Source organism: Drosophila subpulchrella, chromosome 3R (genome assembly GCF_014743375.2).
Source record: "Drosophila subpulchrella strain 33 F10 #4 breed RU33 chromosome 3R, RU_Dsub_v1.1 Primary Assembly, whole genome shotgun sequence".
Lineage (NCBI taxonomy): Eukaryota > Metazoa > Arthropoda > Insecta > Diptera > Drosophilidae > Drosophila > Drosophila subpulchrella.
In genome coordinates, this window is record NC_050609.1 from 16074896 (window position 1) to 16622753 (window position 547858).

Sequence of the window (547858 nt, forward strand, 5' to 3'; positions counted from 1 at the left end):
CGGGTGCTGCCATCGGGGCGGCGCGGTGTTGCGGAATTAGCCATCGCCAAAGCCTTTGCCAAAGCCTTAGCCAAAGCCTTAGCCATAGCCACTCTGGGCCTGAACTTTGCCGGTGCACGAGGTCGTGGCCAAATTGCCAGGCCATGCTCGGCACCGGAATGTTTGTTGGCTTTTTGCTTTTTGTTTTAATTGAAAGCCGTACGAAATGGAAAATGGTAAATGGACTTTCAACTTACCAGCTTAGTAAATTACCCACACGAGAAGAAAATACAAGTATTAAATTGAGATTGATAATCCGAATAAATTATAATAAATTCTAAGCTCATTAATTTAGTAAGTAAAAAATAAATATTATTTTCTACTTCAACTATTCTAATAAGTTCTCGTGAAGGTGATCTTCATTAATTACAATACATTAATATAAATACTCAAAGACGTGATATAGGATACCTTTTTAGGTATATAATAATAAGTATTTTCGGGGACTTTAAACAAAAAAACTAATAAAAAACAAGGAAGAACGCTATAGTCGAGTACCTCGACTATGAGATACCCGTTACTCAGCTAAAGGGACCAAAGGAAAATGGAGATATGCAAGCAGCAAAGCGAGATTGAAATGCGCCACCTACCGGCGGTAGACAGATTTAAGCGTTGTGGGCGTTAGAGTGGGCGTGGCAAAGTTTTTTTTGAATCAATCGATAGGTATTGACAAGACCAATACATTTCAGTTAAAATTTTTTATCTAGCATGGAAATTGTGGGCGCCACAGGCTTGGGCGGTTTGTGGGCGTTAGAGTGGGCGTGGCATATTCGCGTGACAAATTTGCGCTGCGCTCAAGCCTACGGAATCTAAATCTGAAATCCCATTTACTTATCTTTGATATTTTCCGAGATATCCGCGTTCATATTTACGATTTTTTGAAGTTTGTGGGCGTAAAAGTGGGCGTGGCAAACTTTTTTTGGGTCAATCGATAGGTATTGATGAGAACAATACATTTCAGTTAAAATTTTTATTCTAGCATGAAAACTGCAGGAGCCACAGTTTTGGGCGGTTTGTGGGCGTTAGAGTGGGCGTGGCACTCTGCTGAAACAAACTTGCGCTGCGTAAGAAGCTCAGGAATCTGCACGCCTAATCTCAATAGCCTAGCTCTTATAGTTTCCAAGATCTCAGCGTTCATCCGGACGGACAGACAGACGGACAGACGGACATGGCTAGATCGACTCGGCTAGTGATCCTGATCAAGAATATATATACTTTATGGGGTCGGAAACGCTTCCTTCTGCCTGTTACATACTTTCCGACGAATCTGGTATACCCTTTTACTCTACGAGTAACGGGTATAAATACTAAAGAACTTTGGCCCCTTTTCCTTAAACTTTTCAGAAAATACATATGTAAAAAGACATAAAAAAATGTATAAGATTACTAGGTAAAATATACAATTCTAAGTTTTTATGATCTTTTTATAACTTTTTAAGATTTCTAGGTAAATAATTTATATAATTCTTTATTTTTATAATAGCATTTAATATTTTTTTCGGTGCACCTAGCTCAATTTAAGTATTTGTAATATAAAGATACATAGCGAAACTCGCTTAAGACATTTTCTTTATTTCTATTATTAAAAGGCCTTAAATCTAATATTAAAATCTTCCCATGATAAAATCTTGAACTTCTTTCGGTGCACCCAGCTAAGCCAGACTATTTCTAATTTTGAGACCTGAGTGCATTGCAGGGCAGTTGGAAATTTATGGCGGGCCAGGCGGTGTCGAAAATAGCGCCAGCAACTCCGCGACAGGCGAGCGATGACGACGAAGACGATGCGAGCCCGATGTTGATAGCCATAGCTTTTCGCCGGCTGGAGTTACTTTCTAATGCAGCAGTCACAGTAAGAGCGAAGATGTGGATGTGGATGCAGTTGAGGATGAGGATGCATTGCACACGAAAGTCATAAGCGCAGCCGAGGCAATTAAGTTCGAGCGACAAGTTGCGCCGCTGGAAGCCAGGAAACTCGGCTAGGATCGGGTGGGATCTGGTGGTATCGGTGGAGACTGGGAGGTGGGGTGTGCAGCTGTTACATGTTTATGGCTCGAAACGGATCGCACGTAATGGGATTTGCGCTGAGCGACAGCGATAGCCTGTGACTGCACCGCCAACTGCAACAGGCCACATACACCAAGCACCAGTCACAGCCACAGCCACAGATTCAGATCCAGGGGCTGAGCTATATGGGTAGAGCCAAAGCTTCGACTCCAGCGCCTCAATAAAGCCGATCGCATTACCAATTAGGCGTGCACACTCGGCTAAACAGCCGCCTCCTTCTGGCAAGTGGAAATTGAATTAGTTGTCGCTGCATATGCGTGACTAGCTGCTGCCCGGGGCTCCATGTTCACCTCAAGGATGCACTGAAAGAAATTGTTATTCCCATAAGATCGATCTGCAAAAAAAAATGGATTTACTATGTCAACAAAATTATTTAGTTAGTTTTGTAAAAATTACTAGAACAAAAATCTTTATAAAACAGCACGATTCTGATTTTAAATTAATTCTTCTGCATAAACCCCATCAATTAGAATTTTTTTTTTTTAATTAAGATTCTTACATACGTTTTTCTTAATTATTTTTGTTATTTTTCCTATTAATTTAATAAACATGATCCATTACAAACTCAAAAAACTTGTTCTTAAATCTTTTTAAATTAAAATAGATAAAATATGCTTAAATAAACTTCTTATGCATAAATTAAATACTTATAATAAATTCGTTTGTTTATTAGATGATACCTTATTTTTCCCTGTGCATAATCAAAAGCCCGCGAGCTAGAGAGCAGCAGTCTGGTTTGGGTTTGGGTGTCGCCGTTCGTATGTGTAAACACTTTTTACACTTTGCCACATTCCTGCGCCGCGCGCATAAATCAGGCGGTGCTCGGCTGTCAATCTGGAACTGCGCCATCGATAGCATCGGGTCCTCGTGGAGTGGAGGTGACCGGAGGAGCTTTTAGCAAGTGCCAACAGCTGGCTGGGTGTGCGCTATTCGTGGCTCCGTTTTCTGTGCCAATGCGAATTATGGCAAGTGCTTGAGGATCCTGTTTTCCAATGCTAATGCTCCTCTTCATCTTTGGTCATGTTATCCCTATCTTCATCATAGCTTATTTTTATGCAAAAAGAGACATTATATTATTAGGCATGGAATTTAAAATAAAACTGCCATCGAAAAAGTAAAATGGATTGATCATAATAAAACTAAAGGTAAACAGCCTTTAAGTATTTTCAACTAATGTTTAAAATCGACATAAAGTAAAAGTGAACCTGACAACATAGCAAACGAAACCAGCCTCAATTGGATTCCTTAATTAATCTACTGGTTCTCCACGTCTTGCCCAGGTGAAGCTGCGAGCTGCCCGAAAACCAGATGCGCTCGTTGATCAGGTGCGAATGCATGTCCCCCAGGGCGGGCACAACACGGAACTGATTCCTGAAGCAGCGATGCGTGAGCACATTGATGACGACCCACTGTCGGTGGACGGGATTATGAAAGCAAAAGGAAATGGATCGGTTTTGAGGACTTACGGCCAATTCGTGTTGACGTTGCAGTCGCCTCATGCATTCGTGCAGTTCCAGGAGCAGCTCGTAACGCTGGGCGCCATTCTCCAGCATTCGCAGGGAAAATGCCAGGGAGTCGATCACAATCAGTTTAATCTAAAGGGACAGATGAGATTTTTAGTGGAAGTTTTGTAAAAGATTAGTTTACAGAGAAAGGGGTTTCTTATAGGAGTATGAATTGTATAAGAAAGTATTATACATAATGTAAAGTTGAGACACATAGAGTAAAACTAACATCTGGATGATCTGCGAGATGCCTTTGACAACTGAAAACGGTAGCCATTAACTGAACCATATTGGGACACCTCACATGGAAGATTTTTTTCAGCATTTTGACAGCCTTAAATTCTGGTACTTTGTGTTCGTATTGCTTTTCCAGTTTCTGAGCTAGACCTTAAATTATAATTTGGTAAAATATATTGGTAAAGCAGTTAATACCATCAACTCACCTAGCAATCTGTCCGGATGAAAGTCCTGTCGGGTGTCTATGAACAAGGCACTTCCTTCCAATCCTCCAGCAGCCTTGGGAATTTGTACATTCAGACACAGTTGTAAGCTGTTGGTAATATATTATATTTAATATATAAATATTAGTTTATAACAAGAGAACTCACCACATTTGGGTCTTGCCGGTGCCCGAGTTCCCAATGAGTTCTACAATGTGACCCAAGGGTATGCCACCTCCAAAATGATTGTCCAGGGCTTTATTACTCGTCAGGATCTTATTCGGGTCCTTTTGTGATATGTCCCAGCAGGATTTACTGAATACATTTAGGTTTTCGCTGGACCCAGATGGACCTTTATCCATAGTTCTTGTTTACAGTGCCTTCGAAACTCAGTCAGCTTGTACGGATAGTATCTCTGACAATACCGACACTTAAAAAGTAGATTAATGTGCCATTATAAGTTCTTAAGCTAGCTCTGTTTTAGTAAAAACATCTTTAATGGAAGACTAAAACAAAATATAATCAAAACAATCCCGCCATATGACTTAACATGCAATGTTATGAGCTAACATGCCATGTTATGTTACTTAGCTGTCAAAATCAGCTGCTGTTAAAATGCATGGATTTAAAAGTCTGGTAACACTACGAATCATATGTGTTTTGTTTATAAGTTTATTTCCTGCGACGCGATTTTATTGGACTTTAGTCATCCAAAATGTTGAATTTAAAGCACTTGGCCAGCCACGCCTACCGCCAGTACGAGCTGGTGACCTGCATCAATATGCTGGAGCCCTGGGAAAAGAAGCTGATCAGTGAGTATTGAAGTTCCTGGGGATATCTCATTGCTAATCCGGATTATCTCATTCGACAGATGGATTCTTCCTGATCATGCTGTCCCTGGTGATCTTCTCCAGCTTCATGTATCTACCGGACTATCTGCAAACCCTGCTGCAGTTCATAACGCCACCCACTTGGCACAGTTCTCCGGAAAATTCAGCCTATGTGGCACAAAAAATGGGACGGAGCTAAGTTCCCACATATCTTATATGTACATCCGGTAGAAACCCTTGCCCACACATACTCCCTATAGAAAGACAACTATGATTTAACGTTTATGATATAATTGTGATTCACCTCGACTGGTCCAAGATCTGTAAATATTTAACCGTGCCAAGAATGAAACGTTTAACCCAATTCACCATGGTTTTTCTATATCGCAGGCAGATTACAATGGCCTCCACGATTCGCAAAGCGGATGTGTTGAAGAACAGGCCAACCAGACCTCCAAGGGAAACTAATGGATAATATTGTTTAAAAAATATAGTAGTTCCCTAAAGTTTTGGAGCTTACTCAAGAAATCCAGGATAGTTTTGGTCACACGACGAACATAGCGTTGAGTGGGCAGCTCTACGAGTGCCACTCGAATTTTAGAGACATCATCTGAGGCTTCGTCATCCCTAGAAATTAAAAGGAGAACCTATTATATATGCTTATTTACTCAAAACCTATATCATACTACTTCCATTCGATTCCTTAAAAGGATGATTATGTTATAAATGTACTTACTCATCCGCCGAGTTGTAGATAATGTTGTACTCCGGCTCTTCGCAGGAGCTCATGCACTCGCAGGACTTGCGCTCCGTCATGATCTTGTCCCGGATCCGGGTGAGGCAGATCAAACCGCGATAGTCGCAGGCAGCAAGGTTATTCTGACCAGGAGTGGCCATAAAGTGGCTGGTGCAGTTGCAATTCTCTAGCTGCAGGTGCACGGTGCTTAGAAATATATAAACGAACACCATAAATAATATTGTAAATAAGTTTTGGAATTGTTAAGCATTACCACTCCACTACGCAGCCGGAATAGCTGTAGAATTCGTAGATTCCCTGCCTTTCCGGCACATGTTCATTGCCATAGCGACATCGCCGCTGCTCCATACTCAGATCCTGGACACTCTCGTCGTTGTGCACCTCTATCACATTCAGGATCAGCTCTTTGTAGTGCCCCAATAGCACCGTTTCCCGTATCATGCCCTCGGAGAACTGGTAAGGCACATCGATGGGAGCATGGACATACAGCTGGACGTCGGCGGCGGCATGAAAATTGAGATGTCCCGGTCCCGTCATCCGGTTATTAGTGAACTGGACATGGGACACCTTGCGGGCCTGATGTGAGTTGAAGGAGTAACACAGTCCGTATTCCGTGGGTAGTGGTAGAAATTGATCGCAACAGTCGAAAAGCTCGTTTAGGTAACTACAGTTCACCAGTAACTGATGGCACTTGGACCGGAACTTCAAGGATAGGAGGATGTTATTTAAAACCATATACAACTAGCCATATATATTCCAACCCACCACATCCACAAGCAGGGTAAAGTTGGCAGGACACCGCATCTTAGAGCAATCCTCGCAGCTGCTGCAGACCCCTCGATAAAATACAATTTCGGAAATAAAGTCATCCATGTGCATATCGTGCTCCACGCCGAAATTTGAGTCACTCAGATCCCAAATCCTTTCAGCGTTGTAAATCTCACATACAGTGATAGCCGGAAAAGTAGAGTTCCAGTTCAAGCTAAACCCATAAAAATGTTATAGGCAGGTACTTCTCTAGATTTTAAGCTTACTATATCGTATCCAAGTTAAAGGAGACCGATGAGGAGAGATAGCTATGAAGCAGAGACATGGAGACACTTGCAAAGAAGGGCAGCGTATGGTAAAAGGTTACCAAGTAGAGAATCCTAATTTTAAGTAAGCTTTATAGCGGAAACCACATCATATACAACAACTTACATCTTTAATAAAAACCCGTTGAAGCGGCCAAATTGCATTGTGAACTATCCAGCTGAAAAGAGCAAACTGTTTGACCAAGTTTTTCTTTCGTGTCCTTTTCGGCGGCGAGCTTTCTATAACAATAGTTCTTGTGATATCCATCTAGCCATTGTTTCGTCTTTGGCCACATTAAATTAACTACCCTACTTTATTGGCCTGGATTTAGTTCAATGTTAGAGCCAACATGAAACAGACGCGTCTAGTGATTATTTAATGGACATCATAGAAAACATTAATCATATCAGTCTTTTCAAGGGTAGATCAGAATTTCTAGCTACAGCTGTGTAAGTACTTATAAAGTGACGCAGTTTAAATTCCAATTAAAAAGAGATTAATTGAAAGATGAATCTGATAATAGCTCTGAGAAATTATGGTTTCTATTGAGAGAGTTTTCAATCTGAAAGATATAAGGCCCGAAACTTAAGTGGGAACTAAGACGTCATTCATTACATTCATAAAACAATAACCTGTGGCCTACAGCTAAATTATTCGGAATACCCTAACTGAAATTAAACACTACGATTAACTATGAGTCAGTAATTATAAAACGATCTATTATACATATATACAAAACTATGAAATCCTTAAGAGTAACAATGGGCAAGAACAATAAAAAATAAAATAATAACAACAAAAAATAAAATAATTATAATAAAAGATTAACGTAAGTCTTTGCAGGTTATGAGTGATCCAAGGAAGCATGTCAATGACGCTGGCGAAGACTCCTGGTTGATTCTGGTTCGACCTTTCTTTTAAACTCCACGTTGGTTGTCGAATCATAAAAACTGTCTGCTTTATAATTAAATTTTAAACACCTTCCTAAATGGTAATCTCTATTACGACATACGGCTGAGAACCAGATGGGGCAAAAAGCAAAACACCACTCCAAAGCCTAGAACCTTCATAATTACTACCATTACTGATTTCTGTGATCAGTGATCTGCCATCAGATTGGGAGGTGCTATTCTTAATAGCCTGATTCAACTCCGGATGCTACTGTTTATACTATTAATGGTCCCGAGCACTATTAAGTTCTCTAACGCGCGCTCTGAACAGATTAACTTGTAATAACCGGAGATCCGATTCACGTGATCGGGAAAGCGCAAAACCAATCCAGCAATAATGATCAGTAGCCAAGCTCAATTCCATATCGGCAATACTGTGATTGTATATGGTCAATTTCATCCGGTTGGGTAATTCTAACCCTAAGTACGTAGCACTGTCACTAAAAGAGTGGATTTACTGTGGGATCTGGTTCTTGTTTATAAACAACACTATACAAGTTCTGACTCTGATGGGTTGCCTCAATAAATGCAGCAGCTAACCGCAAATTAAAGCATACCAACGAAATTACTCCTACTGCTGACTCATAGCTTTGGATAATTAAATCGGTCAAAAGGCAATATTAAAAATCAATATTAAAAATTTTTTAATGTAATGCGTAGTCTGATTGTTGCAGTTCCGCAGCTTCTGAGAAATCACGATTCTATGGAGTGATCTTTCTCTCCGAAAGATATGGGGCTTAAAGATATGTGTTAATTAAGACGTCATCCATTGAAAATATATATTAAACTTAGATGGAATTTAAATACCTATGATTCACTAGTTTATGCACCACTGCGTTTTTCAAAACAGGCATTGTATGAATGAGAAACAATTTTAAACACTAGATTTTTTTCTAATATGAAAAAGAGTGACTAATGTCTGTGTAATTTGTGCTGAAATTTTTGTATGTCGAATTGCACGTCATTTAAATATTTTTGCAGTATAAAAAGTATGACTAACATCAGAGTATCTTTGGGTGTAAATCTAAAAGTTGATACCAAGTCTTAAAATCAGGAGATGAGCAGTCTCCAAAATTTTTTGTCTGTCCGTTGTAAAAAGGACTTTAATGACATTTACTTGGTACGAATCGGATGTATACTCAGAAAAAAAATTAAGTATTTTCGGTGTCAAAACTTCACCAATCATGGAACATACAGAACTCGTGCTTTCAAGCAAGAATTTTCAGACCAATAATACTGGGTTTCAGAACCTTTCGGTCATCATTGAAGTATTAATAATTCATAAATTTGTTATATATGTACTAAAAACAAGAACGATTTAATAATAAAGTAAAAAAGTTGCAGGCATGATTTAAGGACGAATAATCCCTAAATCCACATACATATATTGGGTTTTAATTACATGCTAGCTAGATAAATAGGTTTGGAAAACTGTATATACCTAGCACTTTCAGAATAAACAGTAGGGAATTATTATATATTTAAATATAAAAAGTGCTCAATGTGAGAACTTGTTTGCACTAACGTTCTTAAATGGTAAGCATGAAATCGTTCTTCAATCAAGGCTGTCTGTACTTGATTTTAGCTCGGTGTTTTTCCCAGTGGTCTGCTCTTATATATTTAAGTAAATAAATATTATGTTAACTTTTCTTATGGACCCCGTTGGGATAATAAAACGCCATTTGATTATTGCTGCTTATATCATGTATTCAATATATTTACAAAACTAGGGAATCATTTAGAGTAACTATGGCAAGGGGTCTTAGGAATAAGGATATAAATAGGGTGTGTCTTTGAAATCAAGAGTATCAGGTGGCTCTACTGCAGGTTCTGAGTGATCCAGGGTAGCATGTCGATGACGCTGGCGAAGATTCCCGGCTGATTCTGGTTCAGGCCGCAGCGGCGTCCTCCGAAGGAGACCACGGCATACTGAACCACTCGGTAGGTGTTCTTGAATCGGTGCGTGAAGAACACGGGACCGCCAGAATCTCCCTGGCAGGTATGCTTGTTTCCAGATCCCGTGGCGCAGATGTGGTTGTCGTTCACCTCACCCTTGTTGTAGTATTGGCGGCAGTCGTCCAGATTCTTCCGGGTGACCAGGGCCTGTTGGAGCTTGGAGGAAACACTACCTTTCTCGGTTCCACCCCATCCGGCGATGAAGAAGCTTTGGTCATAGGCCAGTTCTTGGGAGCGCTGGTCGATGGGCAGGCACACGGGCTTAATGTGAGATTTTTCCTTAACAACGCGATCCAGTTTGATGATGGCCACGTCATAGCTTATCTGACCATGAACGTAGTTGGGATGCACATGTATCTTCTCTATGCCGTACTCCTCGTAAGGCGGAAGACAGACGCGATGAGTTCCGCCCAAATAGTGGCAGTCCTCCTCCGAATCCAGGTCGTGTTCGCCCAGGCGAACTGCAATTCTATAAAAGATTTACACAAATTAGTCATCAGTTGACATCCATATAAAAGAGATATTTATCACCTAAAAAATTGTTATGGTATCTAATTTGGTTCTAGTATCAAAGTTATTTCATCATCTTAGCAAATTGTTATCATTATAGAACTGATTTTGTTGAATTTCATTTAATCGCTTGTCAAAGGACTTTTACCATTAATATACGATTATGATATAGGGAACTTACAATTCGGGCTGCGAGATGATGCAGTGGGCTGCGGTAAGGATGTGGCGCTCGCTGATGAGGCTTCCGCCGCAGAGGAAAGGACGATCACCGTTGATCTTATACTTGAGCAGTGCCACCCAGGGAAAATCGCCGGGCTTGGCGGTCCTTCCCCCGCTGACCTTGGGATTGCCTTTGTTACCGCAGTTGGTCACCGAGTTCAACAGTTGCAGACCCTTTCGATCATACCGGTTCAGGTTTCCACCATCCGATCGCACAACCTTCCTCTGGGACTCCTGGTTGGATGACGATTGCGGTGCGGCTTCATTGGGGCAACAAAGATGGAAGTCCTGTAAATTAAAGTGGTTTGGTTAGAACATTTTAAATACTCTCTGCTTACTCCAAAAAGTATTATCTCTGATTTTTTAAAAAAATTGAAATATGTTTTTAATCTAATCAGGAAGTTTTTTTAAAAGAGTTATTACCAACCAACCTTAGTATTTGTGGCGCTTCTGCATTGCATCTGACTGATCTGGTTATGAATTTTCGTCGGTATATTACGACCGTAGATCCCAATGATCTTTTGCACGAAAGGACAATCCTGGTACTTAATGCACTGACCTGCAGCTCCGTTCGGATTAGTGCAGCTGCTCTCTGTAAGTCAATTGAATTGTAAACACCTTCCAGTAGTTGAATCTCTATATAATAACTTACGGCTGAGAACCAGCTGGGGCAATATGCACACGACCACTGCGAAGCCTAGAATCTCCGTAAATACCATCCTGACTGATTGTTGTAATCAGTGATCAATGTGGGAGGTGTTCCTGCTACAAGCCTAAACCTGTCTTAAGTCCGGATGCTACTGCTTTTCCTTTTAGAGATCTTGTTCCCGATCACGATCAAGTTCTCCAACGTGTGCGCTGAACAGATCAACTTGTAATGAACCGCAGGTCGTCGTGTGCCGAGCTTTTGTAGCTCGGATTCGCGTGCTCGGGGAAGCGCCAATCCAATCCAGACGGCATAAGTGATCAATAGCTGAGCGCAATCCCAGAACGGCGATACAGGTTTTGCGGCACTTCCACAACACAACACACGCTTACGGGGCTCGGAGCAGGAGATATAGTAGATTCCGATATTGGTAGTGTCGTGGGACTGTAATATTATACTATAGTATACCATATACTCGATTGGACACAATTTTGTTTACTTAATAACTTTACTACCTGGTGCCAGGTACAATATGAGATAAATGGTTTATTATGAACTAATACTTTTTATATTAAAGGATACCGTAGGATTTCTACCGAAATCTGGCTTTGCTGAAAAGGTTTTTTTTTGCGTGCCTCAAGTACAGAACCAGTGGCAATAGTCGTCGCAATAAGTACCGAACAAATTGGGCTGCGGAGAAGTGAATACGTCAAGATTTCTTTTCGTACTGATTTTATTGAGCATGGATTATATACATGATTTGGGGTTACAAGGATATTTACTTAAATCTTGTCTAGATACAAATGGACAACATGGTTTATTAACAGATTACAGGAAAATAGCCTAGATAAGCATTTACATCTACCAAGATATCAGCTATCCTTTTTATTTAGGTTAAAGTATCTATCAGCAACGAACGAACGAAAGTCGAAATCGTACAAATACTCTTAAATAATTAAGGCAATTAAATCATTTGCTCAATCAGTTATTAGTATTTATTATATCCACTACCAAATCTTTAAACTTAAGAGAGGTATACGTTCTTGGTTAGAGTAATATTATTACTTCTTTTCTTATTCCATACATATTTACGATTAATGATCATATTTATTATACTGGATCATTAAGCATTCGTTAGACAATATTATATATCCAAATATTATTAGGACAGTGGAAAATATGTTTCATCACTAGTGACACCGGACCGGTCGATTAAAAACGATACTAGAGCTTAGAGCGTGGGAAAAGCGATTAAATTCCAGGAAACCCCCTAGCAAGTCGTTCGCTCTGCTATTCGCAGCCAATCTCTCTGTTTCTCCATATCTCTACCCCTCGGAAACCCTCTCAATCACCAACTAGTCGATCTTTGATCATTTCGCGGGGACTGGCACGCGTCAATAAAGTTCAACAGGTGGGCTGAACAACCATTAGAAGCGGTACTTTTTTTCTCAATTAGTATGCTCTCCAATTCCCCGTTCACCTGGCTACGCCCATGGTACGGATCGTCGCCTGCTACCTGGTCGCTGGATCGAAACCCGTTCTTTGGATATGAATATGATGTGGAACATGGAATTTCCAGAACAGAAAATCCCAGCATCGCGGGTAAGATCTCTAAATGCGCCATGCGTGCAAAAAAAAACCCCCAAAATTTGCGGTTTGCAATAAAAATCCTGCTAAGTTTAGAGCCCACGTCACTTAGGATAGGTCGGAAACTCAGGGCCCTATAAAGTTCCATCTTTTAATAACACAGTACTTGATTATTTTATAAGTAATCTGATGGGGGGAACATAAACAATAACCGAGTCGGCTTATCTCGGCTCATTGGAGGGTCTTACAATCCGATTGAGCTCGTATATTAGCCACTTTATCGCGATTGATTAATAGCACAATGCCAACTTAGTATCCTCAAAGCTGTTTAGCCCCCTAGGCAACATACATCGTGATTAGTGCCACTTGATCACTCAAGAGTTTTCAGCGATATTACTCATACGTCACAATTACACAATAATTCTGATTGTTAATATTCATAGAAAATGTGAAATTATTAGCCGGTCTAAGCTAAGCTTAGTTTATAACCCAGCGAAAGCCATTGAATAATAACAAGATTTATTTATGATTCATAGATGGGAAATGAAAATTGTGGATAAACTTCAATAATAAAGATATTACTAAGATTTGGGTTGATTTTCCGATTGCTTTATTTCAAAACATCCAATAATATATAAAACATATATCTTTATCGTCTCTTCCTCACCATATAGGTGTTATTTTATTTAAAACGCATTTCCCAATAAAACCGCAGGTGGTAAATGAGTTTACAAATATGTGTATATTATATTTTTGGGTTGAACTAAACACTAAGATACGCCATATAAACGGAGATCAACTGAAGACTCCCCTCACAGGCCATTTGCAGCCATGGTGTCCGTGATCCACTGGACGTACTCCCCGACATTGGTATAAAGTCCGGGAAGGCTTATCTGTCCACAGGTGACCACACCCTGGCTCACGATTCCGAATTCCACCATTTTCGGGGCAAACTCGCCCAAATACTGGGCGGGAGCTTGGAGCGGACCACCGGAGTCACCTTTGCAGGAATCCTGCAGGTCGCCACCGCCCACACAAAGCTGGGTGAGGGGCACGGCCCTTCTGTAGGCCTGGGAACAGGCGGATCGCGGCTGCAGGGGCACATTCGCCTGGAGCAGCACATCCGAGGAGGAGCCATTTTCCGTGGTGCCCCAGCCAGTAACGAAGTAGGTACTAATCTGCTCCGCCTTCTGCTTCAGCTCCTCCGTGATGGGCAGGCAAATGGGTTTGATGTGCTCTGTTTGGGAGGTATTAAATTAGTAATATCCTTTGAATGGCTTTAGCTAAACAGGCTTACTCTGAAAGGGAACGCTTTTGTTCAGGCGCAGCAAGGCAATATCATTCATTATGTGACGGTTATCGTACTTCTCATGGATCAATTGCTTCTCAATGCCCACATCCACAACAGGTGGGGCACACTTCTTCTTGCGTCCCTGCTGCCGGCAGTCCTCATCCGTGGAGATGCGGTGCTCACCCAGGCGAATCTCGTAGCTAAGGGTAAGAACATAGAAGATCAGGATGAGGTTATTATTAAAGAAAAGAAATTCAAAATGTAAAATAAATATTTTGGGAGGAGCTAAAATTTAGATGAATTCACAAGAATTATTGACCGTATTTATGAATTCATATACTTACAGTTCATCCTGGAGTCCATAGACACAATGAGCAGCAGTCAGGATGTAGCCTATTGTCAAATATATGTACATACTACTATAGTAATGTTATAGGGAATATCACAGGGAAAACCTACGATCGGAGATCATGGCACCGCCGCAGAGGAACTTCGACTCTCCAAACTGATTGTAACGGAGCAGGGCCATCCAGGGTCTGGAGGAGAGCTTCACCTCGTAGCCATTGGCCACACGTTGACTCAGGAAATTGCCGCAATCGAAGCCCTCGTCCTTGAACACGTTCATCACCTTGGAATTGTGCTGAATCTGGGCGGAAGCACAGCAGAAGTGACGCTGAAAGAGAAGGTATCATCAGTACGACTTTCTGATCAACTTTTTTTATTTCATAGAAATCTTGAATTAAACGTTTCCTGAGAATTCATTTGTTTATTGTCTACTGTTAGTTGTAAAGATCAGTTGTTTATTGTGATACATATTTAATTACTTTCTTCTTTACTAAAACAAGCTCAGTAAACTGGTACTACAAGTACTAAAATCTTAATTAATTAAAAGAGTATTTATTCTAACGAATGTGTTTATGTAGAAAAAGGGGGATTTTTTGTTAGATTCGATTAATTTCAACCAGACGCACATTTCACAGATAATGTTGACATTGTACATATTTGCATGGCTATTTTTTTATTAAAACGTTTGTGATGTAAAAAAACATTTTTTTCAACTCACCACTCCATTGAACTCGCCGCAGGAGGCCTTCTGCAGATAGTTGGCGTAGTCTGGCGGTACTTTCTGTCCGGATTTCTGGGCCTGGAGGAGCCGCTCCTCGATGTTCCGGCAGGAGGAGAAGGGCATGCACTGGCCCTGATCGCCATCCGGTGTTTGGCACTCGTCGGCGTAGTCTGACCCATGTAATGTACATCAATATTAGCATTGCACTGAGGCGGTCTCCGATTCGGAGAATTCCCCTAACCTGCTCGGGCAGATTGCACGCCCATCGACGACACGAGGGCAATGCCATATAAGACTGCGAGGCTGCTGCCTATCATCATCTCGCTGGAATCGCTGATCTGGACTGATCGGAACCTGTAGTGTGACGCGCAATTCTGGGCCAACAGACGTTTCAAGCTCGACTGGGAGATAGCAAGCTGAGAAGTTGCGTTTTATACGCCCAGTCGATGAGAGAACGCCGATCGAGTTTAAATCAGAGCTTAAGCCTCTCAATATTTTCGGGCTACCTCAACTTCTCTCCTTGTGATCCGGAATTAACAATCAACCATTTGTGGGAATATCCAAATATTATCAAACATTTGTTTATACTTCCCGAGACAATAACACAAGTTGATTAAAACCGATCTAAGCTGAGATCTCTCACTCTCTTTCTCAGAAAAACTTGATCTCTCTCCTCAGAAAGCTCAGCGAACAAAGAGGCTTCTAGATCTCAAGAAAATACGGGTTATAAAGGATATAAGCAGAAAAGCGAGTATTTAACTTGTGTTTTTATTTTATTGTTTATCGCACATCATCATCATCTAGTCAGTGGTACAATGGCTAAATCGGTCCGATCGATATTTAGGGATAGGGTTTCTAGTTATTGATACATTAGCTCGACCTTGGTAACAATAAATTATAACAAAGCTGCTTAATTGCGTTAATAAATATCAGACATGGCTCAACGAAGAAAAAAAAACATAATCGTCACTCGAATATATCTACAGATATATGGGAACTAAACGATAGAAATCATAAAGTATTAACTTAGATAGTTGGGTAGTTGGTTAACAGCAGCGAATTAAGTTGTTTTACATGTGGAATCGGTTGGATGGTTGGTTGGTTGGGTTGCTCTCACCAGTTCTCGAAGCAGTTAGCTCTGCTGTCTAGCCAATTTTTCTAGGCGGTCGGTTTGCAGTAGGGGGTTCGATAATTTACATAAGTTCCTCGCTCTCTGTGTGTCAACGAAAGGAACATATAGCAATAGATAAATCAATCAATTGTCGAATTTCAGGTGGGTGATTAAGCGTGAATTTGATTTGGTAAATAAGTATAGCTTTGGAGCTCGCTTGATGCCGCCGTCAGAGTTAGTAGTAGTAGTAGACAGAGCAGATCAGTTGGGAAGCTGGGAAATGCACAGAAAATGCAGGGAGAGTTATGGCAAGCGGCGTGGGAATGGAACTGCAAAGCCAATTGGGTAGTTAAGTTACAGCAAACCATAAACATAGCACAGATTAAATACAGATAGGATAGTGGTGATAGGATAGAATAGAATACTGCGTAATTGCTTTTCAGAGGCGTAGTCATCGTCACAGTCAATGTCGTCATTTGGTATCGGTATTTTGGTATCACAAAATTAATAACATGATAATTTATACAAATATAAAAACACGGCATACATACATAATACTATGAACATTTTGAAAATACACTTAAGAATTAATCCGTTGACTCCGTCCCCATCGCACAGGTCCTAACTCTCCCACATCGCTGACCAATGGTCTAGTGGTATTATTAACAATTGTTTAAATTATTTTTTAGTCAACGATGTGGGAGATGCTCGAACCATATCTAAGATGCTGACGGACGGCGCCAACGAATTGATCAACAAACATTTAAAAGAAGTGAGCACTTGAAATCTATCTAGTCTAGAGTAATCTTGTTAGTAGTCGGTTGGTTGTTTGGTTGGTTGGTTGCTTGGTGCTGATGGTGTACGCTTGGAAGTAGTAGAGTGTGTTAGATGCAAAACAGAACGGTGCCATCAATCAGTTGAACGCTTTAATGCTTTTTATTTGATGGCGGCAATGAGCGGGCTTTCTTCGCCTAGAATAAATAGAAATAAAATTAAATTTCACTTTGTTTTCCATAGAGTTTTGTGGGCACTAATTCACGAGTCTTAATGTAGGGCATCCGGGGCCAAACCCATGAAGCCGGCATGGAGCTCTCGTAGTTGAAGTTGTACAGTTGGTTCTCCAGCCACTTGCGCTTGTCCTGCGGCTCCGGATAAGTAGATGCCAAGCCTAGGGAGCAAAATATTAGATTAGTCAAATATTCATATTCGTAAAAAAGGTTTAAAGTGGTTCTTATGTTACCTCTATCGTAGGCACATTTGGTCACGCCAACGGCAATGTTCATTGACACCTCACGGATGCTCGAAAGGGGAGGGTACAGTGATCCGCGCTCAATGTCGCTGGGCTCCACGAAGTTGGCCAGCTCCTGGGCGGCGATAAGGAACATTTCGTCGGGTATGTGGTGGGTGCCTGTGCAGATCACGCCCAAGCCCACGCCGGGGAAGATATAGGCATTGTTGCCCTGGCCTGGGTAGAAGGTCTTCTCGCCGACCTGAACAGGTGGGAACGGAGAGCCCGACGAGAAGATGACGCGAGCCTGTCATTGGAAAAAATCGCATTAAAGGGAGTTTGTAATATGGGTAGACTTAATTAACTCACATCTGTGTGCTTGTAGGCATCTTCGGCAGTGCATTCAGCCTTGCTGGTGGGATTGGACAAGGCAAACACCACGGGCCTCTCGTTGTTATCCGCCATGGTGCGCAGGATCTCGGGTGTGAAAATGCCGGCAGCGGCAGAAGCACCAATGAGCACCTGAGGGTAAGTTTGAGATTAGCCAATCATCTAAAAAAAACAGAGCATAGTAAGTACTTACACTAGGCTTGATGGTGGAGACAATCTCGGCAAGATCCGACATGGGGTTGATGTCCTTGGCATAGTGGATTTTGTGGCCATCTAGGTTGCCCACCTTGCGGCTCTTGGTCAGCAGACCGTCGATGTCCACCATGTAAATTCTGTTGTAGGCCTCCTCGAGGGGCACGCCATCTTCCACCATGGCCTTGACTGTGAGATCGGCAATACCGATGGCGGCTTCACCGGCTCCGGCGAACAGGAAGGTGTAGTCCTTGAAGGACTTGCCGGTGATACGCTTGGAGGCATAGAGTCCAGCGACGGCCACGGAGGCGGTTCCCTGGATATCGTCGTTGAAAGTGCAGTAGGTGTTGCGGTATTTGTCCAGGAACCTAAATGCATTGTGGTTGCCAAAGTCCTCGAACTGGATCAAGGTGTTCTGGCCATAACGCTGCACCACCGCCTCCATGAACTCGTCAATGAAGTCGTCGTATTCGCGTCCAACCACTCGCTTCTGACGCAGACCCACGTACAGGGGATCCTCCAGCAGATCGATGTTGTTGGTGCCCACGTCCACCAAGATGGGCAGGCACTGGTGGGGTTTGATTCCAGCCAGAGCTGTGTACAAGGCCAGCTTGCCCACGGGAATGCCCATGCCGCAGGCTCCCAAATCTCCCAGTCCCAGGATGCGCTCGCCATCCGTCACGCAAATCGCACGCACATTAGGCTCCGGCCAGTTCTTCATCACATCGAAGATGTGTCCACGATCGTTGTAGGTGATGAAGAGACCATGGGGACGCCTGTAGATCAGGCCAAAACGCTGGCAAGCCAAACCCACTGTGGGCGTATAGACGATGGGCATCAGATCCTCGATGTTCTCCGAGAGGAAACGGAAGAACAGCCGCTCATTACGATCGTACAGATCGCTCAGGTAAAGGTACTTGTTCAGCGGCTCCGTGTAGCGGTTCACGGCGATCTTGCAGAGCTGCAGCTGCTCCTCCTGGGTCTTGAAGCGAGCCGGCTGCAGTCCATGGATGCCGAGTGTCTGACGCTCCTCGAGGGTGAAGGCCAGGCCCTAGGAAAATAAATCAAGATGAGTATGTGTCATATTTATATTATTAATAAATATCATTATGATTTAGACACTATGAATTTGAAATTAATCATGATATCATATGAATGTTCTCAATTTGATATATGTATAATACAATATACAAAACTGATCTGGAATTTCAGTTGCATGCAAAATTACAATTATCTTTGAGTGATAAACAAACATTTTCCCTATAAAAGTTAAACATGTTTGGAGAATCCCCTCATAACGCGATAAATATTCAAGTTCTTGTGATAAACAAATTGATTATTGATAAATTACCACTTTATCAGGGCTAGTGCACTCCCATATTGTTAGTTTTTACACTGGAAATTATCAGTTATGTACATTTATGTTTTATAATAACTTTTTGAGACATCTTAAAACCATGTTATATCATTTTTTACGTATTTTCTTACCTTGTTAAGTCGTGGATCACGGATGTGATCAATGCCGCGCACCTGAGAGGGGCAGATGATGTCGCCCACCACCTCGTGATAATGTCGGGCGACGGGAACTGTTGCGGGTGCCACCGTAGTAATTCCTGTTGCTGAAGTACTGCATCGGCACAATTTGCCCACAGTTCCGCACAAGCTGCAAATTGCAAAAGTGCATTACGTGTGTTATTATCTATCAACAGAGCAATTGGAGCACCCCCTGGGAGCTCTTGACTTTGCGAGGGGATCGTGGATGGGCAGCGCCTCTGTCATTCTTGACATTGCCTTGGGGGCACCCACCCCCCATATACTCATATACGGAATAAGAAAAGCCATGTTCAAGGTCTACGTCAGCTGCTTTTTGTTTATCACCGCCCTGGGTACGCCAAATATAAAATGAAAAGCAAAAAAGAAGGAAACTAAGCCGCATTGTTTACAGCTGTCCCCCGGAATTCAAAAACGCCGGCGATAAGGGGGACGGATGGCCTGGCAACATCACGATAAAATCTACCCACAGTCACGATTATAACGCTAGCATCAAATATCTTTATCGGTTTTAGCTGAATAAAGAATTTTGTAAAAAGTAAGTTATAATTTTTACATTATAAAGTAAAGTCAGTATATTTCTAACGTTATCAGACATCATGGTACTATATCTGTAGTTTATCTTTATAAGTACAAAAAATATTGAAAACCTCAAAGAAAATTTATATAAGTTCTGTTGCTAAAGTTCAAGAACATTATCATTTATTTTGATTACGCAAAACTAAAGTAACTTATTTAGATTGAAGGGTGTATGATTCGAAAAAATTAGCTCTTGACCAGTTTAATCATTGAACTTGAAAATGTTATTTTGTTCCTGAAATAGAACTCAAAAAGATTAGATTATAGAGTACAACTACTAGTAATGAAGGGCTTACAAAAATAAATTATGGGCCTTGACAGTATACCATCAATTAATTAAAAACTGTTTCTGTGTACAGTGCTCAAGGAAAACCTTATATTACACCCATCTATCAAACATCTTTTACAGATTAGCCTTATGATCTTGACCTCTGCTGTTGCACGATGTGTATATTTTGCTAGTTTCCAGTTCCATTAGATGGTGCTAATTACGAGAGAGGCAAAATGCGGCGACATAGGCGTGTGACTAATTTCAGTTAGTGGTTCATTGATGGAATCATGCTCGCGGGGAATGGAAATGAGCTGGAAACGAATTTTGGTCAAGTTGGAACCGGTTAATGACGTGCGCCGAACTGGAAACCCCATGACGAGGCCCCAGAGATCCCTTCCTAGCATTTCGGACTGATAATTATCGTTTAGGTAACGCTATCGTTCGTCAATTTTTTTTTTCCAACTGTTTGAACGGCACTCACATGAGCCCCACGTCAAGTGCTAAACAATTTCGCATATCTGTATCTGAGCCAAATACACGGAATAAGTGCGTGTCGTAAATGCTTTCGAGTGATATTATTCTATATCGCTGAGTGTGTGCGCACGGGGCTACCACTAATTATTTTTCGGGTCCAAAATAAAGCCCTAAGAAGGTCGCTCTATAACTGGTGTTCGAAGGCAAAACCTGATAGAGTTCATTAAACTCTTACATTTTTTATTAAGCCAAATTCTTGCTAACGCTCTGCGTGGGAAAGAGATGCTAGATAGCCGACCAGCTGAAAGCAGAAAACATTTCTGATGAACTTGGCAACGAAAAACGCTTACAAAGCACACATTTGTTCGGTATACACACTAAATTTAGAATTTCGCCAGACCATCTTTCGAATATATGATATGTCCATGGAGGTGAAGGTGTTGAATATTCGCTACACAGGAAAAATACGATATGATAATATAATCGACTTTAGAAAGTCTATTTTATTTATTTATTTAAGAATTCCAAGAAAAAGAAAGCTTTTTAAGATCACTTTTAGAATGTGTTTTGAAGAACTTTCCAAAACATGTTTTTCCCAGTGCATGTAGCTATTGATTTTTTCAGCTGTTTGTTGTTTTGGCAGCCAAAAAACGAAGGTAAACTCGAAAACTCTTATGCAACTACAAGGGAAAAGTGAAAATTTTGAAAAACAGCTGTTTTAACGAATAAGAGGAAGTGCGCGAGCGGGAGGGAAGATGAAGGGTCAATGCCAGGCCATGTGCGAATAGCAGTGCCTCTCGCTCGCACCCAGGGAATCCCTGTGCGAATTTTTGTTTGTGTGCCAATGAAACCGAAAGCTGCGCAAGAGAAAAATGAAGAAAAAAAAGGGGGCAAAAACTAAAGAGGGGTGGATATATATGCCGACGCCTTGGCGGCGATTCGTCTGATCCGAGTGACTAGGTCACTGGGCTACCAGCTGGGGCAGTTCCTCGTCCCGAGTCGCGAAATGTTGCATAATTCCCGCCCCCAAAATCGCACACCCACACACACTCACACATCCTGTTCGCCAAAAGTCCTTGCAAAAAGAAAAAAGCTTACCTGGGTCGTGAGAACATTTTTTTTTAGTTTATAATATGTTTTTATATAAATTGTTGGCTCCTATCTCCTCCGTGTGACACTTGTCCGGGTTGCTGGGGCTAATACTTTCGGTTACGTTTGTTAACTTTGCGATGTGCCACGGTCAGCACCAACGACGATTTTCCAGGAATAAATTTGCAGCTCTACGCGCGGTTTTTAACCCTCCCCACAAATTACAAAAACAAAACTGGTGAGACCAGGCGAGGCGGAAACACCACTGAATATAGTGGGACTAAAAAACGGCAAATGCGCTGGGGAGGTACCTGGTGCGAAACTCCACTAAGCTCTAATAAAGACTCTACCCATTTTACTTTTACATACCCATTTTAATTTATGTACCTAATTAGGTCCATTAGTTTTCCAAGGCCCCGTTACAAAGGTGATTTTTTTTAAACCATACATGATTTTCTCAAAACTAATAAAACTGAAGAATCTGATGGTAAGGCGGTTTCCCAACACAATATGTCATGATCAGCAGAGAAGTACCTGATTCTGGTCAAAGCAGCCTCTAATTACTGAGGGAAAAATATACAAACTTGCAAACAAAGCACTCAGACAAAATAACGATAGCCCCATTATCTTGGATTCTGGTTTTCAGGTGGCATTTTTTAAAAATATTTTCTTTGTTGTGGCCAAACATTTTTGTGTCGTAAAAAATCTTTCCTAATTCGATGGCTGGTGTAATTCCCGCTCACCGCGAAATTTTAAAACAAACTTAAAATGGGTGTTTTTTTCTCGCATGAAAATAAGAAAAATTTCATATGACTATTTTAAATAATTTTTATTTTCCTAAGAATAAATAAATGTTTTACGGGGGATCCCTTTTCTCTATTGTATATGAGAAATTTAAAAACAAAATGAACCATCGCTTGATATATCGATAGTTGTAGGGTAAATAAATGTTTTATGGGGGATCCCCTTTCTCTATTTTATTTGAAAAATCTATAAACAAAATGAACCATCGCTTGACATATCGATAGTTTTAAGGTATTTCCGCCACTTCCAGAACTGCCCCACTCCTGCCGGCAAAAGCTGCCATCGACGGGCGGCCACACTGCAATCGAAAAAAAAACTTTGAACGGAACGCACGGACGCTCCGCTGTCGACGGAAATCGCGAAGGGCGGATGAGCTGCGCGAGTTTAATGGAATAGTTAGCAATCGAGTTGTTCGCCAGTTTCCGCTTCCGCTGCGACGCACTGCCTCCTGCAGGCTCTCAAAGGATATTCGACGCAGTTTCCGCGAGGGAAATGCAGCTCCAGTGATGAGACCGCAGAGTCACGCGTGTGAAGAGCACGAAAAGTGAGAAGAAAACCGAAATAAGCGAGAGGAGAAGCGAATAAAAACAACAAAGGCAACGGGCAACAAGAGGCATTTAAACAAAATCCGCAAAAAGTGTTAAAATCAGTAATGTGCATTTAGCAGTTTGCCAAAAACAAATTGCATTGCTTCTTTGTTTTGTTTGGTTTGCCTCGCACGGCGCCCGTGTGTTGGTGCGAGAGTGCGCCAGTGTGAGTGTGTTTGTGTGTGAGAGCAAGGACAACAAGAAACGTGTGGAAGAAGGAGGAGCAGGAGGAGAAGGAGAAGGAGAAGAGGAAAAGCAACAACTGTGGAGCTGCAGCTGGAAAAAAACACTCTCCTGCGATGGACACGTTTCGCAAATGGCTGAACAAACCCAAGGTACAGTTGTTGTTTACTCGCCTCTTTTTATTTTCGCATAAATTATAAACGATAACCCGATTAGTAGTGCCTCCTTATCACTGAAAAACAATGAAAAACAAAAGAGAGTGGAGTAGAGCGCAATTAATTAAAAGAGAGTGGTGTGGTGAGGTGAGGAGCGCAGAGGGAGAGCAACAAATGGTGTCAAAGCAACGGTGCATGTGTGTGTGTGTGTTAACTGTGCCGTTGTGACGTCAGCGTTTGGCCCTGGCTCATTATAAAGCTAGCCCCCTCTCTCTCGCACTCTCCCAGCCAGCTGGGTTTTAACCGCATTTCATTTCCGATGATTAATTCGAATTCGCTGACGTTGCAACAACTGCATCTCAGTTTTTTTTTGCACAATATACGGTGTGTGTGTGTGTGTGTGAACCGCACTCTCGATTCAAATTGGAAACACTCACAGCCACACGTACTCAAAAGTAACAACAAAAACAAATATGGCGCCAGTCCGTTCGTGTTGCAAATTACAAGCAAAAGCAGCTAAGGCTAAAGCCAACTAATTTATGTATCTGCGCCTGGTAATTTGGGATCTGTTCTGTTCCGCTCTTGGGGGGAAATCCCGCGCTATTGCCTAGTGGAAAATCACTCGAGAACACTGAGAAAACAATGTCAAAGCTCCAGCGATTGGAGGGAGTCTATTTTTAGACCACCTCATTCAAGCAATTCCAATCTACAGTCAATGTTCTTACAAGCGGATCTAAAAACCTATTTCTCACTCTTTAAAACATAATAGATATCGTAGGGCATCTATTATTACCCATTACTGGAAGAACACTCCCTAAAAATTAGATATTTTCGAGGTATGTTGTCTCAAGATAGTGCAATAAAGTTAAAGTATTTCTCACTCTTAAAAACTTAATAGATATACATAGTAGGTCATTTATTATTACCCATTACTTGAAGAACGCTCCCTAAAAATAAGATATTTTCGAGATATGTGTCTCAAGATAGTACAATAAAGTTAAAGTATGCACCTAGTATGTCTTAGATTTGAAAAAAGTTCCATCAAATCATATTTATAATATAAGGTGAGATGATACCATTAGCTTTATATTATTCCAACAAATTTTACAAAGAGTACCTTTCTTACATATCCCTTTTTAAAAGTGGTAGCTGAAAGGTCAACATCATATGAAACCTGAGTTTTAAGGAAGGTAATGGTCCCCGCTACCGAAGTTTGCCTGTGTCTCTATTTTAAGAGCCCCCTTACTTTTGGGTGTCTGGAATATATACACGGTAAATGTGAACCGCTAGACCCTAGCCTCCAAAAATAAATCGCCGATGGAGCGACTTTCGTGCCCCTCTTCCAATTTTCCTCCCGATCGGTCGTCAATCAGTCAATCCATTTGACATTTTGATTGCCGTCGCCAGATTTCTATTTATACGGAGTGTTCGGTTCAAGAGTAGGGAAAATGGAATTAGAAGCAATTTACACGCAAATCCATTAAATCAAAGGCAAACACCCTATATGGCTATGGCTATATGGATATATTGTTTGTTTGTGCGACCTCGGCTACCTGGTGGTGTGTGGAGGTCAGTGTCGAGACTTTTGTCGGATATTACGATTACGGGGGGATCCGCAGGGGGAATCGAATCAAATGGCAAACAGATGTCTGGTCCGTGGGCAGAAGGGCCTCGGATGTTTATGTTTTCCAGTGCTCAATGGCCGGGAAGAGCCCGCCGGGCACATAGACTGTATTGTTGTCAGTACTTGTATCTGTATCTGGCACTTCGATTAGATAAGATTGCGCCGAGTGGAGGAGTGAGTGGGGATTTGCCTGCGCATCACGTTCAATAGCAGGTGATCGGAGTGGCTTGGTATTTATCGATTAAAGGGTGGAAAGTATCGTTTAAATCGCAGTTTGAAGTACCTTTTGGATTTATGAGTATTGGCTTGCAGTAGTATTCCATTTACAATCCATATTCAGTGTCCTTATTTGCAAATTACTAAGTGTAACAGCGGGAAAATCAAGTTTTATGTTGCAGATTTTTATTGAAAACTAATAGCTAGTAATATTTAAGGTATATGTATATATATGATTCAACATTCAAAATTACAAAACATGCACTGTATTTTTGTTATATTACCAGAAACTATTAAATCCAATAATGAGGTTTTGTATTTCCTCAATTTGGAAATAACTCTTTGGCCATAAATAATTGAAACCAACGTTAAGACTTCACTGCTTGATTTATTACGCTCTAAATGCATTCGGAAATTCCAATTGGCTGTGCAAAAGTGATCAAAGCAAAATGGAAATACGGTTTTCTTTGGTTTACTTTCCGGATGCCGAGTAGTTAGTTGCTCTCTACTTTGCTTTGTTAATTAACACACTTCCCCGCATCGACCATGAGCCACCCACCGCCCCCCACCCACCATGGAACTCATAAATAACGGTTAGTTTTCCTTATTTTCTTGGTGGTGGAAAATGCCTTCCAAACGAAACGGAAAATCCACACAGACGTCTAAAGTTTCTGCTTTTCTTTCGTACTTTTCATTTTGTGTGAGTGTGCAACAACTCTTTCGTCTGGCATCTCAACATCACTGCTCTTCTTTTTCATTCATTGACTGCACACAATTTTTCCGCAGTTGCTTCCTGGTCTTCTCTTTTCTTTTATTTTCTTTTCTTTATTTTCTCGTCTCGTCTTTGTGATTGTGTCAACTTTCTTTCTCCTGCAAAGTGAGATTCTTTAGCCGAGGTCGCTTTTGTTGCGATTCAAAAATAAACAGAAACAGCAGGGCCACAGCGTTGCCAGATGTGTTGCAAGGCATTGCCATATCGCATTGCATAATACGAGATTGCTTTGCTTTGTGGTGTGTCAACCCTGTCCGCCGCATTCTGTTGCAGAAAAAAGTAATGAACACAATACAGAATGAGTAATTGAAGGTGATTTTATCACATAGAAGGTTTCGGTGCACTAGGAAAGCTATCAAGCAGATAACAGCATTGAAGATGAAATATTTTTATATGGCATTGCCATGTGAAGGTAAATAAGTCCTGGTTGCTTTGCTTAGTGGAGTGACAACCCTGCCCCTTGTCGTTTATTGCAGGAAAACCATTTTATAGAAAACATCGAAAGAATAATTGGTAATTTTACTATAGTTATAAATATTCTTTACAATTTAAAATATATTATAAAGACAAATAACTGAAATCTAAATGTTGAGAGTTCTCTAAGCCCTATAAAATGGTTCTGCTTAAAAAATCGATTCCCAGCCAAGTATCCCACCTTTAGAAAGGGTATAGCAGTGAATGCAATTGTTTTTGCTCCGTCTGTGCATATAAATTTTCATAAAAACGAAACCGACGACGCGGTGAAGGCAGACAAAAGGCGCGGAGAAACCGAGACAATGGAGGCTGGGAAAGAGGCGACTGCCCCGAAACCCAGATCCCAAAAAACGCGATCGGATCCGCAGTCAATGGAACTGCCAACTGGCAAACTGGGGGCCACTGAATCACTGAAAGAAGGAGGCACGCGCCACAGGCGTCTGTAATTGATTATCTCTGATATGGCGGACTCCCGAGCTGTGGGCCCAAAACCAATAGCATTACATCACTCTGCCATTTTTAATTTGCTTGCATAAATACAATATATGTAAATTCCCATCTAAACTCGTACACCACATATATAGGAAGTATTGTACAGACGATAAAGCAAACACTTTTATAATTTTTTTTTCATAGCCCGCCATTAGATACTTGAATATAAATGTTTGGCGATGAATGAATAATATATATGTACGTAACCATGTATAATGATATAAAGCAAAAATAGTGGGTGCGGGCTGAGATCGTGTCTGTTAGTGTCTGCCAGTTGCTCAGCATTATTGAGCACATGGCTCAGATTCAGATTCGTATTGGTAGTCAGATTGCGATGGGTGTTGGGTCTTCCCAGTGCTGAAACAAAGGCATTAAAAGGTTCTCTTGTTTTTCTAACAAAGACTGAGTAATTCTCGAGCTTGGTTTTTTTTGATTTCATGTTTGCCAAACGATATCTCTCATATGTCTTGCTTTGTGCGCTTGCCATAAATTCATTTGAAGTTGGCATTGAATTGTTTTACGGGCCGAATCGCCAAGAAACAAAAGTAAACCATAAAAAAGTGAAATCCATGGGTGGCTGGCAATCTCTGTTTTTTTTTTTAGTCGTTGATGGTTTGGCTTTTTGTTTCGTTTCTACAATTATTTTCGGTTGTTTCTCAAATATACTTCTCTCTCGAAGTCTCGAACTCCCCCGGTTTTTGGAGCATGTTGCAAAGGTGTGCAATTAAAATCTGTTGCGTCGTCAGCACGAAATCGGCCATTAACACAATAAACTCTGGCAATCTGACTTGTGGCTTCCAAAAAATTAAAAAAAAAATACAACAAAAATTATCCACAAAACAATTAAGCATGAGCTGGCAAAATGGAAATTACAACAATAAAAGTCGTTTAACAATTGAGCCTAAGAAAGTCATGACTGGACGATAGTAACTAGCTGAATGAACCGAGGGAAACGAGGGGAGTTTTATATACTCTTCAGCCGGCTTTATAAAACTCACTTATTTACGCTTTCTTAACTCACAACTTGTAAAAAACTCAAGAAACAAGAGCGAAGAGTAAATGCTTTTCTGACAAAAGTGAAGGAAAAGCCAGCCCTCTTGTTAATGGCAACCGATTATAATCCTCATTTCTGTTTCAATGATGCGGATACAGGGCGTTTCGCAATCCTAACCACATTATGAAACGACCTTAAAAGTAAATAATTACGATAAATACAAAGATAAACACCAAAGAAAACCTGTTCAGGGAGAGCCATTATTAACCAAAATGTTGGAAACATTGTATTTACTTGGTTTTTGTTTGATCTTGAGGCTTGTATAGCTATTCGTAAGGTTTTGTAGTTCTAAAGTGGCTTATTTTATATGATATAACAAAAGTTACAAGTTACAATCATTAATCAGTGAGGGAAATACCGCATATTGTACCTTTTCCCCAGTTTATTCTTTTAATTTGTCCCATTTAATGCAATCTCTGCCATATTTGTTAACACCATTTACCGCTTTACTGTTCTGAAACGCACTGCACAATATATTACACCGCTTGTACAAATAAAGTAACTGCCTGAAGCTCATTTTCACCATCTGTGCGCCATGAATGGACTCGATGCGTATACGACCCGTTGGACAAGACCACTACGAAGGCAGATTTAATGCAGTGCAACAATGTAGTTGTAACATGGCACTCGTTCCAGTATCTGTATAAATGTATCTGTAAATGTATCTGCGTTTGCTTGTCTGTGGTTGTGTGAGTGCCTGCCTGTTGCTCGTGCCAACAACAATAATAATAACAAACAACAACCTGTTTCTTTCGGTGCATTTAATTTGGGCCATATTGACATGTGCCGCCAGTGCCGGCGTCACCGTTAACGACTTTTGCTTCTGCTTCTGCTCGCCGCTGGCCTCAATTCGATGTTCTAGTCTGGTAAAGTAAAGTAAAGTATAAAATAAAATACAGCAAAGGCCGCCGAGGTGGGCCACAAATGTCTACTGTCGCCTGTTGACTGCCAGTCAACATTACAAAAGTCTTGATAAACAGCATTCTGATGGAAGTCAGCTGAAAGCGACTCCAATCTGCTGACAGAAAGACAGACATTTGTCATTTCCAATCACTATTTAAATTATGAATTAGCATGCTGATGACTGGAGGGCCTACAATGAAATCACAAGAGATTTTGACATGAATATTATCATAATTATCCTTAAATGTGAATCACCAGCTTTAGTTATTTAATTGCAAGGGGATCTACAAAAACTATACGGGGAGTTCTGATGAAAGTATTTAAAATATTGCCTCAGGACAGACATTTGACATTTCTAATCATCGCTTATATTAAAAAATGTAATTTTTATTACTAAAGCTTACTGGCAAATTTGTAGAGAATTCGACATAGACTGGCACATTGATATCAAAATAGTTAAGATAATAAGATAGCTATTATCAGATTAAGCGATGATTATAGCTTGAGAAATTTAATTGCTTTCAGCAGCAATCTTAGCAAACAGCATTTTAATGGAATTCAAGGGAAAATGACTCATAGATCTCAAGAAAAATTCATTTCATTTGACATTATCTATCACTTATCTTCAGGTTGATAACATTTGATTGGTTTGTTTTATATTTTTGTAACAATAATATAAGATAAGATATAAGTAAGTGCCTTATAGAATTAAATAACAAACTTTGATCTAGAGTTTTGCAACACCTCTAATATATTACAGCATCAAATTCCACACGTTTCCACTTGAGGTCATCGTTTTGTCAATCTCTTGAGCGTAATCCACTGAAACGATAGCACGTGACCTGACTTTAGGTTTCATTCTCATTCAGCTTAACCATTTTATTTGCTTTGGATTATTTAATCAACTTGTTTTGAGTATCCCATTCCCCGACCCCGCATCTAATTTCCCAGGGGGAATACTTATAACAAAACATTAGTCTATCTTTTGTCAGCTCTAGCTTGCATTTTTTCCACTGGGGGAAGTATAACAAATTAACACGAAATTAGTTGATAATACTGAGCTCATATGTCCCGGTCCCTGGCGTCTAAGTGTTCGTGCTCCAAGTGCTTTTTAGTGGGTTTTAGTGACGCATTAGGTCGATCCAGAGAATTAGAAATTAAACTGATAATAAAACGTAATCCATAGAAAAAGTTTGAGCGTCAAGTATTGAAGAAATGAGCACACGAAGCTTAGTGAAAACGTGCCGACATCAGTGATCCCACAAAAACAAATGACTAAGAAGGGAATATATTGTCATGACCCATAGAAAATTGAATTTCATAAGACCTTTTAATATTGGAGTGATAATACTAAAATAATCTAGGGGCTTAGTAGGATTATACCTCTTCAACAGTGCCTTATTATCATAATGCTGTTAATTAAACACGTTTTATAAATATTAAGATTTCCTTTGAAGAACCCACAAACTTAAACATCAATTTATTTGAATAAAAGTTACTCCGAAATAACTCCATTAAAACAACTAAACAAACACCAACCTAGTCAGAATAATCTATTTAAATTCGATTTATTTTCATTAGGAGAGTAATACCGCTGATAAGTACAATACAAGCAAAACAAAATTGGGTGCTTGTTTTTTCAGTCATGACCCAATAAGTAATATTATTATTATTACGGCAAACAGGAAATAATTATATGCGCATGATTATGGCGATTATCATGATTCCAACTAAGCTGTAAGGGTAATGTAAAACGTATATTCTCGGAGATCATATAGATTAACTCGTTATCGTAATAGCTGGGATCCGAGTTTTCCCATGACATTAATTTCCACTGCAACTTCGATAAAAACTTCGCTGAGTAATTTGCCACAGATGCTGGCATTAAATATATACTTATGATTCTCATGACACTTCATCGATCGGTATTCAGTTGTTGGAATGAAATATTGTGCGAACTTTATCGGACTATAAAACATACATATGTATCCAATTTATGTCGTCTATATCTTTGCATTAGCGATAAGATTGTGTAATATAACCAAAACGAAAATCGAATAATTTACTGCACGCTCGCGGCTTTGCTTGGTTGAGTTCCCTTTTTTTTTTTGTTTGCTACAAAGTAGCTCGGTCCGATTATTTTCTTTATTTACTCACCTTTTTGCGGAAGGCAGGGCTTGTAAATGTTGGTTAAACATTGCTTAGCAACTTAATCCGCATATTTATTCAGTAATTTCCTGTTACTGCTTTTGCTGCCGATGGGCAAGAAGTACAACAAATAATTGGAAATTACTTTACAATGTTTTTATATTGATTGTGGTCGAAGTCGTCGTCGGTGTGTTATCACAATTGACTGCTGACGGCTGTCCATTGAGCCGAGTGATTGGTGGGGCTTTGGGCAACTTATTGATCACTTTTCCCTGGCCACCGAACTGATAATTTCGTTTTACGGGTCAAACGTGGCTTAGAAACCATCTTTCTGCCCTCACCACGATCCCCTCGAGCCGCACGGTTATTGCTCAATTCACGATCCAAGGTGGACCACTTGGTTCATTGGCCATCTTGGCGGGGAGATTGTGCCAAGGCAGACTACGTGCCCGCCACTTTGCCACTCCGCCGCTCCGACCAATATGTCAATTATTCGTTACGCTTTTTGCCAGACGCGCAGACAGTTTCCCAAAATAAAAACGCTTTTCAAATGGCCAAACAAACGGCGGTCGGTCAGTCGGGGGAAAAGTAAAAGCGGTGAAATTTTCACATTCACATCGAGTCGATCTCCTCGAGGAGGAGTGAGTGCATTGGCCACCGCAGCTGTGGACTGGAAGCCACTCTCCTACTTTCGAATGGCAGCGAATGGCGGCTTCGATTGCGGATTGCATTACGCCCGCCCGCCAGACACCGCCGGCCATTGCGTCCCACTTATTACCTAATCCCAGTCCGTAGTCCCCATTCCATGCTCCGCGTTCCCGACAAAGAGCGCCCTACGGATTGGAGCGTCTAGAGCGGTCTTATCGGTCGACAACGACACTTTGTTGCCCTGCCGCACGGCTAGAAAAACTGACTGAAAGGATTGATTTTAAAAGACGATTACTATTATCAATTAGAATTATACAAATTTAATTTAAATTTAATCCATTATAAAATCCTAGGTCTAGAAGAGATAGGTAAAGTTACAGATCTGACGGTTTTTTACTAAAAGAACTCGAAGATCTAAAAATTGGCCTTAAACATTCGGTTTTAATTATAGTACTCTTTAAGATACCATTATTTTGCAACAGTCCAATACAAAGTCTTGAATTTCGGAATGTTAATTTGCTACTGAGTTTTGTAAGGAAGAGATAAACATTTATTTTTTCTGGTTTTCAGGCTCTATATCTTGAAATCATTCAGTTAATGGATGACTCGAGAAGTTATCTCCTACTCAACTTCAAACTAAAAGCATAACTAGGTCTTTTAATAGTTTCCTAGCGCATTCTACCATCTATATTCCATACTCTTTCCTAAAACAGCAAACATGTTTTCATGGATTGATAAAATCTCAAGATCTGTGATACTGAAAAAGTTTTAAAAAGGTTTATAATTACAAAACGTGGCAATACATTATATAAAGAGCCCTGATGACATGTTGGGAATAATAATTAATCTGTGTACAATTTTCTCCCAGTGCACCGCTCGGTTGCATAAGGCGGTAAAGCGAGTCTGGGCCTTAGTCTTTTCTCGCCGTGTCTGTGGCCGGCATATCAATGAGAGGAGCGGGAGATCGGATGCGCGTGTGGACGCCAACGCCCACGTACTGCACGTACGGCTGCCAGCTGGTCCGACTGGAACCCACTCCCCTCCTGAAATCCGCCGCTTGGTTACTCAATTATCGACACTTCCGAGTGCCGGACGAACGCACTTTAACCCCCGCTGGAAAGTGAAAGCGATTTGCGGTTCGGTTTATCTTCTCAGTTGTCATTGTCGGCATGGTGGGGGGTATTATCGGGAGCAGTGTCAAGATTAATAAATACCAGTAGCAAAGGTTTACCACCACGGAACGGAAAATCCCAGTACTCTCCAATGGGGGAAGGGGGAAGCCGTAGAAAAATCGGTTAGGGAATTCCATTCCACATTTCGATACGCACAGCTCCAAAAAGGTGAAAAGTAATCCCCCAAGTTTAAGGTTAATCTCATTAGTGCTACTGATGTTTCAGTAAGTTTTCTGAAGTTTATAGAAGTGCAAGAAAGTTGTGAGTCTCGCTGCATTTTAAATATTGGATGTCATTTCTCATATCTATACTATCCAATAACATTTCCTTTATATTGTTACTATTATATTTAATTATAGAGTCTTTTTGTTTAAATAATATTAGTCTTTTTTAAACCAAAAAAATAATGGACAGTTAAAAATTATAGACAATAAGCTTAAGCAACATCGCATTTAATTTGATTTTGCAGATCTTAATCAATAAATACATATAATATAACAGAAATCAACCTGTTGATCCGATAATATAAAGACAAAGCAAAAATAAAAACAAAAAGCAAAAGAGCGGTGACAAAGTGATTTAAAAAATGTGAGGCCCGAGTGGCCTCCGTTTTATCATCGATTGCGACACATTTTGGGGTCTCATGAATATGCAATGGGGTCGATGATGCGACCCCTTTCTCTGCCCGATTCCCCCTTCCCTCGCCCCCAAAATCTCTCCTCTTTCTCCGCCCTTTGGGGTCCCTCCCGCCCATCCATTATTATCCAATTTATTTAATGGCCTTTATTGGCATTCGTCTCTTGGGCGCATTTTGTCATCTCTTCCGCATTGATTTGCCTTCGCCAGCTGTTTTCCACACTCTTTTTGCCCTTTTGCTTCTGCATTTACATTGGGTAATTTCGATATGCAAATTTTCCGTTCGATTTGTTAAGAAATTGAATTCATTATGACATAATAAACAAAAAACCACTGGTTTGGCTGGATCTGATCGTATCTGATTGGATATAAAGTGTTAATTTTGTGGACATCCGAATGGTTCGTTCAACTCTTCACAGTTTACCGAAAATAAAAATCCTTAAAGCGACTTCCGGTTAATCCGTTAGCAAGGGTTATACTCGTAATTCGTATAATTTACTTGCGTACTTTGTTTGACCAGAGAGAGTTGAATGCACCCTCGATAATTCGGTTTATTTCGGTTCGGTTTATGGTGTTTTTGTGAGGGATCCGCGCATTTGCGGATTTGAATTTTTTATTTCTTGGTTTCAAATCGTTATCTTGACCATTATGTCCTTCATAAAGAGTTTCCGTTGTTCCCTTTTTGTTGACGTCTGCATATATATTTTGGAATATATATAGGCTGGCTATCGGCTGTGTTGATATTGAATCTTTATACTTACGCGAGTAGCTTTCATTTGTTTATCAAGCTCATTTATTTATATACGATTTGACCGTGACTCAGTTTTCACTCGGTCTATCTTTTTCCGTCTGGTGGATTGTTTTCATTATGCGGGGGTATAGCGAAATTCCCATTAATTCATTCGATGAGTTGATGTAATGCAATTTTAACGCATTTCGAGGGTCTCCGAAAAAGAAATTCGCTATATAAATATCACTTTACTCATACGAATAGCTGATTAACCGATTCTTGGAACTCAATCTCTGTGTTTTGCTTCGGTTGGTTTTTCCCTATATCACAGTCCAGTAAATGGGGAATACTTTATATGCGAATTATTAATATATGTATTACAGGTTTTATATAATTTTCTCACACTTCTGTACAATTGTTTTCATTGTTTTAACTGCGACGCATTTTCTGGTACTTTTCATTGCCGGTTAATAAAAGTAATAGAACGATAACTTCTCTTATCTTAACGTGTTCTGGTTTTCAAAATTCCTAGTTTTACGTCAGTTGCCTATTGGAATGCAAGTTTGTATTCAATGGACTAGCACTTTAAATATAAATATAATAAATAATAATAAATGATATTTATTCAATTACAATTCCTTCATAAATTGATTTAATTTTTGAATTTCCTAACTGTCGCATGGCAAATTCACGTGAATTCATTTTCATCTATTGACTGTGAAAAGTTAGATGGGAAATTACGAAGAATTTGCCACATTTAGCACTTGCAATTGATATTTGAAATTTCAGCCAATTAAATTAGGCGCTAAATTTGCAGTTTGAGAAGCGGGAATTGTGCAGAAATTGAATTCAATTGATCGGTAGTTCCCAGCTCAGGAGCTGTTTTTCCAGACGTATCTCAATTAACCGATGACAGCAGGTGCCGGGACCAAATTGAATCGTTAGGGAGGTCGTGACTCTTGGCCCGGGACCCACCTCATTTGCCAATTTTAGACACTGCTGTTCTCAATTGGCGAACGCGAATGCGAATGTCTAATTGAAATTAAAGCGAAGCCAGCAGCAGCAGCAGCTGTCAAAAAGTAGAAATGTAAAAGGCGTGCGAATATTCAATGTCAAGTGCGTGTTTCAGCGAGAATCCTTTGCGTCAGCAAACTCGTCCTGCCTTTGGTCCTTCGAGTGCAAAGGCCTTGGGGCCAATAGGGCCAGATATTCGCATAGATATAGATACACTGGCAGGCTGTCTGGCCTGTGTCCTTGCCGTTGGCTGCCCTCAAGGATAACTGGGCTGAACGGGGTGGGAAAAACAGCCTGTTGCGCGTGGCGAGGTCACCACTACGGACATCTGTGACGTCAGGCAGATGTCCTTATGGTCAGATGGAGAAAATCACAGCCAGCATGGCCATTTCGAGCTGAAAAGCGATTTAATTTTCGGTTTGCATAAATTGAAGTCAAAATTTGAGTACACATTTCATTTAAATTGTAAGCTTTGTGACACTGTTATTAAAAAGTTTTAATTTTTAACAAAAATTAAAATAGGAATTACTTGTTCATTAAAAACTAAAACATTTGCTTATAACAACTAAATTTATCTTATGAGTTAACCCTTTTTCCTAAGCATATAATAATAATCTAACTTAAAAAATGGGTTATCAAATTGGGTTAGTCTAATTATGGCTATTAATAAATTATTAAAATTTGTTGTTAGGACCTCTTAGATAATTTCCTAAAATATGGACAGAGCTTTGTCAAAAATATAAAATAAACTAAGTCTCAAAACTATATTAATATTCATCATTTTTTTTTTTTTTTTTTATAAAAGTACAAATACCACTTATAAAAACAATAGCAGTTTCTTTCAGTTTGCAATTAGAAAGTTGAACTCATAATATCTCATTGCTCTTAATGGAAGGCTTAAGCCGTAATTCTCGGACGTCAGTTTGAGTACTTCCTTTTATGATTTGCATTTTGAGTTCACTCTGGCGTCATTGGTTTTCTTTTCAACTGGAATTGAAAGTGGTTCTCACCCACATCAAGTCGAGCAGCAAATTTGGTTTCACCTCCATATGTGCGATACGGCTCTATATCTCTAGATGTCTGTATGACTATATATCTATATGTGTGGTGTTTCTGTTATCGCCCGTAAACAGCAACTTGCTCTTTGGTGAGGGGAGGGGTTACTCACCCTTAATTAGCTGATTGAACACAAACCAGTTGAAACAACAATTAAAATACTTGACAAAGGCAGTTTCCAGCCATTCGTTATGCAAATAACTTGGTGGATAAACACAAATGTGCTCAGATATTAACAAAGTCGGATATTAATCCAAAGGTGTGGTCTGTTTTAGGAGTAAGCAGTGTCAAAGAACCCTTGCTCGCAACGCAACAAATGCTGTTTTGCTGCATTTTGCACGCCAATCAATTCCACAAATGTTTGTTATATTTCTACCTGAGTTTAAATTTGCCAGAATATAAAGTGCAAATAAAAGTACCTAATATTTTATCACGACTGCTGCAAACACTTGCCATATTCAAGAGTCTTCGTTGTGATTGCGTTTCGCAATGAATAAATCACGAAGTATACTTTTTATGTTTTTGCAAAAATGTTTATATTTTAGCTTGGCAAGAAGTGCCATCGAAATCCTTGGAGTCTTGTACCTCCTCCAACTTCTCCCCGTTCCGCTTGGCTCGAAACCAGCTTAAAATTTTTAATTACCATTTAACTTTTGCCTTTTTGTCAGCTGGCTGTTGCCGGGGTTTTTAACTCTTTAATTACATTGTGGATTTTGTTAAATATTTTATGTATTTATGAGGCATGTAAATGGCTTTTGATAATAATTCATCATAAACTTCAAGGCTAAGTAAATGCTGCTTTTCAGTGAGAAATATGTGTGACGCGGTTTAGGGACTATGTAAATACTATACACACATTTTAAAGTGGAAATATTTTAATCATAATATTTGTTAGGGCATATGGTTGATAAGAAATAATTCTGACAACTTTTGGGGGGAGCTCCACACAATACCATTTTTAGGAAATTATAATTTATTTAAAGCATTTTCCAAATACTTTGTTTATCAATGCTTATGATAATAAAAATAATTATAAAAATGGTATTGTGTGGAGCTCCCCCCAAAAGTTGTCAGAATTATTTCTTATCAACCATATGCCTTCTTTCCTTATCCGTTCTATATGGGACCTTTTCATATATAGAACTTCCAGAACCCCCTATCGTACCCCCTGAGAACCACTCGGTTTCCAAATTGCGACGCTAATTAATGGCTACAACGACTGGCACTTACAAAAAGTGCCTGGCGTCGACAACGTTTTGGCCAGCGTCGTCATGACGGCCAACAGAATATGGGAGCGAGAAGGGGAATTCCGCGGGGAGTTGGGGTGGATTATTGGGCAGTCATTGAACTATTTACGCATGGCCTTGCTCAATTTATATAATTTATAATTCTCAATTAGATTTCTTATTCGTTTTTTTCTGCCACGGCTATGCCATTCCCCATAATGTGGCTCTGTTCTGCTGTATTTGTGCGGCTGAAATAGAAGTCACAACACACGCCAGAGTGTGAACCTCAAACATTTTTAGAGCTTTGCCCATTTAATTGTTGTGTAAACAACTGGCAAAACAAAAAACGAAAACAAACTTTACCCTTGGGCCTATGACGAAATGTAAAAAAAAGAACGAATACGATATTCTGCATCGATTCATCGAATCGCGTGGGGTGATTCATTCATAACCACTCACTTGCATTGGCTCATATGGAATCATTATTACTTTTCATATTTCATGGCGTAAGTGCACGGAGAAAAACTAGGGAAAATAACTAGTCAATTCTTCGATTTTTTATAAATATATTTATTTTATTAAACAAATCATTTTAAAAATTAAATAGAACAACTCTATTTTTATATGTATTACACAACATTATACAAATTATAGATTTGTGATATTTTCTAATTTACAAGATCTGATAGCATTTTAGAATTGGGGTCACTGAATAAGAAAGAAAAAAATCTGATATCATTCTGGAATACTTTTAAATTTTTTCAGTTCTTAGAATTTAAAATTTTATGAATATCTTTTTTTTTTATTTGATATATTTATAGACTTTTTCTCTGTGTGAAAATCTAACTGGTATCGTAATTAGTCTTTGTTGTGGCACAAATTTCCCTTGAACAATTCGCCAGCTATACTAGCCTCATATAGTATATTCGAATGTGAGTTAAAGTTTGGTGGACGCCCGCCGCCTCGAACACCTCGAATACCCAAAACCTCCGGCTCACCGACTGACTACCTCTAACTCACAGCCCAGCGATAAACCTGCCAAACTGCGCAGTTTTCAGTTTTGAGGCGGGGAGTCAATGCTTTTGACTCGGACTCGACGTGTTTACCTTTATAATAAACACATTTCGTTTCGTGCATTTGTTTCCTTTCCACCACGGCCAGCTGCTCTTGCCGCTTTCAGTATTTGAGTTTAAGCGGAGCACATATGCGAAACACTGGAACAACTAAACAACTGAACAACTCACACAAAAGCCCGGCGAAAACAAGTTCAACCGCCGATAACTTGCTTTATCGCCAGGCTTTTCGTACTCTTCCCTTCCCCCATCTTATTATATTTTTTTTTGTCTGGTAAATCTCGTGCGATTTGTTGGGGTTGGCAGCCCCGCTTAAGTAGAGCCACGTGATTTAATGGATCATTGAGATTTCAGGCACATATTGCAGCTAAGCCCACTTGTTGCATGTGGGATGGGAAAAAGCTCATCTAAGATTGCATCATCTTGATAGGTAGGCTTCCTCTTTGCTGTTTTCTTATATGAGGCATCAAATTTGTATTCGTAGTATCAGCTTACAGCACAGATTGCGAAATCGATGCTATGCGATGCGATCTTACAGCGGCGATCAAACTAATAGTACCAGAACTAAATATAAGTATTTCTTTAAGTATTTATTTAATAATTAAAACAAACTTGTATTAATGACTACTTTGCGTATGAGCGATATTATATTTCATCCATCTATATTTCTTATAATTCATGTTTGTATTAAAAGAACATGGTTTTTCCAATAATAACATCGTAACAGATTCTATTTCGGTACTATCTTTCTCACCATATAGTGTGATTTGCTATTTCGAACGTCATTGTAAGTCCCCAGTATTTACATACGTGATTTGTGGATCTGTTGTGAAATCAACGAAAATTAGTGGTGCTAATTAAGCCGGTCGTCTGTATGCCTGAATGATAGCTTCTACGTGTTTAGTGGCTCGTTGAGTCATTCTTATCGGCCATGTACTACCATATACTAATACCTCCATCACAATCCCCCAATCCCACCACCACCACCACCACCACTCACTGCAGTTGTCACACGATCCCTCAAGTTCAGCGATTGCCCATAATAATTTGTTGCACTTGGCAAGCGATAAGCTTGGGGAAACCGGGAAGGGGGCAGCTCTTATCTACGGCCAGTTACTCATACAAATTTCATCTCCATTTTATTTTTACAGGCTGATGACAAATCCCTGCTGGCCCGCTTTTTTCATGCGGATCGATCGCTCACAGCGGTGGCCAGCGAGTTGGACAGCTTCGATGGACGAGCGGAACCGGATCGGTGCACCAGACTGGTCAGCAGACTGCGCCAGAACCAGGTGGGTTCTTAGGACCAGAATATAATTTATATATATACTTATATCCCTTTCTTTCTGCAGGACAAAGTGCTGGCCATCACGAACTTGATAATGGAGGAGCTCCTCGGTGAGGATCGAGATCCTCGCGCCTTTCGCGCCAAGTTCCCCGAGGAGGTGCTCCAGGAGAATCTGGCCGGGCAGCTGTGGTTCGGTGCCGAATGCCTGGCTGCTGGCTCCTCGATCATGAACCGGGAGACGGAGAGCAAGGAGATGCGTCCACTGGCCCAGGCGGTGACCAAGAGTTTGGGCAATGTTCGAGTTCTGCTCAGGGATCAGTGTTTAAAGAACAATGTGCCCAACAGCAAGACACTGCACCTGGACCTGAACGACTCCACCACGGAGCAGCTTTATGAGAGTCTGAAGATATTTGATCGACTCTTTGCCGAGTTCGAGTTGAGCTATGTGAGTGCCATGGTGCAGGTGAAGTCCCGCCATGAGTACGAGATGCAGCAGTGGATAGGTGTGCTCTTCTCGGAGACTCTGCAGAGGGCTCTGAAAATCGGGCTGCTCGACCAGGACATGGTGGATGCCTTCGATCCCGGCCTGATGTTCTCCATTCCACGGCTGGCCATTGTTGCTGGTTTGGTGGTCTATGCCAAGGGACCGCTCAACATGGACATGCCGGGTGATCAGCTTTCGGAGATGTTCCGTCCCTTCCGCACCATCCTCATCAAGATCCGTGATCTCCTGCGCAACCTGAACAACCAGGAGCTGTATCAGCTGGAGAAGCTGCTGTGCACCAACGAGGACATCAACACTAAGGTGGGTGTGGATTGAAAGTTTGTGGAAATGGATTTTAAAATGTAATTCATTTTCTTTCTTAATACCAGGTGCCTCTCGGTTCGAGCAGCATAGAGGCGCCCAGTCCGGAGCACAGCTCCCATCCTACGACAAGCAGCAGCCAGAACCAGAATAACAACAACAGCAGCAACAACAACCACAGCAGCAGCACCACCACGACAACAACCACCGCGGTGACAACAACTACGCACAGGACTGTGGAGCGGCTGGTGGATCAGCGAAACAACAACAACAATAATAGCAACAGCAACAGTAGCACCAATCCTGCCGGAGAGGGAGCTACGCTGCGCACTCCGTCCATGTTGTCGCTGTCGCCCACCAGCACGCCCACCGCCTCGCCCGCCCCTTCGCCCACGCCCTCGCACTCGATAGCCTCTACCTCATCGGCTGCCACCAGCTCCACGAATCCGCCAGCGGACTGGAGCGATGGCGATGATGAGGACGAAGAGGACGAGGAGGAGGATGAGGATGAGGATCTAGAAAGCAGTGACGATGACACGGACGAGGAGCAGCTGCTCAAGGACATTGTGGCGGCTGACTGTGCCTCCGGTTACCTCATACCCAACACCAATCTGGGAAATTTGCTGCAGCCCCAGGAGGTTCCTCTCACGGACAACTTCGTGGCCAGCGAAGATGATGAGTACGGAACGGGGGAGCAGCAGGGCCAAGCAGAGGAGGAGGAGCCCAGCACCAGTGCTGCCATGCTGGCGGCCACCCGCACCTTGCAGCGGCTGCGCCTGCCCAGCAGCGACACCGATCCTTTTGCCGAGCCCACGACAATCAAGGCGTCCGAGGAGCAGATGCAGCAGCAACCGGCCTTGCCAAGCGGACGCCATCGGGAGAGTCACAGTCAGCGGTACCATCAGCGCCACCACCAGCACCACCACCATCATCATCACCATCACTCACATCAGCATCAGCACCGCCAGCCGCATCCGCATCGCACAACGCGCAGTGCTCGCAAACGATGCAGCCTGGAAGCGCCCGAGGCGGAGCCAATTCAGCTCGAGAGGGAGCAGAACCTGGCCAGCGGCAACACCAGTGCCGCCTCCTCGCTGTCCGACGATGTGTCGCTGGCCATGCGCAATACCACGGCACGCCTCAAGTTCAAGTAAGTAAGGGTGGTCAGAATAAGCTTGTAGAATTTATGTTTTTTAAAAGAAAATATTTAAAATGGTTTTAAAGCAGCATTTTAATTTTTTATTGTGATTGTGAATAATAAGATTATTTTTAGGACAAATTTATTATTATTTCCATAAAAATAAACATAAAATATATGGTGTTTGAATAAACGTATTTAATGTGTCATAAATGAGACATACATTGCTTCCAAGAAGCCATAAAAACCACACAATTATTATTTAAGGTTTTTAATTGTTCATAAAGTAACCATTTATGATAAGGCTAATAATTGTTCCAAAATCAAAACAAAAAGAATTTTCTTGGAAATAATCATTTAAAGCATTATAACCATTGGATTGATAGCTTATATTTTTGTTTGAAATTAGCTGTATCATATTTTAGCGGTGCCTTAAAAATGAAACACTCTTAAACTAATTATTTTTCCATCCACAGGAGCACCGAGAACCTGCTGCACCGCCTGTTTGTCTGCATCGCCGGGGTGGCCGACCAGCTGCAAACGAACTTCGCCTCCGATCTGCGCCAGATTCTGCGCAGTGTATTCCTCATGAACATGTCGTCCGCCCAGGAGGAGATCGACATACCGGAAAAGACAAAGGAGTCGGAGCTGTTCGAGTTCCGGGCCTCCGAGAACGATGTGATACAGGAGAGCGCCGGCTCCAACCAAAGCATTTACTCAGCAGAGGAGGTGAATCCCGAGCTGGACAATGTGTTCAGCGCCGGCGGTGGCAACCAGGCCACTGGCCAGCGCCATTCCGCCGGCGCCAGTATGCAGCGAAATAATACCATTGATCTGGTGGGCCAATCGAGCGACGGCAGTCCCAGTGGAGCAACGATGGCCACCAGTCGTTCGCATGTGACGCGTAGCCGGAGTCTCGGGGATCAGGAGGCAGCCAGCACGGCCACCAGCAGCAGTGCACACTTGCGTCAGCAGGAACAGCAGCAATTGCAGATCCAGCTGCAGCGGCAGCGCAACAATTCCGTGGGCAGCAATACACCCTCCAGCGCCTCCTCCACAAGCTCCAGCTCCGAGCAGAACTCCCCGGTGAGCGCCAGGAGCGGCAGTCGCCGGCGCCTGCAAAGCAACAACGAAACCCAGATGCCCTCCTCGGCCACTTCCGGCTCAGCCACGCTCTCTCCGCCGGCCTGGATTCCCGATGGCAAGGCACCGCGCTGCATGGCCTGCCAGACGCCCTTCACTGCCTTCCGCCGGCGCCACCATTGTCGCAACTGCGGCGGCGTCTTCTGCGGAGTCTGCTCGAATGCCTCCGCTCCGCTGCCGAAATACGGACTGACCAAGGCGGTGCGCGTCTGCCGGGACTGCTATGTGCGCGAGGTGCACTCGGGTGGACGCATGGGTGTCCAGGGGGTGCAGAGTGTCCAGAGCGTCCAGGCCACCGCCTCTTAGGATTGGCCCATGGCGCTAGCCGGCGCAGCTGACGACCAAAAATATGGCCGAATTGGAGGAAAAGCAAACTGTGAATCGCAATTGTTCCGCAAACATTGTTTTCTTTATTTTATACGTAATCCTAATCCCATGCCAAGGGGCCACATGACCACAGCCAGGGCTCGCGCATATAGATCATATATATCTTAAATATATATAACCATAGCTATATATTTTTATTTCCAAAACAATGACCAACTAAGCGTCTATCAAACGAGTGTACAATAAAGCTTCAATCTGTACTAACGCGACATTTGTTCATATCAAAAGATAGCGCCAGCTATAAGTTTGGCCTGCATTTTTTAAGAATATCACATTTTGTTTTCTGTTCTTCGTTTTGTTTCGGGGCTTAGGGGTAAGCACCTTTTAGTGTGGACAAGAATTTTCTACGCGTAAGCTTTAACCTTGCAAAATCCTTCGTCACTAGCCAGGGCCTTACTATATATTGCAGTTAAAGATATAGATAAATGTATATTTTTCTAGCGTTGAGTAACTTTGTGCGAGCGTATCAAGCTGATTAGTAGCCGTTAATTGTAGCAGAAATTTTTGCGAAACATTTTTTGTGATTTATCGTAATTTAATATGTATTAATTCCCTTATGTTAAATCGTTTCTATCTGACCTAGCTGGAATAAATAAGTACGTAGATGTATGTGGCAAGATGAAATCCTTAAATTGAATTTCAACAATAATAAAAACTTCATTACCACTAAAGATAAACATATATATATATATTTTCTGATTCAAACTTGTATAAAGAATGTAACGAACGAGAAATCTGTATATTGAGTTTAAGATATATACGCAATTTTATGCTTAAATAAAAATCAATCAAATCAACATGCCTTTTTTTTATTGGTTAAGGGGATATATGATCACAATGTATTACACTAATACGTCACACTGATACACTTTAGTTTTTCCGTTAATTTTTAATTAATTTTTTTTTGTTTGGTTTCCTTGAGGATTTCTTCGTTATCCTTTGCTTATTGATACCCCGAGGATGAAACTGTTGCAGCAAAAGTCGTCCAGGATCTTGAAGATCTCTTCGGCTCACTCCAAGTCCGTTTCAATGATGAACTTCGAGGAACGCTTTCGGGATAGTATCGACCCGGCGCAAATAAATCTGATGCTCGATCTTGACGATGGCTTCTTTGCCGACTCCTACCAGCTTGTCCAGAGTCTCAGCGACCGCAGCCCCTTTCTGGCGGCCAAGTTCAAGTTGTATGTGGACATCCTCTCCAGACTTCACGGCCACTATTGCAATGAGGTGGACCAAGGAAAGGCACTGCAGCTGAAGGTGAAAACGGCGGACGAGAAGCTAAAACTGGCCCTGAAGACCACGGCCACCTCGGAGGCGATGATGGAGAGCCTGCGCGAGTCCTTGGAGGAGTCCTGGCGAAACGAGGACGCCACCAAGAGTCGAGGGGAGGCCATGCAGATGCAACTGATGTCGCTGGTCCAAACCGATCAACCCACTTCAAACAGGACAGTGAACGATGCACCGATAACCAATGCGTGAGTTCTTTAAATCTATTTAAAAATGAAATATCTATCTAGCTTCTATTTTTTCCAGCAAGGAGGCCCACATCCAGCGCTTGGTTTTCCGGGAGCGGGACCGCCTGGCCGCCGAGCTGAAGGACTACCAGAAGCGCCTGCAAACGAATCGCCTTTACTCCGAATCGCTGGAGGGGATGCTAGACGTATCCAAGGAGATGATCAGCAAGCTAAATTCTCGGGTGAAGCAAATTGAAAGTGAGAACTTTCGACTGGAGCACAAACTTAATGTGGATCAGGATAAGTACGAGGATCGGCTGTTGCATCTTAACAAGGAGCTGGCTCATGTAGTGCAACAAAACCAGGAGCTCCAGGTGGTCGACAATACGTTGGCAGAGCTGGTGACCTCCAATGATGCACTGAAGCTGCGCAACGATCGTCTCCAGCGGGATAACTATAATTACGCGAAGTCCCTTCGCCTGCTGGAGGATGACAAGCAGAAGCTATCCATAAACCTCAAGGCGGCCGAGGGATTCAAAGATGCCCAGAGGCGAAATATCGCCGATCTTGACTTGTCCCGCCGCGCAGCTGAGCGGGATGCCAAAAAGAAGGCCGACGAATCGCTGATCATGGAGCGACGATTCCACCAGCTGTCCAAAAAGAACGCAGAGCTTAATGATCAGGCTCTGGTTAATCAGTGAGTAATAGGATAATAATTTTTGAATTTCCTAAAACCCTTCTTGTAGAAACGAGATTAAGGTTCAGGAGAAGACGATAATGGTAGCCACTGCCAAGCTGGACGAGGCCATACGCCAAAAGGACGAAATCGGTCGATCCCGGGACAAGCTGAGAGTCGAGATCAGCCGTCTGAACGACACGGTGGCTGGAGTGCGTCACGAAATCGCTACTATTCGCCACCAGATGCAGGATCTGCAGAACGACCTTCATCGGGCCAACAAGCAGCTGGACGATAAGGACGTGCAGGTACAGAAAATAGCCCGTGAAAAGAAGGAGCTGAGCGTGGAGCTCAATGACGCCTACAAGAAGATAGACGGCATCGAAGGTGGGTACTCCTAGAAGAAAACTGTTCCCATTTTAAATGTATTTTTCAGAGATACTTGCCCTGAAGTCCGAGCGATTGGAGGCCCTTCAGGTGGAAGTGCAGCAAAAGCAGGTGGACTTCGCGAACGTCAAGAAGCAAATGGAGATCATCCACTCGGAGAAGGTTATGCTGATGAAAACAATGGACATGTGCTCGAGGGACCGCTCCGTGCTACAGAACAATGCGACCAAGCTGACGCACCAGCTCAACCAGATGACCAGTGCGCTGTCCATTAACGAGAAGGAGATCTCCACTCTGGGCAACCAGATTGAGCAGCTCAACCGTACCGTCAAGCAGAAGCAGAACGAGATCCATTCCAAGGGTCGGCTCCTGACCAGCACACGGTCCGATCTCCGGGAGATGAAGATCCGGGTGGAGCAGGCTCAGCACACCATTGACACCGATGAGAAGCGCTTCAAGAGCATGGCCTGTGCCCTCGAGGAGGTCACCAAAGAAAAGAGTCTGGTGGGCCTGCAAATGGTCAGGAGGAATGATGAAGTGCGCCTGCTAAGGGAGAAACTGGAAATGATGCAGAAGGCCATCGATCGGGGAACCATGCAGTACAACCAGAGAATCGAGGACATCCGATTGCTCAAACTGGAGGTGGTCAATCTGCGATCATCGCACGAGTGCATGCAGCGTGAGGTGGGCAACAAGGCGGCCATGCGCCATGATGTGGTCCGACTGGAGCGGCAGCTCAACCGGGAGAGGCTCAGGGTAACCGCCTACTCGGAGGAGCTGGCCCGCCCCTGTCGCATCCACCGCTGGCGAGTCCTGCTCGGAAAGGATCCGCGGCGTTTCGAGTTGATACGCAAGAATCAGCATCTTCTGAAGCGTAACATTCGCATATCCGTGGAACGGGATAATAAGGCCAAGGAACTGGCGGATTTTATGCGCGTGCACGAGGAATTCAAGCGACAGATTAAGCATCTGCCCGATCCCAGTGTGCTCCAGAAGCTCTGCGCCCAGCAGCGCATAAATCGCCGCCAGACCCGTCAGATAAAGGCAATGAAAGCCGAACTTAGGATCAATGATATCGATCTGAAGGCGAGGGAACGCCTGATAGAGGGTTTCCAGGAACAGCTACGCCTGCATCATCAGAAGAATCCGGAGTCCGCTATTTGTATGGAAGATTTTAAGGTTCCCACTGCTAAGACGATGGACAATAAATACGTGGATCATGTATTCGACTTTACGTCCACCTGCGAAGATAAACCTGAATCAAATGAGGGATTTAGATTACATATAAAAGGTTCCAGGTCCACTATCGGTGGGGTATCTTTTACACTTTGAAACAATTTAAAATAAATCATTTCTATAAAATATTGCTGATATTTATATCTTTTGTATAGAAAATATTGCACCTTATACATATAATATTTACCTTTTCAGGAGGAACTTGAAATGATATTACTTAAAGTAAACTGGTGACCATCTTAAAACCAGCACCCAGAGTCCTAGGCAGTTGGGCTGGTGCCGAATAGCAATGCATCTGCTCTAGCAACTGTCGCTCCTCCAGGAGCTTCTGCTTGTGCTTCTTCTCCTCCAGAAGTTGCGTTTTGGTTAGCGCCAGATTAGCCCGCATCTCCTCCAGCTTTTCCTTCTTGGACTTCTCATCTGCCTCCTTGGCACTAAGTTCAGCCTTTAGCACCCTCAACTTGCGATCCTTGGCGGATAAATTAGCCTGTTACGGAATGGGAAATAAGATTTTACTTTATATAATAATCCACTCCAGACCCACCTTTACGCTATTGAGCTCCGCCCGGACTTTGTGGCTGGGTAACTTAAGCATGAATTCCCTCAAAGCCGCGTAAAGCTGCTGGGCCTCATTCAAGGCTCTTTCCTGCTCCAAGGCAGCCACGTTCTGCTGAAGCAACTGCCTTCGCAGGATACTGATACGCCCGAGGAGATCCATCTTTTCCGGATCCTTGCCGCTTAGGAGTCGCCAGCGGTGGACGTTCATCGGTGTGGCCATCTCGTCCTGCAAGGCACGAGCCTTGATCCTCTCCTGGTTGAGCATGCGGTGCATTTGGAGCAGTTCCTGCCGCAGATCCGCTGCACTCTCCCTGTCCGCCCGCAGGACATCTCTTTCCGTTCGCAAATTCTTTATCTCCACCCCCATCAATCGCATATCATCCTGACACTGGCTGCACTGCCTCTGGGTCTGATCGTACACGGTTTGGAGATTCTCCTGGCTGTGCTTCAGTCGCTCGTACTCCTCGTTGCGTTTGGTCAGCGCCGCACTGATAGCGTTCTTCTCGTTCATCAAGTTATCCACATCCTTGCGCAGGCGCGCCAACTTCTGTTCGTCTTCTTGGAGCGACTTGGCATGACGATCGTTTTCCTTGCGCTTGTCCAGTAGTTCCGCCTTGGTGTGCTGCTGACCCAGTTGGGCGTGCCGGATATCGTTGCGCAGAAGGCGGCGCTCCTTTTCCATGCGATCGATCTGCAACTGTAGCTTGGACATCTCGGCATCCCGGTAGCCGATCTTTGCCTTGAGTTTCTCGACGTGCGCCTGAAGGTTTACCAGGTGGTCACGAAGCTTTTGCCGCTCCTCGTCGGCCACCTGGACACTGCGTTGAAGGGTCTGGCGCTCGGCAGCAAGGACATCGTGCTGCTGCTGGAACTTGGAGCACTTTGCCTCCAGATCACTGATGGTGCGTTTCAGTTCGATCTCGTAGTTCTCCTTCAAGTGCATCTCGTCTAGGAAAGATTGGAATAATTACTATTAAATAAGGACATTAAATTCGATACCATACTTTGCAGCGCATCCAACTTGTCTATCCAGTGCTGAATCTCATCTAGTTTTTTGGTCTTCTCCTTCTTCAGTTTGTTTGCATCCTCATTCAGTTTCTTTAGCTTGGTGTCCATGGTACTGATGGTGTCCTTGAGAGCACGCACTTCGTGTTGCGCCTCTTGGTGCAGTGCATTGCTCTGCTCGAGCTGCTGGTGCTCAGCCTGCAGTTCCCGCCTCAGGGAATCCCGCTCCTTGGTCAGGTTCTCGTTGTTCTTCTCGAAGTGGTGAACCACCCGGCGCATGGACTCCAGTTCCTTGTCCTGAGTGCCCAGCTGGGTTCTGTTAATGTATATTTTTGTAGTAAATATGAAATATATTAAAATTATCCTTTACTTCAGCCTTATGTTCTGCGTTTCCACTTCTCGTTTGGATTCATCTAGTCCCGCATATTTCCGAGCAATCGTCTCCTGGGACTTGGCCAGCTTTCCATTGTCCTGACGCACCTTAATCAGTTCATCCTCTCGCACCTTTAGCAGATTAATCCGTTGGTTGAGAGCCCGTTTATTCTTATCCCTCTCCTGCACTGTGTACTCCAGATCCACTGTGATCTTGGCCAGCTTATTGTTGGTGGCATTATGCTGGGTATTCAGGTGCTCTAGGTTCGTCTTCAGGGATAGGATCTGAAGGTTCTGACGCACTTTCACTTTGGTCAAGTGCTCGTTGGCGGACTTCATCTGGGAAATTTGCTCTTGGTACCGGGATTCTTCGCTCTTCATGGTGGAAAGTTCCTTGGCCAGGGCATCGCTCTTACGTTTTAGGTTACAGGCATCGCTGGAGGTTTCCTAATAAAAGAATCATGAATTGGATAATAAATAAAGTAACAACTGGCATATTACATCTAGTAATTTGAGCAACTCCTTGTTCTTGGCCTCCAATCCTTCAATGGTGCTGTCCAATTCCGTGGCATAGGTGCGCTGCAATTGCAACCGCTTGTTGAGATCGGCAATCTCTGCGGTGAGTCGCTCCCGCTCCTTGCCATCGTCACGCTTGCTCATGGCCAGCCGTTTCTCATTGAGATGGGCCACCATTTGCTCCGATTCATCCAGTTTCTCCCGGAGGCTTAAGACCTCGTCCTGGGCGGATTGTTCTCGGATTTGGGCAGCGTCCTTTTGCTTCCAAGCTCCCTCTACCAATGTAATTTACCACTTAATAAAGTTTATAATGTGAATTAGTTTTTTTTTTAGTTACCAATGACCCCTCGGAGCTCCTCAATGGTGGCCATGTCCATTTTAGTCACCCGAGCTGCATTTTCCAAACGCACTTCAAGGCTTTCTATCTCCTTTCGCAGCTCCTGGGATCGTTCCTTCTCTATTCGCAGATCGCTTTTATAGCGACTGCCACAAATGAGCAGCCTCTGGACATTGTCCGCATTATTGGGAGTATCCTTTTGCCGCAAAGCTTTGGTGGCCTATAAATATTAATATAATAATCAGTCTTTTCAAGTTGAACGCCTCTTATATCGTCACCTCGGGTATCTTCTCGCATAACTCCTTGAAGAAATCATCATCGAAATCATCTGGCACCAGTGGCTCATCTTCTGATCCTGAAGCCTTCGACATCCTTGAGTTTTTACTTTCGCCTGCACCTTATTGAACAAACTGATAGCCTTAACCTTGTCCTGGCAACAAGTTGCCATACCGGCACAGCTGCCAAGGGCAACAAAAAAGAATTTGTTTACTGCATTTTATTTAGGTAGTATGTATAAAAAGCGTCATTGTGCTCTTAGTCGCTATGGAAACAAAGTACATGCCACTGCATGTTCATGTGAAGTCATTTATAGCTATTGGATTTAAAAATTCCCTATGGCCTTTGAGTAAACTTTGGAATCTTGGGATAATTATTAAACTACATTTTACTAAAAATAAGCAGCTGACGCATACTAGTTACTTTGAGCTTAAAATTAAAGTAATAATTTAAGAGAGACTTGTTGGCATCACAATAGCTTCGATGTTGGGACTATGGCCACTCATCCTCAAAGGGAGCATCGTTAACCGTGTGGAAACTGAGGCCAGTGCCTTCAGGCTTGTGCCAGGAGGGAAGCAGAACAGTTCGCCAGAAAGATCTACAAAGAAGTCTTATCATAAAAGAGTTTTACATTGGAAAAAATTCAACTTGCCTGCCTCGCACCAGACCCAAAAACAGTTTCCAGTTCTTTTTAGTGCCAAAGTTGTAGGGATTGATGTAAATGCGTTGCTGCTGCAGGAGCCGTTTTGTCTCCGCTTCGTTGATGTGGGCCTCCACACTCGTTTCTCCGCGAGTGATGAGTTTGGCATGCCAGATGGAAAGGCTCCCGAGGGCCAAGACCACGGCCACATTTGTGAAGGCCATAAACCACAGGGCTCGTCGTCGACCAGGCGCAGGTGCATCCGTATCCAAAAGGGGTGTCGGAAGATTGTGTATTGCAGGCGGCAGCATAAACTCATCGTATTCATGGGGATGGGTCTGCAAAACGGAATGTATTGAATGATCTGCTTGCTAGTTGTGCCATAACTGTTTTACCACCGGAATGATGTGTCCACTGAGGTTAAACTTGACTGGTTGCCCCTCCAGGGGCTCAATCTCCGTCCAGGTTTCGCCATTGTCCAGCCACAGGTATTTGTGGCCAATCTCCAAGCCAAACAGAATGAGAAACAGGCATCCCAGAGTGGTGTACGTCATGTAGAGGAAAAAGTACCGATGGTTTCCATAGCCCACACAGTTGTTGAGCCAAGCTGTACATGGAATATATTAGAATACAGTTCAGGAAAGGAAAGAAAGTGCCGATACTCACGGCAGTGGTGATCCATCTTGAGGATGCAGCGATTGCAGACGGAGCAATGATGGGTCCTTGGTGGTTTGGGGGCTATGCACTTGCCACACATGCTAACCGCTTCCACCAGCGACACACCTTCCGGTGGATGACCCGCCGGCGTGATCACAGCCATAATGTAGTGGAAAACAACATTGAGCAACAGCCAATTGCCCACAACGAGCAGGAAATAGGTGACCAACTGGCTCTTGGCCCACCAAAAGGGCAAACCAATCCAGTAGGCAATACTAACCACTGAAGTGGTCAGGGCAGCTACTCCAACCACAAAAAACTGAAAGAGGAATATAGATATTAATTATGTATATTTCAAAAATGTTTAAAAGAAGGTTACCCTACATTTCTTTGAAAATTTATGATTTTTCTAGATTTAAAGGAGATTTTAAATGGGTTTGTTGGAAGTAATTTGAAAACTTTTTAAGAATTTAAACAATTATATCAACGGGATGTTATAAAATAACTTTAGAGTTACTAATTAAAAATCAAATATAGAAATGTTTGGATCATAATGGATTAATGAATCATAATCTTTTCAGAAAAAGTAGGTTACTATGCAACTAAAAAAAATGTTATGTAGCTTAGTGTTACCGGTCCCAGGCAGTGAGTGTAGTTGTCGACGAACCAAAAAATGGGGGTCAAACAGACGTCGGAGGCGTAGGAGGAGTTCATGTGGGCGTTGAAAGTCAGGGAGTGCCAGCAATGTTTCATATAAGACCAACGAAGCCGGCATAAAGCGCTGTTAAATAAGTAAACAATAAACACAAACATTGGAATGAGTGTTCCAATTGGAAAGTGGGCAGTTCGAATCTTACAGCAACTCCTGACCAGAGTGGCCTCTCCATGTGATACGCGCCATTGTTATCTACGTGTCCTTGCCTCTTTTGTCTAACCTTTTGGTTTTATTACAGCATTTTTGGCGTTAAATAAACTTTTTTTGGCAAAACAATAAAGTTTGCACCGTTTTAGTGTGACCTTTTGTGTCAGAAATCCCTCAACCAGCTGTTGCCTATCGATTACCGACTATTTGACTATCGTTTTCTGTTCAACCAACGTTTGTTTTGCATTTTTCGGTGAAATTGTTAAATTTGTGTAAAATAACATGCGTTCACGGAGCAGGAGTCGCAGCCGGCAGAGGGAACGCCGCAGATCCGTTTCCAGGGATCGTTCCCGCTCGGAGAGAAGAACCTACCAAAAACCGCAGCCAAGACGATCAGTTTCCCGCGAGAGGGAAAGAGACAGGGAGAGGGAGCTCCACAGGGACAGGACTTCACATCGCAACTCCCGTCGTTCCAGGGAAAAGGAGGTGGTGTCTCGCCGCCACAGAGCCCGCTCCTCATCATCCAGCAGCTCCGGCAGCAGCAGTCGAAGCTCTAGTTCCTCCAGGAGCCCATCCAGAAGCCGAAAATCCCGCCCAAAATCCGTGGAACGATGGCCCAACGATCGTTTTCACGAAAACAACGACAGGCGGCAGAATCCCTTCCGGGGAAGGGCTCCCGAGGGCAGTTTCATTAATGACCCTGCAGAACCCTCGTCCAGATCGCAGCACAGAGGCCGAGGAGCCACCCAGTTCAAAGGAGATTCCAAGGCGATCAATGCCCGCCGGAACCAGAGAGTTCGCATCGCCGAGGAGGGCGTACCAGAAGTCTGGGGCAAGAGCCCATCTCGGCCAGAAAGCGACGAAGTGGAGCTGGTAAAGGGCTCCTACATGGGACCCAAGAAGAAAAAGAAGAAGGGCAAGAGCAAACACAAGAAAGCGGACAAGAAATCCAAGAAAAAGTCAAAGAAATCGAAGAAGAAAAAGAGCAAAAAGGAGTCCAGCTCCTCGGACGACTCCTCCTCCAGTTCATCTAGTAGCGAGGACAGCAGCGATGACTCCAGTAGCTCCAGTTCCAGCTCCGAAAGCGAGGATGAGTCCGAGGCGGAAGATGTTTGGCTGGAAAAGACTGCCGAGGGTGTCAAGAAACCCAAAAAGAAGAAGTCATCCACCAGCAAAAAGGATAAAAAGTCAAAAAAGAAGAAAAAGAAGCGGAAATCAGAGGCCGAGAAGTCCAAGAAGAGCTCCTCCTCCAGTGGCAGCAGGTCCAAGGCTAAGGATAGTGCCTCCCACAACGACGAGGACGTGGGTCCTTCACTGCGAACAGGTGGAAGCCTGAATCAAAAGGATTTCGGAAAGGCCCTGTTGCCCGGAGAAGGTGCCGCCATGGCTGCCTACATCGCCGAGGGCAAGAGGATTCCCCGCCGTGGTGAGATCGGCTTAACCTCCGACGAGATTGCCAACTTTGAGTCCGTTGGCTACGTGATGAGCGGCAGCAGGCATCGGCGCATGGAGGCGGTGCGTATCCGCAAGGAGAACCAGCTGTACTCCGCCGACGAAAAGCGGGCGCTTGCCATGTTCAGCAAGGAGGAGCGGCAGAAGCGCGAGAACAAGATCCTGTCGCAGTTCAAGGACATGATCCACTCAAAGCTGCAGGCCAAGGACAAGAAGTAGGCGAGCCATAAACTATATTCAGAAATGAGTGGATCTTTTGCTGCCCCAGACCCAACGAAACACCTAAACTTTATAAACTTTTAAAAGCAATCATAATAAAAAAAATTGTAAATTACATTGAAGATTTCCTGGCTTAACCAGAAAAGAAATTTGTACTTACTCACTATTTGCAAACATAGGACCGAAAATATATTCTTCTATAAATCACTGGAACATATACTTTTATAATACTAATCATCAACCTGACAGTACCGAATATTAAAGTAATTATCCAATTCTATTTAAGAAACCCTTTTTTTAAGTGTTTAAAAAACAGGCACCCTGTTTCCGGCAGAGGAATACGCCAAACACACTCGGTATTTTATCGTCTGGTCACACTGCCGCGATGCTCGAAAACGTGGGGTTGAAAAACCTTTGACTGAAGCTGCGCCAATTCCCCAATTAAACCGCAAAGTTTGCACAATTCGGCGGTTACCTCGATGTCTGCACTTATTTACCAGACCCATTAACCGAATTCCGCGCGACGGAGTGTGAAGTTTCGCGAAAAGACTCATCTGCAAGGGGGTGGTGTTGGTGCGAACGAGACGGCAGCTGGCGAAGGCCGGAGCAAAACAAACGTAACGCTAACCGGCGGCAAAGAAGAAGAAGAGCAGGAGCAGATAAGCCGAATACAATTGAAAAAAATACATTAATAAATACAAGCACACACACGGAGGCACACCCACAAACACACACTCGCTTCGTTTAATCAATTAACGGGACAACGGCCGAAGAAACCGTTACAGTTCGTTTTCAGACGTCGCGTGCGAAGATTGTGTCACCCAGGCAGCGGGATAATAATAAAAGCGAACTCCTGGATATAACCCACCCCATAGCCACCATGCCCGCCGTCGATGAGCTGCAGTCGCCGTCCAGCGAAATGGTCCTACTGACCCCCAGTTCCGGAAACCCACCCTCCAGCATAGCGGCCAATCCGGCGGCCAATCCCCCCGAGAAAACCCAAGTTCGCGAGGGATCCGCCGAATCGGACAGCAGCAGGGTTGTGATCAAAAAGCAGCTTGGCCTCCTGGAAGGCGTGGCCATCATCCTGGGCATTATCTTTGGATCCGGAATCTTCGTATCCCCGAAAGGCGTCCTCCTGGAGGTGCAGTCCGTGGGCGCTTCGCTGGTCATCTGGGTCCTCTGCGGACTGCTGTCCATGATAGGTGCCCTATGCTATGCGGAACTCGGCACTGCCATACCCAAATCCGGCGGGGATTACGCCTATATCTTCGAGGCTTACGGATCGCTGCCGGCGTTTCTCTATCTCTGGGATGCCATGATGATATTCGTGTGAGTATGACTGCTCAATTTTGTTTAAATAATGTTTTATACGTTATCGCTAAAGTTCCCTTATCTGTAGTTCACTAGAAAACATTAACAAAGCCCCAATTAGTTTCATTAATCGGTTTCAAATTGCAAAATAATCATTAAAGAAACCTGATAGCAATTAAAAAACCATTTGTTTGGTCTGTTCCCTTGTTTATATTCACGAGTTTTGGTTTTAACCAGGTTTAAAAATCTTTTTATAATTTTTAAACGTTTTCTGAATGTTGGATTTCTTTTATATAGAAATCTATATAAAGTATAGTACTACTTTTTTCCAGACTCTGAACCTTATTTTTAGATAGGGTCAAGTTCATAAACTCCTAGATTAGACTAGAAAGCAGGAATTATTTTGGATTGGTTTGGCTTTAGCTGGTTTTTCAAGGTTAAGCCATATATTATATTATATACATAGAAAGTGAATCGAGCCTTATCACATAATCTACACTCCATAAATGTATTTATTGGGGCAGTTCTGTGAGTTCTGCACTGACCGTTTTATTGCCTGCTATTTTTGGCATTTAGGATCGGCGATAAGCGCGAATATCTGCTTTTCCACTTTTGCATGCGGTGATTATCAGCAGGGAATATGTCTGAATGCAGTCTGTGTAAATTTTCCGCTGATTAGTTTGTGCTCTTATCTCTTGCAGACCCACGACCAATGCCATTATGGGACTGACCTTTGCCTCCTATGTGCTGGAACCCTTTTTCGGCGGAGCCTGCCACATTCCCAAGATAGCCCTGCAGCTGCTGGCGGCCATCACCATCTGCTTCCTCACCTACCTGAATTCATACTACATGAAGGTGACCACCAAGATGCAGAACATCATCATGTTCACCAAAATCGCTGCCCTGGTCATGATCATCCTGGTGGGCCTGGTCTGGATGCTAATGGGCAATGTGGAGAACTTCACCAGACCCTTCGATGACACAGAGACTGATCCCGGCAAGATGTCGGTGGCCTTTTATTCCGGCATCTTTTCGTATGCGGGCTGGAATTACTTGAACTTCATGACGGAGGAACTGCGGGATCCCTATCGCAATCTGCCGCGCGCCATTTACATCTCACTGCCACTGGTCACCGGCATTTATGTGCTGGCCAATGTGGCTTATCTGGCCGTGCTGTCGCCCTCCGAGATGATCGCCTCCAATGCCATCGCAGTGGTGAGAATATAGCGACCCTGTTCCTATTTGGAATCCGAACGGTTTTTGGCGGGAATTGAGATTACAGATTATAAAGCTTTAATTGACGATAGTATCACAAATCTACTTAAGCATTCGATTAGTTTTTAATTTAATGTTGCTTAAAATATCTTTTATGTTTTAGTATACCTAGGGATTAGTCTGATTTTCCTATACGTACTTTAAAATCGCTTAAATGAGATAGATTGTAGAAAAGTTAAATTATTTGATCGGAATAGCAAAAGGCATCAATCGTGTATGGGCTTAATTAAACCAGAGCGGCTTGTTGAACGATTTTAATTGATCTCCTCTCTCCACAGACCTTCGGCGATAAGATTCTCGGCGCCTTTTCATTGGTCATACCCATCATGGTGGCCATCTCCGCCTTTGGCGGCCTCTCCGTCCACATCATGACCTCCTCCCGCATTTGCTTTGTGGGCGCCCGCAATGGACATATGCCGGCGATTTTGTCGCACATCAGCGTGAAGAGCTACACCCCACTGCCGTCGCTCGTTTTTCTGGTAAGAAGCGCCCTCAATTAGCGAACAAAATGATATAATGTAATTAATCCCTAATTGATTTGACTGTGTCCCTCTCGGCAGTGCTTTCTCTCCATTGTGATGCTGGTGGTGAGCGACGTGTACGTGCTGATCACCTACGCCAGCATTGTGGAATCGTTCTTTATAATGCTGTCGGTGTCAGCGGTTCTGTACTTCCGCTACACACGTCCCTGCATGGATAGGCCAATTAAAGTGAGTTTAGCTTAGTCAGTGTTGCCAAACGAGATGTTCTGTAGCTCCGTATTTTAATAAAATATGTAATATTGTAGCTGTTCAGACTTAAATCAAATAAAATTTGAATAGATATACATTTAAAGTAGATTAAACACAAGTCTTGAATGCTATCTCTATTTGGCAACACTGAACCGAATCATACTATTTAGTATAATCTATTGTTATTGCTGTGACAGGTCGCCTTGTGGATACCCGCACTATTTGTCATCGTGTGCGCCTTTCTAGTCGTCGTGCCCATCTATGTGGCGCCCTACGAGGTCGGCATGGGGGTATTAATCACCATAATTGGCATACCCTTCTACTACGTGGGCGTCGTGTGGAAGAATAAGCCGAAATGGGTGCAGCGCACGATTGGTGAGTATATTCCCTCACATTAACCCCGATGTGTGGCATTGTCCGACATTTATATGGCTTTCCTTTGTAGACTCGCTGACCTTCACTTGCCAGAAGCTCTTCTTGTCCGCCAAAGAGGAGAAGGAGGACTAACTGCCTCCCAAATCAACCACAAACAAAAATAATCGAAAAATCACTTCGACGATCTACCAAAGTCAGGAGCAATTCGGACTTCCAAATGTCTATCTATTAAATCTCTATATATTTATGTGAACGCTTGAGGAGAAGAACTTCGACTCGTCAAACCTGAAAACTGAAAAATACCTAAAAAAGGGGAAAAACATGACCTGTACATCACAAGGACTGTAGCACGAAGTCAATACTGTTTCATATTTATACATCATGACAAACTTTTACCTAAAGTGCAAACTCATCGAATAGTAGTTTAGTTTTGATTTAGAGCTTAGCATTTATTTTGCACTGATTAAATTCTAAACCAAAGCCAGCCAACAACTGTTTGCCAAAGGTGCGATATTCAGACTGGAATTTGCCATATTTAAAAGTTTCTTACCATTTTTTGTTGCATATTGTTTAAAAATTCGGTTATTATGTATATTGTTTTCGTCCCTCATTTTACATTTTACTACCTAAGTGCATTGCAAATTGTAATAAAGATTTTTGTACGTTTCAGCGAGCTTTCTTTGCGTTTTTTAGGCGCTGCCCGCGAAAGTATGCTATAAGATGCGAGGGAAAGATAAAGTAAAACAATTGATAAGGTTGAATTGATTGAGCATTGCGTGGGGTATAAGCCCATGCTTCCGCTAATCAATTAGGGCTGATAAGTAATGGGTCTATTTTAAGCCATTCATGACGGAGAACTTGCGATTATGGCCAAAAATAAATCGCCACCTGTCGTGGCCTGTGACATTTCGGACAATCGGAGGCTTGTTGGATGACGCCAACGCTATATTCGATCACTGATAGAGTATTCCGTGCGGATCCGGACCCGGGTCTAGGTGTCTTTAATTGATAAAACTGTAGCGCATATCTGGGATTCTACGCACGGTTCGCGGGTGCGCCCGTCTATGCGAAAACTGGGCGAGAGTAGTGGACTGATTTGTATGCGACATATTCGGCGTCTCGTTTAATGTCTTTTTAAGTATTTATATGCAGGTAGTACGTCTAGTTACCAGATTGCTCGTAAAATCGACCAGATTGGATTTGATGTTTTTTTATTATGGCCAAATAATTGAGTTATTGCGACTGGCCGAGCATCCCAAGTGAGGCTCCCCCGATGTTGGGTTGTAACTGCTTCATTAGTGATCTTAGATGATTGCTATTTCACTAGATGGGGCTGGGCTAAGCAACATCTCGCTTAAAGCCTGCTAATTGCCGGCACGTGAGTTCTGCCACTAAGGAAGACACCTTTCGCTCTGAATGAACTATTCCACATTTATTGTTCGATGTGGACAGTTGGTATGGAGGCGTAATCTAGCAAATATTGGAGCATTCTGTTTATTTTGCTACTGGAAAAAAGCTTCTCGTTTGCACAATCAATTGCATGGTTGATCAAATGAATCGGTCTTATAAGTTAGGAGAGGAGTTCCTCTTCTACAAACCTGCTCATGTGATAATCATGCGATTACCTCTAACAAATATTGACACCTTTTGGGCAATAATTTGAGGTCTGCACAATCGTGTTCAAATAATTAAATTAGCAACGGGAAAGCCCGCCAATCAATGAGCTGAACGGACCGAATAGAACCGGTAACTGAGATATTTGTAAAATAGATTAACTGATTTAAATTGGATTAATAAGTTATTAATTTGGTTTAGCCTTAATTAATAAAAAAATATTTCCTTGGCAACTTAAAAAGTAGCCTCAGTCAATAATTGTGCTTAAAATCAATTTTTAATAATTGGGGTTCTTAAAACTTATTTTGGTAAGGTCAATAATATTGACTCAATATTAAATAGAAAACCTAAAACATATATATTTTTGAACTTGAATGAAAATTCAAAGAGTCATCACTCGGGTTATCATGATTAATGACCGTTTTAAAAAAAGTATTTTTGATTGAGTAGTAGTAGTTGTATATTTTTATTTAAATAATTATAATTTTTGATTGATTAACTCCTTTTCCCGGACAAAGAAAAAGTGGCACCTCTATCATCACTACCTTTCAGCTGCTTTTATGACAACTGAATCCCCTTCTAAGCCTTGGCATTTGAATGTCTGGTCTGTGATATCTGGACAATTCAATTGCAAATATCCGAGTTCGTGTGACTGCTCAATACCCACCATAAAGATATAAATAGATATCAGAATGCCCTCTATGTGTATATTTACAATTCTGACATTCCCACATGTGGATCACGAACTGCCCATACATGTGTAAATGTAACGCACAAAAAAAACAACACCGATCAGATCGGAGATATGTTATAAAAATCAGAAAACGCTCCGATTCCCCGGACCGAAATTGTAAAACGTGCGAAAATCGCTCAATGAATATTCGCCTCGCCTCGGTGGCGATCGATAGCTCTGTTTTTTATTTGAGGACTCGGCTTTTAATTAGCGACTTTCGGCATGACGTTGTCGCGACTCGTTGGCTTAGTAACGCCAACTGACTTGGCCGAAAGCAAACAAATAAATCGGCAAATTGTATGCAAAACAAAATATTATCATAAATGATCGAGGGCGGCATTAGGTGCGAATTATGACGAGTGTTACCCTTTGATTATTTCGACTAACGTTGATCGACATAAAGACGCCCTTTTTGGATGGGCTTGGCGGTGCGATTGAGTTTCCGTGACGTTAAGTATACGCCGTGTGTTGTGCGTTAAGTATACGCAGGGTGGTGCAGCCTTCTGGTGGTAGAAATTTAATTTTCGCTAAGTTGACCGACTTAGTGGGGTGGCTTGCACTATGTACCGATCCTACCGGGGGCCCCCTTCCCCCCTAAGACTCCGAATTCCCATCGATCGATCGATCGTCGGCTGTTCGCGCGACCATTTTGCTGCGGTGTAAGTGAGTTCGTATCTGTGTGAGCGGTGCACGCGCTTCGGGCGGGGATTTCAGCTTTCGAATTTTCAAGTAGTTCGTTGACTGCCCGCTGAGGAAGTTGTGAAGGTGCTTCGCCAGCGAAACGTCCGCGCAGTCTAGAATCCGTCACCACATCGGAAGGTGCTATAGCCGCTCGTCAGGAGTCGAGAACTTGGAACGATCGTTAATAAGCTCACCATGAAGCTAACCGCTTTCTTCGAGGCTTTGTTTTTGCTTATCTGCTGGTCGCAAGGTAAATACATTGCTATTTCTAGGAAGTCCTGTGACTCATTCGTGTTTGTCGGGGTCCAAGTTGGGCAAAAAGATATTGTGAATCAAAACAAAAATAGCCATAAATCGATATCTTTCGCGGGAAGTACTTTTGACTAAGAATGATTGGCCAGTCATACCCCCTGGTATTCTTGAAGTCCATGGACTGAAAAAATATTAGTTTTGTTTTGAACTGACTGAAACAATCCATATAATATTATCAAATTTATCTGAATACTATATAGTTTTTGTTTTTCTAATACTGAATATATATAATTTTTTAGAATATTATATAAATACTTATAAAATATAAAGTGTAATGGTACACTTTTATAAGATTAGACAAATTCTTTGTATCAATTTCTATTAATATCAATACCATTAAGTTCGGGTCCAATATATATATTTTTCTTTGTGCAGTAACTTCCTTCGAAACGCGTGTGACTGACTGTTCGTATCTATTACGAAATGTCAATACCTGATATTGGTGGATCTTGGCATTAGCAGTCATAAGTACACACTTCACGAAACTAATTTTGACCAGTTTAATGGTGTTTATTCCACTTGAAACTGTCAATTAATACATTTTATTGGCCACCGATTGATTTAGATTTATAGCTGGACTTCACGGCAAGTTGTTAGGGTTTTCTATTTTGGTGAGGTATTAGCACAAAAGTAATCTGTTATCTATGGGGAAGCTCCATAAATATTATTTACATGCTAAATGAATATCTGTAATCTACACTTTAAGACTGTGACATATTTATTTATTTTGCTTAATACCCTGTGCTTAAGTGAATTCAATTGACAGGCTCGATTACAACGAAGCAATGCAAATAATAGGCAAAATAATATGTTTATAATATACAAAGTGGGTGACATAATACCAAATGGCCATACCTGACAAAATACTAATTTTAACTAATTTATTGCCTAAGACTTTGATAGCCGGGACTGAAATAAATAATATAATATATATTACTACAAATAAACACTTAATGAGACTAGCTCATCAATCGGCGAGGAGTGTGCTTTATCGACAACTTGTGCACAATGGAAAACCGTGTCATATGATATGTTAATTCGCAGCGAGCTCTTCAAACTGAAATTATCACCAATCACATGCAAATTAGCCTTTAAATAAGTATTTCCTTTCGCCTTGCAAAAGATTCCATGGAATTTGCTGCCAGCTTTCAATCGGGGTGGAAAATAATGAAAACTGTTTGCCCGCGCCATTATCTGGATCTCTATCAATATCAATATCTATCGATATCTAATAATTGGCCCGAACGTGCCCTTGACGATCGAACTCTCCGAGCTTTCCCTGGAAGCCTGTTTACCCATTTAGTTATTTATTTGCCCAGCCCAGCCAGCCATTGACTAAAAAAAGAAAGACACCTCAAATATTTGTGCTCGCAGCCCCCCATTTATTATGCCGTAATTCACAAGTGCTCGTATATGTCAGAGATAGCCCCGGGAAAATCGGGAGAAGGTCAGCCGCGGGGGTGAACAGCACGGGCACGTGATCACTCATCAATCGTGGACTCAAGATCGCAGATTGCGGGTGACTCTGTGACGGGGTGTCTGCAAACGGGGAAACTCTTTAATCATTTTGTCCGGTTCAGGACTAAGCGCGCATTCCGGCGGCTAATTGATGACGGTTTTATTGTGGAAAGTCAGCATGAACAGAACCAGATGGTTTTCTTTAATTGGTTAAACCAATTTGGCAAAACAAATGCTTTTAGTTCTGGTAAAACGTTTAAGATATGGAGTTACAAAAAGGTAAAATGTTAAGTTTAAAGATAGCATTAGTATAATCATCAAATGTAACTTAAAGGTAATATATGATAATAATAATAACTAGGTAAAATGTTGTAAAATGTTAGAACCCATCTCTTTCATATACATTCCAAGCTTTATTTAAATATGGGAATAATTGGGGATAACTCAGTTGTTATCCCCTGACTCTACTTTTTTTAAACAAAAATCCTAACTCACATATCCCATCCACTTTCAGCTGTCAGCAGTCATGTCTTCGGCTACTCTGAGCCCAACCAGCGTCGCTGGGCCCGTCACCATGGTCACTGTGCGGGGAAGACCCAATCGCCCATTGCCATCACCACCAGCCGGGTAAGACCATGAGCTTAAAATCCGTAAGCGGATCCATAACTAGGCCAATTTGCTCCTTTTCAGACAATGTCCGTTCACATGCCGGCGGTGGACATGATTGGCTATCACAATCTGCTGCCATATCCCCTGAAAATGCTCAACAATGGACACACGGGTAAGAGACATTACACAGAAAGAAATTAACTGATAAGAAGAATCTCTTTGCATACATGGTATTGGTATTGGTTTATGCCTTTTAAAGCTATTGCATTTAATACTTTTAGTTTCATTTTTTATATTTCAAGAAAAGAAAGCAATTGGCTGTTACATTTTCTTAGATGAACAAGCCTTGAATTAATATTTCAACCTAATTTAATAATAAAATTTGTAAATTTTACAAAGCAATTTACAAAAAATTGATCTCTAAGGTCTCAAAAATACTTTTAGATATAATATCAAAATGTTACCCAGTGAATAGCTAGTTTTCTCAGTGTAGATTTAGTGCTAATTGTTCATCTGCTTTGCAGTTTCCATCAGCATACCCAAGGTCAATGTGACTGAGGTGGGTGAGGATTTTTTGCCCTACATCCGCGGGGCCAAGCTGCCCGGTGAATTCGAGGTGGAGGGTCTGCACTTCCACTGGGGCGACAAGAACAACCGGGGCTCCGAGCACGTCATCAACGACATCCGCTACACCATGGAGATGCACATTGTGCACCGCAACAAGAAGTACGCCACCATCGGAGAGGCCCTAAATCATCCGGATGGTGCCGCCGTCCTGGGATTCTTCTTCAATGTGAGTGGTTTGTGGGCTGGTCATTCCGAATGATTTCTAAACCGATTAGTGTTGTTTCCACAGCTCGACGAGGATGAGGGTCCTGGCCTGGTCACCATTAACCGCCATTTGCATCTGATTGCCGATGCTAACCAGGAGGCCACGCTCAACGTCACCTTCTCGCTTTCGTCGCTGATTGCTGGCGTGGATGTGGACAAGTTTTACACTTACAAGGGTGGGTATACCTCTAGAAAACATTTTAGGGATCTAAAAATATGGTCTTTACAATTTTAAGACGTTTGATTCTAGTTTTTTCCGATTTAAAATACAGTTTAGTATTTCCATTAATTGAGTGCTATAACTGAGGGGCACTCCCCCTTACAATTAGTATTCAGTTAGGGTTTCAATAGTAGATTCAATTAATGCCCACTGATTAGTGACATCGAATCGATGTCTACAAGCGATGTTTATCTGTGATGTCAGTCAACTAAACGATATATATTTATCTCGCAGGTTCCCTGACCACGCCGCCCTGTTCCGAGGCCGTTACTTGGATTCTGTTCCCCGATCCCATACCGATTTCACCCAAGCAGATCTCCCGTTTCCGCCAGCTGTCGGACACGCAGGACGGAGCTTTGGTGGACAATTTCAGGACCCTGCAGCCCGTGGGCAATCGCAGGATCTTCGCCCGCACAGGACACGTGCGTCACACCTCGATTGAGGCATTGAAACACGAGGGCGATTATCTCAAGTACGACTGGTTCTACTGATCCAAAGCGATCGACTCGAACTGGCAGCCGGATGTGGAGCACTGTGCCATCCCATATTAGGATACTTCTAAGCTAAGCATTTAATAAGTTACACTAACATTTAGTCTAACCATTAACAACATATCGAAATCAGAAAAACAAAATTTTTAAATTTAAATTAAAATAAAATATTTTTAAAATATATAAAAATGTTTCTTAGATTTAATATATTAAAATATATAATATTTGCAAGAAAATGAATTTCCGACATATTAAATTTTTTTATGATGTTTAAATTTTCAAAAGTGTATAGTTCGTTTTTCCAGGTACTGTATTTTAAGCAACTATTTTTCAATTTAGTAATATAACACTTTCTACGTGATCATGTGTGATTTGCGACCATACAAGGCCAGGGAGGTGGGAATGTCCTCCACAAAGAAACTGGCTGGAAACAGAGCAAATGTCTTGTGGAGAAGATCCAGCAGAGTTCGCTCCACGGTCTCATCCACCAGTGGACGCAGTGCCTCGAACACATCCTTCCAGTTGTCGTTGAAGAACTGATTGGTACTCTTTTCCACCTCCTTGCTGTGCCCGTTGAAGAGGTTAACCATTCTGGTACGCACTTTGCCGACCTCCAACTTCACCTTCACGGAAGTGACGTTATAAAAAGTGTAGCCGCCCTTTTCAAAAAGGCGTGTCTTGGTGCTCATCAGTATGTCCAAGTCATCTGTCAGTGCAAAATAAATCCGGTTATATTCTACATACATATAATAACAATAATCTTTGCAATTACCTATTTCCATGACTATTTTTCCAGCTCCCTTCAGCGGAACCAGTAAAATGCGCCCTAACATTTTGTAATGGCCATCCATTCGCATCGTGGGCAGGTAGATCTTGGTTAGCCAACTAAAGTCTTTTTTGCTGACTCTGGATAATAGCAATTTATATAATTAAATAGTAATAAAAATTTGTACTTAAGTTAATCATGATATTTGTTTAAACTTGTTTACCGGTTATTAGACTATAAATTACAGAGCCCTAGGGCTAGGAAATACAATTTAATTAGAATATAAATTATTTTAAGCAATCTTAAATCGCTTTATAAAACTTCTAATTGACACAAGTTTAGTAGCTTTAGTGCATTATTAAATCAGGTAAATAATATGGTTGGGAATTTCTCAGAAAAGATGTTCGCCTATAGGAGCACAACGACCTCAATCGAGCAACTTTTGATCGATCTTGACAGCTTTGTACTACCGATAGCTACTCACTTGCTCTCCTTGATCACCATTTTGCCAAAGCCGCTGATCAGCATATCGGTGAGATTAGCCGAAATGGTGGCCACATCGCTGTTGTCCTGCTTGAAGACCAGCTGATCCTGCCTCATGGGGTCAATGGGACCAAAGGACTCCTCTATCTCGGGAATGCCTTTACGAAATAACCAAGTCAGTCAGTTGAGCTTCGGGTATTATATCATATTACCTTTGACCAGCTGGTTCATAAAAGCCTGTATAGAGCGTGTTGAGCACTTGGTAAACTCCGGTTCATAAATCTTGCACGACTCGATGTAGGAGGCTGCAAAGAATTTATTATTCCATTAAGTTTGTAGCACAGCCATTACAAAAGAAAGCATCACTGAATGTTGAGATTTTTTTAAAATTATCAATTTTTTATATTTAAAGGCTTTTAATGAACGACTCACGAAAAATCAAAAAACCATTCCTTCTTTCTGTGATATTTTGATTTTTTTGGGTTATCAGTTTAAATATTTTAATGACTTTTAGTCCGTTAGAGTTCTATCACTAAATCAGCGAGAGTCCCATTAAGCGGGCACAGGGAATATCTCTGCTCAGTCTTTTCCGGCACACATAGAGCGTAGAACAGCAGTAGTTGCGTTGTCAATAAAGCACAATATGTTATTGAATTCCGTGCCGACCGGTGCACTAAATAAAAGTCCTTAGTAGGACTCACGCTTTTCCGTGTAGAATTCAACGCACTGGACTCCTTGGAGGCCGGCATGAAGCAGCATCAGTAAGCCAATTAGGAGCATGGTGAAAAGCTGTCGTCACTGTCCGAATCACAGTCGCTATGAGGAGAGTTCCCTAATCGAGTTTGATACGCGCGAGCCACGAATGAGATACAACTCGAAGCGGTGCTAGCTTTTATCCGGACAATATATATAGCCGATGCCCATAACTCGGGTGCAATTGATGAATTGAATCTGGAGCCTCTGGGTAATACCAGAATCGAGATATTTTCATATACTCGCTATGCGAAATACAATTTATTCCGTATTTATTGCACGAGAGTCCGAGAAAAATAACACGCAACAAAAAATATGGAAATATGGAAAAATCCAAAGAATCAAGTCAACTACATTTTGATTGCAAAATTTCCAATTTTATAGTTGGTACTTCAAGAAATAGGTATATTTTTCAAAAATGAGAATCTGTAGAATAAATTCTGAAAACACATTGAAGTTTTTTTTAAAATTGTATTGTATGTTATATGTTTTTTTTTTCAGTGTTTTTGCTGTTGTTATGCGACTCTGAAACTGTAGCGACTTACCTTGCCACCGAACCGGTAAGTTAATTTAATATCTAGCTGGAAAATACGCTGACAACTACGGCAGCAACAATCAATGTTTGTACGAATACTCGCATCATTCTGCTCTCCTCGGATCTGGGCAATCTTAATTGCTCCAAGTGGGGTGTAATAAAAAGTTTTAGCTGCCATAATAAATACATTAAATGGAGCGACGGCAACATCTTTTTAAATGATCACAATGTTTTGTTTAGCAAATAACTAACACGATTATTAGAACTTTGGACTACTGGACTACTAGAATAAATATAAGTACAAATATTCAACTCTAATAATCGCCTCAATGATGTCAGGGCTGCAATTATAGTGTTATCGCTCTGGACACAATTCTAACGAAATTTTTGGAAGACAAACAATTGTGTGATTTTGTGACATTCAAGTAAGCAGGCTGGGGATTCGAGATTATCAAGACTGTTATTTGAACTCCGTCTATGCTTGTCAATCAGCGGATATCCGAGTGTGCTTTGTTTTTTTTGTTTAAATCACTTCTAGTGCCTTTAAATATGAGTCTGAGTCGGAATATCTCAGTTAAAATAATCATTTTCAGTGAGAGTAATGGGAATGCAATCTGAAATTGGGCAGTCATGTACTATGGAATCAAAAACCCCTTTCGATGCCAAAACCCATTTTGCAATCATCCATTTCAGACTTTTAGAGTTCAGTTTCTTTCATATATTTTTTTATATCCTAACGCTACAAGTAAAGACTTATATTTTTTGCTATAGTCACATTTAAATATGTATATGATTAAAAATGTATTTTAATATTTTGGCAAAGCATCTTTAGGTTCATGTTAAAGCGAATAAGAATCACTGAATATTTGAAATAACCATGTGGATTTGAAAATATGTTATATTTTAATCTTTACCGTACTTGTATTATCAATTACTAAGACTTAAAATATTAATTGTGATAAACACTTGTATATTTGCGCCGATAGGATTGAAGTGGTACCTGCACGAAACCAAATGTGTTTTCCACAATACATTTATGAGCCGGAAAGAATGATGTAGAATTTAAAGCGTTTTTAAAGTAATCAGTTCCATAAATATAAAACTTTCCCTTTCTTGCTCCTTACAGTTGTGTGCCTGATTGCAAGTTCTGCAATAAGAAGTCTGCCAATCGGCTGGGCATTGTGTCTGTTCCATTGGTCACCTGCTGGAGCAGAAGACCGGAAACTGTGTACTCCAATTTGCCAAGGGCTGTCCCAATGACATTTGCTCAGAGCCCAACAGGTGCAAGTGCAACCAAGGACATCACTCAGGAGTCCCTTCCTACTTTGAATGAGTCTTCTGAAAATGTGTAAATGCATCATACAGTAACAATCGCCTCACTGATTTCGGGACCTTAAATTGTCTGTTTATCATTTAAAGACATTTTGAGCAAGTCGATATCACAATTCTGGGGATTCCACCCAAGCGGGGTCTTCGAATTCGGGACTGTCAAGGGTATAGCCGACGTTTGGGTGGAAGTTCATTCAACTGACATTACCCTAATCTTAAATGTGTGAACGAGAGAATGTCGTGGCCTTGTAACTATAATTAATATTCATTTTAATTCATGAGTAGTATTGTAATTCTAGCATTTTTATATATTTTTCTGAGCATGTTTTAAATGTGTGGACATTTTTCGCACTGTTTCTAATTGTAATTCATGAGTAATATTGTAATTCTAGCATCTTTATATATTTTTCTGAGCATGTTTTAAATGTGTGGACATTTTTCGCACTGTTTCCTAATAAGCGTTAAAAGTATACAAATCTGATATGAACGACACATACTTCCTTTTTTGAATATACCTATTTTGTTAAACTCCCATTTTCTTTATTCTAAAAAATTGCTATGTCTAACTTATTAAACTGGGGAAAATTACGAATTGTATAAGCTGACATCTTTGTGTATGGGCACCCAACTAACATTACCGGGCTCTGAGACGAGTGAACAGGGACTGGAACGAGTCTAAGTAAAGCATGTTTTTTTTTCAATAAAATAAACATATATACGAAAATGTTATAACGTTACGCTTATCAATATTAACATACGAAGGCCTACAATAAATTTATCAAGCAATTATAATAGTTCCCCACATTTTCTAAATGATTTCATGGCCTTGTAACTGTAAACAATATATTAAGTTTATTATTTGCATGTTTTAAATATATGGAAACTTTTCGCACTGTTGTTTAACAAATGTTTAAAGTATAAGGATTTTATGAAAACTATACTTTTTTCGTTTTTAAGTAAACAATAAACCTTAATTTATACCATTGCTATTTTACTTATGGTAGGAAAAGAGACTTTCCCGACCTTGTTAAGTATACTCTGCATGTTCAAATTGAAATTTAATTTAAAGTCTTTAAAAAAGACTTTAAAAAAAAGACAATAATAATGAAACTAAACATGGCCGTTATATAATATATATATATATATATTTTAAACCTTTAATCTGACATTTAAGAAAGGGTATATACACTTTGCATGGTCTAAATACTTCCTTTCTTGATTATACTTAACATAACATAACAGCGTAACAGAATTACGCTCTCATTTTTCGTTATTCTATAAAAGAAAAATTATGCCAAGCTAGTTAAAGTAGGAACAAATTACACGCAAAAAAAATGATAAGCTATGAACGAAAATGAATAGATTTGTTATGCAGTATTGGGTTTTATTATATTCATAGGTTTTAATTTCATTATAACTCGTAAAATATAAACATACGAAATTGTTCTTCAATGGAGAGGTTTTTTTCCCTCTTCTTGTAAAGAAGATAAGGAAATAAGCGAATGGCAAGTCTCAGTAGCGCACTGGGTTCCAATCTCCCGGTCCTTGTCTTACATATTTAAGTTATCGCAACTACAGTGGTATACTCCTATATCTTGAACTTTCCCAAGGCATTTGAAAATTTATTATTGAATAATTGATTTAACCTTTATTAAATGTTTGTATCTCCTTATAAGGACTACTGTTTTTTGTCTTGAAGACAGTATATTTATAGGTTTGTACACCGTATTGAAGTCTGACTGTAATTCATTATACATGTATATTTGAGTGAAAAAAGTATATGCGAGCAAGAGGCCTTTGCGAATATAATTTCGCTGAGGCCCATTCAGTTTAATATTGAAATTGAGCAGAAATAGTTGAATATTTGAAGCGACCATGTGGATATGTAAGCTCGTAATATTTTATCTGCTCTGCGGATTCGTGGCGGCTCAGATCTGTAACGTCCAACGTACCGTTCTTGTTAAAGGAGTACGCACGGTACGCCGATCAACAGGGACTCCGAATTAAAAATTTATTTTAATACTTTATTTTTTGCGCCGCTAGAAAAAAATAACTTGCTGCCAGGGCTACTACAAAACAACGACCGCACAACTGAAGTGCGTTCCAAAATGCCGGGACTGTAGAAATGGCAGCTGCTCGAAACCAAATGTGTGTTCATGTCGGAAAGGCTACGTCAACCTTAACAAAGAGCCATCGAACTAGTAAGTAATATGTCTACCTAATCGATAAGGTAATACGATCCAGTAGACTTAACCGAACTCTAAAAAGGACGATAAGGAAGGCTCCCGAACGCCGCAAATGTTATTTAAAAATATAGAAGGCATTTGAAAGCCGATAAGAAATGTGTGGTTATGGGTTACTTAGAAGAAAAAATATAAACTGTGGTTGATTCAAGCAAAATCAAAAAAACATAACTTTAGACAACAAATTCTCCCATAAAAGTGTCATCCTTTGGATAACCAATTTAATTTTGGAAACTATGTTATTTATACATACATTTTGCTTACAGAAATTTTTCGTAATCCTTAAATCTTTCAGTTGTGTGCCTGAATGCAAGGGGTGTAGTAAAGGAACCTGCCAATCGCCTGGCCGCTGTCGTTGTTCCAATGGTCACCAACTGGACAACCAAACCGGAAACTGTGTGCCCATATGTGCGAAGGGTTGTGCCAATGGCAGTTGCATTTCGCCCAATAACTGCAAGTGCAACCCAGGATACACGATGGATGCCACCACCCAGAAGTGCCTGCCCACCTGTGCTGATAACTGCAAGCAGGCCAATGGCTTCTGTGCGGCGCCCAATCGATGCCAGTGCAATCCAGGTTACACTCCCAAGCCAAACTCCAAGTCGTTTGCGTGTCAACCGGTCTGCAAAAATGGCTGCAAAAATGGAGTTTGTCGCGCTCCCGATGTCTGTGAATGCAATAGATTCTACAGAAAGGATGCCGATAAAAACTGTACCCCGATCTGTGACAGCGAATGCGTACATGGAGACTGCACGGCGCCGGATGTATGTACGTGTTGGCCCGAATATACGAAAATTGGCGAGAATGTCTGCGTGGCCATTTGTCCGGCGGGGTGCAAGAACGGAGTCTGCGTGAAGCCGAATGTGTGCTCCTGCAACAAAGGATACACCATGCAGGAAGGTGTCTGCAGCCCAGTTTGCGAGAATGGATGTGAAAACGGATCCTGTGTGGCGCCCGGCGAGTGTTCCTGCAACGAGGGATATGCCAAGTCGGGGGACAAGTGTTTCCCAGTTTGCAAAGCTGGATGCAAGAATGGATCTTGTGTCTCGCCGGGAAAGTGCTCCTGCGATGAAGGATACAGCAAGGATTCGGAGATCAGTTGTGCACCAGTTTGCTCTAAAGGATGTGAGAACGGATTTTGCACTTCTCCTGAAAAGTGTTCCTGCAACACCGGATACATAATGGATAGTGAGAACAAGTGTGTCCCTGTCTGCACAGGTGGATGTGAGAACGGATTCTGTGCTTATCCTGAAAAGTGTTCCTGCAACACCGGATACATAATGGATAGTGACAACAAGTGCGTCCCTGTCTGCACAGGTGGATGTGAGAACGGATTTTGTGCGTCTCCTGAAAAGTGTTCCTGCAATACCGGATATCTTATGGATAGTGAGAACAAGTGTGTCCCTGTCTGCACAAGTGGATGTGAGAATGGATTCTGTGCTTCTCCTGAAAAGTGTACCTGCAACACCGGATACATAATGGATAGTGAGAACAAGTGTGTCCCTGTCTGCACAGGTGGATGTGAGAACGGATTCTGTGCTTCTCCTGAAAAGTGTTCCTGCAACACCGGATACATAATGGATAGTGAGAACAAGTGTGTCCCTGTCTGCACAGGTGGATGTGAGAACGGATTTTGTGCGTCTCCTGAAAAGTGTTCCTGCAATACCGGATATCTTATGGATAGTGAGAACAAGTGTGTCCCTGTCTGCACAAGTGGATGTGAGAATGGATTCTGTGCTTCTCCTGAAAAGTGTACCTGCAACACCGGATACATAATGGATAGTGAGAACAAGTGTGTCCCTGTCTGCACAGGTGGATGTGAGAACGGATTTTGTGCGTCTCCTGAAAAGTGTTCCTGCAATACCGGATATCTTATGGATAGTGAGAACAAGTGTGTCCCTGTCTGCACAAGTGGATGTGAGAATGGATTCTGTGCTTCTCCTGAAAAGTGTACCTGCAACACCGGATACATAATGGATAGTGAGAACAAGTGTGTCCCTGTCTGCACAGGTGGATGTGAGAACGGATTCTGTGCTTCTCCTGAAAAGTGTTCCTGCAACACCGGATACATAATGGATAGTGAGAACAAGTGTGTTCCTGTCTGCACAGGTGGATGTGAGAACGGATTTTGTGCTTCTCCTGAGAAGTGTTCCTGCAATACCGGATATCTTATGGATAGTGAGAACAAGTGTGTCCCTGTCTGCACAGGTGGATGTGAGAACGGATTTTGCACTTCTCCTGAAAAGTGTTCCTGCAACAATGGATACGTAATGGATAATGAGAACAAGTGTGTTCCTGTTTGCACAGATGGATGTGAAAACGGATTTTGTGCTTCTCCTGAAAAGTGTTCCTGCAACAATGGATACGTAATGGATAGTGAGAACAAGTGTGTTCCTGTCTGCACAGGTGGATGTGAGAACGGATTTTGTGCTTCTCCTGAAAAGTGTTCCTGCAACAATGGATACGTAATGGATAGTGAGAACAAGTGTGTCCCTGTCTGCACAGGCGGATGTGAGAACGGCTTCTGTGCATCTCCTGAAAAGTGTTCCTGCAATACCGGATATCTTATGGATAGTGAGAACAAGTGTGTTCCTGTCTGCACAGGTGGATGTGAGAACGGATTTTGCACTTCTCCTGAAAAGTGTTCCTGCAACAATGGATACGTAATGGATAGTGAGAACAAGTGTGTCCCTGTCTGCACAGGTGGATGTGAGAACGGATTTTGTGCTTCTCCTGAAAAGTGTTCCTGCAATACCGGATATCTTATGGGTAGTGAGAACAAGTGTGTCCCTGTCTGCACAGGTGGATGTGAGAACGGATTTTGTGCTTCTCCTGAAAAGTGTTCCTGCAACAATGGATACGTAATGGATAGTGAGAACAAGTGCGTCCCTGTTTGCACAGGTGGATGTGAGAATGGATTCTGTGCTTCTCCTGAAAAGTGTACCTGCAACACCGGATACATAATGGATAGTGAGAACAAGTGCGTCCCTGTCTGCACAGGTGGATGTGAGAACGGATTTTGTGCTTCTCCTGAAAAGTGTTCCTGCAACAATGGATACGTAATGGATAGTGAGAACAAGTGCGTCCCTGTCTGCACAGGTGGATGTGAGAACGGATTTTGTGCTTCTCCTGAAAAGTGTTCCTGCAACAATGGATACGTAATGGATAGTGAGAACAAGTGCGTCCCTGTTTGCACAGGTGGATGTGAGAATGGATACTGTGCTTCTCCTGAAAAGTGTTCCTGCAATAGCGGATACCTAATGGATAGTCAGGAAAAGTGTGTCCCAGTTTGCACAGGTGGATGTGAGAACGGCTTCTGTGCATCTCCTGAAAAGTGTTCCTGCAATACCGGATATCTTATGGATAGTGAGAACAAGTGTGTTCCTGTTTGCACAGGTGGATGTGAGAACGGATTTTGCACTTCTCCTGAAAAGTGTTCCTGCAACAATGGATACGTAATGGATAGTGAGAACAAGTGTGTCCCTGTCTGCACAGGTGGATGTGAGAACGGATTCTGTGCTTCTCCTGAAAAGTGTTCCTGCAACAATGGATACGTAATGGATAGTGAGAACAAGTGTGTTCCTGTCTGCACAGGCGGATGTGAGAATGGATACTGTGCTTCTCCTGAAAAGTGTTCCTGCTATGAAGGATTCAGCAAGGAAACTGAAAACAGCTGCGCTCCAGTTTGCAAAAATGAATGTTGGAACGGATTTTGCATTTCTCCAGGAGTATGCAAGTGCGATGAGGGCTTTATCTTTTCCGAAGAATCGGATACATGCCTGCCTGAAAAAAAATTGTCAACAGTCTTAGATTGCGATCAGACTTGCCGGAACGGAACCTGTCTGGAAGGAATATGCACGTGTGAGGATAATTACAAACTGCACCAAGACAGGCATGATAATCAAAGTCTTTTCTGCCTCCCGATCTGCGACCCCGAGTGCATCAACGGATACTGTGAATCCCCAGGGAAGTGTGCATGTTTTGATAATGAAAGTCTACTAGATGGTTATCGTTGCCAATCTGTGAAGTCTTTCGATGACAAGCTGTCATCCAAGCCCAATGGAAATACAATAAGACATTTAAAATCACTTTTTATTACTATTGCTTTGGTAGCTCTCTTTTTGGCGGTGATGATCGCAATGCTAATGATGCATATCTTCAAGAAACGCTCCTATTACGTGGGCAAAAACGGTATGCTAGAATTTATATAAAGTTGTTTCATAACTTGATGTTTTTGTTTTTATAGAACAACAACTTGGCGTCTACTTCTCTCCAAAAAGAGCGGACATAATTCGAGCCTGATCTTCATTTACAATCCAGCAATGTACTCATTACTTTATAAAGGTTTTATAAGAATATATAAATGCAAATCAGTTTTTGATTTTATTTGTTTTAAGCAATTTTACAACTGTGCGGTAATTTCTGATGGCATTATGTGGGTGAGCATTAGTTGACATCCCTCAACTGTTTTTTTTTCCAACTGCTTCCTTTGGACCATATAGTTGCTGAGGTGTTGGAATGTCCTCAACGAAAAAGTTGGCTGGAATTAGGTGGAAAACCGTGGACATTACGTCATAGAGGATATTTTCGACCGTCTCAACGATAAGTGGTTTTAGGGCTTCGTAGAAATCGCGCCAGTTCTCGTTAAAGAATCTATTGGTACTGCGCTCGACCTCCTTGCTGCGTCCATTAAAAAGGTTGTCCAGGTAGGATTGCACTTTTGTCAGATTAAGTTGAACGCGTACCAAAGTCACATTGTCGAAGGTGAAGCCGCCCTTTTCATACAGACGTGTTTTGGTGAGAAGCAAAATGTCAAGATCATCTGCGGGAATGAGAACGTGTAGGTATCATATCATTATTTAAATTTCAAAGTTATATTACCGATTTCAATGAATATTTTGCCAGAGCCACTAAGCGGAATAAGTAATATTCGTCCAGCCATTTCATACTTGCCATCCAGTCTCATTTTCGGCAGAAATATTTTGGTCTGCCAGCTAAAGTCTTTCTTGCTGACACTGTATAAAAAATTCAGGATAACTACTTAGATAATCAAAGACAAAAAAACTAAAAACATAACCATAAAGCTCTCTTAAAAATTAACTAACTTTGCAAAAAAGCAAAAAACACAAACAAACCAGCACAGTTTATAGTTCAAAATAACTTAAAGTCTTACGTCCATTAAAGTTGTAAAACATATTTCATCATTAACAAACTGCTCAGTTTAATATTTTAAGAATTAACACTTATTATCTTTATTAAATTTAAATGGTAAAGGTGCTTTTTACTTTGTATAATTTTAATAAATTTTGTACTAACCGACTCTCCTTGACCTTTGTATTGGCGAAACCCTTGACCACCAGCTCAGTCAGATTGGCTCTGATGGTGGCCACTTCGTTGTTATCCTGCTTGAAGACTATATCCCTCACTCGCATGGGATCAAAGGGGCCGAAGCGCTTGACCACCTCTGGGATTCCAATGTTCAGCTGATCGAGAAGCTTCTGGATGCTGTTCGTAGAGCACTTGGTGAAGCCGGGCTCGTAAATCCGACAAGATGGCAGGAAGGCAGCTGGGGATTTGTTTTGGGTTCACATTTGGCAGATTTGGGACTGCAGGGATATACACTCACGCTTCTCGGTGTAGTAGGCAACAGCTGAAACCAAGGCAATCTCGTTCAGGCACAAGATTGCAATTAATCCACCCCAAATGACAAACGATCTGCGGCCATGGCGCGTGCTGTTCATGCTGCCGTACTAGCAAGAGTCTAATAATTAAGTAGTAAGGTATCTAAGTGTCCAAGTAGCTTGTATCTGTATCTGCCACTGTGACAGCCGCTGCTCAGTCACATCAAACGGTGTCACGCTGTGGAACCGACTAGCCGGCGGCTGGCTGTGGACCGGCGTTTTATTCTCAACTGCCAAGATCCGAGATTCAAGAGCCGAGATTCAAAATCCGACATCCGAGCTCTCAAATATGGTAACGACTTACAGCAACTTAATGATGCCGGGGCCAAATGCGACTCATTTTGCTTAATTTAATAATATTTTTTTTCATGTATTTCCTGACTTAATAGCGATTATACAAATCATTCTGTTTGTAGATGTAGAGATAAAAAGTCTACCAAAAATATGGTTTGGTTGGTATGGATATTTTAACGAAGTGTTTTTATATCGAATTCTCGAGTTGAAAATAATTAAAAGTTATTTATAAATATACTCAGTTGAATATATGATGAATTAGATGGTATATTAAAATATTAAAATAATGGTTTAATAACAAGTAGGATTCCTTTTTTCACCATACGTATTTATTAGTTTATGCGGCATAATCGAAAACTCTTTTCCAAACTTATTATTGTTAGCATACTATTTAATATTAATATGAATAAAGATCACAAGAACATCTAAAAAATAACATTTTAAGCACAGGTAAGGTCACTTCTGTCTATGTTTTAATGGAAGTCTTTGATCAAGTAGGTGGCTGGCACATAGATAAACGTCTTCTTGAATCGATCCAGAAGCACTCCGCTAACAGTTTGCTCCACGGCGGGACGCAGAACCTCGTAGAAATCGCGCCAGTTTTCGTTGAAGAGAGTGTGGGCGGTGTCCTCCAGATCCTTGTTGCCACCAAACAGATTTTCCAGCTTGATGCGGAATTGCTTGATCTCGCGGAACGAGACCTTAACATTTTGCACATCCGCGAAAACGGCCTCCGCAGTGGTCAGTGGTTTGACGGCCATTTCCAGATATATCAGAGCATTTTCTGGATTAAACCGATTTCAAGATAATAATTCCTATTAAAAATTAATGATTTCTTACCAGCTTCGAAATAACCATTGCCATGACCATTGAGATTAAGGGCCACCACATGTCCTTTGACTTTGTACTCGAAATTGAAACGTAGCTTGGGAACGGTGATCAAAGCCTTGGCCACGTAGTGACTTTGATCCCAGCTGAAGAGTTTCATAAGTAAAACCCTAAAGTGCTTTTAATATTTTTTATTTTCCCTCACCTGGCTTCCTTAACAACAGCTTGGCCAGCACCTGCCACATAGACATCTTTCAGATCGGCATTTATGGCTATTGCCCTGTTGGCATCCTGCGCGAACTTAACTCTCTTAATGTAAAGGGGATCGAAGGACCCCACGGCATTGTTGCCAGGAATTCCATCCTTCCACTGACGGAAGAAAGTCTGGAAATTGCTGGTCAGACAGGCATTTAAACTGGGATCACCCACAATGCATGGAGTTAGGAAGTCGGCTGAAAGTAATATATTAAAATTAATATTATATATAAAACTTCGACTAATTATTTTTTAAGTGGAAATTTTTAAAAAAACTTTCTCCCCTAGTTTCTGCCATTTAAATTATATAACTTTTGAATTCAGAATTTTTTCTTACGTTTCTCGGCCAGATATTTAGCCCCTTCGGCTGCTGCCAGAAGGACTGAGAAAAGGCTTAGGAAGTTGGATACTTTTATAAGCATATCGTTGATTTTATTTCCAAATTTGATGACTAGAACTGTTTGCTTCGAATTCACTGGTTAAAATGACGATTCTCTCCGGTCTCCGGTAATTTTATTCGAAACGAACTGCTTAAATGTACAACTTTTAAAATCATTTCTTTGTTTTGCTGTTTTATATATATTTAGTTTATTTATTCCTGCTCTGTTTTCGGTACAATTAGTAAGTAAACGAGTTTGTCAGCATTAGACCTGTTGTGGTCATACAGGGTGCCTAGATCGTTCGAATCATCTGATACGAAACCCTAACCCGAAAATGCATTAAACTTGACTTATATTACTTAGCCTTTGCCTCGGCGCCGACTCCATTTCCAGTTGTAAGAAGCTAAAGTCCCATACAGCTGTCTTTGTATTCATACAAATATCTAGATACTTATCTACATATTCTAGCCGGCGATTGTCTCACTTTCGCTGGAGTTGAACTGGTTCTACGAGACCATTAAAAATTCTCAGATCACTGTGACGATTGCCAACCGAATGCTGACGGATTTATGAGGTTCTATAGATCTCCTTTGAGAAAATTTATTAAAATAAATCATAGACAGTACCTCTGCAAAGTACTTTTGCATAGATCCATACTTAAGTGAGGAAAAGAAGCCAAACGAATGTACGTATTTATCTGCATGCAACCATGACCAAGGTCTGCGGTTCTTGGGTTAACGAACTCGTGGTTTTGTGTCTACTTGATATAAATGACTACACGGAAAATAAATGAATTATTTATAAAGCTAGATTTGGTAATCTTAAATTTACATTTTTTCTTCATACTCAAACAAAATGTCATAGACACATAATTAATTATTTATTAATTTTACAATTGCTTTGAATTTTTTTTTGCTTATGTGTATACCTTTGTCCGAATTTTGTTTAAGTGTACTACAATTCGATTATAGCTGTATAAACTTAATAAAATCAAAAATCCCCCTTAAGTGTTCGAATAAATTAAATAATCTAATGTAGGTGGACAATTGAAGTTGTTTTGGTTGTGTTTTGGGCTTTGTGTTAATTATATTGGGAGATTTCCTATTTTGTTTTTTATTAAAACCTTACTCTACTGGTTGTATTGGGAAAAGAGACAACATTATAAATAGATTTGTTTTTGTTTTTTTTTAAATCTTTTTGATAAATATTAAAAAACTTATCAAGTATCTTATATCTTACTAAATAAACTCATAATAAATCTCAAGAAAACTAGCAAGAAACCATCGCCTATTTTTGGCACGTCTTTGACGTAATAACAGCAACCAGTTTTCTTAGCCAAAGCATTGACTAGGTCAGTATACCAGCATTTAAGTTTTTTATTGCTTTCTTTTCCTTACCCCAAGTGTGAATTTTGACAGGGCAGGAGAAATGGCCAAGTCCCCTGTCAAATTGCTTGTTGTGGTTGCAGATTGTTATTGGTTATTGCATTTAGCTGCAAACAAGGTGTCTGACCAGGTAAATGCAATCGATTAGCAGCTGAGGGGGAATTGTCTTGCATAATTGGAATGCCTAACAAGTGCAGCACTTCCGCACCTTTCAAGACTGGCATTTTGTTCTTTTCTGGATTGTGCTTTCAGTGATGCTGAAGGTACTTCTTATTCTAAATAATATATTAAGAAAGTTATTTATTAAAAAATATTTTCAATATTTCTGAAATAAAATGATTATATAAATAATAATGATAAAAGGATTATAATATAGGGGATTAAGAGTTTATCATAGGTTTTTTAAATTTTCTTGTAAAGACAACTTAAAATATTTATGATAAGTTAAGCTGATTTGAAACTGTTTAGTTTTATGTAATATAGGATTTTAAAGAATACTTGATCTTTGGAGATTCAATTCATATACCACAATTTAAAGTACCTATATAAAGTATGAATGAACAGTAGTACCTAGCTCTCATCACTGGTGGTTCTCTGATCTCATTGCGTATGCGTGAATGGTGGGATCTGGAAGCATAAATTGCTGGCCAAGAATTCGAGTAGACGACTTTAACAACCTGATTGGAAATTACCTGTAGAGGTGAGTGAGTGGGTATATCGTTCATGTACTGTACTCACGCCCAGCTGGCTGCCGACCGCTTTCGATTTCTATGCTGCATTCCAAGCCAAGTCGAATCGGTTCTCGGATCGGATCGTTACGGATTGGAATGAGAGTTCGGGTCTCGGTTTCGTTTTCAGATCGCAGCTGATCGCCAGATCCAGAGACTTCGGCTCGACTTCAGCTCGAAGCTTTATTTTCTGCCATGGTTTTCTGTCCCCCCTCTTAGCCCGTTTTTGCAAAATGTTGGTTGTGGTATAAAAAGCGTTGCACGCCCTGATTATACCCGTTACTCGTAGAGTAAAAGGGTATACTAGATTCGTCGGAAAGTATGTAACAGGCAGAAGGAAGCGTTTCCGACCCCATAAAGTATATATATTCTTGATCAGGATCACTAGCCGAGTCGATCTAGCCATGTCCGTCTGTCCGTCTGTCCGTCTGTCCGTCTGTCCGTCTGTCCGTCTGTCCGTCTGTCCGTCTGTCCGGATGAACGCTGAGATCTCGGAAACTATGAGAGCTAGGCTATTGAGATTTGGCGAGCAGATTCCTGAGCTTCTTACGCAGCGCAAGTTTGTTTCAGTAGACTGCCACGCCCACTCTAACGCCCACAAACCGCCCAAAACTGTGGCTCCTACAGTTTTGATGTTAGATAAAAAATTTTAACTGAAATGTATTAGTCTTGTCCATACCTATCGATTGACCCAAAAAAAAATTTTTCTACGCCCACTCTAACGCCCACAAACCTCCCAAGAAAAAAAGCTATGACGTCAGAGCCAGACAGTGCGAAATGTTTTTACGCGTGTATGTGTGTGTATGTAAATAGTTGCCGGCCGAACTTAGCGGCAAAGAGAAAAGCACTGCCGGCGCTCAGAGAGAGCAAAGTGCGCGGCTAACTTATTCTATTGAACAATGAATTTGTCACGCCTACCCTAACGCACACAACGCTTAAATCTGTCTTCCGCCGGTAGGTGGCGCATTTAAATCTCGCTTTGCTGCTTGCATATCTCCATTTCCCTTTGGTCGCTTAAGCTGAGTAACGGGTATCTGATAGTCGAGGTACTCGACTATAGCGTTCTCCCTTGTTTTCTTTTGAGTTTGTCGTTTCGATTCGCAGAGTCTCGAGTGCAAGTGCAGAGCGTATTTTCCATTTTGGCAGTGCATTACCCATTGAGAGATTGGTGAAAACGGTTCGACATTGATTGTTTGGTTCTAAACGTTGGCAGAATGATGAAATTGGTAAGATGCAGCAAGGTCGTTTAAAAAGTGTGTGACATCGCAAAAGACTCGAAATTCATATTCATATACAAAAAGATGCTTTGAGAATTTGCGCAGTGAATATTTAGAATGCAATTTAGCCAACCGGTTTGATCAGATCAGCAGTGTCTATGATAAAAAGTAACTTAATTGCTGGTTTATTAGTCAGCCATGTCCTTGAGTGAATGTTAGCGCAGTGATAATCAGAGCAACTAATTAAGGTACTTAACCCAAAGTTAAGTTCAGTGGTAATTGCAGCTTTTACAACTTGCTGTTTAAGATATGCAAATGATTTGGGTCTTTGTTCAAAGCCTTTGTTTATTGTTTTGCAGTCTTTGAGCTCGGTGCTTTTGCTGCTGGCGGCCCACTGTGCGTATGCGCAACATCAGGACTACACCACTCCGGTGCCCATTCTCAAGCAGATCGACAAGCACAACGACGATGGGTCCTATACATATGGCTACGAGGCGGCGGACAAGAGCTTCAAGATCGAAACCAAGTATGCCAATGGGGAGGTCTATGGAAAGTACGGCTATGTGGATGACCAGGGGAAAGTCAGGGAGATCGAGTATGGGGCCAGCAAACGAGGCTTTGAACCCGCTGGCAGCCACATCAATGTGCCACCTCCAACGCTGACCAACAGTAATCCCTACCCCTTGGGTCCCAACGAACTGGATGATGGGCAGTATCGCGAGGATCCGGCGGTGTACTACAAGGATCAGAAGTTCAATCGTCCCCTCTCGCCGGCCAGTAAATTCAGTTTGAACGACTTTGGACGTGGCCAACAGCAGCAGGCCTATGCCCCGCCACCTCAGCAGCCCGCCCCTCAAAGGCCCTACTATAATCCCACACCCCAGTACTATAATCCCCCTGCCCCGCAGCCCCGTTACTATCAGCCTCCGGCCCAGAACTACTACAATCCCCAGCAGCAACAACCTTACAGAGGTTTGCCCGAGCAACATCATCCTTCTCTGAGGAACCTCAACCTATACACGGGCTCCTATAGCATCGACTATACGGGAAGGAAGTAGGAAGGACCTTTGGATGGGGGGATCACCTTAGAGTTGGGCCACAGAGTCAGCGACTGAAGTGTCCGAGGACAATGTCAACTTGTTACTGCCAAAAAAATCAGTCACTCCGCACACCCCACATATATCTATTAATGTACACTGTTTATATATGTTCTTGTATGTGTGTAATAAATCGAGTTTCGAGACCTGAAGAGTTTACAGAGAAAACTAGAGTTGTATAACATTGGTATTGGGTCTATTAAAAATTATATTGTCCAGATAATATATGAAGCTTAATGGGTTTAATAAAGTGATTAATGTTAATAATAAAAAGGCAATCATCAATCTTTTTCTTTTGCCGTTCCTGCTCCCCAATTATTCTCAGTGCTCAGAAGAATTTCAAATATCTGTTTTGGCATTCAATTTGGCCAACTACCAGGTTCCGCTTCAATTAAGCCGCCCCGCAACTGAAATTGTAGCTAAATCAAGCCGAAATAATGGCAAAGGCCCAGCAAGTGGCCAATAATCGTTAGGCCATTACGTCAACACAGAATGATCGAGCAAAACCAAAAAAAAAACTGTAGCCGATTCAGATAGAAAACCAAAGTGGATTTGCCGTTGACTGGAATTTGGTGCACTTATGCAATGTGCTGGCCCAAACCACTTTCAAATGCACTGCCACCAACGACCGACCGACCAGTTGGCCATAAGCTATTATAGCCTATAAGCATGGTCTATGGTCTATGGTCTATGTACTGGGTGCTGGGTGCTGGAACCACTGCCTTTGTCTTTTGGGTGTGTGGACTGCGAGTACTGCGAGGCAGTGGTTACAGGCTTGTGGGATAATTGGAAGTCACCCGCCGAACAAAAGGCAGACAGAGAGGTTAAGTCACTGAGGTACTTATCTGTTCGTTAGCTTTAATGGGCTTTTAATTATGTAATTTAATTGAATATAGATCAGATTTACTATAGGTTTTTTGATTTAATTAAATATTGTGATTGACAGTTTCTTGAAAATGCAAGCAAGGAAATCATGACGATTATCATATATTATTAGCAATTTTATTCCTTTTCAAGGACCACTTAAAATAGACTAATGTAAATAAAAGTCTTTAAGTTTTTTTTTACAAGTCTTCTGATATTTTCTTTCCACTGTGCTAGTTGGCCAAGTCAAAAATGTAAAACGTTTTGCCAGCAGCACCAACGAAGAATCAAGTCCAGACTGCACCTCTTATAAAGCAGTGCACAAACACACATTGCAAGTTTGGAATTATTTGTATATTTTCAGCATTTATATAATTTTGCAGAGCAAAACTGCGAAACTGGTCTGCTACTGCTGCTTGGGCGTTGGCATGACTCAAGAATTTCCTGAAAAATTGTCTGCTTTGTTATGGCTGAATTGTGAACAGCTGCTGCACTTACTACATTTACTACATTTTCAGCGGCAGCTGAGGAGGCAAAACACCCGTAAGCATGGGATTGTTATGGTTGCCATTCAAAAATGCGTTGGCGTGCCATAAGTCGAGTCCTTTCCGATTCTGCAATTCCTTCTGCACTTCCTTGCAATTGAACTGAATACCTTTATAGCTTTGTAGCAATGTAAAAAGATCCCTTTTTGAGCTGAAAAATAAATATGGGGTGGAGAAAACTGAGGAAGAAATTAAATTTCAACAATTTAAACAAGAATTACTTAAATTATGACCTTTAAAAAAATATTTAAGCTAAAAACTGGAAAAAAAATAATATTTTGAAATAAAAATGGAAAGTGGGCAGCCGATTAAAAACTATATTTTAAATGCAATTTCGTAATCTAATAATAAATAGGAAAGTATAATTACTTATTAAGAAAGTAGGAATTTGTAAGAGTATTTCAAATTCGATTGGTATTTTGAGATCTTTTCGCGAACTCTTTTGACCTTGATCATGCCAGTGCGTCTACGCATGCGCGCAAGTTCAGGTGCACGCCCATTCGCCCCCCAGTCCGCTTCCCACGAGTAAAAACTAGTCTTTAATGTGATATATTCAGGGGAAAAAGACGGACACGCAAAATAACAATCGCACGCACTTGAAGACTGGAAATCGCCCTGCGTCATGGGCGGCACTTGAAGGAGGTATAAAATAACAGAAAGGGGATCTCGGGAGCAGGGGACAATTGTTGACGGTTTCCTGGTCTGGTATGTGGTGCAGGGGCTAACCAGTTTTGAACCTAACTGAACTGAACTATCACCATCCCGCTGCTGGTTGCATTTCTGGCTTGTCCATGCGGTTTTTCAGCACTAACCGAGTGCTACTCGTGGTGTGTCATTAATTCCAACGGAATTACTACGGCAAGGCCATTTCGAGTGGTTGCAAAAAAAAAATAAAAAACAGGCGAAGGCGTGGAGTGCAGCTAACACTCTCAAAAGTGACACGTTGCCTGGTTCTGATTCCGTCATAAAGTAACATTCTCCGACATGAAGCATACGCACTGTTGAACCAGAGACAAAAACATGGCCATAAATTCTTGAAATATTTCACAGCCGGCTAGCTTGCAAGTATTTTGGGGATTAATGGTTTTTTAAATGATTTATGAATAGTGCTGTAAGCTTTACTTTACTTGTCTTTCTAGTCTTAAAGCTAATTTAAAAAGTATGGCTTCTAGTTTAATCTTTCGTTTTAAATTGGGGTGTGCTAGAAATCACAGAAGTTCATGTCAAGGGACCTCCCAACTGTTCCCCCAAGGAGGATTGGCATTTTCTGGCCGAATCCGCAACACTTCACTTCACTTTGTTGGCTTGTTCATTCATTAGCCAAACGGCCTGCCAACTAAGCTTCATTTTTTACAATTTATGGGCCTCACAGTTTTGATTAATTGTTCGTAGATGTGGATGGCCACATCTCAATGGACCTGGGATAGTTGCCATGGCGTTTGGAAGGTCGGGGTTAGAGTAAGAGTACCCGCCCCGATTTTGAAAGTGATTTGTTAAATTTGTTAAATTTATTATTAAATTGTTGCCTGGTTTTTAATGATATCAAGTGGGTGATATAATGCGTATTACAGTTGCTGAGACAACCGATACTGACTTTTTGGTAGAAGCTGAGTGAAAGGAAAATTTAAACTGTTTTTGGTTAATTTATTGAACATTTTAAACAGAGCTGTTTTAAACTATTTTGAAGATTTTTTTTTGGGCTAGTTAACCTTTCTTATTTCTAGATAGATCCCTATAAAAAGCTATAAAACTGGTTTATATGATAAAATTAATTATTGAAAATAAGAAATGTCTACTACTAATTTATTGTACTACTTTCCTTTAATTAAAAAAAATTTTTAATAATAATATAATTAATTCAAGCAATAAATTGGGATTATTAAAACCTTAATTAATTTATATTTTATAATTACATTATTTCCATTTTATATGGCTATTCTTGGCCATTCCTGTACTAATGGCCAAGAAAAGCTCGCCGAAGCACAGAGAGAACTCCCGTGGAGTCTCTGTCTCAATCTCAAGCTCGGTCAAGCTCTGCAGCCTCTCTCTCCACATGTCTCTATTTCTTTTTCTCCAGAGAAACACTGCGCTGCTCTCCGTCCTTTCGTTGGTGAAGTTTTGTGGTGCTGTGGCCGTTGGAGTGGTTCGGTGGTTCAGTGGTGCTGCGGGTTGGGGGATGCGGAGTCTTTGGTCCGTTATGGGAGAGGTAAAAAGATTTTCCGCGATCGGTATATAAAGCGAAATACAACAACCTGGGCGGCTCAGTTGCCGTCGGTCCCTAGTTAATAATACTCCACGCGATCTCCACCGAAGTCGGTCCGAAGATTTGGCCGATTTGCCCGAGATAGTCACCCGGTTCATTAGGGGATTTGGAATTGGATTCGGAATCGAAATTGAAAGTGCTTTGTTGTCTTCGACACTCGACACTCGATATTCGACTTCAGCTGGGTGTTGCCAGCGAAGGCCTTTTGCGATTGCATTCAGGGTTTAATCGATTCGAAATAGCTGGCCCCACAAAAGCCAATCAGCGGATACAATTCAACAACATGAAAGTGGTATGTGAGTGGGTGGATATATAGATGTCGGTCGGTGGGTGGTTAGGTTGGATTTGGATGGTAAATACCAAAGGTCGTTCGACAATCTAAATGCGTGGCTGTTTTAAAAAGGGGGTGTATTACTTCAGGATGCCTAGATCTATGAAATAGGAGAGGAGGAGGAGGTACTGGATCTTACGTCATCGTCATTGCGGCGACTGTTGTGCAAATATCGCATAATTTGCTATGCAAATCGAGCCAACCGTTAATTTGCTCCCAGCCCCGATCGCAATTGTTCAGCTTGGCTACAAGCGACATTTTCCAGCTCTTTGTGCCCGAGATCCAGTCCCCCCAATACCATTAGCCACTCCACTTGGCACCCAATTTGGTAACTGGATTTTGACATAATTTATGAACGACGCAGCTTCTTGAGAAAAAAGTGTATAGAAAAAAATAAAATAGTTGCAGGAACTTCAGTCAGCACTCGTTGCACTAACAAGCTCGCTTCAGCCGCATAGTTTTCGCGAAAATATCAAAGGCAAACTTTGGTTCAGTTCACACGCGGCAGTCAGCTTTTTGGTCAGTTTCTGGCTGGTTTTCGGTGCACTGGGTCCCCCGAGCATGTCGTGGCCTGGATGTATCTCCATCGGTACCTGTATCTGTATCTGTATCTGTGCCTGTATCTAACTACCTGTCCGTCCACCTGTCCGCGCCAAGGCTGCGGCACATGGAGCCTAGATAGTGAAAGGTTTTGGCATGCGGAATGGTCGAAACGGAATGGCCAGAAAAAGTCATAGTCCGAAATGCCAAAAAGGAGTAAAAGCCAAATAAACCAGATACCGATTCTGGCCATCTAAGCTTGTTTGGCCTGTTGTCAGACTAGATGATACCTCCCTCCACTAAACAATGATTCTAGTTAGCTTTTGCTCTAGAGGATTCGGTCTGTGAAAGCCTAACATTCTTATTCTAACTTGGTTTTACAGGAAAAAGGGGAAAACCCTCTCCGAAAGTGATGATAGTCAAGTCAAGTAAATAAAGCAAACAAATATTTCAATTCTTAAAATTTTCCACTTGCTTAAACTTGCGATTTGTTTTAAAAGGTCATGGAGACCCAGAATAAACTCGTAAAATAATGAGCGTTGGACGAAACTTAAGCAGGTGTCATATGGATACGGCCATAATAGAAAAACGTGTTGATGGGTTATAATATTTATTATTAAAAATTTAATATTACGAAATATATATATACAAACATGGATAGTCACAGGTTTATGTTATAAAATCCACCTTTGCTTCCTCTTTGATTCAGTGATTTTCCCGCAAATTTCTTTGGCATTTGCATGCCGCGAATGCATCTGGTCGCTGCCGTAGTTGCAGTTGCATACTTGCAACACATTTCGGCAAGTGTGGGAACTTTTTCCCAGCTTCCCATACATAATTTGTGTATGCCTGCCTCTTTTGGGTTTTTCTCTCCCCGAATTTGCTGCCGGATTACCCAATTGCAGCTGCGATGTGTGCGCTGTGTGGGAGTCACGGGGCTGGCCAACGATAATTGGCATTACCCGGCATCTTCGTTCCCGGTAGCATTTCTCCACGCCATACCATACCATACCATTCCATACCACGCTGGGCATTCATTTTATCCCATCCAGGTCCATCGAGCTGGGCTGCCATATCGCGTGACACTGGGATTGGGTTTTCAGCTGGGCTCGGCCTTTATGCAACCTGCACTTCGGAAAATAACACCTTGAAGTACTCAAATTTTTAGGATTTTTTAATCAGAAACGAAGATAAAATAACTGTGTGAAAGTGATTTCTGTTTAATTAAGATTTAAATCAGCCTGATTGTCATTAAAATAGAGGGTCATTCACTCAATAAAATGTATGTTTGTCTAAAATACGATCCTTTCACTTCTAGTCAAAATTGACAAGTACTTATATAATAATCTCATCATTTTTATAAAATCTTAATTTCTTATAAAGTCCTTTTGGGGGTATATATAGAAAAATGTATAAATTTGTTTTGTTTAATATTTCCTAAATTTGTTTATATATTAAGATATTATTTAAGTCTTTTTTGCTATGAAAGTTAAACAATTAATTTGATATATTTTTTTTAGATATAAGTATTTTTTTTGAGTGTATGTAACTGAATCCGGGGTATCGGTTCCTGCTTGGCATTGAGGGTGTCATTGGCCGGCGGAAAAGTGAAAGGCAGCCTGACTTAAGATTTTTGTAGACAACGTCGCCGTCTGGCATTCTTGGCACCACTCAGACACCGATGCACTGTCAAGGTGTTCCACTGGCCAGAGGGAAGATGGAAATCCAACCTTTCTGATGGACAGGGTGCAATTAGCGAACCGGTTGCCATTTCACTAGGCAGATTTATTCCCATTTACATCCTATCAGCACACATATAATTGACTTATAATTGGTATATCTTACAGATGCAACGCGTGTTACTTGTCGGCTGCCTCATAGTGGGAGTGGGCATGGTGAGGTCACAGGACTATCAGGATTACCAGGAGAACACACCAAGGCAGGCTCCCCTTCGCCTGCGAGCAAGTGCGGCACCTGCCCGTGCGGAAGCTCCTCGGGCCGATCCAGTGGCCATCCTCAAGCAGATCAACAAGTGGGTACCAATATTTTAAGACCAAAATATAATGTTTGTAATGTTATAAAATATAATATTATCTTATAATAATGTCAGATCATTTACAAAAAAATGAATAATCAAATGAATATTGTTCTCTCCTTCTTTTAGGCACAATGAAGATGGCTCCTACACTTATGGCTACGAGGGTGCCGATGGTTCCTTCAAAATCGAGACCAAGTTGGCCACCGGTGAAGTCAAGGGCAAGTACGGATATGTGGACGAAACCGGAAAGGTGAGGGTGGTGGAGTACGGAGCCAACAAGTACGGATTCCAACCCTCCGGAGAGGGCATCACAGTGGCACCACCCACGCTGGTCGACGAAACAGCCAAGGAGGAACCAGATTACCCAGATGAGCCGGTGCCCCAGCGTCCTCAGAAACCTTATGTAAGTTGGGAGATAATTTTTAAAATTAATTAATATGATATAACTAACATTTTCTTAGCGTGTTCAGCGTCCCCAGCCACGCCCACAGCCACGCCCGCAGCCCCAGCCGCAGCCGCAGTATGTGCAATATGAGGAGGAGGAGGAGCCACAACGTCGGGTGCAGTATGCACCACAGCCTCAGCCGCAGCATCAACCGATCCCGCAGCCCCAGCAGCATCACCAGCCATCGGTGGGTCCTGCACCACCTAGACTCCAGGTTCCCGGCGCCCAGCGCACCACTGATGTGCTATATTCCCCACTCCAGCGTCCAGCTCGCCCTGAACCAGACTACTCCCAATCCCAGAGCTTCGGCGAGGGACCCTCTAATGTGCGGATCTCCCGGCCCGTTTACGCCCTGCCCCCCGCCTCGCCGGCTCCGAGCAGTGCCCGTGCTCAGGGATTCCTGGCACCCGCCTCCGGAGGACGTCCACTGCTGGAACCCGTGGGCTTTGGCCAGGCCCAGCAGCCCATCGCTCGTCCTGTCCAGCAGCAGCCGAGCTACCAGCCACAGCCGCAACCACAATCCCGCAGTGGTGGAGGTGGCTCCGGATTGCTGGATCAGTTAGCCAGGGACTACGCATTGCCCCAGGGAAATGCCCAGCCGCTGCACGACATCACCTTCGGCTACTACTGATTTTAAGCCTAAGAGGTGGTTACCCAGAAGTCCCCATCCTCCTGATTAACCCAGAGATTCCTTGCTTTTAGGTCCTAATCGCACAGGTGTGCCCTGTCCCTGAGATTTTTTAAGCGATAATAAAAATTCCCTATTAATAAATTAACTGATTCTTAAACGAGATTTAATTACTAGAATTATTTATTAAAAAAATATTTTACAATGGGATTTACCTAAGCTTGGAGACTAGATAAATTTGTAATTTTTATAGCCTACTTTTCGGATCAAAACGTAAATAAACTTAAAAGTGGTGAAATATATTTATAGGTTCTATAAACGTTATATTATTGTAATATTATTATTGTAATAATATCAGTTTACACTATTTTACTTTTAAAACTAATTGGAATTTTGCAATAATCTGGAAATTCTCTATATAGTTAGTTTTTAAATACTTAAATTCTTAACATATTTTCATTTTCAGTCTACAATCCTTTTTACATGAGCCTTACATGGCTCTTTCCACCTCATAAAGCCTACCTTTAGGCATCGAATAAATAAAATTTGAATAATTCTCCCAACTAGATAGTAAAAGAATAAGTTTGTATTCAACGATTTATTTAATTTAAATACTTAAACATAAGATGGTAAAGTTCAACCACTGCGAACTGCAGTTCTTCTGAGGCCCCCAACACGGGGTTCTTCGGATCGGAAATGTTTATAGAATGAGAGGGAGTGACAGCAGATAGATTCGGAATAGGCAGGAACGGTTTGACTAACTCTAGGATACGTGGAGATGGACGGTGCTGTAAACGATTGGGGCATGGTCCACAGCTTCCTCATCGTAATCATCCTCTACTGATGGTAGACTGCAAAGAGATCGGTGAGAGGTGAGAAAAGGGTTCCCGATTCTAAGTGTGTGTGGTGCTACAGCGCAGGAAAGTGGGAGTGCGAGAAGATATAGTGGTTGGTGATTGGTGGTGCTGGGGATCGTTTTTCATAGCATGCTGTGCTTAAGTTTTCGGATGCAATTTCTGGGGCTTGCTTTATTGCCAGCCTTTTCTGGGAAGCTCAATAAATTATTAATTACGATTAAAGATTGCGATAACGACATAACATAAATAAGTTATAGGTAAATGCTGGACATGACTTAGAGGACTATAAGCTAAGGACTACAGGCGATCTCCCGTTAGACCTCCAGCAGGCGGTTGAACATCAGTGGATCCTGTATCTCGTAGTCCTGCGGCCGGAAGACGCGCTTCCCGTTTTTGCCTCGTGGCGCCACCTGGCGGCGCACCTTGTAACCACCGCTGTGTCCTTGGTGGTAAGATGATGGTGGTGCACTGTACACATACTTGGACTTCTGCACCACTGGCGGTAGATACTGGAAGTGCGGTGACTGCTTGTGAACCTGCTTTTCGATGGAGTAAACGGGTCCACTTCCGTGGCTATTACCCTTCCTCTTGGCCACCTCCAAGGCGGCTATAATGGGCGTCAGATCCTTGAGGGCATTACTCTTCGAGGCATGATAGTTCTCCACCCTGTAGTCGCCGGCACCTGGCGGCGGTGGTGGTGGTGGAGGTGGTGCAGCTGCTCCAGGTGGTGGATAATCATAGCCCTCATTTGGATGCTTCTGAATGTAGAGCTCCTCGGCGGAAGGTCTCTTGGCCATTTGGTGGTAAACATCCGCTGGATTCTTAGAGGCCGGATTATAAGCAGCAGTTATGGATTCCGTGTGCGAAAGGGACTCCAAGGTGCCCAGGTTATTGGGTAGAGGTAAACCATAGCTATTATATATCTCTGCCTGTTCCAAACCCGTTCCCGTGGGTGCACCTGTATCCAAAGCTACCGTTTTCGAGGCCGTATACTCCGTTTTTCCATTGGGCAGCATGCTGAGAATCTCCTGGAGCTGCAGAGCCGCCTTTTTAGCCTCCTCATCCGACAACTTTGCGTGGCGTCCATAGATGTTAAAGTCATTGCTATTTGCGCTTGTTGCTGCCATTTTGTGGATGTTGTTTTGAGTGGGTGGGTGGTGTATGTGGTTGTTTGTTGTGATGTAGTGGTTGTTGTTGTCGAAGTGTGTATGCAATGAGTGAGATTTCATTAGATTTACCAAATTAAATATTTGCGTTTCAATGTTTGGGTATTTACACTTGGTCTGGTCTGTTTATGTAAGAGTTTTGTGAGGTGCACAGGGAAAATGTATTTTCCAGTTTCAATGAATAATATTAACTTAATAAAAATACTTTCCAGAAATGTAGAACTTTTTAACAATAATTATCAATGTTTAGAAAATACATTTTCCTCTGTTTAGTGTGCTTTTTGTGTTAGATGACTTTAGTTTAATTTTCGTATGCAAAATGATTGGTTTACTTTACACATTTTGTACATTCTTCAGCTGCCTTCAGGATGATTTTCATGATGATCACAGATGAATTCCGTTTTTAGTTTGGGTTAGCTGAATGAGGAGAGTCGACGGACCGCGTTTCATCGAAGGCCTTTCGCTAGACTCTTTAATGGGCCACTGACTAAATATGCGCACTTTTATCAAGTATGCGACATGTGGCCACTGCAAATGGCGCCATTAATATCTGTACAGTTCGCTTAGGCTCTACTCGTTGTTAATGGATACATAGGTATGACGTGATAATTTATTAAAACATGTTCAGATGCCTCTATGTACAATGAATCGATTAATGTTCGCTTGCGTAATGGGTGTTAAAAAATCGAATAAACTTAGTCTAGGAAATGTGTCATTGGAACAAGTTATAAAGGGGCCTACCCATACGTTAATGGTCAGATGGGGAGAGATTTCGACTGGTAGTGTTGATTTTTACAGTATTTACAATGTCTCTCTGGGATTTGTGCCTCGTCTTCACGAGTTATGAGCAACTGATGATGGGGGCTTTCACTTTCTTCTCGTTGTTTGCTACGTGCGGAAATGAGATGATGGCAAAAAAGGGCGGTGGGTTGTAGTGGGCGGGGCGGGACAGCTGGGTATGCAAATGAAGCTGAGTGATTTGCGATCGCAAGATGATTTGACAAGCCAACGCCTGTCATTGTCATCTTGAGGATACTCTCATGGAAACTTTTTAATACATATTTACATTTTCTCTAAGCATTGACGGTTGACATATTTGAAGTGGAATAGAATGATTTTTAACCTAAGCATTTATAAACTTTTTAAGTTTAAACGATATTTTATACAATAACCTTTTTCAAACCAATAACTGCGTAATATTGGTTTGCTTTAAGATTTGAATACTATAGAAATGACATTTGCAACTTATTATTTTTGAAATATTTTAAATTCGCCAAAAACATTTATAATTAAATTTAAATATTTGCCAAATTGTGGAAAAGAATAGAGGGTTTGTAATGGCTATTATATTTACATATTCTTATAAGTAGAAGGTACAACAGAAATCTTTGAAGACTTAAAATGTTTAACATTTGAAATCTAAATAATGTTTGTCAGCTGAGTCAAGAGTTCTTTTTACGATTTTGAGTCGCCAAAGATATCCAGTTCTTTTCTTATCATAACATATTTACATATTTATAAATCTGTTGAATATATTACATATATTAAAGCTTACAAAATATTTTGAATAACCCTTAACCCATGTTAGTATAGCAGAGTATGTACAGTGGAGGTTATTTACATATGACCAAGCCCCATGAGTTCTTTTTTCAAGACCCGATAACTACGCACCATCTTGTCCATAGGCCGATGGCAGGTAGTTGCTGGGCGGCGACTCGAAGGCCGCCGGGTGGCTGACGCTGAAGGGCGCTCCGCCGCTGTAGCTGGCCCCGCCCACCGGCGGGAGGTACTGGTGGGTGGCGCTGCTGTAGGACGGCGGCTTCGAGGGGGGTCCATAGCTGGCATGGCCGGTGGGTATCTCGTACGTGGTGATCGCTGCAACGAGACAAATGCGGAGACATTCGGTAAATATGGATCGCAGTTGCAGACGGAGAGGCCGACGGAACAAGTTGCTGGCGAAAACGAAAGTTGCCGGCCAGGTTCATTGCACGCAGCATGCTCCGATTTGGCCATTGGTTTTGCGGCTAAATCGGAGCTGCTGGCCGGGAGTTGCCTCTTCCGTTTTGGCCAGGTGCGGTCGTGTTGGTTATTAGGTGGCTTAATTGTCATGCATCTAGTTCAGCAAGTGGATTACGTAAGCGTAAGACAATATGTTTTGATTTCACGGCCCAATGCACAATGGCATATGCATTGAGATAAAAATAAGTCGCGCGACCTAGTCCAATTTCTTTGAATATGAATGTTTAATGCACCACAAGGAGAGTGTATAGACTTATAAGAAAATGTTTAAAAGTAATATAAAAGGTATCTTTAAAATGTTAAATGGTTTCTTTTATTAAAATTTGCAACCATTTATCTTCGAAGGGAAATTAGATATGTATCTTTGAATTTTTAATTAGAGCAACTGCATTATTTAAACATGATCTAGATTTGTTTATGGGTTATATACATTTGCATAATTTTTAGATTTAATGGGTTAATACCTTGAACCTAGCTGTTGATTGAATATGGATTAAGATTTAAATAGGTACCACTGATATCTTTTTCTGTATCTATTTGTATATTTAAAAACACCAAAAAAGGTCAAGATATTATATCAAAATATTGGATTAATATTTCCTTCCAATTGAAAGTGTTTTGAAAACTAATTAGTAGATATTTTAATTAAAAATCAATTAATGTGTATTTTTTCTAATCCTTTTTTTCCAATCGCTTAACCATGATATTTTCTCTGAGTGTACTTACTCTCGTGGTGCAGGACGGGCCCAGGAGCGGAGACTGTCTTGTGACCGCTGCTGCCGCCGGAGGAGGCGCCCGACAAGGAGGTCAGCTTGGCGAACAGACCGCCGCCGCCGGAGTTGTGACTAGTGGCATAGGTGTGCGAGTTGATGTGCGCCGAGTTGATGATGGACTTGCCCACGTCGGTGACCTTGTCCCCACCGGCGGCCACCAGATTGCCGCCCGCACTCAACGCATAGCCGCTGCCCTTGATCAGCTGACCCTTGAGTGCGGTGACCCCGCCGGTGATGGCCTTGACCGCCTGAAAGATGGTGTTCAGCACGGACTTCTTGAACGACCAGGGGTCATAGTCCACCGAGTTGCCCTGGAAATGGAGGAGAGATTAGCTGGTTTCAAGAGAAGTAAAATTGATTAACTTTTTCTGACCAAATTAGTTTGATCTTTGGTTTTTTAAAAGAGAAGTTAACTATTATTCGCAACAAATTGGTATTGAAAATTGTATTTTTATATTTTAAAATAATGTAGATAACAATTACTCTGATAGTCAAATATTTAACATTTTTAGTTAACCATTGATTTTAATTCGAAAGTAATTTCTGCACAATCAGGTCGTAAAAATGCGGCTCTCAACTTACATGGACAACTATCTCGTGGGACTTGTAGCTGTCCCCGCCCCCGCTGCTTCCGCCGGAACTGCCGGAGGCGATGGAGGCGGAGGCCTGGCCAATTCCGGACAGCAGGCCGGACTTCAGATGCGCCACATAGTCGAAGCTGCCGGATCGCTTATGCACCTGGGATTCCTTCACACTCTCACCCGGTTCGTTGTCCAGGTCTGTGTCCTCCAGTGAGAGTGATTTATCGGTGGCAGGGTGGGCGTGGCACATCAGGGGCATGGCGGCCACCAGCAGTAGACTCAGTCTGAAGACCTATTTGGAAATACAGACATTTAATAAATTGTCTTACTAGAGCACCTATTCAAAAAACATGCAAAAATGAATCACCTAATACCAGCAAATGACAGTAAATTGCGCAATACTTTTATGAATCTATTCGAATTTTACGTGACAGCCCCAACAATGGCCATAGACAACGAGGAAAATTCAATTGCCGAAATGTGTCGCTGCGGTGGTTGCACCACCATTGCTTTTTTCTTGCTGGTTGCCACATCTGTGCACTCATTTGTCAACTGTCACACACACACGCACTCCATGTGCAATCATAATCTGCCACTTACCGCCGATACAAATGCCACTCGTAATCCTCGCTCTGCATATATGCAAACCCACCGAAACCCCCATCCTTACCCCCATATTACTTGGTTTACAGTTGAGCGATCTTAGACTAATTGGAGGGGGTGGATTGGGGGGTATGGTCATAGCCAATTTGGCCAAGAGGGGGTTAAGTCACTGTTTTGACTCACGGCGTTCGCAGAGGTTTCATGCTCCATCAAACTGTCAATATGCTAATTGATATTTAGGCTAGTGCTTTAAGGAACCTGTTTAATTTGGGGCCACTATTACAGCATAATTGAAATTTATGGGAAAATGCATTAGAGCTAAAAGTAGCTCTCACAACTAATCATTTTTTACATTTATTTAAAATACTGAATCACTTATTACCAAGAAAAATATATACTTTTATAAAAATGTTACAGCTCATAAAAAAATTGGAATACGGAAAGTACCATCAAATAATAATTCCATTTTCTTTGTTATCCTTTGATATAATTTTCTTCACAAACGTGGTTTTTATACCTAACACCACAAAATCTTATTAAATCTATTATGTCTTTAAAATTCCTCCACGATTTTGTTTAACACCATAAATGTTCGTGATCTACAGCCATTTCCTCCTATTAAACAATCTTGAATAGTTTAAATTGAGTTACATTTCTGAGAAATGATAGGAAACATTTGGTGGCCTTACTTCGGTACATTGATTTGTGCAATCCACTTACTCCGAAGTAAAGTTAAATCAAATTGGGGTCGTCGATTCGGTTGTGGAGTGATCAATAAGCGTTATTGATATTTTTGACAAATGCGTTTTAAATTAGTTTTGTATTTGGGTTAAAGTGGAACCGCCTCGAAAAATATTAATTAAATTGGCAGCCTTTCTCCCCGCGATGGCGCAACCTCAATTATGACTGGCCAAATATGCTGTGATTTCTTATACAATGCATAAATTGCCTTAGCCCTGGGCCCAAACAATCGATCCATTGCAATCTGCATACAAATGCACTAATTAATCATAATAAATATTGTTCTTCGATTTGGTATTGCATAAGCATAAATATATGAGACACAATGGCAGAGAATAATAAAAATAATTGAAAGCTAATTGCCGCTATTAATATTTATGGTTCAACTGAGTAATTAACGGAATGCAATTCGAGTGCGAAATTCGCTTGAATTCGTTGGCATATTGAACTATTGGCCAATATTGGCCAAACCTCTTCTCTTTGATTGGTTTTTCGATGTTTTCTTTTTTTGTTTTGTGTTTACTCATTGTTATGGCCAATATTTTGTCTGGTCTGAGAGTGAAAGTGTTGTATTTGCCGGCTTTGTGGCTCTCACACAGAGTGTCGCTCTCTTTTTCCGTGTTCACAAACAATTAGCATATTTAATATTATTTAATGAACAGTGAGCAGAAGGCCTACATTGTGTTATGTATTTTTTAAAGAAATATATATATTAATAGCTCAACTTTGAGTGGTAATTTAATTGCGGTAGGTTCAGTTTACGGACGCGTTTAATGTATCTACGTGTGCTTCGTCTTCGTTTTCCGTTTGGCTAGCTACATTCGGCTTAGCCTTATTCAAATTTCTTAACGATTTTCGAAAGCAACCCGCTGACGAGTAGAAGCCAGCAGGTCTGACATAATAATTATGCACGACATCTACCTTCACACTCGGTCAAATGGTCAGCGCTTCTTGCGAGTCATGACATAAGGTTCCGAGTGAATGAAGGTCTTCGGAAAGATGGCCAGCTTTTCGAGTGCACTGAAGCATCGATTGGGATTTTTGGGTTATCCATGGGGTTGCGTAACGAAAGCATCTCTATAAGTCACGCAGCTCTGCTGGGGAGCTTAGCTAATAAATTCAGCGATGTGTGGCCAACATAAAACGGGTTTCGCTGCAGAATGCCTTGCACTTGAACTTGTTTGCCAAAGAAATTGCATAAACGAGATATGATTTTATGGGTGGGGGGAGTATCTGTGTCTCCATTAAAAGTATCTCAATTAGTCCAGTATTCGAATCAACTTTCACTGCGGTATCCTTTGACTTACCTTCATTTCGTTTGGCTGTGCTTTTTCGTGGGATTAGCTTAAATTGGGCCTTGGATTAGCTGGGCGGCTAATCAAGTTCAAAATTCACTTTTACCGATGACGTCCTCGGGTGGGTTTTTGTTTTTTTGTAATTTGTTTAACGCTGCCTCCTCTTCACACCAACTTTCTTCACTTGGCCAATCTTAACTTGCAATTGGCACTTGGCCGCCGCACTTTTTCGACTTCGATTTCGAACCGTTTCGCTTCACGTTTGTTTTGTCATCGGCATTCGTCTCAGCGGTTTGGAGCGCACACAAAAATTTCACTCTCGACTTTCTTTCACCGATTCGAGTCTCCCAATCTGGGTATTGTATCTGCTGCCACTTTGTATCTCGGCAACGTCTGCGCTCGAACTGTGCTCGAAAATCGCCGCGTGCGGCTTATTTAAAGAAATCACCGAAGAGCCGAGGCGCCACTGCATTTAAGCGGTTTTGGGGGTCTTTTTGGCACGCTCTTAGTCAAGGGGTTAAGAGTACTGCCCTCTCTTTCCCGCTCTTTTTGTGTTACAATTTATTTTATATTTTTTTCGGCATTTTCATGACAGCCTCTTGGCCATAAACGAGTGTCTGGGGTTCAATGCGTTTCGAGTGGCATCGGCAGCGGCATCGACTTTGGGCAACATGTGGCAATCTGAAAACTGCAATGCGGCTCATTAAGTTCGGTGGCTCAAACGTGTTCGACTGCTGAAAAAACAGCACCGTTGACTTCGTTTTCTGACATGGCCCAATCAAAAGACTGAGGCAACGAACTTGAAATGGAGTGATCGCTAAGAGGATCGCTAATGTAAAAGCCGCAGTCGAAAGAAGTCTAGCAAGGACACGATTTGGCCTGGGTATTATTCTATGATCTTAAGTGTTAGATTGCTTAATAGAATATGATCTTTTAGATCTCCGTTATGATTACTTATATGTTATAACATATAAGCCGTTCTAATAAGAGAAAGCACTAGTTGCATTCTTTTGTAAAATGTTGTTTACAAAAACTATCAAGTAAGCTAGTGTTGATTATATAATAGCTTTTTGTGTCAAATAAAAATCAATATAAACATTTCATAAAAATACGAAATAACATTTGTTAGGACCCTCTTTGAAGTTTAAGATTTTATCACTTCATCAAAAGTTAAACATTCTTTTAGTAAATTTATTTGTTTTCATTACATTCTTTATAAAAAAATTGATTTTTTTAAATGTTCATTTGAGAAAAACCTACAAGAAAAAGATTATATTTTCTAAAATGGGTTGCAATATTCATCAATAGGCAAGTTGGTCAACAAAGTTTATATGATTTAAACAGTTTTGTTATGAATAAGCATGTATATTATTTGTTCTCAACCTGAAGTTAACTTGATCCCTTCTGGCTAAATTAAGAGCTACAACCTTGAACCCAGGCCTACTAATAAAAGCCTTCAACCGCAGACTCCAAAGCCGAGACCCAAAATAGCAACACAATGCGAACTTGAGGGCAAGCCATTATCTAATGTTGCGACAAATGGGTCCATGTCAACTTTTAGGCCCTCCTCTCGTCGAGAGTTCACTGTCACTATGTCAGAAGCGATTCATTTGTAAGCGCGCCAAACAATTAAGGCTAACAATGGCGGGGCGAACAATGGGTTGGTAAATTGGTAAGACAGTTGGAACTGCCTGTCGCCCAATTCCCTGATGACAAGTCCTATGTAGGCAAATCCGTGGTTCGCAACATATCCCACCTCTCGCTGGACTGCGGTTATCTAACCAAAAGTGAAATGGGCCCAGGCCAGACCGACCAACTGCAACTGCCAACTGAAGTTGCAACTGCAAATCGCAACTGCAACTTCATAAATGCAAAACGCGAAATGAACATGAAGAAAACTTGGCCCAAACATAATACTTAAGCACTCGTAGTTAACAAACTGTAAATTTGTTAAACAGCAAAAGGAAAACAAGACGGGGCAAGGCAAACAGCGGCAAAATAATAAAAATGAAAATAAGAAGAAAATCCCCGACTCATGTAATAGCCAGCGAATATATACTAATGGGACAAGATAATTGCGATTGGGGGCGGTGCTGGCGTAAAAGGTTTTGTGTGGAAATACCCTATGGAAAAGGTTTTCAAAAATATTGACCAGAACAATTTGTAAATTAGAAAAACCATTAAGATAACACATGGCTAAATTTTAGAGCTCTATAATAGAGGAACAAATTTAAAAACATAAGGTATAATTAATGGTCTCGTGAATATTTTGGCAATGTATTTGGTCACATTTTAGTAACTACTGACTAATTAGACATTACAATATTTTTTAACTTTTAAAAAGAAGTAATTTGCTAGTTATTATATGCTGCAAAATCTTAAAAACCTCTGAAGGCTATTTGCAATTCGTGGAAATTCCACCATTCACATTTCCCCTCTCGCAATTGTTTTCTTAATATTGTTTATATATTTTGCCCACTGTTTATTGGGTTGTCAACTTAAAGAGTGGAGCTGGGAGCTATAAATGTTTCTTCGCCGGGGATAATTTGCGGTTAAGTTAAATTTCCGCCGAACCGACAATGTGGCCATTCAGTTCAAGTTGAATGCACAGAAAGTGAATCCAATTCAACAGGCCAACATAACTCATGGCCCGCACCCAATATATTGCGTATACGCCACCGCAGCGATAAAAAAGAAAATCTATCGATCGGCAACCGGTCAAATTTAAACAGGAAGGAAGTAGCTCATTGAAATTAACGTACAATTTATATCGGCAAATGACAGATGAGAGAAGCGATGAGATAATACGGGAATGCAATAAGTCATCAATTAAAATATATTCATTACTGTCGCGGGAATTCGTGTCCTGAGTCCTCTCATAAATAAATTCATAAAGTGCTTGGCTTCGGAGTGCCACTTCCTGCCATTATGGCGTTCGGGTTTTTGTCTATCTTTTTATATCATCATCCAGCCAAAGTCCGAGTCCAAAAAACACACATGTGCTTTTAATTTTTCACTCACTTTTCATGGGTTTTCCTCGGCTGTTTTTTTTTTTTGTTAATTGACGTGGGGCAATTGGCAGAGCGGGCAGGCAAAAATAAACAAGCGCAATGGGAAAATGTGTTGGGAAAAGTTTTCAGAGTGTAACGTGGAGTGCGATAACAGGCCGCTGCGCATTGGGAAATGCTAGAAAATACCCGAACATCGAACGCCGAACTCCGAACGGCAAAGCCACCAAAGAGTCCACTCCACTTCCTCGACTTCCTGCTGCAGTTGCTCGTTAGTTGCGCAATGAACTTCAACTTCAAATTCGCCAGAGTTTCGCTGTGCCGGCGACAAAAATACATATCTGAAATCCATATCGGAAATGAACTCGTTTTCGGCATTTACTTTGGTCGATTTCTATTATATTTTATTTTTGTGTATGCCTATTTGAGAGGCAACTGCACGGCATTATTCAATTTGGGGTATTGTATGGACCGATATGGATATGGAACGCCAGCCAGCTGGCCAGGAAAAAAGTGAAAGCCTGTTGCCTGGCTCTTGGGACCAATATATTTGCCTAGCACTCCAGCAAGGGGCATCTCCATTTTTCATACCACTCCCGACTAGCCGAAAAATAAAGTAAAATAAAATAACGCAGCTGAGATTACGGCTGTGATGCAATCGATTCGGCCGACAAATTGAGCAACAGCTGCTGCCGCGATCTCGTAGTCCTGGCTGCCTGTTTGCCAGTTTGCCTGCTTCGAATGTTTATTTTCGAGGCGAACGCACAAGAAATGCGATTCGTGTAGTGCTGTCATGGCTGAAATTGCATTTTGCAAAGTGGTGCGTCCACATTTTTCTCAGGTGCCGTGCCGCTTTAATTGTGCCCCGTTTGAAAATATTTTATTGAATGTGCAATGCAATTTCATTATTTATTCAGTCGGATAGTCGGACATTCGGACACACGCCGCGATTCCAGCTTGGACACACATGCATGAGCAAGCTGTCATTAAGCCAACATTATTTCCCAATTTTCACATTAACTTGACCCGGGAGTTTTGGCCGCTTGACTTGCCCTGACTTTTGGGCCATCCTCGCTCGATTGGCCAATCGGCCAGCTAAATCACCAAGGTGCCCCATCGGAATGAAGCTGTTTCCCGGGCGATTAATAACTATTAGGTTAATTGGATCAAGTCGTTGGGAAAATGGCAGCCCATTAACCATAACTCTGCGCACACGCCGTTTTTCTTTTGGCACCTCTAAGTAACTAATGTTTAACTTTATAGCCGGCTAATGTAAGAAAAACTGAGGCAGACACGCAACATTGGATAATTACCTAGAATACTTAAAATCATTAAAAGAGGAATCATTTAAAGTAATTCACTTTAATTTCACATATATTTTGCGAAGCACAATTAACAGGTTTTTGCTCAGACCTACAACGTATTCCACATAATAACTATTGCAATACATTGTGAAAAGTCTTGACCTTTTCCAATAAATCACTTACATTAACTATACAGGTTTTATCGATAATCGAATGACTCAATGCTTACCAATCAGATGTAATTCCTAGCGGCTTAGTTGAAAATATTCAGTCAATTAATCTAAGATATGCTTAGTAGAACTTTAGCTCACAAAATCTAGCTTGGAGTAAAGAGGTGCAAATTACCAGATAAAATAGCTTTTACTATAATCTACTAAATCACTTAATTTACAAGTAAGATCTGTATTCGTACTACATTTTTTTGGGGCCTACAAATATGCACCAACATTTACTTAAGCCCCAAAGTATGCAATAAGTTTATTCAAAATATTGCGCAATAATATAATATTGAAAAGTAATCCGATAGTTGAACAATGAACCTAAATGATTTCTTGGAAGCAAATGGGGGACATATGTATTTTATAGAACTGATATTCATTGACCACAAAAAAGATAAATATTTTCGTGATGAACAGTTAAGATTGCAAACACGTATGTATAACTACTTACAAGATACTTTCCCCCTTATTAATGTATTCTTATTACGTTCTCGTATTTATTTATTAATAAAAGAAATTCTCATGAATCAATGATAAAGCTGACGCTTCTGAGAAGCCGCTTTATATCAGTCATCTGCTAGAATTGGCCAAGAGTCAACATATTATCAAGATAAGTTCAAGGTTTTCTGGGAGAACGACATCAACTTTTGTGACCATAAACCACTTAACAAAAAATATCCATTCATTGCATTGAAGAACGACTGCGTCAGATGCCGGTTACATGGCAAATATTTGCAGTGTGCGATTGCAAGCTGCGGTTTTTTGTACGGGGTTCTCGGAAATACCAATTGAGTCACCGTCTTTCCCAACGGCTTAGCACGCTTCAAGGCGGAGACTCGGTGGCTCATTAAAGCGATTTCGATGTGTGACTCCCATGACGCGTGCGCCGACGGAACTGACGTGCTCCGGCACCCGTTCGGAATAGCAAATGTATTAGATGGACTAATAGTAGTGGTGCCGAGAGCAGGTGGCCTCATAGAGCTTTAATGGTGAGCTTTGGGCCCCGCTTCACTTTTACTTTCAGCGGCAACAGGTGCTAGCCGGCCAAGGCCCGACTTAGCCGACCGAGGAAAGCCCTACAAGTGATGGGTTTACCCCTAAAAGAGAAGGTAGTGGTGATGCATTTGGTAAAATAAATTCGGGTTTTTTTTGTTTGGGAAAATTATTTCAAATATAACCATATGAGGTATAAGACATATTAAACTTGAATCACAGTCAGAACGTTTTTTGTAAAGTAAACCCTCTTCTTTTTAATATTTGTATGTTCCCAAAATACAATGCCGATATAAAATTTAATTTGTTAGAAACTAAACGAAAAATCCATTTTTACGAGACCCTATGAAACTGTTAAAACGAAAAGCAAATACTAATTTTAGAAATTAAAAGTCTAAGAGAGATAGTACAGTTCAACTTTCCTAGAGCGAAAGAATTTCATTACCAATTTAATGATCACAAATTGTCAATGTGGTGTTCAAAAACTAATGTACAGATAGGAAGATGTTAAAAGATGGTCGATTAGGAGGAATCTTGTGTATATTTTATATATATATATAATAAAATCTTTTTATTCAAACAATTCAAACAAATAGTTTACTAAGTGCACTATCAAATGTCTGACTTTCGCAGCGGCACAAGCACTGATAGCGCTGTTTTAGAAAGCTGTAAGCTAAGCATCAAAAACATTATTGTGTGGTTGCTCAATCTACTTTAATACTTAATATTAAAACAGTAAAATGAAAATGCTATCAGTCTGCCGGAAGTATAAAATTCCTACTTTAAAAGTTTAACATATTACTTGACTTACATAGTTAATAACGAAATACGATTTGCTTGTGAAATGTCAAAAGTAACAAAATTATATTTGTTTTTCTAATGAAAAATACTTTAATACTTAATATTAAAAGAGTGTCGGAAATATAAAAATTCCTACTTTAAAATTTAAAAAACATTATTTCGACTTAATTGATAACATAATACGATTTGCTTGTTAAATGTCAAAAATATCATAACAAAATTATATTTGCTTTTTTAATGCAAAAAAAAAATGTTTATACACATGCAAGTTAATCAAATTTTTATAAAAGTATTTTTTTCTTAGAAATCTTGGGCGCAAACAATATTGCTTACAAATTTTCATTTCTTTTTTAAGCACAACATTTAAAAAAATTCTTACTGTTGCATTGTTGTAGTAATTTTACCATTACCATTCCCAGAGTTTTAAAAACCATCTACAAAAATTTTTTTATAAAATTTAAAAAACGGCCGATACATAAGTGATGACTTATATCCAAGATCCAATTTTATTTTAATATTTTTGTAACATATTTTAAATCATATTTCAGTTTATAAAGCATCGTTTTTCTGCAAGTGTAAAATGATTCAGCCTGTTAAATTTATCGCTAATATTTCCATGTATTCAGTTGATAATAGTGACTTTCAGACAAGATCCAATCTAATTTCATATTTATCTAACATTTTTTACTTCCTAAGTTAGTTTCGTGAGCTAAGCTTTTCTGCCAGTGTAGTATGATTCAGGCTCCTAAAGTTTTTCGTGAAGCAGGGGCAATTAGTAGCGCAGCGCATAAGGTGATAAAGTCCGCTGCCTCTTCTCCAGCCGTCCCGCTCCCCCGATCGACGTCTCTCTCGCTCCATCCCGTCCCGCTCCCTGCCTGCCGTCTCGCTCTCTCGCGGCGCCCTCTCCCGCTCGCACTCTCGCAAGCTTCGCTTAAACCTGCACTTGTCAATTGTTTGGGGAGCTGGCAGAGTCGGTCTCTTGGGGCCCCTGGGTTCCGCTTTTCAGTTGCCTTCCAGACGAGCGCTCTCGCTGTCGTGTGTTCTCGATCGCGAGAAATCGAAACAGAAGTCGCATTCAGATAATACCACTGGATCTCCCCGATATATGGAGATATGGTGAAACTCTGCGATCCAATCGGAAAATCCCAGCGCGCGTCTCTATACGACTTAAGATCAGTGGCCGATCCACAGATGGTTTGAGGTCCATAAAAGCGCAGGCCTCTCGCGTTTTTCGTGTCACTCAAAGCCGGTCCTCAGAGCCGAAAAGTTCAAGAACAAGACTTGGGACCAACCAACTTGGATAAGCAAAAACATCCAAGATTATAAACCGAATTAAAATCAAAATCAGGGGCTTTCATCGGCACCCCATCCGAAAACGGTTCCACTAAAGCGGCGAGAGCGAAACTAAAGTGAAAAGCAAACCGACTAATTGAAGTGTCTGTCTGTGTCTCGCAAACGTGCTAAGGAAACAAACAAAACGGAATAGGCAACATATCACAAAGAGCCACCGCACAAAATATTTATAAATAAATACCCACCGACGACAACTACGGCAACAGTAACATCAGCTACCAATATAAAAGCCTGGCATTAACATTTAGTCGTGCCAGTTTGTTTATTCTTTATATACGCAAAGCCCATAAAAAACACAGATCAACAACAATATATCAACAACAACAACGGCGGTATAAAATACAAAGTTGTAGCAATAAGAAAATTGGTATTAGCCTCCACTGATCCGTCAATCTCCTGCTGTATTTTTATCCCCGACGCAGACGGTCACCGTCCATAGAACATTTCTAACTAAATACCCACCTGATTAACCTCAAGATGATGATGATGACGCCTATGTGGTTAACGCTGCTCAAAGTCCTCGTGATATTTCTTGCCTTATTTACCTCGGTGAGCAATCCTTTCCAAATTTCATAACAGTCGAACCTTTATAACTTTAACTTTTCAATAATATTTTCGTAACATTTTAATTTCAAAATTTTTTGGAACCTGCCTTTTATAAGAATGGAAGTTTTTAATTTTTATGCTTGGATTAATATGGTATAAGGTTTTAGTGTCCTTAAGTAAAAAAAAAAAAGTTGATTTTTTAATGTTACCCTAAGTTTAGATAACTTGATTTTTGTCTGGGACAGGTGGTTGTTCCAGTTATGAAAGTTCGACTGTATTTCTGTTGTTTTTGTGTTATCTTAATGTCTGCTTAACATAACTCTCATCGCATTGCAATATACTTCGGGCTATGGGCTATGGGCTATTACCTAATAAATCTCATCTTCGTTATAAGTTACTTTAGATTTTCCGTAGATGCTATAGCATTTCCATAAGCCGAAGGGCATTTTCAAGTTTATATTTAGTCAGAGGCTGGAAACCTGTTGGCATTGCCAACTAGAAGTTATGTGCAATTTTCATTCTCTATATATTATAAATGCATATCATAGGCATTGCAATAATATTAATTGACATCAATAATGCCAGACATTCTGCACACGACTTTTAAGGTAATTAACTGCCGACAAAAGGGATGATCATCGCTGTGAGAAAATCAATTAAATTGAAATAATGACATAGAATGTTAGGAAACACGTTTTGAAAAGCGCCTCTAACTTTCTCTTCCAGGTTTTCCGTGAATTCCTCACCGAACCGGTTCCAAAGATCGCTTTAAGTTCTGGCTAAGTTCCAATGGGTTCATGGAAAACCTAAATCTGTGATGGAAATATTATCTAATGTTTGTTTGACTCAGTTGCCTCAATCAAAAACGCCGATGAACGCGTTTAAAAAAAGGTTGATTGCTAACTGCTTGACAAGCTTGGGAAAAACATTTTAGAGAAATAGTGACAGCTATCAGGTAATAAGGTTCATGTGGGGTGGAACCTAAGATCGGGTTTTTTAGCGGCCGGTTCTAATTTCGTTTTGGGGTAAAATCTTTCTATAAATTTAGAGACCTAATCTCTGGGGAACGAAGAATAATAAAATGCTTTTATGGAAGTGTGCCGTACGCGAGATTAGAGACCATTACCGAGGTTTTGTTATACAACAGCTTATTTCTTTTTAACTACTTTTCTTTGTGTGCGTTGATAAAGTTGAAGACTTGTCAAGTTTTTTTTTTAAAGGCTTTATATTGTCGAAGCATTTAGAAATAATATTGCTGTTAAATTTGAATTGAGATCCGCTTGTACATTTCATTGTTCTATTATTATTATAATTTCGTTCTGACATTCTCGCTTTCTTCTGCTGATAACCAAATCGTATGCAATACGCCCTTCAAAGAATTAGATTTGAGGTTAAAAAGTAAATTTTTGGGGAACAATCCGGATCCGCGGGAATTGTAAATTGAGATTTGGGAGATTGTATCTTATGGTTCAGGTCCTAACTCAACGCGACTAGGGAACCGTTGGCGAGCGAAAAACTGCGCTTGCCCGGAAAACAGCTGTTCAAACTTTTCAAATACGCAAATGTAGTGCCGACTATAAAGAGAGAGGCAAAATTAAACGACCAACACCGACCCACGAATTTATACTACGTTGTCTTGGCAATGTTGATGAACCGCAAACAAAACTCTCACCTGTATCTTTCAGATAGTTTATATCAATATCGAAATAATGAAGCGTCAAGAGGCCGAGTTGAAGGCAGCGAAAGCAGAGGCAGACTATAAGGCCCTTTTTGATTGCACGATGAAATCGGAGTCCGGAAGGTCAGGATGTTACCATTTGCAGGTGTGAGAACAGAGTCCCAGGGTGTCCCAAAAAAACCAGACCAGATCCAGTAGTCTTCGTATCCCAATACCAATTACCCAAAAACCCAAAATCCATTTGTGTCTGTGTGGTCAAAATTTCTGAACCGAGACTAAAGTCTTGTCTTTTTATTTCGCCATTTTCGCTACAGTACGAGGCCAAGGATTATGATGGTATCATCAAAGAACTATTTAAATTTACCACTGATGAAGGAGTTGTACTTTTTAATGTAAGTGTACTTGCACTTGGCTTAAGCATAGATCTTTGAAAATTCGCCTTTGACAGCCAAAAAGCATGGGGAGTTTTAAAATTCAATTTACCAAAAGGGTTTTTTCAAATTGGAATCCTAATTAATATTAAACTTTATTATAATCTGGTTGTAGATTTGGATTAAAATATTTTTTCATTGAGAGCTAAATTAAAGGCGATTCACAGCTTCAAAGGCGAATTAGCGCTGCTTTCCCTTATATCTATATCATCCATCCAATGCATCCCCATTTCATTGCTCATTCGATATATTGTTGGCTTGTTGGTTTGTGTTGTCTTTGTGCTTTTTTTATGCCAATCGGTTAAAGAGTAACACAAGCGAATTTTACCCGTACAGACAACGACCGCGGACAGTGCATCCTTCATGCCCATACCCACCCAGCGGGGCGGTACGTCCCAGGGTCTGAACCGCAATCAGAAACACAATCAGAATCAGTCCCCGATCCCCGATCCGAACCGCCATTACCATCAGTATCACAGCCTGAGCCAGTCAGATCAAGATCAATACTTCAAAGTGCAGCGCTCCCCGGACGGCAAGCTGAATCTGGTCTTTAACGATACGTTCGTCTCTTTGCAGAATGTGAGTGCCGAGGTGCAGTCGGACCAGCCCCAGCATCTCCAGCGACACCCATCGGACAGTAAGTACCTCTCTATACACATCAGTTACATTCGATACTGTACTAACATGATATATACAACTAACAACTAAATCGATCCCATACTCACTGGCCAACTGCCTTTGGCGCTTGCCTAATTTTAGCCTTTATCTTCCCCGATTCCCCCCTAGCCACCCATCGGCCGCCCCTGACACCACCTCAGCCCCTGAACAATACACTGAGCCCTTGCCGAAATAATAGCAGCGATCAGTTGAAGACCTTTTGCACGGAAGTGGACGACTATCCCAATCTGTCAAAGTTCAAAGCCAAGCTGGAGCAAACGTACGCCAAGTTCTTCATGACCAATATCCAGCCCACGGATGTGAGCTCTCGCGTGGGTGGTGACCCCGCCGATATGTACCTCTGCAAGAGCAACAGCAGGGTTATTTTTCCGAAGTTGGGCCAAAAGACGGACAACACCTGGGAGTTGATCGTCAATGATGAGGAACACAAGCAGGGCATACTGATCGAGGAGTGCCTGTAAGTTCAATTTTCAAAATTAACTAATTTATTTTAATGCTTGCGGTTATTTTTTTTACTAAGATCCCTAGTTCATGTAAAATTTATTAAGTAAGAAAGGATGTCTTGCCAAATCAAATAAGTAAATTTTATAAGAATTTTAATGACAGATGTAAGGGTTATTGATAAATAACCTCAAGCATAAATTGTAAATTTATCAAGAACTTCACATAATCCGGATCTATTTTTCCAGGGGAGCTGATAAACCCTGTGATTTTGCCAGCAACTTTCCGAACCATTATCAAGCGACCTGCAAGCAGCACTATATACAGCAGACCATGGTCAGTATTCAGGGTGACGACGTGGGTCAGGCGCCCTTTAGGTTTCCCTCCTGCTGCAAGTGCGCCCTGAAAATCGTGTGAATCTGCAGACTGGGGGTTCTCCAGTCGAATGTTGCGTAAATGTGATTTTGAGGTAAGCCCACAATTTATTTGTACATTGAATTTGAAAAGGGGGACAAGAACTGAAAACGACTAACTGGATCCTTGGGACTCGCAACGCTTCACTTGACCAACTTGCGCAGGGTCCAGCCGACGGCGTAGAATCCCACCAGTTTCAGGGCCATGCCCTTGCCTTCGGCCTTCACCAGGCACTTGAACTTGTTCTCAAAATTTCCAACAGCGCGTTCCATCGTTGATATCAGCAAACAATTGTTGGCTCAACAAAATATGTTAAAATGTTTATTTTTTGAAGAGAACTTTTTCAACGAATTCAAATTATATTCAAGAGCGTTTGCTGTGATCGGGACAGACTGATTTTTAAGACTAAGACTTCAAGACAAACGATTCTCAACTGCATTTGCCACTAGCACCTTGACAACTAGATCTCTAAAATTTTTAATTATTTTTATCTCTTCTCTTTGCAGCCTCAAGTTGCACCCATCACATAGAATGGCAGGCCAAACTATCCAGGGGTCGTTGAATTATTTTATAATCTGTACTTTTGTAGTTCTCCCACGCGCACACAAAATACATTTGTAATTTGCTCTCGAGTGCAGAATCCACACATAGACTAATGTGCATATTAATTAAGAGTTTTAAATCGAGTCACTGTAAACATATTCGTGTCATACATTCGTTTTTGGCTTCCTCGTCTAATGTCTAAGCTAGAAATGCATGCAATTAATTAGTCCTAGAATATAAAAATACCAACAAAAAAATAAAAAAAATATCCATAAAATGTATGTTAAAAGAAAGATAATGTATAATAAATGTATGCAAGTACATGACAGCAAAGTAAAGTTCTTTGAACCCATCGGCGAGTACCTGGTGGACAATTTATTTGCTTATTAACCATAATTCGGTTCGCCCCACAGCGCAAACCAATTACACCCTAGTGAGTGTAAACACATTCCCAGGGGTGGCTTTTCTTTTACCTTTCATCGGCATAAGGATAACATGCACCGACTGCTTTGGCTTTGCTTTCGGTTTTGGAGTTCCAGAGTTGGCAGCGGGGCGTATGCGCGATGTGTCTTGGCACATGTAGAAATCAATACTATTTATCGATTCCAAAGACACAATAAACTATGTCAAAGTTACGGGCGAACAATGCGAATGCTTGTGGATTCCCTTTCGGATTCCTTGTGGGCGGGCAAAGTGCCACCATTTAATTACTATTATTAGGTATCCATCCCGTTTGGGCAAAAACCAGTGTCGTGTCCTGGCCGATTGGGCACTGCCCAGGGTCATCAATCATGCACTTCCCCAATAGCCCCAACACCCGAGTCCATATCAATTAGCAACTATCCATATATCCTCCCCAGCGGATTACATATATATATGCATTGAGAGTTTGGGGTGCCCTTTGAAATGTACTTTTCCTCATTACGCCACTGGCTTTGGTCCGCGGATCGTGGTCACTTGACGTCCCTTCGTGTTCTGTTCTGATTCACTGTGAAAAGAGATAGAACTTGGTAACCGAAGAAGGAATACCTCGGTCATAAGGGGTATTTGTCATGGAGTAAGTGCAGAGCTTGTGCCTAACCAAGGATTACGCATTTTCTGTGACTCAAGGGGCTCTTAGATATGGCGGCTAAATCATTTAAAGAAAGGTTTTTTATAATATTAGTCATATTCCACGACAAAGGTGCTTAAAATAAATAAATTTAACACATAATCACAGTCGAAATTTTCAACATCTGTCTTTTAAGTGTTCCCACATTTATTGTTTTATTTACCCTTTCCCTATAAAAGTCAATAAATGACTACTATTTTAATGTTACATATTAAATCTTAGGAATTATTACTATTAAAAGAAAGATACTACAAAGATAGTTGCTCTAATGAATGCGCTTCCTTGAATATTATTTTATAGTAGTGTAGTTCTGATTGCTATACCATTTTGTAGAACCAATATACCCGAACCTCGAGAGATACGATGGAACAAACAACAATATGGACAACATGCAGGACAGTCAGACAGTGTCGGCGTTTTTCGGTGGGAACGGAAGGGAATTGGGCGAGTGGGTCGCTGTCGCTGTCGCTGCTATGGGGCTCGTAATTGCCGCAGCACATTTGCATGGCCGAAGGAGTTAATGGGGGTTGCCTGATTTGTTTGTTGGTAGTATTATTGCTATTGCCAGCTATGCCAGCCGTATTGTTGTTATTCGGTTGCTGGCGCAGGTGTATATCGGTGCCGTATAAATACGTTCTGTTGACGACGCCCGGGCTCCAATACGCCGGTAGTCGCTGCTTCAGACCAGTCGCAACGGACCCGCTGCACTGGCTCCACTTCGAGTCGATTTTTCCAGAGTTCTCCAGCTTTCGTTTGGGCCTCACATAATGCCAAATTATGCAATTGCCTGCTGTTGGCAGTGGAAGTGAGAATACAAAATTAAAACATTCCGTGTAATGAGCAAGCGATAAACTGTTTAGCTGTTCCCACTGGGTCCCGAACTGTTCCCTGCGTCAGTCAGCAACATGTGGGCGCTGTGACGTGCATTCGGATGAGGCTTATTCCCCTGTTTATACACCAGCTCATTGATATGCCCTGCAGGGCCTAGGAAAATCACCAGTACTTTGTGTTAAACTAGCAGAAAAATCACCGGAATATGCATTAATCTTCGGAACTGCACTGGATTGACTGATTTAGTGATTGACTCATGCGATGACAATGGAGGATCGCAACCGCATCTGGACCACCGGCAACATCAATCATGGCTTCTTCGGGGACAATCTGCAGCAGCAGCAACTGCCACTTCAGAGATTGCAGACACCGGGTGAGTTAAAACCAGAGTTTTCTTATTAACAATATATTCTGTGGATTTGTGTGAACTCAATTCTGTTAAACTCACTTTAATTAAAAAGTTTCGAAAAAAGACAAAGGAAAAAAAGTATAGTGTTTTCTTAGGATTTTTAATTGTAGTGCCTAATTTATGAAATGAATTTTATGCACGAGAGTTACAATACATTTGCAATTCAAAGGAACTTTAATTTTCTGGCCAGATTGCAATATAAATATTAATGTAATTGACCAATTTCCTAAATTGACAATTGTTCAAACATAATTAAAATGCTTTTCTCCTTTGTCAATTAAAATAAGAAATAAATCTGGGAACTCAAGCATAAGGCAAGCTTTTCCTTCCATTTTTTAATTACACCTAAGTTAGTCATAATTGCAAAACCTTCAATATTTTCTGCAATTAAATTTCCAATGACAATAGTTTACGCGTACATATAAATGTTTAAAAGAGGCCTTTCTTAAGGTTATCAACCCAAGAACCCGAGAACCCAAATTAGCAAAATGTGCCTTGCCATAGTTTAATATAGCTATATAATTTGTCCCAGAAAATCTGTTTTAGGTTACACATGTAAGCTAAAAATTTAAAAGGGCTAAGTAAGTTGTTCTTTATTGCGATATAAGTTAAATGCATTCGTAATTGAATGAGTCATGTACACGTACTTATTGGATGTTCATATAAATATCTGATATAATAAGGCAGTTTGTGGTACTTGAATCCGTCCAGTAAGCAATTTAATTGGCTAACCGCAAAAACTTAAAGATCCGTATGAGAAAATTATTGGACAGATTTGCAAAGTGTGACGTGGTTTTTGAATCTACCGGAACAAGCCATCGTAAAACGATCCGAAACTTTTATTTCTTAAGGTGATCAGCCAGTTCAAGGCCCATTTAGGAGTTCCAACCATGGCGTATTCCTTATGTTGTCCATCGTCCTGGGGTCGAAGAGTGCTATTGTCCTCGCCATCCGTTTCATTTCCGGAGTATCCAATGCTGTTATCGTCCTCTTCTGCTGGTACCACAGCATTTTCATTATCATTTTCTGGAAGCGATGAATCGACAGCTCTTCTTGACTGCCGTATCCCATTTGCCCTCACTGCAACCCTTTGGCTTTTTGGTCTACCGGATCTAGCCAACTCTCTAAACACCACAATGCGATCGTGCATGATGAAACCAACCATCATTAGAGCCACTACCATGAACACCAAGCAGTCGAGAATGCTCGATATCATTTTATAAGGTCTAGCGATCTTGGTCTCGAATCTCGCCGCCTCCTCGAAGATCTCGATTGTATTGTATACATCGTCGGCCATCCCAAAAAGATTGGTCTCGATTTCAGATGTATTGAAGATCAGTACGGATAAAAAGCGAAACATTTTTTTAAATTTTTATTTTCTAGTTTTTGAATTTTGTAACATCTGACAAAGAACTGAAAGCTGTCAATTTAAAATGGTAATAAAAGTAAAAGGAATCCGACATCATAGTCGGGAAAATGGTTTTTATTTTACAGATTTATAGATAATTTTTAGTTTTAACAAAACTGCTTTGAAGATTATACTGAACATCGAATGGTATTAGAGAAGTGAATTACTACCATTAGATGTTTGACCAACAGGGTTCTTACTGTGCTTATTTCGCATGCAAATTTGAGATCACGTAGTGCGGCTTAATGGGCTTTGATTTTTTAAAATGGGTTAAACTGCTGCCGGACACGCGAAATGTTTTGGGGCCATTGAACCGGACGTTGTCACCAGTTCCTAACGCCCGTTGTCTGTGGCTATGTAAATATATGGCCATGCAGTTCCGCATTCGCAGGACGTTTCCAGTGACAGGTGTATGCATTAGCCAGGCGATTAGGGACACCCAGCGGAATGGAATGGGCTCACCTGTCCAATGACGACATGGACAGGGGCGGCAAATTGCGCCAGATCAAGATAAGATGGTATACACGAACGACGACGAACTGCTGTGGGGGTGGATGGTGTTGGGGGGACAAACAAAATTGACAACATTTGACTAATTAGTGTTAATAAAACGTGTCTCTCTGCCTATAAAACTTCGATTGAAATCCATTTCTCAAATCTAATTGCACCTGGGCGAAAACCAATTAGTACTCAGTCTTTGCCGTTGTAATCAAAGATGGTTAAAAACCAACTACAGGTAACCTCAGCCTTCTTTCGGCACCGATTCGGGCCAATGGCAGTGGCAATGGCAATGGAAACGCCACTGCCAATGGAAATGGAAATGGACATGGACCGAGTTCTGCCACGGAGAGTGCAAATGGGAAACAGCTGCCCTATGAGCCCATATCGCCCAATCTAATTGGCATTCAATCCAAGTGAGTGAACTACCATTAACTTTTCTTTTGTCTTATATTCTAATGATCTGTTCTCTCAGGTTTCGTAGAAGTTATTACCACAAAGTGGTTCTAGGTGGACTCCTGGCTCTAGTAATCATTCTGCTGATAGCAATCATAGTCGTAAGCCTAGGCCGTGAGTACTCGAAGCCCCTTCTATACGTAAAAGACTTACAATTAGTATGTAAATTCAGATTCTTAGCATACGATTTAAAGCTATATTTGGTTGTTAAAAAAAGAGTCATGTAAAAAATATATTTTCTTATAAGCTGTTGAATAAGTGAATTGATATAATAAATACTTACCTTTTCTCCAATTTTCAGTTAAGAAATCCAGCTCTATTTGCCGGAGCAAGGAGTGCATCCGCACAGCGGCCAGCCTCATCTATGCGATGGACGAGCAGACTGATCCCTGTGAGGACTTCTACCAATTCACCTGCGGCAGGTGGGCCAACGAACATCCGCGTCCGGATTCGGTGACCTCGAACGATTGGTTCCGGGAGCGTCAGGCGCACATAATGCGCGTGGTGCGGGAGTTCCTCCGCTCGAATATCACCAAATCCGAGCCAGAAGCTGTGGGCAAGGCCAAGACGATGTATAAAGCATGTATGGATACGAAGCTACTGGACTCGAGGGATTTGGAGCCACTAGTTGGTTACCTACTCCGCTTCGGATTGCCCGTCCTGCCATCCGCCTTGAATCTCACCCTGGGAAGTGGTTCCAAATATGCCACGGAGGCGGCCAATATCAGCTACAACTGGCTGCAGTCCATTGTGGCCATCAAACAACACCTCAGCATGGATCTCATCATAGGGTTCGATGTCTTTCCGGATCCATTTAATCGAACCATCAATCGTATTGCCCTGGGAACTCCAGAGACTGACTCTGCATTTCCCTTGTGAGTGGTCTGTAAATTAAATATATTAATTTAAATTTTAAACAATATCATCTTTAGCAACAACGATGACTCCCACAAGTTGCTTCGTAAGATCCATAGGAAGACCATTTTCATGCAAAATAGCGATGACGAGGATGACAGTGAGGAGGATAGTGAAAGCGAGGAGGAGGAGGCAGCCAAGCAAACCAGCACAGGAATGACGGCCTATCTTCATTATGTTCGTAAGGTCATCGAAAAGTATCTGCTCTATGTGGATCCTAATGTAAACCAGGAGGAGGCCACCCTGGGCATCACCGAGCTCGTCAAACAGGGCGTTAAAGTAGCCAGGAAGGTGCATCAGGTGGGTATGAGATATACCATTACATATTACTTAAAATATCTCTAATAATCTCAACGCCAGTTAAAAGAGGAGGCTGAGAACATGACAAAGCCCTCGAAAAACCCGGCTGATGACATTATCTACATATCCCTGATGGATCTGCAAAATCAAACCGACAAAAATATAGCCCCAAAGACACTGCCCATTTGGGTTCGCTATATGGAACTGATCCTAAAGGGAACCCGTCATGCGGGGAATGTTAAAATGACCCGGAATTTGACCATTATAACCAGTCAAGCGGACATCATGTACTTGCAGCACTTGGTGGAGTATCTGGAGGAGACCCCAGCCTCCCATATCGAATCCTATCTGTTTCTTAGTACCATCGAAGAGCTGGTCCTACACACATCCAGCTCGATGAGGTTGCTCCACTCGGAATACATGAGGGTGGCTATTGGAACGGAGGGAAGCACCCCGAGATCCCTCTACTGCGCCAATGGAGTCAACAGTTTGTTTGGGATGGCAGTTAGTTACGTCCTGGCGGATGAGGAATTCACCAGAGATAAGCTACCAAAAGTAGAGCGGATGCTAAGCGATATAAGACGCTCATTCGATCGCTTAGTTAAGTCCACCTCTTGGATGGATGCGGCCACCAAGAGAAAAACCATCCAAAAGTCAGCTGAGATGAAGAGCTTCATTGGTTTTCCCTCCTGGCTACGAAATGCCACCGTATTAAATGAGTATTACGAGGGGGCGGAGGTGAATGTCAGCACCCACCTGGAGAACCTCATGGACTTTGTCCACTGGCAGATGATGGACAAACTGAACGAAATGGATAAGCCGGAGCCCATTGGATGGGCAACATCGCCTTCGAATGTGAATGCATTTCACACCTTTCAATCGAATGCAATCAGTAAGTGCACTTTGAGAAAAATCTTAGTGAAAGTTTAGGAAGTTGAGAAATATAAGATGTATCAACTAAATATTTTTCAATAGTATTTAGGAAAAGCATTCAAATGGTTACGATTCTTAGTTTAATATTTTTTAATAAGCCACGGTAGTATTAATTATTTTTAAAAACCCTTTAACGATCTCCCACTTCTTGTGGATTTTTTTTTAATATTGACTGAAATTTAAAACTCTGATTGGTAATTTGGTTAGTTACTTAACTTTAGTGAGATTTTTATGGGAATTGACAACATTTACGAGTGGAATCCCTAATCCCGCCACTATCTTCTTTTGCAGCTGTGCCCATTGCCATATTGCAATACCCGTTTTACGACCTTGGTCTAGAGTAAGTCCGTCCAGGAATACCGCACTGAATACTGAGTACCACCGAGCACTGAGCACACAGATAGCCGGGCAAACAGAGTCACAGGCACGTTCCCGCACCCGCATCCATGCACCTTGCACTAATCCCTTCCCGGAATGGCCCTAACCCGTATGTTGGTCTCTGTCGTCGGCAGGGCGCTCAATTATGGCTCGATTGGTACCATCCTGGGCCACGAACTCACCCACGGCTTCGACGACAGCGGGAGGCGGTTCGACCGGGCAGGAAACATGGTAGAGTGGTGGTCCAACAAGACCATCGAGGAGTATGTCAATCGCACCGAGTGCTTTGTGGAGCAGTATAGCCGCTATCACCTGGCGGACATTGATGAATATGTGAGTAGTGCGAAAATGTGGTGCTTGGTATAAATTCACTGGAAATATTGATACATTCCATAAATACATTTGTTCCATGGAAGTTTGGGGAAATAGTTAAACTTTAGATTTCTAGGACTTACTCACAGTTTTTTCTCGTTTTAGCGACATAGAACTGTTTGGGAAAAATATTTTTGTGGATATAACTCGATTTCTATAAATGAATTCCTAAAACTGTGTATATATTTACCTTATTTTCTTAAAGATCGATGGCGAACTGACGCTGGGCGAGAACATCGCGGACAACGGAGGAATGCGTGAGGCCTTCTACGCATACCGTCTCTATACGAAGGAAGTGGGCCGCGAGAAGTCCAAGTTGCCCGGATTGGAGCACTATTCCCACGAGCAGCTCTTCTTCATATCGTTTGGAAATCTGTGGTGCGAGACTTACACGCCGGCTGCATCGCGGTACGCCCTCAGTGATTCCCATTGCCCGGGACAGATGCGATTACGAGGAGTTCTCTCGAACTCGGAGGAATTCGCAAAGACCTTCAAGTGCGCCAGAGGAACTGCCATGAATCCCAACCAGCCCAAGTGCAGGATTTGGTAAAGGAGATGTGCTCAAGAAACCAGCTATTGAAAACAGGAACAGTCAAGTGATTTTTCTACCCATTTGTACTTAAGTTAGCCATAGAATTAGATCAATTATACAGGTGTCTTTTGCACGGCTATAGATGGCGGTGCAATAAATATTAATGGTAATCCCTTCTCGATCGAAACCCTCCGAGCTCTCAGCTCAAATATAGGCTACGTTTCAAGTGTAACAGCTAAGATATTAAAATTAACATTGCATAATTCTGGGCTTTATTTAAACTTACTTTGTACGATCAAAACATTTGCATGTGAATATTGTATATACTTTTGATTGATTACCTTTAATATACATTCAGTAAAATTACATTGAGTTGCTACTTAGAATACAGGTAAAACACTCGTACTTTCACTCACTTACACATATACACTCGTCAGACACAGGTGTCTGTGGGAGATTCGATCTTTGGTTGTTTTTCTGTTCTGATGTTTTTGCACTCAGAACTCGGTGCACTTTCCATTCGAATTAATTTCACCTGAGCTCCCCGCTTTCCGGACAGGGTATTCACTACCTGCATTGGCAGCTACCGCAACGCTATCGTCTCGGCACATGAAAATGGGTTCTATTTCAGGAGGTGAAAAATTATAGAAAAAAGGAGAAACAGAAGATAAGTATAAACGTATAATATAAGACTTACAAATGTTATAAAAAGTGACGACTAATATCGAACTAATAATTAATTATATCGAACTAATTATTTTTTAGTCACTCTGGTAACCCCTATAAGAAATATTCCTTGAAAAGTTTTCCCACTTACCGCTCGCATAGAACTCGCTCGTGGCTTTCGACGGGTGCTGATGTACGTGGTGGACGTGTTCATACGATTTAGGTGGAGTGCTGTGCCCGTTCCTATATTTCCACCGGTGTTGCGTGAAAACAAAAATGTGAAAGTATTAGAAAAGGTTGTCAAAGTCGGGATCAATTAACGGGAAAAATGCTGTCGGTGCAGGTCATGCTTAAGAGTGTCTGCGTGCTTCTATGTTCGCATGCAAGGCTATAAGATAAACGGAACAAACTACTAGATACTAGTTTCCAGATCGAGAGCAACAGGCCTCCTTCTACACACTCAGAGATCGAAAATCGTAACATTACGGATATACTAAGTGAAAAGGGGTAGCACCTAATGCGTATCTTAGGTTTCCTGACTAGGGCTTCGCCGACTTGGCGATGGTACTTGTTGGGCATCTCACCGGTAGCTTCGTAGCTGCGTTCGCCGCCGCCGCTCCGCAAGTAGCGGGTTAAGCAGCAGCAGCGACGCAGGCCCGGCACGCGGTGCATTATCTGCAGGAATCCGCCCCTGAAGCGGGCGTTCATGTAGCAGTAGATGATCGGGTTGTAGCAGCTGTGCGACATGGCCAGCCAGTGGAACGCGAACCACACGTACGGCAGGGGCACCCAGTGGGCGAACTCCTCGTCGTTCAGCAGAAGCTAGGGGAATAAATTATTGGGTTTCAGTATAAGCAGTATATAAAAAATTCAAAAAAAAAAAAAGAACACAGAACAATTTCTTAAAAAAAGCTTTCATCAATTTTAAATTTAAAAAAAAAACATTTGTATCAAATCAGGATTGCAATATGTTTAAAAATTGTTTAACATGTTCTTACCCCGTCTAGAAATGATACATAATTCTTAAAATACAAACATTTTAAATGTATAAAGTTTCGCTACGGTATATTACATGCTAGCGATTTCTAATTTATTCTTATTCTTGTTGCTTCAGTTTATATATTTATTTTTAAGCTATCACTAACATTGAGACATTCTAAATATACAGAACCCACCTGTAAGATATTAAAGGGCAGCCAGCAGCAGGTAAACACAACCACAACCGTCAGCATCATCTTAATCATCTGCAAGAAGAGGGGAAGAAGGCTTGATTAGGGACACCAAAGTCTAAAATCTATTTATAGGACTGCGGTCATGCACCTTGGGTCACATCCCTTAGCCTTCAGTTTCAGTTTACGACCTTGACCGCCCTCGCATGTGGCAAAATTTCTTCGTATCGCAGACAGTCGAGCCGTAAAATTTCCCACCATAAAACTGGGCCAACCAGTTCACGTTTATTTATATCAGGAGGCAATGACTCGATTTAATGGTCTCTTCAAACTAATTTTTATTAGGGCATCTTTAAGTCTGAGGATGCAGAATAAAATCTGGTCGAGTGTTAGCTATATATGGGCCTACTTTTGGGCTGCGCAGTAAATGTTAAACATTTCCCCTTTCTTAATAAAAACATCGGAAAGTTTACTTTCCTTTTCTTACACGCGACTTGCCTGTAAAATTTTCTCATCGCACTTTTTGGAAATATATTTTTCAGTTGACATTTGACACGTAAAGGTTAAGCGGAAAATCCATAGGTTAAGGTTTACTTACTTCTCCAGCCTTACCTATATTATTTAACTAAGTGATTCACAGGGCTTAACCATCACAAGGGCTATAATAAGTTGGCCAATTCAGGTGAGTTTGGATTGCTTTTCTGCCAGAAGATACAATCGACCTGGCACAGAATGGCGAATATGATGGCATAGTTTACTTTAACGATGAGCTCGGTGGCCACGTCTCTTCAACGTGACCAGCTGAAAAAATAACTAGATATAAGGGTTAACGGCCTGAAACAAAGCCTCGATTAAGATGTTAAGCTCAGCTTACACAGTTAAAGTCTTACACTCAGAAAATATTTTTTAATAGATTAAAAGAGAAATAAATTTTGGAAATAAAAAAAACTTAATTAGATCATTTCAAAAGCTAAAAAAAAAAACTTCGGCTAAATTGTGTAAGCTTTTTGATTTTAAAAGAGATTTTGTCAAGTGTAGAAGAATGGATATCACCATCAAAGTCTATTTAGCAGCCAGCCAGATGAAAACTGGCTGCCCATCATGCCAAGGAGCAGTAATCTTCCAATAAACGAAACATATGCGAAATCAGAATTGAATTCTGAAACAAGCAGACGAGCAAGGGTATAAATTGAATCATATTTGCATGCAAATATTATGGCATAATCGCGGGGAAGTGCGGCTGTAAATGAAATCTTGCTCAATGGCGGGATATTACAAACAGATTCAATCGCTGTTTGGCTGTGAATCTCTGTCAGTCAACTATTTTCCGAAGTCAGCTGGGTGCATCTGGCGACAGTTCTCCGCTCGGCAAGATGGTAATTGCTTTTTATGAACTCGCCAAATCGTTTTATTGGTGGCCTTTGTTGCCGGTTGGTTCTCCCATTTCAGCTGCATTTTCCCGTTCCAGTTGCCGGTTTCTGGGCAAAGTTAACGAGTGCTCAACGAGGCCATTTGATTCGTTTTAATGCCTCGTTAGTTGGCCGTCCAGCCGGGGAGTGTTAAGAGTGTCAACATTAAGTATACGCCGCGTTGTGCGAGCGGCAACACGAGGAGCAAACAGAGAGAAGGCAAGCATGCTTGTAATGAATGTTTATACAAATATGTGAATGCTTTTTTATATTTTTTTCCCCCTGACGTCTGGACATGCGTCTCCGCCATCGGTGACCTTTGGCCCGAGCATTTGTCCGCCGGCTGATGAGCTTTGCCCCCACTTTCCCTACCCCCACACAGGAGAAAAATAAAGCAAATTCGATATTTATGTGGGGAAATAAATCTTTATATACATTTATGGGCCTCTAAATTTTAATACATTTTTCGTGAGACAGCTAAAATACTGAGTGGGATAAAAGTGGGATTTGACATAAAGATAAGTTGAAAATAACAACGATTAAAATTTTTAAATCGAAAATAATTTAATATCTTAAAATAATTTATTATATTTTTTTGGTGATGGTAAAATTATAACATTTTGGTAAAGGCATAAGTTAGATATCTAAATGTATTTGAGAAACAATGCCTGTAAATATCACTAAAACCAAAGTATTTTAAATAACTTCTGTGCTTTCTTAATACTTAAAATGAATTTAGTATGTTTCCTTGACTTATCCATATTTTTTCCAGTGCATTTGGTGTTTGTGGGTGGAAACTGCAACATCATCTGGCGTTCGGAGGAGTCTTGGCTTGGTGCCTGGCCAACTGAAGTGTCGACTTGCTTACCATATGTCATATGTGCCGGCCGGGCTAAAGTTTCTTTGCCCGCGGCTCTAGTTTCATCTTTATTTTGGCAGTTTGTTTTGGCCACCTCGGCTGTGGCTGTGACAGTTTCACGACTTAATTGCCGGCTCGGAGGCTGCCGGCATTAGCTACAATCACCTGGCACTTGGCTTTTTCGGTGATTTGTTTTGGTTTTGAACCGGTTAGCGGTTACGGCCGAATCCGCCCATCAAAGCCATAGCCGCGTCTGGGCTTACATAAAAAATGAGCTCATGCTCGCGGCTCAGTACATCGGTGTTGTAATTCATCAAAACGATTTCGGACCCACACCCACAAAATCCAAAGGGGAGACGGCTTCAGGAACTGGGCCATCAAAGTCTTAGGCTGACAAATGAGCTTGGATCCGCTGAGTCGAAAGTGAGGGCCCCATTTTGATTGAAATAGAAAGGCTGTGTAATGAGGTGCAAAGCGTTCTCCATTCCAATCCCTTTCTCCCAAGTAATTCACTAATTAAATTTCCCAACACGTCCGTTTCGGGCCAAATGGTTCCTAGTTCAAGGACCAGCTCCTTTAGTTTGTTTAATTAATGTGGGTGCCGTCTGGCCAGTTGATTGCTTTTTAAATGCAGGGAGTTGGTTTTAAAGGCGGCATTATCGACACTAGGAAGCCTATATAGCACCTTACAATAAATAATAATTATCACTTATAAGGTTTCCTAAAATTAATTATGTAGGAACTCATCTTTAATATAGGTACAACATATTTATTAAATAACTCTCTTTAAAATGCGTGTTTACTTTGCGTTTCCCTGGATTTAATTTATTTCTTTTATATATTACAGTTTTTTCCCCAGAAATAAAAAGATCACTTAAAGTAACACACAAAAAGAGGCGAGGTAATCGCATTAACAGGTTTGATTGCAGTTTTTGGGCGAGTCTTTAACTTTTATTATTTTGCGTTTTTTCCAACTACTTAACTTAATGCCATTGAAAGCGAATGGTGAGTAAGCAAACACAGTTCGCAGAAAATTGAAAGCAACATTTCATTCACAAAACGGCACACTGAAAGTCTCTCCTTTTTGCGTGGGAGTTGGAAACTGGTTTGCCCTATAAATAGTAACTGGGAACCAGATCAATCAGAGGGCCAAAACTCCCCTTTTTCGCAGCTTACAACCATTTATCAATCCATTTCACTAATCGATTAGCTCGTGCCCCAAGCTTTCTTCTCCAATTCCCGGTAATAACAACTGACCCCTGGGCACCCGCATGTCTTGGCCTGTGGTAATTGAACCCGGTTTTAATTGCCAAACAATTGCGAAAGTGCATGAAAAAAAGAGAGAAGCAAACCTGGTAATATTTTTGGTAATTTAAAAGCCACAGCCCAAAACTCAGTTAGGGTGGGCAACCACTGTTATCCATGAAATGGCCAAAAATCAAGCGGTCATTAAACAATTCGCTCGGCGGACAGCCAAACTAATCAGCAACTAATTTACACAGGAATTTATGGCAAAAGATTGTGGTCTTTAAAGGTATGGAATTACTTTTGAATTTAATTTTACAGCATTTTGTTTAGAGTTTAAGGCTAATTTTAGAAGCTTAAGAAACAGATAACAACTTAATAAAAAAGTGGCATTGCAAAAATAATATTTTTACATTTTTGTAGATCTTTCCAAAATTAAAGCTCTATTATTTTGGTTTCCTTGGATGATAAACAGAAATATTGCAAGCGAAATAACTAAATGGCTAACACAAAATATCATAAAAGTCCAAAAGTCATAAAAATAATCAAATAAAATGAGAAGAGCCAAACACGAAAAGGGAGGAGTGTAAATGGACTTTTTGTTCGCTACAATTATATGCTATGAGGTTTATGGTCCTGAGAACAAAGCGTCAGAGGACAACCAGTTTCTAGGGAAGTTTTCTTTCAGGAAAATGAGTGGAACATTTCCCCGAGCTTTTGAGTAAGCCATATTGGGCGATAAAAGCGAATAAACTTAAAGCCAAGAATGTTTTGGCGGGCTTTGACGGATATTCCACTTTGTGGTCTTCAAGTTGTGCACGTGAGCCGACATTTACTTTTACGACCTACATACATTATAATTAACCCAAACGCCTTCCTTGAGTAGAGGGGCGTGGCAGGAAGCGGGTGACTAAGAAATACGCACAATTAATGAAAGCACCCAGAGTGTCATAAACCTTTCAGAGTTGTCAATTAAACGCGGAAACCGAAAGTGCGACCCTTAAACCCTCCCAATTGCTGTCTTCCTTTTGCGTTGACCTCGCAAAAATGTGGCGACTGGGATTTTTTGTGGGCGGGACACTGGCTGTCGGAAAAAACACTCACCAAAAAAATGGAAAACAAGACGCCCACCGAGTGAAAAGTAAAGGTCATAAAATTGTTCCGCTTATGCCACAGCATATTTATACTTTCTGTGAACAAGAGGGGTGATCAGGGGTCGTTGGTTATGATAAAAGAATTTACTCCTTGGTGTCCGCGTCACGAATCCCTCCATGTTCTCCTTGCCATTTCCCAGCAAATTGAATTTTAAACAATTTCTCTCCCCCATAAATTGTGTTTGCTCCCCTCGGAACATATACATTTTTTGCTGACATTCATTTAGAGTATTTCGCCAGCTTATTCATTCATATTATTCTGACTTTTATTTTTCAGGGACTGCTTTTTTTTAAGTTATTAAGACTAGGATTATCATTAAAATAAAGTGCACTTAAGAGAGATGTAAGTATAGGTAATGGCTTAGGGTTAAAGGTTCTTTAGTTATATACATTTTCTAAATAACTTAAGCTTTAAATGTCAACCAGTTCTGTTTGAAATTGGGGCTTAAGTTCTTTCATGAAGGTGACACAAAAGTGCACTTTAGCTCACACTTCAACATCAATTTCACCCACATCTAAACCCATTTATTTATATGGATTATTCCGAGTTCATATGAGTTATATGCAAATTGTTGAACCAGATGAAAATCCTGAACTTTTAAAGGGCAGTTGACAATTGCAGGTGAATTAAACAAGAGAGTGAATAGAGATTTTCAGAAGGGTAGTGCAACACTGGCAACAATGTTGTGGGCTTAGAAACTTTTCACATTTCCCAACTGCAAGTGGGCGTTGTTGGTTTAGTGGGCGGGATCTAACTTCGTTTTATTCAATGGCATTTTCACCCACCTTCAGTCAACAGGCTTTTTTGCCCGGAAAATTTCACACATGGAAAACCCTGTTTACGGGCGCTTTGTGCATCGGCTTGTTTCTATTTTGGCCAATTGGACAGGCGGCCAACACGTTCGAATTTTTACGAGCCAACTAGGAATATCTGGACATGCCAAGAACCACACGAACACAGACGGGTGTATCAATGATATTGCTTTTTCAATTTACGACCCCCAGAATTGGCAAGGTCAGACAAAAGTAATTAGGCATATTGAAGTACCTTTATAAAGGATCCAATGATTCAAATTGAATTGTCCTTACTACTATGTAATTTTTAAATGGAGATAAAATTTATAAGCACCAAGTTATCGAATCTCTGTATAAATTCACATGGTAAGAGTCAAGAAATTATGCATATCCATGTTTGAATAGAAAACCTTTACTGGAAAAAACTTCAGGATAGCTTCGCAAATAAATAAATAGAAAAAGTGAGGGGCTCGACTGGATTCCAGCGAAGTGAGCCGCAGGGCCAAGCTTTGTATGACGGATTGCCATTGATTGCGCGAACAAAAACTATAGTCAAACCTATAGCCATGGCTAAAAACAACGGCAGCAGTTCGGTTTTGGCCCAGACAGGCGGAAGCGAAGCATATGCCAGTAAAATATGAGGCTGGGAACAAAGGCAGCGGCACACTCCGAATTTAACTGAAACCGAAATAGACAACAGCAGCTGGTTAACCCATTTTGGGTCATTTGTCAGGTTACGATTTCTTTCAATTTAATGGGACCCTGTCATGAAAGAATTATAATATGGATAAATGTTGTATTGGATATTATTTAAAAAAATAATGGAGGTATTTCTCTTGAAAATAAAATATAAGGATATATATTTACAATTTTAAAAATAACTTAGGAAATGTAAAGTTTACTTTTGAAGGTTTTATTTTCCAACGGTCTATTCGAAAATTATAATTATTTATTTTCCATTCTGTTATTCCAATTTTAACAGATGGGAAAACTTTTTTGTTTATAAATTTTCGTCTTAATTATACATTTTTTATAAAAAACTGTGCTGATATGGGTTAAAGGTAACAGCAGCCGAAACAGCAACAATTGCGACGAAGTGAAAGTGCCAAAGTTGGGCGAAAATAAGAAAAAGAAGCTCGGTTGACAATGACAATGCCGATGCTGTCTATGTACTTAAAGCATTAAAACATTGTAGCAAAATAAAACGAAAACAAGTAAACAAAAATAAACAGAGTAAATTGAGATTGTAGTGCTTCAAAAGCAGTTGGTAATGACAGAGAAAAAGCGGAGCAACAGTTTGTCATTAACGAACCGAAGGGGAGAGATCATATCTCCGCCTCTAAATAGAAGTTGCGATTAAGATAAAGACCAACTTTCAGTAACTTTGCAACTAGAGGCATTAAAACAGTTTTAAAGTTTTTCCACAGAAAGTTTAGATGAATACTTGGCCAAGAAGCGATTCAAATTAATTAAAAGGACCCAAATTGCTGAACCTTTTCCACTGTTTTCAACCACAAGTATGCACAAGAATATTTCGAATTAAAGGCTAAAGAAGCTATGCGAAGAAATTATAAGAAATTACTTTTAAATTAGTTGCTTTAAAGCACTAATTGGTTAGACTTTCTATTTTATCAGACTAATTGGGTTAGCGAAAATGGGGGCAAAAATGAGGTTGGCGCGAAAGACTAAAGGATAAAAGCTTTTCCCGTTGATTACCAAGTACCATTCAGAATAAAAATACCATTGAGATTTTTTTCGTAATTTTGTCACCGTTGTTTTTTTTATTTGTGCATAAAGTACTTAAGCCTAGTATAATTAAAATATATATTTATATGTATGGGGCATGTCAAGCCCCGCTAAATCATCTTCTGCTACAAATCATCATCATCATCTTTCGCTCTTCCGGGCGCCAAGGGAGGTTCCCATCCAAGGAACCCGCCCTCGTCGCCTATTAGCTAATAGAATTTTCCAGGCAGGGCTGAAGGTTAGACTCTAATTCAGTTGAAAATTCAGGTGAAAATGTACAGATGCGAAGGATGGACAGATGAAAAAGTCAGGGATGAGTGGAAATCGGAAAGATGGAAACGTATTATGTACAAAAGTCGCGGGCGAAAGCGCCGCCCCCTTTAAAGAGCAAAGGAGTTATGTAAGTCTGAGATAGTTCAGGGTCGAAGATCGTGAGTGTTTTCGGGTAGTTGTTATGTGATGTGGATGATGTGGTTCTCGAGTGAGAGTTTTTGGGGGCGTGTCAACGACAGGACTAGTCAGCAGCTTGGGCCGAGTTCGAAGTTCGCAATTTTGAGTTCTCGATGGGTTGAGGATCGCCCTTCTTAGTAGGGACCGGACTTTCCGGGGGGTCCGTAGTTGCTGGACGGGGCCGAGATGGAGCCGCTGTCGCCGCCACCGAAGCCAGAATCACCGCCAGTAGTGTAGCCACCTCCAGTGTTGGTCTGGGTGAAGCCACCAGATGAGCTGGAGATACCTCCGCCAATGCCTCCGCCAATGCCTCCTCCAATGCCTCCACCAATGCCTCCTCCAATTCCTCCGCCAATGCCTCCGCCGCTGGAATCCTTCTGGGTCTTGTACTTGATGAAGTACACCTCCGGTTTCGAGGGCTGCGTGGGTGCGGGCGTGGGGATGACAATGTCCTGCTGATCCTCGGGCTTCTTCACCAGCACATAGACCAGGGTCTTCTCCTCGTTCTGGGGCTGCAGCGGGATGACCGGAGCCTGGTACGAGGGTGGCGACGGGGCCTTGATGAAGATGATCTTGTAGTGCTTCTGGGACTGGCCAACGGGCAGGTTAGGGCGCTGGCGCACCTCCTCCTGCTCTGGTGGTGGCACATGCACATAGATGTGCTTCTGCACCAGGGTGGTGCCACCGCCGCCGCCGCCGCCTCCGAAGCCTCCAATGCTGCCACCTGTGGATATATAAAAAATAACTTCCTGAAGAGGAAACTTAGCTGAGTGACGCACCTCCTCCGAAGCCGCCGCCTCCGGAGCCGCCTCCGAATCCACCGCCGCCGAATCCACCGCCTCCTCCGCCACCGCTGCTGAAGCCACCACCGCCGCCGCTTCCACCGCCGAAACCGCCGCCGCCGCCGAATCCTCCACTGGAACCACCTCCGAATCCGCCGCTGGAGCCACCGCCGAATCCTCCGCTGGAGCCACCTCCGAATCCTCCGCCACCACCGCCGTGGGAGCCACCGCCGGAGCCACCGCCGCCACCAGGACGGTTGTAGTTGTAGCCCGCTTCAGGACGAGCGGCGGCCAGCGCCAGACAGGACATTAGGATGAAGGCTTTCATGGCTGCGCAATCACGGGTCAACGGTGCGTATGGGTAATGGATTCTAGGTGCGGTTTTGACACGGTTCACAAAGCACTCACTTTAGCACTTGGCACTATCTCACAGTAATCCTCGGTCTGTGGTTTGCGTAGTTTATATATTTTTTAAGGGGGGGAAACAGAAACAGAACGGGGATTCAGTTAGACGGTTTAATTTGACTTCGACTCTGGGAGCCTTTAAGGTGCCTCACGTTGCTAAATCCTCGGATTGCACTAGGCTGCTGTTTATTAGACCAAATCAAATGCTTCACTGACGAACCACTGCAGCCGCATCACCAATTTATACAGAAATCCAGCCAGATGCACGGCACCACTACTGTTACATAGATGCCATGTTGTATCTGCGAGAGGGTCTCCGTTTCGGCTTGGGTCTTCGGTTTTTCGGCTTTGGTGATGGTGATGATGATGCGACTTTGCTTTCTGGGCACTGCGCATGCGTGGCGAGCAGGCCAATAATGAGCCGCTGTCTTGGCCATCTGTCTGTGTCTCTATCTGCAAAAGTATCTGTATCTTTGTCTGTCTCTGTATCTGCATCTGCATCTGTATCTGTGGGGTTAACGTTGAAGTCTGTTTGTGTGGGATGGCAGCAAGTGAAACTGAAATTACCGCACAATCAACTTATTACAGCACCGCCGATTTCCCGCTGTCGGATGTGCTGGAGAGCTCTCTCTCTCTGGGCCGCTCTTTCTGGCCAGTTCAGGCATTTTGGCCAAGTGAAGTCGAGACCCAAAACCCAGTGTCGTGCACTTTCGCTCTCAACGCTGCTGGGTTGATGTTTCTGAAGTTGAAACCGATCCCGCACTTGAGCGTCAGCTGGCCTGCCGAGCGGAGGCTTTCCTTGGGGTAAAAATTTGATTTGCTTAATTTTCTGCACATTTCTTCTCTCAACGAAAGTGAAAATCGAAAGAAAACTGAGGATAGTTTGGTACTCTCCACGCCAAACAATGGCAATTTCGTATAATTTGAGGTCTGTCTTTGGATCTCTGGTCTGGCATTGTGTTTTCGGTTTGTTTTCTGGGAGAGGGGCCCATTTCCCTACCCCTCCCATATGACAAATGCGAATACGTGCCTTGATGTATTGTGATTGCAAGTTGCCATATAGTGGCTAGGTAAGTAAGTGTGCCACTGTGCGAGGCCTACGATCCGGAGATTCTCCGTACCGATAAAGATAAAACTGGGTTGGTCGTGTCTGGTGTGAGAAAGTAATTGCCAGGCGGGATCGTATTTACAGCCAGACATCCTTGGCGTTCGAGACGTGGCCCATAAATCACAAATAATGTTAGCTCTTCGGGGGATTTGTTTTTGAAACTATAATGGGAATGGTTCGTAATGTGGGGTTGTAGCTTGAGGATTGCATTTTTCACACCCCATAAAATATTTTCAAACGTATTTCGTTGAGTAACAATAAATAACAGTGGCCTACCGAAAGAATAAAAATGTTTATAAAAATATTTAAAATTTCATATGTCATTCTGCTTACGAATCAATCATCGTTTTTTCCAGCTGCCATTCAGGTTACAAATAAATCACCGTTTTCCATTACCTTGATTACTTTATTACCCCTATTACCCAGTTCGGGCTTAAAGAATTGATGTGTTGCGTAATACAATTTGATGTCATTGTAAGCAAAATAAATATCGCGTTAAAAGCCAGACTTTTTTATTGCTATTACTGTACGTAATATTATCAGCACGGACTCATTTCACTCAACTTTTCGTATTCAGACGGTTAATTGTGTTAACTTTAATGAAATGAACTTAACGTTCAATGAACCGAATACAAAGCAGCGAAAGGTGACAGAGATACAAAAATCGAGCCAACAATTATTCAATTAGATGCCGATTTTCAGGTCAGCAATTGCATTGTATTCTGCACACCGTGATTCGATGCGATTTTAAATTTTTATTGTGTCGGCTTTATCAGAAGGAAAGTTCAGAAAAACAGGGAAGTAAAAATAACGTACAAATTTATAATCAAAATAAATTAAATAATAAGAGCTTCGTGGGGAGCTACTTGGAGCGTTATAAGATCCATAGGGGGTAGAGCTATAAACCTCTCGTGTAGCAACAAATATTTAGAAAAATACAGTAGCCGACGTGAACATTTCATTAACCGTTTAACGGTCCAAACACCTACCACAACAAAAATCCAATAAGCGTATTTCACTTTCTGACATTTCACATCTTGGTTTGACATCGATTTCGAGCCCACTCGATTACTCATATTTCTCAGCAAATGGCATGAGCATTTCTCCAATCCTGGCAATTAAATTCGAGTGCTTATGAATCATGGCAATTCATAAGCGACACTTGACAAACGACTTGGGGGATTTGGGTGTAGGTAATTACCACCTGGTGGGGGGTGGGGAAAACTTCGCAACTCCGCCTTTTGATGCGGAGATGTGTGGATGGATTTTTCCTCAAACCTGCCGATGATCGTGCTCTTAGGAATAATAATAATAAAAATTAAAACGCAACTGCAGTCAGCTGTCAGCCGAGCAGTGTGTTTCCTATTGCGATTTCACCTTGAATCGCTCTCGGTGGTTGCGTAACCGCAAGCCAGCTTCGGGCCAAATTGAGTTGGCCAAGTCGGCAAGGAGCAACAGTTGCCATATGCAAACACTGTCTTGGCTAACGAGCGTCGAGCGATTTTTCGTGTATTGACAAACTTGCGGCTGCAGTAAATTGCTCGGTCTGGGAAGCGAAATCGAATCGAAAGAGCCAAAAGAGCCGAATTAAACCGAAATAAAAGCCTGGCCAACAGCTCCCTCCGCCAAGGAGCAATCAGTGGCTGCTCAATCGGCAACTCCGCTGCCTCTGAATGTCACTAGATGGATGGGAATGCAAATCGGCGATGGAATCCAAGTTCGAGTTCACATTCGAGACCGCAAAAAGCGGTCGCCTTGAAAAGCTCAAGACTTGTAGAAATCACATTGGAAAAACACTCGAAAAAATTGGTCTTTCTGGAGAAATAATTGTTCAAATCTGGAGTGTAACACCTCTATGAACTCGTAAAAAGAGTCTCTATTACATGGCATTAAAACCTGAAAATAAAAAATTTGAAGCCATTTCTGCAAAAATTTGTGAGGATACCCCTTACTAAAAAATTATGATTTTTCCAAAAAAAATATTCTTTGAAAAAGTTCCGCTGCTCAAGTTAAAACAAAATATAAAATGTTTTAAAATAGATTTTCCAAATGCAGGTCCTCATTTATCTGATAAAAATATATGTTTTTGCTAAAATAATGGCAATAATCGCCAGTATATCAAATAAATATTAGACCTCGTGATATGTTTAAATTCAAGCGTAAAAAATATATTTAAATATAATTTTTTTTAAGAATCATTTAAAAGAGGGGATTTTAAAGTTTAAGCATATGTTTTTCTTTCCCCACTTAAACGGTTTTCATTCAACTTCCGAATGCCGCTGGGAAAAAAACGCCAAAGCGCGCCGATCGCCAAAAAGAAACCGCAGCTGACGATAAATCTCACGCTCAACAATGCGGCTAAAAAGCTAAAAATAAGCGGCAACAGAGGCTGCCAAACAGTCAATGGGGGGCACATTGCCTTGGGGACGATAAAAAGCATTTAACTTTAAATTGGAGTAAAGGCAACTGGGTGAAATTCAATGTATTGATGTTGTACTGTGGGAGGTAGGTACTTTAAAAGTGTTGCAAAATTAATTCAATAAAATGTTTAAGCCAACTGAGGCTGTTATTTATAGTAATTTATAGAGAGACTTCTTAATTAAAGTAAATAAAACAAGGAAGGACCCGAATTTTAGCTAAAGGGACCAAAAGGAAATGGAGATATGCAAGCTTATCATTTTGTAAAGTGGTTAAAAAAGATTATAGAAAGTATAACATATTTAAGTCGAGAAACCCGTTAAAATAAATCACCAAACTTGGCATATGCTTGTAACTGATTTAAAATAACAATTAAAGTCTTACTATATGAGTTGCCTTAACCATAAATTATTTAATCAATAAACTCTTCTGAAAGCCTAACTAACATTGGTGGATACTATAAACAGTCGTGTATAACTAATTGAAAATTTGTGGCCTTTAAAAGTAACTCACGACAGCTGTGTGATCACAATGTGCCAGGGTATCATAACATATCTGCATTTCCAATGACTTGAACTTTATTCACAACACTCAAGCCTCACTGGGTGGTATGTAAATAAACGGAGAGTTACATAAAGGCTGCCAAGATGCAATATTTTCAGGTTGACACTGAAAGATAAAGCTCACGCAATGGTTAAAAATATGGGAGCATCCCTGGGAAGTGGGAGGTTTTTATGTTTTGGGGGCCGGTTGGCGGCGGATGATGGGTAGGAAGTCGCTTGGAGACGACGACAGTTGTTGCTTCCTGCATCCATTGTCGCTGGTTTTCACCGGCGGCATCCTCATCTCTGGCTCCCCCTGGTCACCGCCTCCTCCTCCTCCTCCTCCTCGGCTTTCCATCTGCATCGCCAGTCTGCCCAGCAACACTTCCTGCTTGTTAGGCAAACGGCAGCGTGCAAATTTTTTATTGTTGAATGCGATTTCTGTGTTTAAGCTCTCTGCGTTTTCTTCGTTTTTTGCAGTAAAAAGACTGAACGGTTTCGCCGTTTTTACATTTGACATTTTTGGTGTTGCTTCAGTTGGTGCAGTGTGGATATTGCATATTGCAGCTTGCATGTTGCATGTTGCTGCTGTGTCTGTTGCCGCCGGCGCGTCAATTGCATCTTCCATCTGTCCGCGATGGTTTCGTATCGCAGTATCGTCGCATCGATTCGAGATCTTCAGACTTATTATTTATTGTATGTTCGTCTGTCCAACGGCTCAAGATGTTCGATTCAATTGAAAATGTTGCTACTCGCGAACTCTTCTGCCGCCGCAAAAGTTGCTCCTCGCTCACTTTTAAATGCTAATTAGTGTCAACGACTTTTTGCTGCAGTTTTGCGTTTCTATTTTTTATATTTTTTCGGTATTTTGTTTTTCGTTTAACGGTTGACCATTTGGCAATTCAAACAGCGCGGCAAATTGTCTAAGGTCGCCGGCAAATGAAAATGTTAATGTCCGATAGCGAATGGGCCATTCAGAGTGGTTAGCAGTACTCGGGCTTAATTCAAATGGTTGTCATTAACCTTCATTTGCAGGCGGCAATTAAAAGTTGTGGGGTTTTGTGTGCCTGAACAAACTTTTTCCATTGCACCTAAATTGGATTTGGATTTTCCGGATGACAGATTTCCTTACGAAATTGGGAAAAGAATTGGTTACATTTCTAGGGTAGTCCCCTAAATAAATAAAACTTTTCAGGGGTACTTAAGGTCCTACAAAAAATGTTTATTTTACTTAAATTGGTAACATTTATTCCGTTTTTAAACTAACGAAATAAGCTGTTATAAACTCATGAACTCAATACTTTTATCTGCCAGTTAATAAGTAAGTATCTGAAGCAAACATTTATTTATGTTAATGACATTTAAGGTATGAATTTTTAAAGAGCTAATGGTTTAAGGTAGAGCATGCCCTTGTAATCAGTTCTGTGTTCAGTGAATAAATATTTCACTAGTTGAACGGAATCCAATTCGTTTTCTTTTTTCCACCTTTTCTGCACTCGACGAAACCGCACTTCCTTCGTTGCAGGAAAAATGTTTGCAAAGTTTTTTCATCAATTCTTTTCCACATTTCTCTCTACAAACCACCCTCATCCCTTACAAATGCTGACTGGCAGTTTTTTACCCCATTTTAGAACCCACAAGGAGCTGTTAATTTAATTGCAGCACGTACAAACGAACATATATGTATGTTCTGTTCTTTGAAATACTTTCACATGTGCGAACCGCAGTTTCTTGTGGCTTGCTAGTTGAAATTTGCATGACTTTCAACCACGCATGGTATGCGCCACATTTATATACATTTCTTTTTAATTTGCAGCTGCCTTTTAATGGACGCAATTTTAGTTGAATACCCCTCTGTTCCAATTTGCTCGGCAGTGTCATTCTACCGCCTTTCGGTGCCTTTTCATCTATGCAACCGACAAATGGAAAAGTCGTGTCGGTAGCAGGGCATTAATCACCCACCGCCACCTTTCACACATGCCACATTTCTCGCACCGTTTTCTGGCACTTCACCTATTTCACGCAGTTGAAAGTTGAACTTCTTTGAAGTATGCAAACCGAAAAACTTTGGCTGCGCTTTTGGCACCGCGGAAGAGTAACTGCCGAGTTCAAAGTTACTTTCAACTCCACGTTGAGTTAGCGCTGCAACAACGGAAACTAGTTACCAAGTAACCAGGCTACTACCTTCCAACTTAATTCCCAAATAAAAATCAAATTCACACCTAAAACTCTGGAGAAATGTGGGTCGCTGTGCGCTCAAATTAAGCGAATTACGCTTGCAGGCGCAGATTTAGATGCAGATGCTCATGCATAAATTCGAATGGGTCCATAAAACGGAGCGCACAACGTGGCGTATGCGTAATTTTACAAATGAAGTGCAATTCGAACGCCTCGAAACTGGAAGCTGAACAGCCAGCAAAAGCGAAAACGTGTGAAAAAGAAACTCTCGACTTTGATTGTGCACCACCAGTCGTCTGCTCTTTATGCATATCGTTAAAGTTTACCTAATGAAATAATTAAAGGCAACAGCGGTGCACGGGGAAAAAGAAAGTATATTCCGGAGATTACCTTATCAGATAATATAAAAAATCCCTTTCAAATTAAATTTAGCCTAAGAAAAAATTTAAGCTTAACAAAAAGAAAGTTTACTTAGCAAAGCTTTGTTTGATGATCCATTTAACAACTAACTAGTATAAAATGCTTAGTAAAATCTTTAAGAAATTTTAAAAAATATTGCTTAATTTCTTAATATCTCAGTATTATTTCCCGTGCACAACAAAACATTAAATCCAAAACTTGGATGATTTCCAACTTGATCAAGGATGTGTTCTTTTTGCCATAAAAATCGCTGAGAAAACTACATTGTATGCCAATAAGGGCATGCCGCTCACTTGGATTTGCATGTGCCAAACTTTTATTGCATTCGGATTGCAATTGATTCCCTTGCAGAGCCAAGTGGAATTTCAAATATCTCAAGCTCCCACCCAAAAGCCGAATTCGCTGAAATGGAGGTGAAATCTGGGGGATTGGAACTGTGTTTATAATGCCAATTGCGGTATAATTTATGTTTGCGGTGGGAAACCGCGGGGGTTAAGTTGTGTGGGATCGCGGTCATTGAGGTTTGTTTGTTTGTTTGTTTTTGCTGTGGGTGGAGTTTTCGGGGCGGAGACAGTTGGGCAAATGCATATTTAATGGAAATATCGTTGTCTGTCATATTAAAAGGTTTTCCCCCAAATCAGCGGAAACCGCTTTGTGTTTTCCCTTCGTTTCGTTTTTGCATTTCCTGGGAGCAATTTTTCATCATTACGAATAATATCTGTGTATCTATCTATGGGCAGCAGCTGCACGTGCCCCAAAGACCCGCAAACCCGGAGAGAAGAAAATCCGACGAGAAAGGGAAAAACGTGCGAGTTTCGTTTTGTCCATTGATCCAACAATGGTGTACAAAAGAGGCATTCGCATTTGCATATCTGTCGAAATATTCGTAACTCATTAAAGACATCCATCCATCCTCGATACGTGGCCAGTTCCTCTGGCCGAACTTTGTGTAATTTGGCGAGAAGATAATGCAAATGGTCATTAAGCCCAGAGTCGGATTCGCAACTTTATTGGCCAGCTTATGCAATTTGCCAAGACTCGGGTCTTGTGGCTAGAAGAAACCACAATTATTTAAATTGCACTGTCGAAGACGTAAAGATGCGTGAAGTGTCTGGGATTCCTTTTACTTTTCTGGCGGCAGATACGTTGCATCTCCGTATCTTTGTATCTTTGTATCTTTCCATTGTTGCGTGCAGCAATGGAGTTTCCTTAACTCTTTGTTGCAATCCTCTCTAGACTTGAAGCTTCTTTCTGCTCTTAAGAAGTATCTGAAGCTGTGGGAATATTCAACAAACCTTGAAATCATTTCAAGGATCCTTTTCAGTTAAGTTTGGAACAACTTTCGGTAAAATGTAATTGAAGTTGACAGCAGCGGAGCAAAGTTTAACCTCCTCCACTTGCCACAAACAAAAGTCAAAACAAGAAATCATATTTTGCGTAAACGGGTTTCAGATTTCACACTTTAACCCGAAAAATAAACCAGAAACCTGGGGTCACAATATTGATTGAGCGTAAGGCCGGCGGGAAAAACACTTTGTGCCAAGGGAAATACGAAATGGCCAAAATAAACACGGCCAGAGGCTGAAAACTTGTTAAAATCAATTAAGGGCATGAAACGAAAAGTGAAAGAACGGCCGACAAATGACAGTCAAAGCGAGGAGAGTGGTCCATGAGACCATCAGTCGGTTGGTTACGCAACACAGCTCCAGGATGCAATGGCAATCGAGTTATGAAAGATGAGAGGAGACCTCTGCCGTCGATTGGAGTGGCGCGATAATCAAGGCGATTTATGGCGACTGCAAAACGCGTGGCAAAGGCGCCTAAAAGGATGTCCCGTTCGGACCGGCTCTTCCAGCACCCCCAACTCCAAAAATCCGTGACCATACATATCTGCATGGGAATCCTCATCGCGGCACCACCAGTACCACCCCCAACCCCAATCCTCCGTAACCGATTGGGTAAGCGCAAATTGAACCCAAAGATAAATGACCAGTCCACAAAGAGATTGAGATTCCCATCGGAACTGGCCGGCTAACTTTCGCTTTTAGACATTGGCAGCCGAAGATGAAGATGAAGACGCTGCCGATTGAAGTATTTTTTAACATCACTTGCAGTCACTCGTAATTAATCTAAAAGTGGCTCTTAAATGGAAGTGCATCGTTGGGTCATTTATGTATGTGCTGTACAAGAGTTTTTCCTCATTGGATTGTACTTCAAAAGCAGATTAAAGGCTAAACTTATGAAAAAAGAATAATGTGCTCTTTATTATCCATTATCTGTTCAATTAAAGAGCATTATTATTAATAACTCATTGAAAATTAATTCATTAAATGCTGCAATCAGCGGCTTTCTTTGTGGTGTTTTATTCGCAATAAGCAGGACAGTACTCTACTTTTATAAAAGCTATTCAGATTTAAAGAGTTATACACAAAATGGAATAAATTTAATGATTACTAACTTCCCTGAACTTTAAAATACCTAGAAATATTTTATACCAATTCAATAATTCTAATTAGCCATAGTATTTAAATTAATTGCTTATTTCTTTAATTAAGCTTGGGTATTAAGAAACTTTCTAAATCAAGCTTATTTTAATTTAATCAATTACTTTTGTAAGGTGTATAATATTTAATGTGGTAAATTCTTAACAAAATATTTATATTTAGCTTCGAGTATTAATAGGGTATTCAGGACTCGCTGTGGTTTATCTACTACATTTTCGGTTTGTATTCATGCAAAGTAGCCGGCGTTGCTTGTTTTGCAGTTGCTCGACACTCGAGTGGTTGTTGCCGCCGGTGTTGTCATCATTTCCATTTCGGTTGTTAAGACAAACCGAAACCGCTTCAATTGGCAGTGCAAATATTAATGAGCGAACGTGTCCGAGATGTTGACGATGCCGAGTGTCGATGCCGTTGCCCGTGGGTATAGGGGCGTTCACGAATTCGTATGCAATGTGGTGATAATTGTCCCTTGCCAAAATGACTTCATCGTACATGCGGAAAAGATAATCGATGGCCCGAAACAGGCTGATAGGGTGAAAGAGTGAAAGGGATCACTTAGTGCGTAACCGAAGAAAAGCCGCCCAAAAAGCGACCGACTATTCTGTGGCAAGGCCAAACACACAAGTCCAAATAAAGGCAATTTAAACACCTCTTAAGCGATAAGTCCCAAGGCACTTGCTACCTGGCAACTCACGCAAATGCGTGATTTTAGCACTTTAAATAAAAAACGGAGGTTAATATTTAAAGTATACTTAGAAAAATATATTATAACAAAAATGTTTATACAGGAATATAAGCGCATTTCAAATCTGTTTAATATAAAACAAGTCTAACTAATCAAATGAATATTTATAAAAATAAAATGGGAATTATGCAATAAATGTAAGTATTATTAATATAGTAATTAAGATTTTTTAAAGTAAAAAAAAAGTTCTTTATAAGCAGGAGAAATGTATCTTTAATATAAAAAAATTGAGTTTAATTTGGTATATTGATAAGTTTATATATAAAATATATAATTTTAAATGTAGCTTGCATTATAATGTTGTTTTTTCCTGTGCAGGGATGAGTCTTCTTTACCAAGCCCAGCTTACGGCAACGGATGCTGGGCATTACTTTGTGTGCCCAATTTGTGAAAAATACATAAACATTTGGCAAGTTTCTTGCGCGTTTTGAGATATGTATCTCGCATCTGCTGCCCCGCCCCTTAATCATCGCCAGATGCAGCGCCTCACGCACTTGACACGCGGCTCGATTAGGGGCTTATGAAAATTGCGCGAGACACGAAAAGGTCACTGGTGGAACTGGTTTCCATCCGGAGGCTGGTGATCCGCAATTCGCGAATTCGGATTTTCCAGCAGTTGCGAATGGAACCGCCAGTGGTCGCATTCACGAGCTGGCCGCTTTTAACCTTGCAGACCTTGCCACAGTTGCAGATTGCAAGTTGTAAGTCTGCCAGTTGGCAATCCGCAAAAAGCCGCAAAAGTGTCTGGCCAAGGCGAAGGAGGCGAACCCACCGGAGCTCCAACATTTAACCTTTCGAATGGGAAAACGTGTCAGGAAATGCTCTGGCATAACCACAGACCCAAGGCTTCGATTCGAGGCACATTCGACGATACAAGATACTTGCACTTTTTCTTCTTTCCCTCTTTTTTGGTTAAATTTGGCCACGATTTCGCCCTCTAGGAAGAGACAGCTAGAAACGTGGGCAGAAATCGACCAGGAAAAATGGTTAATACATTTAATACTTGTAATTTCTAATGTTAATACCCATCAAATAAATGCCAAGTCGGCTGGGTTACATTTAATTGCTAATCCTCGTCAGATGTTAAGCAGTTTTGAATTTAATCTGATATTTGTAACAGATTAAGATCTGGTATGCAACTAATTTTTCGTTGCTATTGCCATTTAACTTGAGTGGAATTTAAGCCAGCAATTTGTCTTCCTCAACCAGGCATTTAAATATTTGTAGGATTTAAAAAGTTTTGCATTTTTTTTTGAAGAAAATAATCGATAGAAAATACCTAGATATTTGGCCATTCAGTGCATTATAATTACATTTCGCGTATCTCAAAGATACATCCATGTAGTAATGCTTTCCACTGAGTTGTGCAACCGCATAACTGGATGGTTGTCGCAAAAGTTATACCCATGTGCGCTAAATGCTCACATTATTAAGGCCGTTGGGCACTACCCACTAATTGGCATCCGCACGAGTGCCTCAGATACATTAATGCATATCCATCTGCAAGTGTATCTGCATCTACAATGCGTGCCCCTGGGTGAATTGGTGTGGCTCCTGTTCGCCTTCAATCATTGCCTCCATCCACTCATTACTGCAATGGCTCACGTTTTAATTAAGCTGCTGGAGGCGACGCGATATTGGCCAAAAGCATCTGCAAATGTATCTCACGGATATACATGGTCGTGTCGTGGTCCGTTGGTGGTTGTCGGCTATCTGGCACTTAGTATCTGTATCTACGGCTTATATGCAGAACCGTTGTTTGTTTTTCGGGCAAAACGAATTCAAAGAGAAAGTGCTTCACTTTCGCAAGCTTCTTTCGCACATTTTCACATTTCATTGGCGGGTGGCCCAAAAAAAAGTAAAATAAGGAAAACATTTTCCCAGACAATTTTAACCTCTTTCTTTCCTTTTAATAGTTTCTGTTAACATCCTCCATTACATCGAAATTCAATTCCGTTTCAGAGCTCGAGTTGCGGTTTTAATTTGCAAAACTGCCAAATTGGTATAGTTGCCGAATTGTTGCGGATACACGAAAGGCTTTGAAGTGTCTTGGTTAAACTAGAATTTTAATAGCGGTTAATTAAGGATTTGTTATATTTTAATAAAGAACTTTTAAAGTTTTATTTAATCCAAATTTTGATTGTTATTTTAAAATCCTTGTTCATACGTTATGAAAAATGATATATAGATGGTTTATTGATTTTCAACAAGATATAACTAATTTAAATGGAAGAAAAACCTTAAGTATGGAAAGAAATTCACCTCCCAGTGGCCTACTACATCATAAATCATAATCATTAAAGCACATGCAGAAGCCCGGCAACCGACGACCCGAAGTTGTATTGACTTCGTCGTTTAACCCAACATTGTATCTAACCGGGGAAGCCCTTAGCACGCGACATTTCCGTACCTGGCAGACAATGGGACAATTGTGGCAACAGTCGCACAGACGACACCTTAATAGCTCCATAAAGCGGGGCGACAATACCCATAAAGGCAGCCACGCACTCACTCCGGCCAAGACAATTGCTTTGGGAGCTAAAGAAAAGGTCGCAGATGCTGCGTTATGAGCCCGGTCCGAAGCATGATAGACCCATATTATATCCGCCATGAGAACCACTAGCAAACGCTGCCAAATACTTCTACGCAAAGATGGGACCAAGGGAGTTAAGCTCATGGTTTTATTTGCAGGCGGAACAAAAAAGATATTTACAGTGGCGCTGTTTATTTGAAAATGGCGTGACAACAGTCCAGCTCAAAGGAATCGCAAAAAGGCGCACAACCACGGGATATGCACTGAAATCTCTTTACAAGTCTTTTCATAAACACATTTAAGAACATTCTAAAAATAAGAATCATTTTGAAAATGATTATTAACATAAGCTTACAAAACATTACAGATCTTTTGCAACGATTTTCATTTAACCAATAAAAATCTCTAGATTGTATTGAAATAAAATACCATCTCTTAGTTTTTCTCTTTTTCATAAAGAAAGAAAGGAAGAAAAAATGTTGAAAACATTTTAAGATATACATTTCGCTCTAGAATTCTTTTTTTAATTTTCATCCTTGTCTAACTCCCTATTTTTCTTAGTGTAGCTGCATTGCCGCTGGTCTGTAGTTCACTTTGGCTTTTGGACGCTGGATGCGCTGGTAACTTTTCTGCAGAGCACGACGCTCTGACTTCCACTTAAGGCCACAAATCATTTTGCGCCAGTTGGCATGGATGCGATGGAATGGGATGGGATGGGAATCAAGCTGGTAATGGAGCTGGAAAGAGGTGGATATATCCAAGGGATTCAGATATAAAGTTGTTGGGAACTGAACCCACAGTCTTGCGCCTCCAGGGATCCAGATAGGGATTGAACCACATGTGTGTGTGCCTTACGACACTTGGCAAGTTGAAGATTTATGCCGCAATTACCGCAAGTGTAAACTAATTACGGGTTTAAAGTGCCAACTCAAAGATAATGGCAGTCGACAACAAAAGTAACAACGAAATAACAACAAAACGAAGGTAAGTTAACGTTAACCCGCTGTTGCCGTCACTTTCGGTTTGTAGTGGCTACTGGTCATTAAGAGCTGACCATTAACACTGGGCTTATCAATTTGAATTATTTCGGTGCGGGATTTCCTAAAGTGCTTCGATGGGTGAAATAGGGAAGCGTTGGGCTTAAAATATAGCCAGCATCACCTTCCCTATTTTGTACGAGATCCGCTTTAATCTAAATTGTTCGTGTCTGCCATTTCTCAAGTCCGACACCAGCTACCTGTTGGTGGCTTATTTGATTGCTGCACTGAGGAAAATTTCTAATAACACTTATTCTTTTTAAGAATTCTCATTAAAAAGTTATGTACATTTTTACCAACCTAAAATAACCTGTTAAAATCTCTGCGTTTTAAAGATTTGAATATTATTTGGATATACACAAAAAATAAAGATTTTGGAAGATCTTACATATTTCGTTGTGTTTGTGGCCCTTTAAAGTCATATTAAATATGGATTAGCTCAAATTTGTACTAGAAATCGTTAAAACATTGAATGGCTTAAGCAAATAATTGAGAGAAATGTTTAATATAGTAAATTAGAAATTGTCTTGCTTTTTTATTGTGCACTTGATACTATCGCCCTGCCTGCAAATGAAAACTCGGACTGAAATTAAAGGAGGGGTAAATCTCCCATCGAGGGTGTGGTGTGCCTGCGGATAAATAAAAGCCCGGCAGCCTTTGTCGATTCGCCGGCGATGTTCACGTTTTAATTACAAGCAGCTCAGCTGGATGGCAGATACACGGATACGAATACACCCAAAACGGGGTTAATGTGCCGCGAATTGCTCTTTTCGGCTCCCTGGGCTGGTCCATCATGATGATCTTTGGAATGACACGCCAGCAGGTGAACTTTTCACTTTAACAGTGGTATTTTTAATACGCCACTTGTTGCACGAAATTATGAAAGGCTCTATATCCCATTACATTCATTGAAAGAGCAGTAAATTAACAAAGGCTGGATTAAATGAGAAGGTTTCTAAACCACATTAAATTATTATGTAATTACGCAGCCAGCTTTGAACTTTGACTTGAATTGTTCACCATGCTTGGTCAGCTACAAATTTGCATTAGCCAAATGCTTTTGACAAGCTTGCTTGTTAGCCGTCCAACTCGCCCATTCATTTGCAGCCAAGCCGTACAAGGCGTATACGCAATGTGACAAAGTAGCAGCTGCAATTTGATGCGGTCATATAGTTCGAACATTAATGAGCAGCAGCATTGCTGTGCTCCATGACTTTGAGATGAGAACATCTCTGGGTAGTGCGTATCTGCACTGGGGGAAAATCTTTCTAAGGAAATATAACTTGCTATGGTCATTTATAGAACATATGCATTATATGATGTCTTCTTATTTATATCAATTAGTTACTAAAAACACAATAATTAAGTTCTTTAAAGGATTTAATATTTCTTTATTCATATTTAAATTTGTATAGTTTTTGTTAAGTGCACGCAAATGAACAACAGCCCCCTGCTGAGTTCAAGCGGGGCATCTTCATTAGGGGCACTCGCCTTCGTTTCTGATCAGTTTTAGTGCGTCACTGACACAGATTGCGGGCAGAGGCAGTCGACATTCATAAAGAGTTGCATGCAAGTCCGAACCTTTCACTTTTGTAGAATAAACTTGTTCGGACGCCAAACAAACAAACAAACCGAGCCGACAAACAAGCACAAACCGACAGGCAGACAGTCAGGTGAGGGGAAAAGCAGGGGAGGACAATATGTTTTCTCATGCAACAGCAGATGCAACCACAAATACTGGACAGCTGTCTTGCAACTGCAACTAGTATCTCCCCCCTCTCCTAACCACAAGCTCCTCCTTTTTGGCCAGAAAGTTTAGCCGGGGGATTCCCCCTAGTCCTAAATATAAACCCCTTTTGTAACGGTGTGAAATGGTACTAATACTGTTCGATTTATCGAATCGAAATTTATTTACATACATGCACGTCGCATCACCTTGTCCATTAGAGTCTCTGTTTAATTTACGGACATTAATTGGCTAATTTATGGTCCCCAGCACCGCAAAACTCCTGGCCGTTGCGCCACAATAAACACCACATTTAGTTTTATTGATTTAAGCTAAAATTACCCAAAAACGAACGGCCGAAATGGCAGGCTGATAAATTTTATAGTCGAGGGCAAACAGTCCAGATGAGTTGCCCATAAAGTCGAATCTTAATGTTAATGTCTTTGTACGTGTTTGTTCCATAATTAATGGACTGCTCGCTCATTATGCAAGAGCCTTAACGATTCGTCCACAAGACTCGGAACAAATAGTTGCTCTTGCATAAATAATGAAGAATTAAGAATGTCAATATTTGGTCAGGGTTCAGCAAATATTATTTGTAAGAGCCATGAATCGTCCTGGGTAAGTCCTTTTGACATAATCATTTTTGGTAGTTTTAGGATAATTATTTATTCAGCAAACTGCAATTAAATGCACATTCTTTGAATGAAAGACAGTTTGACTACGACGGACTTGAATTGGAATCTTAAATGATTTTAGTCGAAGCTCCTTCTTTAATGCACTCCTGTGGAATAATAATAATAAATAATAGATAATATGTTGGATATCTTTAAAACATCCCACTGCTCATATGTTCTCTTTTAACAAATTGCCGAAATTAAACTTAAATCTGCTGGAAAGTTTACTTTTCAACTCCTTTACTGCCATTTGCAGACGCACAGATAGACCAAAATAAATTGGGCGTAAATAAATCAATGACATGGAAGGGCTGGGGCTGAGGAGTTTCCAGCCAGAGGTCACAAAGGCAACCGGAATTGCAGCTGGCTGAGATCCGAGAGGCGAGATAAACAAATCGCATGAAGAAGGGGAGACTAATTGCAGCCTGTTGCCGGAGTTGTTGCCTCTGCAGCTGCTGCCTCTGTGGGTTTTATCTTTTAATTTGCCACAAAACGCACAAAGTGCACTCAACACCCCAATCTGCCGCGTGGGTGTGCATCTATCTACCAGTGTTTGTTAGCCAGCAGATGAAGACCACGACGAACCGAACTTGCTGCCCAGGCCTGGGAATCCTCTCACTTTTTTCACATGCACTCCCCATTGTATCCATGCAGCCAAGTATCCGAGTATCCAAGTATCCATGGGATGTGCCTTACCATCGCATCAGACTGACGATGATGAAGATCCCAGCTGCCTGGCCGACTGCCTGCCCGCTGCTTGCTGGATATGACACAGATTACGTAACGCGAAATTAACATTTTAACACAATTCAACAGAGAGAGAAGACGATGACGCGGCGGCTGCAACGTCTGCCGCTGTCTCAGTTGGAGAAATAAAAAAGAAATTTAAGCTTTAATCTTAAAGCCCGCAGTTGGGGATACTCTGTCTGAGGAATTGTTCCTATGGTTCAAGATATATTGATATGATATGGTAAAAACCCCTTATTGGATCTTCAGAATTAATAAAAGCTAGTGACAATCTTTTACCCACAGCAATATTTCTGGATACTTCACTGGTAAAACTATCTTACAATAAAAGTATCTATAGATACATATATGTTTTAAAAAAATACTTTAATTATATTCTCTTTGCTTTTAAGAAATATATATTTTTTTAGAGGACATCCTTAATATTTCGTTAAAGCTCCAGAAAAATATAAATACCCCTTAAGGGCATAAGAAAGCTGAAAGGAAGAAAGAGTAGTACCTCTAAAAAATGCAAAAACATTTGGAAATTCTGCTCCACAACCTAGCCATATATACTACTACTTATTTTTTTAGGATAAAGAGGGGATATATTTGTACTCCAAAGCTCTAGAAAAATTCAAGTACCCCCTCGTAAAGTGTAAAAATGCAAAAGAGTAAAAGTGGAAATGGGAACCCGTTGCGGATTGGACTGCTGTCGCCCCTCCTGTTTTTGGGGACCTGCCCATTTGGCCGGCGATGGCTCATCAGTCTTGGCTTTTTCCCCCACGAGGCGGCCAACAGAAGGGGCTCACATATCGGGAGGACGACGGCGATGATGATAATGATTATGACGACGACGATGGCCAATGCATGAGCATTTCGGCACGGAGAGTTACGCCTCTTGCAGTCAATTATGCAATTAACGTTTTGCCAGCAAACAAGAAGCAAATGCGCCAAATGAGCCGCGTTTCCTACACATTACTACCACACATTAGTCGTCGAGGCTTTGACAAAACAGACTCGAATGCAGATGGCAGATGCAAATGCTGTCAATCGATAGGTGGTTGTGCAAAAAAAATACAATATTGCAAAAAAAAAAGAAACCAAAAGAAGAAATAGCTGACAAAGTAGTGATACTCGTACTCAATCCAAAGTTACAATCGCCCGGAGCTAGCCGGCTGACAACTGTGAAGTGTCATCGCCCCAAGTGAGCAATAATATTATTCCCCCTCCGATTTCGACTGATTGTTTTGCCTGCGGTGTGTTTCCCAGCAATTAGATGATGGGCTGTGATTTGCAACTCGTGCAAACGAATTTAGGAAACACTTGACAAATATTGACAAAGTGCAATGGCAAAAGGGAATGCCATCCACAAATGAAAAATTAAATGAAAAATGCTGAAGCAGAATAATGATCATTGGGTTATTTTAGTTTTTTCTCTGACAACTTAAGACCTCTATTTAGCCTTCCTGTTGCCCACTCAAGCAATTAAACTCTACCAAGATTACCCAATAAATTTGTAATTTTCAATCGACTTTTGACAACGGGCGACAATTACGATTTCGAGGAAGCTGCGACACAGTTGAACGAGCTCCCATGGGGAGATCGAGTAATTTTGCTAATCATTTCAACTGGCAATTGGTAAAAATGCTCAAAGAAAGATGCCAAGACACAAGGAAGAAATTGTCAACGATGGACGATGGACAAAGATGGCAGCCTGAGCGAAGGGAGCAGTCATGAGAAAATGAGAAATCCAAGTCAGCAAAATTGTTGCCGGGTTAAGTAACCAAATAACTATTGGTAGCCACTTTTTGGAAAAACTGTGTACATCGAAGGATGGTCAGGGAGCTTGGCCATTTGGACTGGGGAGGGGGAGCCACTGCATCGCAAAAGTGAATGGCAGATGAAGCTGCATCGCCTTGGGCTCGAATTGGGTAACATTGCACAGCGGTGGGCGAAACTGTCAGCAATTGTTTTAATTTCATTTTTGGCCTGGGCTTCTTTTTCCTTTTTTTAGATGAAGGAGTCTGTCTGATCTCTTCGGGATTTGACAGTCATTGGGTTAACGCCGGCGCTCTTTGTCTGCATTCTCCCGCAAATATGGCAATTATAATTACTGGTCAATCTGGGTCCACAAATATGGGTCCCGTAATTAGTGAGGCGTAAGTTCAAAGGCGGTTCGATTTAAGAGGTCTAAAGAAATGTATTTATATATTTTATGGCCAAACAGGTAATATTGGCAGCCAGTAATTAAATATTAAAATACCAAATATGTTTTTAGGAAGATTTTCTAGAATGTAAAATGAACCTTACAATACATTTAGGATAATCCTAGTTTGAGTATAAAATTACTAACTTAATTCTAGGTAAGAAGGTTACTTAATTCACTAAGAACTCTCTATTTCAAAATGGAAAATTAGATGTTTTTTTTTAAGAACCACGTTTAATCCAAAATGTAAGGGTCAAGAAACCTTTTTCCATCTGTACTTTGTGGCCAGGAAAGGTCGTTGCCGGCTCCCATGTTCACACTCTTGGCTAACTGGCTTTCGGCTCTCCTCTTCTTCCGTTCAGCTGCACAATTGGCCATCGACTTAGGGGGCTCGTTTGACAACTAACGTGATTACGTGGTCCTCAGACTCCATTCAGCCCACCCCCACCCTCAGTGCAATTGATTTCCTGGAAGACCACAAGACTTTGGTTAGGATGGCATCTTCAGACGGCGACTTGTACGCAGACGCAATGGCAATCGCATGGCATCGCCAGGCGGCAGAGGCCTCCAGCTGGCAAGTGGATAAGTTCGGGGACCCCTGTACCAAGTACGGACCACATGCACCGCATAAATCTTTTCTCATTTACTTTTGCCGAAACTCGGCTCGTGCAAGTTTATTGTAAATAGTGGCTGTGCCTTGCGCCGTGTGATTATGTGAGCATTACATGCCATTTGCCACGCTGCCACAGCCCAAAATCCCAGTCTTTAAAAATAAACGAAGAGGAATTATATTTTATTATAAATACCCTGACTAATTAAGGACAGTAAGGAATTTGAAGAGATTTTCTTACAACAAAAAGAAAGTCAAACCATCAAGATTGATACATGTACTATACAGCATAATACGACCATAATCAAATAATACAATTCACAAACAGCTATCTTTGAAAGCTCACAGGATAAACATTATATGCTAAAGTATAACATTTTCCTTTATTATTACTTATCAACTAAAATACCATTTTTCATAGCCCTAGGCTTTTGAGAGGTAATAATACCCTTTGTTAGGGTATAAAATCAACAGTGAGGAGCAGGAAGCCAGCCTTGCCACGCTTGCTCCCCATTGACCCCAGATTTTTCTCCTCCTATCCGAGGCTTGAAAAAAGGGGAAAAAATGCAAAATCAATTTGAAGATTGCTGCTTCGACAGCTGTCGTCATCGTGGCTGTCGTTTCGCCAGACTGCGAACTGCTGATGGCTCAGTTTGAGTCTTGGTTTGGCTTTAGGTTTCAGTTCACTTGGGCTGGAGCAGCCAACAAGTGGGGGCTTGTCATTGACTGCAGATCGAGGCAGTGGCAAGGTGCTGCGATTGGGGTTAAACTTTAGAGTCAACAAAAGGCAAACAGGAGATGGCTAAGCTTATGCAAGAGGAATTTTGCCAATGAAGATTACAGTTATTTGCTTAAATATAAATTCCAAATGTACACAAACACACTAATTGGCAAATATTCAGTAATAACAATATTCAAGTGAATAGTGGATATTTGCATTTTACACTTAAAGCCTAATCAATCATTTCAACGTGTCATTAAACGCATTCTGATATAACAAGGCCACATTTACTGAAAGGAAAATGGAAACACATTTTAGCATATTGAAGGCTTATAGAACGTTTACGCACTTTAAGGGTCAACAGTAGAAGTCAACTATGGCAATGTTTAATTTAAAAATAATAACAATCGAAAACTATAGTGTCTTTTTAACCTTTAAAGTAGTAATATGCTTTGTTATTATTGGTAATGGCACAATTTAATTAAATTAAATTGGTTAGATTTATTTATGGACTTCTCATTGGAGTACTTTTTACGGAACTTTCAATTGCGCAGAAATTGACCATATGTAATGCCCACTTTATATATTCAAACTAAGCCCCTTAGCCATGGCCACTCTCACAGGCGATTTGACTAATGGAAGGATGCACTGAAACCCAAATTAGTTTTTGCGGTGGCCCAGATACGGATACTCAGAGATTTACATTTAAATGGACTCACCTTGCGTTTGGAGCGGGCCATCCGCTGGTCGCGGGTGGTCTCCGCCTCCCCCGGAGGCCGCTTTCCCCAGACGCGGATGGCGATGCGGGTGTAGGTGAAGACCAGGACTCCCAGCGGGACGACGAACTGCAGCGCGAACAGGGAGAGGGTGTAGTAGTACTCCTGCGTCCGCGATGGCCATATCTCGCGGCAGATGTATCTGATGGATGCACGCGCACAAAGGACGTCACATGGAAGTAGCAGAGGGGGGAAGGGGGCCGGGGCAGTGCATTAGTTTCAAGTGGACAGTTGTGGCGGGCTCTGAAATAAACTGTCACAAAAGGACACCCGCACATACGCTCTTGTAATCTCGGCTGAGTGCACAATTTCATTTTTATGCTAAGCCTTTCAGTTTCCTGCCAACAAAATCCGTGTAGGACGCTCACGCTCCCCCAAAAACTTATTTTATTTTCCTCGTTGCGACAGAGTTTCAGTTGCACGCAGTTCAAGTTTTATGAATTTTCATATTTTCTTTTGATAATAAAAAAATAAATAAACTAAAAGAAAAGTTGCCTCGAGTATACAAAATATTTTATGTAAAATATAAAATGATAAAAATAAACTAAGCCTTCTAAAAATAATTTCCATTTCCTAAGGAAATTGCTTATCTACAATTGTTCATAATTGTTTCAGTTGTTTACTAAGTTAAGTATTAAGTATTTATTTTTAATCCAGATCACAGAGCCTTTCATCTACAATATTCCTGCTCATTTTCACTCTTTGCCTTCTTCTTCCTTTTCAATTAAACATGACTGTCAGCATTTCAAAACGTGCCCGGCATATTTTAGTTGTGGGAAAAAAGCCTGCATTTGAGTCTGATATTTGCATTTACATTATCCTCGCCAACTCGCTGATTGTCCTTTGGAGCGAAAATTACAACTGCTGTTGGCCGCATCGTTCCCTGATTTGTGTGCAACATATTTAATTTACGCACCACTTGAGAACGTGCCCCGGTCTGCAGGAATGCCAGTACCCTGTACCACTTCTCCACTCAGAAATTGGATCCTTAAGTTAGAATTCTGTAGAATGCCAGCAGTTAGGCCTAGTGCCCGGCACATCCGTCTTCGCAGGGAGGCAGTTCCATGGAGTCGTTTAATACTAAGTAGCTACTCATGAAGCCGCCCACACATGAGGCACAAACATAATACAAAAAAAGCACTCAAAAAATTGTAAGCAAAGAATTTAATATTTTTTTTACTTAAATCAGGAATAGAAAAGACTAAAAAACGTAAATGAACTGAAAGGAGAAATATAATCTTGTAAAAATCATTTAGATGTTCCCTTAAAATAAAAAACCTTTTAAAATATTTTAATATAAAGAAAAATCAAATTCTATTTAAAGAGATATGTTTTTCCCCGTGAGTATAAATATCACTCGATTATACTCCGTCACATGTTGTTACTCTTGATTTCTGATTGCTGTTTGAGGAGGTCGGTACTTACTTCTCACATTTCTCGTGCCACGGCGACATGGGCATGTCGAGGCCCGAGACGAGGGGTATGGGAAAGGCCGTGGCAAGTGCAATAAACCAAACGCCGCTGATGATGAGGGTGGCATAGCTGAAAAAGAGTTAAGGGGGCATGTTTGAGTGGGTTGTAAGTACATTTGATTCGCTGTTTAATTTTTAAAATCTGTGTTATTTTTAGACATTTGTTATCCGCTTGCGTTTGGCTTTTGCAGAGTGCTCTCATAAATTGTTAAATTTAATTCTGCCCCCACGTGGCGTATGAGTGATGCTGGGATTTTCACGGAGCATAATAAGAGGGCATTGAGCTGCCGTATGGTTTGTTTGGACCTAATTACCGCTCTGCAGTAGCTGCGTGCGCGTAAATTACAATCATGGTGAATAATTATCAGTCATATTTACGTTTGTTCCCGCAAATATTTGCAGAAGCCACGAAGGATGACTTTCGCCGTCCAGAAACACACTCAAACGCAGTCACGCACACGCAAGCCCTGACGTCAATATTCAACAGTGAGAAAAAATCAATAGGAATTGTTATGCTAAACCATAAAATAATAGTTAATAATAAAAATAATAAAAGTTAAAAATTAAAATATAGAAATATATTATTTAGAAACCAAAGTATCTTAAATAAAAAATATATTTTTTTGGCAGATGCATTACATCTCCTCCCCGAAACCAACTAAAAGTCGACGAAGCGTGAAATACTCACGCCTGCTCTTGAACTCAGCGGGAGATGAGATGGATGTCAGTAGAGTGAGATTTTCAGGGGGAACAGCTGTATCCAGTTACCAAACAAATTGACGTTTGCAGTGCGTCTGACCAATGGTTGTTTGCCGGCCTGTCGCTTTGGATTTTCAGCAAACGCTGCGTCAGGCTCTCGTATTACTATTTAAACTAATTAACACAAGGCGACGTGCTCACCAAAGGCCTGCCGAAAGCCCAATCCCTTGGGAAAGTCACTTAGGTCAAGTGGTCAAAGTGGACACCAGTGTAAATACCCCAGTGGCCACTTGACGGTGTCTAGGCACGCCAACGAGTGTGCCAACTTGGCACTTGGTTAACGCACTTGGAAAGTGTACTTAAACATTGGCAAGAGAGTTAGTAGGAAGGCTATATTGTAGAACACAACGCATGAGTGGCTCTTCTGTTTCAGGAAAATGTACGAAAATTTTTGAAAGTCTTTAAAGTTTAAACAGATTTTACATTCAGTTAGGAGCTTGATTAGCACACACATGTTTTGTTTTTTCCGTATTAAATGATAACTTTTAATTTTAATCCTCTTTAAATTTATTATGCCATCCCAGTTTTGTAATAATACTCATTACCTTGCATTACCAAAAAAATTTAATTGAATTTACTACATAAAATTATCCCATAAAAAGGGGTGAATTTTGTAGTATAAAGAAGTATCCTATTTAAAGCCTTAAATACTGTAAAAAAAAATTACCATTTTAAAGTGTGAGTATTTATAGAAATAAACTTAAAATACTGTAGAGAGAAAATGTGCGGAAATTGAACAAAAACACTATAAAACGAATCAACAAAATATATATAAAAGAATCCGTACCCCGAAGGAAAAAACATAACTTCTTTGATACATATTCGCAATTCCATTAAGCCAAGTAAATAAAAATAAAATGGATCATTTATAAAATTTAACTGACGAGCTGAAGGCCCACAAATGCAATTGTTCATTTGTAATAACTAGCTTGTAATTAGTCTTTAAATATATAAATAAAATTAACAATTAGGTATATGGTATGTAGCATTTCAATAAAATTTCCCTGTTGACTTACCGCTTTGTAATGCGGGGCCGCAGTGGCCACATGATGGCTATGTAGCGGTCGATGCTGATGGCCACCAAGGTATAGGCGGTGACCAGGACAGAAACCGCCTGCGAGTAGTTCACAAAGTGGCAGAGGACGATGCCAAAGGGCCAGTAGTTCAGGATGAACAGCGAGATGAAGGACGAGGGCACGCAGAAGAAGGACATCAGGATGTCGCCCAGGGCCAAGCTGGCTATAAAGTAATTGGTGACTGTGCGCATGCGTGGCGTGGACTGAACTATATAGCAAACGGTTCCATTGCCGATCAGGGCGAAGATAAAGATGGGAATGTAAAGCATATAAACAAGGCTCTTAAAGTAGACACTGGACCACAGGTCCTCCGACTGGATGTCATCGCCGTCGCAGCTAAAGTTCATCATCACGGTGATATTAAAGGTCTCATACTGCACGCTACTAAGGGTCGTGGTTGATCCATATCCATAGACTGCCTCCTCATCGCCCCTCTGCAGTGCATCTGTGACATTGTAGAGCAGCGAAGCGGAGTCTGGCAGGAGCAGGGATCCCTCCTGGTAGTCCTCCTCCTCATTCCTCAAAAGTGGCTGCTGGGGAGCTATGTAATACATCCTGTCGTTAAGCCAGCCCAACCGACTACTGCTCTTAAAATCCATGCTATTGTGGAGCTCCATTCAAGTGCGTCAATGGGAAAACCTTAAACTCTTAAGACTTGAGAACTTTTCTCAACATTCTTGGCCAATATCCAGGCTCTTCAAACTTTACCGCTGCCTGCAATTATCTGTAAGTAAGAGTTGTGGCCATAATTAGCTGGGTTCCTTAATTATGTGCTGCACTACATTGCGGCTACTTGATAATTCGTCTTAAGCATTTAAACAATAAACGTTGCATAGTTTCGGGCGGCTGTCAGTATAAGAGTTGGGAGTGGGCTATATCAGCTTATAAATACCCCCAAGCTGGAAATATGAAACCCTCTCTTAAGTGGAAACAACAAAAAGCTCAAAAACAAGCTCAAAATAATTAGCAGAAGTGAAACTTCAAATGCAACAGGTAAACACTAAGGCCCAATTAAAAACAGCTAACTAACATTTTCTAGTTCATATTTTTCCCATTAAGCCCCCTTTCTATGAATACGATATTAAAAGCAAACATTAGATTTATTTACATTTACGTCAGCTATCAGTTCTAACAAAGTTGTAAAGGCAATTGAAAATCAGCAATCAAATATCAACTTGACATATGTGGGGGGTTAAAGTAATTTAAACGTGGGTCTGTCGAAACGTTGACATGTACTTTATTAAGTCAGCTTCACTTCGTTTTAATATCTTGCTGAATGAACTCTGACATCTCTCACCACCCACTCATCCACCCACAGGCAAGGACAGGATAAGGTTATCAAGTGGGTAAATTATTTATTTCAGCACCATAATGAGGTTGGGACTTTCGCAAGTGTCTGAGTCGTGTGTGGAATCTCTCTCTGTTTTTGTTTATCCCTGCAAATTCCTCGATGCGGGAGACTTCTTCAGAAATTCCCCTTTAGGACGGATTGAAATTGTTTGCTTATTGGCATTTCAGGCTGTTTCCGTAGTTGTTTCCGAGTAAAGGTTGAGGAATTTATTCATTAATGTTATTCAAATAATTTTGTGTTCTGAAATTTTCGATAATCCGGCCATGAAAGTAAATTACGCATCACTTCAAGTGTCATTTGATAACGTAGAGTGCAAAATGAGGTTGCTAATAATGCAAAATATGCGATTATACGAATTCTTTGATAATAGCCTGTCCAAAGTTCAAATTTAAAGATATTTTCTTTTGCTGACAGAAGTGAAGGTTTTCCCTCAATACTATATACCTTCCTCACACAAAAATCACAGCTTCTAAAACATGGTTTAACATGTCGCTGGCAATCAAAAATATATTCATCGATATGCAGCCCTTGATTAATGAACAACTCATCAATTTTGTATTAACAAGAAATGGGAAAATGAGAAAATGTGCGGCGAATGCCAAAACACAGAAAATAATTACACACTAGAAGGGCACTCGTTCATTATTCCGAAGGATACACCTAATAAAGTGAAATAAAAATGGCAACAAATCCAAATTAAAATAGACTTCACAGATCGCTGGCAACTCGAAGGGAAAGGAAAGCCTAGTACATGAAAATAATGACGGTAATAAAATAAAATGCAAAGTATTGACAAAAAATCACGTACAAGAATGGAAAACACACTGTGAATATGTGCGCCATTGTGGATGTAATAACATCTCAAGTTTTCCTGGGAAAAGGCAGCAAATCAGATTATTCAGGCTTAGTTGGCGCCTAAATTTGTTTAACGGGCTTTTAGGCTCGAAGCAAAAAGTAACAGCCAATAACAATGATTTTCGCCAGACACAAAAAGAACAGGTAGGCGACCGCCAAAATGTATTTCATAAATTAAATTTTCTGCCAAGGACAAACAAAGAAAAAAGGCAAACAATAAGATTTTAAATGAAGCTGCGAATTGTTGAAAGGATTTTATGGGCTCAGCGGGCAGTCCTGGCTCCCAAAAATAGAATGGAATTATATTTCATGGTAAGGCAAATAATTATCTTAACTCAATAGCGGGCTATAAATCTTCTTTAAAATGGATTTAAAATGGCGTAATATCCTTGACTTCTGGTCGTGCTTATCTTGTCTTGTCGACATCCCATTAAATGCTAAATATTACAAGATATATTTGAGGTCAAAATCTATCTTAATTGCTAAACAACAAAGCACTTACAGATATTATCTTTTTTTTATATATAAAACATTAAATTCAATCAAATCCACTAAAGTCAGCCAATCAGTTGATAAAGTGCCATCAGATTTGGTAGTCTAAAAAAAAACAATCAGATTATCTTCAATTTACGTGAACCACCTAGTCAGCGAAAGAAATGCCCCTCGTTCTAATCTACAGCAGATAAGTCGACCACCATGGAACCCATAAAAGAGCCATCTAAAGAACTGGACAACCAACAGTTGTGGGTTCTACTGCAATATGAAGACATTCCTGATTTTGGCAATCTTTGCTCTAGCCGGTAAGGACAGCTAACTATCTTTAAAGGATTTTAAGTCTTAAATAAAATGTAATATTTTTCAACAGCTTCGGCTTATGCTCTGGAGGAATCCGAGCGCGTCAATGGCGAGAACGGCTGGTACGTTCCCCAGCTGGACGGCTCCCTCGAGTGGGTGGACAAGGATGTGGCTGAGGAGTGGATGGATTCCCAGGAGAAGCTTGAGGGCCGCGGCCTGACCACCGTTCCCGTGAACTTCTACCTGTTCACCTCCTCCAACCCCTCCAGCAGCAAGCACATCTATGCCACCAAGAAGTCCATTGATGCCTCCAACTTCAATGCTGCCCACCCCACCCGCATTGTGATCCACGGCTGGACCCAGAGCTACCTGAACAGCATGAACTCGGACATCCGCAAGGCCTTCCTCTCCCACGGAGACTACAACGTGATCATCGTCGACTGGGCCCGTGCCCGTTCCGTGGACTACGCCACCTCGGTGATGGCTGTCGCCGCCACCGGAAAGAAGGTTGCCGCCATGATCAACTTCCTGAAGGACAACTACGGACTGAACCTGGGTGACCTCTATGTGATTGGCCACAGCCTGGGAGCCCATGTGGCTGGATATGCCGGCAAGAACACCGATGGCCAGGTGCACACCATTGTGGGTCTGGACCCCGCCCTGCCCCTCTTCAGCTACAACAAGCCCAACAAGCGTCTGAATGCCGACGATGCCTGGTATGTGGAGTCCATCCAGACCAACGGTGGTACCCTGGGATTCCTGAAGCCCATCGGCAAGGGAGCTTTCTACCCCAACGGAGGACAGACCCAGCCCGGATGCCCCCTGGATGTGACCGGAGCCTGCTCCCACGGTCGCTCCACCACCTACTATGCTGAGGCAGTGGCCCAGGATAACTTCGGAAGCATTAAGTGCGGAGACTACGAGTCTGCCGTCGCCAAGGAGTGCGGAAGCACCTACAGCAGCGTTCGCATGGGAGCCGATACCAACGCCTATATGGTCGATGGTGACTTCTATGTGCCCGTGAACAGCAAGGCCCCCTTCGGCATGATTAACTGAACGCTTCACAATAAATACCAATGCTATATACCATATCTGACAAGTCTTTGAATTTAATTATTATACAAAATTCACTCTCCTTTGTTAAATGCTTTCATAGGACATGCCATGTTGTCAGTCACTGGGCTAATTGACATTTTGATGCCCGACTTGTGGTTTATATATCTTTATCAAAAACTCTGTTGCTTGGCCAGTAAATTGTATAAAATCTTAATCATGGGCACCACTTAAACTAATATTATGCTGTTAAGGATCTTCTTGCTACTTGATGCCAAAGTGACGAGTTCTGCAACTAAATATTTACCATACCAGACCAGAAAATCATATCTGATGAAAAAGCCAAAGGCAGAGCCATCTTTTGCTTTTGGCCATGTTTACTTTTGTTGGTCGTTCACATTCTAGCTTACTCAGTACCTACAATGAAATAAATACATTGGAGACTAAACTTAAGTTGAGAGTGGTGGCGGCATTGTTCTTAATGAAATGACAAATTGTGATGCGAATATATTAAAATGTAAATATTTAATTTTTCCATAATATACAGATATACCAAACCTGTTAGGAATTAAGGAACTTATTTGCTACTTCAAAATTCTCTCGGTGCAACCTCCAACATAAACGGCAATATCCTTAGCAATGTCGTCAGAAGCATTTTGCCACTTTGTGTGGCATGTTTGTAATTATAATTAATGAGCAGCCAGCAAGCGCAATTTTGCCCTAGGCAAAGTCAACTATGTATACTGTATTGTATTTGAAGGAACCACCCACCAAGTATTTAAATACGAGCTGCTTTCTCAACGGGTGGTCTGTGGGTCCCAATTAGCTGTGAGTATGCCAAGTATTTGGCTACGAGTATGTGCAGCTGGTGGGTTGAAGATTGAAGACTGCCGCCTCTACTTTAGATTGACGTTAATCATCCGATAGCATATTTTGGGAGCGAGCTCTTGATGCACAAAATACTGATAAGGGGATTGCTTGACCTTTAGCCCGCCCCCACGAAAAAGTTATAGAGCTTTATTTGCCCTCTATCCTTGTTTATGGGCTGTCAAGTTTATTATTTCTTGAGGCTCCTGTGTAAAATTGAAATTTATTGTACCCGTTCTATTTACCCATATGAGGGCAGTGATTTTTTGTGGCCCAAACTCCTCTTAAAGCGGTGGAAAATGTGGTTTGGCTTTCTGGCAACTCATGATGACATAATCCCCTGGAATTCGAGTAAGGGCTGGGATAGGTTTGTATATATGCCTTGTGTGCGAATTGGCCTGCTGTTTTCATTTAATTTGGTTAATCAAACGCTCAAAACTATTTATCAGGATGGTTAGCACGTGCCACTCGATATGCGACACTTTTCAAAATGCTATTAATTCAACATGTTCACTGAATCTGTCACCGAGTTGGGGTCCTGGTCCTCTGCCACCGATATTTTGGTCCTGTGTCCACAAAGGCAACCCCACGTAAACATATTAAATTTTAAAAGTCGTGGGTGGTCTGCGGTTTCTGTTCGCGTTCATATTTGCGTTATTAATTTAATTAGTTTCTCAGTAAGATAGCATAACCTCGAATGAGGCTCATTTCACAAAAGTGCCTGAAAGTATGCAAAAAAAAATAAAATAAAAAAAAATTTACTTCCGTTTAAGTATCTGCATTAAAATGATCATTTCCTGTTAAAAAAAAAACTGGACAAAATGATATTTGCTTGATTGTTTCCTATTTATTTACCCTCACTAAATACCTTCTGTGAGTACTTATACCTTTGATTACAAACCACCAACTGACCGAGATAACGAATGTCGAGCAAAACAAGAACGCACTGAAGTGTTAAATTAAATACCCATTTAATGATACCTACAATTAAGTCCACTTAGCCCGACTTACAGAAGATTAAGTTCGTTGAGGGCACCTCCTGCTGTAATCGACAGCTGATAGTGGATGGATTCGTTGCCATTCAAGACTCGTGCTCCCCTAGATTGGAACTCACATTGACCGACCATATACATGAATTTCCATAGTCATTAACTCGCAAACCTCGAAGAATCAGTTTGCAAATCGACCACGAATGGCGCAATTGAAAAGCCAATCAGTTGATAAAAGTGCCATCTGATTCGGAATTCCTGCAAAAAAAAACACTTGCAATACGGCAAACAATCAGATTAATTTGAATGTACCCAAACCACCCAGTCAGCTCAAGTAATGCCACCCAATTTAATCTTTCGCCGATAACTTGGCCCACTAGGGACGTATAAAAACCCCGGGCTTCGGAATCAGCAACCATCAGTTGTGGGCTCTACTACATTATGAAGACATTCCTGATTTTGGCACTCTTTGCTGTAGCCGGTAAGTTTTAATAACCAATCTTGGAGAAGGAAAATTCCTGAAGAATTCGCTTGCTTTCAGCTTCGGCGCTTCCCTTGGAGGAATCGGAGCGCATCCACGGGGAGAATGGATGGTACATTCCCCAGGAGGATGGCTCCTCCGTGTGGGTAAACATGGATGTTGCCGAGCAGTGGATGGAGGCCCAGGAGCTGCTGGAGGGCCGTGGCTTGACCACCGTTCCCGTTAAGTTCTACCTGTACACCTCTTCGAACCCCACCAAGGGCACGAAGATCACCACCACCACCAAGTCCATCGACGCCTCCAACTTCAATGCTGCCCACCCCACTCGCTTTGTGATCCACGGATGGACGCAGAGCTACACGGCCAGCATGAACAAGGACATCCGCAGTGCCTGGCTCTCCAGGGGAGACTACAACGTGATCATTGTCGACTGGGCCCGTGCCCGTTCCGTGGACTACGCCACCTCCGTCATGGCTGTCGGTTCCACCGGCAAAAAGGTGGCCAACATGATCAACTTCCTGAAGGACAACTACGGACTGAACCTGAATGACGTCTATGTGATTGGCCACAGCCTGGGCGCCCATGTGGCTGGATATGCCGGCAAGAACACCGATGGCCAGGTGCACACCATTGTGGGTCTGGACCCCGCCCTGCCCCTCTTCAGCTACAACAAGCCCAACAAGCGTCTGAATTCGGAGGATGCCTGGTATGTGGAGTCCATCCAGACCAACGGAGGTAACCTCGGATTCCTGAAGCCCATCGGCAAGGGAGCCTTCTACCCCAACGGAGGAAAGAGCCAACCCGGATGCGGACTGGACTTGACTGGTGCCTGCTCCCACGGACGCTCCACCACCTACTATGCTGAGGCAGTGGCCCAGGATAACTTCGGAACCATCAAGTGCGGAGACTACGAGTCTGCAGTTTCCAAGGAGTGCGGCAGCACCTACAGCAGCGTTCGCATGGGAGCCGATACCAACGCCTATATGGTCGACGGTGACTTCTATGTGCCCGTGAACAGCAAGGCCCCCTTCGGCATGATTAACTAGAAGTTAAAAAATAAATTAAGGTCCCAGAAAGTATCGTGGGTTGGTTTTTTGTGGAATATGATGCGTAATCAATCTCTTAGTTTTACAATGTAATATAATAGAGAGATTATATGAGACATATATTTTGGACTATATAATATACAGAGAATATAAAATCCATACCTAATATTTTAATCATACATTTTCTTAATAGTTATTAGAGAAGAAGGGTATATTCGATTCGATATGTAACAGGCAAAAGCGTTTTCGACCCGACTCAAACTAGCCATTTTTAAAGATTTTGTAAATGTGGTTTTGTTCTGTTTATCAATACATATTAACCTATCTGCAAAATGTTCAAGTCGGACCATTCATTAGGAACCACATGACCAAATATCTCCATCTCCCTAGCGCTCCCTTTAGCTGAGTAACGGGTATCTGATAGTTGAGGCACTCGACTATAGCGTTCTTCCTTGTTTTTATTCTTGATCCATGATTCATATTTAACCATGAGCAAATCTGTTTGATTGAACAAAAAAAAGAATAAATCTGGCCCATGCTTAGGAACGGGTGTCAGAATTAACCTTGGTATTCCTTCAATGAACTTCCTTATCGGATTTAGACGATCATAAAACATAGCATTGTTCAACCAGCTGTTTAAGTTTATTGACATTTATGGCTGCACTTGACCATTTCGGATTTCCTTGGCAGTTAGTCACAGCGTAACAACGATTTTACTGAAGAAAGAAAAAATAATAATTGGCAAGCAATACAAATTTTCCAGTTGTAAAAAGATAATCCCTTATACTACTTTACAAAAAATAACTGTCAGACTTCAAACCGGACTTTCATGTATCTAATATGCCCTACTACTTCCGATCGAGTTCAGAGTCTTGACCCTGAACGTTATCATTGCGTTGATGCAAGTTCTAAAGCTTAACTGGATTAACTTCCGCTCTTATCAGCTGGAGAAAACCATACGCTATCAAAGTACCTACCATGTATTTGTTCTAATCTTTTGTATCGACCCTATCTTAGTGTTCAGAAGCTGTCAAAGCTCTAGAGTGTTTACTGATATTAAATGGTGATTACAGTGATTATAACCGTCCTATAAAAGGCAGGGAACAAGTGCTCTCTTCAGCACAATTGTTGTGAGGCCCCCCAACATGAAGGTGTTTTTTGTTCTAGCTACTTTGCTGGCAGCAGGTAAGTTTTTCTATAGATCGTGTTTTTAAAGATATATATTATTACAATCCTTATAGTGTCCGCCCTGCCCATTGAGGAGCGCGTCAATGGCGAGAATGGCTGGTTCATTCCCAAGATTGATGGAAGCTTTGAGTGGATGGAGATGAAGGATGCCGAGGAGCTGTTGGCCAATGGAGCCCAGATGGAGGGACGAATCAGCACCAACGCAGTGAACTTCTACCTGTACACCAAGTCCAACCCCACCGATGGCAAGGAGATCAAGGCCAGTGCAGGATCTGTGGACGCCTCCCACTTCAACAAGGACCATGGCACCCGCTTTGTGATCCACGGCTGGACCCAGAGGTACACCGACGACATGAACACCCGCATCACCAAGGCCTGGTTGTCCAAGGGCGACTACAACGTGATCGTCGTGGACTGGGCCCGTGCCCGTTCCGTGGAGTACGCCTCCTCCGTCCTGGCTGTTCCTGGAGCAGGAGCCAAGGTTGGTGAGATGATCAAGTACCTGCACGAACACCATGGACTGGACTACGACAGCCTGGAGGTGATTGGCCACAGCCTGGGAGCCCATGTTGCCGGATACGCTGGAAAGACCGTTGGAGACCAGAACGTCCACACCATTGTGGGTCTGGATCCCGCCCTGCCCCTCTTCAGCTACGACAAGCCCAGCAAGCGTCTGTCCACCGACGATGCCCACTACGTGGAGTCCATTCAGACCAACGGCGGCAAGCTGGGATTCCTGAAGCCCATCGGCAAGGGAGCCTTCTATCCGAACGGAGGAAAAACCCAGCCCGGCTGCGGACTGGACGTTACCGGATCCTGCTCCCATGGACGCTCCGTGCTCTACTACGCCGAGGCCGTCACCGAGGACAACTTCGGAAGCATTAAGTGCGGAGATTACGAGGACGCCGTCGCCAAGAAATGCGGTAGCACCTACAGCAGCGTCCGCATGGGAGCCATTACCAATGCCTACATGGTCGATGGTGACTACTACGTCCCCGTGAACAGTGAGGCTCCCTTCGGCAAGATTGAATAGGGTCCATCCATCCTAATCATTATCTAAATAAAATACCCAAATGAATACTCCAAAAAATACAGTCTTACTTTACTTGCTAAGATTTGTTTGATTAAATTTCTAACAGGTACATATATCAGGCATATTAATTAAATGTATATTAAATTAAATAATTTTGTTAAATGAACCTATGTTTAATTAAAAAACTCAAGTTCATTTTAAGAGTGTCGATGATTCGGTTTTGTAGTACATTTTTTTTAACCTCTAAATTATACTCAGCAGCACCCAATTATTTCGACAAAGTACTTATAGCTGAAGTGCACAGGGATTTTCGAACCACTTAACAGCTAGTGATTAAATATAAAAAAGATTACAAATATTTTTAGCACTATTTTTGAGGTTTCTCTTTGTCACTTGGAAACTATTCATACGCATAATATATATTGGGAACTACAAATATTATCATTTATAACCAATATAATTTTTATAAGTGATAATATTATCATAAAATAACTCTATCCTGATCTCAAGTGTTCCAGCTATTGATAACTTACAGACTATAAAAACGCTGGTAAAATGGTTTAGCTCACTAGATTCTGTGGAGATATCAATATGAGACTGTTCGTAGCACTAGTGGTCTCATTTGCAGCAGGTGAGTTTTATAAAGTATCTAAGAAGAATAGTTTTGTAATTCCAACATATCTTTGCTTGTAGTAAGTGCTCTCCCCATCGAGAATCCCGTCAACGGCGAGAATGGATGGTTTGTGCCCCAAGAAGATGGTAGCTTTGAGTGGATGAACATAGAAGACGCTGAGGAACTCTTAGAGAGAAGTGAGCCCTCTGAAAGTCGTTCCAATGTCGTCTCCTTCTACCTGTTCACCAAACATAACCCAACCGAGGGCAAAGAGATTAGGGCCGATGCGTCCTCAATTGAAGACTCTCATTTCGATAAGAACCATGGCACTCGTTTTGTGATCCATGGATGGAAAGGACGTTACACCGATAGCATGAATGTCAAGATCACAAAGGCCTGGCTTTCAAAGGGGTACTATAACGTGATCGTTGTTAACTGGGATCGCTCCCAGTCGGTGGACTATGTTTCTTCAGTGAGAGCTGTTCCTGGAGCTGGAACCAAAGTGGGAGAGATGATAGAATACCTTTACCAACATCACGACATGTCCCTGGAGAGTCTGGAGGTTATTGGACACAGCTTGGGTGCCCATGTTGCTGGCTATGCCGGAAAGCATGTGGGGGACAAAAGGGTCCACACAATAGTTGGTCTAGATCCCGCCATGCCTCTATTTAGCTACGATAAGCCCGACAAGCGTCTGTCCACCGAGGATGCCTTCTATGTGGAGTCCATCCAGACCAATGGGGGAGAAAAGGGCTTTCTTAAGCCCATTGGCAAGGGCACCTTCTACCCGAATGGAGGGAGGAAACAACCAGGATGTGGTACTGACATTGGAGGAACCTGCTCCCACGAGCGATCCGTGACCTACTATGTGGAGGCTGTTACCGAGGATAACTTCGGTACCATCAAGTGCAACGATTACCAGGATGCGTTGGCCAATGAGTGTGGAAGATCCCATAGTGGAGTTCGAATGGGAGCAGTAACCAATGCCTACATGGTCGATGGCGACTACTATGTACCAGTTAACAGTCAGACTCCCTTCGGCAATATCGAATAGAGTCCTGTCATAAAATATATTCCATAACTTACAAAAGCACTAAAAAATACTTTAAGATAACATTCCACTTTTAAGTCTTAAGTTAAAACCCTACCATACTTTACCTTAACTAGATAGATATGTTTTGTACAATTTCTTATGATCAATTGCATTAGTACATCGTCATTATTAGTTGCCTCACTATTTAATCTTATAATTATTCTTCGTTTTAAGAGTGTCGATGATTTGTTTTTGTAGTCGACTTTGGTTTTAGAACGCACTTATAGCTGAAGTGCATTGGCATTTTCAATCCATTCAAAGTATAAGTGGTGTAGACTTATTTTAACATTGTTATTTGCCCTCCTTAAATAGTTATATATTTGCGAACCCTTTAATTTTTCATTATATATGAATATTACAATGATTATATTACTTTGTATATCTTGGATCTTTGGATATCACATTTCAAATACTTATCAAATAAGTACACAATTAGTATTTTCATTTCCATATATATACAATTATAATAAAATGATATCATTACCATATGTATCAACCATACCATATCTATCAAGTGATATTTCCTTCTTGATCTGAAGTGCACTGCAATTGATAAGTTAAATGAGATTTTTTTTTAATTATCAATTCCTATCTTACAAATTGTTTAAGTCAGACCATTCATTAAAAAGTTACATTTAACCGCCGCTATGTGGCTCGATGATTTTATTGTATTTTGTTAAAATCAGGCCACCGATAATGTTGTGTAGCGAAAATAAATGTTTTTTAATGATTTATATTTGACGATGAGCAAATCCGTTTGATAAGCCAAAAAAAATAAATATGGCCCACGCTCGAATATTGATGTCATTAAAAAAGGTTCACATGCTTAAATCCATTTGGTGGATTACATTGAAAGCCAATGTTATTTATAATGAGTATTACTATTATCAAATAATACCGATCTCAAGTGTGCTAGCTATTGATAAGTTACAGCGTATAAAAGGGCTGGTAAAATTGATTCAACTCACTAGATTCTAAGGAGATATCAATATGCAAGTGCTCATAGCTCTATCGATCCTTTTTGCATCAGGTGAATTTTAAAACAATCCAGAAGAAAATATGTGCTTACATAATATATCCTTGTTTTAAGTAAGTGCTCTTCCTATCGAGGAGCTTGTGAATGGTGAGAATGGATGGTTTGTGCCCCAAGAAGATGGTAGTTTTGAATGGATGACCATTAAGGACGCCGAGGAGCTTTTAGAGAGCAGTGCTCCCGTCGAAGGTCGTTCCAACGAAGTCTCCTTCTACCTGTATACCCAACAGAATCCCACTGAAGGTCAGCAGATTACTGCAGATGCTTCCACAATTGAAGATTCTCATTTCAATAAGGATCATGGCACTCGATTTGTGATCCATGGATGGAAGGGACGTTACACCGATAGCATGAATGTAGATATTACCAATGCCTGGCTATCGAGGGGCGATTACAACGTAATTGTGGTCAACTGGGATCGCTCTCTCTCTGTGGACTATGCCATGTCCGTACGGGCTGTGCCTGGAGCTGGAACCAAAGTAGGCGAGATGATCGAGTACCTGCACGAACATCACGGCATGTCACTTGAAACTCTTAAGGTAATCGGTCACAGTTTAGGTGCCCATGTGGCTGGTTATGCTGGCAAGCAAGTTGGTAAAAAGAGGGTTCACACAATTGTGGGTCTGGACCCTGCCTTGCCCCTTTTTAGTTACGATACTCCGGAAAAGCGTCTTTCCAGCGAAGACGCCTTCTACGTGGAGTCCATCCAGACCAATGGCGGTGTTAAGGGATTCGTGAAGCCCATTGGGAAGGCAACCTTCTACGTGAGTGGAGGAAAGAAGCAACCAGGATGTGGAGTAGACCTTGCCGGAACCTGTTCCCATGCACGATCTGTGCTCTACTACGCCGAGGCCGTTACCAAGGATAGTTTCGGAACCATCCAGTGCCAGGATTATCAGGCTGCCTTGGATAATAAATGTGGCAGCACCTTCAGCAGCGTTCGCGTGGCAGAGGATAGGAATGCCAACACTGTGGAGGGCTACTTCTACGTGCCGGTAAACAGAGAGGCTCCATTCGGTAATACCGAATAAGTAAATATCAACAAAATATCAATAAAATGAGCTTCCAAAAAACAAGCGGTCTATTTGTGTCGGTTTATCTGCATCATGATAAAAGTCTCAGGGGGTTCTAATCACTGTCACAGAGCCAAGTGTTTGGTCGTACGTCAGTGGATAAGGACAAGAAAACCCATCCTCATTAAAATGCTAGTCGCCATTCATGACGAGTCTTCTGCAGCAGTCAAGGTCACGTCGTCTTTAGATAATATGCATTTTGAATCAATTCGATTAATAGGAGGTAATAACTGTGCGACTTCTTTATTGTTACAATAACTTATATGTATACTAAGATATACTTGTTGATTTCAATATATGAAGTTCCAAAAGTACATTAAATATCAATGTAATATTGAAACACCTGATTAATAGTGACATGAAAGATTTTATTGATACACAAGTCATTTATTTCAAAAGCTAATCGCAAAGAGCTTAAGCGATTAATGTTGTGTTCATATTGGTCACCAGCTGTATTGTTATGACAGCGAATTTATTGATTACAGTTGACAGGTATTTGAACTCTTAATTTTGAAGCTCACTTTTAATAATAATCAAATTTTGATGAGGCCATTTTAGGTATAGATTACAGTATAGATTTAAATCTTTTTTAAATACCCAGAGTAATTTTATGACAAAAATACCTTTTTAATTTTGGCGAGTTGATAGTCTATCTAGGCACATGCAGATGATAATAGCGCTGATTGAATAATACGTCAGCTACTGCTGAAATTGTTGCCTATCAGAAACGTGAAACACTTCAAAGGGCCACGAGGCGCGAAAGAAATCAATTCAATCAAATTAAATTCAAGATGGACATTCTGCTTAGACCAGATTGCCGAAACACACGAAACCCGCATCCACAACCTTATCGAGGCTAACGAATGGTCCGAGTGGCCAATTCAGTGGCCTATCTCAAGTGGCAACCTTAAATATGTCTACGATTTGATCGGACGATGGGACCCACCATCCATATAAAGAACCCCCACGCCACCCACAGTAGTTAGTTGAAGTTGACTTTGCAGCAATCATGAAACTGTTCTTGGCTCTGGCCTTCTGTGTCCTGGCGGGTAAGGTCCATAATGGTAAAATCTCAGACCATTTATAACTGAGCTCTGCTTGTATACTTTCAGCTAATGCCGTTGAAGTTCGTGAGAACGGTGAGAACGGATGGTATGTGCCCCAGGCCGATGGAAGCATGGAGTGGATGGACCGCGAGTTCGCCGAGGCCTACTTGGAGACCAAGAACCGTATGGAGGGTCGCAGCCTCCTGAACCCTGTTACTTTCTACCTGTACACCAACAACAACCGCGATTCTCCCCAGGAGATCAAGGCTACTTCGGCATCGATCTCAGGCTCCCACTTTAATCCTGACCACCCCACCCGCTTCACCATCCACGGTTGGTCCTCCAGCAAGGATGACTTCATCAACTATGGAGTCCGCGATGCCTGGTTCACCCACGGTGATATGAACATGATTGCCGTCGACTGGTCCCGTGCTCGTTCCTACGACTACGCCTCCTCTGTGCTGGCTGTTCCCGGAGTGGGTGAGCAGGTGGCCAACCTGATCAACTTCATGCGCACCAACCACGGCCTGAACCTGGACAACACCATGGTGATTGGCCACAGCTTGGGCGCCCATGTCTCTGGTTATGCCGGCAAGAACGTGAAGAACGGCCAGGTGCACACCATCATTGGTCTGGACCCCGCCCTGCCCCTCTTCAGTTACGATTCCCCCAACAAGCGTCTCAGCTCCACCGATGCCTACTATGTTGAGTCCATCCAGACGGACGGAGGTACCCTGGGATTCCTGAAGCCCATCGGCAAGGGAGCTTTCTACCCCAACGGAGGAAAGAGCCAGCCCGGATGCGGTATTGATCTGACCGGAGCCTGTGCCCACAGCCGATCGGTGATCTACTACGCCGAGTCCGTGACGGAGAACAACTTCCCCACCATGCGTTGCGGTGACTACGAGGAGGCTGTTTCCAAGTCCTGTGGTAGCTCCTACAGCACCGTCCGCATGGGAGCCACCACCAACGCCTACATGGTGTCCGGAGATTACTACGTTCCCGTCCGTAGCGATGCTCCCTACGGCATGGGCAACTAAGTCCAATCTTTAGTCAAATAAATTGAATGAAAGCTCTGTGAGCGAAAGCAATCCCTATTGAGCTTTATTCTACTGATACTCGGGGTTACTATCGTGGATCGCAAGTTTGGGCTATGGCTGTATGACACCTACCTTATAATTATATAGCTTTATTTTTATTGGGTACATAAAGCTTTTAAATGGCTTTCAGGAGTCAAGGATGACATATCAATTTCTTACTGAATTTCCAACACCGAATTTATTGAGGTTTTTCAAATAGTTACTTCTCAAATTGTAACAATTGTTGTTAACAGCAGTTGTTTTTATTTAAATAATTAATTCATTAGATTATCTTACATTCACTTATCTCTTATCTATTAAAACTGTAAAACCCAAAGTTTTGTTAAGTTTCCTAGAATTCTGTTAAGTGCTTATAACGTCACTTTTTTCCGGGGGATTTGAATCGCACTGATTAGAAGGGATCTAATCACTTCGCTGTTGTTGCGCAGATTTTAACTTCCAATATGCAGACGGAAGGTATAAATAGTAGTACCAAGTGTAGCCATTAGACCATTCAAAAAAATTTCTTCAACGATGAGATTGTGCTTCCTTGTGCTGAGCTGCGTGATAGCAGGTAAAGACTTAGCACTTTTTGTAAAAAAAATTCCGTAACTATACATAAATCGTTTACAGCCAGCGCCTGGCCCGTTGACCAAGTTTCGGTTCGAGTTCATGGCGTCAACGGATGGTTTGTCCCTCAAATGGAGGGCGGCCTAAGATGGATTGGCAAAACGGAGGGAGAGCGCAAGTTAGAATATTACGAGGCTCAGGAGGCATTGGAAGGTCGTTGGTCCACCAACACGGTCAAGTTCTACCTCTACACACTGCAGAATCCCGACACTGGACTGGAGATTAAGGCCACTAAGGATTCTATCGATGCCTCATTTTTTAATCCCGAAAATCCAACTATGTGAGTGTTTTTAATAGTATATATTTATACATACTATACTAACTAATGTTTCTGCAGAATTACAATTCACGGCTGGAACTCAAACTACAAAGATGGTGTAAACACCAGGATAGCCGACGCCTGGTTCCAGTACGGTGACCACAACATGATTGCCGTGGACTGGTCCCGTGGACGTTCCTTGGATTATGCCACCTCAGTAGCCGCATGCCCAGGAGCTGGCAAGAAAATCGCAGCACTTGTGGATTTTCTGGTTCAAGAATACGGCATCCGTCTGGACACTCTGGAAGTAGTTGGCTTCAGTTTGGGTGCCCATGTGGCTGGACAAACGGCCAAGCAAGTGTCCACCGGAAAGGTGGGCAAGGTAGTGGGCTTGGACCCGGCCTCTCCCTTCATCAGTTACTCCAACTCTGAAAAACGACTGCACAGCGATGATGCCGTGTATGTGGAGTCCATCCAGACCAACGGCGCCCTCTTGGGCTTCTCCGAGCCAATCGGTAAGGCTGCCTTCTACATGAACGGAGGTAGGACCCAGCCAGGTTGTGGAATCGATCTAACCGGCAGTTGCTCGCACACTCGAGCAGTGCTGTACTACGTAGAGGCACTGCTGTGGAACAACTTCCCCTCGAGGAAGTGCGAGACCTACCAGGATGCCAATAAGAACGCCTGTGGCGATCAATACAGTTCTATCTTGATGGGTGCTATAATAAACACATTAGTGGCTGAGGGTATCTTCTATGTTCCGGTAAACAAAGAATCTCCGTACGGAGTTGGAGAAATAAACAATGACGGTGGAACCACAGTGTCTCCTGTAACTACCACTGTGGTCCCAACAACAACTAAGAAACCAGAAGAGCCATCTACTACAGCCGAAGAAACAGAAACGACAACCGAGGAGCCCGAAGAATCTTCTTCAACTAGCAAAAAACCTGAAGAAGCCTCCACTACTACCGAGGAACCAGAAGAGTCGACCGTTGCTCCAGTGGAGTCCACAACCGAAGAGCCCGAGGAGGACTCTACGACATCCAAAAAACCTGAAGATCCCACTACAACCGAGGAACCGGATGAGACGACTTCTGCTCCAGAGGAATCGACAACCGAGGAACCCATAGAGGACTCTACAACAACCAAAAAACCTGAAGATCCCACATCAACCGACGAACCAGAAGAGTCGTCTGCTGCTCCAGAAGAATCGACAACCGAAGAGCTCGAGGAGGACTCTACAACAACCAAGAAATCTGAAGATCCCACTACGACTGACGAGCCAGAAGAGTCGACCGCTGCTCCAGAGGAGTCCACAACCGAAAAGCCCGAGGAGGACTCTACAACAACCAAGAAACCTGAAGATCCCACTACGACCGACGAGCCAGAAGAATCGACCGCTGCTCCAGAGGAGTCCACAACCGAAGAGCCCGAGGAGGACTCTACAACAACCAATACACCTAAAGATCCCACTACAACCGAGGAACCGGAAGAGACGACTGCTGCTCCTGAGGAATTCACAACCGAAGAGCCCGAGGAGGACTCTACGACATCCAAAAAACCTGAAGATCCCACTACAACCGAGGAACCGGATGAGACGACTTCTGCTCCAGAGGAATCGACAACCGAGGAACCCATAGAGGACTCTACCACAACCAAAAAACCTGAAGATCCCACATCAACCGACGAACCAGAAGAGTCGACTGCTGCTTCAGAGGAATCGACAACCGAAGAGCTCGAGGAGGACTCTACAACAACCAAGAAACCTCAAGATCCCACTACGACCGACGAGCCAGAAGAGTCGACCGCTGCTCCAGAGGAGTCCACAACAGAAGAGCCCGAGGAGGACTCTACAACAACCAAGAAACCTGAAGATCCCACTACAACCGAAGAACCGGAAGAGACGACTGCTGCTCCTGAGGAATCCACAACCGAAGAGCCCGAGGAGGACTCTACAACAACCAAAAAACCTGAAGATCCCACTACGACCGAGGAGCCGGAAGAGACGACTGCTGCTCCAGAGGAATCCACAACCGAAGAGCCCGAGGAGGACTCTACAACAACCAAAAAACCTGAAGATCCCACTACGACCGACGAGCCAGAAGAATCGACCGCTGCTCCAGAGGAATCGACAACCGAAGAGCCCGAGGAGGACTCTACAACAACCAAAAAACCTGAAGATCCCACTACAACCGAGGAACCGGAAGAGACGACTGCTGCTCCTGAGGAATCCACAACCGAAGAGCCCGAGGAGGACTCTACAACAACCAAAAAACCTAAAGATCCCACTACAACCGACGAACCAGAAGAGTCGACCGCTGCTCCAGAGGAGTCCACAACCGAAGAGCCCGAGGAGGATTCTACAACAACCAAGAAACCTGAAGATTCCACTACAACCGAGGAGCCGGAAGAGACGACTGCTGCTCCAGAGGAAACGACAACCGAAGAACCCATTGAGGACTCTACAACAACCAAGAAACCTGAAGATCCCACTACAACCGAAGATCCGGAAGAGACGACTGCTGCTCCTGAGGAATCCACAACCGAAGAGCCCGAGGAGGACTCTACAACAACCAAAAAACCTGAAGATCCCACTACGACCGAGGAGCCGGAAGAGACGACTGCTGCTCCAGAGGAATCCACAACCGAAGAGCCCGAGGAGGACTCTACAACAACCAAAAAACCTGAAGATCCCACTACGACCGACGAGCCAGAAGAATCGACCGCTGCTCCAGAGGAGTCCACAACCGAAGAGCCCGAGGAGGATTCTACAACAACCAAGAAACCTGAAGATTCCACTACGACCGAGGAGCCGGAAGAGACGACTGCTGCTCCAGAGGAATCCACAACCGAAGAGCCCGAGGAGGACTCTACAACAACCAAAAAACCTGAAGATCCCACTACAACCGACGAACCAGAAGAGTCGACCGCTGCTCCAGAGGAGTCCACAACCGAAGAGCCCGAGGAGGATTCTACAACAACCAAGAAACCTGAAGATCCCACTACAACCGAGGAGCCGGAAGAGACGACTGCTGCTCCAGAGGAAACGACAACCGAAGAACCCATAGAGGACTCTACAACAACCAAAACACCTGAAGATCCCACTACGACCGACGAGCCAGAGGAATCGACCGCTGCTCCAGAGGAATCGACAACCGAAGAGCCCGAGGAGGACTCTACAACAACCAATAAACCTGATGATCCCACTACAACCGAGGAACCGGAAGAGACGACGACTCCTGAGGAATCCACAACCGAAGAGCCCGAGGAGGACTCTACAACAACCAAAAAACCTGAAGATCCCACTACAACCGAGGAACCGGAAGAGACGACGACTCCTGAGGAATCCACAACCGAAGAGCCCGAGGAGGACTCTACAACAACCAAAAAACCTGAAGATCCCACTACAACCGAGGAACCGGAAGAGACGACTGCTGCTCCTGAGGAATCCACAACCGAAGAGCCCGAGGAGGACTCTACAACAACCAATAAACCTGAAGATCCCACTTCAACCGAGGAGCCGGAGGAGACGACTGCTGCTCCAGAGGAAACGACAACCGAAGAACCCATAGAGGACTCTACAACAACCAATAAACCTGAAGATCCCACTACAACCGAGGAGCCGGAGGAGACGACTGCTGCTCCAGAGGAAACGACAACCGAAGAACCCATAGAGGACTCTACAACAACCAAAAAACCTGAAGATCCCACTACAACCGTGGAGCCGGAAGAGACGACTGCTGCTCCAGAGGAAACAACAACCGAAGAGCCCGAGGAGGACTCTACAACAACCAAAAAACCTGAAGATCCCACTACAACCGAGGAACCGGAAGAGACGACTGCTGCTCCAGAGGAAACGACAACCGAAGAGCCCGAGGAGGACTCTACAACAACCAAAAAACCAGAGGAGCCCACTACAACCGAGGATCCAGAAGAGACTACTACAGATGCTCCAGAAGGTTCGACAACCGAAGCACCCGAGCTCCCCACAACAACGAAAAAACCCGAGGAGGCTACAACAACAACCGTAGCACCAGATGTGTCGACTACCACAGATCCAGTAGACGAAGAATCGACGACCGAAGAGCCTGAGGAGGAATCCACAACTGGCGCTCCAGTGGTTCCTACGACAACCCGTAGACCCAATGAGCTTCCTTCCACACCTCCAGAAGTTTCTTCAACAACTTCTTTGCCCATCGAGCGCCCTTCAACAACTGAGGGGCCCCCCGAAGTTCCCACCACATCCGTGGCTCCGGAAATTCCACCAACTAACCCACCCAAGGATGACAATGTGCCCCCTCCGGGCACAAAGAACATTTTCATCTTTAACGTCTTTTTGGTGAACGTAAAAATCGAAAATCACTAAATTCCCGTCCATCTGCGGACGAAAATAATGGCAATAAAATCAAATCAATATTGCATACCATTAAAAGCTTAACACAAATAAAATGAGAGTTGTTTCTCCTATATTTAATCAAGGGGAATTGACCTAACTTCTGGAATGATTCACATTGAATAGTAACAGCGATCCCAAATTCCATGGTATTTTTCAAGTTAATCAGTTCGACCAGTTGATAATTGTTGAGACAGAGAACGTGCTGGCAAGTACACAAGTTCGCTTATCGCATTAACGCCAGTCACTGCTGCTTTCGATGGAGGCAATAAAAAACTTTCCGAAAAGTCCCAGCTACCAAATGCCTACTTCCCAATTACGGTGAATTATTAACTTGAAATGTATCGTATGAGGTTATTTATTATTCATGCGAATTCAATCGTCTATATATAGGTTATATTCCAGGCGTTAAAGTGTCTGCCCTGATGAAAGATACCCACTGTATTTCTCGGGTTCCGAGTCATTGTTTTTTTTTGTAGGGTTTTGTTTTCGGATTTTCTGATTTTCGTCTTATCGGGTGTAGAAAACATATTGCTAGATTGTAAATTTCTGTTCTGTCTGCTCACAGACTTTATCTATATCAACAAGGCATTCTCTTTGGGGCACATTAAAGTAGTTACCAGCGGGACATTTAAGATTTTCGACATCACCTTGAATGCATTGCCTGTATCCAGCGCAGTCCTGGGGGTCTTCTTCGCGAGCTCCTTCTTCACAAATTTCAATATTCGTGACACAAATACCCCTTCTATCCACCAAACAGGACTTTGTTGAGGGATCGAAGTATGAGCCTTTGGGACATAGTTCCTGCACTAGTTGTCCGAATTTGCATATAAGATACCCTGCGCAGTTATTTGGATCTAGTTTCAGCTGTCCTTCGAAGCATTTCTCAAGTGGATCAGCACACACTCCATTCTTGTAGGTACTGCAGGTTTGCTCTGGTAAGAACATCGGCGGAGCAGAATCGTCAAGTAGAACATCTTCCGGGTAATAGTCCTCCCCAGACTTCACGCAAACTTTATGCTCATCAGCAAGGCAACCTCTTTCGGCCACATTAAAGTATTTTCCATTGGGACATTTAAGATTTACGACCACGCCTTGAGTGCATTGTCTGTATCCAGCGCAATTGTTGGGGTCCTCTTCCCGAACTCCATCGACACAAAACTTGATATTAGTGATACACGTAGCCCTAATATCCACCGAACATATTTTCAATTTGGGATCAAAATAGAACCCACTGGGACAATTTTCCGCCTTCAGTTCTCCATCTGAGCAATTAAGGTATCCTGCACAGTTGTTGGGATCCATTTTAAGCCTTCCTTCTGTGCATTTTGCAAATGGGTCATAGGGAGTGGTAGTCTCCAGAGCGGATATAGTAGTTGGGGAATCAGTAACATTAATCTTCGCATATTGATCCTGATCTTCCTTCTGTAACTTGGCACATACTTTATTCACGTCAATAAGGCAATCTCCTTGTGTTATATTAAAGTATCTGCCCTGGTCACACTTGACTTGTTTAATTTCACCCCGAATGCATTGTCTGTATCCAGCACAATCATCGGGATCTTCTTCGATAGAATATTCAATACAAATTGTACTATCAGGGACAATTGTACTTGTATTTCCTATTGAATTGCTGATCTCATTGGAAGTGGATGACTGCAAAGCAGAATCAGTAGTTTGCCAACCGGAAACAGTACTCTCTGTATATTGATATTCAAGCAAATCAGCAAGACTACTCTCCGTACTTGAAGGCCAATCGGATGTAGTACTATACTGAGTGAAGTCTGCATTACTTCTTTCCGCATATTCAGGACTGCTGATCTCATTCGAAGTGGATGACTGCAAAGCAGAATTAGTACTTTGCCAATCGGAAACAGTATTCTCTGTATATTGATATTCAAGTAAATCAGCAAGACTACTATCCGATATTTGGGGCCAATCGGATGTGGTACTTTCCGTATATTGAAGCAAATTGGCAATAGAAATTTCTGCATTATTTGCTTTCGCGTATTGAGGACCCTCTGTATAACCAGGCAAGTCGGTTGAAGTTCTTTCGTCATGTTCAGGACCCTCTGTATAGCCAGGCAAGTCGGTTGCAGTACTCTCCGTATATCGAAGCAAATTGGCAATTGTAGTTTCCGTTCTTTGATCAGGAGTAGTGCTATCAGTATGCTGCTCGATGTTAGCAGTGGTACTTTCCGTATATTGAGGTTGTACCTCCTCCATGTCGAAACTCAAGTCAACTACAAGACTTTCCGCATATCGAATCAAATTGGCCATAGTGGTTTCCGTAGATTGATCGGAAGTAGTACTTTCGGTTTGTCGTTCGAAGTCAGCAATAGTACTTTTCGAATATAAAGGTTCTACTTCGCTAATGTCAAGTTCGTCAATTGACTTTACACAAACCCCTACCAAATCAAAGAGGCATTCTCCCTGAGTCTCGTTGAAATAACTTCCAAAAGAACACTTGAGATTTTCGGTTTTGCCCTGAATGCATTGAGTGTATCCAGCACAATTCTGGGGATCTTCTTCCCGAACTCCTTCATTACAATGTTTGATCTTAGTGACACAAACACCCTCACTGTCCACTAAACAGGTTTCCAACTTTGGATCGTAGAAGGATCCACTAGAACACTGCTCCTCCACGAACTCTCCATCTATGCACTTAAGATATCCTGCACAGTTATTGGGATCCAAAGTTAGCTGCCCTTCAGTGCACTTCGCTGGAGGCTTAACACACACTCCATTTAAATCAACGGTGCAGACTTTATAAGTGGGTTCAAAGTAACTGCCACTGGGACAACTTTCAGTTTCAAGTTTTCCATTCTGACAGTTGAGATAACCAGCGCAGTTACTGGGGTCCACCTGCACTTCACCTTCATTGCACTCACTTGATGGAGATGAACAGACACCATTCTCATCCAGCTGGCAGAGTTTGAAAATGGGTTCGAAGTAGCTACCACTGGGGCACTTTTCCTTCACAAGGACTCCACCGATGCAATTCAGATATCCTGCACAATCGTCCGAGTCCGCTTGTAGTTCTCCCTCCACACATATTTCCCGCTGAGATGTGCAGGACCCTCTGTGATCCATACGGCAACTTTTTGATATTCCATTAAAGTTACTTCCATCAGGGCACCTTTCCCTCACCAGGTTTCCATGAAGGCATTTAAAATATGTCACACAATCCTTAGAATCCTCAAAAAGATCTCCATTGAAACATTTTCTTCGAGAGGTAGGGCAGACACCAAACTCGTCCACCACGCATATCTCATTATTTTTTTCAAAATAACTCCCATTGGGACAATTAAAGTGCACAGTTTCATCATCGAGACACTGAAAATAGCTGGCACAATCGTCGGCATCAACAGCAACAAATCCCTCTGTACATTTTACAGAATCCTTAATGACAGAGCTTATAGATGGATGTATCAGACATACAAATGCCAACATACAATAACCTAAGCCAGGAAAAAATCCATTAGTTTTCTTGAGAATCTATTTTTGGGGCGTGTTCTCACCTTTGTAAATCATCCGAACTTGTTGCAACTTCATTTTCTTATATTTTTGCAATGAGACCCCCTTAACGCAATTTCAGCTTTTATATTGCAGCTCCATTAGCTCTATTGTCCCTCTTGATAAGATAGAGTTATGACCTTATCACAAAGAACTTACATATGTTCCGTCATAAGTGGCAAATAGAAAATGTGTAAGGAAAACCTCTCGAGTGACTCAGCAACTAAATTATTGTTAGAAGGTAAATACTAGTAAGCAAACAATAACGTATACATAATATCTCAAACAACTCAAGGGACAGCTGAAAAGGGTTTAGCTTAGGACAATCCAAAATAAAAGTATTTTTATTACAAAGTGAAAACGGAAATATTCACAACAATGACAAGACCCCGACTTTGTAACCCATGGTTGAGTTCACACTTTGTGTCCACTGATTTGCATATTTTCATCAGTTAGTTTCTCCACTTGTTCGAGTTGTGGTTTCCCGGGGATAACAACTAAGGATTTAGCATACGAAAATAGCCCAGGAGTTGTTGCTTTTTGTGCAAAGGTCAAAGGGATCTGACGAGCCAAAAATACATCAAACACATTTCGGTAGCCCAAGGTGTTATTATTCACCTAAAAACAAGCAGCCCTTAAGCCAAATAATCTATCTTTCACTAGCACTCGCTAATTTATCAAAATACAGGTTGTTATTCAGCGAATTCACCCATTTTCCGTCTATTTTTCCTGACAACTCGGTGGTAAACATTTGAAAAATTCGTTCGTTGCGGTTGAGTTTTTCGGTATGCCAAACTAGAAGCACGCACCCAATTGAAAGCCAATAAATATTCCCTTTGTTGTTTTAAAGCAAATCGTTCCCTGACTAACCTTTTTTGGACCGACATTTTCTAGTGTTTTTAGTGGTTCGTTTCCCAAATGACTTATAAGGTACACAAAAAATACGCTTCCAACCAACTAATGACACCAGCCGTCGGTTGGACAACCAATAAAAAATGTCAACAATTGTGGCAGCTCTGGGATTTTAACACCACTCTTCCCTACTTTTACTTTTTGCAAAAAAAGAAAAAGAACATTCCTATGAAAGTAAATTAAAATGTCATTAGCCTTTCTAAAACAAGGAATATTTTTATAGTATTTAAAGTTACTTCTGAAAACCATTTTTGTAGAACCAATAAAATAATGATTTAAATCATTTTATTTTTTCAGCAGGGATTTTCTCTTTGTGCATTTTCGCATTTAATAAGAACAAAGGCTGTTTGTGAATCCATTTCTTCGGCTCAGTTGTCTTACATAATGAGTTCTACATTTCTATAGAATGCCTGTCCCCCACAACAGCTGCAATAATTCACAAGGCAATGTCAAAGGCCAATGCATTCTTCTGGGAACCTATTCATAATCTAGAAATTAAAATAGGGGCCACTAAAAGGCTGACGTCGCTTTCCATTTCACTACACTTTGCAACGCAAAACTCACATAAAATGCTAAATTTGTAGAATTCATTTCTGATTACATTTTATTATCCTTTGGTATGGCACGACATGCGTGGACCAAGGTATTTTTTCCGGGTGAAAAGTGTGGAAGAGCGATTTCCCCAAAGCAAATTGGACTTTCCACATGCATAAACTCTTCACCTCACTATAATATACAATTCGTCGAATCCATTTGAACGCCATAAAATTCTCGCGAAAAATGTGAAGAATATTTGTATCATTTTAGCAGGTTCTGGAGCATTGAACCTTATCCTAATAAATAAATATCTTCAGTGCGACAGCATGCATAAATAATTCACAAAGGATCTGATTCGCCCACTTATTGCTTGCTCTTAAAATGTAAAAATCTGACTGTATTTATTTCAATTTTATTTGCATATAATTTGCCCTAAATCTCAACTTGCTTTTGAAGGAATGCCGTAGGATTCGTGAAAACGAAAAGGCAGTAAAACAATTTGAGTCAGTCTGTACACAAATCGCTGAATGACTTGAAACTTTTGGGCACATAAACAAAACTCTAAGAGCAAACTTGATGGAAAGGAATTTTTAATATTCGGATCTGGGCTTGCATCAATCTCAGTCTCAGTGCATCGTGCAGTTTGTTTATGGGATTATTCCAAAAGTCGTTTGAGATGAGCTCACAAACTTAATATCGCCCGCCGCCTTTGCAGAATACAATTTTATAAACACCCACTGGTTTTTTTTTGTGGCTGCAGTCAGTCAACTGTTCGAAAGTTTCGGCCCGGTGCTTTTGTGTGTACTTTTAGTGTAAACAAATTCAATTTGTTGCTGTCATATCGTTGCTCTGGTTATCTTACTAAACATGTTTGCAAAATTCTTGGCAGCCTTTTAAGTGCTTTGAAGAACAAAACACAAGTCCTAGTAAACAAAAAGGCACAGCAAAAACGTCACCGAAAAGATACAAAATACTCAGCTTGAGCGGATTTATTCTAGTTGCCCATTTAATTTTGCTCACTACGCTGTTTTTAAAGTCTGCTTACATATTCTACTACTCAACCTGGTCTAAACTAGAAACAATTGAATGCTTTTGTTATCGGTAAAATTTTAATTAGGAATACAATTTATGTTAGGCAAAAAATTGGACATATCAGCAAAAACAACTTGCAATTTAAGCTTTGATTTGCTCAAATCAAAATGAAAAATAAATAATACTTCCAAAAATTGACTGCCTCTGTGGCAGTATTTGCAAACAAATGCTAATTGATCAATGCAAGCCGTAAAGTAGAGAAACATGTATTTTTCCAAAAAAAATCCAATCAAAAATAAACCAAATTAAGTTCCTCTTGAAATATACATTTGTTCAGTTCAGATATGGAATTTAGTACTTCATTTTGTGTTCTCGCCATGTTGAACATGAACCTTTAGAAAGCAAATGTCGTTTGATACCGAGATATCAAAAAAAGAACCAATATTTAACAACTAATTGTTTATTTTAGAGCTTTTGCAACATGTATAGTTTGCCACAAGCTAGTTTATTTACGAAATAAAGTGACATGGAAATGAAAATAAAATGGTGATGTAAGTGCACTTTAAGCTTACAAAATATTTTGGTTAATTAAAAAGATTTACTTAAGTTAGCATCATATTTCCTAAATGTTCCTTGCAAATTCTTAAACAATAATGTATAGTCAAATATTTTTTTGGCACCTTAAATTCACTTTATTCCCTTTAATTTCGTCGGTACACACTGTCAGGTAAAAATCTTGTTGATTGGTATGCAAAAATTCATTTTCCTGGCATAAAACTGGAAAATGAAAAAAGACTGAAATGGAGGCGTGAAAAGTGGGGGAGGTCACTGGTAAATTCGTGTCCAAAAATCTCTGTCAAAAATCCAAGCGTGCAGGCAAAAATGAAGAGAAAATGGATGTCTCACATTGAATTTTTGATTATTTATTGTGCTGCTGAAAATGATGGAGAAATGCCGCCAGTTGAGTATATTAGTGCTCGCTGAGTTAATATTGATTTTGGCAGCTGCCTCCGATCAACCAGGATATATGCAAATTCCACAAGTCGGTAAGTGTACTTTGAATCAATAAGCCAAAATTCGCATCATGTAGACAAGGCAAACAGATAACAGAATTTCAAGGGAGGCAATAAATCTGCTAAGCACCAGGCAACACGCGTCGACATTAAAACGACACATAAACCGAGCCAAGAGTGTCGAGCCAAAAAAGTGACAAAAAAAATCTGGCTCAAAGTAAGCTACCAGCTTAAATCGAGAGCAGGACAATTAAAGCTGAAATTCCCAAAGGAATTCCCAAAAAATGGAGACAAATTGATGATAACGTAGGGTTTAACCTTTAAAACAGCCGGAATGCATGGGCGAAATTTCTATACAAGGACTTAGCCTTTAAAGCCGCGTCATTTTGGCAAAATGCTGCATAATTTACAATTAACCCAGCCACACATTGTTGTCCACGAAAGTAAAATGGATGGGAAACTTAGGGGCTAAGACCGGCTAAAGTCCGTTACATGCAATATTTACAACGACAGCAGCGACAATGTGGCAAATGCTTTATATTTTTTATGTCCAGCTAAACTTCAGCTCATGCAGCACAAGAAACTGCTGATTGATGATATTTCCGGCAAGGACCCGGGATAATGTAATACAAAATGGGAATTTATAAAGAAATTGTATAGCCTTTAATTTATAAACAGCATGTAAGCAATGAGTTTTCTTAAGCTTAGACAGATTAAATGAGGGAAAGCTCAAAAATAATAACCACAAAGTGGGTTTTATTTCTGGGAAATTGCACTTATCTTGGAGGAAATACACTAATTTATTTTTAATAAGACTATATAACAACTATTTTTAGAAAAGGAAAAACGACTAAAATAGCTTTTAAGATTTTGTCAAGGCCTACATTTTAAAAGCTCAAAAATATTAACCACAAAGTGGGTTTTATTTATGGGAAATTCAACTTATCTTGGAGGAAATACACTCATTTAATTTTAATAAGATTAAATACAACTATTTTTAGATAAGGAAAAACGACTGAAATAGCTTTTAAGATTTTGTCAAGGCTTAAATAAAATATTTTGAACTTTAATTTAAGACTTTTTCAACGTTTAAATGCAATATTAAAATCTAAAATTTAATAATCTTGCGGAATAAATCTATAAAGTTGCACTTAAAAAGTGTGCACAAGCACATGTGCGATGAATATTTAAAAAATTTGTTTAACTTTTTGACGTGAATTGACACTGTGAAATGGGTCGCAAAATGGGTTGAATTGACAGGCTCTTGTTCGTAGCGGCTGTTTAATCTAATTTGACACATATGGCAGGCACACCAAAGTCTCGAAACTTTTATTGACTGAACCAGGTGAGTTTGCCTGCAAATCGTCCCTGATTTCTGGTCATGTGGCCGGAGTTAATCCCACCCAGAACCGAGCGACCGAGCAGATGTGTGAAACTCAGCCAAATGCTAACAAGCGGAAACAACAGAAGCCGGCGGAGAGGACAAGCTGATTAGCAGGTAAACAAAGCTCATTACAACTCACCTGGTGCAGTGCAGCGGGCTGGAGGGGAGCTGCCCGGGATGGTCAGTCTATGCGGACAATGTCAATGTCAATGCCAGTTTAAATGGCCCAAAACAATGGCCCACACTTTCACTTGCACTCACTCACTTTCGCGAATTGCGTATACGCACCGTTGGGCGCCTGGTAATAGTCGCAGTTTATTAATTGTTTATTGTTTACCGATTGTTTTTTCACTGTTTATAGCCACTCAGCGCAATAAACTGAATGACTGTTTGTAAATGGGTTTGTAAGACCGATTTCGGAATTCGCAAATGATTGGAAAAAAGTACAAGGAGCACACGCCCATTAACGATGCGACTCGCGCGAGCACAAAAAGCGAACTGAATGTGCCGCCGCACTTTTCATCCGACTTTTCTGGCGGACTGACTGATGATCAGCCGGCCACGAAACTCGGGCATTCGGGCCACCCAACATCGGGCTCCTTTTCCTTTTTCCGGCTTTTCCACCCACATGTTGCCACATCGCTTTGCGCAGGCACCGGAATCCAAAACACAACCAACTGTTCGATTTGGCGGGAAATCTTGGCAACATGTTGCTGTGGCCACAATCCTCCCTTCCTGCTTACTCACTTACCATTTTGGCCATTACTATTACGACTATTGGCCAAGCAGAGCAATGAGGAAAGCCATCAACAGCCTATCGCAGAAATTAACAAATCGTAACGCAATTATGCAGGCTGTAAATACGCCAAGGTCACGTCTTCACTCATGGTCAATTATCATTTCAGCCGGCTTTTTAGCCAACATTAAACCACTCAAACGAGGAATTCATTGCTGTTTTTCTGATTCACATGTTGATAGAGTGGGCCATTTGTTGTGCATTAAAGAAAGTATGAATTAGGCATATAAGAAAAAGAGTTTCAGATAGCAATTGCATTTTAATGAAGTGGAGAGTACCTCATACTAAGGTTGAATAGGAAATAAGAACTGAAAATACTTTTTTAAAGGGACTAATAAAGTGTTTAAGGATTAGGTAGCTATGATATTATGATATTTGGTTAGGCATTAAAAAAGAGTCAACGAGAAAGAGTAAAAATATCGATATATGTAGTAATTTTTTAGAATAAATGATTAACAATTTTAAAAAAATTGATTAAAAAGACTTTTTTCTTTTTTTTTTAATTCGATTTTTATTATCTACACGACTTTATTAAAACAAATGTAACAAGTTTTACAAACGAACAAACAACGATATGTGCATGTGAGGGGAGCCATTGCATGTGGCACGTGTGCATGTGTGAATTGGGAACAGGGGATTGGGCTGAGGTGCATCCAATGGACATTCGACTATGACAAAGTGTGAAATTGGCTAGGGCATCAGTGCCTTCTCTTCGCCCGGGTGTCACTTCACTTCAGCTTCTTGAGGAAGAAGCGGTTGGGAGGACCGTAGCTGGCGGCGGGCACGTGGGATGGGATGGGGGCTAGGCGCTGCTCGGGCTGCTGCTGCTCCTCCACTACGATGGGGGCCATCGAGGGCTCCTCGCGGGCCAGGTTGGCGGAAGCGGTGGCGGGGGGCAGGTACTGGTTGGAAGGAGCGGACAAGGTGGTCTGGATCTCCTCCCCGGTGTAGGCAGCGGCGGTGGGTGGGCCATAGACAGCAGCGGGAACGGCTGGCTGCTCCACCTCCGGTTCGGGAGCCAAAGTGGTGGGTGGCAGGACATCGGCGACCTCGGCCAGAGGAGCAAAGTCCTCGGCGGTGGCCTGGCGGGGCTCCATCTCAGCTGGCGGGGGTCCATAGACGGGGGCCTCCTCCTTCTTGGTCTTGTACTTGATGAAGTACACCTCCGGCTTCGAGGGCTTGGTGGGCGGTGCCGTCGGGATCACGATGTCCTGCTCCTGCTCCGGCTTCTTGTGCAGCACATAGATCAGGGTCTTCTCCTCGTTCTGGGGTGGTGGTGGCACCACTGGCTGGCGGATGGCCGGGGCAGATGGCGCCTTGATGAACACGATCTTGTAGTGCTTCTGCTTGGGTCCCTGCTGGTGGTGGACACGCGTCTGGATGGCATCCTCCTCCTCGAAGTCTTTGGGCGGCACATGGACGTAGATGTGCTTGTGCACCTTGGTCTCCTGGGGGCCGTTGTTGTAGCCACTGGCATGCTGGACTCCGGACAGGCGGTGGGCCATGTTGTAGCTGTCATCGTAGGCATTTAGGGGCTGAGCGGCGGCGGCGGCAGTGGGAGCCACTTGCTCGATGGCCTCCAATTGCATTTGGGGTGGCAGGTAGGTCTGCGGGGGGGCAGCGAAGTTGGCGAATGACTGCTCCTGGGGCAGCGATTGGTAGATCTGAGGGGCCACGGGGTGAACTGGTGGGGAAAGGAGAAGAATTTGATTAATTATTGGTTTTAAATGGATCAATTTTTAAGGAAAATCATTTTAAGATGCAGTATCTTTGCAAACAATATTTATAAAAAAATGTGTTGTGTAAAAACCTTTTTTATAAATGTATAATTGCAAAATAATGATTACTCTAAGGCTAAATTTAATATAATCTTGATCAAATTGTAATAAGCAAATTATAAAAAAATTATAATTAAAGTCAATGAATACAATCAAATGCTATGATATTTAATTGCAGTTCCAAAAAAAAGATGATCAATTATTATATTTTGAGCACCAAGAATTTTTAGTAAATCCAAATTACTTTGTAATCTTCGACTTATCATAAAGATATAATTTTTTGCGTTTGAACTAGAACTTTTTCAAATTTAGAATGCAATTCCTTATAGATAATGTTGTTTTATCCCTCGGCACTCACCATTTAGTGGCAAAGCCCGCTGGCTCTGCTGCTGGGGTAATCCGTGGTAGGCGTAGGGGGATGGAGGCTCAGGACGACCCAGAGTGGTGGCCACCAGGGAGGCCACGCACACAACGAACAGCGACGAGACACGCATATTGCTCCTGGTAATCGAAATTCCTTGGCTGCTAAATAAACCCGTAATCCTTTGGCTCGATGGGATGCTTCGCTGGAGAAGCACGATGCTCGACTGATGCTGACTTGGTTGCCGCTGGCCGAATTTATATGATTCGATGTCCGAAGCTGAGTGCTCAAGATCTCATTACAAAAGGTAAACGAAAAATGAATTTAATTAAGCATCAAAAGAGACGCGAAGAGCGACGGATGAACTTGGCCAAAAGCAACGAAGAGGCAAGATATAGATACCAATGCAGAGAGGAGCCTGCGACACGTGTCTTTTGGGTTCACAAGCGAGAAATTAGAGGCTGAAAATTCAGTCTTCCAGCAGGGGGCAACCCCACAGTCCAAAATCAACGCCCTGGGCCTCCAATCATCCATATAGTTTGTGTAACACTCTCATACGAGTATCTCATGTCTTGTATCTTGTATCTCATATCTCTCATCCATAAGATGCAGCAGCCGCAACCTTCGCCGAAGTGCGCCAAGTGTTATTTTCACAATTGGAGCGCACTTAAATCGCTGGCTCGAAATCGAAAGTGACCCACGATTACACACTCGACCGAGTCCCATTGATGAAGTTCATTCATGTGACGCCTCGAGGAACTTGTTTGTCCAGTTTGGGCTTCCTCGCCAGCCGGGTCAAGTGATTCCCCGGGCATCCGGCATAAAGTTAATCCATATTTTCACAGGATTAGCTTAAAACCTACAAAACGGACAATGAAAATAAGGAAAACACAGCTATTGTTAGAATACAGAATTTTAAACCCAATCTTAAATAATACTTTACTCCGCATTGACATACAAAAACGAATATTCCTTAACTTTAAAGATATTAATATCATATTAAAAGATATAACACATTAGTACATCCCTTTGCCTTAAAAACAGTGTATTGTCATTTCTAACAACCATTGCATTAGTACATAAGCCAATATTATTTTAAGTTTCCTTTTATAAACACTCCCTCACTCACAAAAATGTATTTCAAAAAAGATCCCAGTCATGGTCCATAATGCACTTTACTAAGGCTTACAGCCCATTCTTAGCCCTGACATATTCATTGTTAAACTAAAAATTCACCCAGTCATCAGACCAAAAATAACACAATAAAGAAGGGCTTTTCAAGGCCAGTTCATAATTTCCCCCATCTGTCAACGGCGGACACTTTCAACACCTACGACAACAATTACGAAACAATCGTAACAAAATCAAAATCAAAATCAATTTTCAAATTGAAGCCAAACATTAAGCGTTGAAAACGAAATCGAAACAATAAGTAATAAAACAAAACGGCAGCTACCCAAATAAAGAGAATAGCGAGCGGCGTTTAATTGGATTTGGTGCACAAAACACGGCTATGGATCGAAAGTAAAGAGACCCAGCTGAATCGAAACACTTGTCCACTTGCTGTCCACACACAGAAATCATTAATCGTAATTGCAGACGACGCATCTCAACGCAGCCAGCTGGAGAAATGTCGAGTGCCTGTACCGACATATGTTACTTATGGGTATTGCTTTGGGTACACCTATAAGGTGGTACAAGAAGCTGGGGGGCGTACGTAATGGCAACAAGGTTTCGGGGCTTTACGTCACCGATCGAATCGATTGGAAATTGGTGCACTTGGCCACCGATGAAGAAGCCCATAGAGTCAGCCTCTGACATGGGCATGAAGGGCTCGTCTCCTTAAAAAACATTGCAGGGAGGCGAAGATTAATGGAACTTACACAATATTAATTTTAATGAACTATATCACACATTTTAAAACTAGGTAATAATGCGAAAAACTGACAATTAAAATATATTTTATAATAAAATGCAAGAACCGTTTAGAAAAATCAGTCACTTGACCAAAAACCTGGATATAGGGATCGATTTCTGATGTCCTTATTATAAACTTAGTCAAATATTTTAAGTCATTTTAAGTATCCTGAAAAATAATGAGTGTCCCAGGAAACTAAGATAATGGCCTTTTTTTTTAAATGCTAATAACACATTTTGGAGATATTTTTCCCATTAAATTAACATATTTAATGAAAAATAATATGAAAACAATGTACTTTATGAGAAACAATTTTTTCGACCACAAGAATAAATATTTTTCCATCCCTGGCAAAGAGAAAGAGTGAGAAAGACCCAAAGGAGCTGCCGCAGATTGTGTCATCGATTGTGTTCGAAACTTGGTGAAAACCAGGTCAACAGTGCAGTAGCACATCCACATCCATGAGTTATTGATTTGCCCCGATATCCGATCTCCTGCCCTTCTCCTCTTGGCATTGGCTTTGTCTTCTTTTTCTTTTTTTTTTGGGTGCCCTTCGCATCGGTTCCATTGACATTGCCGGGGAGTTTCGACCCTCCTCGGGGGGGAATTTCCATCGGAGCAGCTTAAAAATAGACGGAGCGAGCGGGGATGCGCCTCTTGACTTGCCACTTGTTGCACTCAAGTGCCACGAACAGCAAAAGCCATAGAAGAAGCACAACGGCCAACACGAAGGGGCAGAAGCTTTGGGGCTTTGTCATTGAGATGTGGGCCCACAAGTCGATTAGTTGGCCAATGGCGGTGGAGAGGCGCATTCCAGCGCCGGAGAATGCGTAGGTCATATGACTTTAAAATCGGAGCAAAAGAAGCTGCAAACCTTGTGGTTTAAGTGGACATAGTGATACGGATACCTGTCCTAGAAGTGGACATATTAATATTAAGATAATAAAGTGGCCACAAATTCACTTTCTATAATTATGTAATAACTTAATTTGTAATTTCCTGAATATTTTAAATATATCTGCTTATACATTTACATCAATTAACAACAAAACGAATTCAAATATATACATATTTTTGTAACTTGTAATTTCCTGAGTATTTTAAATATATGTGTTTATCCGTTTACATCAATTAACACCCAAACGAATTCAAATATACACATTACACGCTCTCTTTTCTCACCCCAAACCTGAAATTAACCAGCAGTTAGCAGTAATTTTGACTTCCACATAAAATGATTTACTGATTTCCGAGAAATGCTCTCGACTACCAAAATTAAATAATTTTTATTACACTCCAAAGTAAAAGTATTTTTACTTTTACCACAACACAACACCGAAAATAAAAAGGCAATGCAAACATAAAATGCAAATCATGCTCCAAAAAGCTTATAACAACAAAAGATCGCAAGTATATGTTATATATTTTTAACTGGGTCTTCCAGCCCACACTCTGTAAATTATGACAAATGGGGAATAAATGTGCTCCTATTTTCTCCCCGTTCCCCTCGCTTTTAATACGTTGACAAATCGTTCGGCTAAGAGACTTAATAGCTAGCCCCTGAGGAGCATAATGATGATGATTACAGCGATCGGCATCCGTCGATTATCTCGTTAATTAGAGGGGGCTGAGAAGAAAAGCGATTTTGCACCGCTTGCCATTCCGCCCCATCAAGGTCATTCGATTTTAGCACAATTATCGAGGTAGGCCCTTATCCCAGCCCATCATCATCGCCTCCGGTTTTATGTAACTCACTTACAGCCGGTGGAAAGTAATTAAAATTGGAGCAAGTCAAGTACTTTTTTTATTAACGAGGGTGTTTTGATGGTTGCCGTGACTGGGTTCCTAAGGCAATGTTAATGAGGCTAATACCAGACTTGGTCGCTGAAATAAAGGTAATAAAGTGGTTTTCAGGATGAGTTAAATATTTCTCTAGTCTGCGTATATATATAGAATTAAGTGCTGCGGATTAGTCATCAAAGTGGCTGGTAAAATACAATTTAATTAGACATTTTATGGACTTAGGAATTCCTGAAATGGTTTTCTTAAGTGGGAAAACCTCCATAATTATAAAGGATTTTACAGGACTTTTTCTCTTTATTTATAAAGATAAACCAAGGATAACAGCGTTTTTGAGTGGGTCTTTTTAGGTAAAGCCTAACCGAATTGAAGACCACTTGCCATGGAACAATTGTATGCAACATGTGGTCAAATGTTGACATTGAATTATAATGCCCATTGAGACGCAAAGCAATCAAAGGTCTATATATAGAGTCACACACACGCTTATTAACGGCCAAAAGTAGAGTGTAAGTAGTGGAAAAAATAACATGGTTGACGAACAATGGCAAGGGGAAAATATTTTGTCACTGACAGCGGTCAAATGACTTGGAAGTAAAGGGTTTTCTTTTCGGGGGATCTGCAACAGCTAACAGCTGTAAGCCAAGTTGATTACTTTTACCGCGGAGTATCTGAAAAATACGCAAACATATACGGATAGTATCTGAAGATCTGCCGGTGCTTATGGTTTCATTGAATTAAGTGCCCGACTAAATGCTGTGAGCCGCAATTTGTATCCAGCGTTTTGTTTATTTACGCTGTCATCCCCTTTTGTTTGGCTCTAGTTTACCCAGCCCCCAGCCTCCAGTTCAATTAGTTAACCATTTGCAGGCCACTAACAAATTCGCTTGTCAGGCCGACCAAAGTCTTTCCATTTGCCTTTTCATTTGGCTCTTTAGTGGGCCATCATCTCTGTTTGCAGCCCAACTGGCAATTAAAAATGTATTTACCAGCACTTTGCCATTGTGGAGCACTTATCGCACGACTTGCACTTGACCAGTTCCGATTTGAAGAGGCTTAAAGCCAGTCGAAGGACTAGCCCCTAAATGGCCGTTACTAAATGGTGTGTCGCCTTAAAAGCCCACTTGTCGCATACTTGATGTGCGATCATAGTCGCCCGCTGGCGCCATCTACATGTCATTTAACCTGATAGCTTATCACTCGTGTCTTTCTTCTTCTTTCGCCTTGAACAAGTTCAGGCGATGATGGAAAACGTCAGACTAGGAAAAAAGCTCGCAGAAGCCAAACAATATTAAACGCAAACAAAGAGTCAATGAAGTAGGTTACTGAAGTCTAGGGTTTCAACTTTTCAATACCCAACAAATTTTTTGCGATTCAAACCATCGGGAAACCTTTGAACAGCCAGAACTAATTTTTTCCCAATCTAATTAAGAAAACAAAATAAAATAAGACTATCTTATGAGGTGTTTTCTTATCAAATGAATTTACTATATTTATAAATTGGCAATTAATCTTTATTTACACAATACTTTAATATTTTACTTTTACGTTAAATAATGGTTTTAGATCTCAGTTTCTTTAAAAAAAAATGTCCATAGTTTAATAAAAAAAGATAGTCTGGGCTTGAAAGCTTCTATAAACTCATATCCCCAGTTAAAACTCCCTGTTTAGGGTATTTAAAAAATTAAAAGACAAAAGCATTCGGCTAACGACTGAAGCACAATCGAGCACTCATTTCAGTTGCTCACGAGAAGATCGCCGGTGAGGTATCCGAAACCCACTTACGCTCTCGTTAACCACATATACGATATATCTCAGGGCAATGCAAACGCCAGAAAATAACGACAGTCAGGTAAATGGTAAATGAGGCTTATCTAGCCGAGATTACAAATCGTATCTCATTATTTTCGTCCACTCATTTAGCTTATTTTGGTGCAGCAGAATTTAAGAACACTGCCTCAGGAATTAGTTAGGAGCCATGCTGATCATGTAGAAGTATTGGATCTAAGCCACAACTGCCTGAAGGATCTGTCGTGGCTAGCGGAATTTGACCAACTACGTCATTTGGTCCTGGACAACAATCGAATGCATGAGGCTCATCTTAGGACATTGTCACGCCCACTGCCGCAGTTGGAGATACTGATGCTCAATAAAAATGAGGTGGGTTCATAGGCACCACTCCTAATCCCCAGTTCAATCAACCAAATATTGTAATTTCTTATCAAATGACTATACTCGATTCCAGTTCAATGACCTACCCACGACAATGCGACTGATCAGAAGGTTCTTTCCCAACCTTCAGTATTTGAGCCTCCATGGCAATCCTATCTGCCCGGATGGCTTGGAACTGCAGCCCTTCTCCAGTTACCTGCGCTACGACTACGCGTACTACAGGTAGGGCCTGTTACAATATTGAATCTTCTATACTTAGCTGTCCACCTGTTTCAGCAACTACATTGCACAGTCGCTAAGCAAACTGAAATTTCTGGATCACGGACTGGTTCAACGCGCCTACCAGTACGAAAGTTTCCCGCTCAAAAATTATGCTGGAAAACCACTAATACAAACAACTAGTTTCTGAGGCGGTGACCCCATTAAGTTGAAAACATGTTTTTACCAATTCCAAATAAGATTATAAAGTCTTGTTATAAGTATATATATATATAGCGCTGGGATATTAAATAAAATTAAACTAAATTTAATTATTTTACTTAAAATTCATTTGTTTTTCTTCGAATTTAGTTCATTTTTTTTACCAATTTGTAAAGGTATGGCTGTAAAAAAGAACTATGGATTAAAAAACATATTTTGTAAAATTTTATAATACTGATATTTTCAATATTATTAAGGTTTATTTAAACATTTAAAGCTACAACAACGGAACCCCTTTTATGATATAAGACAAGCTCAAAAATGTATTACAAAATGTATACATAGCCAGGACACAAACCAATTACCAAAAGCTCAAATATGTCAATTTACAAAACGAAGCAATGCACAAAATGAATTTTGCGATAAAGCACCCACCAAAAGGATGTCTAAACTAAACGATGACTAAGTTTAATCACTGTTTAATACGCTACAAAGAGAAATGCAAAAATATATTTAAGATATATATAAACAGATCTATATTTAGAACTTTAGAATTGATTAAAATATATTTTAAAAATTAATTTTAAATTTAGTAATATTCCAAATTGATGGACGATTTCTACAAATGGCAGGGTGCATATAGAAATGTTTGTTTGTCTGCCGGCCGGCATAAAGCAGAGATAATTCAGAGGACCGACCACAACAAAGCAAAAAAGGTGATGAACGACAGTGCAAAAACACATCGCTGATAGCCAGTTATCGGGGTCTATATAAACGGACATCTGGCAGCTTTTCAAATTCAGTTTCGCGACGACTACCAGACAGCCGGTCTCTATTCCAGTTCTTAAAAGTGCATATACATTGTTCAATATGGCCGATCCCAACGCCAAGCCCAAGTACACAAAAGTGAGTATAAATATTGTGTTGCCAGCTGCATATTAAATATACCTAAACCAAATGCAGATAAGATGCACTTAATATATTGCAAAAGGAAAACTTTACCCAATATTAACTTGCCACTTAAATCTCAGCCCACTTTAAACTTGTTTGTGTCGCAATTTACAAATATTCTTGATTTGATTTTTCGTCTCTTGGCTGCTGGCCTCCTTATACATAGGAATATACTTTTTGTTTGTTCTTAGATACAGGGTGTTCAAGCTGTTATCACCACAAGAACAGATTTAGCCCAAGTAAAGCCATAATAATTAAGAGGTCTTATAGCTGATAAGGTATATGTTTATAGGGCACCAACATGATCTTGCCATTTTCCTGATATGGATGAGACTTTGAATCTTATAGTTTGATGATATTTTTCAGTGACAAAATTGTAAGTTTTTTTAAAAGCTCGGCAGCCGTAGTACTATAAGTAAAAATAATATTATTAATCTTTTTTAACAATCTCAAAAATAATGGTATTTGTATTTTTAATAACCCATAATTCTATACGTTTTCGGCTTTATAAGAAGTGACTCCTTTTGATATACACTAATTTAAATGGCATTATAATCTTTAACTAACTCACGTAGTTTTCGATTAACTAATTTAGCTGACTACTTTATCTTGAAAGTTTAAGAACTTAATACTTACAGGCTCTTATTTTCCAACGACCCATAATTATTTAAAATGACACCCGATAGTCCTAAACGACTTTAGTTAGCTGTCAACTGTTTTGTTTTGTTCATAAACTCGACAATTTGGTATCGTGACTAGAATTCCGCTTGACATTGCTTACACTGTCGCGTGTCTACGTAAAATTGAAATGGGCCAATCTACAGGGCTGATAACTTGTTTGAGCGGATAAGTAATCGCAGACAAACTGGGCTAATAATAATGCACAAATTGCACAAATTGCCGGCACACCAGGGAATTCGTTTGGGAAAGTGGATGAGATTTGATCATAGCTATGCACACTGCGAACCCAATTGTTGTCAGGTGGGGGAGGAATCTGGGGTTCAGGTTACTGGCTATTAAATCACAATCTATTAATCCGGTGACTTATTTATAGCTCTTCATCAACAATGAGTTCGTTGATTCGGTGTCGGGAAAGACCTTTGCCACTTTCAACCCGGCTACGAACAAGGAGATAATCAAAGTCTCCGAGGGAGATAAGGTAAGTGCAGTCTTCTAGAGAGAAATGGGAAAGTGGAAAAATAATGATATGGGATCGTATATTATAATATTGATAGGCTGACATCGACCGGGCTGTGATTGCAGCCAAGAAGGCCTTTCATCGCGACTCGGAATGGCGCAAGTTGAGTCCCCTGCAGCGCACTACTCTGATGAACAAGTGGGTTTGACCCCATATCATTACTAGAACAAATCTAATATTAATCCCCTGCAGACTCTGTGCCTTGATGGATCGTGACAAGGCATTCCTGGCCAGCTTGGAGTCCCAGGACAATGGCAAACCCTATGCCGAGGCCCTCTTCGATGTGACCTACTCGGTGTTGACCCTGCAGTATTATGCCGGCTGGACGGACAAGTTCTTTGGCGACACCATTCCCGCTGGAGGCTTCACCTCGATGACCCGCAAGGAACCCATTGGCGTGGTGGGCCAAATCATTCCCTGGAACTACCCCCTGCTGATGCTGGCCTGGAAATGGGGTCCCGCCTTGGCCGTTGGATGCACCATCATCATGAAGCCCGCGGAGCAGACTCCTCTGACTGCCCTCCACATGGCTGCTTTGGCCAAGGAGGCGGGTTTCCCGGCTGGAGTGATCAATGTGGTGAACGGATTTGGACCCACTGCTGGAGCTGCCATCAGTGAGCATCCAGATATTGCCAAGGTGGCTTTTACCGGCTCCGTGGACATTGGAAGGATTGTGATGCAGGCTGCCGCGAAGTCGAACTTGAAGAGGGTCTCCCTGGAGTTGGGCGGCAAGAGTCCCGTGGTGGTCTTTGATGATGCAGACAGTAAGTGGTATCTCTTCTGGGAATTTAAACTGAAATTTAATTTTTATCCTATTAGTTGACTTTGCGGTGGAGACCACCCATGAGGCCCTGTTCTCCAATCATGGCCAGAGTTGCTGTGCCGGCAGTAGGACCTATGTCCACGAGAAGATCTACGATGTGTTCGTGGCCAAGGCAGCTGCCAAGGCCAAGGCCCGCAAGGTGGGCAATCCCTTCGAGGCGGATGTGCAGCAGGGTCCCCAGATCGACCAGGAGATGCTGACCAAGGTGTTGGGCTACATCGAGAGTGGCCAGAAGGAGGGAGCCAAGTTGCAGGCTGGTGGCAAGAGGATCGGCAATGTGGGTTTCTTCGTGGAACCCACTGTCTTCTCGGACGTTAAGGACACCATGCGCATTGCCCAGGAGGAGATCTTCGGGCCCGTGCAGTCGATCTTCAAGTTCAGCACCCTGGAGGAGATCATCGATCGGGCCAACAATGTGCAATATGGCCTGGCCGCCGGTGTTATTACCAATGACATCAACAAGGCCCTGAAGTTCGCCAATAATGTGGATGCTGGTTCCGTGTGGATCAACTGCTATGATGCCGTCCTGCCCTCCACTCCCTTCGGTGGCTACAAGCACTCGGGAATTGGCAGGGAACTGGGAAAGGACGGTCTGGACAACTACCTGGAAACCAAGACCATCACCATGAAGCTGCTTTAAGCGGGAACTTGAAGAGTTTCTTACTTCGTATACACAATATTTGTATTTTATTCGCACTTGTTTTCGCACTTGTCAATGGTTAGACTATTGCATTTTTAAAATAAAACATTTGGATTAAAGTCATCATGGGTTAAAATCTAGGGGATCGATTGGAAAATGTGGCTTAACTAGGTATACGATTTTAAAAATTCAAACTGTTTTGTTTTAACAATATTTCAGCCTAAGAGTATGCAATATATTGACCACATTTATATTTCGATTCTATTACATCTCCCATAAAGTCACATTTACGGATAAGATATCGAGGCACGAGTTCCCTAAGCTAAGACAGTGAACAATATCAATTAAATATCGATTGATTAAGGACTTTCGACTGGAGAGTCTCCAAAACTTATACTATAATCCAGTTAGTTGATATAATATTACTTAGGCACCATCTACTAAACACTAACACATCGTATAAAAATAAACCTGAGATTGCTGATCCTTGGGCCAGCCGTGGGATTAGGCCAAGTTAGTGGGCGGAACCTGGGACTGGCCCTGCACCTCCAAAAGTGGCACTGCAAGATCGCTCAAACGCGACCTGGCACTCTGATAGTCGTCCTCCGATCTGGGACGCATCTGCGTCTGGTGCTGCGGACTGCTCTGCTGCACCACCTCCGTGTAAACTGGTTGTATTTGGACTTGTGGAGACCCATACCGATCGTTATCGAACATCTCATCGACGTCCACCAGCTGGAAATCCACGGCGAAGATAAATCGCAGTACCATGACCAGCAGAGCGATGATCCACAGCACCATTCCAATGATGTAGCTAGAGCGGAATAGCTCCAGATACGTATCGTGGGACACATTGTGGTCATGGACGATGGGACGCAGAAGGGCGATGGCATTGCCACAACTGATGGCAGTGGGATCTGTGAGGTTCCCCCTCAATTGGCCACACAATCGCTTAAGATAACCATTGGTCAGGATCGTATAGACCAAGCTACCCAAACTCATCACCGAGAAAATGATTATCGAAGGCACTACAATGCGCCAGGGTTTCGGCAGAACTCTGAAAAGGGTAATATTATTATTGAAATAACTAATTTAAAGCCCATGTACTCACGAGCTCTTTTTGCTGCCTGTCTGGAAGATTAGACACATGGCTGTCCAGATGATGGCCACTATCTCTGATATGAGGGGAAATGCATAGACAAACTGAGCTCCAATGCCTTGTTTCCAAATAGTGGAATAAATATCAATGGTCACTTTATGAAAAAGAAATCAGTTAAATAGAGAATCAGAGAAATATATTAAAGTATAACCCCTTACTTGTGCTCAGGAAGTGACGATCTGCCTCAGCATTGAAGGTGATCTTTGGCGGCGGAGTCGTAGTGCTCGTGACCAACTCCTCCTTTTTTTCTGCCATGAGACGCTCCAACTTAGGTCGGTTCTCAATGGAATCAAAGATATGCGGTATCTTATACCCTGGCTTTGTGGTTTCTGTAAGCAAAAGTATTATTTAGTTTCAAGGAATATGTCAATATAAAAGATATCTTACGGCTCTCGCTTTGCAGCGAATCGGACTGGACATCCTGCACGGAGTACTTTCGGCCATAGGCATTCTGCGTGGCTTCGATAAAGTCCTTATGAAGGATCTGTTTGCAATGATCGCACAATTGATCCATATTGCGTTCCCGGAAAATGAGTTTGTCACTAACGATTCCCATTCCCTCGTTCAGATCCCCCGATATCATGTGCAGCGAGATACTCCATAGAATGGAAAACACTGCCACGAGGACCATCAGACATATTACGGTGTCTAAGTTGAAAGAAAGAATAAGGTTATATAGAAATTAACTACATTTAACTAGTTCGGTAATTTAAAAACCTTCAAATATGACACGCATACTAAAAATCAATTTTTCACAACTTTTAATTGCAAAAAATGGACACAAAATTAAAAGCCTTCCGATTTTGAAATGTTTTACATTAGTTTTGAATGATGAAAATGACACAGTTTCCCATTTCGTTTATTAAAATTGTTAATTATTCCTGAAAACTTTTGTGATCTTGACCAATACAATAATACTTTGAACCCCTGGCATATATTAGCATTACACACATGTTGCTCTATCAAACGAACCGCTGACAAATTGGAATGTAAAATTAATGGCCCGCAAATAGACATCGCTGTATTTAGACATTCAACTATTTATGGATCTGCCAGGAGCCATAGATCAAGTAAACGCACTGTTGCAAACTATGGACTACGAAATTATGAGAACGGAAACCACAAGTGCTTGAAGGTTAAGCAGTCGATAATTTATTGCTTTCTAGTTATGTTTGGGGCTGGGTTTGATGAGTTAGTTTGTTTTGTGTAAGAATCGGTTAACTGTGAACTGGTCTCTATATATTAACGTTTCTGTGTGAGTTTATATCAGAGGTATGATATCATGCCAAATGTTATAGAGCTCGGTTAACGAGTCGGGGCGAAACATTTTCAGATGACGTCGATACCGTGACTGCCTCCCAATAAAATTCATTTCAATTGATGCAAATATTCCCGCATATTGTTCGAAATAAAGAGAAAACAGTCCGCTGGCAGAGTCAACAAACAGATTCGTGGATAAATATACGACTATGCTCGGTGTACATAATAAAAGTCCCAGAGCGGAACATGTCAAAACGGGGGAAATGTTATATTACCATTCCATTTTATGGTCCATAATGGACAGCTGAATTTTACAAGTTCGCCCATCTATACGCAGAGTGAGAGAATAGATCACGAGCTGGTACCGCAGATTTCATGCCCCAAGTGCTTTGAACGCATTAAGCGGAATGTTTTTCTGCTTTTTGGCCGGCCACCGACTCATTTATACATATATATCAGAAGCGATTTACTGCGCGTTGCATGATCCGCCGCAAAGTGGCACCAATGAAATGACATCACTCCCATCTCGAATCCCCTTTCGGCTCTCATCTCTGGAACTTGGGTAAACAATATTCAGCAGTCGTTAGCAGCCAACCGCTTTTGGCCAGGTTTCGTTACTGAATATGGCCCAAAAGAGGCGAAGCTTCACAATGAAAACTATAAATAAATATTACTAATCGGCTGGTGGATAGACAGATGTAAACTACAGCAACATGGGTCCACAGAATATATAGTTGCCATTCTTAATTTGCTATTTTATTAAGATAATAACAACTTAACGATTAGTGTCTTTCAATAATCCTTTAGGAAGTTCACAGTTAACAATTTCCCCATCCCAGTGATTAAGTGCTTGTTTATATTTGCGACGGCTCCCGGAAGCCTGGCACTTTGGCCAATTTGTTAATGCCATTAACAGGAACCACATGGCGTATACGTACTATGAACTACGCCCACTCAAACAAACTTTCCTCCACTTATCGACAGATGAAAACTGCATCAAATGGAATATATTTATATACATTTCAACCATGATGATCGGTAGAAACAGCAAGGGAGGTGTGAAAGTGTTTGTAAACAGTTAATATTAGCACATTCGACTAAAGGCTTTAGGCCAATTTAGCACCTTTAATGAATTGATTGACGCTATAAAAACGGTTTAAGTTTGGAACGTTTAGCTGGGAGTTTAAAATGGTCGCAAACTAAGCTTATAATTTAATATGGTTAATAGAAAAATATTTCGAATATTGTACTTCTGTTAAACATAAAAAAACCCAAAGAAATGTAAAAATATATCATCTACACAGAGAAAATTATCTAGGAACATTGATCTTGAATTGAGAACATTGTTCTTGAATTGAGAACATTCGTTCTTAAAAACCGTGCAAGTACATTGTGGTATCAATATAATAACGAAATGGTGAGAAGAGAAAATTTGAATTGAGTTTACTTAACAACTTTTTGACAGGTATACATTAAGGACTGAACTAATAGTTTATTAGTACACATAATGTACTTAAATACCGCCAATTCAACTTGATTCGAGCAAAATAAAAAATGTCGTTCAATTTTTAAGAACATTTTCAACTCAGATAAGAACGTCAGAATTTTCTCTGTGTAAGGAAATGTAGAGTATGGCTCTACTTTCACGCATTTCAAAATAATTAATTGGGTGGGTCCCTGTCTCTGCAAATTTTCAAAACATTGGAATACGTATAGTCAAACGGTTTATTGATGCTGAAAGACGCGCCCCCAAAGATCAGTCTCCATGACTGATGGACAAAACCGTGAAATGGTTTTAATTGACTTGAACATTTTCTGTCAATAGCTGCAGACAGTTCACCTCAAATTTAACCAATTGCCTCTCGCAGTTTGACATTCGAAATTCTAAATGCTTTTAATGGAATTTGTTTTGTTTTTAATTTGTTGTTTTCCTTCCTCCGCCCTCTCAAGGCCGTCCCAAAAATACATTTTAGGTACCAAGGTCTGCCCTTAGTAATACGTAAAAAACATAAACATATATAACAATATATAATAACGTACTATTTAGATTGCGAATATCGCTGGTGGTTAGCTTCCCCTCTTTGTATTTCTTAATCAGCTCCATTTTGGCATGTTATTTTTATCGTTGTTCAGAATTTCTCCGGATTACTATGTTTCCTTTTTTCTATTAAACAACTTTATCGCACATATTTTGTTCACAATTATTGTTTTTCTTATCGAAAAAATGGCTATTGATTGTTTTTTTCTTCACATTTGCTAAGTTTCATGTGGCTAGCTAATGAAAATAAGGAAAACAATATAAAATTTCTGCCATGCGCTTCCGGTTTTTATAGGGTTTTTCCTAAAACTTTTTTGATAAAATTTTTAGAAACTGATAGGAATTTTTGCGATAGAAATAAATTTTATTTGACATTAGCGCATACGTATTTTGAAAACATTCTTATTGAGCACATGTTTTTATCGTTTTCACTTCACATTTGTATAGCTTTTGGGATTTTTATGGACCATATAGGGAATATTTCATTAGCAAACCGACGGATCTACACACAGAAATTTATTAGGAAAGTAATAAACAATTGCTATAATAAATATAGCTGCTGCTTTTGGGCAAACCTAATGAAGCGTGGAGACTTTTTGATTTTCGCCTCGATTCTGTTCACTTGAGCGATCGGAATAATTGAGATTAATTGATTTGAAATTGCCGAAAGTGTGTGGGTGTACATGGGTGTTTAAATATGGATGGTAGACGGGGAAATTTAGCAAATGAGTTTGAAACACTTTGGCTATCAATTTACATTTGACGCGCACAACTGTTGTTCGGGTTTTCAATTTCCATTTCTATTTTCCCGGCCCTTTACGTATACGTAACGAACCGAAATTAACACCTTTTTGTGCTCGTTCTCGAATATACATTCTAATTAACCCATGGCTCAAAATCGTTGGAAGTGTGTGTTTCGGTTTGGGAAAGGTGACATCCGTTTGGGCTGACGGGTTCAAGGTCATAAATTGTGGGGAGGGGGCAACTTTTTCGATTCGACATTTATGTTTGTTATTTACACTCTTTCAATATCACCGATTTGCATAAAAAGCGATGGATATGTTAATTGCCGAACCCGAAATTAAACCACGCGACGCTCGGCACGCATCCAAAAGATATGAATAAAACCGAATGGGTCCAAATTTTCTGCGTACTACTCGTTCGTGGACCGTCCGTCGTTCGTGACTGGTGTTTAGACACTGAGGCGACTATATGCCAACCCATAATTCTCCAGCCGATTTTGTCTTTCTCTCGCTCTCATTCGCTCTATAGAGAGCTATATAGCTCTAGACCACCTTGTTTTATTTATTTTTTGTTTGGGGGCTCCTAAGAGCGAGCTTCTTCGGGTTTGTTTTGATTTCAAAAATTTGCAACTGGTTGCCCAGGTATGTTTTTGTTTGTGCCTCTGTTTTGATCTGGTTCTTTCGTATTGTTGACTGTTTTTCTCGTTTTTCCACAACAATTTTTTTAGAAATAGATAGAGGTGTGGCTGGGTGATTATAAGGTGCGTGGGATGGGAAATCATTGTTTTATTTTTATTTTTTGTTTGCTGCGACATGGGTTTTTAAAATATAATTAAAACGTAGTAGTACCGGAATTGGGAATGGGATTAATTAAAGAATAGATTTTACGCACTCAATATAATAATTAACATAAAATTATAATTTCAAATCGAAGTCGTAGATAGTCATGTCAATATATAAATACATTTTTGCCCCACTCCTTAATATTTTTCAGGTTCCATACTCCCTTAAATTCTACCCGTTCTTTAACGAATTCCATATTCCTTTCATGTTTATTTATATTCCATTCATTAACAAACAAAAGAACCGCCCGATTTATGTTTTCCATTATTGCGTATCCTCAGTTAGAGGCGAACATTAATCTGATATTCAAAGACCGAAAAAAATCCTGTTCTATTTCCATGCCATTGTTTCGGCTTTTGGGCAGTTGCCATGGCCGCAATTATCGGCGATGACCTTGGAAGAACACGCCGCTTTTCACGTCCAAGGTGAACTTAATTAGCGGCCAAAAGGCCTTCGAAGGACTCGTCGATGTGGGTATGTTTAAAATCGCGTGCCTGACAGGCATCTAGTTTTTTCTGGTTTCTCAAGCCGAAAGTGAAACTCCATCTAACAATAACGCTCGTCACTTGGGAGCTATTGATGTCTCGAGGGTGTTATTGAAAAGCTTCTAAATAATTTCTCTTGGGCGCATTAAAATACTATAGTTACAACTTTTGTAGGGAAATTCTCAGGTAACCTAATAACTTCAATATACCTATATCTGTAAATGATAAGATTACTCTATGAATATCGCCTATCTAATCTTGTCTTGAGCAAATTTACAAAACCATAAATAAAACGCCATATAAATCTTGGCTAATCGTAATTAGACAATTACCGCCCAAGAATCTTATTTATAGACCATGTGTTTCACCCAATAAAAACAACAATAACTATTTCTGGTGGTTTGTATGCTTGTGGCAGACGATAAACATGTCCAGCCCTAACGAATTCCATTGAATCCATTTCCACATTTCCACACATGTCATAATAAGGTCTCCGTCACCTATAGATAAACACCAAATCATTCCTTGCTCCAATGTTGAAACTGGCGATGACGTCGCCCTCTTATGCAAAAATACCCAGTATATAAGATAATGCCACATACATGAATTTATTACACACAAGGTCCAGGTGAGTTATGATGGGTTATCAATCATGTTCGAAAGAAAAGGCTGTTAGACAATAATGAAAATAAAGTTGCAACTTGATAGTGTATTACAAAAATATTTTAAAATATATTTATTAATTTTATTTACGATCTATCTGGTTTATCTCAGGTGGTTCATCGCATTTTTGGATAGTACCACTTACGTTCACAGCGCACCACTTCGCTCCTGGCTTCCCGGGTTAGCATCTGCAGGCTGTCGCCAATCCGTCGAATCCGCTGCGGACGACTCCCCATCTCTGATCCCACTTGGCACTTGGCACCCGCATCTAATTACGTCTTTTGTTTACAACAGACAAACAATTAGCAAAATTGTTAAACAAAAACCTATCACTTGAGTGCGCATTTTCGGGCTTAAGTTGCTTTGGTTTTGGAACTTGGCAGTGGAGCTTGGTACATATACGACCCGAAAGTAGAGCTACGACTGGAGACGTTCAGACGACACGACCGCTCGACGAGAACTGTGCGCACGCCAAGCGGCTGTAGGCCATTAGGGGTATTTGCCGCTGCTGCGGGGAAAATTCAAATTGTATGGCGTCACTTCGTAGTGGTGGTTACAGCACCACTATTCAAACAGCATAGAGCGTTACTAGATCCCCAGCAGAGGTGACTAAGCACCAACGTCTTTGGGTAGGTAAAAGGAGTACCAAAACAGAAATTATCAAAAATTATTATAACCAAATGAACAACCTGGGATTTTAAACTTACAAAGTTATAAATTAGGTACTTTTAATTTAAAATACATTTCTATTTTTAAACACTTCGTATTATAAGCAAAAAAGTTGATGAAAAAGTACTCATTATATGGATACACAAGTAAATGCCGTATATCATTAATATTTTGTACTGCAATCGATTCAAATAGTAATATCAGGTAAGTTACAAATTACAAAATCATAAAACCTAATTAAATTTTTTAACTACAAATAGTACCTAACTTTTAGACCATGTACCTAGTAAAAGTCCCTAGACCTCTGCCATCACTGATCCCTGGCAGCCAGCCGACCTGCCTGTCTGTCTGACCATTTCTGGGGGTGGGCGGAGGTCGAATCACCCCTAAAAAGAGAAACCGCCGAAAACAGGAGTCAAGGCAATGACCACTCACGGCCCGGCCTACAAGTCTGGGCCACCTGGGAGGCGCGGAATGAGTGTCAGTAGAGCGGTTGCGTGCCCAGTTAATTACTACTAAATGTTGACAACATCTGGCCCACGGGAAAGAGAACTTCTCCCTCACAGCAGGATCTCAACTCTTTGAAATTCACGTTATTTATTATACGAAAAATACTCGATTGTTTCTCAAATAAATTAATAAATTAATATACATATTAAATCGTAGTTGTAAATTTAGGTTGTATATAATCCGTTACTTGGTGTTAGTTACAAATTTCACATAGCACTAATTTGCTTTTCGATTTATTGGTTTTTGTTTGTTTTTTTTTTTTTATACAAAATGGTTTACTCGCTTAAGGTTAATTGTGTTAATTAGACTACAGATTTCATAAAACATTTGTGCAACAAAAAGGCATTGCAATCAACTTTCAGTTGCCCGTTTTACATAAATACAAAATTAACATATCTTGGTGTAAATATATATAAATATAAATCTATCAATTTGATCAATTCGTTGAAACAATTCGCAGTGAAATACAAATGAAGAACATCCTTATGCTGATTAATAAATCATCTTGTAACAATTTCATTTTTACACACAAATAAAAGGCGATTGTTTGAACAATTTTAGTTACTCTGTTGTTTTGTTTTCCTTTCTAAGACTCACACTCCTAGTGACGATTGCCATCGACAGTTGATAGGGGATTGGTTAGTAGAGAATGGCTTATAACTAGGCTACCTATACAAATAGGTCGATTACATAATACTAGTAGTTGACGTGTTGCTTTAAATGGGCAGAGCAAGTTCCTATGTTCGAATTTTGATTATTCTTGCATTTTGTGCGGGACACTTAAAACGATTTTCGAATTCTTTGAATTTGCTTCTCGTTGCCAAGCGTAAAATGTGACATAAAAATGTAAAAAATAATATCTATAATATTGAATAACAGATTGCTTTGGATAAAAAGCGCAGCACAGTAAATGCGAGAAAAGCAATTGTTCAGCTAGCTGATAATCCTCAATTTGCACTCGAATGCTTAAAGCTCATTAACTAAATAATCTTACATTACATCGAATTAATTAACATAATTGAGTGCATAGATAACATAATTTCAAATTAGTGAGTTTGATTGGACGCAAAATACAGCCGCATCGCAGACGAGCGGATTCATCAATAAATACGTAAAAAGAAATCATTGTAACTAGGTAAAATTCGCAATGCATTACAACACAGTGTTAACTTGAAAGTGAAAAATGGAAGGGAAATCGTTAGAGAGTAGCGTTCGATTAGCAGAGCAGCAGAAAATAAATAGTTAAATACACTGACAGACTAAGCTGAAAACTGAAATAAATTACAATAACTAATGTAGGAGGAAACGTGTTTCGCAATACTATTCGTTTGCCTTAGAACTCTCTGCATCTTTTCGGGCCTGGCTTGGCCCTCGGCCCGATTGGTGGGGAGGGGAATGGGTGCAGATGGTGCCGGGAATCGCAGGAAAGGGACAAGAATTATTTGAAGCGTCGCTGCGGCAAGGTTGGACTCTCGGGCGGCGTGTCTCCGCCGGCTCCTCCGCCGCCTCCGACGACGATCTGCTGCAGCGAGTGCTTCTTGGTCACGCTCTTGAAAGGAGCTCCCAGTTTTCGGTGGCCACGCGGCGAGGCAGAGGCCATTCCGGTGGCTGCCTCCATGGCTGCGGTGGATCCAGCTGAGGCCGATGGTGCTATTCCAATTATGGGGCCAGAGTCAATCGAAGCTTGAACCCAACCTATAAATAAAATTTCAGTTTTAATAATTGTTTACTGATTCCCCAAATCCAGCTGCTCACCTTTCACGGAGGCACGATTGTGATCGAGCAAAGCCGAAGCCAGAGGTGCTGCCGAACTGCTGGCATTGGATTCCCGTAGAGTGCCCAATGTGGACAGCGGCATGGGATTAAAGATGCGGCTGGCGAAGTCCTCAAAGGTGGTACTCTCCTTGTATCGCGAAGACACGCTATCCAACGACCTGTTGCGCTCCTCGTAGCTGCGTGTGAGAATAGAAAACTCATAAGTATCTAAAGAAAACATATATATTTCAGTTCAACTTACAATTGTTGGTAGAGCGGCAAGGCGGCGCGCTTCGTCCGACTGGCATTGATGGCAGTGGCGCGGATCAGGGTGGCCAAGCAGGCGCCGCTTACCACGCTCTCATTGGCCAATGGTCCAAACCATGGCACCTCCGGCTTCCGGTTGACAGTCACCCGGAACAAACCATTCTTCAGCGGATAAACCACAATCAGCACATCGCAAAACTCGGTGGGCAGAATGTCCCGTCTGTAATCCCGATGGTGCTCACTCCACACAATGTGGACCTCGTCGTTGCCAAGATGGCGCGTCTTCAGTAGCATGGCCTCCGAGGAGTCCGACGGCATTCTGGTGGCCACATGGTAGACCACCTCAAGAAAGGGTGTGGCGTAATACGGAGCCGTTGCCCCGCATCCTTGACGGGGTAATCCACCCAGGAAACCATTGTGCGTCTCCAGATCGATCTCCCAACCCAAAGCGGAAACGAACATCTCGTAGGTGCTGCTTCCACTCGTATTCCTCAGGATGCTTCCTTTATCTTCCTGGCCGGCGGCCACATAAATCACCGCCATCTTATGGGTTTCTCGGCATTTCTGAAGATCCACGTTCCGCAACTCCCGCATGAGTTTCTCGCTCCGCTGGAGCAAGTGCGTCCGGGACCGTCGCTCCCAACCAGCCAGACCCAAATGTGAGAAGAGCAGTCGGCAATACTGGAACGGCATCTCAGTGCGGGTGGGCAGAGAATCAAAGGAAGGCGTAGCGGAGTGTAGGGACCTCTGATCCGGCTGTTGCAGCGATGAATTTGAGCTGGCGTGACGCAAAGCCGGGGATGGAGCCAGCGCCGAGTGTGTTACGAATTCCTGCTCCAGGAGGCGTTGATTCAGGATCACCGAAATGGCCTGCGCCTCCTGATTTCCACTCAGGGGACTGCTGCTTGGAGCATTCAACTGGCTTACAGTGGGGGGCACACACTCTGGACTGGTATGACCAATATAGGCCAACATATCGTCCAGTTGATCCAGATCCGGGGCCATATCCTTGGCCAGCGGCAAAACTCCCGCCGGACGGTGACGCAGAGTGTGTCGCGGTGCCTGCAGCTCATGCGCCACCATGGAAGAGACCATGGAATCCAACGGTTGGGTGTGGTGAATCTTTGGTGTGGTTTTCGCAGGAGGCTCTTCCGCTTTCCGCGGTTCCGAATACAATATGGAGGCATCCCAACAGGCTTTGCCATTGAGATCCCGCATTAGGACTCTAACTTGCTTCTCGGCTGTGACCAAACCAGCCGTGATTCCTCCACCAGGGAGTTTCAGAGTGGGCAGCTCAATGAAACTGGCCACCAGACCGGAGTTTAGCATGAACAGCTGCATGTTCTGGGCATTTACAGCAGATGGAAGTTCCACGGAGTCGCGACGCGACTCCACCTGACCACCATAGGCAGCATTACCAATGTCGTCCTGCTCCTCAACCATGGAACTCAAGCGAGATGCTCCGATCCCCATGGGAAAATGACCCACGTGGGTGACCAGATGCATGGACACCGCCTTGGCACACAACTTGATGGCCGTGATGCATTTCTGAATGGTCTCGGATGTTTGATAGGTAGCTTCCGGAAGGCGTCCATCTCCTTGGAGATCGTCGTGGGTAATGTGCATATCAAAATCATCGTCGGCGGTCAGTTTTACCCTCTCATGGCGTGGAGCTCCCGAGGCAACCTGCAGGAGTACCCTGAGCACCTGGAGCACTAGAGTATCACCTTGTTCGTTGAAGGGCGTCAGCATAATTGGGGCAGGAATAGCCATGCAGAATTCACCCAAGCACAGCATCAGCGATGTAAGAACCACCTTGTCCGAATCCTTGGGCTTGGTTACGTTCTGGATTTCCAAAGCCTTGCAAATGGCTGTGATGATTAGCTGGGGAACCCTTTCAATGGCGGACAGTTGGCGTCCACGTTCGGCGCACAACTTTAACGAATCCACTGCAACCATGGCGATGGTGTGATGCTTAAACTGTAGCGCCTGGAGCAGTACTTGAAGCACCTCCTTGATGCGCGGATTGTAGACTTGCGTCTCCTTGGGATGCACATCTTTGTGATGGGGCACTGCCTGCTGAAAGAGGTTTCCCCTTCCGGACGTCGAGGAGACCGGCAAGGGTTGAGAAAGACGCATAAGCAGCCACTGACCCAGTTGTGAGAGGGCAATGCATCGCGCCTTGGCCGAAGGTTCCCGCCTGGCGCATCTGAGCACAATGTTTAGGATGTGATCCTGCAAATCCGGACACTCCATAAGCTCAAACTTCTGTGGCGAGGGCTGCAGAACAGGGCGTGGCAGCAAGGAGGATGGGTAGCAGAGCAGCGATCCCAGGAGAGCCGCCACTTCGGCTCTTGGCGTGCTCCTTGAAACCTCCAATGAAGTCAGCAATATAGCACTCGCATGAACCAAGTCCAGCAGCAGCAAAGTGTGTCCTGGCAAAAGCAAGCTCAGCAACCTGGGTCCTTCCAAGTGTTTGAGAATTGCATAAATCAAGTCCCGATCCTCACCAGTCAGCAGCTGATGAAGAGCATGATAAAACAATGGCAGCTGCTGCATGCCCACAGCTCCATGAATCGCGAGCGAACAGAGCAATTGAAGGGCCCATAGTTTGCCATTCTTGAAGGATCGATCTAGCGAAAGAGATCCATAACACCAGGGCGCCACTATTCCAATGGGTGGCACCAAAGTCGGCATCGGTGGAGTGCTCTGATTATCCGAGGATATCCCTTGGTTCTGCTTGATCTTGATGAGATTTTGCGTCATCTCCAGCAAATGCATAAACACCTGGGCGTGCAGATCCGCTTTTGGTATGCGATTAACGTCTCCCAAGGCACCAAGCATGCGCTTCCACATGATGGAGGTGGAATCTGGATGCCAACCCTCCGCTGAGCCTCCTAAGATAATGCACCGACGTCCGGAAACACTCCCAGAGTTGCTGCCACTCCCGTAGCTCCCAGAATTGGCATCGTCCAAGCTGGCATCTATCTGCAGCTGGGCATCTTTGATGGATCCACCTTCAATTCCGCTGCTGGCTGTGGGTGAGGGACTTCTGGAACCCGCTCCACTTATGTTGTCACCTTCCTGGTAGCTGTCCGTCTCCTCTGCATCACCCTTCCTAGCCAGTGAGTCCAGAGACATGGCTCTCCTCAGATCCTGTGGGTTAGAGCAATTCTCTCCCGCCTGTGGTGGTTGGAGCACCTTTTGTTTGGGAGTGGCAGCCCGACGGCGTCGTATTCTAGAGCTCCTGGCCGCTGAAGCTAGGCTGCCCTCACTGTAGCTCCTACTTAGCATGGGAGTCAAGGGAACTGGTCGTGTGCCATTGCCTCCTTGGGATTGCGTGTGCTGGTGGTGAGGTCGTGGATGATTTGCAAGTGGCATCTGCGACGAGGTCTCCTCCGAGCGACTGCTACCCGATTCCGCTAGGGATTCCCGCTGTCTGCTTTGGCTAATGGCAGCAGAAGCAGCACTGCCTCCATTGGCAGCGCTGCCCGATCCCGCTGCCTGCCAGACGCTGCCGATGCGACGACGTTTCTCCGCCCGACTCTCCGCCACTCGATCCAGGGGAAGATCCAGCAAGTTAATGCAGTAGGTGTATCGCGAAAAGACACGAGTCAGTGTTTGAATGGTCTTGTTCCACTCAACGATGAGCTCCTCGCGGTGCGTCAAGGATTGCAGGACATTCAGGAATTTCTCCCACAACTGCACGTTGACGGGCACCTTTGTGTGCGCTCGTATCCATGTGACAATCAGAGTCTGGAATATAGCCGACCCTAGGATTCCGCCCAGAGTGGCACTCTTAGGGGTGCCACTTGGCAATGTATGGTGGTTCTGGTGCAGCACCACTGAGGTGACCTGCAGCAACACCATCAGCAGTTGCTCCCAGGTGCGCGAATCCATCTCCGTGTTCATCACCATGGTGCGGTACACATTCAGCACCTTCTTGCAGAGCTCCGTCTGCTCTTCTAGTGGAGTGGAGCGATAAGTTCGCGAGCGGGTGGGGAAGCAGATGTTCAGGTTGGCGGTGTTCACCAGGAATACATTCGCCGCATTGGTCACAAACACCTGGGAAAATAGCATAGATCAGTAAGGGAAAATCAAGCTCAAGGTTCGGTAATTTACTTGTAATACATTTTGCCGCCCAGCTCTGACCGCCAATTGATCCTTGGAGCCCGCAATGGCTCCCACATACGAGGGCGTGCGTAGGCGCTGACTCCTAGGAGTTCCACCCGCCGTCGGCGGAGGCGGCGGATCGTCATTGGGCTCCAGCAGGAACGGCGGAGGAGTCTCGCCCGTCATCCAATCGCGGTACACAGCGATGGCCGTGCGAATTGCTTCTATTTGCGGCTTAGAGGTGAAGTTCAGCAGAAATGCCTGACGATACACCTCGTGTACAAAGTTGATATTCTCTCGACTGACGTAGAACACATCACGCACGATGCGTCCCTGCTGATAGCCCTGCAGACGCACATGGTCCACGTCCTCGATGTGCAGAGTGCAATCCAAGCGATGGCTCAACAAACGCTCGTGGGTGAAACGTGATACCCAGGTGATCAGGACCACCACACACGAGGCCATCACCTCCTCCTTCTTGTTTATCGATCGCATGACGGGCAGATCCAGGCGGGGATTGTAAATGGAGCAGCTCGTATCGAAATTGGGCGAAAAGACGGGCAGGAATACGTCCATAAAGCGCTGCAGCAGGAAGGCAAATGCCCGGTGATCCTTCTGGGCGCGATTATCACGCCATCGCAAACAGGCCGCCGTTTGTACCATGCTGTTTAGCAGAACCTCCAGGCCATCCCGGGGATCCGGTGGCGCTGACTTTTCGCTGGATGAAGGAGGCAGTAGGGCCACTACCTCTGAACTCTGCACGGGATGCGAGAATGCATTGTCGTGGAAAACGGAGGCCATGCCCCCATCCGCCTTCATGTTCGGATGGGTAAGAAAGTCCGAGGCACTGAACTCCGTATCCGGTCCGGTGACGCCTTTCTGGGGCACAATTAGGCCGGGGATGAGATCCGCGTACATGGCGTGCACATAGCCTGGGGCATTCTCGCCCAACGTCTGGTACCACAGCAGGAAGTATCTGAAAGTGAATACAGTTAGTAAATGCAGTTTTTAAAATGAATCTTAGGGATTCACTAACCTGACACCTTCCCGTCTCAGCTTGGGCGAGTTGCCCAGATGCAAAAGCTTGGCCATGATGCGACTCAGGGAGTGACATTGCCACCGACGGGCCAACAACTCCGGCAGAAGGCACAGGATCTTCTCCAGCAGCCATAGTGAGCCGTCTAGTTCCTCGCGATGCGCCTTGTGAACTGTTTTAATAAAGTTAAATAAAATTTGTATCAGTGAAGGTAATACTATGTGCAATATGATATTCCTGCTTGATCTAGGGATGCATTCCAAATGTCTGGACAAGCACAAGATGCAGAGAGACAGAGATGTGCATGTGGTGCATTTCTGAGAGATTTCGGAGATTTCAAGCGAAAGTAGAGACGTGGGACGTGGACGCATGAGGTTATGGTAAACTGAGTTCAGAAGCAAAGTCGCAGGAAGGAGGCGGGTGCAATTCAATGGTCAATTCAAGATGTCAATAAGGAACCACATAAACTTACCAATGTGAAACGGAAGTTCTGCCAGTTAGGGGATTTACAAAAATAGAGAGAGAAAGGGGGTATAATAGAAATAGATCAGGAGTTTAATTTAGATAATCTCGTTTATTTTCAAATAACTATCTCTACGAAAACGGGACAAAGCATAAAGATTAACGAAAACCAAACAAGGCAAAAGATTTAATGTCGTCGCTGTTGGTTTTTTTAATTGGTGGCATTTAAGTCTCAAAAGATACGAGCAAATTAACCAAAAATTAAATGGGTCAAAAAACACAGGTATTTGAGTCAACGAAGCTTAAATACTCTTCCTTTACTTTGAAACTACCATTTACGTTGTGAAAAAAATTAAAACAAAACACCACAGTGATTTTTAGTTCATTTTAAGTTTCATTTAGAGAACATACAACCTTTTCGAGTGACAAACAAAATAGCAAAGAAAACTTTAACAATACCTTATCAGGGGTGTACAAACCCCTGCTTTCGGTTCAAAATAAATATTCATATCTGGGTTAAACTCATTATTTTTACCTTTTTGCTTCAGATTCGCCTCGGCTTGAATAAAGGTGTCGTACAGAATAAAGTAGACATGGCTGTAGTTGGTCTCGAACAGTGATTTCGACTCTTCCAGCTCCACATTATCTGAAAAATATAAAAGAAAATAGGTCAACAATTGAGATAATGAATTGCATATTGGGTAAATATTATCTATCAATATTAGTGCATTCCTACACTGAAAATAATGAGGAATAAAACAGAACCCAGTCATAATGAAAAATCCAATCATAAACAAAAATACACGATATTCTTTTGTAATAAGGTAAAAGGGGTTTCTGTGACACCTCAATTACATCGGAATATCATAGATAAGAGACTAATTAAACGGAAATATTACCAAAATGTAGGCATAGTTATTGCTCTGTGAATCAGTGATAAGAAAATGGCGCCAGGGGGCAACAGCCAAGATAGTGACGCAACATCGAGTCGAGCACCTGTGCATGTCACCATTGATAAGGCTGCAAATCCAATCCAGGCAGCCGATGTCTGCCAACCTATCTATATCTTCATATATAGAAAACGCACGCATGACGATATCCAATAACAACAAACGAAACTGGCGGCCAAAAAGCTATTAAAAGTCGAGTTACGAAAAAAACACGTTATGATGGGTGCTCAGCGATTTGTGATGAATCAGTGGGGTTGGGGGACGGGTTATTGGGGAAGGGGTCCAGGGGTGGGGTTCACTGCCGTTGCCGGCTTGCTGTCATCAGCAAAACACACTGCAAAACAGAAGAAAGCTAAACAAAGAGATGAAGCAGAGTAAGAAACCTTTGAAACCGGTTCCAGCAGAAGGCCAAAGCGAAGATGTCTATCATTGCACAGAGAACAAAGCCACGCAATTTTCTATATCATTTTAAGAGATCTTAAGTTCTATTATTATAGTTCCCTACTTTTTAAGAACACAAATATCAAAGATTTTTTCATTATAAATTAGTATTTATTTATCATATTACAACACAGAGAAAATTCTGACGTTCTTATCTGAGTTGAAAATGTTCTTAAAAATAAAATGACATTTTGAAGTTAAATACATTTTTATTTTGCTCGAATCAAGTTGAATTGGTGGTACTTACATTGTATATCTCAAAAAATAAACTATTAGTCCAGTCAGTTGTGTACGCTTATCAAAAATTTGATAAATAAACTCTTTAATATTGAGAACATTGATACCAAAATGTACTTACACGGATTTTAAGAACGAATGTTCTCAATTCAAGAACAATGTACTTGAATTATTCTCTCTGTGAAGGGATTTTTATTATGTACTTCTACATCTAGCTAAGAAAATATTTAAAATATTTATCTTGAAAATGGAAAACTTTTTCTTAGAGTGCCTTTGCTGATGAACTGGTTGAAAAACAACAATTGGGAACGCAGCCATTGGGAAGAATGTCTAATGCGTGTAATTTGCCAAGGGACAATGGCAGCGGAGAGCAGCAACAACCATAAGAAATAACAACAATAGTGCACCGGAGGGTGTCAAGTCAGGTGTATTCGGAATTTTTTATATCGAGGGGCACCTGTTGGAAATCGTTCGCCGAAGTGACACAAAAAGAAAGCCACTGAAAAGAGGTGGCGAAGGTGGGGAGATGGCTCATATCGGCGGCTCGTACTCGAAACCCGTACTTGCTGTTCATTGGAGGCTAATACAGGTCAAATTCTCTAAAGCGAACTATAAAATTTTACTCACAAATTCGTATTATAAAGGAAACAAGTTAAAACTAAGAAAATATAATTGTAGATAAACAAAATAAGTTGATAAAGTAATGTAACAAGCTATTTGATTCTATTATAATTGGCATATTAGGATCATAACAATGAAATAATTCAATCCTTATCGATTGCCTCATAAAATGTAGGAAACGTAAGAAGTCTGGAAATGTGTATTATTTGCAAATAATCAAGTCATAAAATGATTACTTATGAGCAAACATGGAACTTTTAATTCTTTTTACTCAGACTTTATAAATAAGTGAATAACTTCTGTAGGAACTGACTCATTAAGAAAATATTAAACTGTGTCTACTCATCCTTTGTAAAATAATAAGTTTATCAATAAAAAAGAAAACAAATTAAATGTTATTTTTAAATACGCAAGCAAAAAAGAATGAGTAAGAGATTGGGTTTAAAATTGGGTAAAATGATTTATTTTAAAGTTCGTCTTAGGGAAGTGGGCCTGTGGCTCTACTTGTTTGCTTCTTTATCACTTAACGTGTTTCACACATTTTCGCTTGCCACATAGCGGAGCATGTGTAGAGGTTTTTCTCTAATCTTTTTTCCGCTTTTGCATAAATTAATGTTTTTACTGGAGGAATTGGGACCCATGTGGGGTACAATCGTATGTGTGGAGGTTCTTTTGCGCCCAACAGGAAATGGCCAACATTGTGGATCCACTTTTTGTTGCTGTTATGCGAACTGTGGGCAGAACGTCATTGAGAGCGAGCCACCGTGGAACAAAAATGGTGCGAACGACGCCCACCAGACCAAAAAAATGTGTATGTATAAAAAACAGCCAACCAGTTTCATTGTTATTGCTATGAATGCAAATACATTATGAAATAATTAACGGCCAACAGAACCGCCAACGCGGGACCTTGGCTTCAAGGGGCAAAATAAATGTAAGTGTTCAGAAAAGAGCAGTTTATAAAATAACTTATTTTGGGTGGAAAAGGGTTTTGGAATTTCAAGAAGAATTAACAGAAAAAAATTATATATTCTGACATAACAATGTATCTGCAAACATATTTTTCTTAAATTATATTCAACAATATTGGTTTGTTTTTATTTCAGAATATTTCAGAGTTTTTCAAGATGATTACATTTAATATATTTCTAATATATGTCTACCCTTGGAGAGGGTACTATGATTTCAGGCAGAAGTTTGCAACGCAGTGAAGGAGACGTTTCCGACCCCAGAAAGTATAGATATTCTTGATCAGCATCACTAGACGAGTAGATCTAGCCATGACCGTTTGTCCGTCCGTTTCTACGCAAACTAGTATTCTCAGTTTTAAAATTATAACTTGGGTGTTTTTTAACATACAACCTCCTACGCTTGTAAATGACTTTTTTTAAATTAGTTTTGAGTTTCGAAATTAATTTTATTAGTATCGGACGACTATATCATATAGCTGCCATAAGAACGATCGGAAAATTGGTGGAAAAATAATATGAAACAAATTATAGCTTTGGTTTTTTTTACTTAGTATCTTATACCATTGGGAATATAATTTTTTGTATTTTTAAGAATTTCGAATTAACTTTAATAAATATAACTGCAAGGGTATACAAAGTTCGGCTTGCCGAAGTTAACTTCCTTTCTTGTTCTTGAATTATATTCAAAAATATTATATATGCTTTTATTATAGAATATTTCAGAATTTTTTCAAGATAATTACATTTAAAATATTTATATTTCTCCAAAATCCTTAAGATAACTTAAGAACCCTATTATTTTTCTTATAAAAGTATGTTTTGAATAGAGTACTGGGTTTCCCCGAACTCTTTCCTAGGAAAACTCCAAAACTAGATTGTAAAAAGTTGGGATTTTTTCTGGGGATATAATATGGGGGCTATCCCGTTGAACTCACCCAATATCATGCGTAGGTGCCGCAATCTGGAGGCTGAATCCTTCTTGCAGTCCTGCAATTTGGCCGTGGATTTCTTCACGTCGGCATGCGATTTTTTTGTAAACATTTTGCACCTTGTGTTCTCTGCCCCGCACACCAACACACATCACACACACAGGCACACACACACACACAGGCACAAGTGCAGGCGGTATACACTTTCTATTCGCTGATTTTTTCTGATTTTTTTCTTTCCACCGATGATTTGTATTTTCTCTGCCTGATTTTGTGCCTTAGATTTTCTCTGGCTCTTTGCAGCTATTTATTTATACGCGCACGCCAGCGGAAAAAAAAGCACTTTTTGTCCAGCGGAGCGCCCCGGAGAAATTATTTAGCAATGGCAAAAACAACACGCCCGCTCTTTCGCCCGCTGACGTCGCTCGTCGAGTGGAGGGGCGGTGCGGGGGGGTGGCGCTGGGTTCGCTCGCTTTTCGCTGCTGTTTTCCGCACTTTCCCGACCCTATTGCATCGCGATTTATTCACGGGCACACTCGGCAACGCGCTTTTGCACTTGCAATCCAACGGCTGGCGATTTACAGCGCATTTTTCCAGCTTTCAGCGTTTATGTTTTCTTTTCCATTTGCGTCGCGTCTCCAGTTCCGTTCAGGTTCCGTTCACCACTGTGGTTCCGGTTCGCGGCAGTGCTGACTGGTTCGCAGTGGACGGTTGGAACCGGTTCGCGGTGAGCAATGAACCGTTTATGCGTCACCTGTTCGAAAAATTCAAAATTTTTGAAAATAACTTATTGATCATTAAAAAACTAGAAGGAAGATTTTATTTAAGTGTTTTAAGGTGAATTGAATTGGTGAGCAATGAACCATATGACCATGAATTTTTAAAAATCTTAATCCATTAAAAAAGATTTTAAAAACTTTTTTGTCTAAAATTTTTGTATTCTTATAAGAAACAGTCTTATCAGGCCTATTAATAGAGTTTTTAGGTTTATCCTCAAACAACGTATTTAAAAGAAAAGGTTGTTGAAATTACTAAAATTAAATTAACACACTTCTATTCCTAATTTTATTCTCTATCAAATCATAAAAATTATTGGTAACAAGGTTTTATTATTCGAAAAAATATGTAGTAATAGTTAAAGATACATCAAAAGATATGTATTCTTACCTGCTTGGAATCTTATCAAAGAAAATTTTCAACAAGTGGTAAGGGTCCTTTAAAAACCGCAGTTGATATTCTTCAGATGTTTGGGAGGCCATAAGTTACCATTAGGCCTGATTCATTTAACAAATGTATTATTTAATCGGTGATAAGGAGGCCTAGTAATTAATCGGTGACTTAACCCGGGCTACTTTCACTGCTCGAGTTCATCCCCCATTCAGTGAAATGCGGTTCCTTCGAAGGCAAACACGTCGTTTTCGCTCCACCTGGCAGCACTTTCTCCCCCGCCGATTCCGTCGTTGGAAATTCCATACCAAATTGGTCCTGTTTTGCGTCTCCTTCACCGTGTTTTTCAATATGTTATACGGACTGTATCTCGGTTGCTTTTCCTTCAGGCGCAAAAAGTTTGTCTTTTCCAAAGGAGTTACCCTTTACAGTTTTATTGCGGCCTCGACTTTTGGAGTTTACTACATCTGGAATATTTATAAAGAAGTTTCCACGGGTCAGATCAGCAGAAGGCATACCATAGGCATATATTGCTATATGAACGTCTTTGTTTGCCTGTTTAACTATGTGATACAGTGGGAGAAAACACTACAGATAATCCGATTCCAGAATAGTGTACCTTTGTTTAAGGTCCTGGATTCGCTAGACATATCGGTGGGGATTGTGTGGCGGGCATTTATGTACAGCGCACTCAAGATCCTTATTTGCCCACTAATCGGGTATATAACCTTGATTCTATACCAAATACGGGTCCAACCGAACCATAAGTGGACGAGTTTGGCAACCGCAAGGACCATGTTGCCCCTTATACTATCGAACCAGATAAACAACTGCTTTTTTGGAGGCCTGGTAATTGCAAATATAATAATAGCCGCTGTCAATAATAGGATACACGGCATAGTCAAGGAGGTCAATATGCTGCAGTCACCTGGTCAGATGAATCTACAGAAACCCTATTATCGGATGCGTCGTTTCTGTGAATTGGCCGATAATTTAGATGAATTTGCTGAGAAATATGGGGTCACTGCGGGCTGCTCGAAGAATTACCTACGATTTACAGACTGGTCCATGGTTCTTTCGCTGCTAGTGAACCTTATCGGCATCACCTTGGGATTCTACAATCAGTACTTGGCCATTGCGGATTTCTACATCAATGAGGAGCCCTTCGATCTTTTTCTGGCCCTAATTCTACTGGTATTCCTAGCTGTTCCCTTCTTGGAACTCGTCATGGTGGCTAGGATTAGCAATCAAACGCTTCAGGAGGTATAGTTTGTTCTTAGATTTAAAAATTTGTTTAATTCTCTATGATTATATAGGAATTATTTTTACAGACCAGAAGAACTGGTGACCTCTTGCAACAATTTGATCTCCAGCATGCCGATGCTCGATTCAAGCAAGTGGTTAATGCTTTTTGGCTACAGGTGGTCACCATTGACTGGAAACTAGAGCCCCTGGGTCTCTTGGAACTCAATACCTCGTTGGTCAATACGGTTTTCTCGGCCGTCACTGGTTTCCTTTTGATTCTCATTCAAAGTGATTTGACGCTAAGGTTTTCTTTAAAATAGAATTGTAAAATTTAATATTGAATCAATTTTAAAACATAATATTTAACCCAAATAAATATTTACACATTACTCAATTAGAAAAATGTATTAAACATTATTTACTTCTTATAATTTGTACTTATTTGCAATCGTCTCTAATTTCGAATAAGTTTTTGAGCCAAAATCCGTTAAAAATTTCAAACTGCCAGTGTGACCTATTGATATCGTTTAAACCAATCTGGCAACGCCGTGGTAAAATTTATCGATAGACCGATGCCTATACCTCTCATCGATAACGATATCTGTATTGAAAGTGAAAAGTGGAAGGAATAGATTTCCAAATTCAACCACTGGTACTCAAATTAAATTAGCTAAGCTCGTTTAAATACGACATATTTAGCGGCCAGCAGACTAAGCAAACAACAAACATGTGCGGCGGTTTCACCTGCTCGAAGAACGCGCTAATTGCGCTCAACATTTTGTATGTGGTAAGGCAAAAACAACGTTATAAAAACAACAACAAATGGGAAAAACGCAAAGGCAGCAACAACAAACACGGAAGAGGAACAATGAATAAACGGCAGCAACAACAACGACAAAGGGAATTATTAATTAAATTGGCTGATTATTGCGGGCCATAAATATGTATTGATTTTCCTGTGGCAGGTGCAACACTCTGCATATGTGTGTATACGGATTTGTTGTTGCTGCTCTCGAGACGAGAATCCTTGAGTCCTTTTTCATTTGCCTCCTTGCTTTCTTTCCCTCTTTCTCTGTTTCTCTGTGTGTGTGTGGCAATGTGGCGACCCCCAGATGATTGGATTCCTGCTGATTGGAGTGGGCGTGTACGCGCGTGCCGCCTCCATCGTGACCAACCTGCCGATTGTGGGCGGGATCCTGGCCTGCGGCGTCATCCTCATCTGCATATCCATGCTGGGACTGGCGGGAGCCGTCAAGCACCACCAAGTGATGCTCTTCTTCGTATCCTTTTGCCACAAAGCCTATAAATTCGCAAACACTTGACGGATGCAGCTGGTTGGATGGACACAGATGTGTCCAGGATGATAGGATACCAGCAGCAGAACGCTAGGAAAACACAGATCTCTAGAGATGCAATTGGAGGCATCTTACCAAGTTGTACTAGGGATTACTAGTTTCTCTTTTGAGCTACAATTATCTTAATCACAGATCTCCAGAGTTTCAATTAGATGCATCTAACCAAGTTGTACTTAGGATTTCTAGTTTATCTTTTAAGCTAAACTTATCCTAATCAAAGATCTCTATAGATTCAATTGGAGGCATCTTACCAAGTTGTACTAGGGACTACTAGTTTCTCTTTTGAGCTATCTCTAGATATTCAATTAGATGCATCTAACCAAGTTGTACTTAGGATGACTAGCTTATCTTTTGAACTACACTTATCCTAATCAAAGATCTCTAGAACTAAAGATTCGATACCACACAAAGAGAATCTACAAGTATTGCGAGGCATTTATTCAAGTATTTAAAAGTTCCAAAAATGTATATGAATTTCGAACTTCTAAAGAGCTTAAAAATCTTAATTTCTGAGAAATTAACTATTTAATAATGTAAATTCTTTTTTGATGCGTTGGTGTGGTATTTATTTTCAACTGTGATATTTTATTATTGTTTAGTTTTAATAGCCCCAGTGTATTCCTAGAATTTTCATTTTAATTATTCCATTAGTTGAAAACTTTATTTCTCGCCAACTTTTTTGAACTTTGAGTTTGATAACAATTTTGTTAGGAATCAGAGAGGAATCAAAACGGGTTTCAAACCCACAAGGAATAAGAAAATTCCAAGCTAAAAACTTACTTAAAACAACCCTTCATCAGTTATATATTTGTATTTGTAGGGCAGTACCTTAAAAGCCCTGTATCTTTCAGCAATATCTAGCACTGCTATTTTTCCAACCGCCACTGTGGGCAGCCACGAAGGTCGTGGCATGTGGAACAATTAGCGTACTTAGGCAAGTACCCACTTCCGAAGAGAAAGCGGGCCCGTAATGACTGAAATTATGAGTGGGCTGTAGCTGTAGCTGCTGCTGCTGCCTACCCTGTTGTGTTTTCATGACGTCAGCTGGGGGCTATCGCTACGTGACCCCCAGTGGAATTGAGGAGAACCAAACGTATTATGTTTCGAAAGCACTGCCCCGGTTCAGCCTTAACCTTTAGACTCTGCCCGCCGCAGTACATGATCATTCTGTTCATGCTGTTCCTGATCCAGTTCTCCATTGCCAGTTCCTGTTTGGCCGTCAATTCCGAGCAGCAGCAGCAGTTCGCCGAGCAGGGATGGATGACAGTGCCCACGGATATGCGCAAGCAAGTGCAGGACAGCCTGAAATGCTGCGGATTCAACGCCACTGGACCGAGCACAACCTCCGTGGTGCCGCCGCCGGATGAGCCCTCGTGCGAGCTGATCAACCAGCAGTGCTGTGCCCACTCCACCGAGGCGGACTGTCGTTGCGAACCCTGCGGACCCCTGCTGGAGGACAAGATCGACTACGCCTTCAAGCTGTGCGGTGGCCTGGGCATCTTCTTCAGCTTCACTGAGGTGAGGTTTCATTCCATTGAGCACTTAATGGTGAAAGTAACCCAATGATCAAACTAATCCCCACATGCTGCCTTTAGTTTGTTGGCGTCTGGCTAACAGTTCGCTATCGCAATCAAAAGGATCCGCGCGGCTTGCCCAGCGCCTTTCTCTAAATTACACGCTAGGCGAGAACAAGATAAACATTTCCCAGATACAGAAACATCCAAAAGTTATTTAGTGCATGTATCTCTGCTCTGTCTCTGCTAAATGTTTTGGTGTTGCGATGGAGGATTTCATGAGCTCTTGGGGCCCACATACCATATATATACAAGCATCCTTTATATTTATACCATCTACAGATACATATATACACATATATATTTAATCACATTGCCGCAGAACTATGTACGTAATGTGTTAGGTCGTAATTGATATACAACTTTAGACATATATACATATTATAGAGAGATATATATAGAAGAGGAGAGAGCTACGCGTTTAACCCCTTTAAGAACCCGAAAGCAAGCAATCAGCAAAGAAACATATTTCCTTTTACTCTCAACACACTTCCTTTAAAACTTCCCCCAAAAAAAAAACATTGTACTTACACTTGACTGCCTGCTCTTTGACTAAGCATAAATCCAACAAGTGGCCAAGGGTGAGACATCTTCTAAAGTTATTGCCGCTTGAGTTTCTTATTATTTTTAAATTTTTCAATCCAAGCTGAACCCTGTTTAATTGACTGTTTTCACCACAGGTCTTGGCCGTATTTCTGGCGCGTCGCTACCGCAATCAACACGACCCCTGCTATCTGCCCGCCCGCGCCGTTTTTCCACACGATTATCTATATTGAACGGACTGAAAACTGAAAAGGGCTGAAAACCACATCATGGAAGTGAAACATTTTAGTCAAAGGGACGAAGGCTGAATTCTTAATTTTACAATCGCGTTTCCTAGCGAGAATCGAATGCAAACTCGAACAAGAGATTACGCTCCGGAGGAGGAGAAAGCATAGGAGAAGTAATTATTGTGCTCAACACTGCTGCTTCATAAGAAAAACATTATTTTACCATTCAATCTGCTTTAATTGCACAAAGTTATTTAACTATAAAACCTCCATTGAGATTATGTTTAGATGTAATATTGTAATTTAAGTTCATCTCCTCGAAACACCTTAGTTAGCTCTTAATGCCTTTCTTTGCAACTCGCAACAATCATGAACGACTCGACGTGACTCGACTTTAAACTACTGTACCACTACGAGACAAACATTTCAACAACCTGATCTTACTGTAGAACTACAACCAAGTCAACAATTGTAACTAGCAACGTAATAAGTATACATCAACCTATATACAAAACGTAATTGCATTATTGCCCTCAAGGCGTATAAACAATACTCTAAATGTTAGTTGTGTGTTAAACTTTAAACTAGCGAGAAAAAGCCCACAAAATAACAAAAAAAAAGAAAAGGGTAACCCTCTAAGCATACATGTCAACAATTATACAAGTCTATATGGATAAGAGAACTGCTTCTTTGAATTTTTCACTCCTTTTCCGCACTTGCTCGACTTTCTCTGCAGCTTTTCCTTCTTGACTTTCACCCCGCAAAAAGCCACCAAGAACAAAAACAAACACATCACACCCAACACGCTTCTTCCTCTAAGCACACATCACACTCACAAGGAAATAGTTTTCCCTGCCGTTTCCTTTCCAGTTTCTTTTCGAGCGACAAATAAACCATTAGATAATATTCTCTGTATTCTGTGCTGTGATTGAAGTAAATATGATCTTTAAACAACAAAGGAAAAAAGCGCAATCAAGTTTTGAGTTTCATTTCCCGCATTTCCCCAAACCCAATTAATGAGCGACACTCCCCCGCGGGAATTTGAGGTTTGTGATATCATTAGCCAAGAGTCTCGGCTTACCGCAGTCATCCTTGCGGGCCGGAAAAGGTGGCAGACGGTGGAATAACGATGGAGTGGTACCAGGAGGATATTGATTTTTTATGTTATGGTGTTAAATTTTTACTTTTGTAATAATAATAAATATTGGAGATATGATTTTTTGTATAATTTTAAGCTTCCTTATATCGAATATTTTACATATATTATATTTTTAATTTGGTTATAAGATTTTAAAATTATAATTCCTTTCCTTTTTAAGTGATATGTCAAAATTTTTGTTTGTTATTTTGATCCTGTTTTCTGTGAATTATAGATATATTTAAAAATAACCTTGTTTTATATTTTATATGCATATATTTTTAAGAATTTTATTATACTTGTTTTAAATGGTTTATAACCACAGTGCCCATCGTGCCCCAACGCCATAATCATCATTAGCGCGAAAGAAGATTAACGCCAGCGCTTAGTTTGACGCCTCCCCTGGGCAGGAGAAAGGGGTGGGCCCCAATGAGTGAGGTGGCCACAAAACGCGTCAACAGCACCCCAAAAGTGGCTCAAATGAGAATCTCGCTCACTCAAAGCTGCGACGAATTGGGCCAAGTTCAACGCACTGCGATGCAGAAAATTCTGTTCTCCAAAAGAGCGAGGAAAAGTGGGGCGGCCAAAGAGAGCAGGGCGGTTACGTAACGAAATGGGGGCGGGAATCCAGGGGCAACGTTTCCGCTTTTGCGTGGCGGAATGTGGGCGTGGTGGTATCCTGGCTGGCGGTTATCCTGCCCAAGCCGCAGGTTCCTCCCCCTCAGGAAGACATCCTTGTCTCCATTTTCTCGGTAGGCCTTGTTGACACTCGCAGCGGAAATGGTCAACAACAGATGCGCCTTCGTCACATTTTCCTGCTTGCAAGGCAAAATGGAAATGGAAAATTCCTCCAAAGTGTCGTGTCAACATCAGTATTTATTTGTCAAATAGATCAACGAAATGAGCATATATGTAGGTGCTTGTGGAATATATCCTTAAGGGGCCATTGAATAAATAACAATGCACACTAAAAATAAAGTATCGATTTAACAAGTAAATGTGCAATTGTCTGGTGAGTGAGTTCAAAAAGCTGGGATTTAAAAAAAAAACCTAAGTTGTTTAAGGATACATTATTTCCAAAGATTGGCTTTATAAATGATATATTATTTGTTAATTTTTTCTACTTGCTATAAAATGTTAAAGAGTTGATAGTTGTATACCATTTTTCTGGGTTTTTAAAGAAGATATAAGTTGTTTAAGGATACATTATTTCCAAGGATTGGCTTTATAAAAGATATATTATTTTTTCTACTTGCTATAAAATGTTAAAGAGTTGATTATTGTATACCATTTTTCCGTTCGCCAAGCCCCTTGATTAAATTAAATGTTATTGATCTTTTTTTTTGTAGTGTGCTTTCCACTGACACGCGTCTGATATTAAAATTCCTAATGGTTCGGTCCCTCCTTTATCCCTAAATCCACCATATGCTGAGTTCTCAACTGTTGATCCCACGTTGCGTATGAGCAATGTCTTGCCGATTGCGTGCCCCATGAGATATAAAGACGTTGCGATTCCCGGCATAAAGTAATGATTATTATTATTATGCAGCGAAATGGAAATTTCAGACCATGGCCATGAAGATTTCTTTCTTGTCACTTGAGTAAGCGAACGTTTTGGAGAGCCTTCGATGCGGAGCTCCGAACAGTTTAGTCACCGTTTTACTGCCTCCACCGACGACTCTTTCTCTTCACTGAAAAAAAGGGGAGGGTCTGTTCCACCCAGCGTAATTCGTAATTCGAATTTACTGCCCATGTCGGTGTCGTGTCATGTTGGACTTATTATCTCCGTCTGGGCCGCAGTCAAGCATGGCGATGTTTTGGGGCATGAGTGTTTGTATGTGAAAGCTTGGAAATTAAGCAATAGAGAACAGGGGAAATTTATTTGAATGCCAATGTCAAGTTAAAGTCAAGCCGCCTATTGATTACAATTAATTAAAAGAACTGGTCGGATGTGATCTCATCTGAAGGGAAAATTTACAGAAATTCATTGGCTTGTTTATAGTGTTTTTTATTTCTTTGGAGGCAGTGAATTTCTTGGCATTGAAAAAGAATTGTTTGTAAAAATTCAATCATAAACAAATAGTATTTTTAGTTTATAGTGTTTTTTATTTCTTTAAAAATATTTGTAAAAATCCATTCATAAACAAATACTATTTTTGGTAAACAACATTTGTTTTGGCTGAAAAGAGAATAGTACAGCCTAATTTTCATTGATATATTCCCTTTGCTTATACATTCCTAATAGATTTAACCTATCTTTCAACTATCTGAATTCATTCAAATTTATTCAAGACTTCCACTTGAAGCAGCACTTCCATTACGAAAAATCCCTTACATTCTTATGCTCAATAAAATCCTCAATCCGCTTGAATGGGAAACGCTTTACGACCCTCATAAAACGGAATAAAATGAATAAACAAATACCAACCTGGTTTTTGCTTGCCCAACATCACGGCTATGAGGTGGTATACATGGCGTATGCGCAACGTCCACCCCCTCACTACAAATATTAAGTATACGACAGCGTGCCCTGGTGCAGACTCACCTTGTTTTGTATTCAATTTTGCAACACCTTTAAGGTTCCTAAGTGCACATTAAAAAATAATTAAATTCAGCTTTAATGGTCAGCTCATGTCCTGCACAGACCCCGTAATTAAGAGATGGCCCAGGGAGGCTCGTGTAGAATGGTCTGCGCAGCAGCTGTTGCATAGAAAGTCGAAACTCATTCTCCAGTTCTTCGGTTTGAGTGAGATTTTAGTGAAAACTGTAAACAGTTTTTATTGGCTTTGCTTGCTTAGCTCTCTGGCTATATAATTAAATAACCCCTGGACAGTGGCAACGATTTGGTAGACGAGTGATACTGCGAAGCGCTCCTTTGAGTGAAAAGCGAGAGAGTGAGCGAATTTCGACCGAGTAGAGTCGAACCATTTCAGTGCGCTACGTGGGACTCCCCTTCAGTCAGTTGGTTTTGAAACCTCGCGCAGCTCTGGTCGTCGCTCTCCTGTTTCTATCGTACCCCCGTGTTTTTTGTATCGAAAATAACTGAGAGAGAGTGTGGAGAAAGGGGAAGAAAGCGTTCCTGTTTGCTTCACGTGCCTGCAGATAAACAAAGCAATTCAGCAATCGAAATACCCAAGTATATCGCAACAAAGCAACGTGGAATAATAGTGCTTCGATTTTACTTATTTGGTGCATATCAGGCGAATTAAGGCTAACACCTAGAAAACTTTACGTAAGTCGATGGGGCAAAAGAAAAATGCAAGAATACTAAAGTAAAAATCCCAACTATGGTGTCTGATACGAAAAACTTTCTCTGTTAAAGCTGTCTGTGTAGAAAATCAATAGCTCAATTCTTGGTTTTATCCTGTCGCAGGATACACACACATGCGAATATTGCACTGTCTTGAACCATCTGCCTGCATAGAAAAGAGGGTTCTTGAAATAATTAAAAAAGTTCTCGGGAGAAGAGGGAACGAAATAATTGTATCAACCCTCTCCATTTCTACCCCTATTCCATTATATCCCTCCTATTCCATCTGCATCATTCGTTGGCTTGTTGTTCATTGGAACGGTTCAGCAAACGCTTTCAAGGCTATACCCACTTTAATGGGTCAACAGGCTGTGTAGATAGTTAAATGGATTATCTTGGCTGTCAGCGGAGGAGGGGTGATTAATCAAGATGGGGGGTAGACTTTTAAACGTAAGTTCCTTACCTATCTTTGTCATATCCTGTTAATAATTGTTTTCCCAAGACTCTAAGTAAGTGCCATAAAATAATCCTCTGATTATGCCAACCCCCAGAGAATTCCCTAGAAGTATGCAACAGTTCCTTCTGTTTTTCTTAATCCCAATTTCAAATTCAAGGCATAGCCAGCAGCCGAGTAAACATTGCTGGAAAACAAGCATAAACAAAGTGGGCAAATTGAGGACTCCGCAGTTGTCCTTCCCTGCGGCGCTTTTGAGTTCGCACTGCCTGGTCCAGCTAATTGTGGCTGGCCTTGAACTTTAGCCCAGCTAAAAAACAACCCACACCGAAAGATACTTTTGTGCCAAGTGCGGCATAACTTTCTGAGAGGCAGGCCTGCCATGTTGGCCGAACGTGTCCAAACTTGGGGGCAAAATAATGCGAAAAGTGCCAGCGGATAAGCCCCAAAAAATAAAAAGCTTAAACATTTAGCTGGTCCGTCGGGGTCTGCAAACATTTCAAGGACTCCGAGGACTCCAATGATTGCCACAAACATCAGCACAACTTGCAGCACCCCACGAACCAAAGCATTGATGTTGGCACGTGACGTTTGCCTGACGTTTTTTAATTAAAAGCTGTCAAAATGCTTTGTGCGCGCTTTTCACTTTTCACTGTACACATAAAGAAATAAGAGATTAAAATTATAAATTATGCATGTTGGAAAGGATACAAATCTGTGATCAAGGGATATTTGTCCTTTGAAATACAGGTATATATTTTTCTACAGAAAGAGAAATATTCAATTACCATGTTCTTGAATTGAGAACATTCGTTCTTAAAAACCGTGTAAATACATTTTGGTATCAATGTTCTCAATATTAGAACAAAATGGTGAGAAGAGAAAAGTTAAATGATGTTTATTTAACAACTTTTTAATAAGTATTCACTAATGACTGAACTAATAGTTTAGTTATTGAGATATACAATGTAAATACCGCCAATTCAACTTGATTCAAGAACAACAAAAACATTTCTAAGTTCAAAAATTTCGTTCTATTTTTAAGAACATCTTTAACTCAGATGAGAACGTCAGAACTCTGTCTGTGTATGTTTGTACTAAAAGTTTTAATAGATTTCTTTAGGTGTACCTCTTTTTCAATGGTATTTCCCCCTTCACCAGCCTAAGGCAAAGCTTGTTTAGGCCTCCCAATGTGGTACGCATTTAAATGGGCTTAGCATTGCCCTTTGGAAAGATGCTGCCACTTGGCACATAGGCATTATGAGCTCTTAAAATTCCATTTGCGTTTTAATTTCTCACTCTTCCTCTTCCACTTTTTTGTTTGCAGGTTCCCACCGCAAGATGTCGCTGCTGGTCGCCGGAAACAGTACCTCCCTTTCCGAGGAGGAACTCGACGAGTAAGTACCCGTAACTTTGCTGGCTGAAATTAACAGCGCGGCCTCAACTTGGGCTGACTTAATTCAAAGTTTTTGTTCTACTCGCCTGCAAGTTTCGGTCTGGGAGAGCACCAACAATGCCGGGGCTGTAAATACAAACTTTGGTGACAAAACTTCTCAACTGACTAACAATATGCCAACAATTGTTGGTAGGTAGAAAGTTGGTAATGCGGGTGTTAAAGCAATTTGGGCGCACAAGGTGTTTTGGATTACCCATTTGATTGCAGGCTGGATCAAATATATATAGCATGCTTTTGGGAGCAACTTTAATTATGGGTAACTTTGAAAAAAAGGGTATATTGAGCACGATAACTATACAAGTTTTGAGTTAATTTGATTATATACATTTTGATTGCTTAGTCCACCCAATTTTAAATGCTCACATTTATGTATGCATCATAGATAAATGGCCTTGCCAAAGAGTATAATTGCTAAAAGTGATTAAGTGAAAGCAAAACTGTAGACAAGTTTAAATTTCTGTTTTGAGTTTAAAAATTGTAATAAATTAGGTCCACACAAGCAGAAAGCATTATATGAAGCTCAAAAGGCAATAAAGTGCATTTATTTGTCATATTTTATAATCCCACAGCTTTCTATATTTTACATTCTATTTCATTTCACTATGAAAGCCATTGGTAACTGAAAAATGAACTTTTAATAAATGGGGCTTCCAGTCCTATGATTTGCATCCCTTGCCAAAATAGATATCCTCCTTTTTCCCCGGATGACACAAATCATTGCTAATTGGTTTAAGCATAATCGCATAATGTCAACCACGCACAAATTGCCTTTAATTACTGGCTCATCCAGCTATCGCATGAATTATGTCAGCCACAACTGCGACCTATAAATAGGTTATATCTAGCCCCGTGTTTGGCACAGTTTTTGGGTTGAGCAGCGCGAAAATAACCAGGCGTGGGCGTTCCATTATCTGTTACAGGCCCTGTGCGACCTTGGCTTTGGAGTGGGTGTTGCTGCCCTGTCGGCATGGCCCATACGCACAGTAGTCGCAAGTTCAAAGCCGGCAAAACAATAAAGAGGCAATTATCGATTCGGGCTGGCCCTCTGGCATATGCCAGCCAGTCGAATGGCCATATTGCCAAAGCGCCCACATTTCAAATTGCAAATTGGGTGGGTGGTTCGGTGCCAGTGGTGCGTGAGTAATGCAATTTGGGATGGGTTGAGATGACAATGACTTGGCCCCACTGAACTGTCCCTGACTTTTGCTTTCTTCGCCCCCGATTTCTCATCTCTTTTCGTTGGGCTGAGTATTTCCATAATAAACCTTCTGCATTGTCCGCAGATTCATTTGCATTTCTCGTGTCTCCTTGTTGGACTTGCCATGACGTTCTATCTGACTTTCACCTGCACTCACCCTTTGTAATTACACAATCAAGTCTTATCTGAGACCTGCAGAAAGGCTTAATAGCTTTGTCCGGGTAAATGCAATTTCATTTCCCCCACGAGCAAAGGCTAAAATGTGTGAGCAGCTGAATGGGCCCAAGAACCTTATGGGATTTCCATTTAAAGCTCTCTGATTAATGGTTTGCCATGTGACGTGACTAATGCAAAACTCTTTCAAAGCTGAAAAAGCTTTCATGCGTCTCAAAGAATGTTCCCCCGCAATGGAATCGATTTTGGAAATATGAACTTTCACTGGGAAAAATTAAGAAAGTATTTAATCTTAAGTATTTGGAAAATTTTAAAAATATATAATGAATTTTTCGAATATTTTTCACTCTAAAAATATTAAACCTTTTCTTCTGGTGCATTTTATTCTTAATGAGTACTGGTACACCCATAAATAGATCAAGTGCTTGAGCCCACAAAGGAAAAGACTAGATTCATTTGTTGCTGCCTCTGACAGCCAAGTTTACTGAGGGTAGCCAAGTGGAATGACCCAAGGAAAAGACTTGAAATGGCCATGTCTCTGTACTCATCTCAAATTACAAAGAGTTCCTCGAGAAGGCCCTCATCAGATGATATGACAAAAACAAACATGATTTTCGGTATTGAACCACTTTTATAGGTTTTTGTTTGGGTTAATGAGTTCTCTTTCTATTACTGGCTATTCAAACAAATATCAAAGCAACTCTCGCATAGTTTTCGCTTACATAAAACAGCGATTTTTGTTTGGCTTTGCAGCTGGCCGAGTCAATCAATGAATGGTTACGGGGAATTGGCCAAGTTAATTACGAGTTTGGCCAATAAGTGAATTCCACCGCTACCGCGCTGTGTTCACTGTTCGAGTGCGACCTCAAAAATAAAATTGTGAGCCCCATCACGTACATTTCTATTTTACTCTGTCTGTCTCTGTTTTTTTGTCTCTCCCTGTCTCTCTCTCTCTCGCCACTTTACTGAGCCAACACAGCCGAGCCCCCTTTTTGACTTCTTTTGACTAAGCTTTCTTTTTGCCTCTGTTTTTGCTCTTTTCATTACCCATTAACTTAACAAGCGGGTAAGTTAGACTCGGAAGGTCTAAATTATATATTCTTCTATCATAACATGATAAAACAAGGAAGAACGCTATAGTCGAGTACCTCGACTATCAGATACCCGTTACTCAGCTAAAGGGACCAAAGGAAAATGGAGATATGCAAGCAGCAAATGCGCCACCTACCGGCGGTAGACAGATTTAAGCGTTGTGGACGTTAGAGTGGGCGTGGGAAAGTTTTTTTTTAATCAATCGATAGGTATTGACGAGACCAATACATTTCAGTTAAAATTTTTTATCTAGCACGAAAATTGTGGGCACCACAGGCTTGGGCGGTTTGTAGGCGTTAGAGTGGGCGTGGCAAACTTTTTTTTAAACCAATCGATAGGTATTCAAGAGACCAATACATTTCAGTTAAAATTTTTTATCTAGCATAAAAATTGTGGGCGCCACAGATTTGGGCGGCTTGTGGGCGTTAGAGTGGGCGTGGCATATTCGCGTAACAAACTTGCGCTGCGCTCAAGCCTACCGAATCTAAATCTGAAATCCCGTTTCTTTATCTTTAATATTTTCCGAGATATCTGCGTTCATATTTACGATTTTTTGAAGTTTGTGGGCGGCTTGTGGGCGTTTAAGTGGGCGTGGCAAACTTTTTTTTAGGTCAATCGGTAGGTATTGATTAGAAGGATACATTTCAGTTAAAATTTTTGTTCTAGCATCAAAACTGTAGAAGCCACAGTTTTGGGCGGTTTGTGGGCGTTAGAGTGGGCGTGGCACTCTTCTGAAACAAACTTGCGCTGCGCAGGAATCTCAGGAATCTGCGTGCCTAATCCTAGTATTGTAGCTCTTATAGTTTCCGAGATCTCAGCGTTCATACGGACAGACGGACAGACGGACAGACGGACAGACGGACAGACGGACATGGCTAGATCGACTCGGCTAGTGATCCTGATCAAGAATATATATACTTTATGGGGTCGGAAACGCTTCCTTCTGCCTGTTACATACTTTCCGACGAATCTAGTATACCCTTTTACTCTACGAGTAACGGGTATAAATATTAGTGAAAGAAGTTTAGCAATCCAAATTTTTAAAAATACTGTTTAAATATTAAAAACGAGGTAAAAGTATGCTACAAATATTTAACTTGCGTTCTAAGGAAACCTCAATTAAAGGTTCTTAAAGTTTATATATTTATTTAAGAACATGCGTTATTATGATACATACTCGTCAAGAAATATCGGGTACCTCTTTGTCTGAGTCGAACCCGTATTTATTTACCTTTCAGTTTGTTTAAGTTTCCTTTTTTCTTTCGGTTTCTGTTTGCATGCCTGAGTGTTGACTGGGTGTACCTGTTATAATGGTAGTATGGCTCGTTGCAGTGGCCACATTCTTAGCCAAGTTGAAATAAGACTTGTTATGGACTTACTTTAATAGTATACACATTCGCAGGCAAATGTTTAAGCCTGCGATAACGGGTGTTCAAATTAGATAATTTTATACAATTGTTATCAACATCTTTTGTTGCTTAATTAAAATAAATGCCCAATTAGGTTTATTATCATCTCATTTGCAAATATCAGAGGTGGAAGAATGTGAAACGAAATTCGTGGCTAATAACCAGTTTAAAATATACAAGACCAAAATTACCGAAATCAATTTGCATGTTTTCGGAGCTAATATAATGAACCGGCTGCTTGATCACCACCGAGCACCCTGTTTGTAAAGCCAATAAAATGGCAAAATTGCAAAAAATTGGATTACGCAAATCCGTTATGCTCCGCTAGAATTTCGCCCCAGGCGGCAGGCAATTGCACTTGATTAGTGCTGCATAAGTCGGTTTGAACTGATAACAATCGGTAGTATGTAACTCTATAGAAGTGACCTTGCCCCCAGAAACTAGCACGTTTTCATTACAATATATAAGATGTGCAATATATAAATATTACAATCCAATTGCGCAGCATAACTGACGATGAGCTTCCGAAATCATAGAAAAGGTGCAGCTATCTTTTAGTACTTAACAGAGGCGGCAACAACAGCTCGATAACAGACCTCTGTAAACCTCCTTATATAAGACCCGGCGAAACCCAAGCAATTTTTTCAGTTTCCCTCGAAGCGTTGACGTGTATATACGAATCTCGGTTTTTGTTTGTTTCGGTTCGTTGGTTTCGTTTGCCATTAGTTGTGAGTCTTAAAGGACATTAAGAAGGTGACATCATGCCGCCCACTATCACAGACAGTCAGACGCACGATTTCAAAGCCCACTACGATTGCGCCCACAGGACCTCGCTGCAGGACGATGAGACAGATGATGCCCATGTGAAGAAGATTACGCGGTAAGGACGCTAAAACCGGTTTTCGTCCTGCAGCTGCTTCTCAAGGGATCAGGGGTTGTTGTTCTAGAAATTTCTGTTTAGTAAAAACGAATGTTGTTTTTAATGTTTTTAATTTTCTATTATAAGATTATAAAGGTAACCCTTATATTTTTAGCAAAAATAGGCTCAGTTTTATTTTGAGTATACTTTTCATTTGATCCGGTTTTTCTTTCATATTTATTCATATTTAATAGTGAGTTTTGCTTAATCAGCCGTACATAATAATCGTATGTTTGTCGGTGGCATAACAAAATATTGTATACCTATTTCCCTTATCAATCAAGGTCAAGACTATACCGGGGTTTTTTTTTATTTGCCTATGCTCACATCATAGCATTTTGCTTTTTGTTTTGCTTCCACTTCTAACATGTTTTTTTCAATTTGCCATTTGACGCACTTGATAAAGACTATAGAAAGTACTATAGAAATTTAGGCCCCCTGGGAGGTCTCTGTAGACAATATTGATTAGAAAGGCCAAACTAACAGCTGAAATTTAAAGCCGGTAAACAAAATACGCTGTGTGCTTACTCATGATTGTGCTACAAAATAAATATAAACCATGATATTAAAGAAACTGAGTTAGTTAAAGAATTTTTCCAGTAAATCTTTTTAATTTCAATTTAAGTAAGAATGACTGAGAATGAAAAATGAATAATAACATATAAGTACGCACAAGATACAGTGAAGGGAATTCCGGCAATGACGAATTTTGTCCTGCCCAATTATTGATTAAACTTTTTTGGGGGCTTGTTCGTGCAGCTATATTTCTGGGAAATTCTTAGATAACCTTATCTTTCAACAGAAAGCGACAATTTTTAAGTGGGCTATACTGTGTACACTTGTCAGCTGAAAGTAATTAACTCAATCGTTTTCTTGAACCGAACGTGGGCGTAAATTAATGGGAACCGCAGCTGGTGTTTAGCATAAAGTCGACCAGTTTTTTAATTAAATGGGATTTTTTTTTATTACAGGTACTCCGATGGCACCGTCAAATTGCGCAACTCAAACATTGAGCTCATGGACCAGGACATCCTATATCATCTGGCGTTGGGCAGCGAGAGCCACGACCTGCAGGAGATGTTTGGCGATGTTAAGGTGAGTGGCTTAAACACCGGTCTTTTAAATTATTCATTATCTGAACTCGTCAAGTGGTTGAGACTAGACCCAGGCCTTGACCAGGCCTGATTGTTATCAAATCAAGTGGAGCAATTAAGTTAATTATACGCCTAGTCAGTCTGATTTATAAACTTAACGAACTCTGATAACAACACTGCAAAGATCTGTACTTGTAAAGTAACGACATTTTTAGATTTCATTATCAACCTATAATCTGAAATATGAGGCAGGGTATTCCCCTTGATTAGCAAGCTTATGTAATGATTTGTGAATTCTTCGACAGTTTGCCTGCATGGGTGGAACACCCAAGCGCATGGAGAACTTTGCCCACTTCATCATGAACGAGATTGGATACAAGTTGCCAGCTGGCACCCAACTGCAGGACATCAGTGCCTATTCGTACCGCTACTCGATGTACAAAGTTGGACCCGTTCTGTGTGTCAGTCACGGCATGGGAACGCCCTCGGTCAGCATCCTGATGCACGAGATGATCAAGCTTATGTACCACGCCAAGTGCAAGGACCCCGTCTTCATCAGAATAGGCACCTGTGGAGGAATAGGTGTCGACGGTGGTACCGTCATCATCACCGAGGACGCCCTCGATGGTCAGCTGCGAAATTCCCATGAATTTGTAAGTATTAAGTATTACGACCACAAAGGTCCAAAGTTTTTCAAATACAGCGATCAATATATGGATATTACACGAATTATAAATAAGATAGAACGCTACAGTCGAGTGCCTGGACCATCAGATACCCGTTCCTCAGCCAAACCATATTAAAATAAATTCCATGGCATATCTTTCGGCGCAGCTTCTAAAGGGTTGCGCCACCTAGGGTATGGTAGAGGTATTACTAACCATGTAAGCCAATTTTTAAATATTAGCTAGGATATCATACATTTTTAAATAATATTCCAATTGTTATGGTTTTTGGAATATATAAAGGTACTGATCAATAAAATAAGACATGTCCTAGGGCGTTTTATGGGCTCTAATGTCAAAAAATCTTATAAACCTTAACAAGTTCTAAAAATGTATTTCCTATTTTACAGACCATTCTGGGCGAGACCATCCATCGCCCTGCCAAGCTGGACAAGAAGCTGGCCCGCGAGCTAAAGTCCCTGTCCAGCGCCGACGATCCATACGATACCATTATTGGCAAGACGCTGTGCACCAACGACTTTTACGAGGGTCAGGGTCGCTTGGACGGGGCTTTCTGCGAGTTCAGCGAGAACGACAAGATGGCCTACCTGGAGAAGCTGCGCGAGAACGGGGTGGTCAATATCGAAATGGAGAGTACCATTTTCGCGGCTCTGACCCACCATGCCGGGATCAAGGCAGCGGTGGTTTGTGTGGCCCTGCTGAACCGCCTGAATGGGGATCAGGTCAACGCCCCCAAGGAGGTCATGCACGAGTGGCAGCAGGTGGGTGACCCAAAATAAGTCCTTCTATTTAAGAATACCTACTTAAAGATATATTTTTTCCTGCCACAGCGCCCTCAGATCCTCGTGTCGCGCTATATTCGCAAGGTGCTTACACATAATGGGCAGCTAAAGAACCTCTTTGGGCACCAGGGATCCATCAAGTCGCCCCGACGCTTCAAGCTCGTCCAGCAAGAGTCTCAGGCCCACGAGTAATCAGTGGGTCACATCGCCAGGTTCATTTAATTATTACTTCTTACTATATGTACGTTCCAGTATACAATGGTGTTACAACATTCCCTAGTTTAGCTCTGATTAAGTTCCTAGCTTTATTTCTGTGTATATCGCCCTCAACCTCGTTAGATAATTTAAACCCGATCATATTGTACGTAAATTCATTGAACTGCTAAACGCCGACATATGTTACCACAAATCTTATATATATGTATACCCATAATATTTAAAAACGGTATCACTGAATGTGATGTTCAAAGGTTATCAGAAATAAACGCTTTTGAGATCACAAAAGAAAAAACGAATATAGAAATAAAATAAATTGTTAATTGTTATGTTGCATATTTTAAATGGGGCTACTCAATAAGAAAAGGTTCAACAATAATAAACACTCTTAAAATAACTATTTATTGCTACATTTCTGTTTAATAACTTATTCTCCTATATTGTATTGGAATTCCTAAAGATTTGTTAAATGTACACGTTGATTAGTGTTGCTACCGTAAACTCGACTCAAAAGCAAAACCAACAGCACATAATCTTTCTCTGTCTAGTTATATCCAAATTAATTAAAACAATATGAAGAAGAATACAAATGCTGAAGATGACATCAACATATTATTACGGATAGCACATGAAAAATATACAAGTTATATTGTAAAAACGAAATTTATGAAAAATATTTCAACGGTATATTAAAAACAAATTGTAATTAAATTATACAAACAACCTATTGAGATGTTTATCTTTTTGGGAGAAGATTTACCGGAGTGGGTTTTTATAAGTCTACCAATTTTACGTTGTATAGTGTTAAAGGTCGTTGTGGAAAATGTTTGAACAGCTTGTGAAATACTCTCCGTATACTGTAACGACGTCATAATATTTCTGGATCTGTGAACCGTCTGTCTGTATCAGATCGCTGGAACGTTTGGGATCGATCCGGAATGATCATCCCTGCCCAGTTCCATTTTCAACACGATCGTCACAATAGTGTGCCAGCACTCAAAGCGAACGGACACACCTCCTTAGTCGTACGTTGGCACTACACACGAAAAAAAGATATTTCTTATGTTCTGTTCAAATATGAAGACTACAAATATTTCTTATTTTTAAACATAGTAAGATTTATATCATATATTCGAGAAAACTTAAAATAAGATTTTATTTGAATAGATATATATAGATTGCCAATTTTCTGGCAACATACAGACGCGGTGTCGGCAACAAACAAAATCATTAGATAGCTTGAAGTCCAGCCAGAGTATATACAAATTTTGTTGTCTTCAAATTTTGAACGTTTTTTAAAAGAAATTACCAAGGAAAGTTTTCAAAATGTCGAATAGGTGAGTATAAGCGGATCACAACATTTATAAAATATTGCATTTATATGTAATAACAGCATGGTTAGATTGGCCAATCCCCATTTGGATACCATGGCATCGGATTTTTTGTACCACTTGGATATTAATGTGGCGAATACCCAAGATACTAGTGATATTCAGCAGAGATTCGGCGATGTCAGGGTGAGAAAATGATAAGTAAGTCAGTTGTATTCGTCTGATTGGGGACTTTTTCAGGTGGTCTGCACGGGTGGAACTGCATCTCGAATGCGGCAGTTGGCTCTTTACATGCGAAAGGTATTGGGAGTGTCAGACCCGAGTGATCCGGTGGATTTGTGCGAGCGTGGGAGTCGCTATGCCATGTACAAGGTGGGTCCGGTACTATGCGTAAGTCACGGGGTTGGATCCTCCACCTTTAGCGTTGTGCTTCACGAGCTGCTCAAGCTGGTCAAGTACGCCTGCTGCCAGGATCCCATCTTTCTGCGCATCGGCACCTGCGGAGGACTGGGAGTGCCACCTGGCACAGTGGTGGTCACCAAGGATGCATTTAATGGTCTGCTGCGCAACGAACATGAGATCGTAGGTAACAAATTAACAAATTTTGAGGACTACATATAAATCACTTCTGTTTTATCAGGCTATTCTTGGAAAACGTGTGGTACGACCAGCTCAGTTTTCTGAAGACGTGATCAAAAATATAATGGAATATGGTGCCGATCCTCATGACGGTTTTCAGACCATAAGTGCCAACACAATGGGAACAGACTGCTTTTACGAGGGTAAGTGATGCTGTGTTCTCAAGCCAGTGATGCCCAATGAGAAGGTTTTTGACCCAGGTCAGGGCCGCACGGACGGAGCTATATGCGAATACACTGAGAAGGACAAGATGGACTTCCTGCAGAAGTGTCATGATCTTGGAATCCGAAACATCGAGATGGAGGCTAGCATGTTTGCCTCAGTAACCAAAAAAGTGGGAGTCAAGGCCGGGGATGTTTGTGTGACCGTGGTGAATCGCCTTGAAGGAGATCAGGTAATGGAAATTCCAAAAATATATTTACCATCCTATATATACCATTTCTCTACAGGTTACCGTCACCATGGATCAGAAGCACGAATTCGAACAAAGACCCTTCCTGGTGGTTGGCCGTTATATTAAGAAAATACTCTCCCAGAATCTTTAAAAATAAATAGTCGCTTGATTTAAAAAAAGATCGGGTAAAATGTTAGGATAGGTAGTGAAATGCTAGATGTTCATTGGAGACCGCTCAGCAACTTTTAATAAGGAAAATCGGTTTTAAATAAAAGAATGATTTTTGTTTTGATTGTGGTTTATTGAGTGTATCTTTATTCTCTACAACAGAAATGGTCAAGCCATAGATTGCGCAGGTAAGCTGTCGGCTAAGCCGGCAGCGGGGCAGTTGTTACTTATAAATAAGCCGCTTATAAGCGGCTCATATACAAGGGTGGTCAAAAGTATTTTCACAAAACAAAAGTTAAATATACTCATAATTTGAACTTACATCTTGTTAACTTTGGCATCAATGGAAAGGTAATTAAAATGCCGTTTAAATGATACAATACATTTCTTAACCCATTCAGTACTTATTGAAAAGAACGAACAAAAATAATAGTAACTGCAAAAAGAATTTTTCAAAAATCATTTTGCTTATATTTTTTATGATTTTTTGAAAAAGTTTAAAAACGTGAATTTGAGCCATATTTTTCTCTTTTTTATACAAATTTTTTTCGACATTGTCACCTTAAAAAAATCATAAAAAATAAGGAATGGAAAATGAAATAAACTAGATTTATCTAAATAATATTAATATTTTCAGTGTAATTTATACTCCTTATATAACGGGAACTTTCAGAATAAAAAGTTAGGAATTGTTAGATTTTTAATCCAAAATATGACCATTGTGAGAACTTTTTCAGCACGAACGTTCTTAAATGGTAAGCATAAAATCGTTCTTAAATCAAGGCTGTTTGTACTTCATTTTGGCACGGTTTTTTTCTAAGTGTAGGACTTCGCTCAATGATAAAACGGCTGTGTTTCTCTTTCTTACAGCGCAGTACACTGCTTATCCACCTTTATAACGAAAAATGGTTATACATTTGTTTCAATAAATAAAGTGCACAAACGAAAAAAACTGTAAAGTCTTTCTGACTTCCACTTTTTTTAAATGATATGACTATCTAAGGTCATCAGGTTTTGGAAAGGTCAGTAGTACATTGTGCTCGAATTGAAAAAATTCGTTCTTAAAAACCGTATAAGTAGAAATGTTCTTACTTTGATCTGAATGACCTTGATTGAAGAACAAAATGATAGGAACTAACAAAGTGAAATGAGTTGATTTCGTTCCATTTTCAAGTTGATTTTTGACTTAATTTAAAAACATATTTGTATCAAATGGTATAAAAATAAGTTTTTTGTTCTGTTTTCCAGAACGTTTTGGTATCAATATAATAACATTTTGTGATTTATTTTATTTAAATTTGCGATCAAAAGTAGAACATTTTAAACTTATTTTAAAAGAAAAAATTATTTAAATTGAATACCCTTCCTATTAAAACGCAAAAATAAGTTTATTTAGTTTATAACAGTTTCATATTTTTATTAAACTGGTGAAAGCTTTTTTTGATTTCTTCAGTACTCTTGAGTGATTACTTGATTACACTGTACATTATATACCAGATAGCTGCAACGACGTCGACCCAGTTGCATTGACGATCGCAAAAATATTGTACAGCTAAGTTTTTGCCCTGCACTCGGAGTGAAAAGATCGCGCGCCTTTTCAGTAAAGAGGTACAACATAACAAAGAAAAATATAAAAGTGTATTTTGTACTATAGATGGCTGCATATACACGACACACCCCAGTGGCGGATCCAGAACTTGGTTCTGAGACATATAAGTAAAATTTGTTAAGGAGAAATCAAAAATGTTTGAATAAAATACATATTACGTACATAGTCGAGTGGGGGGATCTTCCCCCCATTCATTCAGATAACTAAAAAGCACATATTTGCAATATATGGGTATATTCTTATTCATTTTTTTCTACAGACTAAAAATAAGATTTTACAAAGATGTGGTTAAACCTAACAAATCTTTCTAGGCCAATCATAGGAATGCTTAGAATTAAATCTCGCAAAAAATTTTGTTTAAGTTAATACTATCAGACTTCAATTCTTGCTTTAAATAAAGTACCAAGGAATCAGCTCAAAATGTCGAAAATGTAAGTACAAGCCGCTGTAAAGTTAAAAAACTATTTTAATAAAATATATTCAGTATTCCAAAATTGGCCAATCCCAATTTGGATACGATGCCATCGGACTTTTTGTACCACTTGGATATTAATGTGGCAAATACCCAGGATACTAGTGATATTCAGCAGAGATTTGGCGACGTGAGGGTGAGAAAATGATAATTAAATCAATTGTATTCGTCTGATTGGGGACTTTTTCAGGTGGTCTGCACGGGTGGAACTGCATCTCGAATGCGGGAGCTGGCTTTATACATGCGAAAGGTATTGGGAGTGTCAGACCCGAGTGATCCGGTGGATTTGTGCGAGCGTGGGAGACGCTATGCCATGTACAAGGTGGGTCCGGTACTATGCGTAAGTCACGGGGTTGGATCCTCCACCTTTAGCGTTGTGCTTCACGAGCTGCTCAAGCTGGTCAAGTACGCCTGCTGCCAGGATCCCATCTTTCTGCGCATCGGCACCTGCGGAGGACTGGGAGTGCCACCTGGCACAGTGGTGGTCACCAAGGATGCATTTAATGGTCTGCTGCGCAACGAACATGAGATCGTTGGTAATAAACTAACAAATTTTGAAGACTACATATAAATCCCTTCTGTTTTATCAGGCTATTCTTGGAAAACGTGTGGTACGACCAGCTCAGTTTTCTGAAGACGTGATCAAAAAGATAATGGAATATGGTGCCGATCCTCATGACGGTTTTCAGACCATAAGTGCCAACACAATGGGGACAGATTGCTTTTACGAGGGTAAGTGATACTGTGTTCTCAAACCAGAGATGCCCAATGAGAAGGCTTTTGACCCAGGTCAGGGCCGCACCGACGGAGCTATATGCGAGTACACTGAGAAGGACAAGATGGACTTCCTGCAGAAGTGCCATGATCTGGGAATTCGAAACATCGAGATGGAGGCTAGCATGTTTGCCTCAGTAACCAAAAAAGTGGGAGTCAAGGCCGGGGATGTTTGTGTGACCCTGGTGAATCGCCTTGAAGGGGATCAGGTAAGGGAAAATGTAAATATTGTGGCAGGCTAAAACCCTTTTCTCCCCAGGTCACTATCACAATGGACCAGAAGCACGAATTCGAGCAGCGGCCCTTCCTGGTGGTTGGCCGCTATGTTAAGAAATTACTGCAGCAGTGACTCTGCCATCATTTATTTGTACTTATACACACATTTACAGTCATAATAAAGCCCTGGCTGCATTTACCTTGTGCTATTCCAGCTAACCAGGGATGACCTTTAAATCTCCTGGATTAGCAGCTTATTGTTAGTGTTGATGTTGTCCTGGGGCAAACGCAAAATTGACTCTTGTGGGGTTGGCGGAAGTGGGGGCTTCTCGGGAGCTCCGCCCTTGGGAGCCTGGAACTTATTGCCCAAGGCCTCGGCGGCTGAAACTAGTTTGCTTTTAACCATGCGATTTGGTTTAATTAACTCGGCTAGATCGTAATCCTTAGGGGCTGGAGCACTTGCAGTTTTAGCCAGCTGTTTCTTGGACTCGGAAGTCTTCAGTTTGGGCGGATCTAGCTCCTCAATCATCAAACGTGTGGCACTGGCAGGAGCCACCTCGCCCAGCAGAGAAGTTAGCTTCTCCACGGACTTCTTGGCAGTCACATTATCTGGCTCCAGTTCTAGTATTTTTTTGTACACTGACAGGGACTAAGAGAGGGTAACTCTTTTAGTTTATATTTAAAAGGGAAATGTTAGGTACAAGTATCACCTCAAGTTGTTTTCCATTGGCATCAAGAGCATCTGCCAGGCGAAGATGGGCCTTGACATTTTTTGGGTCCAGCTGCAAACAAGCCTGACAATCAGATATGGCTGAAAAGTACTTCTTTAATTTGATATCTGTCAGGAAGGAGATAATAATTGATTTATTATTTCGGGTTTTAATAATATGATTAACCACTTACGTGATACAGCGCGATTGTTATAAGCATGTACTGCGTTTTCAGGATCATAAAGAATTGCACAGTTGTATTCTTCAATGGCATTATCAAATTCCTTGGCTTTGAAGCACTCATTTCCTTTTAGACGGTGTCTTTAGGAAAAAAGTATATTTAAGCGATATGATAAGAAACACTTTAATAACTACCTCTCTGCGAATTGTTCCCTCTCCAGTTGGCTTAGGTTCTTCAACTGTGTTTGAAGACGTTCATACAGGGAGGCCTTTTCGTTTTTCAACTCATCCTCGGTATCCAATTTCCGGTGACTAGAAACCATCTGCTCGGCCAGCTCCTTGCTGCGTTCCTCATCCAGATCCATGCGCAGGATTTCCTCATCGGGATCGTACTTATCCCATTTACGGTAATCCGTTGATTTAATCCTATTATCTTTGATCGTAGCCTTGGTCGACGAGGGTGCCTTTGCCGCAGGCTTTGAGGTCTCAGTTTTCTGTTTTTCCAAATCGATTTTGGAAAGTTTGCGTACCGAGGGAAGATCCAACTTCTGTTTAGATTTCTTCAGCTCGTTTAAAGCACTGTCCTTCGATTTAACAGCCTCAGTCCAATCCTTAAATTGTCTCATAAAGTCAATGCCTATTTCAAAGAGAGATTAAAAAAACCTACCAGGATGGGTTTGAGTTCATTTTTGTCCAAGACATTACTGTGCTTAATCTGTTCCTCGTAGCGAAATAATCTACTATCTGGTTTCAGTTCTTTAAGCTTCTCCTCCGAACATCGCAACAAATCAGGGTAAAATCCTTCTTGGCCCGACCGCAGGATTTGCACAATCTTCTCCATTTCCCGACCATTTGTACACTTTTCCACGTAGGCAAAGTCCAAATGGTGCAAGGGTATATTATATTTCTCCAATAAAGATTTCTTATTGTCGTTTTCCATTATTTCGGCTTTGCTCTATGAAATAAATATATAACAACTGCTTGAGGTTTTCTAATTTTTCTTGTGTATATCGATCAAGCAAAAAAATGCCGGCCTGCTAGGCAACAAAAGTATGAATTTTTTACAGGTCGTTGATATGAGAGGGAATTTATGAAAGAAAAACCTTGGTATGGCCCTCAAAATTATGATAAGATTAAAAAAGTCGTTTTGGTCTTTATATAGTTGATTATGACTCAAAAAAAATATGTGCATTTGTGCAACGATATGGCAAACGAAATCACATTTCGAAACTGCGTTGTTTCTAAACTGGTCTTTTCTTTGTTACTTATTCTTATTTCTTATTGACTTGGCATCAACACCGACAAAAACCCTACCTAAAATAACAAAAACGTTTCCTTTTTCTGTATCGTATTTCCTTATTTCACTCCTAGTTTTATAATACATAATCCACACGGTGGCGCTAGCCCGCCAAATAAATCTTGCCCCGAATTATTTGGAATGGAATGAAATTTAATTACAAAAGAAAAGAAATAATACACAACCCAATAGTTTCCCTTTCTACCACCCACCCCTCAAAAAACCACCCTAGAACAACAAAAAGTGTACCCGCAGCAGAAAAGTGTGTTTTAGCAGCAGGCATCGTATCAAGGTTCTATGGTGTAATGGTTAGCACTCTGGACTTTGAATCCAGCGATCCGAGTTCAAATCTCGGTAGAACCTGCATCTCAAATTCTTTTTTGTTTTTTTTTTATATGTTTTATAATAAGAAACCATTTTTATAATAACTTATTTCATAAAAACATAATCTTTTCAAATTATCTCAGCCAAAATCATGGTTTTCGTCCATTTTGTTGTGCTAGAGGTTGATATTTTGTTTTGCGTCAGCCTGACAACGCGGTTCTATGGTGTAATGGTTAGCACTCTGGACTTTGAATCCAGCGATCCGAGTTCAAATCTCGGTAGAACCTACAATTTTTTTTTTTTTAATTTTTTACCTAATTTAAAAATATGTTTAAGCAAATAAAACTAACAACTTAATGGCGATTCAAAATAAATAATACACTTTTTATGGAAAATAACATTTGTTTATTTGGTCAGTTCTAGTTTTTTTTAAGTCCATTTTGTTTAATTTGAAGGCCACAAATAATATTGTATATTTGGCGCTTAGCTTCAATTAGCAAATCATCATTCAAGACGGCCAACTCTTTTGTTACAAACTTACTGAAGTCTTCAGCCGCTTTTAGTTTTTCCAAAGGGGGCGATGCCAATGGCTTGATCGCTTCCTCTTGGTCCAATATCTCAATAGACACTTGGCAGTGCCTCGGATCAGATTCAACCATGGAAAATTCTATGCTGGATTCGGGAGAGCTGGGCCGAGTACTACCGTCGAATTGATTGACAACAGAGTCGTTCGAGTTCGAGGGATTGGTAGATATTACCGGTTCTGGCTCAATACTAACGTCTACTTGTTTGACGACAGGGTCGGTAGAGTTCGGGGGATTGCTACAGGTCTCGGGTTCTGTTTCTTTTGGTTCCATTTCCTTAAACCACTCTGAGTCTTCTTCGGAACTACTGCTTTCAGAAGAATTTTGAAGCTTTTTAAAATCTATAGGACTCAGGATCCGAGATATTTTGGAATAATGAATCCACTCGGATTTGTCTCCCACAGTATGTTGATGAGTTCTGCAATGGTTCCCGATAAATTATAGAAATTCAATTGGATTTGATGGCTATTACCTGAAGGAGCGCGTAAGTGATTCCACTTTGGACTTTATATCGTTTGGTGATATATCAATACCAAGCTCCTGAAGCTCACGATGCATATCCTTGTAAACATCCATTTTTGTCCTATCGCTTTGTAAATCAGCTGCAAACTTTGCCCAGACATCAACGAATCGGCTTTCGTCCTCCGACCGCCAAACTCTTCGAGACTTGACTCGGACGTTGCTGGTGTTACTGAATCTTCGCCTTACCCTCTTGGGCTTAGGGTTTTCCTCGTCGCTAAAAAGGTGCACCGAACTTTCGTCCAGAAAAACACTGTTAAATTTTCCTTCTATAAGAAAGTGAATATCATTATGAGAACTTAATATTGAAAAGATTTAAAAGTTTTCGAACCATATTCGCTCTGGGTTTGTGAGCCTTCGTCCATATAAACAGAGGAACGAGTGGTGCCTTAAAAAATAGTACAAGATCTTGGTTAGTTGGAGTGATATAAAGGGATTGCGAAACTTCTTACGAGAGGTTTTTGGTGGCTGCGTATAGTCCTTCCATTCCGTATCCTTGGTCTCTTTGTTAGTACCGGCTACTATGAGTGCCATCGTGTCAAAGTGTTTCCAGATAGTAGATTGGTCTTCGTTGTCCGAGTACAACAAGCTGAAATCTTGGAATTAATCAAGCCGATTCTCAATTTGACATAACTATACTGACGAGTAATATTTTCGCTTTAATGTCTCCATTTTCGACTTGATTCCTTGAGCGTTGATTTCTAAGCCAACTTCCCGATAGTACAGTTCCAGCTCCGAGTAGATGTAAGTCAGTTTCCTGCCGGTTGCAAAAAGATGCAAGTTGTGCAACCAGATATCGATGAATCTGTCCTCCTCGGATGGCGTCCACTTCCGCCTGGAGAGCACTAGATGGAAATATGTAGTTTAAGTACAGTTCAGATAGTAAAACATCCGTAAAACACATGTTGTCCCAAGATCAAAAATGGTCTTATATCTATCCAGACTCTTGGTTATTGGTCTGATGTAAGTATTACTGTTAATTAAATGTAGTTTTATAAATTTAATAAGTGTTTACTTACTTTTAATGGAAAATTGTAGGTTTGTTTACGATTTAAAATTATTTTTTTGATAGTAAGACCGTGCTTTGATAGGCAAAAAACCCATGAAAACATTGCATAGGGTTGCCATCAAGTTTAAAAATTATCTAAATGCCCCCAAATATGTATTTTTAGTGGTCTTAAGAATTTGTTGTAACTGAAATAATAAAACGAACAAATTAGCTTTTAAAAAAGTTCAACGAGGAATATATAGCACATTTTTTAAGGTCCCAGTTCAGTATGACCGCAGTAGGCAATCCTGAAAATACAATATGGCTGTCAAACTAGGGACACATCAACTGTGGCATTCAAATTCTTCTACCGCCAAATTCAAAACTCTGCTGGAAAACAATACCCAAATAAAAAAGATAGTTTTGAATAAAATTACGTAAATACATTTTTATTTAAATGTTAAGTGTAAGCTTTAAAACTTATTTACATGGTTGTGCAGCAGCGATACAAGAAATTCCGTGTGGGGCTTTACAAAATACATAATAGGTACTCGTTTATTAATAAATATATTTGTGTGTATGTGTGTGTACCACCTTGCTCAAGCAAACATTTTAAACCATGCATTAAGGACACTCAGTTTCAATATTCTAAGCCCGAAGCTTAACCTCCTTCCGTTTACTTCCCATGGCCATTAAACATCTTGATTGGATCGACTACAAAATAGATTTTTGGTTCTCTTAGTGCTAGATTGATACACTTAGGATCTAAGGTGCGAACATAAAGTACCTGACAATCATACGTATGGGTAATACAGATTTTACACAAGCAGCATTAGATATTTTGTGGCAGATATATTGTATTGGGTTTTAAAACTGATGCCTAAAGTGATGAATGAGAGTTATTCGATCTATGTATTTTCCGGTCTCTTTCTATTTTTTAATAGGAACGTTGCAGAGCAAGCCAAGAAGCAGAAGAAGCGCGACTTACAAATAAATAAATATACAATTGCAAAAAGTAATCGGTTACCTAAATTATGCTGGCTAACTTACACGTTTATATCACTTTTCGCAAATAATTCGTTTCATTAAAAATAATTTGAGGCCCTTGCACGAATACAAATAAGGGTAACTAAATCGCGTTTTTTGGTTGAAATCAATTTGAATTCTCTGTCCCCCATTCCCAATGTGGATCATCTAGAAGATGTTGATCTGGAACTCGCTGACGATGCCCTCGAGGAAGTTCTTGAGGCTGTGGTAAGAGTGGCTGCGCCAGTAGATATTATTGTTGACCTGCTCCAGGGCCAAATCGATGGCCGATTCCACGGCCTTCAGTCCCAATTTGCGGCAGGTGGCGGCCAAGTCCAGGAGTTGGTGCTTGTGGTAGTCCTTGTTCATGTAGATGGTCAGCGACTTGATCATCTCGGACAGAGTGGAGAAGCCATCGCCATAGCTGTTGGGTAACATCCCTTAGTTCATGTATTCATAATATCATTATTTAAAACTTACTATTCGGCAATCTCCTTAATGTTGCTCTGCAGGAAGTCAAAGGCTATCTCATGACCAATGGCATTGGAGGCCACTGCCCGGAAGGCCAAGGCTCCATCTTGTTTCAGTATGCCTGATGTGGGATTGATGGTCATGTTGAGGTACCTATGAGATGGTTTGGCATACATTAATCCTCTATCTTTGGAATTTGGTTAGTTAAGAACTCACTTGGACAGCAGCCAGGGTTTGGTGGTGCAGCCCAGCGAGGTCAGTATCTCCTCCTTTTCCGAAGCACTCGTGGTGGACTTGTACTGCTTGTAGGCGAAGTACCATTCCGGTGAAGAGCCCTCCGTCAGAGATGTGCAGTAAATGACAGACTTGAGATTTGGCTTTATGCTAGGGGTTAAAAAATAAAATTTAACAGGAGTTTGTTTATATTTCTTTGGTATACAAAACTTACGGATTCTTTTTGGCATCGCGCATCCACTCGCGGAACTTCATCTGGGCCACTTGGGTGCAGCGATCGTAGTTAAATTTGCAGGCAAAGTAGGCCACCAAAGCGCGGTGTTTCAGTTGCAAATGGGACTCATTGTCCGGCTCATTCAGACCATAATGATCGAAGGCGGGACGTACAATGAACTTCATGAAGGCCTGTTAAAAAGAAAAATAAAATAGGTAACTCTAAGAGGTACAAGTCTTTATAATATCCTACCCTGAAGGTCTCGTAGGCAGGCTCCCTCTTGAGGTTGTAAATGAGATAGTTGAGACCAGGTTTGGCGGCACTCCAAAGCAACTCATCATCCACAGAAGTGAACAGCTCCATAAGGAAGGTTAATCTGTAAGCATCCATGGTGATTAAGACGTTTTTCATATAATATGTTAACATTTTATGAACTCACGGTATATCATAGGTGAGGTACTCCGCCTGCGACAGATGCAGTGCATCATCCAGCAACTGGGCTCTTGTGATCCTGGGCAGAGTGCTAAAGTTCTTCTTGAGCGCCAGCCAGGAGGTCATATCGTAGTTGACTCGATAGTAGCCCTGACGGTTGAGATTCAGATAGATCACGTTATCGCTGTTGCTGTTGTGCTTGAAGACATTGCCCACGATGAGCTCTCCCTCATCTTGGCTCCTCATCCAATGGGATGGTATATTGTCACCCTTGCGCAGCTCATCGGTTTCGAAGGTGATGGGTATGAACCAGCTGCTCTGGTCCGCTGGATTCTTTGAGGGCAGCAGGTAGCGCTGCTGGGTCAGGATGAGATCAGCACCACGTCGCTCCACATTGACCACCGGATAACCTGGCTGGGTGATCCACGAGTCCATGATCTGCTTTACAGTCAAATCCTTGGGCAAAGTGCCCTGCTCTTGACCATGGTGGGTGAGTATGGCCCACAGCTCATCGCGGTCCATATTCCCGTAGGCGAACTTCTTGAGCAGATCCCGAGTGGCCGCGCGGAAGGCCACGTCGCCCACAATCGAATTGAGCATGCGCAGCAGGATGGTGCCCTTGGAGTAGCTAATTGGATCGAAGATGCGCCTCACATCGTTGGTGGAGCGCACATCGAAGGATATGGCATGCGAGGTGTTATCGGCATCGTGCTCCATCGACTCCTTGAACTCCAGCGTGGTCAGAGTGTCCATGATCTGAAACTCTGGGTGGGAGTGCTCCAAGGCCTTATAGCTCATATAGCAGGCGAATCCCTCCTTCAGCCAGAGATCATCCCACCACTTTGGGGTCACCAGGTTGCCAAACCACTGATGGGCCAGTTCGTGGGCAATAATCTGGGCCACATATTGCATGTGCTCGGAGGAGGAGGCCAGCTCCTGGTCCTCGGGCACCAGAAGAGCTGAGTCCCGGAAGGTAATCAGTCCCCAGTTCTCCATGGCAGCGAATCCAAAGTCTGGCACCGACACCAGATCGATCTTGGGCAGCTTATTCTTCACGCCGAAGAAATCCTCGTAATAGGGCAGGAACTTTCGTACCATCTTATAGGCATAGTTGGTCATATCTATAAACTGGGGTCTCGTCCAGATCTCCACTCGGGGCGTCATTTCGCTGTCCAGAGCGGCAAATCGGGAATCCACCATATTGGACACAATAAAAGCCACCAAATATGTGGGCATCTTGGGTGTGACCAAAAAGTCATCCCTCACATAACCCCGGCGATAGCGACTAGTGTGGGATTTAGGCATGTTGGACAGGGCCATCTTGTACTGGAGGCTCCGGACAATGCTGACTGAAAAGTTGGCCTTCATATCGGGACGATCGAAGCAGGGAAAGGCGCGACGGGCATCGATGGGCGAGAACTGGGTGCTGATCATCCATCTTAAAAAAAGGGGGGAATTGTAAGTAGGGTTTCTATAACTTAGGGTTATTAACTTACTCTTCTTTAGTGGTGTCCGGATTGATGTAGCTGGTCTTGTAGACGCCCTGCAGAGTGTCCGTCACCTGGCTGATGAAATCCAGACTGAGCTGCAGTTTCAACTGGGTTTCCCCTGAATAAGCCTTATCCAAACTGACCACAAAGGTGGCATTATCCTCTCCATAGTCACTATCAAACTCCAGCTCTTGCTCCTCATTGCCCGTTTTAGTTGGCAGGGCACGGATCACCCGGACATTGGAGATACTGACATTATGCACATCCAGAACAATGGGCTCCCAGCTGGTCACCTTGGACACATCCCTCTCTATCTCGATGGTCAGGCTGCCATTACTGATAGATGTCTCCACACTGGGCTCAATCAGCAGGCTGCAAGAAGAGGGGTACCATTTAGAAGGTATCATATATAGTAGGTGTAGTAAGTATCATAAAAATAGATCGGGAAATGGCAGAGCAAACATCCGTTTGCAGGTGAAATGCGATGCAAATGCAAAAGGCTGCCAAAAATGTCAGGTCGGCCCCATCAAAAGTGCCAATCAATCAATCAATCGCCAAGAGGGCAAATTAGTGGGGACCGCATCCGAACATGTGTTTGGCACCCATTCGGGGGCAATGCAATCCAATCCAATCTGCCTCGAACTTCGGACGTCGCCATTAGTCCGGGATGGCGGCAAATGAAATGCATGCCATCATGACCCGCATCAGCAATCAAATCAAAGCAAACAAGAAGCGGAATAGTTTCTCAGATAAGTATAATGAATTAATAATGCTCTATGGTTAGTCAAGATAATTGTTAATCAATTTGCATCTTTAAAAAACAGCTGGAAGGTTGTACTGCATTTTATGGTCGTGAAAAGAGTCATACAAAAATTAAATATATTTGGGCCCAGAGCTTCGAACACTCTTCTAATAATAATTTTTTAGCACATAAATAAATTCTTTATAGACACATGAGTTAAAGACTTGTGGCATTTAAATTAAGCGATTTGGAACATAATATTTTTATGATGATAGTTTACTATTATCTATAGAAAATAGTCTTTAAAGTTTTTAACGGGCCATTAACTATCAATCAATATAAACTCATTTTATCTAACCATTTGTATCCCTCATAACTATTTAATTTCAGTAATATCTTAAGTAGTTGACTAACCCTTGGGCTTAGAGTATTCCTAATAGATTGAATATCAATTCCCCCGGCTCTTTCTCTCACACGAATGCCAAGAATGCCGCAGACCCGCTGGCAGATGCCGCCAGTTGTGGCCCCATCCCCAATCCTCCATCCTCCAATCTCCAATTCCCGATCCTCCGATCCCCAACCCCTGGCCAATCTGGAATCCCCTGGGTGCGGGCTTTGCGCCTAGTTGCAATTAATTGCGGCGATTGCGATTGGCTTACAGTGCGTGTGTGTGCTGGGGGGCAACCAGGAAGCGCGCTTTGAGATAGTATCTCCCAGATACAGATACCGGTCAACTCTGTTTGCTTTGATCGCCAGCTGCAAAATCACTTGCCATCGATCCGCTCGAGTGGCGAAACTGTGTTGCACTTGCCGCCATCTATCCATCAAGAATCGACTTCTGGATTCCCCTGAACTTTTTTTTTGAGGCTGCGTGCGGTGCTCAAATTAATGCCCAGCTTGGGCTTTCTGTGTCAATTATATTAATGCATGCGCATCTTCATTGGGCAAGGAATATCTTTCTATCTAACCATCTATTTGGCGCATTATGTCATGCCGACTGTCGGCGTGCGTTAATTCTTTCTTCAGATCTGTGCCGCATCTTTTGTGTGAAGTGAAGTATGACCGATGGTTGGAGGATGGTATGGTATAGGTATAGCCGACTGGCTCCCGACTGGCCATCTCCTGCGGTGGCCTAAACAACTTGTTAGCCCGCTTTCAAGTGGCTGGCTGTCCACTTTGTTACACGGCGACTACTGAACTGCAACGGCTCAATCCTTGACCCACTTTTGGGCCATAGAAATAGAAAAGTAAACGTGTACTTGCGACCCCAGAAAAGTGACGTCAATGGGGTTGACTTGGGGCGGATGCCAGTGGAGAAGTTTTCCAAGGATAAAGATAAAGATAAGGGAAAACTCGGCGGCTGTGTAGCGGTATTTATGAGATGGGATTGGAAAAAGTTGGCCCTATTAGCATGTATTTCCATTTTATTATTACTCCTTTAAAAGCACTACAGTTAAGGGCTTCTTTAAACGACCAAGTAAGTGACTCTCAGACGAAATTGAATACAATTCTAATAAAATATTCCATAGAAACTGTAAGTCAGATACAATATCTATTGATTTTAAAGATTTTTTCATATATCTAAAAATGTATATAAATATTGAGTTAGGAAATACACTATTATCTTGACTTTAGACTGTTAGAAAATAATTATAATTGTGATTTAATAGTGTCTAGTGAAACTAATTGCTTTAGTTAATACAATACAGAACATGATTTAAATGCATAATGGAGTTACATTATCAGCAGACCCTTTTTGAAATGTTGTGATGGCTTTTTCAAATCGTTTGACAGCTGTATCCCAATTATCTTGTTAAACGATTAAGTTATCATTCTAAAACCTCTGACGGGCTTTTCTTTTAACTTGTCAAAACACATCTTGATAGAAGCGTTTTAGTCTAACAAATTGGTCTAGATTTCCATCAAGTGTCAGCGGGACAAGAATTAGAACTAGATCGATTGCGGCATTTTGCAGTGACAGCAAAAAAAGAAAAGAGTCGGAAATGCTGGAAAATCTGAGTGAGCAATTTAAGTGCCAGTTGCATTGCATCTTTGTGGAAATTGAAATGCGAGCATGCAAAGCAATTTAAACGGAATTAAGGGGGCTTCAGCGCGTGTTTCGCTTAAGTTTTCATTAAGAGCAATTGGTATCCTAAGTGGTAAAGTAGTAAAGTAGTAAAGTGGTAAAGTGCTGGGCTTACCTATAGTGAAGTGGCCGCCATCCTTCGTAGAGTTTGATGGGACGATTTGTGGGCTTGGTGGCGTTGTCCTTAACAACCTCGACAGGTGGCTCCACCACCGGAATGTCACCCACTTTGGGATCCACCGGCTTTATTTCGGGCACACCACTTGTGGTGGGCGGGGCCAAGGTTGTGTTAGTCGTTGTGGTTGTTGTTGAAGTGGACGTGGGCGAAGGCGTCGGAGTGGGCGTGGCCGTATCCAAGGGCGCCGGAGAATTCAAGCTCACCCATCCCGCCGTTTGGATGGGAGTCGCATTTACCTCTGTGTGATCGACGGCGGTGATGCAACTGAAAAGACAAGGATACAAATCAAATTTGGGTTTGTTTTATGCAAAGTGCTCGGGTCACACCCAATTCTCATTTATGTATACTCTCTGACCCTTCCACACCTCAAAATACTCCAAAGGAAACGCATAAACTGCTTTCACTTTCCAAAATGAGGTCATGTCGCCTTCGACTGCCAATTAACACGCTTGCCAAAACGTTTAGCAGAAATGCAAAACGGAACCGCGAACCACAAAACACAAATACCCGACCAAAGTTAATAGGTAAACCACTCCCAAATACATATATTTGATTTGGATCGGGTTCACTATTACTCACCTGGGAGTCGGCTCTTTGGGCGGAAATCCCTGCCTCGTCACAAAATAGGTAATCACTATGGTGAAAAGTAGGGCCAGAACTGTGATGAAGGCAGCGACGATCAGGCAGGCCTTGGAAACATATACCCCCGAAGGAGCTCCGTTGAAAACATATTTTTGGCCATTTTTGGTCTTGAGCTGACCTCCTGGAAAATAAAAATATGTAAACTGTATTGTGTTATTGTGTTTTTAACGGAAATAATCAGATCATAATGCAGGGCTTGCAGAATAATATAATATAATCTATATTCTGAAAAGTATCTTAGAAAAATTGCAAGGTTTGAAAAGTCATAAATCACGATATTTTATTTTGTTTCCCGAGATATATATTTCCCCCAAAGAACAAGAGAAAGAACCAACTCTATAAGCTGTCTGAAATTATAACACCCCCATATACATATATCTATAATTTTACAGCTGAGCCATAAAGTTTATGCTTTGTCCAATTAATTGATTGTTTTCACTGCATTCAATATTTGTTTATAGGTCTTTGCATCGAATTATTGTTTCGAAATGCCTGGGATGCCAATGCATTATGTACATACATTCCTTCCATGTAAACAATTGATGGCAACATCAAACTGATTTATAGCATAATTTAGACAACAGTCGAGTGCTTCGAGCTGCAGAAAGATAGCGGGCCATTTAGCCAAGTGTCGAGAACGACATGTGGAAAACCTATACCCCGGGATTCTCCATCTCCCCGCTGATTTTCTGGCCTAAACCGATCGTTAAACTCGCTCTTTATGGCGAAAAATGAACTCGAGTGAAAATTAATGTTCAGCTCATTTGAAAGGGCAAAACAGACTGTTAAACAAACCAAGAAGTACCAAAGTAGTTGGGCCTGGGCCAAAATGCATGTTAACAGTGGGTCATAAAAGTTGACAGACAGACAGATTATGAATTTAAAAAAAATTGGCACCTGAGGCGAATTTATTATTTTCTAAAGTATAGCTTAAGATAAGGTAAGGTCGGCATAAAAAATTGTATTTTTAATATTGATAATATAAATTCCAGAAAATAAGTAAACAAAATTTTTAATCTTAGTACATGCTATATAAATAAAAAACAAGCTACGTAAGAATGGCATCATTTTATTCGAGAGAAAAATGTATTCTTCCTGGTATTCTTATCTGAAAACCTTGCGATAAACATAAATGCCAGATCATCAGATAAGAAAAGCACCCTGATCGCGATAAGCTAAAATTCGTACCCTCACGAGGCACTACGGAAGTAGATAACTAAAGCTCTTCAAGACCTTATCAGATGATATTTCTATGTGGAGTGCTCGAACTTTCTGCACTCACTGTTTTCCCCTTTCCACGAACGGGAGCAGAAATAGAAGCACGTGCTGGGAATTTTCAATTACCCGATTACCATTTCTCGCTGGCCTTCACCGAAGGAGGCCTCAAAACTCTTTTATGATGTGTGCGCATGGCACTTTTATAGGAAAGGCATCGGTATGTCAGTGAGCCATCGCTATCTGGTTTTAATTAAATTTCACTAAGAGGCCAACCATGTTTCGTGGAAAGGTTGCGGTAACTTTCTAACATATACTTTCCGATTTTCCACCATTTCCACCTGTTGCAATGCATCTGCAGTTCATCTCAAGGGGCCAACATCTGCGCCAAGAAATGCTCCCCATTACGGACCGGCATCCTCCTCCTTCTTTGATCTTCGACCACGGTGGTGCAATGGAATTTATGTGGTGCAGCCGAAAATAAAAAAAATCCAACTGCACCACCTGCAGCTGCGTTCTGATTAGACGGGGCACACGCATCTCGTGCTCGACTGATAAATCAGTTGTCAAGAACTATAACTCAGTGATAGCAACGCCCTGAAAGCTTTTTCCCAGTCTTTCGTTTTCTGTGCATTTATTTATTACATGTTTGTTTGGATGTGCTCCACCGAGTGGGAGGTGAAAAAAATCTCATTTTGATGAACACATGATGAACCTCAATTTCCGCTTATAGAGGGTGCACCGTGTGAGTTGCTTCATTAGCAGCGGGGAACCAACAGATCCATGTCATAGACATATGTACATCCCCACCTCCAAAATAATTCCCATCCCAAATGTCAGTTTAATATTCATAAGTCGAAGTTTAAGTAGCGTCAAGCGATAATAAAACATTCAAATTAAGTTGGGCCGCCACTTTTTGTTAAATGAAGTGAAATTGTGTGGGCGCAAGCGTGAGGCGCCTTCAAAAATGGGGAACGCCCACGGGCGGGATTTGGGCCAGTTCGACTTTAATGTGGGAATGCCGAACTCGTAAAACCTAACGAATATGGTTAATGAAAATGCTAATTCGGTTTGATTAAAAGTTGGGATCATCTGGAACGATCTTAATACAAAATGTTCCTTGTATGTTGGGAACCAATATAAACACTATTAAACCTTACCCTATAAAGTCTTTAACACTCTGATTTTCTTGATATCGATTTACCTACATTTCTCTTTGTTTTTCTAGTTATGTATTTGTACTTAATTACATTTACTTTTTAGGATAAAAAAAAACAGTAATAGATCAAATCAGAAAAAAATAATAGATAGATAAGAATACTAATTGTTTTTTAAGAACACTATAAAAGGGAATATATATATAATTATAAACAATGTAAATCCAAAATTGAACCATGAATTAAAGAGTATTTTAACTTTAAAAGTATTTAGAACATTTAAGTCATTTAAGATCAGATTTCTTATAATTTTGAAACATACCCAAAAATCTGTCCTTTGATATGTAATCGAAATGGAAACGTTTTCTTATATTTTTCGTGTCGTCGAATCTAAAATTACGCAACTTGGCAACGAATCCCTGGAGAGGACCTCCAGAAACCGCCGCAGCAGATCCTGCCGATGACGAAGGACCTGGTGGTGATGATAATGGAGCCGAAGCAGATGCAGATGCGTTTTTGGATGTGGTGGCTGCGGCGGCCGAGGTCGGAGTGCCGGCTGGTGATGTTGATGTGGTGGTGGGCGCGTATATTGCAGATGCCATTAAGGGTATTTGCAGTTTGGGATTGGTATAGGATATGATGGCTGCATTAGACGAGAAGGAGTAGAAGAAAAAACAGAGAGCAAGCTGAATTTCAAGCCAAATGAATTTGAAAGCAAGGTGAAATGGTTGGAAATGATGATCATACAATATTATTATTAGCGTGTGATGAGCGTGTCCAATGTGAATGCGAAATGATTTAGAAAAAAAAAAGAACATGAAAATGCGGGGTAGGAAATTAAAAGCAAAAATAAATACGTGGTACATATGTGCGGGTGAAATCGAATTGCTGGCAATCTAATTAAACGGCATTTAATCAAATTGACGCCACTGCCGATGAGGGGGGAAAAATGGGTATTGGGATTGGGATTGGGCAATGAGAATGCGTTCAGTGGCACGTGTCGCTGCTGGGGGCTGGTCCTATTTTTCATGTAAACCCCCCTGAATTTACCCATTTGATTTTCTTTCGCTTTGTTATTTACCAGCGATGCGTGAGCGTAAATTACACAGAGGCGATTTGCCGATTGCCGGCGCCAAATGTTTGAAATATCGCTAAAAATACACAAACCGAAGCAAACGCACATTTGCAGCATGTTCATGCAGTTCTGTGAGTGTGTGTCGGCACCTCGGTGTTATTCAACTTTGGCAGATCGGCTGCTGCTATAATTAGCCATAAGGAAATTTTAATTCCCAAATGATTTTTGCACATTTATAGAAATAACAAGACAAGAACAATGCCAGTCAAAAGTGCTTCCGAGTAGTCTATGTGTTGATACCCTCCAGGTGGCCACAGGAGTGGTTCAATAAATATCCGCATTGTAAATCACGACTGATAAATGGGTTGTATGCGGTAGTGTCGAAGAAAAACATTTTTTTAATGCATACGAAGTCTCTAAAGATTTGCAATTTTAAATAGAATTTTTGGTAAAATTTTTCATCTAAAATTAATACAAATTTCTTTGACACCCCGCATCACAAAAATCCTAACATGTAAATCCCGCAAAGTGCCAATATCGTCGAACAGACCCCATTTATAATATTCTGTTAGCACTTTCTGGTCTTGAACATCAAAGTCTGGTGCCTTAATATTGCCGACTGCCCAGCCAAAAACCGCCACATGAATCATCGACTGAGTTGATCACTCAAACGAAACCGAAAGCCCAGCCAACACCTCTCTTGTTCTCTGGAACCCCAGACCCTTTCCCATCGAGTAGTTTTATTATACTGGTTCTGGTTTGGCTTGGGTTGCTTTTGCTTTTTCGCTGCGTTGTTCAACGAAATCGAAAATGAACCTAACTCATAAAACTTAAATGCGGCAACTGTTTGCATTTCGCACACACACACCAGATCGTTTTACTCGACATTACTTTTATTTTGTGGGCTTGAGTTACAGAGTCGGGGGTACTACTCCATATCTTAATGACTCAATCATGCGTTAAATGCCAAAACATCACCAACACTTTCGTACACATGTAAACGCTAACCAGAGTTCAATAGCAGCAATAACAAAAATTTGATTACCCGACTTTGAACTTGGGGAAGTGATTGGGCAAAATAGAAGTACGTACATGTAGTATTCTCTTAAGACATACAATTAAACTATCGCTTGGGGGACTGCATATCAAGTGTTTACTATTTTTTATCAGACCAGCTATTTTTATTAATTACTTAATGTTGGCAATTATGTTTTTCTAATGTTTCGAGGAGAAACATTTTTAAAGGGAATATACATCATAATGGAATTGTTTTATTTTGTATTTTTCCAATGGGATACCCAAATTTTATACTTTATTAGTCCTGATGGAATTGATAGTTATTTTTACTATTCAAATATATAATTTTAAAAAGTCCCAGGGGGACTGCTGTGTTTCGATTAATGGCAATAAATGCCAACTGTCGTAGACTCGTACAACAAAAGTTACGTTGTGAAAGACCCAAAAAGCGATGCATAAATTCTTATCGCTACGCTGACATTTAATTGGAAAGAAATGGCCGCATTTACGTCATCAAACTACTGTGACTGTGACTTTCTTCTTCTATCAAGGGCCCAAACACAATGCTACGGACCTGGTATCTTATCGGGTTCATCGAAATCACAGGCAGTCAAATAACAAACGTTTCTTTTTTTCCTACGGCCTGTTATTTTCGTTAATTGTATATGTTGGGTAGGTTAGTCCCCCTCTTCGAACCTTCATGCAGTGCAATTCAATTGGATACGTTCGCTGTCTGTGTCATATTTAATGATAACCCATTTCCCCAAAAGGGGAACGAGGTATGTGGGTTATGTAAACAACTTCTGGTCATGCTTACAAGTGAATTTCTTTCAGCGGACTCCAGACAAAGATGACCGAACTGCGATAGCCCAGTACTGAGGAATCCCTTTTCACGCTCTTTTTCAAGAGGGTCCGAAACTGGGTTAAGCCATTTTTTAATGCTCGCCATGTGTCAGGGATCTGTTGGCAGCTTTTTTGCATTTCCTTTTCTTTAATTGACCTAGTTCCTCTACAAGGAAGTCCCCTCCTGACATTTTCAGCTTTAATTACCGCCTGAAAGGAGGAGTCTGCATATCTCTGCAGAAAAATCAAAACACATGGCTTGCGGCAGGAAAAATGTTATATAGGTCAGAACAACATATGTGAAGTATAAGATTGAAGCTGACACCCCGAGACGTATTTTTACAAGACCGCAAAGATATTATGTCACATACAAAGTCGCGATAGACTTTAATTGGCCACCACTTAAGTTGCAAAAAAAAAAAAGAAAACATTGTATGAGGGTTTTTTTCGACTCTTTATTTTATACTTTCCGCTCGTATTTTTTATTGTTTTGCAGAGGCAGCCAAAATGTCTGGCTCTAACAATAACAAATGTTAACCCTCTCGCCGCGCATTGTCAATTGCTGAATGTTTACAAAGGCGAGAAGAGGGCGAAAAACTGATCCAATCGGCCCCGAGTTTAGTGAACTCCATGGAACAGAACGTGTCGAGGAACTCCAATGGAGCTCCATTGCTATTGCTTTTATTTTTCCCCATTTCTCCCCATTTTGCATGCCTCTAATGAACCATTCAGCCAATGATTAAAGGGAGTGGTGGTGGGCCCCCGGGAAAAATTCTGCGGAAACGTCAGCATAACTCATGGAACTCCAATTGCCAATGTTGCATGCGCAGAGGTAATAAACAATTCATTTCTTGTCGCATCCACAAAAAACTCTCATCTAAGAAAGCCCACAATGCCCAATGTTTATTCGACTTCTATCTTTGTGGGCATTAGCTTTGACGCCTCGACAAAATGTTGTTTACTTCTGGACGAGCTTGACCTAATGCGTTTGCTTTGATTTCAGCCGCTGCAGCTTGATTTCGTTGAATTGCAGAGAGTTTTCTGTTTTTTATCGGGAAAGGAAAGCAAACACATGAAAGTGAAACATGACATTAACATAACCCGCCTGAAAGCCCGATTTTTGTGTTTTTTAATATTCAATATTTTCCAGTTGCAAAAGGGAGCTGCTAATGAAGTTGTGCCAGACAGTGAAGTTAATTATGCGGCGACTGGAAGCCAAGTTCCAGATGTGTTGGTCCCCCTTTGGGTCACATTTCCGGTGCAGAGCATAAAAAAACCAAAAACCAGTCGCACTATTTGCAGTTACCCAACGGTAGCCAAATGGGGATGGGGAAAGAATTACCTCCCGACATAATTATAATTGTGTAGCCCTCCCCCTTGATGAAAAAAGCCATCCAACACATTGTATCAACATGCGAGTTGGGTATCTCAACAGAACTTGCCACCTCTGCACCTCGAAAAGGCACCGGAATCTCAAGATCTCTGGATGATGGTAGGGGTACGACAACATTGGGCATCCAAATAACTCCTCTGCGACAAACAAGCCTTGAGACTTAAATGCTTTTCTTCGACTCCGGCAGAGTGTTGGGCTTTTGTTTGTGATTTATCATCAACTGCCGTTGACACCCTTACCGCAAGTGGGCGTGGCAGCAGAGCATTCGCCACGCCACTTCATGCCCCACGAATCGTGCAACTCGAAATGCAATTCGTTTCAGTAAGCCAATTACCATAAGATTACCATTATGCCCAAGCCAAGCGAACGATTTTGCAGGCCCAGATCAAGTGGCTGTGGAATATGAAGAAAATACTGAGATATGGATAGGTTTTTTAAGGGTGAGGAACCCTAAAAAAATTACATATACATTTAAAATTTTTTTAAAGAGTTTTGAAGATATTAAATTAGAGTAAATAAAAATTCAAAATTGGTTTAAAATTGTTAGATTTAATCTTTGGTTATATTCCTGAATTCCCTAAAATAGTTGGGAGGTATTTATGCTGCTCCGAACATAGTTAAAACAGTTTCTACTGTATTTAAGCGAAGTATAGCATTATTATTTCAAATATTTATAAAGACTAAAATTTGCATTGCATTATTTTAGAAATTTTAAATTGTTTTCAAGCTTTACATTTCAATTTTAAGACATTTCTCAATTCTTTAAAGTATGAAAACTCCTTTTGCTGCTCCCAATATAGTTTTAAAATTCAAAGCACAAATCTTAAAAAATCAATAAAATCGCAAATGTCGATCAAATTTCAAATCACACACGCTGGCCAAAGTTTACCCATCAGGTTATCAACTTTACACCTGGGTCTATAAAGCCGGGCCCAACCTTCCCGAGCTGAAAAATGACAAATTAAGGCACTCAGAAGCGACACCAAAATTCGACACTTGCCATGCAGTTTTCGAGTGCGGCTAATTTGTAAATTAAATTAGCGCTCATTCTCATTTTTCCTATGGCGAAATGACGCCATCCGGCAACAAAGCAGCCGTCAGTATTTTTCAGATACTCATAAACCTCGCACAACCCAATTTTAATTAGCCGGTAAAAAGCACGAGATACGAAAACTGAGAAGCCAGAAAGCCACTCATGCAGCCTGTGGGTGAAGCTCTCTATAAAAACATTTTGCATGTCCAACAGACCCCATGAAATGCCATAAAAAACTGGACGATATAAAACCACGCAGGCCAAAACGAATGGATTTCTACCTGGGCAGAATACTTGAGGGTGAATAAACTTCAATGTTGCCAAAAACGAACTACAAAAGCACTTCTCTATTCAAGTTTGTCAGGGAAAGAGTCAAAAATGTTGTTAAGGGGTCTCTAAAGAAGCCCCTTTCCAGAAACTCCACTGTTTTCATTACTCAAAAAAATTCTGTGTTTTAATTATTGACGACACGTAACTAAAAAACACTTGTAGCAAAAAACGGCTAATTTTGTACATTTTTCTTTATTGATAAGTAAAAACGTTGCGTTTTTTCTTTATGTAGTTTTGATTGTTTCATGGCATGCAACAATTTTGATGAGTTTCTGATTTGACGACTAAATTGGCTGGCATTTTTGTAATAAATCGTTTAAGCGTTTTACAATTGGTGCCATTTTTGCAAGTCAACTGAAATTCATTCATTCGTTTAGAGCGTACAAAAAAAAGTGGGAGTACAATGCTGATATTTATGAATGAGTTTACTTAAGTTCAATGGAAAATATTAGTGGCCTTCAGTGCCTAAGTTATTTGACTGTGGTTATGGGAATTGTAATATTTTATTTATTGGCAATTGTTTACTTTGTACGGAACAAGTTTCCCCATTTACATGCAGGTTACATTTGAAGTGTTATCGAAATTGAATATCTAAGGCGGCCCCACCTTCTATGGCTTTCCATATCAAATCATTAAATAAATTGCCACGTAATTTCGTAATGCCCATAAACCATCATTTCGTATAATTAAATATTCTTTCTTTTTTCTCACTCGGCTTCAGCTGCCCTTGATGGGAATTAAACTGTCACCGTATACAACCAATCATTTGATCGTTACACATGCCTGTGCATATACATACATATATCATGCCTAAATGAAATAATATTTACTTTCGTTCAGGAAATATTCGCCTTTCAAATTATGGACTCACATTGTGAACTTGACGTTTTGTTTTGTTTTTTAGCGTGTGCTTTTTATGAGGCTCATTTAATCGGTAGCTATTTGGCTGGGGTCCAAATTATTTTGCTCTCGTTTTCATTTTGCTGGCACTGACATTGTCACGCCTTTTTTAGTGAAAGTATTTTCGAAACATTTTATTTATAATTGCCTGTCAAAATTATATGTGAGTGTGCCTAAAGTTCTACTAATATAGCTAAACATTAGCTGGGGATCTAAGGAAATAATGACCAATATGAGTAAGGTTTCCAAGGAAAAAAAGATTTGTTAGTGGCGTGTACTCAGTTCTTTAGATCTCTTAGGTGTGGGCTTATCTAGGCCCTCAGATCCACTATATCCACTCGCAATTGTGGCATTGGATGCTGTTTGATTTATCGTTGTTATTTATTCGCTGCCGCGAGTGGGGCAGCTAATTTGAGTTTAATGAAGCCCGCAACACCTCAGAACACACTATATATATCTGCGTGAAGAAAACCCCTATATAATATCTGCCCGAGGGCTTGTCAGTGTCCAATCGGCAAAACGGCCTACGCCACCACAGCCCAAGGTCCGTTTTCATTATAAAAATTGATTAATTGCCAAGGGGAGTTTTTTTTACATTTCCGTTAATTCTGTTTTTATTTTGCCAATTTAGTGCTGGCCTACGACGGATGGCAATTACCAGAATTTGGAGTAATCCAATTATGAGTTGTGTGGGTGGCAAAGTTTACTCAGATCTGTCGCGCAGATAGTACCCATAAATCTGCTCTTAACTTCACCCACTGCTATTGTATCTGCACTCGACCATACACAATGGCAGATAAGAATCTGTTCCGCATTATGACAAACGTTCGCCGAGAGTCCCCAGTCTTATATGCAGCTCAGGTGCCAGAGGCCCCACAATTTATCTAACTATTAAACGCCAATCTACGGGGCTTCAAATACGTGCCGGCTTTTTTGCAAGAGGCACAGGCTACAGACTACTGATGGATAGCATCTTTCGCCTTCAACGCCGTTTACTTTGATGCATTTCCAATCCACAGTCCGAAATGTCGGTGGCTAAGTCACGAGCTGCCCCCGGTCTTTTGTGCTTTTCTGCTCCATACCTCCCATACCATTTTTGACTAATTTCGTTCGAAAACCTAAAAGAAAAACCACAATTTTGCATGCCAAGACCGAGCTTGAAATCTACACCGAAAATCACTTAGCCCCATTTAACTCGACTGACCATTAAAATAAATTATTTAATTTTATTATTGCCGATAAAGCTGCAAAATAATGTGGCTGAAAATGCTTAAGATTTGACAGGCAGTTAGTCTTAGGCAAGATAAAATCGACGAAAAAATGACTAAGGTTGTTCTTAGTCAGAGAATTGGCAGCGGTTTACTCGAAAGATGACAGCTTCCTTTCTGGAAACTATTTAGCCATATAAGGCAGCCTTAAGTTTGATGACTTCTTGACTTTCTCATGCTTAAAATTGGCAACATTGCTCACTGAAAAATGTCAACATGGCTGCGCATGCGCAAAAACCCGCCTGCTGACTAATAAAATTTGCATATCCATATGAGCAATTGCATAGTTTTCATTAACTCGGAACGAAATGAAACGCCTTAGATGAAATGTGTCAACAGCAATTGGCGCTACTGCAAATTGATTTCAATTGTATCCACAAGAGCGCCACGAGCTGACGTCATTTCCATGATTGTGGTGCCGCCGGTTGTTGGTCAAGTCGGTAATCGTTCAGGGCCAAAACCGGCAAAATGCACTGCGAAAATTTAAGACCTGTATAAAGGTAACAGTTTCATAAAAAATGTTTAATCTAGTTAGGTACCAAGTTTCAGATCAATCTATTTTAAAGAACAGTCTTCACTGAGTTTAAATGGCAGCACATTATCTTTAAAATAGTTCTTCAGGGAAAAGTATCAGCAACCCATAAATATTAAACATCTATAGATTAATTTATTGATTTTTTCCCGTGTTTAAAAACCGGCAAGGCGCCAATGCAAATAAACTTGGTGGCCTGTGAAGAATTCGGTTGCAGTTGGGCGAGGACAAAGCCAAAAACAATTTAAATGCAAATCACGCGCTCTTCTTATTGCAACCGATCAATTGGCCAGCGATTGTGGCCTGAACTTGGACCACAAATGGAAGTGGGGAATATATTTTCCACATCGGCAATGAAAACTGACATTTCAGGGAAATGCGGACAGTAGGTGAAAATAGATAGATGAAAGCAATTTGTTTATATTGACTGTTCATGAATTGTGTCACTCATAAGACTTGACGGCCCTTGGACAATTGATCGCAAGAGTAAATCATATCGAATAACCCATTCGACTCTGACATTGAGCAACTTGAGATGCATTTTCCATGTCGTGTAATTGAACACCTTAAACGATTCGAAAAAAATTAAATTCCTAAGCAAAGTTGTCTGACGGCAATAAAAACTTGCTTTTGGCTCACTTTACAGCTGTTTAGTGGAGGTGTTAAGCGTAACGCCTTGATTTCGGCTTCTTCGCGGGTTTTATGCAAATTTTGATAGCTTATCAAGTATCATTATGTAAATAGTCGTATGCTTGGTCAAGTTTAAGAGCGATCAAATGGGAACACTTATAAGTGAAATGGTTAGTGAAACAAGTCGCTTTATAAACACCCTAGATATAAAGCAATGGAAAACTTATAGTTCAGATTGCAACTTTATGAAACACGAAGAAGGAACTATCAAACTTTAATTTTGATCTTAACCCTAAGTTAACCAGCTGTAAAAGTACCAATACCCCAATTTCAGGGTATTTGCAGCCGATGTCCGCAAGTGTTGCTCGTAAATTTTAAGCAGTGGCATTTGTCATGCTGCCGTCATCGTTGGGCTTTTATTTAAGTTCTTACAGACATGTGAATATAAAATTTATAGTTTGGGGCCCGCGCAGGGTCACAGGGTCATTGTAAAGGCAAACCAACCATGACTAATTTAGTGTTTGATTTACAAAATAATTTCGATTGTTTACAGCACGTTTTCAATGTCATAAATACTGACACTAAACATAGTTTAATTATAATTTAATGGCGCACTCGGATGTCTTCATTAAACCATATGCGCAGCTGTGAAGTGTGTTTATGTTCCCTATTCGAGAGCAAATAAATATAAATTTCGACTGCCATCGGAAATTCCTGTGAATTCTATAAACAAAAAAAAAAGATAATCTGGCTGGAGATGAGATGGGGAGGCGGAGTAGAGCGACTTTGGGCAGATAAAGCGAAAGAGAAACCGCATCAGACGATGCTAAGGCCACGGCCAGAAGATATATGAGATTTTATGCTGGCCCAAAGAATTCCTGGAATCAAACTGAATGGCTTTCGACTTCGACATACACAAGACTGCCAATTTATTATCGTTTTATTTCGTTTGCAATCCTTAAAAAAAGCTGGCTCTGCGGATGACATCATAAACTTGCCCCGAAAACAATTTTTAACCGCGAAAGAGAAGACGTGACCGCATTGCACTTTTGACGCCACACACTTGAAGACGCCGCTCAAGGAACCTTTCGGAAACCGATAATTTATGACAGTTTTTGCCTTCTCCCAAATGAATATTAATTGAAATCCCCCAGCATCCGTCTGTCAGATAGTTTTGCCATTTGTGGAACACTCAGTTGTCAGCGGGTTGACTACTTTACGGTGTGTTTTTCAATATATATCTATATGGATAGGGTTTTTGCATACGTACTCGTTCGTAGAATCTAAGATGTGAGGCGTGGCCAATTTGGCGAGTGATTTACATTCTTTAATCCTCTTATGTAAATAAAACAAAGCAAAAATAGAATGCGACATTGGCAGTTGTGGCGTCATAAGATATAGAGTCAGCGACCGATTTTATTGATCTGGTGATCTGGGGGCCCTACGATGATCTGTGGGCAAACCGGCTTTTAAGCTCCATCTCAGACTTAATTGGGCGTCACAAAGTGGATGGCCCTCCCATCCACGCTGTAAGCCAGTTTCCCCACCACCCAGACCATCGTTATTATGTGCTGGTTATGAAGACGTTTGTAAAGCATGTAATTATATGGTTGATCTTTTAATTTACCTGGACTTTCCACACCCATTATGGCGTCAGAATCCTCTGCAGCAGGTATTTAAAAGAATTCGGTGATTCGGGTTAGTGGTGTGCTGTGACTCAGTCAGGTAACGTAATTGTCTATTTCTATTAGCCAAAGTGTTTGCCAAAATATAAAAACAATATTGCAAATCTAGATGTATTGCCTCAGTGCTCTGACTAATGGTGAGTGAAGTGTCTGTTTGAATAATTTGCATTTGCATTTGCATTCGCCTTTGCATTGCTAATAAATTGCAGATTTCGGTGTCACTGTGCAGAGAGATCTCTTTGAGATTTCGTTGAATTCGAATTCAAAGTCAAATACTTTGCTCAAACATCTGTCGGCATTTTGCTGAATGAATTTTTGCATTGTGCGAAATATATTTTTAGGTATTTGTAGGTGAGCTGATCGCATGAAAACCACAAAATAAATAGGAAAATACGAGTATTTATTGTCGAAAACAGTCATGATGTAAGTGTCTATATATCCGTATATATCCCATATGCACTGCGCGATGACTTTGAATAATTAGCCGATGAAATAAGCATTTCCCAGTAATTAAAATTACTCGGAATTTGAATAAATTATGAAAAATTTAAGAAACGAAAGAAAGCAGTTTACGGATTCTATTTTTAATTTTATTTGAAATGTATATCAAATGAACGACTAAGAATATAGGGGCCTCGTGTAAGGTTTAAAATAATTTGTATGTTGGTTGAAACACTTTAAAAATTGTTTACCTTTGCAGGCTGTTTTACCATAAAAAAACACCATTCTTTAAAAATGAACTTTAAGCAAGAATAAATATCAAATACATAAATTTAAATGTATCAAGCACAAGCTGTTTTACCAAAAAGTAAATAAATAAATTATTCTCAAATTTCATTAAAGAAACATAAGCAATAATGAAGATTAAGAACCATTTTTTCCGTACAAGGGATTTCATTTAAAATTCAAGCTTTTCAACTCCCAAAGAAAAATAAAGAAACTTGCCCAATAAATTACAGAAAAGAAGAGGAAAATGCAATAAATCTCCAGGCAATCAACAGCATTCCGAATTCAAAATTGAATATCATGAAAAAAGAATTGCATCAAAGAAGGGCATTCGCGGGATACACTCGTAATATCGCATGGCACCTACTTGAGCCTAGGGATTCATGGTCTTGATGGCAACTCACCTTCCCTGACGTAACCGCCCTCCATGGTGCCAAAAGTGTACACCTCGCTCCGGTTCCCTCTGCCCCTGCCTTGGAACACTTTTTGGCCGCGAAATCCGGGGGTTCGAGGGGATTCGATTATGACCCGATCGGTCTGGCCAATGCACTCGACACCTCAACCAAACTCGAGATACTCCGTATCCAGAATTTGTGGCAATGCGTGCGCTGTTCGTTCCGCGTTCCTCGGTCTTCGATTCTTATTTATTTTTATGCCAAGTGCTCTGTTGTCTGGCTATTTATTAGAATTTATCTGGCGATTGCTATTGCTATTGCAGCACCAGCAACCAACGAGCTGGCCTTAAAGATCTATGGCGTGCAAGTGGCCGGGCATTGTGTGGATCGCGGAACTCCTCAATGGATGGTTGCAATAAACAAACAGTCTCGTCCCACTGTCCCAGCACCAGTTGCAGTCCCCAAAGCAATCTATCTGCCAGTTGTATCTGTGTACTAGCTGAAACTCCAGCTCCAGAGAAGTGATTTCGCCAGAATTTGCATGGGTCTTCGCCTTTTTGGGTTTGGCCTCCTCTTAATACTTCCCGTTGGCTGATGTTGTCTTCTTGGACCTGAAAATGGGTTGGGGGATAGACACAAAGATAAGTAAATGTTCTTCATCAAATTGACCAAAGATAAGTGTTGACCCTCCCTAGAGTTCAGAGTCAGTAAATCACATCGCATAATTGCAATCAATGGGGCGTGGAATCGAAACCTTTGACTTGACCCCATCAGCGATTAATTTACCTTGACATTCGCTGGGAAAATATTTCATTTTTAAATACTAAATTTTTCTCTAAAAATAGCCAACAAAATCATTCCGTCTTGGAACATTTAGCTCCTTCATTTCCGTTTCGCTTTTCGCTCAATTACCCTTCCCCTCGGATTTTTCACGCATCTGCATGGTTTGCGCCCACAGATTCGCGGATTTACGATTCAGTTTATTTGTTGTTTGCTTTAAAAAAATCTTTCGGCACATAAAATATTGACAGCACGGGTACACCGAACAAAATTCCTCCGAAATATGATATGATATATGTTTAATCAATTTGATAATGAAGTTAACTCAAATTATTCAAGAAGAAAAAACTCTTAAAAATCCAATTTCTTCACACACCGGATGTATAAAGACCACAAAATTATTCACTAGCTTCCATTTTTATCTGTGCACAAATCATGATGTCACTTTGTCAATGCTTGGTTCGCAAATTGAAAACGAATTTATAATGCAAACAGGAGTAGCCAAGAAATAAATAAAACCAGAAGAAATCAAAATTTGTTTATTGAAAGCTTGATTGCAACCGCCGGTTTTTTATTTGCATTGGCGATGTGTTTTCACAATGACTAAGCGGCAAGTTCAATGTCAAAAAACGAACCGAAATCAAAAAGCAGAGACCCCAAATGAATGCCGAATATAGGGGGAATCGGAATCGAAACATTACTTGTTTTAGTTTAGCTTAATCAAAAAGAAAATAAGACTGCAAAAAAGCGAAGCAGACAAAGTCGAACAACCGCACCCGATAAAAGACTGAAATGAACTGCAGAGGAACCTCGTTCGGAACCCAGAAAAAACAATCAAAATACTTCACCAAACACAGAAACGAAAGATATTAAGTAATAAAAAAAGATAGAGAGTGGGACAGACAATTGTCACGACGAAGGGCCATCGAGAGAAATGGTCGTCAATGGATTCATACTTGACATTCGATTGGGCGCCAAGAACATAGGAACCGAAAGACCATTCTGCTGCCAAAAAAAGCGAGCTCGTAAACTTTCAATTTTTGGACCGACTCGCTATGCGGCGACGATCAATTTTATCGGCGGAACGAATTTTAATTGAAGACGCAGACCGTAGACCGCAGTGGGAAAACTGGAGAAAAGACCCTGAGTGATTACACGAGTACTGTCTGTGCGTCTCTCTAACAAGTCGCATAATTAAACTGGCGTTTGATTAATAATCATTGAACCCGGGATGACCCGCACTTCCCATTCCCATCCCGAAACTTTTGTGGTTTGTTGTAACAATTAGCGGCAACATTATGCACTTTAAATCGACATTTATTGGGTTAAATCTGTGTGAATACAGCCTTCGACGACCCTCACAATGTAAATTAGAAATTCGAAATTGGTTCAATTGATGTTCAATAATTTTATGGCTTAACGAGTGTAAATATTGAACGCAAAGGACACTTGGTGTTCTTAATTCCCTACGGGTGTCATCAATCAAGAAATGGAAGGGAAAAGAGTGTCGAGTTAATTGCCATCGCACAAGTTGGTAATTATGTAATTGTCATGGTCGACATGGTGCCCTTGTCTTGGGTTATTCTCGGGTTATACCCCTACCACTCATCGTGTGACAACGACATGGGGTTACAAGTGTGGCATTGACCGAGGGTTAAAAATGCCACAGTCAAATCTGCACAAATTTAGAAACAAAATTGCTTACTTCACACTTTTTAAGAAGCTCTTCTTCTAATGACTTAATGGTTTCCCAGAATTCGGATGCGACTCATCGTCACAAACATTCGTATTCAGACAACCGAAATATAAATTTTGCGGCTTCTGTCAATTGTTTCCATGGCAGGTTAACAAACGCGAATTAGCAATGCAAATTATTACCCATGTCAGGCCTGAGCACTTAATAATCTATCTATCTTTATGGCACACGAAATAACCATTCTGTCAGTATTATTATTACAGAGCGTTACAAACGCCCACAAATGCTGCACTTGCCGAGTGCAATATTACGTATACGTAAACGCTGATGACTGATCATTAGGTTCGGAGAGCTTTGGGTAGAATAAAAACAAAAAAAAAAAACCAATTAAGTGAGACCACAAGCCAAACAATACAGAAAACCCAAGGGGATATGGCGAATTAATAGCACCAGTTTTTGTTGGCCTTTTATTCAGTTTGGTTTTGTTTGGTTGGTCCCACGACGTCATCGTTGTCACTTTTCGTTTTTTGGTGTTTTGAGAATAATATAAATAAGCAATTTACCCACAGCTCAGAGAATTTATTTTCGGCTCTCCTTTGTCAGGCGAATATATCATGGATTCTATTGAAAGTAAATAACGAAACTGGGTCAGCGCCAGCATCCCGCGACGAGGGCGTCAAAAATACTTCAGCACGCTGATCAATCATATTTTGTGAGCGAAAAATAAAAAAAACAGAACTACAAAGTGAGGACCTGATAGCGCCAATACTGGGCGCCACTTCGCTAATAAGCCATCACGGCGCACGTGGCGTATGCTTAACATGAGCCATCGCTTTACGAGCATCCATAAAAATCTAATTACATCAGTTAAAGTTCAACGCTCTCTCTATCATCTAAAAGTTCTACAAAAAATCAACTAAATAGTTGATGAATATAGACCAACCAAAAATTTTTAAAAAGTTATATTCGTAGATCAACTAAAAGAATTTAAAATTTTACAATTTAGATTTCTATGGAAAATGCACTTCCTATTTCTATCAATATATATTTCGTTTGAATTAACTAGAAAATATAAAATATTTGCAAGATTGTGAATTAATTTTTTAAATTTCTCGTATTGCATTTTTAAAAGAAATTTTTAATCTTACCATTTCTGGGTAAAAAATATTTAATTGGAATTCCATGTTTTTAGAAAATATTTACATCCCAATGTACTCTAAAATTTAATGCAAAATTTAAAACTAATTGAAAATTAATTAATTAAAAAAAACTAACTGAAGCAAATTTATAATGAATATTTAACTATTTAAACAAGGAATATTCTAGGGTACATCGAAACCAGATTACTTGTACTTATTAAGCATTCTTAGTTGCCCAACCGATACTATGCGGTATGGCATTTTAATTGATCAAACATTTGCACATCTTTGGTCATTGAAATAAGCCAATAAACATTTTTAGCACTTTGCTAAACCTGGCGGAGGTGTTATCTTCCCCACATGCTGGCCTCAGAATGTGGATTCTAAATGAGTGCCCGTTTATTTGTTCAGAATTATGTGTTTGATTCCCCCAATTTTAGTTTTCCTCGATGTTTTCCGCTTTTACGTTTATTTTGGTTGTCTATTTTTATAGGTGATCTGGTGAGTGGCCACTGGCCGAGCAACCTGCCATTGGCACTATCGAAGGAGCCGTAAATCATCCAAATTTGTTTCCATATCTATTTTATTTCACTTGTGCTGTAGTCTTATTTTTCGCTTTTATCGGCACACCGTTGGGGCGAATGAAGCGTGCGCTCCAATTTCGTGTTCATTCACTCAAAAGTTGGGTGACATTCATCGTGGTCACTTGTGCGGCGGTCACCAGGGGGCGGTAGTGGGTTAATGTTTCGGAGCGGACATTATACGCTATTCTTTTGTGGCTCTATTTTTGGACACAAGTGACGCAAGCCGGACAGCGGGCCTAGTATTGTTTCAAGGTTACTGGGGCTTTCGGTCTTTAAGTCTACTCTATAGTGATACTGCAATCGAATTGCCTTTGAAATTGAATGGCACACGGAAAAAGTAAGACAGCTTTGTATTGGATATTACAAATAGTACTTGTATTAGTTATCTTACTATGTGCCTAAAAAATATGTACTAATTTATTTTGAACTACAAAAATATTTTTACCTATTACCCATTATTCGATAATAGGAAATAAATATTTATACTTCAAATTTACATTCATTGTCACTTAATTAGCTTACTCTGAGATCATTTTTGCTATCTTTTCACTATCTCCACTAAAAACAATTACAACAGATTACAAAAATATTTAATTTACGTGATAAACTTAAGAGCACACAATCTAATAAATTACGATGTCCCCCTATAGATAAGGCCTCGCTCCAAAGTTGATGTCATGGCAGTGAAAGTAAAACCTTACCTCTTCTTTCTCCACTTTCCCATTATTATGCCATATAAAAGACGGCGAATTCTGGCCGGCTATCTTGAGGCGGAAAACTCTGGCTTTACCATCTGCATTGCGTGACCAAGCAGTGGTAAAAAAGAAAAAAAAACACACCCACAATTGCAGCGCAACCTCCCACCCAGAAACCTTCTGTCATAATTCCGTAGCACGCATAAAAATTTAACGCCATTGCATGATGGTTGTTGAGCTTTTGACCCCTTAGGACAGTTGATGTATATGGTATATGTATGAGTATATGATGGAAGATAGGCCGTAACGCGGTGCACTTTTCGGGGAAGTCCCCCAAAAGAGTTCCCCCTCTTCTGTTTGGCGTGTCAAATTAGTTACGCCCTGGGTGCTGCAGGTGGTTGTTGCTATTTTCGTCTGTCCGCTGACTAAGTCAAATGAAAATGTCAAATGTTTCTGACAGCCCGAGTTGTCAGCTTTTCGGTGGTAATGAGAAAACCGCCGCCTCACCCATGATTATGTGAATACTTTTGTTACTCTAGCTCAATGCTGATTTTTCAAAATTATATTTGTTGGCTAATGAAGTTAGGAGCCTAATTTAAAGAACATAAGAAGACTTTTAACATTGTTTAAAATGTGTTTTAAAAATGTTGAAAATATTCAAAGTAAATGTTTTTCGCACTACAAATTTCATAGTAATGACTATTTTTATGATTTTGCTTAGATTAGTTATTACCACTGTTTTAAAATTATATATACATTCTACAATTAAAGTAAATTTACTAATTTTAAAACCAGTTTCTCATTCTCAAAACTTATTTTTTGGAAAAACAAAACCATGAATGGCAACTTTTCCAGTTGATGTTTAGTGCCCATGTATACATTTGTAGCTCTGGCCCTTTCCATTCAGAGCCCCATTCATCTTCATTCAGTTGGCTACCCTCTCATTTGCATTTGATCTTTTGTTTTGTCATCTGTCAAATGCACTTGCTGACGTCACCGGACCATTAATATTCATAACGCTAAAGTCAAAGGGAATTAGGCAAAAAGTCTATCAGGCCTACTGCCTTATCAATCATTTAAGGTGAATGAGTGAATGAATGAATGAAATTCTCATTCCTATGTTTAGTATTCCATTTTGGGCTCTGAAAAACTTTGCAATCGAATAAATATACACAGAAAAAATTCTGACGTTCTCATCTTTCGTTCTTTTAATTTGCTCAAATCAAGTTGAACTGGCGGTATTTATGTACATTGTATATCTCAACAAATAAACTTTTAGTTCAGTCCTTAGTTTATACTTAAAAGTTTGTTAAGTAAACTCAATTTAACTTTTCTCTTCTCACCATTTCGTTCTAATATTAAGAACATTAATACCAAAATGCACTTACACGGTTTTTAAGAACAAATGTTCTCAATTCAAGAACAGTGTTCTTGGGTATTTCTCTCTGTGCACATATATTTATACAGAGAGAGCTGATCTGAACACGTATAGCTTAATGGCAAACAAATGCTTCTGTTTTCGGGTTCTTCAAACCGACGACAAGCATTTCACCGATATTCTGCGACCTTGAAGGTGGCAACAAAAATTTAAAATTTTTATGCGTTTTCTACAGGCAGCTGCTTTTATTGTTGTTGCGTGTTTGTTTGACATTGCATATATAGTAGACTCGTGAGTGAATAATTTTTGAATAAAGGCCAGAAAGAGAGCGACAGTGATGTTGCCACACCCACTGCCACCCACCGCCCCCAGAAAATGAGGTAGGCGAAAGAATTTCTCCCCACACTTTGCACTTGAAATAGTTTTCAGTTTTCCTTTCGGCTTTTCAGCTTTTCTCCTCTCTCTATTTTTGTTGTGCTCTCGCTTTTCCATTTTAATGAGCATAGAAATTGGTGGTGCCTCGTTTAATTGTTGTTATTTTCATAGCAACAGCGCCACAATTATCATTTGTTCTTATCAAATGACTCATGAAACTAGCAACAATATTCCGAGGGGCCTGAACCTAGACGAAAAATAAACACTACGCGAGAATTGTGCAATAAAAGGCGTATCAACCAACGCAAGAAAGCATTACATATTGCGTTAAAAAGGGCAGAGCGATGTTGAACTGGGAATTATTTATTACATTTTCCATATGTCAGAAGTAGAAATGCACAAAATATAGTGAAAATATGATATGCTGATAAGTGGAGAGGCTAAAAAATTGCTTTCCAAATAAAAAACCATATTTTGACAACCAAACAAAGTTTGTGGACTTGCATTTTGATTATTTCTTTAAAAAATACAATATTAAAACTTGGTATGTTGATAATTAAGTGCAAAATGCTTTTTCAAAGGAAGTCAATATCATTTTCCAAGCTAAAAACATACTTTGAATATCAAAAACATTTTTTTTATACGAGCTTTGATTACTTCTTGTAAAAAAAAAAAGTATGAAAAAATTGTATATTGATAAAAAAAACAGAATGCTTTTTCAAAGGGGTCAAAAGTGCTTCCCAAACAAAAAACAACATTTTGACAACCAAAAATATTTCTTTCTTTCTTTTTGGTTATTACTTGTGAGAAAATAAAGGAAAACAAAAACCATTTAACATAGACTTGCCCATCCTCCCCTTTTCACTTCCCTGAAGTCCCAACAAGGTGCGAAACCACAAAAAGGTAAGCCGAATCCATCAAAGGGGAAAACCAAATGAAAACCGACGGGAAACCACAAAATGCTGCAATCAACTAAAACTCCATGGGTGGTATAAATACATGGGTGAAAATATGGCCTGAAATTGGAGTGGAAAGAGGTTAGACGCCCTATATGTACCTCATCATAGGGCAAATGCAATTTTGCAAATAGCCCCGTTTGAAATGCAGCCATAGAAGAGCGGGAAAAATTTAACTTAACAAAAATAAATGGGAAGCACGCGCCAAAGGGGGAAATAATGTGAAATCAATGCCGAAAATGGCGAGAACCCAAAAATTTCGAAGGGTGGGTTCTTCGAGGGTTAAAATATTCCAAATAGGGAACTTGATCTTTTTTTTCGCCGTACTACCTGAGTGCGAAACCGAATCTGCAGCCGTCTATGAGCTCATACCCAAATGTAAATCAAATAGCCAGATAAGGGAACCCCACGACTCAGACATTACAATGGGCCGGATACAACGAGCCCCTTTTATATAAATTCATTCTTTTTTTTATTTTTGGCGCACTCGCCTTTGTAACTATCTTATCGCAGGACTTTTATCTAATTTAAGCCTCACATATGCTCATGCTGGCTGAAATCTGATTGAAAGGCCGACAAAATCGCTCTAGTGTTAAATTAAAAGTGGTCTTGTCTCAATAAAACTGAAAAAACCACCCGTCAGCAGTGCGATCTGGTCTCTGAGTGCCCACTGTACTTGATTGCCGCCTGATTGGGCACCATTGAAACTTAATTAATGCGAAAATGTGCAGTAAAAAAGCGGCGCGAAATTAACAAAGGCAAATTTATTGAGTGGGCTGGGTGTAAATATGCTTTATAGAAACATTCTGGCAGGAGCTTTAACCGTCGTATGTGGGCGACCCACTTGCCCAAAGGCCTATAATTTCCTTTTCTGATGCACAGTAAGAAAGGTTTGGTATCAAATCAACAACAAATCCTAACAAATAGATACCATTTGAAAAAAGGAGAAAAACATATACCAATTGACATAATTTAGTTTTTAACCGAAGAACCTGCCTATAGTTTTGGATATCATAACAATGATACTTATGAAAATCAACTACACAAACATTTTTTTTCTTGTCGATTTCCTTTAAATACAATGCTTTGATAACTATGAAAATTAAGTATTTTGCAATAAAGAGGCAATATTTAAAAGGGAACGGAAACGTTTTCTAGTTTACAGAAATATGCCCAATTTTAATATTATCATTTTAGGATAGTATTAAAAAGTGTTCGGAATATATATCTCTTTGACATTGTTTTTGATTGTACAAAATCATAATAAATGTCAAGGCAATACATTATTAACATGTGTGATTATTCACAAGAAACAAGTATAAATGGCATTTGGCATTTTTCATTACTTTCTGTGAACAAGATAATAAAAATCACAACATTTTCAATGTGCAATATCATAAAAAATAAATTTTTATGAAAGATCATAAGAAAAATTTCATATTATTCACATGAAACAGTGTGAGAATATTTTGTAGAATTTTCCCTATTGACTGCATAGTAGAAATAGAAATTTCTGTGTAGAATTGGACCCACGCCGAATGGCCAAACAAGTGGTGCTCGATGGAAGCCGAAATGGCTCTCGTGCCCAGTGGTGGTGCAGGTCTGGACACCCACACTACTTGGAGCACCACCGAAACCATCTAAAACCACCAAAGAGCCACCCACGTGCCGCTTTCAAGCGCCGGCTGAGAGAGCCACTTGTTCGGCGTTGCATGGAAATTGAAAGCACGACGAGAGCGGTTGCAACATGCGGAAAAGCGGAAAATGTGCCGGCGAAGCCAGTGAGAGAATTTTCCCAGCTGTTCGGGGGGGTGGGCTCCACCCCCTTTTCATTCGGGAGGTGAAAAGTTCAAACCCTGCAGCTGGCTGCGTCCTTGGGAAATTCAGCTGCTGGGGAGCACTCGGAACCGGCATTGCATTCGGCCGAAGGACACGTTTTCCCAGCAAAATCAATAGTTGCCCGGGTCATTTCGGGATCCCCATATCATATCCCCTGCCATCCCAAATCAAAAATCAATTCAAACGATTGCCAAACTCACCTCGTTTGATTTCCACTTGTCTGGCCCAACAGATTTGGGGTATCTATTTTTTTGTGTTGTGATTATTTTTCAAGCTGTTTTCCAAAATGAAACAAGAAATTTGAATATTAATTTTTTCCCGATTCCCTGGGTTTTACGAAACTTTTTGAGCGACAGCTACACTTTGATTGTTGATAGCGTGCATTTGTAAGTGCGTGTGTGGTGTTTCGATTTTGATTAGAGCGAGGGGTAAGGAAAAAACGAATGCAAATCGATGGAAACGGCCTGGGTTTTGTTTAGCTTTTGTTGTTTGGCCGCCAGGGGCAATGTCGCGCATTTATTTTTGTTACATATTTTAAATTTAGCTTTGCCGGTCTTTTGTTTAGCCGTTTTGCCTATGAAAGAAAATGAGTTTATAACAGCAGAGCGTGTGTTTTTTTTTCTGTCTGCCTAACTAGTTTCCAGCCTACACTGAAATTGTGTTCTAAATGGCAAACAAAACGCCCACACGAAATTCCGCCCACTCAGTCGAGGCAACAAAAGCAAAAAAACACACACGCACTCGCAGAGATAACGAAAAAAAGGTAACGAAACTAGCGTACTTAATCAAATAGCGTTAAAGCAATCGCTTTTGGCCAAAAACAAAACTCGCGAGCGTTCCGCACTTTTGTTAATATTTTTATTTCGGTGGACCCGCGCTCGCGATCCGAAACAACGAGTCGTTCAAATGCAACTGCCCACCAATGGTTGAATCCATTCGAATATACCCGCCAACCACGACCATATGGGATGTTCCATAGCAACCCGGCCACGAACAAGTTGTGCGATGTTCGATCGACCATTCTTGTTTCACAACCATTGCGGTTTTTATTAATTAATATTAAAATATTACTTGTTTAAAATACAGTACATTTAAAGATTTTAATCTTTATTGGAATAAGAAATTATTTTTTTAAATGACGTAAAAGAGTTGATAGCAATGTAAGCGAATGAAACTCTTCCAAGTAAAAAGTAAAGAATTTTTTTCAAATATTGTAGAAAGTTGTTTAAATTACCTACATATATTTATAAAATAAGCCTGTTTTAATAAATATTTCACATCAAAAATAAAGAAAACCAAAATGTTGATAAATATCATAAATCTTATTTAGCTAAGTTTGAAAAATAAGTCTTGAGAACATTTTAGGGATATTTTGTATAACTTCAATGAAATGCTAATAAATCTCAAGGGATTATCCATGTATTGATGACTCAAAAAGATTGTCCGAATTGTACGCACATCATCTAAACAAGTGTTTCCTCCCATATTTCAACCAATAGTGACACAGTCGCAGAATATTAATGAATTTCAATCCAAAACCTAAGTCTGACTCACACCCCCAAATGTTAAATTTATAATATCGGAAATAGCCAGCAGGTGATGAAAAGCTACAACCCAAGGCAATTTTTCAGGCGACAAAATCCATGTCCTGCTTCTGTTCAACCACTTAAGCGGTTCATCAATAACATGACTGCACTGCCCTCAACTGGCTAATAAATAATTCAGAATAGTTCGGAAAACCAATAAAAAGCGGGTCACAAACGAGTTCATATCCTGGCCTTAATTCGAGCAAAGGTTTCTAGGAGCAGACCGAAAAAGCGCCATAACTCACTTGAAAAAAGCCAATTAATTAAGAAACAACAAGGAAGAACGCTATAGTCGAGTACCTCGACTATCAGATACCCGTTACTCAGCTAAAGGGACCAAAGGTAAATGGAGATATGCAAGCAGCAAAGCGAGATTTAAATGCGCCACCTACCGGCGGAAGACAGATTTAAGCATTGTGGGCGTTAGGGTAGGCGTGGCAAATTTTTTTTTGGATCAATCGATAGGTATTGACGAGACCAATACATTTCAGTTAAAATTTTTTATCGAGCATAAAAATTTTGAGCGCCACAGGCTTGGGCGGTTTGTGGGCGGTAGAGTGGGCGTGGCATATTCGCATAACAAACCTGCGCTGCGTACAAAGCTACGGAATCTAAATCTGAAATCCCAATACTCTATCTTTGATAGTTTCCGAGATATCCGCGTTCATATTTACGATTTTTTGAAGTTTGTGGGCGGTTTGTGGGCGTTAAAGTGGGCGTGGCAAACTTTTTTTTGGGTCAATCGATAGGTATTGATAAGAACAATTCATTTCAGTTTAAATTTTTACTTTAGCATCAAAACTGTAGAAGCCACAGTTTTGGGCGGTTTGTGGGCGTTAGAGTGGGCGTGGCACTCTACTGAAACAAACTTGCGCTGCGTAAGAAGCTCAGGAATCTGCTCGCCAAATCTCAATAGCCTAGCTCTCATAGTTTCCAAGATCTCAGCGTTCATCCGGACAGACAGACGGACAGACGGACAGACGGACAGACGGACAGACGGACAGACGGACAGACGGACAGACGGACATGGCTAGATCGACTCGGCTAGTGATCCTGATCAAGAATATATATACTTTATGGGGTCGGAAACGCTTCCTTCTGCCTGTTACATACTTTCCGACGAATCTAGTATACCCTTTTACTCTACGAGTAACGGGTATAAAAATTATGAAATGAAGAGCGAATATGGCTGAAACGGAAAAGCAGGCTTTCCGCCTTTGAAATGTCCTTGCAGCAATGGCAATCCTTCGGCGACCCAAATACTGGCCTTTCTGTATGGGCCACGGAAATGCAAATTCTCTGAGTCCCGGACTTCTGTGCTCCACTTAACCGCGCCGCGTGGGAGTTGTCCCTATTGATTTAATTCCAGCCATCCAGTGACGCAATTCTCGCGGAGTTGAACGCTCGACCGACAAATAATCCAGAGGCATATGACCCAAGGGGTTGTTTTTTTGGCAGTCGGCAATAAAGGAATTTTTTTTTTCGGTAGTCGGAGGCGCCACAATGACTGCGCATAGTTTTATGTGTTTGCTAGAGGTTTTCTATGAGTTTCCACGTTGTCATTGTGGGTTTTCTGTTCATGTATCTGTATCTGTATCTGTTTATAAGCCCACTGCAGCTGGATGTCATGACCTAGACAATTTTCGGTCTGCATAGATTTCGATCTCCGGGTAAGGTCAATGCGGCGTATACTTAACATCTAATGAGATAACCCCTCATTAGCATACAATAAGTAATAAGGGTTTGTGGTATAAGAAAGTTAATTTATCATATCTATAAATAGGCAACCCAAAACGAAATGACCGTGACAGTGAATGACTCAACTTCAATTACTGAAAAAAAACTGACCTGGAGAGCCGAAATTTGGCCAGCTGGCTAATATTAGTCAACAGCTTGGCAAGTAAGCAAACAAAGCGCAGTTTGTTGTCAAACAAAAAGAAAACCGCACTCTAGTTTATTAGCTTTTTGGCTTTGGGACACGAAACGGAAAATGGAAAATGGATTTGCAAGGCCTTGGAGGGGATGTTAATTTGCCAGAATTTTTCTGGACAACATTGAATCACTTCCAGCGGTTAGATTAAATATTTATGTCATCCACACATTTAGAGATATTCGCCAGCAAATATCGTTCATCAACGCCAACTGAGTCAACAATGAGGTAACGCTCCCTACTCCCGACTTTGTCTATATCTCGGAACATGGAAAATCGCTTGTGTTAACAAGTGCGCTGTGCACTTGGAGCTGTCCTCAGCCCACTGTCCACAAAGATAGCACAATACATTCATTGTCCCACCGTTTTGACCCACTGATCGTGTTACGGGGCATTTAATCAGCATTACACCCAGATGAGGAGCACTTGCACCACTCCACTTGGCAGTGGGAACGCATGGAGTACTTCCTCGATTCCGCCACACAAACATTGCCAATTGTGTCTACCAATTGCCACTTTGAACCGAAAGAAAGTGGCAGAAATATCTATATCTCCTATGAAGAGCAAACCACTCACCACCAAGTGGGTGTCTTCAGCATCAACTTATTGTTGCGAATTGAATTCCTCAATTAATTTCGATTGCTTTTCTAGGAAATCACTTGAGGGGGCGAGCATATATATTTTGTCACCCGAAAGATTGCTAATTTTTATAGGTCGTTAGGCTTAAAATATTAATAGCCTGTGATGAACGAAATTTGAATGGGGGAAATAAATTTGGAACTGTTTTTTGATAAATTTGTTTTTGCACAGAAAAAAAATCGGAATATTATGTGAGGGAAAATATCAAAACAAATAAGGAACCCAAAATGATTATTTTGAATCGTTTATATTTAAGACAGTACATTTTAAAACCAAAAAAATTTTAACTCAATGACCTCATAACTTGTTCAGTAAAGTCACAAATCAGTTTAATATATCTTTATATTTATAATTCTTTTTCTAATTGTTTTCCCAAAGCTAAACAATTTATTTTGATATTTTCAAAAGAACCGCCAACATTTTCAAAACCCAAAAACTAGATGGCAACATTGGCTTTGATTAAGCAGCCCTTGCCAAATGCCGTCTAGTATTTCTTTTTGGTATTTTCACACCCGCCGCCTACGGTCCTACTAGGATGCAACACAAATCCACGAGATAAATAAATCCAAAATAACTATTTATTGGCAGTTATTTACAAATTAAAGCCACGATGGACAGCAGCAATGACTTGTCGGACGAGCTGATACGCCGCTTCAGCGTTGGCGGGTCTCTGGGTGAGTGGGAAATCCAGAATTCCCAATTGGGACGCACCTGTTGTGGCTCCGACTTTTAATTGTAAACAATTTCGCAGAGGAGGTGATTGCCAGCGAAATCTTCGAGGAGAGCATCGATGTGGAGACGGAGGCGGAACCGGACGACATAATCATCGTGCACATGGACATCCGCGAGCCGCTCAGCATGCTGAAGTGAGTCTAGTCAGGAAGCCCCCATATATCCCATACAAATAACCCTCATTTTTCCCTAAACAGATCACTTGTTGAGCAAAAAATAGGGGTGTGTCTGAATTACTACACCTTTTGGCTGCAGGATGCACAGGAGGTAAGTAGAATTACTGAAGATCCTAATAGTTACTCAACCTCTATTCCTTCCCCAGCTGGAATCCCACAAAAACCTCGTGGATCAGTGCGTCAAAGGCGAGGGTCTCGTCCAGATCAACGTGCAGATCCAAACCATACGGAAACGCATCAATATAGCCGATGTCCTCAAGCCCACGGAGGCCGCTTTGGCTGCCCTGGCCGAGGAGGTGGTGGCCCAACTCTCTCCTCCCGAAACAGCCAGCCAGAAGAGCTCCTCCAGCGATAGTCCCATCAAAACCCCCGTCAAACGGAAGCTTAAGGAAGACTCCGAGGAGGAATCCGTTGAATCCAGTAAGGATGTTAAGCCCGTCTTAAACTGGGTCCTCGACAGCAAGTTCAAGCGGGAACAGGCACGCCTAAAGATCCCCGAGGCGGCCATCGAATGGACGCAAGCCCACGTGACGCACTGGCTCGAGTGGGCCATCAAGCAGTTCGAGCTACGTGGCATCAACATGAGCGACTGGCAGATCAACGGCCAGGAACTCTGCGCCATGACGCACGAAGAGTTCAGCCAGAAGTTGCCCCGTGATCCGGGCAATGTCTTTTGGACGCACCTGCAGCTGCTCAAGGAATGCAACTTTGTGTCCGTGGTGCACAAGCAGGCGGAGGAGCTGCGGAAGCCCAAGCAACCCAGGATCATGTCAGCCACTGCCATATCGACCACGGCATCGGGTCCGGTGTCTCTGGAACAGCGGATTATGCGGAAATCCTACCAGGCAGTCAAGGGTTCCGAGTGTGAGTAGATGAGAAATCCAACCAAGACTTGGAACTAAAAATATTTCTTGCCCCTACAGCCGTTGAAAGTTCCCCCACATCCATGAGTCCCACAAATTACACCACCATCGGTTCCGGCAACAATGGACAAGTGCAGCTGTGGCAGTTCCTACTCGAAATACTCACCGACTGCGAGCACACGGACATCATCGAATGGGTGGGCACCGACGGAGAGTTCAAGCTCAGCGATCCGGATCGCGTGGCCCGCCTTTGGGGCGAGAAGAAAAACAAACCCGCCATGAACTACGAGAAGCTTTCGAGGGCTCTCCGCTACTACTACGATGGAGATATGATCTCCAAGGTGTCCGGCAAGCGATTCGCCTACAAATTTGACTGCGACCTAAAGCTGTTGATTGGCTACGATGCCAAGGAGCTGTCGCGGCTGGTCAACGAGCGGAAGGTAGTGCCCGAGCCCGTGGTCCCCCTGGAAACGGTCAAAGAAGACACATGACATGGCGAGCTGAAGCTCAAGGAGGAACCCGACATACTCTGGAAGTACGAGGAGCCTTAGCGTTGGCTGACTTGGTCGGATGACGGCGCCTGGTTAATAATACAAATTGTTACACACTTAACACATTTTACACTCTTAAGGCACACGATTTTATTATCCATTTCGTATTCACTAAGCTTTATAATCTCTGTCTACGTAAGCTATAGCTATAAGTATCGCTTCTCTACAGTTAAACAACTTAATTATTATCTGAATAGTATCTCTATAGTGTGTATATTGAATATTGTTCGTTACATGATTGTTGCGATTTTTGTAAAATCCATAAAACTAAATTCATTTCCACGCGATTTCCATTTGCATTTGCTCCTTCTCCACGGCATCGTTGTGTGTTGATGGTTTTGTTTGTGATTTTACGTGACTAGTTTGCTTGCTTAACAGATCTAACTAAGCTATAAACGTGGGCATTTAGCGGCTCCGGCTAAATGGCCTCCCAGTTGGCTTGTCGATGGAGTTAAAGACGATGATATTGATGATGATGGCCTGGCGGAATGTGCACGCAAATGCTTTCCTTTCCCCCAGCTGAACTGGCACTAAATTCGAACGCCTAGCGCCGCCAGCCGGGATAATACTTCTTTTACATTAAGTTGTGAGTCTGAGTTTTGATTCTTGTTTTGTGATGCCGTTACAGCTCCGTGGTGATCTCGTCCTGCGGTCGAAAGCCCAGCTTGTAGAACTCGTCCTCCAGCCACAGCGAGCTGGCGTTGAGATCAGAGATGAGATTGCCGCTCTTCAGAGTGTTGAAGCTGCTGCCGAAGGGATCCGAAGCCCGCGGCTCCTCGAACTCGTGCAGGCTGATCAGCGAGCCAAAGAGATGCAGCTTCTGCTGCGCCGAGGCACTGCTATTCCGATCGCCGGCCATCAGTTCGCCCACTCCCTGGGGCGTCGCCGTAGGCGTCACCTGTTGCCGGAAGATGCTGGGCTGCTGCAGTTGCTTCTTCTTGGCCGGAGCAGCGTAGAGCACCTCGTGGTGACCGGCATGGTGCCCGTGCGAGGCCTGGAAGAAGTCGATGAGCTGGCCCACCTGTGGCTTGTAGCGCTCCAGGGCCTGCTCCGACCAGGCATACAACCTAGACCAATCCGGCGGCGGGGCGGGAATCAGCTCGATGGGCCTGTTCAGCAGGATCAGCAGCTTGGCCAGATCCCGAACGATGGGCCTGTACGAGTTGGCGGCCGCCACCTCACCCGACAAATAGAGCTTTCTAATCTGCCGCCTCGTGTCGTTCAACATGGCCAGGAAGTACTCCGCATTCGGACGCATCTCGTTCAGCTGCCTCATGAAGTCCGCCCGATCCATGGTGTTCTCGTTGATGAGCTTCTGTTTGATGGACTTCCGCCGACGCTTCCTCTTGACCAGCATCACGGCCACCGCCAGCAGGGATAGGCAGACCAGGAAGCCACCGAGTAGACCCGCCAGAGCGGCCATCAGTGGCCCCGAATAGCCGGTGGGCACACACACTTTGCCCATGAACTCCGTGTGGGCGGACCACTGAACCAAGTAGCCGGCGGGGCACGTGTCGACGCACTGCCTCGTGTCCGTCACCAGGTACGTGGGGCACTTGATGCAGCCCGCCTTGTTGCAGCGTTGGCAGGGAGAACCTGCTGGGCAGCCTGCGGATGAAAAAGAAGAAAACGGAACTGGGTTAGTCACTCTGTGGGTCATTATGGCTCCCCCAATTAGCGCTGATCAGCATAATTGTCCCCTCATTTGCATAGAGGCACACAAGTCGCAGCTCTCCCACAGACAATTGTCCACGTTAATGCCCGCGAATTAAATCATTCCCAGACTTTTGGGGAGGGTGACTCCCAAAATACACTAAGCAAACACTTATATGATTTGGAGAAAAATATATTGTATGTTTTCAAAATTTAACATGTTTTTTTGTTCCCAGAATTGGGTTTTGATTACACAGATCTATTGGTATCCTCAGATTTTCATTAGCCCACGGTTTCCGTATTCGGATGCTTCTTGTTATATTTGGGTTCTGTTTTAAAACCTATCCCATTTAGGATTACTAAGAAAATGACTTTTTATATATAGCATTACTGTATCAATATTATGCAGCTACTAGTTAAGACGACTCTAAATAGAAAGCAAATATAACTATATATTTCTGGCTGCAAGTACCACTTCATTGGAACAATTCACATACACCCTATTTCAATCCCATTAAACTGCAATTTATGCAAGTAAATACGAAGACGATCTCTTGAGAACCCCGAGCAATTGAACCCTAACTATGATGTCAAGTGCTGTCCGCTCTAAACACATGACATATATCTCAAACATCTTTGTTTACCAGGCATCTTCGCTATGTGTCTGAGGCCTTTGTGTTGCTTGTTTCCCTACGAATGGATTTCAAGGTAACGTCAACAAACAGTGTTTGACTTTTGGCTGCCCAAACCCAAACAACATTAGCATATCGCCACCCCCTGTCCGCCTTGAAAAGTGTCGGGCAAACAGGGGAGATGGAGATACATATTCTAGGAAGACGACGACAAAACTGGGAAAGTTCAACATGGTACAGGCTTTTGCCGGCGGTTAAAACTTTGTCAAGATCAAAAGCTTATAAAGCCGCCGCCAGTGGTTGTCAACAGAAGAAGACGACGACGACTGAGGACTGAGGACTGAAGACGACGCACCGCGACTCCCAAACAGGCCAGAAGTTGGTCTTATCTGAAGGAGGAGCCCTCCACTACCTGCCCCATTTATCTTGGGCCAGCACTTTTTGATTCTGGACTGCCAGGGAAAACAATAACATCGCACCACGTACGCATCCAGTCCATTGCAATGCACTTGGCGTCTGGCTCTGTTCAGGTGGCTCAGCATCGTCATCATCAGTGGCATTAACTTGTTTATGCGCTAATCAGACACACACAGCCCCCAGGCGGGAGTTGGCACTGGGAACTGGGATCTGGGATCTGGGCTCGGGGATCTTGGATATAGGATCTTGCATCTGAAGAGTCGCGACCATGGCAATGGCATTAGTTTGGCATTGGCTTGGCATTGGCCAATTCCCAGTCAGAGGCGGATAATCAGATGTAATTCGTAATTGATATTGCTCAGTGGTCAGTTCGTTTCTCGTTCTGCCTTTTGGTATCCCCGCACTGGGGATCTCTGGGGACCGGGCGTGCAGTTGATCAATGATAATTGGTTATTAAATGGAAGATTGCCTTTATTCCGCCTGTCAATGCTGTCTTCCAATTCCCATTCCGACTCCATGGGCGTGTGCATCTTCTTCAGGTGATCATGTAAATGGCCTGGAATTGCAGACTGCTGTGATCTCGTAGCGATATAAATAATGATATCGATTGTGGCCGGGATATACAGACTATATATGGCCAGAACAATTTGTCCATGGCTAAGAGATCAGATCAAAGACAGAGTGGAAGATGGGGCAATTTGCTGCATATCATTGGAAAATCTCAATCTATTCGATTTTATTCAGTTAAACAAACTACCATCCCAAATTATTCCATGATTAAACAATCGTATGGTAATCAAGTTTTATAATTTTAGGCCAGCCCATCTTCAGCCACGCCCAATCTTAAATTTCTCCTCACCTGCTGCCAAATGATCGACTAAATAAGTGGCTGTAGGCATAAGGCAGACATAAAACCCTGATGACTACAACTATATTTACGTCCATCAGCATCATGATCATCAGTTTTTGAGACTTGGACTCTGGGAAAGGCAAAGAATTAACAGCCTCAAAAGCATTGTTTAAACTTTCTTCGCATGAGTCAGAGAATCTGCGGACTGGTTCTCCGATTTTAAGCTCTTAGCACATGACGTGCCAAGTATCTAGGCGTGTCAGTCCCCACAGATATATAGATGTGTACAGCCACCAAACAGGGAGAAAAAACATATAATCGACAAATTACTTTCACTCAAAACAAACAGCAACGACGGACGGCAGCCAGCTAGGGTCATAAAAAGCGAAATAAAATGTTTATCGGACAATCACCATCATATGAAACACGCATAAAGTAAATTCATTAGATCACTTTATAACGCGTATATCTAGATAATTGAGTGCCCCATAAGGGGGGGACGGCGATTCTCCGACTCTATAAAGCCCCACAAAGGCTCAAGGTCGTTCCAAATCAGAAGGTTCCGCCGACAGAGCTGACAAAATGTGGAGCTGTCGCTCGATTTGCTGATCGTCGATCGTAAATTGTAATTTGCTGCCAGCATAGACAATGCCTGGTCACTGTCATGGATTTTGTACTTGAGTACCCATGGAATAGGAGGGTATATTCTATTCGGAAAAATATAGGTTTCAGGAAAAAAAATCTATGTAACTTGAAAACTAAGAAAAATGTACAAGCTTGTAGAGAGATTATCATCATATTTACTCTATAATATTATATTTTATATCAGTTTAGTACAACCCAGGTATCTGATAGTTCGAACACTCAAATCCAGGCTCTTATTTATGTATATACATATATTTTTTTTAGGAAAAGGCAAGGCAAGCACTTGGCTCTTGTCTGTCAATTAGGCATTTGACATTTGCATAAATGTTTATGCAAAAAGCGACAATCAGAACGAAGCCAAAATAAACAAACAAAGCTTCTATGCAATGCGCAAAGTAAATAAATATTACGAAAAACAAATGGCATACTTTATGAGGCACTTCCTGCCACCCAGTCCTCCCCCCTTTCCAAGCAAATCAGCATCCATAGTTTTTGAAAAAAAAAACCTTTGAGCTGGCCAAATTAGCTTTTTGCCATCAGCAGTAATTCAATTTCTTTTATGTGAAGAAAGTCTTTTCAGCTACACAAAAAAGTACCCCAAAAAACCGAGGAAACAGGGCCAAGTCAAGCTGCGCATGAGCAAACGGCGTTTATTAAAATAACGGTACTTAAGTACGCCCTAAGCAAACTGCTCTCAACTCCGGTCCCCAAACATGCAACTTCCAAAAAACCCAAAAAATATAAGGGGCAAGCATAACCCAAAAAAAAAACCAAATAAATTGAGAATGGGCGGACCTGGGACGACGGGAATCAGCAACAAAATCGACAGAAAAAAGACCTTTAATCAGCATTTTTGGGAGACAACAGAAAAAGGGAAATAATATGAGGGCACAGCTTTTTTGAAAGAACAGTTTGTGATCTTCAACGGAAATGATATGCCATATAAGCAAATAATATAGAAATGAAACATATTTTTTTCTGAATTGAAATTAACATACATTTCTGAAGAATACTTGCTTATAAATATTATAAAAATTGTAAGTTCAGAAAATCTACAAGCTGATATATGAACTGATTGTTCAACTTTAGCCTTAGACTCTTTTTTTTGATCCGACTTGCCTTGCCTTTGATTTGTTTTGGCTGGAATATCATGACCAAACTCTACACACCCAAAGTTAGGGAGTTCATGAACTCCAAAGATTGCTGCTACCCATAAATATACAACTCCCAGAAAGCGATCCACTGCTCTAAGGAGCGCCGATCTGTCCCGCCCTTCCAACTCACTCCATTCGCTTCAATTGCGTTTTTAATTGCCAATACATTTCAAACACGTCAAATGACAATTTATTATGAATTATTGTTTGTTGTATATTTATTGTTATTTTGCCTGCCTCAGAGTTATAGGATTGAAATTGTCTCTTTTCCTTAGATTTTGTTTCGCTGTTTTGTGATAAATTGCCAGACGAAAATACAATACTTTTTGCATTTGTTGGTCTCAAACATCCGTTCGATTTTTGTCATGATTGTCACGATTTACTTGCTGGACAAGACAGTCTTTGGCTGGGATTCAGACTGAGACTTTGAATCAGACTCAGTTTTATACAGCCAGACGATAGCAATGAATTTTGAAATGGATATTTGGTTTTTCTTTATTTTGCCTTGGATTGGTCGCCAAGTAATTAATATTCAAACGAAGTGTGCTCACTATTACGTGTTAAAAATGATTTATAAATAATTTATAAAAGAATAATTCCCGAAAATTAGTTATTATTACGGGGTTTTCTTTCATATTTATTTATCCCTTGGTAATAAATATAAAAATTCAATAAGACGGTATTTCAGTATGTGCCTTGTGGTCCTAACTCAAAGTCCGTTACCATTAGCTTTTAAAATACCATTCTTTGAATTCTCTCCCCAACAATTCTACCAATCCATTGATCAAGAATCGGAAACGAAAGATTTCGGACCGGCTAATTGCACGCGACATGAACACGAATTGAATTTATGGCCAGAGCATTCGGCATGTGGCCAAATTAACACCTCAAGAGTCGGCAAGGTTTCCTTTTCGATGACTGGTGACAGATATCGGGAAAAAATGATTTTTTTAAAGCTGCATTTTTGCAGCTTTTTTTGGACCGAACGGGCGAGTTGCTGCCAATTGGCAACATGTTTCTAGCCATAAAAATCAAATTTACAACTGCAGCTGTCGGACTGTAACCGTAACCACATGGAAGTGCGGTTAATTTACTGCCCAGTGATCATGCGTTGCAGTTTAGCCCACTTGGAGTTGAGGCGAGTTGGTTTGCTCTCTAATTGCCGGCGCAGCGCGAATAACTTGACATAAATGCATGTTGAGTTTAATTGTTTCATGTAGACGCAAGTTCCTTGGGGTAACCATATCGTAGGATCCAGTCCCGGGCCCACACACAGCGGAAAATCTCGAGGGGATTGGGGGATGGAGGGTTCAGGGTACGGGAACAATTCCAGTAACACACAACTAGGTTCGAAATTCTTATGGAGAAAATTGTCTCAGCAAATGTCACAAATTAAATTGGCTTGCAAGTCACAAAGGCGCAATCGGCCCACTGATATTTGCATAATTTCTAGATACACATTTGCATAATAAAAAGATATAGTACCGATAGGCAGACAAGTAAATAAATAAATTAGTAAATGCAAATGGGGGAAGCGGTGGAAAACCACTATAATAATAAGCGATAATAACAACTTTGACTTGACTTTGGCATTGGACTTGATTGGGAATTCTACATCGAAATTCAATCAACTGGATAGGGAGGAAATGGGGCGGGGTCTATAACAAGAAAAGTTACAGCCTCTATAGGAAACGCTTTGCGTAGGTAATCCTCCACTCAATCAGCTCAGATATCTTGCAAAGATTGTGCATGCTGTCTCTCAAAAGTTACTGAGCTATACAAAATGTAGTGACCAGATCTTAATAACTTTTTAATTACTTTCCTAGCAATCTAAAAAATTGTATACTTCCTATCCGAAATCATCACTTCAAAGTGAGTTCTACAATCATATTACCAATACCAATTACCAATAATGAAATAAGAATAATAACAAAGGCTTTTGTATTAAATCGGCTTACTTATATTTATCTTAAAAGCACCCCTTTTAAAACAAAAACTTCAATCACTCTTGGAAACTTTCAGATATTTCTGCATCATTAGTAAAATAGGCCCAAAGCGACCTTAATTCGTTTTATATCTTTTGCCGTGAGGTACTTTATTATAATGGGTACTTTGTTCATTAGAGAAAAATCATTAAAGCAGCCTTTCGGAACCATTTAGTTTCTTGTCTAAAGTTCATTAAATTTTGGTACCTAAGCAGGCCGTCTTCTAAAATCAAAATGATAAACAAGTTGATTAGCGATCAGAAAGTAAAATAATGAACAAGTCATTTTAATTTAATGATATCCAAAAAGTATGTATAACCTGCTCTGGAAATATGCGAGTCCCATTGAATTACCACATAATTTTCTTTTTGTCAGCCCGCATCAGTTTCCCCATTCCTGGGCCCATCTGACCATACATAAATCTAATTTTGCAATATGCCAAGAAATCCGATAGCCACGCACACTCACTCACTCACAAATCGTAAGCCAGGTCCAAAGCAGCGAGTTAGCCCGTCTAAGCCAATTAGCCAACGAGTGACTCCATGCTGATTAGCATGACGAAATGTCGTAGCATTTGGTAAGTAGGCAAAAAAAAAACACAAGAAATATCAAATAAAACATGCCCCATGGTGGGTGAATGGGCCAAGAGAGCCAAATCCATGGAGCAATGCCGAAACAGACAAAAGCCAAAAGTTCAAATGGTTCAAAGAGCCGGCCAGCCAGTCGGTTTACATCAAATAGAGCCATTGATGGAGCCAGGATACCCCGAAAGGGGAGTTGCTTAGCGTTAGCGGCTCTGTGAAAACAAATACCTGCACTGCACAACTAAACAAAAAAAAACGAAAATAAATAAAAAATGCGACAAAATCTGCTCAAAAGTTAAACACACGCCACGCAAAAGTCCAACTGGTTAGAGCCACTCTGCACCACTCTACACCACCGAGTGGACTTGCGCAATCCCGCGACGCATGCGCAGCCACCGAACCCCTTCCAAAACCCCTTCTTTACCCCTTCCTTTTCAAACGGTTGCACTTTTCGGCCTGCAAATTGGCCAGCTAAACGCTGACTGCCTCTATGGCCGATAATTTTATTTTATTTCTCTCTTTTCATTCCGGTTTCTGTGTGTTTATCAATTAATTTGAATTTATTCAGAGGCGTTTAATGTTTTTCATGATATTTCTTGTTGAAATCAAATCTAATGAAGTTGACAGCCCGTTGGCTGTTCGGTAGCTTCTCTTGCGCAGTTGGTGGGGAAAGTATTATTGCCCGATAATGTCAGCGGGCCTTTCAATTAGCCAAAAAAAAAAATGGATATATATAATTGCAGTCCAGTGGTGAAATGAAAGCTGGCTGAATTCAATTGCTAACCCCTTCGGGGCAATTTACATTCTTGTGTGTGAAATATAATTAGTTATTTGTATGCTTCCTTCTCCTCTGCCGATGAAGAAGTGCTGATAAAAGGTTGATTTATGCACCAGACATTTCCTCCACACACAGTTTAGGCTTACAAGACAGCACACAAAAACCTTTGTTTGAGCTCAAAACCTGGTTCAATCAATTATGATGGTTATCCTTTCTTTGCTTTGGCCATAGAAATTGTTTGACAAACGGTAGCTGGAGATTTTCTTTCACCAAAAATGAGAGTAACAACTTCGACAGCAACGGCTTCCGTAATTTTTTTTTTGTGAAAAAAAAGCAGAAAACCCTGGGCCGACAAGAGATCCACAAATGAGCAGAGTCATCGGACAGGGGGACTCAGGGGAGACCTCTGAAAATACAAAGCCAACAGCAGAAACATGTTGGCACGAAGTCCAAACTTATCCAAGGTAGCCCAGACATGTCGCCTGACTTTCTTTTTAAGGTCGGCTCATTAAAAAATGTTTTACGTTTCTTTCTTTTCGGGACTCACTGACTGACTGACAGGCGAAATAATTAAATTTCTGAGCGAATGATAAGGAGAGCGTGTTACAAAATGTGTAACAAATGCGTAGAAAGTAACATTATTTTTTGGTCCCTTATGCATATTCAAGAGTGGACTTTGCACGCCCGATAAGGTGTCAATAATAATGCGGCAGCCGACAGCTTCCACATGTCACACACATCATAGCCAACCAAACCAGCCAAGAGTACTTGACCGAATTCCGCACAGACAAGACGAGAAACAAACAGACATTCGGTCAGTCCCACAAAAAGTGGAAGCAGCTAAAAAAATATCTTTAAAGAGCCAGACAAAACACAAAACACATAAAGTGAATGAGAACCTGTAACTCGCAGCAGCAGCATAATTATGCCCAGCGGAGAACCACATGAGAATTCTACGCCCCTCCTCTATACAGAGATCTTGGGTTAAGAGTGCTGTAAAGACTGCAATTTGAAATCAAACAAAGTCGTAATCGGACATGGCACATTACTTTTACAGAATTTTGAATGCCCATAATGTAAAATTTTAACTGTCAATAGGTCACTAGTTTGTTTAGGTTTTAAGAATACATTTAAGTTAAGATAGTTAAAAAACAATTCTTCTTAATTATACATTTAAGTTAAGATAGTTAAAAAACAATTCTTCTTAATTATACATTTAAGTTAAGATAATTAAAACCCCATTCTTAGTAATCCTATTTAGTTCAAAACATTAAAATTTCCAAAGTTTTAAATTCGTGTATTGAAAACTATAGCCTTTGACATGATTATTACTAAATTTTATATGAAAAAAAGAAAAAGCTTTGTAATTTAAAGTCTAGTTCTCAAATCAATAGACTCCTATTTAAATTCCTCAAACATCCATTGAGCTCAATTCGAGCTTATAAAAAATCTAGTTCAACAAGAGCATCTCCATAAAGCTCCAGAAAATACCACTTCAATTGACTTGATGGCCTAAAGTCATATTGCTCATTTGAAGACTTGCCCAAATACACTTAAGAACCCATCCACTGAGATTTGTTTGCCCCGATTTTGGAGTCGGGAAAAGCTTAGCCCTTTTCCCGCTGCACCATTACATGAATTCCCAACTGCAGAGCCCGCATGAGCAGATGGAAAATAAATATTTTCACACATGGCAGCTCGGCGGCAACAGAAATATTTCGCTGTCATGGTTAAAGCAAAGACACAAGAAATATATATAGGTGTATCTACATATATGTTGATCATAATCTGCCGGCGAACACGACGACGTCACAATGTCGCCACCATTTTTGGGGAGGGAGGTCCGAGATCCCAGATCCGAGGATCGTGCTCCAAGGAGGGGAAAAATATGGCAAAAATCGTGCAAATAAAGGAAAATAAAGCAGGCGCACATGGGGCATACATATGTGGAAAGCTCGGAAAATGCTTCCTTGAAAGGTGTGTGTGTGTGTGTGTATGTTTGAACAATTAATTTTGCTTTTTCGACTCGCATCTCGGGGAGTTGGGGACTCTTTTCCAGATGAAAAATCCTCGTGGAGCTCAGAATGCGGGCAGCTCCATTGGCATTAAAAGATGCCAAGCAATGTCAGCTCGTATTTATGGCTCCCAGCAACAATCGGAGCATCTCATCGGCCATGTCCCAGATGATCATCGCCATCACGATTATGATGATGACCATTTTGGCTGCGAAGTTCTATCGGGAAAGTCGAAGGCTGGCTGCCTGGATGGCCTGGCTGCAATGCGGATTTCCAAGGAAAGCCAATTTGATGACGCCAATAAAATGCGCTCACCGGCAATTGATTGTTGTCGACGCGACCACAGACATGCGCTTCTAATGGCTCGAAAGCCCGCTCGGATTCGGATTTGGACTCGAAGTGGATCGCATCGCATCGGGTCTCATCCGATCGGGCCTGGCCAACTCGGATCGGGCCACCGCCAAGAAACCGCAGCTGCCTTTAGAGCCACACAGCGACAATGCGGCAACAACTCCAATAATACAGCTGACAACTCCAGTGCCACTTGAGCCTTCAAAACTTGCAGCTTGAAGTGCATTTCGAGAAAAACACAATGAAAAAGAGCTCAAGAATGCTGTCAGGCCAAAGGGCGTTTCAACTAAAAGTTATCCTATACATTTCAAGAACTTCCTAAGCTCAGAACTAAAGAACAGACTTTCAGAAAAATCAGATCATGTTAAAGATGACAATGATCTATGATCTATGATCAAATTATTTTAAAACCCGGTAAAAACCCGGTTAAAGGAATACTATGGATTAACAACATTTTTCGTATGTCTCTTCGATTTGTCATAAATTTTTTATGCTTGCCAGGCCCTCTCTATAGATTTTTATAATGTGCTACTCTCATCTTCTAATACTTTTCCATAAGCCCTAAAATACTTGTATATAGAAAGCATATGCCCATCATACCCTACCCCAATTTTAATATTTTCCAGGGTATAACACATCACACAAAAATATGGTCCACAGAGGCTTGAAAGCTCTTCAGAGCATTGAATATGAAAAATACTTGAGAGATGCATCAACATTTTCTGTTCCCATTTGGCAGTTTGAGCTCAAGGTAATGTACGATTCGGTTTTGTAATTATGAAAAATGAATCTAGGCCTCCTGACCCACGATCCCCGACTGAACTTCAATACAATTCCTTCAAAAGCCAAACTTTCACCAAAAAGATACAGGAAAAAGAGAGTATATGAAACAAACTTTCCAACTTTGACTAATTAATGATTCCCCGAAAATGCGTAGCAAATTTAGGTGTCAGAATTTGTTTCAGCCGAGAAAATTGTTGTTCATGTTGCTGCTGTGCTGTTGCTGTTGCTGCTGTGACTGCAACATGTCGTCGAACATTTGAGTGCAGTAGGTCACTCAGTCAGCCGTTTGGCTTGGGCGTGTCTTGTCTATATTGTTAATGCCATTAAACCGTGGCCCGTAGACTAGAAATTTTGTTTAAATTGAAACGCCCACGCGCCGCGGAAAAGCCACAACAACACTTGTCAAACAAGAGAGCGCAACGCAAATGTTTGAACACATGTCTATGTAAATGCAACCCACAGCAATTGCACTTTGAACGCTGCTTTTAATTACCCAAAACAAAAAGCAACTCGGTAATGCTGAAATAAAGAACCAAAGGCCCACTGGGTCTCTGAAGTTGGTTCATGGGTACGGAAAGCCAAGAAATCGAGCTTTCGAAGTGAACGGTGCCCAGCAACAAGTCCATATAAGTGCACCATGGGCCATGTAAATGCTGCACTTTTGGTCAAAAAACGCCCAGAGACAGTGGGATTATTTCCATAAAATGGGCTGATATTGCAAAATCGATTAGGTGGTTTCAAAAAAATTGTCTTAAATACATTTTCAAGATTTTTATATTAAAGGATCTTGATTAAAAATATTACCTAATGACACCATTTTCTAAATCCTTTTAAGATTAACTTTAGTTGAACATGCGTCGATAAGCCAGGATCTATATAGTTCTATCGATCATTTAAACTTCAAGATTAGAAGTAGTTCTTCTAACGTAAATCTTTTCCTATAAAAATTTAGTTTTACTTTTCAAAATGTTTAACCAAGATTTTATGACAGGTCCTTAAACACCTTTTTTTTCAGAAAATAAAACTTTTTGAAAAATATCGTAATTATCTTGGGGTGTGATCATGATATCGTCACCCCAATTATAAGCAATTTATAGACGACAGCCGAAAACCATAACCATTAATCAAAAAACATAATCTAGCTTTTGCCCCTTCACGATTTGCCCACTGTTAACTAGAAGGTATTTCCGCTCCCCCCCTAAATTCTCAACAAAAACCCACAACAAGTGGCACATGCGCAGCAGCCAAGCGGAAATGACCGCAAATTGTGGCAATAATTGCGATCGCACGTCGACGCTGCAGTTTATCCGAAAAACAAAAATTACTAAATTCAATCCAAGTTGGTTTTCTCTTTTATTAATTCGCTGCTTTTTTGGTTTCTCTATCTATCTGCGTTGGCGCCGTAGTTGAAAATAAAAAGTTGCTTAAATCAACAAAAATTAGCAGAGGGCTGTGTGCAGTGGCGGAGAATGAAAGGGGATTTTAGGGGGGGCTAGGAAATTGCCGCTGTCAAAATAATCCGTGGAGGTGGGCTTGCAGCGGACCAGCGCAAGTGTCATTCAATGACATTTTTATGATGGACATAATAATACATTTTCATAAAATGTAACATTTTCATTTTACCATGATTATGAAATTTCCGCCGGCAAATTGTTTGTCAGGGGAGGGGGCAAATCATCTTAAAGGGGGGGAGGGAGGAGGAAACCACTCTCAGAAAAAAACCCGCATTTGGCCAAAAAGCAAATGCACTCGAGCCTCCACTTCGACTTTGGCTTTTTGGTCTGGCCCAAACGCATTGACATGGCTGACACATGTTTCGGTTTTGGTTTTCGCTTGAGCAACTTAATTTGAATACGCTTTTGGCACTTGGCTAATGAATAATTTTTTCAGTTTTTCCCGCTTTTCCTTCTGGCTATAAGTGTATGCAACCACGATCTGTCCATGAATATGGTTGTTGAGTTTACCTGCAAGGGAAAAGAAAGAGAAACATTAGTTTTCATGAAGGAAGCTAGATTGAAGAGCAAAGGTCATCGCTGAAAAATTTAAAACAATTCTCGTTCGGCGACAATTTGCCATTGCTGACACCCACATCGAGTTATCTCTGGCTAATTGATTGAGTTCAACAAGTTGAAGAAATAATAAAAATCAATTTAAAAGTTTCATTTTGGGGTCAAGCGCGCCGCTGACTTGCCGCTTGTGATGGCAAAATCAGCTGAAAAACCACATATTGCGAAAAAAATTGTTGAAAAATTAAGTTTACAGTTTTGCAGTTGCATGTTGTTTGTGTTGCTGTTGTCATTAACACGCCAATTTAAAGCTATTCATTCACAAATTGTTTGTAGTTTTGATTTGGCAACTCATTCGGCGCCCGATCGGTATTGAAACGTGCCCCGAAATGTTCAATCAAAAACACATTACGTCAATTTTTGATTTCCAATCCATCGATTGTAGAAAGAAATCGAAGCGTTCGCTTTAAATTGCGCAATGAACCGCCAAACATTCGTAAACATTGCGTGACATAATAATTTTTAATAATATACATTTTTTTGTCTCTGTGCCAAGCGAACTTGAACTTGGGTTCAACTGGCACATCATAGCATGAAATCATGCGTAAATAAATTGTGTTAAAGTGTTCATAAATGATCAATAAAAAACCTAGATGAGCTACTTCCCAAAAAATGATTCAGTCAGGGTCTAAAGAAATAATGGTATATATTAGTTTTATAATAGAAATTCTAGGAATCTTGGGCAGGTTTTATTTGACTACTCTTTGTCATCAAATATTTAATGATGATGATTCAACGGGCTTGCCTGTTTTAAATTCAATTTAAACTAAATGTATAGTCCCACTCAGGGGTTCTTTTTATTGTTTAATTATTTCCCCGACACCTTTTCCACTATTTTTCTTCTCCTATACACTTAAAATTCCACTTGTTACGCTGGACATGTAAAAAGTATTCAACACTCTCGAAATGGAAACTTCCAAAAGTCATAAAAATGAAGAAATACAACAAAATTTTAGAGGTTCAATGCTCTTTATCACATCGTGAACGACCTTTCTCAGGCTTCTGAGTTCAAGTAGTTATATGTATGTGAAGATCGAATGACAAAATGAGTGTTCTAGAAAAAGATTTCATCATCAATGTTTTTAATATTATTATTTCTATATTAAAAAGTCATCAAAAATGTAGGTCAATGCCTGTAATTATATGTATTCCTACTTATCTGGTCTAGTTCCAAACATAGATAATCCCATTGATCTATAAATTGTATTACTTAGCTCTATGATTACACCTATCTCACTGAATATCAATAAAAGATAATGCTTAATGCCTACCCCCAATGATCTGTAAACTTATTTAAATTCAGGTCAATGCCTGACTTTCATCAACAATTGATAAGCAAAGTATATCAAGCAAAACTAACTACCTTATTCGCAGAACTGTTGGAAGAGTAGGTAATAGTCTGTATGGATTCTTTGAAGTTCGGTGCATTTTATGACTCCTCTACTGCCTATTTGCCTGACCCCCTTTTTTTCAAGCGAGACTGAGAAGTGAATGATAAGCTGTGGTGCATATTAGCATTGGCAAAGCTCTATCCATTAGTCACGATTCTGTTGATTATATAACATCGGCTGGAACCCGTCCGGGGCCCCCAAGCCATAGCATTTGCAATCGGAAAGCGGTGTTCTACGTAATAAGCAGCTTGACTACCCAGTGAATGCAAAACACCCAGATTGGCTAATTGCAAATCAGAAACAACACACCTCCCGCACATATGATATCATCATCACCGCTTTGGCATTGCATTTGCATTCTTATTTCCAGATATCGCCTCTCTCTCAAGTGTTAAGCCAACCGAAATTGATTTATTATCCGCTCAATGAGACTCTTTTATTACTATATTCGAAACGGAGGTTATAAATTTTGAGCCCAGAAGAGAAACCATTTTTCAGTAATTTTTGTTTATGGCCAAAATATTACAAAACTGGCCAAAATTTATGGAGGAAACGCTAAGAATTCCGCCTGGCGTCTGCCGTTCAATGTCAGGCGGCGTTTGTTTAAACTGAATTTTCAGATACCACAGATATATATATATATATCTGTATCTGTTAATCTGCCTTTGCTCATCCACCACATAAATTGAGCAAGTTTTTCGGCCGTGTAAATTGGTTCTGTAAGTGGCGGCCATTCACTGCGAAAAATAAATGGAAAATGTGGAAAAATGAAAACATTTTGCGCCGCCAAGTGCTAGAGTTTCTCCCCCTTCATTCGATTCTACGGATTCCATGGCCTTTAATTAAGAGGCTCGCGAACATTTAACGGTTCTTTGGTTAGGCAAATGCGAGCAAATGCATAAATTGTGGGGTATTTATAAGATACAAGTCGAGATCCGTCGATTAGCTATCCTCGCTTTTGCATTTCAGTTGCATTTGCACTTGCCGAATACAGTTGGCGAAATTAAAACGTTTCCCATGCGAAAAGAATAAATATGAAAACTAGTTTTGGGATCCCAGCAGCTTATGTGGAGAAATCTGCGAAACCAGATTCTCAGAGCTGTTCAACGGATTGGCATAATCTGAGCTAATTCTGGAATGAATGTCTCCGGTCTAAGTCATTAACGCTATATTAATGCAATCATTAATCAAAGGAAAAGAATCCCGCTTTAGAGTGACAAAACGATTATGCAAATAAGAGCTGTTCCCATTTGGCAACTTTAATGGGAGATTTCTTAAAAGGTTAATGATATTCATGGTTCCTCAATGATATTATAAATCAACTTATATGGGAAATAAGAGATACGATAGCATGTTTCTGGGTTTTAAATATAGATAGATAGATAGGTTAATATTCAAAAATACGTGTTATTTATAAGATTTAAGGACTTTATAAGTATAATAATATAATAATATAATTTTATACCATTAAAATAATTTAAAAAACATATATCCTAACTTATATCACTGACTGTATTTTTTGCAATGTGTTTCTCTTTCAGCTGGCTTGCAATTTTCGATTTTGCCTGGGAAAACGTTTTGCTGGCCAAGATTGGGGCACCAACCAGGTCCAAAGAGCCTCCCCTCTCCGCTTTTGGCCAACATTCCCTACCAATTTCCCGTAGTGGCCAATTGCAAAGTTCTGCTGGCGGCAGAGACCTGTCTTCAAATTTATGCACATTTTTTGTATTGGCATTTGTTTTAGTTGGTGGCTCGTGAAAATTCCGTTTCTGATAATTAAACACATTTTGTGCTCCCTGCAGTTGCATTCTTTCTGGGGCTTTGTTATTGTTTTCGTACCGTTCGGTCGATGTGCCACAAACATTTCAAAACTTAATTGAATTAAATTGTTGATTGAGGCGATGAAAATGAATTTTCATTTGGGGCCAGCAGCACTCAAACAGTCAGCTAGTTGGATAGACAGACGAACGGTTCTCCAAGTGGATTTTCACGTTCTGATCTTGTTGGTTCAATGAGTTTGCATTGTGTCAATCAGGGTTTGGTCGAAACAGAAGCGGAAATCGCCAAGAAAAGCCGGCTGCAAATGAAATGCCATCGACTTGGCCAAAGGCACGTATTTAGTTAAGTAGAAGTACCATGGAAGGCAAAGCCCAAATGGAAACTTCCGCCTCAAAAGAGCCGAGAAGAAGGAAGCTGAGTGTTAAGCTCGAGGAAGAGGCAATTTCTGGCCAAAACCAAGCCCTTTTAACTACCTGCTAAGCATTATCATTTAGTTAATATCTTCTCTTAGCCTTAACTCTGGTTTTGGCCTGCGCCGCTGGCCGAAGATTAAGTCGCGTTTGCCCAACTTAGAAACAAATTCACGAAAAATCCACAAAAAAGAATAACAACAGAAAACTTCTTCTTTGGCCAAGAACCAGTTTATGTGGCCAAAACAAGTTTGGGTTCGTTATTTTTTTTCTGTTTTTTTTTTGCCAAAAGTTGAGGCTATTAAAGCGCCGCCGCCAAGTTTGCAGCTGTCCAAGAGGCCATATGAAGCCATAAAGAAAATTTACCCAAAGCCAAAAATTTCTTTATAATGAAATTTTGTAGGCTTCCCAGAGGCGATTGGTGGGCATGGCCACACTTTCAAAATTAGTCGTCAGTTCATGTTAAATTAATTTTCACAGAAATGCTGCATCGAGCAACTGTTTGCTGTCGTTGGCTGCATCTGCCACTGTGACTGCAACTGCATGTGGCAGATACAGTTGTGGTCAAGATGGGAATACTAGAACATATAAAAAATCTTAAAAAAAGAATTAAGAAATTGGGATAAGGGAAGATACGTTTTCACAATACTATCACTCAATTAATCTCATTTTAATGTAATATTTAAATGATAATAATAAACGATTCTCTAAGTATATAGTTATCAACGAATTAAATTAACCTTAAAGATTTTATAAATTTATCTAGGACCTATTTAAAATCAACTTTTAGAAAATAATATTTTCATAATATTGAATGAATCTTGATTCCCTATGAGCATATGATAGTTCCTTATTTTTCCACTAACTGACTAGAGTTATTTTAGAAACTCATGGCAACCTACAGCATATCCGAATATAAATTCATAAAAAATTGTTTAACCGAAAACTCTTTTTCTCTAGGTTCCCAGAAATTCTTTAAATAGTTCACAGCGTATCATAGGGCTATAGCTTTAAACATTAGGAATAAGAGATTTCCACCCCTGTTTTTTTAAACAGTTACCTAGAATATATTAGAAGTATAGAATATTTACATATTTTTGTGACCACCTCTGTGGATAGTAAGTGCTGACTCTTGAACCGAGCAAGTACCGCAAGCTGCAGCCGATCAGGAAAAGGCGATAAAGCCCACGAAGACGGGGACTTGTGCCTCCTGCAGAACAATGCTCCGTGGCTGTTCTGTTGCCACAAGAGGCAAGAGCCGAGAGGCAAGTTGAAAGATGGAAGAGACGACCCGAGATCAATGACACCATGATGAGCATTTGGGTGGATGTGGATGCTGTGCCTCCTTTGGGCACTGCAGCTTCTGCCGGCTGTCATTCTGCGGCACGGAAGAAAGTTTCCACAGTTCCACAGATCGTGAGTGACTAACAGACGGACTGACTAACAGACTAACAGACCGACTTGCTGACTAACTGACAAACCAACCGACTTAGAACACAAACTGTTTGTGTGCCTTCAAGATGCCAGGAGTTGTCTTCTGTCTTCTGTCTTCCGACTGCCAGTTTGCCGAGTCGTGACACCGAACAAATGTCAGCACTTGCGGGCGTGCGGCTTTGACTTTGAGCCAAGCCCAAAGCCGAAAGCCAAGCTCCAACTCAACCAATCAATTATCTTGGCCTAGCCGCGAAATTTGATATGGCTATGATGGGTTTCCATCCCGCTAATGTGCGTTCTCTCCTCCGGGCGGCAATGACACACGAGGCTCAAAGACAGCCGCCTTTCGAAGCGATACGGGAGATACGAAAGTGTAACTGTAAACACTGGACTACAAAACAAAGCCCCAGATGCCCTAACCTTGGTCGCCTTAACCTCTGTCTTGGCCATTCATTGATCGGCAATCGACACGCCCACAAACTGGTCACAAAACCGCACATGGTCAAGCGTCCGAGATGCGAGATACAAGATATAGTCAAGTCTCACGGCGCCCGCTATATTTAGATCAAAACATTAAGATACAACGGGCCACAGTGCGTCTCGAAAATATTGAATTTCAATAGTCATTAGCTAAAGCTGTTATAAGCTTGTTAATGGTAATTATTGAAAGACAGATTAATTGGTAAACTGGGTTAATTGGTAAGGTGTCGCTTTGAAGATTAGTTTTACAGTTTCTAGTTTTTGTTCAAATTATAATAAGGAAAGAAAAAATGGATTTTCTATTTTATACTTTATTTAGAAAAATAAACCTATTATATTTTTCCACTGTTTTCAGTTTTAATAGATAAAAAAAAATATTCCAATATCTATACTTAATGCTATAGACATTTTAAAAACCACTGTGAAGCACATATAAAATTTCAATCGTTTGTGGCTGACCATGGTGAGACAATCGAGTGTCAACGATCGCAAAGACAATAAAAAGACAGAAAAGACATTCCAAGCCTACAAAACATGAGTGAACTGAAGTGGTTTCCCTTCCTTCCCACTTTATGATATTGGGAGCTTCTCGTTTTGTTAGAGTGGCGCACGAACGATCGATCATCAATCACCGCAATGTGGCCCAAAATCTGTTTTGGCCATGTCTCTTTGAAGCACTTCGGTCGGCAAAGTTAAATGTGGGCCTTGGCTATTGCAATTATTTCAAAGTATAGAGCGGTGCGGATGAGGGTTCATTAGGGAAAAAAGTCTTTGACCTGCAAATAATAATATCTTCATTTTTTGGCAGGAACCGAGAGTTTATTATTAAGCGTAAATTTAGATCAGATCTGACAGAAGTGTTGAGAGATTTATGATTGCCGAAGGCCTCTTCAGATCTGTGACAGATATCTCGGGAATGGGAATGGGAATGGGAATGGAGAGATCTCGCGATCGCGGGATCGAAAGAGTTCTGGCCAATGGAACATGAAATTCACATTCACTTCACCGATCTCTGGGCAAAACAATTTTAATGGTCGATCGAGCGTGTCGAACTGTTTGTTGACATGGACAACTGGCCCGCTGGCTGGGTATCTCATGGATACCCATGTATCTTGTATCTATAGCTTTCATATTGGTTTCTTTTCATGTTCTCGCCTCCTTCGCTGTCTATTTCTGTGGCTAATTAACTTGTTGCCCGAATGTGAACGCATTTCTCTCTCGGTCCTAACACTTTTGTTTCTTGTTAAATAAATTGAGGGTGGGTAAGGAAAACGAGCGGCACGCTTATAAATTCATTTTCATGGGACATCAAACGTCAAATTGTTCCGTGGTGAAAGTTCAGAACGGTCTTGTGATATCTGGAGAGTTCAGGGAACTCTTGCCATAAATTTGCTTTAATTATCCACCCATTTAACTTGGACTCTATTTTTAAGGGGGGACTGGTTCATTAGCTAAAAGTTTTCGTGAATAAATTATGCGATATATTTCATAAGTTATGAAAATTGTGAAATAGACAGCTGGCGAAAAACAAAAGAAATTGATCATTTCGTGTAGTCATCCAAGAAGTGCGGTTCGTTCACCTGTAACTCAGTCGATGATGATTATCGTATGCGAACAAAGAGCCAGAGAAGCCCCCGAGGGGTAGGTGGGGAATTTCGGGAGGTTCTGGAGTGTGGGGAGGTACCATATACCGAATGTACCGTTAGAAACGTGATAAGCCATTCGGCCACTAACGGTACATGTGGAAATATGTGCATAAATTGGTCGAAATTATGACAAAACACGGCGAGAAGTGTGGAACAATGTACATACACTGGTGGAAAAAATAATAGAAACGGCTTACTCGCTTTCTTATTTTTTTTTATTTCATAAAAAACAAAGTTGATATATTTCATATATATTTTTTTTAAACAAATACTTATGTATGTTTTTTACTAAGGAACAAAAAGGTTATTGGTATGAAGCCCAGAACTTTCGTACTTACTTTGCTATTTAATAAGAAGTGCAGAAGTGAAAATCGTTTCTATTATTTTTTCCACCAGTGTATCAAGTGGATAAGTTCTTGATCCCCATCAATATCAATCGATGGCACTCGAAACTGAACGTCTTTGAATACGATCTTGAGCCTGATAAGCCACTCGATGGAGCTATGGAAAGTTTTCATTTGCATATCAATGATAGAACACAGATACAGATACATGTTGCATTTGGAAATTTCCGAATTGAATGATGAAAACTCATTTTATACAGGCATATCTTAAATATTACTTCATTTTAATTGAACAGATGCACCAAGAACCATTAGTTTAAATCAAAATATATGGAATTTTAATGATCTTACAAATTGAACAATGAAGAGATAACGGAAAAGATTTAGAAAATATTTAAAGATGCTTTGATTATTGGATAAAATAAATGCCTATTCTGTAGTAGCTTTACTTGTCATTGACTTATAAAGATTGTATTATAATTTATAAATAAAAGAACAAATACTTATTCATAAGATAGCAGAACTGGTTCTGAAAATACTCAAAGACGCATTGATTATTTTTTGAAATATTACAACACTTTAATTGAGCACATGCGACAAGGACCATTAGTTGTCATCAACACATGAGGAATTTTTATGAATTCACGACCGTAACAATGAAAACCCACTTCAGGCAAGCATATATGTTAAATGTAACTACATTTTAATGAAGCGCATTGGTTACTTTTCTGTCCGCCAGTTTTCAAGCATGTAAACGCGGCTATAAAATGACCATTTTATGACTCAACCACGGGACACCCCCGACCTCGTTGGTGTAACTAAAAAGTCGTTTAAATAACTAATTTTAAATCCGTCGCGAAGAGAGCGGCGAAAAGAAAATCCCAAAATAATTCGAACAGCATTTGTCGCCATGTCGCCGATGATGAAATTTTCATTGGCGCCAAACTGATATTTTTGGGGGCTTACAATTGAAAGAAAAGTTTTTAATAGCCCAAAATATTTGGGTTATATTCGAATGTGAATGTTCGAAGGCATTTAAATGCTGATCATAATATTGCGACCACTGCGGAGAGATTACCTTGTAAGCGGCTTAGAGAAGATCCCCACAATGAAAACAGCGAGCTCGTTGCCACAGATCTCCGTCAGTCCAGACCAATATCAACAATGGCGCTATCGGCCGATAAGATATGGCCCTGCACAACTCACGACCCAACTGGGTGGCAAACTGGGCGGGAACCCCCCACACCCCCCAGGGGGTGGGGCTGCATGCCATAAATTGGCATAAATTAGCCAGTCGTCGTCGAATTAGTCGAAGCAAGGTAAGCGGGCCTCACAGCACTAGCAATGCAAATTTCTGCTGCACCGGAAAAATAGTATCCATAAATATTCATATCTTCATTGAAAAATAAAAGATTTTAAATTTTACTAAGCATTGGGATAAGAAAAATATATTTTTAGCCATTAATATAAATTTCTTTATTGAAAAAATCGTAATATTATAGTTCTTATTATTTTTCCAGTGATCTAAATAATAAATGTAAATATTTCCCAAGAACAGGTGTAAAGTGCCAGAGTAATAAATAAATTACTTTGATAAGTTGAATAAATGAATACCTTATAATATGCCTGTTTACTTTATAGTTATAAAATATTATTCTATGTCTACTATATACTGTTAGGAATCTGAATTTAATTTTTGCTGTGTACAAAAATGTTTAAAAATATTTGTAATACCTAAAAATATTAGTTTTAAGTATTTTAAAATACTTACTAATCTTGTGTAATAGATTATTTCCTATAAAAACTAATTTTTTTAAGTTTTCTGCTTAAGTTTTCATAATTTTTCCAGCTTTGTGCAGTTTTGGTCGCGCCTTTTGGCGAGATTTGCGTAACTGAATGAGTTAGGAACTGACTGACTGACTGATGGATGTGCCCCCAGCTCATTCCGATTTAATTTTATGCACTTGGCTGTCTGCAATAATTGACTGTTTATTGGCAACAGCCCGTCGATGTCGGCTCTCGGCTTTTTGATCATTTATCGGATCACTCGGCTTATAACTCGCACTGCCTGCCTATTCTGTCATATGGCACTTCGATCTTGAATCCCTGAGGGTGTGTTGCCGTGACAAATTGCTCAGTGCGGAAGCAATTTCTGTTAAACATTTCAGCTGCGAAATTGGTAATTTTTCCCCTTGTATTTTTATAGCCAATAATTGTGGCTTTGACTTTGATTTCCGTGTGGGTGCCATGGCAGGCGAAAAAAAGCAGCAGAAAACTGCAGAAAAGTTTAGAGATGGCTGGCGCCTCGGGTGGAGGTCAAAGCGATGTTAAACGATTGGGAAATTGCTAAAATAAATGCAGAAAATATTTTAACGTTTAATGGGTACAGTATGGGAGGGTGGAGCAGGGTCTTTTTCTATTAAAAGCCTTCGGGTGATTATAAATTACTATACATTTTTAATATAAATCATGTATTGCTAGGAAAAAACCTAATCGATGACAAATTCAGAAGATATTTGTACACTCCTTTGGGAACCACCATAAAGCAATGTCACTGCTTGTACATTTAACCATATCTTGAGGTTGTACCATTAATTTATGGATCTTCTTCAGCATGTGCATACAAAGGCCAAAAAAAGAAAGCCAAATTTCTAGGTCATTGTATAAGAAGCCAAAAAGGAAAAGGCCAAAAACAAACAAACAAACATGCCAGCGAGCAGCAGACAAAAAGCAATGTGTTCCCCTGGAACAAAAGTTATTTATGCAACTTGAATGTTGCGGTTGCACGCCGAAGTTCAAATGTCAAGTGAAAGAAAAGGAGAGGTATCCATAAATATATGTGGGAAGAAAGGGAGACAGAGCCAGAACATACATAAGTCAAAACTTGAAATAAAACATCTGTGCAACTGCTGGAGACCCAGAGATTTCTATTTCAATTAGACGAACTGTTGCATGTGGGACGTCAGAACCAAACCATAATGAATACACAATAATGTTGTTAATTTTCAGTTTAGTTGGTCGTTTTTTTTATTTTGTGGCTGCACATGCCTTGCATCTGCATGTGCATGTGCATCTGAATCTGAATCTGAATCTACATCTGCCCGCATCTTGCAGCTGCGTTCTCGTCAAGTTTCCAAATGAACTTCAACTGCTGCGCCGAGATTCAAATTTAATGACTTCGCTTTTCAATTTACGAGATGTTTATGGCAAACAGCCAGCCAGCTATCAGCGAGCCAAATAAACCAACAGCGACACAATCAAATTACACTCGAAAGCCCAACAAAGGCACACCCAAAAAAATAAGATTGGAATATCAAACGTTTAACTGGAAAAGGTTTTCCACATGCTAATAATATTCTGGGATATAGATATTGGGAAAAAATTTGCATATGGAACTATAATATCTTGTCAAAAATATCAAAAAGTAAATAAAAATTAGTATTCATAAACTATCATCCAATATCATTGCATACTATACCATTTATAGTATACCATTGTAACCTACTTAGTTCCCAAAAACTTAATTATATCAAGATCCTATGAATATCTTATACCTTATACTTAGCAAGCTTTAAATATTCAAGCATCCTAATTTTAGATATTCCAAAAAAAAACAAAAATAAATAAAAAGAAATATAATTACCTACCTACTATACCATTCATACTTAGTATCCCAATAACCTACTTAATTCCTGAAAAATACATTAATATAAAAATCCTCTCAATTTATTATACCTAAAGCATACCAAGCCTTTAATATTAAAATATCCTAATTCTAAATATCCCAAATATCGAAACATTGATCCTATCATCGTAATATTATAAAAATCGTATACCTTTTGGACACCAATCTTTAAACATCAGAATGAATATGTATTAAGCCCTACATTTTGTTTCCGTGCACTCGACAAAATCTTATTAGCATTAAGAGCGACACGTTCGAGCTGCAAGAGATCGGCGCCGGATCGAAACGCCTACGTCACGAGTATATATCGCCTCCACCACTGCCTTATTTTGCCGGAATTCTGTAGGGAAAGAGACAGACTGAGCGCAAGCGAAAGAGACGCGGCTAGATCACAATTGATTTCTGAGATTTTGTTGCGTTTATGGCATATTTTATGGCACTTTTGGGTTTCTTTTGAATCTCTGTTGTCTTCCACTCATTGGGTAACATTCACTTTTTGTTTGGCACTTTCTTTCTAATCGAAAGTTGGTATTTAGCTGCGTGAATATGTGTGGGAGGAGTTTTTTTTTTTCTATCTTTATTTTTTTAATGGGGAGGGAAATGCGTTGGCCGCCAGTTTCGGTTACTTTTCAAATTAAAAACCAGCGAGGGAGAAAAGCGCAGAAAGAAAAACATTTCCAAGACACCTGTTTACGGTGTGTTGTCTTTTGTTTGCCAATGCAATTTTCAGGGGGGAGCCGGGTTAAATTGTTAAATTCAACGTAGGTGGTTCGTTTGTGGCCCCAAAAATTGTTGCACTTTGCTTCGGTTTTGTGTTTTGTTAGTTGTTTTCTTAGTTGTTGTCTTGTCTCTCGACTTGTCCCGTGGCCAAAACAGCAAACAATGCTTGGTTGTAGATAAAAATCTACCAAATTTGCCTACCTATATAGAAAGTCATGGTGGCTGTGTATGCACTGCAGCGAAAAGTTTATAGATTGGGGTAAACAAATCGAAAAGAATATGTACTCCAGCCCCAGAGGCTTGCACAATTTATCCATTATCCGTACATATAGACATATAACCGTTTGTTCTTTTTTTGAATGTAAAATTAAAAACAAATAAATAGCAACAACAAACGGTTGGTAAAATAAACAATGGGAAAATGGAAAAAAAATCAGTGAGGGGGAGGAGGAGAGGCGTAGGTTCAACACAACAGGTTCGGGCCATAAAATGGGAAGAAACCGTTTCATTTTCCTGACTTTTCGCAAAAGGTGTAAACACGAGGCCCCTGAGGTGGGAGGTACACACAGTGCAGCATGGATGGAGGCCAGACACTTGCGCACACTAAACGATTGGGTTTTCAGGTGTTAAAAACTGAAAAACTACCTGTGCGATGCACAGACTCCGAGATTCCCAGTCCGATTTCGGAGCATGAAATCGCCGGCCGTGCTGGAAAATGCCATGAAATGGGCTTTCGTCAAATTAGCGTGGCAGCGTTAACCGATGGACGAGATGGATATGGATATGGATGGACCGATGCTGAGGGCGAAATGCATCTAACAGATGCATCTGTGCACCTTCTCTGTGGGATATTTCGCACTTTGTTCCCTCACATTCTACGTTTCTGTTCTCCGCTCTGTTCTGCTCTATTCTCTGTTCTCTAGGGTCGTTTGCCCTGGGATTTGCTACCTGCTGATGCTGCCTTGATTTATATATTTTTACTGCAAAACTGCATTCGGTTTTTATCTGTATCTGCATTTGCATGACACAAAACCTGGCCGGAGCCCTGTTATCTAACTCGAAGAATGCCCGTTCCCTGACTTTGGCACTTGATCTACACATATACCGCTCAAGATGAAGCCGACTGCCGAGCACTGAATGCTGGGGAGACTCCGCTCCGGCTGAGGCCTCATAAATTCTCTCGTCGTTTAGTTTTTACGATTGTCGGCTGGCTTTGTTTGACCGAGGTGCATACAGATATGGTCAAGATAATAGCAATAGAGTTTTGAATGGGAAAAGTCCCTTGAATCAAGGCAATTTTCACAAGGTTTTACGCTATTAACATAGTTTTTATCTTTAATAATTTTTTAAATCTTATTTTATGAGTTTCTTTGTGAAAAGAGCCTTAAATCAAGGGAACTTTCTGAAGGTTTTACAGTATTAACATTTTTTTACCTTTGATAATTGGTTTTAAATCTTAATTTAAATATTTATCTTAGAACCTATTTAAAAATCAAAAGGATTTTGCTATAAAAAAAGAATATTGTAAATTTTAAGCTGAACATTGAATTAAATTAAAATTAATTTTACAAAATTGTTCAATCGTTTTTTTTTAAGTTAAGTATAAATGGTTTTTTGCAGTTGTTAGACTACTTTTCAGTGCTGTTATCTTGACCCCCACTGTAGACACTCGCACACACAGCCAGCAACACGAACTCACAGATACAGGCCGCTTGTATCTTTCGACGTTGGCCTATCTAAATACATGCTGAAGAGTTGAAGTGCCAGGGACCCCAAGCAGAAACGAAGAAACGGCAGCGACAACAGCCTCCTGCCAAGATCTCTGCGCCTGCGTACTGTACTCGGGAACTTGGGAACTTGGAAACTCGGGGAACTTGGCACTCCGACCAAGACCAAGACCAAAACCAAGCCAAAACCAAAACCAAGACCAAGAAAAGAGCCGAGGCTACCAAAAACTGGTACCTGGGCCAAAGTTTGCGTGCTTCGCTGAAATTTTTAACGCTGGACCCGGCACCCGAAAAAAAACTCACAGAACTTTCAGGTAAGGTCCCCTTTAGGCATTTAATATTTTTGGCCCATGTCCAGGAATTGGAATGAATGAGAGATCGGAATGGGAACAAAACTCAATATTAATGCTGCATCAAAATTTATTCACGAGGGCGTGCAACTATTTTAACGGTCTTTAGGTTTAGTTTTCTTCTTTCAGTTCTCTCGGGAATCCAGGAAATGCCTGAAATCGGCCTATTAAACGGAAAGTGGACTGTGAAATTGTAATGGGTTTTTAGCTCTAGAAATTCGATACTTCCCTAGCATGGTGGTCACCCACAGATTCTTCTTGCCCCTATCTAAATCTGATCTAAATCTAGCTTAGGGTTTATGGAAAAATCCAGTCCAAAATCCAACCAGCATATCGGCCCACGAAAGTGTTTTGCCTTTAATTATGACACATTTAAGAAAGCCCAAAATGTAAGTTTAACCAAGTCTCGAAATTGCTGTCGAGTCATAAGTTGAGGGCCACAGAAAAAAAAAACTCCAAAAGAAAAGGCCGACCGAGGGAGATAGGGATAGGAGAAAGGAGTGAGAGACTTGACGAAAGTACTTTCATTTTCACGCTCATAAAATGGGACTACCATAAAACTTAAAAACGTTGTCGTAAAAACTTAAAAATCAGAAACGTACCCAGAGTGGGCCAAGTTAAGCGGCTTAAATGACATTTAAATCAGTCAAAATGAGGGGGGAAGCAAACACAGAATTCAGACGGCCAAAAGACACTCGAGACTGGAGATCCCTTTCACTGGGCTCTCAAGCTAAAGACAGGACAGGAAGTTCGCACTTTGGCAAAGATCGAAGAACCCCAAAATGGGGAATGAAAATTAAAACTATAAAGAAGCCCCGGGGAGAGCCATTCCAGCACACGTCTTTGTATATCTCCCCGTGATTACGCTTTAATCTCGTTATAATGAGGCAGGAAAATTGCTTGGCGGATGTGCCGAGCGTGCCCGAAACGGGAATGGGATCGGAGTAGGGATTGCAATTGGGACGGGTATCTTATGGGTATCGCTATGGGGTTCGAGCCTGCAACCTGGATGGAGCTGCGGTTGACATCCTGGTTGCCAGCTGGGCAGCACTCATTTTCTCTCTGGGATTGTATTACCAGGGAAAAAAGGGAAGAAACCCGGGGAGGACCGACTTAAACCAGAGCAGACACAATGCAAAAGGGAGAGACAACTGGCAGACAGCATATACACTTGTTCGAGTAATCTGTTCCCCACTTGTATTTCTTTATTCCCTTTTTTTTGTGAAATATGATGCCGCCGAGGCGCAGGTCGTAAACAAACCAGAGACACGATCGGTAGGAAGAAAAGGGTCCCAGGAAAGAGTTGCGAGATAAGGTTAGATAAGCGCCGGTACACATATGAAGACTTGTATACCTGAACCGACCAAGTGAACACTTCCTTCTTCCCGCAGTGGAGCACTCACACACTCTTTTTTGGGGTTCTCTTCGGGCTTCTTGATAAGGCGAGCATGAATGGAGGTGATATACTTATAATTTCTGGGAAGAATTGGTATGATAACCCCACTTATTCCATTAGGTTGGTTAGATGATATAGGGGCAACTCATTTGGAGACAGTTTTTAGTAATACGCAGTAAGAAATTTAAAAATGTAAAGCAAACTGATAAACCTAAGAGGTCATTTTGAGAAACATTTTTGGAACAGGAATAATAAACCTCTGGTAAATAAATAAAGTCTTTTTGGGTTCGTATAAAGTATACCATATTTATAAACATCTAAATTAAACAAATAATCAAATTGTAAACAAAATCCAAAAATAACAAAGATATTTTTGTGAACTGCAAAAGTAACCAAACCATTATAATAGCATTGAGAAGGAATATGGGTACCAGTTTTAATTTTTGCAACGTAATAGTGTCCTACTATAATGTTTTTATGCTTTGTAATGATAATTACGATTCACAGGAACTCGGAAAAAGTATAGATGCTTCTTTGATGTTTTAATATTACTTTTCATTTTAATATTATAATAGTAGAACCAATATTTAACTTTTATTTTAGCCCTCGGCTTATGAAACCCACCTGAGCCTGGAAGAACCACCGATGACTCCGACTTGAAGCCTCCGTTTAGACCGCTGCTGCTGCTGGTGGGCTTCTCCAGCCCCACGTCCAGGGTGGTGGACCCATCCAGGTCGACGAGGGTGTTGCCAGGATGTGTGTGTACCGCGCTGCGATACTCCTTCGCGAAGGGCGTGGCAGCCTGTGCCGCCCCCACGGATAGCACTAGGAGCAGCCAGGACATGGCGGATCCTCTGGATTTTCTGGCCCCTTCGCCCGACCACATTGCACCACAGTCACTCACGTCACATAGACGAAACCAGTCGATGGGAACTATTATTATTATTATTATTTAGACGACGCGTGACACTTTCAATTAACACCGCTCAGCGGTTGCCGCCGAATGCGCAAAAAATGTGTGACTTTTGATCATTAAATTAGTTAGAGTCGTCGGCCGACTTGACTTTGATGGGGCACTTGACGACGTTTGCTCTCTTTTCGCACTTGTTTCTCCTTTTTTCCGCCAGTTAGGGAAATTATGTGTGTCAGCAATTAGTGGCAACGAGACGATCGTCCAAGTCACTAAAGTGTGTCAGACGTTTTTGGCACTGCAAAGATAAGGGACATAAACAGTGGGATTAGTTCGGTGCGAATCAGAAGTTCACATATGCATGCAAATCACTTTTTCAAGAGTTCTCGAGGGGCAGCTGGAAAGCCATAAAACTGATTGGGGAAAGCTTGACAAGTATTTATAGCATCTGCATTGGGGACTAGGGAGTTAGGGGTTTAATTGCTAAGGGAATTTTATCAAGTTCAAGGGGAATTTATATGGTAAATATTTAAGTATTAAAGTAAAATAGAGAGGAAGTATTAAGAAGATTTTGCTCTGTGATTTCTAATTTATAACCTTTTTTTGATATTTAAACAAGTAATATTTGTAATATCGTAATAAAAAAGTTAAGATCTCAAATGATTTTTATCTTAAATCAACCACTGTAACTCTGTTTTTGGGGTTACAGGCCTAACACACATGTGCCTTTACTGATATCTAAACGAAAAATATTATACAATAAAATACTTAGGATACCATAATAAAAAAAAAACTTTACATCTCAAATGTTTTTTATCTTTAATCAACCACTGTAACTCTGTTTTTGGGGTTACAAGCTTAACACACATGTGCATTCGTCACTATTGTGTTTACTGCCCTTTCATTACTATTCCCCACTCGCATTTATAACGGCATCGCGACAACACACATTGCCAACAGCTGTTATTCGTGGTTGTTAAGTTGATAATTGGTAAGTAAGCGACATTTCTATCAATCAAAAGCGAAAATCCGCGTTCATTTCCATAACAGTTTTCCCATAATCTGCTGCGCATGCGCAAGGATTCAATGCAAACGAGCCCACGAGAAATACCGCGGTGGGAATTAGGGAATCAAAAGAAATCCCACAATAAACCCCTCGAAAGCCTCCGCCCACGCCTCTGAATGAGCGAGAGGGACGGGGCGAGGGGTAGGGAGTTCCTGTGTGCGAGCAAGAGGGCAATATGCACCCTTAGCGCCGCTCATAAATGTCAATGGATATGAAAAGGCTGTTTTTGTTTTTTTCCCCGTTGTTTTTGGTTGGAAAACAGAATGAAATAACATGTGGGTTTCGGATTATTAAACTTCGTATGACAGGAGAGACCTACACACGGAAAAAATACAAAAACCCATGTTCTAAAGTATTTATAAATCAGTTTTGCAATTGGATAAAATGTGATCTTTTTCGAAAACCTAGAATTTTTCACTTTATTTTAAACTTTCTTTGCTACAAACATTTTAAACTTTAAAATCACGCTTTAAACTAATCACTGTTAGAAAATCCTTTAAAAAAGCAGTGATTAAACTTCATTATCCACCTTTTTATGATAATTTTTTTGTAAGCACCTTTCTGGATCTTATTTTTCTGTGTATCCAGAAGATATTTTTTAATTGAGCTTAAAAAAAAAATAAAAAAACAATGAAAAACAGCCAAAAATTTGCATATGTCAGTGTAACAAAAACCGAAATTGATGGATGGCAAAAAGACTGCGACTCAAAATCACACACTTGCGGGCCAAAGCCAAATAAGCTCTAAACGAAACGAGTTTTAACAAAATATTTTTGCATTGCACAAACAGAAAGCCGTCAAGAAACAAACACAAGCACACAAAGCCATTCAATTAAAATCCGAACGGAAAATAACAAACAAAAGTCGGTGCAATTTTGTGTCTCTGCGTGTTGTTGCTTGTTTTGGTCGACAAACAAAATCGAAATTGGCTGAAATCGAAGGGATGCTCCATATTTATACCTTTTTTTACACCACTTGTTGGTCTTTGTTTATTGTTATTATTCTTTATTGGCACTTTCGGGAGCTGCGCGAACTAACGGTGCTTGCGAATCGGAGGCGGATGAAAACATAACCGTAATCGTTCGTTTTCCTTTGTTGTTTTGAGCACTATCATTGATATTTTTTCGCAAAACACATATTGATATTATATATTATCCACAAACGATTTCGAATTCGACTTCTCGCGCGCGCTATTTAGAAAGGAAGCGCCGGCAACCGATCGTTCCGCTTCGAATTTTGAATTTGAAATGCCAAAGATTTCAGAGTTGCTTCAGTTTATAAAGGTGTCAAGGTGACCAAAGCGGAGAAGACTATTAATCTCGTACTAACTAGAGCTACGCATTTTATTTAAGCTAATTTTTCTGATTAACTTTTTCAGCTGAAATTGAAGTATGAAAATTAATTTAAAGTGCAATATCAAATTTAAAAAATAAACTTTCCTTATTATAAATTGGATAAATTATCGGTTTGAATATTTGCTTATTAGATCACTGATCCACAAATTTGTCATCACTAGTTTGGTTGACAACACCGCTAGCCAACTGATTGGGTGAGCAACTCCACTAAACCCAACCAGGGGTGCAAACAAACTTCCCCTCAAAAAGGGCGGGGCTTATTTGAAGCATCCGGCTGTCACCCCTAAGGGACTTTTCACCCGGAAGTAAAACTAGGGGTTGCTTTTAAAACATTTCAGCCAATCAAAAATGAGTTTCAGGTGTTTTGAAAGGAGGGGGGTCCTTTTTTTTATTATTATTAAGCAGCATTTTGTGCGCCCCGCTGCTGCCGTTAATTTTTTGATGTACCGCGTAATTTGCTTTGTTTTTTTTTCGCCCCACACTTCCTCTGTCGACGTCGACGTCAGGATAAGCGTTGCTTGACCAGCGGAAGTGGCTATATTATAACCGACACTTCAGTCGCTCGCCGATAACCCAAGTGATTAGTTTGTCCAGCTCCGCGGCAAATCCAAATCCCAATCCGAATTCCAATCCTTAGCCAAAATGCAGCGGCAGAAAGTGGAGATTGGGTCACCCGATGGGTCACCAGCCATATCGAGCACTACGAGTTTAGTATCCATACCGCAACGTCCTTCGTCGCCGCGCCAGTTTTTCGAACGACTGTACGGGCACCTGGAAACGCGCAGCTCGGAAAATGGGGAAAACGACATCGATGTCGGCACCCACGCCCACAAGCCGCCCCCTTGTGAAACGCCTTATCACAGCGACGGCGGCAGTGTCTCCTCGCCGGACATTTCCATCAGCGACGAACGCACCTCGCTCGCCAGCTTTCCCGCCTACGATTTCTATGGCCAGTCCAAGGATTATCCCCAGCATCCGCATCCCGCACAGCAGCAGCACCACCACCATCACCATCTCCATCAGCAGGTGCAGCACAAGCTCAGCTATGTTAGTCCACCTCCGGCCATCAATTCCGGCGTAACTGCGAGTCCCGTCCTGCCGCATGGATTTCCACCTGGCTTCCCAAGTGATCCGCACTTCAGCGCCGGGTTTACTGCATTTCGTAAGTACATTTCATTGGGATTGAAAAATTACCTTGTGTTTTTGTCAAATTTTGAACCGCTAGGAAACACATTCTTATGAACGGAAAATACTATACTATATTGAACCATTTTCAAAATAGTTTTAAAAATTGAAAAGTCTATTCTACTTTAAAATGTTCAGTTCATATAGTTCTTCAAATTGTAACATTCGATTGAAATGTACATATAAGAAACATTTATGTGGATGTTCATTGATAATATTTTTTGTACTCCAACGCATTTCTATTTCAAAGATTTTAATATATGTAAGTATGTATATAAACCCAAAAAAATGGTATTTTGCCAAGTGTTTTATACCAAGTGTTTTTAAATAGTGTCTGATATACTGACTGAATGCTACATTTTGAAAACCTATACTCAATCGAATTTAATAACTCTGTATTGAACTTTAAATATAAAACCGAGTATTACAAAAGATACAATGATCTATAAAACGCCTTCGTTGATTGTGACATTAACACACCACACTCATTTTTGCTTTCAGAACTCTTACATATTTATTGTGAGGTTTTCCAGTTCTTAGACACTAAGTACATCAGTAAATTTGAGCTACTACGAATTTGGTCCTAACTAGATAATTAGATAATGGGGAGAAGACATTTGTACTACTTGGAGGGCGGTGTCTTTGGCTTCCCCTGCTTGGCTGCTTTCTCCGCAGCTGCTTTCTCCTCCCGCTGGCGCGCCATCTGGCGCAGCTCCAGGCTGAGGAACATCTTCAGGTTCGGGTCGGTGATCTTGCTCAGCACAATCTCGCGGGCCTCCTCATCGTTGTCGCCCAGGAGCTTGGCCAGAGTCTGGGCGTAGTCCAGCCAAACGCAGTTGGCACATCCAGACATGCAGCAAGTGGTGGGCTCGGGAGGTATCTGTAAAATAAAATTGCTTAATTTAGAAATCTCAACTAGATATAGGGGTTTTATAAAAGATGAAAGATAATGATAGTACTAGTCTACTGATGATTTATTTATGGGTTATTCATATTTTTTTGTTAAATCCTTATCAGTGGTCCTTAAATTCGTGATTTGAGGTCTATAATAAGCACTTTATAAACCGAAACATCGAATAATTTAAAGAAAACTAAGTACCTTAGTATTTTTATAATGCTTAGTATTTTATTCTTATGGGAGATGGTATTCATTAGACATCGGATTATGTGTGTAATCACTTGAAAACTGTTTTCCCGCGTACCTACAATTTTTTTTATAAAACAGTAATTGGATCATAAGAGTTATTTGTAATCAATCAGGTATCCTGGAAATTGAATATTGGTTTCATAAAAGATGAAAGATGAAGATAGTACTAGTCTACTGATGATTTATGGGTTATTCATAATTTATTGTTAAATCCTTTTCAGTGGTCCTTTAATTCGTGATGTCAGGTATATAATAAGCACTTTATAAACCGAAATATCGAATAATATAAACAAACTTAGTACCTTTGTATTTTATTAATGCTTAGTATTTTATCCTAATGGGAGATGGTATTCATTAGACATCGGATTATGTGTGAAATCACTTGAAAACTGTTTTTCCGCGTACCTACACTTTTTTTTTATAAAACCATAATTGGACCATGAAAATTATTTGCAATCAATCAGGTATCCTGGAAATTGAATAATAGCTTAGTATTGGGCCATAAAATTACCTCAATATTCCTGAGTCTCTTTCTTCCCTTGGTGTTTTTGTCTTTGGCCTTGGCGGTTGTCTCCTGGGTCGAGGTTGTGCTATCGGAGGCTGTGTCCTTTGTGGCATCCTTACTAGTGGCATTGGGGTCCTGGGAGCTGCTGCCCGCCAATTGGCGAGCCAAGGAGGCCCATCGCTCGCCGCCGCGCCTCAGGAGCAGACATCGCGGACAGCTAAAGCCCAGGGGAGCCAACATTTCCCAGCCGATCCCCAAAAGAGTTCGAAAGTTACGACTGAAAAGGCCCAGAGGAAGTGATGAACATTTCACACGCCTGCGCAGGTGCAGCCCCAGATGAACTTAGTTCCGCAGGAACTGCAAAAAGTCGGATACAGAAAAAAGCTGATTAAGTGCAAGTGCTATATTGAATATCCCCATATCCCCGCCGCCAGGATTGTGTAAAATCAGTCGGGAAAAAATAAGGAAAACAAAGGTGGTTGGGGGAACTCAAGCAATGCCACACAATGAGCTGCTGCCTGACCCCCAAAATGGTATGAAATTAGCCAAGGAAAAAAAGCTGATTGCCAAGAAAAAATTAAAACGCATTGAGCCGTGAAAGTTTTCGTTTACTTGCGGCTTTTTCGTTTGCGGCCGATGAGGTTGCCAGGTGTGTAAGTAAGGTGAGGAAAGGAAAAAATTGAAATTTGTTGGCTAATGAAAATGATCGCAGGCTAGGGGTGAATAACTGAATTGGTGAAGCAATCGAAAGGTCCTTAAATAAAATAAATTTATTTCTTGAAGGATTCACTTATTTTTTTCAATGGTCAAGGCTTAGGCGAATCAAATCTTTTCAGTCATTGGTAATCTTAAAATTTAAAAATAACTATTTATTTTATTATTTCTCGGCGATTTTATAGAACCTCAATTTATTTACTTATGCGAAATTTACACAAAAATAACTGGATAAAAAACTAAAAATCAGTAATTTACAAAACAAGTGAGAGATTGTTAAGTAATAAAAATTCACAGACTATGTTTTGAAATACAAATAAATAATAACTTTCAAGAAACTAAGTAAAAGCTTGTAAAAATAATATAATAAATTTAAAAACACAACTTTAAAAAAAATACCCACTAAAAAATACTTACAAACTAAACTTTGGCAAATCTAAAAAAATCTTAAGCACCTGAAAAGTTAACATTGTAATTGAGCTTGACAGGAAACCTAAAAAAGCAAACATAAACAGAAAAAGAGGGTTTAACGAGAAGCAGATAGAGGGAGACCAAACTGCCCAAAGGACACTTGGCTATCGAGTTTCACACGTGATTTAAAAAATGTGCAGGAAGAAAGGGGGCAAGAAAGGATCAGGATCAGGGAAGAGGCTTTTAAGCCCGTTTCGAGTTATTCAGGCAAGGGGTAATCAAGCAAAAACTAGAGATTACAACGTCCCATTCCGTTCCAGGAAAAAACCCTCCGCCCCCAACCACCTAACAACTTGTCAGCTTCGCCTTGTTACATCAATTAGACTCTAAACCGCACCATTGACAATGGAGTGGGTGACAAGTGGGTGTAAATGGGTGGGCAGGTGGGTGGTTTTACAGGGGGTAGTGGGGCATAATGTGCGCCTGGCTGAGCTTCATCGCCGGCGACACTGCGAATGCAAACAAACAAACGGCAGAACGGAAAATTCGAATGCGAGGATGGTGCTGAGAATACCGACGAGGATGATGATGATGATGGCCAGCCAGCCAGCTGCTGGCATTGTTGAAACTTTCCCGGATCAGCATAGATTGCCGAAATAAAAAAATATTAAAAAAAAGGAATACTTCAGCCGGGAACCGCGTGGAAAATGCACTTCTAATGTGCACCACAAACGCGAACCACGATTCCCAAAAGGTGGGGGCGAAAAAAATGGACGAAGGTCTACAGATATCAGAGTGGTTAATTATTTGTTTAACTGCCCAACACGCAAGCCCATTTCGGAATCGTTTAGTCCCGCTCATAACTTGATGGTTTGTTAATGTAAGATTAATTTCGCTCTAACATCTCTATTGTATTTGAAATGAATAGAGGGAGAATAGTGCTTCGTGGTTGGGTGGGATTGGAATGGGTGGGCTGTGAACAAAGTACATTATATACTATCCAAGGAATGTCTCTATTATTCTACTATGAATGGGTAATCAGGTGATACTCCTGTTCTATTTATGAACTCTAGCCATTGTATTAGATTTTAAGATACCCATACTTATCCTTAAAGATATAAAACATACACGACTGTGGGAATTCCATTTCCTAAAATCCTAATTGATTATAACTTTTCTCCCAATTTCAGTGGCTCGAAGGCGTCGCAAGGAGGGAAGACAACGCCGCCAGAGGACGACTTTCAGTACGGAACAGACCCTTCGTCTGGAGGTGGAGTTCCACCGGAACGAGTACATCTCCAGGAGCCGTCGCTTCGAGCTGGCCGAAACGCTTCGCCTGACCGAAACGCAAATTAAGATCTGGTTCCAGAATCGAAGGGCCAAGGACAAGCGCATAGAGAAGGCCCAGATCGATCAGCACTACAGGTAGGTCTACATATCCACTTCCATTTTAGTTTAAATCGCAGAAATACCTTCTTGTAAAAATAGTTTTACTTTTTGATGTTATAAAATAGTGGGGTCTAAGAGGTTCTTAAGTCTAGAGTCCTAGAATAAAGTCATTAACAAAGCATTTTGATTTTTTTAATCACTTAATATTCAATATATAGAACAGAAATTATTAAAAATGGACTTAAGTAACCTTTTGATGAATAGCTCGTTAAGAGGATTTTACTTGATATGTATATACCACTTTTCGAAACGGAAGTAGTTTAAGGACATGTCACAAATTTAATTGATGGCCAACATAAAATTAACACGAAATTAATTTTACGACATTTATGCGCACACGGGCCCAATTAGACGATGTCCTTTTGGAGGGGTATTCTATAAATAGAGGGGTTGTCCCCTCGCCAGGAATTGTCCTCCAAATAATTTCGTTTATTTTGATGTAATCAATTTTTCAGAAACTTTGTCGTGGCCAATGGTTTTATGAGCTCTATAATGGGTCAAGCGACCACGACCATGCCCCCAGGAGGCGTGGCAGGGGGCGTGGGCCTCGGTTACTATGCGGCGGCAGCGACGCCGACAGCGCTGCCCAAGGATAGCACGCAGGATGCTAGTTTCATCGACATCGATGACCAGTACGAACAACAGCAACAACAGCGCCGCCGGGAAACAACAACGCTTGTCAATACTTGCTAATAGCCACTAATATCCACTAATCTAATTGATTAATTTAATTGAGCTTTAAACTGTTTAGATTAAGTTGGTAATAAATACAAATGTAACAAGAACGCTTTGGTCGAGTGCCTCGACTATCAGATACCCGGTAGTCAGCTGAAGGGTTGTGAGGAGAATGGAGATATACAAGCAACGGTTTGTGGGCGTTACAGTGGGCGTGGCACTTAAGTGAAATAAGCTGATGCTGTGCAAGAATCTCTAGAATCTGCATGCTTTATAACCACTTTCTAGTTTATCTTATAGTTTTCGAGATCTATGCGTTTATACGAAGGGACAGGGAGGACGACATGTTTAGTTTGACTGGGCTAGTGATCCTGATCAAGTACATATACTCTATAGGGTCGCAAACGCGTACTTCTACCTGTTACATACTCTCCAACGAACTCAATATACAATATACCCTTTTACCCTGCGAGTTAAACGTAACGGGCATAAAAACAAAGTGGCCTCCAAGGTGGCCCCGCAATCACTCACCTCACTGTTGTTATGTATTTATCATTTCTAGGACAGGACTGGATTATTTTGTTTATATAAGCGAGAAGACAACAACGAACCAAGAACCAAACAGCAAAAGTTATAGCAAAACTAACAAACAATAATGCAGCCCTGGTGGGCGGACAGCTGTTGCTGCTGTTAATATCGATGAAGCTATCGATAAGCATGTTAGCCTAACAGCCCGCCTTTTTTAAACATTCAAATTAAAGTATTGAGGTTATGTGTATAATTTTAAACTCAAAGAAATAATGTTTCATTTTAAGGTTACTTAAAGGGTAAGCAAAGGTTAGATAGCATATAAAATAAAATCATATTATTTCTTTGAAAGTGTATAGTATGGCGAAATTTCCTTAAAAAGCTATCCCCCAGTGGTTCCGGCCAAGTAGATGTCCATGGCATTCTTGTTCAAGTGGACGATCTGACGTCTTTTTGGAATAGGCTGAATATGAGGTAAACGTGAGCCATTCACGGCGTTGAGACTAAGATTGGAGTTGGGATCGTCGACATCGGAGAAGGATGAGTCCCCCGAAGAACTCGCTGTGATCAGCTGCCTTTTTGCTCGTTTGTTCGCCGCCGCTGCGCTAGTAGTGGGCCCTTCGTCGTCCGAGGAGATCGTAGGACTTGGTTCTTCTTCATCGGAGATCCTCGGATTGGGTCCCTCCTCCTCCGAGGGCGTGGAGGTGGACATTCCGTTAGGAGGCCCGAATGTCGTCTCACTCGACTGACTACTAGTCAATGTCGAAATACTCGCTTCCTGCTTCCTCTCCTCAAGATGTCTTTTCGCATTGTTGTTCTTCAAGTTGTACAGCCTTATTAGATCCCTGTAGCAGGACAGGCAGAGTGGTTGCGACCGCAGTTCAGAGTTTATATGTTGGCCAAACTTTATCAGACGCGGATTTTTTATTATTCGGAACGGGGTCCTCAGTCTATGATTTCCCAGGCCGCACATGCGGCGTTCCACCTGCGGCGGAGATTCGGACATCTGCAGATACAATAATCATAAAAACGTATATTCTAAAGGTATGTAAATTAATACTTTCTTACTGTATTTCTGATTTGCTTTTTTTTTGGAAAGCAAAGCGCACATTTGACAGCTATCGGCTATCGATACATTTTTATTTGCAAGTGCTCAATGTTTCGATATATATTTAGCAGAGGGGCTACGGGCTACGAATGGTAATGGTATAGCTATTATTAAACTTAATAGCTTCGAAAATTTGGTACTTTTCCCACGATTTTCTTAAGACTTTCGAACGAAAAAGATTTCAATGTAAACATTCATGAATACCTCAATTAATCTATCGATTGCCCAAAACACTCGATAGCGCATTCTAACAGTACGGTATATACATCGATAGGTCCGCGATTGCAGTCCACCTCTAGCAGCTGAATAACAATAATCGATTGACTTTGCAAATTCTACCACCTAGCTTCGTTTTGTTAATTTGGAATTTGGTTAAAACGCGACTGAAAAGATGGCTGGCGTGCTTTGCAAGGTTGAGGATGTTCAGCCCGAGGATAACAAGGATGTGATTGTGATACCGGACAGGGAGGATGATGTAAGTACCTGGCAGAATGGCCAGCCCACTTGCATGTACATGCATGTGTATCTGTGCACGTGTGTGGGTCGGCGAGTGACGCATTTGGATGCGTGTTCTCCTGTGTACATACCACCCACTTAATCAACCAGCCCGCTCCCCTTCCCCCCGCCCGACAGGACATATGTGAGCTGGAGCACCTGCGTAAGCTCTTCATCGGCGGCCTGGCACCCTACACCTCCGAGGAGGGCCTGAAGCAGTTCTACGGCCAGTGGGGTAAGGTGGTCGATGTCGTCGTGATGCGCGACGCGGCCACCAAAAGGTCACGCGGCTTCGGCTTCATTACGTACACAAAGTCCATCATGGTGGACAGGGCCCAGGAGAACCGGCCGCACGTCATCGACGGCAAGTGAGTACAGCGCGAGGGTGATCATTTTGAGTCCCAACTGATCCGATCTGGAACCCCCTTTCCAGAACTGTGGAGGCCAAGCGGGCTCTGCCACGTCCTGAACGCGAAACCCGGGAGACCAACATATCCGTCAAGAAGCTATTCGTCGGCGGCCTAAAAGACAACCACGATGAGGATTGCCTGCGGGAGTACTTTGTCCAGTTCGGACGCGTTGTCTCCGTTAAATTACTCACTGACAAAACCACAGGCAAGCGTCGAGGCTTTGCCTTCATCGAGTTTGACGACTATGATGCCGTCGACAAGGCCATCCGTAAGTATGGAGATAGTCTAGCGGAGAGTCTCGTATGAAAACAATACGAATTAAAGTGCCGTTCACTATTAACCTTTCTGGATCTTGCAGTTCAAAAGCAGCATTCGATTAAGTACGTGCACGTAGACGTGAAGAAGTCGATCTACAACCTAGAAAAGAAGGACAAACAGCAGCCGGGAGCCATGGCGAACGGCAGCAAGCCGCCGCTCAATCAGCAGCAACAACAACAGCAGCTGCAACAGCCTCCACCACCACAGCAGCAGCAGCCGCATAACGGCAACATGCCGGTGCCTGGCTACCGTCCACCTGTGCCACCGCCACAGGTGATGCCTCCTTACCACCAGCAACCACCCCCACCCCCGATGAACGCCCCACCACCAAACTACAACTACTGGGGACCTCCGCCGCCACCTATGCAGTCCTACTACCAACAGCCTCCTCCGCCGCAAATGAACGGCTGGGGTCCCTATCCGCCTGTTCAAAATGGCTGGAACGCTCCCCCTCCTCCGCCACCCGGTGCCCAGCAATGGCATCCAGGCCAATGGGGCTGTCCACCACCGGTGCAGCAACAGGTACCTCCGGTTGGGGCAGTGCCCCCGCCCATGGGTCATAATGGTCCGCCACCTTCGGCTCCTGGTAACTGGAACATGCCGCCCAATGCACCGCCACCAGTACCTGGGGCACCACCACCGCAGGGTCCGCCACCCCACCAACAGCCCCCACCCCCGCCAAACTTCGGCAGCGGCTACCAGCAAAACTACGGAGGCGGACCGACAAAGCACAATAGCATGAATGCGAACCGCATGAATCCCTACGCGGCAGCGCCGCCCAACAACTACCGTAGGTGGAGTCCAGCACAAGTAATCTGCGTTGACTAATCACGATCTTTTATAGATAATCCCCAACCGCCAGCATATCCCCCATACAATGCTGGTGCCCCGCCGCCCAACGGAAACGTTCCGCCACCCACTGGCGCCAAGGCGGTGGGCGTTTCCAACGGCTCGGTGGCCACCGGAGGCAGTGCCAACAGCAAGTATCGCCGCTAGAAGGGGTGAGTAGATGGTGCAATCGCAACCCGTCCCCGCCATTAGTCGTTCGTTTTAAATGTGGCCTATGCATAAGAGTTGCCCCCAAATACGTCTTGCCACCCATATACTGTGTACTACCTACTACCCGCCACAGATGCACTACGTCTCAATTACCGAAGTTCATGTATGATTACTAATGTGTAACATTTTCTTTGATTTAGATGCTCTTTGGGCGGCTAAAGCCCAAGAATCAAGATACTGTTAAATAGGCTCGTTGATAAGCTAGGCCACAATCGCTTAGAGTTACTAACAGGAAACTTAACGCATTGTCTCTCTATCATAGGACAACTAACTACGGTTTTACTCTACTCTTAAGCTATACCATTGATAACTCTACGATCGATCTAAGCTATGCCACAGACTATGTATAAATATTTTCTACACCGTATTTGGGAGGAGCAAGCTCTTCTCCCGCTTCGATTTACTTTAGACATATTTTTGTAACCCCCGGGAAATCGTAAAAAATACCCAAATACGATACAGCAAGAAGCTCTCTACTCGAATCCAACTTTCTATCTCTCTATCTGTAAAACGAAGCGAGCGACCGTGCGACGCGCGTCGGTTTGAATCGAAGGTGGAAGGACAATTGCAAGCAATAAATCAATTAATAATTAGATACAAATTACGCAACTGTAGCCTGAGCTTATTGGCCCAAAACGAATAGCTTAATCGTAGATACCTATGTATTACTAAACCATTCAAATAAGATATACGTCCAAAAACAAGAAAAACGCAAAATGCGAATTAATATGAAACCGAAGCTTAATCGGATCAGAAATCAAATCAAACGCCGAGCTGGCGGGCGTGGCACGGGTGCGTGGCCTTAACTATCGATGTACACAAGAGTTGATATCAAAACTATTGTCAATTTTTATAAGGAGCGAAACGGATACTTATATACTGTAACGATGTTAAAGGTTTCTCTTTCTGGCCTCCCACGATGTCTTTTTTTTTGTTTTGCTTTCCCCACATATGACAAACTTGAGAAAGTGTAAATATGCTGCTAAAGAATGCTAAGAAACTCTATGTATTTGTTTTCGAGCCATGACACGAACTCTAAGTTAAGTTTATACCTTCAGATTATCTAGATGTACGACTCATTCTACTCTCTCTCCTAAATATAAGCGGTAGCGCACGCCAAAGGCTTTGAATTGATCTATGAATTAAATGCAATGAATTATGTATTGAAATAAGGGGAGGCTCTGTCCACCATTTGCCAGTTTCATTTAGAGCTCCTCTGCTACATTTACGAGATACAACACTAATCACTTAACCGAACTATATGAAAATACATATTTATTTTAAATAAATAAAATATAAAAACAACACTATGTATTTGTTTTAGCTGCCCTGCCGATATGTAAGTCTCTCCTTCTCCTTGGGCGCAGTCTAAGTAGCGATAAACTAAATTATATACCTCAAGGTTTAGTTAACATTATGCAATTCTAGGTACGAACACTTTCGATCTAATTTTAAACATATCTCTACTCGTATATACCAAGCATACTAGGCCGTAAAACGCTTGGGTCAAGCTTTATTCATAAGGTAAGTTAGTGACGGAGATCCCGGTGTATTTCGGTTCTCATCATAGGATACACTAGAGTTTCTATAAGTGCGCTTAAGTTCCTGCTTTATATGTAGCATGTCACCAAACACATTTATTTAGCTTTTCTAAAGCAAACACCATATTTCTTTTCCAAAATATCTGAGCTCCGCTGGAGAGACCCAGGTTAGAAGACCCGAATTGGCTGTGAACTGAGGGTAAGGTAAGTGAAAGGACCATTTTCATTTTATTTTTATTTGTTTAGTATTAAAAATAAAAACAAAGTTACTGAAATCGAAAAATTATGTGTTTTTATTACGAACCAACATGTTGGGAGCGCCAAAACATTGGTAACGCTCAAGTTAATAAATCGCTATAGCGATAGGGACTACAAGAATTGGAGTTGAATTGACTCTATACATATAAATATATAGTGATATATAACTAAGATCATTATTAATATAAATACTGCATATAAATGTTTGCTTTTGCGAATTCAAACAACATTTTTGAATAGCTTCGAACTGACTTCAACATGCCTAAAACTTTCGTATAAAAACAAAATAAAATGCTCCATTTAGTTGCATCAGCGAAGAAATTATTTGATTCTCTTAAAGAAAATGGGAATGAAAATATAGGAGTTTTTATTCAATACCTGGACCATCTTTTAACACCTCTTTCATTTCGTTTCAAAAAGTCTGCCAATGAGTTGGCATAGTTTTCAAACCGTTTGATACAGATCCATAAATTAACCTCAATTTGGGAGTTTCGGATTCTGCATCTGCGCGATAAATTCGCGTTGACCTTTTGAACCCTGCAAGCAAGATTTTTGCGGGTTCTTCAATTATTTTCAATGAGAAAAATACCGGCGAGGTAGTATTGCCCCTCAAGATGTAAAAACCACCCTATAAGGGTGAGTTACAAGACTGGCGACCTTTATATTCCCGGTGGGGGTACAGTAACGTAACGTTTTTTCCCAAAGTAAATTTGATCGTAGCTTTGCCAAATCAAGGCGTACAACTATAAGACCGACTGTTTTGAGCAGATTGCTAAGTATGCTAACGATCCTCATCACTTTTAGGAACATTTATTTTTTGGCCAATTTTCGCATTTTTTGTAAGGGGGACATCATCTTTTTTTGCGAAAATTTGCAAAAGTTGAAATTTTTCAGGTTTTAATGCCAATGGATTGGAATTTAAACAATGGGCTCAACGACGTATGACATTCCTTATTCCGACTTATATTTTTGTTTTGGCAGCCAAAAAACTGAATATTTAGGTCGAAAAAAGGGATCCGATTTTCGTCAAAAAAAAGAAATTCACATTTTTGTCGTTTTTTCCATCGTAGCTTTGCCAAAACTAGGCGTACAACTATAAGACCGACTGTTTTGAGCAGATTGCTAAGTATGCTAACAATCCTCATCACTTTTAGGAAAATTTATTTTTTGACCAATTTTTGCATTTTTTGTAAGGGTCACATCACCTTTTTTGCGAAAATTTGCAAAAATTAAAATTTTCAGGTTTTAATTTATTATTTCTCTTCTCATAATTTTGTTCTGATACTAAGAACATTGAACTCGTGCTTATGTGGTTTTTAAGAGCGAATGTTCTCAATTCAAGAACAATGTGCTTCTTTTAGCTGTGAACGATTTGATTTTAATTGATTTTACTGCCCTTGGGCATATCCCCATAAAAATACCATAAATACAGAGTTCCCGTGTTCCCAACCTGCAACCCTGAAACGATTTTAGCCAATCAAGTGGGCCTTGACAAACTGTCATGACATTTGAAAGCACTTGTCAATATATTCCGAAGGCACTTGGGAAACATATGCCCTTTAACGATGGCGAAGAAAACTTATTACAAGATGCCCGAGCGCAACTTGGATCTACCTGCCGATCTGGCGTTCGTGAACAATCTGCTCAAGGACCTGGGATTGGAGGCGGAACCGTCGGCACGTGGAGTTATCCTGGACCTGGCCAACAGTGAGTTGGCAATTTTGCAAAGATTGAAAGGCAAAGAGTTTGTTAGTGATTTTTTCTTAGCTTTGGCTAGGGACAAACTGGTGGAGGCCCAACGCTTTGCCACGATGGCCAAGCGGTCCAACTTGAGTATCGAGGATCTGAAGATGGCGGAACCGGAGCGGAACGTCCCGCTGGAAAGGAACCCGAAGGCGAGTACCTAGAGGAGTACCTGGCGCAGCCGGAGGAGCCCTAAGGCGAGCCCGCAGGCGCCGAAGCTCCTGGCCAAGGAGGCCAGCCAGGAGCCGGGTTCGAGCAAGAGACCAATGCAGCCCACCTGGCGCGATGATCAGATGGGCAAGAAGGCCGATCTGAGGACCAAGGGCGCTGATCAGGCCAAACCGAAGCCGAATATCCGAGCAACGCCATCAAAACCGGTGGTGCCTCCTGTCACACCAACTACTTATGGAGTTGGTCCTCCGCAACGCACTCGCTCATCCGCTAAAAAGCCACGTATCACAGCAAGTTCATCAAGGCTCGTGGCAACTCCTGTTACTCGAACCACCTCCGCTGCTGGTCCTTCAGATCGCACTCCCTCGTCCGCTAAGAAGCCACGTATCAATGCAAAGTCATCCAAACCCGTGGCTCCTTTAGTCAGAGTGACCGGAGGTTCCACGGGTTCGGACGACTTTGCATTCACACGTGGCTTTCTAGCGGTCGAGGGAGTGCGTTGTGGAGGATCGGCAGCAGAGGTGGTTGGAGTGACAGGAGGTGCCACGGGCTTGGATGAACTTGCTGTGATACGTGGCTTTCTAGCGGACGAGGGAGTGCGTTGTGGAGGACCAGCTCCGGAAGTGGTTGGAGTGACAGGAGGTTCCACGGGTTTGGATGACTTGGCATTAAAACCTGACAAATTTTAATTTTTGCAAATATTCGCAAAAATAGATGATGTGACCCTGCCACGCCCACAAACCGCCAAAAACCGTGGCTCCTGCAGTTTTGATGCTAGAACTGTATTTTTATACCCTTGCAGAGGGTATATTGATTTCAGTCAGAAGTTTGCAACGCAGTGAAGGAGACGTTTCCGACCCCATAAAGTATATATATTCTTGATCAGCATGACTAGACGTGTCGATCTAGCCATGTCCGTCTGTCCGTCTGTCCGTCTGTCCGTCTGTCCGTCTGTCCGTCTGTCCGTCTGTCCGTCCGTTTCTACGCAAACTAGTCTCTCAGTTTTAAAGCTATCCGGCTGAAACTTTCCCAAAAGTCTTATATCTTTTGCAGGTAGTATATAAGTCGGAACCAGCCGGATCGGACAACTATATCTTATAGCTCCCATAGGAATAATCGGACAAAAAAATGAAAAAAAATTATATCTTTGGTGTTTCTTAGCATATAAACTCCTAAGCTTGGAAATAACAATTTTTAAATAATTTTGAATTTTGAATTAAATTTTATCGAAATCGGACGACTATATCATATAGCTGCCATAGGAACGATCGGAAAATTTGTGGAAAAATAATATGAAAAAAATTATATCTTCGGTGTTTTTCAACATATAACCTCCAACGCTTGGAAATAACATTTTTTAATTAGTTCTGAATTTCGAATTAAATTTTATCAAAATCGGACGACTATGTCATATAGCTGCCATAGGAACGATCGCAAAATTGGTAGGAAAATAATATGAAACAAATTATAGCTTCGGTGTTTTTTAACATATAACCTCCTACGCTTGGAAAAAACATTTTTTAATTAGTTCTGAGTTTCGAATTTAATTTTATCAAAATCGGACGACTATATCATATAGCTGCCATAGGAACGATCGGAAAATTGGTAGGAAAATAATATGAAACAAATTATAGCTTCGGTGTTTTTTGACATATTATCTTATACTATTGGGAATATCATTTTTTGTGTTTTTAAATTTAATAATTATAGCTGCAAGGGTATATAAGCTTCGGCTTGCCGAAGCTAACTTCCTTTCTTGTTCTTATCAATACCTATCGATTAACACAAAAAAAAGTTAGCCACGCCCACAATCTTTGAAAAATCGTAAATATGAACGCGGATATCTCGGAAACTATCAAAGACTGAGAATTGGGATCTCAGATTTAGATTCCGTAGCCTTGTACGCAGCGCAAGTTTGTTACGCGAATATGACACGCCCACTCTAAAACCCACAAACCGCCCAAGCCTGTGGCGCCCACAATTTTTATGCTAAATACAAAATTTTTGTGTATGTTGGCATAAGTCGCTCAGCTTGGTATTTAAAAAGAGCTTCTCACAAATGATTTAATCTTTAAAAATTTCAATATCTCTATTCAGAGTGTTTTTTCTTTGGGCATTTATGTATTTTTTATTGGGTTTACAAATATAGTTCGTTCGTTCGAGATAAATGCGATAATTAAAAACTCAATTTCTTCGCGATTCTGGAATTAGACTGTACTTTTCACATTAAAAATCGTGTTATTTTTACAACTGGAATTAATTACCATCTAGTTTAAATACTTTACATTCATTGCCACAATCGTAAACATCTCGACAGTTTTGGAAATAACAGGATTGGCGTTTTTATTATAATTTTTATTAAATTTATTCGTGTAATTACTTTGCTCTAAATTAAGTTTTGTTTTTGTTTCATACTCAACCTCGCCAACAATGCGTGCGGGTAAATACGTTTTGTGTGTGTTTTTTTTTTGTATGTTGTATGCTTGTGAGTGTTGGGAGATGCTAGAATTACATATTATGTATTACGTTGTATATAAGAAGTATGTGCTGGCGCACAGAAATGATTACAACTCGTCGGATTGTTAGCTTGTCTCTGCTGAAATCTGAATTAAACATTGGTGTCGCTTGTTCCGAAGGCGTCCAAATGCTGGCTGGCCTAGTAGGCCTGCGACAGGATGACGTTGCCCTTCCGCTGCGGATCCTGCACCGTGTCCTCCTTCTTGCCGATCAGGGACTTGTGTATGTGCGGAATGACACCGCCGCCGGCAATGGTTGCCTTGATCAGGCTGTCCAGCTCCTCGTCTCCGCGAATGGCGAGCTGTAAGTGGCGCGGCGTGATACGTTTCACCTTCAGATCCTTCGAGGCGTTGCCTGCCAACTCAAGAACCTGAAATGGGCACAGAATATCACAGAAATTAGTTATTGAAATGTTATAAAAATAGGGCTACATTTATTGTTCGTTTTAAGAAAACGAGTATTTAAGATTTTCCTAATTTGATAATCTAAACTAATAAAATAAAATAGTAAATTTTTAAAATATGGGTATTTACCATTTTCTTTTTTTGATAATCTAAACGTATATAATAAAATAAAATAGCAAAAAACAAATCCGTATGTTTTCTTTACTCATCAGAAAGCAACAACCTTAAACTCTGTATAACTCAAATTGGGCAGTAAGTATATTGCATTAAAAATTGTATAATGGCGGGAAAAAATTCTAAATCTAAATTCATTCTAAAATCATTTCTACAAACAAATTATTTGAATACGAAAAACTACAAAATAAAACTTTAATAAAAACAAAGCAAATATTCAAACTGGGCTTTCTCAAAAATATTTCCTATAAATGTGGTGAATTTTCATCATTATTCTTTATTTAAAAATGGCAATACGAACACCAAATTTCCCGTTGTAGCGGGGAAAAATGCCGTTACAACTAGGATTTGAGAAATGAGAGAAAATATTTTAAGTTAAAGCAAACAAACAATTAAAACTTATTATTACAAGGGAAATTGAAAACAAAATAACTGTACACAAAGGTGCTGTGACTATTTCCTAAATTTCCCCTAAAAGTGACAATAAGAAACGGAAATTTTCCATTGCAGCGGGAAAAGTACCGCTACAACTCTCCAATTCGGAAAAGCGGGAAAGTGGGAAAGCGCACTCACCTCGGCGGTCAGGTATTCCAATATGGCAGCGGAGTAGACGGCTGCGGTGGCTCCGACGCGTCCGTGGGATGTGGTGCGACTCTTGAGATGCCGATGGATGCGGCCCACGGGGAACTGTGTGTGTGATTGTGCAGAAAGCAGATTAATAAGCGGGTTGTTTATGTTTTAAGCCCCCTTCCAACCCATTCCCCCTCCGCACCAACAGCAGAGAACACAGTCACCCTGTTTATAAATACGTGGTGGAATATGCTCGTTGGCGAGGTGAGTACCGAAAAGGCGCCAAAACGGAGGTACAGACGACCCGTTGGAAACTCACCTGGAGACCCGCGCGCGCCGATCGCGATACCGCCTTCGCCTTGGCCTTTCCTGAATCCTTGCCTGCTTTGCCGCCAGCCTGCGAAAAGAACACAAAGCCATCGTTTAGCACGAAAAAACCGAAGAAACACAAGCTGCGGGGAAACACAAAATGGTGGCACCGCTGCAATTTGTGAGGTTACGGCCGATCGCCCCCAGCAGCACAATAACAAATCCCGCCGTTTTTATTTTTTTTGGCAGTTATCTTTTCCGGGGGCTTCTTGGTGATACGTGCTGGCGCTGGTGTCCAAAATGCATGGCCATCCATTGCGGCATCAATATTTAATTCGCGGGGGGCACGCGCATTGCGAAAAGCGAGCTGCGCTGCCGCTCAAAATTAGACGAGCCGCAAATTACCATTTCAGTTTAATCGATTTTTTGCTGCTGCCTGTGCTAACTGCGCTTGCGAAATGCTCTGGGCACTGCGATTGCTTCTGCCGCGATGGGAATGATTGTTTGATTTTTGATTGCAACACGGAACCGGAGCGTGCGGATGTTTCTGCGGAATTGTTCTTCGACACTTGAAATTTTTTCGTGAAAAAAGACGCCGTCAGCGTAGTGTGACCGCGCACTGGATACTCTAATTTTGGACACCGTTTTCAAATGGCGCCAGCTTGCAGGGTTGCCAGGTGGCCTAAGCCATCGGGAACTATCGGCAGAGCGAGCGGAATATATATTTAAAATATATAAATTTAATTTAATAAACTGAAATGTAACGTATTTCCATTTATTTTTAAGGATTCTTAAAACTGCTATGTTTTTAAAGTCTAATAATAATTTTGTATTGTTTTGTGTGGAGTTTTATATGTAATAATATATTTTAGAATAATGTATGGCATAAATATAGGCTGTAAGGGCACTTTTTCCCATGCTTTGACCTTAGTTTCACAAAACAATTACTTTTTTTTAGAGTGGTCCTATATTATCCCTGATGACTGCTGACAACCCTGCAGGACGCTTGTCAAAACGCCGAGTGGCAACCCTGGCGCCCGGCATCGAGCGGAATTTGCGAATTTTGTACTTAGCCACGATTTAACATTTAACCACGCTCCAGCCCAGAAAATGCCGCGTGTAGCCAAGCCGAAAGCCGCTGCGCCGGCCAAAAAGGCGGTGCCGGCCAAGAAGGCCAAGAGCAAGTTGTACGCCATGCCGGAGAAGGTGGAGGAGGGCACGATCTTCAACGATTTGGCCAAGGGCCAGTGGCGCATTGGACCCTCGATTGGAGTGGGAGGATTCGGCGAGATCTATGCCGCCTGCAAGGTCGGCCAGAAGGACTACGATGCGGTGGTAAAATGCGTAAGTGGCAGTCCCAGTTTTCCTTCCTGGAGATTCCTTTATAAACCCATGTTTTCCAGGAGCCCCATGGCAATGGTCCGCTCTTCGTGGAGATGCACTTCTATCTGCGCAACGCCAAGCAGGACGACATCAAAAAGTTTAAGCAGAAGCACGGCATCAAATCTTTGGGCATGCCCTACATCCTGGCCAACGGCTCCGTGGAGGTCAATGGCGAAAAGCATCGATTCATAGTCATGCCGCGCTATGGCACCGATATCTCCAAGTTCCTGGAGCAGAACGGCAAGCGACTGCCCGAGGGCACCGTCTACCGGCTGGCCATCCAGATGCTGGACGTCTATCAGTACATGCACGGCACTGGCTACATACATGCCGATCTCAAGGCGGCCAACATACTGCTGGGCCTGGGAAAAGGGGGCGCTGCGCAGGCCTACCTGGTGGATTTCGGCCTGGCCTCACACTTCGTCACAGGGGACTTCAAGCCGGATCCCAAAAAAATGCACAATGGCACCATTGAGTACACATCCAGGGATGCCCACTTGGGTGTGGCCACCAGACGATCTGATCTGGAGATTCTCGGCTACAATCTTATTGAGTGGCTGGGCGTGGAGCTGCCCTGGGTCACGCAGAAGCTACTTACGGTGCCCCTCAAAGTTCAAAAGGCCAAGGAAGCCTTTATGGACAACGTGGGAGAGAGCCTGAAGACGCTGTTCCCCAAAGGAGTGCCCGCTGCTATTGGGGATTTTATGAAATACGTCTCGAAGTTAACGCACATCCAGGAGCCGGATTACGACAAGTGTCGCAATATGTTCTCCAGTGCTCTCAAACAGTTGAAAGTTGCAAACAGCGGGGATCTAGACTTCAAGCTGAAGCCACAAACCAGCAGCAACAATAACCACAGTCCACCGGGGACGAGCAAGGCAGCAGCAGCCAAGAGGGCGATGAAGATTGAGACTCCTGCAGAGAACTCATCCCTAGAGGAGGAAATCTCCGCCAGCGAAGAAGAGGAGGAAGTGAAGGCTCCTCGCAAGAAGGCAGCTAAAAAGGTTTCACCGGCAGCCAAAAAGGCTTCACCGGCAGCTAAAAACGTAAAAATTTCGCCCCTAAAGCGAGCTGCTCCTGCCGCGGCCGCCGAAAGTACACCACCCAGCCAGAAGCGCGTCAAGACTGAGCCCAAGTCCATTCCCAGAGACACACCCAAGGCCAGCCCCAGGCTAAGGGGAACGCCGAAGGCCAGTCCCAAGCCACAGACGCCCACTCCAGCAAGGCTTAAGACTCCCAGTGCCAGTGCCAAGATCAATTTCAGTCCATCTATTTCCCTGCGAGGTCGCCCCGGTGGCAAAACCGTGGTCAACGACGATCTGACTCCACAGCCGCGCTCTAACAAGACCTACGAGTTCAACTTCGAGCTGGACGTGAGCATGGACGCTAATGTGATTGTAAATGTCAAGCGCAAGAAGAAGGCGGACAAGGAAAAGACGGTATCGGTTGAGTCAAGGACGCCCTCATCGCGCAGCCTGGCCTCCAGTTTGAAGGAGGAGGGCGGCTCCCCCGTGACCCGTGTGAATCTGCGCAAGGTGAATGGTCACGACGATGAAGGCGATTCCTCTTCCTCTGGTCGCAGTCCGCGCACACCGGCCGTCACCGTGCGAAAGTACCAGCGATAGGTCGGCAGCATTTGTTTATTATATTTTTACATTACTAACTCATTGAATAAAACGCTCATTATTATTTCTCAACGTTTTCTTACATATTGAGTTTTATTCAGTAGCTATGCTAGTTCTTAACTTAGCTGTTTATACATTTACGCATATTCGTTCCGATTTTTGCAGTGTAAAATGTATAAAATAAATGCCAATCGGGAAAAACAGAAGTACATATGTAAAGAAAAGTTTAATAAAATATCCCTATTTAATGTTATCTTTCTCTCACTTTGACTTACACTTTCTACTTAATGATATGGAGTGGTGTTCTCAATTACTGCTTTGATCTGCGCTTGCTGCTGCTGCTTTCGTGGTGCTTAGTGGAACTGCTTTTGGAGCTCGACTTGGAGCTGCTGCGCCGTGAGGAGGAGGTGCCGCTGCCACTGCTGCTGTGCTTCTCCAGGCTGCCGATGGCACTAAGTGAAGGCGCCACCGAGGACTTGGACGTTCGCTCCTCCTTGTGCGACTTGGACGAGGACGAAGAGGAGGACTTGTGACCGTGCTTGCTGCTGCTACTGCTGCTGGCATTGGTGGAGCTGCTGGGCTCCGGCCTGTAGAAGGGTGACGAGGAGTTGGACGAGTTGGAGGAGCGCGACGAGGCCGCCGAGGACTTGGTCTTGCTGGTCAGCGGCATGGGCTCGTCCGCAATGAAGACGGTGGGCGTCACTGGCGCCGCTGAGGATGTGGCCCTGCCACTGCTGGTCGTCGGCTTGTTGCTGCACGTGTCGCACTGCCAGTTCTGCTCCTGGTCCTCGGCCGCCTCCTCCTTGGTAATGGGAGGCTTGTGGCACTCCTGGTGGTACATGGCGCCGCACTTGGAGCACTCAATTAGCCGGTTGGTGGCCCTAATGACCATTTCGCCGCATACACAGCAATTGAGGTCGCCAAAGTCGCCGGTGTCTCCGGTATTAACTATTCCCACGGCACTCAGACCATCATCTGAGTCCGCAATGGTGTCCACCGAATCAGAGGGCTCTTTGTCCGGCGAGCTTGTCAAATTGATGATCTCGTCCGTGTTCAAGGGTTGCTGGGGGGGCGTGGCCGCCCGGCCCGGGAAGTTGGCCTCATCCTCCATCATCCGCGGGCTCATGTTGTTGGTCAAACTCTTCTCGGGGCCAAAACGCGATTTCAATGCCTCGTCGAAAAGCAAACGCAGTTCTGCCGCCGAAGTGGGATTGCTGGAGTGCAGCAACTTGATGGCCTTCTTCAGCACGGGATCGACTTCTTGGGCAGCTGCAGCTGCGGCGGCTATGTTGGCGGCCATCTCGAAATTGGTTAAATATAGTAAATGGCTAAGTAAAATAAATGCAGTTTTTTGCAAGCGCAACAGCTGTTTGCTGGAACAGTGTGTCCACATCGCCGGCTTAATTGGCTGCCATTCACCTGTCAACGTGGCTTAAGATAAGGCGGGAAAAGTTCAAATTCAAATTTTTCAATCCATAAATATGCATGAAATTGCAAATGTAGTTATAATAACTTTGTAAGATGGCTGGGAAAATACACTCTTGCAGCTAAAATATTGCCAAGTATTTTATATAGGCTCTTAAGCGTAACCTATGTGATAGGTTAATGGTTTTTCTAGGGATGTAATATGTGTGTTGTATTAAAAAAAGTAAAATATAAACCCGTGAGATATATACAAAGCAGAATGAATTGCTTTTAAAGTAAATTAATAAACCAAAAGCGCAACAACTGCTTGGCCAGTGTTACCACACCGCATCGTGCTCTTCTTCTTGCCAGCCGCTGCCATTCGCTTGTAAACGTGAAATAACAGCTCCGTTTGGTAGTGTTTTCGCCAGGTAATTAGCCGCAAAATAAAAATAAAAAGTATATTTAGTGTAATCATAGACGACTGTTATTATTGCACATTGTTTACCCTCGGCATAATTCGGTTCGTGCAACTGCGTCGTTATTGACTGTTTATTTGTTGTTCTGCGCGAGGGGGAGGAGAAGAAGAAGCCTACCTGCGAAGTGCCGTTGAAAAATCGAAGCAGAGAGCCAATTGGCACAGCAATAACAACTTGGCTCGCTCTCTCAAAATAAACAGTTAACTTGTGATAAGGGAATCAAATTGCTTTGTGTGCGCTAAAAAATGTGATAATCTTCGAGGAGCATTAGTAATAATCAGTTATAAACAAACAGCGGACGCTTGTCGGTGATTTTGACTCATTTTGTGTAAACTTTTCAGAGCCTGCAGGTGACCACAAAATGCGTTGCAGTTTGCAAAAGGACTGCGCAGCTCCCACGCAGGAAAAATTTCACCAGGTGGGTGGAAGTTTTCCAGCTTGTGAAATTAATTTTAGACCATGAATTTTACGTTTTTTTTTATTTTCCCGCAGATGCGTTGCCAATTCTGGATTTGCTTAATTTTACTGCTTTTCTGCTGCGGTGAGAGTTTCGCTGCTGACGCAGTTGATCAGCTGGTAAGTGGGCGGTGCGTGGGCGGTTTTTGTGGGTGGTAAGTGGGTGGAAAGTGGGTGGCCCTTGAGCGGTGGGCGAAACTTTCAAGGTTGTTTGCTGCCACTGCGCACTTGTTGCCATTTGGCCCAGACCCCGTTTTTGGCCTTCCAGTTGCAAGTCTTCCACTCGCTTATCACTTTCCAGTCTTTGTTGCCTGACATTTCAAACGGCTAAGAAGTCAATCAGTCCCATAAAAGTGCGATAACGGAACAAACCATCGTTAAATAAAGAAATCATTTCTCCAGACTTTCTTTGTATGCCTTAAATAGGAATAAACACATTTGTGGGTGCTTCATATAATTAGATTGCAATTAGTGTCTTAAAAAATGCGCAAAAGCGTACAATTCCATGAAAAGTATAATATACATAAGTAATTTTCATATGCTAGGATACATACACAAAATTGCATAAGCTAACATTTGTATTTTATTCAAAAGTGTTAAGATACTAGTAAAAAAAATAATATATTATTTATAAAATATATCATATGATATAAATACAGAATAATAATCATTATAGACTTTTTTATGCAAATACACTTGTTAATATTTTTAGAAAATTGTTTTCTATATATTTTGAATTTTTAAAAATGTTTATCTCGTCAAAATTTTAAAACGTTAATATTATAATTACTAATAAACTTTCATAATTGTTCCAAAATTAAACAATTTTTTTTTCAGAACCTTCACTCCAATGTTTGTAATATTTTCAAAACCTTTAAAATAAATCAAAATAAATATGAAAAAATGTAAAGCCTTAAGTTTATAATTTTCTTACATATTTTTCCCTGTAGAAATTTTCCACGCAGGAATGCAAGATCAAAGAGCCCATCTATGGCAGCACCTTCGACTTCAGTGGCCTTCACTCGGACTTGGCTCACGTGGTGGAAAGCGTGAGCAATGGCGGCGACAAATTCGAGTTCAATATCTGCGGTAATCTCTCAAGAACCTGCAACGGCGAAAGTAATGTTGCAGCCTGCCTTAAGAAACAGGGAAAGGAGTACATAATAGGTGGGTTGGGAAAACAGTGAAACCCTTACATATCTCACTCTGAAATACACTTTTCTCTTAGGTCGCCAACACGAGTTGTTCTACAACAATGGCAAAATGTATCTGGAGTACAAGGGCGGAGCAAAGTGTGATAATGGCACTGCCAGCAATCCCAACTACCAGCTCCATGTGCAGCTCACCTGCGACTATACTCTGGATGCCCAGCCCATGCACATAACGCCTTATGTAAGGATTGAAATACTCTGTTCTAATAACTACTTAATGATTTTATTATATAATATACCTCTTAATTTCTTCTAGGCCAACAATGCCTGTTCTTTTTACATCTCCTACGAGACCCCACTGGCCTGCCTCTCCATTCCCGATGCCCTGCAGTCCAACAGTTGCAGTGTGCGGGACACCAAATCGAATGGAACCTTCGATCTGATGCCCCTGAGTGATAGTAACTACCGAACAAGCAATCGCCAGGATGCCTTCTTTTTGATCAACGTTTGTAAACCGGTGCTCTACGGGGAGAACAGCATGTGTCCACCCGGCAGCAGCATTTGTCTGTATAATCCCAAGGCCAGCAACTCAAAAGAAAGGTGGGTATTCATTTAACTAGTATAATTCGAATTATATCAGTCAAATGGATTCCCATAGATTTATCAATTTCGGCAATGTGCAATCGCGCCCAGTGGTGGAGAAGGGGCAGCTGCTGCTCCGACATGAGTCACCAACGCCCTGTGCCAAGAACTCCAGCGCCAACTACACCAGCGTGATATACTTCAGCTGTGACAAGTTCATAAGGGTGAGTAATTTGGGCTTTTGAGGCTTATTAGTTTGGTGGGATGCCAAGCACGAACTAGTTCAGTCATCAATAATTCCCCATTACTTCCTTTTCAGAATGCCCATCCCGAGTTCGCGGGTCTGGGCGCCGATTCCTGCACCTACCAGTTCAACTTTGTGACGCCCTTGGCCTGTAATGATCTCGAACCCTGCACGGCCTTCACTGCCACAAATGAGCTGTGAGTGGGTCCACATCATTTATACTGTATGCTGTAATGATTCCCCTTTGAACTCCCTGCTCTGATCCCTCTCCACAGGCTGGATCTCAGTTCGCTTAGCAAGAAGCCAGCCCGCACTCTGGTTAAGGATGGCAGGAACTATACAATTGCAGTGTGCGCCCAAGCTGGGACGCCCTGCCAGGAGAATGGCGGTAAGTCGACCATTTGCGCACTCAAATATTAATATAGATTTTAAGTGCCGATGCAAAACTTACTGGCCATAAAAGAGTCGTAATTAAAACGGGGCTTCACGCGCAAAAGTTTAGGGAAGCCCCGTGACCACCGGCTGAAGCTTTAAAACCCTTGCGACTCGAGGACTCTTGTTGTGCCGGGTTTAATGATTTTTTATTGCTCTTCCGCTCGAGTGGCCCTCATGGCCCTCATGGCCATAATCGTCTTGGTAACCGGAGAGGAATGCTGGAAAAAATGGGTAGGGCCCGGTCAAGTGTTGACCATTTCATCCGGTTTCCATTAAAGCGCACACGAGTGGCTATTTGTAGGTCCCCCTACATATGTCCATGTATGCAAACTCGCCCGCACTTGTGTGTTGGCAGTTGTAAAGGCCGGGGCACGATGATAATGATTTAGATCTGTGATGTGCTCCGTCATATATTTACATAATTTACGAGTTCGCCTGTGCGTTGGTCAGACCATTAGCCCACCCCATTCTCCCTTTGGCTCCACGTGAAAATTCAATTTACATTTTTTGACGTCAATGACAAGGTAAACGTTTGCGATGACCTTGTGATGCTCTTCTATTTTTCATGTAATTTTTGGATTAGTCCTTGAACAAAATATTTATAATAACTGGTTTAGAATTTTATTATTATTATTAAAGGTATATCAATTAAAAACAGAGAGGGTTATTTAGTAGATATAATAACATTTATAGATCTTTTTTCTTAAAATAATTTAAATATTTAAAAATCTTTTATAAGGTCTGTTTCAGTCTGAGATCCTTGATTATCTTATTATTTATTTTAAAATATTATAATACATACCTTGACTTTCCTGATCTATGTACTTATCTTTTGATAGCATTAACATGCTCTATTTTCCTGGATGATATCAAATTATTCAGAATCCTTTTTAACATACATCACTTATCATTTCAATTTATATATAACTTAATATGGGTGTTTAAATGTGTCGAGTCCATATATTTACCACTTTTTTCATTTATTGTGCTACAGATATAGTTCATATATTTATTCAGCGAAATGGTAAAAGCTCAGCATATGGTTTGTCCTGCCGCCCGTGCAGTGCATAATCTTATGCTATATAGCATATAATGCCAACATATCCGCAGCTTTGATATTTTTCTATTTATTTGCCTTGTATGCGCTGCGTCAACATGGGGGACGGTTCGCCATGGCAAATAACAACTTTTCCTGATGCGGGCTGTTGGCAAGTGAAACGTGTCTCGTATTTGGTAGCTGGTAAATGGTATCTGCTAACTGGTATCCATGGAGCAGCAGCTCACGCAGCGCTGGGATGTGTATCTGGGTGTTCGCTCTGGCTGTCCTGGGTGTCCTGGTTGTCCTGGGTGTCCTGCATTCGTAGTTGACTGCAGACGCATATCCGTTGGCGCGTCCTTTTCGGTTGGCTGGCTCCCTCGCTCGCGAACAAAACGCGGCCCACACAGAGAGATGTGCTATATGGATGGCATGGCATGGGGAGATATCATGGCCCACTGCCGGGCCTAAACAAATAAATAAGTGTGTGCTCCCCTTTGCCAAACTGATGTCCAGGCCAAGAGGCAGAGACCTACATGAAATTTTCATTTGTTAGGCAAATAGCAGACACAGCACACACATGCGCGAAAGTGGGGCGCAGGACATGCTAGCGCTTTTGTAAACAAGCTGGCGCTTATTTGCACTGAGAGAAAAGTTTCTATCTGATTTTAAATAGGGAGCGTTTTATATTATAGTTCCTTACAGATTTTTTAAAAACTTTTTTGGCTTGGTCACAATTGAGTTTGATTGCAAAAATAATTCATTCTTTATTAGTTATGGACATATGTATGTTTCTTGTAATCAGAGGTAGTTGATATAGACATTATATCAACCTTTTTTTGAAACTATTGGTAAAAAAAAAATACTTTTTTAGGTCTTAAAAGACTTAAGGAATTTAGAAATTTTTTTTAATTGCTTAGTAATGATATACAATTTAGCAACATAACTAAAAGAGTTAAAATACTATAATTACTGTTGAAAATGTTTGAAAATAAAGATTTTTTGAACTTATGGTATAGTTTTTAAGGGATTTTAAATGTTTTATTTCATCAATTTTTTAGCAATGATATTAAAAAAAGCATTGTTACTTATGAATTAGAATTCAATAATTACAATAAAGTGTTGAAAAACAAATTCTCATATGGAAACAGATGTTTTTAGCACAGAACTGGTATACCATTTTTTCCAGTGTATACATACTGCGTTGCAAGTTCGCTGTTTGGCGCCCAGCTGACACTGGCAGACGGCATATGCCGCCACCCCACCTCCACCCCCTCCCCCGACTGCATCTGCAACTCATCCCCCGGATGGGGCATTAAAATCTCCTGGTTTGCATAGCTGAATTCAATATTTGAAGGCATTTGGCAGGGGCATTTGGCCCTGGCCCATTCAGCCTGCAATTGAGTTATGGCCACGCCCCCATGCGCTACCAAATACGCCCTAAAACCCCCCATACATATATAAAATCCCGCCCACCAACTGCTGCTGTTAATTGCTTATGCAGCATGCGTTTCCCTGTCATTTTGTGTAATTTTCATTTACGTTTTCGTTCTGCATTTTATATTTATTTATGGTGGGCCCGGCAAATTGCATTTTTGAGGACAGCTGCGGGGGATTTTTTGGTCATACGTATTGCACCATATGATATGATCAGGCGCAGGCTTCATTTAATTGCACCTTGTCAAAATAATTGCAAAAGCGAATTTAGTTCGGTTTGCTGTTTATGAAGAGCCTTATTCCAGGCTTAATAAAGTGGGGTTTAGACAGTTCATTACTGATATGAAAATGTTGATAAAACATTTGAAAAAAGGTCTCCTAGAGGATAGAATTGTTTATAAGCAACAAAAGCTTATAAGAGTATTGTTTAAAATTATATCAAAACTTAAAGGTTTCTTTGAAGTATTGTATTTCAAATTTACTTTCTATTTCAGATTGGTTTTCTTTTCTGTTGTTGCTGGGTTAATAAAACTTGCGTTAGCTTGCATAAGATAAGCTTGCCATATTTCGTAGAAATCTGGAGAGTATCAAATTCCAATGGCACAGCACTTTTGTGCTTGTTGTTTTTCCTGAGCTGCTGCTGCTTTGTTTATAATTTCAATTTGCTGTTTTTATTGTTTTCGTATTTTACTCCTTTTTATGTTGGGGGCTTCCAGCTGCCCAGTTTTCCTTGGTTATTTGTGTTGGCGCTGCTGCTGTTGCTGGTGGGCAGATTCAATTTGGCCCGGAGTGGACAAAAACCGAACCCACTATGCCACCATACCATCCCGCCTCCTCCAGCCGTAACTAACACTTGCCGGCAGCTGTTTGGCCTGGATGCGCCATCCAAAGTGGCATCAGGCAGCTACTAAATCGTTTTATATTTGTTTTTCCCGCTTCTGCCGGGTTTTTGCTGCCCCTCCAGCTGCTGGTCAATGTTTTTAGGGTTTACTTGGGCCCTTTTGCCTTTGCCTTTGCCCTTGCCTGTGTTTTCTGATGTTTTCTTATTGAAATTCAATTTGGCCCCCCGCTTTTCTTAACCATTTGTGCAGGGCTGGCTGCCCACGCTTTTTCAGGCCCGGAAATATTTTGCGGCATACCGTTGTTGCCACTTGCCTTATCAATGCCACAAAGTCAGCTCCTTATATTTAACCCTTCTCAGAAATGGGCGGAATTTGAACAATGTTTTGTTTCATGACCGCAATGCGAGCCCCAAGGCTGCTTTGAACCGAGATTGCATTGGGATTCAATTTACGGGGTGGCATTCGGTGTTTTGTGACCAGGTCAATCTCGTTGGATAATCTTGACAAGGAAATGATTTTCACCCAAGGTGTATGTACAAGAATACCGGATGCATAACACAGCTGCGGTCGAAATAATAGCTCACAGGTGTCTATAAATACATACCATGTCCCAAAAGCAAGCTCTTTAAATTGTTGTATTAGTTGGAAGGGGAAACTGATATTAGAGGTTGAATACATCTTAAAATGTAACTTAGCAAATCAAAACACTGTTATTAAAATGCAATGATAAGAAAGGAGTCTATAAATATATACCATGTTCCAAAAACAAGCCTTTAAATTAGCTGGAAATTGAAACTGATGATAGTGACTTACTACATCTTTAAGCATATATGATATGATATCATATTATTATTAAAATTTAATGACAAGAAATGTCTTTTAAGTGGAGTTCTCTAGGCATAGATTCTTAGATTCAAGTGGAAAGATTCAAATATTTAGATTATGAGTTTTATATATATTTAATATTATACAAATCTTTAACTTTAACTTGTTGTTTGGTTATTTAACTGTGAGCTTAGCTGTATAAAAATATCCTTAGAGGACGTCTTCTGTTCTTTCGAGTTTGTGGTCTCCTAAATTCAATTGCATGCTTCCACAGGACATCAGAAAGTCCTGTTTCTGACCATACATGCTTACACTTGGCCATACAGACGTACATGGATGGTCACGCAGACCCACAATGTCATTTATCAATTTAGTTGACAGTCGATTTCTTTTTCGATTTGCCAAAAGCCACCTCAATTGGTCTTTTTGCTCATCGTTTTTTGTTATTTCCTCGTTGTTGGATTGTTGGTCATGGCTCTTGATCCTGCATGTGTGTGAGGTTGTGTGTGCCTGGATATTTGTCCGATGTCTGCAATAAAGTATAAAAATGTTTGGAAGGAGCAGGAGTGCCGGGCAGTCGGTTGGGGGCTCTGAAATTACCATACTCTAGTCAAATCACAATCACAATGCTGTCTGCTCTAGGGCGCTCAATCAAAATCCGGCAAATGTGAGTGACATTGCTCAAAATTGTTGGTTTGCAAGTGAAATGGAAGATTGAAAACGGGAAGAGCCAAAAACGACAACTGCAGGGCAAGGAGCAGATATTCTGTTTATTTCCATAAAATTGAGTTGTCAGGACGCTCTTAGCTTTCCAAACAACTTAATGTTATTTTTGGGCAATTAAATCTTAAATTCGGTAAAGGACATCCTTTTTTGAATCGATTTAAATTTGCTGCCACTTATGCATGGGGGGCCGTGTCCATTCTGTTTCGATGCCACTCAGGAACAGTGGTTATTCCTGGCAGGAGGCGGTACTAAAAGCATTCCGATTGCTTGAACATTGGGCTTGGGCCCTGGGCGAAAAAAATCCGCCTTGCAAGTTGACAAACAACGAGAACAATTAATTTCGCCTTTGATGTTCAGTCACTTCTGCTGCCGCTTCGTGTTATCCCTATTCCTGTTCTCGGCGAGTAACGTTTCATTTGCAGGACGTGAAAGTCCTGGGCTCAAAAGTGCACTGTGAAAAAAAAGAGTGTAGTTATTTTTAGCTCTTTTATAGCTATATTACCAGCATTATAATCCCCAAAAAAATAATCATCTAATAATTTTATATTTAAGTTACGTAAACATAGGCAAAACCCAGGTTTTGGTTAATATTTCTTTACTGAAAACGCGAATTCTTTAGACATGGGTGTAATAATGGGTATTTTATTGAAAGCAAAAATTTAATATTTATAAGCATAGTTAGGATTATTAAAAGGGGAACTTAAAAAGACCTACAAAATTGGTTGAGTGTGGTCAGGGAATGGCTAAGGTTTTTCTGGCCAGGATTTGCCGGCCATGTTCGTGTTTTGTTTGCCTTTGAGATGGTCCCTGTTTTTCTTTCTGACTTTTTGGCACTTGCCGCCCGGCCGTGGCCGTGGAGCACTCAATTGATCCTGCCCGCATCCCGTTCACTTGCAGGCGCCTGTTACGAGCAGAATTCCACGACCATCAGCCTGGGCAACTCCAACTCGCAGCTGCGATTCAATCAGACCGGCTCCCTGTATTTGCTATACGAGGATGGTGCCGAGTGCTCCACAGATTCGGGCATCAGGCGCTGGTCAACGAAAATCGAGTTTGTCTGCGCGAACAATGCCACCAAGGACAATGGGGCCAACAGTGCTGGTGCTGCCGGTGGTGGCGACTCTTTCAAAATAATCGAGGACTCCAATTGTCAGCTGTTGATCCAATATCAGACGCCGCTTGCCTGCCGGGAGCCGATTAAATGCAAGGCCAGCGTCTATGTGGACCACACAACGGATGGACTGGGCAGTAGTGGCGATGAGCTGATCGACCTAACGCCATTGATTAGCGCCAGCGACAACTACGAGGCCAAAGTGGAGCTTCCAGCCAGCCTGGAGCACCTGGTGCCCAAGACGACCAAGGTGAGCCCTTGTATTCTCTGATTTCCCCACAGGCAAAGTACCCAAACCCCAATCCCCAATGCCATACCAAACCAGGCCGTAATTTGCTGGCTTTTGTCTTTGCCACTCAACTCAACCCGGACTCGGTCCGGTTCTCGTTTCGCCCTCTTATTTCTTCGCAGTTCTTTTTGAATGTGTGCCGTCCATTAGTGCCCAAATACCAATTAGGCTGTGCCGGCGGATCTGCTGCCTGCATGGCCAAAGTGACGGCCACCGGCGCCCCCGAGGAGGAGCGTGTAAGTACCCCCGAAAATCCATATCCATGCATACATTTACAGCTGGGGGCAAGATGTTAGGAGTGCGCTTAAATTGTAGGACCCAATATGTGACCTTTTTTCAAATACTAACTATAAATATTAACATTTAATGATACAGATTATTATAGGTGCTAATATCAATATGATATTATATAATTTCTGAAAAAGGTCCTTAAAATGTTAATTAATTAAATGTTGTAACCACTTGATTTACATTATTTAACGTGCTCAATGAAATAAATAGATTTCTTTAGACTTTAACCTTAAATTGAAAACGAAATCTTCTACTTTAAAAGCGAATAACCCATATATAACCTATCAGTAATCTAAAAACATGTATATTTTTTGTTATAAAAATTTCCTAAGACTAAGTTTGGATATAAAAACATATTCATTTTCTGTGGATAAGGCATCCTAAGAGCTAAAGTTCTGAGCGTAGTTGTGCATATGCCTTTCAAAAAAGCCCCCTAAAGGGCGGGTGTGTTGGTCACGTGAAAGAAAGCCGCTTATGTGCTTAAAACTCTTTGCATGCACATAACCTATGAGTGGACGTCCGGGGGATCACTCGTAATTTACGTCTCTTTTCCCCTCATTTCCTTCTTTCCACCTCATAAACGCCTCAATATGGTTGTGGCCTTTTGGTCAAATGCCCAAAATTGTGGCGCCATTCATGCATTAAATATGCAGCAATCTAATTGCTAAGCTTAGCTTCGCCCACTAACCCAACAGTGGAGAAAAAACCCCAAGTATCCCATACCAGAATTCTGGGGAACCCAAGGGACTGACCAGTGGATTTGCTTGCTTCATTAAGAGGAACCTCGAACTGGGGAACTGGGAACTGGGGACTGGGGACTCGCATTCGGACTCACACTGTCTGCCGTTGACAGCGGCCAAAAGTTGTTTAATGCCAAAAATCTCCTCGCTGAGCATGTGGCCACTGGGCCAGTCCAAAACTCTGTGGGGTTTTTGGTGCCTATATACTTAAGCCCACAAAAGTATGCAATGAAATTTGCTTGAAACGAGATTTCTGCCAGGACCACAAAACGGTCGAAAAAAAAACCCCGTTGCTGCTATCCCTAAAATCTTTGCAAATGAATGGGATAATTGGAGGGGATTTTCTGGGATTCAATAACTCATACATTCTTCCATAAAATCATTACACACATGTATGGAAAAAAATGGGTCTATTATAGATTTAATCTGGGGTGTTCTACTAATTCCCCTTGGGCTTGGGTGTGATACAAGCATTATTACATATAATCATGATATACTTATGGTGTTCCCTTTGAAGTTAGAGTTTACTAGGGAGAATATCAATCTTCTACCACCATTCATCATATAGAGAAACCCAAAAATTATAATATTTTCACAGCGAATTCAATTCAGTTTTTGCTTGCGTGCCTCCTCGATGATGTGTCCTTCGTGGCTTTTAGCAGCTGAAGTTTCGGCTTAGTGCCAGGTCGTCTTCCGTCTTTGTTGTGAAAGTTGGATGAATTATAGGGCTCCCCGCTAAGCTGCCCCGCCAACCGCACTCGCCCCACTTCAATCAGCACAATAATTGCATGCGACAATGGATGCATGCCAAGGGGGAGGCAATCGCTCTTCCCAGTGCATTTTCCGTATGCCAGGCCCGAAATGTCGACCTCGCACCATCGAAAGACCCCGTTCTGCGACCCCTCGCTCTGGCACCTTCCGGCTCCAACTTTTATCACAAGCTGCACAAATTTCCCGGGAGCAAAAACATTGTTCAAGCTGCTAAAAAATAAGCACGTACGCGTTGGAAATGGCAATGTGCCGGAGTTGGGAGCGGAAAGTAGGGATAGAAGGCAGTTAAGTTGCTGTGAAGGCAGGGGTGGACTTATAGGGGGTTCTTGGGGGTCCTAAATGCCCTCTCCATGGGGATAATCAACATGTTTTAATTACTCGAGACCACGAAGTATAACTGGGGTTAAAGTTCTTGTATATTATTTGAATTTTCTAAAGAAGTGCTTTTCTTTTATTATATATTTCTGTTAAGATACTGAATTATAAAGGTCTTTACCATGTACGTCTTATTAAAATGTGGTAAAGCAATAAAAATTGATAGTTTTTAAGATAGCAATAAATCTATTACTACATATATGGATTAAGTATAACTCGAATCATTTTTGGTGAACTCAAACAGTATCTCTAGATCCTACAGTTAAAGAGCTGTATTTTGATATAAACATTTTTTAAAATCCCTTTTAAGTGTTATTTCTGGACCCGCCTCTGGACCTAATGGCAGCAGGGGGTCGGAGTTTTGTGGCTGGCAGCACGCGAGTGAAATATGTGAACATAACGTAAGGTCAGTCAACGTAACGTCGCGCTACGTAACGAAACGGAACGGAAGGAAATGGCAAAATGCGGCTGGTGGGTGGTGGTGGGCGGAGGGTGGTGGGGGTAAAATATCTGTAAAAACAGCTTTTAGCGGCCAGCAGCATCCATGTGTACATGTGAGTGAGGGGGTGGGTGAGGGGGCATAGGGGGTGTGCCTACCGGCGACGTGCTCTGTAAAGCATTTCCGCTAGCGGGGTTTTGGTTCGAGGGGATGTTGGGTTGGGGGTTGGGCTCTCTATATGGCTCCAAGTGGGTGGCGGCTTAAAGTGCCATCGGCTTTGTTTTCATGCCGCTGGCCTAGAAATAACGCAGTCATGGCAAATATATTTTTATAAAAATTCTATTGCTTTATTTTTGTAGCCTTCGCTAACTGTAGCCATGAATCACAGAAAGAAATAACTGTAATAATGGTATGTTGGTTGTAAATTTTTAAAAATATTCATATGTTTAAAGTAATCACAGGCAGTAAATGTAATACTTATATGTTATTCCTTGAACCATAAACTATACCTTTTGAAATAACTTAAATCCTATTGAAATATATAGTCTTGAAACTCATGCGTTAGTTTCTACGATCATATTCAAGACTAAAGGTCAAAGCAGCTTGTAAATATTTAATACTATCATTACTAATAATGTTTCCCCACCTACAATCAAAAGGTATATATTTTTAATATCTTTTTTCCTGTGTATCTCCTCTTTTCCCATTCCTGTTTACAATTTGCGCCACGTTTTGCATTTTGAAAATGCTTCGTTTTCAGAGCATTTCGTGTGCGGAAACGGAAATGTGCTGCTCGTAGCTGCTGACGCGCACTTGAGCGGACCCCAAACCTCCCATACTCCCCACCCTTTTTGGTGTCCTTGCCTCACCTCTTCTTCTTGTTCTGCCAGCCCCCTGGCCACGCCCACTCATTGGCAGTTGTCGAACGTTGTCGCCTGCATTGGCATCTTGGCAACCCATCCCAAAACCCCCGCTCAGCCTTTATCGCATGCACATATTTTAATGTGCTGCCATTGCATATCGCCAGGCTAACAGCTACAATGGAAAGAAGCATTGCTGCGTCCCAAGGGTATTCCATTAACCCACTGAGCACAAAGGTCACTAAATTGCCGATAGGTAATGGCATGGAAAAGAGATCATAAAGTATTTTGATGTTGCCTTGAGGCAAGTTGAACAGTATTACCTGAGGGATTTGTTACCTATCGATAAACACCTAATATCACATTCATTTGTAGAGTTACAGTACGTTATTTAACTTAAATATGATGAATAATATATTTTAGGCATATATTACATTTAAAATTAAAATTAATTTGAGTGATAGATTTTAGAATCTTAAATACATAACTTGTGATACATTTATACTAAATCAGAAAATCCTTATTACTTAAAAATATCTCCTTCTATAATTCTAAAAAAAAAATGTTGAAGACATTTAGATACCATTTTCTATTTTTCGAAGTTAATAGTTTATAATATTTAGCTTTAGCTGCACGCGATGTTTAAAATTCCTTCACAGAGCTTAAGGCTAAATTAGAATGCAAAAAAAACTTGTCTTTAGGGGGTTAAGGCATTGGCACTCCAGACATTTGTCGCCTGGTGCGCTTGACTTAAAGGAAGCCCGGATCAGCGACACGTTTGATTTTTGCTGGGAATTTCGCTTTGGATTGCTGCGAGTTGGAGTCAATTCATTGGCATGCAGGGACTCCATTGTCAACTCGAAGGGGGCGTTTGACTTGTGCCAGTGCAAATTTGGCATGGGGCATGTGACTGGCATGGCAATTGGCCCCCATTCTTACTCCCACTTTCCAATCCCTGGGACATTACCCCCTCCAAACTGGCGGTGGGTGCATCTCCATTTGCATTTGCATTTGCACTTCCGACAATAACCGCAAAATCGTCAAAATGGCTGCCGTTGGGGGTCTTCGCCCCATCAAATCGGATTAATAATGAAATAGATCAAATTGTTGTGCAAACAGCTGAATGCCTTGCCAGCAGCAGTTCCACAATACGGAGGATAACTCGTCCTGCCCTGTCGTCCTTGTGCTCCTGCCGCCATTGTCCTTATTGTTATCCCAGTTATTGTACTGTCCCTCAATGTCATGCCTCTCCGCCCATTGTTGTTTCTCTAGATTCCTGTGAGTTTCGCTCTCGACCCGGCTATAATGTCAATGCGACCACAGGCCCGATGACCCGCCCACTGGCCCCCATTCCAAAGGTCCTGCGGGAGTCCTTGTCCGCTGGCATTTTGCTAGCGAATCGCTGAACTTGCGGAAATCTTTATTGCTTTTCAACTTGAGCAGGACCTTGTCTTTTTCCTTCGGCAGGAAAACTGTATATGTTCAACTCCTTAATCTTACAAATATCATTTATGAAATGATTTCTATGCTTCAAATAACCGTTTTATTTTAATTATTTTTACAAACCACTTTTAATTTATAACTTTCACAACTTGCATTTAATACATATGAAATACCTTTTCATGAAAAAACCAAGTAATTTCACAGTCTTAATATATGATGAATGGTTTTATATCTTTAAGGGAGTGTCTTTATATTACGTAATCATAGTTATGCCGAGTTTTGACTTATCCCCACCACCCACGTAATCAATTTTTCGAACAAAAAATTTATATCATTCACCCCCTACGTGATTACGAAATATATAGTCAGTCCCTTAACAAAAATAAGTGACATTTTTTTATATTTATGAATCTTTACTACCATATAATCCTAATAACTAAAATAATTGCCCAACAAGGTATAAGTATTATCCTTTTTGCTCAGGGAAACTATTTTTCACAATTAAATTAAGATAGGAAATTGTTTTTCAAGACAAATTAGATTTCCGCTAAAAGAATTCCTGTACCAAAATCCTTTTGAGATTGGAACACAATGCCTTTAATCCCATTCCTTATCATTTCTCCCCGTTTTCCTCGTGACCACTCTTACATCGAATCTAAGCAAGAAAAGAATACCATTCCCCCACACTACGAAGTATAACTTAAGGGATAAGATGCCCCACCTTTAGGGTACCGCCACTAATTAGAACCAGCTACCTAAATAAATGTCGTGTCCTGAAATCCTTTTGAGATTCCGAAACAGTTCTTTTAATCTTCCACCGCTTTCCCGCTTCCCAGCAGCGCATTAAAGTTTTCGATTTGTTTCCCTGGCCGGGCCAAAGATTTTCCAACAATCAAGTCAAGACTTTCTTCTTGTTTTCCTGTCCCTTGTTGTGAGCTTGGCCTTGTGTCCTTTTGTGTGTGTTTGGCTTCTTGTTTTTTTTTTTTCGTTGTGCAACTCATTTATTTGTATCTGCAAACAATTAAGTTACTTTCTGTCTGGCCGGCCAGTCGTCGCTGGCATTTCCTTTCCTTTTTTTCTTTTTTTTTTGTATTTTCTCTGTTATCCCTGAGAGGAAAGTTTTGCGAAACTTAAAAAAAATAATCACAAATATCCAGGCGCACGCACACTGGCAAACGGAAACATACTGAGAAGTTACTCGCTTGTTCAAATGCGATAAGAAAGTTTTTCAATAAATTTTGCACAGCCAGAGCTACTGGGAAAACTTACTGCCGAGCAGCAGCGTTGTGCTGTGCTGTGTTTTAAGTCGGTAAGCTGGCGCCGACAAAGTCCCCTATTTCCCCTGTTGTTGTTTTCCCTTAGAACCCAACACCCCCACTTACCCATTTCCATGCTAATGAGGCCGCCTGGCTGAAGGTCAGGTCAGAATGGTGTGTGCCCATCCCATCCCATACCATCCCAGCCCATCCCAACCCTATCTCAATCTCGTTGTGTATTTGCTGATGGCGCATTAGCTGCGATTTTGATTTTCAAATGGATTTTCAAAGGGGACACAGGGACAGAGGGGGTAGAAGGAAGGAAGGAACTGGCACGGACTGGTCAGTGAAACGGCCAGCAATAAATAATAGAGCAAACTGCTAAAACATCGCCTGAGCTGCATACGAAATGAGATCGGAGCCGGCAGCCTGGTACTGGCACTGGCCATGGAACTGGAACTCCTGCTCCTCCTAATACGTTTAAGATGAGACGACAACATGTGCAACGCTTGCCGCCATCGACCTTGTTGACCCGGGCATAAATCTTGTGCCACTCGAACGCCAATGCACTTGCTCTTCACCGCCTCTGCCCCCCCCCCCCCTCCTCCTTTTAAGGGGTCCCCCTTTCCAAGTACTGGTATCCCTGCTTTTTGCGCATTAAGCTCACGTCGTTGGCCGGCTAGTTGGATAGCTGGCAGCGTTTAAGCTGCCTGATTGCCAATAGCAGCAGTTAGCGTGCTCCATCGATGGGGGCAGCAACAGCTGCACAGGCGACAAGCTGGTCGGGGTCTCAAAAATTCTATAGTCTCTTTAAATATTCAAAAATAAATATTTATAAGTAAATAAAAAATATAGTAATATTTTTAAGTTGCAAAATAACATCAGAGGGTAGTGGTATTTCTCCTATTTTTTGTATAACTTTGTTGATTTTTAACCAAACTCTTTTATTTTTAATAGCGTACTCTTACAAATTATTTTCTAATTTCGGTTTTCAATTTAAGATTTTTATGTCGAGCGGTTTTTACTTTGTAATGATCTTCCTAAAATTGAAGCTACACTTTTATAGAACTTTATAGCTAGATAGGTCTTAAACTTACATAATTTCAAATATAGTCCTGTAAGTTAGTTTTGCGTAAAACAAAAGTTAGGGTGAAGTTAAAATATATCCTCTAGAGCAATATCTATCCATTCCTAGGAAGTTAGTATAGCTCTTGTTGGTCGGGTGTCCAGTGCCATTGAACCATCCATTAAATTGTCGTTTGTGCTGACTCGGACCAGCATGTCCTGGCGACCCCTTTGCCATGCCAGTTATCATGGCATCGATGTGCCGGCCACTCCACTTCGAATTCGACTGATGCGAGGTTGGTTGGCCTGGACAACGATGACAACGATAGCAACAAGCTGCAACAGCCAGCAGGAGGATCCTGGCGACACAGGAACGTGTGCGTGGCTCAGACAGGGATTTCGAGTTATTTGCCGCAATCTCAGACATAAAGTTAAACATTTCGCTTTCGCCGAGGTTGATTTAATCCTCTGTCGTCACCTCTTTTTCCCCTTTTTCCACAGAGCATGGGCTTTCCCCTGGTGTCACTGACGCAAAGGAATCGCACCTACGCCGAACTGCTGTACTTGAAGGGAGACCCCTGCCCCACGGACAACACCACGGAGCTTTCCACGCGCATCCTTTTCAGCTGTAATATGCGTGCTGGTCGTGTAAGTACACTGCTAAAAATCTTTCTAAAATATTTTAACCTGCCTTGCCAAATAATATATAAAAAACATAAAAAACTGCAACAAATCTTTAAATATCCTTCAGAAGGAAGTGTAACATTTTTGTTTAGTATCTCTTGGGCTGACTAAAGCGCGCTTAAAATTATTACTTTTTTTATTTTTAAAAATTGATATTCTATCTTAATTTAGGGTCATCCTGTGCTGCGTTTTATTGATGACTGTACCTACTATTTTTACTGGAAGACTAAATTTGTTTGCCTTAACTGAAAGGCTATTTTCCATTTCAATCGGATACCTTTCACTACCAAATTATAGGGATTCTTAATATGATTTTCATGATTAAAGTTTATAGACATCTTAAAAATATAGCAACCAAAGGGAAAATCATTCTTTATGTGTAGCTCTGTAAGAAAATCGACGTTTTCAGGACCTTCTTTCTGCGGAAAGCATTGAGTGGCTGGGTTGCAGAAAACATACATACATATATGCGATTATTTCATGGCCACTGGACCCAGATCTGCTGCAAATTGCCTGCATGCTCCTAATAGTTGCTCGACCCTTTGCTCCTCCATTTGCAGGGCCAACCGGTGCTGCGTTCGATTGAGGACTGTGCCTACGCATTCGAGTGGGAGACCAATGTCTTTTGCCCGCCGCACGAGTGCACCTTCAGTGAGGACACCTGCGACCTGGTGCACGACGAGCTGAATCGTAGCTTCAATTTCAAGAGGGCGCCGTTCACCAAGGATGGCAAGATTGAGGTGAGGGCCTTCAGAGACCGAGTGGATGTCTGACCAGGAGACTAAATTGCATTTTTCCGTTACCTTTCAGATCGACTACAATGGCACGAAGATGGCGGTAAACACTTGCGGGGCGCATCGCAAGGCGATGACGGACTATTCGCAGGCGCTGGTCAACATATTCTTCACACACGAGTCGCCTAATTGCGGGCGAGAAGGTGAGTGTGTGCAGTCCCGTCCAGTCCGGCTAATTCGATTTGCATATTCCCGGGGATCAAGGACCAAGGGGAGCGGGAGCAAAGTCCGCGTTGTCGCTAGAAGCTAGTCGCTTGTCGCTTCCGTTTCCGGTTCCGTTTCCCCTTCCGCTGGCGCAACACGCGCGCCATTTTGTTTGCCCTTCTTATCTGGCTTTCCGCTCGCCTCTAAAAGCCAGGTTCTTTTTTTTGGTTTACCCATTACTCGTAGAGCAAGTGGGTATAATAGATTAGTCGGAAAGTATGCCCCCTCTAATGTCCACAAACGCCCATAACGCCCATAGTCCAAAATTTTATAAAAGTATAAATAGGATTTTGTTCTGCTTATCAAAACCCATCTACATGCCAAAAATTGTTTAGATCGGTCCATTCATTAAAAAGTTATAAGCAAATGAAGTGTGCCATCTCGGAAACAGCCGATTTTCTGCATGCATATCTCCATCCCCTTCGCACTACCTTTCGCTGATTAACGGGTATCCAATAGTCGAGGCCGTTGACTACAGCGTTCTTTCTCGTTTTTGGAATGCTTCCGGGTGTTTTGTGTGAAAACGAAGGAATCGCATTAGATTTGGCATACAGCCCAATGCACTTTCCTCGCCGGCACTTCTTGTGAAAATCCTCGCGGCATTTTATCGCGTCATTTTTGTCGCTGGCGCTCGTATTTTTTTCCAAGAGGCGCCGTTCTTGCAACTGCGACATTTTCGGGTATTTTTATACCCGTTACTCGTAGAGTAAAAGGGTATACTAGATTCGTCGGAAAGTATGTAACAGGCAGAAGGAAGCGTTTCCGACCCCATAAAGTATATATATTCTTGATCAGGATCACTAGCCGAGTCGATCTAGCCATGTCCGTCTGTCCGTCTGTCCGTCTGTCCGTATGAACGCTGAGATCTTGGAAACTATAAGAGCTACAATACTGGGATTAGGCATGCAGATTCCTGAGATTCCTGCGCAGCGCAAGTTTGTTTCAAAAGAGTGCCACGCCCACTCTAACGCCCACAAACCGCCCAAAACTGTGGCTCCTACAGTTTTGATGCTAGAACAAAAATTTTAACTGAAATGTATTGTTCTCATCAATACCTACCGACTGACCTAAAAAAAAGTTTGCCACGCCCACTTTAACGCCCACAAACCGCCCACAAACTTCAAAAAATCGTAAATATGAACGCGGATATCTCGGAAAATATCAAAGATAGAGAAACGAGTTTTCAGATTTAGATTCCGTAGGCTTGAGCGCAGCGCAAGTTTATTACGCGAATATGCCACGCCCACTCCAACGCCCACAAACCGCCCAAGTCTGTGCCGCCCACAATTTTCATGGTAGATAAAAAATTTAAACTGAAATGTATTGGTCTCGTCAATACCTATCGATTGATTTAAAAAAAAGTTTGCCACGCCCACTCTAACGCCCACAAACCGCCCAAGCCTGTGGCGCCCACAATTTTCGTGCTAGATAAAAAATTTTAACTTAAATGTATTGGTCTCGTCAACACCTATCGATTGATTTAAAAAAAACTTTGCCACGCCCACTCTAATGCCCACAACGCTTAAATCTGTCTACCGCCGGTAGGTGGCGCATTTGCTGCTTGCATATCTCCATTTTCCTTTGGTCCCTTTAGCTGAGTAACGGGTATCTGATAGTCGAGGTACTCGACTATAGCGTTCTTCCTTGTTTTTTTTGGTTTTTTATCATTTTAGCAGTTTGCTTTTTAACTAAGATTCCTTTTTGTCCGTCCCGGCTGCAAGCAAAGTGCCTGAAATTATACAATAAAAAGAATTATACAAAAAATATCAAGGAAACGAAAAAACTGTCTACGAGATAATGCGGTAAAATAATCTTGCTGCACTTGGGAAAATCTCTCTTTTTCTCTGGAGCCTTTCCTGTTTTTCTATACATTTATACGTTCGTTTTTTTCTCGGCTGATGTGATACTACTGCATGAATTTTTAATGCATGCAGAGCAGACAAACTGGGTGGGTAGGTGTTTTTTTGAGGGGGGCTTAAGAGGCTAAGAGGCATCCAGAGATTTCCCCCGAGCCACCGGGGTTAGCTGCCTTATATTCGCACAATCATTTTTATTCAAACCATTGCATGGCACTTAAAACTTTGCCATTAAAACCAAAAAGTTTTTATTTTGACAAATAAAACTGACGACGATTTAATTATGACACATCTCCATTGTCTTCAGCCCTGGCCGTAAAATGGAATTATTTTAAAACTCTGTGTGCGGCACACAAACTGTTTCGCCATTGTGGGACGACAATGCGCAATCTGCAAACGATCAGACAATTTTAATATGCCCAGTGACAGGCGTTAGCAGATACCAGAAATGTGTGTGGGTGGATGGAAGACTGAATGAATGGATGGATGGAGCAGGAGCTGGGGACCTTGGCTTGCCCAAATCCCAACGAGTTGTAGATTTTGTGTGGCTTTGCGACCGAAGCTAGAGGCTTTGATTCCCCCACTCCACAGAGGGAAAAATACTCATTTGACCGACAACAGTAGCAGCCTGACCCTGCAGGATTCCAGGACAACCAGCTGGGGCTGTAGCTGTGTTGTCGTCTGTGGTGATAATTATTTTTGGCTTTTATGCGATAACTTTGCGGCGTCCAGGCCCAATCCACTTTGTCCCAGAACCCCCTTGTGTTGTATCATTTGAAATTTTGATAAGGATGCCAGGGTTACTGTGTGTGCGGGGAGAGAGCCTTTGTCTGGCCCATTAAAATGGAAAGCCTGGCTTTCAGGGCTGTTCTGTCTCTGCTCATCTACTGCCTTTGGTACGCTTTTATTAGGGTTAAGATTGTTTTGAATTGGGGCTTCATTTGAACTAATTAAAGTGGTCTCGAAACTAATGCCCCATTATGTTAACACTCCTTCGCAGGAACGATGAACGTCCAGATCCGCCTGATATGCAGCAACCAGACGGAGAGCAGCAGCACCATCTCCAGCGTAAGTACAAAGTATTGTATATATCCTTTTACCTGAATCAGTAAACAACCCATCTGGTGCTTATTCTTGGCTCCTCCACCGGGGATTACAAAGGGTTGTGCAGCAGCACGCCTTTCAGCGACCTGCCAAATGCGCATCAAAGGAACACAGCGGGAATGGCAACTGTAGGGAATTTTGCATGCTTTTTATTCTAATACCCTAAGAGAGGATAGATGAGCTATGTTAAAAAGTTAAAAAACTACTCAACCTTTCGTAATTTAAGAGGTTGATTTGAAAACATTTATAATTGTACCTAAAAGTATGCTTTAAAATGGGAGTGTTGCCTTTTACAGTGGATCCCTTAACTTTAAAATTTATAGGAAATGTTGCATACTTTTAGACACCTTTATAAGTGATTTCACAATTCAAGGGTAGATTTTTCAAGTAAATCCTATTTTCTAAGTTGGGTATTTACCCTTTATTGCAAGGGTATGCAAATGCTGGCTACCTGAAGTTATTTCCCCTACCCTTTATATTCTCCGGTTGTTTTGTGAATGCGAACAAGAAATCTTGGCAGTCGGTGGGTCCGTTCTCAAAGTCTCGCCACAAGGCACAGATCCTGGGCTTCAAAGCGAAAATGTAGGAAATATGTGTGCGGAAAAGGGCAACAAGGGACCAACTGACGCAGCAGGGCCACCACCTTGGAAAGGGGCGGTGACTTAGGCGGTGGGTGGTTTTGGAGAAAGGATCTCTGGGTTTTGGAGTGCGGCAGGTGTCCTTTGTTATGCTTACCACTTGGCAATCGGCTTTGCCTGTGCATCTTTCTCATTTTCAGCCCTTTTCAACCGTGGCCGTGTCCTTTGTCTTTTCATATTTTCTGTTCTGTTTTTGCGGTTTGCTTTGCATTTCTTGCTTCTTGTCTAATAACTTCACCTGGTCTTTAGCTGCTGGCTTGGAGCTTTTGTTTCCCGGGTTCATTCGAGTCGCCCCAGGTCTTTGTTGTCATCAAGAGCGGGATGCAGGTGCTGGCCTGACCCCATTTCGGATCAGATGGAGAGATATGCATGCATTGTGTTCGCATTGTGACCCCTTCATGTATTGGCCTGGTGACCTCTGGACTTTTGGCAGAGCAGTGCAGTATTAACCAGGGATTGTGAGTGGGCCATGCCATGCCAGCAGGCTGTGGTAGTAAATTGAATTACAAGCCAGCCTTTTATACTGCAACTACCTGCCGAGTGCCCTTGTGTGTGGGTATTAATATAATTAAGTTGCATTCGCCTGCAGCACTTTGACTAATGACCAAGGTTCCGACTTTGTTGTGGCTTCTCTGGAAGGCCAGCATCATTAGCATGCATGCCCGACTCCCTCTCTTTAAGCTAATTAATAATTGTTTGTTTTGCTTGGGCGACAATTAACCGCAGGTTGCTAAAATATACTCCCTCAGTCCTCCCCATTTTGCCAAGCACAATGCATCGTAATTAGTGAGTGGATTGCATTAGCTGTTCCAGCCAGGAAAAACGTTTCGCAATTAGTGCTTTAGGTTGGAAAGCATCGAAAAACGCCGAAAACACTCGATGTCCCATCATCAAACCGCATTTGTAGTCGATTACGCAAAAATTACGCCCGAGGAAACGCTGTTTGATTGAAAATATTTGCCGGTCCATTTTGTATGTTTTACTCGATCCAGACAGCACTCGACTCGACTCGATTTTGCATTTGTGGCACCAGGCAATTGACCCAAATTTAAACCGGCTGCAAGCTGTTTGCCACCTCCGACAAACGTTTCCAAATGCCATCGCCACTGGGGAGTTGGGATGTCATAGATGCGGGTTGCGGCCTCTGACACCCCTCTGTCCACAAAATGAACCCCACATCCCGAAACTCCCGCACCCACTTGGCAAATGCCAACACCCATCCACCCTTAACCAACAATCAAATCGAGGCACTGGCTCCGATTTTGGGTGGCCACTTGTGTGAGTGTGCATATGTGTATAAACTATCCCATGATGTTAATTGCTTGACACGCTTCCTGGGATCTTTAATATTTTCAATTCCTTGTTCCACACAGCTAATACAACTGACTAATGTAGCCAACTCAACAGGTTAAGCCGAACAAGATGTTCTGGGCAGCCTGGCAGCCAAGTTGAAATGGGGAAAAGAAAGCTTTTCGCTGGAACAACCCATCACGCTTTAATCCTTGAACTGCAAAGCGGAAAGTAGCACTCGGTTGTGCACTTTAAAAAATATTCTACATCTTACAAAAGAAATGGTTTACTTTATGTGGGGAAGATAAATAGAACTTTGTAAAAGATTACTTTATTTCTAGGTCACTTAAGAATTTATATTATTTATTTACTGTAATGTAGGGGTGCCTGAGAAATCATTAGCACTTTTAAATTACTTAAAAATGCTAGGTGTCTAAAAGTATGCAATAAATACATATTTTTATCAGAGTTCATTGCACTTCTGTTGCATACTTTTAGATACCTGAAACATGAACTAGGATTTATCTAGAAAATGTTGACTAGTTTTATTCCCACTTAAATACCCATTTTTCCCAGTGCACGTGTGCATTTATAGCATACTATATATATAAACACAGCGAAGGACAACTTTTGGGTGGCAACAAAAAGGAGCTGTGTACACGGTTCCTGGTACTGGCAGTGGCTACAGCCAGCGACGCTGTTGGAAAATTAGCGATTCAATGAAATGGGATTTTAAATGGCTGCAAACTTTTTAATGCGTTGCCCCCCTTTCGTCCTTGGGTCCCGGGACCCACCCAGTCCAGCCCCTCCACCTCGCGGACATGTTCGTGTCTGGTGCGGCGCCTCCGCGTGACGGGAAAGTTTGTGCCACATCGCCATCTCGCCAGCCAGCGAGCGTTTTTGCCCCGCCACTTGCAGTTGCCAGTTGCCAGTTGCAGTTGCGCCGCAAAAGTTTTTAAATTATGCGCACATTTGCTGTTTCATTTTGCAGTCGCTGGTCGCGCCGGAAATGGTCTTTGGGTGAAAGTGTTACACACAGCAAGGGTTTCTCTTTGCCCCTTCTTTTCCCTTTATTTTTTGTTGTTGTTAGTAGCCAGGCGGCAGGATGCCGGAAACAAGCTGCAAGCAGTTGTTGCGCCACGAATTTGCCGCTGTCCCTGGGTCCACTCCACTCGTATTTTACTCGGAATTTATGCCCCCCGTCTCCATATCAATTTATTTATTTATTTTTGCTCGCAGCCCTTAATGAAGAAAGTTTCTAATTACACGAATCCGCTTTCTTGCAGGACCAGCAATGCAATTTGCTTTATGTGCAGCGAACGCCGAGCATCTGTGAGTTCCTCTCCCTAGGCGCGGCCCAGCAGGATGGTAGCCCCAGCACGGGCACCTCGTCCTCCACATCCACATCCAGCACCACCACCACCACCAGCACCACTACTCAGGCATCGCCAGCGGGTAAGCCAACCAAGGCGGCCACGTCGACAACGACAACAACAGCTGCGCCCGATCCGGCGGCTACTCCCATCGGGCCAACGGCCTCCGTGGGCAGTAAGTGCAGCTGGCCCGTATGATCCCCCTTTGAATCCATCGCTTATCCGCCCCGTTATTCCTTCATCCTTTCAGCCATCCTGGCCGCCATCCTGTCGGTGACCTTCTGTGTGACGTGCCTGGGCCTGTTTGCCTTTTCCCCGGCGCGGAGGCAGCGCGTCCGCCGCCTCTTCCGGCGCAGCAACTCCGCGGTGCGATACTCCCGGGTAAGTGGCCCTTTAATTAAGAAGCTCCTTGTCATTTTGTGTTCAAGGGAAGAGACTTGTACTTTAAATTTCTTAAATTGTAGAAGTACTTTTTTAAGAAAGGTTAATTATCCCGACAAAACATGGTTCTTGTAAAGTTAAGCTAGCTAAAAAAATATTTCCCATTTAATCTAGTTGATTTTTTTAAACCAAAAACATTTTTCAGGGAATTTATTAAATAGTTTTTTTCTTTGTGATCTAAAAAGCTCCTTGTTTTATATCTTTTGCCTTCTAATTAAGGCCTCTTTCATAATTTTATGTATCATTATCTCCCAAACAGGTTCAGTCCAACGAGGAGGCCAACCTGCTGTTGGAGCCCAATGGCGAGTTCACCGAGAGCGATGATGACATGCTGCTTTAGGTGGGCCCAAGCCAAACCAAGTCGTCGTCGGACGCCTTCTTAGCCATTAGCATGGGGCTGGGGCACAAGGTGGTGGAACGAGCGAAGCGGGGGTAGCTAGTTAAAGACACGTAAGATCCCAAAGTGAGTAACATGGAACACCAAAGACATAACTGAAAACTGGAACTGATTGTGAGCTAAACAAAAACAAAACAAAAGAAAACAAGTAAGGATAAGATGGGGGCGAACTGCTGATATAAAATTGTACAATACGCGTAGGCTACAACGACGACTTACCGAAAACCAATTAACGGAACCATATATATACACATTATATATTTTATATACCCTTCGTATGTAAAGGAAAATCCCAAAACCAAAACCAAAACCCAACCCGTACCTATAGCTATAGATAAATGCGGCCTGCATTCGCCAGAGAATTGCAAAGGACAATTGCTTAAATCATATGTTCGCTGAATGCTAGATATATAACCTATATGGCGCAGCAGCTTTTTTCCTTCCATTAACCAAGTGATTTCATTTTAAGCACTTTCAAGTGCAATTTATATAATATTCCTTTGAAACGATTTGTATTTTATTCTAAGGCAATTTGTACTTACTCTTTTTATTTGTGTCTTGTGTTGTTTTAGTTGATTAAGGCGAGCCTCATTAAAAAGGGCTAAATGTACAATTTTAAATGTATACATATATAATAAAATCTTTAAAAAATATATAAAACATTTCTTTTACTGACTTACCTCTGAATATTTTAGCCCATAAATAAATAAGAACTTCAATGGGTTACATTTTTAAAATATATTTTATTTGCGTTGTATGTGTTTTCCATATACAATTAGATTTAATTTACTCATTTGCATTACAGAGTAGATGAGTGTGTCTGCATTAATTTGTAGGTACCTTAGGTATTACATATCAGAGACAATCTATAGCTTAGACGATATACACATACTTTAGCTTAATTACATTTACGTATCATAGACGATATTCTGTTTTCGTGTGAATGAAGGGCTATCCTAATTGTTTGGTAGATGACGTGATAATGGGTATGTACTCGGTATGTACTTATTTATATAGCGTCATTTAAATGGGCGTGAGATTACAATTGATATTCGTGATAGTTGTTTGTTTGTGAGTAGGAAATCTGGTGCGATACGTTTTCGAGAAAGTACAGAAATTCTTGTCCAGCTTATGTACAGAGAGGGGTGTTTTATGTGTATGTATCGATTATTATGGATCCTTAGGCTCTACATATCTAGCATACATACATACATACAAAGAAGGCAATTTTTATTCCATTTCGGCTGCTTTTGTTATGTTAGTTCACAATTACAGAGTCTATGCTACTATTTGGATACGTCATATGTGTATTGCAAGTGGTTTACTTAGTGGTAGGCTGCGTTCTAACAAATAATAATTAGGTATTTCGAAATAAAGCTCGATTTGTTCAAAACTCAGATTCCTCCGTTCGCTTGAGATTCTGTTCAAAAGTAAAACATCGTAAATAAAAGTGGTCATTTCAAAAAGGTATTTGAGCTATTCTCAGATTTGCATGCGGCAGCTTAGAATAAACCTAATGTACAAATAATTACTAAATAAATGAGTTTTGTATGTCTACAAGAGTCTGCACAGGGATTTTAGGCTAAGCTTACATATAACACTTAAAACAGAGTGATGTGGTAAAACTAGCTTGTCTCTCCCTCTTTCGTTCCTTCCTCAAACTAATATATATTTTGTTTTTCATTTTTCTTCAACAAAGGCCACATGAAATATTGGAAATTTGAAATTTTCATTAACTTTTCCCGGAGCTCCTACAAGCGCAAGATAATTAAACCTAGGAAGGGGCGGCTAGGACGACGACTTGACCAAAAACACAAGGAAATCGATAATATTCTCTAGACTTTTTACATTCAGCTGGGTGCTTCTACCGTCTCACCATCTCAGTGGCAGTGGTTCGGGGAGGCTTCTCCTCTCAACGGAACAATAGCTCATCGTCGGGATCGAACTGGAATAGCTCCGCCTTCTCCCAGTCCTATACGTCGCTCTGTTTGGCATTCGTGTTGATGATGAAGGCGCCGTTGATGTGGCCATTCACATGCGACTTGCCATTGGGTGTGTACAGATTCGTCAGTCCGTTCTTGCCGTTGGCAATCATGATGGCCGGATGCGGGGTGACCCCGTTTAGCTGCGCCACCAGTGGATTCTTGGTGGCCTCCGCCGGCGGCGTGGTCAGCGGTGGCGTCACCGGCGACGGTTTGATCAGCTCCAGCTTGTCGTCCGTGGAGCCCTTCAGTGCCGTCTTGATCAACGCTCCATTGCCAATGTTTCCCACGGGCCGGCGATGGGGCAGGGCAAATCGCAGCTTATCCCAGAACCATGGATCGCCCCACTTCAGATAGGTGTTCATCTTGAGGTAGGCCTTCAGCTCCTCGTCCAGCTTCTCCACATCACCAATGTCCGAATAGATGATCACTATGATGCGGGAACGTCCCTCGTTCAATGCCGATCTATGAGCTGCCCTGAATTCCAGACGTGCCCACTCCGATTTGATGAAATTCTGGCTGAGCACAATGATGGTACGCCTCGAATCCGCCACCGAGCGCATGATGTTCTCTGGGATGTGTCCACCGACCAGCCAGTCGCGTTCGTGGACGCAGAGCTGGAACTTCTGGGGACCATGCTCCAGTTGCGGCACCAAATAGTCCTCGATGAAGCTCTGATCCTTGTGCGAGTACGAGATGAAGGCATCGAACTTTTTGTCCTTGTCCAGCTCCTCCTCGGTGACGAGCCACAGGAGCATGTTGTGGGCATATAGCCAAATCTTGATCTCCGTCTGGTATTTGTAGTACAGAGCAGCCGTGAAACCGGCCAGCAGGCCAGTCAAAGCAATCACCACAGCCAGGGCAATATAGACGCCCTTCTCTCCGGGACAAATATCATTCGTCGACAATTCCACCATCCTTGTGGGTATCTCGGCATCCATGCACATCATTTCATTGCGATCTCCGATCCTCTCGAAATTGTCCTGGGTAAAGAGCAGCAGTGGTTTGGCATCGCAGTCGCACATCCAAGGATTTCCAGACAGCTTCATCGAGCGCCATTTCATGGTGCGATTCAGGAAGCCCAAGACGCTGGCATTCAGACTCTGCAGATGATTCCAGCTCACATCCAGATGCGTGAGATTCGTCGGCAGTTGCTCCACATCCAGTTGCGTGAGATTATTTCCAGCCAGATGCAGACTTGTCACACTCGCATAGCCGGGTGTCTTGGCAGATGGCAGTCGGAGCAAAGTGTTATTCTCCAAATGCAGCTCCATGATGTGAAGGTTGTGGTGCAGCTCAGGTAGACGGGGAACATGGGTCAGGTTGCCATTATTGCTCTTTATCACCAGTGCGTTGTCGTAGGTTCGCACCATGCACTCACAGCCCAGTGGACACTTTCTCTCCTGCGGATCATTGGTATTGTCCAGAGGACAGAGCAGCAGCTTTGGATCCAACAGGCGCACTGGAGTGTCCTTCAAATTGTTCGGCTTGCTGCAGTTTAGTCGGTCTGCCTGAAGGGTCCAATTCTTGGCATATTGCGGCCTATGCACGCCCTTGATCAGCTGAACAAACCAGATCAAAGTGCAGGTGCAATCCAGCGGATTATCATTAAGATCTATATGAACCGGATTCCCAGCCTGGGTTCCAGACTCCTTCAGCAGCGAGATATTCCGTATCTTGTTGTGCGACAGGTTGACGTACAATCCATTAGTGGATATGAATTGCAGATCCACATAACGCAGCGAGCTAATGTTGTTGTAACTCAAGTCCAGCTCCCTTAAGTTAGTCAGCACTGTGGTCCAGTCACTGTAGACGAATATGATGGAGTTGTTGCGTAGATTTAGGGTCTCCAGTTTGGTCATAGAATTAAACGGCGAGCTGAGCTGTTTTTGATTGTTTGCGCCCCACAGAGGTTGTAGCAGGTCGATATCGTTGTGATCCAAATATAGGTGACGCATTTCTGAAGTGCTAGCAAAAGCGGCAGAGTGGATGGTTCTCAGTCGATTTTTGCTCAGTGTCAGGGTCACCAGCTTGCGCAGCCTGCTGAATAAGTCACTGTAATGGGAGAAAAATAGATATAATTAGTAATGAAAAGAAATCGTGTATATATATACAATTTGAAAGTAAACTTAAAGGGAAATCTGTCTAATAACGACTGTGTGAGCCGCAGAAGTGTGCATTTTTAACAATTAATTTTTTTCAATCAAATTGTAGCACTAAGAAACCGTTTATACCGTTAATACTTAAAAAAATAGTTGTATTTACCTGCTAATATCAGTGAGAAAATTATTTTCCAGACGCAAATCCTCCAGATTTATGGTATTTTTAAACAGAGAATCCGGCAAATGTGTCAGCTTATTGTTGCTCAAATCCAAGCTCAGGAGGTTGACCTGATGTTCCAGCAAATTGGCAGATAGTGTGCTAAGCAGGTTATCCTCCAGCGAGATGTTGGTGATCTGTGTGGAATGCTCGAAGAGATCGCCGGGCAACGTCTCCAGATCAGCTCTCAGCCGTAGGATCTTCAGTTCCGGCTGGTTGGCAAACAGTCGCGAGGGCAGAGTGTCAAGTTTCACACGGTTATTCATTAGGCGCACCTCGACCAGGTGTTTGTTGTGCTCGAAAAGACCCTCCGGCAGGGAACGGAAGACATTGGCGCTCAGATTGATATCCGTGAGATTCGTGAGATAGGCAAAGACATCGTGCGGCAGCTGCTCGATTCCATTACCATGGATATCTATGCCCACCACCGAGGTGGCACCTTCGAAATCGTGCTTGGTGAGATTGCGCAGCTCATTGCTCCACAAATTCAGGTGCTTCAGCTTGGGCATCTTGCTAAAAATGCCGCGCGGCATTTGCCGCAGCTTATTGCCACCAAATTCGATGAACTCGAGGTTCTCCATGCCATCAAACATATGCGAAGGCATTTCTTCAATGTTTGCACACAGTTCCAGGTGACTTAGATTCCTCATATTAGTCAGAAGATTGGCTGGAACATGGGTCAGACGACGGGTGGTAAACCGGAAACGCTTGAGACTGTGCAAATGATCCAAATGCTGCCTTGTGATGTTCATCCCCAGGTTATCGCTCTCGAAGATCAGCGTTTTCGGCGACACAATGCCTAGGTAATCCAGAATACTGGCCACTGGCGCATGACCAGGCAACATACACCTCCTCATCTGCACCCTATCCACTTCTCCAATCCTCACTTTCCCCGGCAACTGCTTGTAGTCATTGCTGTCCGTCTGATTGCACATGATCTGCACATACTCATTTGGCTGGATGGTCAGTCTGAAGGTGGGATTCTCCGAGTACGCTGGACAGATGATCTCGTATTCCGACATGATGGGTGAGCATTGGCATGATCCCTTGATGCTTATCTCGTTGCAAGTGTCCCTGCCAAAGATTGCCTCACTTCCTGGGCAGTGGAACAGTTGCAGGATCACCAGGAGCACCGACAGCTCAAAAGCCGTCCTTAGTCGACTCATGGTGGCCAACTTCTATGGTCCTTTTGTGTTTTTATATAACTGAAAGTAAGCAAAATAAGTGGGTTTATTAGAAATGTATCATTTTAAATATATCACAAAGACAGCTTAAATAAATTTATTCCAAACTTATAAACATAGACATATTTGCATCTAATATCTATATGATTTATATATCTTTAATGACGTTTTTTCTCTATAAGACTTTAATATCTTTTATCACGTTTTATCTTTTCAAGGAAATGAAACAGAACAAAGTTAATATTTCTTATGATTTAGGATTATGTAACTATTACCTCTTGTTAAATAAAGTTACGATTTCTTTCTGGGTCTTTAGCACATTTTGTTCTCAGTGCACGCTCCGTAACTAATAGCAGTGGAGGTTGAAGAAAACTTTATCGCATTTGTCATTATCATAATGACAGGCTGTACACCGAATGTTCGAAATGTAATGAAAAGGCTGCGACTTGGAGGCGGTAAGAACATTTTTGTAATTATATGAAAGTGAAATAAGGCAGGATACGTAAACATTTGCCGTTCCTTGATGGAGTATAAGCTGGGCGAAATGTGCTCACTGGGGGCGTAAAGTCCCTTGAATGCGGCTTAATCAGGGACAGTTAATTAAGCGCGAGTCAGAATTTTTGACAGCGCCGCGTTCAAAATATTTCATTAGCAGGGCACGCATATGCCGAAAAATGAATTTAATTTAAATGAGGAGCGTGGAAAATGCCGAGGACTGCTGGGTAACAAAAAGGACACATACAGGCGACACCTAGTCGTGCATAAATATGGCACAAGCACACACATCCTTCTGGCTCCTCGCTTCCTGGGCCATGTTGCATTTCATGGTTGGCTCACCTCGAAACCACGCCCAACCACTGTTCCTCCTTTCGTCCTGGCATACCCTGTAATCCCTGCAACAAAACCCCCCCACCCCCACTCCTGTGTGTGTGTGGTGTAATTACGGTCAGGGAGTGTATAAAATTTTGTAAAACGCTTTCCTTCGTCCTTTTGCCCCCTTGGACAGTGGGGCACTTTACGGTCTTTGTGCATTTAATGAATTTGTTATGCGCTCGAGTGCTGCATAATACGAGATTTTGTGCCAAAAGCAAAGCTCTCCTCCAGAACTTGAGCTCGGCAGCTATCCAGCCATCTAGCCATCCAGCTCCTTGAAGAGTCTTCCTCTCAATCTGATGGTGACAATTTAATTGTGCCCATTACGTACAATTTGAAAGGAATTCAATTAAAAGTTTTTGGCCTTCTAGCTGTCGCTCCCGAAAATTGGCAACTTTAGGCCATATTGCATTTACTGTCAACTGTCCTTTTGCCTAAAAATAAATCAAAAAAAAAAGAAGTCTTTTTCCCTAGCCTCCTTCAGAAAACAGACGCTTTTGAATGAAATTTTGATAAGGCAATTTAATTATGCGCGCTGTAATTTGATTTTCAAATTGGTGACTTTTCCTCATTAATTAGGACCGAACAATGATGAAATTTTGCCGAGTTTGCCGCTGGCTGGCAAGATTATATTGATTTTCAGCCCCCTTAAAATCCTTAGTTGCGCTTGTTAAATCACAAAATTTGATCAAAATTTTTGGCCAAGCGAAAAATATGCATTTGTGTTTTCTGGACACTTTAAAGATTTTTCAAGATGCGTAACGTGAGACAGGTTATTTGTTTTGCAAAGTGTTTGTCTATCGAAATATTGCCAATGCTTATGCTAATAGTTATTGCAAATTGAAGGCATTGTGTGTGCTAAGTGTTTGCCGGCCATCAGATTGCAGATATCGACTTGAGTTTGCAGTATGGCCCCTTAAGCTATTAGATGGCAAAATAGACACGCTTTGTTTGGGCCGAAAACCAGTAGAAACCAAAGTCGACACCTTGTTTTTTGGGCACCTGCACTGGCAGCACAGTGGCCATTTTCAATTTCCCATTAAACTTTAAGCACTCTTGCACCCAATGAGTGGACCTAAACGAAACTACCTTCGCCCGCACTGTTTTGCCTTTTAAATTTCCTCGCTCTGGCCAAGTTTGCTTTTCTTGTTGCTGCTGCTGGTTTTCTTGGCAAGATTTTAAACATTTATATTCACTTAGGAAAATTACTTTTCGCTTTTATGCCACGCTGGCCGTGTAAATATCCTGCAACGAGCTGGAACTTGGGATCCTCGGGAACCGAAACCTGGAACCTCCTTCAATCCGCATTGATATCCCGGGCGCGTTTTGTTTATGCAATCTAATCTGGGCGAATTGTGCCCCGTTTGTTGACATCTCGCCTGGAGCGGAACCGTTTCCACCCAACTCCTCCAAGTGGAACAGGCAACATTTACTCAGGGCAATCAAGCCAGAAGTGTTGCCTTTGCCTTGGTTAACTTTTTAGAAACGCCCTGCCAATTAATTGAATCCTGCCATGGCACCCAATTTAATCCCGCTAGGCAATTAAAAATAATTGCTCATTTCACACGCACACACACATGTTTGGAAATTATGAACCTACATATATGTACACTGAAAGAAAGAACTTAGTGAATTCTAAGATTTCATATTTTATTTAAATAATGGTTTACTTATTGCTGATTTTATTCATTTTAAATATGGAATTATTCATGTGAACAATTATGAGTATGTTAAAGATTTTCAATTTATGGTGAAATTCATTTTAATTAGCGACATAAAATGCTCAAACCAAATATGACTTACGCCGTATGAAAAATTTTCCACATTAATACAAATACTTTTATACTAAATCCTTGAATCTATAAAATATAACACTTTAGTTTATTTATTTTATATATATTTATACTATCCCATTTTTTCCAGTGTACAAATACCTGAGCAAGCGTTACGCTCGATTTAAAATTTTGTCTTGTTTAATTAGACGCTCCGTGTCGTTAATAAAGGTTAACGAAGTTTTGCCAGAGCGCAGATTTTTCACACATTTTCACATACAGCTCACAGGATACTGGGGAAAGCAGGGAAAACCTCAATACCAGCACGTAGCACCCATACGCATATAGACACACACATATACCTCCGTACACCCCATGGAGATTCACAGACATTCCAGTCGAGTGCGCATTTTTGCACTCACATGCTCACTTCCGGTATGTAACGGTACTAAATTCATTAGGCACACTAAATTACAACCGCAGGCATGGCATGATGAGGTTGTGTGGGTTTAGGGAGCTCCTCCCGGCTCCTGGCTCCTTGCTTTTCCACCTTGGATTTTTATTGCTCACCCAAGGAGCACACACAATGTAAGCCTTCCTCCAAAGGAAAACCCCAACGAAACCCAACCACCCAACCACCCAACCACCGACTGATGTTTAATAGTCCTACCGCCCGCAGTGTGCTCTTGGAAAATTGGCTTTCCCGGATGCCTGCACCGCCACCCATTTAATGGTTAAGTTTTCTTAATGCTCGACTGTCGGGATTACGGCAAATGCCAAAGTGTTTAAATGGCGTTGACATATTGTTCGCCCTTTAAATTAATTTTTGCAATATCAGGAGAGGAAATACGAGTAGAACAACACACACACACACACACATTGCGTTCGTTCATCAATCAACATGACTAATTACTACAATTTCTGCCAAGCGGCAACAGCAGCAGCCTCTAGAAAACTCCTAAAGAGAACGAAGGACGGGAAAAAAAACCAGAACAAGTTGTTTAACAATTTCTTATTAAAAACTTACAAATGCTTCAGAAAAGTTCTTACACGCATGTGAAGTACAGTTGTAGTGAGGGGAAAAAGCCCCGCCCCCCACACTCTTTCGACCATTTTCCATTTCCCAGCATTTCCTAGGAAACGGAAAGTCTGGCCAAGTGCGGTTTTTGTATCCCACTGCACTGGCAATGTTTCATTTTCCCCCCTTTCCAATACGTATGTGTGTGCAGTACTACTTGGTTGTTTGCCAAAGGATTTCAATTCCCCCAAAAACTTTTGCAAGTCTTTTGGCCCCATGTTTCTGGTTTTACAGGCATCGCCTCCAACACTTTGGTGAACAGGCAGCCGAGACATGTTTATATAGCCAGCCAGATGGGCCAATGTATTGCCAAACCGAAGCTTTAAGTAAACATCTGTGTACTCCACTCCATCTCAAGATGTTTTTCGGGGGCGGCATGCGAAGAGTCTCTAAGCTGTTCTTAATATCGCAGAATTGGAAACTGTTCAATATGTGATTGGCAATGTGTTTGCCCCAACACAATTGAATGGAGGGACTTACTGTAGTAAATATTAAAAACTAGGGAAATAATATTTAAAAAATAAATTCCAAATTCTGTAAAACAACCAAAAATCTTAAATTCGGGGTCACCAAACTCAATCAAATCTTTCTTTTCCTTTTCCACATTTTAATAAAAATAATGTTTATTTTGAAGAAAAATATATAAACACATGAAAAACACATATCAAAGAAAAAGCCTGGAAGGCCAGCAGACCTATAGAAAGAATCGGGGTCACCAAACTCAAACAAATCACTTAAAACATAATTTTTTTAGGATAAATATACAATGACTTCTGGGAAACCTCTCATAAATAACATCTTGCAATTAATACTTATTGCCTTGTGCCTAATGAAAACGCAGTGATAAATGTAGAACATCTTCCTGGAATTACTTCCAAGTTGAAAGCTCCAGCTAATTATGCACAAACATCGCAAGGTTAAGACATCCTTTCGGATGAATACATTAAGTCCGCTTTCATTATTTATGGCTTACACTTTCTGCAGAATTTTCGCCAAAGCGCATCAAAATTCCAGAGGCAGACGAAGTAGAAGAGGATGGACTTAAGATATATAACTCGAAAGTACTCGAGCCGCAGTGAATTGAAAATAACTCGAAGCTGCTTACGCTGTAACGCCTTTTGCGTTAAGTGCAAACCGCCGAAGGCAGGGCGAGTTTTTTTCGCCCAAGATGAGACGAGATGAGTAGATGAGTGCAAGAAATGCTGGCATTTAAATTTAAAATTTCTATTAGTAAATGCATCTGGAGAGTAGGGCTCAAGTTTTCAGAGGCGAACAAAAAACGAACTTCAAAGTCAGCGACAAATCCATAAGATACTCGTTCACTCATTACTCTTGCCAGCTGCACGGCTCACTGAAAGTTCAAGTTACGGCAGACAGAAGACAGAAGACGGCTAAGCAGATGAAAGAAAAGGGGTTAAGACCTGATTTGCGCATTCCTCCCCCCAAATCTGCCCCCAACACACATACCATATATATGTATTCGCAAAGGGCCTCCTCTCCAGATCTCGTTGAAAGCCAGCTCATTGTCTGCGAAATAGAAAGGCAGCAGGGCGATGATGCAGTTTTTTTTTTTTCCATTTTCCTCCAAAGTGAGGAGAAGTCGCCAAGTGAAAGGCTTTGTAATGTCATTTGTCTGTTAATCATGTTGTCGTCCCAAGTTTTGCGCAAAGTTTTTAGCATAATGCGCTCGTGCCCGAGACAAATGCAAAAACTTGTTGAGCCCATGGAAAATTGCGGAGGTGGAGGGCAGGTTGAGCAGTTTGAGGAGCTGGAAAGCAGCTCTCGAGGCAAAAGAACCAGCAAGCATGCGTGACGCATTCAAGTTTAATAGGCCCCATTGTTGTTGGCCAGGTCGATGAGGATACGATGATGATGATGATGATGATGTTTTTGCTTCACAGCCAGTTGTTTGCCAGCCACGGAAAATGCAGAAGCGCCAGTGGTCGATTGTTTACTCTCGTGGCCCAAGCCCCGATCTCATCCACAGCCCAGCCCCAAAGTCATTCAAATGGATACACTGCGGCTGACTGCTCCTCCTCCAATCCATCGCTCCTCCACCCCACTGGCTCCTTGGCTCACTTAGCCCACATCCTGTCAGCCCAGGTTGATGTGGCTAGCCGTGTTTAGATTCGGTGGATGGGCAAACATTTAACGTAAATTGATTTCCACTCGCCAGGCGATGACGCACTGCACACAAGCTCAAGAGCGTACACACAAAATTAAATATGCTAAATGGATATCTTATCCAAATAAGAATTTTATTTTGAGATTTTTAAACACCTCGATTTTAGGAGAAAGCAAACATTATTTACTGACTTTAAACATTTTCTTTTTAAAATGTATGAAAGTAAAAAAAAAAGGAAGGAAAACGCAAAAATGAAGTGGAATAGTTTAAAAACTTCATTCATTTTTTAATAAATATCTTAATAAGTTTATAATAATTAATTGATTGTTTAAATTTCTGTATATTTTTTTAAAACATCTACATGTATATGATTTTTTCAGTTATCATATAACTATGAATATAAAATGAATCTTAAAATACATACAAATCTTTAAGAACGTGTTTACTATTTTATTTAGTTATTATTTTAGTTATTATCATTATTGGAAATTTATGAGAAGCAATCTTGTATATCAAAACTAAAATATGGAAATAATTTGAACTTTAAAATAGATGCATATTCTTTTTTTCTGTGTGGGAGGCCAGAGGTGGTACCCATCTTTGCCAGCTCCACGCCTTCTGCCCCGCTTCATTATCCCAGCACCATCAATCTCCCGGGCCAAGTCCACTCTTCCACTTGCAACTTGTCATTTCCTTAAGCTCCGGCAGAGTTGCTCAACTGGAGCGCTTCTCCTCGGGGCGGCTAAGTAAATTTATCTGCAACTTCCACACACGCACAGTCCATCACATAAATAAACAACTGGATGGGTGGACGGGGTCTGTTACTCATACCACTCAGCCACCTCCTGGTTCAGTTTGCTTTACTGTTCTGGGGGACTGCCGGCAGAATAGGAATAAAATAATAGACACCCAGTCGGCATTCAATTTGGCCTGCCTCAACTCCTTGAGCCGCTGGCATCGTAAATGAAAATGTCGCCCATTGCACGCTCGACCGGCGTTCGTTTAAACAGCATTTTATGGGGCAGCAATGCTATGGGTATTCGCGAATGTACGGGTATGTACCCAAGTGGCTGGCCCTCATATTGTAAATAATACAGCATAATGCTGCCTGGCCCAAACCAGCCCAACCCATTTAAGACCATCCTCGGCCATAGCCAACCCACCGACAATCCGCCAAGTGTGGCCAAGTAGCCAAGTGGCCAAGTCCGATTGCCAGGGGACGCACGCGTACACTTCAATTACGAAGCGATGGAGGAGTCCCCAGGTTCTCTGGGCTGTCTTCCATCTTCTGGGGACAGGTTCCTAACCAAACCGAACCGAACCAACTATTTAATTTTTCGTTCCGCTGCATTCAAACTTTGGCTTTCGCTTTGTCTCCATCGCGCTGTCTCGCTGGGCATTTTTATGCTTTCCTGATTTCTGTTTATTCTGCCTGTCGTCTCCATTTACTTGCCGGCCCTCATAATTTGCAGCTTAATTCGCCAGCCAAACTCCCTGCCCAGCTCCCCTTTTTTGAAATGTGAGTCACGTTTAAAGTTCCACAGAACTAGGGGCCTTAAATGGCATGCCTGCCTTGATTATATCCCCTTCATTGGCCGATGATGCCATATATAGCGCTAATTGTGCGCATTTTGCACTTGTTATAAATAAACGCATACGACCCCGCTGCTTTGTTGGCCATTTAAGCTCTGGTTATTGCTTCCATTTTGGTCGTGGTGTTTTCTTCTTCGGTTGAGTTTCAATATAGGGGGCCATCAATTTTTGGCAACAGACGGAAAACCCATAGTTGCATCGATAATTAAGTCACTTTAGCCAGTTTCGTTGGCGCCATTCGCACTTAGCTCGGCGACGGAAAACTTTAACACTTTTCTCGGGGAAATGGATGGAAGATTTTCCAACTAGAAGTGAGTGCAAAAATAAAGTGGATGGAAAGGTATTTTATCTAGTTTCGTATGTTGGATAAATTTATTAACATTTTAAAGTATTTGTCGAAGTTTGTTAGACGGTTGTTGGTGAATATATCAAGTTTAATTTCATTGACGGGGAAATAGATGGAAGGTTTTCCAAATAGAAGTGATTGTGATTGATTAATTGGAGGAAGACTTATTATATAACTAACTATAACGTAACTTGATACTTCTGGAAAAGTTGTCGGTAATTTAATTAAATTATTTAAAAAAAAACAGTAACACCTTAAATTCCTATTTAAATAAAGAGCTATTTATTTTCAGACCCCTAATTGATTGAAAATATTGTATGCATAAGCAAATTGACAATTTTTAAAATAGTTTTTTTTGCCACATATTTTTCTGTATATTTTCAGGTGTAAAATCATGTTTTTAGTTTGCATAAGTAACACAATTTTTGGTTCAACTAAAAAATGGTAGACAAACGCAAAACATATTTCCGCGTTACACTTCCGAATTTTCAGTCCCAAAAAAAAAACGAAACTCATTCCATGTGAATAGAGTTATCTGTGACAGGCTTAATCCCAATGCAATATTTATTTGTAAGAGCACAATTTTGTGTGTATATTTGCACTGATTGCTTTATGCAACGAGTTGCACACACAGGACACACAGGACGAAGGACGAAAGGACGAAAGGACGACGGGCAGACAAACCGTCACCACATCCGATGAATGTCCGACTTGGTTTTGCAGCGGCCAGAAAAAAGTATTGATTGTCCTTCATTGTCGGCTCTCGAAACCATACGATTTTGGCGTTTTTTTTGGCCCCATTCAGATTTTGGTTATTTATTGTTATATGGTCTAGATTTTTTATTTTTTCCCCCCAGGGATAGGCATTAAATATGTATAAATATTGATAGATTTGGGCTGCCGCTTTGATTAACATTTAAAATGGACATGTGTGCTGATGTATTGCATAAGTGCGTTTATAGAGTTATAAACATTTATCAGAAATGCTGAGAGGCATCCCTGCTTAACATAAATTTCACCAATAGCCGCAAAAGAGCCGGATGAGCCCTGAGGACAATGGCCACCGCAGAGGCGATAAATAAAGATTAAAATCTCTGAAACGGTCACAAAAGTGCCTGGCACTTCATTTCAATTTATGTACATAAGTATTTATTATATTTATATGCCGATGACGATGCCGATGCCCTCGGGCAAGCACACACACATGCGTATTGCGGTGATAAATCAAAAATCACTGCCTACTTTTTGGGGGACGCAGTTTTCCAGGATCCTGTCAGAATGGAGTCCTGTTTGCATTGTTGCCGCACAATAAATGCAATTTCATGTTTCAATTGCAGGGCGAAAAAAAAAGGGAGAATTAAAGTCAGCAGTTATTCGCCTGATGGTAGTTATAGCAACAACAACAACGGAAACAGCCAAATGAAAATCAAAATGGCGACGACCAAAGTGAAATCATTACGTATACGCAGCGTTGTATTAAAATTCACAGCGTGCCTTGTGATTTTTATGCACGCGCGTTCACTTTGCTCCTTCGCCCCGCATTTTTATGGCCATTAAATCAAAGTGCAAATAAAAGAAAGTAAATAAAAAATTTCGTTACAGCCTTAATAGGTGGCGCCGGGTGGGAGTTGCGTGGCCTTTTGGTTTCAAATGAAAAGCTGAAATCTTGTCATAAAAATGCGCGAATTCGCAAAGTGCACTTTATGCGCAACGTTTGTGACCAACACTCGAACTTAATGAACGTTCCACCGGGGGAAAACGAGTCAGAGTCAGTGGAAAGTGCATAAAGAACATAAGTAAATAAAATTTTCTGATGGAAGACTGTGCAAGGTTGAAGGTTGAAAGGGTGCCAATGTGGAATTTCCCTCAATTCTCTCTGAATTAAGGGAAAGTTCGGCTTTTTTTATCTCGAATCACAGGTTAATCTACCAAATTAAAGCAATTAATTATGATGAATACCGAGTGGTAATTTCCTTTTAATTAGACTTTAATATTTGCAAACGGCAGCTGCCATAAGCACACAAATATTTAGCATAATTGTTGGCTGGGAATTTTAGCCGGAATGACGTGAAAAACCGACCGAAAAATAATTTGATGGTAATTCACATGAAAATTTGTACATTTACATATTTATGCATATATAGAAAACATTTCAGTTGCAGGACGAACATCATCAGGAGCAGCCAGCCAGGCCGCTTGGCTGCATTAATTGGTTTTTCGTTAAAATTTATATTTTCTGGCTAAGAAGGGCGGCGTGGAATGGGTTTATTTTATTTTTTGGCCGAGCAGGGGAGGTGTTGAAACTATGTATTTCGTATGCAAATGCAAATTTAATGAGCTTTAACTCGATGCGAGGCATGTGCGGGTGTTAATTTTATGTGTGGATGTGTGCTTGTGTGCGATTATAATGCTGGGAAAAATATTTTGTTAATTTTTAATTTTAATTGCAGTCGCTTGTTTGGAACTTTATTTTATTTATTTATTTGCACTGGCGCTGAAGCTGAAGCTGGTCCTGAATTTTGCATAATTATGTACTGGCCGGCCTGTCAACATGGCAACATTTTCGAAATGGAAATAAACATTTTATTATTTATTTGTCAAATACAGAGTCGTCGAGTTTGTTTCGCTCGGATTGCAGCATTTTGACGGCTGTGTGTTTTTTCGTTTCGTTTGTGCTTTTTTGGTGGGCGTGTGTGACAGCGCATCAATTAAACTAATTGTGCATTTAAATTGGCAAATTATTGCCCGATCCTTAATCATAAATTATTTATGCAATCAATTTGCATAAAGTCAAATAAGCCGTCGCTGCATTGTGCTGTTTGTCCTTTGGCTGCATTCGGTGGGGCGAATGGCGAATTGGCAATGCAATTTAAATTTTGTATGGCCATAGCCACTTTGCTTATTCTTCAGCTGGCCTTTGGTTTTTGGATCGGCCAGCATTTTTATTTTAATTTGCGGTCAGCCGGTGCTTTTTCCCGTTGAAAACCAATTAAGTGAGCTCTAAAGCTGGCCTTTCTAGCAGCGCGTCGAATTGAAAACCATGTGCGAAATTTAAACATTTTTCACCATTTTTCACTCTTGCCATTTTAGGTTGTCAGTGCTCGGCTTTTTCGCAGAGTTCCCCTGGTCAGTTTGGTTTTTTTCATGCCCTCTGCTAACTTTGTGCAAATTTAATTAAATTCTTCAGCTCTTTTTGAGCCGCAGGGATGCACCCTTAACGCATAATTTGCCTGCCATTTCGAAGAACTACTGTGTTGCATGTGGTAAAAAAAATGGTGGAGCTGCAGCTAAGCTCAAAAAATGGAATTCGAGCAAGCATATATTGCTAGAGTGTTGCATGCTGCTAGGGGCAAAGTGTCTTCTTTATGTTTTTTCGGGTGACAATTGGGGGTTGTGGGTGTGAATTGCTTTTAGAGATGAGCTCGTGAGCAGTTATGTGAGTAAATAATATAATATAATATAATATATAATATTTTATATATAACACTGGGTTAGGTTAGGGGTTTTAAATCGCCCACCTAAAAGTATGCTGCAATATTTTTTCTCCACTTAATTTTTTCATTGCCTACTTTTAGACACCTTTATAAGTTATTACACAACCTAGTGATAGAAAAAAAACCACTTTTCATGTGTAATTGCCTGAAAAGATTTTTCTTACATATCTAAGCCGCTTTTCACGCACCCACATCTAGCAGAAAAACAGAAGTATATTAATAGTTGCCGCCGCGTAAAGCTTTCCAGACATTTTTTGTTCACTCCGCCCCGTTTGTTTTAGACGCCCATAAAAGTGCCGCTGCAAATGTTTAAAAAGTGTTTTTCCTTATGCAACACCAGCGACAAAGTGTTTGTGGCGTATACGTACTTTTTTTATGCTCCTCCTGTTGACATTTAAAAAAAAATGGCTGTCACAATGCATTTTCGCATTTTGCATTTCGCAAAAAAGCGAGAAAAGTGGTGGCAATAAAAAAGTAACAACAAGTGCTAAGAATGGTGTGTGTGTGTGTGGGCGTGTGTTTGTTGTGCGGCTGACAGTGAGTGAGAAAAGTTATGAACTCTTTGGCAAAAGTGTTGAAAATTTAGAAGTGCTTCGTGCTCTTTTTTGAGTGCTTTTCTAGTTTTATTCGTTGGCGCTGCACATTTGTGAAAATAATTGCGGTTTTCATTTCTGTAATGTTTTTTTTTTGCGCTTTGTCTACCCGTATTTATTTAATGCAATTTATTTATATTTGTAGTACGCTTTATGCTCAATTAAACAGAAAACCACAAAAAAAAAGAAAAAATATATATTAAATGTAAACTGAGCTTCAATTGAATGTTGTAATATTTAATGATATACAAATAAATGGATGCCAAAGGTTTTTTTTTCTATTTTCCGTTTATGCTAGCCCCGGATATAAATTATACAATTTTTAATGAATATTTATGAGGAGAGCGTAAGAAGAGAAGTAATAATATTTATTTTCACTTACCTTGCTGAGAAGTGTCCTTGTTGTTGGAGAAGGAAAATCCTTATCCTGGCGTATCCTGGCGTCCACTACAGATGCAGCTGCACTGGTTTGAACATTTTTAATGTATTTTTAAGTGATTTACTGCAACAGAAAGCGTGAAAAATATGCAAATTAGTTGAGGTGGCCAGGATGAGTGGGTAGGGCATCTTATTAGCATTCCAAGTGACTGGTGCCCCTTGCAAGGGCCATTTCTTCAGAGACTTTTCAACTTTTTAGCCAGCTAGACGAGTGTGTGAGTGTGCTGCTGGCTGTGTCATTATGACACTAATTATGTCATACATATGCAAAAGTGGCAAACAAGCCGTGTCCATGTGAAGTGTGTGTGGGGTGTGGGGTGTTGGGTGTATGGTGTGCACATGACACGTGCGTGTGTGTAAGCCACTTAAATATCAACGCATACGTAATGCCTATTCATGAGCGATGCGATGCGATGTCGCCGCCCCCGCCACAGCCGCTTGGGGGCGTGGCTGGATGTGTATGCTTAATTTAATTAAGCCGGCTGTTACTTAGAATTTGCAATGCAAGCCATAACCGCAAACAATTTGCAAGTCAAGAGCGTATAATGCAGACAAGAGGCGGCCAAAGGATTACGTTGCATTGAGTGTTGCAACTTGACATGAATCACTTGGAAATGGCATAGAACCCCTACCCAAAAAGAATATTCAAATTTTTCAGAACAATATTATTCAATTTTACATCCCAACCAGACCAATTGAATTGAAATGGTAAAAGATTTCTGTTTGGTTACAAAACAGTTGCACAGAGAAAATAATTAAGAACTAAGCCCGGATTGCAAATAAATAACAAATTTCACAAATTTCACCCCGAAAAGATCCCAGCTGCCGGGGTCGCAATGGGAAAGGTCGTGTCCTGTAATTCGGTTATTTCCTGCCTTTCTGCCATGTGCATAGCCCAAAAATGAAAGGGAAAGGGTGAAATAAACTTGGCAAATCTACATATTTGAATATATTTCTGGGACTCGGCCATAAATAAGGAAACATCTTTTGTATTTCTTTGTTTATTTTGTATGCATGGCCAAGCTCCTGCTCACTAAATTCATCAGCTCATCTCTCTGGCTGTCTGTCTGTATGTCCTGTCGCTTTCGTGTGTGTCTGTTATTTTGTTATTTTATTTTGAGGTCCAAAATTTTCTAATTGCTCGCCGCATACAAATTGCCAGTTATCTAAACTGACAACTTCTCAAGAATTTCTAATTCAATTGCCTTTTTGTGTGGCAGTGAGGGTAAATAAGGAATACGAAATATGTATGCTGTATTTTCTCAAATATTTATTTGACTTTCCATGCTATTCGGACTTATCTTTTGATTTGTTCAACATTTCACATGGCATGTTTAGCACAGATTATCGAAACATTTTGCTCACCACCTTGGCACACGAAGCATTGAATATCTTATGGATCGACAGCTGTAGCAATTGATTGAGAGGATGCACAGATAGAAATATATGTACTTAAATTCTTTAGAGTATTATAAAAAAAAATTGTTTTAAATGGTATTCATTGTTGCTATTTTCGAAAACATTTAACTAGTATTGGTGCCTAAATATATAATTTTAAATTGTTTAATACACTCTTGCATACTTTTAAGCATTTTAAGAAGAGATTTAAAACCCTATGTGAATGGTTTAGGTAAAGTGTAGTGATATGTGAACTGAAAATGCAATCATCTTACTTTGTAGAGAACATCTTTTGTTTTTGTGCAGTGATACCTTTAAAAGGCCTTATCTTTGCGATGAGTTCCTTAAATTGCTGCGATAAACGCAAGCACTCGGCTATCTACTATCCGCATGTATCGCGTTTATGGCAGATATATATATCTGCTAATTTGCATAGGCTGAAAACCGCAATCCCTGACTGTTGCCACATAATGCTCCTGCATTCGTATTCATCCAAGCATGCGGTAACATGCATTCAGACCCGACCCACACTCCCCCCTTTCGGCTGTCTGTCCGTCCGCCTGTCTGGCTGTCTGTCAGCTCTGTCTGGCTGCATTTTCATATTGAAAATCACTGAAGTGGCAGACCAGTTTCCCTTCCACCTCCACCGTTTTGTGTGGCAATTTCGGTTCTCCTACTTTACGAATGAAAGATTATAAAAAAAAAGAGCCGAGCTCAGTGCATTTTAATTTTAATAGACATAGTATGGGTAGCTTTAGCATAATGAGCCCTGCTTAGGGCAGCCAGCTCTCAATGGATGTTAATAAAAGTGAGGATGGCAGCATTTTTATTGCCCCACCATGCCAGCTTCTTTTTGTTAAATAATGAAATGTGCAAATGTGTTGCCACGTTGCTAGGTTGCCAGGCAAACAACCATAACCATATGCAGCATGCGGCATGTATCTTGTATCTTGTATCTTGTGTGTGGATGCACGCGCCCTCCATTTTTACATAATTATACAGCAGCATGTGTGTTGGCTTTGTTTTTTGTTTAGTTGCTAATTTATTTGTGTATGCATTTGGGTCTTTCATTCATGCAACTCCGAACGTCTCTCTTTTCAGCATTTTCCTTCCTTTGTTCGCCACATTTAGAATGTAGAATGGCTGTGCATTTGTAATTACTTCAATTGCAAACTCCCCGTGTGTGTGGTGTATGTATCTTTTACAACACACATGTTTCATGGGCATAATTCGCGCTTGGCTGGCTTTTTTAGCCAAGAGAAAAAGCCTTTTAAATGTGGCCGAAACGATTCATTGCCCTGCTTCTTCGGTTTCCACAGCACTTTCTAAGCTTCCTCCGCCTGCTTTTCCCATTTTCTAACCAACTTCGGTTAGCTGAAGTTCTTTCTACTGTTGCGGCTGTTGCTTTTTACCGTTCTCTGTGGCGGCTTCGATTTCCCATTATGCTAAAGGTATGCACCTCCTCTATAGGAAGAGAAAAAGAAAACTAGTTCCAGTGGCTCCCTCGCTTTTGGTTTTCTTTTCTAATCACGTTTGCCAACCGCAGCAGGCGCATTGAACCAGGAAAGTAGATTTATGCATTGTTCTCGCTGACGTTCTAGGTGTTTTTGTGTGTTGTGGCTTCTGCTGTTGTGCGGCGTGTTAATTACCTTCTTTTTCCACTTCTTCATCGGCTCGAAAGTCGATATTGCCACGTTGTTTGTGGGCCAGGAAGCAAGTCGCACGCATTAACCACAACAAAGTTCTCTGGGAAGTTGCCCCCATAGAATATTTGCTTCATTTTCCACACGCATAAATCATCTTTTATTAGCATTATAACACGATGAGCTGTGTGGAGTTTCGAGTTTCACAAGCCAAAATAAAAAAAAGAATCTGACTTCAAGCCGTAGGAATTTTATTCTTTATGCTTTGCATGTTAAACTTTAATTGAAATATATGGCTGACCTCAAAAAACTGGAGCCCCGAATTCGCTTGGCCATTTCTCATGGCACGCAAAGGATCGTGTATATATATAGTATTTATACGAGTACATCACTTTCGGGTGTATTACTCTTGACCTTTGGCCAAATAAACTTATTCCTACAAAGGAAACGAAAGCCTTGAAAAAACAGTGTTTTCTCTTAACCTACTTCCAAAAAAAAAAAAAAAAAAAAATTACTGAACTGGGAAAAAAAAACGTATCTGAAGGATACAAAAAATCTTTTCACTTTTGTTGCTCCCCTCTTCGTGTTCCGCTTCGTTCCGGTCTTTCTTTTTTTTTTGTAATCAACAAAGTTCAACGTTGGCATATAAATATTTGCATGGCCGGGACCAGAAAGGAAGTTCAAACAAGAAGAAGAGTGAGCACTTATTATTATATACGAGCAACAACAATGACAACAAGAACAAGAACAACATTAACAACAACATCAACAAGACGGGCAGCTGACGCGTAAATGTGCAAAAGCTTTAAATTAAAAGTGGCGGAGGGTTGGGAATTGGATGCAGGGAAACTTGGATGTTCGCCCGGTCCACTACTGTGGGTTGTTGTGTCAGCTGTCGTTGTCTGGACTTCATTTTATGCGCTGACAATTTCTCATTATTAAAATTACAGCACCCAGGCAACAGGAGGAAAAGGAAACTGCAAGAAGAACAAGGAAACTTTGGAACTTAAATGCCCAAACTGTTTATACCCTTATTATCAGATTTTTAAAATGAACTCCTAAGAGAATTCTAAAGTCCCAGTCAAATTGTTAAAATCTTGCATCCTAATGAATTCATTTATTCTAAGATTACAAAGTTCTTCAGAGAAAACACAAGATAAATATTCTCACTCATTGAGTATATCAAATTGGATATCTATGGTTTGATAAGAGAGGAAAAACTTGGATAGGAAAAAAAGGATAAAATAGAATTGATTATGTTATAAGAGGATAAAATATTATAGAATATAATAAGATTGGATATGAATAAGGTGCATTGAACATATTGTTATGAAAAATAGTATCATAGAAAAGGGCATTACATATTCTAATATAAGTTAGGATACAAAAGGAGAGATAGTATCATTGTTTAAGACAAAGGGAATCTTAATAACGAAAAATAATGTTACGAACATCTACTCAAAACTTCAACACCCTTTTAAAGGATGTGAAAAGCGAAGGAACAAAACGAGTAAACAAATTATCTGCAGTTGTGTGAATGTGAAAATAATCACTCCCCGTTGCTGCTTTATTTCCCTTGCAGTTCTTTCAGCTCCTGCAGAAATCATCATCCAATACTGCAGATCAAATGGAATATATTCCCTTTCGATCCGCTGAGGTGTGCTTATTAGCACTTCTGGCGGACAGATCCTTGGCTTTCAATATTCACCATTCAGTTGCAATTCAGTATGCATTCAGTTCGTCTGTCAGCTCCGCGTCATTTCGCTGGCATATTTGTGTTGGCTACATAAATCAGCGGTCGTATGTCATTAACTTGCGATAAATCTGTCATAAACAATGCAACACATAAATTGCCGTCGGTTGGTAAGTGAGGGGAGGTGGTAATGGGTTCCATCACAGAAAGGAGGCGTGGCAGTCATCATCGGGCCAAACAATGTCGAAAATGCAAATCAGGAGAAGAGGAGAGCACCCTCGACGTCTGAGTGAGTGGGTGGTGCTCGGAGGGTAGTTTTTGGTGGGTGGTTTTGGACCCCAAAGGGGTCGGAACTTTAGGCCGCTGTCGCGGAAGCGGCACAACGGGCGACATTATGATGTTGACGAAACAAAGGCTCGTTTGTTGGCCTCTGTTTGTGCGTTAGCGGTCGATATGCGTTTGCCTGTTAATTCTGTTGATATTAAAGCGATTTTGGAATTTATGGGCCAAAGCCTCTTGTTCAACATCACGAAAATTTAAAATCACACAGTTCAAATTTGTTATAGAAACGCTTCTCTTCGTGACTTTAATAACTTCATTTTTATAGTTACACCATTCTGCTCTGTACTTAAATTCACCAAAATAAACACACTGGCCATTGCACTTAACAAATTGCAACGCAGTTAAAATTACAAACTGCAAAGTATTTGGCAACAGCAAATGCAATTTCGTAACAAAAGTCTTTTTCACCCAACCAAGAAGAAGTAGGGTCTGAATAGGGGCCATAAACATGCAAGGGCCATCGCACAGTGGCGTAGGCAAGGGGGCTTTTTAAATTGCCTAGTTGTGGTATTGATATTTAAATTTTAATCAGAGATCTACAACTTTTTCAGTATAATTCAATGGTGGTGGCACCGCATTTTCATACTACCGACATTTTGACACCATAGTTGTATTTTTTTTCTAGGCCCCTTTTCTGCCTAGTCTACGCCCCTGCTTTCAAGCGGCGATACAAATCTGAGCAATGACGTGGGCCAAAATGCTTCAATTACAGTGAAGTTGTGCTGGGTGTAAAACTTTGCGGTTTGTTGCTGTTGTTTTCGTTATTTGCTGCTGGCCGTCGGTCGCTGCATTGACATGTAAATGACCTTTAATTGATGGGCTCGTGTGGCTTGATTGAGTGCCTGCGGGGCGTTGAACGGGGGGTTAAAGGGCAGAGGGTAGATGGTAGATGGTAAGGAGTCCAAAGAACTCGCACATGGTAATTTGCATTTTGAAAATGCCGCAACTTTTGTAAGTTTATGTGGTGGCCTTTTCGCCATCGCCTTCGAGCCGGGCCGCCTCCTGACCAACTGTCCCTAGTCCTTAGTCCTTTTGCCTGTTTGGTTGTCTGTCAGTCTGGCTGGCTGGTAAAATATTTATGTTGCTTCCACCCAACTGATTGCGGCGAAAAAGCGCAGCTCGGCGAAATGAGAATTTATCGCAAACACATAAAAAACGGCTACCCGAAACCCTGCACATATATGTGTGTTAATGGCTTTTTCGTGTCGGTGTATTTGGGTGTATGGCGTGGGGAAATGGTCTTCCGTCCCTGTCGCACGCCTGCACTTCCGCCGGAAGTTTGCATGTTCCTATATCATTCGCAAGAATCTGAAGCGCGCTTAAAAAAGCTGAAAGGCAAACGCAGTCACAGCCGCGCTGTTCTCACTCACTCTCTCTGTCTTTTTTTGCCCCCAAAAGGTTACCTCCATTATAGCTCTTTATTTATGATCCAGGTTAACACACATACAGGGCAATGACCATGTATGTGTGTTAGCTGCTAACGGTAATTGCTGTGTCCGCCATCACTTGGCCCGCTGGCCCTCAAAGTCGATAACATGTCATTTGAGCGCCGCTAATGTCTTCATTTATTTTTAGCACGCCGCGCCTCGTCTCCGTCCATTTTAGCCTGGCCCAAACGAGCTGTTTGTTTAGATAAAAGTTTGCTTTCGGCTTTCGACCCTCCGAAACACCCCATCCTCATCCGCCAAAGCTCCTTTTTCCTCCGTGTGTGCCGGCCATAATTGGACACGAGTTCGGGGCTTGTTTACACATGCATTTTATAGACGCTTTTAACGTGCCAATTTTGTGGGGCTCTCGCTGCGTTTTAACCGATTTCGGGGTTAATGTGCGAGCAGAAATCGCCCGAGTGGAGCTGCCTCAGTTTGGTTTGGTCAATTTCCCCGAAACCCCAAGGCGCAACTTCATTAGGTGGAGGTGAGGAATGCGATGGATAAGTATGTACACTGAAGAAAAAATAGTCGCTAAAGGTGTTAGGAAAACCATAAAACCAACTGAAAAAAAATACAAATTTAAAATGTTATCTATATATATAAAAAAATAAATTTGCCTTTATAATTTTTAAAATGCCTTACTTCTAAAGCTAGATCATCCAAACTTTTTTCTAATATTCTAAAATGGTAAAAGTTATTTTCCAAGAACTGATTTCGCCATTCGCATTTTATAAAGTGTAAAATACAAGTTTTAAAACATAAAAATTCAATTAAGCCTTAAGCCATGCATCAAAAATCCTATCATCAGTTTAGTTCGTGTAAGATAAGACCTCATTCTAGATTATAATCAACAGAAATTAATATTTTTGTATGGTGTCCTAACAGCATTATGGGACATGCATGGCATACAGAACATAACAAAAACGGGACGAAAGCTGTGAGTTCCAACTACGGATTTTTCCCAACCACGGACAATTGTCACGCACACACGAAATTGTCCTTGGGAAAGTGGGCAAAATGGAGGCTCACGCAATGTCCACGTCCGCAGTGGTCCGTCGTTTTTGGCCAGCATAATGAAGAATGGCTTCTGAACGTTTTAATGCCACATAAGTCCTTTGGCCACGCCAAAAACGGTCTTTTGACGGACGCAACTCAAACTTGGCTAATTTCTCAATCAACGAATGGCGCTCTAATTGCGCATTAGAGTGAAAGAAGAGGAAAGAGGGAGCTTGAGTTGGAAGCCATTTTAGGAGTAATCAAAAATCCCCATCAAAGTTATGCGAGTTTTCCAAGTTCTGCTGGATGTATGTATATATATATAAATATATTTCTTTTTCCTTAGTAAACCAACCGCTTATGCAGGAATCCATAAAAAGTAACTCAACTCGCATGCAAATAAAGGATTGTGTGGGGGCGGGCTTTTCCGGGCATGAGGAAAAGCGGAAAACGGATGGGCGAAAAGATGCGCCACCCGAAAAAATAAAAAACTCACCAGGCAGTCACTTAACCCCTTTCCTTAACCTCCCTTTTTCCTCACTCAACTCGGCAAGCCGCAGTAATGACAGTTCAAAAGGGCAACAAAGTACTAAAAATAGTGGAAATTACCGCAGGATATTCAAACTTCCACATTGCGGGGAGTTAAGGAAAGCGGAAAAACACATATATGTCTGCGAGGGTGGAGTGTGTGGGTGTACATGTGTGTGTGTGCTGCACGTTGCATGCCATGGAAGTTGCGCCATTATAAACCTCGACTCGAAAGTAAAAGAAAGTAAAGAGAAAAGTGCTTGCTGTATTGGCCAACAGTTCCTGGGGATCTGCAGACAGGACTCGGGCACTGCTCCCTCGCCAGTGTTTCCTTTTTTTTTTTGGCCTTTGGCATGTGGCAGCGATAAGAATCGAATCCTTTTTGCATTGCATGTTAACACATGCAAATTGAAATGTCTAAATCATGCACTCACACACTCACAGAAAACGGTGAAAACGCGGGTGGCAATGAACGCGAAAAACACGGTCGAAGAATTCCGAGGTGGTGGATATGCAGAAATATCTTAAATTGCATTTTAATTGCTACCCCAAAGCTTTGCCAGCACTTGAGTGGCTAAAGGAGTGCCCGATAACAATCGAGTCTAATATATTTTGACGGACCACCAACAACCAAGCAACGAACCATACGAACAGAGGTGGGTAGAAGAATTTTAAGAGGGGGTTTTTCAAGGAGGTATGTATAAGGGGAACAGTTGATTACATTTTGATTTCGCATGTGGAGAAAGTACAAAGCGGGCTTTAAAATACAGTACTTTTATGGGGTAGCCATCTTCTTTCATCAGTCCATAAGATATATCAATTTTATTATATTAAAACAAACTTTATTTTTAAAATTTTTAAATTTGTATTATAGAAATCACAATATTAAATTTTCCAAATTTTAAGCACTACAGTTAATCCCCTCAAAGAAAAACCCTACACCCGCCACTGACCACCGAGGCAATTGCTTAGGCAACATTTAGTGGCTTTTGCGGCTTACCAAAGCCGAGCCCTGTAAAACGGCTCGCGAATGAAATGAAATACTTGCGGTATTGGCCACACTAAAACCTTGTATTGACCCCACACCACCCAGCACTTTGCACAAAGCAACCAAGCATTCACCACCATCACTCCCCCGATGCAGGCATATAATTAATTATTGTCGCAACATCATTAATCAGGCTACGCCAGGACATCGTTTGTATCCCCTCCCCCCGTCTCTGTCTTTTGCCGATTGTCTGTCCCTGTCACTCGCCGTACTCGGTCCTTGGTCCTTGTTTATTTATCTGTTGACGTCGCTGTGTGTAAGTGTCTGTGGCAGATTATGGTCACACTGCGAGTAAACCTCAAACAAGCACTTAAACGCATAGAGTGGGCCAAAAGCGGGCCACAGCGAGTTAACCAACTGACTGATGACTGTCGTCATGTGCGTGCGACCTTCACCCACTGGGAACTACCACCCCACCACCCCCCCCCCCCACCCCTTTTTTTCGAGGGTGGGGTGTTGGAAAATGAAAAATGATGATTTTAATATGCAAGTCTGAATAGAAGCAGAAGTAAAAGTATTAAGCAAGTGACAAGCACAGTGAGTAAAAGTGTCAAACTGGCTAATGCCTTCAGGCATTTAGATTTAATGCAAGGATTAACCAGTTAAGCGGCATTATACCCGTACCGTCTGATATGGCACATTAATTTATTTACAGGCACATTAAGCACTGTCTGCCGGTTAATTAAAATTATTAAAATTGCATGTGGCTCTTGAAACGCCCGCATGCTATGTGGTCATTATGAAAATTAATTGGTTGAAACCCAATTGAAAGCATTTGATAATAAATACTGAAAATATGCAAAAAGGAATTGTCCACATTATCGTGGATGTCGTTCTTGTTAATATTATTATTATTATTATCATTATTATTATTATTATGGGGCGAGCAGAACTCCAGTCCACTCCATTAACAAAATGACAATGGTGATTCTGCTGTTGATGATGATGTTGACAATGCCTCTGGTTTCTGCTGCTGATGCTGCGGCTGTTTAACTCTGCACTTTGGCATTAAGTATTTAATTGCCGGCTGCATTTACCAATAATTTTACACAAAGGACTACGCGACACGGCCGATTAATTAAGAAGAATATGCATAGTCACAGACAAAAGGATGCCGGCGCACGCAAATATATAAAAATTAATGAAATGTTGTGTTTATACAAATGATAAAATATTTATTAATTCGTTGCCGCGACACATGTCAACACCTGTTTCGAAAAAAGAGGGGCGGCTGTTCGTGGCGATGGGGCGTGGTCCTTTTGGCCGCTTTGGGCGTTTCTGTAATTGTTTCTCAACAGGCTGTCGCAGGACATGTACGTGACACGTGCGACAGGGAAATGGGGCAATCCATGACCAGGAGGTGGCAAGAAAAATCAATTTCCCTGTTGACCAAAGCCAGGCATAAATATTTCATAAAATCAAAAATAAGGCAGGACCGCAGAGAGAGAGATGGGGAACCAAAGCGTAGAGAATGAAAGACAAACAATTTGCCGCACTGGGATATAAAAATACAAAAAAAAAAAGAACGGAACAAGGACCTCGAAGATCCTGCATCCCGGGTCCTGCAAAAGTTATTATTAAAAGTATGAGACCTGGGATAAAATGGGGTGAACGGGTGAGCGCAGAGAGCGGGTGCGAAAAGCAATTGAAAATCAGCGCAAAGTCAAACGAAATAAAAACCCATAAAATCGGATTTCCAATATCGACAAACAGATAGATGGACAAGTCGGGCTGTGCACACACTTGATACGCAGGAAGGTCTGCCGCAGACAGGACGCAGGACCTTCCTCCTTTTGCATTTCCCTCGGAATTGCATTTCATTTCGAGTTGTTTATCGATGGCAACGCAGTGGCGACGCCTTCAGAAGGTCCTTTTCCCCTCCACCGGAATATGGACCGTAAATCATTGGGAATTGCTCGGGTTGGCACGGCAGACCAAACCCACGATATTCTCGAGTAATTTATGTGCGTGTGGGCGGTGGAACCCCCATACCATAAGTGTAATAATAATAATGGCTTAATGATTATGTTTGTCATAAGCGGCCCTGGCAGCCACGAAGCCGGATTACGTTTTATGAAGTGCCGCAGGTCAGGCTTTCGGGATCCCAGGATTTGTCAACACCCCTTTCAATCTGGCATGCCAGTCTCTCATAAACAATAAATTTATGTGATCCCGAGCATTTGCCATCCCACCCTCTTCGCACCATTTCAGGATCAATAATTTCTAGGGGTATGGGTTCAATCTCAGGCCGTTGCCTGATTTTACCCTGTTTATTTGCGTGCGGAAATGAACACATGAGGGCATACAAATAGCAAACATAGAAACGCAATTACGCCCACTTCCTTCTTTTGCGAGGCTTAACGCACTGTGTGTGCCGTGCCTCGATTCCTCGATCGACAAATCATCGGCCAAGAGAGGGAAAAGCCCATAAAAGAAATGTCATAATACATATTACAAATATAATAAAGTGCCCGAGGAGGACCCAGCACACGCATCGCTGCCAGCGTAAACAATTGTTTGCCGATGATGGAAGCTCCATATCCTCCTCCTGAAACAGCTTAGCAACGCAACTGACAATCACAACAGCTTAGAGGGCCAACTGCCACAGCCAGACGTTGCCACGAGTGCGGCTAAAACGATGCTTAAATATATATAAGAGGGTGGGAGCGAAAAAAATTGCGAAATGCCAGCTCCCGCTGATGAGGTCTCCTGCGACAACGCGGCGTATGTGCGATGCGTATACGTAATTTGTTATCATCGCCACCGCCGGCTGCCAGATTCAGGATAATAATTCCTGCCTGTCGTCTGTTTAATATTTTTCGCGCCTAATGAAAAATACTGGGCGTCTGCCTCGGGGGGGTCTATGAACTGCTAAACCTCCATTCCCTCAGGGCCTTGTATCATTTGTCAGGACCACACATACACATCTGATTATGCGACATTTCCTTTTTTATTAAGGCTGCCTCCTCTTATTTTTTTTTTTTGCTAATGCGTTGCCAGGATCTGCTGCTTTTAGCAGTTGGCTGGGCGCTGATAGCAGATAAGCATTTGATGAGCTTTAATACCAAATTGGAAAAAGGGAACACGCACTTATATAAGCCGCTTAAAATAATGCCAAGCAATTAGCGTGTCTATCTGCTTAAATAACAAATCGCTTAAACTTAACATGTTTGTCCATTTTGTGGTTTTTCATAAGCCATGAAAGTTGGCAGCAAAAATATTGTAAAATTTATGAATACAAATGAAAGTTTTATTTGCATCAGCCGTTCTAGGAACGAGCAACTCCAGTGAATTGCATTTCAGCGGTTTTACCAACTTTTGTTGCGCAACGCGCGAGGCAAAGTTATGCGTAAATAAAGGATATAAAATTCACATGCGACTCCGTCGAAATAAAAGCAGAAAAGTTTGAATCAAAAAAGAAAATACACAAATTACAAACGAAAGAAGTGAGAACACATACAAGCCGCTGTGAAATAAATATTCCCCAAAAACTTTGACACGCAGCCATGAATAAAATGTATTTGTTTTTAATACCCATCAGGCACATAGAACGATATTTGATATAGTCGAAAAAGGGGTTCGGGGCAGTTCAAACTGATAGTCAGAGAATCAGAGTTGTACATGGCAGCAGGCACTTCTTATCTGCCTTTACTCGGTTTAAATGAATATCAAAGAATGTTTCACATTTTTCATACAGCATGCCAGTTTGCATTGAAGATAAAATCCATTTAAAATGACTAGTGAAGTCTGGGTTATAACAAACACAAATTCCTTTTAAGTCTAAGCAGACTCTAAGAAATATTTATTTAACAAGGTTAGAGAGCAAGGAAGTAGTATTAAGAAACCAAAAACGTTTCAGTTGAGTAAGATTGAAATAGCATATTGCATAAAATCAAAGCCAAAATCACTTTTAAAGCTGAACATGGGCAAGAAAAAAGCAAAGGAAATGCTCAACACATATACAAATGCTGAAAAAGTAATTTTTCTTGTTTACACAACATGCAATTTATTTTAGTTTTCCTCCAAGGCCCAAAGCAATTTTCTTTTAAGGAAAATAAAACAAACTAAAATTAAATTATCCCAGCCTAGAAACCTATTTACATGAACGAATGGAATGGATTCAAAAATTAATTCTAAATTATGTTGACATTTTAATTGAAAATTCCTTTTGAAATGCAAATAGAAAATCCAAAGAGAAACCAAATTCAATTGCGTACCCAAAAAGGAAATCCCCTTTTGCTCTCACCCTCTAAAAAATCTAAGTCATGTGAGCTGTTGCTTGGGCATGGCGTGTGTTTTTGAATAAATATCAAGTCAAGCTTGAAATTGAGCTGGCAAAACGAGGGAGGGGCACATACAAAAAAGAGGCTGGAGAAATGTGTTGTATGTAACGTAATAAGGCAGAATTAATAATTTAAAATATAAATTGCCACAAGAGCACATGAGATATTTTAACCACAAGCAATTTAAATATTAAATGAGAATGAGAAATGTTGGGGCAGTTGCATAGCCACCAGCAGCCGCAGAGCTCGGAACTCGGAACTGGAAACCCGAGACCTTGGGACGTATGGTATGTAACATCCTTCGATGTTTGCCGTAGCCATTTCCGCATCCTCATCCTTATCCGCATCCACATCCACATCCTTAAACCCATCCAATGTGTGCGAGCACGTCAAGTCAAATAAATTTAATAACGCATACACATACGGCATAAAAACAAACCGTATGAAGTTACGCATACGCCACGTGGTGCGGCTGGCAACCAAAACAGTGGGTATATGGTGGCCCTGTTGCCTGGCAGGAGGTCGGTCCTTGGTCCGGGGTCCTTCTTGCCCTCGGATTTCTATAAGGATGCGCATCAGCGAACCGCAGTGGAGCGGCGTTTGATAACAATGCAAATTAACGCGGCGTATGCGCAATGTTTGTTTGCCATAGCCTTCTGCTCACCGCATTTTTACCTTGCATACAAGGTATATTATACCTTAGCATATCATTTCGCGCTGGTTTCGGGTTTGGTTTGGTTTTCGGTCCGAGTGAACACGCTTTACACTTTAAAGCACTCCTGAAAATTGCCCATAAATACATACAGCCACACACATGCCAGCGGTATATGTATATAGTATATCTATCTGGTTTGCATCGATTTTTACTGCCTCTTTCAGAGCCCATTTTTGGAACGGCATTTTTACGATATTTTTACATAACAGCTGGCACACACACATGGTACGCCACATATCATTTCGCCTGCGATGATAAGCAAATTATGCTCCAAAGACAAGAAAAGCAATTTGGGAAAATATCAGCGCATCCATTAACTTCTGATAACTAGCCCCAAAATGCGTTTGAACAAATCGCTTTCTAAATGCCTGCACAAGCCAAACTCGAGAAACATTTTTGCTAATGATTCATTGGGTGGAACTTTAGCTTACGCATATATTTAAAATAAATAGCAAGATCAATCTTGCAAATGGCTCATAAAACATAAATAAATTTTTATTTGTTTTCAGTTTTGAGATAATGCAATCTAAACTGGTTCTAAACTTTGTGTAAGGTTTGAAATAAAAGAATTTCTTACATATTAGAAATATATGTACCAAAAACGTCAAGAATCTTTTTCTTAGCTTTCTGTTTTATGCTAATGAACTGGCACCCTCAATTATCTTCAGCCCATGGATTATTAATTAAAGAAGTGCCACTCCAAATGAACAATCTGCTGCGAAAGCCGAGGCCCAACTAAAACCAGAGGAGCCAGGCACTCATGAGGGTACTCGTTTATTAACTGCCATCCACAGCCACACTCGAATTCGCTGGGTTTTTGCGGCTTGCCAGATCATTAATTTTTGGAGAGTGTCAAATGCGAGATTGCGCGCATTGTATTACATCAAAGGCTCGGGTGGATATCGACTTATAAGCCCCCTCATCCTCATCCATCCCGTTCTAACCATTCCCGCTTTTGGCCCCTGTGAATTGGAAAGCCATCAATTATGGCCCCAAAGTCAATTCAATGTAATCCAGCCAGATGGCGCATCTTAATCGTCGTTATTCCTTCTCGTCGTCGTCTCAATTGCTAAATCATGGAGGCGAACTTCAGTTTGCCAGCTGGATTGCTGGATTGCTTAGTTATGCATGCACAATATGTGCTATATGTACATGTGTGTGTCATCATGAATATGCGAATGCGAATGTGAATGCGATAGCGAGTTGCGCCAATCAACTGTGGGCTCGAATTCAAGCTGTATCTGAAGCTGAAGCTGAATGTGAAGCTGTGAATCCAGCAGATACGCGAGTGAATCGCCGGCAATTGTCTGTGCAATTTGGTGCACAACAAGCGCAAACAATTGTGGGAAAGGTTATTCAAAAGTCATGCGACTACCGCCGCCTGGGAAAATGTAACGAAAAGCCAAAAACGTCGAAACCAACCAACAAGCCAAAAGCCACGCTTTCACGGACAGAAGAGCTAACAAATTTATTAGCGAGTTTTTGCCATTTTGGTGTCACATCCTTTCACTTTGCCAGTTGAACCCCTGACTTTTCCCCTTCTTTACCCCTTCTCTCCCCCTTCTTTTCCCCGGTTTTCAGTGCCATAATCAATAATTAAACTCACCTGCAGACTGATCAAGATAGACAAACTGTTTGTTTTTTGGATAATAGGTTGGGCGGGTGACCATACAAAAATATCAAACCATGTCAAATGGGTTTTTATGCGCAAACACTCGCCACGCAAGTGCACATAAGGATACAGATAAAGCTTCAGATGCGGCATGCAGATTGAGATACAGATACAATCTGTAAGCCATTCGTGTGTGCGGCCAGATGTGGTGCAAATATTTCATTCATGACGCTTGTAAATCTTCTTTTGATTGCACTTAATACTTGTCACACAGCACGGTGAAAAAAGATTCATAGCAAAGGCATTTCACTCTGCGCACACAGAAAATACCCAGAAGCTGGAGCCCGGGATCCACCACAAAAGAAGGAAAAAAAGCCAGCAAGCAAACTAACAAGAAAAACTGCCAACGGTAGGAAGAAAATCATAATAATCCAACATGTTTGCATTCAAATTGAGAATTTCTCATATGCTCCACCTGAATGGGAACACGTATATGCCTTTGAATGTGTGCGTTTGTCTCTCCCCGCGTTTGTGTGCGTGTGTGTGCACTGGGAAAAATTTCTAAAAATTCTAGTCAAAGTTTTAATTTGATATAATAGAATATTTAAAATCTTTAGAGAATTAGGCTTAGATTTTTTCTATATCTAACTGTTCTATAGATTGATCTCCCACTTGAAAAATAGGGATTCCTTTATAGAACTACAGAGATTATCCTATGGAGTTTTTCAAGATATAATTTCAAATATCCTGTCTTACATTCATATTTAAGTAATATTTTTGCAGATTTAAAATACAATTGTTTTCTCTGCATGTGAGTGAGTATTTCTATCTCTGCTGGGAAATCTCATTTCATTTGTGCACCGTGCAAACAGCCTTCTCACAGACGATGGTACCCACATACATCTAGACTGTCGGATTCGCCTTTCAGCTCTGCCAGTTAAAAATCATGTTTTTCAATGCGAAAGATTTTGGCTATCAGCAAAACACGGCCGCAGGATACTCGCTCGTATACATACGTACATATAAACGGATCTGGATCCTTGTTGCCCAGAATGAGAGACACCTTTTACCGCAATTTATCGTTCTGGTGAATCTTAAATCCCCTTTATCACACTCGCACATGCAAAGAGTCGAGGGAATGTGTTTGCCAGGCATTCAAGGTATTATCCTTGGCGGCCTCGCGTTGTAAAACAAGAATTATGCTTTTTTATTGAAAGTGAAAGAGCCAGAGAAGGGGAAAAAAACAAACAAGTCAAGGTGCGCGAAATATGCACACCATATAGATTTTTATCTCGGAATTTATATTTGCCTCCCGTGAAAAGCAGGATATATGGGGTGTATTGAAAAGTGCCACAGAGTGACTGGGCACAAAAGAACCGGGGAATCCGAGGGTCAGAGTTGGTTCTCCATTATCTTGGTTATCGGGAGAAAATCTTGAAAACTTATTACCAGATACTTGAAGGGTCTCTCGCAGCTAATAAAAGCCAACTTCTCGTTCTCTGTCAGCTGCCTGCCAACTTATTCGCTTGTCCTTCTGTGCCAAGTGCCAAAAAGCATAAAAAATGGTGAAAAAAACTCAACGGGAAAGTCCTCTCTCCATTCCCACCGCCTTCTGAAGAATATTCAAAGTGTCCTGTTAACGGTTTTCAAGGGAAACTTTTCAAATCTACAAATTGGTTTCGCCTCTAACCGCAAGAAAAAGATTCTCGAGCCTTTTTGACTTGCTCTGACAAATCTCTGCCCCCCTTTTTCCCCCCTCGAAAAACGCACATACGCACCCGAGCAAATTTAACGCCGGGGCCAAAGGCGAAGTGAAGTCAAGTCAACTGCGGCAAAAGAAAAGTACGGAGAAAGTGAAGCAGAGAATGAAATTGGGAAAGGGCCCAGGCAAAATCAAGCATAACACAGGCAAAACGTGGGGCTAACAACGCTAATACCCCAGGAAAATCCCGGCGTAGAGCGGGGCAAACTTTCCAGATCCTTCGACTTTATACCCCTGCCATTCCTCTTCCATTTTTTTTACCCACTCCACAATCATCCATTGTCGACCCTTTGCGACAAACAAATCCAGCCAGCAACTTTTGCGAAAAACTTTATGCATTTCACTGCTGATGATGAAAACAAGGACTATACAAGTAAAAAAAAGTGAAGAGAGCCAAGATGGGGGAAAAACAAACGTAATTCCCGCATTTTCTTGATTTTAAATTTTCCGAACAGGACCAGCAGGACAAGAAAACTCAGGAAAAAAAAACCGAAAAGCGAAACGGTTTGCTCCGAGGAGCCAGGACACATGTCCATCCCATCCGCCGGCGGCTGATGCAGGGGAACTCGGATGCGGATGGCGATGGAGCGATAACTTTTTGATGTTTTATGGCTGTCAAGTTGTTCTGTCGCCATGTCAAAATTTTATTATAAATTCCCCCGCATCTTGGGGCAGTGGTACCACCGCCGCATTTGCTTAGCTCACGCCAGCGTCATTGATTTGCATAAAAACGTTAACAAATATTTTCCATTTTATTATGGAGCAGAGAGGAACCCCAAAAAAAATGATAACAAAGCGCGGGCCAAGCATCAAAAACCCCGAGACAGCGGTGAAATTCAATATGTTTTGTCTTCGTTTTTTTGTTTCCCAGCGATAAAAGGGATGCAGATGAGGCTGCTGTCTCAGAAATGCTGCCTCGAATAGGGAGTATCCTTTAGGGATATACCTTTTACACCATTTTAAATCAATAAGTGTGAAAAGCCAAATAAATGATTTTTATAATATATTACATTTAGAAAAGTTGCTAAAAATATTCTAAATTTTCAGTAAGTCAGAAAATAATATAAAATTATTTTGAAACAATATACAAATTTTCAGAAGCTTCAATCTATATTTAAAATATGCTGAATAGTTTTAATTCACTTTAGTGCTTAACAAAACTTTTAGCTTTTAGCTTCTTAAAACATTTTGGTTTAGAATAAAACAAACCAGAAAACTACCTTTCTTGAATCTGAATATTTAAAAATGGCTATTATTTTATGCATTCAAGCAACTGCTCTGTGAAGCAAATATTTAACCTTAGTAAAATCTAAAACTATCGATTGTAAGAAGGGCAAACAAACGACCTAGTGCCTTTGGGAGATTTAACAGAAAATTAAAAAGTTATTCTTTTGAATAGAAAAGAGTTGCCCCTTAAATGCGAAACACCAACAGCAAGTTTCGAGGACCCGGGGCCACATCAAGGGTATTCATACATCAAAAACTGTAGCTGCCTTTGGGGCGCAAACAGGACAAACAAGTCCCTTTCGCTTTTATTGTTGTTGCTGGGCGGCTGCCGCTTGGTAAATATTAAAAATACATGTAAAATTCAATTTCTTGGCCTGGGTATATGAATGCCATGGCTATGGGTATGGGTATGTGCTTATGTTTGTTGACTCGCGGCTGCTTGTCGCAAATAAAATCTACATGAAAAGCATGAGAGGGGTCCCGAGTCCCCGAGTCCTGCGTCCTGCGTCCTTTACCCAGCTCTCCTTTGACACTTTTGCTCCGGCAAGCTCAATATAAATAAATAAAATTCTTTGCGGCTGTTTTGCGGTATAGCCGGCTGGCACCCAAAACCGCTGCTGGCAAATTAATTGAAAATGCTTTTGCTTTAAATAAATTTGGCCTCTTAAAATACAAAAAAAAATTTAAGGAAATACAATTTCAATTATACGAAGAAGTCATTCTAAAGCAGCAAAGTAAAAGGCGCAATAATAAGACACAATATCAATGACTGTATTTGATTGAATCAAATGTGTGCCGTTGTGTGCTGCAATTAAGGCGATCTAAGGATAAATAAGCCCGAAAAGAAAAGGGCCAGTCTGGTCTGGGCCAAATCTTGTTGCCCCTGGGAAAATCGGCTCTCATGCATTCCTGTCACGATTTTCGATTTGCTTTGCTTTTGAAGATGTCGTCTCGTCTTTATATATATAGTATCGTACATATACATGTACTTATTTACAATCAACTGGGCTAAATTGGGGCTAAAAACTTTTTAAAATGCCATACATCTTCGGCTCGACGCGATGCGGCGCAATTCGATTTTGTTGTGGAAAAATCCTGGGAAACAAACGCTTAATTTAATTTATTTTGCGCAATTTTCCAATGTTGTTGTGCTGGCTCAGCACGAACGGCTGCTCATTAATTTTGTTTTATTTCATTTTATTGGCACATCAATCGACAAAAGGGGCGCGTTCGAGAATCCCAATTTGAGCAGAGCTCCGGCGGCTGAAAGTCAGCAATTTTTTGGACGGGGGGGCTATTTAGTGTTAAATTTTATGCAATTCACGTTTCACGTTTTCCATGTTTCCCGCTCGAATGGATCTGGACCTCCGAAGTCCCCAATCCTCCCACCCATTGCTCATTATCGTTGTCATCATCTGGGAAAATCTTTTCATTTTCTGGAGGCCGTAGCCCTCCTGCTCCTTCGTCCGGGATGATAATTGAAATTGAACAATTCTAATCGATATTCTGGTGAGGCGTGAAATTTCAGTGTTGCCTCTGCATCTTCATGAAAATCCCCTTAACTTGGCTTATCTGCTTTGCCAGCCACAGCAGCAACATAACAGCACAAAAGAAATGAATGTCAGAGGAAGTTTTTAGCTCGACTTAACTCAAATGCCCTGCAAACACTCGAATGTAGTGCTCGGGGCGTTCTGAATGTTAATTCGCAACATCCATATGAAGAGCCCAGGGGGATTTGGATGAGGGAATTTAAATGAAACTTAAAAAGCTTTTTAAATATTCATATATATTTATGCCTTCATCCTGGGGCCCCAAAGCCTTTCAACTATCATGGCCCCAGGATGACAGGGCGATTTAGTGTGGGAAAGTTTTTCTTTACCGTTCATAGCGATGCTTGAGCTCTCATAAACAGAGTGATTGCAGACAATTGAAAAGCGATAAACAAAGCAGCTTCCAACCGTTTGAATGGGCAGGAAACGACCCATCTTTAAAAGGAATCCTTAAATACTCACTCAAAGGCAGCAGAAAAGAACTTGAAGCTTTTTCCCAGAGTTTTTGGCTTACCTGCAAATAAAGAGAAGAATATAATAAGTATACTGGATTGGAGCAAACTCGGTTGATGGATGGTGTGGATGCATTTGCTGGGGACAGCTCAAATTGCTATATTTCCCCACAGGCCCCACATAATTGATCAATATTTAGCATGGCAGCGCGTCAGTGTCGACAGGCAAAGTGGCAGACATGCAAACAGGTCATCAGGGTGACTTGGGGCGGCTGACACGGATAAGACCGATTGGGGATAGGCCAAGACCCCGAAAGGACCTTTGGAAATCCAGCGAACCCAATACCATCCCACGACTTTAAGAGTCCTCTGACTGAGTAAACTATTTCGCATAATTGGCTGGCGCTTATAATTGCTTTTTTGACAAAATGTACATCCCAATGTTTGTGTGTGTTTAGAACTCAAACAGCGATATCGTCATTATCTTTTAATTAATTTTCTCGACCAAATGATGAAAGTTTTCTTCACTGCTTCATTTTCTTTTTGCCGGGCAGCTTTTTTTCTGTCCTGTTTTCATGACAAACACACTGCCAAAGGACAGCAATAAGCAGTGCTTTATTTATCTTGTGTCTGCTTTTAGTTTTGGCCTCTGACAGTTTTCATGAAAACAGAATTTTCCTTTTCATTCAGCCGCTTGGCACAATAATTACAAAACGAAACGAGACGGCAGACACGCTGCTGCCAGCGCGATGATGTCGACATGAAAAGTCTTATTTGTCAAATGGCTCAGAGCCCAAAATTGGACTCTCGACTGTTTGCTGGTGGCGGTGGCGGCCCATAAAGAAGAAATCCCATCCTCTTTGGGCTTAAGCGGCTTAGGTGGAAAGGAAATCTCAGATGAAAGGCACTGCTGGGCCAGATTCCCACGCTAGGTTCCCTCGCCTTCTCGATTAACATAATCGAGGTGGATCCATCAGTGATTTGGTCAGCCACAAAATCGCATTAGCCCAAGTATGCCTCTTATTCTCCATCTCCCACTTTAGCGCGCTAACTAAATTATTGGAAAATGCATTCCTCGGCCGTTTTTCACGGTGCATGCGCAGCCGCATCAAAGGTGTTGCCCCACCGCGGCAATCACGAAGAATCCAACCGAAGACGACCCCGTTATGTGTGAGTAAGCCACAGACATTTCCTACTAGCATATGTATAAGTCTGGCTCCAAGTACAGTGCGTTTCAGGCTTGTAAGACCTTTAAAAGTTCTGACTATAGGTATTTGTATCATACAAATTGTATGTACTGTTGCAAGGCGGTACAATGGATTTTTAAGATAGTTGCTGTATCTCTTAAACTTACTTTTTGGTATGTTTACTTAAATTTAAGAATTCCGTATTTCGTGAATATTCATCTAATTTCTAAATATTAGTCTTTCAAAAATGTTGTTTACTAAATATTTCAATATGCATACAAATTCAAGATGTACAATGGTTATTTAAAAAATGCTTATCCAAAAGTATTCTAAAAGTTGTACACTTATATTTTTGTTGATATTGGAGATTAAATAAAATAAACAACCCTTGCTTTTTTTCCAACTCAACTTATATATTTGTATAAACTTTCTGCAAACATTATTTAAGCTTTCCCCGATATTATTACCTCATCATTAGCTCACATTATTTGTGTTTTCTCTACTTCATGTTTATAAAGCCCGCCTTAACAATGCGTGACGCACTGTATGCCGTCGTGTAACATATTTTCGAGTTTCAATTCGGGTTCTTGGCTTTTTAGCTCCGCTTATTTATTTCTGATGCGGCGGCGACTCTTAGACTTGCCTGTCAGTTTTAATAACTCGCCTGGTGCGAGGCAGATAGCCGTACCATCATCATCATGGGCGGGAGCCATAGAAGTTACGATTTTAAGCTGCAGGTTCATTAAACTTTCGGTGCTTTGCCATGCTGACTGGGCCATAAATTAGGCATACACATGTGCACACTAGCAGAGAATATATATATATATCGATAGTGTTCTCTGCCCCACCAGGTTTATTTTATGGCCCATTAAAAAGTATGACCATGGTTATGACTCCGGTCAGCAGTCCTCAGACACTTGTGATATAATCTACGCTGTGCCTGGTCGTTCATAATTAATGCGCATTGTCCTAATAATAACAGCAATTAATGTGGACTAGAATGTTAAATTCGGCAACAGAAATCAATATTAAATGAGGCCTCAAAGGTCTTTGTCTGCCCACGCGATTCGATTAAAAATTTAGCACACCCTAACAAAACTGTTCCAGAACCAGATTTGTAGAGAGAGTGGGAAAGACTTCAACGAAAATCAAAATCAATTTTATGTTTATGACAATCTGCCTTTTACGACCTCTTGTGTGGATCCACACAGCGGGCAACTTGAAACATGCAAGACTTTGGGTTCTGCCCGATGGACGATTATCTTTGAGTGCCATCTAAAGGTGGCCTGGATTTCTATATGTACGGGTGGTATTCACAAATGAAAGAAGGAAAAAAGAATGTCATATGTTGATTTTAATGGCGTCAATCTGTGCAAACAGTCGGACATTTCGCTTCTGTCTGTCCGATTTGTCTGCCCCGTCTCTGTTTGCATTTATAATTTGTTTGTATGCTTGTGTATTGATTTACATGTTCCCTGGCCATCAGTCTTGTTCCGATTTCGCTGGATGAAGTGAATTGTTTATAGAGCCTGCATAAAAATTGCAGACCCACCGGTACAGGCCACATACCATACCATACGATATCCCTCTCTGTCTGGTCTGTCCGGAACATGTAGGCGAGTATTGACACATTTGAGTCCGCGACTGATTGCTATATAATTCCGACTGTCCCCACCAATTGCAGTTCGGATGTGCGTGGTGGCGGCCGTCTCATTAGGAATGCAAATGTTAGTCCTTGTCCGCCCTTAATGTGCTATTAAATTTTCAACCGATATGCCATTGATGTAAATTCGAGGGGCTGGCTCCTGACATTTTCGGTTATTGGGGATCATGTCACAGGGGCTCGAATACATTTTCCCAGGCCCTCTCTCTCGACGGATATCAATCATTAACGAGTGGGAGTTGTTCGAGTTGGAAGTCCCTTTAATTGCTAGCCTCCATGTGTTGAGTTCTGACCCTTGGGAGAGTGCTATCTTGACATCTTGACCATCTAAGTATATTTCTTTTGACTTATCAGCGGCTTTAATCTTGAGGGTTCTTCGGATGTCAAGGGTGCTCGGCGAGGCATGATGGTTGCACTTTGATAAATACGCTTTTCCTGTTCTTAATGTTGCGTGGGCCTTATCATTGAATGCCCATCAATAGAGGTACGAAAAGCGTAGGCTTTTCCTTCTTCACCAACCATTATCTTTCACTTTACGTTCGTATCTCATTCTTAAAGTCAAATCAAGCGGTCACCATTCACCATTTGAGGTATTTTTAATATCTGGCCCAAATTGTTGCCGGCTTACTGTTCTATTCAATGCGGCCCCGCTTTTCTAAGCATTAAAATTAGCTTAAATTTTAATTATAGCCAAGTGCCCATTAGGGCTCGCTGGCCCACTAATGAAGTTCAAATATTCTTTCCATTTTTTCGCCTTTTTGGGCCAAACTCCAGATCAAAACCTGAGCGAGAACATTTTATGCTAATGACAAATGCTTTTATCTTGGCCAGAACAAAGCGGGGCAAAAGGGAGAGGAGAAGGAGGATGAAAAACGGAAAATTATAAGCAGAAATTGTTGGCAACCTGCTGCTGTTGCTTTTCCAGCTTTCCCCCCCTGCTAGATGCCAGGAGTTTTCCACCCCACGCTGACCCTAATCATTGTGCCGGACTGACCCGCCAAGTTGGTGAAAAGCTGCAGCTCGGGGACCGTGAAAATTACACGTTTTTTCGCCGTTACCCCCCCCTCTGAGGTTACAAATATTACATGCCAGGTGGGTGTTTTTGGGTGACTAAATTTATGCATTTTTTCTATGCGGCTTTAATTAAATTTCTCTTTTTCTTGTATGCTTTTTTTTTTGTTAGGAATTTTTTTTTCCGTGGCCGCTAATTTCCACGTTTAGGCGCGTCTAATGTTTCCCCTGCTGAGGTCGTGTTTCTATATACAAATGAGAAAATATGCGGCTGTCAGGTGGGGAGTGAGGCCTAATTGGCCCAGCCAGAGGTTTATTATATCAACATTTGCTCTGGCTCATTCTCTTCTCATGTCTCATTCTGGCGCCAGCTGTTTGATTATGGAAATCGATTAGCCAAGTCTGTACAAATGAACTAGAGCACAGGCCACGGATCAGAAAATATGTCGCGACCGAAAACTTCATAAAGGGAAACTCCAAATACACGCAGGTAGGGTCAAAAAAGGAAAAAATAAGGTAAAATAGGGAAAAAGGTACGAGGACAAACAATAGAGAGATAACCCATAGATAGAGAGACAGTGGAAAATTAATGAGATTTTTCGTTTGTGCAGCTGATGAAGGCATTAGGGTGAAAGCAAGTGCAACGACTTCATTTCACTCCACAGAATGTCGCAGTGGGGAACTTAGGGTTCTTCCACCTTTCACTACTTTATGGTCAGCTGAAGCAATAAAATGGGAATTAATTAATTGAATTCAACGCAATAAAACCCTCAGACTGGCCAGACAAGTCTATCTCGTTTCAATCCAATGCTGATTGGAGAGTAAAAAGAACACACAGAAGAAAAGAGGGTATTATCAATCAAAGTTTACGACTATGGGTTAATACCAAGTGATCTTAATTATTACATTTACCTAGCATGGATCAACTTTATAATCAATGGAAAAGGTTTCTATAAAAGCTATATAAGATACAAGTTATATAACTGAAGATTAAAGGTAATTTATAGTGTTCTATATAATACAGGGAATATATTATAACATTTTATCCTCAGAACCTAAAAGATCATATGATAGTACCCATATATTATAATATCTTATTTTCAGAAATATACATATATATTTTTATAAGATCCTTAAGTCTTTGATCTTAAGTATGGTTTATTTCTGTGTACTTCTCTCCCATTTACGTCACCAATCTGGTTTGACTTTGGGTTTAACCGCCCGCTGATCGGAGATATATAGTATAGACATAGAGAGTAAGACATTTGGGAGATCAATCCGATCGTAGCGCTCTCCGCTCTCGGAAGCTGACTCATCCCGTACCGCCGAGCGGATCGCAAGTCATAGAAACGCTGAAAGCCAACATGCTAATTATAAACACAAGCCGCCAATAGCGAAGAGTGAGAAGGCAAAATGGCTAAAAAACACTTGGCAGATGTAAAAACCAAACCGGAGTCAGCTTTAAATATTGTTTTTCTGCCTTTTCGCTTATCAACGCGGTGGACAAACGCCCTCAAAAAAAAACAACGAAAAAAAAACGAATACACAACAATGAATCTCAAATGAGTACGACTGTCTCTTTGTCAGACAGTGCAAAAATATTTATAACAAACGGGTATGTATGACAATTCATTTTGGGCAACTTTTACCGCCTGCAGTTGGTTTTGGCCATAACAATAACGGAGCCACAATTACAGCTACTTTCTAACGTGGCCAAGACCAAAGACCCAAGCGGAGCATCTTGAACGTTTCCAGTTTTGCCGTTTTCAACTTGAATTTTAGTTTGCTTTTTTTATTTTTGGCAGAAGTTAAGTAGACTGTTAAATGACTTCCGCAGTTTTACCTTCACAAACGGAGACTCACATTTTTTTGTTTGCCGCCATTGTTGTAGCTGCTCTGAAACCTTCTTGCCTTTGATCTGGGCCAAAGAGGAAAAATCTTAACCCAAATTCAGACTACAATTATTCGGAAAGCCAAAGGCGATGCTGAAGAAGCTCTGAAGCAGGGTGCTCCCAATCGGAAAAATGCAGTTCAATATTTATAATCGAAGTATATGTATATACTTTACTATCGTTTAAGCCATTTAATTCTTGGGATTAGGGAGCACCGTTTCCGACTGATAAGCGTAGAACTTCTGATAATCTCGAGGTCTTTTTTTTAGCAACCAAAAAATAAAAAAAACAGAAGACGTATTTAATCTTAGGTCAATGGGTAATTTTAATGTTTCTTTCTTCAGATTAAACAGAAAATCCCAACATCAAAAGATAATCCCCTTTGTTATTGGTCCATTTCCTCAAATTTGTAGAGAGCGTTAATTGCGTTTTGTTATTTACCAACCACAGAACGTAATCTTTTAAACACTTTTCGTATTCACACTTCAGATTATACTCGAACACCCCAGATTATAGGGTGATTTATAGATGATAAGGTTCTTATCAGTTGTTATTGTATTTCGCTAAAAAAAAGCATGGTGTTTAGAAATCAAAACATTTTTAAATAAAGCTGAGGGATAAAATCCAAAAAAAACAGTTAAACATTTTACCACTAGTTCTTCAAGTTATGGGGGAAACTTGGGAGTTGCTTGCAAAAAAGACTTCTCGTATTTGGACCCAATGGAAAATATTTATTCAAAACCCATTGAATTTGGGTTATTGAACCCTTAATCCCCCAAAGAAATTTTAAGCTCTTATACATAATATTGCAATTCATTTCGCTTTGTTCAGCATCCTCAATCGATAACTTCTGCATAAATTTACGTAACTTGAGAAAAACCCATCAATAAAATTGGCCCTAGTAAAGCCCTTATCTCGGATGTAATATCCAGCTAAGAGGGAACTTTGTTTGTTCTCAATCGAAAGGTTCTATAAATAATCGGCTAAATCACGTTCGTTTAATTGCACAAATCCGAACTGCATTGCCCAGAAATTCCCACCTTCTTTGCAAATAAAAGTACCCGCATTGAAAACCTGTTGAACGAAGCTCCCTTGGCGAGTAAATAAACTTTTGTTGTGTCTGCTTTTTTCGAATCCAAACTGGTTTTTGGCCAAAAATTTGGAATGGTAATGTATGCTGGACTTGAAGCTTTTAGTGCGGGCCAAGTGCGTGTGGCTTTGTTTTCTTTTTTTATGCTTTTTCTCTTTTTGTTTTGGGCCAAAACGCAAAATACGTCCCAAGGCCGAAGAGCACTTGCAGTTGCCACTGTAGCTCTGCGGCATTTTCCACATTTCCCAGGAAAGTGACAAGACAAACCACGGAAATCGTGAACAACAAGTGACACACACAAGCACTGGGGAAAATGGCAAAACGGTTGCAATAGCTGTAACAGTTATTTTTCACTTATTTGCACAGAAAGAAATGTACATATATTATTATTATATTATATTTGTACGCATGTTACTTTATCATATTATTAACATAATATTATATCATTCGTTAATGATATTGCACAATGAAATGTTAAGTAATACTAAAATTCTGAGTTCATTAAGGACTGTTCTTTAAGGACCTTTTCTATATATTCAGCTTATTAGATGTTTTCTTTGCTATAATTGATTAAAAGTGAAGTGTTTGATCATATCATCATATTTATGTATAATATATATCATTCCATTAACATTAAATTAGCTTATACATAGGACTACGGAATAATACTAAAATTCGGAGTTCATATAGGACTGCTGTTTAAAGAAATGTATTTATTCAGCTTTATGGAGGTTTCTTTGGGAATAATAGAATTTAATTGAAATGTTTGATCATATCAATTTGATACCTCTTATAAGTATGTGGTCCCAAGTGACATTTAAAACCAACCAACTGTCTGATGAGCATTCAATTATATATTTTTTTCCGTGCAATTATTGGCGAATTGGACTGATCGGCGAGTGGGAAAGAGACGGCAGGGCTAAGCGCGCGCCAAGCGAAGCTTAGCACAAAGCTCTATGAGAGATAACGAGTCAGAGCGGGATGGCGCGGTTCAAAGTGTAATAACTGGACAACAAGGCGTAAAAACTTACCGTTTCAGTACGTGTTTTATGAAATGTGAGGTTAGCCGCTCCGATCTCTTGGGCAAATATTAATATTTATTCGGCTTTTGTTTAGCTGGCACGAGCAATCACGCACTTGCACTGTTGTTTGGCTTTTCTGTTCGCGCTTGTTCGCACTTTTGAGCCGCGATTTTACTCGTTTTTTTTTTTGTTGGTTAAATTAAATGCTCGCTACACTTTCACACATTTGCATTTAATTGCGCCTTGTGTGTGTGTCTTCTGTTTTTTTTTAGCTGCGTTGCCTGGCGTTGCTCCCAACTTGGCTAATTCGCATCGGTTGCCAAAGCGCTGGCCACAAAACGAGACAAACAAAAGCGGCCCACAGCTCACGAACGCGCGACTCTGGCTTGGGAAAATCAAAGGTCCAACTGCTGCGAGCGCGACAAGCGTGTGTTCACGTCGGCGGTTCGGAGAAAACTGAGCTGACTGGCGGAGAGAGTCGAGAATCGAGAGCCCAAGCCGCTGGCATGTGCGCTCACTAAGGGGGAAAGGAAGAGGGAGCGGATGAGTCGCCGGCAGAGATACCCTGTACTCAGCTCAGGGGTTCAACAAATATTAAAAAATATTTCCTAAAAAAAAATTATTACATATCCCAAAAAAGTCCAATCCAACATGACTCGAGTTGGCTTAAACCTCTTTAAAAAAAATATAATTGTAACGATATATTTAAACTTTGACTAGAAAACATTACATATCTATTTCCAATAACTGGAAACAATTTTATAGTTTATATTTCTTATATGTTATATTTTTATTATTTATATTTTTTAGTTTAGTATTAACACTGGGTATTTCATAAATATTTAAAAATATTTTCTAAAAAATATAATTTTTAAATATAAAAAAAGTCCAATCCAACATGACTCGAGTTGGCTTAAACCTCTTTTAAAAAAATATAATTGTAAAGATATATTTAAGCTTTGATTAGAAAACATTACATATTTATTTCCAATAACTGGAAACAATTTTATAGTTTATAATTTTTATATTTTATATTCTTATTATTTATATTTGTTTGTTTAATATTAACAATGGGTATATGATATTTAATTTTTTTTTCATTTTAAAATTGAGCATTGGGATTTACAAAATTACTTAAAAATAAAATTTAAGATCCGATTAACTTCCATTGAAATACTGTTTGGAAACATTTTTTATTAAAACAATCTTGGTCCAACTTGTTCTAAAATTTGTGTTCGCAACAACTAGAGCAATGATTCCGCTTATAATTTGGGGATAGATTATACATTAAGCCGCACTCGCCGATAAGACGAAGAATGTCCAGTCCGAAGAAAAACAACGATAACCTTGATTCGGGGCTGGTGGCTCAGGCTTTTCAAGGTTCTGATAACAATTCTTATTTATCACAAAAGTCATAGACGAAGTAAAACCAAAAAAAAAACTTAGTTTAAAAAAGTTGAAAAGAGCAATTTTAATACAAATATATTTACTTATGTATGTGAATAAAATTGGGTTTTTAAAGTTGGTTTTAATATTTATTAAAAATTATCTTTTGTGCCAAAGATCACACCAAATCGGGTATATCTTCTTACCCTAAAAATACCGTTCATAAATAGAGAGTAAAAAGATGCGGGGGAGAGCAAATGAGAGCCACACGAATTGTCTTCGTGTCTGTGGTCGTTGCACTATACCAAAAATCGCATGGGATAAAAGTCATGCGAGAGAGAAAATAACTAAAATACAGGTACTCCGTATAAGAGTATAAGAGAAAGTGGACAAGGGAGACAGAGAGAAAGAGAGTACAAATTTTCATTTGTTTTCATTTTTTGGGGGGAAAAGCCGGTTGCCAGTTAGTTAGTTCTCTGTTCTTGTTAGCCAAGTTTAACCGGTTAACTTTGGAGTTTAAACATCTCAGGCAGCAGACGTAATAACAGTGATTATGGATTTATTAGTTGATTAGTCGCAGCTCCATTCCCCCTCTTCCCCCCTCTCTAAATTGTAAATGTAATTGCCAGCACGTAGGAGACTTGTTGTTGCTGTTGGCAATTAAAACCACACTTATAAATCGCCCCTCTCGCTCTGTTGCATGCGACTCAAATGAAGTGGAAGTGAGTTCCGCTAATGCGAGACAAGGATGGGAAATAGCTCCCGGGGGAGCAGCATGTGAAGTGCGAAAGGGATGGGGAAACGGAAACGGAAATCATATCCCTTTGTAACTGTTTTCTATTATTAAGCATGGCGGTTGGAAATGAAGGATATGCATCATCTTCAAATTTATGCTAAGCATTTGAAATATTTTTTGTTTCTGTTTTCATTTAATAATCTTTTAGGGATTTCTTAACATGCAATTATTCATAATAAAATTCAGAAATACATGAATAATTCCAAGAATTATATACGTTATATTTATTATACGTATAACTATATACCTAAAAATCGGTTTGTTTTAAAAACTATGTTTTTGAAAAATTAGTATAGTTAATAATCAATGAGAATGAAAATATTTTGGTTAATAAAAAAAAAAGTTTTGCAATTTTTTAAATAACAAATTTAATAATTTGAACATAAACTTGTCCTATCTTAAACAAAATATATTTCTTAAGTGGATTTTGAACCCATACTAGGGTATTGAAAAAGCTGACCATAATATTTGGCAAAACAGTTTCATTATCTAGTGCTTGAAAGTCAAAATAAATACAAATTCAAATAATCATAATTACACATTTGCAACACTGCCCGCCTGTTTCATTTGGGATTCCAAGGATTTGCTGTAAGTATCTAAGATATTACCTAAGTATGCGCATGTAATTCTGACCGAATTGAAATTCCAGCAATTTCCTATTCAATGCACCCACATGGGAAAACACAAGCGAACACACCACATTCACATTCACATTCACCCACTCGTGAGTTGAGCCACCGAGAGATTTATACCTCATTTGCCTTGTTTTATGGTTGCTGCAAAATTTCACTTTGAATTGTGCCGAAAATTTAATTTGATTTCATTTTCATCAGGGAGACATAAATAGTGCAACAAATGAATTTTGTACGTGCCGCAAATGCCGGAGGAACCGAAAGGAGGCCCACATGTGTGTTCCACCAGGCTCAGATTTGTGACCATTTGTGCGTGGTTGGCCACGACACGCAGAGTCATAAATTTCGAGATTCTCAATAAACTAATGGCAATTGGTGTCCGTATCCGAGGGATACATTCGACCATTCTGTATCTGAATCTCTCTCTTCACACACACGTACGAAATTATTTTTCCCCGACTGCGTTATTAGTTTTTCCTTTCACTCCAGCGCACCATCTCAGCCATCCTTGTGACACTTTTATCACACACGTTCGACTCATCAAAAAGTTAACGACGATAATGACAAACATTTCAAAAGCAAACACTCCGAGGCATGCAACCCCGAGAACCAGATCCATTTTTCCCCACTGCGAGATAAATATCTAGCATATAATGCCCGGCGTTGTTGTTGGGCAAACACCTTAATTAACTTTTTTTCATGAACATCTTGGCTCGGAACCGGATTCCTCCTTTCATCCTATATCCCCCCTCCCCTCCGATTCGGGCAACTTGGCTTATTTATTAGGGTTATTTGCTCTACGAGTGGCGGTCTATGTGTGTACGTTTGTGAGCCGTCCTTTCACATGGGTAACTACCTGCTCATTTTCACCTGAGTACGTGTTAATTTTGTATATTTATCTTTCTGTTTCGGTTCCCTGAGCTCCGCTGCCAAATAGAAAGATTGTATAAATTTCATCGTAAGGGGCAGAAGGGCAGTACGAATTCCAATTAACAGTTGGAATCTAGCTTCTTTGGCCCAAAACCAAATGATAAAACAAAGACATAACCCAAAAGGAAAACAAAAACAGCAGCAAACAGAAAACAGCATCAGCGATGGAATTGTATCTGACACGTTCAACTTTGACGTTGACTTTGGCTTTTCCTTACTCCCAAGTTTTTCCCCGCTCCCTTGACAACGTGGGAAATGCAAATGGCAAGCGGAGAAGTTACCAAGTTTTGGACAAACACTCGTGCACATGCCGGGAGGAACAAACAAAGGCTTGGAAATAAACCCATAGGGGAAAAACACTGACAGAAATGTGAATAACCAGTTAGAATAATCATTCATAACTGAGCATAAATGGGCAGTTTAGAATAATATACTTTATCCCGGATACCTGTTGAAGTGAGGAATTTTTAATGGATGGGCTCAAAATATAATCGAACTTGAGATATAAAAGAACTTAAGAACTAAAAGAAATTAGATTAGTTCTTTAAACACATTTAAAGGGTTCAAATTTATATATCAATTTTAATTATACCCATTTCAATATTACTGAATATTTTGAAATGTTACATTTATACTTAAGTATTATAAGAGTTTAGATTGGTAATTGATGATCATTTATAGGGTATGAAAAAATGTATTATAAATACTACATTAAATAATACTACTTTAAGCATTTTTAAATATTTTCATGGGTTCCAAAATATTTAATATATAAGGTGATAATAATATCCATAAAACCATTACAATATTTAAATCAAGACCTACCCTCTCCATTTAATATATCCTAATAAGTCATTAATTTTTCGCAGTGAATATTTAGTTTTCACTTGTATCCGCATTGTCTGCTCTACGTTAAACTCCCTTTGTATTTTCCTTGGCCCTTGTACACCCACTCGGAGCCCCTTTCCCTTGCTTTCTCCCATTTCGGCGTTATTGTTATTTCATATTTTGCTTCTTTGTTTATCCCATCGCCGTCAGCTTCCTTCGATATTTGATATGATTTTGTGTGAGTTGCGTTCGGTTCGCCGGCTACCGTTGGCCCCCGTCTCAAGATTGTTTTTGTTTTCCCAAAAAGGCGTTGAAATATGCATATGAGCCGCCTTGCCGCCTTGCCGCGTCTCAAGTGGCAGCGATGCATTTGCTGCAGCGGCACATGCGCAACATATGTGAATGTTGCACTTTGCAGTTGCAGTTTCAGTTGCACTCTGCAATCGCAGCTTGGCCGGAAGTTTGCGCATCTCTGAGCCGCTTCAACAGATTCCAGATGCCATTTCCAGATTCCGCGTACTGCCGGTTACTTAAGCAAATGTAAAAATAAATTTGCCCCAGCCAGATGCAAATTATGGTATCAAATGAAGCGTGTGGCAAAAGAGGCAGGAACTTGAGATCCGCAAAACTAGTTTGGTGTCATCGATGGCTTGCCCACTATACAGAAAGAAAAACCCTTTGGTCAAATTTGCCAATATTATAGTCAAGTTAACCATTGAAATAGTTACATCCAATATTACCTACTATTATTTCATTTATTTATTTTAATCCTAGATTATCTTTTCATTAAAGTACTAGTAACATTGTGTTAACAGTAGGTCGCGTTCAATAAAATACTTAAAATTAATGATCTCAAGTAATAGGTATTCCAAGTAGTGTTAAAATTTTTACCATTTCACTTATAACATTTTGTTGTGTGTAGTTATTATGTACATAGGTGCCAGGGCTAGTTTTAAATGTTCCAAACTGGTTTGGGTGTTATCAGCACATAAACATCCTGTCGCGTGTCTTTAATACTTGAAGTGATTTCATAAATTTCCCAACTGCTAATTGCTGCTTCCGCTGGTGGCAAAGATCAAGGCGCATTTTATAAACATTTATAGACAGCCAGCCAAAGGAATTGTAATTTATACGTAAATTTATTAATTCAAATTGTATGGCACGGCTCATTTGGGAAGAGTTGGCGTCGAATGTTGCCTGAAAATAAACAGAAACTTGAAGGGATCGGATGGTGTGTGATATATCCCCAGAAGCGAAGTTGACTCCCCAAATCCACGTTGACATAATTTGCCCCACATGTGTGCGCAACACGCAGCGGCAACAGACTGTGGCATACGTTTCAGCGGTTGCCAGGGCAAAACGCTCCTTTTTCGGATAAATTTAAAAATAAAAATCCGTTTTGAACACGTGCGATGAGGATGATTTTTACATCGGAGGGGAAAATTTTCAGACTGCTGCAACTCCAGACGACTTCCACTTTGACTGACAATTAATTTCAATTGCGCATTCGCGTTAATCGCCCTACAAAAATGAAAAAAAGAAGAGGAAACTTACTTGACTTTTCACTCCCTCTCAGTATATATTTTTAAACATTTTTTCTAGAGGAGATTAAAAATATAAGTGACAGCCCAGCGTAGACGGGGGATTTCCCCGAAAGGAAAATGTCAAGTTCAAGAGTCATTACAGCTGCTGGATGGAGTAGAACAATATGTAGGAAGACTAGATCTGGGGGCCCTGCAGCTGGGTGGAGTGGATTATTTTTGACGTTTATGAAGGCTCTAATTGATTTAAGGGGGCGAAACGCATTATGGAAAACTCAGTAGGTTTTTTGATGGCCGTTGGTAGCTTATCAGCGGTGCGTCGGCTCAAATTGATTTAAAACCACTGGCCGCGTTGAAATCACGTGCATTGTAGTCCCGAAAAAGGTGGTGACCCAGACAGGGAATACGAAGGATCCTCTGCGAAGGATATATGCAGCTGTATGTTTGCCCGTTCTTTTTTGTTTGCACTTTTCTACCTCTCACGTCCACGGCCTCACACGTTCCGCGGTAAAGTCACGTATTTTCCAGGTAATTTACGTTGGCGAAACTGTTGCCACCAATATTTCTGGCCATGTTGGCCGTTGATTTTAGCCGCGTCTTCATCGGGGCGATGCTGATGCACTGGAAAAAATTGAGTACTTCACTCAAGAAGGAATACCTACGACCAGAATTTTATAGATTCCTTAAAAAATAGTTTTATATAAAGTAAATTTACGTAGGGAGCGAAATTTTATTTTAATATTTAAAAATATATGTTTGCAAATTGAATTAGAAATTTCGTTTTGAATACTAAAGTTCAATACAAAAACGTAAAAATGATTACAAAACATAATAAATTTATTGGTTTTGTTTGAAAAAATTAAAATAAAGGTTGAATATATTAGATGGAACGTTACTCATAATTACTTAATATATAATTTATCATTAAGAAAAAGAACATCTCATTAAAATCGATTTAAAATTTCTTTAAAATATCTATTATGGTTAAATTTAGGATCACATATTTAAAATTTAATTAAATCCTTATTTAATTTATAACTATAATAGACTTGAATACAAAATCTTTGGATATACTACGTTATTTTTAACAGTGTGCTGTTGTTGTTTAACCCATTCCACCCCCATGCCCATCCCCTTTTCCATTCCCACTCCCTGTCCATGTGCATGAAATGCGTTTTTTGGCCTTTGTACGTGAGCGGTGTCCTTTCGCCCCGTCCGCTTATTGTTTTCCCTGTTTTCCTCGTCTGCTCCTTTCTGCCCCTGCCACGCCCACCAGTTATCCTGGCCGAGTGCAGCGAAATGTGCATAACGTGACCGGGTTTCTTAGTTGGCTTTTAGCTCGACTTGGACGAGTTCGAAGTGCACAGGACACAGGAAGCGTTGCACTCGCTGCCGCCGCTACTGCTGCTATTTCACTTGAAAACTTTTCGACAACTTTCGGACAGTTGCCAAGGATACTCCCGCGTCCTTTCGCCGCGAATCCTGCCGAGTTGTTTGTTTGCAGAGCAGTATCTCCAACTGCTGCGGTTGTTTGCGGTAAATTAAGTTGCTGCCATTGAAACTGCACTTGAGTTAATCGTTTAATTGGTTCATGTTCGTTGGCGGATGGCCCGCGGGGCAAGGTAGCTAACCGCTGAAATTGATGGACCAACTTTCGGCGAGAGATCAGCCGAACAAAGATCAAGCCAATGGCTGTTTGAGGTCCCTGCAAATCCTAGCTCATTTGGTAAGTCATTTTATTTAATGGGAACCCTTCTTGGGGTTAAAATAAATCATACTTTTATGTGGCTGTAAGATTTAATATAAGAACCTGAATTATTTTACTTAACAAAATCTATAGTAGCAGCAATGTTATCTTGAATCTTAGGTACTTAAAAAATATATTTTTATATGCTTGCAGGAAAAGTAGAATATAATAAACCTCATTAAAATGTATTTAAGGAGAACAAAATAATTAAAAACATATTTTTGTATAAAAACATATTTTAAACATTTTTTAGGGACGGAAAAAATTGAATTATTAATTCATGTATCATTATTTTATATTTATATCTACTTAAAAAAAATATGATTTAACATTTTAAGAGTTTATATACTTATAAAGATTATACATGAATGCAATATAATATCCCTCTTGTGCTAGGAACATTATTTATTTTCATTGTCCTCTGGGCCATTTACCAATAAAAGTCTAAAATTCAAATTTATACCGCTGAGGCATTTTACGAGATCCGTGGAAACAAAAAGCGAAATAAATAAATTAATATTTTATTTGAGTGGCGGCGATGGAGTACATAAGCACTCGATCTGGTCGTCCAGCGAGGGTCTGGGCCAACACTGTTTTATGGCCAGGACTTGTTACGAGTTGTTGGCCCTGTTTTATGATGGGTTGTTAATTTTTAAATGCATTTCGCCCTGCCATCTCGTTGGTATGGAGGTATGGGTATGATATGGTATTTATGTGCGATCTGCGCCTGGGTTGGCGGTGCTCAAGTGGAAGCTGTTGATTTTATTTTCAGGGAGAGTGCAACACGCGGTTCTCGAATCAATATTATATGGTAAGGGGCAGAAAAAAGGGTGGGCATGTACTTGCCATAAAATCTCATGAAATATTTAAACAATCAAACTGCGAGTGAGGCAGCCTGGATGGTGTGGTTATGGGTGGTTAAAGTTAGCGAGTCTCCACTCTTGCACCTGCCAACCGATGCTCCGTTTTTAGCCTGCTAGGTAAGCTTATTTAGCAGTTTCCGTTTCCGCTTTTCAGCTGGCACATCCTGTGCTCCCTTCGAGTCGTCTTGTGCAAGTTTAATGCATTTAACGCTTACATTTCAGCCCTCGAAATTGGCAGAAACGGAGCGAAGTTTGCACGCCCATCTGTCGATTGTCTTGTCGGAGTTTTCGTGCCCTTTTTTATCGTTTTTTTTTTTTGCCTTTGTCTGGAGTTGCACTGGCGCTCCAATTGTTCGGTGGAATTTCTCAGAAATTGTTGCCAAACAAACGAATTAAATTTCCAGCAGACGGCAACGGCAACGGCAACCCACTTGAACTATTTATATCCTTGCTGTTTCGGTAACCTTTTTTTTTCTTATTTTGGTTTTTTGTGGACAGCGGAGAACAAATCCCAGCGCTCATTGAGGTCAGATCGTATTGCGTTTTTCCCTGTTTTTCCTTATTTTTGTGGTGACATTAGTGCAGGACACCCACTGTGCGTGTGTGTATTCGGTTGTGTGTGGTTGCCAAAAAAATAAATGGTTACAGTTATTGCTTTACTGCCATTTACCACCGCATGCTGAGCTCCGCCCGAGTTGTTTATATCTCAGGGATAGCGATGGGGATAGGGATAGGGATATAAGATAGTTCTGCACCAGATACCGATAGATCGGATGGCATCTGGATGGCTTCGGCTACGTCCTTTCCTCCATTTGGTTAATTGCAAGCTTTGGCTAGTTTTTAATCTCCTAATGGCCCCATGGCTATCCTTTTGTCGGTGGAGCTTCAATCGATTTGCCAATTATTTCAATGATTCTAAACCGTTTGGTTTCTCTTGGTTTGGCTTCCACTTCCACAAGTTCTTTCTTCAGTTTTCAGGCCACAACTAAAGCTATAGCTATAGGAATGGCTGTGGCTGTCCGGAAAATTGCTGGATAAAGGCAGCCATGCAAAATACTGGCCGTAACGGAAAGGAAAAGGGGGCACAACGGACGATGCCAGGCGGAAGCGGAAATAATATTCCCCAGCTCAAGCAGCGGAAATGATTTATTAAAAAACGGACCGGCAGTCAACTGAGGAATCATAATAATCGCAACAATAACAAAAAAAAGTGGTCGATGGAAGGAAAAAATGTCAGGGATAAAACTTGCGTTTGTCACACAATAAATCGCAACAGAAATCAAAGTTAAACGAAAATCCCAAGAAAAATGTTTTTTATAACCGAATTTTTAGTACACTTTATATAAAAGAATATATTATGTTTTATTGTTTTTATTTTTGTAACGAATTTCAAATTTAAGCACAATTTAAAAATTAAAATACATTTTTAAAACATTTAAGTCATAATCAGATTTCTTACACACTGTGAACAACATAAACTACTACTTATAAATATGTATTGGGCCATTGTACATTTTTTCAATTAATTTTTTAGATTCTATATGTTTATTTTTCTGTAGAAAGCAATAAAATTTAACATCTTAAATTTTTTCATTGTTTCTCAATCAAGTGTATTTAATCCCTAGGATACAAAATAAAGTATATACCCTGTTTATCAGGATTCAGCATCCAATACAATTGCAGGACAATTACAATGGGGGGAAATGAGGATTCAGTGCTTAGTGACACAGAAATTGTGATTCTGCTGCTGACAGTTTTCAGAATAAAAGATACAAATGGAGCGCAGCGAGCGTAAAAAGTGGAAACGTTTGCAAATGTATCTCGGGCTGCTTAAGCGGGGGAATCTTTAAGTCGGATTAAACTACACTCACAAACATCCGATTTGATCGTTGCCAGAACCCCAAGCACTTGAAACATAATCAACAAGAGCTGCACATGAAGTGGATTTTCCAATTATATTTTATCACTTATGCCGTCTCTGCAGGAATTAATTTGGGATTAATGCCACTATCTGAAGAATAGGGGCAGGGGCCATTTCCTGGGCGCGCACACGTGCCCCAAAGTATCTTTCGGTTTCCAGACTCACCCTCGGATACGAAACACATGTCAATTAGCAGGAAACACATCTCAATCTCTCCATCATTAATTACAGCTCGATGGGCTGACTTCGTTTTTGTATAATCTTCAGTGATTTTGTTTGGCCATCAAATAAACAAGCGAATGCAAGTGCCACAAAGGCTGATGTGCATTGCTTGGATAAACAACATTTTGTGGCTACACAGCAAATTGAATTTGGCTAAAGCTCTTATCACTTATCACTTGGATGAGCCAAAGGCGGAGGAGCTGCATCCGCCCGAGTGCACAAGTTGCAAAACTAATTAGCAGCAAAGTCAGTCAAGAAAATGTAGTCAGCCACCGCTGCTTCCACCAAAATGGCCCGAAGGATGAGCCAAGTTGGGGGGAAAAGTGGTACATGAGCAGCTGCACACACTAGCTAATAAATTCAACTATAATCCGGCATTGTTGCACTAAGTACTTTTCATATTTACAGAAGATATAAGCTAGGTAGTGGGTATCCTGTGTGTGTGTCCCGCATTTGCATTCACATTTATGCAGCCGACAGGCCTCAGATGCCTGAAACTGAAACTAAAACTGGCTGGCGGATTCAGACTGAGACTCATACTCATATTCAGATCCAGCCACAGACAGGAACCCCAGAACTCAGAGCCCAGAACACTGTCTTCTGTCTTCTGAGTTGGCAAATGGGTCAAAAAAGGAGGACGGCTCGGTGCGGGAGGCCTCTCCAGGCGACGTTAACCGCATGTGAAAACTTAACTTCCGGTGACATAAACACTGGCGAGGAGCTGGCTTAAAGTGCACCCGGAACGAGCAACGAAAGTAAGTGTAGCCTCAAAGCCAGATGAAATATTCAAATGAACAACCAGCTGAGCTGAGCGGTGAGCATCACATATCTTGCATAGTTGGGGTTAAAATATTAGATCATAGAGAAAAATGTTTCATACAGTTAAAAAAAAGTGGAAGAGAAATTGTACAATTAAAATGTTGAAAAGAAAAAACGTTTATTAAACGAAATTAATTACAGAAATGTTTTTATTAATATTAATGCAATGATAGTTTTAATGGGTATTTATTTTTTTAACTATTCCGAAACGAAATGCTACACACTATTTGCTATATAAGAATTGTTTGGTTATTACCAGTGATTTGCGATTGAATTTAGCAGCACATTAATAATTTATTAACAGATTTTAATGGGAACGCAATATGATCAAATATTAATGACTTTATGACATTTTTTGCAATATGAATTTGACCACGTTGAGCAATTAATGTTGTTAATTAAAGTTTGTTTGCTGAATAGTTCGCGCAGGCAAGATTAATATAATAAATTGATTTAATTATGTTTTGCTCAGCAATCTTAGGCGACATTATTTTGACCACAATTGTGTAAGGATAAGCAGCGACACACAAGCAATTTGACTGACGTAAAAGTGAATGTGTCTAAGCAGAAGTTGCAGCGCGTGTTTCTGGGCTAACGTGTGTGTGTGTATGGGTTTGAGCCACACTTGGCCACGTTTGCTGCCAGACAAAAGGATAACGACAAAAATGTTGACAACAATGCGGGCAGACAGTGCTGTGGTTGGGCAGGGATACCCAGGATACCCAGGATACCTCTAGGAAACCCCCTTCGCCTGTCAGGTTGTCGACCCGATTGTTGTCACTGCGGACTGAACTTTTGAACTATTTCCGCCGGCTGCAGTTACCAGTTACCAGGTTACCAGAAACCAGTTACCAGCACACACGTCTGCACGCACTGGGCCAAAATTAATTGCATACATGGCCCGCACACTCTTGATTTCCCTCACTGATTTATACCTGAGTCCCCCATGCCCGTAACTTTTGGCCAACGTCAGCGGAGAAATGAAGTGCCCAACTTACCGAAGACGATCGCTTCCTGTTTCCGCAAGCGAAAGTTATTCTAGCCCTATTCGCTCATGACTTTCAGCCAAAGTTTGCGGGAAAGTGAAAAGTTTCGCAAAGAGAGAGGACCGGAGACCAAATCAATGATTAGCAAAGGCAGCAGCCTTGGTATCTAAACTTTATGGCTAAGGCAGCTAGTTATAAAGTCATTGCGTTGTCTGGGGCAAATTTTCACCCCCAAAAACTACCGAAAGAGCCGAAAATGTCCCACTTAAAGGCGCCGTGAAGCCTGCTACAGATCCTTTGATGGCGATAAGGAGGGTAAAAAGAGGCAGACAGCAGCCAAAGCCGCTTAAGGACCTTCAGAGGGTCCTGTCTCGGCCCAAGCCTCATTGCATGCCACGCCTATTTGCCCCCAAAGGGTCTCCTTTTCTGTGTTCCGTCTTACCGCAATCAAAATTGTTACTTTCTAAGCCAATATGTTTTATGATGTATGAAATTTGATGTTGCGATAACATTTTACACGCCTGGCTGCCCTTTATTTTTTCCCATCTTAAAGGCCAAGTGCTGCTTTTGGCCAACTTTTAAAGAGGCCCGCACTGAATGGCCAACCCCTTGCGGCTGTCTATGGTTTCTTTTATTTTTGTTATAGGGGCTCTTCTTTTTTATACGGGCTGCCGCAATCAACGGCAAAGTTCAATGGGCCAAAACGGATGCCAAACTGCAACTAAATTCGGCTTTTACCAGTGAAATATTGTCAATTTCACAGCCATGCATGTGCGTGTGTGAGTGTGTGTGTGTGAGCCGAAAGCTTTTCGTTGGTGGCAAGGCTAAAAAGTGCAGCTCTTCGGTGTTGATTTTTATCCCCGCACTAGACCAAGCGATTTATGCCCTGAAAGAGAACCAGCCAGGTGCTAGTGCCATGCCAGCCGAAACTTGTTCAAGATTTAGTGAACTTAGCACTCCCTCATTTAAGGGTATTATGGATTTAGTTCCCAGTTGTAAAAGACGTCTTGCATTTCACATTTCTCTTTCACAACTTAAAATATTTTAAAAATGAATGTTTTCACCAAAAATGTATTTATTTATTTAAAACATCATCTCAAAAGCTTTCTTCGATTCACAACAATTTTGGTTTTTCTTTTTTTCTATTCTATAAAAAAATTATAGAACCCTTTCCCTAAAAAAATGTACAGGTTTTCCAAACCATACTTTAACGTTTTCTCTTTCATAAAATATTTTTAGTTTTAAATACCAATGTAATTGAGGGTATGCTTAAAAAATGTTGTTAATATATATATATATTATAATTCCATGAGCATTAAAATATTAATTTTTAAATTCCGGAAAATTTCCAGAAGTATGTCTGACATCAATCATTACTTAAAAAACAAATTTTTCGTTAAAATATTTTTTAAGACAACTAATTTGCAATTTGTTTTAACCGATTTTAAAATTTGAAAATTTATTTATCCATAAGAAAATGTTGTGGGTTTTTATTTTTAGGCTTTTTAGAAGAGCATTTATTTTTCGACTTGCTTTTCTCTTCAGGGCCTGCCAATTGAAATGTGTCACCATTTTGTAGCTTTATGCATGCATCGCTCGCTCCGCCGGGCTCCATAAAAAACAGCGCTTATCATTCGCTCTTCTGCCGGCCATTTTGCGAAGCGTTTTAGCTTAAGCGCCCATTCTTTTCGCCAAAGTCTCTTAGCCCGCCCACTCTGGCGGCCATTTTTGTTAGCTTAAAATATTCTTTTTATGCGCTCACGATTTTAATGCGCTTTGGCCATTTTTATGAAGCTGTGGTATAGCACTACACATAGCACGTTGCCTGTCATTTTGTTTGAAATTCATGAAGCGCAGCGCGGTTGTGTAAGCGAAAGACTTAAGCTGCCATTGGCCAGCGGATTGTGGGTTTTTTTTTTGGTAGGTTGCTGTATGCAAATGCAATTGCCAGACTATTTAATTATGTATTTAATACGGCAATTTGCATAATTAAGCAGTGCACTTGAGCAGCAGCACTTTCGGGGGGAACTTTCAAAGTACCATAGTACCGAAACCATCTTTGCTGAATGCCTTAATGCTTGAAAATGAGATGAGTTAACCATTTAATGCCTCGATGCGACAGGGCCAAAAGGACGTGCTCTCGTGTCTGCTGTCAGCCATTGTTTATTTATGTTGAGCAAACGCGACTGCGAGTGTGCGTTGCGTGTGAAATTGTCACGTCAACGGCAAACCAGAGAAAGTCAAAAGTGGAGGCTGCCACCTGCCGTTTGCTTTGACAAGAAATCAAATTAACAGCCCGCAACGTCTTGGTGTCGTCTCCTTAGATGCTGCCACATGCCACACATTCCGTCCCTCCAAGCAGGCATTACTCATACGCCCCATATGCCATAGCTAGATGGCTCTCAAGTGGCTCTTTGTGTGGGGGGCTTTTGGCCCAAACCATTGACCTGAAACCCCAGGGTCTGGCCAAAGTGGCACTACACCACTGCCAGGCTAAAATGCCTAGCACTCTCGACCCTCCCGAATTCAAATGCATTTTAAAGAGATAAAGAGAAAAGCTAGCCTCTGCATGCATTCATTCCTCAAAAAGCTTTCCACTGCCCGGTGTGAATGTTTTGGATTTTGTTTTGGCCTGACCAAATGGGCGAAATTGTTAACTTTACATTTAAGCAGATTACAAAACATCAAGGGAGGCCATCCCGGCTCCGTTGATCCTGTTCATGTCAGGAGCTGCAATGCCTGTCAGCCTTGTGTCAATCATTTGCCACTGCGGCAGCCTGTAACTGGCTTTAGTGCGAAGATAATTGTTTTTTGCCGTCCTGTGTGTGCTGGCTCTGTGTTCTGCCGAGGCTTTAAATTATTTTGTTTCGCTTTTGTGCAGCTCTTGTCCCAACCAAAAAAAAATTGCTTCAAACGTGACAGTGGCTTAATGGATGTCGGGTTTTGCTCTCAATTGAATGTGACATCATCAGTCCAGCTGCCATTTCCCATCCTCTGCATTCTAAGCCACCCACATATCACCACCCACCCTAAAAAGGCCGCGAAAACTGCTAATTGCCACCGCCTATTTGAGGCCAAAGCTAATTTCGATTAGGCAAAGCCGCAGACAGCATCAGATATATCTATTTGGTTTTCGGTTTTGTACATTCAATTGCCGCTGCGGTTGACCGGTAAAAAATCAAATGAATTCTAAAAAATAAAACCAATGGGTTGCGAGGGGAAGAGTCAATCAAATTAGTCAAAGTCAATGAGGTTTTAACAACAGGGAAAGATTTGACTCATTTTGGGGCTAGCCCACACTAAAAATCCCCAGCTGTTTAGTATTTCTGAGGTTTAACATTTATTTTGCGGTTAAGTGGATTTATAATAAGGAAAGTTATCTTACAAGACTAAAATCTTGATATCTTTCTGCATCATATTTTTTTTTATCATTATCTTTATTAAAAAAGGATATTATTTTTAAAACATAGCACTTGCATTGACCTAAAACACTTCCTTTTTCAAGGATCTCATCAACTAAATATTCGCACACACACAATTTCCAATTTGAATACAATTATATACGTATTCATTCCACCTGTCATTGCCTTGGAAATTCGAGCCGAAATTGCAGTAGTCACTTTTTGAATAAATAATTCATGAGAAATATATTACCGAATTGTTTCATTTGTTGGCAGCAGAAAGACAGCTTGCAGTTGGCAGCCTCATCGGTGGCAATGAGTGAAAGCATCGTTGATTAATTTAATTACGTGGCTCTGAGGCCAGGCGCCGGCTAACCGCTTCAGTGATCCAATTGAAAAATATTTTATATTTTAATTGAATTGCATTAAAATTCAATGTGCAATTTAATTATCCTGGGCAGAGGGCTGTCGACGACTGGCTTCCAGGCATGCCAATTGATTTGGCAGCGGTGGCATGCCACATATCGTCGGCATTGACAACATTGTTGCTGTGCTGCTACCGCTATTTCTATGGATCCGTGTGCGCATCATTTGATAATTAGTAGCACTGCACCACCGCCACCGATTTTACCTCCGCTGACCAGTAATTGCATATCACTGTTTGGCCACATCAAATGAGGCGGAAATAATGAGTCTAACGATGCGTTTTTCGCTCGTTTAATTTGTTTCCATTCTTTTTTCGAGCTACCATCTACGTCACTCTTCGTCAGTTGGGTACATGAAATGCTCATTAGAATTAGTACGGGTATATCATACACTGAACCAAATAGATTAGTTATAATATGTTTGAGAGGGATACAATCTAATCTGCATTTTTGCTGTTCCTTTTTTTTACATAGGGATGCAGTCTAAGCTTTTACAATTGTGTTGTTCGGATAATGTTTCTAAGTTGGTACTGATAACAAAAATAAAATATACTAAAGAATACAATTCACAATTTAGTACGCCTATAAGAGCTAGCGAAAAATTAAATTTTTCTATATTTCTGCGAAGTTCTGAAATCAATTACTAAACCCAAAAAAATGTAATCCTGAAATTTGGTATGGTTAATTTTTCTAAATTCTGAAAATTGGTCACAAATATTGTCTACCTCCTAAGTAACCAATTTATAAATAAAGTAAAAGTATAAAATTACCACCAAGTCCATGGCATATTTTTTGAATGCAGCTTCCCCACTCAGTTCCTTTAAAAAAACATCCGGTTGACCCCATTCAATCCTTTTTTTCCAGTGCATATCTCCTTTATGTAGAGTAAAATAGGAAAAAGTATAGGAAGAAGCCCGTGTGGAAGTGCAAACTTATGTGCATTTTTGTGTAGCAATAACCGCTACCGTAAATTCCATTTGTGCGGCATGCAAGTCCGCCCCCAAGTAGGCGTGGCAAGCCGGAATTTGTGACTATTGAATGCCTGTGAATATTGGCTGGTGCAATGGCACATGCTGTGCCGGCTGCCACTTATCACCCAGATTCCCAGGAAAAGTATTGCCCCCAAAAAACTACAAACAACTCTATTAAAATTTTAAAGGACAAAACCCAGTTTTGTTTTAAGCCATTAAACTATATATTATTTATATTGCAAGTTTATCCGCACAAGGAGGCCCGAAAAGAAGTTTTATTGGCCACACAATAAGCGGAGCACTTACCACCCGTCGGTTTTTGACTCGTCGACAGCTCGAAGCCTTTGAAGGCCAAATCGTATTGTCCTTAATTGCTTTTTAAAGGTCTGGAAACTGTCTATCTGTTGGATATATACACACAGGTTGCACAGGTGGGAATCGGTGGGCGGATGCCCATGCAACATTTGTTTCAAGCAATTTACTTCAACATAATCATATTAAATTTTCTCCACCTACCCGTTTAGCCAGCAGGTCCTTCGGTGTGTCCTCCTGTGTGTGTCTGTTTTTGTGGGGGGGCGTGCACATCGTTTTTGTCTAGCACTTGCCACCTGGACTACAGGACTCCAGGACTCTGGGACTCCAGGACTCGGCCTGTGTATCTGGAAAATTATACTTAAAAGCTGGGAGCGTCCTCCCAGAACACACACACACATGCGTCGTCTGACTTCGTGAGCTGCTGGCTGACACCAATAGAGTCCCTGGTACACACAGTTGCAGAGCGTCCTTTTTATAGCTGCTCTGCGGCAGGACCTCCTCTGACTCTGGTGTGTGTTTATTTCTTTTTTCCCCTTTTTTTTTGCATTTGCCCTGCCCAGGTCGTTGGCTTTTTGCCTCACATGAGGGGGCGTTTTCATTTCCTTGCCGGCGGCGGTGGCAGCACAACACATGCAACATCCCGGTTTCCTCGGGCCTTACTGCAATTATAATTTCCTTCTAATTTCATTTGTAATAAAGTAAAAGGCCTTTGCCACGGCTTGAGTCATGCGGTGATTATGCAAATTCCCTGAAATCCATTCGCCACACCCAAAACATTTCCACAACTCATGGTACTCTGTGTGTGTGGTAGATCATATCCCTCGAACACTCGGCCATGGAGGTTTTCTGGTTGCTTCTCTTGGGTAAGTTGCTGGAATATACCCAACCAGAACCCATCTAAACCCAGCTTTTAGTATCGTATTTAGGCGGAGTGCAGGGCGAGGGGAACTGTACTTTGTGCTCGGCTTGGATCGATCGTGCGGTATGTGGCTATAACAATCGATGTTACACCAGCTTCAAAAGCTCCTGCGAAATGGAAATGTTGAATTGTAAACTTCCGGATGTATACAGTAAGTACAGTGAAAAGTCCCCTAAGTGGATATTATAAGAATTCCTTTTATATCTTTACAGGATTTACAGAGACTCCCTTCTATGGCCATTGCTTTAGACCCAATGTAGCTAAATGCAAGGCCTATGTTTTATTAGAACAACTGAATAAAATAGACAGTTCCGTGGAAATGTTCGCTTAATTAGTAAATTATTAAAATTTCACAAATGTATTGAAAATATAAGAGTATACTTTATAGATTCATTATTATTCCCACTGATTATGGCTGGAAAATGGCACGGAATATTATTAAAAAACAATTTTCTTAACCCCCAATCCACTTAAACCTCTCTTAACAGCCTTAATAGTTGGCCAGTGAATGCGATATTTTACTTATATCAGGCAATTTAACTTCAAAAGGACTGGCAGTTCCTTTGTGGGCGATGGGAGGCTGAGAGTTCGTGGTTACCCAACAGTGCAGAACGGCCATTAATATGAATGGGTATTTTTTTATTTTTTGCAACCTTTGCTTTTACAAACAAACAGCAACAGTAGCAACATAAAGAAGAATTGCATCAAGCATATAAATGGATAAACATTTATTGCAGTTTATTGAAAAATTGGCGGTTATCGTACACAGAAGCGGAGCGAAAGGGAACCAGAACGGGAAAATTTGCACGACCGTTAAGCGTTTTAATTTCACACAAGAGACGCAAAGTTAAATGCGCTACATTCAATTGGTGGGGCAATATTGGTACTAAAATACGATTATGTTAAAGTGAAAGTGGGAAATGGGAATGCTTTTTGAAATAAGAGGATTTAAAAGCAGAGAAACATAATATTTGCAGGCAGTTCTTATACTATAAAAATAGTTATATTAGAAAAACAAGTTCTATATTTAATGAACTATTAGATATGAATCTTATAATAATAAATCCTACACCATATTACCTTCCCTCGTGACATTCCTAATCTTAATTATCTTATAATAATAAATCCTACACCGTATTACTTTCCCTCGTGACATCCCAAAGTAATGTGTACCTTTGCTTGAACAACTATAATTATAATTTAGCCACTCGAGAGGTTATTAAAACGATCCTGCGTGTGGGTATCCGAAGGGTGCCCCATTATCTCATAGCCACTCCACTTATGCACATTCACATATTTATTCAACCATTTATATTTGTGTTGCGTGCCTGCACTTTATGGCCACGCAGACACTTGCCGCGGCACACGGGCTGCAGTAAATTAAGTCGTTAATATCTTGTTTATCATGGCCTCCACTGCTGTTGGCCGACCGGCCATTGGTCATTGGCCAACGGACCGCTGGCCATATGTTGACCCAGGTCGTGACTATGCTCCAGTTAATTACATGATTTATACCCATAAATATATGCATTGAGCTTGATTTATGAAATTAATTACTACGGGAGTTTCACCGGCCACGTACGGCGATGGGGTAAAAATGTTGTTGCATAACCCATAGGCGCGGGCCAAGTGCTAATCACTTTATCACTTTGTGCAACAAATACAAATTCAGCCAACGCGCTCACGCACACACATAAAGATAATTTAATTTTATTGAGCCAGGCACGAACGAGCAGCTACACTGATAAAAAATCGTGGTATGTCGAGGGATTTCATATTCCAATAAAATATCTTTTACTTTGTTTTTTATTCATTGATGCTTGGATTTGGATTTTAAAGTGAAATTTATTTTAAGGACATAAAATATTTAAAGAAAATCAAATATTTCATTATCCTGTAATGAAATATTTCCTTTGATAGATATTCCATTTGGAAATACTTATAATTCGATGTTTTTACATTAATATGCCTATATTATTGTCTAATTTTCCTGTGTGGCATATATATATTATAAATTAATACCTATGAAGAGCTGGCCGACCATTTTCCCCAGCCCAAACTCACCAACCAACTACCAACTAATTATAACTGTTTTACTAGCAGTTCGCGCGGGAAACTCCTGCAGGATCTCCGTTCTCCTTTCGCTTCGCTTGTTTCATTTACACTCGCTGCCTGAATTACTTTATTAGTCTAATTAAATGCGCCACTTGTACGCAAAATGGCACGAGGCTGCTTAAACGCCGAGCAAACAATTAATGAAATTAGCAAAAGTGTTTTTTCTGGGCTGGGAAAATTCCTTGCTTTAATTTAATTAATTAATTGCTTCGCGTAGGGTTCGATAAAGGGAACCTAATAATCCGGGACCAGCTGCATCTGCATCTGCTGATTTAACATGACACATGGCGAGAACTAACAGAAACACCTGCGAATCCGCATCCGCATCCACAAAGTACCGCCACACCCGATGCGACGACATCGGCGATTATGGTTCTGAAACGGAAACAGGAAACGGGTAGCGGGAACCGCTGAATTCGCGACCCACATGCTGCGGCCCAGAAAGATATATATAGCCCCGGGATTATGTCTGCACTGTGGAATCGCAAAGTGTCACGATGCCACATACACTGCAGAACCGCTGGCTAAACGTAAGCCAGAAACGAAACTCACTATCGCACACACAAGTAATTCCCTTTATTCTTCCCTGGCAGCCGTAAGTTTTTAAATATTTACACATATGCGAAAGTCCCCTCTGTGTATCTGTATGTGGTATTTGCAAGAAAGCCAGTGTGGAAAAATTGGTCACAGGTTGATCGAATACGATTTGCTCTGGCCTTAAATTTTTGGAATCTCTTGGATTTTAAATCAGGACTTACAAATCCTTACTTAAAGTATAAACTTGTGAGCAAAACTTAATTATTTGGATTTTTTCAAGTTACGATTTTAAAATTTTGTGGGGTACGTTAATTATATATCTAATAAAAATGTTCCAGCAGTGATGATATGTTTACAATTTCATTTAAATTTAAGATTTTTATAAATTGAATTCTTTAAGATACTTGGTATAACTATTATTAATAAACAGCAGTGATGACATTATTTATTTATTACTTCATTTTCCACCATATTTCGGACCCAGTTAGGTTCATATAAACCCATCTTTAAATTTTGAAAACAATCTGCAAGTTAAGCTATCAATGTTAACTAATTTTTACGGCTCCTACAGACCGAGTCCTTTTTTCCTATCCTAGTCCAGATTTTCTGAAATCCCCTGAAAACGGGTTCAATTGTTTTTAAAGCCCAGCTAGGTGCCCCCAACTTGTCAGGACCACATCCGATTCCTAGGCCCCCCTGTTCGTTTTAATAATCAAGTCAGGTACCTTCATCAGAACATAAATTCGCACTTATGAGGCGAAAGTAGAAAAGTTTGGTAAGCCCAACACTATCTGCAATCGACAAACACACACTTTCTGGGGCGAAAGGCAAAGAATGGTGCGGCGGCAGTCATGAAATATTTTTGAGAAAACAATTTTGCAGCAAACAGCTCTCTGGCACTGGAAAAACTCGACAATGCTTCCAACTATGTAACTTGGTTAATCCTATTGATTTTGATTTGCATACAAATTAGAATCTGCACAGCCACACTGGAGAATGTGGGCTTGGGATGGGAAAGTTGGGTAGCTGGGGAAGTCAAGGGCTCTCCAGGCAGTTGGTTAGCAATCTGCCAAAGGATTTCAAACTAAAAACTCTGCACAGGCTGGCTGGCTGGTGGGCTGGTTGGAGGTGGCAAAAAAAGTGTTTAACATGTGTATAACCATATCCAAGCTAAGCTTCTTATGCCCCGGCATTAAATTTCAATTTAAGCTGGACTCTTGAAGGGATCGGGGGAACTGGGAACTGGGGGAACTCCTCCATATCCTGACAGAGGATGGGGGATTTTGCCATGGTGCTTGGAAAGCGACGAAGTGCGAATGCTTTGTAAAACAATTAGCATCTTGCGTAATTGTTACCAGAGCAGGGCAAAAGCTAAAGCGGAGTATGGGGATTCATGTGGCATAGGGTTCTGAAACATTTTAATGGAACATAAACTGAGCTTATGAAGGTGGTAGCCCTCCTCTGGGGTATTTGCTTTTACTTTTGTTTGTGCCACCCCTCAATATTCAGTGTTGTTTTAGCTTTGGGATATTTCTTCTTCTGAGAATTTGACTTTTTTCAACAAATGTAATTACTGAATATGTATTTTTAATATATATGTAGGTAGTTAATATATATTTTTAATAAACTAAAATGTAATCTATTTTAATAAATATTGTTGTTTGCCTCTTGTCGATTTAATAAACAGTCAACAAGTGGTTGTTTATTTCAATCTAATAAATTAAATTAAAATTTTTATATATTTTAAAGACGCCTTCTTAAATTTAATGTAAATTACTTCAAATAGCCTGAGCGGATTTTGAAGTTACTACTTAAAATCATTGCCATGGCTGACAATATTTGAGCGTGGGTGCGAACCAGAAATGGGAAAAAGAAATATAATGCAGTGCAAATACTTTTTAAGACCCCGTGTTTCGCGCGAGTATTTTAATATCCTTTAATATTTCATTACGGCCCGACATCTGCATGAGCAAACAGCATATGGCATGTACGGTGGGCATATGGAGGGCTGCCTGGGACTCTGCGGCAAGGAATTTCAATTAAGATTAATTCGCGCATGCATAGCCGGTCTGAGTCTTCGTCTGGGTCTGGGGCACCTTGAGATGGGCGACGCAGGATGGGGCTCCTGACGAAATGCCAGGTGAAATCGGGGGTGCCAGCCCGCGTTTTTGGCACCTCCCGTGGCAGTCGCGGTTTCTTTTCCCACTCGGTTGCACTTTGGGCCACGCCTGAGCGCCGATGCGTTATGAAGAACGGCTGAAATGGGCGCTGGGAGTAGGAAATAAGGAGTAGGGAGGGTTAAAAAGCTTGAGCGGCACCAAATTGTGCCACTTAACGGGTAGCAGCAAAAGCCAAAAGTAAAAAAGTATACAAAGAATGGGGGGAAAATAAAAAATATCAAGCCAAGCCGCAGCAGCACGGCAAAGAACAACAGCAACAAATTAAAATAAACTTTAATCAGGGTGGGCAAACAAGGAGGAAAAAAGTGAGTGCCAAAGTAAATGCCGGCAGCGCACTAAGTGCTCCGTTTCATCATCATCATCGTGATGATGTCCTGGCTGGATCCTGGTTCAGGATGATGGTTCCTCCTCAGTTGCAAGCCCAAGTTGTCATCGCTAACTGCTACTGGCTGCATCACCATTGATAACTGGAGTGCTCGACGGGCAGTAAATATTTTTATTCAAGTTAATAACGTTGCTCTAGTTGGCAACTTTGGTTTGCCGTTCGCTATTTCCTTTCTGTGTTTTTGCTTATGCAGTAGAAGCCGGAGCATCCAGAGCCTGTTTACGGGCCAAGTCCTTTACGCCGGCGTCTATTTACCAGCACTGCAGTTGTTTACTGAGGTTTCCATCATCCGTTCCCTATCTGCGCTCCTCTGTTTGTTCATTAGCCGCCCTGGTCCAAAAGCAACAGCAACGGCAACAGCAGCATCTGCAACACCAGCAACATCTACAACAGCAGTTGAAAGGACCGGCGGATACATTTTTACCCGTCGCTTGTTTTATGCGGTTTCAAATAAATTGCCAGCGAGCATCATTTCCGCTTCCCTTGCCGCCAAAAACACCCGCCCAACCCCATGATTAAGCAGCCACATTTTTGCTCACTCATCAGAGCGCTCTATGAGCACTCACAAAAATATACCCCTAGTTCATTAAAATCAGACTAAAAACTGGTACGAAATACAAAGAATATTTTATTACAAGGTGCATTCAATATTGTGAATAGAGTTCATTAAGGCAAAACTTTTATGGAAATAAAATCCCATCTTCACGAAGTTGCTAAATATATTATTTCCACAGGAAATTAAAGAATCTAATAATTAATAATAAATACGGAGCCTAATAAAAATAGTTTTCAATTTTAATATACAAAGTTAGTCTTGACGCCTGTAAAAGTTTATACACTGCTACAATAGACTATTTGATTTTAAGTATATATAAGGTATCATCAAAATTCCTTCAAAAATAAATTTAATTTTTTAGAAAATATCTTAAGGTTTATTATTAAAAAATTAAAGTCCCAAAATGGTTCCTAAAAATGTTGGCAATAAATTTTAAATTTTAAAAATTCTGAAATGAGTATAATAGGCAATAAAGTTTACAAAATCCTCAAAACACCCATGAAAGTATTTTAAAATAAATTAAATAAAAGTTTGTAATATATCAATAATACTTTTCTCAATGTAATGATAACTATTTATTATTTTTAAATAAATCAAACTTTTTTTGCAGTGTGCAGTTGCTCTTTGGTGTGTCGGACATCCTGGGCACCTCACATTCTTGCACCGCATTCCTGCAGGATACAGCTCAGCCCTTCACTTTTGAACAGTAGTTACTATTTATGGGCAACACTTTGCCGGCTTTAAGGGTAACGACTGCGACTCAAGCCGGGACTGGAAAGGCAATTAAATGATTATTTGTGCTTTTACTTCTTGTCCGTGATTTAATGACGTTGTGGAAATATGTTTGCTGTCTGCCGTGAATCCACGGGCGCGATGTAATGAACAAAAAACAATTAGGCAGAGTTTCCTGGTCTAGAACCGCAATTAATATTCATTTGAATGGCTTTTTATGTGTTCTCCTTGAATGGCCCACCTTCATATATCATAATTAGCCGAGGGTCAGCGGTTCAGAGGGTTCAGCATATGGCGGGCTGCTAATAAAAAAATAAGTCTGCAAAAAGGAAACAAATTTGCATACAATTTGAGGCTACCTTTTTTTTCTTCTCTCCCTAACAATGTTCCTTATCAAACCTTTCTTTGCATAAATTTCCACTTTTTTTGTGATTTGGGTTGGAAGACCCAGAGTCCTTGGCTTGATTAATGTCTGGACAGGATTGGCTGAGTGCCCAACCAGGCATAAAGTGCTGACTTCGAGTGCAGTTCGTTGTCGGGCTTATTGACACATTCTTGTAATGACAATTATTTAATTGAAAACGCACACACAGATAGAGACAGAAAATTAGTTTGACAAACTTTGAGATTTGATGATGCGACTGAATGAAAACTTGAGATGACTTGTCGACTACAAAAGGGCAAGGAGGTCGCATTTTCAATTTGGGCAAGTGAAATTTGCACACTCAGGGGGAGACATTGATAAGGTTATTGTCGCCCCTTGGATGGAATAATACAGGTAGCCAAGCCAGAGTAAATAAACGCACACAGACACACGTCGAGCAAACAAAGCCAAAGTAATTTGCACTTGTCCTCAACGAATCGGGGATCCCCCCATCGTCCTTTGGACCCTAAAAGCCTCCTTGTGTGTGCGTAATTTTCAGGTGTTTCCTGCGCACCTCTGCCGCCTTCTGCTTTGCATAATTATTATTATGATTGCTTAAGTTTTGGTAATTTGGTCATGCACAAATGCAATTTCGTTGAAACTCGAGACGCAATTTGCGCCATTAGTTCTCATGCGGCACAGACAACCACATCTGACTTCAATCAATTTGCATCGCAAATAAGTGATTTTATAACTAATGAGAAAATGCCGAGCGACGTTTAACAGCAGGTGCATATCGGCATATCAGCATATTTCCTCAAATGCATGCTGTGCTCAGTGCGGATAATGTCTCAAATATCATTAATTTTATTCTAAGATAAATACAAACAGTTTTGCAATTTAATCAAACATCTCAGATTATTTGGCCAATTTAGGCAGATTTATTTGTATTTATACAGTTGCTAAGTATTTCCTCCAGCTTAAATCGTTGTATTTACGTATTATTAAATATTAGTTGCCAAACAGTGGAGGCAATCATGAACTAAATAACTTGTGATCAAATTAACAGAATGATTTTATAAGCATTTTTAAAATTTATATGTTTCGAAGATTGATTATTAAAATGGGAAATAATAAAATACAAAGTATTTTTTAAAAACTCTATAAATAAAAACTCTGTTATACATTTTTCTACTTATGTAGGGCATACAAATAAATCTCAGATTTAAATTGGTTGCCAAAGCTAGTTGATTTATTTATACTTTCAAGCTGTATCCCTAAGCTTTAATCTTTTTATTTCTATTTAAATATGGGTGGCTAAACTGTTCTCTTGTTCGCTGAAAAACCTCTCGATATGAAGAGGAAAGTGGGAGAGGACTTGGCTGTCCTGCCAAAATCCTTGGACGGCAGATACCCGCGGGGTGGACCAAAAACAGAACCAAAACCAAGACCCACCTGCTGGGCGCCATATCCTAATGGCCGCAATGTGCGCGACCATTAGTGAAACATATGGCCAACCGTTGCGAGACGGACCTTCTCCTTTTGGGCCAAAAACTTTTTCGCTTGCCTAAACGTAACTTAATTTTTTGGCTTTTCCAGCGACAGGGCAAGGGCTGCCACTGCGACTGCGGGTCAAAACCCAGCTTGTTACCTGACTCGATGCGGCTCTATGGGGTAATTGGTCCCCGGAGTGCTGTAGCTACTTAGAGACATTGTGTGGTCCTGGCCCTGCTCCTAGCCTGCCATCTAGGCATATTTATGGCACAGGAGTGGCGATAAAAAACGCTAACCGTTTCGGCTTAGAGCGATTTTTGTGCCGCCTTCGGAATTAGCAACTGCACTAAATTCTCCCCTGGAAATTACAAGCTAAAGTTTTGTGTAATCGGGGGCCACAAATAAATGGCCACCTTAAAGTTTCCCCCTCATAGCACTTAAAGAGGCAAACCTAAGATTTCCACTCAAGTGAAACTCCATGATCGCTCAGGTGTGGCTATGTGTGGGCCAACTCAATTTAACGCCCAGAAGGCAGCAAAGTAGCAGCACAAATAAAGACACACAGCATTCCAGGGATTGCTAGCTCATAAATACTTAAGTAAGCGAAATGAAAGGCAAAACCCAAGACAGCCAAACCGAACTGAAGCGAACCCAACCCGGAACCCCGCCCGGAAAAAGGACACGGGCAGGAAATGGCACCGAGAAGCCCAAAGGTGTCCTCCGGGTTAACAAAAGGTTCAAGCGAATTTTATGCGTTTGTCAATAAAAACAGGAATACACACACACAGTACCTACACACACATCAGAGTTCCCGGGAAGGTGACCCAAAAATGGGTAACCAAACCGGGCTAAGTGTAGGCATATTGACCTTCGTCACTGGCAGGCCAAGCTCCTCAGCTTTTGGCCATTTCCCAGCGGGCAGCAGCCACAAGTCGAGAGCAAATAATGCGGAGTCCGGGCTGGAATGGCTATTTACCCGGGTTTCGGGTCCCCGGATCCCCAGTTCCCCGGCAACGTGTGATGGAGATAGAGACCGTGATTTCGCGGGCCCTTCACGTGCGACGATTGCTTTGCAATTAGCGCCATTTCAGCAGTTTCCTCACTCGTCGTTAATTACCCAACGCTTCTGCATTTGAAGGCTGTCCGCCGCTGGACCACGCCCATCGACGACAGTTTTGTGACCCATTTCAGTCCCCTGTTCTCCGGATCACGGCTCAGAGCTCGCGCCTAATGGCTAAAAAGGCCCTCATAAATTTGGCACATGCCGAACAACGGGGCGCATACGTAACGTCTAATCGTATGTAAGAAAGCAGGCTCCAATTAGTCGTGTCGCTTTCAAGTGCCCTCCACACTCATCCTTGTCCTCGTTTTTGCAGAGTGAGTGTGTATTCAGAAAAACGGAGCGTGTAAAAGGGATTTCATTTTAAAATTTCCCATATAATACTATTCTTCAATTTAGCATATAATATTTAATATGTCATGAACTTTTTTTTCTTGAAATTTTGTTTGTTAAAGTGGCTTGTTCTTTCATTTAAAATAAGTCGGATTTAATTTTCTAAAAAAACATTTTGAGATTTTAGTGTTAAGTTATTTAATTCAGAAAACAATTTAAAATGTAAACATAATTTATTGATTTTATGCTAAATAAATTACCACTTTGGTTTTTAAAGTATTTCTAAATGGTGTCTCAAAGTATGCAAAGAAATAATAATGTTAGCTTACGAAAACACGCTTTTTGTTGCATACTTTTAGACACCTTTATGGTTGATTTAAAACGTGTGATTTATGAGGCCCCCTCGATATTTTAGTGAAAAATTTAAATTCATTTTGGTTACAATTTTCTCCCAGTGTCCTTGTGATTGTGCGGAGAGTTCTCTGCCTAACGAGCTGAGATGTGGGTGGAACCCCAACAATGGCTCCAAATGCGGCTGCACAATGGCCCTGTGAAATGGCCGCGGGCTCTGCCACTTGGCAAGTGTCAACACGTGGGGCGAAAATAGAATGGCAGCTTAAAAAACGAAACAAAAACCAGAATGTGAATTTCTGCGACATTTTGAAACGGAGAACAAACGCAAATTATGGAAAACAAAAGGAAATCCCACATAAACATTTGTTGACACAAAATGCAAACAGAAATAATGCCGAGCCCTTGAGCGATAAATACGCAAATCCCAAACGCCGCGGGATATTTCAGAATATTAAGTTTCGGCAAAATGTGCGTGTGGGCAAGCCAGCTTAGCTTTCAACAACTGCGAAACTAATTCGGCATTTAATATTTTATGTACTGGTACCCAAAGACACGCAAAGGCCGCTGAATTATGTGAGTTATGCGCCACACACATTCCTTGGCCCTAATGTTTTAATTGGCCCGAAATGGAGAAGTTGGCTTATGGCAGAGGCGTTGACTTGGGCCGCTATTTACGACAACTAAAGTCTGTCATGCCATAACTACTATGCCAAACGCCAGGTAATGACTTCATTTCGCCACTCCCCGTAGAAAAGGGAACCGGGAACCATCTGGACTTCCAGCCAGAGAGAAATTGCATTGCGCAATGCACTCCCCGAATGGCATTCAACAAAAGTGTGAATTATAAACACGCAGACCTCGCCGCGGGGCAGCAGCTCCTAATAAGCAGGCAGCATTCAGCGGTCAGTGGGTGGAAAAAAACACGATAATAATCGCAAAAACGAGCAAAAAAATATGCTAAAAAATTGTTCAATTAATATGAGCTGCCTTTGAGGGAAAAACATGGTAAAAAACGAGCAGAAAAAAAGGGACCAACAGCATGTAAAACGTTACTAACGCGCATAATTTTCACACAAACAAACTAACCCACACACACACAGGCACACATTGTTAATGCCATGTAATTAAGCGCATGCTAAAAAGTATGCAACAATATTGTCCCGGCTGTCAGGGGCGTCGTCGAAGGGGCACTTAATGGCATTATATAGGGCATTACATCCTTTTAGAACTCATGGGTTCCTCCACCACTGACTGCAGTAAGTCCACCGACCACCAACCGCCGACCAATCAATAATCGTGCTGCGAGGCGTGGCACGTTACTTTAATTGGAGCCATGTCAAAAACAGCCAGGCAGAGTGTGGAAAAAATCAAATTTATTTTGAAGCCAAGCGTACAAGTGCTGTTGGCGCATGTGCCAGATCAATCAATCCACTTCAATATTACGCATTCGTCGGATGTCGGTAACTGCCCGTGCCACAAGAAGGTAGTCTCAGGGATCTGAGCCAAATTATTTACAGGGGGAAAAAGGTACGATCTGAAATTTAACAAAATTTAATAAAGAAGAATGAAAACATCCCTAATCAATGTCAAACCTTTTAAGAGAATAACACTCGTAAGTACAAATGAGGGACCTAAGATTCCTTTTTAGACTTAACTCAATTTTGTTAAATTTATTGGATAGCTTATAAAGGTATCTAAAAGTATGCAATAATAAATGCTTAATCGAAATGGACGATGGATGCATTTTAATAGTCAACGTTCTTCTTTTTACTGCATACTTTTCGACACCTTTATAAGTTGTTTGAGAAACCTAGTAATTTATATATATATTTTTATTTATGCCACTATATAATACATTTGTATTATCTTAGAAATTTCTTTACTTTTAACTTTGAAGAGAAGGTTTTTTAATGATTTCTAAACACTTTTCTTTGCGTGTAGTAACTCATATGTGTGTTTATGAACTTGTCCAGTTCTCGGCGGTGGCGGTCCATTGTTTTCTGTCATTCTGTGGTAATTTATGCAAATATGCCCAGGGCTTCATATCAAGCTGGATACGTATACATAGTAATAGTACAGTCAAGCATACTGGGCAAACCCACGCACGCACACACACACACGCCACGAAGATGTAAACTATTTAGCAAATATTTGCATAAACACGGCTCTGTGTGTGTGTGTGGGTGTACTTTGGCATAATGAAAGGCACAGTAAATATTAGCACACTAACAAAAGTGAGCCGCTGATGGCGGGAAAGAGTTGAGTTATTCTGCAATCACAATAAACATTGTGAAAAAATGTATATAATTTTGATGGCCTCGTGTGAGTGTGCGGTTGCACGTACCGCCATCTGTATTCTTTATAAGGCTCATGCTCATGCCCATGTCAAGTCCAATAAATTTAATAACGCATGCTAAAACCGTAAACAGACGCGCACACGCCAAAAGAAAAATAAGAGCGGAAAAGCTGGGTGGCGGGAAAATGGTTAAAGTACAAGTTAAATAGGGTGCAGCATGCGATGAGCGGGATGAGGGGAAGGGCGCGGCGACGGCGCTGGCAAAACATAAACATTTTCCATTCAACTTAAAATTGTTTACAAAATAATGTGAAAATGGCTGCCAAGCATGTGTTGCCTGTCGTTCCCCCCGGTTTTCCACCCCCTTTGTGAGTGCGTATGTGTGTTTATGTCAAAACGGCGATAAATGTTGCTAAACAGGAGCTGGAATATCAAAAACAGCAGCGGTGTTTGTGTGCAAGGGAATCCGTGCCAAAGCTTTGGATGCTGGTCCTGCACTTGCAGAAAATTCACAACAGAACTTCAAAATATTATGTATATTAGCCAACAATTTATAAAATGAATAATATGAGAAGTGGTTGTGCCACAGAAATTTTTTAGACTGCCTGGAAGTATGCAGTGAAAAATGTAACAACACATACGACATTGAAAATATTTTGTTGCATACTTTTGAACACATTTATAGCTTGCAAAAAATCTAAAAAAATATGGGTAGTAAGACCCAACAATTTGTAAAAGGAATAATGTCAGAAGTGGTTGTGCCCCAGAAATCTTTATTAAGGTGCCTGATAGTATGCAATGAAAAATGTAAAAAAATTGATTGAATTAAAAATATTTTGTTGCATACTTTTAAACACATTTATAAAAGAATTGAAATTTCAATTGATTTATGTGGTATATTTATCAATCAACTAACTTTTTGAAACATATTTGGAAAATGTGAATATTTTATCTTTATTCATATACTATTTTCTACATTCATTAATGACAAGTTTGTAAAATCTAAGTACTATCTTTTTCCCAGTGTTACTTCTAGCTGCAGCCATTGCCCGCTGTCGGCTTCCGCCATAAGTTCAATGCTTTTTAAATACCGAAAAAAACAATCATTGGCAGAGCAGCCCCTGCATTATGCCACGTTACGCATACGCCACGTTGCCTGCTGCACAAAATGTAAGCCGTGGAACACGAAAATAGAACGGGTCGCCATATCGCGTGGCGCTGGGGAGTTTTATGGCCTGTTAAAGGCAACATTTTTATACATTTCACGCGCTCACATAAATAACGATTATGCTGCATAGCCAGCGGAGCCGAAGGTTTATGACTTTTCCCCTAAGAAGCAGATTGGCTGGCCCTCGACTTGCCTAAATGGCTTCATTTTGCGGGGAAAAATGTCAATTGACAGCTGCTGAAAATAGACGAGTCTAATTTATGTGCCCGAATTCGCGAACGGGAAAAGCGGAATGAAAATTGCTAAGGAAAAGGAAAAGTTTCACATGTGTGTGCTAGAAGCTGTGCTCCATTTTGCGCAAAGTTTCCGGTAAATTAAGCCAAAGTGTTGTGGTCCACAGCCAAGTCAGCAGCAAAGTTTGGCTCGAATTGCTACCAAAATTCGAAGACAAAACAGACTCTCTAGCTTGGGTTCTGGTTCAGCTTTTGCTTGGTGCCTCAAATTGTCGCTGGCAGCTGTGGTCGTGTTGCAAAATTGGCAGCCAGGCTTCGTCAGCGGAAATGCAGACACGCACTCGAGAAGGTCGGTGCTGCAAATGTGTTGTCGTTCCTGCTGCAATCAACACCCCGAGTGCCACCCACACATACTTCGCATGCACCCCCCCCTGAGTAAAACCTCAAAGTTGCAATATAGTGAAAAGTCAATTGCATTTTGATGTCGACAGCAGGAGGAGAAGAAGCTCAGGCAGAAGCCACAATGCATTTGCAGGGCAAGTTGTGCCGTATAATGAAACAATATTCAATTATTTATCAAAATAATGGTTTCAAGCTGAGAGAGGGCCCTGGCTGGCAATCAGGACCGGAGGTGGCAAACACTCTAACCAAATTAAGCCTTTGAAGTGTCCTGCCAACCACATCATACTACACATTATTATACAACTAAAACATAATCGAAATGCAAATAAGCGTGAAATAATGCATATAACATTTGTGTCTAATTTCCCGCTCATGCATACGGCCAAAACTCTATGGCACCATATCAAATCAGGCATTTTCCGGCTATATTAGAGGACAAATGTTTATAATTAGCATCGATTAAGGTGTCAATAATTCGTTTTATGAAATATTCCAAATTGCACAGCAGGTGAGCGTCAAATTAGTTAGTTATGTATGTGTTTTCCAGATGAATGCCTTGCAAATTGAAATTTAATTACATCAAATCAATTTCGAAATGGAAATTAGCAGTTTCAGTTGCCTGTGGTGGCACTAATGAATCAGGCAATTGAGTTTCATCGAAATTAAGTAGCCATAAATTTGGGCAGCCCCGTTTAAAACTTAAATAGCAGTTCCATTTCGCATTGCAGTCAAGTGAATTAACTGCAGAAAGTACTCGAGCAGGTGTCGTGTCAACACCTTGTCAAACTTTCCCTTCGAGTGTGCCAATTTGCTAGCAGGTGGCGAAAAGAACTTGGCCAACTTACTTCTATTTCAATGCATGTCAACTGGGGGTGTCAGTTGCCCCTTTTTGGCCACGATGCGCATAAATGAAAAACGTGCTATGTGCTATGGAGTTAACTGTTTCACTTTACCTTTATACCATTTTTTCCCTTTTTGTTGAGCCAACTTCTCTGTGCAAATCATGATTGACATGCGAATTGCCAGGGAAAATAAGAAAACTCAGTGTTCTGACTGTGCAACTAACTGTGTTTGCATTTCGAGTCCTCTTTTCTCCACTCTCTCATTACTTTCCAAAACGAGAACTAAGTTGACTTTAATTAACCAAACAGCCAAGTGAATAAAGTTGATAAAAGTTTCCTTAATTGATTTTGCCAAGCAACCGTCGTCATTATTTCATAAACACATTTTAAAACACAATTTATCAGAGACAAGAGTTGGTATCATTAAGCATTGTAAGTTAGTTTCCAGAACTGATACAAGTAATTTGAGTTGGCCATTCATAACGAGATTCCCACTACTTTGCCCAGAATTCAATTAAGAACTTTTCGTGTCTGACGCAGGCGGCCAACGCAACTACTCAACTTCCAGCTTGTTCGTCATTCTGTTGCTATTGGCCAGAAACCTCTTGTCGGCCTTCTATTCATAACGTAACTTTCTTCAAGACTTTCCTGGTCGAAATTGGTGGCCCCTCAAATTTACACTACACTGAAGACTTTCTTTGTTAAGTCATGATGCATCTTATGATCTTAGAATTTTTAAAATTAATATTAGTGTCTGGATTTTTTTAAAGGTCCTATGAAATTTGACTTACTGACTAGATTTATTTTAAAAGTAGATGAAAATGCTCTAAGCCTTGACAACATTTTTAAAAATTTACTTATTAAATCAAGATATTCTTGCTATGACTTCTAAAAATATAGCCAGTTGGTTTGTTAAAATTAAAGATAGTGTTTCCAGTACTATATTGCTTCATTAAAATAATATAAAGAACAATATTATTAATTTTATTTTGATTAACAAGACTTTATTTATAATTAAATATTTATTAGATATTTTCATTTCTTGTATTTCTCTATTGTAATTTCGTAATATTTAATCTGATTTCAAGTTTAATTTTTTCTGTGTACTCCCTTTGTGCAACAAAATGAATAATTTAGCTAGTTTAAGCCCAAAACTTTTGACAGCGGTCAAGAAATTTCCATTCCAAAATTTATTGGGTAATTTTATGATGACAAATTAATTGTACGCTCTGCGAGTTAACTGAATGCTCGGCTGGGATTGCATTATTAAGTGACTTGGGAATAGAAGTTCATTTATTATGCCAGTTCCATGGAGTGGGATGTGGATGTGGATGGGGATGTACTCCAGTCGTTTGTGTCGCCGGTCGTTATCTCCTGAGTGCTCCTCCCGATTCCGATTGCGATTCCAATAGCGATTCCACTCCACAAGTTCTCGACTTGGCTTGTCATTTTTGCATTCGCACAGCAGTTTGAATTATTGGCAGAATAAAAACGGCGACGGCCAAGTGCGTGACGTTCAGCTGCACTCCGTGTTTTTGATGCTGTGCGTCAGCATTCGAGTGCACCAGGGGTTTTTTGAACCCACTTCGAACTCCCCCATTCCCATCCCCATGCCTTTTCCGGCTGGCTTTTCCGAGCGAATTGCCGTCCATTCAATCAGCATTTCAAGGATTTGAAGTGACAATCATAATGCAGTCGTTGCATTGGGAATTTGCTTTGTATCTGACAGTTGGAGCGACGAAGTGAAACGGTGGTAGTGAAGCTGCGCCCCAAAGTAGGCAACATTTTGAGTGGTAAGAAGGAAGAAGGCCACGTAAGCATTACGTAAGCGGTTGGAGATTTCCGCTCTGTGGCAGGTAATTGACTTACAACACTTGGCACTGTTTAACTGACGTGCTTGACTAAGGGGCCCAGAAGGATAGCCCAAAGCGGGCTGACTTTTGTCTTTAAAGACCTTAAGAGCCTGCTGCACAGAACCGGAACTATGCTAAATGTTGCTCAAGAATTATAAACTACACAAGGAGATATTTTGCACTAATCCACACGAAGCTTTCACCTAGCAATCTCCACTTTCCGCACACGACTAACCCCGGTGGTTCTCTGTTGCTTTTCGCTTCAACAGGCGAAAGTTTATGGCCAAAAGCCGCAACCCACATATACCGCCACCCACAAAACACCGCCCCGCCCCCTAACCTTTGACATGCCGCAAAAGTGACCTGAGAGCAGGAATTGCACGTAGCCAAAACTTGCTCGTACTTGCTCATAGTCGAATTTCAGTTTTCTTTTTGTTCCAACTTGGAGGTTTTTCTCCATATATTTCTTCCTCCCTCTTTGTGCATTTTTGTGCTAAGTTCTCTCTATTATTTGCTCCGACCACATTTTTCTAGTTTTTGCACGTTTCTACTTTATTACCGGCCATTCTGCACTACAACCTACAGCCCCAACCCCCTGGGTTTTCGTCTTTATGGCCTGGCCGACAGAAAAAGTGGCTCCCACTAAACAACAAAAGCCGTCAGACAGACAAACTGCGGTCAAGATGGTCGAGATGGCCAAGATATGGGCCTGCATCTCCCTTAAACCTTCGCTTTGTGCCGGCCAATTTCTAATTTCGAACATTTACAACAATATAATGTAATGTTTGTTTCCCACCGCACGAAATGCCGATACTACATAGATAACTTAACAACTTAATGGCAAGCCGCAAGTAAAGAAACTTTTCAGCAATCCAGAGGGGACGGAGGGGATTCGGATTGAGATTGCCATTTGGGCTTGCTCTGGGCAAACAAAAGGGATATCACAAAAACCAAAAAGTGAACGACAACACTCCTGCCGAACATAAATCAATTGGCAGCCAGCACTCCAAAAAAAGGGACTTAACTCACAAGAACTAAAGAATAGGTACTTTAATTCAATAAAATTTATCTTTATTATGTTCAACTTAATTTTTGTAAAGGAAAGTTATTTTTGCTAGTGAACTTACTGGTCCTATGTTAAAAATGGCAACTTAAACATATTTACTTTTTATAAATATATAACCTATAAATGATCCTATAGGGTGACTTTTTAATATAAATACTGCCAGTCAAAAATCAACCAATTGTCAAAAGGCCTCAAATATCCAAATCATTTTTATATATCTACATAAAACATTATAATAATCTCTTATGCAATATAATAATAATATTAACATTTAATAGTTGTATGAGCAATAAGTATTAGGTCCTTTTACATTCTTTTTTTTTCCCGAACCAATATAAAATCTTTAGCTCTAACTTTTTTAATAAAAAAAGTATTGATAAAGTTTTGTTCAAATGCCAACTTCTTTTGTTCAAGTGGCAATCGCATTCCGGCCTTTTTAGGACCGTCTTTGTACCGAGAGTGTAGTACATGCCTCGGCACAACCCAGGCCAGAGAATCAGAGCGATTACTTATGTCAGCACAAAAACACAAAGCAGGACAATGGATCTGGTGCAAGTGGCTCGAAGGATTGGGCTGAGCAGAGCCTGTGGGCGGTGGTGTGCCATTAGCAGCAGCCTCCCAGCCACCCAAGAGGTCAACAAAAGGGGGCACGACTGCTTTCTCCTTTCTCCTCGAGAATCTAGAGCCCGCACCTGCAACTGCATCTGCAGCCGCACTCAGTCAAACAAAAGCCGGGCGGGATGCAAAAGCATTTCGAGGTAAACATGTTGGCAAAGTGTTACAAGTGTTGCAAATCTCTTTGGCCGCCCTGGCCTGCGGTTGGCCTTAAAAGCCGATGGCCCAAGTGTAAGTCCTTGGCTTAGACGGGGCGATCGGAAAAGTAGTTTGCCTGACACACTGTCGGGGATTATAAACAGTTTGACTTTTGGCCGACCCTCTCATCCCTCTAAGCCCCTTCGAAATGAGCAAATCACAACAATGTTGCTGGGTCAAACGGGATACCCAGGGCCATTGCATATTTATAGTGAGTATAACTTTCTGGTGTCGTGATTTATGAACGTTTCAACTTTTCCACCTTATCAGCAAAAGTTTCAGACAACCCCGAGAACGCAGTCTGGCCATATGGCATATGGCTGCGTAGGTGAGGACTTTTAATATGCACACAGACCCGCGGAACCCCCAGAACCCCCAGAACCCATGAAAACCCCCAGAAACTCCAGACCCCCTCGTCATCGTCCTGGAAAAGCCAAGGGCAAACTGCGGGCTGGCGGCGTCTAAACTTTGGCGCACAACAAAATTTCGCAAAGCATTTTATCACGTTACGCTTTCAACTGGCTATAAAAATGCATTCACATTCTGCTTGGCTGGGTCTGACATGCGCCATTTTGCCGCCACCCCGTGGAAAATCGCAACCCAGGCCCCCTGGAAAAAAATACGCCCCAAATACCATACCATTCCATAGCGATCCTAAAGCGACGAGGGGTCTATAAAAATTATGCCCCTAAATCGCGCAACGTTGATGTTGATAGTGTTGTAGACGAGTTGATTGGGGCCGTATTTACCCTACTCAACTGCTGACAGGGCCACGCTAAGTAAACCTTTTTGATTTTACTACGAAAATCGATTGCAAAATTTATAGGGAAGCCATTTTTGGTATTTGCTTTATGGTGACTGTTTTATCGTGTTTACGGGAATTAAGCGGGCTTATTATTTGTGACGTAGAGGGATTTTAAAAAACTTATAGACTTCGTTTTTCCGAGATATAAAAGAGCAGAATCTGTTATCACTAGTTTTAGTTAATTAAAAATATTACTATAAAATGTTCTAATTAATACAAAGAAATAATAAATGGTATTTTTTTTGTTGCTTTAATTGACCATAAGACTTTGCTTTTTAAAGATTTTAAATAAATAAAATTTGTTTCTTAGATAAATATGAAATATGTAAAACCTGACTTTCTTCTTTTCAGTTAATAAAATCTTTCATAAAAATGCAACAAAGACGCATTTTGTGTTGCCTTAATTGACCATAATTTGAATAATAAATTTACTTTGTGCAATCTTTCCCCCATATTGCGTTCAATCAGTATGCATATGAAATAATTCACAGTTGAGTAGCCGTATCCAGGTAGAACAAATCATATTTAATTAAAAAATGCCACCGTTCATTGTTAATTGAACTCACTTAACAGGGGGTCCGCACCGGTCAATAAACGAGAGACTTCAGCGTCCATTCCTGGATTTAATTGATTTAAAACTCTGATCTGCAGCAGACACGTCCATTGGCCATAAAAGTGAAAGCGCAAACACAATTATGTATAAATATTGAACAACAATAAATAAAATATCAAATTAACACCGAAACACAGAGGAGAATGCTGAAAAGAGGGGAGTGACAGGTGCAGGGCAGTTTGAATGGCTGCAGCAGGCTAACCTGGCCGCAAATTGTTGTTAAACAAATGTTTTCGGGTGCAAAAACGACGGCAGAAGCCAAATAAATTGCAATATTCATGACAATTGTAAACACATTCACACACATTTAAATGCAAATAGGAATACAATGTGAAAGTTTGCATTTCCTTTGTGTGCATACAAATTATATTTTGTCAATTGAAAGCTACGAGTGCAAGAATATGTGTGTGCGTGCGTGTGCATACGATATTTAATTTCTGCTCTTTCGTAATTTTCCCAGTTTCCCATTACATTCAATTATGCGATAATTAAATATTCAGGCCCTCAGGTCGGATATTTCAATATTTTAAAATAATTTCCAGCCAAGCAGCCCGAAATCGCTTGTTATTAGTTTGCCGTTTGAATTTTTCATTGTGCTCCGCAAAGCACAAGCCTTATTTGTGATTAATAAGCCATTATTTCCATTCGGCCACACTTGTGCTCCATGGAAATAGTCGCACACAAAGCTTTCGAGGGAAATTACCAAGACAACAAATAGTTGTTGACAACACATATTTTAGTGGGCTGTCGCAAACAAGTCAGTCCTTGCCACAGGAATACAGGAACACAGCAATTCCTGCGCTTTATTTACGCCCCATCGAAGCGGGCGACATAAATTGGCCTCTGCAAGGTGCAAATTGCCAACAATAAATTGTAATTAATGATTTATGGAAAGGTTGTCACTTTGGTTACCGCCGCATAGTGACTATTTTAGTGCTCAGTGCAGTAAGGACTTGGAAGTGGGGTAGTAGATATGAAAGCACAAGCCGCAGGGTATTTTCGTTTCGATACCGGGAGTTATGGGTCTGTGAAAGACAAATGTGCTTTGTAAGGCATAAATATTTCAATTAGAGTACGTGATTTTCATGTTTCTTGTGCAGATTGATGTGGGTCGTCCTGGTTGATCATTTTAGATGTCAGTTTAGACAAGGCACTTGGAATTTTACTACAATCTATTTGTTATATTAAATGAAGGTGCTACGGAAATTTGAAGTGACTTAAAATCCATTTTAAAGTCCGGAAGTATGACATTACTTATTCATTGCATACTTCTAGACACCTTGCTAATTTAATTAAATATCTTAGTGATTTGAAATCAACGCCCAAAAGTATGCAACAATATATTTTAAGCCTAAAAGTTGGTCCTCATATATTCATTGCATACTTATAGACACTTTATTAAGTCATTTGTGATTTTTATAGCCCTTCCTTTTTTTAGTTCTTATAAGAACATAAAGTATTTGCAAGAAATCCATATACTTTCTCACTTTCTTCAAGTAAACTAGAAAACTTCCAGGTTTCTATAAAGTAATAACTATAAATTCTACCCCAAATTACGTCTAAAACGTATCGTTCTCCAAGTGAAAACAAGGAAAACTTTCTCAGCTTCATGGTTTTTCTCCGAGTGCGTCCCCAACACAATATCCATTAGCCAGCAGATTAATGTATATCCTTCGACCTCCTGTTCGCAGTTCGCCCCAGTTGCCAGTTAAGGTGTATTATCAGCCAATTTCCCCAGCGCAGCATCCCTGTCCCAATCCCTATCGCCAGAACCTAAGTACTTGGCGCTTATCCTAGCTCCGTTCGCGTAATGTGCTCGTTTCCATGCAGCCAGCTCGCTTTGCCTGGCAACTTTTTGCCCCTGACTCCTTATTGTTTTTCCGCTCTTATCGGGAAAAGCTGTGCAGGAGCCAAATATAAACCCAACCCTATAAGCCAACCGGATAACCCAACCCCCATAACCAACCCGCAGCCGGAGTGTAAATATGTTGGCTTGCAAGCCTTTTGCATTTTAATTAAGGCGCCAGCCATGAGTGTTTGCTTATTTAATTGCACAATCGGAAAAACTTCGACGATGATGGAGGTTTTTTTAATATTTTTTTCTGATATGCCTGGGTGTTTGCCTTAACACGACAAGTTTAAATTATTAACGAGGGGATGGGCTATGGGAGCCAACAAGAAATTCAATTTCGTTAAGGCAAACAAGCCAAAGAAGTACGAATTTTTGGCTGCATCTCTAGAAAGGAGAGATGATGGCAGCAAATTGCAGGCTGCATTTTATATGTCCCGAAATTACAGCCTCCGATGGGAGTGTGTGTGTGTGCGAGTGTGCAAACATAAAAAATATATCAGGAAAAGGAGGAGGGAAATTGGGATGAGGATCCTGGCAGCCCGGCATCCTGGCAGCCCGGCATCCCGGAATCCTGGCAGAAGAAAGACCGACAGTGCTGTCGTTCCCGTTGTCGCTGGCATCACTTTACGTCATTTATCACAATCATGACATGGCAGGATGACAGGCTGCAGGCCAGCAGCTTGAATTGGTCCTGGCGCCGGAAGAGGACAGGATGCGGATGCACTGGCCACGGCCGTTCTGGAAAAGCTCGAGGTTCTGTTCGCGCACATCCATGTACGCACACCTATATATTTTAATATAATTTGAAACTTTTTCGCATCGCCCTGTTTGGCCAGCAATCAGAGAGTCGGGCGAAGATAATTAAGAATGTTTCTCTTTGGCAGTGAATTAAATTCTGGCCTTCCTGAAAATCAAACGTTGCGTATGCGTAATTTATGGCAGCCCAGGAGAGTCTGTACTGCCTGCAGAATCACCGTAACGTTTCTATTCATTTCATATCATTAGTTCATCAGTCTATTCTATTCTAGTAATGATGCCATTAGCATCGCATCTGTCCGGTGAAATGCACAATGAATATGCTATTGATTTCAGCAGGGGGGGAGCATGTTATTTCGGTTAGTTTCCTTGGCAGGATACTATTAATATGCAGATTGATGATGTGCTGACTTTGGCCAGCAAAGGCAATATTTCCTCATAACATTTATGCCATTCCCTGGCCCATTCCCATGGCTCTAACGAACTGCAACCGAACCGAAAGAGCTCCCAGGACATGCGGGAGCTTAAAATAAAACCGAAGAGCCAGGGCACCGCACAAATAAAAAACCAAGCTAATGGATATGCAAACAACTGGCAAAAGGGACCGGACAGGACGCACAGTGCCTGCAAATAGCAACGAACCGTAATGCATCTAAATAAACATAAAAACACAGAAACAAACGAAACGAAATACACAGGGCCCAAAAACCTACGGAAATGCGAAGGGGATTTTGTAGTGGGTTTTTTTTTTTGTCAGGGGTTTGGTATTCGGGGTCTCGGTGCTTCGTTGTCTTTGTGTTTTATGCATATGCGCAATTTTTAATATTTATATTTCATTCTATTCCGAAATTGCAACATTCGTACCGGGGCAGTAACAACAATAACCGAAATAACAATGGCAGAGGAGCAGGCTTTATAATTGCTGGTTATACAACCACAAATGTTGTTGCCACATTTGCTGACTGAGTGTTTGCTGCCCTGGCCTGGCCTGTTCGTACATGACACCAATTTATATTACTGTAGTCGGCAGTCGGTAGTCGGTTGTCTGTAGCATAGTGACCCCGAAAACCCCACCCAACTATGGGTATTAATAACCGACGAATGCTGTTGAAAGTTCCCCTGTGGCAGGGGCATTACCATTTGTTGTTAGCCCCCGTGTTGCATTTATTTCAATTTATTGTACCCATTTGTGTCATATTTACAAGGGTGTGCTATACCACACTAAGTCCCAAGGAGCAGGATGCTTTATTGAAGTCCAAATTACACGAATTGCAGGCCACAACTGCAGTCAAAAGGGCCCGAAAAATTCAGTTAGCCTGACAGTTTAATGAAAAAACTTTTGCCATTACTTAGAGTGTCCTAAATGCAAATGATGACGACTTGCATATTAATTTGGATTTTATCTGCCCACGGCCACTGACCATAAATCTTCATTTAAGCTGGCCAAGAAGGAGAAAATTTTCAGTTTGTTAAGAAATTTACTTGTTGCCTTGCTTAAAGTCTAGGCTACGCAGTCATCACCATTTTATTCAGATGCTTTTCTCCTCTGAGTGAGAAACTCCTTTTGCATTATGCAAATTTTTCAGTTCCACCTGCTGGCTTTGCCAATTTGCCGCCCTGTTGCAGGATATTTTGATTCTGATTTTCACACACAATCGATGTGGAGCCTCTCCTTAAATCGGAACTTAATTAAAGTTGCAGGTTCGAGAAGGCAGTTCCTGCAGGCTCAGCTCAGCAACATTGGAGATATATGGGCACCGTTGTCCTTTTCCGCCCAGCCGAGCACTCCTTTGTACAATTTCAGTCATTAAATGCTGCCTGCCAGCCCTTGGACCTCAAGTGTTGCCCCAGCTTACACGCCCCCATGTTGTCTATACAAATTTCGAGTCCCAGCCCAGCCCCCCCTTGAAAGAAATCACCCGCACCCATGCCCCTGTGCGATGGCTTTGCAGAGCTTTTTAATTTTAATGAGATCTCACTGGCTGACTACGTGCCTGAGTTGGTTGTAGGATGTTGGATGTTGGATGTTGGTGTTGCCCGGCCAGCAGCTGCCACGCCCTGCCACTAATTGAGGCGGGAAAAAATATTTTGCGCTAACTTGGCCCAGGGCCTCGCCAAACGCCCACCTCCTCCAGTTTCTAATTACAAAAATATGCATATTTAAGGCGTTTGCCAAAGATTGAAAGTGAAGGGACAATGAAAAGAGTGCTTAACAATGTCTGTCAACTCTCGGTCTAAAATGGTGTTGGCAAGTGTCATTGCTCAGCTAACAAGTCTGTTACTTGGTTGATGGGAGCCTTATGAACTCGCCAAGTTTAGAAATGAGCAATTGTTTTTTTCTTAAATTTGAAATAAGCAAAAACGATTTAAGTTAATATAGTTAATAGTTATAAATCTTTTACGTTCCTTTCATATAAGGCAGGATAATAAACAAAACAAATCAAGGGGAATAGGAAATTCAGCTCATTGGCGTGTGCGCTTTAATAAGAGTGCTTTAAAATTTGAGAAATTTCATATTTTCTCCTGAATTTAATATGTATCAATGAAGGAATTAAATCAGTTAAAGTAGTTTAACCTAAAGGAGTAAAATATTATACAGTTTGGTTAAGAGTAATTCAATACCTTTATTAATGTACATACTCGCATGTTTTAATAGTTTCTTTTATGGCAGGCGGAATATTAAAGATCAAATGAAAACCGATAGGAAATCAAAATCATTGGCATAAGTCAAACAAATAAAAGGTTTTGTTAACTGAACAATTTCCAACATTTTAAAAAAATATAATAAATGCTGAAACTGGTTTATTTGCGAAATAGTTGCATTGAAAGCTTCCGGATATAATTGCTGAAAAAATACAAATATGTTGAATTCATAAAATGTTACATAAAAAGAGGTTGCCCAAACATAATGTTCGACGAAAATGACTTTAAAATTCCCATTTAATCACCGATACTTGAATAGAGCAAGTGGCTGGCGAATTGGTTTCAATCTTTTATACATTTGTAGTACACGATGTCTGAGGAGTTGGCTAATTTGATTCCCCCCCTTGCAGTTGGCCAATACCAAATGGCGACCACGCAGGATGGCAGAATGGTCGGGGGAATGCGGTGGATGTCTGGGCCATAGAATAAACCGCAAAATAGATTGATACATTACGTGTCCTGGTTGAATGGACATCGGGTTAGACCAGGTGTGCAGTGTGTGTTTTTCCACATCCCCACAGCCAATGCATATACCCTCTGATGGAAACTGATTGATTTGTTGCATTCGCTTGCCAATTCGAGTTTCAACAAATTGGGTTTTTGCATTTCAATCAGGCAAAAAGGTCTGGGCCAGCTGTGTGTGCTTGGCTTTGCAATCTGGAATCTGGCCAATGTTGTTTCAATTTAGTCAAATTAATTTTTAAGTTATGTGGCCAAGAGGGGTTACAGTCTAAGATTCTCCGGTTTCTTGGGCTCCTTTGGCTGCATTTTAATTATGTGCGCAGCTTGACCCACAAAGAAAGTACAAATTAGTGGAAAATAAAACGACTGGGGGAATAATAGAAGGGGAAAACACACAAAGCGCTAAAGCGAAATTCATGTCAGCGGAAATGTTTTGCTCCAATGACAATAACAACGGCCAAAAGCGGCCGGAGATGGTGGCCAAGAGGGGAAAAGGGGGAAAGGGGCAGGAGGGTTAGAGGAAATATAGAGGGGGGGGGTTGCCAGTGACAATGGCGTTGCGTTTCCGTTTCCGCTGCTGATGCGCCGGCAGCGGCAAATGGCGCAAATGAAAAACTACTTTTTGCCGGCCAGCTAGCCAGCCAGCATCCTCTTCCAGGATGGGATTTTCCCCAGCTCCTCGTAGCACTTGCCACTTGTTTGTGTTGTTTTTAGCCAGCAGATCTTGTGACAATGGCGCCTGCCAGCAGCGTTGACATTCCGCGCTGACAACAATGCGCTTTTCTAAAAATTCCATTCCACCAAAGGTAGCAAAATGCTGAAAAAGCAGAAACGCGAGAACCTGCTGGAGTGGCAACATCAATGACCCAAGGCGACTGGCTGCCTTTCTCTATAAGGCTTACACTGGATATAAAGGGATGTACAGATGAGCAGCTGGCAGATCCACTTTTCTTTCGGGATTCCCCCTACCATCCTGACGGATTTGCAATTACAGTGTTGATATTGTAATTAGTGATTCATTCATGGTCATGACTGTACGCTATTTTTTGTGCCAACCATGAAGCATGATTTATGGCTGCGCATTCCCCATCAGGAGAAGGAACGAAAGGCTGGCCCAGGATGACACGTGCTTTGGGTCCTGGCATGCTATGTCCTTTTTATGATAGTTCTGGAATGCAGGACGTGCCTGAGCCGCCGCAGCTGCGTTTGCATAAATGGTTCCAGAAGCCACGGAAAAAAAAGACAGCCAGCGAGTGGGATGACAAAAATTCAATTTGGATTTTATGTAGAGCCACCACTTGGTCCGTTTCTGGGAAGAGCGGCTCACAGAAATGCAACGTGGATGTGGAATCATAAACATGGCCAAAGCTGAGCCTCTGCAACTCCGAAACTCAGTTACTCCTACAAGTTATGACGGTTTTTTGCCAAAGAGGCAATTTCAGGCATTAAGTAAGCGTTTTTCTGCACAAGGCCCAAGGGGCAGGCAACCGAAAAAAAAAATTGCCAAGTCAAATTTAAAATACCAGAGCCATATAGATGGATATAAATGCCAGCATATGCAGACTGCAGGGTGCTGGGTGCTGGGGAGAACCCCTTTGGGCACCCACCCCTGGACAACCAAACACAGGATGCGCAACGGCACTGCCAGGATAACGTTCGCAGGAAGCAAAAGCCAGGATATGATAAGCGCTTGACAAAAAGAGCAATGCAGCAAACAGAGCAGGAAGCTCCGTGCCACAGGAATGGGAAAAATCCGGGGGGCCAGAAAGACATAAAGTCGAGTTTTGGGCAAAAGTATTTTTATGACCTCTGCTTGTTAGGCTTTATTGGTGCGCAAAAGCAATTAAAGAAGACATAAGGGCAAAAGAGCAAAAGGGGCAACCCCAAAAATGAAAAAAAGGAGCCTGCGTAGGCACAATTCGAGTACGGAGTGCACACTGTACAGTGAGGCAAAAAGTGATACATGGCCAGGAAAATGATCCCATGACAGCCAGGAAAGCCGGAAACAAAGCAAACGGCTGAACAAAAAGTCCTCTTCATTTTTCCACTTTCTCGAAAACAATTGCTGCACTTTAAGTCGGCTTAATTGTTTAATTTGTTGAAAAATGTTGCTATAAATATTTAAGAAACTGTAAATGAATAAAAAAATACAACAAAAATTGTAATCATATTATAGTATTTGCTAGCTTTTGAAAAAAAAATCCTACAAAATGGTCTTATCAGCAGCTTCTCTTATGTATTTGATTGAAAATATGTAGGCTTAAGCTCTCATACAAACGTATCAATTTCCAGCTTAAATAAAAGTGTATTTAAAATCGAAGAAAATTGGCAATAATCGAATCATGAAAGCATATCTAAAAAGGCCTAGTTTCTTAAGAGAGCTTTCAGTCATCCTTAAAATATAGATACTTATTTCAAATCAAAAAACACTCAAAGTGTTAAAAGCCTACTACTTTAAAATTCACTGAATAATTCAGTTTAAAGGAAACACTGCTTTCATGTATAATTTAATTCCCATAGCACATGCAACTACCTCGATTTTCTGCTTAAACTTTTATTTAAAATGAAAGGAAATCAGCAAAAAGTCTTGTTTCCAAAAGAAATATCCTTCATCCTCAAATAAGACTACTTAATAAAATCAATTTTAAGCCAAAAAACATGGTAAGTGTTAAAAGCCTTCTTTTGGCCTAATTTTAATCAAGTGTAGACCACTTTAAAATTCCCCTCAATTATTCAGCTTTAAGGAAACACTGTTTCCATGTACAATTTAATTCACATAATGCACATACAACTACATCAACTACCTTGATTTTCCGTTTAAATTTTAAGCCAAAAGCGCCGGCAAAAAGCGCTGTAAACTTTTGTTGCCAAAGACAACAAAATAATATCGATTATTAGCACCTACCAGACCAACGCGACTGTCAGCTCCAGCTTTCCAAACCCCCCCTCCTAGCCACCGCCCCTGGAAAGTTTGCACAAAAACGGCAACAGCAGCAAAAGCTGGCAAAACGGAGGATGTGCGGAAAGCCAAAAACGGCAGGCAGCCAACCAGCTAAGCAGTCAGGCAGACAGACAAAAGCAAACAAACAAAGCTCCCTTGGAAACGTAGGTGGGCGGCAATGGGAAAAGGGGGCGTGGCAACAGCGAATTTCGTTAGCCCAATTAAAGCAATTTTGCCGGCTTCACTATCGGTAAACTCGTCGGCAATGGGGGTGGTGGCGGCAAAAAACATAAACCTTTCTTCTTCCAACACACATTTGGCATTTCATTAACAAGTATTTCTGGCAATAGGGCTCATTAGCTATGCCAATCTAGATGGTAAGTAACTGCGATGATGACCATGTCAATTTGGGGGATTAGTGACGCCATGGAAATTGTAAGCGGCTTAAGTTCTGAGCAGGGAGTTTTTCGAAGATAGCGCTTTGAGGTGCAAAAAGATAGCAGCTCCCTTTTTAGATTTATGTCCCGCTTTTTCCACAAAGAGTAACCCAAGTCTTATGCATGTTCGATTGCAGAATTTATTGTTTACACGCAATCAGCTGTGTAATGAAAAACACGTCACACAATCAGCGAGCAATGAAAACGAAGGTAACCAACTAACCAAGTAGAGCCATAAATTTGCGGGGGCTTCGTTATGATTTATGCGACTTCAGGGCAAAAAGACAAATGGCTAAGTAATTGAATTACGAGCCGTTCGTTGCCAGCAAATAAAAGGATGACAATTTCTGCTGACTAAGCCTGGGCACTTATGCAAATTAGCTGCTGCTTGCTGATAAGGAAAACGGCATGCTGGAAAAACAACATTGATGGCAAAATCAATGTGCAATGGGTAGAGTTGAAAGGCTGGAAGGTGGCCAAAAGTCAAGACCCGGCTAACGACAATGACATCGGGAATCGAGAGGGCAAGAAGCGGGCAGCTTCCACCGGAAACGGAAGTGGAAATGGAAAGTGGAAAGAATGGAGTCATGAGCATTATTTGTGCGGAATTACCTTTAACGAGGTGACTAGCTGGCTGGTCCTGTTGCATTACCATTACCGCAATAAACTGCAACTCAAACCCAGCATCTTGGGCATTCTCGAGAACGCCAAGTTGCCTGCAAAATTGCACTTGACTCGAATGCCAATTACATGGGGCTGCAGATGTCAGCAGGAGGAGGCGGCATGCCAGGATGACTGGATGGTTGGATGGCTGACTCCTTGGGATGTCTGGCTGGTTGGATGGCTGACTGGCATGGCGATAAGGAGCAGGGTGACACAGCAGATGGCCCACGACCGAATGGAATTGCCACAAAGTGGATTAAATATGAATAAAAGATATTTGAGTAAATTGCATTACGCCGGCGTACTCGAGAGTTAGGCTGTATTAACCCACTGCATTAACCCGCCAGAAGAATTGTGTTGACGTTTTTGATTTCTGCACAGTCAAGCTGTGCCAAAGCTTTTGCGGCTTATAACCAGATATACATATATATATATATCTCCTCTATCTCTTTATGACGAAAAGTTAATATTTAATCTGTTCAACATTCAGCGCGGCAAGAGTGACAAAAGTTTTAATTAAGAGAGCTTTTTATATCAGCACACAAGCTGAAAATATAAAATTTCAGTTTCACTTTTAATTAAATTCTTTGTTTAACTAAAATGAACCAAAAAACGGCGGGAGAAAAAACGAGAGAAAAATCCCATTTGGATGGAAGCGTAACCGCAAACCCGCACATAAAGGCTAAGTGCGAATGCACATGTGTGTGTAAGAGTGGGCGGGAGTCGCTTGTAATTAAATTCCCTGGCCGCGATATTTGTTTCTGCAGAGGCAGGGCCACGCCCCCACCTCCTTTTTGGCCCAAACGCCCCGCCATTCTGTCACGGCAAACACAGAATGTCCGGGCAGCGGGCCATTGCCATTGCCACTTCCTTTCAGCGCGGCCAGTGCAACAGGATATGCCAGGATACGCCAGGATACGCCGGGGTAATTCGATTACGTTGTGGCCGACCCGGACATATGTATGTTATGGCCAAGTTCTATACGCGTGGCGAATCCGCGCTAGAATTTTACTAGAGCATTTATGCGATTTGCACAAAAAAAAATTAAATTATGTATGCAAACAGAGCTTCACATGGCAGAGCTCTGAAGGACCTTTCTAATTTAATTTAGGTTTTACACATAAACACACTCTGTTTACTTTTTATTAGAGCTTTTATACGATTTGTACACCTAGAAAATAAATTAATTATATTATTAAGAATGAAAATCATGGCATTGTTTGTACTTGGACTATATCATTTGTTGCCGGTATGACTATTTTAATTTTTAGAAATAGTTTTTTAGTGCTAAGAATAAAAGTTTAGATTGAATTTTGTTCAATATAAAATGTATTTATTAAATTTATAAATAATAATATTTTAATAATTATTTTGATATGTAAAACTAAAAATTTTTTGATGATTTTATTTTTTACAAATTTAATATAATGCTAGGTACTAAGATTAGTACTAACATTGTTTGAAACATGGTTCGTAATATATTAATTATGATTTAAAAAATATAAAAATCCCATATAGGAACACCATATTTATATATATTATCATATATGGAGACTATTTATTTGTTGAATTCAAAGGGCTCTAAAAGAAGCTATCTACAACACTGCCAATTTAATCCCATTTGACTCTAGCCTTTCCCCCCGATTCGAGTAATTAATCATTGCGGTGAACTTTGTGCTTAATCAGCTGTCGTAATGCATTTTCAGTGTTTGCTTGGGTTCAATCAAATCGAACTTGTCAATATTAATCAGCAAGCATCGTTAGCTATTGGCCAAACGTCGGGCTTAATTAGCAGGAAAAGTTTTGGGTTTGAGTGCGATGACTGATGCAGTCAGGTATTAGGTAAACACCGCTTATGTTTTCAGAGCGGCCAGTTAAACGTGAGTAACTCTTTCATTACATTCATTACCAACTTCTGCAGCAGCAATCCCAGCAGTCTCATCAAACCTACCGAAAAAATATGGGAAATGGGGAAAATGTAAAATACAAAGGCAAAATAAACTTTGGCAAGAGCGGCAAACTCTAAATAAGTTGGCAACAGTTAAAGCACGATCCAGACATGGCACTTGTATATTTCTGGGCTATATATTTCTGTGGCCACTATCGAGTGCCGCAGACATGAAATTTTCACAAAGTAGCAAACTTTATGCCGACGCCGCCGCCGCACATTTTAGCCAGTCACACATACCCGCAAACTCGCAATCGAGTTTTGGCCTGGTCGACGGGAAAAATAAAAAAATAACCAAGAAAAATAGGGAAAAAGGCAGCAGAGCAGCAGCAACTAACTGGAACTTTTTTGTCCGTTTCTTCCATTTTTATTTTTTTTTGTTACGCTGCCTGTGTATTTCTATATTTATGGAACTTTTTCAATTTGGAACTAAAGTTTGCTTTTTTCGGGTAAATTTTTATTCATAACAAAGCAAAGCGTGACCGTGGTAAAGAACCAACAAATTTAATGGCAAGGCAAACGCGATGCGTTGAGGCAATTGCAGAAATGGTTTTTCGCGGCCAGTGATATATTTTCGTTATTAAAAACTAATTTACATCGTGTAAATGGTCGGAACTTTGCCTGATTTATGGGCACTCGTAAAAAACTAAATGCGCCAAAAATGTGATGCACATTTTTCCGCAGACAACAATGCCCAGGGGATCGCTTTTACAGCCAGCATCCGCAGTTTGCACTCGCCGCACGCCGAAACTTAATTGATTTTGCGGCCAGCATGGCGTATGCGTAATTTAATAATTTTTAAGGGCGTATGGCAAATTGAAATACTATTTTTAATGAGTACGTCACAGGGAGAAGCTGTGAAAGAAATAGTTCCTGCCGGGGGAAAGATACTTCAAGTGCGATAAATTAAAATTTATGGGTGAGCTCATTACGCCGCAATCACATCTCATTGTCCTGACACAAGGACATTAAGCCGCTGTCCAGCGGAGGACGCGTCACAATAGGCCGGTTTTTCACCTCTTTTTTTTCTGTATTAATTCCCTGTGCATTTAAATGCTCTTAAAACCAGCCGTGTCCCGTTCGACCAGACTGAGCTTAATGCAATGGAAACAAGCCGTTTAATTGATGGAAATTTAAATGAATTTACAATATTATACGATTGGTAGGCTACATTCGGTAAGGCCTAAAGCTGTTTAAACATGTAATGCTTAATTCATAGGCCGGTAAATATAGTAATCGCTGCTATAATGTTTATTAGCCAGCTATTAGGTCCAAAAACACTTGTCGCAGTTCAGAATCCTTTCACCCACTCTCACCCATTTGCATGAGTGTGCCTGCTGTCAGCTGCCAGGACAACGAGTGAGGGGCGTAATTAGGAGGTCCTTGTGTGCGTTGAATGCCTATCGATTGTCCGACTCCAGCTGCAACTCCAACTCCATAATGACCCAAGAATGATCGCCATCAGTGGGTGATTCGGTGTGCGAATGTGAATGCGTGTCCTTTGTGGCAGTTAGTGCACCATTTAAGCGCCACTTCTCTTAACCGTCTATATAGCCATACAGCCTTATAGATAATGCCTGGGAAATGTTTGTGCGGCTGCCCCAATTAAGCCGATTTGCAGCTTGATTTTGAATTAAGTTTGCATCACACAGCAAAAGCCTATTAAAATCAGCCTCCGCCTCAGTCTCGACTCAACTATCCACTTCAGGAAGGCACTTCTTAAGTGAGCCTGCCGGCGAAGGTGGCTGGCATATCTCGCATCCTTAGACAAACTCATCGAGGCGAAAGCGTAACATTAAAAGCAATTTTCCATTGCGAAAATCCTTGTTTAAATGGCAAGTGTGTGTGAGAGTGTGAGTTCCTGTGAAGATGAAAGAGGATACGGCTTGAATTTCTGCTCCCTCGCATTTATATGTTAATGTTAATGGGCATACGAATTTGAATGCGAATGCGAAAAAGCTTTGTGTGTAATAGAATCCCATCCTTTTTTGCAAGTATTAAAATTACAGATTTGAACCTTTTTTGGTGTAGCCTTCCATTTGCATTGTTAAAAACAGGACTCCTTGCGCCTGGTTAGAGCCTTAATTTGATGCTTTTCCCCTTTGAGCAGACCTGCAGAGCTTCATTAGACGGCTAAGCAACTAAGCAACTTAGCCCCCCTTACATTATTTATTTTCAATTCCACTAGAGACACGATTGCCGGCAGCCAAAAACAACGCGCACGGTGCGTATGCGTGATGTGTGTGCATTTCCAGGCTCTGTCTGCATTTGAAATGCAAAATAGTTCTGTATGCGGGGCCGCAAAAATGGTGGCTACGCTGCCTCATTTGCATGCATGATGTTCGCGCCTTGATGAGGCCTGCAGGGCATCTGCCCGCTGTCATCCGAGGGGCACCGATGATAAAAGCATTTTGGCCGAATTTAAATAATTAATGGCCAGGTGAAATTTTGCGTTCAAATAGGCATTAAAATTTAAACAGCCAGGCCACCGCCATTTCCACTGAAAAACCAAATAAAATCAGGAAGCGGAAAATTCAAGCTGTGGTTAATTTGCACAGACAGCGAAGGAAACCTCACTTCAAGTCAAGGATTTTTTGCCTTTGTCCCGCCGTTGCGCTCGCAACGTTTTTACAAATGTTTTAATAATTACCGCACTTAAATTTAAACACTCTGGCTCCCCCAAGTTGGCCACTTCCAGCTGCTTTGCTTACCAGCCAACCGCCGCCCAGGAGCAAATTGTACAAAGTAGCATTTTGGGGTTAACTTCAAGTTAACAGCATTAACAACAACAATGGCCCGGGAGCAGGGTGAATATATACAACAAATATACAAACAAACAGGAGCGAAGGCAAAAGGGCTTTAAAAGTTTCTTAATGTGCAAAACTTTGTTGGGCTTTGCACTAAAAGGAGAGAACAGAAGAACAAAAAAACAGAAGAGCCAGCAACGCGTAAGCAATAATTGCAATTTTATTTTATTTCCCTTTAAAAACGGCTGGGGGATTGGATCCCATTAGGAAACTTTAAAAACAGAGACAAAGACTTTGGTCCAAGTCAAGTTTGTGTCCCAAAAAAGAGGCCAAGACCTATTCAGGCAGTTTGACAAACAGCTGCGTTTGCCATGCGTTAGCCTGTGAGCCATATTTTCTGCCAGACGCCAAATAAAAATCCCCAAACTTATGCTGCCTGAGCGGCAGACGTTGACATTGCTCCTGATCCTGGAGCAGAATCCTTGGAAAGTCGGCAGTCTGGAGTGGAAGCATCTCATGCATGGCCCTGGGAATTAACAGCACATAGAGCTGCTCTCCTCTAGTCTCTTTTCCCTAGTCTTGGCCCCCCTCTTGAAGACCCACTCCCATTCCCATCCCCAGACATGTGTGTGCAGCCATTGCCATATTGCATGCAAACGATGCTCTGGAGACTCGGAGACGTTGATAAGTTTGCATATAAATTGTGACACATGCTACAAGCCCCGAAACGCTGGGATATATATGGTCGGGACATATTTTAGAACCGACTCGAAGGCGCGGCGTTATTTATGTTCTTGCTGAACTATTAGCTGAGATTTTCATTAAAATATCTAAATATCCGGTAGGGAGGCGAGGCTGAGTTTCTTTCCCAAACATATTAGAAAAGTTTTCGACCATTGGGCCAGGGAGTTGAGTTGAGTTCATATTGGGCCACTACTACGGCACTACGTTGCGTATGAGTAATGCATGCCGAAACAAAAATGTCAAAGGTCTGAACTTTGCCACACATTCACAGCCCAGACCGACATCCCCGGACAGAGACAAACAGCCACGCCCCCCACACCCAGGACCTCTGCCAGTCTGGGCCGTCCATCTGCTCCTTCTTACACTGATAAAATAGAAGTAGATTCGAATCATTGTGACGCTAAGAAATTATTTACTTTGATTTTTATTCACTGCTTTTGAAAGTATTAAATATTTACATAGAAAATTTATAGAAGGGATTTTAATCATTATAGTTTGATGTATAAAAAGAATCACATTTTCTAGATCTTTTTAATATTTTTCAAAAATTATAAGTTTAAGTTTTGAAAAATATCTTAAAAATATGATAACGATGGTATTATTATTTTAGGCTCAAGAGGAGATACTGCCAATCTTATAAAGTATGTATACATGTTTTCTTCTTGCAATTAAAATGTGTTGTATTAAGTTTAATGTTTTATTTATATTTTTAAAAATATAGAGTGTAACTTAGACTATTCCATTTGTATCAGTGCATTTCTTCCACTCCTTGTCCTGCTGCTGTGACATGCCCTAAAGCCCTCCCAAGTGTCTGCTGTGTCGCATTGAATTTATTGGAATTTTCGTTTTGCTTTGAGCCAGTCTAGGACGTCGTCCTCGTCGTCGTTGGCCTGTTGTCCTGGCCTCTTATTTTTTGGCCGTCTCCTTCCCGCCTCTGCTGTGTGTGTGGATGAGTCTGCAGAATATTTCCGTTGTCTTTCCTCGGCTGTCCCCTCCTCCGCCGAACAATTCCGTTAATGTTTCGCCGGCTTGTGGCTGACAGCGGTCAGCGAGCGGTTGGCTTCGCCGGTCAGAAGGGAAGCCCCAAGTTCAGCAAACCTAAATATTAGATGAGCTTCGCTTTTCTATTACGTCCGGGGGCAGGTCAGCGGGGCTGTTGAGTAATTTTCAGGCCATAAGCTTCATGTTTTATTTATTCTTGGATTGTGTGCAGCTCAATTGGTTGATTGGCAGCGAAAGCAACGAGAAATCGCTGCCATTCGAATGGGAATTGAGTATTAAATCCGGTCTGATCTCGAGTGCTGCAAGCACAAAAAAATTAAATGCCTAAGTATTTTCACAGTGGCTAAAAAGTGGACATTGAGTATAAGCTCTATGTTTGAATAATCCCTATACTTAAAGCGAAATATTTAAAAATGCTAGAAAACATAAATTTTGTATTACAAATTTTAACTCGTATGAGAAAGTGAAAAACTATATGTAAGTTTATAAGTAATACAAGTTGTGCATTTACTTCAAGTTTAAAATTACTTAAAAATAGCGCCTAAACGTATAAATAACTACATTATACCTCTGCCTTCAAATATACTGTCGCCTACTTTTAGACATATTTATAAATTATTTAAAAACCCCCTGACCTTTCTTGATCATATTTTATTTATGATGATGTACATTTTTATAAAATACAATTTCCCACCTGATTTAAATTAACCCAATGATATTTATGAATAATTCTCTCAGCCTGACAGCCCTGGGCTATTCCCCATTCACAGCTATCAACTTGGAACCCCAAACTTTTTGTTTGCGTTATTGTTTTAATGGCCAAATAAATAAATATCGATTATACCTACCTGTTCAGGTGAGCAAGTGTAAGCAACGATTTTGGCCGCTTTCAACAGAAAATGGCCCCCATGGCGCTGAGCTGTCAGCTAGCGTGTTTAAAAAGTTTGCCCTACCGTTTCGACCGGGCCAACTCCCCGGGCTGATCTGAAGCAGAATCGAAGCTGGAAAAGGCTGGGCGGGGTTTTTAGCCATGATAAGACTAATGCTGGCCGCTTGGCTAATTGAAAAAGTTGCATTTACCGTGCGCAGCCAGTGGAAAACGAGAAATTGTTGCTGTCATGGAAAACCAAAAAAATATCTAGGACAAAAAAATGGTTATTACCATGGGTCCTGGGAACGGGAACGCAATTGTGGTCAAGTTTTGCGAGAGGCATTTGCATAATAAGCCTTGTGTATGGAACTGTGACTGCGACTCTGACTGCTCCTTGTTATGGTTATTGTTACGGAGTCACTGGCCAGCGGGGCATGAAATTGTTGTCTGCCCCTCAGGTTGGGCTTAAAAATTAGAAGAGCCTGCCGCAGAGTATGGGTATATTGACCCAGGACCTGAACCCGAGTCCGAGTCCAAGCCAAAGCGGAAAGCATAAATTCTCGGACGATATGAGAACAGCCAGCAAGCATCCGCACATAAATAAATCATAAATATTAAATGAAAATGAAAAATGGGCCAAAGGAGCTGCAGGAAGCGCACAGAACCTGTCAGCAAGTGCCTTTCCCTGGCCATGGGTTATAATGCAGGAGGAGCCAACAATGCACCGGCGATCGCATGATTAGCGGCAGTCCAGGTTCAGAGCCACCAGCCAAAGCCAGTCCATGACTCACCAGAGACCAGAGACCGGAGGAGACCCAGACAAACCCAACCAGACCAGAAAGCAAAGCATGTGCTGTGGCCTCCGGCAACGCATGATATTCTCACAATGCAGAAAATTACTAAATTCGATATGCAATTTATAAAGTCGGAGGAGCTCCGTATCCACTTCCCCGAACCCTAAACCCCAAACCCCCGCATAACCGGGCGCCTGGGCTCCAGTCTCCTCTGTCTGGCTTTTTTGGCATCGCTGCCGAAAACGATTTGGTAAGTACTGTTTGTTGATACCCGGCCAAGGCTTAAGTGTACCCAGAAGCAAGAGCAACAAAATCCTGGCAAAAATACTTTGCTTTAATGCGCTTTGCCTGGACTAGAGACTACAGGCTACAGACTGCAGACTAGGGAGAATTCTAGGGGGGATTGGGATTGGGATTGGCTACAGAGATCATAGTGGGATGCTGCCTGCTGGTTGCTTGTTATTTGAAGACGTTTAAGCTGCAACTGAGGCAAAGAACTGAGAACTATATTCATTTTCAATTTCGCTTCAGGTTTTTTTTTTGGTTTGAGCAGCAACTTATAAACTTGCCCAGGCCAAAAAGAAGACCCCTTTCCATTTCCAAGTTCCTGCAGCAGTTGCTTTCCTGATTGCATCTAATGCAGTCTAGGATTTCCCAAAATAAGGGGCTGCTATGTATTTGATTACTAGCAATCAGAGACCAGAAAATAATAAAATAAATAAATAGGAAACTCAAATATGTATTTATTCCACTTTTGTTAAATCAAAAGAATTAAGGTTAAATTTTATAATGAAAAAGATAATTTGTACTAACAAATTGGAATCTTCGAAGAACCACTGTGCAATGTTAAACATTTAAATTGAATAGTCGTTTAAAATAATTTTTTAAAGTTTATTTCTCCGACTTTTATAAGTACTAACAATAATTACTAGAAACTTTCAAAGACAGAAACCGTATAATCAATTATTTAAAATAGTATTAAGGGACTATAAAATATTTTTAGCTTAAGCTTAAACTAAATCTTTCCAAACAATTCCTTCTTATACAAAAAGATTAATTAAATCTTTCATCAAAACTTCCTATTGTTGTTTCTCCCCCAAACTTTAATTTTTATTTTCATGCAAATTATGCACACGCAAATCTCCACAAAGTTCCCTGACTACCCGCGAACCATTAATGTTTTAAAACAACTGCCACGCAACTCAAAATCCAGCAGACAGGGGACAAGATGATTTAAAAAGCGTTAACATATTTTCAGGCGCATATTTGGCCGGCGGAACAGGGCGGGTCAGAACCGAGAGCCCAGAACCGCAGACGCACGCAGTTGGTTGGAATAATCATTAATCATTTTATAACATGGCAGCAAAGTTTCCACGCCAGGTCGGGTCATACTCGTAGTGGCAGTCGTAGTCATAAGGCATTAACTTGCCGGGCACTTCCACGGGTTCGCCGTGTGATATTATCAAGTTGATTCCACTTTTTAGCGGGTTCCGGGGGGAGGATCCAACGCTGGGCAACCGCGACAAATTTGAAAAATGGCTCAAACTTTTAATGCCCCCTACACTCGCATGACATACGAGCTGAAATAAATATTTTTTCCCCTGGCACGTTACAAATGTTTTGAGTCAGATGAAAAGTTTGCTTCATTGTGAGCAAATTTAAGAGCTCCTCGAAATGGCCATGTTCCATGGGCAATGGAAACTTTCCTTCTCACCAGAGCAGTTTGAAATTGTTATTTCAAATTTAAATAGCTCGGCACGAGTGTGCCATGCCTGCTGAATTACTCGACAATTTTATGAGTCCATGCATAAAATCCGTATGACGCTACCGCGAGCCCCCCTCAAAAACCCGTAAACCACGTCACTCCACATCCTCCAGACTTCATCAGCTGTTGCCGGCAGTGTCCGTCTTCTCCGGAGAAAGCAGTGGGAGAAAGTCGGGGGGGGGGGGAGAAATGGTGAAATGCGGAGAGACGGTTTGAGCCGAGTGCCAAGTGTCTGGCAAGTGTAAATCGGCTTTGTCGTCGCTTGTTGTGTATACAATGTAAACACAAACTGAATAATACTGGTAGTCCAGAACTGGGAAAATTCTCTGTGTTTCTCTGGGAATCTCTCAGCATCTGTTGGTATAAGAGAACTTCCCATATCAGCGACGCATGCGCAAATCCCAGAGATTTCTCAGCTTCTCCAGAGCGGATGTTTTGTTTATTGTCAGCGAATTAATGCAAAATCTGCTTGTGGTTGACTCTGCTTTTATGGGGCATTTAAAAATGAATAATAAATTAAAATTACAGAAAATATTGGGAGCTTACTAGCAGCTTAAATTGTTAATTGTTGTCAAGAAAAATCATAGGCTGTGTTCTTTTTAATACAATGAATCAATAAAATAAACATGTTCAACTTACTCTATAACCATTATAAATACTATTATATATCATTTCAAAATTCTTAAACAATAGATAAATTTTTTTTAACTATTTTTTTTAAATTTTCCGTTCTAAAAAAAATGTTTTGAACACACGATAGTTTAATTTCCTTTTAAAATCACCCTGAACCCCCACGAAAAAGTTTCCTCTTTGCTCTTAATGAGGCAACTGAAGTAATTTTCCCAGGATTTCGAAGGACAATCTGCTGTAGTTTTCCAGATCTAAATTTCACTTGGTCCGCTGAGAAGAAACAAAAACTTGGGGGACTCGAACTTTTTGGCCAAACATCAAATTCACGCCGATTTTTGTCATTAGGGCAACAGAAAACTTTGAGAGCAAGCACTCGAGGCAACCGGCTACCAGTTCCATTTCCCTCTTGGCCAGCTTGCAACCACCCACTATCCACCACCCACTCTTTAGGCCAAAAGCAGACCAACTGTCATTCGGGCTGGGGGAAGGCCCCCTTTTAATGGTCAAAAGTTTTATGTTTATTGTTTATGCGTTGAAGCAAAAATTTTCATGAACTTTTCATTGTTCCGGTTTGCTGGCAGAAAACTTTTAGCATACAATGCACTTTAATTTGGCTGCCCCCAGCAGCAGTTACACTTCTCCTCTGCACTCGAAGCCCCCGAAAGATGGGTTGAAATCCTGGCCAAAGGAACCGCCGTGGAAACAATGGGAAGGCAAATGTTGCAGCAAAAGTTTATGCGCCAGGAACTTGGCCAAAATGACAGTGAGGGCCGGCCAAGAAAATCGGCTGTCGGGCGTTTCATTTGCGCGTAATATGCGCAGGCCAACTTTGTTTTATTGGCCCGCGAATGGAAATAAAAAAGTTCTAATGTATCCCTCAAATGTAGTTTGAGCATTTGAGCAACTGGCCAACTGCAAGGCAGTCCGGTTCAGTTAATTTTTTCCATTCAAAGGCGAAACAATGAGATGTCCTGGCCAGTGGTTCCAGGGCCTTTCTTTTTTTCCCCGTCGTCATCTTGTTAACATTTATTCTCGCCTGCTTTTTTATTATTTTTTCTTCTTTTTTTTGTGCCTTCCCTTGGGCACCTGCCTTGTGGACTTACAATGTAAAAGTTACTCCAACTTGTGTTCTCTGCTCGGCATTTTTTAGCTCTGCGAAGCAAAAGTTTGGCCACTTAAAGCAGTTTGTCAGTCCGTTTGGAGCATTAACTTGGCCATCCTGCGGAGCTTGCATTTTGGCTGGAAAAGTCCTCCTGCACAAGGAACAGACAGTTTACTTTCAAATTTTTCAATCATCACATTATACAGTGTGACAACAAAGTTCCTGAGTATGCTTGCCACACACTTTGCATTCTGCTCAAATCCAGCTTTCTAAGCATATTTGGTAGAGGAATATATACATGGAACAGACCATTTGATGACATAATAAATTGCTCTAGCTGCTGCACATATGGTGAATACGAATGAAAGCATTTCTCTGGCTCTCTCTTGCTTTCGCCTCTGAAATTGTTTATTTGCGATTTGAAATATTTTTCACTGCCCCGGCAAAAGTGAAGTGTAAATATGCCCCAAAGAGCTGCCATCGCTTTTCTCCTTGTTTTTGCCTTTTGGTCCTGTTTTTTTGTTGCCATGTGTCACTCACACTCGGTGCAAAATGCCGCCCGCAGGCCGATTGGCAAGTGAATAAACAATAAGGAAAGTATTTTCAAATAAAGTAAATATGTCTCCGAAATAGCTTTGCTGCAACTGAAACTGAACACAAATCGAATTCCTTGCAGCGAAGGTTGCCGCTTAGCACTCGCAAAAATAGAAGGCCATAAAATTGAAAACGAAAACAATATTTACGACTTTGAGCTTATAAAGTGCACTCCTGAAAATGTCTCAATAAAAGAACACATTTTTTAATGCAAATATACATAAGGATATGACAAGTTATAAAAAACTGTTACTTATAACATACGTTTTTCTATGAAGAAACAACTTCTCCTACCGTACTAATAAAAATTAAATTAAATTGGTTTCGGAATACAAAAACATCACAATGATATTCATCGCTTTTAAAAATGAGTCCAAAAAAACACAAACACTTTTTTAAGTAAGATTTTTCATTTATTAAGTCATCATTTTGGAACCAATAAGTTACATTTTAAACAGATTTTATTCGGTAGGCAACAACAGTTATCTATAAAAAGCAGAACAGGTATCAATATACGAAGGTATTCATTTTATAGATAGTAAACTAATATAATACCAATTACTGGCCTTAAAATTGTTTGTTTCATAGATAAAATATGGCTCCAAAAAATTTTTCATTGGATTATTTTTAAGAAAATTCAAAAATAGTAATGGGACTGCAAGTTCTTTTTAATCTTTTGATTTCTTTCAGTGTCCGAATTGAAGGTTCCAAGTCACGCCAAAGCCCCCAGAAAAAAGTGGCCACATTCTAGTCAAAAATTGTGCTCGCCCCGTGGACACATGGGACCGGCTTGGAGGAGGACGAAATTGTGACACAAAGTTATGACAATGATGAAATGGGAACGACGTCGGCATCGCCGTCGCCCGTTGATGATGATGATGAGCCGCAGCGGCAACTGAAGCAGAAGGAGTCCTGTCATGGACACGGATGCCAGCTGCCACCGGTGGGAGAGTAAGACATTTTCCGCTTTTCCGCCCGAGGACCAACTTACCATCCCACCCATCCGCCCACACTTTTCGTACTCCGCCCGCCGCAGGAATACAATTTCATTTGATGTGCATGTGTGTGATGAAAATTTCGCACATTTACATAAAAGAGATGCTGGCAAAGAAGGTCCTGCAGGAACTGTCATGTGACCAAGGTAAATGCCCTAACCTGCATGGGATACACAACCAAGTCACTAATGAAGCCCAGATCTAGAAAAGAGTCCCAAATGAGGCTTCATTTTCGGTGCAATCGTGTTAAGTTCATCAGAACTTGGATTACGTAGTCATTTTCAGGACATTTGCCGACTTTCACCAACTTGACTTGAAATTTGCATGCCAAATACCTAAGAACGATGCCAAGTCGTTCAGTCGTTCGTATGTGACATTGCATGTTGAATTCTCCACCCAAAAAAAAAAAAAGAAAAATAAAAGAAAGCTCGAGAAAGCGAAAGCAACAAAACTTTACGAGTACCAAATACACTTAAAAAGTAATAAAATATTTTATTACGGCACACAAAACTACTGCTGCACACATGGCAACGGCAGACGAGAGAAAGAAATTGCTCCGGAAATATGCAAACACATTACTGGCAAGTGGAACTTGTGAGACTTTCGACTACTCCCAATCGGAGGAGGAAGCTCGATTTAAATAAACCAGAGCTCGAGAAATTAAATATTCATTAGCTGTGAGGAGCCAAGGAGCCAAGGAGCCAAGGAGCCATCACGCCCCCCGTTCGATGTCACGGATTTTGATTAAGCATCCGTAATGCGGCATCTTTAATGGGCCATCAGGACGCGTCTGAGGACTGAGGACATCCACTAAGGACACGAGCCACTAATCAATAATGCGCTCTTTACGTCACGAAGCTAATTCTGCGATTCAGCCAGTTAACCGCAGGGCCAGGACGACTTTGAGTCCTGTCTGTCGGTTCTATTTGCGCTGTGCGTGTCATCCAGCGAGTGGCAATCGAGGCAAGGACCCCGGCATGAAGGATAAAGGACGAAGGGCCCGCAGGAGCAGCGAACAGCAGCCACCCGCTGTTGGCGCAGTTCATCAATCAAATCACTGGCTGTTAGTCAAGCAGTCATGTGATTTGATTGATTTGCGCTAAAAATCCCTAGTCAAACAAACGCCACAGCCAGGACTCGCAGCTCCAGGACTCGGCATTAATAATGCGGCTCGAAATGAGGAGCAGTAAACTGGGTGACAAAAAGGGGTAACAATGTTGCAACCGCAGAAGTTGCATCACTTGGCAAAAACGCAGAACGGAAACGGAAATGGAATCAATAACACACACACACACACAGCTGACAGCCGCTTAAGCGCTAAAAATACAAAGCATTCATTTGTCACTCCAGCTGCTTATAAATAATTTACACAAGACATTGTCTTTCTGGGCCCTTTTTAGCATCTTGGCCAATTCTAACAACTGCTCCCCGGGCACATAAAAAATTGTTACGTCAATGAAATTGCCCAATTTTATGTTCAATCAATAAATGGCAGCAACGGCAGTACGTGTTGGCCGCCTCAATTTATTTGGTATTCATGCAACATTAACATGGATTTTTATTAGTATCATGTTTTTGAGAAGGGTTGCCGACCTGCGACCTGCGACCTGCGACCTGCCCAACTAATAAAACTCCCCGGCACTTGCCGTGAAATATATAGCCAGAGTTGGAGAGTTCCAACCCTTTTTTTTCGGGTGGCAGGATAAACATTCCGGGGCCGAAAGGGCTTAGCAATGGCCAGGAAAATTGTGTTATGCCTACGGCATCGAATTGGATCGCATCGCATCGCAGACAGGTGATGGAAAATGGCTCTAGTCGATTGCAAGGTTGCCCTTTGGCAGTCGCAGTACGTGACTCCTGCCGGCTGGCATTTGCCTTTGAATTTTCCAATCCCCAAACCCAAACCCAATCCGGTTCCCATTACCATACCATATACCTCCAACTCCGGCTGTCTTAGATGTGCGTGGCTGGGCAAACGAGACTCAATACCCGGCTTTGATTGACACTTTGAATTTAAAGCGTTGAATTAGCCCAGGGATCCTCGAGGCAGCGGCTTTCGTGGGAGCCGTCAGGTGTGGCCAGGGGAATGGGAACCGGAATCAGAGCCAGATCCTTAACTTGAACCTGGCTAAAGTTGCCCGGGCGACACTAAGCCGATTCCTTTCCTTTGACTGGAGCCGCAGCAGCATCCGTAACCGTCTTACATTAATTCATTAAGCAGTCCCGCAACTGGGAGCCAAGCATCCATGTAAGAGCCAAGAGCTACAGTATATATTGGGTGTACAAACCACTTATAAATAAATACTAATGATATGAAAAAATCAAGATGATTCATCAGACCCATAACTTTAGATTCCAAAATCTGATTTCCAAATGACATACCCCTGAAGTATTTCAGTTTTGATGTTCTTTTGCCCATACTTACTTATATAACTTATAAACATCGCATTTCAGAGTGGATTACATTTTTAAGTAACTGATTAATGGGAAAGAAATCGCTTTAAAAATATTAATCAAGCAATTTAAATAAAATGAATTGAATGAAGTAAATTTAAATTGACATTTTTATCATGGGAGTAAAGTACATAATTGGTTAGTCTGCTGGCTATTTAATAATAATCGATATATTAAATATTGTATAATTACTTAAATACAAATTAATACAAACTTAGACACATTTTAAATATATTTTAGATTTTTTACCTGTTGGATTAGATTACCTTAGTCAAAATATTGTATATAGTATCTTCTTTGTGCCGTTATAATTCCTCATGACAAAATTTAGATGATTTAATAAAACTGCGAAATAATAAATATATAAAAATAAACAAATCAATAAGATACAATAAATTTTTTTTTACCCATAAGTGCTTTTAAGCAATACCCACTGTACCCTTAGCTGACGCCCCAAAGTAGGCAACACGAAAACTGCTGCGGAGTCGCAACAACCAACAAGTGTCTGAACTTTCGCCGAGAGCTTTCACTTCCTTTCACCCCGCCCCTGGCCCTCTTCCCCCTTTCACCACCACCCCTACACCAGCTACTAGCTTAGCAATGCTGACGACCCTTGGCCAGCGCAGAATGTCTCACGTTTCAGCCACTTTTCGACCATAATTACAGCCAAGAGCAATTTGAAAAACACTTGATGCTGGCAATTAAAAAGTTGAACAACATTTTTCTCCAGCAAACGGGGTCCACCTCACTTAGCCGCTGCTCCGGGCTGCAAGTGTAATTAATTAGTTTTCAATTTCACTCTGCTAAATATGCATAATTTATGTGCCGGTGAAAGGGGGGCGGAGGGGAGAGAAAGTAGAAATGGGGCGTTCGAGAAAGGCACGTCATGGTCATAATAAAATTTACTAGCCATTACTGCTCTCTTTCTCCCCTTTCAAGTGGCAATTCCTTGGCGTTTTCCCATTGCCAGCTTTTCCTTCGTATCTGCCACTTTTCCTTCGGCTGGCAATTTGTGTGGACCAATTACTTTGTTTGTTTGCCATTCGCCGTGCGACAATTGCAAAGGACAACTGCGACTTTTGCCACTGCAGTGGTGGTAGTGCTGCGTTTCCTCTATTTCCGTTGCAAACATTTCCGTTTCGCATTGCAGCAAATTTATTGTTTCCTTGCGGTTTGCTGGAGAGAGAGTGTGTGTGTGTGTGTGTGTCGGTGGGTGTCCTTTTTCGAGCACTCTCCTTTAAGGACACTCTGTGCAAGCTGCTTGAGCACCTTCAAAGGGGCATCTCTGGGCGCTGGGAAACAAGGACTCGAGCTCAATCAAACAGCAAAATGGCGGCAAAAAGCGGAAGTCCCCACAGTCCCCCACCCACACACGCACAAACCGTTGTCGACGGCTCTTCCGGCCGGAAATACGCATTTAGTTGCATGTGAAATTGCTACATTTTTGTCAACAGGCAAATTTATATTTATTTCTACGCGTTTTCTTATTTACGCAAGCAGGCGGCACGGAGACTTGGCGATGAAAAATTGAAATGTCGTTTCTAATAAATCATTTTGGGCCAAAAGGCGCGCAACGGCAGCAACTTGTTTGTTTCGTTCCCCGCCGTCGCCAACTGTTTGTGCTTATTTCCGTTTCCGCTGGCCCTGCTCCAGTTTTTTTTTTTTGTATTTTTCGTACTTGGCCTTTGGTGGCCCCAGCTTACCTTACCTTACCTTAGCTCACCGGATATTTTCAGCACCGTCATTGCAGCCGACATAATTAATTACCTGGGCGCGCCAGGATTTCCCAGCGGCCTCCCGAGGCGGCGTTGGAAAACAGGAAGCGGCCTGTCCTTTCCCCGAGATTCGCAGACAGGCTGCCAGCAACAACTCGCAACAGTTATAATTGGATCGCTTTAATTATATGAATTTATGCGGGTGGGCAGACACTTATTGTTTGGCCCCAGGATAATCCACACACACACAGAGACAGCTGGCCAAGAAAGTCTCCTTTTCGGCTTTTCTATCAAATAAGAATGCATACATAATGTCGTTCCATATGCACAGCTGACCTCAAATGGAATAGTAAATGAATTCATTGTGCCAGCTGACAGACTCTGCAGTTAATAATCCCCCCAGAAAAATACCTGCATTTATCGCTGGAAGCTCAGTTTAAATCTCAATCGACTCACAAGATGGATGGCAGTTTTATCGTAAATTTGCTGCTAGTGGGAACAACACTTTTCAATTAGGAGGTGCCACCAAAGCTGAAACGGCCATTATAGCAGTGCAATTCAATTAGACGCCGCTGGATGGGAATGGGTTTGGGTTCCTGGGGTTTTGGGAAGGGGAATCAGGACAAAGGATCTCGTGTGCCTGAGTCCACGGAGAATGGGAGTCTTGCCAGCACATTTGACAGCATGAAATTGAGTGAGCTGCAGTTCCTAGACACACAATGCCTCCTCCGAGTCCCCATCCCCATTCCCATCCCCATTCCCATCCCCATCCACGTAACGTCTCATTTTGGGCCTCTCCATCCAATCGAAGGGCAGGCCGATCTAGAGCACGATTTGTGTGCCGGAATATACCGGAGTATATATGGTAGTAGTACGGATAGTACGGATAGTACGGGTCGTGCAACACCCTTCGCATGAGTTATCATTTCAGGCACATTGATTTATGCAGTCGCCGGGAAAGCAACCTGCATGGCTGCTGCTGAGATAAGAATTAATTGGCAAGTGCACTGTGCAAATAAATTGCATAGCCATCCGGGTGTGGGTTTCGGTGTGGGTTTGGGATCTCCTCTGGTTTGGGTTCGGCTCCTCGGCTCTGCCAGTGCGAATGCAAACACACATAAAGCTGGTCCCCGGATTGCTGCCGCTTTTAATGCAAATGTGACAAATGTTTTACGGCTGGCTGCGTATGCAATGCATTGACTCTGGGCAAACACCTGTAAATGGATTGAAGCCGCAGCAGGTGGCGCAGGAGCGGAGGCCCCTGGCCGCGGGGAATAGATCCATTTCATACCACATTTCACTCTGGAATATGAAAGCATAAATCTCTGCCTTGTCACCGATTAGCCTTGGCACAAAAAAGAGCAGCCAGTCGGTTCACCAACTCGGTAATTGTCATTCAGAAAATGTTTCCACTTGAGGTGCATTTTGCTGGCTTAAAATAAGAGAACTTAGAAAATTAGTTATATTCCAGAGGGTATAAGAAACGTTGTAGCAAGGAAGCCAATTTAAATGAACGGTTTTCTTAATTTTAAATATTTTTCGTTTCGGAGAAGAGAAATATGTATATTGATTGATAAAGAAAATAAGAGTACCTACAATTACAAACAAATATTAACCATATCAATTTATGAGAAATTTTTAAGCCATCTCGAGGTCTATAAAAAACATTCAACGATTGTGGAAAATTTATAATACCATTGAACAAATACAAATATTAGCTACCTTATTTAAAAAATGTAAAAAAGTTCTACAACACATATAATAATATATTAAAACATATATTGATAATGGAAATACAATTACTAACAACTAAATAAAACCTATTAAAACCCTTACAACAATTTGGAATTATTTAAAATTACATCAATAAATAAATTTAAATTACCTACAATTGAACAAGTAATTGTATACCTACATTATTTAGTGAAAATGAATTTAAAAATACTCTACTTTAAATAGTTACAAAGACAGTTCAGATATATTTAATTAAACTTTTCCTTCCAGAAATTGTAGTATTTTTTCCTTTAGATCCCATTGAGTCCGCTCCTGCCTTGCGTCCCCGTATATCAGTGGCAACTGCAATTGCAACGGACCCTCAGTCGCTCTTTGTTTGCAGCCTGTGTAGGCTTTAAGCGTTGCTGGCCTTGGTGCCACATTCGCATTCGTGGCAGCACTTGCAATTGCATTTTTGCCCATATTTGGGATTTGCATTGCCACATTAACCCTTGTGCGCCCTGTGTCCTTCTGTCCGTGTGTGTGGGCTCGGTTAAATTTGCAGCAAGGAGAGAACATAAATTGAAGGGCAGCCGAACAACATTTGCAGACGATCAATATTATTGCGCCTGCGGTGGGGCAATCAACGAAATGGAGAGTCCCTCATGAGGCGAGTGGAAGTGGTGGTAAGTCGGGGGCGTCATGGGTCCCCGGAGAATCGTTTGGGCTGTCTATTAGCCACATCGATGATGCTGGCGGTCTATTGATTTCCCAGCTGATTGGGGCCCAGCCGTAAACTCTTTATTTATTGCATGGGTACTTATGGGGCAGGTCTCCAAAGGATATTATCAGCTGCTTTTCAGTTGCCAATCGGTTAATTACCTTTCCCCTGGCTGCGTCAGCAGGATGCGAGTCCTTGGTCTCCTTGGGTAAGCAATAAATTAGAAGTCGCTTTCATTGATTTCTGCTGAGAGCAGCAAGTAAACATTTAATTAAATTGAAGTCAGCCCGGCCACCCCAACCGCTAAACACTTTTATATCAGCGGCAATTAAAATTGCGTATACGTGATGTTGTCTGCCATCGCCCAGGGGCATTGATTAATGGCCAAAGGAAAAGCGGGAAAGCGCTTAAAAAGGGAATAAAACTGGAAAAGAAATATGCAAAGATGAAGATTTATTAAAGCCGGGCCAGAAGAGTGGGAGGGTCATGATCCTATCCCGGCAGTTAACAGTTGACAGTAATTTCCTGCATCTGGACGCGCTCAAAGCGAAATGCAATTTCCGACTTGCCTCCATCTTTTTTATGCAGCGCCCAGGTGCATGTGTCATTATTCTTATGCCGTGAACCTGGGCGAATGCTTTATGGCCAGGACAAAAGGCTTAAGCCTGTAAACGGGGCTGAGAGCCGGTTAGCAGACCAGCTGCTAGCATAAAAAATAAACACCCCTCATAGGGGAATGACAAAGTAAAAGGGCACATCAAAGGGATGCTGACCTCCAGACCTCCAGTTTTCCACATTTCCAGTTTTCCCACTTTTCCACCAGCCAGCAGACAGACGGAGGAAAAGAGAGAGTAATGGCCAAGGATAATGCGTTGGCTTTGCGGGAGTGTGGGAACTAAAAGGATTTGCCCCATGTGCCACACACTCTGCAGCTCATCGTCATTTAATATGCTCAAATGAGCAATAATTGCAGTGAACAGCAATGCCAGCAGATGAGGTATTATTTGCAATTCACTAATCCCCAAAGAGGAGTGGAACAATGGAGTGTTCTAAATTTATAATACCGCAAAACAATGCAATGCCAGTCGAGGAGCATTAACTCAACCCAAAAATATTAGCAAATGTTTTCGGGATTATTGACATTTAAATAGGTTTATTTTCGGAAAAATACTTGCATTTTATTGTTTGATTTGATTTAAATAGAATTTGTCAACATTATTTTTAAATATTTGTCAAGTTCATTAGAAATTTTTGTCAACTGTAAGTCGTTTATTTTTGATATTTCTAAACATAACGAAATGAATAGAAAGAAAAATTGTCTATGAAACTTAAAGCATTTATAAAAAAAGTTTGTTGTTGGGGGAAATATTTTATTTCATACAAAAACTCACAGCTCAATGTTTTATTTTATTTTAATACTTAATTTATATTTAATTTATTTGTTTTCTAACCTTTTTAAAATAATATTTAAAGGATCCCATACTTTTGAACATTTTCAAAACCATTTTACTAAAACTGAACATGTATGATATGAAAAATGTAAGGTATGAAAAATTCTAAAAGAGGTAACATACATTTCATTTTAGTATCATAAAATACAAGTTTATTATTAGTAGCCAACTTAATTTCGCAAATAGAATCTATTTAACCATTTTTGACTTTCTTTTTTCCGAATTGATTGTGTTATCAGCCTGTTGTCGCCCTTATCAGTGCCGTAGACAAGTCCATCAGTCAAAAACACGCACATTGGTAATAAATAGATACTTTTTACTTTATTTACAGATAGAACTAGTGAGTCAAATGGCGCAGTATGTATACCCCATAAGTTAAATAAGATTCGAGTCTGATGGTGAAGAGGATAGTCGACAATTATTGAAATATCATGTACATGTGGTGTTCCGCCGGATCGGATCAGTAGAAGGCCTCGCACAGCAGCTGGCGGCGCCATGTTGCCCAATCCGCACAGCCGACCACCTCTGAACTGGCCACGAATCCCTTGCCCCCGGCGCAGTTGAGCAGCAGAGGTGTGGCCTTTGACCCGGGGCACAGGTAGAATTGATTGGGGTCCGGAGAGGCCCAGGGCGACGGCACGGTGCCCGTGTTCCTGTCACAGCCAGCTGACAACTCGGTGGCCACCTGCTCCTCCGAGGGCCGGCAGGCCGGCCACTGGCCATAGGGCACACATCCCAGATAGCCGAGACCGCTGAAAAATCCCCGACCCGGCGGACACTCCAGCTGCAGCGGTTGTCCATCGGAGCACACGTAGAATATGTTGGGGTCCGGATCTCCCCACATGTCCGTGGCATGTCTGCATGTTGCATTCGTGGTTCTGTTTTCGGTGGAGGCGGATGTTCCGCCCATCATCGGGAGCAGGAGCAGGGCAGCCAGCATCCTGGGTGAAATTTCGCATTTATTTTTCATAAATAATTTCATCACGAACAGGCAACGGAGCATTTATTATTATGACACACCAACTACGCTCTCCTGATTTTTACTTATTTTACAATTCGCTAGTAAATTCAGTTATTTTTGCGCGATTCTCATCATTTGGTCATAAGCTGGGTTCGTTAATAAATTTATGTGTTTTACTGCCACTGCTCTTCCTGCTGAAAAACTCGACTGATTGATGTCGTCGCCATTGTCTTTCGTTTTTATACCCATGCTCATTGCATGACTCTCCATGTTCCCATCGCCAACCTTATCGCAGCTATTTTTACAGTCATTTTTCATCGGGTTTTTCGGGCATTTTTATTTTGGACTAAAGTGACGTCGCATTGCTCTTCGTTCTTAGCAGCATTTTGTTGATTAGATAGATGGACTGGTTTAAGTCTTTAAAAATTTCCTACTCTCCTCGTTTCGATTCGACAATCGATTGCGAGAATTTCCCTTGCTAACCTGTCTCAATGAATCATTAGAATGGACTACCGAAAAAGTACAAGCACACATGGGCCTTATCTAAGCGATAGCACAGACATTAATTGCCTTTCAAATGGAGCCAAATTTGAAATTATTGCTGCAGAAATCAGTTGAAAATTTAATTACGCTCTGCTGCTGAGATAATAGTCATTGGAGTGTGGAATATGGAGTGAACGAGGTCCGGGTTCAGGTTAAGATTCACTTGCAAGCCCAGCTGCTGTCAAAAAGTTCTAATTGATTTGGCTTAGAGCGCCCAAATGGAGGAGCTCAGCTGCCGCCGGGAAAGAAGTCACTTTGCGGCCAAGCCCATAACCTCTGCGAAAAAGGAAAAACTTCTACTTCCACTGGTTTTTCTCGCCGAGTCACGTTGTCAATCCAACTTCCTTTCCAGTCTTTCTCCACTCCACTTTTTGCACTCTATTTACGCGGGCCCCAAGTTTAAATAGGCAAACTTCGTGGAGCTCTCACAAAGTTGACAATATAATCGACATAAATTCCAATAGGCTTGCTATCGATGTTGGCTTCTTCTGCCGGCAGGGAATTCAATTAAAAGTTTCCCAAACGTGAGCACCAGGTGACACTGAGAGCTGAAAAACATTGGCACCCCCAAATCAGAGTTACTTCGGTTGGTTCGATTCCAGGAACTGCTCATCAAGCACTTGAGACGTGATATCTGTTGAAAGTCAGAGCAGCAAATTAAGCCAAGAATTCGCCATTATCTGCATAAGAACAAAAACATCCGATAAGCAATGTGGGCAAGACCAGAAGCCAGTACTACGTTCATCATCGGAGGTGTCAACAAGCCAGTGGCATTGGCAATGATATGGTAGTGCTTTCGAGAGTCCCGATAAGTTGCCCGATCGGATAGAATGTTATAAAAGCCCGGGCGCCGGTCTTCTGGTCTTCAGTCTGTCTTTAAATTTTGAACCGAAAAGAAGCTACCAAAGGATACAACATGCTGAAAGGTAAACATCTTAAAAATTAATTAAAACGATAGTGCCTTCGGTTATGAAGTGGATAAAGTGAAATGTGTGCGTGACAAAGGATACATTGTATATCCTAAAATTTGCTTGGCAAACAACAGCTTCTCCAATAACATTGTTGTGATTAAAACGTATATCATTGATTATGGCCTTATGACACTTGCTTATATTTTGATCAAGTGAATGAATTAATTTGTCATAAGGCTAATAATAATCATAAGGCTATTAATGATCGTTACTTATCCTAATCTATAAATTAAAATTGAATATTAGTTAGCATGGTTAAGCTTTCAAAATAATAATATGATATTGCTTGGAACTTAGAATTCATTGTCTTTAAGATTCCTATCATTCGTGGAATACAGGAAGTGTCTTATCCTTATTTACAGTGCTTTTAAGACAATTATGAGTTCATTAAAAACTAAATTAAATATAGAAATGGATTTAATAAAATTAAGGTAAACATAAAATAGAAAAAATGGTATGAATTATAACAATTAAATTATATATATTGTATAAAATACAAGTTTTCTATAAAATTAAAAATATTTTGTAAGCTTTTAACATTAATGACTAATTTATTAATATTTTCCTGACTTACCTGTAGCCCTTGTGATTTTCTTTGGCCTCCTGGCTCTGTGCAACGCCGCTTCCCTGGGAGCCAGAGACACCAGCAATGCCACCGAGGTTTGCCAATCGGAGGACGAGCTGTGGGGCGGCGAGGACATTCGCAAGTTCTACTTCTGCCTGGACGGAGCTGTGATCACCGATGAGTGCGACTCGGGCTCCTACTTCGTGAACAACGCCACCATCTGCGGCTGCCTGCCCTCCAGCCTGATGAATCCCTCCTGCGTGAACCTGGACACCAAGGTGCCCGACTGCACCGCGTCCAGCAAGTTGCAGCCCCAGGCCTGCGATGACGTGGCCAGCTTCTACCTCTGCACCAGCGAGGGAGCCAAGGAGGTGCCCTGTCCCGATGGCAAGGCCTTCGTCAACCAGGACGGCTACCTCGGATGCTTCGACTGGTCCGAGTGGCGCTCGTTGCGCAACTGCGTCGACGGCTGATGATGTCCATATGTCCGGCATTTTAATTATAGTTCTTCATCGCGATTAAATGTGTCCGAATTGAAATGTTATTAACTTTAAATTGATTGGAAAATAATTGATATATGAGGCGGCGTTGGAGTGGTGCGGCTGAGAGATATGATAAGCAACATTAAACTGCTGCGACATTTCCGGGGGCCACTCACAAAAATCGATGTGCCATAAATCTTGACTTTTTTCTGTGCTCCCTCCCTCTGGTAAACATTCTCAAGAAAGAATTCCAATCGCATGTGTGAGATTGGGATTGTGTTTCCTGGCTGCAACACCGCAAAACAATTGTCGCCGCAAACTTTTGCGCAAAACAAACAGCAGAGTGAGGGGACAAATTACAGGGGCCAGCGAAAAGGAGCAGGGACCAACTGCAGGACATGCTCCTGGTTTGCTCAACACATGTACGGGGAGGTCCTTCCCTGGTGGCAGGTCCTGCTCGCCGGGCTAAAAATGAGTTTAAAGTTCGATGCTGAACCGCATTAATCTTGTGTGTGTGTTTGTGTGTGAGGAGTGGTGCAACATGAAACCAGAAGTTGCCAATGATTGCATCAGATGCCCCAAAGGGCGTGGAGTTACGTGGAAAAAGGGATCTACTGGGCATCCGAGAGATCCATCCACCAGTGCTGCCTGCTTTTTTTTTTGAAGGAGCAGTGTTTCCACGGCTCTTTGATCATTCGCAGCGATTGCACATCCGACTAGGTAATAAATGTCTGAGTGGGCAGGCAGCGAGGGCCAAGTGTCAGTGACACGGAACTCCAGTTTGCAGTCGGGAGTCGGGAGTCCTGAGTCCACAGTACCTCCATCCTGCTGCTCAGCCACCCCAAATGAGTTAGTCAGGAAATTGCATTATTTGTCTTTGGCCGTTGCGGGCAAAAACCGTACAATGCCGGGGAGCCAAAGGAGGAGCCTCTGTGCATGCGGACAATACTGCGCCATCCCCATCCTGGCTCCCATGAGGCACTAACTAGTGTGGCAACTACCCCTCCACACTTTCCACTGCTCGTTTTGCTGCCTCGCCAGCCACTTTAAAATGGCGTGGCTATCTCCGGGCTTTCGGCCTTCCCGTCACACATGCGAGTTTTCAAACGCTCCAAAGTCACAGCAATCTTTCTGCTCCATTTCCGCCCACTCCTGCAGCTGTTGCTGCCACTGTGCCACCATGCCACTGGATTCTAGATTCTAGATGCCTGCCCCTTCTGCTGCCTCCTTGTTGTTGCATTTTAATTGCATGGATGCCTGGGCCGTTCGGACCATTAATCCTGCACAAGTTTTGTGCAAAAATTGCGAAAAGGGATTTTTAAAGTCACAACTGTCGTATGTTATCAGCACACCCTGGGAGACTGGCTCCGGCGATAGAACGGATGCACTCGGGGAAAATCATGGGACTACCTCATTAAATAAAATTCAAGTTGAATAATTACATATATAAAATGGCTTGTTTTTAAAATCAGAATTCAAGAACTAATTACGGGAAAATTGAACATGAAATTGAGACCAAAATCTGACCCTCGCGTAGAAAAAGAATTTAAATGTAGATTATTAGAGAATTTTACCACAAATTCATAGACGTATCCCACATCTAAATCGGAAAACAATTGCCCAAGTTATGAAAGTTCGAAGTGCAGTTTTGGGTTCCCATTCTGAAAGCCATAGGAATTACGGAAAAATCGAACATGAAAATGGGTTTAAAATCTGACCCTTGCCCAGAAAAAGAATTGTAATGTAGATTATTAAAGAATTTTACCACAAATTCATAGAGGTATCCCACATCTTTATCGGAAAACAATTGTCCAAGTTATGAAATTCCGAAGTGCAGTTTTGGGTTCCCATTCTGAAAGCTATTGGAAGTACGGAAAAATCTAACATGAAAATGGGTTAAAAATCTGACCCTCGCGTAGAAAAATAATTTAAATGTAGATTATTAAAGAATTTCCTCACAAATTCATTGAGGTATCTCACATCTAAATCGGAAAACAATTGTCCAAGTTATGAAAGCTCGAAGTGCAGTTTTGGGTTCCCATTCTGAAAGCCATAGGAATTACGGAAAAATCGAACATGAAAATGGGTTAAAAATCTGACCCTTGCCTAGAAAAAGAATTTTAAGGTAGATTGTTAGAGAATTTCACCACAAATTCATAGAGGTATCCCACATCAAAATCGGAGAACCATTGCCCAAGTTATGAAATTTCGAAGCGGAGTTGTGGGTTCCCATTCTGAAAGCCATTGGAATTACGGAAAAATCGAACATGAAAGTGAGTAAAAAATCTGACCCTCGCCTAGAAAAATAATTTTAATGTAGATTACTAGAGAATTTCACTACAAACTCATAGAGGTATCCCACATCTAAATCGGAAAACCATTGCCTAAGTTATGAAATTTCGAAGTGCAGTTTTGGGTTCCCATTCTGAAAGCCATTCTATAAAATGGAATAATTGTTTCAATTTAAATCTTTATTTACTTACACGGTGTTATATTTTTTAAGTTTTCATTAAACTCAACCACATTTTATTTTTCTGCGTGCTGGAAGGGTGCTGAGAAATAGGAGGCTTTCCGGAGTTTTCGAGCTGAGGAACCTGGGCCTGTAGTTAAGTCTGGAGTCCGGTGCCGCAGCGGTGCTTGGATTTAATTGAGTTTACAATTGTTTTGCGGCTGTTGTGCTGCGCTCTTCAAGTTTAGCCAGTGGCCTCAAGTGCCGGCAGCCTGCGAACTCTGACCCCGGGCTGACGTGTTGTTACTTTAATTAAGTTTGGTGCGCTGGCCCGCATAAATAAAGTGGACAACAGGGCGCATACGCAATGCGCAAGTTGGCATTACTTTGACTTTTTGCTCATTTTAGTGTCCTTTCAGTAAACATTGTGCAGGGCATTTTCCATCGAATGGGCATAATTGGCATTTTAGAGTCGCAGGCCTGCGTGGTGACAGTTTTGAGGGGGAAGGGGGTTTGCCAGCCCCCAATTTGCAACCCCTTCTGCGGCTTCCGTTGAATGATTTTTCAGTGCGCGCATTTTCGCGCTTGAATTGTTGGCCTAGCGAGGAGAGAGGGGGAAAACTCCCATTTTCGGGCTGGAAAAGTTGGCTTAAACTTTTCCACTTGAATGGCAGCGGAAGGTTTTATGCGCCTCGCTACCATTTTCCTGGGTCCTGGTTCCTGGGTCCTGGTGACTTGTGCCACATTGTGTTGCTCCTGCTGCAGCGGCGCATGAAAGTATGCAGCATAAAATTTGTGCTCGGCAACAAATAAATATTTGACCCCAACTCCCTGTTCCCCTCTTTTTTCGCCACTGTTACAGGGTGCAAAGCATTCCCCTTTTTTCGCCGCCGTTGAATTTATATTTGCACTTAACAACCGAGGCAACAACAAGGAACAACGACAACTACAACGACAACGACTACAATGCAACCGCAACTCCAAGTTGCAACCAGCAACCTCCCTGCCCCACAAAACCACCACTTTTGGGGGGGGAAAAGTTTGTGTGGCTTATTTTTCGGTTACAAATCAAATCCAAAATCGCATTAAAATTGCATGCAGCGGAAAAATTGTGCAGCCAACAACACTCGCAGGGCGAGGGGATGTGAAAGGAGCCCAAATAACCGCGTAACCAGAAGCCCTGCCACAATAAGGACCTGCCAAAGGACCTGCGAGGATGTCAGTGGGAATGGAGGGGCTTTTCCAGGGTGCCGCCCAAGTGGTTCTTGTTGTGCAAGACGATTGTTGCCGTTGCCATTCCAATTGAATTTTTGCGAGACGAAATCACTTCAACGCCTTCGATTTCAATTTCCGCCACATTTCAAATTTGTATTCGGTTATTGCATTTTGCCCGATTCCCCCGATTCGTAATCGTTGTTTTTGGGGGGGGCTGGGCTTCCCCTTTTCGAAGGCAAGTTCGAATTTGTTCACAGCCAGAGTTGTTTTGGAGATATAGATCTGAAAATTGGTTTCGCACAGATCGTAATTGCATTTTGGGCGACTGAACAAAAATCAAATATCGTTTCTGGGACATGGCCTACTTATTGTAACTCTTTTTCTTTAAATTATTTTTGTATTTGTGCCATTAAATCATGAGAAACTCTTCAAGGGTAAACTCATCTTTAGTCTCACTTCTTGCTTTGCCAACTTTTGGTTTTCAATTTCTAATTACTCTGTTTTTTCTGCTTTCTTTCTGTATTTTCTTCTGGCTTTGCATTCTAGATGCCAGATTGCTTTTCAGCTAGACAAGCTTTGATACCGCATTCCATTTTTCGCATCTCCTTGGGTGTGATTCGATTGCTTTGCGATTGGACACGCACATGGAGAGGCTTTCCCCTTTTCCCTTTCCTTGGGCTGCTTTCTCCTGTGCGGCTGCCGCATCTGGTTACGCAAGGCAGTGCCTTCTGATGTGGTAACCACCTACAGCATTGCATAGCATAGCATAGCAGGCCGCAAGTTAACCCATTAATGAGTAATGCTGGCAAAACTTAGGAGGTTAGTAAGCCTATAATTATGTCATCTAAAATATGTTTTTGCATTAATAATAATTTGATACGTAGCGATAATTCAAAAGGAATTAAAATCTGGTTAACGATTTTTAATTTTCGTTGATCACAACCAATTTATAAAATTTTATTAGCTAATATCATAGTCAATACAAGTCTTTTTTATATATAAAACACCCATCTAAATTCAAAGAGTCCATCCAGATCCTAAGCCTGTAGAGCTACAGGTTCAAAATTTTTACCTAATATTCTTAGAATAGTGCAGTTATACGCTAAGAAGTAATTCTCTTCTAAGGGGTCTAATTTCTTTAAAAACATTTTTTTAAGATCCAAGCATTTATTTGTATATACTGTACTACACAACAGTATTTTGTGACTTAATATACTAAAAGGTAAGTATTGGTAGGTACTTTAAATTATTTTTACTTATAGGAAGGCTGTTTAGAGAAGAGATTCAATGGGTTAAACAATAGGAGTGCCCACAGCCTGATCTAGGACTTGAGGCCTGCCTCTCCCATTACGGCGGCTTTCCGTGCATTTGTTGCCACTGCTGATGTTGCTTTTGGTGTTGCTGCTGGTGATGTGGCTGCTGGTCCTGGCCGTGGTCCTGGTACCACACCTATCCGTACTCCCACTCCCATCCCTACTCCTGTTCCTAGTCCTGTTGTTTGCTGTCACTCGAGGACGACGTCGTCTGGCTGACTGACTGAATGGCTGACTGGATGGGCGGCGGCCTGTCGTTGTAATGGTGAGGCATCAATATCTCATTTGTATAACATATCGCAGTCAATATGAGACACGTGTATAAGTATCTAGTTTGCTCTGTGGTGGTTTTGGCCAGGCCAAGTCGGGCTGCCTTTTGCAGGGGGTGTGTCGTTTGGGGTCCGTTGCATGTCATTGTAATGGTATCATGCTGTAACAGATTTCTGTTTACCTTGATTTACATATGCAAAAGGGGGGATTGGATGGGTGTTTAGGTTGGGGTAGGTAGGTTTCTGTGCCACACAAGCCGCAGCAGAGCAAACAAACGACACTGCTGCTCACTCCAACGTCGTGGCACGTAAATAGAAAAGAAAACACTTAAGCATGCACTTAGTCTTTGCGCCTTTCACTTCGTGTCGATGGCGATGTCGATGGCTGTGTCGCTTTGGATCAGGATATATATATATATATAAATGGTTGGAGCATGGGGCTTGGGTGTGAATAAGCACATGTGTGGGTGCCAGGATGTGGGGCGTGTGTGTTGGCTGTGTTGTGTGCTACCAACTGCGATTTATGCAAATTTGTTTGGCTGCTGCTGCCTGAGCCAAGCCCGCCTGTCGACTTTTTGTTAACAGTTTCTGTTCCTCCTTTGCTGTCCTGTGCGAGCTGTCCTTTGTGCTTTTGCTGTGCTTTTCCCCTGCTGCGCTGTGCGCTGTCCTTCCCTTCTTACCCACTAAGCAAATAAAGTTATTTGCATGCGCAAGTAAATCGATTTGTGTATATCAAATTGTGGGGCTTCAAACAAAAAAACAACAAAGAAAAGAACTCAAAGCTGAAAGCCAAACAAAAACGAACAAAAACAAAGATTACCGCTTTGCCACAGCTGCGTTACGAAAAAAAAATAATGCGAAGTAAAATCTGGATCACATGCAGCATTTGCTATTGATTGAATGCCACATACCGCACTCACTTTCGCTCTAAATTCAAATACAATTAATTAAATTCTGTTGGCCGCTTTAACACCGCTTGATACCCAAATTTAATTGGAGCACAAAACAAATTTCGGCAATTACATTACGGGTGGGCCTGGAAATAATACCCGAAACTGCCGCAAAGCAGGCTACACAGTTTGTTTGTCCATTTGAGAGCTTTCCGCTGCAGCTAATTAAAAATTATTAAAACTAGCGAGCGAAGTTAAGTCCGTGGAGCTCAGCGAGGGCCATGGCCATGGGAAATTGCCGTCATGTCAATTTACCAAATTGCGCAAACAAACAGAGGGCAAAAGGGGGGGTTTTTGGACATGGCCACTCCACACGCACATTTCGTAATTGTTGCACGTATGGCGCCCCCTCCGAAAACAAGGCCAAATCCCCGCCAGCCAGCATCAGCATGCGAGGATGAGGTGGTTCCCCAAAGCGGCTTATGTCCTGGCCCCATCCTCTCCAGCATCAGGCCACGTCCACGCCCACGCATAAATTAACCAGCACTCAACCGGGAAAAATCGGAAAGCGCTTTTTAATTATATTTTCGACAATTTGTTTCAATACATGCGCCGCACTCTGTTTTATTTGCGCGGCTTTGTGGGCGGATCCTGCGGCTCGGTCCACTGCCAGTCCTTCCACTTCACGCACCGCCGCTCCCGGTCGTAGAACAGCTCGTTGGCGGGGCAGCGGCGCAGCTGGGCGGGCTGCTCTGCCTGCTGTCTGCCGCCACACTGCCAGTAGGCGGTGGGGTCGAAGAAGTGGCGGTAGCTCTGGTCCAGCTCCTCCGGACTCCGACAGCCGGGCTCTCCGTTGTACTCCTTAGTGGACATGGCTAAAGAAAAATGAAGAGCAGAATTGGAAAGGTTTCAGATTTATGGTGATTTTAAAATAATACAAAAATATATTAAGCCATATAGTAAGTACCCAACACCTTGAATAAAGAACGGAAGAGCATCTTAATGATTTTTAGAATATTGCCCAGAAACTAAAAGTATTTCTTAAATGTTAGTATATTCTTTAGACTTAACTAATCTCCAAAGCCTTTAAAATGTTCTCAGAATGTATACCATTATTTTGGGATTGAGATTTAAGATGGTAAATTATTTTTTTTTTAATATTAAATTTTTCCTTATTATTAAACGTTGTTATGGTGGACAAAAAGCAAAACCTTGAAACAAAATCATTAAAAAATATCAAGTTTCAATGCTACATTTTTTATTAAAAGTAAGACCGTATTTATACTACTCTAAGATAGACAACTCATTTCTAAAAATTACATCTTATTCGAAAGTGCATGAATATCTTCTCTAAATATTCTGCTCTGACTTGCAGCAAAAATTTATTGTTCTAAAAAATTCCACAAGATATCTTACGCTTTAATATCTTACAAACTAGTCATCAGCCGACATTACAGCAACACATATTTATCTGCTTATCTTTTGAAGCTAGTTACTAACACAGGTATTTGTCATAATAATTTGCATTTCAGACAATCAGAAAAAATAACTACTTGTTAATAGAAAATCCCTTTGTTGGTTCTGCCTTCCCTTGTAACAAGCTGTGGGTCTAGTAATATATATGAATATGTAAATATTTTTTTATCAAAGTTTAAAATACTTTTCCCTTGCAAAAGAAAGTGTAATATATAATTTAGTATCATAAATTATTTATTTAGTAACCATTTTAAATGTTATATATCCAACTTCAGGCAGCGATTTCGGGTTGACTGGGAGGCTGGACAGTGGGTGACCAGGTCCACAGGGGCCAGGCAACACAGGCCTTGGCAGAGCCCAAGTAGGCAGTGGCCACCGGACACTGACCCAGGGTAGCAGGAACCCCCTGGGCGGAGCAGATCCAGTAGGAGCTCTTCAGGTAGAAGTGGGGATAGAAGATCACCTCCACTTCCTCCGCCGTCTGGCAGCCAGGTTGACCCGTGGGCTTGGCCACAGCGGCTCCTTGGCAGAAGGATGAGCAGCCAAGGATCAGGAAAACAGCGAGCAGGGAAAGGAACTTCATCTTGAGCAGGGAGATGCCTTCGTTGGACTGACCTATGCTAATCCGGGCAGCGCTTTTTATACCCCAAATCTTATCGAGCGGAACTGAGCTGCGATGCTGTGGTCGCGATAAGCTCATCTGGCATTTTATGGCGCTGTTTGTTTGCCCAATTGTTGTTTCTTCCGCTCGAGCGGGCGAGCTGTCCAGGTGGGCTTACATCCACCTCATCCGCCTGTACATCCATGTCCCCATCCAGCCAAGCTGCTTGCATATTCATGACATCAACGGCAGCTGTAAATTATTTCGAGAGATAGCCGGCCAGGCCGCAAACAAGCGGAGGAGCCACGTTGTTGGCCTGGCCGAAAACGCTGGATACGCTGGCTAATTAATTCAAAACACTGCCTCAAAGGCATTTTTGGGGCTGGGCCAACAAATTTCACCTGGCTGGTAGGGGAGAGGGGGAGTGCCTTAAGCCACATTAGGTCCTGGCGCACTTGAGTAATTGCACTGCACAGCGAAGTGCAGCTCGGAGTTGGGGGTTCCCCGGAAAAAGGCCTCCTTCTTGGCCTTCTTGCCCTTTGTTGCTCAGTTTTGCGGATTGGGCTTTTGTTAGTTTTGGGCCATAAATTAAATCGGGTTATTAATGTCTGCCATTAAATGAAGCTACCGGGAGGAAAGACACTTGGCTGCATGGCTTCCACCTTGTGTCCTCGTGCCAGTATCCCCATCCCTTAGCATGTCCTCGAAGTGATTTATGCTAATTCGTGTGGCATTTGTAGCATTTCCCGAGTATTTTGAGATTTTCCAACGACAAGGCCATTTATTTTGCAGGTACTAGACTTTAGCCCTGATTTAAATTTTAAACGCATTTTTTCCAGAGAGGGGATCCCCTCACTCCCCCCACTTTAAAAACATACTTGCAGCGCGGATTAAACGGAATGGAAAACAAAGAGGCGGCTCAATGCAATTAAATATATTGCGTATACGTCACGTATGCTAAAATTTCATTTCACAATTTTTACCTCGGCACCCTTTTTGGGTTCTCTGTGCTTGGCTGGCGGAAAATTCTTTTACATGCAAATATTTTGCTGGTTCTCACACGCACGTCGCTAGCGAAAAAAAAGCGAGTAATAAAAATTCAATTGAATCGTATTTTTTTGCCGCTTATTGATGTGCTCGCCGGCCTGACAAAGCGTTTGACTGACAACTGTGAAATGAAATAAAAAGCTTGCTGCAAATGCACGGGCGAGCGCATCAAAAATAGTGCAACTTATTGGCCGAGAGAGTGGGAAGAGGTGGCCATAGGTTGACTGGGAGCACAGGACTCCCAGACCCCTGGTAAAACGGGTTCTCACCCATTGATTTATGACAAATACCCACCAAAAGGGGGCGTGGCCCGTCATTCAGGGGCGCTTAACTGCCGTCAGAAGCCGCACGTTAACAATTTCAGCTGTAATTGCAACAGGCCATCGGTGGATCATCACACGGGACTGCCATAAAAATACTCATACACACAGAGAGAAATATTCAAAAACATTGTTCTTGAATTGAGAACATTCGTTCTTAAAAGCCTTGTAAGCACATTTTAAGTTTAATGCCCTTAATGTCAGAACAAAATGGGGAGAAGGTAGAATGAAAATAGATAACTTTCTTATAAGTATACACTAGAGTAATAGTTTAGCTATCAATTCAACTTGATTTAGGAAAATTTTAAAAATTTTCAACTTATAAAATGTCGTTATATTTTTAAGAACTTTTTCAACTCAGCTGAGAACGTCAATATTCTCTCTGGGTACCCACTATATCTGGCCTCTCAGCCATCCGGGGGGCACTGAGCGAAAAGAGTGCAGGTCATAAATATGATTCACACCGCATTCGCACTGAGATATGGGTGTATTATCTCTCTCTTCGCTGATCTTGCTCTTGACATTGCCCCAGATAAGATCGCACGGGGGGCTGGGGGACCTGGAGATAAACTGCTTCAAATAAATATTTGGCACCGAGTTGAAACAAGCCACCTAATTGACTCATTCACGACGCTTCCTCTATTAGCTTTGGATGCACTACAAAAATTTTTACTAGAAAATATGCTTATCTTTAGAATTCTAAATACAGAAGGTTGATAATCTTTAGGCTTTTCTTTGAACATAGTATAAGGAAATAATATATTTATATATTTATATTCAAATATATATATCTATAAGAATCGCAGGCATTAAAAAAATAGTTGTGTAAAGTTGTACATTGCCCCTAAAATAATATACAATTTACTTTTAGTTTTCGTTTACAAATGTATTACACTTTTAGACTTAAATTTTATTTATATTGCTTTTATTCAAATCATGAACACATTGCCTATTCATATTAGCTTATATACATATTTTTTTCACAAAATAAATACCCTAATTCGCATAATTTAGGTTAAAGTACGTGTCAAAAGCCCGAATGTTTACAAATTTTCAATTTAAAGCCTTAACGGCTTACTGCATTTTTGGTCACAGATATTGTTATACAAATTGTTCAACATAGAAAACTAATAAATTAGCATGTATTTAATATTCGAAGCATACCTATTAGTTTTTTTTATTCCAAATGCAAATGCTTATTAGCCTACATACGTGTGAATTTACTTTAATTTGGTTGTTTAGATTGCTTGTTTGGCCAACACAAATATATTTTAATGAGAAAAAAAGTAAAATAGATAAAGAACATTTTGCATATTTTGTAAACTATTCATACATCCAAGAAATTAGCCATAGTTTGGATACAATTTAAGAATACAACAATTATGGAATTTATGGGCTATTAAAATGCAAATCTTTATTACCGAAAATGTATTTATGATGATGGCTTTTTAGCTGGCTTTTAAATCAAATTAAGAACAGAAATTTATTTTGTCGTATATACGTTATAGAAGTAATGTGTTTCCCATTAAAAACGGTAACCTTTGAGCCAAGAAACCAAAACCAAATAGGCCAATTTAGCAGGGTTCCCAGCCGGGAGGACGACTTGGCGGCTCCGGACATGGCTGCCAGACCCAGGCGATCCAGGGCACGCAGGCGTTGAGGTCCTGGTCGAATCCCGTGTTGGGCTGGCACTTCTTGAGCCCGGCCTGCTGACCGATGACTGAGCAGAGCCAGTACTTGGTGGGGTCCAGACAATGGCGCTGGGCGACGCCCACCTCCGCCTGGTGGAGACATCCCGGCTGGGTGGAATCGTTGCACTGCGACAGGATGCCGGACGGAAGCAGGAGCAGCACGAGGCAGCAGGCGAGTGGCCAGATCAAAGCTAATCGGATATAGTCAGCTTTAGTCCTGGGAAAGTGGCAACGTACGGAATGAACTCACCTTGCAGTCGCATGGTTTGTGCAGTTTGTGGGTGCTTCTTCATCTGGTACTGCTGCTTTTTATACCACACACACTCGATCCCCTCAAGTGGCCCTTCTTATCAATCGCTGGTGATTGATTCGAGTTCGATGCGCCGGTCGAGGTCGATACATATTTACCCATTTCACCAGTCGATACAACCCACTTGGTCTAAAGCTGATGGAGGGAATTCCTGGGGTGAGGGTGACAATGCCAAGACAAAAGACATGTGTCCGAAACGAGATTTAGCAGGAAACTCCAATGCAATTGGCAGTGCAAAGTAACAAGAAAATGGGGCAAGTAAAAGGCGGAAAGGCAACAAAGCAGCAGCTTCATTCTTCTTCTTCACTGGCCAATTTCGCAGGACATGCCAAATGCATTTCCGGCTAACACCACACACAGACATGCCTTCATTCGCTGGAATAACGCAAGTCACTGCCATTGGTTTCTGTCCAAAGTTGTTTGTTTTTTTTTGTTACACATTGACAAGGGCTTAGAAAATAAATAATGGAATAGTTTTATGGGTGCACGACTACATAAATAACTTTTGCAAAATGCAAGAAACTTTACTTGGCTCCATTTTAAAATTTAAATATCCCGCCACATAACACAGTGCTGCCCATCAACAACAGCAAGGGGACTATAAAAAGACAGGCAGCACTGGCACGGCCCATTTGTATATTCTGGCAACGCCGTTTCACATTTACATTTGACAGCCTGGCAGCATGAAATAAATACAAACATTTGGCGGGATTACGGAAAAAAGCCGTGGTCATAGTTGCGTACGATAGGCAAATATGTAGTTGAACTCAAACCAACTTACAAGTTCCAAAAAGTATTGTCTAAAACGCCCTTTTTTCCACTAATTAACTTTTTGCACTTACGTTTGATCCCACTTACGAAAAATTTAAAGTTCTTTAATGAAAGGTCCAGGGGTGCTTCCTTTTATTTGCAATTTTTGAATGTGATTTATTGGCAATTGGGAAATTGGGTTCATGTAGCACTCTACAATAAACTAATTGTTTTGCTTATCAAAAAAGTTTTGGAAAGGTACTACTATTGTACATCAATAAAAGTTATCAATTTACTGGGTAAAGGAAACAAAAATTTTCGTTGGTAAAAATATTAATAAATACAGTTACTTTGAGCCATTTAGTCGAATTTGCGTTTTATGAATATAAATTACATTTTAATATTTAATAAACTAGACAACAAAAATCGATCACCACGGCCACTGCCATCGACTTGACCAACACTTGTCGATTTGGGACACCTAAAAATTTTTCACCAGTACCAACAAGTGAAATGTCAAAAAGCCGTCGGCAGTCATACGTTTGGTTCAACTTGCTACTCAATAAAAATATTTGACCGCAAAAAAGCACCCAGCCGGTGACATCCGAATTAGTGACAGGACAAACAGAAAATCAATATCTAAATTTGTTCTATTAGTTTATCTCTTAAATCTACTGGTTGAATCAAAGAATCAATTTTTCAATTTAATTTCAAAAACTTTCTGCAGACCTTTGCTTTGAATGGGCATTGAAGAAATGGTCTTCTATGTTTAAGTCTAGATACTTTGGAATTTATTAAATTGTGGTATCTTGATGTGCTACCTTGTTTTTCATTCACCAGTGGATTTTTGCACAGTGGCTAGTAGACTTCTGGGTCCTAGGTGACCACCAAATTTTGCCTGTCGGATTGTAGGCAACCTCTTTAAATAAGAAAATTTACTGCACGACTGCAGGACTAAGACATTTAAAGAAAATGCTTATATATAAAAAATGTTGTATTATTGTTAACATCAAACATTCGCTTTTACGGCCATATGTGGTTCAGGCAGGACAATATCCTGGGACAGTTTCCAAATAAAATACTACTAAACATGTACAAAGTACAAGTTAACTTTCATATATACTTTTGACAGTCTGGCAGTATGATTAGCTCAAACACAATTATTTGGCGGGGTTACGGCAAAAAGACGTGGTCATAGTTGCGTACGATAGGCAATATGTAGTTGAACTCAGCCCAATATACAAGTTCCAAAAGGTATTGTCAAAAACGCCCTTTTTTCCACTAATTCACTTTTTGCACTTACGTTTGATCCAACTTACGAAAAATTTTAAGTTCTTTGATGAAACGACCAGAGGGTGCCTTCTTTTATTTGCATTTTTTGAATGTGATTTATTGGCAATTGGGAAATTGGGTTCATGTAGCACTCTTCAATAAACTAATTGTGCTTATCAAAAAAGGTATTACTATTGTACATCAATAAAAGTTAAATTTTTGTTGGTAAAAATATTAATAAATCCAGTTACTTTAAACCATTTAGTCGAATTTGTGTTTTATGAATATAAATTATATTTTAATATTTAACTAGACAACAAAAATCGATCACCACGGCCAATGCCATCGACTTGACCAACACTTGTCAAAAAGCCGTCGGGTGTCATAGGATTGGCTCAACTTGCTGCTCAACAAAATTATTTGACCGCAAAAAGCACCCAGCCGGTGACATCCCAGTTAGTGACAGGAAAAACAGAAAATTAAAATCTAAATTTACTGGTTGAATCAAAGAATCAATTTTATAATGTAATTTCAAAAACTTTCTGCAGTCCTTTGATTTGAATGTACTTTGAATAAATGTATTTTCTATTTATGGCCAGAGACCTTGGAATTTATTAAATTGTGGTAACTTTATATGCTACCTAGTTTTGCATTCACCAGTGGATTTTTGCAGTGGCTAGTGGACTTCTGGGTCCTCAGTGACCACCAAATTTCGCCTGTCGGATTGTAGGCATCCTCTTTAAATGAAGAAAATTACTGCACGACTGCAGGACTAAGACATTTAAAGAAAATGCTTAAAAAGAAAAAATGTATTATTGTTAATATCAAACATTCGCTTTTACGGCCATATGTTGTTCAGGCAGGACAATCTCCTGGGACAGTTTCCAAATAAAATACTTCTAAACATGTCCAAACTACAAGTTAACTTTCACATTTACTTTTGACAGTCTGGCAGTACGATTAGCTAAAACACAACTATTTGGTGGGGTTACGGCAAAAAGACGTGGTCATAGTTGCGTACGATAGGCCATATACAAGTTCCAAGTTCCAGTATACAAGTTCCAAAAAGTATTGTCAAAAACGCTCTTTTTTCCACTAATTCACTTTTTGCACTTACGTCTACAAAGTACAAATTAACTTATATATATATGTAAGAAAGAACGCCCCAAAAAGCATTTAAGCGCAGGGTTAAAGTGTAACACAAATAAACTAAGTAAACATGAACTTGTCTCTAGTTGTATTACTATTAAATAAGATTAACTATGCATCTAAACCAAAAATAAAATAAAAATAGGACTATAAATTGAATTGAGAAAAACTGAAGAGGTGCTGTGTTAAAAGGACAGCATATGAAAATTGCCGGAAAATGAAACAATATTGTATTATTATTATACATTCGAAAACAAGGCCATATAAAATTCAATCTGGATGTTTTCCAAATAGAATTTAAAAATAATGCAAGCTAACACGGTGATATGTTTTAAAAAGGACAATTTATGAAAAAAGCCACAAAATTATTTTGTATTATTCCTCCCTATTTTATTTAGGGAGGACAGTTCCTCGACCTTCTCCGAGTAAAATAAAAAAGACAAGAGATGATGTGGGATGTTTTAAATAGGACAGCATTCGAAAAATGCCGAAAAAGTCTGATAGTGTGACCAGCCGGCGGTGCGCCCAAAATCCCAGCCCCTCCCGGACACTCTGCCGAGCTGTGGTATTCCGCGCAGAGACGGGCACACACTTATCCCAATCAGAAATTAGAAATAAATTAAGTAATTTGTGCGGAATAAAACTGAGCGTGCGGCCGATGCGATAACCGCGAGCCCCGTCACCCCCTACCCGCCGCCACCACGCCGTGATGCAGGCAACCAGCGCAGTGGCCGGAGAACTCGGAAAACTTGGCGAACACAGCTCCCACGGCAGGAACAACAACAGTGCCAGCAGAGCCCCTCGAAAGTCGGTGTAGTGAAGGAATTAAATCTAATTATACGGGGAGAACAGGCAAAGGGCAAGCCCACGAGCACTTGGGTTAATTGGTGGTTGGCTGAGGAGCACCACTAGCACCGCTGGCACCTAGTGGCCACATTCACATGGGCTGAGTGGTGGTCTGGATTGGACTGGCGAAGGGAAGGTGCAGCAGCAGCAGGAGCAGCAGCCGCACCAGCAATGGCCAACCAACTGGACGCCAGTGCGAAGGACGACCTGAAGACGCAGTTCGTCACCCGCGAGGGCACCTACCGCCTGCTTACCCTCTCGGAGTACTCCCGGCCCAATCGGGTCGGCTACAGCAGCAACCAGAGCTCGCCCCAGGTGCGCGTCTCCATGGTGACCCTGCCCAGTCCGGCGCAGGGCAAGCTGGGCTCGGAAACGGCAGGGTCACCTGTGGGAGGAGGAGGAGCAGCTGCAGCAGCAGGTACCACCACCACCACCACAACGAATGGCAGCTCGCCAGGAGCCTCGCCCACGGGCGGTGCAGCGGGCTCGGGACCGGCTGGAGCAGCCAACACAGCAATATCCAATGGAGGCGCCGGCGGCGACAGCAACTACAGCCACAGCAACCACAACAGCAACAGTGCTGCGAACAGCACGGTGGACGCCCGCCTGGGCGGAGGCATCTCCATGCACTCCATGATGAACGGCGGCGTCGTGGACCAGAACGGAGTGGCCACCAACCAGGTCCTGGGAGGCGACCGCATCTGCTTCAACTTCGGACGAGATCTCTACGTCTACTCCTTTCGGGGAGCCAAGAAGGTGAGGCCAAGATGGCAGAGATGGTTTCATATCAGTAGCCCATCGCAAAGCACGTGAGATGGAGGAGCAGCGAGCTTATCACACCAGAGATAGGGGCTGCCGGCAATGGCAATTGCATTCCAGGCGGATTGCACCGGCAATTGGCAGCGGCTTGAATACCTTGCCATTTGCATGCAGTGTCCCCCCAGCGGGCTTAATTTGTTCCACTTCGAGCGCTTGATGATCAATTCGCTTGTTTGGCGTTTTTATGAATGTTTATTGCGCTCGAAGGCAGTCGGTTGTGAGAGCTTCGAGCTCATCCCGGCGAGAAGATTGCCCTACCTTTTATTTGGAACCGTCTTAATCAGCAGGAGTGTGCCATTGTTCGGTTATAAACTTGAAGCACCTGTTTATTAGCCAAAACCTAGTCCATTTTGTACTCATTGTGACCAGAGAAAGAGTAATCCAAGTTCGACTTTGCCCACCAACTGCATCGCCCATCGCCCATCTTGTGTTTGCCTTGTTTCCCCTGCCCAGCAGCTGTTTCTAATTCTTTGGCATTCTGTTCAGCAACAGCTTGCGATTCTCCTTCTGTATTTATTTTAGCTGGCTTCTGTGTTGCCATAGTTATCTGCTGGCGAAAACTTGGCAAACGCCTGCTCTTGGCCGTAGTCGAAGCTTTTCCTACCTGATTCCGCCAACAAGCTGCTAATTTCCATGCCGCTTCCAGAATGTGTTAATTTCCGAGATTATTTCATCCCACTGGGGGTAATCTTCCATTCTAATCTCAGCTCAAGCGGAAATGTTCCGGTTTCCACTTTTGTTTTCATTGGTCTGTTCTGGTTATCGCAGTTTTGTTGAACTTCAAATGTAGTAAACCTAATTCCGAAAAAAGATTGGCTTACAATGGTCTTACTTTTAAGAACGCACTTGTTTGGCAATCATGAATTGCTAATTTTATTTCTCATTGAAAATTTTTCATTTTTAATTTTAGGTATAAATGATGAAATAATCTAAATTTGATTGTACAAGGATGATGATTCATGTAACAATTTTGACTCATATTCCCCTGTTGGCAATTTAGAGGGATAAATAACCCAACCCATTCATTTGTTTATAAAAACTCTGAAGCAGAACTGGAAATTAGATTCCATTAGCTTCTTGTTACAGAGAACTGGTAGTTTATTGTGCCTATACCTTATATTACCAGTACCACAGGATACGTGACATCTAGAGAATTCCACTAGTTATATGAATATTCCTTTTGTTCAATACATATTGCATCTAAATCTCCGAATGCCTAGTTTTCAACCATGTTCCAACAATATCATATCATAACTAGCTAACCTGCGTGTTAAACCAAATCTTTTAAAGGGTTTCCACTAGCCAACCTCTCCACTTTTAGTTTAAAATAGACAACGTAGTGCAATCAAGAACGACCAAGATAAACAGAAACAGATGATAGTGACGCTTGTTGACTTACTTTCAGGGCACGGAGATGAGCAAGCCGATCGATAAGAAGTTCTACAAGGGCACGAATCCCAGCTGCCACGACTTCAACGCGAGCTCGGCCACGCCCACGGGAGCGCCCCTGCTGGTGGGCTTCACCACGGGCCAGATCCAGTTGGTCTCCCCGCAGGTTGGTCCTCGCGAAGTGAGGAAGCTCTTCAACGAGGAGGTGAGTTATCCCACTGACACTTTACAATTTCAAACCAACTAATGGTATTGCCTTTATTTTAGCGACTAATCGACAAGACCAAAGTGACCTGCCTGAAGTGGCTGCCCAACTCACCGCACCTGTTCCTCGCCGCCCACGCCTCAGGTCACCTGTACCTGTACAACGAGGAACTGCCCTGCGCCGCCACGGCGCCCAGCTATCAGCCCTTCAAGCTGGGCGACGGCTACACGATACTCACCAGCAAGTCCAAGACCACAAGGAACCCGCTCTTCAAGTGGGTCTTCAGCACCGACAACTGCTGCATCAACGAGTTCTGCTTCTCGCCCTGCGGCTCCCACTTGGCGGTGGTTTCCCAGGACGGTTTCCTGCGCGTCTTTCACTACGACACCATGGACCTGCTGGGCATCGCTCGTTCCTACTTTGGCGGCTTCCTGTGCGTCTGCTGGTCGCCCGACGGCAAGTACATTGTGGTGGGCGGCGAGGATGACCTGGTGACCGTGTGGTCGCTGCAGGAGCGGCGAGTGGTGGCCCGCGGACAGGGCCATCGGTCCTGGGTCTCTGTGGTGGCCTTCGACCCGTACACCACCTCGTACACCAACTGGGATGGCGGGGACTTTAGCGACGATGAGAATCAAATGAACGAGTACTCCAATTCACGAGAGGCGCGCTTCTCCGGAGACTCCACGGCCAATGGTGGTTTCGAGGGCTTCGACCGGAATTCCACGCCCGTGCATGCTGCCCGCAATCGACCGCACTCGGCCTCCTTTCGCTCGGATGCCTCTTCGGCGGAGAAGCTGATGAGCTATCGACTGGGCTCCGTCAGTCAGGACACGCAGGTCTGCCTGTGGGACATCACGGAGGATGTGCTGCGTCATCCGCTGGCGCTGAGGCAGCGGGCGAACAGCGAAAGGGGCTATCTCAACGGTGGCGTCGATGAAGATGCGGAAGCAGAGGACGGCATCAAGGTGATCCGACCAGTGGCCATGTCTGGCCAGGCGGGCGGACAACAGGCGGAGTCGGGCAGCTGTAGTCCCACCCGGGAGGCGGCGGGCGGTGCAGCGGGAAACGGTGCCGGCGAGCACAGCAATAGCAGCTCTAGCAAGTTCTCAACCGCCAACTGCACGATATCCTCACAATCTTCGCCCGACGACTGCGACACCGAGGCAGCCACTCCCGCCTCCACGACCTCGAATGCAGGCGCAGGAGCGGGCGTGGCAGGAGCGGGCGTGGCAGGAGCGGGAGCGGCGACCTCGACAACGAAGCAGAACAACCGCAATCACGGCACGGGCAACTCAATCAAATTTCCCAACTGCATAAGCGCCACCAAGTCGGACAGCATCGATGGTGGCGGCGGAGGCGGAAGCGGTAGTGCGCAGAGGCCATCGCAGACTACCACGGGATACAACAGCAAGACTTCCAACAGCTCGAACAAGTCCTCCAACTCGGGCAGCGGCTTCAGCGCCTTCAACAGCCTCACGCAGCGGCTCTCGAACTTCAGCTTCCTGAGCAACTCGGACAAGAAGGCCGCCGGCTATGAGGGAAGCCACTCGACGGCCCATCGCCAGCACCGCAAGGCGATGAGCATGCTGAAGAGCTACAACCAGCATAACCACAGTGGCGGCCACAACAACCACAGCCAGAGCAACCACAGCAGCTCGTCCAACTTTGGCCACTCGAGCACACTGGACTCGACGGCGGCCGGGGCCATCGGGAGCAGCTCGACGGCGCACAGCTTTGGATCGCTGAAGCTGAGCCGGTCGTCGCACCACTCCTCGCTGGCCACGGCCGCCCATGCGTCGGGATCTGGAGCGGGAGCGGGCTCTGGCTCGGGGGTGAGCAGCTTCGATCCCATGCAACTCATCGGAACGCCCGCCTGTCCGCGCTTCGACGAGTGCCCGCTGCTGGAGCCGCTGGTCTGCAAGAAGATTGCCCACGAGCGGCTGACGGCGCTGATCTTTCGCGAGGACTGCTTCCTGACGGCGTGCCAGGATGGATTCATATACACCTGGGCGCGGCCTGGTCATGCCACGGTGAGTTAAACGACCGTGAGAATTCAAGAACACTTTAATATATATAGAATCGATTTTCATGAATATGTACTACATGTATCCTCTTCCACAGCATGCCACTCAGCACTTGTCTCCTGGACAGACAGCGGCGCCCGGCGGGACGGTAATTTAGTTCAATAAAGTGGACTTGGTCAACTATCAGCGTAATCTTGTCAAGCAGCAGGAGCAGCAGCAGCAGAAGCAGTCGGTGATCTAGGTTAAAGCTAGGCGATTGATTTCGATAATTTATTGATAGGAGCAAGAGTTTTAAAGGTTTTTATGTTGCGTATTTTGTATTCCAAATGTAGCCTAAATGAGTTTATGAACCACACACAGACACACACCGTACACCCGTAATATATATATTATATACGATATATAGCTATGTACAACATAACTACGATCTATACGCAGCATCAGGCAACAGAACAAACAAACGTATATGTTTAATCTAAATTATTAGTTGTAAATGTATTATTTTTTTAGTACGTGGAATTTGTTGAAAACAAAGCAAAGCATGTTTATAACTATTTACTAAGTGCTAGCCTACACTACACACGATAAATAAAGCAAAAGAACGAAGAAGCGAACTGCATTAGCGAACTAAAATAAACAGAATCAAATAGATGGATCAGATGAGAGGAGCAGAGGACGTTTTTCACATTGTGCTATGTACTGAGTTGCAGTCGAGGCCCCAAACTAACCAACGACGAACTATCTAACTATGTAAACTCACGAACTAACCTAAAGTAGGAACTGTTATCATTACTATTACTACGGATTCGTATGCCTTTTATTTTTTGATGCAAGCCGAGTGCAACGTTTTAGCATGCAGACGCAAACGCAGAAGACAACCGAACAAATTAGACTAAATGCAGACAGGAACCGGAAGTCAGAAATCGGAAATTTGAAATCTGAAACCCGAACCACAACCACAGAAAACATTTCATACAGCCAGACACACTCTTACACATATATTTTATAACGAACCAGGAGAAACTAGCGGCGATTTGCGAAGTTAGCCAATAAGTTAACAATGAGCCGAGCAAGCAAAACCAACCAAGAACACGTTACAGTAAAAGAGACTAAAATTTCAATAAAATTATATAAAAAATTAATTCACATAGCTGGTATTTATTTATAAAATGTGTGTTGTTTCTAACAAAAATATGCTTCTCTTGCGCGAATCTCGTTTGATCGCCAACCACAAACTACTGAGGGATTTTACATGCTGGAAATGACTTGGCCTCGGCTCCGGAAACTCTCAACATTCGAACGGGTATCCTGACCCCGATTTTACTCAAGGAGTCTGCAAATTAACCTATCAAGCCTGGTGATTTAGAAGGCTTTAGGCACCAGTGGAACCTCCGCCTCCGGCAGATACAGGTGCTTGGAGAGCAGGAAGGCGAACAGCGCTTGACCCGCAACTACCATGAACAAGAAGTAGAGCTTCCGCTTCTTCCCGCCGCTGTAGTCGAATTGCTGGGGATTGCCATAGGGATCGTAGTTGATGGCGCCACTGGGTGCAGCCGGTGAGTTGTCCTGCAGCAACTTGGTCCGCAGCGTGCGGAGCTGGAAATAACAGGGAAGTTACTAGACACTCTATACTCCCTCCTTGCCAAACTCACCAGAAAGAAGCCGAAGGAAAAGCTGGTGTACGCCAGCGCAATATAATATCCGGATTTGAAGAACAGCGTGCTGACCATCAGACAGACCACTATGTTAACGTACTTATAGCCAGTGAAGGCCAGCAGATCGAGGGTCTTCAGGCTCGTCTTCACATTCATCACGTACAGGGCTATGGAGTAGATGACCAGTTCGAAAATGCTGTAGGCCATGGCGCTGGAGGCCTGGATGCCGAGCTGCTCCGGCGAGAAACGCTTCTGCATGCCCAGCAGGAGGCCCGCTACGATTACGTATGTGATGTAGCCCATGGTGGGCAGATAGAGATCCGGGGCATTGACGTCGTAGCGCGGCTGTACTGGGTGCTCCTGGTCGTACCGCAGGGACCAGTCCTGCAGGGAAAACATGATTTAAATAGGAGTAACTATACCAGATTCACCACCCACCTTGTGGATATAGGGGAAGAAGAGCAGTCGCAGCTTTCTGCCCACGTAGGCGTTGTCCACGGCGAAGTAGTACTTGAGCTTGGCCACCGGCACCCACCTCTCAAACTGGTTCTCCATTATCTGCTTGCCCTGATCCGCCAGCCGCTGGCCGTACTGCATGGCCATGTCCTGGACAATGGGCTGCTGGAACATGGCGAACTGTGGGTACTGTCCCGGAGGCAGGGGTCCGGCCCCAGGCTGAGGTGCTCCCATTCCGTAGGTGGGCGGGGCAGTTGCAGACGCCTGTTGCGGGGGCTGTGGTGCACCGTAGCCGAATCCCGGTTGCTGTTGCGGTGGCTGCTGGATGTGCTGCGACGGCTGGCCGAGACTGGGGTCGAAGCCGTAGCTGTTGACGGGCGCCGGAGCAGGTGCACCATACAAATTGGGATCCAACATTGCCGGGCCGGCGGGCGGGGCCATGAAGGTGGCGCCACCGCCCATCATCGGAGCCGAGGGACCCATGGCGCTGACGTCGCTGACGCGCTTCGGTGGCCTTGGGCGACCGGCAGCTGTGGCTATTTCGGGACAGAGCAACACGGTGGGTTAGTGGCGGAGGATCTGTGCGAGACAATTGGGAAAGCGGGGGAACACAGGCAATCAAGCTACACACGCAGCACGGAACGGAAACGCAGGGCGGGCACAGAAACTGGGGGGCAGGATGCAGTGGAAGCCAGGAGCGGCGCACAGAACGGGGAAACGTGTAACGTAAACAGTGACAGCACTCCGGTTGACCACCGACTCCCGATTCCGGTCGACGGGCGAGGGTCGGAGCCTCCGGAGTGGCTGCACCGGACATCCTCCGGGTATACTTGCTTGCGTAGCCTGATCCTTACAGTTCTCCCACTTACGGTTCCGCATACCCGCGTTCGGATTATAGTTCATCTTCTGGTCTTCTGGCCTGGCTCAATAGATTGTACACCACAACAACGGTTTTAACACATCACCACAGTCCAAATTAGGGATGTGAAAAGTGTATCAAAAAATGTTACATCGATATACGGTTTGACAAAATAAATATTTTTAAATCGACATTATCGATATCGATACTATTTGTTAATAAAAGTATAAATATTCTTCATAATAATAAAAACTGGATATTACTTAACTGTTGAATTGCCGACAACTCATCAGAAAATTTAAGCAATTGTTGTATTTTCAAACCGCCGTTAGAAAATTTCACCGATGTACAAACATCTTATATTTCATTTTCCATTATAAGTTAATGCCTTAAATTAATAATAGGGCGAGAAAAACCAATAATATAATTTCTAAGCTAAATGGCTTTAAATGAAAAAAGGCGACCACTAAAGTTGTCTGTAAAAAGAACAAGAAAGAATTATTTTTCGAAAAAGCACTTCAAACATAATACTATCGATAACGGACAGTGTGTGACCTATCGTTAGTGTTCCACCCGCAGGCGAACAGCTGTTTCTCGCGACAGGCAAATGGCATCCCCGTTATCGATTGACGATAGGCCACGACCAAGTGGCAGCCCTAAATTCGATTGGCGGCAATACAAATTCCTTCATAAAAATTCAACCACCTGATATTAAATTGATTTGAAAATTTGTTTTATTCATTTAATCAAGCCGTTTACATGTGTCTCGGGCACTTGCACCCTGCATCAACGGCGCAGGCTTTCGGATAACTTCCACGCTTTGTGTAACGGACAGATGTAATTCAATGGAAAACAACGCATTTATTAAACGGCGTTCCTTGACGCTCAGCACGCGTCTCCTGCAGAAAAGGCACAGTGGTGAGTGTTTTGCACGCCCAGGAGCACCCATTGTACCGGGAATACCCATTAAACCCCCTTCTCCCCACAGCTTCGCCCCAGAGCTGCGGGCGTCCAGGAAGCGGACACGATGTGAGCGTCTCCTTGGGCTCCCCTGGCTCGCCCAACGCCTCTACAATCGGGGGAATCTCATCCGACGTGGAGAGCACTCCGCCGCACAAGCACAAGCCCAGCCTGGACGACAGTGTTGACTTCTCGCCCCGCCTGGACATCAGCCTCTCGCCCAACTGCCTCTTCTCGCAGACACTGGCCACCGAAAGCCCCGAGGTGGGATGGCGCTGGAACCGCAGTAGCAGCAATGCCACCACGGACAGTGGCTTTGACTCCGCCGAAATAGGCAGCTTAAGCCAAAGGGAACGGCGCCGGCAGATTGCCTTTAAGGGCGTTGAGGATCGTCGCATCCAGCTGGACAATGAGCAGTGGCGGGCGCAGCAGATGCGGGCCAATGTTCTCCTCAAGGAGCGCTGCGCCAGGCTCAACAGACAACTGGATCAGATAGCCGTGTCGGAGCCAGTTATCCCCCCGCAAACCCCTAAGATTCTGCCACCTGTAGCTGCCCGCACAAGATCGGCCTGCAAGAAGGCTTCGCCAGAGCCAGTGCTTCCTCCCCCGGCTGCCGCCGATCCCATGGCCGACTTCCTCAACGATTCGGAGACGGATCTGTTTCTGCTCGAGGCCTCCCAGCAACTGGAGTCTAAAATCGAACCCCTAAAGCCACCCAAACCCAGCACCACCACACCCACCAGCCATCAGAACGCGAAGCGACCCTCCTTCCTTAACGACTCGGAGACGGATCTCTTCCTGCTCGAGGCCTCCCAGCAACTGGAGTCCCAAATAGAACCCCAGAAGCCACCCAAACCCAGCACCAGCACTACACCCACCAGCCATCACAACGCGAAGCGACCCTCCTTCTACATGAAGTTTCTGGAAGACGAAAGCGAGGGCGACGAGGACTGGCTGAGCGCTCTAGAAGAGGCCGTGCAGCAGGCCACGATGCCCAAGAAGCCGCGCACCTCTCTGCAGCGCTACAAGTCAATGCCCACCACTGGAGGTTCCTCCAGCGGAGTGTCCACCCTGACCAATGTGGTGGCCGGCAAGGGTTCAACCGCCTGCACAAGTTCCTCTTCCGCTTCTGGGTCTGAATTAAAGAATACTCCAAGGATAAAACGTCATGCCAGCTCACATGCCCTGTCCCCAGCCACTTCCCATGGTGAGTACATGTGCACTTGCAATCCCAAACCAATGTAAGCTCATCATTTTGCTTCCGCAGCGCGCGGCAAACTCTTCGGCAGCCGGAAATGAAACCCGATAAGGTAGCCCGCCCTCTGAACATCAGCTTCCCCTCTGCGAATACCAATTGTGATGAGCAAAGTTAGATTTAAGCATTGTCGTTTTGTTCCGCTTGCGTTGGCCCTTTCCTTGACCATTCTGTATACGAGTACGCTAATTGATTCATGCAGCTCCTACGCGTCGTTGTAAATGTAAATTTAAGGCTAATTAAAAGTTAATTGTAATTTAAAGCAGGTGCCTCAATTGTCGCGTCGAATGCTTGTGCGCTTGTTTCGGCGCATGCGACTCGCCATATGGTCGGCATTATCAGGCCGGGGATGCGCCGCCCACCTGCACAGGTGGCAGGGACGCACAGGTGGATGCGACTGGCCACCGACAACGACAGCCAGTGAATTGTCGGCCCCCGGTTGAGCTTTCATTCACCGATACGAGACTCGTTGAGTGCGACAGCCTTTTAAATTAATTGAAATGTAGGCGAAGGATTTCTGTTTTGATATTCTCGTAGCGCTTAAATAGGTCAGCTCGAATTTATCATGGCTTTAAGTTGATTGGGAAGCAGCTTACTTACTCAACAAAATTAGTATTTAACCACAGGCGGTTTTAGAGTATCCCCAGAATTATTATCATATTCATATATCGACTATAGCTTTCCTTCTTGTTCTTCTTTCAAGGTTGTTAACCGAAATACTTCAATCATTTAAATGTAAGCCAAGTATTGTTATTTTAAAATTACTTTAAATTGTTATTTTAATTTTTTGCATTTTTGACAACTAAGTTTACTTCGTATTCATAAGAAATATATATAACAGGCCTTAATGAAATAATGTTAAAAAATGTTTTCCATATTTTTCAAATAAACGATTACAGCTTATCATTGAAAATAAGTATGCTATTTAGTCATAGAAATTTTAGAAATCGTTTTAAAGTACTTCTTACTCTGTTCAGTGTTCAAGAATTAAATTATTTTAGGGGTTTTTCTGCATCCTAAACCAATTAAGCTGATATTAGCCCTCAGTACATTTAAGGCAAGGTCATAAAATCAAGTTTTAAAATGTAATGAGGCGCCTGAAAGGGGATTTCCCTGGAAAGCAAAATTTATGGCGAATGAAATCAAAATATGAGAATTCCCATCTCGCACTTAAACGTGGTTGAAACAATCAAGCTGGCATAAAAGCCGGCGAAAGTTACCCCGGCCGTCTTCTCTTTACACTTGGCCTGCAGTTTAAAGGCTTGGGCTCTGTGTGCTGGGTGCTTGGGGCTTTATGAACCTATTTGGGCTAAGGTCAAAGTTGAAGCCCTTTCGCAGCCATTACGCGTAAGAGGCAATTGCGTTGATGTTTATGAATAGTCCTCAGTAGTCCCTCGCGTTCTGCACTGGAGCATGTGACTCTGCCTCCGGTCGAGTCGCGCCGAAAGTCGGCGAAAGTCAAGTATGCTGCCATATGTTCTCGGAGCGCAGCATAAACCAATGGCAAAGCAGTGGCTAAAATTTAGCACAGGGCGGGCGGGGTTGTGGGTGGCTAATGGCAGCGGGCGGCCGAATTGGTGACGTCTGCGGGCCTCTAAGACCGCTGCAGAAGCCAAGCCAGCCGGGCTGGAAAGCCGGAGTCAGGGGGAAAGCCAAAGAAAAACTTAGCTAACGCAGCTGAGCGATGGCAGGCGCACAGGGGCGTAGAAGGAGTTTCACAGGGGGCTTACGATCTCTTAAAAAATTAATTTGTAAACTATCTTAAGTTCTTATAAACCCCACATATGTATGGTTTATTTTTAACGATGTATTTTTTTGTAAAATGTTCAGGTACTTTTGTTGCTCCCTCAGAAAAGTTGTAGCTTAGACGGATAGCTTAAAAAATATAAACGGCTTAGCTAATACTTTAAGAACTTATGAAATAGTTTTACACTTACTATATTTTTATAGCTTAAAATATATATATTTTTATAAATTCTGCCTAAGGTGAATAAGCATTATCCTTGAAGTATTACTTAAAAATATATATACAAATTTTTGGAAATATGTTTTTTTTATCAAAATCTCAAAGGTTAGTTGGGGTCACCTTAAAAGTAAGGATTGTATAAGCTGTGTCTAAGAAGGACGTGCTTAAAACTGATAATTTTTTTGAGACTGGATCTACAAGGTTTCAGTTTTTCAGAACCAAACAGAGTTGTATTACAGGAATACAAGTTCTTAATAATGTAAGGCCTTATAACCCTGCAAACATATATTTTACAAGACACCCCCTTGCTGAAGTCCTGCTAGCGCCCCTGCGAGAGCGAGCGGGACGGCAGTAGGTCCGCTTAGGGGTGCGTCGAGTGGGTGGCGGGTGGTTTTCCTCCGCTTTTCCGAGCTTTCGAGCGAGCTTCTCCGCCGGAGCTTTCGCCTCCGCTCTGGCGCCTGGCGGGGCGGGCATTCATAATGGCGTCCGTCGATACCGCTGGCGAACAGTTCTCAGCGCGCAGCGCCCCAGTGAAGTTCGTAGCAGCGCACAAAGACCTCAGCCTGAGATCATAGGAAAAACAACTCCAAGCGGAAGGAAAGCACAACAAGCTCTGGAGCAGGGCCACCGATACACAACAAGGAAAACAAATCGCCACCACAACAAAAGGACATTTTGCCAGCCGAGCAACTTGGTCCTGATTCCCCGATTCGCTTGGCCAACTTTTGGAATTGAAACGCAGGGTGTGCAGCGAAGCGTGGCCTTTAATTTCGACACTCCATCAGCCCAGCGAAGCAGCAGGAAAACCCCACCACCCCCAAAAAGGACTTGTTTTTAAGGGCTGCCAGAGTTGCCCCATCGTCGCCAGGAGCCCAAAGGAGCCAGAACCCCTTTCAAAACTGAATTCCATGGCAGCAGCCGCATGGAGCTGGCTGTTGGCCCCATTCCTGCTCCTCCACTTGGCCAGTGCCGGAGCGGGCGGAGGAGGAGCAGCAGGATCGGGACACGGACTGACTGGCCCCGCCGTCTTCACCAGCTCCTTTCTGGTGCGCTTCCGGCGCGGAGTGGACAACGGGTTCGCCCATGAAGTGGCCGACAAGTACGGCTTCGACAACCTAGGCCCGGTAAGTGGTTTGTGCGAAAAATCAATTATTGTATTGCCGACGGTCGGGTTGTTTGGGCCAGGTTTGCTGGCCTGGCTTTCAGGTTGACATGCTGCACTTGTCGGGCGAGTGTCAGGCCTTAATTGCGTTGGCTCGAGGGGTTTTTCCAGTATCTCAGTGTGCGTGGGTGCCCAGGAGCGTGATGGGAATGCCAAAGGCAGCTTTTGGCCAGCAGGCAACCGCCAAAGTTTTCGCCTCTGGCATTGGCCAACTTCCGTCGGCAGGCCAAGTTGCTTCCCTTGCATACCGCCAGGCGTAAATTTGCGCATTGCATGCTAAAAAGCCATTGCATTCGAGCCAAGGTCAAAGTGGCGAAAACATACTTTCCCACACACGGGGGTAAATAACACCATAATAGGTCAGTCATTTTACTCAGAAATTTCTGCTGTCTGTGGCACTATGACCTGTCGCATTCCACAGAAAAATAAATCAAAATACCTGCATAGAATGGAATTTTCACTTTGCTGTTCTCGAGATTTCCACAGGTTTTTAAAGATTTTTTGCATGTTGGCAGTTTTTGCATTCTAAATTTATTATATGATTTTATTTCTAAATGATATCGAAATATTTTTTTAATATTAGGAACATAAAGGGCAAAAACAAAACATTTTCTTTTTTGTTTAAATTTTTATATATTATTTAATGTTCTTGAAGGTATGATATGGAGTTAGTAATGTCATTAATATTTATATATTACCACCTTCGGCATTTTCAGTAATTCAAAAAGTTATTATAAATTGTTTTTTAGGTATGGGCAATGTCTTACAATCTCATATATCATTATAAAGTTTTTTTATATATCTACAACTTATAAATAATAGATACACTTTAAAAATGCTCTTGAAATTACGTTTATACAATGTTATAAAACATATCGATGCCAACATATTTCCATATAATTCCAAGTGAAACGTCAGCAGAGACTTTCCTTCTTGTCAGAGAAGGGATTCTGCAATCCTGACAGCATTGCGATTTCCACAGAGACCCTCTTATGTGTTTGGCATCCGTCACAATAATGCATAACCATCGCCCAATTCTGTCAGCACTTGACAGCTATGACGCGCACTTGTTGCACGCTCCACGGATTAGGTCAATAACTCACTCGGGGATTTCGGGATTAATGCGAATTCAAGAGCTGGAACGGACGCAATTAATTAGGGTCATCAATAAGAACTAGAGTGCTTTCGATGGGGTCAGAAATAGGGGGGAACCTATAAAGCAGGCGCTAAATCCAATTAACTCTCCTATTCCTTGGTAATCCGATAGCCAGTCGGCACCTGCGGCCCCAGCTTTCTGTACCCTCGCTCCCAATGGAGATGTCCTTGTTATCCACTGGCTTTATTGCGACATCGATGCTGTTTGCAATGGCGCAATCTCATCTGCCAGTGCCCCCATCCTGAACCAACCCGATAGCTGATTGCATGCCACAGTTGCCATGGACACTGCTCTCGGATTGCACAAGCGTACATACGAGAGTCCTGGCAAAAAGGACTAATTGCGTCGGAATGTTTTTCTTTGGGAAAAAGAAATGGAACGACTAATTCCTGTACCCAGAATCAATGGACGTTGACTCTTGACTCTCGCATTTTAAAAGTCCTTAAAGGGGAAATGGCTTTCCTGTCCACTTATTTATGTCAAAAGTCCTGCGTAATTATTTATTGATTTTGTAATACCCACTCAAATCCCAAAGTACCCCCATCAAATGGGGATTTTCCTGGTTGGGAGTTCTTAAAAATAGACCCTCCCCCGATTTAATTACAAATTACGAATGCCTGTTTGGCATTTTCCCCTCGGACTTCGAACTCGTTTTTAGATAATTGCCAAAAATCCCATGTTCCGTGTGGGTGTGGTCCTTGTAATAAAACTGCGCCACATGTAGAAGTAACCAAAAAACACAAAAAAATCTGTTGCTCCTACGTCAAACGCTATCGCCGAATACAAATCAAAATGTATCTCAGTCCCAGGGCAAACTCGCTTTTGCTTCCATCCCCATCCATATTGCGTATACGCCGCGTCCTCTTATCTGCGGGGCTTTGACGATGACTGCGTTTAGATTTTATTGCCTTTGATGTTACGACCTTATCGGCAGTAAAACGTTAGATTCAGTCAGCTATTGCCGTGCAAATCTAAATAAATCTCGATCCCGCGTTTGAATGTAATTGCTGGCCGACAAATTCAACAAAAGAAGAAAGAAAGCAATGGAAAGCAAGGGAAAGCAAAGAAAGCGAAAGTCAATTTCTTGCTCAAGTAAATACATATGCTTCCTTACAGCCCACGCAGGATTTGAGCCCACACACTTGGCGGAGTTTGATATGAGCAGCTCTGCAATTTTATGCCCAGTGGTTGGCCTAGAATAATTTGCCAAGTTGCCTCGTTGTCTTTGCGATGATTAAAAGTTTACCCGTCGACCAGGCCGAAAGCCTTTGAGCAGGCACAGTGTGTTGGCTCTGGCACACTAACTTTAAAAGCCAACAAACACACCTGTCAGTGAGAGACTATATACATATAAATGTACCCCTCTCAACCCTCATCTACCATCCTTTTGAGCCGCTTGTCGTCGTGGTCGGGCCGGGGGCCAAATCCTTGCATAAAGCGTTAAGTCAGGACTCCTTTTGACGTGGCCAACGGCAACAGGCGTTAGTTGTCAGCACACCCCCCCTGTTTATGGTGTTACTGTTTGAAAAGCCCTCTTAAGTCCCAAGAACAGCAGCAACAATAGTGATTGCAGGAGCAACAGCAGATTGTTACAAGATGTTTACGGACATACGGGAAAGTACATACAAAGTGGTGGGGGTTTTTTAATATTGCGACATAGTTTATAGATAGTATTAAGAGAAGAAAAGGATTCTTAAAGGTATTAAAAAGCATTAAATAAATATTTAACAATAAAACCAATGCATGCTTCTGTCTTTCGAGGGTAATACAGATATTTAAATAATACTTTCCATAGCAACAACATTTATGTGATCTTATTTATTATTTATATTTCTTATTTTTATAAAATAAATTTAACTGAAATCATAAAATAAGTATTTACTGTTTTCTGTTAAATAGAATATTTATTAAAATATTTAATATTAGCATGTTCTGTCACAATTTGTATACCAATTTGACTTTTTTAAATGAATCAAAAGGGTTTTTTATTAACCAACACAATCTTATAACACGAAAATATCTTTCATGTTCTATCTTTTGAGGTTTTTTATGGCATACGTTTTTTTTTCTTCCCTGTTATGAATCCTAAAGTAGAAGCAGTTTTTTGTTAATAAGAATCTTTCCTTCAGATGTCCTTATTCCGTGGAGCTCATTTCAAGTTTCTCGAAAGTATTTGCTTCCCCCAAACGTGTCCTACATCTGTCGGGAGTCCGTGAAATGTCAGCGCTCATCTGCTATGCATAGTTTCATATTGCTAAGCCATAGTTTCCTCATAAATTATGCAAGAGTGTTGTGACCTTATTAAGATGCCAGCAACTACCAGTAGTTGGCCTGCATATTTCCAACTTACCAGGGAACCTCTTCTGTTTGCAACAAAAACCAAACCATACTTTGTTGTTCTCAGCAAAAAGCGAGTAGATCTGCGAAGACAAATGTACCAATGACTTTGCGGTCTGACATTGGCACATTCGTCTCCGTTTGCTTATCGCTGGCTGTTTTCCTTTCATTTATTATGCGAAATGAAAAACGAGTTTACAAATTCGGTGGCCGCTCTTGCCCAGCTGGTTGGAAATTAAAGGCACGGACATGGGCATTCGTAACCCCGGGCCAGCATATGTTGGCAAATACAAGACAAACAAAGGAGGAGCTCGCTGGACAAACAGAGAGGCAGCCGGATGGAGTTCAAGATGCCTGGGAAAAGGTTCGGCCCAAAAACCACAGGCACATATACGCTACACACACCCCACCCACTTGCACACACAATGCCTTATCACGTATACGCAGTGTGGTGGGCCAGGTCCAGGCGCATTATTTATTTATTTTTAGCCCTGGAATACAGCTCGATGGTCCTTTTCAGGACAAAGGCTGGCTATTGTAAGAGCCGCCAGATGACAACAATTTCTCACAGATGGAAGTTTACAACTATCAATGCAGAAATTGGCTCTGAATAGTTTTTCCCACTGGCAATTCCACAGTATTTATAGTTAAAGTACTAAAAATAGAGCAATTTTTAAGAACATTGACTTGCATATGAGTTTCTTGCACTATTCGAAATTTATGCTGCTGTTTATGACGCACACTTGCTGTGGTTTATGGCCAGCACTCTAAAAATGGCTGTGTTGCCTTGAAATAAACGAAGCAAATGGCTGAAAACCAGCATGATTTATTTCCCCTTAAAGGGATTTAAATAAGCTGAGATTCCGAGAATAAACTATTTTTATAACCAAGTTACTTCGGAATCTCAGTGAGATACCAAGCACAAATCAAGGCTTCTTTGTTAGATTTTCATGCAATTTTGATCAATCTAAAAGGTTGACATTGGTTTAATAAAATTACCAAAGTTACCTAAATGGGCCACTTTTCACTTTTCGCCAGTGAAAATGTGACAACGGAAGCCGAACATCTGGCAAATATTTGCCAGCTTTTTGGTTTAAATTTGGGGGTATTGTGTTACGCAACTTAGTCCCCTGATATATGTATAATTTGATAAATGTGTTTTAAACTATGAATATCATATCATATCATAGAAGGGACGGGATTTCATTAGGCACTAATGCTAATTAGAAAGTTTCTGGGGTCGCACAGAAAGTGTGACCCAACTTTAACTAGTTTAGCTGGGTGGCTGTTTAACTTTTCTCGATGTTTTGCAGGGATATATTTATTTATTTGATGGGTGGTGGACTGAAAGGGAGGCTCTCTATAAATAGACAAGCTGTAAACAAGCTGCCGGCTCACTGGGATCAGCTGCTATAATGGAACCAATGGACCGTGCTCTTTGGGCCCTCACAGGTGTCTCCATTGGACAGGTGTCGCTAATGCACACAGCTCCTCCTTCCTCCTTCGTCCTTCGTCCTTGGTCCGCCCGTCAGTGGCTAAACATTTTAATAAATCAACACTTGAGCATTAAGTTTTGTCAAATATTTTCGGCCTCAACAAAGGAAAATACTTCGAGTGCCACAACGATGGAGATATAAAGAAAAACCGAGGCAGGCACAAAGCTCAAACGTGCCGCTTGCTCTTTATAAATAATTAAAAAACTTTTCAGCCCCTCAGGCCAAAAATGTCTGCAGTTGATAAACGAGTGTGTGAATAGCACACAATACATAATTACTCTCTCTTTGTTTTCCCATTTTTTTGCGTGTGCACTCCTGCTAATGTCAAAGGTCAGTGTGGTAAAAGTTTTGTGTTTGCCATGCGGGCAAATTTCATTTCGAAACAAATTAGATGAAAATCTTGAAATTTAATTAGCCAACTGCCAGCTGGCGTGGCTGCAAGAGAATGTCAGGCCGTAAAATGTGTCGAGTCGCCAGTGTTTGCTTTGAGAAATCGCTCATACGCAGTGTCTGCCCAGCGAAGGCATGTCAATGTCAACAGTTCCCCCCCCAGATAATTGTACGGTGTGTGTGCCCTGCTCCGAATGTGAAAGCGCCTTAAAGGCTTACCACCATTCCACTGCTGGCCTTACTTCTGACCCAGTTTGTAGAAAACTGATAATTAATTTGAGTTTCACTTGCAGCTTAAATATTATTCGGTAGCTTAAATCAATTTGTGCACCTCAAGACAGGGAACAAATCAAATGCCACAAGCACAGGCACATGCCGAAAGCCTCAATCACAGCTTATTAGTCGAGTTGGCGGCACAGCTGTTTGTCTTTGCCGCATCCTGTTGAATTATTCACGAGTCCTTGCGCCAGGACACTCATTTGCATTTCTCCAATTTGCCACCTGCCATCGAGGTCCTCTAATTTTGGGGCTGTGCAAATTTGCATGCCATTTATTGACGACTGGATTTGCGCGAATCGCCAAGCTGTCAATCCAAACACTCTTATTTGCATTGTTTTGGCCCAGACGAGACAGACGTATTTTTGCGTATTTTTGTGATTTTTTCAATTGAATCAAAGTGCCATTCCTGACAGAAGGAAGGGGAGGTGCGGATTTTCTCTATACCATCACGTTTAAATGCCATCAGTTCCATTTCAGCAATCTGCACCAGTGATTTTCGCTTGTAGCGATAATTTATGCAAACACAATAGTGCACTGACTTGCTCCCCTATTATTGATTGATTGATTAATTGGAGTGGGAAAGAGGAGGACAGCCATTTTTCCTAATTAGCCACGTTGCACTGCGAACACATTTATCACATTGTAACCCGACTGCCCTGCTATCTATATTATATTATGTGTTATGTGTACGCCAGTAGTTATTGACGGCTAGTGCCACTAGAAAAATTGGCCAGCTTCTGATAAAGTGACTGTGCCTGTTCTTGATAAACGGCTGCTACTGCTGACGTCGGTTAACTAAACCGGGCTAAAAAGCATTGACTAACTGGGCGCACAAATTGATGAATGGTTTTTCCTCGGATACAAATAAAATGTGACGATTGCGTATTGTCCTTTATCTGAGATGTATTTATTATACTGTTCGCATAATCTCTTGCCCACTTTGGGCGGAAACGGAAGTCGAACTAAGTGGGATTGATTTTCTTTTACTTTTAGTCTACTTTAGGGATGCCTCTGACATCACAGGGGAGTTAAATAAGAGTGCCTAAAAGTATGGAGTGAATAAATCCTCTGGTCTTCCAAAATATATTGCTGCATACTTTTAGACTCCTTTATAGGTGATTTATTATTATTATTGAATTATTATTCATTTATTAAAATTTCCTAATGATAAACCCAAAATATATTACTTTCTTCTAAGGAAAAACAAAATTGAAATTAAATTTTTAATAAAACCTTTCCTCCACAAAATCAATACATCTTCCTGTATTTTTAGATTGAATATGCTAATAAATGCAAATAAAATATTACCAACGTGGGTTGTGCCAGTGGCTTTGCCAAAATACTACGCATTTTCGCCCCCAAGGAAGCGTTTAACACGAAACTCTTCTGTCCGACACACAGAAAATTATTCTGGCATCGAAACTAAATATTTTATCAGCTCTTCCGAGGGAATTTAAAGGCAATTCTGTTTGCTCAACTTGTTGAATGCCCTGCCATGGTGCAGCTGACCGAACCAGAATTCGATTAAGGTAAACAAAGGGGGCTGTATTAACAAGTTAAAGTCCTTATTGTGTGCTCACACTGAGCCCCAAGGCACACAAACGGTCCGCCCATTGTTGTATGCTATTTTTGCAGGCACTGTGAAATATCTGCTGCACATAAATACATGGCCATGTACATGGGATGGCCATATATATATAGGGGGAGGCTGTCATGTACAGCGCATCTGCTGATATTTCAGCTTTTCCAGCGAGTTTTTCATTCACCTTTCATGAATTCTCACGCGCGGGGCGAGTGAAAATCCATAAATTTCTGATTCTGACGGGAGAGGAGAGATGACGTGTCACTGGGGCAGGCGACTTGTGGCCATGATCCGGTGACAATAGCGCCCACGCCAAAAGGATACCGCTCTTAGTGATGTAACTACACAGCTGTTGTCCTTTTGGTAAGAGGAAAAAAATAGAAAGTTTGAAGCAACAAGTGTCGACGAACGGCTTCTTGTTAATAAATTTGCGATTTAAATGCGGCAGCCGACTAATTATAGACACCAATTTGGCAGGCTGAAGAGTGAGCAATGGCCAAAACGCACACATGTGCGAGCTTTTTCGTGTGGGTGGTGTCGAGCTTAAGAAACCTACACACACACACACTGAAACAAAGGGGGTGGCCAACAGCTGCCACACTTGCCACGAAGCCCCGTTATCACCCCGTGTGTGCGACACAATATATTTATAATGGCGAGCCGGGCAAACAGACACAATGGCAGCTATATTGCCACATTAGACCTCCTGCTTTTCGCACCTCCCACATAAATCCCCATCTAAATTTTTGTCTTTACTCTTACTTTTACTTTCACTTGGCATATACCATATGCTCAGCTCATGAAGAGAAATCCGCAAATTATGCGGGGACATCTAAAAATATGCAAGCAATTTAGCCACATGTGGTCGACCGGCCAACAGATTAGTTAATTCCCATTGTTCATGTGTGTGGGCCCACTGTGCGTATACGCAATGCCATCGTTATCTATCCATTCTATACATTTTTTTCGTGGCAACATACTTAGGAAGTCCATTAAACTGGCTGGGCTGCGATAGGCCAACCAAGCCAGCTGGCCAGCTGTTGCAGTACCCATCGAGTAATTTACAAACAAATTAACAGGGCATAAAAATAGACGAACTCCCCTGCGTTCGCATTGTCGAACTGTCTGTGGAGTACTGTGATTGACAGCAGTCAACGGATTGATGGCCCTCCAGTTGCGCGCCCTTCCGATGTTTTGTTTCCCTGCTTACTTATGCGCGGCACTTGGCGCCTAAGTAAACCGGGGGTGTCCTGTTTCCACCCCTACACCCCCAGATTTCTTGGGAAGGGTGTTGTCCTTTATTGACTGCCGGTCGGCGGTGGTGACGGCTGACGTGGCTGGCTGGGAATTCATCAATTTGTGACATAAAGTCTGGAAATGTAAGTCGAATTCCGGGAATATTTATGAAAGATGTACACAGCGATATCGGGGTTTAAGGTTCGGGAGTTGGTTTCACAAATCAACAAACAAGAAACCGAAAGTCAACATAAATGTTAATTAATTTAAGAAAAAGGGAAGACTTAGCTAAAACCCACAATATAATGCCAAGCTGAATTTTCTCTGTCTTGCAAATAATAATATATATAATTTGTTTTTTAAAAATTTTCTATTAGTTTCTACACAGTACAGTATTTAAAAGTATACATTTGAATTTTTCAATTTATAAATTTCTGGTGGCGAAATCAGTTTTAAGCAAATACCTTTACTATAGTTGGAATATTAAGGAAAAATTTGGTAGATGTATCTTTAATAGTTTAGGATCTGCACTGACTCCTTAAAATAAAACGATATATAGAACATCAATTCTTTGCATGTTAAGATCTAAAGTTAAAGTACAAGGTTAAATCAAGAGGTAATTGTAGCATTTTATTTTCTGTGTCTTGCCTTCGGGGCTTCTTATTTCGCTTGTTAATTTTATTGGATATTTATTAGACACTTCTGTCGTTTTCTTAGAATTACGCATTTTCGTCTGATCAAAGAAATTTCTGCCGTTCCCGCAACCCTTACCGATAAGAATTAAACCCCCATTCCTTTGCGGCCAAAGTGTTGAGGCCAAATTGGAAGTTTGCAGACAGCGGTCAGAAAAGCCATAAACGCCGAAACAGGCGTAAAAGAGTGAAAACATTCCACTGCTTCAATTTGCGGCCCAAGTATTCTTATTCATATTTAATGCTGCTGCGAAAGGGGGGAGGAATCCTTAAAACCACCGCGTGGGAGGGTTTTGCATAAGCTCACGTTGATGAAAATCCGACGGGTTGCAAGAACCTTTGTTTAGTGAAAGTCTTCAGTCGGGTTTAAGCAATTACCCACGTGTGCGTAGAACTCCTGCCAGGATCCAGCAGCCAGGAAGCCTTTCAAGTCACCATCCTTATAATTTTGCGGCTTGCTTGGTTAATGAGCCACGTTTTAAAAATAGATTCGCAGTCGGCGGGCTGTTTTTGCTGGCAAATTGATGGGCATTGTCATCGCCATTACCATTCCCCATCTATGCTGTTTTATTGATGCGCATTTGCGCGAATTATGAATTGATAGCAAAGGCACTCAACGCCGCACAGCTGCTAATTAATCACGATGTAAGCCTGAATTATGCAGGACTCCAGGCGCCCGTCCAAAAGGGCAAAGTTAAACGACGCCAAACAGCTGGCCAAACGCAATTTGAGTTTCCAATAGCTAAGAGATGAGCAACATGTTGCAGCCGGATCAAAAAACATACACTGAGGAAATAAAATCAAAGAGCAATAGATATAGTTACATAAAACATCCTATTTTATTGAAACAGCGGGGCTTTTTAATCACTTCCTAAGGTGTCTAAAAGTATGCAGTAAGAAAGCATTCTTCAAAATATTTAAGTTCCAATATTTTGTTGCATACTTAAAGTGATTTTTAAAAATTAGTATGTTTGCAATGTCATAAAAATCTCTAGGGTTTTGAAAGCTCTTACGAAAGTGCCTAAAAGTATGCAACAAAAACTGCATTCATAGGATTTTGTTGTTGCATACTTTTAGACACCCTTAGAAATTGTTATAAAATATGCAGAATATTTTTTTGATATTTTTTTAGAGAGTCTGAGTCTGTAATCTTGATTCAAGACTATTTTGCCTACGTGTAGACCAAAAATAGTAAAACATTCCCAAGGGCAGCCTGCCATTGGCCAAGTGAAAGTGGGTTTGGCCCGAGGGCCCGGCACGTATCGTGTGGAAACTCGAGATCCCTTTCACTGAAATTGCAGTGGGGAAAAACGGAAAATTACTGGCCCAGTCCTGGGGGCCCAGCTATTCTGGCACTCAATTTACCAAAGCCAATTAATGATGATGATGTTGGAGTTGCTGCTGCTGCTGCTGCTGCTGCCTCAGTGGCTCCTGCTGCAGATGATGATTATGACTGGCAATTTAGAGGGCGCAATTATGGGCACACACACACACACACCAAACACAACACCCCATCGGAATGTGTGTGAGAAATAGCTTGGGCCAAACTCAATTAGAGCGCAATTACGGGTCACGCTTCTAGGCGCAAAACAAGCACAGAATTAATGTGTTTCCCCCACTTAAAATGCCACGGGGTCTAATGAAATGTTGCCTTGCATTCTGGAATCTTTACAGCTGGTCGGCGCCGATGGACAGGAGTATCACTTCAAGCACAGGACCCTTCCCCACGCCCGGTCCAGGCGCAGTCTGACGCACACACGGGCCCTCAAGAGCCACCCGGCGGTAAGTAGGTGGAAATGCAGAAGACTCCCACCAAGGCCAAAAGGGAAAACGCGCCACTTGGCTCACTTACTGCTAGTTCAGGCGAAAACAAGGTAGAAACGTGCCCAATGCAATGGAATGAATGCAGACAGGGAAATAAATGTTTATTGGGTATCTGGAATTTTGCTCATAATATTAATTTCATACTCTTGAATCACATCCTTTACATTTTCCGAAAATGTGTACCTGGTATTCTTGCTAAAAATAATATTATTATTTATTTTTTTAAAGGACTAAATAATTTATATTCTTATAATATAAAGTAGAAGTTGCTAATCTATATTTCTTTCTAAAACAAAACAAGGCTACTAGAGCGTTGGAAAAGATCCAATGTTTACAAAGCAATCTTAAAAACACCATTTAGAATAAATACACCACTTATAAGCTTTTTGCTTAGTAACAAAATAGATACCTCTAGGCCCTGTGTAAGTAGGTCGACAGGTAACAATGTGCCTGCTTTTTCGCACGAGTGTCAAATGTCAGAGTTCACTGCGAGCTCCCAAAATAGTTTGCACCGGACATTGTTCGCCGTCATAGGGACATTGATTGCATGGCGATAGGATGCAAGTCCGTTTGTCCACCGGAGTGGAACGTGCCATTAGGCCATTGTCGATAATCAGCGTGCCAAATGCATTGCACAAACAAATGTGCAGCCATCCACAGGACACAATATGAAAATTGGCATGCAAACTGGGTCGTTTCGTTTCTGTTCACAGCTGTTTGCACAGCTTTGGATTGGAAAACACACACGCATAGCAATGACCCGCATGTTGAGGGACTTACATGGGTTTTTGCTCCCAGGTTCTGTGATAGATAGCGCATATAAGCCTAACCCACTTGCGGTTGCCACGCCGACCTTAACACTAATGGGTTCTCTCTCAATCCACAGGTTCACACGGCCGTGCAACAGCCGGGATTCAAGAGGGTTAAGCGCGGTCTGCGGCCAGCGGTTCCCGCCATTCACGGAATGAAGTTCGACCTAAAAATGGGCGAGGCCAATCGGATTGAGGAGGAGCCCACCGACCCCTACTTCCCCATGCAATGGTATCTCAAGAACACGGGTCAGAATGGCGGAAAAGTACGATTGGATCTGAATGTTCAGGCTGCCTGGGCCCAGGGAATCACCGGAAAGAATGTGACAACGGCCATCATGGATGATGGTGGGTATTTTCGGAAGCGAAAAATGTATAAATCCAATCTCCAGTTTTATTAACTTTCCACTTTATTATTACATTTGCTGCCCAGGCGTGGACTACATGCATCCGGATCTGAAATTTAATTATGTGAGTATGAAACCCTTCCAGTCCGGAGAATAATATTTGCGAGCTTTTAATTAAATTTCGGCTTACATATCAGTTGCAAATGTGGCTTTATTCCTTGGATTGAGGTTCTATATATACAATCCAATTTAGCTGCTGTTGAAACCCCTAGTGTGCAGCAAAGTTGTCGGGAAATTGAAGCGAAAAGCTTAAACTTTTCCTGACATTAAAACTTTCCACCATCATTATTGTCAAAGTGCTTATCTGCCATGCATATTTAAACAGCTCTCGGTGAAAGGTCTGGGTCCAGAAAAGGCCAAATATAAATGTTACGGAATAAAGTGAATAATATTACCCCAAAAGCTACAACAAAAAGTACTTACCTGGGTACATACAAATACGTACCCGTAATTTATCTGGTTATATGTATCTACTCATTTCCAGAACGCCGAGGCCAGTTATGACTTCAGCAGCAACGATCCCTTTCCATATCCCCGATACACCGACGACTGGTTCAACAGGTAAGTGAAAAAGCCAATCAATTTCTGGGAAAATGTCCTTGATGGTCGTTATAGAATTTACAACATGATTTGTTTATGTCATATGATTTAAATGGAATTTGCAAGTTGATGACTAAAGCTGCCTTTCTCTGTGGCAAGGCAAACTTTTGCTAATTGAAAGACAGTTGCTGGAATTAAGTGCTACTTTCTGTTGGGACCACAAAGTTCCAGGGCTCCATTCATTTAGCCCTTTAGTTTGCTGCTGTGTGTGCTAGCTTATAATGCGCACTGCTTAATGGATAGAGAGGACTTTTTATTAAGCTGCTTACCTGCAGGATTCCCTGTAAATGTTTTTACCCCCATATCTACTGTATCTTGCAGTCATGGAACTCGTTGTGCCGGCGAAGTGGCTGCTGCCAGAGATAATGGAATTTGCGGCGTTGGCGTTGCTTATGACAGCAAAATCGCAGGTAAGTGGCTTTGGCGGGATACTCTGCATAAATATATGCCACGTCTTCGAGGTCCCGACCTCGAAAGTTTTTTGGCTGATAAATCGCATTACGCATACGCCGCGTAAACCATTGTAAATCAATTGACAGCTCTACAGCTCTGTGTGCTATTAAATGGAAAGTTCATGGGCCATATTTCCTCATTGTAAATTGAATTCCGAAAAACATAAATGGGGCTGTTTTTTTGCCCTGGGAATGGGACCGCAACAAGTGTGGCCGCGTTATCTGTCATTTTTTATCGCCCACCGGGGAGAAATCATGTGAAAAATCGGGAAAATTTCGAAGCCGGGAAATGCAGTGGAATTTTTACGATTGCCGTAAAGCGCCAAGTGAAAGTGACTGGTGGTGGGGTGGTTCGGCGGGGCTGGGTCGTATAAATATTGATTTATAATTTCCGCCATTAGATTTAATGCATACTTATCGCTCGCTCCGCAGGCATTCGCATGCTGGACCAGCCCTACATGACGGACCTAATCGAGGCCAACTCCATGGGCCACGAGCCGCACAAAATCCACATCTACAGCGCCTCCTGGGGTCCCACCGATGATGGCAAGACGGTGGACGGTCCCCGGAATGCCACCATGCGAGCGATAGTCCAGGGCGTGAATGAGGTATGATCCAGGGGTCCAAATGTACAATCCCCGGAATTAATGGCTAATCTTTCACACCACCCGCAGGGTCGAAATGGCCTCGGGAACATCTATGTTTGGGCCTCCGGCGACGGCGGCGAGGAGGACGACTGCAACTGCGACGGCTACGCCGCCTCCATGTGGACCATTTCCATTAACAGCGCCATCAACGACGGCCAGAACGCCCACTACGACGAGAGCTGCAGCTCCACGCTGGCCTCCACGTTCAGCAACGGAGCCAAGGACCCCAACACGGGCGTTGCCACCACGGACCTCTATGGCAAGTGCACGACCACCCACTCGGGCACCAGTGCGGCGGCACCCGAAGCAGCGGGCGTCTTCGCCCTGGCCCTGGAGGCCAAGTGAGTAATCCCCCCGGCCTAAATCCCTTCAGATTGATACACTCGAAAAATAGTCCGAAAATATCTCTAATTTGGGTAAAAAAAATTCCATGAAGACCTTAGTATTGGTCGTATCTGAAGATATAGAACAGATCAGCCTTCTGCTTAAAAAAGTTTTACAGAAACTCAAGAGAACTCAAGTGGCTTCATAGGCCATGATTGGATTATCTAAGGTTTTCTAATAATAAAGTTCAGACCAAACATTTTCAGTTTGGCCTTTTCACACTTGTTTATAAATTTTAAACTCCATATACAGAAATCATGATTACAAAATCCCAAAAATGCCTTACTTATTTTTCGAGTGTGCCCCTTTTGTCATTTTATGAATTTATGCTAATCCCGCTTTAACCCACACAACCCTCACAGCCCGCAGCTGACTTGGCGCGACATCCAGCATCTGACGGTGCTGACATCGAAGCGCAACTCTCTGTTCGATGCCAAGAACCGCTTCCACTGGACAATGAACGGCGTGGGCCTAGAGTTCAATCACCTCTTTGGATTCGGCGTGCTGGATGCCGGCGCCATGGTCACACTATCTAAGCAGTGGCATGCAGTGCCACCACGTTACCACTGCGAGGCGGGCGAGCTCACCCAGCCACAGTGAGTACAGCACGGAATACTTCCTGGCCTAAACCAACTTAACCTTTTCTGTACATTATCCCAGGGCCATCGTCATGGGTCGCTCGCTCTTCTGGGAGATCAAAACCGATGCCTGCAAGGGCACTGACACGGAAGTGAACTACTTGGAACATGTACAGGCGGTGATCTCGGCGAATGCCTCACGACGGGGCGATCTGGAGCTTTTCCTTACATCTCCCATGGGCACCAAGTGAGTAAAAATATAGCCATAATGTGGAAAACTGTTTTTTTAATTATTCTAAAATCCTGATCTTAAGTACTGTCCTAAAAACATTTTTTGTTAATCTTCAAAAAAGACCTTTCCCAAAAAAAAAAATTTTGCAACTGTTTTAAAAAATGTAGAAAATAGTAGAGTCCAATTTTTAATTATACAAGTAAAATTCTATAAGAATATTAAATATTAAAAAAAAAATGTTAATATTTCTCATTGAGTAGTATTAGGATTACATTTATTAAGGCCGGTAAAGATTCCTTTCAAGATGTTTCTCCATTACAAATAATCTTATTCCATTTCCTTCACTTCTTTTTGTGCATTATTCTTGTTGTTCTGACAAATTCAACAAATATCCATTATCCCACAGATCCATGATCCTGTCGAGGCGGGCCAACGATGATGACCACCGCGACGGCTTCACCAAGTGGCCCTTCATGACCACCCACTCGTGGGGCGAGTATCCGCAGGGCACCTGGAAACTGGAGGTAGTACACATATGGGGTTCTATATTTAGTCACGTTAACCAAAACGATTCCGCCCACAGGCACGTTTCAACTCCCCGCAAACCCGACATGGCTATCTGCTGGAATGGTCCCTGGTCCTCCACGGCACCAAGGAGGCGCCCTACCGCACCCTGCACCCCTCCTCGCCGCACTCCAAGCTGGCCATTGTGAAGAAGGCGCACGAGGACAAGAAGATGAAGTAGGGCGGGTCGCGCCGGGGGTCAGAGGTCAGGTCCAGATAAACATCCGCGTAGCGACGTCCATTAGGCAGCTTGGCGTTTCATCATCGAGTTTAGCGTGAGGTTCAATAAAAGTGCTGGCTGTGTTTTATTTTGGAATAGGATTGATTGAGATTAAACTCTATTGATTTCGATTGCGTTTTTCCTTTATGCCATTTCAAATATTTGTTTTGGATCTGTCGAACTGAAAGTTAATTTAAGCAAGTGATGTTGTTTATCAGTTTGTGTAATTAGTTTTTAATTTGATGAGCTAAGCTAATCGTTTCATTCGCCGTTTAAATCATTTCTGGAAATTGCAAAGCGCACATTTACCACATTAGAAAAGGACTCGTAAGTCCTGCACTCGACACCACGATCCGTTCAGTGTCCTAGCAAACTCTGTAGTGAATATCAAAGAAAACCACAAACTAAGAACAAAGAAAACAGGTATAGCAGGTAGAGCCGGTATTCGAAAGGTGCGAGATAGGTGCGGGAGATAGAGATATAATGGAGGAAACCAACTAGAACAAAGAAACCCAGGATAAACCCTATGTAAATGTGTAATATCTATATGTATACATACCCTATCTTTAACTGCGTCCTTTGCCGTTAGACTCTTAAATCTATCTAGTATAAAATACAAACAACTAAACAAAGTATTTACACGTATTTTAAAGCTACGTCCTTTGTTCTCCATACTATATATATATACACACGAGAATATACCTACATGCATATAATATGTACTTAAAGGAAACTTAGCAAAAACATAAAATGTTAATCCCATAAATGCGGAACAAGTTTGTCGCTTCACTTTGGTTGCAAGCCGAATTCTGCTTTTATTTCGAGACGACTCGTACGTGTGAAATGCATTTACATACATAGTTTTCCTTTCAGTTTCTTTCGGGGGCCAAAAAAATCCACAACATAGTAACATTAATGGTGTGAAACCAACGTAGAACGGAGCGAGTGTTATGTAAAAACATAAACAAATGTTAAAGTACAAGTGCGGAACCTTGAATGGTGAGCAGCGAGTTTAGCACGTAACGTCAGATACAGATACAGATTGTTTTACCTAGTCTAATAACTGAGATACAGCGCATTGTTAAAGTTTATCGATAATGTGCGAGAGGAGTGAACAAAAATTATATATATGCAGAAGTACATACATGTGTAATTATTAATCAAAAACCACACGAGGAGATGGCGGCGAAATCTGTTGTGGCATAACCATTATATACATACACCGAATATTTAACTATATATGCATAAATGTATGATACGTATATAGATATACATATGTACCACAAAATAAACGCAAGGAGTATCTTATGTGGCCGTTAAGTTGAACTTTGATGTTGTAGATACAAAGCAGTAGCACACAATAGAGGCAGCACACCACTTAGAACTATACTCGTATAAGGAAGTGTGAATGCTAGATGCCCAGTGCATCGAACACCGATTGATGATTGCATATTTAATTATTTCCCATAGCGCTCAATATTCTGTCTTTTGGTGCGGTTTTGTCATTTCCATGTAATTGAACAGAAAGAGAATTTAATTTTGTAAATAAAAGTTAAGAAAAAACGGATTAAAGCGTTTGATTTTTGGGATAGTAACAACCTATTTGAAATCTTATCCATTAAAACTTACAGAAATAGAAACTATTCGGCAAATGTTTCGAAAGAGGTTATTCAAGTATTTAAAAAATATTTATACTTTTGAGATACAATTTAGAACGTCGGTCAATGAATTTATTTCAATTGTTTAGACTAGTTTCTAAATTATATTTAAAATTGTTTTTCTTAGTGTAGTGGCGTCAGCCCAAAAGCTTTTGCTTCTGCTTTTCTACACTCAGTGTTTGTGTACAGGAAACTCTACAAAAAGTTACCAAAAAGCTTTTAAAATCCTGGTTCTTGGAAAAATCAACAAGCTCTCCTTATAAAGCTTTCTCCCACAAAGGATATACTTTGGAGCTTTGTCCCACTGGACCCTGCTGGGAATTAAATGACCACACTTTATATATATTTCCTTAATATTATGAACATCAATTAATTATGGAACACTATTTTGGCCATGTCCCGTACACGCTTTCAAAATATAATTAATGAAAGCCAATTAATATGCCAGAATGAGCATGTGATAGCTGCAGGATGTGGGGTAAAGGGATTACTGTCCTGCTGAGGTCCACTTTATACGAAAATCACATTGAATATGTCGCAATATTTCGAAATTATTTCGCAGCTATTTCCATTTCGTATCTATTTGCGGGTGATTTATAGATTTTTTTCCCACATAACATATATTCTAATAATGGTCGGGCCAAATTCGTACTTTTGTGTGAAAAAGGGCAACAGTTTTAATTGTTGACTCAACTAATTGCGCGATATCCGCCTAGGAGTCCTTGGTCCTTGGCGGGCGTGTCCTGCGAGCTTTTTGTGTAGCTCCATTTCTGTTTGTAGCCGGAAATATTTATTAACTAGAAATTGCATGGCACAAAGGCAACAAGCAGGCCGCAGGAAGGAAGGAAGTGGGCAAACATGTGACGCACCCCCAGGAGCAAATATAACTTACACATATACACACCGAGTGACTCCATGGCGTATACGCAACGCACAGCGTGTCGGCTACGTGTTGTTTTTAGGCCTTCATAAATCATCCGGCTGCGGGCATATGATAAATTGTCATACTAATTGTTTTTAGCGTCCAAGACATGCCGCGTAGAAACGTGGCCACAAGAAAAGGCAGCTCATGGACTTGCACGTTTATGTTTCTTTAAAGTATATATTTCAGCCTGTCAAATATCGCCTATCATTTGGCTTTACAGTATTGCAATTCTGTAAATGGAGTCTTCCCCGAGAAATCCCCTTCATTTGAACTTGTAGCCCCTAAACTGGGTAACCATCAATCATAATTAGCTGACGATATCATGTGCCTATCGATGGATTTGGTTACAATGTTAGAAAAAAATGTAACCGCCAAGCTATTTGGTTACAAAAATGTTACGTTTTTACATGGTAACAAGATTTTGATTTATGACACATTAATAGTGACAGCTGGCCCGCTTTTGGGTCAGTTGGGCGTTGGTGTTGGGGTCGTCTTCTTATAGACAGCCTCCAACCAAAGAGAGCAACAGGTTTTGGCCTCTTCTCTTGGCCACTTTCTTTCGGAGCGAGGCTTTTGGCCCTAGAGAAACGAGACAAAGTGTTTGACACTTTAATGAACTGCCCGGGGTCGCGTGTGTGAGCAGTTCATTAATATTAATGCCCCGGGTGCTCTGTTTTCTTTCTTGGCCAACTTGCCATCTTGCGAGTTTCGCAGACCTTAGACCAATTCGCTCTGGGCCAGACACAAATGTCAATTGCCGTCGACCATTAGCTAATATTTGGTAATTGCTCTATAATTGGGCACCCTGTCTTCGATAGTTCTGTAATTTGGTCGCCCCTAATTGTGCGTAATAACGGTCCGCTGACCTTTGCCCACCCAGATACTCAGCTACTCATTAACTCAGATACAGAGCGATACGATACGATTTGTTCTGTTTAATGCTGTCATGATTTGTGTTTTTGGCGCCCCACAAAATGGCCCTGATTATCTGACGGTAATTATTGTTGCCGCCCCTGGGGAGTTGCTGTTGATGTCATGATTTATTGCCCTCTGCCTCGTGGCACACGTGCCCTAAAAAATTTTAATTAACAAAAGCAACACCCTCTTCTGGATCCCCACCCAATTGCCAATCACTGCGATTGGTCCTATAAATAAATCTTATCATCCTAGCGACTTTTGACGTTGTTGCCAAATTGTTACTGTCATTGTTTGGCCTTAGTTCTGTTTGTCTTCTGTGCAAAGATAAACAGTAAACAATGGGGGACCAGGCCCATCACCAGAACAACCAACTTGGGAACTTGGAACTGGAGTCCCGGCAACCCAGTCGAACTGATACCTTCTCTTCTGGCCTAAGGACAGTTTATTTACTTATGGACACGCAGCTTTTTGCGGGTGTCACTGTCAATAGGCTGATAGGTTTTCGCTGCCCCAACTCCTCCATAAGAAAACTTTCTCCTGAAGCACCTTTTCTAACTAACCTCCCCAGAAACCCATGCCTGGCAACAAATTAAATGAATTCGTCGGTGCCAATGGCCAAAATGATTAAATTAGGAGAGCGTTTTGCACGAGTCCCCCTCGAGGCCGTTTTCAGGATTTCATTTGGCCTTTAACAAATTATGCATATTTATAAATGTAAATGCCGGCCACTGGCCATTCGGAGCTCCACAGTTTCACAGTTTCAGGACGAGGATGAGGATGATGAGCAGCCGTCGGCAGCTGTAGTCATCCCTGATGTATGACTCCTCATTATGCGCATAAATGGGTATTGTTTGGGCCTGGCCGAGAAGCCTGTTGCTCCTGGCCATTGGACAGGCCTGTCTGATGGAATGTTCTGGTGATTTAGGCCTATAAATCTGAACGGCACAATGCTCTGCACTGAGAGGAATTAGATTACCCACGCAAGAAAGCTCATTAGAACAATTTTATTCAGGACGCTCCAAAGTGAATAATATTTAATTCATTTATGAATAATTTTCTATAAAATCCCTTTAAGCTGTGATTATTAAAGTCTTAATTATGTGATGACACAGCCTATAATTATTATCACATTAATGTATTTTCCTGGCCATGATAATATATTTTGACCTGCAAGCATTATCAGTTAACATCAGAATACCTGAATATCAATATTCCTCTTAGCCTTATTGATTTTTCTGTGTACATCTTAACTGGTTTATGATGAATTCAATTGGTAGCCATAGCTCGGTCGTTCCTCAGACCGCCTTATCAATTAGAGCACATCGTCAGCATTGTACGCACATCTATAAACACTCTGGAGATTTATGTGAAACAATCAGAACAATTAACTGGCCCAGAAACTGCTCAGTCGCAGGAAGTTAGCCGTTTTGGCATGTGTATCTGCATCTCTGTGTGTCTATTTATTGTTAAATATTGTTTATGCAATGTCTGCGTCTGGCTGTGTGTGTGCCATTCATACCTAATTGAAGGCATTTGTTGTTTGGCCAGAACCAGGAAACCCATTTCTGGGGTAAACAGAGCAACAGAGGCAATGTGTGAAGATTACGGACGGACATTTCTTGGCCAGTTGGGGGGATATTATTGGGAATATATTATACAGCTAAATCCACAAAAACACTCCACTGTTGCTGTCGATACTCCAGCGATGACTGACGATATTGATGGACTCGACTCGATGATGAGGTTCGAAAAGCGAGCTTTGAACCGGGTTCATAACCTGCCGCAAAAAATGCAAATCGCAATCTCTCTGCTAATTAATTAATTATGCATATTTTGCACACTTTTTCCCCCCCTTTTTTGTGTGTGGCTGAAAAGCGGCTTTGATGTTCGCCCGCCCAAACACGAGTAGTTCCGCAGATTTATGTAAGACAAGCAACGCCCTAAGGTTGCATGGTCCACAAAAACAGGTTCATTGCCGTATTCCCGTAACTCGAGACGGGGTTTTGTGTCAACGCTTAAAAGCGCATTTATCTCTGATTAACTGTTGCCAATGTTGTTGCAGCATCCGAAGATGAAACGGAAACCGAGGCGATCTCGATACCGATAGCCAAGTTAAGTCGACTCAAAACCGTTCGCATATTGCAAGCCCATCATTTGTCATAATTACAATTTCCCATTTGGCGGGGTTGTATAAATATCATCGAAATGCAGACGACAAGTGTCAGTTGGCGAGCTTAAAGAGTGGTAAACAGATCCTCAGCACTAGACATCGAATATTCCTGCCAAAGATGCGTGGATTACTGGTGAGTTGCAAAGTCTTGGAAAAAATAAAAGGTGTTAATTTAATAATTGTTAATTTAATAATAAAAGAAATGTGAAAGAAATACGAATCGAGGAATAAATGATTATATTTAAAGTGTTTGTTAGTCTAAACATTATAGTATATCTTATTTAACGATATAGGGAAAGCATTTGGAATATGATCTTTTTATAATTTTCGGTGTATTATATTGACATTTAATATTTCTTCTTAATATTTCAAAATCAATTTATATTTACATAGCAAGTGTTACTATGTTTATGCTATGAATTTCATGCATTCTCCAATACATGAAATTAGAATAGCCCCTGTTTATGCAACACAGACAAATTCATGAAATGATATTAGTAAAACTGTCAAATTTTTTGAATTTGATATAGAGCTTTATAGAGTAGTAGGCTGTGAAGTAGGCTGTGCCTCAACATTTCGTGCATTGGGACTGAATTCATAGTCAACTTTCGTGTGTTATCGAATTCATGAAAAGGTGTTTATACACACACGAATTTGCCCATTTCATGAATTGATTTCATGAAATAGGCATAGCATAAACACAGTATGTGTTGCTCTGTACCTTCCTTTTCCTATATTGCTTAGGAAATACTTTTGTTTATGTATTTTTTTAAGATCATAGTAAAGCTAAAAATACGTAATACGAATATTAAAAGCGGTATACAAAGTATTAGAAGGTTATTATATTTTATATATATGATACGGAAACTTTTATTTTATGCTAATCAAACTTTCTTTTACCACTTCCAGTTACTTTGCTTCATTGTCGCCGTTTCTTCGGCCAAGTTGGGTTATAATTACCAAGCTGCAGCCGGGGATCGTCGTTTTGCCGGTCTCATTGATGCGGAGGCCACTGGATTCAGTTCCACGCAGCACCAGCAGCAGCAGCAGCAGTTGCAGGTGCAGCAGGAGTCGCAACAACACATTCCCGCTGCAGCGGATGAGTTCAGCAAGGAGTTCTACACATATGCCGCTCCGGAGGATGAGTTTGCCGATCGGGAGGCCACCGAGCACATTGCCAGAATGCTGAAGAGGAACCTGCGAGTCCTGTTCATCAAGTCGCCGGAACACCAGGGTCTCACCAACGCTGCCCTCCAGTTGGCCAAGCAGGCCAGTGAGCAGAGGACGGCCATCTATGTGCTCAGCAAGCAGGCGGATGTGGGCCAGCTGGCCCAACGCCTGGCCACCGAGAACCAGGCCCAGAATCACAAGCCCGAGGTGCACTTCGTCAAGTACCGCACTCCCGAGGACGCCGTGCGGGCCCAGCAGCTCATCCAGCAGCAGTTCGACTCCCTGGGCGGCAGCTCCCGCAGCTCCGACGAGGGCGTGGCACCGGTCCTGGACTTCAGCTCGGCACCAGCTGCAATCAATGTCCAGGATCAGAACGAGGCTCAAAATCAGGTTCAGGCTGTCACGCCGCTCACTAAATACTTGCCAGCGGCCTTGTTACGCAGCAAATAGTTGGTTATCTATTGTATTAAAATCCCTAACGTAAGTACTAGTTTTATACACCTAGAAATACAAAGAATATTACAGAAAACCTTTTTGCTTAATACTTTTCTTACTTGTTTGGATATTGAAAATCAGAACTTATGGGCATAAGCTTGAAATCGTTAAGATGGGAGAGATATCTGACTTAAATTTTAAATATAGTATATATAACTTCCATAACCCTAACCATCATCTGCCACCAAACAAGGTTCGAGTTATGGAGACTTTGAGTTTTAAATAACATTTTATTAACAATAATACTCCCTATTTCCAATAAAGCTAGCTTCACTTAAAGAGACATCAAGAGACATATTTTCCCTTAGCTTTACTTCCTTATTTATAAAGTTTTTAAAGGGGGTATTAAACATTATAATGATTTGCCATTAACCGAAAGCAATGAACATTTACTTCAATAGCATTTATAGCCTCAATAAGAGCTTCGGAATCACCAGAGATTGTTAGTGAATAACACGACTTAACGAGCTGAATTAATCGCAGTTATGATTCACTGAAGTTTGCCCTTTTCGCGCTGCTAAATTGAGAGGGAAAAAGAAAGTGGAATGTCATCGACAGACTCTTAACCACGAACAGTGACAGCCTTAACGTGAAACTTTAAAGGCGATTATCGTGCAAGTACAATATGCAGCAAAAGGCAGGAACCAGCTGTTTCCCTCCCAGCCACTTCCTGGCCACTCAAGAGCCCCTGCTCACCCCCATCCCCCCGAGGATTGTAGCCAGAGGCCAGAGGGTTCCGGATCCTGTCATGTGCCGCACTTTGCCTTGCCCTCCTTTCCTTTGCGAGGACGACAAGGAGACGCTCGGCTCGACTCTGATTCCTATCTCGCATGCTTCTGTCATATTTCATATTTTAAGTGTCCCCGGGCAGATGGCAACCAGCCCCCACAACCATGAATAATTTAATAATATAATAATAATTTCGAGTATTGAAAACAATTTACAGTTTCCCAGGCCTAATGGGCCCCAGGGTCAAGGCTTGATAAAAAATATAAAATATGTACTGTCGTTAAGGCTAATTAGGATGTCAGGTAAAAAGCTGGGCGTGCCAGACTTGAATTTTAAATGCCTTCGTCTATTTATAGCCAAGAAAATTCCCTATTCCCCGTGCCTTCAGGCTTTCTTTTAAGCCACATGACATCCTCGGGTTTCCTTCTCCGTTTATTTAGACGGATTCAATAACAATTGCCGTGGGTCTCGGTAATTTCCAAGAAACGCGATATAAAAGCTCACAAAAAGGAGCGGATGGCTCGTGGGAGTAAAATAAAATGTAAGATACAGGGATATACTCGTAAAATGAAGTGCCGACAAAATGTCTGCCGTTTAAATGGTTCAACGTCTATATTGTCTATATCGGATTATGGCGTAATTCCTATTCAATTAATACAAATGACTGCTGCTGCAGCAGGATGGTCAGCTAGCTCAACGGTTATAACTTTGCTAAAGGAAGCAAGGGCAATGGAAATTCTCGTTCTGCTTTTGCAATTTAATTAAACAAACAGTTGGTGCTGCTGCGGTTTAGACCATGGTCCATTGGGGAAATGTAATTTGCAGGGACCGCAATCGAATGCTGCAAAAATTGCCAAGTGCCGACGTGTTGCCGACAGCTCTAATCCTTTGTGAAAAATTGTTATCGTTTTGGGGGCGGCGATGGCATTCAGAGGGGATCTAAATTTAATTGTCCCCGGGTTTAAGGGGTTTGAGGGGACTGAGGGCTTGCCTTTTTGCGCCTGCCGGTGTTGCATATCGATTATTTTTAATTGCTCTTTGACATATCCCCAGCCCGCCCTCGGGGACATCTAAACATGTAATTAGTCGGCCATGTGGGTGGGGGGTTTTAAAGCGCCCCGAGGGTGAAAAATCCATTCGAAGAGTGCCGTTTAAGCCGCATTAAGGCCAACAAAGGACACGGGGCACAAAGGACAACCGGCAGCCGTGCGTGCCAAGCAGTTGGCGTGTCCTGGCGGCTCTTCCTCCCGACTGTCAGTCGCTGCTTATATCGTTAATGTGCCGAAAGCCGAAGGCCCAGCCAGTGAAAGCGCAAAAAAGTGTGAAATGAAAACCGAATCGAAGTGAAAGGGAAAAGCGGCGAAGGAGAAGGAAACCAGAAATCGGCAGGTCGCCACATCATTCATTTTGGCCGGTGGAAAAGTAATGAAAAACTCCCATAAAACCGGAAGTGCTCGTAAAGCGGCCATAAGTTGCGGGAAAGGTAAAAATAGTGTTGCCTGCTTTTGGGCGGCGTGAATGATTTTATGACGTGGCATACGTGAAGTCCTGCAGCTGCCAGAGTGTGTGTGCGTGGTTTCCATGTGTGTGTGTGTCACATCGCAGCCAATTAATCCGGCTGAAAGAAAAGACAGGACGAAGGCGTCCAAAAGAAGCGTGGCCAAAAGCCGCAGCTGAGCTCCAATGCCGATGTTTGCAAAGAAGAGGAATCAAAAACAATCGACACGTTAAAAAATGTAACAAGCCAATTTTTAAATTAAAAATATAAAAAAAAAAAAATTTTTTAATATTTATTAAAAATTTTAAAATTTTTATAAGATTAATGACCTGTGTTTTAAATAATAAGTTCCTCTGATACAAGCTTTAAAGAATATTTAAAACTAGTTGATAATTTCTTGGTGTATGAAGGAAATTACTTGAAAATTGTAACCCCTTGTCAAACCTGCTTAAAAGTATGCATTGAAAAATTCGTCAAAATAAATATACTTTATTTTTGAACTAAAACAACATATTGTGGCATACTTTTAGACACCTTTATAATAAAATTTAAATTTATAATTTATTTGGCTTGTTTGAAGTTAACTTTAACCACTTTTAACCACAATGTACAAGCTTAGCTTTAAGTTCACTGTGTATCTTCTGAGAGAAGAGGACAAGTCTAGTCAATGCCTCACTGCTGGCCAGGCATCCTGGCAGAAACAGGAGCCTGCTGTGCCTATCATTATCCCTTTTGTTTTCGGGCAGCAAATTGCCTGTGAAGTGGGATGGGGATTTCCATTTCTATGCCCGGCCATTTGCTACCTGATTGCTTACATGACAGTCAACCTCGAGACAATTAGCTTTTCCCGGGAATCGGTTCGTTAATGCCTTAATTTGAAAACACAGCAGCTGCACTCATGGAACATTCACAAGTGAGTTGGCAGCCGGGGATCACAATCGCCAGCGAATTATCGATGACAATAGATAGAGTTTGGCCGGCGCAAGTCAATCATAAATCGCACCCCGCTGGGCGAGTGGGCTTTGGGTTTGGGTTTACACTGGGTTTGGGCCACAGAGTGTGGCATTATGCCGTTTGGTTTGGCCTAATTTGCTTGCCAACCACTTGACTGCCGGCAATCGACAAGTCCCGAAACTCAATTGAACCGCAATTTCCAAATCGCACCCTAATATACGTTATAAAAGGGGGGTCCTTGGCTTCTTAGACAAGCCGCAATGCAAATGGGAGTGCCCCCGGGGGGTGGTGGCTGGTTGAAAGGGGAGTGGCCCGCCCCCTGCCACCGCCCACAAGGCCGTTCTCAGCCGCAGACAGCGCCCAACCGAAAGGCAGCACAAAACGGAAATGAAACTTATTAAAAGATTTGGATCTAATCGATTTTCGTCCTTTCACGCCGAAATGAACTTTGCCGTTCAGCTCGGTTCGGCTCGCTTTTCGCTTTTAGCTCTTGACTCTCAGCTTTCAGCCATTAAAGTGGAAACTACATATAAACTATGGCCCCCAGACCTCCCCCCCCCCCCCCCTTTGTGTTGACCAGCCATAAATTTAATTGAAAACCAAACTGTCTGTCTGTGACAGAGTATCTGCAACTGCACATGTGCACACGAGCATGGGTACGAGTATCTGTGTTTACTCAGCCAGGGCGCTGGTATTCGAGGTTGTACTCGTGTGCTAGTGACTTTTACTAAATTTGATTTGGCAGTCCTGCTCAAATTTAACTGCAACTGCGGAAAGGACGTGCCAGGAGCAGGACAGGACAGGAGCAGGAGCAGGAGCAGGAGCAGAGCCAAAGGAGCACCTCGGCACACGCGAGACAAATGCGATTTAAAGTAATTTGAATACCGAATGGATTGTGTGCACTTATCGACACACATTCACGTTCGCATTCGTTTTGCCAGGCACTTTTAACATCGACATTTGCACACACAGGGGGAAAATGATGAGATATTCATATGTGCGGCGTACACAAATGATATTTTGAGTAGCAGTATAAAAATATTCCTAACAATAAAAAAGGAGAAATAAGTGAGAAATGAGTTGATAATATCAGAATGATATTTTAAGTAGTAGGTAAAATATATTCTTAACAATAAAAAAGGAGTTGAGAAATAAGTGAGAGATGAGTTGATAATATCAAAATGATATTTAAGTTTCATTTTCAAATCGGAAGTCTGGATTAAAACAATATACTCAAGATTATAGATAAACTTCAGAAGTAACCGTATAAATATTTATCAAATTAATAAAATTTTAGTTATGATACATGTACATTTTTTAATCTATAATTCAAAATTTATTTATAAATTGTAAATCTGATCACCTAATAGTTTAAGTGCTTAATATATATATATTTCTTGTTTTAAAAAAGATATGTTTTGGTACTTATTTTTTTTAAACGATGTAAAAATGTATTTAAAACTTGTAGGGAAGATCAGTTTCAGGGTCTGAAAAATATGTTTTTCTTGTATAAGTACCACCTTTTCTCCGTGTAACGAAACTATCCCGAGAAGCTGCAAGTTTGGCCAACCGGCAGGGTTAAACAGCCACGCCAGGCGAAGCCAAGCGCAGAGCATCAATTGTCTATCTGACCATGGCGAACTTGGGGCCAAATGGTTGGGGCATTGAGGGCCAAACTCGACGGAATCTGCCCTGGATCCCCTATCATCCCCCATCACCCCTCATCGGCACCATCGATGTAACGCTGCGTTATTGAAATCGCCCAAGCAGCAAAAGTGTTTGAGTGCACTCAAGCGAGCACCTGCACTCACATTCGCATTCGCATTTACACCCACACATTCGAGGAGCACGTGCTAGCGCAACTCAACCGTTAGGCAGTTATAACCGTGGCAATTGCATTTTTATTTGCATTAGCATACCTATCCGGGCAGTTAATTAACACGCACAGTGCCGCAAAAAGTCTGCGCATTTGCATTTAACAAAACAACGGCTAAAAGGCTGATAGTTGAAAATCAAGAGCCGGCCATTGAATGGTAAATTAAGTGCCAATCAGGCCGGAAACACTTCGTGGTGCTCTGCACCATGTTGCATTAATTTTTAACCGATTTTATTGACTTGTTTCGCCCCCCTGTGTGTCCTTTTTTATGGCAGTCACACTCAGTTCGCTCTTGATTTCGACCGAAACGAATCTGATATCGTGTATACAATTAAGGATAAATGCAGCTATATCCAATCATTTCTTGCTGACATCGACAGAGTTTTACTTTCTGCAAAAATTCAGCAGTGGTATAATCTGGCTGACTTTGCTTTAATTGATTTCGTTACTCTGGTTTATTAATTTAAGAAAGAAGGTCAATTTTGCTAGATTGCTTTTCAATATTTTTGCATTTTATATGGCTACGTGATGCAGGAGAATATTGCTTTGGCATGTAAAATCCATTTAGCAAAGCCTTTGCACACAGGCCCCGCAATTAACAGGCATTACGTATACGCCCCGTGTGACAGAAGTGTGATTGAATCGATTCATGCATTCAATGACTAGACAAGCGGCTGCCTCTTATAGATAGTGGGGGATACAATTTGCATATATACCATATAAACTGTGTGCACCATAGATGTGGGTAAATGTCGGTCGTGTGTGGCGTTAAGATTCCCGCTTAGTCGCATTAACGTCATTCAAGATGCGCGTCTAAGCCATGCACGATTGCATACGCTGCTCACACTTGAGCGGCGAATTGTTGCTGATTTTGGCTTCAGATCCGGGTCCTGTTCCTTTCAGAAATGGTATGTGTATATATATATATGGATATATACAATACCCGGGCGATGTCGCCGTCATTTGGCCGTGTTGAACACGTTTTCAACACATGTTCCGCACTTGGAGGTTGAACTGGAGGTTGTGGCGCATTCGGAATGGGCGCCTGCATCCTGCAGCGGAAGTCAGTTTGTAAAGCTCGAGCTGGCAGGACCAGACAAAACCAGCAGCCAACCTTTCAATCCACTCTCTCTTTCTCGACTCTGCTGTACATTTGTTTTGTGTTCCGAGCCCCAGTGGCAGCTTTTATTTTTTCCCATCCATCCCCGTTTTGCTGTGCAACTTGTGCTTTGTTCGATTTCAATTACTACAAATGATTTCGCCATGTGTTCGTATGCTCTTTCGGTTTCTCTGGCTCGCTGGCTCCTCGGGGGCTTTGAATCCCCATCCTTCATAGTTTCAAAGCCATATCCTGGAGATCCTATCCCCCCCCCCAACCCTCGAAAGCACTTGATTTTCATTGACTTTGCACCTCTGCGTTTTTCCGTTGCCTTTTTCAACTGCTTCAACTTGCTTGAACAGCTACCAATTTGGGTTGCACGGCCAGCAGCAGCTTAATAAATTACCTGGAAGCAACTTGTTTACTTTTATGTTGAAAATCACAAACTTTGTCCCTTTGGCCATTAAGGTAAATTGTGTGTGTGTGAGTGTGTGTGTGTGGGGGTTTTTCGGTATCAAAAGTTCCCTTAGCCCGCTGGCCTCGGCTTTTTAATTATGTATCACTGTGGCACACACACACAACGAGTGTCCTTTGCAGGACCTGGGACCAGGACACAGCCCACACGATGTCAAAGTGGCCTGTCAACAGCCGTTGACCACTCGCCCGAGCAATCGAGCGGCCATCGGTGCAAACTTTTGATGAGGGTTGTCATCATCAGCGTCAAACAAATGAAAACATATGTAGCGGCAACGGCAGAGCAGCCTCATCATCATCAGCATCATCATCATCGCTGGCAGCAGTGACCAGCGTCTATATTAATATCAAATGAACTGTGAGCACAACGAATGTGGGTCGTGCGAGACAAAACTTCATTGTGACAGTTGATACACATCCGTATACCCATCGCCCATCGCCCACCACCCACCAGCCATGGCAACGACAATGAAAGTTAATAAGATTTTACAAGAATGAACCCATCATCGGAATGGTCACAGAATCAACAAGCTAATGTCGAACCAAGCATCACGACTTAATTTATGTGGCCAGCTTCTGCGAAACTTTTGTGCAGATGGCAGGGCTTATAAATAATACTTTAAGCCCTATGACACTGACTTGGCTTTTGACTAACTGACTGGATTTATTTTAAAAAGTCGTGGTAACAGCTCAACAGCGTTTTGCGAATTTGTGCGTTATATCATATTAAGTTTGACTGATATTAGAAAAATAGTTTAGTTACGTTATCAAAAACCAAAGCAGTGCTATAAGGCCTTAAGAGATTTAATATAGATTGCCCATTGCTTGTTTTACTAACTGTCTGTACTTTCATACCCGTTCCTCGTAGAGTAAAAGGTGTACTAGAATATAGGGCATTTAAAAAAGAGTTCAAAGGTATATGGCATTCCTTATTCTAACATTGGGTTGCTGATAGTCGAGGTACTCATATATAGCGTCCTTATTTTTTAAAAGTCGTGACAACAGCTCAACAATAAGTTACACTTTTATATATTAAATCCCTTTTATATTGCTATACAATTTTTAAATAAGTAGAGTTGGATAGCCAAAAATCATGCCAATGTCATAAGACCATAAGAGATTTTACTTAGATTGATTTCCCCTTGTCAACTGCTTTTAATCAATAAATTGATTTGAGAACTAATGTGGACTGTCTGTTCCAACCTTGTCCATTCCCTTTCCCCAGTGATTCATTGTCACGCACGGGCAAATAATAACCCGCTAAATAATAAAGCTCCCGGACAAACAAAGAGCTCGAAATGGGCTGCATTCGAATGTCTGAATCGAGTCCCCATCGAGTTCAATTGCGGAATGTGTTAAACGACTCCCTGTCGCTCCTTTTCCCAGTGTGTAAAAATAATTGCGGCTGGCTGCTCAATTTGCAGTAGCTGTTGGGCGGTACAGTACACATTCAGTACAACCACCACCACCACCTGCACCACTTTTCCCTCTGGGGAGTGATGTCCGTGTCCTGCCGTTTGTTTAGTGCACATAAATAAAGCAAACACTCGGACAACTCGCATCGAGTTCACGCATACTGGCAGTCGGGATCTGGTCCTTTGGTCCTTGGTCCTCGGTCCTTTGGTCCTTCTGGTGTGATATAATCAAAGACTATCGCATTGCGCACTCGACATTTGCAGGCCCAGCCATCGCAGCCGACCATCAATCAGGGGCGAGTCCAGAGGGGTTTCAAGGGGTTAAAGTACCTCTTTTAGCCATATGGTGTCTTAAAAATGGTTGAATCTAAGCAAATGACATTCAAACATGATTATTTAAAAAAAAAGCTTAAACAAATCGATTTAGTAGATATAACCATTAGTAATTATACCAATTTCTAAAATTCAATCACAAACATTTTAGATAAAAATCGAACAAAACCATAAGCCACAAAAACCTGGAAACACATTTTTTTTCCATTTCCAAAAAAATGCAAAAAGTCGGGTATTTTAAAGATCCCATCATTCCATCTTTCAAGTGATGTTATCAAAAGGAATTTGTCTACAATCCCGTTTTTTTTTAAATTCTAGCTATGATTTTTAACCCAAAAAAGTAGTATTTTATGTAACATATCAAGAATAAAGGTTAACCCTTTTAAACACCACATATTGTTAGCTTGTTGTTAAATTCAAAATTAATAGACAATCATTTTTAGAAAATGCATTTTGCGATTACAAAAATGTATTTTGTATGTATATCTTCGTCAAAAATCAACCAAAAAATCAATTTTCTGGAAACAAGCGAAAAATGTAACAATTTTAAAGATATTTGTAAGGCCAAGCTGAAAAGCTTGAATGTAAAACCCCCAGGAAAATACGTTCCTGTCAGAAAGCCAGGTACGAAAGCCCCCCGACCAGGAGCCTTCATGTGCCAGGAGTGGGAGCCCCTGGCCTTTCACGTCCATCGAGCCGGACTCATTCAACTGGTGTGCAATGGCCGGCACCCCTGACACCCTTTTCTCCCATTTCCCGGTGTAATGCACCTTGGCCATAAAACCAAACCCTGCAGCCGTGTAACTTCATTAGCCCTCGGCTGATACGCAGCGGGTAAATTGCTCGTGAAGTTGCCGGACAACCATCGACCATCGACCATCGACCGGGTGATATCTTGGAGTCCGGATCTTCGACTCAATTACCGGGCAGTGCCGAGCAGGTTGTTGATTTTGTCAGCTGCAGTTGACTTCCCAGGCCAAAACAAAGCCCATTTATGCATATATGAATTTATTCAAATCAGGGCACGGGCAGAAGGACCTCTCCAGCAGAGGTAGAGGTATTTGTTGTGGCGCTGGCGGCGCTCAACTATTTTACATTTAGAGCAGCCCCAAAGTTGTTGGGCATTCCGGCGAAAACCCAAAACCGGAGCCGATGTGTAAGCCACGTTAGCAGCCGGAATAACCAGGAGCCAGGAGCCGGAGAGCCTGGCCCAAATCGTGTTTGTATGTGAGCCAGCCGGCGCTTTGTTCACATGTTTTCACTTTGTGCTTAATTTGCATTTAAATGGTTTTTGCACTTAGGCTATTTCCCGTGTAAATGAGCTTTGTTGTTCAGCTAGCGAAATGGCGAAAAGGCAACGAACAAAAAACGTAGTAGAGGCCGAGCTTTTACTTGCATTTTGGCCAGGACACGCGTGTTTTGCCAACCCGAAAAGTGGAAACCCCGTGGAAAGGCATTCGACGGTCGAAAGTTCCTGTGGCTGAGTGCCCGAAATTGCCTGGGGCATTACAATGTTTTTTTTACAACGGCAAATTTCTTATGACCTCAGGAAAAACCTTAGTTTCTAGTTTCGCGTTTTGAAATTTGTAAACTTCCATTTTGTTATTCAAACAATCAGAGATTTCCTAAGCGGTAACTTGTTGTGTGTGTGTTCTATCATTCTTCACTTGGTTGCACATGCAATTCAAAACTTTTTGTTACTAAAATTTATTTGCAGTTGTGTTTTAATTGCACGAACAGCTGAAATTACGCTTTCGTCAAAACGGGCGTGGAATTTGCATAAACAAATAGGACCAACAAAAATTCCATTTTCCATATTACCCATGCAAACTGCAGAATGAAAACCCATATTTGTTTTGCTCGAGTGCGATATCATCGCTTTTGCTTATAGAGGGGTACTAACCGTAGTCCTGGGGGCATTGGCAAATGGCCAGAAGTTAACGTAATTGAAGGTCAGCGAAATAATTTCGCAAATTAGCGGCTCCCACGCTTTTTATGACTTAATACCTTAGACTGGATATGTCAGCAGATATATCCCCGCCGAGCAAACAAGTCGCCGACCCATGGCCCTGTTCCCATTTAGCGCAATGTCAACTTTTGTGCTGTGTTGTGGTCACTAATGATGACAGGCTGGCAGGCAGTCAAAGCCCAAGTCCAAACACACACAGTGAAAATATACAGAAAGTGGTGATGGCCAGGACCTCCATTTCCCGTGTCCTGTCTGCAGTCCTTGCTTCTCGCAGCGACAATGATGTGGCCCAGGCAGCGCAAAAAAACAAACACAAACTGATTTGATTGTTTGTAATTAAAAGTGGACGGAAGTGGGGAAAATTAAACGGCCATGCGCAGGATATGCGGCCAGGATATGCCGGCGGAGCCTGATCCTCGCTGCCGGGCATTAAACTTTATGGCCATGTGCCATCACGGTGCTCCTTCTCACACCGTCGTTAATTTAAAAAGTAGAAACCCCGTAAAAGGACGAGCCACACGTGCCTAAAAGATCCTGCTGCAAGGAGATTCCATGGACATCTTAAATGGTTAATTAGCTTAACTAATTTCGTGTTCATTCCTTGCATCAAAACTTAAATGCCACTCGCAACGTCCGGAGGCAATGACAGGTTCTTGAAGTCGGAATCGGAACGGCCCAGGATAGCTGTCAACATGGATATTAGTGGGAATGAGTAATGTGCTGTCAGGGCCAAAAGGGCGGAAGGAGTTGGCCAAGAAGGCAGGGCCTCAATCCGTTCCGGGGCGAAAACGGTCTACGAAATGTGTTTCTATATAGGTGACCTAGAAACTATATTATTTAATTGGGACAAGCAAATTTAAATATTTAGGAAGGGTGAGAAAATGTATATATTAACCAGATTGGGCATTTATATGGAATTTTAGCAATAAAACAAAACTATCATACTATGACATCATTTTATTTTCAGTGTTACATGGTTTTGCTCGTTTTAAAAAGGTAAATTAAATTAAAAATTTTAATTTTTTGTATGCCTTACAGTAAACATTTTATTTTCAAAATAGAATTATGATAATATTTTATTATTAAGAGATGTTTATAATGGGTATACATTTTATACCAGGATTCTATAGGGCTAAGGAAATCCTAATATTAACTAGCTAAGGAACTTATATGTAAGTTAATAAATATATGGCATCAGCTAATTTTCAATGATACAATACTTCGCTAGTTTTCCTTCAGTGAATGAGTATATTTTTTTTAATACCTTTAAAAATATATAACATTTTTAAAGTACTAATAATATTTTTATAAACATTTACAAGTACATGTTTTTATACCATTCAACTTACCAAAGGACTTAACATAAATTAGTTACTTTTATTGGTAATTCATTTGATGAAACCACTTAGTAAATGAAGTACAAATACTCGTTTAAAAGAGGGTATTCAACAATACTATATTTTCATAAAGCAATGAAAGGCAATCGGCCTAATTAATTAAGTACAGGGGAAGCAACCGACGAATCAGTTTCTAAATGTCACCTCACGGCAAACTAGCAATACCTCTTTAATTGACTGTTTATGTTATAACTCGATAATGGAAACCATAACACAAATTGTTTTTTCAGAAACCAATTACGGACAATTGCTGGGGTAATTAAAAAAAACAAGGCCAGTGGACGGACGTGTCCGTCGGCCGAATGGCCAACTG

At 41.4% G+C, this 547858-nt stretch overlaps 69 protein-coding genes, 1 long non-coding RNA gene and 2 other non-coding genes across 108 annotated transcripts; 39 read left to right on the forward strand and 33 right to left on the reverse strand.

Moving 5' to 3' along the window:
- Positions 1-1551: 1551 nt before the first annotated feature.
- On the reverse strand, positions 1552-4567 carry LOC119556429 (DNA repair protein RAD51 homolog 3). The gene is made up of 6 exons (XM_037868655.1): positions 4217-4567; positions 4052-4158; positions 3838-3995; positions 3570-3698; positions 2784-3512; positions 1552-2437 (listed from the first exon to the last, which is right to left on the reverse strand). Exons 1-5 carry the CDS (start codon positions 4408-4410, stop codon positions 3336-3338), a joined length of 765 nt encoding a protein of 254 aa, XP_037724583.1. The 5' UTR covers positions 4411-4567; the 3' UTR covers positions 1552-2437; positions 2784-3335.
- A 122-nt stretch (positions 4568-4689) lies between these two features.
- LOC119552435 (serine palmitoyltransferase small subunit B) lies at positions 4690-5619 on the forward strand. Of its 2 annotated transcripts, XR_005219720.1 has the most exons (3): positions 4690-4860; positions 4920-5201; positions 5269-5619. XR_005219720.1 is itself a non-coding variant. In XM_037862078.1 (2 exons), exons 1-2 carry the CDS (start codon positions 4764-4766, stop codon positions 5075-5077), a joined length of 255 nt encoding a protein of 84 aa, XP_037718006.1. In that variant the 5' UTR covers positions 4690-4763; the 3' UTR covers positions 5078-5242. The 2 variants fall into 2 exon arrangements, 1 of the variants encoding a protein (XP_037718006.1); XM_037862078.1 differs by lacking the exon at positions 5269-5619 and having other exon boundaries at positions 4920-5242.
- On the reverse strand, positions 5179-6873 carry LOC119553803 (pickpocket protein 11). Its single transcript, XM_037864425.1, has 7 exons — positions 6836-6873; positions 6670-6783; positions 6401-6617; positions 5889-6337; positions 5615-5821; positions 5399-5505; positions 5179-5342 (listed from the first exon to the last, which is right to left on the reverse strand). The coding sequence occupies exons 1-7, from the start codon at positions 6871-6873 to the stop codon at positions 5179-5181; spliced, it is 1296 nt and encodes a 431-aa protein (XP_037720353.1).
- Positions 6874-9345: 2472 nt separating this feature from the next.
- Positions 9346-11220, reverse strand: LOC119563310 (serine protease grass). Its single transcript, XM_037876643.1, has 4 exons — positions 10997-11220; positions 10776-10936; positions 10307-10632; positions 9346-10084 (listed from the first exon to the last, which is right to left on the reverse strand). The coding sequence occupies exons 1-4, from the start codon at positions 11061-11063 to the stop codon at positions 9478-9480; spliced, it is 1161 nt and encodes a 386-aa protein (XP_037732571.1). The 5' UTR covers positions 11064-11220; the 3' UTR covers positions 9346-9477.
- Positions 11221-13298: 2078 nt separating this feature from the next.
- LOC119548811 (serine protease grass) lies at positions 13299-15344 on the reverse strand. Its single transcript, XM_037856404.1, has 6 exons — positions 15176-15344; positions 14932-15104; positions 14328-14541; positions 14213-14261; positions 13875-14068; positions 13299-13814 (listed from the first exon to the last, which is right to left on the reverse strand). Exons 1-6 carry the CDS (start codon positions 15252-15254, stop codon positions 13390-13392), a joined length of 1134 nt encoding a protein of 377 aa, XP_037712332.1. The 5' UTR covers positions 15255-15344; the 3' UTR covers positions 13299-13389.
- Positions 15345-15686: 342 nt separating this feature from the next.
- On the reverse strand, positions 15687-22048 carry LOC119548800 (NADP-dependent malic enzyme). 2 transcript variants are annotated; one of them, XM_037856390.1, is made up of 7 exons: positions 21829-22048; positions 19344-19518; positions 17857-18906; positions 17643-17795; positions 17286-17580; positions 17085-17213; positions 15687-17016 (listed from the first exon to the last, which is right to left on the reverse strand). In XM_037856390.1, exons 1-7 carry the CDS (start codon positions 21843-21845, stop codon positions 16982-16984), a joined length of 1854 nt encoding a protein of 617 aa, XP_037712318.1. In that variant the 5' UTR covers positions 21846-22048; the 3' UTR covers positions 15687-16981. The 2 variants fall into 2 exon arrangements, with proteins under 2 accessions (XP_037712318.1, XP_037712309.1); XM_037856381.1 differs by having other exon boundaries at positions 15687-16147; positions 17049-17213.
- Positions 22049-22922: 874 nt separating this feature from the next.
- On the forward strand, positions 22923-44344 carry LOC119549004 (lateral signaling target protein 2 homolog). Its single transcript, XM_037856619.1, has 5 exons — positions 22923-23545; positions 39938-40078; positions 40139-40879; positions 40948-42029; positions 42494-44344. The coding sequence occupies exons 1-5, from the start codon at positions 23510-23512 to the stop codon at positions 43464-43466; spliced, it is 2973 nt and encodes a 990-aa protein (XP_037712547.1). The 5' UTR covers positions 22923-23509; the 3' UTR covers positions 43467-44344.
- A 42-nt stretch (positions 44345-44386) lies between these two features.
- LOC119549005 (cilia- and flagella-associated protein 58) lies at positions 44387-47426 on the forward strand. The gene is made up of 4 exons (XM_037856635.1): positions 44387-45022; positions 45081-45698; positions 45748-46064; positions 46114-47426. The coding sequence occupies exons 1-4, from the start codon at positions 44508-44510 to the stop codon at positions 47394-47396; spliced, it is 2733 nt and encodes a 910-aa protein (XP_037712563.1). The 5' UTR covers positions 44387-44507; the 3' UTR covers positions 47397-47426.
- A 91-nt stretch (positions 47427-47517) lies between these two features.
- LOC119549008 (cilia- and flagella-associated protein 58) lies at positions 47518-50459 on the reverse strand. Its single transcript, XM_037856650.1, has 7 exons — positions 50367-50459; positions 50089-50308; positions 49737-50026; positions 49234-49682; positions 48863-49179; positions 47845-48806; positions 47518-47787 (listed from the first exon to the last, which is right to left on the reverse strand). Exons 1-7 carry the CDS (start codon positions 50457-50459, stop codon positions 47518-47520), a joined length of 2601 nt encoding a protein of 866 aa, XP_037712578.1.
- Positions 50460-50569: 110 nt separating this feature from the next.
- On the reverse strand, positions 50570-52693 carry LOC119562995 (palmitoyltransferase ZDHHC16). Its single transcript, XM_037876177.1, has 6 exons — positions 52519-52693; positions 52295-52442; positions 51671-51980; positions 51400-51611; positions 51017-51342; positions 50570-50962 (listed from the first exon to the last, which is right to left on the reverse strand). The coding sequence occupies exons 1-6, from the start codon at positions 52560-52562 to the stop codon at positions 50857-50859; spliced, it is 1146 nt and encodes a 381-aa protein (XP_037732105.1). The 5' UTR covers positions 52563-52693; the 3' UTR covers positions 50570-50856.
- Positions 52694-52790: 97 nt separating this feature from the next.
- Positions 52791-54395, forward strand: LOC119562997 (NKAP family protein CG6066). The gene has a single exon (XM_037876178.1). The coding sequence runs from the start codon at positions 52806-52808 to the stop codon at positions 54192-54194; it is 1389 nt and encodes a 462-aa protein (XP_037732106.1). The 5' UTR covers positions 52791-52805; the 3' UTR covers positions 54195-54395.
- A 181-nt stretch (positions 54396-54576) lies between these two features.
- On the forward strand, positions 54577-58555 carry LOC119563066 (Y+L amino acid transporter 2). Its single transcript, XM_037876280.1, has 6 exons — positions 54577-55526; positions 56210-56723; positions 57062-57262; positions 57344-57493; positions 57712-57889; positions 57960-58555. Exons 1-6 carry the CDS (start codon positions 55075-55077, stop codon positions 58019-58021), a joined length of 1557 nt encoding a protein of 518 aa, XP_037732208.1. The 5' UTR covers positions 54577-55074; the 3' UTR covers positions 58022-58555.
- Positions 58556-60979: 2424 nt separating this feature from the next.
- LOC119563038 (carbonic anhydrase 2) lies at positions 60980-65020 on the forward strand. The gene is made up of 6 exons (XM_037876241.1): positions 60980-61167; positions 63202-63314; positions 63378-63468; positions 63821-64089; positions 64153-64303; positions 64582-65020. Exons 1-6 carry the CDS (start codon positions 61113-61115, stop codon positions 64836-64838), a joined length of 936 nt encoding a protein of 311 aa, XP_037732169.1. The 5' UTR covers positions 60980-61112; the 3' UTR covers positions 64839-65020.
- A 110-nt stretch (positions 65021-65130) lies between these two features.
- Positions 65131-66988, reverse strand: LOC119563039. Of its 2 annotated transcripts, none has more exons than XM_037876242.1 (5): positions 66789-66988; positions 66300-66392; positions 66089-66245; positions 65611-65744; positions 65131-65544 (listed from the first exon to the last, which is right to left on the reverse strand). In XM_037876242.1, exons 1-5 carry the CDS (start codon positions 66865-66867, stop codon positions 65192-65194), a joined length of 816 nt encoding a protein of 271 aa, XP_037732170.1. In that variant the 5' UTR covers positions 66868-66988; the 3' UTR covers positions 65131-65191. The 2 variants fall into 2 exon arrangements, with proteins under 2 accessions (XP_037732170.1, XP_037732171.1); XM_037876243.1 differs by lacking the exon at positions 66789-66988 and adding an exon at positions 66520-66678.
- Positions 66989-70545: 3557 nt separating this feature from the next.
- Positions 70546-75318, forward strand: LOC119550459 (fibrillin-2). Its single transcript, XM_037859146.1, has 4 exons — positions 70546-70681; positions 70748-70905; positions 71243-75138; positions 75194-75318. Exons 1-4 carry the CDS (start codon positions 70580-70582, stop codon positions 75247-75249), a joined length of 4212 nt encoding a protein of 1403 aa, XP_037715074.1. The 5' UTR covers positions 70546-70579; the 3' UTR covers positions 75250-75318.
- LOC119550467 (protein takeout) lies at positions 75308-76828 on the reverse strand. Its single transcript, XM_037859158.1, has 4 exons — positions 76574-76828; positions 76264-76513; positions 75829-75962; positions 75308-75769 (listed from the first exon to the last, which is right to left on the reverse strand). Exons 1-4 carry the CDS (start codon positions 76686-76688, stop codon positions 75408-75410), a joined length of 861 nt encoding a protein of 286 aa, XP_037715086.1. The 5' UTR covers positions 76689-76828; the 3' UTR covers positions 75308-75407.
- Positions 76829-77233: 405 nt separating this feature from the next.
- LOC119550476 (circadian clock-controlled protein daywake) lies at positions 77234-78497 on the reverse strand. The gene is made up of 4 exons (XM_037859168.1): positions 78343-78497; positions 77956-78202; positions 77763-77896; positions 77234-77706 (listed from the first exon to the last, which is right to left on the reverse strand). The coding sequence occupies exons 1-4, from the start codon at positions 78425-78427 to the stop codon at positions 77396-77398; spliced, it is 777 nt and encodes a 258-aa protein (XP_037715096.1). The 5' UTR covers positions 78428-78497; the 3' UTR covers positions 77234-77395.
- Positions 78498-81573: 3076 nt separating this feature from the next.
- LOC119550487 (extensin-2) lies at positions 81574-82980 on the forward strand. Its single transcript, XM_037859179.1, has 2 exons — positions 81574-81724; positions 82075-82980. The coding sequence occupies exons 1-2, from the start codon at positions 81713-81715 to the stop codon at positions 82771-82773; spliced, it is 711 nt and encodes a 236-aa protein (XP_037715107.1). The 5' UTR covers positions 81574-81712; the 3' UTR covers positions 82774-82980.
- Positions 82981-86496: 3516 nt separating this feature from the next.
- On the forward strand, positions 86497-90631 carry LOC119563245 (tyrosine-protein phosphatase non-receptor type 23). 2 transcript variants are annotated; one of them, XM_037876554.1, is made up of 4 exons: positions 86497-86776; positions 89203-89387; positions 89520-89796; positions 89855-90631. In XM_037876554.1, exons 1-4 carry the CDS (start codon positions 86768-86770, stop codon positions 90467-90469), a joined length of 1086 nt encoding a protein of 361 aa, XP_037732482.1. In that variant the 5' UTR covers positions 86497-86767; the 3' UTR covers positions 90470-90631. The 2 variants fall into 2 exon arrangements, with proteins under 2 accessions (XP_037732482.1, XP_037732483.1); XM_037876555.1 differs by having other exon boundaries at positions 89864-90631.
- Positions 90632-91059: 428 nt separating this feature from the next.
- Positions 91060-98896, reverse strand: LOC119563407. Of its 2 annotated transcripts, none has more exons than XM_037876774.1 (5): positions 98514-98896; positions 95864-96154; positions 95235-95592; positions 94161-94364; positions 91060-92443 (listed from the first exon to the last, which is right to left on the reverse strand). In XM_037876774.1, the coding sequence occupies exons 1-5, from the start codon at positions 98517-98519 to the stop codon at positions 91638-91640; spliced, it is 1665 nt and encodes a 554-aa protein (XP_037732702.1). In that variant the 5' UTR covers positions 98520-98896; the 3' UTR covers positions 91060-91637. The 2 variants fall into 2 exon arrangements, with proteins under 2 accessions (XP_037732702.1, XP_037732701.1); XM_037876773.1 differs by having other exon boundaries at positions 91067-91317.
- Positions 98897-105809: 6913 nt separating this feature from the next.
- On the forward strand, positions 105810-111235 carry LOC119561248 (protein spaetzle). Of its 10 annotated transcripts, none has more exons than XM_037875049.1 (8): positions 105810-106727; positions 108410-108547; positions 108717-108794; positions 109170-109346; positions 109410-109470; positions 109593-109968; positions 110201-110421; positions 110873-111235. In XM_037875049.1, exons 1-7 carry the CDS (start codon positions 106656-106658, stop codon positions 110367-110369), a joined length of 1071 nt encoding a protein of 356 aa, XP_037730977.1. In that variant the 5' UTR covers positions 105810-106655; the 3' UTR covers positions 110370-110421; positions 110873-111235. The 10 variants fall into 10 exon arrangements, with proteins under 10 accessions (XP_037730977.1, XP_037730979.1, XP_037730978.1 ...); XM_037875050.1 differs by having other exon boundaries at positions 105811-106727; positions 109620-109968; XM_037875053.1 differs by lacking the exon at positions 109170-109346 and having other exon boundaries at positions 105814-106727.
- On the reverse strand, positions 110415-110777 carry LOC119561354. Its single transcript, XM_037875059.1, has one exon. It carries the CDS (start codon positions 110636-110638, stop codon positions 110510-110512), a length of 129 nt encoding a protein of 42 aa, XP_037730987.1. The 5' UTR covers positions 110639-110777; the 3' UTR covers positions 110415-110509.
- Positions 111236-112759: 1524 nt separating the features above from the next.
- On the forward strand, positions 112760-119317 carry LOC119545694 (endothelin-converting enzyme homolog). The gene is made up of 9 exons (XM_037851446.1): positions 112760-113224; positions 115405-115582; positions 115642-115736; positions 115924-116497; positions 116555-116837; positions 116898-117729; positions 118062-118110; positions 118283-118481; positions 118726-119317. The coding sequence occupies exons 1-9, from the start codon at positions 113113-113115 to the stop codon at positions 119068-119070; spliced, it is 2667 nt and encodes an 888-aa protein (XP_037707374.1). The 5' UTR covers positions 112760-113112; the 3' UTR covers positions 119071-119317.
- Positions 113841-114679, reverse strand: LOC119545704. The gene has a single exon (XM_037851457.1). It carries the CDS (start codon positions 114618-114620, stop codon positions 114063-114065), a length of 558 nt encoding a protein of 185 aa, XP_037707385.1. The 5' UTR covers positions 114621-114679; the 3' UTR covers positions 113841-114062.
- Positions 119318-119325: 8 nt separating the features above from the next.
- Positions 119326-183711, reverse strand: LOC119545695 (RYamide receptor). Of its 3 annotated transcripts, none has more exons than XM_037851448.1 (8): positions 183377-183711; positions 153907-154690; positions 152085-152201; positions 150603-150801; positions 120894-120962; positions 120303-120540; positions 119870-119961; positions 119326-119674 (listed from the first exon to the last, which is right to left on the reverse strand). In XM_037851448.1, the coding sequence occupies exons 2-8, from the start codon at positions 154581-154583 to the stop codon at positions 119636-119638; spliced, it is 1431 nt and encodes a 476-aa protein (XP_037707376.1). In that variant the 5' UTR covers positions 154584-154690; positions 183377-183711; the 3' UTR covers positions 119326-119635. The 3 variants fall into 3 exon arrangements, 2 of the variants coding, with proteins under 2 accessions (XP_037707376.1, XP_037707375.1); XM_037851447.1 differs by having other exon boundaries at positions 120233-120540; XR_005219122.1 differs by lacking the exons at positions 120303-120540; positions 120894-120962 and having other exon boundaries at positions 119544-119674.
- LOC119545703 (glycine-rich cell wall structural protein 1) lies at positions 128099-129990 on the reverse strand. The gene is made up of 3 exons (XM_037851456.1): positions 129885-129990; positions 129325-129771; positions 128099-129269 (listed from the first exon to the last, which is right to left on the reverse strand). The coding sequence occupies exons 2-3, from the start codon at positions 129653-129655 to the stop codon at positions 128680-128682; spliced, it is 921 nt and encodes a 306-aa protein (XP_037707384.1). The 5' UTR covers positions 129656-129771; positions 129885-129990; the 3' UTR covers positions 128099-128679.
- On the forward strand, positions 156924-158045 carry LOC119545697 (phospholipase A1). Its single transcript, XM_037851450.1, has 2 exons — positions 156924-156972; positions 157038-158045. Exons 1-2 carry the CDS (start codon positions 156933-156935, stop codon positions 158021-158023), a joined length of 1026 nt encoding a protein of 341 aa, XP_037707378.1. The 5' UTR covers positions 156924-156932; the 3' UTR covers positions 158024-158045.
- LOC119545696 (phospholipase A1 VesT1.02-like) lies at positions 160281-161523 on the forward strand. Its single transcript, XM_037851449.1, has 2 exons — positions 160281-160357; positions 160418-161523. Exons 1-2 carry the CDS (start codon positions 160318-160320, stop codon positions 161401-161403), a joined length of 1026 nt encoding a protein of 341 aa, XP_037707377.1. The 5' UTR covers positions 160281-160317; the 3' UTR covers positions 161404-161523.
- Positions 162529-163679, forward strand: LOC119545699 (phospholipase A1 VesT1.02-like). The gene is made up of 2 exons (XM_037851451.1): positions 162529-162588; positions 162645-163679. The coding sequence occupies exons 1-2, from the start codon at positions 162549-162551 to the stop codon at positions 163622-163624; spliced, it is 1020 nt and encodes a 339-aa protein (XP_037707379.1). The 5' UTR covers positions 162529-162548; the 3' UTR covers positions 163625-163679.
- On the forward strand, positions 164209-165325 carry LOC119545702 (phospholipase A1 VesT1.02-like). The gene is made up of 2 exons (XM_037851455.1): positions 164209-164255; positions 164318-165325. The coding sequence occupies exons 1-2, from the start codon at positions 164216-164218 to the stop codon at positions 165289-165291; spliced, it is 1014 nt and encodes a 337-aa protein (XP_037707383.1). The 5' UTR covers positions 164209-164215; the 3' UTR covers positions 165292-165325.
- On the forward strand, positions 166312-167427 carry LOC119545701 (phospholipase A1 2-like). Its single transcript, XM_037851453.1, has 2 exons — positions 166312-166360; positions 166421-167427. The coding sequence occupies exons 1-2, from the start codon at positions 166321-166323 to the stop codon at positions 167392-167394; spliced, it is 1014 nt and encodes a 337-aa protein (XP_037707381.1). The 5' UTR covers positions 166312-166320; the 3' UTR covers positions 167395-167427.
- LOC119545700 (phospholipase A1-like) lies at positions 168387-169573 on the forward strand. Its single transcript, XM_037851452.1, has 2 exons — positions 168387-168485; positions 168549-169573. The coding sequence occupies exons 1-2, from the start codon at positions 168446-168448 to the stop codon at positions 169520-169522; spliced, it is 1014 nt and encodes a 337-aa protein (XP_037707380.1). The 5' UTR covers positions 168387-168445; the 3' UTR covers positions 169523-169573.
- On the forward strand, positions 170096-174816 carry LOC119553849 (proteoglycan 4-like). Its single transcript, XM_037864498.1, has 3 exons — positions 170096-170135; positions 170195-170471; positions 170529-174816. Exons 1-3 carry the CDS (start codon positions 170096-170098, stop codon positions 174814-174816), a joined length of 4605 nt encoding a protein of 1534 aa, XP_037720426.1.
- Positions 174900-178402, reverse strand: LOC119545693. Its single transcript, XM_037851445.1, has 2 exons — positions 178365-178402; positions 174900-178304 (listed from the first exon to the last, which is right to left on the reverse strand). The coding sequence occupies exons 1-2, from the start codon at positions 178396-178398 to the stop codon at positions 175378-175380; spliced, it is 2961 nt and encodes a 986-aa protein (XP_037707373.1). The 5' UTR covers positions 178399-178402; the 3' UTR covers positions 174900-175377.
- An 832-nt stretch (positions 183712-184543) lies between the features above and the next one.
- On the reverse strand, positions 184544-186395 carry LOC119557728 (extensin). Its single transcript, XM_037870616.1, has 2 exons — positions 186170-186395; positions 184544-185717 (listed from the first exon to the last, which is right to left on the reverse strand). The coding sequence occupies exons 1-2, from the start codon at positions 186303-186305 to the stop codon at positions 184762-184764; spliced, it is 1092 nt and encodes a 363-aa protein (XP_037726544.1). The 5' UTR covers positions 186306-186395; the 3' UTR covers positions 184544-184761.
- Positions 186396-191607: 5212 nt separating this feature from the next.
- LOC119559814 (leucine-rich melanocyte differentiation-associated protein) lies at positions 191608-192592 on the forward strand. Its single transcript, XM_037872905.1, has 4 exons — positions 191608-191742; positions 191814-192050; positions 192136-192284; positions 192339-192592. Exons 1-4 carry the CDS (start codon positions 191713-191715, stop codon positions 192469-192471), a joined length of 549 nt encoding a protein of 182 aa, XP_037728833.1. The 5' UTR covers positions 191608-191712; the 3' UTR covers positions 192472-192592.
- Positions 192593-193234: 642 nt separating this feature from the next.
- On the forward strand, positions 193235-196217 carry LOC119553813 (aldehyde dehydrogenase X, mitochondrial). The gene is made up of 5 exons (XM_037864436.1): positions 193235-193388; positions 194488-194592; positions 194669-194769; positions 194824-195395; positions 195451-196217. The coding sequence occupies exons 1-5, from the start codon at positions 193353-193355 to the stop codon at positions 196092-196094; spliced, it is 1458 nt and encodes a 485-aa protein (XP_037720364.1). The 5' UTR covers positions 193235-193352; the 3' UTR covers positions 196095-196217.
- LOC119553818 lies at positions 196119-203736 on the reverse strand. Of its 4 annotated transcripts, none has more exons than XM_037864466.1 (6): positions 201627-201744; positions 200554-200788; positions 197641-197901; positions 197412-197582; positions 197206-197347; positions 196119-197151 (listed from the first exon to the last, which is right to left on the reverse strand). In XM_037864466.1, exons 2-6 carry the CDS (start codon positions 200615-200617, stop codon positions 196599-196601), a joined length of 1191 nt encoding a protein of 396 aa, XP_037720394.1. In that variant the 5' UTR covers positions 200618-200788; positions 201627-201744; the 3' UTR covers positions 196119-196598. The 4 variants fall into 4 exon arrangements, with proteins under 4 accessions (XP_037720394.1, XP_037720386.1, XP_037720402.1 ...); XM_037864458.1 differs by having other exon boundaries at positions 201571-201739; XM_037864474.1 differs by having other exon boundaries at positions 201706-201724.
- Positions 203737-204684: 948 nt separating this feature from the next.
- LOC119546575 (probable Rho GTPase-activating protein CG5521) lies at positions 204685-216898 on the reverse strand. 2 transcript variants are annotated; one of them, XM_037852976.1, is made up of 8 exons: positions 216253-216898; positions 212633-212743; positions 212108-212125; positions 211636-211807; positions 210609-211575; positions 206482-210551; positions 206220-206416; positions 204685-206159 (listed from the first exon to the last, which is right to left on the reverse strand). In XM_037852976.1, exons 1-8 carry the CDS (start codon positions 216356-216358, stop codon positions 205903-205905), a joined length of 5898 nt encoding a protein of 1965 aa, XP_037708904.1. In that variant the 5' UTR covers positions 216359-216898; the 3' UTR covers positions 204685-205902. The 2 variants fall into 2 exon arrangements, with proteins under 2 accessions (XP_037708904.1, XP_037708913.1); XM_037852985.1 differs by lacking the exon at positions 212108-212125.
- LOC119546586 lies at positions 211509-211847 on the forward strand. Its single transcript, XR_005219178.1, has 2 exons — positions 211509-211590; positions 211656-211847. It is a non-coding gene; the product is annotated as an uncharacterized LOC119546586 (long non-coding RNA).
- Positions 216899-217632: 734 nt separating the features above from the next.
- On the forward strand, positions 217633-218978 carry LOC119563369 (putative gustatory receptor 97a). Its single transcript, XM_037876719.1, has 2 exons — positions 217633-218676; positions 218745-218978. Exons 1-2 carry the CDS (start codon positions 217633-217635, stop codon positions 218976-218978), a joined length of 1278 nt encoding a protein of 425 aa, XP_037732647.1.
- Positions 218979-219253: 275 nt separating this feature from the next.
- LOC119559176 (tetraspanin-13) lies at positions 219254-223324 on the forward strand. 2 transcript variants are annotated; one of them, XR_005220702.1, is made up of 5 exons: positions 219256-219445; positions 219771-219938; positions 221169-221531; positions 221609-222168; positions 222268-223324. XR_005220702.1 is itself a non-coding variant. In XM_037872240.1 (4 exons), exons 1-4 carry the CDS (start codon positions 219386-219388, stop codon positions 222361-222363), a joined length of 687 nt encoding a protein of 228 aa, XP_037728168.1. In that variant the 5' UTR covers positions 219254-219385; the 3' UTR covers positions 222364-223324. The 2 variants fall into 2 exon arrangements, 1 of the variants encoding a protein (XP_037728168.1); XM_037872240.1 differs by lacking the exon at positions 221609-222168 and having other exon boundaries at positions 219254-219445.
- Positions 223325-226458: 3134 nt separating this feature from the next.
- LOC119563056 (uridine phosphorylase 1) lies at positions 226459-236625 on the forward strand. 2 transcript variants are annotated; one of them, XM_037876270.1, is made up of 6 exons: positions 226459-226727; positions 228527-228596; positions 234419-234542; positions 234847-235194; positions 235617-235988; positions 236058-236625. In XM_037876270.1, the coding sequence occupies exons 2-6, from the start codon at positions 228541-228543 to the stop codon at positions 236199-236201; spliced, it is 1044 nt and encodes a 347-aa protein (XP_037732198.1). In that variant the 5' UTR covers positions 226459-226727; positions 228527-228540; the 3' UTR covers positions 236202-236625. The 2 variants fall into 2 exon arrangements, with proteins under 2 accessions (XP_037732198.1, XP_037732197.1); XM_037876269.1 differs by lacking the exons at positions 226459-226727; positions 228527-228596 and adding an exon at positions 233177-233408.
- Positions 236626-237215: 590 nt separating this feature from the next.
- LOC119563198 (uridine phosphorylase 1-like) lies at positions 237216-238891 on the forward strand. Of its 2 annotated transcripts, XM_037876487.1 has the most exons (7): positions 237216-237337; positions 237393-237562; positions 237619-237742; positions 237797-238138; positions 238197-238338; positions 238396-238589; positions 238645-238891. In XM_037876487.1, exons 2-7 carry the CDS (start codon positions 237552-237554, stop codon positions 238738-238740), a joined length of 909 nt encoding a protein of 302 aa, XP_037732415.1. In that variant the 5' UTR covers positions 237216-237337; positions 237393-237551; the 3' UTR covers positions 238741-238891. The 2 variants fall into 2 exon arrangements, 1 of the variants encoding a protein (XP_037732415.1); XR_005222116.1 differs by lacking the exon at positions 238645-238891 and having other exon boundaries at positions 237797-238142; positions 238396-238536.
- A 1404-nt stretch (positions 238892-240295) lies between these two features.
- Positions 240296-242012, forward strand: LOC119563199 (uridine phosphorylase 1-like). Of its 3 annotated transcripts, none has more exons than XM_037876489.1 (7): positions 240296-240365; positions 240761-240797; positions 240851-240974; positions 241029-241370; positions 241429-241570; positions 241628-241821; positions 241872-242012. In XM_037876489.1, exons 2-7 carry the CDS (start codon positions 240787-240789, stop codon positions 241959-241961), a joined length of 903 nt encoding a protein of 300 aa, XP_037732417.1. In that variant the 5' UTR covers positions 240296-240365; positions 240761-240786; the 3' UTR covers positions 241962-242012. The 3 variants fall into 3 exon arrangements, 2 of the variants coding, with proteins under 2 accessions (XP_037732417.1, XP_037732416.1); XM_037876488.1 differs by having other exon boundaries at positions 240316-240365; positions 240678-240797; XR_005222117.1 differs by lacking the exons at positions 240296-240365; positions 241872-242012 and having other exon boundaries at positions 240383-240797; positions 241029-241374; positions 241628-241768.
- LOC119563197 (sperm-associated antigen 1) lies at positions 241959-243733 on the reverse strand. 2 transcript variants are annotated; one of them, XM_037876486.1, is made up of 5 exons: positions 243424-243733; positions 242914-243355; positions 242732-242859; positions 242539-242666; positions 241959-242477 (listed from the first exon to the last, which is right to left on the reverse strand). In XM_037876486.1, exons 1-5 carry the CDS (start codon positions 243656-243658, stop codon positions 242061-242063), a joined length of 1350 nt encoding a protein of 449 aa, XP_037732414.1. In that variant the 5' UTR covers positions 243659-243733; the 3' UTR covers positions 241959-242060. The 2 variants fall into 2 exon arrangements, with proteins under 2 accessions (XP_037732414.1, XP_037732412.1); XM_037876484.1 differs by having other exon boundaries at positions 242914-243329; positions 243386-243732.
- A 573-nt stretch (positions 243734-244306) lies between these two features.
- Positions 244307-244378, forward strand: Trnaq-uug. Its single transcript has one exon. It is a non-coding gene; the product is annotated as a tRNA-Gln (tRNA).
- Positions 244379-244554: 176 nt separating this feature from the next.
- On the forward strand, positions 244555-244626 carry Trnaq-uug. The gene has a single exon. It is a non-coding gene; the product is annotated as a tRNA-Gln (tRNA).
- A 109-nt stretch (positions 244627-244735) lies between these two features.
- Positions 244736-246493, reverse strand: LOC119554283. Of its 2 annotated transcripts, none has more exons than XM_037865142.1 (6): positions 246462-246493; positions 246086-246287; positions 245895-246031; positions 245774-245830; positions 245396-245711; positions 244736-245341 (listed from the first exon to the last, which is right to left on the reverse strand). In XM_037865142.1, coding segments are annotated over exons 1-6 (1296 nt in total). In that variant the 5' UTR covers positions 246463-246493; the 3' UTR covers positions 244736-244758. The 2 variants fall into 2 exon arrangements, with proteins under 2 accessions (XP_037721070.1, XP_037721078.1); XM_037865150.1 differs by having other exon boundaries at positions 246086-246400; positions 246462-246491.
- A 358-nt stretch (positions 246494-246851) lies between these two features.
- On the reverse strand, positions 246852-278494 carry LOC119545726 (aminopeptidase N). Of its 2 annotated transcripts, XM_037851543.1 has the most exons (13): positions 278368-278494; positions 277787-277860; positions 268154-268755; positions 266966-267001; positions 253883-254066; positions 253241-253567; positions 250304-250669; positions 248815-250245; positions 248628-248751; positions 248376-248566; positions 248144-248311; positions 247937-248080; positions 246852-247880 (listed from the first exon to the last, which is right to left on the reverse strand). In XM_037851543.1, exons 3-13 carry the CDS (start codon positions 268176-268178, stop codon positions 247625-247627), a joined length of 3252 nt encoding a protein of 1083 aa, XP_037707471.1. In that variant the 5' UTR covers positions 268179-268755; positions 277787-277860; positions 278368-278494; the 3' UTR covers positions 246852-247624. The 2 variants fall into 2 exon arrangements, with proteins under 2 accessions (XP_037707471.1, XP_037707472.1); XM_037851544.1 differs by lacking the exon at positions 266966-267001.
- LOC119545727 (DNA-binding protein Ets97D) lies at positions 261960-284094 on the forward strand. Of its 2 annotated transcripts, XM_037851546.1 has the most exons (6): positions 261960-261978; positions 282330-282415; positions 282493-282607; positions 282671-282740; positions 282796-283513; positions 283573-284094. In XM_037851546.1, the coding sequence occupies exons 2-6, from the start codon at positions 282352-282354 to the stop codon at positions 284001-284003; spliced, it is 1398 nt and encodes a 465-aa protein (XP_037707474.1). In that variant the 5' UTR covers positions 261960-261978; positions 282330-282351; the 3' UTR covers positions 284004-284094. The 2 variants fall into 2 exon arrangements, with proteins under 2 accessions (XP_037707474.1, XP_037707473.1); XM_037851545.1 differs by lacking the exon at positions 261960-261978 and having other exon boundaries at positions 282265-282415.
- Positions 284095-284128: 34 nt separating this feature from the next.
- Positions 284129-316564, reverse strand: LOC119545728. Its single transcript, XM_037851547.1, has 3 exons — positions 316275-316564; positions 313963-314546; positions 284129-285671 (listed from the first exon to the last, which is right to left on the reverse strand). Exons 2-3 carry the CDS (start codon positions 314222-314224, stop codon positions 284686-284688), a joined length of 1248 nt encoding a protein of 415 aa, XP_037707475.1. The 5' UTR covers positions 314225-314546; positions 316275-316564; the 3' UTR covers positions 284129-284685.
- A 747-nt stretch (positions 316565-317311) lies between these two features.
- On the forward strand, positions 317312-322774 carry LOC119551936 (homeobox protein rough). Its single transcript, XM_037861600.1, has 3 exons — positions 317312-317831; positions 321822-322056; positions 322536-322774. Exons 1-3 carry the CDS (start codon positions 317312-317314, stop codon positions 322771-322773), a joined length of 993 nt encoding a protein of 330 aa, XP_037717528.1. The 3' UTR covers position 322774.
- Positions 318351-323417, reverse strand: LOC119551942 (oxidoreductase-like domain-containing protein 1). The gene is made up of 3 exons (XM_037861615.1): positions 323287-323417; positions 319513-319863; positions 318351-318734 (listed from the first exon to the last, which is right to left on the reverse strand). The coding sequence occupies exons 2-3, from the start codon at positions 319744-319746 to the stop codon at positions 318477-318479; spliced, it is 492 nt and encodes a 163-aa protein (XP_037717543.1). The 5' UTR covers positions 319747-319863; positions 323287-323417; the 3' UTR covers positions 318351-318476.
- A 169-nt stretch (positions 323418-323586) lies between these two features.
- Positions 323587-324406, reverse strand: LOC119560159. Its single transcript, XM_037873520.1, has 2 exons — positions 324352-324406; positions 323587-324289 (listed from the first exon to the last, which is right to left on the reverse strand). The coding sequence occupies exon 2, from the start codon at positions 324287-324289 to the stop codon at positions 323666-323668; it is 624 nt and encodes a 207-aa protein (XP_037729448.1). The 5' UTR covers positions 324352-324406; the 3' UTR covers positions 323587-323665.
- A 284-nt stretch (positions 324407-324690) lies between these two features.
- LOC119560646 (ribonucleoprotein RB97D) lies at positions 324691-327978 on the forward strand. 2 transcript variants are annotated; one of them, XM_037874215.1, is made up of 6 exons: positions 324691-324866; positions 325025-325254; positions 325320-325564; positions 325655-326404; positions 326459-326615; positions 326814-327978. In XM_037874215.1, the coding sequence occupies exons 1-5, from the start codon at positions 324783-324785 to the stop codon at positions 326608-326610; spliced, it is 1461 nt and encodes a 486-aa protein (XP_037730143.1). In that variant the 5' UTR covers positions 324691-324782; the 3' UTR covers positions 326611-326615; positions 326814-327978. The 2 variants fall into 2 exon arrangements, with proteins under 2 accessions (XP_037730143.1, XP_037730133.1); XM_037874205.1 differs by having other exon boundaries at positions 326459-327978.
- Positions 327979-332703: 4725 nt separating this feature from the next.
- LOC119563295 (histone H2A.v) lies at positions 332704-334969 on the reverse strand. The gene is made up of 4 exons (XM_037876622.1): positions 334766-334969; positions 334371-334448; positions 334055-334168; positions 332704-333273 (listed from the first exon to the last, which is right to left on the reverse strand). Exons 1-4 carry the CDS (start codon positions 334766-334768, stop codon positions 333043-333045), a joined length of 426 nt encoding a protein of 141 aa, XP_037732550.1. The 5' UTR covers positions 334769-334969; the 3' UTR covers positions 332704-333042.
- Positions 334970-335367: 398 nt separating this feature from the next.
- On the forward strand, positions 335368-337450 carry LOC119562215 (nucleosomal histone kinase 1). Its single transcript, XM_037875419.1, has 2 exons — positions 335368-335704; positions 335764-337450. The coding sequence occupies exons 1-2, from the start codon at positions 335471-335473 to the stop codon at positions 337366-337368; spliced, it is 1839 nt and encodes a 612-aa protein (XP_037731347.1). The 5' UTR covers positions 335368-335470; the 3' UTR covers positions 337369-337450.
- Positions 337451-337475: 25 nt separating this feature from the next.
- LOC119562230 (integrator complex subunit 12) lies at positions 337476-338735 on the reverse strand. The gene has a single exon (XM_037875421.1). The coding sequence runs from the start codon at positions 338666-338668 to the stop codon at positions 337679-337681; it is 990 nt and encodes a 329-aa protein (XP_037731349.1). The 5' UTR covers positions 338669-338735; the 3' UTR covers positions 337476-337678.
- Positions 338736-339152: 417 nt separating this feature from the next.
- Positions 339153-365059, forward strand: LOC119554638 (cation-independent mannose-6-phosphate receptor). 4 transcript variants are annotated; one of them, XM_037865639.1, is made up of 18 exons: positions 339153-339203; positions 339593-339669; positions 339744-339827; positions 340658-340874; positions 340936-341099; positions 341175-341458; positions 341517-341664; positions 341760-341881; positions 341960-342072; positions 347883-348346; positions 348508-348621; positions 356127-356273; positions 356870-357049; positions 357120-357246; positions 360164-360231; positions 363482-363743; positions 363819-363949; positions 364269-365059. In XM_037865639.1, exons 2-18 carry the CDS (start codon positions 339613-339615, stop codon positions 364347-364349), a joined length of 2763 nt encoding a protein of 920 aa, XP_037721567.1. In that variant the 5' UTR covers positions 339153-339203; positions 339593-339612; the 3' UTR covers positions 364350-365059. The 4 variants fall into 4 exon arrangements, with proteins under 4 accessions (XP_037721567.1, XP_037721589.1, XP_037721582.1 ...); XM_037865661.1 differs by having other exon boundaries at positions 363482-363650; XM_037865654.1 differs by lacking the exon at positions 339153-339203 and adding an exon at positions 339411-339521.
- Positions 365060-365129: 70 nt separating this feature from the next.
- LOC119549234 (protein toll) lies at positions 365130-411194 on the reverse strand. Its single transcript, XM_037857130.1, has 4 exons — positions 410757-411194; positions 382148-382267; positions 368654-369912; positions 365130-368443 (listed from the first exon to the last, which is right to left on the reverse strand). The coding sequence occupies exons 3-4, from the start codon at positions 369871-369873 to the stop codon at positions 366379-366381; spliced, it is 3285 nt and encodes a 1094-aa protein (XP_037713058.1). The 5' UTR covers positions 369874-369912; positions 382148-382267; positions 410757-411194; the 3' UTR covers positions 365130-366378.
- Positions 411195-429321: 18127 nt separating this feature from the next.
- On the forward strand, positions 429322-429856 carry LOC119562895. 2 transcript variants are annotated; one of them, XM_037876013.1, is made up of 4 exons: positions 429322-429393; positions 429445-429600; positions 429662-429783; positions 429838-429856. In XM_037876013.1, exons 1-3 carry the CDS (start codon positions 429366-429368, stop codon positions 429778-429780), a joined length of 303 nt encoding a protein of 100 aa, XP_037731941.1. In that variant the 5' UTR covers positions 429322-429365; the 3' UTR covers positions 429781-429783; positions 429838-429856. The 2 variants fall into 2 exon arrangements, with proteins under 2 accessions (XP_037731941.1, XP_037731940.1); XM_037876012.1 differs by lacking the exon at positions 429838-429856 and having other exon boundaries at positions 429662-429836.
- Positions 429857-478983: 49127 nt separating this feature from the next.
- LOC119558269 lies at positions 478984-484264 on the forward strand. The gene is made up of 3 exons (XM_037871635.1): positions 478984-479224; positions 482679-483140; positions 483766-484264. The coding sequence occupies exons 2-3, from the start codon at positions 483131-483133 to the stop codon at positions 484221-484223; spliced, it is 468 nt and encodes a 155-aa protein (XP_037727563.1). The 5' UTR covers positions 478984-479224; positions 482679-483130; the 3' UTR covers positions 484224-484264.
- Positions 481171-481713, reverse strand: LOC119558266. Its single transcript, XM_037871619.1, has one exon. It carries the CDS (start codon positions 481711-481713, stop codon positions 481171-481173), a length of 543 nt encoding a protein of 180 aa, XP_037727547.1.
- A 6651-nt stretch (positions 484265-490915) lies between the features above and the next one.
- On the reverse strand, positions 490916-493619 carry LOC119553513. The gene is made up of 2 exons (XM_037863939.1): positions 493429-493619; positions 490916-491243 (listed from the first exon to the last, which is right to left on the reverse strand). The coding sequence occupies exon 2, from the start codon at positions 491239-491241 to the stop codon at positions 490993-490995; it is 249 nt and encodes an 82-aa protein (XP_037719867.1). The 5' UTR covers positions 491242-491243; positions 493429-493619; the 3' UTR covers positions 490916-490992.
- On the reverse strand, positions 492056-492464 carry LOC119553503. The gene has a single exon (XM_037863928.1). It carries the CDS (start codon positions 492425-492427, stop codon positions 492116-492118), a length of 312 nt encoding a protein of 103 aa, XP_037719856.1. The 5' UTR covers positions 492428-492464; the 3' UTR covers positions 492056-492115.
- Positions 493620-495386: 1767 nt separating the features above from the next.
- On the reverse strand, positions 495387-495796 carry LOC119553896. Its single transcript, XM_037864568.1, has 2 exons — positions 495754-495796; positions 495387-495694 (listed from the first exon to the last, which is right to left on the reverse strand). Exons 1-2 carry the CDS (start codon positions 495794-495796, stop codon positions 495387-495389), a joined length of 351 nt encoding a protein of 116 aa, XP_037720496.1.
- A 3757-nt stretch (positions 495797-499553) lies between these two features.
- LOC119549377 (WD repeat-containing protein 20) lies at positions 499554-504886 on the forward strand. The gene is made up of 4 exons (XM_037857419.1): positions 499554-500586; positions 502055-502243; positions 502306-504273; positions 504365-504886. Exons 1-4 carry the CDS (start codon positions 500002-500004, stop codon positions 504422-504424), a joined length of 2802 nt encoding a protein of 933 aa, XP_037713347.1. The 5' UTR covers positions 499554-500001; the 3' UTR covers positions 504425-504886.
- A 507-nt stretch (positions 504887-505393) lies between these two features.
- Positions 505394-507389, reverse strand: LOC119549386 (protein YIF1B-A). 3 transcript variants are annotated; one of them, XM_037857448.1, is made up of 4 exons: positions 507260-507389; positions 506361-506914; positions 505920-506306; positions 505394-505863 (listed from the first exon to the last, which is right to left on the reverse strand). In XM_037857448.1, the coding sequence occupies exons 1-4, from the start codon at positions 507279-507281 to the stop codon at positions 505630-505632; spliced, it is 1197 nt and encodes a 398-aa protein (XP_037713376.1). In that variant the 5' UTR covers positions 507282-507389; the 3' UTR covers positions 505394-505629. The 3 variants fall into 3 exon arrangements, with proteins under 3 accessions (XP_037713376.1, XP_037713368.1, XP_037713360.1); XM_037857440.1 differs by having other exon boundaries at positions 507248-507370; XM_037857432.1 differs by having other exon boundaries at positions 507233-507369.
- Positions 507390-507903: 514 nt separating this feature from the next.
- On the forward strand, positions 507904-509714 carry LOC119563460. Its single transcript, XM_037876869.1, has 3 exons — positions 507904-508155; positions 508226-509404; positions 509465-509714. The coding sequence occupies exons 1-3, from the start codon at positions 508083-508085 to the stop codon at positions 509494-509496; spliced, it is 1284 nt and encodes a 427-aa protein (XP_037732797.1). The 5' UTR covers positions 507904-508082; the 3' UTR covers positions 509497-509714.
- A 2212-nt stretch (positions 509715-511926) lies between these two features.
- On the forward strand, positions 511927-530032 carry LOC119561125 (neuroendocrine convertase 2). Its single transcript, XM_037875042.1, has 12 exons — positions 511927-512542; positions 523423-523530; positions 524459-524729; positions 524815-524852; positions 525273-525349; positions 525710-525798; positions 526273-526448; positions 526515-526828; positions 527234-527467; positions 527532-527696; positions 528088-528205; positions 528265-530032. The coding sequence occupies exons 1-12, from the start codon at positions 512327-512329 to the stop codon at positions 528424-528426; spliced, it is 1968 nt and encodes a 655-aa protein (XP_037730970.1). The 5' UTR covers positions 511927-512326; the 3' UTR covers positions 528427-530032.
- Positions 530033-534254: 4222 nt separating this feature from the next.
- LOC119553905 lies at positions 534255-535756 on the forward strand. The gene is made up of 2 exons (XM_037864580.1): positions 534255-534269; positions 535046-535756. The coding sequence occupies exons 1-2, from the start codon at positions 534255-534257 to the stop codon at positions 535754-535756; spliced, it is 726 nt and encodes a 241-aa protein (XP_037720508.1).
- The last annotated feature ends 12102 nt before the right edge of the window (positions 535757-547858 follow it).

What these genes read in the sequence shown, in the direction of transcription:
- LOC119562995 (XM_037876177.1), bottom strand. Translation starts at nt 52,562, where the DNA reads ATGGCGCGTATCACATGGAGAGGCCACTCTGGTCAGGAGTTGCT. An exon ending in CACTCTGGTCAGGAGTTGCT is followed by an intron (nt 52,443 to 52,518) that starts GTAAGATTCGAA and finishes CTTATTTAACAG; the next exon opens with CGCTTTATGCCGGCTTCGTT. An exon ending in CAAGATGGATCACCACTGCC is followed by an intron (nt 51,612 to 51,670) that starts GTGAGTATCGGC and finishes TTCCATGTACAG; the next exon opens with CTTGGCTCAACAACTGTGTG.
- LOC119558266 (XM_037871619.1), bottom strand. Translation starts at nt 481,713, where the DNA reads ATGCTCCGTTGCCTGTTCGTGATGAAATTATTTATGAAAAATAAATGC.
- LOC119562895 (XM_037876013.1), top strand. Translation starts at nt 429,366, where the DNA reads ATGGAGGTTTTCTGGTTGCTTCTCTTGG. An exon ending in TTTCTGGTTGCTTCTCTTGG is followed by an intron (nt 429,394 to 429,444) that starts GTAAGTTGCTGG and finishes CCCAGCTTTTAG; the next exon opens with TATCGTATTTAGGCGGAGTG. An exon ending in TAAACTTCCGGATGTATACA is followed by an intron (nt 429,601 to 429,661) that starts GTAAGTACAGTG and finishes ATATCTTTACAG; the next exon opens with GATTTACAGAGACTCCCTTC.
- LOC119560159 (XM_037873520.1), bottom strand. Translation starts at nt 324,289, where the DNA reads ATGTCCGAATCTCCGCCGCAGGTGGAACGCCGCATGTGCGGCCTGGGA.
- LOC119563038 (XM_037876241.1), top strand. Translation starts at nt 61,113, where the DNA reads ATGAAGCTAACCGCTTTCTTCGAGGCTTTGTTTTTGCTTATCTGCTGG. An exon ending in GCTTATCTGCTGGTCGCAAG is followed by an intron (nt 61,168 to 63,201) that starts GTAAATACATTG and finishes ATCCACTTTCAG; the next exon opens with CTGTCAGCAGTCATGTCTTC. An exon ending in CAAGTTTTACACTTACAAGG is followed by an intron (nt 64,304 to 64,581) that starts GTGGGTATACCT and finishes TTTATCTCGCAG; the next exon opens with GTTCCCTGACCACGCCGCCC.
- LOC119553803 (XM_037864425.1), bottom strand. Translation starts at nt 6,873, where the DNA reads ATGCAATTTGGCCGCTTCAACGGGTTTTTATTAAAGAT. An exon ending in TCCGGCTGCGTAGTGGAGTG is followed by an intron (nt 5,822 to 5,888) that starts GTAATGCTTAAC and finishes TATATTTCTAAG; the next exon opens with CACCGTGCACCTGCAGCTAG. An exon ending in ATCTACAACTCGGCGGATGA is followed by an intron (nt 5,506 to 5,614) that starts GTAAGTACATTT and finishes TTTAATTTCTAG; the next exon opens with GGATGACGAAGCCTCAGATG.
- LOC119553818 (XM_037864450.1), bottom strand. Translation starts at nt 203,521, where the DNA reads ATGGGGAGTCGTCCGCAGCGGATTCGACGGATTGGCGACAGCCTGCAG. An exon ending in CGAAGTGGTGCGCTGTGAAC is followed by an intron (nt 197,902 to 203,430) that starts GTAAGTGGTACT and finishes CTTTCAACTTAG; the next exon opens with ACACCGTAATATGTCTGATG. An exon ending in ACAGGCAGCAAAAAGAGCTC is followed by an intron (nt 197,152 to 197,205) that starts GTGAGTACATGG and finishes TACCCTTTTCAG; the next exon opens with AGTTCTGCCGAAACCCTGGC.
- LOC119561248 (XM_037875049.1), top strand. Translation starts at nt 106,656, where the DNA reads ATGATGATGATGACGCCTATGTGGTTAACGCTGCTCAAAGTCCTCGTG. An exon ending in TTCTTGCCTTATTTACCTCG is followed by an intron (nt 106,728 to 108,409) that starts GTGAGCAATCCT and finishes TGTATCTTTCAG; the next exon opens with ATAGTTTATATCAATATCGA. An exon ending in CAGGATGTTACCATTTGCAG is followed by an intron (nt 108,548 to 108,716) that starts GTGTGAGAACAG and finishes TTTTCGCTACAG; the next exon opens with TACGAGGCCAAGGATTATGA.
- LOC119562230 (XM_037875421.1), bottom strand. Translation starts at nt 338,668, where the DNA reads ATGGCCGCCAACATAGCCGCCGCAGCTGCAGCTGCCCAAGAAGTCGAT.
- LOC119548811 (XM_037856404.1), bottom strand. Translation starts at nt 15,254, where the DNA reads ATGATGATAGGCAGCAGCCTCGCAGTCTTATATGGCATTGCCCTCGTG. An exon ending in CGGTGCCATGATCTCCGATC is followed by an intron (nt 14,262 to 14,327) that starts GTAGGTTTTCCC and finishes ATTTGACAATAG; the next exon opens with GCTACATCCTGACTGCTGCT. An exon ending in TATGGACTCCAGGATGAACT is followed by an intron (nt 14,069 to 14,212) that starts GTAAGTATATGA and finishes TCTTACCCTTAG; the next exon opens with CTACGAGATTCGCCTGGGTG.
- LOC119553513 (XM_037863939.1), bottom strand. Translation starts at nt 491,241, where the DNA reads ATGTCCACTAAGGAGTACAACGGAGAGCCCGGCTGTCGGAGTCCGGAG.
- LOC119563199 (XM_037876489.1), top strand. An exon ending in GACAGATTGCTTTTACGAGG is followed by an intron (nt 241,571 to 241,627) that starts GTAAGTGATACT and finishes CTTTTGACCCAG; the next exon opens with GTCAGGGCCGCACCGACGGA. An exon ending in ATCGCCTTGAAGGGGATCAG is followed by an intron (nt 241,822 to 241,871) that starts GTAAGGGAAAAT and finishes TTTTCTCCCCAG; the next exon opens with GTCACTATCACAATGGACCA.
- LOC119545697 (XM_037851450.1), top strand. Translation starts at nt 156,933, where the DNA reads ATGAAGACATTCCTGATTTTGGCAATCTTTGCTCTAGCCG. An exon ending in GGCAATCTTTGCTCTAGCCG is followed by an intron (nt 156,973 to 157,037) that starts GTAAGGACAGCT and finishes ATTTTTCAACAG; the next exon opens with CTTCGGCTTATGCTCTGGAG.
- LOC119563056 (XM_037876269.1), top strand. Translation starts at nt 233,290, where the DNA reads ATGCCGCCCACTATCACAGACAGTCAGACGCACGATTTCAAAGCCCAC. An exon ending in AGATGTTTGGCGATGTTAAG is followed by an intron (nt 234,543 to 234,846) that starts GTGAGTGGCTTA and finishes ATTCTTCGACAG; the next exon opens with TTTGCCTGCATGGGTGGAAC. An exon ending in TCATGCACGAGTGGCAGCAG is followed by an intron (nt 235,989 to 236,057) that starts GTGGGTGACCCA and finishes TTCCTGCCACAG; the next exon opens with CGCCCTCAGATCCTCGTGTC.
- LOC119545696 (XM_037851449.1), top strand. Translation starts at nt 160,318, where the DNA reads ATGAAGACATTCCTGATTTTGGCACTCTTTGCTGTAGCCG. An exon ending in GGCACTCTTTGCTGTAGCCG is followed by an intron (nt 160,358 to 160,417) that starts GTAAGTTTTAAT and finishes GCTTGCTTTCAG; the next exon opens with CTTCGGCGCTTCCCTTGGAG.
- LOC119563039 (XM_037876242.1), bottom strand. Translation starts at nt 66,867, where the DNA reads ATGCTCCTAATTGGCTTACTGATGCTGCTTCATGCCGGCCTCCAAGGA. An exon ending in TGAATTCTACACGGAAAAGC is followed by an intron (nt 66,393 to 66,788) that starts GTGAGTCCTACT and finishes AATTCTTTGCAG; the next exon opens with CCTCCTACATCGAGTCGTGC. An exon ending in TATGAACCAGCTGGTCAAAG is followed by an intron (nt 66,246 to 66,299) that starts GTAATATGATAT and finishes TATTTCGTAAAG; the next exon opens with GCATTCCCGAGATAGAGGAG.
- LOC119557728 (XM_037870616.1), bottom strand. Translation starts at nt 186,305, where the DNA reads ATGCGTGTCTCGTCGCTGTTCGTTGTGTGCGTGGCCTCCCTGGTGGCC. An exon ending in GCGGGCTTTGCCACTAAATG is followed by an intron (nt 185,718 to 186,169) that starts GTGAGTGCCGAG and finishes TTTCCCCACCAG; the next exon opens with TTCACCCCGTGGCCCCTCAG.
- LOC119559814 (XM_037872905.1), top strand. Translation starts at nt 191,713, where the DNA reads ATGCAAACGCCAGAAAATAACGACAGTCAG. An exon ending in CAGAAAATAACGACAGTCAG is followed by an intron (nt 191,743 to 191,813) that starts GTAAATGGTAAA and finishes CCACTCATTTAG; the next exon opens with CTTATTTTGGTGCAGCAGAA. An exon ending in TACGACTACGCGTACTACAG is followed by an intron (nt 192,285 to 192,338) that starts GTAGGGCCTGTT and finishes CACCTGTTTCAG; the next exon opens with CAACTACATTGCACAGTCGC.
- LOC119560646 (XM_037874205.1), top strand. Translation starts at nt 324,783, where the DNA reads ATGGCTGGCGTGCTTTGCAAGGTTGAGGATGTTCAGCCCGAGGATAAC. An exon ending in CCGCACGTCATCGACGGCAA is followed by an intron (nt 325,255 to 325,319) that starts GTGAGTACAGCG and finishes CCCCCTTTCCAG; the next exon opens with AACTGTGGAGGCCAAGCGGG. An exon ending in AGCGCCGCCCAACAACTACC is followed by an intron (nt 326,405 to 326,458) that starts GTAGGTGGAGTC and finishes GATCTTTTATAG; the next exon opens with ATAATCCCCAACCGCCAGCA.
- LOC119545703 (XM_037851456.1), bottom strand. Translation starts at nt 129,655, where the DNA reads ATGAAAGCCTTCATCCTAATGTCCTGTCTGGCGCTGGCCGCCGCTCGT. An exon ending in AGGCGGCGGCTTCGGAGGAG is followed by an intron (nt 129,270 to 129,324) that starts GTGCGTCACTCA and finishes ATATATCCACAG; the next exon opens with GTGGCAGCATTGGAGGCTTC.
- LOC119563407 (XM_037876774.1), bottom strand. An exon ending in CCCACGAGATAGTTGTCCAT is followed by an intron (nt 95,593 to 95,863) that starts GTAAGTTGAGAG and finishes CTCCATTTCCAG; the next exon opens with GGCAACTCGGTGGACTATGA. An exon ending in ATCGGCCTATGGACAAGATG is followed by an intron (nt 92,444 to 94,160) that starts GTGCGTAGTTAT and finishes ACAAAATGGCAG; the next exon opens with CAACAAGCGCAAATAGCAAT.
- LOC119550467 (XM_037859158.1), bottom strand. Translation starts at nt 76,688, where the DNA reads ATGAACAGCACGCGCCATGGCCGCAGATCGTTTGTCATTTGGGGTGGA. An exon ending in ACAAAGGTCAAGGAGAGTCG is followed by an intron (nt 75,963 to 76,263) that starts GTTAGTACAAAA and finishes TTTTTTATACAG; the next exon opens with TGTCAGCAAGAAAGACTTTA. An exon ending in CAAAATATTCATTGAAATCG is followed by an intron (nt 75,770 to 75,828) that starts GTAATATAACTT and finishes TCATTCCCGCAG; the next exon opens with ATGATCTTGACATTTTGCTT.
- LOC119559176 (XM_037872240.1), top strand. Translation starts at nt 219,386, where the DNA reads ATGTGCGGCGGTTTCACCTGCTCGAAGAACGCGCTAATTGCGCTCAAC. An exon ending in CGCTCAACATTTTGTATGTG is followed by an intron (nt 219,446 to 219,770) that starts GTAAGGCAAAAA and finishes GGCGACCCCCAG; the next exon opens with ATGATTGGATTCCTGCTGAT. An exon ending in ACCAAGTGATGCTCTTCTTC is followed by an intron (nt 219,939 to 221,168) that starts GTATCCTTTTGC and finishes TGCCCGCCGCAG; the next exon opens with TACATGATCATTCTGTTCAT.
- LOC119545694 (XM_037851446.1), top strand. Translation starts at nt 113,113, where the DNA reads ATGACAATGGAGGATCGCAACCGCATCTGGACCACCGGCAACATCAAT. An exon ending in TCAGAGATTGCAGACACCGG is followed by an intron (nt 113,225 to 115,404) that starts GTGAGTTAAAAC and finishes AACCAACTACAG; the next exon opens with GTAACCTCAGCCTTCTTTCG. An exon ending in CTAATTGGCATTCAATCCAA is followed by an intron (nt 115,583 to 115,641) that starts GTGAGTGAACTA and finishes CTGTTCTCTCAG; the next exon opens with GTTTCGTAGAAGTTATTACC.
- LOC119554283 (XM_037865142.1), bottom strand. An exon ending in TTAAAGCGAAAATATTACTC is followed by an intron (nt 246,032 to 246,085) that starts GTCAGTATAGTT and finishes CCAAGATTTCAG; the next exon opens with CTTGTTGTACTCGGACAACG. An exon ending in GCAGCCACCAAAAACCTCTC is followed by an intron (nt 245,831 to 245,894) that starts GTAAGAAGTTTC and finishes CTATTTTTTAAG; the next exon opens with GCACCACTCGTTCCTCTGTT.
- LOC119563197 (XM_037876484.1), bottom strand. Translation starts at nt 243,658, where the DNA reads ATGGAAAACGACAATAAGAAATCTTTATTGGAGAAATATAATATACCC. An exon ending in ATGAACTCAAACCCATCCTG is followed by an intron (nt 243,330 to 243,385) that starts GTAGGTTTTTTT and finishes AGACAATTTAAG; the next exon opens with GATTGGACTGAGGCTGTTAA. An exon ending in TAACAATCGCGCTGTATCAC is followed by an intron (nt 242,667 to 242,731) that starts GTAAGTGGTTAA and finishes CCTTCCTGACAG; the next exon opens with ATATCAAATTAAAGAAGTAC.
- LOC119550476 (XM_037859168.1), bottom strand. Translation starts at nt 78,427, where the DNA reads ATGCTTATAAAAGTATCCAACTTCCTAAGCCTTTTCTCAGTCCTTCTG. An exon ending in TAAATATCTGGCCGAGAAAC is followed by an intron (nt 78,203 to 78,342) that starts GTAAGAAAAAAT and finishes TATTACTTTCAG; the next exon opens with CCGACTTCCTAACTCCATGC. An exon ending in GCTGTTGTTAAGGAAGCCAG is followed by an intron (nt 77,897 to 77,955) that starts GTGAGGGAAAAT and finishes GAAACTCTTCAG; the next exon opens with CTGGGATCAAAGTCACTACG.
- LOC119545693 (XM_037851445.1), bottom strand. Translation starts at nt 178,398, where the DNA reads ATGAAGTTGCAACAAGTTCGGATGATTTACAAAG. An exon ending in AGTTCGGATGATTTACAAAG is followed by an intron (nt 178,305 to 178,364) that starts GTGAGAACACGC and finishes TTCCTGGCTTAG; the next exon opens with GTTATTGTATGTTGGCATTT.
- LOC119562997 (XM_037876178.1), top strand. Translation starts at nt 52,806, where the DNA reads ATGCGTTCACGGAGCAGGAGTCGCAGCCGGCAGAGGGAACGCCGCAGA.
- LOC119553896 (XM_037864568.1), bottom strand. Translation starts at nt 495,796, where the DNA reads ATGAAGAAGCACCCACAAACTGCACAAACCATGCGACTGCAAG. An exon ending in ACAAACCATGCGACTGCAAG is followed by an intron (nt 495,695 to 495,753) that starts GTGAGTTCATTC and finishes ATATCCGATTAG; the next exon opens with CTTTGATCTGGCCACTCGCC.
- LOC119548800 (XM_037856381.1), bottom strand. An exon ending in ATGCCTACAAGCACACAGAT is followed by an intron (nt 17,581 to 17,642) that starts GTGAGTTAATTA and finishes TTCCAATGACAG; the next exon opens with GCTCGCGTCATCTTCTCGTC. An exon ending in AAAACTCTATGGAAAACAAA is followed by an intron (nt 16,148 to 17,048) that starts GTGAAATTTAAT and finishes GTTGACACACAG; the next exon opens with AGAGCGAGGAACTTATGTAA.
- LOC119549234 (XM_037857130.1), bottom strand. Translation starts at nt 369,873, where the DNA reads ATGAGTCGACTAAGGACGGCTTTTGAGCTGTCGGTGCTCCTGGTGATC. An exon ending in TTTCTCACTGATATTAGCAG is followed by an intron (nt 368,444 to 368,653) that starts GTAAATACAACT and finishes CTCCCATTACAG; the next exon opens with TGACTTATTCAGCAGGCTGC.
- LOC119545728 (XM_037851547.1), bottom strand. Translation starts at nt 314,224, where the DNA reads ATGTGGTCGGGCGAAGGGGCCAGAAAATCCAGAGGATCCGCCATGTCC. An exon ending in GGTGGTTCTTCCAGGCTCAG is followed by an intron (nt 285,672 to 313,962) that starts GTGGGTTTCATA and finishes TTTCATCCGCAG; the next exon opens with GCTGCCCAGCAGGTTCTCCC.
- LOC119545695 (XM_037851447.1), bottom strand. Translation starts at nt 154,583, where the DNA reads ATGGAGCTCCACAATAGCATGGATTTTAAGAGCAGTAGTCGGTTGGGC. An exon ending in CGGCCCCGCATTACAAAGCG is followed by an intron (nt 152,202 to 153,906) that starts GTAAGTCAACAG and finishes ACTCTTTTTCAG; the next exon opens with CTATGCCACCCTCATCATCA. An exon ending in TGGCACGAGAAATGTGAGAA is followed by an intron (nt 150,802 to 152,084) that starts GTAAGTACCGAC and finishes TGCATCCATCAG; the next exon opens with ATACATCTGCCGCGAGATAT.
- LOC119546575 (XM_037852976.1), bottom strand. Translation starts at nt 216,358, where the DNA reads ATGTTTACAAAAAAATCGCATGCCGACGTGAAGAAATCCACGGCCAAA. An exon ending in TTGCCGCTCTACCAACAATT is followed by an intron (nt 206,417 to 206,481) that starts GTAAGTTGAACT and finishes TCTCACACGCAG; the next exon opens with CTACGAGGAGCGCAACAGGT. An exon ending in CAATCGTGCCTCCGTGAAAG is followed by an intron (nt 206,160 to 206,219) that starts GTGAGCAGCTGG and finishes TTTTATTTATAG; the next exon opens with GTTGGGTTCAAGCTTCGATT.
- LOC119545700 (XM_037851452.1), top strand. Translation starts at nt 168,446, where the DNA reads ATGAAACTGTTCTTGGCTCTGGCCTTCTGTGTCCTGGCGG. An exon ending in GGCCTTCTGTGTCCTGGCGG is followed by an intron (nt 168,486 to 168,548) that starts GTAAGGTCCATA and finishes GTATACTTTCAG; the next exon opens with CTAATGCCGTTGAAGTTCGT.
- LOC119549005 (XM_037856635.1), top strand. Translation starts at nt 44,508, where the DNA reads ATGAAACTGTTGCAGCAAAAGTCGTCCAGGATCTTGAAGATCTCTTCG. An exon ending in GATGCACCGATAACCAATGC is followed by an intron (nt 45,023 to 45,080) that starts GTGAGTTCTTTA and finishes TATTTTTTCCAG; the next exon opens with CAAGGAGGCCCACATCCAGC. An exon ending in GAAGATAGACGGCATCGAAG is followed by an intron (nt 46,065 to 46,113) that starts GTGGGTACTCCT and finishes TGTATTTTTCAG; the next exon opens with AGATACTTGCCCTGAAGTCC.
- LOC119551942 (XM_037861615.1), bottom strand. Translation starts at nt 319,746, where the DNA reads ATGTTGGCTCCCCTGGGCTTTAGCTGTCCGCGATGTCTGCTCCTGAGG. An exon ending in AGAGACTCAGGAATATTGAG is followed by an intron (nt 318,735 to 319,512) that starts GTAATTTTATGG and finishes TTTATTTTACAG; the next exon opens with ATACCTCCCGAGCCCACCAC.
- LOC119553849 (XM_037864498.1), top strand. Translation starts at nt 170,096, where the DNA reads ATGAGATTGTGCTTCCTTGTGCTGAGCTGCGTGATAGCAG. An exon ending in GCTGAGCTGCGTGATAGCAG is followed by an intron (nt 170,136 to 170,194) that starts GTAAAGACTTAG and finishes AATCGTTTACAG; the next exon opens with CCAGCGCCTGGCCCGTTGAC. An exon ending in AATCCCGAAAATCCAACTAT is followed by an intron (nt 170,472 to 170,528) that starts GTGAGTGTTTTT and finishes ATGTTTCTGCAG; the next exon opens with AATTACAATTCACGGCTGGA.
- LOC119551936 (XM_037861600.1), top strand. Translation starts at nt 317,312, where the DNA reads ATGCAGCGGCAGAAAGTGGAGATTGGGTCACCCGATGGGTCACCAGCC. An exon ending in CGCCGGGTTTACTGCATTTC is followed by an intron (nt 317,832 to 321,821) that starts GTAAGTACATTT and finishes TCCCAATTTCAG; the next exon opens with TGGCTCGAAGGCGTCGCAAG. An exon ending in CAGATCGATCAGCACTACAG is followed by an intron (nt 322,057 to 322,535) that starts GTAGGTCTACAT and finishes TCAATTTTTCAG; the next exon opens with AAACTTTGTCGTGGCCAATG.
- LOC119545702 (XM_037851455.1), top strand. Translation starts at nt 164,216, where the DNA reads ATGAGACTGTTCGTAGCACTAGTGGTCTCATTTGCAGCAG. An exon ending in AGTGGTCTCATTTGCAGCAG is followed by an intron (nt 164,256 to 164,317) that starts GTGAGTTTTATA and finishes CTTTGCTTGTAG; the next exon opens with TAAGTGCTCTCCCCATCGAG.
- LOC119563245 (XM_037876554.1), top strand. An exon ending in ATCCTCAAGCAGATCAACAA is followed by an intron (nt 89,388 to 89,519) that starts GTGGGTACCAAT and finishes TCCTTCTTTTAG; the next exon opens with GCACAATGAAGATGGCTCCT. An exon ending in AGCGTCCTCAGAAACCTTAT is followed by an intron (nt 89,797 to 89,854) that starts GTAAGTTGGGAG and finishes ACATTTTCTTAG; the next exon opens with CGTGTTCAGCGTCCCCAGCC.
- LOC119550459 (XM_037859146.1), top strand. Translation starts at nt 70,580, where the DNA reads ATGTGGATATGTAAGCTCGTAATATTTTATCTGCTCTGCGGATTCGTG. An exon ending in TTGTTAAAGGAGTACGCACG is followed by an intron (nt 70,682 to 70,747) that starts GTACGCCGATCA and finishes TTGCGCCGCTAG; the next exon opens with AAAAAAATAACTTGCTGCCA. An exon ending in AACAAAGAGCCATCGAACTA is followed by an intron (nt 70,906 to 71,242) that starts GTAAGTAATATG and finishes TAAATCTTTCAG; the next exon opens with TTGTGTGCCTGAATGCAAGG.
- LOC119563198 (XM_037876487.1), top strand. An exon ending in TGCGCAACGAACATGAGATC is followed by an intron (nt 238,139 to 238,196) that starts GTAGGTAACAAA and finishes CTGTTTTATCAG; the next exon opens with GCTATTCTTGGAAAACGTGT. An exon ending in AACAGACTGCTTTTACGAGG is followed by an intron (nt 238,339 to 238,395) that starts GTAAGTGATGCT and finishes TTTTTGACCCAG; the next exon opens with GTCAGGGCCGCACGGACGGA.
- LOC119563460 (XM_037876869.1), top strand. Translation starts at nt 508,083, where the DNA reads ATGGAAAACAACGCATTTATTAAACGGCGTTCCTTGACGCTCAGCACG. An exon ending in CCTGCAGAAAAGGCACAGTG is followed by an intron (nt 508,156 to 508,225) that starts GTGAGTGTTTTG and finishes TTCTCCCCACAG; the next exon opens with CTTCGCCCCAGAGCTGCGGG. An exon ending in GTCCCCAGCCACTTCCCATG is followed by an intron (nt 509,405 to 509,464) that starts GTGAGTACATGT and finishes TTGCTTCCGCAG; the next exon opens with CGCGCGGCAAACTCTTCGGC.
- LOC119545726 (XM_037851543.1), bottom strand. Translation starts at nt 268,178, where the DNA reads ATGGAGGGCGGTTACGTCAGGGAAG. An exon ending in AATGGGTGTGGAAAGTCCAG is followed by an intron (nt 254,067 to 266,965) that starts GTAAATTAAAAG and finishes TTTATTTTCCAG; the next exon opens with GAGGTCAGCTCAAGACCAAA. An exon ending in CCGGACACCACTAAAGAAGA is followed by an intron (nt 250,246 to 250,303) that starts GTAAGTTAATAA and finishes CCTTTTTTTAAG; the next exon opens with ATGGATGATCAGCACCCAGT.
- LOC119563066 (XM_037876280.1), top strand. Translation starts at nt 55,075, where the DNA reads ATGCCCGCCGTCGATGAGCTGCAGTCGCCGTCCAGCGAAATGGTCCTA. An exon ending in GATGCCATGATGATATTCGT is followed by an intron (nt 55,527 to 56,209) that starts GTGAGTATGACT and finishes TATCTCTTGCAG; the next exon opens with ACCCACGACCAATGCCATTA. An exon ending in GCATGGATAGGCCAATTAAA is followed by an intron (nt 57,494 to 57,711) that starts GTGAGTTTAGCT and finishes TTGCTGTGACAG; the next exon opens with GTCGCCTTGTGGATACCCGC.
- LOC119545704 (XM_037851457.1), bottom strand. Translation starts at nt 114,620, where the DNA reads ATGTTTCGCTTTTTATCCGTACTGATCTTCAATACATCTGAAATCGAG.
- LOC119553503 (XM_037863928.1), bottom strand. Translation starts at nt 492,427, where the DNA reads ATGAAGTTCCTTTCCCTGCTCGCTGTTTTCCTGATCCTTGGCTGCTCA.
- LOC119563295 (XM_037876622.1), bottom strand. An exon ending in CGGCGCGCGCGGGTCTCCAG is followed by an intron (nt 334,169 to 334,370) that starts GTGAGTTTCCAA and finishes TCACACACACAG; the next exon opens with TTCCCCGTGGGCCGCATCCA. An exon ending in TGGAATACCTGACCGCCGAG is followed by an intron (nt 333,274 to 334,054) that starts GTGAGTGCGCTT and finishes TGCCCATTTCAG; the next exon opens with GTTCTTGAGTTGGCAGGCAA.
- LOC119545699 (XM_037851451.1), top strand. Translation starts at nt 162,549, where the DNA reads ATGAAGGTGTTTTTTGTTCTAGCTACTTTGCTGGCAGCAG. An exon ending in AGCTACTTTGCTGGCAGCAG is followed by an intron (nt 162,589 to 162,644) that starts GTAAGTTTTTCT and finishes CAATCCTTATAG; the next exon opens with TGTCCGCCCTGCCCATTGAG.
- LOC119556429 (XM_037868655.1), bottom strand. Translation starts at nt 4,410, where the DNA reads ATGGATAAAGGTCCATCTGGGTCCAGCGAAAACCTAAATGTATTCAGT. An exon ending in ATCTCGCAGATCATCCAGAT is followed by an intron (nt 3,699 to 3,837) that starts GTTAGTTTTACT and finishes CTGTCCCTTTAG; the next exon opens with ATTAAACTGATTGTGATCGA. An exon ending in AACGTCAACACGAATTGGCC is followed by an intron (nt 3,513 to 3,569) that starts GTAAGTCCTCAA and finishes GTCCACCGACAG; the next exon opens with TGGGTCGTCATCAATGTGCT.
- LOC119549386 (XM_037857432.1), bottom strand. Translation starts at nt 507,281, where the DNA reads ATGAACTATAATCCGAACGCGGGTATGCGGAACCGTAAGTGGGAGAAC. An exon ending in TCTTCCCCTATATCCACAAG is followed by an intron (nt 506,307 to 506,360) that starts GTGGGTGGTGAA and finishes TTTTCCCTGCAG; the next exon opens with GACTGGTCCCTGCGGTACGA. An exon ending in TTTCCTTCGGCTTCTTTCTG is followed by an intron (nt 505,864 to 505,919) that starts GTGAGTTTGGCA and finishes TGTTATTTCCAG; the next exon opens with CTCCGCACGCTGCGGACCAA.
- LOC119561354 (XM_037875059.1), bottom strand. Translation starts at nt 110,638, where the DNA reads ATGGAACGCGCTGTTGGAAATTTTGAGAACAAGTTCAAGTGCCTGGTG.
- LOC119545727 (XM_037851546.1), top strand. Translation starts at nt 282,352, where the DNA reads ATGGACAGCAGCAATGACTTGTCGGACGAGCTGATACGCCGCTTCAGC. An exon ending in CAGCGTTGGCGGGTCTCTGG is followed by an intron (nt 282,416 to 282,492) that starts GTGAGTGGGAAA and finishes ACAATTTCGCAG; the next exon opens with AGGAGGTGATTGCCAGCGAA. An exon ending in GGCAGTCAAGGGTTCCGAGT is followed by an intron (nt 283,514 to 283,572) that starts GTGAGTAGATGA and finishes TTGCCCCTACAG; the next exon opens with CCGTTGAAAGTTCCCCCACA.
- LOC119563369 (XM_037876719.1), top strand. Translation starts at nt 217,633, where the DNA reads ATGCGGTTCCTTCGAAGGCAAACACGTCGTTTTCGCTCCACCTGGCAG. An exon ending in GCAATCAAACGCTTCAGGAG is followed by an intron (nt 218,677 to 218,744) that starts GTATAGTTTGTT and finishes TTATTTTTACAG; the next exon opens with ACCAGAAGAACTGGTGACCT.
- LOC119549008 (XM_037856650.1), bottom strand. Translation starts at nt 50,459, where the DNA reads ATGTCGAAGGCTTCAGGATCAGAAGATGAGCCACTGGTGCCAGATGAT. An exon ending in GGAGCTCCGAGGGGTCATTG is followed by an intron (nt 50,027 to 50,088) that starts GTAACTAAAAAA and finishes TTACATTGGTAG; the next exon opens with AGGGAGCTTGGAAGCAAAAG. An exon ending in CGGAGCTCAATAGCGTAAAG is followed by an intron (nt 47,788 to 47,844) that starts GTGGGTCTGGAG and finishes ATTCCGTAACAG; the next exon opens with GCTAATTTATCCGCCAAGGA.
- LOC119561125 (XM_037875042.1), top strand. Translation starts at nt 512,327, where the DNA reads ATGGCAGCAGCCGCATGGAGCTGGCTGTTGGCCCCATTCCTGCTCCTC. An exon ending in CCCTCAAGAGCCACCCGGCG is followed by an intron (nt 523,531 to 524,458) that starts GTAAGTAGGTGG and finishes CTCAATCCACAG; the next exon opens with GTTCACACGGCCGTGCAACA. An exon ending in ACCGACGACTGGTTCAACAG is followed by an intron (nt 525,350 to 525,709) that starts GTAAGTGAAAAA and finishes TGTATCTTGCAG; the next exon opens with TCATGGAACTCGTTGTGCCG.
- LOC119553813 (XM_037864436.1), top strand. Translation starts at nt 193,353, where the DNA reads ATGGCCGATCCCAACGCCAAGCCCAAGTACACAAAA. An exon ending in CCAAGCCCAAGTACACAAAA is followed by an intron (nt 193,389 to 194,487) that starts GTGAGTATAAAT and finishes ACTTATTTATAG; the next exon opens with CTCTTCATCAACAATGAGTT. An exon ending in CGCACTACTCTGATGAACAA is followed by an intron (nt 194,770 to 194,823) that starts GTGGGTTTGACC and finishes AATCCCCTGCAG; the next exon opens with ACTCTGTGCCTTGATGGATC.
- LOC119549004 (XM_037856619.1), top strand. Translation starts at nt 23,510, where the DNA reads ATGGACACGTTTCGCAAATGGCTGAACAAACCCAAG. An exon ending in GCAGACTGCGCCAGAACCAG is followed by an intron (nt 40,079 to 40,138) that starts GTGGGTTCTTAG and finishes TTCTTTCTGCAG; the next exon opens with GACAAAGTGCTGGCCATCAC. An exon ending in ACGGCACGCCTCAAGTTCAA is followed by an intron (nt 42,030 to 42,493) that starts GTAAGTAAGGGT and finishes TTCCATCCACAG; the next exon opens with GAGCACCGAGAACCTGCTGC.
- LOC119563310 (XM_037876643.1), bottom strand. Translation starts at nt 11,063, where the DNA reads ATGGTATTTACGGAGATTCTAGGCTTCGCAGTGGTCGTGTGCATATTG. An exon ending in GCCCCAGCTGGTTCTCAGCC is followed by an intron (nt 10,937 to 10,996) that starts GTAAGTTATTAT and finishes ATTGACTTACAG; the next exon opens with AGAGCAGCTGCACTAATCCG. An exon ending in ATCATCTCGCAGCCCGAATT is followed by an intron (nt 10,085 to 10,306) that starts GTAAGTTCCCTA and finishes AATCTTTTATAG; the next exon opens with AATTGCAGTTCGCCTGGGCG.
- LOC119554638 (XM_037865639.1), top strand. Translation starts at nt 339,613, where the DNA reads ATGCGTTGCAGTTTGCAAAAGGACTGCGCAGCTCCCACGCAGGAAAAA. An exon ending in GCCCTGCCAGGAGAATGGCG is followed by an intron (nt 342,073 to 347,882) that starts GTAAGTCGACCA and finishes GTTCACTTGCAG; the next exon opens with GCGCCTGTTACGAGCAGAAT. An exon ending in CCGCGGTGCGATACTCCCGG is followed by an intron (nt 363,950 to 364,268) that starts GTAAGTGGCCCT and finishes TCTCCCAAACAG; the next exon opens with GTTCAGTCCAACGAGGAGGC.
- LOC119562215 (XM_037875419.1), top strand. Translation starts at nt 335,471, where the DNA reads ATGCCGCGTGTAGCCAAGCCGAAAGCCGCTGCGCCGGCCAAAAAGGCG. An exon ending in ACGATGCGGTGGTAAAATGC is followed by an intron (nt 335,705 to 335,763) that starts GTAAGTGGCAGT and finishes CATGTTTTCCAG; the next exon opens with GAGCCCCATGGCAATGGTCC.
- LOC119552435 (XM_037862078.1), top strand. Translation starts at nt 4,764, where the DNA reads ATGTTGAATTTAAAGCACTTGGCCAGCCACGCCTACCGCCAGTACGAG. An exon ending in CTGGGAAAAGAAGCTGATCA is followed by an intron (nt 4,861 to 4,919) that starts GTGAGTATTGAA and finishes CTCATTCGACAG; the next exon opens with ATGGATTCTTCCTGATCATG.
- LOC119549377 (XM_037857419.1), top strand. Translation starts at nt 500,002, where the DNA reads ATGGCCAACCAACTGGACGCCAGTGCGAAGGACGACCTGAAGACGCAG. An exon ending in CCTTTCGGGGAGCCAAGAAG is followed by an intron (nt 500,587 to 502,054) that starts GTGAGGCCAAGA and finishes ACTTACTTTCAG; the next exon opens with GGCACGGAGATGAGCAAGCC. An exon ending in CGCGGCCTGGTCATGCCACG is followed by an intron (nt 504,274 to 504,364) that starts GTGAGTTAAACG and finishes CCTCTTCCACAG; the next exon opens with CATGCCACTCAGCACTTGTC.
- LOC119545701 (XM_037851453.1), top strand. Translation starts at nt 166,321, where the DNA reads ATGCAAGTGCTCATAGCTCTATCGATCCTTTTTGCATCAG. An exon ending in ATCGATCCTTTTTGCATCAG is followed by an intron (nt 166,361 to 166,420) that starts GTGAATTTTAAA and finishes CCTTGTTTTAAG; the next exon opens with TAAGTGCTCTTCCTATCGAG.